Raw genomic sequence first — 564,004 nt, 5'->3', positions numbered from 1 at the left:
TTATATCAGAGGGACATATGTGTTACCCTCTGAAAACATTCGTGGACATTGGTTTTGTAGTTCATGTCCACGTTTTTAATGTCCACAGATCCTAACAATACACATGTCCAAAAGACGTCCATAGAATATCTAAAGAACAGCCAAAGGATATTTTATGTCCCTTGGATGTCGTCTCGATGACCTCGATGGACATCTTTTGGACATGTGTGTTGTTAAGGGAGGGAGTATCCCTTCCAGGGATCACCTAAAAGCGGGCTATGACATCTCTCACACTTCTCTCTGATAGTACAATCAAATTGAAAAAATATAAAATACATAATATATGATAATAAATAATACATAAAATTGTTTAAATCTACTATTCGATTGATTTACTGCGCATTCTCAATCTGAATTATATTTAAATGATCGAGAAATAAAACGATCAAGAGTATCGCGATCAAATTATATTTAATTCTATAAATATCATTGAAAATCAAATTTTCTCCAATTAAATATAAAAATACATAAATATCGAGCAGAGTTCGATAAGGATCACCTAAAAAATTGAAAAAATATATAATAGATAATATATGATAATAAATAATACATAAAATTGTTTAGATCTACTATTCGATTGATTTACCGTGCATTCTCAATCTGAATTATATTTAAATGATGGAGAAATAAAACGAAAGTATCGCGATCGAATTATATTTTATTTCATAAATATCATTGGAAATCAAATTTTCTCCAATTACAAAAATCATAAATATCGAGCGGAGTTTCGAGATCGTGCGAGTTTCGTGCGATTGTATCGACAGTGTTGCGCGAGAAATTTCCCGACGCGAAACATTCTTGGCGTGAATGATCATCTCGCGATTTCGCCGACAGATGGCGCGACCGACCCGTCCGTTTCGACGAGGGGAACCAGCGGTCGGGCATTCTCCATCTGGTGGAAAGCGGCGTTTTCGCGGCGACAGCAGCGCCCTCTCGATTTCTCTCTGTCTCTCTCTCTCTCTCTCTCTTCCCCGGAGCGAGTCTGGCCATGTTACTGACACGGCACGAACGTCGTTCATCGTCATCGCGCGAGGTAGTAGCGTAGTAGGTACTCTTTGTAGTTCCGCGTCGGCGGCAACAACGACGAGGACGACGACGACGACGACATTAGCCCCCAAGTACTCGAACTCGGCGAGAGCCGACGTATCACGCGTAGCGCGACCCTCGCTCCCAGTAGCCGCGTCATGTGCGTGTCCCTAGTGCCGCGGGATTGAGACCCCCTTCGTGTGTCAGAAGGAAGAGAGCCGGGAGGAGGGAAGAAAGGATCGAGAGAGGAGAGGCTCGTCGGATCCTCGGCGAGTATAATGCATCCCGGGACGGCGGCCGCAGCTCGCCGCCGATGCGACCGCGGGCTCCGGAAGAGGCGCCAGGCCAGGTCGTGCCCCCGACCGCGCAGCAACGACTCCGACATCGCCGTCGGACGTGGATGAGAGGAGGCGTCTCGCGTCTTCGTGTGCCAGCGGAGGCGCTGCGAACGGCCGCGAACCGCGCGCGTAATATTTTTCTCTACGAGGTACGTATATACGTTTTACTACACGTCGTGTATCTTAATCCGATTTCTCGCCGACCTCTTTCCGACCCTCGCTCCCCTCCCCCTCCCCCGCCTCCCCCTCGATTAATGCGGCTGCCAGGGAATATCGCATTTTCGTTTCTCCTCTTTTTTTCCCTTTGTTTTTCCTTCACGCTCGACGCTCGCGATACAGATGTGGGCCACAGACGTATATAATACACATGTGCGATATCTCCCCGCGACACCGAAGGATCCTCTCGTGACGTCGTTATCTTTCGGCGATCTCGCGACTTTACTCCGTCGTCTTTTACGTCTGTCAGTCGTGAAGAGATAAAGAAATCGTCGCTCGAACGTGCTTTCTCTGTCAATTAATTTTTGTGTTTATTTTATTTTATTTCGCCGAGATTTATTTTAATAATATTAGAATAATATTAGAATTTGATATATCCGATATTCTAATATTATTAATATTAGAATAATATTAGAATATCGGAGGGAGAAAATCTTTTAATCGAGGTCTCGTTCGTACAAGATCTCGTTGATATAAAATGTTCCAAGATGCGGGACATGGCGTAAAATATATACATGTATATCATGACATATTGTATATTGCATAGGTATCGTGGAACAGGCATAATTTCCACTCGGCGCTCCCGGAAATGCAAACAATGTAAAGCGCGATTTTCGGCAGAAGACGAGAGCTGTTTATCGGAAGCGGATCACGATGACGGATGTCGCTCCATAATAATAAACGAATACGTGCATGCACGTATTACACGTACGTAAAAGCGCATCGAAGGTACGTGCGTCGCTCGTTGTTGCACAAGCTCGATTTCGCGAAATAATATCGCATATTCGAACGAAACAACGGTAACGAGACATAAAGATCGCTGATAATTTTGTCACGTTTCAGCTGCTATTAAAATCGTGTAACATTGTATCCTAGTTATTTATATTTTTTCCTTTAAAAATGTAGTCGATAGATGATAGATAGAGCATGTATTTCTCACTTGAATGCCTTTGTTGCTTTCGACGATGCGGAAAATGAGAGCAAAAAAATTCGCGTTGTCAAAATTTTAATCATTTATTCATGGAATCATATGTGTAATTTTTCTGGAAATTCTGAAAATATCGAGAAAATTCACGATAACTTGCGAGATAAATTACGAGATAAATAATTTTCTATTTTTTTTTCTTTTTTTCCCGATATATACATATTTGGGTATAAAATATATAGAATATCTCGTAAAGAGTATCAAATTCGCGATCTCGAGTTAAATAAAACTTGAGTATACATCGGAGAGCGCAAATTTCATTTATATATTCGTTCCGTTCAACGGCAGTTTCCCCTTTGATCGCATCGATCGAAATTATCACTCGATGGGTGTGGCGTATGTATGTGTGTATATATTTGTTCTTTTCCACATTCAAAATTAGAGATAACAACTCGTTGACGCGATTAATTATCCATCCGATACCATTTTTATCGAAATGGCAACCTGCAATACCTGTAGATAAATTCGTTATTATATAAATTTTTTCGGGATCTCATTTTTATTTCACTCGGAAATAAAAGCAAAAGATTCTGAAAAGAAAATTATAATAACGAAACGCTTTTTTGCGAGTTTCGCTCTCCAATCGGATGTAGCCGTAGCGCATTAAATGGCTTCGTCGATGGATATGCGTGTCTACACGCGACCATTGCGTTGCTCCATTGCGGTTTCCACGTGTTTTTTTTTTCTTTTCTTTTTTTTTCGTTCCCGTAAGAAACGCGACTACCCGACTATCTCGAGGAGAAAAGTCGACCGCAGTTTTACGGCAATTACGACCAGTCGAGTTATTCGTGCAACCGTATTTTTAATCGATGTGCAAATTCAGCAGGGTGTATACTACCGAGAAAAACTCGGAAAACCTGGAATTCTGAGAGATTTTTGTTTTAACCTGGAAAATCAGGGAATTCTCATGGAATTTTATTAAGACTCGGGAAATTTTTTAAAAATTACTTTGATCATTTTTTTATATTGTAAATGTAAACATTCGCTCTGTGCAGAATATCTTGAGGGACATCGAGCATCTATTGCAGAGCAAAAAGCACTTAAAAAGGGAAAAACACTTTAGAGGTGAAAAAATAGCACTTAAAAAAGGGAAAAACACTTTAGAGATGAAAAAATAAAAAAAAAACATTTAAAAAATAGATTATATTATAAAAAAATATATATATGTATTTGAACAAATTTTTGTATTGTCCAAATTTTATTAAAATATATTTAAATATTTTTGTTTTTTTTACGTACGATAAATAAACTTATTTTACAATTATATTTATACACATATTTTTATTTTACCTGGAATTTCAAACAAAAATAGCTGAAAAATCATGGAATTTTCAAGGAATTGATTTTCAAGATTCGAGTGTACACCCTGTTCAAGAAATATACGGAGTCTCAATTTTAGGCGGAAAGGCAAAAACTTAGTCTAAACTTCACGAGCCAAGCTCTATTCCTGACGCTTCCCTCGAGGCTTCATCAATCTCGTTCCGGTGACAAATGCGCAAAATGAAAATATCATTACGCTGGTGGCACTATTGATAGATAAAGCGAAGTGAATAATGCACGCTATTGTCTGTCCTTCGCTCGCTTTCTCGCTTCATACACGACGACGTGGTAAATGTGAAGGGTAAGGGAGCGGCGCAAGGAAAAGATACGGAGGTTGATATAAAAGCGCTAAGAATAGGGATGTTAAGAGTACAGGGGATACTTGACTATATCTTCGCTTCTCCGCGATTTAATGCTGTACTTTATCCGATATTACTCGGAGATCGATTTAGCCAACTTATTCATCGAGAGCTCGCGCGTTTACATGTTACTTCCACACTCGCGATCCCCGCAAAAGTTTCTCCTCCGTGATTTTCTTGGACGGTTTACGTAATGTAATTGTCTAAATAGCGTAAGAAAGAAATGAATACTTTTCCCCGACTACGTCGTTGGGCGTTATTAAATTTGTTTCACTTTTCATTCGATTATCGCAGCTTCTTTCGCAGCGCGAGATTATCGTTATTGCTTTTCTCACGGCGCAATTACGTTCCGCTATTGTGCATATGCTCCGAAGTTATTAAATCCGTTTCACTTCGGTGTTTTCAGCTTTATTACTTCTCTTTTACGCGCTGCGGTTGAAGGAAATTAGATTAAGATGCTGCCATAAACACGACATCTCGTGGTCTGTTGATATCGACGTAGTTTAACATTTTGCTTCAATTCAACTTATATACATGTGAGTAAATAACTTGAGTTTAAATTTTTTTATAGATACTTTGCGCGAAAATACCTCGCGTTAAATAGTTGAGTTTTATAATAGAAGAATAGAAAGGGAGAGACGGAGAATGTTTTAAACACTATCTACACAGAAAAAAAATAAGTATCGAATCAAAACTTATATACTTAAATTAACGCTTTCATTGTTTCGTATATATGCAATAATTTATAATCTTCTTAAAAGAATTTAATAATTTTAAATTTCAACAATATTATAGTTTTATTTCGATTTAATAATTGTCATCTCAAGAATATATAATTATATAATATTTAATATATATAATAAATATATATTAAAATAAAATATAATTATTTAATATACAGTACTAGACAAAATAAATCATACACCTTTCAACAAATTGAATTTGTTAGTATAACAATTCTTTTAACGAGCAAATAGATTATTAGATACAGGAAAATCGAAGCATTTCAAAGTATTTAAATAAAGAAAATAAGAAATAATAAAAATTATGCTCAATTATTTTCTAAAAAATTTATTATTTAATATTGTTACATTTTGCCCTGGACAAAATAAATCATACACTTTTAGAAGTAATAGTTAACAAATAAATAAAATTAATTCTAATTGTGATTAGTACTTAGTATTGACTTTCAATACCGCTTCCAGTCGGCGAGGCATACTTTCGACTAATTTCTTTATTCAGGATCAATTTCCTTCCGAGCCTTCTGGAGTGTTGTATAGGACGATGTCTTGTCACTTACGTTCGTTTTATTCACGTTCACGTCCAAATAAGCCCACATAATTTCAATTGGAGTGCCTTTGCTTGTTAAAAGAATAGTTATACTAACAAATTCAATTTGTTGAAAGGTGTATGATTTATTTTGCCCAGTACTGTATACATATTAAATATATATTTAATATATTATATTATTTAATTATACTTTAAAAAAATTATAATCTTTGATTTAAAAATGTTATTTTCTATTTAACATTGTTTCCTTTCCATTCAAGAAAATTAAATCTTACATCATAAGAATATATTTTTCTCGATTGAATTATATAAAATGACTTCATTCAAGCAAGCAATTATTCAAGCAATTATATTTTCTTTAATTAACGCCATATAATCTCATTTCAAGATTTCCATGTTAAAATTAAAGATATTTTCAACACAAGAAAATATCTTTAATTTTAACATGGAAATGTCCTTTTTTTCTGTGTATTTTTATAAATAAATAAGAAAGAAGTTATTCTCTTTATATTTTAAACTTGTATCAATATATAATTTCTAATTTTTCTTCCATATTTTCATATGATTTTTAACGCATGTGTTTTGAAAAAATCAATTTCTCAATTTGTAGGCGCTTTTAAAAAAAACCATAAAAAAGTTATTATGTAATCTAATAGAGTATTGTATTACAATCTAGCTGATTACGTTTTAATCAAGAAAACTATCTCGTCGAAGAAATATTGATAATTATTAATCAATTCTTTTGTAAGTCATTTAAAATTAAAAAGTTCAAAAAAAGAAATAATTTCACATAATATTCAATTTTTACATTAGATTCTTGCTCGGAAAATTCGATTAAATCTGATAAAAGAATCGTAATTTTCATTTGTAATTTAAGACCTTGTTAGAGGAAACATCTGTGAGTGATAAATTTTTAAATTTCTAAACTTTAATTTTCAAGTAGGGACTCTAGAGTCGGAAAATAAAATGTCATGCTGGCTTGTATTTTGATTCTTTTATTTTTACGCTTATATTTACGTTGCGTGTTATATGCAATATCGAATAACATTTCACGTTATGTTCAGGCTGACTTGTCTTGCGATACATCGTCAGCAGATCGCCCTTAACACGGTACCACTCATAAATCGACTCAACAATATTCGACCTCTGTCTGTGATAAGCACGTTCTACGTGCGTGCGTGCGTGCGTGCGTGCGCGCGCGCGCGCGCAAGATGCCTTTCGTTTCTCGCGTGAAACCACGTCAATTCGCTTAATGACGTTAATTCTACGGATGCCAAGATGTCGTTCAAGAGAGAACTGCTAGCGTGGATTCTCGATCATACGAGGTCGAAGTAAATAGCCGGTCGCGATTCCATCGAGAAAATCGTCCAAAGAAATATCGCAATTATTAATCAATTTTTTGTGAGCGATCTAAAATTAGGAAGCCTAGAAAAGAGATGGATTTTACGCGATATTTCTATATTTTAGATTCTTGTTCGAGAAACTCGATCAAATCAGACGAAAAGGATTTAATCATGATTTTCATTTATAATTATCAATATTTTCTTATCCGATATATTTTATCTGATATATTTATCTCCTTCCTCTTTTATATTTTTTATTTAATTTTCTTTTATCATATTATTGTACATAACATTCATAAAAATTGTTCACCGATAAAGTAATTTACTCCTTGAGACACTATCTATATCTCAATATTTTTAAAATATATTTCATTTTATTAAACACAATATGAAATAATTTATACAAATATATAAGGATATTTTCGAGTAAAGAACGCGAGACTTATCGACTCGTATCGTCAATCGAATCGAAAATCTCGATCGTAATTAAAAAGACAAACATTTTATCAAACATTTTTTCCTTCCCGGCAATATTAGCGTTAAAAATCGCAATTTGGTCGGTTTCAGGACAAGGTGCAATGGCTGACGACCGAAATAACCACCGGGGCTTCGTCACACGGCAGTCACACGTGGTAAGTAACGTTCCGCCGCATTAATCGCCAATAGATAGAGTCGCCGATTAGCGGCCGCGTACCCCTTTCCCCCTCGCCCTCCCTCGCTCTCCCTCGCTCTCCCTCGCTCTCGCGATTCTCGCAACGCGGAATTCGGTAATTTTAGAAGAGCCGCGAGAGGAGAGGAACGTACCCAGGACGGGGAAAACGCGGTCTCGTCGTTCAATCGACCGCGTCTTTTCTGCGGAAAGCGCGAATTTTTGGATTCTTGTCGAGAATGTGTTCCAATGCCACTCATCTCGAGCTTGCAACGGTTCTCATTCTCGCGATTTCTCGCGCGTGTGCGATAAGATTCGCGAGGTTCGGTCTTGCAGACGTTTTCGAAAACGCGTTCAAGAGAAGGAGATCTACCGGTGATTTATCGCGAGCCCGTTGACGTAAGAAACGTCGTCGAGAGACATTCGAGGGACGAACCGGTTCGAAAATTGGATTCACCGAGAAGCGCGTAATCCACTCGCGTGATCCGACATGCTCGCTTATTCCCCGCTCGAGGAAAATAAATCAACGGCGCGCCGCGAATCTCCCGAAAAGATTTTCGGTAAACCATCGGGCGCGGGAGAGCGAGTGCTCCGGGAGGCGGTGCGCGCGGAGGAAGTTTGCGTAAATAAGCAGCTTAAAAATAGTCCGCCGCTTGTTGTGTGCCGGAGAGCAAATAAAGCCTACTCTCGCGATTTTAAAGAGACTTCATAAGAGTAATGTTATACAAATTTATCAATTTCCCTAGAAACCTTCCCACATTCATTGACATTAACTCTCGAGGGATCTTTCGAAGCGTGGAATTTTGCAAAGAGATCCTTATTTACTTGATTATTGGAATACTTGATTATTGGAAAGGATATTTATAGCAAGATTTATGTTTCGTCCGAGACTTTTGACGTTTCGTCCGAGACATTTGACGTTTCATATGTCTATGTAATGAGACTTTATAAGAGCAATGTTATACAAATTTCTCAATTTCCCTGTAAACCTTTCCACATTCATCGACATTAACTCTCGAGGGATCCTTTGAAGCGCGCAGAATTTTGCAAAGAGATCCTTATTTATTTGATTATTGAAATACTTGATTATTGGAAAGGATATTTATAACAAGATTTATGTTTCGTCCGAGACTTTTGACATTCGACGTTTCATACGTAACGAGATTTTATAAGAGTAATGTTATATAAATTTCCCAATTTCCCTGTAAACCTTCCCACATTCATCGACATTAACTCTCGAGGGATCCTTTGAAGCGTGGAGAATTTTGCACAGAATTCGCGTCGCTTTAATATTGATTGTAAACTTGATTATTGGAAAGGATGTTTATAACAAGATTTATGTTTCGTCCGAGACTTTTGACATTCGACGTTTCATACGCAACGAGACTTTATAAGAGCAATGTTATATAAATTTCCCAATTTCCCTGTAAACCTTCCCACATTCATCGACATTCATCGACATTAACTCTCGAACGATCCTTTGCGCGCAGAATTTTGCAAAGAGATCCTTGTTTACTTGATTATTAGAAAGGATATTTATAGCGAGATTTATGTTTCGTCCGAGACTTTGAAAATTCGATGTTTCTTCTTCAGTACTAAGTTTAATTTCGTGGCCTACGTAAGTAACGCGATTTGCATTTTATAATCTCTTCGAAGCGCTTATTTAAGTTTGTATTTTGCGTTGACCCATGGCATAATCACATACAACATACCATTACGCGCCATCTCTCTCTCTCTCTCTTTCTCTTTCACCACAATGCTTGCTCATCGATTACTCGTCCGATTAGTCCACCCACCGTGTGTGCCTGAATCTGCCTACGATGACGCAAATGCGGCGGAGGAGCGCCATGCGTGCGTGGTCTTATTGGATAAAAAAAAAGCCGGGGTTTTGCCTTCCCCCAAGAGGAGGGAGTATGTATTTCAAAGGGCGATCTCGATTAGTAAAATTGACGGAAATTAATCATCGTTTGTAGAATCGAACGGCGCATAAGGTTCGCGTTCTATTAAATAAACTCGCGAGAATCGTGAGATATAGTACCTCGGCAAATATTATCCTACGTCTCTCGGGTATTTATCGGATTAGACTAATCGTCGTAATCGTGTCGTCGAGCGGAACGAGCGCGGTAAATTGCGAGCGCTCGGAAGTCACGATCTTTATTAATGGAAAAAGTGACATTCCCGTCGCGGACAAGAGCCACGCACAACCGATCGCTCGTTTTCCGCTCTCCCGCGTCAGTCCGGACAGCCTGCTCTCTTCTGACAATTAGTCGCGTTTCTCTCGCACGCTCTTCCTCCCATCCGTCTTTCTCCCGAACACGAGTGCGTTACGTCTGTTTTATTTCAAAAATGTGGAAAAGCAACCGCGTGCGAAATGTCACACGCTCTGTCGCAACGTTTGCGCCGCGAAAGCGACCGCCCCTTCGATCGAGAAAAACGAAACGAGAAACGCAAAGTCAAAGACTGCATTCGCGATTCCGTTTGTTTCTCGGTTCGCGTTTTAACGCGATCTTTCGCACGATTTTTTAATTATTTATTTTTAATTTTAATTTATTTAAATTTTTTATTTTATTTTATTTTAATTATTTATTTTTCATTTTAATTTATTTTAATTTTTTATTTTTCATTTTAATTAATTTTAATTTTTAATTTTATTTTATTTTACTTATTTATTTTTAATTTTAATTTATTTTAATTTTTTATTTTATTTTATTTATTTATTTTTAATTTTAATTTACTTTAATTATTTACTTTTTAATTTTAATTTATTTAATTATTTATTTTGAAATTGCCTTGAAAATTTATATTAAAAATGTGTACGAGAAAATTTCTAATCGAAAACTTGTATTTTCTCTTTACACGAGAATGCATTCTCGAGCGCATTCCTGCATAAGATTTTGCGTCTCTACAAACATAATAAATCGTCTAGGAAAAGAAAGAGGAAGGAGCGACTAGAAAAGATGCGATATTCTATAAAGGGAGACGAAAGGCGGGAGCATCGTTGACAGAGACGTCACATCGAGATGTATCGAAACGTCAGGCTGCGACGGATTGCGCGTGCCGCGACTATCGGCGATTGTTTTGCGGGAGGTGACGATAACGATGACGCGGGAGGAGGGGAACAAAATGCGCATTCGTGCTCTCGCGAATTCCCATGTCGGCCGACGCAATTGGTCGTCGTTGGTCGTGGTTGGCAGTATCGCCGTGACCATCGTGCCGGTTATGGCACCATCGCGCGCGTCATTCCTCTCCGCCCCCTGCGATTCTTTTTCCACCTCGCCTCGGAATCCAAACTGACGTTCCGATGAGCGATCGCGTCGCGAGCCGCATTTTCGGCCGTTGACATTCAGCTCGGCAATCGCGACCATCAATCGTCCATTAGTGCGTCATATTAAATAAGGAATCAATCCGCGAGTGTCGTCCTTTGTCGCCGAAACAATCTACGGTGAGTCAAGGTAACGCACGGTGTCAAACTTGTCCAATTTATTTGTGAAAATCATCAGCAAAATGAACGTGTATCTGTCCTCGAAAATCTGTAATTTACTCATAAGTAAAAAATATCTCAATTTAATATAATAAATATCTAAATTTCCAGTTTAACGCTAAAGGGATACAAAATTACATTGACGAGATCGCGCAATAAATGCTGAAAAATTGTACCACCTTTCTGTTATTTATTCCATGTAATTTTACCTACTTTTTACATGCTTTTTGCACGCGACAAAATAAATCTCTCTCGCGAGAGACGCGATTTTTTCTTTTTTCTTCCACTCTTCCACTCTTCCTCTTCGCCCCTCGCGCTCTTCATTCATTCTGGGAGGACCTTGGACTCTTCCTTTATCGGCATACAATCCCTATTTTTTATTTTCTTTCGGCGACATATCGCGCGACGAGGTCACATCATTGCGAGGAGAAGCATTGTGTTTTTTAAACGAGACGCATTTAAGGCTCGTGCTCGCCTCGATTCGAGGCACGTCCACGACGACGACGAAAAGGAAGCTAGCGGCGTGTTCAACATTTCTTTTTTCATTTCAAGATCGCAGCAATTATTTATTCCATGTGGATCGACCGACAGTACATATATCATTTATTTTATACACGTATATGTATAAAATAAATTACCTCAAATATCATATTTCTGTCATGACATATATATCATAACAGAAATAAATATTCTATGATTATTGTTGTTATGATGTATATGTCATAATATAAATAATAATCTATGATATTTGATAATTTATTTTGCAACATAAAATGCAATATCCTTTAAGCTACTTTTCACAATCATTTTAATCTAATATTATTACACGAAGAGCAATAAAATAAATTATTTGATATAAAAAATGCGTAATTGAATTAAAAAAAGTATATAAAAGATCGATATGTATAAAGGATTCGTGTCGCGAATGACGGAGCGTCTGTATTATTGGACATATACATATTTTAAGAACATTTTACCAAGGATATAATTAAATAAAAGACGCACAGAAATGTCTGAATATTTTACAAATTTTCTCCTGTGTCATCGTGTCTTCCCGGAGATCAATCCATTATTTAATAAGCTTTGAAAAATCAATTTGTTTGTTACATATTTGGATCTGGAAATCTTGCAACATGTGACCATCTGTCTCGCTGCAGCACATGTTTGGATCCTTTTTCACGGTATTACTGCCTTCAATGTCCGGCGCGTTATTTTTCGAATCATCGATTTTTCGTTCTGCTTTAGCTGTCCTGTCTGGAATTTGTTAGCGTACTCCTTTCCTTTGAGATAAAAGCAATCTTCGAGAAGAAAGAGGTCTATAAAAGAAGACCCTACCCTTCACGTATCTTTTGCGATATATTGTGCGGAAATTCTCGTCGCGCGAATTCTCTTATACAAGAATTAATTCGTTAGAAAGTCGTATATTTTATATTTAAAAAAAAAATTGTCACGCTCATCATTTTGCATTTTTGAGATGCATATCGATTCGGCACCGAATTTCTGCACACCTGTCAACACAAAGCAACGCCAGAAGCCGTACACAAGCCAAAATGGCGGCCTCTTGCAACGGCGTCTAGGTAATTTATTTTTCCGTTCTCTCTGTCTATAAACTTTCGTTATTGCTTTTACGCGATAGATTCACTCCCAGGTTACGCGCACCAGGAAGCGCACTCTCTGTAGCCAGAGTAAATAATCGTTTAAACGAGATTTTCCGGTCCTCCTCTCCGATAGAATCCGATTTTATTCGTAGTTTTAGCACTTTCAGTGCCCCTGAAAAAGTTGGAAACCGACTATCGGTCGTCGATCGGAGTCGCTTCTTACGTAAGACTCGTCGGTAGAGTGAAATTATATAAGCTACTCGTAGACGGGAGAGGCGAGAGGGAGGTGGACATGCTGAACCGCATTACCGCTGATACGAGAGAAACGCTCGCAAAACTGTTGGCGTAAAACGCGACGGCAGTTGTCATGATATGAAAAGGAAGGAGGAGGCTCATTTTGTCGCGCATATGTTAATACGTTCCGTTTATCCTTCCTCTTCTTCTTTAAAGTATCTCTTGGATTTTACTTCATTTAACGTCTTATATATCTATTATTATTCCTTAAAATTATTGCAATTATTCCAAGTATATCGTCCCCGCATTTCTTTTATATATCTTGTCAAAAATATATTTCTTCCCTTGGCAGAATTTTCAAAATTGCATTTCAAAATTGTTTTGCAAAAAAAAAATCGATTTTTTAACGTGCATTTATTGTTTTTTTTTTTTTTTATTCTCGTATAAATGATTTTTCGGATTTTTAAAAACCTTAGCAATTTTGCTACAATTAAATCTAATATTTTTATAACGATATATATAGAAAAATTTTTTACTTGTATAGGAACTTTATGTCACAATAATCTATAATCAGTCGGAAGAAATCTTATCTTGAAGTATAATAAATTATTGCAAAGGCGAATTTGCAAAAAGATTACTTTTTTTTTTCAACAAAGATGTCTATCAGCTTTATCGCGCAAATCTTTCTGCAATTTTTAACAATACGCATTTTTATTGGTAGGTTTTTTAAATTACAAAAAAACAAATTACACGCGCGCTTTGTCAGTCATTCGATTTAAATGTAGCTGCGGAGGGAGGGATCGTCGACGGTATTTCGCTCAAGTGGCGAACATTAACCGGAACTCGACGCTATCGACGTCGGAACTGCGCACCGCGTGTTCGTCGGCGACAAAAGGCGGAAACGCGGCGCGGTCAACGGAGAGGATAACGGACGTTAAATCGAAGATCGGAACACTTTGCACGAGCGTTGGCGTGAACCGGTTTCGCGATCGGCTGATTAAAACTTTAGACGAGATCGACGGGATCGAAGAAAGGATTATCTCCAACGAATACAATGTCTCCTCCTTTTCCCCTTCCCTCCTCATTATTTTATGCGTTTACGTAGTGTTTCATAAATACCTGAAATTGGAAAAGTATCTGTTAATTATTATTTAATTAAATGTATCTATTAATTATTATTTAATTCAAAGTATTAATTATTATTTAATTAATAGATACTTGTCCAATTTTAGGTATTTAAACACTATTAATTATTTAATTAATTATTATTGAAATATATGTAGGATTCATAATAATATTAATTATTTTCATTTGACAGATATTGTAATAAAATGATTAGCGCTTAAAATGAATTCAATTAATAAATAATTAATATATTAATTTTGTTAATTAATATTAGTTTACATCTATTTATATAATGTTGATCGAATGTCAAGTTTGCTTATCGGAATTTGTATTTCTAATTTTACCCATAATTATAATAAGAGTAGGTAAACGATGATTATATATTCATCAAGGAGAATCGCTTGTAAATTGACAGTTTTATCGCAGCGGCTAATTGAAGTGACGGTTAAAACGACATTCGCTGGTACAATGTCCATGAATAGCTAAATATTTGACGAGAGACTCTCAAGAGAGTATACGATCGGAAATAACGTCCCGTCAACCGCAGACAGGCGCTAACTTAAATCGTTATTAAAAACGTCCGTGGCAACGATAAAACCCTTATAATCCCGTAAACGTCGATTGGAGGGCGAGAGAATGGATTCATTAACGTCCTGGCGACCTTGCGTAGTTCTCTCTCTCTCTTTCTCTCTCTCTCTCTCTCTCTCTCTCTCTCTCTTCCCCTCTCTTTGTCTCTGTCCTCCTCGTCGCTCTTCCTGTCGAGGACCGAGATATCGCGTGTCGTTTTATTACAATACAGTGACACGCGCGTGTCCGAAGACGTCGTCGCGCGAACGTGTAATTATCGAACGGAGCTGCCGCTGGTTTGGTGACCCACTTATCGTTGACAACGCCTATTCTCTTCTGACCTACATCGTCAGAGCTCGCTCGTCCGCACGATCCCGTTTCCCCACGCACAGGAGCACATCCGATCTATCGGCCGATTTCGCCCACGCGCGGAATACATACCGGAAAATTCCGCGAAATAAGATCCTGAGGAGAGAGAGAGAGCACCTTGCTCGGAAAATCCAGATATAATCGATCCCCTCTGCGTCCTACTCCCGAGATATTCGATTAAACTCGCGTTTTATCGAAAGTTTAAATTAGATAACGCGGAAAACCGCGTCTGCGGTCCGGCTCTTGGTTTCACGTTATCCGCTCTCCTTCCGCAGACTTCGCACGGACGTTACACATATTTTTTTCCTCTCGGTTTATTATATCGCTCGGCGAATCGAGTAAAGTGGTCAGGGACATTTTCTGAAAATTCTTGGAAAATTTTTTGACTTAAATCCGGTTCCTTCCTCGATGTTTGCGCGATGAATATTCCCTCCGCGAGCGAGCGCACGCAAATTCCGCTCGCGATCTTAGGTTGCGCATTACGGCAAATTCGAGCCGCGTGCTCCCTGGCGGCTCGCCAAATTTTACTCAATTCGCTCCGCGAGAGAGAACGTCTCAGACGTCTCTCCAGCTACGCCGCCTCCGCCTCCGCCTCGGAATCGGCGCTTGGAATAATTCTTGGCGAGCATCCACGAGTCTGTCTGCCGCACCGCGTTGCACCGACTCTCTCTAGTATTAGCCAGCCTACCCAGACGGTACAAATCTAAAGAAAGAGAAGAAACTTGTGATCGACGTTCTGCAAATACTCCGAGTCCGCGAGCGTAAATTCGGGGTTCTATTTCGGCAATTCGAACCTATTCCGGCCTTTGATATTTCACGATTATGTTATGTTCGACGCGAAAAGTTATTAACATACGCGTACATTGGACCCTCGCGAGACGCGGGTGTATTTTCGTCATTTGTTCAATTTGTGCTTATCATCGACTGATTGAATAATCGAGGACTTGGTGTAGATAATTATTAGATCTCGCCTGCCGATTGGAAAAAGCGTAAACAAAATAGCAAACAAAATACATTTGCGTTTTGGAAGGAAAAAAAAAACAATCTCTCCCTCGTCACAAAATATACGTGGACCAACGTGTGTGTTGGCTGATCGATCCTTTCAATTTCAAGACACTTGACCTTTCGAGAATCATCATCCGCATATCGGAAGTCTGCGTGAAAGAAAATTAAAAGTATTGGCCTTTTTCTAAAGTTTCCAGATAAAAATAATCGCTCCCCTCAGGAGATTATATCGAGTTAATGGAATCAATTGATTGGGATTCGTGTCGATTATCGTAGGTCGGGCATTCGTCCCCCCCGCCGCCTGCTCCCGCGTCGGTCCCTGGTCCAGGTGGTCCGGTATCCTCTCGGTCCGTTCAGAAGGAGAATTCTCCGCCCCGTGGTCCACGAACCCTCCTGCTCAGGCGCAGCGAAAATGGATACGGATTCACGCTCCGGCACTTCATCGTCTACCCGCCCGAGTCCTGCTGCGTGAGTATCTCATCTCGGCGAGTCCGAGAAAAAGCCTCGAGGAAATGCAATAATTTGACGTGGACCGTCGCCAGATGTTGCCGGGACACGAGCGGACCAAGATCGACGAGCCCATGGACACGATCTTCGTGAAGCAAGTGCGGCCGAATTCGCCGGCAGCCGAGGCGGGGTTGCGCACCGGTGATCGCGTCGTCTCCGTCGACGGGAAGCCTACCCGGGGCGAGCAATACGCCAGCGTGGTGCAACGCATTCAGCAAGCGGGACCGTGGCTACGTCTTCTCGTGGTCTCCAAGGACGACGATATCCTGCAAAAGGTAAGACTTTTCAATCTCTCTTCCAATCGGCTTGTGAAAATTATTATATTTTCGTCGACATTATCGATTTTATCGAGAAAAAATGTGGTTGTATTAATTAGAATTCCGGTTTAGATTCAATCAGTATGTCTGTTTGGAAAATCGGCGAAACAGAATTCTAGGAATTACCAGATGAATCTGATTAATTTATTTTTTCCATCTAATCTCAAAAGTCTGTTTAATATTCTGAATTCCAACAAGATTATTGGATAAATTCAACTCAGATTATTGAATAAATTATTTTAAATTCAGTTTGTTAGAAATTAAACTGATAAATAGTGATGCAAGAAGAGGATGCAGCTCAAACACACACAGTCAGAGAGCTAGCGTCCTCTTTCTGGCACTACTGCATGTAAGAGAACAAAAATATACTTTGGATTTAATGTTAATACTAATTCTTTATATACATTTCATGGCAAATATTGAATACGAGTTAAGTTAAGAAACAAACAAAGTAGTTAACTTGTTAGAAGTTAATGTAACAAGAAATTTTATAGATTCAACCAGAAAATACTAATCAATTCCTTATAGTAAAATCTATTAAATGTTCTATTTATAAAAAATCGAGTCTTATCATGATAACTAGAAATTCTTATTTGATTCAACCAAAATGCCTTCAATCATATACGTCTTGTTGGTACAATTAAACGATTTTTCTCAGTGCGATTTCATTTTATTTGTAATGCGATTTAATAACGTGATCAAATAGAAGAGTACTGATAATCTTTAAATAGCTAGAGCAACGATTCCTGGTTTCCATCTGCGGTGTCATTTTGTCTTGTATAAAAACTTGTAATAAAAATAATAATTCATCTCAGTTTCAACTCTTTCTAGTATTTCGGCGAGACGGCGCACAATCCCGAGACGAATCAACGACCACGACTGCGTTCCCCGGAGAGGCTATCGCAGAAGCAACGCAGATCAATCAGCAGCATGATCCCAGGCTCATCGCCGGGAACGCGGCAGTCCTGGGTCTGTTCTTTACCGTTGTCCGAGAGTCCGAGTCATCTCGAGGAGGCAGTGTGCAGGAACCAGCGGGCTGCTTACACGGATGGCAGAATGCCGCCGACAACAATATCTCAGATTCAACCGATCGCAGAATCTCAGATGACGAAGGTGTTGCAGCAACAACGGAAGGGTATGCCGGATGTAATGTACGATTCTTCGGAGGAGTCCAGAATTCCGGGAAGGAAGATGCAATTGCTACACGAGGATAACTCGCAGTCGAGCGGTCGCTCGTCTCAGGATTCAAAGTACGATCTGTACGACAGAACACGGTCCGAGTCGGTGTACTCGCGGCCGAGCAACGAGCAGCTCTACGACAGGATCAACGATCCAATTTACGAGCGTGTACGCGTCAGCGAGCATTATCCGCAGCATCATTACTATCAACAGCCGTCTCTGCTGCGTTATCCGATGTCGCAGGCGGAGCCGCAGGTGCCAATCTACCGACCAGTCAAGCGAATGGTGGCGCGACGCGCCAGCGAGGGCAGCGGGATCACTAATGATTCTGAAACGGCGAGCTACGGCAGCATCGACGCCTTGAGATCGAGCGAATCTAGTAGATTGAGCATCGAATCGAGACGGGACTCCTCGCCTGTTGCCAGCAAAGACAGCAGCACGTCACCCTACGATTCTAATTCGACTCTGACCGGGAACGAGTGCTCCGACGATTCTGTCATTATGAATAGACTGCGTAAGAGCTTCGAGCAGAAGGAGGAATTTCTGCGGCGACCGAGTCATCCGATCGGCTGGTCTTCCGAGCCGCTGCCATCGCTGCAAAACTTCAACCAAGCCGCGGTGATTCAGAGGGAATTTTACGCGAGGCCGCAGAAACTGCAAAGACCAATCTGGCCACCCGGCCAGAACGAACAGAGACAGCAGTCCCCCACGAGAAGAGCCTCTCTGGAGAGAAACGTTGCTGCCAAGTCCATCGTGAATCTAATGAATAAGCCGTCGAATCAGAGCGTGCAGAGAATAAAAGATGTAGACTCCAACTCCGAGTATTCCAAGTCGCGGAACGATCAACAGATCGGGGACAATCAATCCATCGTTGAAGACCATTCTTATTCGCCTCTCTACGATAACGAGCTCATTATGAAGGAGCAGCAATACCGAGGCACGGGCAAGGGTAATTTTGTCAGCATCCTATCTAGAATACACGAGAACGTTAGTACGAATCAGCAACAGACATCTCAAGAAGCGAGAAACGGTTCTTCTTCGTTGCCGTCTTCGCCGGGGCCGGACAAGAAGCCCGGCAACGACACCAAGTTTCCGATACCGCCACAAGGTCTACAGATCGTATCGAGACGCGCCAAGCAATTCGAGTCCGGTCGTTTGTTGAGCGACGAGGACGAGCCTGCTGGCGATCGGACGAATCTTTACAAGAGCGAATTGTCTCGATTATCCAACAAGAGAAGTGTACCGAATGTGGCTGTGCGGAAACGTGAGTTTGAGTCCAAAGCTGAGAGTCAGGAAACAAGAAGAATACCGGCCAGAGAAACCAAGTCTCTCGATACTGGTAAGCGTCGATTAAGTATGATAATAAATACTTATTCTCTTGTTTTTCTGTTAAAATGGCGCACAAGATTTGTCATAATTGCTAAATAAAATTGAATTTGCAGCGCAAAATCGAAATTTTCACCATTGATATATTCTTTGTTTACTTGAAAAACAATTTTGTCTAGCTTTTTTTTTTTAAACAAATACTTCAACTTGATCAAACGGAAAAGCAAATCAAATTTTTTGCGCCAATCCAATATCACATTGCAAATTATGATGGATCGATGCTGCGATGGTAATCGGATTGTGAATATATCTCGCGCGATTAATTATAAATCAATCAAATCACGTATTCTTAAATCAGTGCTCAGTAAACAAGTGTCGTCGTTTAGGTCCAGTATTGACAGGCAACAGAATAATTCCTATAGGCAGCAAACATATCCATTGCGAGCCACCGGCCGACTATAGAGAGAGTAAAGGTAGATAGAATTAAGAGACTGTGTCGAGTTGTCTGTGCATTGTCGTCTTGTGCCGCTATTGTGTTGTCGGTGATTCGTTATGCATTCTATGTGAGCGCAATGTCGCGACATAGCGTTTATAACTCGTCATACGCACTAGATACACACATTAATATAATATACTATATTATATATGGTATAATAATTTTTACACGCAGACACGCATACACATATATGATAAATGATAAAATAATATTAATGTACGTTTCTTCCCATTTTCTCGCTGCTCACGATCCAACTAAAACGTAGAAGCATCGATTTTTTTATCTTTAGTAAGTAAGAGAATAAGGCCCGGTTGCACCAACGTTATTTTAGCTTTAAGCGAGACTTAAATATATGTCTATCTTTATCTTTCTTTCTAAATAAATAAAGACAGACATATATTTAAGTTTCGCCTAAAACTAAAATAATGTTTGGTGCAACTGGGCCTTAGATGAATAATTTTGAAATTAATCTTGGAGTGGATATTCACTTTAAATCAATCACGTCTACAAGGGACGCGCGATTTGCTCGAGCTTGCTTCCAAGCGAGAGTAACCGGATAAAGCTATGGTATACCGGAATTTGTCGATAGCACAAAGGGGATATTAACTGCCCTCATGCACCCGTTGTTTTTGTTCGTGAGCTTCTTACGACATGTCGCGGTAATTCAAAATAGCAACGACACATCTGCCGACGCTTTTTGTGTAACGACAACAACAGCATATACATGCTACATGTATATATTCTATTTTCGCTAATTATTTTAACAAGGCCGGATTAGTCGGTTCGTCAAATATAATAAATATAACAATGTCCCGGCGAGAGAGAACTCTAATGATGTTGGTCGCGTGATCATGCAGACATGCCTTCCATGGAGGCAGAATCAGTGCGATTGAGGGCACGCAGCAACAGCGCGGAGTCCTGGGAAGCTACGAACGGTCCGGCACGAGGCAGCTGCGCCAGGCACACGTGGCAGACCGCCGACGAGGAAGGTAGCATCGAGGACGACGCCTATCGCAAGCAAGATAGTTATTTGCAGCCAGCCAAATTGCTGCAAGTCGGTTAGTTTGCTTTCTCCGCCACTGTTTGTATTTACAAATATTCGCACACACACACACACACATACACATACAGACATATTTACGTCGCATAAAGGTCGAGCATAAAGCGTTAATAATTGTCCCATTGATTTCTCTTTCAGCGCCGGTCAATGGTTCTTCGCCCAACGGCTCGACCAATAACGCCGTAGTGCTTAGGCGACAGAAGAATGCACAGATCAGTGAGTTTCAACGCGATGAAGATATTTTTAACATTACGTACACACAATTATTGCGACGCACGCGTCTCTAGTACGATGAAATTATAAGGGCATTTCTATAACAGAATCTTCTTTCGATATTTCTTTCTACGTAGGTTTTAATGCACTTTATTACTAATTATAATGATATTGTACACAGCTAGTGTTATCTTTTTTTTTTTTTTATAATTTACAACTCCAATTTGGAAAGATAATCTTGATCCTAAAAGTATATAATATATTGTATATATAAGTTTTTAAAACTTTAAAATATATAAAAAACTTTCTTACAAACTTTCTTACAAACAACTTTCTTCTAAAATATATAATAAAACTTGTTTACACCGGTAGAATTTAATGAAGCAAAACAGGAGGGGAAAAAAGAAATTAATTTTTTTCATTTATGATGTTTGTAAACTGTAGCTGACGATAATTGAATTATGATCGGTGATAACAAATAAATTGTTCGACAGCTGACGAGGACCGTGCCACCAGACGAGTCTCGTATCTGAAGGCGACGTGGGGCGAACGAATGCACGTTGACAGCGATCTGGAGCTCAGCGACTCGGAACCCGTTCACATTCACAGAAGGTACGTAATCCCTCGACACGTGCATCTCGAGTCTGACATGTTCGAGGTGTGACGTTAGAGCGTGCGGATGTCAAAGTCACCGATATTTATTTATCTCTTTTCGGGACGCATCAGCGAAGATAGTATCACGATGACACGTTTATTTCTCTTCGCATTTTATCTCTCGTTCGCTCGTGAAAATAACGAGCAGTCGCGGCAATTTCGTCGTTGAAGGTGTTTACACGCTGTAAGTATAACCACGAAACTGCACCCGTATTCGTGTACATGTTTCCAGCGCGCAAAGACGATGGCGGCCGCCGTTATTTCCGAGCGACATTACGCCTCTGCGACGCATCTTTGAGGATATGACGCAGGCCGCGTCCTTACATCGAAACTCTCATCATCGGTGAGGGCGAAAGAGTTCCTTTTTGAGAAGCACGGGAAAGAATGCATTGTCTATACTTTTCGCGTCTCTTCCTCCAAGCTAATGTATATTCGCTCTTCGTTTCTGTATTTACGTTTGTGCTACTTATCTGCCTATAAACGACGACGTATAATCGCGATTGGAATGGATTAAGAAGCATGAGAGTTGTTACGCATTTTGTGTATCGCCTCTCGACGGTACGAAATTTTCAATTTAAAAATAAAACACGATTACGTACTCTTTTCTATATAAATAAAAATCAAGAAATACAAAAACGATATTAAAAAGATTACGCGATGCAAAATAAAATAAAACTTACAATAGAATATTTGCGTTCACAGCTAATATAATTATAAATATAAATATTAATATTAATTGAAACAAGTTATTTGAGAGTAATATAAATATTCCCGACTATTCTCTAGTAAATTAAAAATAATAAAAATATTAAAAAATAAATGTTACTTGCAAAAGGATAAATTCAAACTAGACGTGCAATTAAATAAACAAAAAAAATTTAAACAGTTATATTAAATATATTTTAACAAAGAATTAAGAAAAATATATGGCGAAAAATATAGCGAGATAGGAGAATTGATAATTGTTTCCCCAATGATGATGCAAATCGAATATATCAACTTTGTCAATCCCTACTGCGTTAGCTGCTCGAATGACATTAGATAAGGACATCCTTCTCTGTTTATTATTCCTATAGATAAGAGATATACATCCGTGACGCCGAGGACACATAGAATGTAACACATCCCTGTGTTTGTGATTTCGATATTAAAACTAGTTACTGTGATCGTCTATGTTGTGCTACTCTAGACTCTTTCTGATGCTATAAATAGATAAATGTTAGTATATTTTAGTATCCTTTCGGGTATTTATTGGCTGATTGTTACTAACGGAATGAGACTAATACCAGCCGACGATCGATGTGACCGCTGTTTTCAGTGTCATTCTTGATTTAGGAGGGGGCCGAGAATATAGAAATGTAGTTGTAAATAATATACGGTACAGTTTTTCGCTTACAGTTTTCCGTTATTTCTGAAATCATATATCGCTATTGTTCTGTATATAAGATTTATATATACAGGATGGAGTTTGAATGGAGTTATCATCTTATTAATCATCAATATTATTTTCTGTAGAGGAAAATGAATTATTAAAATTGTATAGTTAGTTTTAAAGGAATATAAAATGTATTAAATAATATATTTTTAAGTGAAGACAGATTAATTAATTAATTTATTTATATTTTTTTTTCAAATTTTGCAAATTTTTTTCTGTCCTGATATCAAGGTGATAATTCAATTATTCTATTCTGTGTAGTTATATGTATGTAAAGTTTGCAAACAACACAGATTTGAACACAGTTCTATTTTTTTCCAGCAACAGTATCGTTGTACCGCATAATACATCAAACAGCTACGATGCAAAGGATGCCGAACAGGTGGAACGGGAGGGAATCCTTCACGTGAAATTTACAGTACTCGATGGCAAGGTCAGAACATGAATCAAATAATGAAGTTAAATGCACCTGGAATTCATCTTTTAATTTTTTTTTAACGTTTATCATAATTTCAGCGATCTACCGATCGTTCCTGGAAGCAGGTCTGGGGTGTTCTCCGTGGTCCTATAATATATTTTTACAAGGATCGTCATAGTCAGGTGAGAAGAGCACTTAAAGATTATTGTGTCACTTGCCATCAGTGACAATGTAATGTGAAGGACAAATATTTTATCTACATGATATATTAATCTCTGTTACAGAGTCCTTCGTTGAGCACCGAAAACGAGGGAAGTGCGGGACAAAGCGTCGACGTTAGATGTTCCGTCGTCGATGTCGCCGAGGACTACACGAAACGGAAACATGTGTTGCGAGTGGCAAATCCTACAGCAGAGGTGCTTTTGCAAACCGAGGACGCGGCATCTATGGCGCTCTGGTTAAGGTCACTTCATTCTCACGCCGCCGCGGAAAGATCATCGGTGAGTGCTAATTGTGGGATAATTTTTTATCGGAAAAGTGCTATTGTCTTCTTCGTCACTCTTTTTTCACAAATTTTGTAATAGTTTGCTACGTGTTTTCTCATGAAAACCCCGTTTGTTAAAACAGGATGCCGTATCCTGCACGTCGAAACAACAGGCCGTACCACAGACACCGACAGGACCGACGACTCCAAGCGGCAGTGTTTCTCCGAGCAACGGCCAAAAATTGAGCCCTTTGCCGAATCACAAGGGCATCAAGAAGCTAACGTCGTTTAGGAACCGATCGCCAACGGGACAATCGCCCGTGAATAAAACGCGCAAGCCGAGTAATCAGACGCTGGAACCCTTACCGTCGCCCAAATCAAAGACTTGGAAGGGAAGGATGGCAAAACAATTCAAAAAGATGCATAGTCAAGCCGGAGGCGCGCCTTCCTCACCTACGGCGCAAATGCCGCCTGAAGGGGCTACCTTCAAAGTACCACTCGAACTCTGTCCGCAGTCGACATTCTCCGAATACGTACCGCTGATTGTCGAGATGTGCACGAGTATTGTTGAAGCGAGAGGTCTCGAGGTCGTAGGGATCTACAGAGTACCCGGAAACACGGCCGCGATCTCCCAGCTTACGGACAGCGTTAACAAAGGATTCGAGAATATCAACTTACAGGTAATATTCCGTTCGATAATATTGAGGTGCCCATTTTGCGAAGATTCTGTTCTGAAATTTGTTTTCTTTTGCCAAGATGGATCCAAGATGGAGTGACGTCAATGTAATATCATCATTGTTGAAGTCATTCTTCCGTCAACTTCCCGATTCCTTGCTTACCGCAGAGTTGTATCCCATGTTTATTGATGCCGATAAGATAGAAGATCCACAGAGACGAATGATCACGATACGGAAATTATTGCGAGATCTTCCAGAACATCATTTTGAGACGCTAAAGTATTTGATGCAACATCTGAAGAAAATAGTCGATCATAGCGAGATCAATAAAATGGAAGCCAAGAATCTGGCCATAGTTTTCGGACCAACGCTGGTGCGAGCGAGCGGTTCTAGAGACAATATGGTTACCATGGTTACCGATATGTCGCATCAATGTAGAATAGTCGAGAGTTTGTTGAATAACGTAAGTTTTTTCTGTGCTAAAAAAAGAAGACGCCACTTTCTCTACAAGATATCTAACGGTCTCGAATCGATCGATATGTTTCAGGTCGATTGGTTCTTCTCGGAGGATGATCTAGACGACTTGAGCAGATTGAGCGTAAATTTAAGCCTTCCAACAGATAGTTGCGAAGTTGAGCCAACATCCAATCACAATCTTCTATTAAACAATATTCAGAAAGTGGAAGGTTGTTATATTTACAAGCATTATTTCATATTCAATCATTTCCTTCTCATCTTTTATTGTTTTTTATATAGTTTAAACACAAACTTTATCTCATTCTTCTTATTTTATTTATCACTCTAATTTTTGTTGGCGCTTTTAACAGATAATAGTCAAAGCTATATATTATATATTTTATTTGCAACAGCAATTTATATTTCCTTTATAAAACAGGCTCACGCGACATGGCATCCGCTAAGGACATTGTATCATCAATCATATCTGCGGCTAACAAAAAGATTCAAAGAAGACGAAAAAATCAAGACGAAATCGATAATAGTGAACATGAGAACGATAAGGTTAGTTACTGATTCTAACTTTTTCATCAAATGAGAAATTAAAATCAAACTTGTAATAATTTAGGCCAAATCGAAGCAAGAGTTGGAGAATTCGCCGACAATTCGACAGAGTATGGCTTTAAACGAACGGCAGTGTTCCGTCAGCGAAATCGTACAGATGCATGAAAGCAAGACTCATCAATCGAATCATTCTACGGATCGTTCCGATCGATCCCTATCGGTCGATTCTAATAATATCAGTGGTACGTCGAGTAACGGAGCATCCCCATCGAATCGTTCCAAGTACGCGAATCAGTCTGCACCGCCGTCTGTGGACTCTTCAAGACTATCGAGCGAGACTGGTCTAAGTTCAACGGAAACAGGCTCCACTGCATCCGGCGGATCTAACCAGACGAGGCAGAGCAATGACGAAATAGCGATACTGACGTACACCGGTTTGAGCGCGACCACACAGGAGAGAGTGCGGAAATTCGAGGAAGAGACGAAGGCGATGTTGCAGAGGGATCAACATCGACAGCGGCTCGAAGCGGAGAAGCGAGAGGAGGAGAAACGAAGAATCGAAATAGAATGGCAATTGGCGAAGCGAGAGATGGAGAACGACGATCTGCTCGATAGTATAGTCGACACGACGGTATCGCCGAGTTTGCTGTCGGAACGTCTGTCCAGTTTGAACGAGAGACTCGCCGATGAATCATTGCTGGACCTATCAGAAAGATCGCAAGTCAGATCGCGATCGACCACGAGACCACCACTGTCAATAGCCATGCAACAGCAATCCGCGACGCACCAGAAAGCGCAAGCAACCAATCAACTGACTAGTTTGTTAGGGGAGAAGATGAATAACGGCGTCATTAAGAAGTTCAAGACGGATAAGGACGTAAGCTAATTCAAATTTATGTTTGATTATGCTTAACGATTAGATACGATTAGATACATGATAATACGTAATAATACGTATTAGATAATAATACGATAGTAAACTAAGTTTTATTCTAAAGATTATACTTGAATGTTATTTTGTCATTTATTTAAAAAAAAATTGTTCTTTAATCGATTTTGTTTGTTTATATGGATTTATTGGCCTTACAGCCGTCAACAGAGTCGATCTGTTTACCGCCAGTTCGATACGGCAGTCTGGATTCCTTGCACGAGGTTCACAATCTCTCGCAGTCCTCTCCGTCACCATCGCAGCAGCAACGAGGCATTTCCGGCGATGGCTCAGACGATGGTTAGTATTCCATTCCTTCCATCTTCGCGATGTTATTCCGAGCCTTCGTCATATGCACTCGGTATCAAAGCAAATCTTTTGTGCTATCAATATATCCCAATCGTACATTGCGTAAAAATATGAAGCATTATACGATACGCGATTCTCTTGTACACGCTATTTGGCATAAATAGATAATTAACGCGTATGCTTGAAATGATGCTGATAACCGCAGAGTTCAAGGGATCAAGATCTACATGTATAAATATATGTCGTATATCATGTACGTATCATGTATACAAGAATTGTCTGAAAAATAGCGATATATACTACCAAGGCAAACTCGATTGCCACTCTTTTAGCATTTGTCGCGTGTATTTGTTCGTCAATTTCTGAAAATGTTTTCCGATTCCTATCTCTCGTCGTGAGTCCACGTGTACAATTACAACGTGTATTATGTATCTGCCTCTATTCATATTCTCTCTTATATCTTTTCTCTGTGTAATATCGCTTCTGACGATCGGTGAGTGTAGCAGGATCTTGTTTTCTGCAGTGGACACAGAAGATACTCACTATTAACAAAAAGCTTTCTAGGTACATTCCTCCTTCTTATTTTTGCTTCAAGCCATTTCTTTTTTTTTTTTCTTTTTTCAAATTACACGATACGATCTTTTACATGTTATAAGTTACATCGTCATTGCTCGGAACGTTCCATTTTTTTCTCTCATTGCGTTCGCAACATTACGCGGAGCGTAGTCGATTTTAGTGCAAACACGTCCATGAGACACACGAAGGCTTCTTGCAATGAAAATAGATTTAATTTTAGAAGATATTATATCTCGTATTTGCGATCAAAGGGGATCGGCCACAAAAAGAGAGAGAATAAAATAAAAATTAAAAAAGTATATATATATATATATATATATATATATATCCGAATTATACACATGACGCGCGTCTTTTGGGGCCGATCCTTTATTTTTACATTGTTTTCGTGTACTGCATGCGCCAATCTTCGGCTTTCGGCATTAAGAAAAGCACATATATCTCACACAGATTGGCTGCTTCTTCAGCGACTTTTCCTCGTAAACGTCGGTGTAAAAAAGGTCCAGCTTTTTAAAAAAGGACGCTTTTTTTTTAATGCATCCAATGTCTATAAGAGAACGTGCTTTCCGAGGATAACGAGATATTCCCGGGGAAACAAAATCGCTTACTGTATATCTCCGATGCTTCGCACAAGTCACTTAAAAAAAAAAAAGAAATTAAAGTGTGTCTTTAACGCCGACTATCGGATAAATCTCTATCTTCGCATGCATGTTCTATCGAGATATCTTCGAATGGATTCTTCGATCATTGCTTGCTTTTACGAAAATGATGTGAATTTTCTTAAAGGAGTCTCACGTTTACACACAAATTATAACGTTATGTCGTGTCACGATTTTGTTGATAATAAGTTTGAAGGCATTTTTCTTTTTTTTTTTCTTCGTTTTTCACGACCATCGTAAGCATTGTTTCGATGGGGCTCTTGCTATTAGTCTGACAGTACGTCTAGTTTTCGCACCTTCTTGTCACACATGTGTGCATCGCCGAATTACGTTTGTCTGATTGCTCGTCTGCCTGCCTGTTCTTTAATCGTTATAACGATCGCCTCTATTGCTGATTAATCTTGTAGCCTTTTTTAATTATATAAAACTGATTGCTCTGCCGCCTCAGTCTACGTCTTTGCGATCAGACACGCCCGAAAGGAATACGAATATAGTCGGCTCGACAGTTTTCTTCCGAGAATCTTCGGATCTCAAGATCGATCGATCTGTCGCGCGTTCTCGATCACTGAAAAATATTGATCTTGAAAATTTGATTCTCCTCGCTCTCAATCCTTTTTTCTCTTCTTTCATTCTTTTTTCTTTCGTTACATTTTCCTTCCTTTGGTCACGTCCGTTCAGTTTCTCTATCGGGCGATGTATTTTAATTTCCGTCGAGCAAACTGAATTCGCGCGGCGATCAATCGGTGGCTAATCGGTTCGAGAGAAAATATAAAGACCCGAATAAAGAGAAAGAAAGAAAGAAAGAGACGGAAAGAGATACGGTGGGTCCAGACGCAAAGGAGGAAGACGAGAGAGTTGCTCGGGCGCATCACGAACAATGACGAATGACGGTAAAAATGGAAATGGTTGAACACCACGTGTAGGCACACAGCGAGCCCGGGTTTTTGGTGGTACATATCGTCCCACCTATACGGTACCGCAGGTCCCGGTAGTCCCGCCACCCCGAAGACACCGGTCCAATCGCCAATGTCAATGCCAGTGCCGGTCGCAGCGGTCCCGATGCCAATGTCCATGCCCGTGTCAATGCCAACAGCAGCAACCACAGCAGCAGCAGCATCAGCCGCCGCACCGCTGGCAACTGCTGTCGCGTCTACAGCAACAGCTGCCCCATCATCATCGTCATCGTGCGCAGGAGACGACGCGCGATCGTCAGACGAATCAGCCACCGCCAAGACTCTAAACCGATTCCTCCGAGGTAAATCCCAGGCTCTCTCGCCAGACCAGAAATCTGGCGGATCCGCCTCCAGCATCCGAGATGCCCGACGAGCTGACTCAGCTGGCTGGCTCAAACCGAATGGCTTTTATATACACGCTCTTTTATTTTACATACATGCCACCACTAAGCACGCCACGTGTTGTATTTGTTGTTACTTTTTCCGACTAACATTCGTCCCCGTGCGTGTCACGTATGCATCTTTCGCGCCCAGCGATTGCGCGATCCACTCTGTTAATATCTCGCACGTTTCGCGACCGTCATCTTCGAGGAGAATCTTGACTGGCTTTTACGCGCGTAAATAACGCTGCAGGCAATTTTTTTTTCTTTTTTTAGCTCGTCCCACTGGTAGACAATGTCGTTTCTTCTTCTTGTTATTTTTCTCGCAACTTCCCGCTCGGATGTTTGTGAGCGTAGATCGATAAATCTTCTAATGTCGTCTACGTCACTAATTGCGAAATTCTTATATGCGATAGTATTTCTGGAATGAAGAATATTTTCACAAAAATGTGTCATCTCTTCTGCTTTAAAACAGCATTAATAGATCAGTTACTCGGCGATTTTAACTTTAGTTTTTCAAAAGTATTAGCTTAAATAGCTTTTTTTGAGTAATTTTTTTAGATATATGTTTAAGGATATATTTTTAGTAATATTATTTATGTACTGTGTTTTTGTCGTGATTTTTGCCGCATCTTGTTTTATTTTTTTTTTCTCGTCCAAGAATAGGATGTTATTTTTTCTACCACGCTTCAACGCAAGAACGAAGATATGCTGATTATGTTGTTATTGCAATTGTCGTAATGTATACAGCTGGCGAAACAATAACAACTTTTGATTAACAATGACGATAGTAAAACCGAGTGATAACGACGTTAGCGATAGCGACGATAAGAAGATACAATAACATATTAATTAATTCTCTTGCGATAATCGTGCTCGCTTTACGTCAACGGAATGCATTTCAACGCTCATCATTATTGTTGCGGATTATTTCCAATTATAATCTGATTTCGCGACGATTTTATTTTGCAGGAATGCACTCACGCAAGATACATCATCAGCTGATAAGCGATAAACGAAAAGAAAAATCGTACACTTTTCATTTTTGTTTAGCGATCGTGTATATCACAAGTTACTAAAATGACGACCAGATAACACAATTCGCGATGCTTTGAGTGTTTTTCTTTTTTTCCCTTGTATTCATACAAGTTTGTGCGTCTCGTGTGTGGTCTCATGCGCGTATCTCGCTTATCATTAACACAATGAATCTTACAGGTAGCGACCTTCTAACCAGCCTCACCACCACGTTCGATCGCAAATGGAGGTCTCTCGTCAATCAATCGTCGACTCAAGCGCAGTCTCCTCCGGAATCCGCGTCCCATAATAAGGATGGCATCTCCGTGGAGCGGGAGCAAAAGCCGAGCGCGTCCCCGAAATTCCGATATCCATCTACGGAAGCCTATCGTAATCCCAGCCTTCATAAATCGCTCGACAAGTGCCACATCTCCCGCCCAAAGGACGTAAGTATTTTAATATCACGGTCGCATGTATCGATAAAATCTCTCTCATACATTTGAAGTTAATGTTATCAGAGAGAATATATGAATATGAAATATCCCGGATAATAAACTTTCATCTAGACAGCGTCGCATTTGAATATAAATTAAAATGTCTTGATATAGATAAAAAAACACCGATATGATTATTGAATAATTCCTTCAAAAATCGTCATCGTTTTCCTCTTGATTTGCAGGACGCTCCCGAGAAGGATACCGATTCTACGGTGATCGACAATACTCCGCATTCTTCGGAATCAATCATGCCGAATAACGATAAGCAGAGGCCGGACACGAATCACGCCACGGAGAAAACGATGACGGAGAAGACTCCGGATTCGAGCGAGAAGGACGAGGACGATCGGAGGGATGCAGACGAAGAGGGAGATTATCCCCGCGCGGGAAACCCAAGACATTACGAATCGACGAGCGAGAAGAGTAGTAGATGCTCGGAGAACGATGTCGATGCAAAATTGGACGCCAAGGTTCATCATTACGAGACCGGAGATTCCAGTTATTCCAACAAGCTGAAAAAATTTGAAAGCCTGACGAGCTCCGAGGTAAGATCCCGCCTGAAACGATCGGAATCATTGAACAAGAGAACGTCCGAAAATACTTGCTCCCGATTAAAAAGATCGGAAAGCTTGAATAAGCACTCGACCGAGAGGCCGTTGCTGCTTAAACGATCCGAGAGTCTGAACAAACATTCCGGTGATAGATCGGAGTCGCCAGGCAGCAGGCTGAAACGTTCCGAATCGCTGACCAAGACTGAGAAGACCGAGTGTAACATCAGCAAGCGGCGACAATCGGTGCGGAAGGAAAGCGCCACGAAGCTAAAGCGGAAGAACGGAATGTCGGAACGGTCGATTAAACGGAGACATACGGTCGGCGGTACCAAGGATTTTGACAAGGTGCATTGGCTCGATAACAAATTACAGTCCGAGGCCGAGAGGATCATCAGAAGCGATTACAGACCGAAGAAGAGCCAGCTTAGAACCAGCTCACCCGATCTGAGCGCCAATCGCGTTGGCATGGCTGACACGAGCTTCTTGATCGAGGTGAGCTTTCGTGGACCCAGCAACGTTGTCTTCAACGTAACCAACGCCGCGAGGCCGCAGTCATTGCCGGATGCGAATATCGCGTCCAAGGTTTTCAAGGTGCCCCTCGAGAGCCACGTATAATATATGCTCGAATAAATTACTCGACATTTTCTATTCATTTTTGAATAATACATGCAACATTGTTGCTGTACCTGCCGTCATTTTTAATATCTCTGTACCGGTTTATATCCTTGAATCATATCAACTTTTATATATATATATATCTCATGATAAAATATCTAAATATGATAAAAATATCTTGATAATAATCGTTTAAATTCTCGTTTGCCGACATGATTCATTGATTGTCACTCGCCAACGTGCCAAAGAATCATCACTCTATGAATCGTTATCAATAATTCATTTCATAATAATTATAATAAATTGAATATGAAAGAATTTAGACACTATCATCTTCTACACAGTTTTTGACCATCGAGTTAGATTAATGTACAATGCGAGGATCGTTGCAACGCGAAAATTGCTTTGTATTAGACTCTATTTTAGAGAAAAAGACAAGGACACTCTCTTTACCGATCTAATGGAAATAGCAAACGCTAAATGGCATTGGAGAAACGTAAGAAAGTTATTTTAGCAGTTTTAATTGCATTAATTGTAGTATTTGCATCGTGTCAATTATATACGTATTATCATACTTGTGATTTGTGATTGTGACATCTTTTGTACATAAGATATATGTATAATGCGGGATATATTATATATGAGCCGATTGAATATTATTATATATTCAATCGGCATAAGGTAACTATATATATATATATATTGTCTGTCTTTAAATTTATATTTTAATAATCACTTTATATATATCGCGTCGCGTGGATATTTTTTTGCACGCGTGCGATCCTGCTCGATCCTCATGCGCGCGAGAAATGTATTATTTTTAACAGGCATGCGATAGAGATAGAAAAAAAATCATTAAGATAAACATTGTGCATTTTAACGTGCGTTTATCATTATTGTCGTCACGAGCGATCGGCGCAATTTGAAAGTTCTTTGAAAGCTAGCATTCGTAGCGTTAAGAAATTTTTTACCGCAAAGTCTCCGATGAAAAGTCCACGATGTGATAAACCTTGATCGATCTCGCGTCTATCGATGTACACATATCGCGTGCTACGGATGTGCGTGTGTGCGTGCACGTACACGTATGTGTTTGTACGCGTGCACGTACGCGCATTTTTTATGTGCATTGTGATCAATATTACATTAACGATCATCGTTTTAAGACCACTATTGCGACATTGTAAATTTTATCGGGATAAGTCCAGAATAAGACCGGAAGTCTAGAATAAGTCCAGAATGATGCCGTTAATTAATAATGTATGTGTATTCGGTGCCTCTCGTATAATGAGAAATTTGTCCGTTCTAAGATAAATGAGATGATATTGCGAGAGAGGAAGGATAGAGATCTTGTTTTCTTTCTAGACTGGCCAAATTTCCCACGTGCCTCATTACGAGAATGATACATCGGGCGGTGCGAAAAACGTATGTTCCCCTTTTGTGTATCGCTGTAAAATGATATACTTGAAGGTATTCTGTCAAACGCTTCTTGTGGGTCTCTTGTGTATCATTAATATTATTTGTATTCGCCAAACTTTCTCCTTGCTTCTGTTTATTCTTGTAATTTGCGTAGCGGTTAGTGCGGTTACGTTAAAACTACTGATAAGCGAGAATATCAGGCATCACAGAGGTGTGTGATCAAGGAAATTAATACTTGCGATTACAAAAATATACGATACATCCACGAATGATGTAAAAAATCGTTATATGTATCGACATATATATATGTACACATATTAATTTGCAATTAATTTACTTATTAATTTACTTATTAATATAAAGCTTGATATTCTCTCTCGCGGGATTGGCGCAATATTCACGTTGATTTTTTACATGTTTTGGAAGATTAATGTGTAAATATATATATTGTATGCGGTAAAATTTGCCGCGCGAATTGTCGTATTGTATGTATATCGCGCGTTATTCTATTTCGCGAGGTGCGGTTCTACATAGATAATAAATAAATTTTACACAAACTTTACATATATATATATATATATATAGTTGCTGTGTGGCTCGAATGGAAGAGTTTAAGTAGCAGAGACAATCGATTTCATTACTGAGATGCTTGTAAATACAAATGTAACTAAATTCTAATGAACGACGAGGACGGAAGAGCGATATTTATTTCGGAAGGAATAGTGATTGCGATCGTGTTATTTATTATTGATCCCAAATAAATGTGCGTAAGAGAACACACACAGAATGAGAAGAATTGTAAATAAATATATTACTACGAGAAATGTTGTAAAACGTATGTTTGATCCCAGTCTGACTTGATTTAAAAATCAAACGTGGCTTGCTTCATCAGTCGAATTTGTCACGTGACATTCGATCCGAATCAGCGAACAAATTCAGGCGATACTGTTGCATTTAAACGCAAGATTGTCGTAAAGTCGGAAATACTTTTTTAAATCCGTCTCTGAGCGTTTATATAAAAATGAATGTAATACAGGCTGCTCCACCGAGAGGACGACGTTCTTACACGAGAGGAAGATTTCTACCGAACGCGCAACGCGTGACAAATATCTTTCCGAGATATCGTGAGTGATACATAAGAGTTAAAACTGGTTGCCGACAAAGAGTTCAAACTTTGCGCAACATATTTTGAAGAGATTATATTTTTTAAATATATTCGTACACATTTGCGAGATAAAATCTCTTGACATCTCTTGGAATCTCTTGTTCAGTTCCAAGATAAAAAAAGAATTATTGCCACACGTTTAACAATTTGTTCGATTAAAGTCGATTTTAGTCGCGATTTCCGCTCATTCTTATTAACGAAAATACTCCATTTTTGGTTGCGTCTTTTGTTTCACGCACCATTCTCGAATGTAGAATTCAATTCTGGCTTTCCGAGAGTCACGACGAGCTCTGGAGCCGCGAACTCAAAAACGCCAAGATACGTTCGCAGAGAGAATTATGTCTCTACGTCATCACACCTGCCTAGCACGTCTCGTTGTAGTGTAGGGTGAGTATCTGCGAATCTCTTGCAAGATAATTTTAGAATCTTGTTGGAATAAAATATATTTGATATCTCGCTACATCTCAGCTATTGCTTTTTTTCGTAAATTCATTTTAAAAAATTCAATTTTATCGTCATAAAAAGTTGGACATTATTAACTATATTATTTTTTTTTTAAACATTGGTTTAAAAAATATTATCCTAGTCCAGTTTCTAAAAGCAATTTCAATTTTATTTCTGATTCCGCTTGTATAAAAAAAATTTAATTTCTCGATATCTATAAGGTCGATTAATCCGAAATCAACGCCGTACGGCACATCCAGTAATGCGGATTCTTGGGTAATGATCGGTGAGTAAAGATTAAATAATAAAATTAGAAAGGCATACTTTGTTATCTTATTCGCGATATTTCTGATAGCGTTAACAGCTGGCCGAGGAGACGCCAGGAACGAAGTCGGTTTGGCAGCGATAGATCTACAATATCCGTACTTGATTCTCTGTCAAATCAGCGATTGTCAAACATACGTGAATACCTTGACGAAAATTAACATGCTCGATCCAATAGAAGTAGGCATTATTATTATTATTATTATTATTTAAATAAGTTATTTTATTATATCATATTGATTCTATATGTATTAAGAAAAATATTATATAATATAAAAAATTTAAAAAGGCTTTTTAAGATAATAATGAAAATCAAAATTATTATAGTAAAATCATGAGAAACATTATGTATCAATTTTCAAAAAGCATTAGAATTTTGCAATATATAATAAGAATTAAATATATATTTTTTTAAATAGAAATGAATAAAAGTTCTTTCGAAAAAATTTAATTCTATTCCACCAAAGTATTTTGAGTATGAAAAATTAAATTGTAATAATTTTTATTAAATTTAATGATATATGATATATGATAGAAAGACTTAATCTCTTAACCATTTTATCAATTAATTTATAAATGTGTTATTTTTTATTTGATATTAAAATTCTTATAAAATAAAAGATTAAACTAACTAAAAAAGGAAGAATTAATGATTTCGCTATAATAATTTTAATTTTCTAATAAAATTAATTCAATAGAACAAGTAATAAATATTCTCGCAATTTTTTATCTTTAAGATATTGATGCCAGAAACGATGTACGAGCGTCGCAATCATGAGAATAAACTGTACAAATCGATCAAAGAAAAATTCAATGCTCTCAACATCACGCCGATTTCACGAATACACTTCAACGAGTCTACCGGCATGGAACGTGTGCGAACTCTATGTGCCAGAGAGTATTCGACCGTGGAATTGATAGTGAAACAAAAGTAACGTTATAAAAATTGTTCATATACACATAAAATGAAACAATTAGAAAGAGAAAAGAAAACTATTTTATTCGTTTATCTTCACTTTATTTGTTTTCCGTCCCCTTTCAGATATTACGCTTTGGCTGCGGCCGCAGCATTGTTAAAATACGTAGAATACGTCCAGCACATGGTTTACGCTCCAAAGTCGATGCGAATAGAGTTTCAAGGATCACCCAACACTACAATGATTGGTTATTTAGAAATATACATATATATTTTTCTAAATAATTTTAAATATTATTTCAATTATTTAAAATTTAATTAATTAAAATTATTAAAAATATTAATATATTGTAAATAATTGAATTAATTTTTATCATGTATTAAAATATATATTGCGACGAGAAAGACGATCTTTCTTGCGGTAAATACATCATGGGAGATATTTGTGTAGATATCGAGAGCGCGCGGAGCCTGGAACTGGTCGTCTCGCAGTCCAAGCATACCATCGTCAGTCTGCTGGGCACGATGGATCGCTGTCTTACCCCGATGGGTAGGAGACTCCTGCGCGCCTCTATCCTTCAGCCCAGCTGCGACGAACGTCTAATCCTGGATCGACAATCCTGCGTAGCAGAATTGGTGGCCGATCGTTCTCTATGCACCAGTCTTCAGGTATAACGGATTCTAAAAATATTTAAAAAGAAAGTTCAACGGACACAATTTTTGCGCACCGCGCGTTATACGAGATCTATGCTTTACAGCCAGTAGTGCAACGCCTTTTTGGCACGGATCGCTTGCTGACGTTGGCGATTAAACCTTTACACGTCAACGATATACAAAACGCAGAGCGAAATCTAAACTACGCGTTGCTCTTGAAGAGCTGTCTGGACATCGTCCCAGAACTGGAAGCGATCCTCGCGAACGGTATTCATCCGTTTTTCGTGAAAATGCGAAAGGTGCTACACTCTTATTCGAGACTTATTATTATTATTTTAACAATTTTCTTCTAATAATATTAATCTCAAATAATTTTATAATTTAAATTTATATTTATCACAAAATTAAATTAAATTGTAATTTTATAATTTATATAATAATATTATTTATTTTCACGATTGTTTATGTTCTTATGTTCTTATCGATACGATAATTTTTTTTCTTGATTTTGCAGAATTTAAAAAATTCGGAATTTCAAGTTATGAAGGATAAGATTTTGACATTGATACACGCGGATGCGAAATTTGTGAAGGGATGTATTTCCCTGAGTATGCAGAGATGCTTCGCTATAAAAGCTGATATCAATGAATTGTTGGATGTAGCTCGGCAAATTTACTGCGAATTAATCAGTGACATGAAAAGTATATATAGTATCTCTCCCTCCGTAACATATATTAAAATTATTCGAAAATTAATTCTCATTTGACGGATTCGTTTAAGTAGATATGGTAGAGCAATTAGCCATAAAATACAAGCTTCCATTATCCTTGGAATACAACGCGAACTTGGGCTATCATATAAATGTTGTGACACCGCAAAATATGAACATGATAATCTCAGACTTGCCGGCGGAATTTATTCAGGTAATATAGTGTGCTATAGATATCGTTTATGGAATTTAATTTTAATTATATCCAATTAATTTTAATTATATCCAACTAATTTTAATTATATCTAATCAATTATGTCTAACATCCTATTTATGCGTAGGCGCGAAAGAACAGGAGATCCCTTACGATGACCACAACAGCATTATTGACGTTAAATAAACAGTGCAAGAAAGCTTGCGAGGAGGTTTACGTAATGAGCAACACGTGAGTTAATCATCAAAAAGCTCCCCGTATTATCCTATAAATAATAACAATTATTAATAAATAATAACAATTTATAGATTGTTGACTTATTTACTGGAAGATATAAGACAGCATGTCGGCTGCTTGTTTCAATTGAGCGCTGACGTGGCGGAATTAGACTTGATACTATCGTTGGCGCAAATCAGCAGTAATCCGGAATACGTGAGACCGTCGTTCGGGACCAAATTAGAACTGGTAAACTCGTTTCATCCCATTATGGAGTTATTTAACAGGGATTTACCCGTAGCCAACGATGTGGTGAGTGTTGAAATGAGCGATCCGCGTGATAAATTTACGATATTTTCTCACCTCATTCTCTGGCACACACAGAACGCCTCGATTCCGTACAATTTTCATCTGATAACTGGACCAAACATGAGCGGCAAGTCCACGTACCTAAAACAGATCGTTCTACTTCAAATCATGGCGCAGGTAATAATTTCGCTTCCCGATTGATTGGGTGCGCTTATCGGATCGCTAATATCCATTATTACATAACTTTGTACTAGATTTTTTCTTTTTAAATAAAAAAAGATTATGTGTTAATTTAAATACTCTTGATTACGTAGTTCGATATAAAAAATGCAAAACAAAAGAAGTAATTATTTCCAGTTTTTTTAAAATGAAAATTTTTTAAAGGAATACGATTTTGTATATTTAATTTTAATCGTATAATATTTAATTATGAATATCTCTTCTTATACAATAAATGCAACAAATTCATTTTGAGGATTTAAAGTTCAACAGATATTAATTTTAATTGCACTAAAAATATTTTTTATCGAATGTTGAATATTTAATATTTTATTGAACGTCAAATTTCATCGAATCTTAAAAAATTATTTTTTATTAAATTTATTATTATTAATTACATTATCTCTGCTTCTCTCTTTTATTATAAACTGACACATGTACTACTACATGTTTATTATAAACTGACATATTTCAGCCGACATAGTTCCCAACTCATTATACGTGCTTATTTCAGATCGGTTCTTACGTGCCGGCGACGAAGGCGACGTTTCGCATTGCGGACCGCATACTTTGTAGAATGAGCTCTCGCGACGACGCCGAGCTAAATGCGTCCGCCTTCGTCCTCGAGGTAGTCGCCCGATAAATGTATAATTACTCTTTCACGAATATATACCCGTCTCTCTTCGAAACATGAAAGTATCACTTTACATGCGATATTTTTTCTAATTTTTCCATTAAAAAGTGTGTCTACGACCCGCATAATATTTCAAGCAATTCGAGAACCAATGTTCAATATTCGTGTTCAATGTTACTCGACTCCTATCAACGAGAAAACTAATGCTTTCGATGCAAAGATCAAATTGCAAAGCAATTTTATATTCGCTCATTTTTAGATGAAGGAGGCGCAATACATTCTGCAATCCGTCACGCCTAGGTCTCTCGTGGTTCTAGACGAGCTCTGCAGACATACCACTGTCGAGGAAGGTTCGTCCATCGCTTGGTCGATATGCGAGAAATTATTGCTGACGACAGCGTTCACGTTTGCCGCGACGCACTTTTTACATCTCACCGCGCTAAGAAACATGTATCACAACGTGACAACGTACGTGAAAATCTTGCACAAATATAATCCGCTTAGCAAAGAGGAAAAATCCATCCACGTGCGTTTTTATCTACTTATCTATATGTACATCTTATCTATATATATCTACACAGTAAAAAAATAAAATATTAATTATAACATTTTTCACGTATCCCAGAAAGTCCACTCTAAATTTTAAGTTAAAATAACTCATTCGTCGTATGTTACTTATTGACAAATTAAAAATGTTAAATAATTGACACAATATTTTACATTTATTTTTGTTATTATGACATTAAGTGTAAAAATAATATAGATTAATTAAAAATTACATGAAAAAATAGTTACAAAGCTTGTAAGAATTGTTGCAGGACATTAATTAATTATTAATTAATTTTAATTTAAATTATTTGCAATAGAAACATTTGATATTAGTAAATTTTGTTATTTTGTACGTCAAAGTTGAAGATTATTTGAAGATTTACTTTAACTTTTCTTAGAATGTTAAACTGACTTTGAGACATGTTGATTGTTTAAAATGATTATGTCAAGAATACTCAAAATAATATTCCATTTCTAAGAGACATATACAAAGTGTTAAGTTATAAAGTTGATATAAATGTAACACATGAAAAACGTTATAAAAATAATAGCATATTAGTTGTATGCTAATTTTACATTAAAATACTAATCAAAACACAACAAAATTTTAAATATGGACGCACAATTTTTTACTGTCTACATATATATAGCTTGAAAATGAAAATTATATATAGAGTATCTCAAAGTCACTATGTATATATATTCTCTTAATAGAAGATTCTCTGAAGGTGAAAATATTAAAACATTGATAATTTTTGAATTATAAATGAAAGAGGAGACTTTTCATAAATTAAACTTTGTAGAATCAAAGATTTAACAAAATTACATTGTTCCATTAATTTCATAGAATTTCATTTATCTTTATAAAATTTCAATTCGAGACTTAGTTATATAAAATGGTAAAATTTGATGAAAAAGTGAGTTTTCTCAACATTTTCGCTAAGAAAAAATCAATTCCAAATTTAGCCAGAGAATCTGATATTAAACAGACATCTACGATTTCTTTAGATACCCTACATATATTTATTTTCAAGATGTATAAAAACGCTCTTTTCATCCGCTCTTTTCTTTCATTCTTTTCTTCCTACTCCTCATACTTTTCTAAAGAGAACAAGATAAAAATCTATTATTTAGCGCAAATATAATTCGCTCGGCAAAAAGGAAAATTTATTCATAATATTGCTGCTACGATTTCAGTCATTGCTTCGAGACAAAAACTGCAGAATCGGAAGAATCGAACGAATTACATCTGATATACACTCACAAGTTGAACCCCGGAGTAGGACCTACCGATCACTATGGCATTTCTCTGGCGGAAGTCTCTTCTTTGCCGAAATGCGTTACGATTAAAGCGCGAAAATTCGCGTCTCAACAATCTACCGCACAGGTACGCGAACTGCGAATTACAAATATTTGTAATTTTTCGCTTAAACATTTTATTCTTTTTCCAGAATAATCTCGGATCAGTTGCGAGCTTCCCATCGTGGGAAAAATTGTGTTACAACGCGATCGTTCAGTTGGGCGCACTGTTGGAGAACAATCGTTTCACTTTCGCAAATATCATAAATATTATAAGTCAACTGGATCTGGTCGAGCAACATAAAAAGCAACTGCTTACAGAAGGAGCACAAATTCTCGTAAAACCCACGAGCGTCACTCGAGAATGTGAGAAACGCGAGAAGACCTTTGCTTCGAACGATAATCCAACGACGTCGACCAACGCAATGTCATTAACCGAATTAGCGGAACGAAATAGAGGTCAACGAGGACAGGAAATATATAACGAACCAATGAAAATTGTGGAAACTGATCGGAATCGAAAGACAGATTTGTCGATCCACGGGGCTGTTGTAAATCGGGCGACACTCTCGTCACAGCCAAAGAGAATCGATAAAGATTCGAGAATCGTTAATTCGCCTTTATTAATTCCTAGCTCGTCGCAATTATCCGATTCAAATTTCACAAAGACCAAGTCGCTCGAACCACCGATCCCTGATGAAAGTCCTATCCCCATCGATCCGCGATTTTACGTTTGCACGTCTTTCGAGGCAACAATCAGCCAGAAGACAACGTTAGTAGTCGAAGAACCGGAAGGGCAGACGGAGATAATGTTACCCCATGGCAGCTTAAGATCGAGTGTCGCTTTAAACTCAATAGCGCCTTCTTTGTCAGCATCTTCTAGATCCTCTCAATATTACGATTATTGTTTATCCGAAGGAGAATTCGACGTTAGTCTGCTGTCTTCTGAAACAAATTCGAGTAATATCATGAAAATGAAACGATCTAAAGAGACCTCGCGAATCGAAACTGATTCGTCCTTCGACAGAAGAGCTTTCTTGCTTGTGCAAGAATCATTGAGCCTTACTCCGGACGATGACATAGTGATGTCACCGGCATAATTTGTTTCATCATCATTTCTCAGTATAAAAAAAATATATTTTATCGTTACTTTGTATTTATATAAGAGAAAAATCAAACAATGCTTTTTTTGTTTCGTCAAGTACTTCTCGTTCTTATCTTTCTTATCGTTATTGTGTTTAGATAAAAAAAAAACATATTTGTTCATTTTAATTATTTTTTCCTCGCATTCTCGTTATTTTCTTCTAATTTATTATTTTCGCTTGCAAGAGTGCAAGACGCGAGCTTCACACGAGCTATAAACATATGAATATCTCTTTTCTTCAAAACGAAATTGACAAGATATATTGGCTCCATTTTCGCGAGCAAAGACATATAAAATTGTAAGATTGGATAGCTTCGCGTGAAACAAAGATGACGAGGCGATGATGATCGCCTCGAACACGAAATTGCTTCAATAATTGTTTCGAACATCGCAAAAAAAAAAAAAAGGAAAAAAGTCAAAGCAAATTAACCTAGAGAACGAGACTCGTCCAAGCGAAGAGAATGTCTACCGATCTGCTACCGGACTCGGTAAATTTGTTCCTAGACGACTTCGAGACCAGTCTTTGTCTACCCATCCTCGTGGTTATAGTGCTCTGCACCGTTCAGTTTGTATTCAATCACGTCTTCGGTATTGGATACACAATTTATCAGAGCGTAAGGAAGCCGATAGTGGAGGGCGAGGCGCAAGATACAGAAGCCACAGATATAGTGGGAAAACTGAAAGGTCAGCACGCCCCTTGTAATGGAGATTGTTACATATGAGAGCTATTTCACTCGGGGTTCGTCCAGAAAGAGAATTCTCGTAAATATAGAGACTTAATTATATACATATATATTATAAAGAGTATAAAAAACTCATCCGATTAAAAAAAAATATAATACAAGCGCAACGATTTAAGTGTATACTCGATATAGATATAATAGATCGAGGCTTTCTTACTGTCATTAATAAATTTGCAATTTTTATTTAGAGTCATTGGAGTCGATTGATTAATGACAAATCTCTGTTCTAAACTCGCTAGGAATGTTAACCACTTTAGGTATCGGAAAACCCCATACGGCGAATATGACTGCGATTAGAAATCCGCTATCATCCGCGACTCAATCTCGAGACGAAGAGTGGGACTATTGTGAAGATGATGTTGAATAAGATAACAAAACTGTTCTATGTATTCCCTGTGTTGTAAATAAAACAATAAATAAATAATATTCTTTCGCTCTTATTTTCATTATTAAAAATCAGTTAAAAATATTTATTACTTTAAGAAAACTACTTTAAAAAATACATTAAGAATACTTGAAAGACAAAGTCTATACTCTTTAAGGTTTTACAATCGATCGTTAACAGTAAAATGTCAGAGATAATCGAATAACCGATTAGATGTGAGCGATATCACGTATCTTCGATAAAAACGATCGCTTGACGAAATCGCTTCGTCTAAGGCCAAGTTTTGAGACGCATGGAAGCAAGGAACACTTGGGAGGAGTCGAGGACATTTGGAAGTGGGTCAAGGCTGACAACTCTTCAAGCTCTCAGCTTCCACGTACATACACCGCGAGTAAAGCTCAATCGATCGGTTCGACCGAATCATAACTATGGAAACGGAGAAATGTCAAACTCCATTGTCCGATGGAAGACATATAAATTCAATCGTTATTACTCTCTTAAGAAAAACTAGAAAAGTCTTAAAAGATGCTCGGGTAAAGTAAAAGTACTATGTCTGTATAAACACAAGAATATACATACATGTTGGAAGAGAGATCCGTTTATATTGCATATTTATTGAATGTAATGCGATAAATATGAAAATTGTATACATATATATATATATATTCAAAACTAAAATTTTTTTAGTTTTAATTATATTTATTTATAATTATTTTTTTTGATCAGTAATAAATCAGTACTTTACAAGTCTACTCTTTATGAGTTTTCCCACATGTTTTCAACAAGATTTTTATACGAATTTTTGATTTCTTATCTAATGTCAAACATTGATAAGTGATAATCAGTCGTACGCTCGTTATTTATTTTCTTCAGTCTTCTTTTAATAATTCTCCATGAATTCTCAATTGAATTCACGTTTGGCTTATTGTTTAGCCATAGAATGTTTTAATATTATTATATAATATTATTTATATAGTAATATTATTATATTTTTAATATTTATTTTTTTCTCTAGAAATTGTATAATACAAATTTTTATTTTTTATAAAAATATTACATCCTATTATCACGCAAAAAAACTTACTAATTAAAAAAGTATGATAATAAATCATTTACAATAACATTTTATACAACAGTTTACGAAAAAAATAGGAAGCTTTTTTTATTTCAGTCTAATAAATCTTTTCTCATCTGTGTATTCTTGAGAGAGACGGCAGAGCTTAAGCTCGCTAAGCCTGGCAATCTCGGTGTTTTACGAAGCCTTGCAAGTAAGGCGCGTATGTGAAAAATGTGTTACGTATAAAATGTCTTGTTATTGAGGCAAGAATGATTTGCTACACATTGACACAACGTCCTCGGGAAAATTACGTTTACGCGCGACTGACGGATTATTTATTATTCAAACGCGATTTACATCAACCGACACAATCAGTTGCGTTCATTCGCATTCACTCGGGCAAATATATATCGTGTATGTGTGTGATATGTGCGCTCGCGCATAAAGATCCGCCGTTAATTCTTCTTGGGATTCCTTCGAGGCCAAAGCGTGTTACGCTTGTATAACTGACTTATTACGAACATCGAGCAGGAAAGATACTCGCACAATAGAACGATATCTTATTTTAATGCGCCCGCATTCTTTTCAACATAGTCATAGATGCACAAAAATAGTTATAAATACATATGATTACATATAATTGATCGTACTAAAGAGACGCAAAACTTAAATTTAAGAAAAACTTGAACGTAAAAAAATACAAGAAAAGAATTACTAAATGAAAATGAAAATGATATAAATATATATAATGCATAAAAATGAGGTAATTCAAAAAATAAAATAACATTTATATTCCTTAGATTTTTAAAAGGAAATATGTAGAAAATGCGTATTCTGCTGCTTTAGTGTGCAATAATCGTATCGGCCACTGAGTACTTTTGAAAAACAATTTTATTTAAGAGACAGTTCGACAGAATTAAGTAAAAAGAAATATAATCGAATCGTGTTTTTCGTTTAATAATAAATGTCAGACTTTTATCTGGTTCAGTGAGGATAAAATTTTCTATCATTTCTTATTTTGCTCTCTTGTCGCTGCATGAACTTCTTTGATAGCGATTTTCTCCTTGACTTAAATTTCAGAGAGAGAGAGAGAGATTCTATCTTCAAATACGATAAAATACGAGATTTTATATACTTTCGATATATAGTTTATTCGAATCATACATTTTCCAACGAAAGAAAATACGTATACGCGAAAATTCAAATGAATGTCATATAATCTTGAAGAAAATCTTGGAAAAATAAAGAGATAATTTTTTCGACATTTCTTTTTGATTCAGTAAATTCTCTCATCGATTTAAGCAAAGTAAAAAATGTTGACAGCAATGAAAATGACTCTCTAGCAAAACATCAAGTAATAAATCTGATAATGAAGATGCATCTGCACATTTCGATTATACATCGAATCCAATCGAAAGAAATCAGCTCCTTTCGCATTTGCAATTTTACTTTTCTCGAATTACAACATCGATTTATATATACGAAGATTAAATATTCGCTTGCGTGAGTTTGCTAAGCGTTAGAGAGGACGCCAGCCATGTGTGTAGAAAGTCGAACAATAGTCAATAGAGCGTTAGAATGAAGTAAAGCAGCGCGCGAGTTTATGACGATACCGTTATTTACCGTAATTACCTACCTACGGAGTAGATCTACACTACACGATCTACGCGCGAGCCAGTTTATGCGCGCTGCACAAAAGTGCATCGCCTTCTCTCGATTCAGATACGCGCCACAGGTGCAATTAAGATTATATTGCGTATACAGTCCCAGGAAAAATTAACCGTTAATGTTAATAATTATATTTCGAAATAAATATAAATATGATGAATACTCGAGAAAAAACATATATTTAATTATATTATATTATTTTTTATTATATTAAACTATTTTTAATTCAATAATACATTTTTATATTTTATTTACATTTGACTCGCTATCATTTCCGATTCTTATAATATTCTCTATGGGAGGTAAAATTATGAAATCCTTGGAATTTTTGAAAAATGTTGAACATGAATATAATATAATACGTAATAAAATATGTTCCCTAAAGAACATGTGTAAACATTTCTATTTGTTATTGGAATAATTTTTATGGATTTCTATCAAATTTATCGCTTTTAAATATGATAAAAAAAAATTTATAATTCTTTCATTATTTCAATTTTACGGTATAACTTAGATTGGCACATGTAATAATCGAAAAATTTGCCGGTCGTGCTACGAGCCGGGAAAGCAAACCGATCGATACAATGACGTTTGTACTCGCGAGGTACGAGAAAAAGCGCGCCCATCCATGTACGTATACTTACTTATTTACGCATGTATATATAATGTAATATATGCAAGGCGTGTGATTTATGTACCGTATATGTTTATGCGAAGCGCGTACATGAGTTGTCTTATCGTGCGATATCGCGATGGTTAGTCGCAGGAAGTTAAAAGGAAGAGAGAGAGAAAGAGAGAGATCCTTGAAAGCACGATCTGAAATAGAATAGACTCTATCCTATCCAATCGTTCCTTCTGGCGAATGTTTGCTTTTTTGCGAATTGATAATAATAGAGCGCGGATGGCTTGGTGCCATTTTTGCGAAAAAACCTGTCGTATATTGGTGGCCATTATGAATTTTTTTTTTATCTCTTATACATAGCTGCCCGTTGCGCAACAGCATGGTTATTATCTGATATTTCCAATAATGAATGTCCAAATCTTCTTTTTGAAAATTTTAAACAATTTAGCGATTTGAATATTATATTTAAAAAAGGCAATTTCTGTATGAAAAATTCTAAATGTCTTGAAAATGTATCTTGAATGTCTGGAAATTTTCTTTAATTATATAATATTTAAATACAATGAATATATAAAATGTTTAAATTTAAAATATAAAAGTTTATATTAAGTTTATACAATAAAAGTTTGAAATAATAATGCAAATTATTCTGTAAAAAAAAAATAAATATATCTCTTTCTAAAGGAATTTTTTTATATAACGCAAATATTGCAAGACAAATGAAAGTACTTGTTGCCAATTTTTGCACAGAAAGAGAGAGAAAAGAATATTTATTTTTTTAATTTCCCAATCATCTAAAGGAAATTCTCATTCTTATTTGCATAAATTTTTGTAACATAAGTAACAAAATCGTAGTAGAATCAGACAGAATCATAGAAATTTTCATCAAACATTTTTTTAGACAAAAATATGAATTTATCACACTAACCCACGCAGAAGTAATGACCTCTTTTTTTCTCCCTCTCCCTTCTTCGCGTCATAAAGTATCTTTTTGCAATTTCATTGTCGCGATTAAATCAAATCGGTATAGCTTGATTAAACAACGACGTTGCAAATGCGTGAGAACACGCATTAAAATAAAATTTCAATCACGCGGACGCGAACCAATCGTCGATGTCGCTAGTCAATTACCTTTCAACTGCCATTAGCGGCTTATGACCAATGTTCGATAATGATAGTCGCCAAGGAAGCGCGGCTTGCATACCTCGTGGATTTCACCGGACGGTCGTCGACCTGAACGAACGATGAAATGACACGTCGTTCGATTCGACGCGATCGTGTTTGAAAAATACATACAAACTAATGATAGTCTTTTACACTTTTTTCGCAACAACAGATGAAACTCCCGCGTTACGCTTTCCGCATCACAGTCTTATCGACGCAAAAAATAGTCGCTTTATGTCATTGATCCGATGTTATAACCGATACATATATAATGACTTATTACGAATAAATATCAGAAGAAAAAGAGAGAAAGAGATAGGTTGCACAAACGGGATTTTCGGGCGATCGATGAAGACCCTCGCGCATTTTAATCTGATCTTACATGTATGTGTGACAAGAACGCGATAAGATGCAACGTTATGCTATAAAATTAAATCGCTTTAATGTTACATGTAATTTTTAGGGAGCATATTGTAGCATGGAACTGGAGAAACGTGTCCTTTTCCAGCTTTTTTCTCGCCCAGTTTTCATGGCAGAATTCTGTTTATTCATTTTTCACGATGCTCTCTATCTCCGATTCTTTTTCTTCGTTCGCGTCCCGTAAAAAAACATCGTGCAACGATGAAAAACTGAGAAATTGTATGACATTGTTACGGGAACAACTCGCTGTATTAATTTAGAACGCACACTTGCGAATGTAAAGTCGAAAATTTTTTAAATTTTCGATTCTTTACTCTTCCCCCAGCTTCAAACTTTTCATATCTGAGAATTAAAAGATTATAAAAATTTCTTATTTCGAAATATGCGAAAAGTATCACTGATTTCTTTCATTGTCCGAGAGGGTCATTGATGCCAAATTAACATTTTATATGCAATATAAATATATACATGATTTAATATACACATTATTTATAATATATTATAATATATTATAAAAGTATAAAGTATTTTTTTTAGATTCTCATCGTTATTAAAATAAAGACAGCAACAGTTATTCTGCTACGGGAGAAAAATGTCACGAAATAGTTCGACGAAGAAGCTAGGAGAGTCAATTACGGGTTCTATTTACTTGAAAACCGATTACATAATCGCTACATGTTACTTTTGGCGTGGTAAGTTATTGAAATAAACTCGTCCCGATATATCACGGCGGATATTGAATCTGAGAAAGGTCTCGTCGCGAAATCTAATCGTCGCGAGACAAATCGTCGCGCATCTCTTTCTTCGACCCGTGATTCGCCTCGAGTATTTATATTGATGGCGACTGTTGAACACGTGAATCGCATGTGGACGATCTTGGCAAACGTAACGTCAGCCACATGATTGCGATCGAGATGCTATTCGCGTCGCGCGACGCCAGGCGCTCTGTTACATTGTATAAGTTAAATTCGTATATATGTACATATGACTCGAGCGAGGGAAAAGTGCATGTGAGACTCGGCGCCGCTGATGATTGAAATGTTGATTGACGACGGCGAAAATGGCTTTATTACAATGTTACTCGTACACGCATACTTTTCGGAGAACTTGACCGTAATATTGATTAACCTAAAGGGAATCGAAAAATATTTCTGCTATTCTTTTACTCGACTAAATTAATTTTATTTAATATTTTCGAATTTAATTAAATAATATTTTCTTTTCATTTTTCTATTATACTACTAAAAAAATAAAATTAAGATGACAAATTGCAAAGAATATTTGGAAATAGGACAACAATGTAATGGCATTCTGAATAATCGTGCGCACCTGCCATCAATGCTCTCAAAATTCACCCTCGATAAATTAAATGAAAAAATTTTTTTATCTTTACATTTGTCGTTTTCAATTTAGTTTTTTTTTTTTCGAATTTTTATTTTTCCCTTGAATTATAAAATAAAAAAGAAATGTTTCGTAAAAGGTTAATTTTAAATTTAAATGTACTTAATTTTAGAGAAAATAATTTTTTTCTTAAATCCATTCCACGAATCAAAAGTGAAAAATATAAAGATAAAATAAATGTCATTTTTTTATTGTAGATAATTCATCGAGACTGAATCATTATGCATTAGTTATTTAGAATGCTTATTACATTATTTAGAATGCTATTATGTTTTAAAACATCTTTTACAATTTTTTATTTAAATTTTTTTATCAAGATATATATATACTTTTTTCAAAAAACAATTTATCAATTTTTTATAAAATCAATTTTTTACACGATGTTGAAAAATATCCTATTTTTTTATTCCTCTTAATGCGTGTTATTTTGCGACGCTCATAAATACTTTATAACAGATTGAGTGTAATTGTAGTAACGAGAAATAGTAATAATGCTCTACTGATTGACACTGATTTTAGTTATTTTATAGACGATGGTAAATTTGTCTGACGTATGTCATATGTTAGCTGCATTATTATTCGGCGTTGCTCGTCACAAAAATATCACAATTATCTGAACATGTATTACATTTTTTCTGAAGAATAGAATGCATCTCTTGGAAAAGATACCTCTAATAAAGGTTGAAATATTCACGAGACGTACTACGTAGTGCGCGTATAATATAATCGACAAGGCTCACTGACCAGTAAGATTTTCATTATGTCACGATTGTTGATGCAATTCGCTCGACGCAAAACAAGACAACAGTTTTGTCTATTCATAGTTTCCGTGTGCTTTGCCAATGTAAATTATATGCTGCAGGAACTAGTATTCATAACCTCGGGTTTAAAGCCTACCTCAATTTAAAAATATTTCGATATTATTCAAAATATTTCTATGGATTAAGAAATTTTTGCAAATATCGCTTAACACTGGCACAATTCCCAATTTAATATATCGTTAAACTTGTATTGCTGTATATCTCCTTCTCCTCCTTTTTCTTATAATAAACTACACGATATGTATCCCTGAGAATTCGTGATTCGTGTTAAACTTCGATCATTTTTGCATCATCCCATTTGTATAAATATCATACACAAGGAATCCAAGTCTCTAAATTAAATCACGCACTTGGCGACATATATTTAATTGTAAAATTGCCGTTCTCGTGTAAAACTTTTATATAAAAAAATTGACACATTTTATTTTTTGTAAAAAATATATATATCTTAATAAATAAAAAAAATTTAAATAAAAAATTACAAAATATATTTTAAAACATAATAATAGCATTCTAAATAATGTAATAAACATTCTAAATAAATCGTGCATATCTACTTAATTTTCAGTCTCGATAAATTATCTACAGTAAAAAAAATGACATTTATCTATAAAGATAATAGATAAGAAAAATATAAATTTTTCACTTTTGATTCGTGGAGCAGATTTAAGAAAAAATTATTTTTTTCTAAAATTAAGTACTTTTGAATTTAAAATTAATTTTTTATGAAAAATTTCGTTTTTATTTTAAAACTCGAGGGAAAAATAAATATTATTATAATTGTAAAAGTATTAAGAAGAGTATCATCGTTTTATTTTTTCATAACGACAAAAAAGAAAATTTTCCTATATTCGGATCATATCTGAGAAAGACAGAGTGTAAGAGTAAGAAAAAGATTAATGACTAGATGTTATCGTGTAGTTTAATGATGATTCATTTGATTCATCAAGTCTGCAAAATTTTTTTACAGTAATATGTAAACACACGATGCGATAACACGAAGCAGATTCTTCTATGCAATATGTAAAAAGTTGAAGAAATTTTTCGCGTACAGATCATTCATTCTCTTTCGGATTCTTTCCATTTAATTTTAACAGAGAAAAATATCGCTACTAAATGTTTTTATCAGAATATATCGTTTCTATTTGTCATAACATATTAATATATTGAACATATTGATGACATTATAATCACTGCAATATTAATATAATGTCTATAATTATTACAATATATATCCTCTCAAAATTAAAATTATTACAAAAAAGTTACGAAGAAAAATCAGCATATAATTTTTACTATTTATTGTACTATTTGAAAATTATTATTTTTTAAACATTTCTATTCTTTAACGATTTTCGAGAAGTACATTTTTGTCGCTACTTTCCTCTGCAAGAGCCATCTCGAATAATTATCATCGAATTACATTTTCCTCGAACGAACGAATTATCACTCTCGTGAGAATTTGTGTAATTAGCAGCAGAAACATTCTTCGGAATACACAAGAGTGTAATTATTTAATAGTAATTAATTGAGATATCTGCAGTATGTTTGGTTCAATGTTAACACATAATTATTTTTTTAACCAGAGTATAAAAGATTTTTTAAAAAGATTTCTTAAAAAACTGTTTGAAACAATCTATATAATGACTTGAATGGAATTTTAATTATTTATTTTTTTTATTAAGTATTCTATTTTTATTATTTTATTTTTAATTTTATGAAGCATTTTATAATAAATTCAATAATGTACAATAAAATATCATTTTAAATAGTTGTTTATGAAATATTGTTTATTATGCTTTTAGATTGAAAATGAAGTAAAAGAACAATTAAAATTTTTTTTTTAATTAAAATATTTTGTTAAAATAATTTTTAATAGTATTTTAAATATAAAATTAATAAACATGTTTTTATTAGAGATATTTCGTGTTTTTCTACTCATATCTGACACTATTTCATGAACGATCAAATTGAATATTATTGAATCAGTCATAAAATATTCAAAATAATATGTAATAAAATATATTGTTCCATTAAAAAATAATAAAACTAACATTAAAAATATTATGAAGAAAAAAATAATTTAAAAAATTTTCGTTTAAATCATTTAAAGCAAAACAATTTTTATTCGAAAATATTTTTATAACTCTATTAGTTCAAAAAAACTAATTGCGTGTTAACGCTTAAACCAAATATGTATCTGAAATATTTCCCTTCTTGTTTGAAAACACATTAGCACAGATATTACATGACTAAAGGAAGATTTATGAGCGTCTGTAATTTGTTCCTCATCGTGAATGATCCAAAATCGGATTCTTTATCGAGTAATTTGTAAAATTTCGAGTCAAGTAAACACGACCGATGAAATGGATAGAAATGAACGTACTTGTGCTACGATATCTATTACGACGTCAATTATTCAATATTGTGCGCATTATATCTTGATTTAATAATCCATACATTATCATATAAATATAGCAATTCTGTCGCCGATTGATATAATTCGCTTTCTCGAACATACGAAATTGCAATATTATCAGTTATTGCGGTTACGTGAATAACAAGGTCAATAAGATAACGCGGCATACTTATCTGTATGTATGTAAGTGTATTTTTGGTCAAACACAGAAAGAAAAAGGGAAAGACGTGTAAATTTTATAATTAAAAAATCTGGTAGATAGACATCTCTAAAAATATCATTATAGATAATAAATTCATGTACGTATGTTTTATTCTTTTGATTAAAAATGCAAATCTTTGTCGAAGTATAAAGTTTTGCGAAGCAGAAAAAAAGTGAGTTGAAAATACGTCAGAATAATTGCGTTTCTCTAAATTTCACGATTTAAAAATGTGATAGATATATAAACATCTCTATTTAATCACGATTTAAAAATGTGATAGATATATAAACATCTCTAGAATTATTATTATTATACGTAACAAACTTCGCGTATATTTTTTATGCTCCTCCATTAAAAAAAGTGGAGAAATATATTTTGTTGAAATATAAAGTTTCACGGAGCGGAAAACATATGTCGGGATAATTGCGATGTATTTCTTGCTCGAGATTCGCGAGTTGCCATATTGAGCGCGTGAATAATAATCGTTGCGATTTGTCACGTCGATTATACGCAATCGTACGCACTCTCACGCACATTCCGAGAGAATTTTAATGTTTCCAATAAATATCACGCGGCAGACACCGTGTTCCGACCTCGGCTAAAAACGACCTGTTACGCGTAGGTAACGTTTATAATCGTACAATCGTGCTGTCATTATGTCTCAAAGTGTTTCGCTTAACTCGCTAGCAGAAACGGCGATAATAGCCGAGGCAAAATATTCAAAAAATGCAGAATCGGAATCTAGTTTGATCGCAAAAAACGAGATTAATTTCGACAATATAATGCGACGCAGTCTCATTATTTTTATCTTAGGCTAATCGTTCTACGCCAGAATGAACCGGTATCTCCGGCTTATTCTCGAGCCACGTTACGCGAGAGTAGACTTTCTGCGCATTTTCGCGAATCGAGAAACGGGAGGACGATTGAAGGCCACCGGCGACTGAATAGTTTGCCGAGACGCGTGGGAGGAGAGAGGGACATATCCGCACCAACACGCATCCGGGGAATATAAATTCGATTAGGATTTCCGGTTCACGAATGCTCGTGCACAAATTCGCGATGGAACCAGAAACGTGTTTCGGAGACCTTGAACTTTGCGAAATTTACGACTCCTCGATCACAGGCGGGGTTGCGTTTTAATAAAACGATATCACTGCCGGGGCACGTTCGTCCGAGTCTTTAACCTTTGCCTCGAGAAATTAAATTGTTCGCCAAGACTTATTCCCGTATGTGTGTTTATTTGCGTCACGGAATACTACGCGAGATGCAAATTGCGCTATTCCTGTGGAATTTATGTGGAATACATCCTGGGCGAATCCGCTCTTCTGATCCAGAATCTTACATTCTTCCGGTTTACGTCGCGTTTTTAATCGATGCAGGAAAGTTTTTTAAATATAAATTATAAAAATGGTTGTTTCTATATAAGACAAATTTATTTCGTTCTCTCGCATGCCACGCGATATATTTTTTTATTTATGTCGATTATACTAAACGTCAAATGTTGTATCATTTCTATTTATTTTATAGTATAACTTATTATAAACATTTTTCTCTAAAATGCTTAGGTTCCTCAAAAAACTGCTATTACGGTCGCTCTGATACACCCTGTATTTTCTATTATGATTGTTATCTCAGATTGTATATCTCAGATATGTATACACGAAAAAAATAGCTCAAAACCAAGAGGAGTATATAAGAAGATGTGAATGATATCAAATAATGCTCAAAAATTTCTCGAAAACAAGGATATGTGAGAATCTTAATTAAGCTTTACAGAGCGTGAAATGCTTCTTCGCCGAAATTTCGCAACGCGTAATACACGATGAGTAATTGGTTGCCGACTGATTTTATCTTATCTTTAGTCTACACTTCTAATGAAAAATATTTACGCAAATTTTGATACAAAATGTGACGAACGAGCGCAATCAAGTAATGCACTTAACGAGCAACCAGGGTTACATAATATACCAAAGATATATAAATGTACGTGCTATACTGTATGTAATATCTAATCGCGGTCGACTATACTTACTGAGAAATTGTAACCAATTTATGAGTAATTGTAAGAATGATAAATTTAGAATTGTTTTTTGTGCACGAAGAAAAATGTCTATATCATGCTTTACTTTTAATGCTTTAATTTTTCAATTCAATCGTAGAATTGTAGAATTTTTTGCTTTTTAAAAAAATATATTTTTAATGACACGTCTCTAGAAATTCATTTTTCAAACTTTTATTTTACAATGTTACATCTTCTATTTTTAACAGCCTATTTCTCCGTTAAATCAATCCCTTTTTAATTCGAATTATATCATATTTAATTTGCAAATTAAACTAACAATTATTAAGAATAATAAGAATATTAAAAATATTGAGTAATTAAAAGATAAAATAAAAAATTCCAATGGCGTCGCGTCGCTCGTTGAAGCCAGTAGTAATGCTCGCCATCTTTCGATGAAAAAAGCACTCGTTTGCAAAAAGTAGAGAGGAAAAAAAGCCGGCACAAGCGCAACGAACGGCAACGCGCGCCATAAAAAGGGAAAGGAGTTGGCGTGTTGTCGCGCGGCGTGCAATAAAGTCAAGGCTTTCCGCGTGGCGTAACACAGTGCGAGGTACCTACCTCGGCGCGCAGGTTGATTGCACCCTGAGAATTCCTCTCTCGCGTATATAAATCTCGCGGATTCATTTTTACACGCCCGATTGTGCGCGACGCTACCTTTGACCTAAAGCCTCCGTCGCGCGCTTTTTTCTCCTCCCCCTCCTCCCCCCCTCTCGCGAATCGATACCGCGCGGAGGAAACGGGAATGACGACGCGCACGGTCTCTCTTATGAGTAGCGATAAAAATAATAACGTCGCACACGCGCAATTTCCCTCATCTCCATCTTCGGAAATGAATTTTCTCCGCTGATGACAAGCCTCGCGAATCAGCTGATCGTCCGTTATCTGTCTTGGAAAAAAAATATATTTCGCGCGAATCTAAGAAAGTGAGATTGTCAAATTATCTTTGGGGAAAATAATGAAAAGTGATATGACCTTTACGAGGATAAAAAGAGGAATTGATATAAAAATGTCTAAAATTAAATCGACGCGTTGTCTCGCGAATATAATTTTATTTCGGGACTCATCGAGACAGAGAGAGAAAGAGAGAAGGCGACAGAAAAAAAAAAACGATCTTGGGTCAGTTCATCGCCTCTCTTTCGCGAGCCCTTTGGCCGGTCGAAACGAATGGTTGAGAAATCATACTTGTATGATTTACATACGCGTAATTAAAATAACACACCGCTTCTATTATTTCACGTCGGATATTATCCATCGTCATCCATTTCATTCATATACTTCTCGTCCAGTCTATATAAAACGTTTACAACTGATAGGGAGTTAAAAATAGGGTTTGTAAAAAAAACGGAAACCAAGCTACCTCGCTTTTGATCGAGGTGGTCCATTATCGTGTTTACTTATCTTTCGATAAGTAAACACGATAACGGACCACCTCGAACGGAGCATCTTTGCAAGTGCTTCGATAAGAGAACGATCGCAAACAATACTCTTAATCGATCAAAGCGATATCTTTGCGCACTTCACTTTTCGCAGCATCGTGGAAAACTTGCAGCGACTATCTATATCCAGTCCGCATGTTAATGCAGACTCGTCCGCTAATAGCGACGATCCTATTGTGAGCGCCGAGCGTAAAAAAGCTCTTTAGCGAGCGAGTAATCCTTTCTCCTCGGGCGATTTTCCTCTTCGTGACTCATTCATTCGCTTCTCAATAAAGGAAGAAAAGAACTCTGTATCGCTCGCGGGGAATAAAGAAAAAAGGTAAGAAAAAGGAAGCGCGTATTGTCATCATTGGTGGTTTCAAACCGGTTTTTTGCCAACGCAGCCAAGCTACCTGCGACGCTGTTTTTGCGCCGCGAATGATTATTTAATAAAGTTTCGTCATTTTTGGTATCATCCTCTCGGCTGTTATGTCAATTCGCGAAGAATACCAAGCATTGTTCCACAATATCCGTGTAATCTATTGTCGAAATATCAGTGGCTCCAGCATCTATCGACAGAATTCTTCGCATGACCGCTCCCTCTCCCTCTCTCCCCTCTTCCCGCGAATAGAATTGCGACAATTCGCTTCGTGTACATGTCGCACGACTACAAAGTTCGCGGTCGATATATGCGCACGTGCAATCGGGAAATTCATCGGTATTCGGTACCAAGTGCGTAATTTAACCACCTCCATTTAATTAATTCCCGAGTTACGCAAACCACCGTTTATCACGACACCGCCCGGTCTTGGAGTTATATTTACGTCTGCGGAGCGTTACGATTCACGTGAATGTTGCTCCAATTATTATTCATTATGCATTATCTGGACGATCTGAAGCTTGACAATTGCACGCGCGCGAAAATAAATATTCCGACATGCCACGTACCGCACGCATACCACGCTCTGTTTCTCTCTCGGTAACGCGTATGTCGCGTATTAAAAATGTATTTGCGCGCGATGTTTAATCGACGGAGACGTGGAAATGTGTTTTGCTTCGTGGCTGGAATATCGACGCGAAGATCGAAGCCAAAGGTTGTCGGCGCGATTTTACGATGCGTGAAATAAAAAAAAAAATCTCTCGCTGCGTCTGCCGAATATTTTTTCCCGTCTCATCTCTCCCTCTTTATCGCCGCCGTCTCGCGATTAAATAAGTCCGCCGCGATTCTTGCTAGAGCGTATTTTCGACGCGCGAGAAAGTCGGAAGGTCGCCGGGTTCTTAAAACTCGAGGGGAAGACGAAGGGGAGGGGGAGGGGCGAGAAGTTGCCTGGAAGAGAAGGATCGAAGGGGAGGAAAGGATGCGAGAGGGAGAAGCATTTTTCTTTTTCGCTCGTGGCCAAACTCGTAAAGAATTCTCTTCGATGTGTTTATCTTTTCCGGCCACGCGCGCAGAAAGTTACGTTTAATTTCGAATTCGTTAACGCAATTCGTATTAATCTGCCCGAGAAGGCAGGGGATATAACTTTGATGAAGGTGACACAGAAAAAAAGAAGTGTCAAATCAAAACTTATATACTTAAACTAACGCGTTCATTGTTTCGTATATACGCAACAATTTCTAATCTTCGAAGAATTTAATAATTTTACATTTCAACAATATTATCGTCTTATTTTATAGTATTATCGTCTTATTTTATAGTTAATATTGTAATAGTCACCTCAAGAATATCTAATTATATAATTCTACTTTAAAAAAATGACAATCTTTGATTTAAAAATGTTATTTTCTATCCAACATTGTTTCTTTTCCATTCAAGAAAATTAAATCTTAAGGATGTTTTGTATGTACAATCTCAGCAAAAAGTAGCTGAAAATCAATATTAAGTATGAGAAATTGTGGAATATGAGAATTTGTGGAATATTACAATTTGATCTGAACTACAGTGCTGAGATGTATTTTTTAATATTTATTGCGTTTTTACTGAAACATTCCGAATTTTGTTAATCGAAATGATTAACTTTTGGAGAATTTCGCCTTGTGATAGATACATGGCTAACTTCATTAAATTATATTTAATATATTTTTAACTAGTTAGTACTTGTATATTATTTGACCAAATATTTCCTCTGTCTAAACTTTTGCAAATTTTAAACAAATCCTGAATATTATTTCCATGTGTTTTTGTCATTTGAATCGACGTGGTTATACGTTTCCCATAAGAACACATGTTAATTCGGTGCAAATTAAAATCCTTATAACTTGTGAACGCTTTAGTGAATCGATTTAAAAATTGTACTGAAGATTCTAAACATATGTAAGGACATTCTGTACAATTTTCATTAAATTCTCAATATTTTGAAAATAGGTACAAAACATCCTTAAATCATGAGAATATATTTTTCTCGATTGAACTCTATAAAATGGCTTCATTCGAGTAAGCAATTATTCAAGCAATTATATTTTTCTTAAATTAACGCGATATAATCTCATTCCAAGATTTCTATATTGAAACTAAATATATTTTCAAAATAAGAATATCTTCTTTTTCTCTTTACGACCGGATACTTTCCAAATACACGCTTCTCCCCTCCACCTGTCCTTTAATATGTAGTCCAAAGAATGTAAATTGACTACTTATTTACATCGACTTGTAAAAGAAGGCCATCAAGGAAGGATCATGTGATTCGTTCTTGGAAAAATTTAGATACTCGATGATACATTTGAACTTCGTTAACACACTATTGTAAGAAATGTTGTTTTCTCTTCAACCGATATTTCCTCTTACGCTTATTATTAGACTCGTTATTATCTCGCAAATGCGTCTTGTTTGTAAGCGCTCTAATCGTCCTTACAAAGGAATTCCTTATTGCCGATGGCTCGCTGCGAATGTTGTTTTCGTCTTCATCGATGTCGACGATTCGCACAAATCGCCATAGTTCCTTTCAAGAGAGCGTGAATCATCTCCCGGGTAAATATTGTCTTATACTCGGATCGTACGCGGATGATCACAGGTGAACAAGCGTGAATTGGGGGGGGACAAATAAACGACTACCTGCGAGATTCCTTCGTCGGACGAATCATAAGGCCTGTACGAATGCGTGTCGAAATACGTGGCCGAGAAACACCCGGCCTGGTGCTCGCTCGTTTTGCCGGCCGGCGTGTCTCGACTTCCCTCGGTTACGTAATCCCCTCTCGTTGCGATCGTTCTCCTTTAAGCTCATCCGCGACTCATGTTCGTTCCACATGATGCGCAAAAAATCCACGGCTTCGTCCGAAATTCATCTCGACCCGCGTTCGCGGGTATCCGGTCTTTGAAAAAAAATAAAAAAATAAAAAAAAAACACGCGTGTCTGCAAAAACTTTTGCAGAAATACTTGCACCTGTGACACACAAGTGGGGTGACATCTGCGCAGTATCGCCCGAGAATTGTATTCTTCGAATCGCACACAAGAATCGAAAAAGAGATTGCGCATACTTAATTTTTTTTTTTTTTTATAAATTTTATTAATCATATCAATCGCTATTATTGGCTTTAATTTATATCGTGCAATCTCGATATCGAGCGATATCTCTTTAGGAAAAGACCATGTAATTTTATCCTTGATACGGTTTAATCAATGGATATATCAGTTGAATGGCTAGTTCGATAAAATTATTTCAAACAGCTGAGTAAAATGTCAAACGTGTGTGGGTGGAGAGGATTTAAAAGGAGGTATTTATTCGAATGAATAAAAAATTGAGGAATAAATTGGAGACGCATAATCGTCGCAATATTTGTGAGTCACAGGAACAGCGCGATAAACGCGCTTCCTTGTTAAAATGAATGGAAATTTTAGCTCTTTAACTGTTGCGCGTTGAAACGAGCGATTATTTAGCATCGTTGTAATCGGCGTAATCGGCGCGAATTTATAACGACGATCATTTCAGTCGGAAATTGTATTTTACGCCGCACGTTTAGAATTCACACTCGCTCCGCTATTTATGAAATACATCGATCATTTACGCGCACGTGCGTTAATCTCGAGAGCGATTACCTTTATCGCGGTAAATGTGCCTTATTAAAGTACATTGGAACGCGAAGAGGCAAGCGGATAAGCGCCCGAGATAAAACGTGTCTTATGAAATAGCGAACGCTTATTTCGCGATGCTCTACGCAGTTTGAAAAATGAAATCACCTCGATTAGATTCGCATTAATTAAACTCGAGTGCTGTTTCGAGCTTATCACAGTCGAAAATATCGTCATCGTAAAAAAAAAGAAACGAATCGCATATAATTATTATAATTTATATCGAGCTCTGTTTTTGGAGTAGTTAATTTTTCAACGAGTGTGTTAACGATTCCTCATTTTTCTTCCTCGATCTTTCGCCTGTTGAGGAATAATTTCCAATATTTTACTTGACACATGTGCTCTTTATTTTTATAAAAAAGAAATTTGCGCGGCAAAAGAAGAATACACAGAGAAAAATGTATACTGTATTCAAGTAAATATTATTTATTTTAAGTATATCATAAGTTTGTATATCCGCAAATATATCATAAGTTTACCACAAGCATTAAATTTAATTGAATATATTCTGAATTTTAGTAAGTGCAGTATTTTAGTCAAGAATATTAAATTAAAACAAAAATTTGATTTGCTTATTACAAGAGTTGACATAAAATAAGTTTGATTTTTTTTTTATACAACTTTACAATATTCTTGAAGAGAAAATAAATTCTTCTTTTGAGTACATGATAATGAGATTTTCTAACACTTGTGATGAGTATATTTTAAGATTATTATCAAGAATATATTCTTTGTTGAAGAACTATTGCTTAAAAAAAGAAAAATAAACTGAGTGTAATCGCTTTTCTTGGCAGAAGATATTTTTCTCTGTGTATAATTTCGATAAGCGTAATTTCCGGTCGAGCCGAGAGAGCAGCTTCATTCATTCGCGCTCGATCGAGATGTCTAAAAAAGAAAGTAACGTGAAGGAATGTCACGTCCATGTTGCCGGGTCTACCGATTTTGACCGGACTCGTGCCACGTGCAGAAACCAGTTCACGTGATTATTATTAGGGACGACGAGAGAGAGAATCGTCTCGATCGAGAGGCAGTCTTAAATTTTCAGTCACCGATGAGACTTTTCTCACGTATGACTTTTCTAAATCTATCCAAGCGAGACGTTATCTTGCTATAAACAAGGTCATCGGATGGATGACGGCCCTTTCAACGCACGTATATATTTTTTAGAGATACACGTTGAGTTTTTGGTCAATATTGTCATAGGAAATATATTTATTTTTTTAATATTTATTTATATAGTTGTTATTATTTATTTATATTTGTTAATTATTAATATAATTATGCTCTGCAAAAAAGTTTATCTGTTTATTTATTTATCTATCTATTTATTTTGTTAAATTTGTTATCTATTTAGTTATTTATTTAGCGGTTGTTGAATAAATAACTAAATAAATAATAATATTAGTAAGCGCTAAATTTAACAAAGTTTATCGCAGAACAAGCAAAATTTTATACGAATAAATTTGTAAAAAATATCGCATATCATAGGGAAAAGAGATTACACACACATGTATGTAATATTTAATTAATTAAACAATTAAAATTGTAATAAAAATGAATGAAGAAAGGAAGAATTGACAAAAATATCGGATTTATAAAACATTATTTTTATAATTATATTTCACATATTATTGCGCGCGATTCTGCTAATAAACGATAAAATTTTGATCTTATCAAACAGTTTTAATTCTCCGATAATGAAATTTATTTACATATTATGACTATATAAATGAATATATTTGTCATCAAACACACAATCGAGCTTTAAATGGGAGAACTTTTTTGCAGATTATTAAAAACGATATTTTTTATCGTCAATTTATAATTAACGGATGTTGACGATAAAGAAACATCATCATCAATTTACGATTAACGGATATTAATGATAGCAATAAAGAAAAATCATCGCGTACAACATCGCAAAAGATGAAAATAACAGAGAAAAAAATAGTACTCACTCGAGATCCAGAAGATAAGTTTCTCCAGAGAATTCCGATTGTTAGTCGATCATTTCCGATGTGAATGCAAACGGGATTACGCAACTTTGCTGGCGCGACCGACGAATATCCTCAAAGTCGATGGTAAATATTCCAAAGGCGAAACCGAAGAGAGAGACAGAGAGAGAGAGACGAAGAGGAAGAGAGCCGGCGTCGTTTCTCCTCTCTTCCTCGACCTTGAAAACGAACGTCCGAAACGTCAATGAGGCCAAGCATTAAAACTATCGCGATGCGCGTTTTCGTTCCTACTTCTTTCTCCTCCTTCCTCTTTCTCTCGCGAATTAATCGATCGCCTGATATTTTTTAGATAACGACATGACGCAAACGCTAATCTCACGTTGCGTGAACGCGATATCCGCGCTGGCGCTTAACACGATAGCGCGCAACTATTTTTATTCGCATTCGCGAGCGCGAGTAAATCGAACGAGCGACTTATCTCCTCTCGCGCAATGTTAGACGTATTAGATATGTCATGTGTTGGCTCTGTCGCGTGTTTACGCGAGCAAGTGCGCGCGCGCGCGCGCGCGCTGCGTGCCTCGGGGCGATAAGCGAAATTCGGTGAACTGACAATAACAGTGCGTCGTTGTACGACCGCTCTTGTTGACCAACAAGGGATTACGTAACGACGCGTGACGACGCTTCTTCTGGGCGTGTGCGAGAAAAAAAAATGCCTTTGCAAAAATAGATGATCGACAATCTTCACCGCGCGCATCTCTATTTTTTTTATATTAATAAAATTCATCCCGCATATTTATTTATCTTTTTAAGGTTGTATTGTGTCTGCGCAAAGTGACTGAATTGAAAATATTAATATTTATATTTTTCGGCTGAAAATAAATAGAATATGTATGTACAAATAAAGCAATTGAACAACAACGTATTTTTAATTTAATAATACGTTTTAATTAGCGAAAAAATCAAGATTAATAAAGTGATTTGAATAATATAATATGTACATAAAGTAAAATAATATATGTATATAAAGTAAAATGGAAAATTTATTTCTCAAAAAATCATATTAAATTTAATCAGATTAAATCATAGAAAAAAATGATAGCGAATACAATTTAACTTGTTTGCTGTCGTTTCTCATTTTTCCAATATCCTTGAGGAAGGATAAAATTGTTGAAATCTTGAAATTTCCAAAGATGTATAACTTTAATTATTTACAAAAAAACAGACACAATCTCGAGAGGTCAGCGATTCTATCGTTGTGTAGGTGTGTACGTCATCGTACAGCTGTCATTGAACTTGAGAAAACGCGCGTAACGAATCGAATGCACTCGAGGCATTCCTCGAAGAATGAGATAGAGAGAGAAAGAGAAAGAGAGAGAGGAGCGAATATTTACAACCGGTAGTTTTCTTCTGGAAACGAAAGCCAGAAGTGACGGCACAAACGGAGATTGCGGCGTAACAAGAAGAAAGAGAAGGAGGAGACGAGAGAAAAAAAAGAGCCTGGGTTATTGAATCGCTGATAGCGATTGCGCAATGGGACGTATGCGGCGCTCGCGTAAATAAATTGGCGCGATCGTATCTTACCTTGTCAACAAATCGCGCATTCGATACGACCACGTTGTATACTATTCCGTTTGTCGCATGCAATCGTAGATGCGAATGGCGGATACTTTTACGAACGAACCGCCGGCTAACTTCACGCAGCTCGAACAAGTTTACCGAACTATCCGATGACAATCGTCAAACATATCAAATTCTTAGAAATTCTTCTTTACATCGTAATCGAACGATATCAGAATATTGCAGTAATATTGCGGCAATATTGCAGTGTTACAATATTAATATCGCTGCAATATTTCGATTACGCGATCGAGATAATTAAAAATCGCGCGGGGGCAAAATGTTTTTTACCGAACCATCCGATGACAATCGTCAAAAATATCAAACCTTAAAAATTTCGAAATTTCTTTACATCGTAATCGACCGACATCAGAATATTGCAGTAATATTGCAGTATTACAATATTAATATCGCTGCAATATTCCGGTTACGCGAGAGAAATAATTAAAAATCGCACGGGGGCAAAATGTTTTCCAAATACGTCCTCGCTTATCGATTCGTATATTTACCTGTCGCGTAAAAACGGTCGCTAGAAGAAAAACCCTAGGAGTTAACTAACGTTCGATCTTTATACGTGTATTATTTCGGATTCGACGCGCGACCACCGTCTCCCTCCAACCGAGACGTCTCGCTCTCTCGGTGTTCTCGGTTGTTCTACCACGTTCCACGCGGCCCCCCCCAGGGGGATCGCGCGTCGTTCCCCCCACCACGCCGCCGCGCGATACGTGTCGATCACGGCGTACGTGACCGGAGAGGCGGCTGCGCGCGCATCCGCGCTGCCGAAAACGTGCGACGCAGCCGGCATCCGCCGTCCTTATCTCGATTCGGCGGCCGAAAACACCGGCGACGGGAAACAAGGGCGAGAACGTCGAGCGCGAGAAGGCCGCCCGCGCGGAACCGAAGGCGATCGTCTTTCCCTTTTCAGATGCCGCCGCGAATATACGCGTACATGGCGCATACACGGCGTAGAAAAGGCCGCTTCGCGTTATTACGCGCAAAATGGCGCGGTCGAAGCCGGCGAGAGAGTCAGCGACTCTCACTCGCTTATCGGATAATTGTAGCGAGAGATAAAACTGAGATCCGAGACCTGTCAGATTTATCTCGGCGGGTGCGGAACTAGAGTCTTATCGTCTCTGGAAACTTGTCGACGTGAAAGGGTGACGTTGATCGGAATTCGTGACGAATTTGTCGGGCCAAGGGGCCAATCGGTTACCCCCTCCACTTCCATGAGACACCTGCCGGACGAATCATGTAATCGGCGTTTATTTTACACGTATCGATAAGTCAAGAGACAACAATAATGCTCGGCAAGCTCGTCACGAAACTATTAAAAAAAGAAAAAAAATTACAATCGGGTAGCAAAGGGATTTCGAGCGGCGGAAATAAAGATATTCCGAGAGCCGAGAATTGCGAGCAACGCAGGTTGGGGCGAAACAAAATCGCAATCTCTCTCCGATTTTACGTCGCATCGTCGGGGCTCAACAAGCGTCACGGTTTGCATCATTCCATCCGGAGCCGCGATCTGAGAGCCACGTTGCCTACGTGACTCGCAGGGCGTCGACGGAGCCTCGTGATTCGCGGGTCGACGGTGGCGAGAGAGAAGCCGAGGCGCGCTTTCGCGGACGCGGCGCGGCGCGGCGGAAGGGGGGAGCGCGGAGTGGGGAGCGGGGGGAGGCTCGGAGTGTTAGTAAGCAGAGCGGCCATCTTGTCGAGCTCAGTCGGGAACTAACTGCCGAGCAGTGAGGGACGGTGATGCGGAAGAGAGGCCAGATGTGTTAGATGAAGGGTTTTTAATGCGCTTCCGAGCCCGATTGCCGCTACGTGCGAGAGGCTGTGCGATAGCGACGACGGAGCAACGACGATCACCGCGGGACTTTCGCGTGCGAAAAGGCCCGGTACATCCGATTAAAAACCTTCAGCAGAGGGGAAGCTGCGGAGGAGCGGATAGAAGAAGAGGAGGCGGCGGAGGAGGAGGAGGAGGAGGTAGCAGCAGCAGCAGCAGCAGCAGCAGCAGCAGCAGCAGCAGCAGCAGAGGCAGCGGAGAAGGTTCTGGCGAGAGGCAGACGACGACTTAGCTTCTCATCGACGGAAAGGCTTGGCCGTTTCTCGGCTACAAGAGAAGAATCGCGACGCCGAGAGGCGGAGAGAGAGAGAGAGAGAGAGAGAGAGAGAGAGAGGAGAGAGAGAGAGAAAGAGGGAGAAGAGTCAGAGCGCGCGGAGGATGACCGACCGAGAGAAAGTGCAGTGTCAAAGTCTGTGATAGTATTTATAAAAAAAGAAGAAAAATCCGACAACATCGGCACCTGTGGACGTGTCATCGTCGTTCGCGAAAAAGGAAGGACGAACAACCCGCGCGGAGGAAGGATATATATATATATATATATAAATATATATATATATAGAAAGATAGGCTTTATATATTTATTTATATCTGTGATATCGACGCTGATATACATCGACTTTCTTCGAGAGAAATAAGAAGAGACGAAGAGTAAGAGAAAGAAAGAGAGAGAGAGAGAAATCGCTCCGAAGGGAGATTATATCAGTATCTTAGTGGATAGGCTTTTTTGTATATATACGACTGACTCTTTTTTATAATTATTGCCACCGGTGCGAATCACGAGAGAGCACGTACGCTCGGACAGATCTCTCGATAGTGCGAACCCACCGCGATATTCTCGGCGCTCCTTCCCGGACGTCATCGTTGGACGAGAGCGAAGAGCGAGCAAAGAGGAAACATGGTGGAGAAGATCCTGGAGGAGAGAGAGGACGGCAGTCAGGAGGCCGGACGAGGTGAGAATATTAATTAATGATCATTTTCCCCTCGTCGAATATTCGACGCATAATCCTCGCGACCTTTAATTTTCTCTTAACAATTTTCCTCTCGAGTTGTTTTCGTTTCGCGTGAATTTTTCGTTTTCCTTTTTTATCATTTTTCTAATTGAACGCTCTCGATGTCCGATTAAGTTTCAACAGATTCATCCCATACTTTGAGAGTACGATTTTGATGTTTATTTTGTATTTGTTTTGAAAGCCAAGTTTTTCACTAGCTCTTTTTCAATCCGCGTCGATGTTCCCGTCGACTCTTGGCGCGGAGAAAAAGAAGAAGGTCTCGACTCGCGCCGGAGAATCCGTCGTTAAAGTTACGACCGACAGTTACGAAACACCTCGTATACATCGTATGTTTGTTTTGCGAGCCGGCTAACTCTGGAGTCGGCGGCGGCGGCCATTTTCACCGGTCGATGTGTAACGACCCGGTACAAAGAGGGGAGGGCGAATGCTTGGCGTTTTCGTTACGAGGCCGAAACTTTGGACAAGTTCAAAGAGAGAGACAGAGAGAGAGAAAGGAGGAAGATAAAAAGTTTGACGGGAATCGTCGATGGAAAATCGAGACGCGACGAGAATACCTTGGACACCAAGTACTCGCGTTGACTTGACGATTCCCTCGTCGTCGCGGAAATCGCGTCGTGAATACGAAGCGTGGCATCGACGACAGGGAGAGAACTTTCTCGACATCGACGAGTGACACTCGCGTGTCGACCGGCGATTAAACGACTGGGTGTCCCCTCCTTGTCTCTCCCTCTCTCTGAAAAGCGAGAAGAAAATTGACAAGAAATTAAATTCGTCGATCAGAAGCGGAGTTTGGTTCGTTGATCCTCTCGAGCGATGCAAGTTCGGCGTAAACGTGCGGACAGATTTCATCATCCTCCTATTTGTACCTCGATAATTATTATATTAATTAATACTGCAATATTATTGCAATATTATTGTAATATTATGTATTGATCTTTTTTTATTATCACCAATGAAAATAATTTTCGCGCTCGAAATTCCTCGATGCGATTTATTGCAACGGGATGCCCGCGACTTGTTGAAAATTCGCTCGGTCCCCTCGTGATAAGTAACGACGGTCAAGTATTCCGCAACGTCGTTCTAATAATACACGCGTTCTCTCGCGTATGTTTACATAAACACTTTCATATCCTGCCGAGCTCTCCTTTAATCGCTTGTCAATCGAGCGAGCCGATCGCTAATTATACCGCACCGGTCTTCATTACTGCTAAAAGCGGAAACTAGGGCAGAGAGGGAAAAAATATTCCTAGCGTTTAAATTATGCAACACTTTACGCGGGCTGTTTTATGGCAAGAAATAAAAGCGCGAGCGATATCCGTAATGAAATGACGAAATGAAAAAAATTCTAACGCATAATTACTATCGCTCGTTGACAATCCGGTTCCTTATTCGTGTTCTTATCAAAGGCTCGTCCGTTTGACGGGCACGAAAATTTTTCGGTAAATTCTTGCTGCTTGAAAGGAAAAAAGAAAAAGAATTTAGAGACGAGGAAATAGGATATCGCGCCCGAATAAATATGAGAATATTTAATTTCCCCTTTTGAATTCTCCTTCTTTTTTCGGTTGGCGTCGGCAAAATTATTTCGCCTTGGGATCGAATCTCGCTGACGAGAGATTTTGCGCCTCGATGCAAATCGCGCTCGAGGGGTATATTTTCGGGACGGGAGAGACGCGCGGGTTTTAGGTTTTGCAACGTCGCTGCCGAGCTACGCGTCGTTGGCACGGCGGATTATTTTTTCGGGGGGGAAAGGAGGGACGAGGGGAAGCGGAGGGGGAAGGAGAACGAAGTGGGTTAGTAGTGGGTATACGCGGCGATGCGATTCGGGAGTTTCGGCGCCGCGACGTGGATCCACAACACGTAGGGGAGAGAACGCGGGATCGGTTGTAGGGCGATCCAACAAAGAACGTAGGGAGAGAAAGGGTCCCGGCGCGCATGTCAGCTCGGAGCGCTTTTAAAGGGAAACGCGCACGATGCTCGACGAACAAAGGGCCTCTCGCGTGACGGCCACGTCCGCTCGATCACAACTAAGATTAGTTAAATGTTGAATTAAGAGCCCAGTCCGCTCTAGCGGTATGAACAAGTGATTTTTGGGAATGAATTTTTTCGATAGAAACGGATTTTTTTGCCATTTTTTTATACTTTTACTGACGTTTAAATACGTCAGAATTTTTTAATCTTGGATATTTAGGTTTTTTTTTAATGCATGGTTCGATAATTTTATTTTATAGAATATTTTTGGGATATCTAAGCCTTATTAAAGAGAATTTAAAAAAATTAATAAATTTTTCTGATTTTAAGAAATAAAAAATTTCTCGATATAATAAAAATTACTTTACTTTTCATTTTTTTCTAAGGATTCAATATTTAAAAAATATTTTAGGAAATCATACTAGATCGAGTTTTTTTTTACAATTACACGAAGAACGACATATCGAATGTCATATCGAATCATGTATTTTTAACACGCTACGCGCGGACATTCGTATCGAACGAAAAAAAGTCAAAGCTAATCCAAGATTAAAAAAAAATTGTAATGTACTATTTAAACATCAATAAAAATATATGTGAAACGTCAAAATGATCAATTTTTACCATTCCTCGAAAAAATTTCTAAAAATTAATATTGCACTGCTAGATATTGGTCCCTTAAGCTTTAAACCATATCTTTCATACTTTGAAAATATCATGCGCTCTTTCGATAAAAGAAATAAATGGATAGAGATATTCATCCAAATAAAAAGAAATGATCAAGAGAAAAAAAGAGGATATATTCATAAAAAAATAGGAAGGACAATAAGATGACAATCCGAATACACGCGACCGATGACATCGCAAAAATAAGAGCGCAACTAAAGTCTTTACAAACTCTCTTGCTCTCGAATCGGACGAATCTAGCGCGGACGGTTACACCAGCTGGAAAATGCCAAACTGTTCGGCGAGCTGATTTTCCGGAATGGAAAAGTTGGGACTCGATCGCGTGAATTTCCGCGTCACATATGCGCAGCCTCACGTAACCATAACGGGTGGAAAAAAAACTGAAAGTCACGCTCCGGCACGTCGCGTGATTATGCATACTCCCTTTTCCGCCTGACCCTCTAATTGGGCGACGACGTTCGTGTAGCGTCGCGCTTTATTCGTTTAATTTGTATGCAATTATTAATGATACATTATTAGGCACAGTCGTGTATCTTCGTCGCGGGCCTCGAGGCTAATTGTAAAACACTCGTTTCATGCACGCTCGATATTTCGGGTCACATTTAAGTCTGTCACTTTATTATCGACATTTGCTACATTTATTCATTTATTTAGTAGATTTATGTAATTTATTTATTTATTCATTTATTTAGAATACGGGAGAATCCATTAATAAGAAGAAAAAAAGATTACATTAGCGAAAATATGAATTAGAATGAAAATTAAATTCGTTTATTAATTAAATTCTATTATTATTAATTAAATTCATTTATTTAGAATACGGGAGAATCCATTAATAGGAGGAAAAAATATTACATTAGGGAAAATATAAATTAGAATGAAAATGAAAATATAATAAAATTAAAATAAACATTTTCCGACGAGCATTGCTCTACTCTAGCATTCTCTTATCTCCATCGGGCGTTGTAGGAAATTTAATTACAATTTTCAATCGCGAGCATGTTATTTACAGCTTTCACGCAAAGGAAATCCTACGTGACGATTTTCGCGTAATCACCAGCATGTGCACGCGGATGAATCATTATCGTGTGCGTATATCTCGCGTAAGATGGCGGCGTTCCTTTTCTGTGCCAGTCATTGAACTCTGGTGGATTCGATGTGTACGTGTCGCGCGCTGCAAGCAGTCGTCGTCGACGACGTCGCGTTTGCGAGGCGCACGAAAATACATTCGCCGAAATTATATGATGACGCGCGAAAATCGAGGAGGAGCGGCGCTTCCCGAAAATTGACGACTGTAAAGAGATACGAGATCGAGGAGCGAGTTGGACTCGAAAATCCCGAATATTTCCAGAGAGAGAGACGGAAAGATTTTTGGGAGAATTTTCGGAGACAGACGGACGGATTCGCTGCTATTGTCGCCGCCTTTACGCTTATTTTTGGATCCGCGTGAAACCCGAGTTCTCTTCTCGTTTCGAGGGACTGTGTTGGCTATTGTCTCGGCGCGAACACGCGTCGAATGACAATTAAACGATCCTCGAACCTTCTGATCGCGACTGTCGATAAACACTTCGACGGACACGATCATCGAGTGACTTTTGTTTCGTTGAATTTCTCGGCTAAATATTATCGCGATTTAAATTAATATAACTAGCTTTGACATTTTTGAAATTTCGCTTCTTTTATTCCCTCTCTCTCAGACGCTTCGACTTGACCGTAACCGAGGGCCCGGTGATCGGTCATCGCGATTATCATGGACAATAAGAGAAGAGTCCCGAGACCGGCTTACAGTTACGCGTCGAGGGAAGGGGGGGGAGCTCGTTCTCGATTCGGCTCTGATTTCTCCTCGACCCACGCGAGCGAGCGACCCGAGTGTGTCCGCTCTCGAAGGAGTGGCAGAGAGCAGAGTCTCGGCCTCGCACTCTCGGCGAGTGTATTTTATTATTCATCGGCGTTTATACATCGCGCGGCGGTCTCCGCCCACACAATCGGCACGCATCCTTTCCGCATCGTTCGGGAGACACCGCGAGTTATTAATACACGCGCGCTGCAGTTATCTCGGCAAACCGCTCGAGCCTCGCCTTATTATCGTGTATACCTGTATAGCAGAGTTTCGCAGACGTCTCGATCATTTTCAATTCAAACCGACCCCGTTTCTCCCTCGTAGCCGTAATTACGCTTCTCTTTCGAATCGAGGATCGACCCGACGAAAGTCTCTCAACGAGAACGGAAATGGAAAAACTTGCCTCGGATAAGATTTTAACTAAATACAGTTCACGTCCGCGCCGATCATGTATAATTTAATTCTCGAAAGGTCCTTATGATTGGTACGAATCTATTTAATACGCACACATACACAGTCTGTGAGATGATTGATGTTTATTTTTTAGATTTCCCCTCCGGTTGGCGATACGAATATCCGCTGTATATCTCCGTTAATACGAGGATCGTGAATCTCGTGCCGGTTACCCAGGTCTCGCCTTGGCGCGAATGAACTTTCCCAGCAAGAGAGCGAGAGAGAGAGAAAGATAGACTAGAGAGGGAAACGTCAAACTATCCGCACGAGCTCGTATCGGCGACCGACAGTCGTCCATTTTTAGTAGCTGAATTAGAAAGTGCGAAGAGACAGAATCTACTTATATGTTTGTAAGGAACGATAATCGTTGTCTTCGAATTTGACGATTCCACACTGAGAAAATCTTGCATTAATTAGAATTCTGGTAGATTCAATCAGTATGTCTGTTGGAAAATGGACCAGAATTCTTGTAGGAATTATCAGATGAATCTGATTAATTTCTTCCTGTTAAATTTACCAAATTTTCTGGTTAATAATACTAAACTCGCCAGCACCAAGTCGTCTAAAATTTTTTCCATCTAATCTCAAAAGTCTGTTTAATATTTTGAATTCCAACAAGATTATTGGATAAATCCAATCCAGATTATTGAATAAATTATTTTAAATTCAGTTTGTTAGAAATTAAACTGATAAACAGTGATGTAAGAAGAGGATGCAGCTCAAACACACAATCGGAGAGCCAGCGTCCTCTTTCTGCCACTAATGCTCGTAAGAGAAAAAAAATACCTTGGATTTAATGTTAATACTAGTTCTTTATACATTTCATGGCAAATATTGAATACGAGTTAAATTAAAAGGCAAGCAAAGAAATTAATGTAACAAGAAATTTGATAGATTCAACCAGAAAATATTAATCAAATCCTTATAGTAAAATCTATGAAACGTTCTAGTTATAAAAAATCGAGTCTTATCATGATAACTAGAAATTCTTGTTTGATTTAACCAAAATGCCTTCAATCATATACATCTTGTTGATACAATCAAGCGATTTTTCTCAGTGCGAGGATGGATTTCCGGGCAATTTTAGCTCTTCCGACCGAATCGTTAAAGGGACAAATAGTCGCGTTTGACAGATAAAATAACCAAGTATCTTTATCATCTTGCTTTATTTGAATTCCAAGATCGAAGTGGATAACGGGAGAGACGCGCCGAAGGTTTCGAGAAGCCGGCATTGTTGTAGCCGGAGCGGCTACGGGGAATTGTTCCCATCTTCATTTACCCGGGCTGAATCGATTACGCGCTTTCCAACCAGGGGCACAAAAGTACAGCCTCCTCTATATATACGTATATATATATATATAATCGAGGCACCCCCTTCCATTCGGGCAATCTCCCCCCGGGCCTTCTCCCTTCCGGGCGTTTCATTACACGGGAAATATTGTCCCCGCAAAATATCCGGGAAAGCCCCGAGATATTCGCGATCGGGGAAAAATAAAAAAAAATAGCAATCTTCACCGCGACATCTCTCCCTTTTTAATCGTTACTCCGTTATTTGTACGACATCTTGCAATTTATTCTGGCGATTTATTTCAATTTTTTTCTCCTTCTCGTCGCGGAAAATAACGAGACGCGTGCACGAGTTACGTAATCGACGTATGACATGTCGCATTATTCTACGATAAGCGTTGCAAATAGCCGGAGACGCGTCAACGTCATCTATTGGGGCGATATAATTATAACGGCGCGCGGGAGCATTATTTTAAACCTCTCTTGGAGACCAATGAGAGAGTGCGGTTATTCATAAAGACAGCGGCGTGTCGATGAATGCAAGGTTCCCCCGTGACGTGCGCGATAATCCTTTCTCTCGTAATACTTGGAGCATCTCTTTTTTTTTTGCCTTATCAATGGACCGATTGATTTTTATTGCGCGTCTCTCTTGCGCGGGACGCGAATAATGTTGTCTCTTAAACAGCCCGCGCTCGTACGTGGCAACGGGAAGTTATCGGAACGAGGCGGGAATGAGAGAAGAGAATGACTAAGAATCGCGCGATGATAAGCTCACAATAATAAACGATAACGCGCGAGCCTTCGTCACGTGGGCCGCGAGCTACTTTGTTTTCGTAAAAATAAACACACCCACGTTGCGCAACCGCGTCTTCAAGCACACGTCATTACGATGCACACTTGCGTTGAGAAAGGAATGGTTTTTTTAACGGTTAATCTTAAATTAGATTTCTTTCGACGAATTGTGCACGTGGGAATCTCTATTTATATATATTTAGTTGCATAGCGAACTTGATGGAAAATTTTCATCCTTACAATCTTCTTGAGCTTCCTTGAGTTCGTTCTTTTTTCATTAAATATTTCATATAAAAATGAATTATATCTACATGTATTTTTCTTTATCATATGTATATTTCTACATGTATTTTTCTTTATCATATGTGTATTTCTATTTTTAAATAGAGGTAGTAATTTACTAGAGAAATTGCCATTTTTTAATATTTATTTAATATTTATTTTTCTCTACTAAATATTTCTGTTTAATTATGGAAATACATGCGTTATAGTTAATAGTGAGAAATATATAGGAAATAAAAAATTTGAATAAAATTTATCCAATAATAAGTGAAACTCTAACTTTATATATATCCAAGAGAGAGAGGAAAAGGGAATTGATAAAGAAAAATATATAAAATAATAAAAGCGATTCGATGAAAAAAGAAGAAATTTTTAAAAGCCATATGTAGGTCATTTTGATTCTATCGATATTTTAATAATAGAATCTCAAAGGCTTTCATCGATAAAAAAAATGTTTAAAATTAATTTCTTAACTTTTGCTGTACACGATCATTTTCTATAGAGGTCAAGGAAAATATGCATGTATAAATTTTTCTTGATTTTTTTCAAGCACTTTGATAGAGATTTTAAAACTCTCAACAGATATTATGAACCATCATATGTGACCAAAAACAGAGTAAAAAACGTGTTATTTACAAGGATCAGTGACATGTATAAGGGATAATTTATAACATGATAGTAGCGCGAGAGAAAGATAATACATATCGAATTTCAGACTAACGATAAGCCTTTGTGTTTCAGGCGATGGCACCTGCCGGGATGTAGCTTCGACGGGGGAGACCATGAGCGCGGTGCAAGCTCGTCAGGAAGAGGCGAGACGCAAGAGGCGCAGGAAGAGACGCTCCGGCTCGTCCGTGGTGTCCTCCTGCTTCCAAGGTAAATTCGCGCAGATCGACGCCGAGCAAGAAAGAGAAGGAGAGAGAGAGAGAGAGAACTTTTAGCGCTTCCTCGTCTATAGAAATTTGCGCAATCGTTCCTATCGTAAGAGAGGAAAAGAGAGAGAGAGAGAAAGAGAGAGAAAGGGGGAGGGAGAGAGACAGAGAGAGACCGGAAGTCTCATTAGAACGGTCGTCCTCTACTCTTCGATAACTAATTCGCACGCACCCCCCTCCACCGTACGTAGCGCTCCCTCCTCGCATCGATGACTTTGCTGTAGTCTTCTCCGTAGGTATGTGTGACCTTGGACAAGTGTTCGGAACATTCGAGAAACTCGCGCAGGACGGCGATAATCGATCGCGCAGGCGGCCTGGAATTTTGCGCGACCCGCCGACTTGTTTATAAACATCGGAAATTCGGTCCCTCTTCCATCGCTCGAGAGCGTCCCTGGCCCGAGAATTATGCTTTTCACTTCCTTCGGGAAACGATTTAATCGTAATAATGGCGGAAAATTATCGCTTTTATCTTTATGTTCAATTTGGAATTTTTAACGTTTTAATTCGGATGGAAAAAAATGTAAATGTCTGTACAAATGCGAAATCGGTGGTGGTTTTACGCCTCTAAAACTCTAAACTGATTGTATGTACGTCTCGCAAAGAACGCGGGACAGGAATTTAATCCGAGTTGTGCGCAGCTGGCAAATACGGTTATTCGGCCACGGAGTCGCTCGCACGATCGATACACGGCTGGCCCACCGGAGAGAGAGCCACGAATTCGCTCTCCGCACGAGTTTTCGCTCTTAGGAGCGTTGCCAATTTATTCGATTCCCGAGCGTCAGGATGATTTGCGAGTCGTGACACGCCGATTGTAAATTAATTGTAAATAATTTATGTATTTAATACACGTAATTCGAGCGCTTAAATTATTCATGGAGTTATTAATATTGATGCGTGCTGGTAATAAACGGAATAATTAATTAAAATAATTGAGGAGAAAGAGATAATGATCGTTTTCGATTTCATTCAATTGTAATAGCGGGGATAAAAAAAAGAAAGGTCTTAAACTTTCGACGAGTATATTAAAACTAAATAACTGTAGTCGAGGTAAATATTAAGGTTCGAGTCGCGTGTTCTTGGATATTATTCCAGGAATAAAAGGATTTAAATAATGCAAGTTATAAAAATTAATTCTAGAAAGCAAGTGTGTGTAAATTTGTTTGATTTGAAGAATTAATTTTAGTCGTTTGACGAAGCAAAAATAAGGGAGACTTATAATTATAAACATTGAATTATGAAAAAATATTAATTTTCAAGTTACGCGTCAAATTTACAATTTCCCGACCGATTGCATCATTTTTTGCGATCGATTCGAGAAACTTCCAACCCCTGTTGGAACTATATACGGTGTACGCTATTCCTAAGGTCGATAGAAAGAGAGAGAGAGAGAGAGAGAAGGAGAGATTTGTCGAAATTTATATATTTCGTCTCGCGGATCACTGGGTCGTTAAACCATCAAAGACAATTTTCCTCAAGGATTACACCATTAACGGCATACAATGATCGTGTCATTAAACCGAGCGATCGATTTTTCGCCGTAACGTACGTAATTATCTCGAGATGAATCGCGGAAAGCCATTAATTGCGCGCATGCGTGGGTCGACGAACGCGCAATTTTCGCCTTCGACGTTATATTTGTTCCGCCGTTGAAATTGATGTTACGGAAAACACGAGACGTAAAGACTCGCGGAGGCATATTATCGGCTTCTGGTTGCTAGGCGCTAGCGACGCTGCCATGCGCGTGTACCCTGACGTGTATAATCGGAGCGAGAAGTGGTTGTAGGGTAGAGGGAGAGGGTGAGGGGAGAGGAGAGCGGGACAACGCGGAGACGCGGCAACGTAGGCCTCGACCGGGGGTGGTGGGGATGGGGCGCGGACGCGGCGACGCGCGGAGGGTCCTCCCTCCGAGAGGAAGAGGAGGAAAGGAGCCGCGCCATAGCTCCGGCCGCGGACTTCCGAGAGAGAGGGAAAATTCGGTGTATGTGCGTCGTAGTTCCACGCTCCGATCTCGGCCACCCCCTCTCGACCTTGACATTGACTGCCCGTCGGAGCAGGACAACATCGCGCTGTCACGCGCGTTGCGCGTTTACGAGAGACGCAGCCCATCTGAATCAGAGGATAATTAGGCATAACAATGCCGATAGCAGCGCGTAATCGACAAAAATCGATTGATTTCTTCTTTCGTTTTCCCTCCTCTCCTCTCTCGACAACACTCGGAATTTATTCCGGTCGAGGAAAAACAGATGCTCCGTCGTTGGATGCGTTTAAAAAAAGGAAAAGAACCGAGCGTCGTGAAAGGAAGAAAGAGTCCCCGATGGACGTTTCGATCGATTCAATGTTGTATTCTTTCTCTTGCCGAGTGACAATACGTGACGTAGCACGTAATTATCGTCGATCGCGTGCTCGTACAATCGTTCCACGCCAAATGAATATCGCATTGATTCATCGCGATGAATCTATTGCGTTTGCGGAATCGAAAGGTTGCAATGTTTCTCGTTCTAATAATTTTTATGAATGCGACTTGCGAAACTTGTCGAGTATACATGACAAAAATTGCCGCAATAGTAGAATAGATATATTAAAATACGTTCAACATGAAATCATCCAAGCGCTTGTTTTTTCTCCTTTTTTCCCTTTAATAAAATCGATTTGGTTCAACTCGTATGGTTATTACAGAATTGTACAAGCTGACCGGAGAAGTTCTCGGGGAGGGTGCTTACGCTTCGGTCCAGACCTGTACGTCCCTCTACACGGATCTCGAGTACGCCGTAAAGATCATCGATAAGATTCCCGGACACGCGCGTGCTAGAGTGTTTAAGGAAGTCGAAACGTTCCATCATTGCCAGGGCCATCCAAACATCATACAGCTGATCGAGTTCTTTGAAGACGAGGAGAAGTTCTATCTCGTGTTCGAAAAGATCAACGGTGGCCAATTACTGAATAGAATTCAGGAACGGGTTCACTTCACCGAGAGAGAAGCGAGTCAAATCGTCAAAGAGATTGCGAGCGCGTTAAACTTTCTTCATAAGAAAGGTAATTTTGTTTTGAATAACGAAGACGAAGCGATTTAATGAGTAAGTGTTTAAATTGTCGGACAAAATATTGATTCACGTTTTCTTCCGTATGCGTATTCAGGGATCGCTCATAGAGATCTCAAGCCCGAGAACCTCTTGTGCGTGTATCCGGACAAGTTGACGCCAATCAAGGTATGCGACTTTGATCTTGGATCAGGTATCAAGTTCAACAACTCGTTGTCTAGTCCTGTGGCAACGCCGCAACTTTTGACGCCAGTGGGCAGCGCCGAGTTTATGGCGCCGGAAGTAGTCGAGGCATTCATCGGCGAGGCCAATTATTACGACAAACGTTGCGATCTCTGGAGCCTTGGTGTCATCATGTATATTCTGCTCTGCGGCTATCCGCCCTTTTACGGCAACTGCGGCACTGACTGCGGTTGGGGCAGAGGGGAAAATTGTCAAGCTTGTCAGGAATTGCTGTTCACCAGTATTCAAGAGGGCAGATACGAGTTTCCCGATAAGGAGTGGAGATGCATCTCCGAGGATGCGAAAGATTTGATTAGAGGCTTGCTCGTCAAGGAGGCACATCAGAGGTTCAGCGCCGATAGTATTTTGAAACATTCTTGGATTAATCCCGGGCCGACTTCCGTTGAAACTGGTGATCGATCGCTCACCACACCTCATATCATAAGGTAAGTTTACCTAGAGTCGAGTTTGTTCCTCATTCTTCACTTCCATTTAATCGTTCTATTCTAAAATATAACGCATTTGCATTCGTCTTTAGGAGGAACAACTCCGCTAGAGAACTCTCAGCGTTCGCTGAGTCCGCAATGGCTGTGAATCGTGTGGTACTTCAGCATTTCTCTCTAAATCTCGAGGAGCTGGCGGAGAACCGGGAACCTAGACTGTCTACGTCGTCGACCGACGACGACAATCATCCGTACGGTCACATGTCCGACTCGAGCAGCGAGTTATCCGAGAACAGCAAGCACTTGACGACGCATTCTTCTAGCGAATTTGACGGTTTGCGACAAAAGTCGTGTTCCGTGCGCTCCAGCGTCGATTTGAACGATTCCAAGATCATCGGTAAGAATCGCATCATAAGCAAAGACTCGCTGCAAAATTTGTTTGGGCTGTCACCGCCAACCGAGAGTCGTCTGATGCAGCGCCGTTTGAAGGCACGCTCCGACCTACTCGAACGTCAGACCGGCAAAGCGGTAATTGCGTCTCCGAGTGGCTGAGAGAGATCGCAGTAGTACCGCCGATCGCTCTTTCTCATTACAGTATCACTTGTCTCTTTGTAGCTACGTGAGAACGATGTACAATACTTTTTTCCAAGGCTTAGGAAGCTAATGTGTAGCGTAAGTCGAGTCTCTGATTCTACGCGGATATAACGAGAACAGGCTCAATCCATTTACGGTAGTGACGACAGCGATAATAATCGAATAAAAAATATTTTCGCCGCGAAAAATGATCGAAAAGAATATCTCACCGTTATCTTTTCTTTCTTTTCAATAAGCTTCTTTTGTTTTAAACCTTTGTTTTTTTAGCAGACAATTTGATGACAAACAGATTGTTTTTCTTTCCAAGATAAAATTTCAGGTATCCCCTATTAATTGCAAATTGATTAATATAACGTGACATATACATACAGTTGTAACATTGCATAGTATAGCTATTATTAAAATAATGAATAAAAAATATAAAATAAGAAATTTTCGGTTAGAATGTAAATCTTGATTATAATATAATATTATATGCACTTGTAAGTGTGCATTAAAGCGTGCACCTTGCGATACGTAAGAAAAACATTTAATATTATCGATAAAAAAAAATGAAGATATTACAGTTTGACATTGCGCGTTAATAATCTTGGAAATAAAAACAAATCTGATTTCATCATCATCGCCTAATCTTCGTGTAAAGCTGCGTGTTGCTCGTTACTCACGCAGTTACATATTATTATATATTGCACAGAGCTATCTACACGACACGCGCATCTAACATTATATCACTCATGGATGGAAAATCGACTTTCAAATATTTTATTCATCCATATGTCAACATTTATATGCAAACGAGTCAACATTGCAAAGCACTCTGAGGAAGTAAATTGATTCGAAAGTACATTGATGCGTCGACTCTGACGCAATCTTATTCTTTCGCTACGTATCAGAAACGTATGTTGAAACAAAAATACGCGTGTAGACAGATTATTAACAAAAAAAAAAAAAAAAAGAGGAGAAAGATGAAGACTCTCGTGATCGTGATAGTTCGTGTGTTATTCTAACGCACGCGAATGCTTTATTACATAAATATTTTTTTTTTAAATTTGTTTGCGAAATCCCCTTCAGTTAAAAAGAACAAAAAAAAAACAAAAAAAAATCGACGAACATAATTGACGCAAGGCGAAAAAGATGTTCCTTTTATTGCTTTTTTGATATTGTTTCAAGTATATTCGAGCCATAATATACATACATACATATATATTATATATATATATTCTCGAACGAAATAAACGAGTGAATGTCTCAGCCCACAGGTGCAGATTATAGTTTGCTCATATATAGAGATAAATAGAAATGCGATAGATCGTAAGTCAACGCAAGATTTCAGAGCGACATTCAAAGGGTGGAAGCACGAAAGTGGATGAAAAGAGAGAATGAGCTGCTCTAGCTTCGTTTGCAATTTCGCATTTTTGTGTATTAAATCACGAGATAATATTTATCGATATAATAATGTTATATATTTTCGTAGAGTTTTATTGACCCTAAAATTGTTTTATATATAACACTAGTTCAATCCACGATAATGCTTTATATTCTTTTTCTACAAATTATTTGCATTCATCTAAATTTTTCTCGCTATAATTATGCACGAATTCGTGAAACAAAAAATTGAGTGAGAAATTTCACTTTGATTTTTATAAAGATAAATCATCGATACTTTTTTTTTCTCTTGATTTAGAGGAAAAAAAATACATATACAAAGCATTTCTCTCATTCACTTCTTGCTGATGCGGATGGACCGATTTTACTCAGGGCAGCTGGGAGACCGCTGCGTATTATTCTACATAAACATACAATTTGAAAACTGGGAGAAAATGTTAAGAGCTATTTGTGTGTGTAAAATTTACAAAATGCAGTCCCTCCATAAAGCTAATATCAGCAATTGCGTCAGCATTCGCTTCAAGATTTCAGGAAGGATCTTGTAATTTTGAAAGAGAACAGATGAAAGATTGGGAGGGCTGCAAATGTGTAATATGCGTTTGTACATTATAATTGCATCATTGGAAACTTTCTTAGAAAGTCATTCGCTTGCTGTAGGCAGGTACGGCTTTTGTCAACTTTTGTCTTCTTTGTACTTTGTAAGTACCAGTAAGATAAAGATTAGTGTTTATAGCGCGCGCGCAGATAAAAATGAGATTTTATATATATATGTGTATATGTATATATATACATGTATATGTACACATATATATTTGAAAATTTCCGTGTAAATAGAAAAGCTACGATATAGAGGTACGGAAAGCAATATACAATGTGGGCTCTCTTATAAAAGGGAGAATGTTGAAAGATTATAATATATATATTTATCGGCCTCTTTGCGCAAAGCCAAAAAAAAAAAAACACTTTGTTCCTTAATCAGCCATAGTGTGTCAGAAATTATCGTAAAAATTAATTTCCCCACTTGTCTTTTTCCTACTTTGTCTTGCGCAAAGTTCTATACGATATACAACTCGTCAAGCAATTAAGCGTACGCTCGAAAATCTCCAAAATTATTATCTTTTTCTTATCGGATCGCGAAAAAAAGAGAAAAATATTCTTTCTTGTATCGAGCGTGCGTATAAAATATCAATATAAGCTCGAATGTATAAGTGAATGCTCTTTAATAAAAGGACGAAACAGGAAAGAGGTAATATATATATATATATAAACATATAAGAAGGTATATAAAAAGAAGCGTGTGGAGTAAATGTCGGAGTGTGCAGAGCGTAAGAAAGAAAATATAAAAGGAAAAGAAAAAAATATACAAATGGCCATAATACGCAGATCTGTAAGCGTAACGAGTTTAAGATTGTATAATAAAATGCGAGAGAGTACACTAAATGTGTGTGTATGTATGCGCGGATGTGTGTAAGGTTGTAACGAATGAAGAGATAAGAAACGTGTGAAAAAAACTAAAACTAATTACTAGCCTTTAAGAAGAAAAAAAGCACCTTGTCATAAGTTTATATAGCATAAAGGTACCGCTGAGTCATACCGACCAGAGTATCAGATTGTTGTTTACTTTGATCCCTTTACATCTTCACGCATCTATCTCGATACAAACGAATCGATTTGTAATAGATTTTTTTTGTTCGCCCGCATACACATGCACGCATCATGAGAGTTGAAAACAAAAACAATGATGTATCGAAGATTGAAATTGTGATAATGCTTTTCGCGTGCCGTGGCTGGACCATATATAATGTTTGAATACTCGGTATAGCGCAGCGGTCGGCCAGCTACATACACGCAAAATGCGAACGCTATCATTCTCATTTTTCTTCCCTGTAATACGCAGAGCGAGTGCTGTATAAGTTGTTTGCGGAGCGGCGATTATAGGATGTAACCCATGGTTCGTGTCGTGTTCGCGTCATGCCCGTCACGTCCATGTAGTGCGAAAGATTCTGAAGCGAGGAAGAACGGAACCGCGATGCGAGGGAAGGAGTTTTCATACAGTTTTTTTCCAAAAAAGGAACAAAAATAATGATCACGTCACACATCTCGAACAATACGCATCGCATCCTGTTCCTCTCATCTTCTTCTGCCCGCGAACTCTCTTTGTCGAGTCTTTTTTTCCGCGAGATTCGCGCGATCGACACATATCTTTACGAAAAAGAGAGCGCATTTTTCTCTCTATGAAGGGAAAACAATACATATTATCATGCACGGGCTATTTGTACGCGCAAGATCATCGCCAGATGATCTTCACTTTCAGATGAATATTCAATCTGTCGGAGAATAAAAAAAATGCGGCGACTCGACACGAACAGATTTCGATCGCACTTTTCATATTCTTGTAATCGTAGTCGATATATATATATATATATATATATATATATATATATATATATATATATATATATATATATATCGATCGAAGAGTGGGATAGTAAGAGAAAAAAAAAACTTGCAGAATGTAAATAAGATTTATCTAGTAGCTATAGTGCCTATATCCTAAAAAGAGTAGATCGATAGCGCTCCCTGAATTTTACCCTACTCCCTTCATCTCCCTCCTCCCCCCGCATCTTTCCACACTCGTCCTTCCATCCCTCCAACACAAGACACCCCCTTTTCGCGATCTTGTCTAAAATCGATTTTCCACTTCCCGGGTCCTCGTATTATCGAAGCATTCATCCTCCGCATCCCCTTCTCCCACGTCACACGCTCCCTTCTTCCACGCGTCCCAAGAAAAAAAATTGTTATAAAACGGAAAATGGCCAAAAAATATTTTTTATTTTTCATACCCACTTGTATGTAGGATATATAACGATATATTTTTTTGACACGGTTGAGGAGACATGGAGATTGCGAAGAAAGGGAAGCGGCCGTATCGCATTCTCGAGCTCTCTCTCGACATTTCGTTGGAAATTATTCCGAGAGAGGTATCGGGGAGTGCGATAGCTTCCCTTTCGTTTCTTGCGTTTGGTGCGATATCTTACTGCTTAGTATTAGATGTTTTTGTAAACCGGAGTCGCTCTTCAGTTCAGCGAAAGAGTGAGAGTGAGAGAGAGAGAGAAAGAGAGAGAGAGAGAGAAAAAAAAAGAAAACGGTCAAGGGCTAAAATCCACTTGATAACGAGCTCACGTACAATTTTCTATTATGTTACAGAAAAATATTCAACACGCATGTTTTCCCGTCCTCTTTCTTTTTTCTGTAAAGGAAATTAATCGAGATTCTTTTCAATTTTACCGTAAAATTTGACCGATAAAATGAAATGTTTGCCATGCCACCGGTATCTTCTTCAAGCATATAAAACAAGAGCGATTGTCGAATTCTAAATGTTACTTATCGCAAGTCACATCGTGAGCAGGAGGCGCTAATTTTTCGACGTACTTTTATTCGTATTTAAGTGGCGCGCGTTTTAGCCTAGCGAAACATGTAAATGTTGAGACTGGATATTACGAACGTACAAAAGAACCTTTATTATATCTATAAACTATGTAAAACATGTTGATCGCTCCACGATTCACAATCATCGCGTCCATGAAAAAAAAAAATGCTCGCGTGAGACGAGTTGGTTTCGATTTCCGAGCAACAATTCCTACGACTCGAATTATTTATAAATCTGATTGCGAACAACCAGGCAATGGCGTGATTCGAAGAAAAAGAAAACTTTGTCATTAATCCCTCATGATTGATCATTAAAATGTATATTTTTTAAGTGAAATATTAAAAAAAATTTACTTTATTACATAATCTCCTTGACACATACACATGCACAGGCATCCCTCGATATTGCACTTTATTTTTATTTTCACGATTTATTTAGCGTACGATAAAGCCATTGTTTTGTGATCGAGACGCTCATGTCAGTCGAATTAATCTCAGAGAAATCACGATATATAAGCGATACATAAGCGAGCACGTGAGAAAGAATGTTAAATTTCTTTCGCGATTAATTCTCGGAAGGTCAATATTATCGATAAATAAAATGCAAAACGAAGATAAAAATTAGCCAAAAATAAAATAAAATATATCCTATTGGAATTTGAAAATTTCGCTCTCGAGACTCCGAGAATTAACGTCTCACAATATCTCGTAAAGTTATGTACGATAACTTAGAGAGGTCTTAGCTCAAGACATAGGTAGATTTGTGTAAAATCGTGTCCATGTCGAAAGAATTCGTTAAAAGTAGAATGTAGACGCGAAAGTGAGAAATTTATAATTGGATTAAATTAGGATAATATGTCGGGGCAGATCGACTCGAGAGTGATTTCTGACGCATTTCTATTCCGGCAGGGACAACGTGAATTCGACATGGTCGCGGTTCCAGAGCACACTGACGTGAGAGATGACCGAGAGATCATCAGATTTAATTTCGTACGTACACGCCGTCCTTGCGCGTCGATATTCCAGTCGGCCACAAGCGTATATACGAGTACAAATCCTTAAACTTTCGTGTTAACATCCAGATACGCGGGATGTCTCCTAACGAGCGTAACAAATTTTCGTCGGGAAGGTCATTTCGAGTAAAAGAAGAAGTAAAAGTGAAATGTCGCATTCCTACTCTAAATAGTTCGTGATATCTTTTCCCCGAGATACAGTCGAACCTCTATATTCTTAACTCTTGTCCTTCGTCTGAATGCTCCTACGAATCTTCCCCCGTTTCTTTGCGATTCTGGCTACCTAGAATGAAAATGTGCGCGTGATTAAAAAAAAAAAAATTGACATTTTCACGGACACTCGCATGGACTACATTGGAACAAAAGTGGGGAGGGAATAAGAGTGAGACAGTGAGAGAGTGTATTGAGAATAGTGGGAAGTGTTTGGGCCTCGATGGGCCAAAAATACAGAGGTACGACTATAACTATTCCGAGATATTATATCGATGCTTTTTACACTTTTTATAAGACACTCTGTACATCGGTGAAAACGATCGGGCGGATATATACGATCGACGTATCTCGAACTCTATTCTCGACACATCTATCTATTTTTAATTATTCGAAAGTCCGCAAGTTTAATTTCCTTTACTTTTTCTCTGTCGATCAATTTTAATCATGGAGATAATGATACTCTTTCTTTTTTATATTTTAAATTGATCGCTTCATTTCACGCCAATCATTAGAAAGAATAGAGAGATATCGCCTAGTCTCCCGTCTCTTGCTAAAGATATAAAGATTCGATTATATATCCGACCGATTTCTAGTTATTGATCCATCGAATCGTTTCTTTTCCAAAGGAAATGATACCGATTTATTCTCCTCTTGGAAATGAAGAGTCGCATTTCACTAGCCTCAGTCAACAACGAAAAGCTCCACTGAAAGCTGAAGGATATTTTCGGATCAGTTAAAATCCTATAGAAAAATATTGTAGCTGTGGGGATACTTTCACCGGAATTAAATTGGATACGCAATTTAAATACGGCCAATTATAAGGAACCAAAAATAAGAAGGAATCGGTGAGGGAAGATACCTAATCTTCCTATCCGGAAGAAACACTGCCGATCGCGCAACACGCTTCCCATCGTCCCACGTCGAAACGATCGGGAAGCAAACCATAAAATCCTTCTCCGGTATCCTTGACAAGATCTCAAGTATTTTTCTATAAGGACTCGAGATGCTCTTCGTGATAAAATCGTAAGGAAATTCGTCCTCGATATCAATCAGCAACCAGCGATCGCGTGATAAGAATCTACCTTGTTGACCTTTTTCGATATTTAATTGCAGTTACACAGTTTCGAGATTAACGAGATCCGTTGTTGATAAATCTTGAAACTATTCTATGAGAGAGAGAGAGAGAGAGAGAGAGAGAGAGAGAGAGAGAGAGAGAGAGAGAAAGAGAGAAAGAGAGAGAGAGAAAGATTGAGAGAATGTCATCAGGGTGATCCTCTAATTGCTACGTACTCTTCGATTACGCAACAACCGAGTTATTGTCATATATCAATAGTATGTCCGTAGTAACAGCGACTCATACGTCACCATATAATGATATCGCGAGCTTTCTCGTATCACTATACCATCTCTCATTGCTACCAAGGTGGTGATGCAATCGAGTTCTTAGAACCTTAGTTCTTCGATACTGTACAAAGTACTGAGAAACTTGAGAGAAACGATCGTGATATTTGACGATGTATGTGAATTAACATTATATCAATGGCCGATCTTGGAGAATTTACAAAACGTTACAAAGTTGCGAAGCGAGTTTACTTAGACGTAATTATCGCGTACAAGTTGTACGTAAGGAAACGTAACGACTGTAACGTTCTGTAATCCTACGATAATTGCGAGTCAATACGAGGATGCTGAGAGAAATACTTCTTTTTTGTATCATACGAGAAAACACGAACGACAAGTACAAGAGAGACTGAGAGTATGTGTGTGAGATAAAGAGAGAGCACGTGAGTAAGACCAAAACTTTATCGAGAAAGAGAAAGAGAGGGAGAGAAAGAGATATTTTTGTTTTCTTGTGCGAAAAAGAAAAACATAAAAAACAGTCGCCTTTTCTCTTCTCGAGAACTTTATTCATTGAGACGTAGACGTTTAAAATCGGTAAATAGAGGCATGAGCAGAGATAACGCGCGGATGTTAACAACGATAAGAGGTATTAAGAGAACAGGTATTAAGATCGATAAGAGGAAAACGCGAAAGAGAATCGAAAGATTTGTAATATCGGTGCGTCAGATTTAACCATTATTAGCCACATACTTTACTGGAATATATGAATTATGGAAAAAAAATTGAAAAAAAAATAAAGAGAGAGGCAAGTATGAAAAATCGTTACATTCCTCGAAATCTCCCCGATCTAGAATAGACAAATCTAATTTTCGCTCATTTCCTTTCTTTGCAGAGAATTTTATTTACAGCTGTCAGAAATAGCGCGACAACGTTACCTTGTGCAAAATAATAAGCATGCAACGCGATTCTTCGAGACGAGGACGCTTTGTCACCCACGTTTCCTTATTTCCAACAATGTTATTTCGCAGGCAATATCGATCAAATAGGTGACTCCCATACGTCGCAGCACGCACGTCCTCGACGGCCTTAATCCTAGGCGGAGACACTCAGTCGTGGATCGTCAGGGCGGACAATCGGGGCGGAAGTTTGTCGTCGTATTTTCAAAATATGTCCGACCAACAAACGGATTCGTACGATTCGAGACCAGTAACGTCGAAAAAGGAGAGACCACCCTTCAAGTTGTGTTTCTCGAGAAGCCAACAAACCGGAAGATCCAACACTTGCGTATCGAAAACGAATGGTACGTCTTCATCTCTTGAAGTCGTTGAAGATACGTCAAGTATGCAAAAGTTAAATTGGGAGAATCTGCAATTAGAAAGACATCCGGTGACTTTGTGATATGTTGATTTCAAATAATAATATATGTCAATGACAGAAATTTGCACAACTTTTGAAGCTTTCATATTAAAATTAACAAAAGTTGTTTATTAATAATTAATGAAACATAAAGAAGTTAATTTACAACGAGTCTTCTTAAATAAGATTGCGCAATTTTAATTAATTTATAGAACAAAAAAAGGCGTAAATTAAGTTTAAAAAAGGCGTAAATTTATAGTTTTCGATAATTATATTTTTTTTTATATTATATTTTATTCCTTTTCCTCTGATTAATAATTTCTTTTTTCATATTAAAATTAACGAAAGTTGTTTATTAATAATTAATGAAACCCAACATAAAGAAGTTTTCATTATAAAGTTAATTTACAACGAGTCTTCTTAAATAAGATTGTGCGATTTTAATTAATTTATAGAACAAAAAAGAAAGATACATTTTTAGAAAAAGCATACATTGTCGCGAAGAAGAAACTTTAAATTGATTATACATATTTGCGAATAAGTTTTCTGATTCAATAATTTTTTATATGGTTAAAAAAAAAAAGAGGCGTAAATTAATTTATAGTTTTCGATAATTAAATTTTTCTTTTGATTAATAATTTTCTTTTTTGCGCATGCAACGATATTTAATCTTTATATTCTTTATTTAGTTTGTCCACATATTGTGTACAAAGAGAAAGCTGCTAAAGGAATTGCCCCTTTATATGTAAATTACAAATATATTTATCCGTCACAAAATTCCCTCGAATGATATCTGTTTATATATCTGTAATAAAGTCGCATTTTGCTTTCGATTCCCGTGAATTCTCGTAATACAACCTGAATAAATGCGCACGCGAGGTACAAATAAATTACAGCAAACTTCGTCACGCCGAAATTCTACTCGAGGGAACTCGAGGACGCGCGGAATGCAGACGTAAGCGATACGCTCGAGAGAATCGCTGCGGAAGAGGATAGAAATCCGAGGAATCTTTATCAATTACCACTGTTGACCAGTCACACGTAATTCTTATTTTTTCCGCAATTTAGCACCGTCAATTTCTTCATTATTTGTCGCTCCAACGATGAATTCTGACAATTTCCAGTTATGGTTGGTGGCACGACAAGGGGATACAGCCGAAGGACACGCGATTCAATTTTCATAAAAGAACGTCGGACCTGGTGAGTTTCCAGATGAAAATTTACGCCGAGGATCGAAATTTGAAGGGTCTTAAACAATAAACGGAAGATATAATCAATACTCTTATCAAATATTCATTATGAATTGTCGTGCAATAATTGTAGTTCAGTGATAATAATCTAATAAATCAAAATGTGTACCAATTAATAGTGTAATTTTTAAAGCCAATGAATTACATTGGTTATCATTATATTAGAATTAGACATTTTGATTTTGCATCATTTGTGTCAATAGAATAAAGAGGAACTGAGAAGCAACTTTATAATAAGGACATTGACCAAAATATTACAAAAAAATATTGGATAAATATTTTGCAGTCAGATCTCTGTATTGTTTGTCCTTAGCCATTTATTTCCTCTTCTCTATTTTCTTTTACTATTTCACATTTCATATATATGAAAAATAAAGAATAAAAACCGATAATGTAAAAGATAAAAAAAAAGAAAACATTGTTGAAGTCGGATGAACACACGCTCGAAATGTGCTGAGAAAACAGCTGATGGGAAAACTCGACTGAATTATGGTTAGAACAGGTATTTTTTCCCTTCAAATAAGCGCGCAAATTGATAAAATATCGCGATAAGATATTAATCCCTAACAATAGTAATAATAACAATAATGTTAAATAGTATATTTACCCGGGATAAGTGGACGTAAAGTCGAAAAACCACTGAAGAAAAGAGCGCGAAATCACAACCGTCTCGCGGGCGAGAGCGCGTCTTGTCGCGCATCGCGCAAGCGCGAGCGCGCGTTTTCGCCGCTTCGATAGATCGCTGCGTTCCCGCCGTTTCGCGGCCGACCAATCAGCGGCCGCGACTCGCCGCGCCGGCTCGCCAACCTGCCAGTCGTGTCCCGCTCGTTGCTGCCGGCAGCCGTTAGTGAGCGATCGTCTCGTAGGTGGTTTGCTGGATACAAACTGAGGAAGAGGATGATGAACTCGGCCGTGGTTGAGCACGTGCGACTTCACGAGGAGGCCAGTTTGTCGAAAGCGGAGGAATTCTCGCCGCCCGAGAGGTGAGGGAAATTTTGATCCCCCGAGGTTATATATTTCGATCGATTACTTTATGGTTATCTCTCACACCCTGTTGCTTTTCGAGAGGAAGAGGGGAGGAGGGAGGGAGAAAAAGAAAATCTCAGTACACCCGCGCGTGCTCGCTCGTTCGTTGCCGCAGGTAAAATTGAAAGAGTTTCCTTTCTTTCTTTCGCTCTCTCTCTTTCTCTCTCTCCCTCTTTCTCCTCCAGATGTGCATTCGTATTTTCTTGACCTGAACTGGCCTGACTTTTAAGGGACGCCACAAACGGCATCAAAAAGTACGATCGACCGTTGTTACTTTGTTGTCTTTCCCAGCGAAATACTCGATATAACGATATTATTGGCCGAGAGTTGACGCTAAAGAAAAATTTCCAAGCCTTCAGGTGTCGCAAGTTCCCTCCTGTGTTTTTATCAGTAATCAATTTCAGTTATTCGGGCAAACTTACAGTTCGAGAGAACCAACGATATCCGGGGATCCTGCTGGAGAAATATTTTTAGTTTTCTGATTTTTTTTTTTTTTTTAGTTATCGGTCCTGTGAGATTTGATACCTCGAGCAAACAAAAGTTCTACGAAAATAAAGAAAATAAATAAATAAATAACACGTATTCGATAGATGTGAACTTTGGAGCAAACATTAATCTATGTAGGAAATAATTTTGTTGTTGTTGTTTGTGTTCCTTCTTTGCTCATAATTGTATAAATTATACTATGTTTGTATGTTTATTTGCTGTTTATTATATGGATGTTATTTTTATTAAAAAATGATGGATTCACATATATAAAAAAAAGTACAATTGAGTAAAATAAATTGTGAGAAGTAAATTGAAAGTAATTGAAAGTAAGAGTGAAGATTGAAAGTAATTGATGAATATATCATGTTGTATGATCTTTATCATTAGTACAACTAATATAACTTGCAAAACCCAAGCATTATCTCCTCTTTTCATCTGCAGTGTATTTGTCCAGTTTTTTAAAAGTCTGCTGTGAGAATTTAATATTAGAATTCGGAAAAAAAAGAACTCACAGATATATACATATATATGTATAAAATAATAATGAACAAAGATTCTTCTTTGTCATCACCTTGGTGGAGCAGGTTCATATAATTTATTTCTAATTAATTTATAAATATGGCGAAACGCATATGTTGCACTGAAAAGAATCCTTTGTGTTTGCAGCAAACGATTACGTTTGGATGATGGCTGCAATAACAATCTAAACAGTACTGTCAACAGCGAGTCTCAAAGTAGTACAGGATGGTCATATTCTGGAAATGCCAGTCTCATAGAACCTGAAATCTTAGAGGATATGGGAGTTAGTATGTTGGAAGATGGTATAGTGAACTGTGAAAAAACATCTGGAGACTGCATAATTTTACCAGCAAATTTAATTAATAACAAAAAATTATCAGTAAATGAAATTGATGGCTTTGAATATGAAGAGAAAGTTTATACAACTTCTAGTTTGGAAAATACAGAGAGGTGAGAAAAGGAAATTTATTTTAAATAGTATCTGTTTATTTATTTCTCACTTGGATTATTATTCAGGATACATCAAGAGTCATACGATTTGGATGAGCTAGCTGCTTTTAGTGGTGTAGAAAATGAGTCTGGCTACTCATCAAAGATGGAAGCTGATTATTTTGGGGATTTAAAAGCAAATTTTACTAAAGAGAATGCTTCTGTTGATAAGAATGAGCCAACTTCTTTAGATCATTTTTGTCTGTTTAGGAGAAAAAGAATACCTTCCATCGAAGGGGAAGATAAGTTTAACAAGCTATCGGATGAAATAATTTTGATGATATTAAAGTGGCTACCTAAAAAATGTTTGGTAAGAAAATATTTATATTTTGGAATATTATAGATACAATATGTTTAACTCATAATTGTTATTTATTTCTTACATATAGGTACGTTCCATGTTTGTATGCAAACGTTGGTGCCAGATAGCTCGCGATGAAGCATTATGGACTAGATTAGATTTAAGTAGCAAAGTTTTAAGCGAGGGTACATTAGGTTATATATTGCCTCGAGGGGTACAAATTCTAAGATTAGCACAAGCGGAGATCGCGGATCCCATCTTTTGCGAGGGCAGCGAAGTTCTCAATGACTCGTATATTAGTAAATTACAATATTTGGATCTATCCATGGCAGTTATTTCGCCAACCGGTTTAGCCGCATTATTATCTAAATGTAAATACTTGAAAAAATTATCACTGGAAAATTGCATAATGAACAAAGACTGTTGTAAAGCCATTAGTCAAAACATTGAATTAGAAGTTTTGAATCTTACAATGTGCAAAAATATAAACACTGGATCTATTTTGGATTTAATGAAACTCAACAAGTAAGATTATCTATCTCTGTATACATATGCTTTAAGTTTCAGTCAATTTGTACACATTTGATGAATTATATTTTAGCTTAACTACCCTCAATATGGCATGGTGTTCTTTGGATAACGAGTGTATGACACTACTTTGTAAAACACTGCCATCATCTATTATACGCTTAAATATAGCAGGCTGTAGAAAAACATTGACTGATGATAGTAAGTATATAAATGAATTATGTTATTTAATTATGTTATTTAGTCCCTTTCACTTACATGTATATTTAAAAAAAATATTTTTTTCTTTCTAATTTCAGATGTAAAGGACTTGTCAAGAAGATGTCCTGATATTATAGAATTAGACTTGAGCGATTGTGCTATGCTTACAATCCATACTGTTCATAATTTATTAAATTTTTCAAGACTAGAACATTTATCGTTAAGCCGTTGCTATAGCATTCCGCAATCTGCATACATAAGATTAGCTCACATGCCATGTTTATTATATTTAGATGTTTTCGGCTTGATGTCGGACTCTGTGCTCAAGTCATTACAAGCCAACTGTCGTGAAGTGCCAGAAATTAACAAATATCTTTATAGCTCCGTCGCACGACCAACAGTTGGTATTCGAAGAACCAGTATTTGGGGCCTCCGAGTTAGAGATTGAATTTAAATATAGACAATATTTTTTCATCAATTTGTAATAAATCAAGGGACAGATTTTACCAAAGGGATCCGATCTGTATGTAATACTGTATTTTTTTTACAAACAGACTGAATATTATATTGATAAAATTAACTTTATTGGGGGAAGCGAGGGTATTTTTTCTATTCTTTTTTTAAGTAAAATATGCATAAACATTTAAAGTGTTAATAATGTGTTCTTTTCTAAAAGTTTATAATATTGAATTGTTGCTCAGGTATTTTTAGAAGCTTTGTGTAAATATTTATATTATTTTTACCAGAAGCAGGTGTGTATTTTTAATACTTAAGATATAGAATTATCACGGCTGTGCGAGACCGTCTTATTACAGATAGCTTCTGATCGTGATGTATTAAAGGTTGTCAATAATTATTGTTTTGCTACCGATTTTTATCAGTAAAGATCTCAGAAAACTATTAAATGTAGCTGGATAAATATGTGTAAAAAATATTTTTAATTTACATAATTTAACATTTTCAAATAATTGTAATTTTTTTCTTTTTGATCATAAAAGAGTTTTCAATTCATTTGTACTTTTGCTTTGTTCAAAAAGATGAACACAATATAAGCAATTTTCATCCCTTTTACCTATGTATATCCTTTCATCTAAAATATTTTACGTATAAATTATTTTTTCACGATTACATATTCCGGAAGCATGCAGCGTATTCATGTTGAGATAATCCAACCAATTACAGCGATTTGGTGCTTGAGATTTCTTACTAGATTGACCAATCAGAGAGTTCCGGTTGGATGTCATCCCCTCCTTTCTACATACACGTGCGCGATTGTCACAACAAAAAGCATGTATTAAGCAAATCAGACATAATAACGTAATAAAAAAAAATTTTTTCTGTTTCTATCAGAAGTAAAAGGAACAAATTAGATAAGAATAAGGAATAAGCTTAAATTAAATATATTTATTCTTGCCACTCGAGTGGTAATTTCCGCTTACGTCGCAAATTGAAGCAGTCTATTTTTTATAGTTACGTCTGTGTTCTCATTATTAGATGCACGATAACCACCCAATAAAATTTGCCCACAAATATAAAAAACAATATGGCTATTAGGCTATAAGGTCACATAAAAAATATTGAGAAAAATACGTATCGATCTGAAAATATTGAATATGCGTGTATTAATTATATAAAAAGTTATGAAAATCGTTCAAGTTATACACAAATATTAAATTTTACAAAAGAGATTGACATTAATACGATGCTTGTCAAAGAAATGAAATTAATTATTCATATATAATGTTTTTTATAACTTATGTATAAAAAGTTTTTATAATATTTTATGATTTATATATATCTGTATTTTTCAAAATCTAAATTTACATCTCAAAAAATCATTTTTATATTAATAATTAATTTTATATTTGAATTTTATACGGCTATAAAAGTGGATTGGTCACTGCTGCCATGCAACCATTTTTAGTTTTTTCATCTGGTGACTTTTCGCGACCTCCCTTGCAAGCGTGTCATCACTACCACCACGCAAAACTCTCGCATGCGCTCCATTCTAAAAAAAAAATTCAGCCATATTGGTGTGTTGTATCGCTGTTCTCAGTGATTTCGAAGCTCAGCTAAGGTATTTTTCCCGAAGATCCGGATGCCGTTTTCGTGCCCATCCGCGATCGTCCGAGGCCCGAGATCGGCGATCATTTTTTTACCACTTTCTCGTCCCGATCGCGATTCACCGCGCGTGTCGATCTTCCTGGTGCTCGCACGATCAAAAAAAAGTTGGGTTAATGTTGCCACCTTGGATCGCGGATATCGTTCTCGCTCGTTCTCTGCGCCTGCGAAAAGCGTGTCGCGATGATGAGATCGCGTGTTGTTTCACGACGCGCTTCTTTCGCGACCAGCGAGGAGATACATCGCGAGAATCTCCGAGGATCTTCCGAAGCCGCGCATAATTGACGAGCTCCGCGCGCTGCTGTACCTTGTGTTACTCTACGGAACTTTCTTTGCTCCTCGAAAGCTCATTGCTCTTTCGTCTGTCTTTTTTTATCGAAATTCGCGATCGCTGATCACAAATATCCCGATATTGAGCAACAGGTAGGAGCTGATCGGTACACTCTGATTTATATACGCGAGATTGCTACGGCTATCTCTTTTTATGTCGATCTGCATCGTGTATACACTGGGATGTAACAGATGACAAAGCCCCCCTTCGTGATGGATGGCAAATTTCTTTTACCCACCTTCGAGCCTTCGAGGAAAATCGCATTACTATGATTTTATTTGCCTCGTGTTCTGTTCAGAATCGATCTGGCCCTACAAATATTTACATAAACTTCGTGATATCGAATATCAGTCGATAAAAAAATTAAAAAAAAAAACATCTTGAAATTATGTTATGCAACAGAACTTGTCTTGTGTACTCTATATATTTGTAAGATGCTTTTTATAATACTTAGCTTCATAGAATAATGTGTGTATTGCAATTAGATATGCTTTATTACAAGTTACTGGTCTTATTTTGTGTTTTTTTCTTGTTTAGAAGATAGTACATCATGACGGATTCCATGAAATTTGGTCCAGAATGGTACGTAATTGCAGTACATTGCTAGTGAAAGTTAACTCGTCATTTATATTTGTGTTTATATTAATGTGGTTATATTTACATCATATGTAGGTTGCGCACTGGTGGTAGTGGTGGAGGTGGTGGAGGAACCACAACATTGAGTACACCTCGGTATCAATTGGCAGAGCATAGATACGGTCGAGAGGAGATGCTGGCTCTATTTGATCGCAATTATAAACCTCCAGAGCCTCTAACAACTTTTCCAGCATTGTATGTAGAGAAAACTCAACCTCCATTGGCTCTTGTACAGATGACAGAGGATGAAACGGTAATTAGACATACATATTGTACGTTAATATCACAATCTACTTTTTATTATATGATTTATATTTTTATCACAAGAGAAAATAGCCTAATTTTAATTATTATTGATAATAATAGAAAGAGAAGAAAGCTCAAATTATGTTATTTGATTTGTGTTATTATATATTTTTGTTTCTCATTCCTTCTCTCCTTTTTAATTTTTATTGAGAACTATCTAAAAATATAACATTTTGTTTTACCTTAGAGTTTTTTTTTACCTTAATTTTTCTTTTCATTACAAACAACTTGCTTTTTTTAAAAAATAATTTTTAATAAATTTTTCAATTTTCTCTTTTTTACTAAATTATCTTTTGAAGTTATATATAAATGCATGTATATGCATATATATGCATGTATATGCATACACACACACACACACACATATTCCATATTTATATTTGAATCCAAATACAGTAAAACTAACACAGATTTTTTTAAATATATATTCTATTTGTATGTAAGGCTTGTTGTACTCAGAGCTATCTTCTTTTGTGTTACTATCTTAAAATTGTAAAAAATGAAAATAAGTTTATTTGAAAAAAAATTTGTCTTTTTTTTGCTCTTTATAATATAAATATATAATATATGTGCTCAAATATATGTGAACCTTTCAGCGTATGTGGAATGGGGGGATAACTAATATCGGTAGTCGTGGAAGAGGCAGCAGTGTGGATCGTGGACGTGGTAGAACTGGAAGAGGAGGCTTATATTCATCTCATTATTCACGCGGAGTTGGTTTCGGAGACGATTCTGGTGATGGGATACGAATTGAGGGTCAATCATTCCAGGTACAGGTTTCTGTTCTTTTGTCTAAAATTCCTCTTTGATATATATATACTTTTTTCTTGATTTAATTGTTTTTTGTATCTATTGCTTTTTTTCAAATATATAAAATTTACAAAAATAGAGATAATACACTTGTTGATTAAAAAAGAATAATTAGAAAAAACAATTAACATAGGAACACATGATGGAGGAAGCTGAAAGATTTTATTTATAGGGAAGAAATAGGCCATTCGATAGATCTCAAAGCGAACGCGGTTGGCCGGAGAGAAATGGTGCTTCAGATCCAGGAGAATGGAACGGTTCCACTAGTCCGAGAAAAGAACTAAGTCGTGGAACTAGCGGTAGCTCCCTTATGGAAAGTAATTGGAGACGCCATCGCGGAGGGGGAGAAGACGATGACGGTTGGCGTAAGTGGGGTAAGTACAGACACATCGTTTCGTACATTTAAAAGGAGATATTATTATATGCACATACACATATATGTTTATATGTAATAAAACAAGATATTTATGTTAGGAAGGAGTAGTTGGCGCGAGGGTGGCAGTATAGATCGGGATAGGCTGGACAGAAATGATGGTGATGGGGAAGAAAGTAGAGGTGGTGGATCGGGAAGATGGGAACATCGGGGAAATCACAGACCTTCCCATGATTCAAGTCACCATCCACCACCTCGTACTGCTCGCGCTTGGGAATCAAATCATCATGATAATCACGACAATCTGCCAGAATGGTTAATATTAAATTTCATTATGGCATCTCTTTTTTTTTTTTTTTTATTTTTATTTCATCTCTTAATCTTGATATTTCAGGGCGACGGAAAATCCGAGCGAAAGCGGCGGCAGTTTTGACGCTTCAGGCGCGTTTCATGGTGGAATGTATTCAGACGACGATGAAGACGGTGCAGCGGGTGCTTCCCAAGGCAGAACTCGACGCGTCTCGGAAGGCAGTGCTTCTAATATAGTGAAATCTAATAACAAGACATTGACTTTCGGAACAGGTTCTGTCCAATCATTGAATCGCCATACAAATAATACAGTCGGTACTACATTAAGTAAGGAACGATCGAAACCGTTAGATTCAGTCGAGGATAAGGATAATTCTATAGGAAAAGAGAGAAAATGTAACTCGCCCTCCGCTAAACCTCCAATTACATCGACGACTGAAGACATTCCCGCGAAGATCTTAACGACACCTTCGGATCTTTTGCAGAAGAAGACTGTCATCGGATCTGCAAATGTGAATAAAGTCGAGACTAGTGAGAAACCTGATGAACCTCCAAGTGGAACTCACGATAAAGAAAACATACAGCCACAAGAAGTTAAAAAAGAGTCCCAAATAACTGTTACCACAACTAATCGACAGATTCAAGCAATTTTGGAGCAATCGAAGCTGCATAATTCAGGAATTGTCAGCATCAGGCAGAGATCAGAGGACGACTATGATAGAATGAAAGAAGAGGCTGATGCATTGGTAGCCAAATTAATGGCAGATGAAGAGAGTCACAAAGAGAAAACGATTGCTACCGGTGTCCCGTCCGCGATTGGCAGTAATCAACCTTCCGCAGTTTCCTCTACGAGTAATCAGGAAAAATGGTATTATCGTGATCCACAGGGTGAAGTTCAAGGACCGTTTTTAGCTAGTGAAATGGCCGAGTGGTGCAAGGCCGGTTATTTCACTACGGGCTTGTTGGTGAGAAGAACCTGTGACGAAAGGTACGCTACACTCGGTGATCTAATTAAAATGTACGGAAGAGTACCCTTCACGCCTGGTCTGCCAATACCTCCTTTGAAGGTACACTATTATATTTATTTAACATTATTTTATGCATTCTTTTTAAATTCTTATATATTGTTACTAAATTATTTTATTTATCGAGGATTTGGATGTGTGTATAGTGTAAAATAGCTTTGAATTGAATAATTTAAAAGGAAGCAGAATAAAGGAAAATGAATTTTATTTATAATCATCTATAATATTCAATTTGCGATGTAAAGCAATATCCAAAGATTTCTAAAATAAAAAATTACATATTTTTATCTTGCATTCAATTCCTCTCGCAATTGCTATTGAATATATTTAATAATATCAAATAAATTTTTATTCATAGCTATCGGAACAAATAATTCCGCCTGTTCCTACTACTATACCAGCTGGACTAGCCGCTAGTGCTATACCGAAGGCCGGAATAGAGGATCCGATACTGTTGATGACATATCAGCAAATGCAGATGATGCACAATCAGCAAATGCTGCTTAGGCAGATGAGAACATCGGCGATAGCAAAGTTGTCTCAATCGGAACACTGGACAACGTTGAGTCCAGTAGAGCAGAACCAATTGATTCTACAATATGTCATACAGGACGGAATGCAAGAGATTCCGGAAGTTCCGATAGCAACAAACCCATTTGTACCTCACCTTGCATCGCAGACGGCTAATCCTGTTATGCAACTTTTCACTCAGATGCAGCAGGTAATGCATCAATAAGCTAATTCAATGTTAGCTTTAAATTGACATTAAGCAAAATACTATATTCTTCACACGTATATTCTTCACACAGGCAAAAACGCAGCCCGAGACACATCTACCGACAAATCCGCATGCAACCGCATCGTCTCATCCGGCTACAGTAGATCCACTACAACAGTTGATCCAACAGATGGGTAATATACAGAATTTGCCTACCATACAACAACCAAATATCGCTCCGACTCCTGCGCCGACGCAAGAAGACAATCCAATTAAATCTCTGCTACGTCAACTTAATGTCAACACAAATGGCCATCCGCAAGCACCTCATATGGATACTGTCTGGCCGCAACCTCCGCCGCAAATAGCTCCCCAGTTTAATGCGCAGAATTGGTTAGCGCAGGTGCGTTGCTTCGTGTAAAGTTCAAGTTTTTACAGAGATGTAAAAATTATGTTTGAAAAATCGATTCAATATCATTTATTCATTTGCATTATATTATTTTCCAGGTTGGGCCCATTCCCGCTATGCCACCTGGACAATTACCTGGTTCTCTGTGGGATTTACATGCTAAAGATATGAAAACTGAACAGCAAATACTGGTAATTCAATTTTGTTCGATTTTCAATGTTATAAAAAAATCCAATGTATTATTTTCTCTTTTTAGGAAGAACAGAATTTAAAGTTACAAGAGGATAGGAAAAAAGAAGAGTTAAAGAAGCAAGAAGAATTGCAACGTCAAGCGGAGGAAGAGAACGCAAAGAGAAAGCAAAAGGAGGAGGAACAGGCTAGACAAGTAGAAGAAGCGAAGCGTAAAGACGAAGAGAGAAAGAAAAAGGAAGAAGAGAAGAAACGAAAAGAGGAAGAGAAACGCAAACAAGAAGAAGAGCAGAAAAAGAGGGAGGAAAAAAAACGTAAAGAAGAGGAGAAAAGGCGCGAGGAGAAGAGAAAGCAAGAAGAAGAGAATTTGAAGAAAAAACAGGAAGAGGAAAAAAGAAAGCGGGAAGAACTTAAAAAACAAGAAGAGAAATTGAAGAAGGAAGAAGAGAAGAGAAAAAAATTGATGGAGGAAGAGCAAAAGAAGGAAGAAGAGAGACTTAGGTATGTCGATGTAAAATTTATACAAAGCTTAAACAAACGAAATGAATTGAATATTTGAATGAAACTTTTATCTGTAAACTTTACAGAAAAGAAGTGGAAGTGCGACGACAAGTAGAAGCGGAAGAACAGGCGCGTCGCACGGAACAACGGCGAAGAGAAGCCGAAGCACTACGTAAACTTCAGGAACGAAATAAAGCTCCATGGGCTCAGACTCCACGCGCGATGGCTCCTGCCGCTCATACAGCTTCACTCGCTGAGATTCAAAGATTCGAGAGAGAGAAGAAAGCGGTAAATACATTTTACGTTTGTTACATGCATAATTTATGCATATCTACTAATATCATTGTTATCTTACAGGAAGAGCAACGGCTTCAACAAATGATGCAGCAACAATTAGCGCAGCAAAAGGCGATAGAAGCGGCACAAGAAGCATCGACAACCGATTCGTCGAAGCGATTACAGTTTAAATGGGCGGAAAAGGCTACCGCTTCCAATAAACCGCTCCAAGTGAAAAGTCTCGCGCAAATCCAGCAGGAGGAACAAGAACGCATCACTAAGGTAAAGGTACTTATTGTTTCCTGAGTATACTAGGTACGAAAAAATATTATTTCTGTAAAAGAGATCGTGCGATAAGAAATTGAAATATTTTTTCCCTAGCAACAGGAAAGGGAACGGCAAGAAAAGGCCGGTCAAAAGGAATCGGCAAGTATGCTGCAGAATGCCGGAATATGGGGTACAGCATCACAATGCTTGAATTGGGCCAATTCGAGTACATCGAATAGCCAAGCATGGTCCATTAATGCTGGTAATAGTGGTTTCTGGGATGATCCCACGCCCGTCAAGTCGTCTGCGACTGTAAAGCAATCGGCTGCCAAACAAACTGCGATCACGAAATCCAGCACTTCTAATCAGCAACAGCAGCAGCAACAACAACCTCAACAGAATAGTAACAATAAGGCATCCAAGAGCAAAAACAAGAGGGAGGAAGAACTGGTGAAGAAACTATTTGAACAGAACACTGCCAAGCCCGATGATTTTACGCAATGGTGTAATAAAACGTTGAGCGGTATACAAGCGTCTGTGGACAGTAAGTATAACGCATCAAGTTTATCATTCACATCGATTTTCTACTACACCACGTGCATTCACAGTCCCTACATTCGTTGGATTCCTGCGGGACATAGAGTCAGCTTACGAGGTGAAAGAGTACGTTCGCGTTTACCTTGGCGATACCAAACAGAGCACAGAATTTGCCAAGCAATTCTTAGAGAAGCGAAGTAAATGGCGATCTGCGCAACGTCCTCAAGCACAAGCGGACGATCTGTGCAAGCCAGCGCCAGCCGTTAATCCGAATGCATCTGCAGAATTTCAAGAAGTGAAGGTAACCGAAGTGAATTATTCTTGTTAACAGTCCCATTTTCATTCGATCCGTGGAAATATATTAAAATATTATTACATCATTTAATTTAAATAGAGTAAATATTTTTGTAATAGATTACTACCTCTTTTCACATTATTTATATGATAAGACAAAGTTAATATCTCAAATATAAAGGTAGAATCATACTATATAAATCGTGCCTCGAATTGTGCAAAACACATTAGATCTATTCCTTTTTTCGTTCAGGGAAAATCCAAGAAACCAAAGAAAGGAAAGATGTTCAAGGTGGACAACAGGATTCTTGGCTTTAGCGTAACCGCGGCCCCTGATCGTATTAACGTAGGTGATCGCGATTATGGTGAAGGAGTCTGAGCTGTTTCGCCAATTTACCTCACGGAAATGATGCGACGCTCTCGATTTACACATTGCAAATGGTTCGTTATTTATTTATTGTATATGCCAAACGGGTGCTGCTGAGAAGAATCACCCACCACGGGTAATCTCTTGAAGCATACAAATACTTTACGATCCAAGGAGGAATTCGATCGTTCTTCAATCGTCGATGACAGGACCGTGGCTGAGCGTGGCGTTATTTTCTTATTACATTAAATGGAAAAAACTCCATTGTACATATTACTCAAAGATGAATATTTCAGAAAGAGGACGAACTTACTTTTTCCTATGTATGTACGCGCGACAATTAAAGTTGGAAACTTTTATAACATTTCATCATCATCATCACCATCATCACTTAAATCCCTAAGCCAAGACGATAAAAGAAAAAGGGAGAGAAAATATATACAGAGATAAAACGAGCTCTGGCAGTCAATAGCAATATGTGTATGTAAAGGTGTTCGACGAAAAAAGAATATATATATACATACACACACATGTATTAGAACGTGCTCATGTTGTGAGATCGCGAAAAACACTGTCTCAAGTACTGAATATATATGCGGTGCGTCAGTATTTGCCCTCGCTGAATCCTATGGATTTTCCGCTTTGTCGCAGATATATTCATCGAGAAGAAAAGATTCGCGCACTTTGTATTATTTATACAACAGATTTTATGAATGATTTAATCCATGCATTTCGAGCACGGAAAAATCTCTTCCTTTACTTTTTTAATATTTTTCCGCCGTCATAATATACTGCAATCATAATAACGATACTGTAAGCAGAATTTCATGTACACACAACAGTAGTTGCATACGCAAATATTAATAATAGAACGGAGACTCGCGTTACTCTTTGCAACAACGAATGAGCAGTGAAAAAGAGAGAAACAGAGAGATTCAAAATACTCTTTCGTGACAGTAGGAGTATAATTATGAAATAAAACTAGCAATTCAGCATAGCACTCTTGATTAGAAACTTTTTGGTTTTGCAGTAGAAATGAAGCAATAGCGATTTAAAAGCGATATTTGCATTATTAATTCCACACAATCTCGACAGCGTAGATAAAATCGTGACATCACTGATAACCGCATGTGTGGATCTCACTCGTCGTAGTCTTCTTGTAGTCGATCTAATAAGAAAAACTTGAAAAGACTCGAAAAACTTACACGGGGAGACTTAAATGACATAATACGTGATCAGAGAGGCGGAGTACTTTTTTGTAAAGTTTTATTTTATAACTCTCTTGTAAGTGTCGTAGTTAAAGATCCGTAAAGGGGAACCTTTTTAGCACTTTTTAAAGACATTCGTTTCATTATATCTTAAGTGGACTAATATGCATCAAGAGATGCGATATTGAATAAGCGTGTAATGTTGTGACACAGATCTGACCACTCGTAATATTATGATGCTTGTTAACGAAGGTTCATTGATTTTCTCTTATCTAAGAGCATCTAACATAAGAGAAAATCATAGATCCTTACACGTGAAAGATTTATGTATAAATAGAAGATTAATGTACAGAGTATACGCGCGGCGATTAAACAGACGAAAGCGATAATTAAAAAATTAACATTGTATCAATTCTATAATTGTATTTAACATACAACTAATTGAAATAAATATTTTTAACTTTAATTTCTTATCATTTTGTATAAATTTTAATTATACATAATTTTAATTTTGTTATAAATCGCAGACTTGATAGAATACTCCACAATACACAACAACGCGTAATGAATTTTTATTTAAAAGTACGAATGTAACTTTTTTTCTCATATAAGTCGATATAATATATATTTCGTACACTTGTATACTCTGTATGTGCAGATGATAACTTGATAGTCGAACGAAAGTATGGCAGATTTTTGATCGCAGCGTTCAAAAAAGAGAGAAAAAAATGAAATTATTTATCGCTTCTTATAAAAAGAGGAAAAAAATACTCGCGAAAAATATCGATTATATTAACGCGCGGTTGGTGAATTACATGAATACGAATTAACCTTTCTACTCCACACATATTGCTACAAATAACTGCTTAAAGATTAGCGCGAATTGTTTTAAAACGTAAGCACGAACTATCCGTAATACACACACGACGATATTTTGTAATGCTAATGACGCAATAAATATCTTTCTTAAGCATATGTAACTATATGTGTATGCGGGGTACGAGCGGCGTTGGATATCGTTACAAATTGTTATACGTGTTACGCATTGATTCATACGAGATGTCACATGTATCATAATAAAAAAAAAAAAAGAAATCCACACATTTAACGGATAAAGTATTATTTTCATAAACAAACTAACGTCGGATGTTGAACATCATGCGCTATTATATTTGTTTTGGAATGATACACAGAGATTACAAAAAGCAGCAGGAAATATAATAAATAAAATTGTTATAAACAGTCCTGTCAGTTGTAATAATTTTACATACAAGTCAATCACGACATTTGTACTTTCTCCTTATTTTGCATGTCATTATTTTGCACATAACATTTTTATATAGATATATAGTTATATTTCTTTAAAAATTTATCGATAAATGCAACAGACAATAATTATTTTTCTTAACGATAACTTTTGCGGAGAATGTGAAATTTTTTCTGGAATGTTTTCAAAGTATATAGACTATATAAAATACTTGAACACATTGAGAAGTTTACATTTCATGCTTCTATGGCGGTTAATCGGGTTTTCCTTTCCCGTTGGATGGCATAACGTGAATGTCGTTGTAGTCCCGCGCAATATCGATGTACTGAAAATTTATAACTATAAATATAAAGAGGAATCTCTTCTTTTGATACATTGATACAATACATGTACAAGAACAGATATAAAAATCAAAAACTAAACATAAGCCAACAATAAAGCGAAAAATGTATATAAGTTAACAAAATACGCATACATTATGTATGTTATACATGTAATTTCAAATATTTTACCTTTCTAGGAACGAAAAATTCCAAGACTTGTAATATTATATAGCACAGGGACACCACAAGTAAATAGGCCAATACACCACTTTGCAATTGACTCGCTAATTGTTGTCCTAGATTTCTTTTCGCTTCACGCTTCACCAAATTATATACTATCTCAGTACGTTTCGTGATGTTGAACCAATTGTAATATAAGCCTATTCTCCTGTGCATCTCGAAGGGACATTTGATATCACCTCTTTTGTAATCAGCTATAGCCATCTCCAACCCTTCGATTAACGCTGATACAGTGGGTTCGACGAGATAAATTAGATCCGGTGGCAAAACTTCTGGAATCCCTCCGACTTTCGTCGATACTACTTGCAAACTGCAAAACAATATTAATCATATTCGTCGCTCGCGATAAAATTCTGTTGGCATAAAGAAGAATAGAATGAGAAAATTATTGGAAAAACTCAGAGTTAAAAAAGAATAAATAAGATGAATGTTTCATAAACTAAATGTAATAAGAAAAGAAGAAAGGAATGTTTACCCGCAAGAAGCTGCTTCTACAATAGCCATGCAATAAGCCTCTGTCAAACTCGTGTTAAGAAAGATGTGACCTTTGTTTAAAACGTGTTTGACTTGAGAATGTTCCAGACTGCCCAGCAAAGTGACTCGATGCTGTAGCAGATTTCTCTCCCTTACTTCCTCTATCAACCACCTTTTCGGTCCATCCCCGCCGATTAGAAATTGTACATTTTTGTGACGTAAACAAATCTCAGGTATTATATGGGCTAGAAGGTCGACGCCCTTCCTATACACTAATCGCGATACTATTACTATGGTAACTGAAATTGACAGTTACATAATAATTAGAGAATAATACGTTTCTAATGTAATGTGTAAAACAGAATCTCGAGTTATTAAGCTTACTAAAATCGTTGCTCCGTTTACTGATGTCAGGCGTAAACAGCGCGGTGTCAACGGCATTTGGAATAACGGATACTTTCTCCTTTTTCACTTTGGCTCGTAATACTGTATTCTCTTTTCCGATATGAGACACACATATGCAATGATCACAATCGACTAACGATATTTCGAGAAATTTGTTTGTCAGAATAGCTGACGCGTCCGCAAAACCGAAAAGCGAATGATCTGTGAAAACTGTCTGCAAATATAGCGTTAGTAGCTATCTTTGAAAGCTTGCTACTTTACTACAGTCACCAAAACTTACTTTTAATCCCATTAATCTACCGATCAACATTCCCTCGTGTGCTAAAGCAGAGAATGCAGAATGTCCATGTATAATCTGTATCTCTTCTCTTAGAAAAATGTACCTAATAAGTGGGAGAGAGCATATCATCGTTGGAAGAACGCACTGATTGTAGAAAACCTTGACTGGAATGTAATATACCTTAAATAAAACGAACGTGAAAGTTACAATAGATCAAAACAAGGACAATTAATGGAACAAGAAAAATATAAGGCACATACTTTCAATCCATTTGTCATGTATCGCACGCCTACTCTTTTTCCGTAAGAGTGCGTGAGTATTACTACTTTGTGTCCGTGTTCCAACAGACATTGGGACAAATTGAAGATGTGCTCCTCGACGCCGCCCATATTCGGATAAAAGAAATCCGAGACCATACTGAAAAAAATTAATATACATTAGTTGTCACAAATTTAAAATGTATTTTTATAAATAACGCAGAACTAATAAAATTATAGCATGTGTCTTATTTATATTATTTATACATCGTAAAGATATCACATATCTCCAATTACCATATTTTATGTCTTACACCACTCATATTCATGCCCACACATGATTCATACTGACTTAATCTGGCGATTGGAAGTTCGCGATGATGCAAACTCCCGTTTGACAGCTCTCTCTCCATCTCATTATTATCTAATTATAGTCGGTTTATTTTCGCGTATCGCGTTAATCATATTATACATTTTTAATTTAATTTAATTCTGATTAGACTCGCTAATAATGATAACAGAGGCATTTCGCGGCGTTCTTAACGAGAAGCATTCTAACCCCCTCGACACAAGGGACACTCGGATTTAATTCGCGGGAGATCCGATGCATCAAATACGACAAAAGCATCCAATTTTTCTTCAGAGCATTTTTATGATAAATCAGGATCGTCTTCAATATTATATATTTTTACTATAAATTCATCAGATGTGTGTATGTACAGGAATGACAATGACAATGCAATTGTAAAATCGAGATTATTTAATTAATTGCCACACGTGCCTTTGCATGACTTTCCCTATCGAGGTTTTTTTTAAAGCGCGTTCCATTTGTCGCTTTTGAAAGATTCGAAGCGATAAATTGGCCATTCAGCGGACTCAACCGCTAAGTAGCAATTGAATATGATTGGTTTCTACTTTCAGGTCCGACCAATCAGCGTCGAGTTACATCGGAAAATCTAGGAATGTTGCCCAACTGTTGAGTCCGCTGAATGTGGCCATTGCTCAATCGGAGCAAAGAAATTCTTATTCTCCTCGTCCTGATTGGATGATCAAATTGGATCGTCCTGATTGGATGATCAAATTGGATTCGAAATTTCACAGCGTCAAACGGAAAATTAAAAATATTTTTAATGCGTAAAAAAATGCTCTTGAGCCTGCTAGTGATCTAAAAATCCCTATAGTGATAAAAAAATCGAGATTTATATATTAGATAATGGTAGTATTATTTTAGATTTACAATTGAGAGAGATATGTCATTTTCTTCATTAAATTAAATCGACAGTTAAAAATTAAAATTTTCGCGCTTATTTGTTGCCGCCATCATTGGCTGCATTCAGCGGTTGGGCAACATTACTAGATTTCCGATGTAACTCGACGCTGATTGGTCGGACCTAAATGTAGAAACCAATCATATTCGCCACTTAGCGGTTGAGTCCGCTGAATGCGGCCATTGTCTGCGCAAGCGCAAAGAAAGCGTCTTCAAGAATATGACAGAAAGATATGGTAGACGCGTGGTTTGTGTTTATGAAATTGAATTAAATTGATATTTTAATAATATGCCGATTCTGGATAAAAGAAAAGGAGATGATATCTTGGCATTGGTCCCTGCTTCGAAAAGAACCAAGAATGAAATCGTTTTCAGCAGCAGAGAAAAGGCGGTTGTGCAAAGCGTAAGTTATAACCTTGCATTTTGCGTAATTTTCAACAACGTTTTAGCATTAATCCAAGAAAGCAGAGTGTTGTGTTATAATTTTTTTTCTAGAATATGTAAAATTTATATGATAAAATTTTCCAGGGTCCACCGCGAACATCCTCCTTAATGTCGATGATAATGTTGCTCGAGGGACACCAAGGAGATATCTTTTCTTTGGAATTTCATCCGGAAGGACAGTATCTGGCATCCACGGGATTCGATCGACAAATCTGTACGTTTTATCGAATCGAACCGCTCGTTAACTCAATAAATTCCGCTTGCTTTGTTTAATAAGGGAGCTTTCCAGCAACGACACACAGCGACACAGCATATCATTTTATCTTCTTTCAATATCAGTAAACAACAAAGATAGAATGATATTCTGTCGCTCTGTGTTGTTGTTGAAAAGCTCCCAAAATGATTGTTCATTTGCAGTCATCTGGAATGTTTACGGAGAATGCGAGAATATTGGCATCATGACTGGACACAGTGGTGCTGTGATGGAATTACACTTCAGTCCAGATGGCAATCACTTGTACACAGCTAGCACAGACATGACACTGGGTTTGTGGGACATAGTAGCTGGAACACGGATCAAAAAGTTGAAGGGCCATACTTCGTTTGTAAATTCTGTGTCAGGTGCGCGAAGAGGACCCACGCTACTCTGCTCGGGTAGTGATGATAGTACGATACGTATTTGGGATCCCAGGAAGCGGGGTCAGTGCCACACATTAAACAATACATATCAGGTATCGTATTTATATCTTAATAATTATATTATAGTGAATATGGATAACAAATATAATACAATTATATGTATAAAAAAAATTTTGTCAATACAATTATAGGTAACTGCGGTAACGTTTAACGATACGGCGGAGCAAGTAATCAGCGGCGGTATCGATAATGATGTAAAGGTATGGGATCTTCGAAAAAATGCGGTGCTTTACAAATTGAAAGGACACACCGATACCATTACTGGATTGAGTCTCAGTCCCGACGGATCTTATATACTTTCCAACGCTATGGATAACACGCTGAAGATATGGGATGTACGACCGTTTGCACCTTATGAACGCTGCGTAAAAATACTGTCCGGACATCAGCATAACTTTGAAAAGGTACGTTTTTTTTTCTAATATAATAAAAGAAGAAAACCATTTATACTATAAATGTCAATAAATCGATCGAAATTATCACATTTTTAGAATCTTCTGAGATGTGCTTGGTCACCGGATGGCAGCAAAGTCTCGGCTGGCTCCTCGGATCGATTTCATTATATTTGGGATACCACAAGTCGTAGAATATTATACAAATTGCCGGGACACAACGGATCTGTGAATGACATTGATTTCCATCCAAAAGAACCTATAGGTATGAGATAATTTATAAGTTTTATTTTTATACAGGGGGGAAAAATTTTCGTAAGAAAATGTATAAAATATGTAGAGAAAAATCGCCCGCTTACTTCGAGAATTAGATTTAAATTTGAATTTAAAAATTTAAATTAAAAATTTTAATTTTAATTTTAAATTTAAATTTTTAAATTCAAAATTTTAATTTAAATTTGAATTTAAAAATTTAAAAGTTCAAATTTAAATTCAAATTTAAAAATTCAAATTTAAATTTAAAAATTCAAATTTGAATTCAAATTTAAATTTAAAAATTCAAATTTAAATTTAAAATTTAAATTTTTAAATTTAAAAATTCAAATTTAAATTTAAATTTAAAATTTAAATATTTAAAAATTTAAATATAAAAAAAATTTAAATACAAAAAAATTTAAATATAAAAAAATTTAAATATAAAAAAATTTAAATATAAAAAAATTTTTAAAAGAGGGATGCCAAGTGAAGTATAAATTACGATTTTTTAAACATAAAAGTGGGTATAACTCGGAAACGACTTATTTCCGAACATATGTTTATATAACTTTTTTTCCTTCTTTTTGGATTCGGAATCACTTCTTGAAGTACTGCGAGCGATTTTCCGGATACACCCTGTGTATTTTAATCAATTTACATATACATATAATATGACAATTGTATTTCTTTCAGTGTGCTCGGGATCTAGCGACAAGCAAATATATATGGGCGAGATTGAAACTTAATAATACTAGAATTATTGGTTACTAAATTGCAATCCTTTCCTCGCTTATAGTTTTTTTTTTTTTTAGTACACGTCCTATTTTATCTGAAATGAAGAATTTGCTTTAATATATATAAGTGTATAAACGGATATGTACTGTATATGCGACGTTCACACCTGAAGCAGTGGTCATATTTTTTCGCGCATGTGCAGTAATATAAAGGTATTTAATAAGTAATGTACTTGTCCGATAAAGGTATAAAACCAATCATGAATTTGGAAAAGAATAGAAAGTGTAAATCATTGATTAATAATACAATTCATAGAGAACTATAGCAAAGTTTACTAATTTTTTATAGCCAATTAGTTACATAGATATATAGGTTTCAACATTTATAAGACAAGATTATATAGATCTACATTTGTTATAAGATGACACTAAGTGCAGAAGAGGTAATGTTTTTTAGCACGAATACAAAAATTACAATTATAAACGCATATATGGTATTATATGGTAAGTAAAATTTAAGCTTTCTCTTTTCATCTCTATTAATACAAATGAAGAAAAGACCTTAAAAAGATCGCGTACATATATGTTTTAAAAGCATCGTAAATATCGCGCTAATTCGAAAATATCTGGGCGACATCTCTGATCCCGCGAGATACGCGCGCGTGCGCTCGGTAGGCAAAGACGTATCACAAAATTGCACATACGTGATATGCATGCAGGGCGATTGTGTTGGTGATTAATCAAAGGCCATTCGCGAAAATGGCCGATGGACGCGAGTCACAGTTGTTTTCCTCCAAGAGCCTGTACGAATTGTGCGTGTCCGCGGTAGCGGACAGGTTTCGCAGTTACAAGCCGCATCTCGCCGATCTGCCCAAAAACGTGCGATTCGATCTCTACTATCAGGTAAACGTCAAGCTGTCAGCGCGACAGCGACAGCACCGACCCACCGTACGTCCAGTATGTATATACAACATCGTCATCGCGCGCGCGATGCGATTTGTTTTTGCGCGCTCCTCGCCTTCCTCGAGGAGACGACGATTGCTTGCCTCCGAAATATCCGCGTCGCGTGTGTTCGTCTACGCTGGTGGTCGACGCGCGATCACTTGGCGTTCGCGTGACGAATCGACCTCGAGCTCTCAGCTGTTGAGTTTGATTTGACGTTTGAAAGACGCGTTTGCCTTTAGAAGGACGCGTCTTCTCCGAAAACGAGAAATGCCGTTTTATCTAATCGGTTGACCGATCGATTCGTTCTCTCCCTTGTTATCTCTGATGGGTTCGATTTGTGTTTCAGTTGTACAGAGAGAGGAGATTATGCATATTGGGGGCGGAATTGAGCGATCTGGAGACTTTCTCCAAGATGCTCAAGGTCACCAATCGTCGAATACATCTTCTACAAATTTTTCAGGTGATTTTGATCGTACCAGAGTACTGACTTTTCAGAATGATTGCTATCTGTCATGTTTTTTTTTTTAATTTTTTAAAGACGTCTCATGCTTATGTTTTTCCGATTAAAGGCTCCGATGTATCATGGAATAAGGGTAGGAAAAAATTTGGCCGTCAGTTACAACATGCACTGTTTTCAAGTAAGGGAGAATCCTACTGCACAGGATAAGACTATAAATCTAGGTTTGAGATTGGGTGGATTTCTCAGCGATGCTGGCTGGTATTCAGAAAGTGAAGAAGTACTGTCGGCGTGCAAGGAATTGTGTATTGCCAATAATCAAACTCCTGAGGATTGGTGTAGAACATTAGATTGTTGTCACAAGTAAGAGAGAATTAATCTGTTACATATGATATATATATGTTATAATCTGTTGCATATGATATATATATATATATATATATATATATATATATTATATATATGTTATATTAGTATATTATATAATGTTTATAATAATATAAATTTATATTTAGAATATATTTAAAATAATTTTTACAATTATATAACAATTATCATTGATTTTTTATCTAGATTGTTACATGCACAAGCAGCATATTGTGCTTTTGATGGAGCTGCGGAAACTCATCAACTTGCCATAGAAATGATAGAACAATTAAAAAATGCGCAGTACAATAACAGTAATCATGCTGCGCTCTTTGCAGAATTCAGTGTATTATTCTTCATTCGCAGTGAATATGATCAAGCTTATAGGTACATTTTTAATTCAGTATTTCGTTATTGCCTAATTTTTTCCTTTTTGACACATTTTATTGACAACTATTTTTTTTTTTAGGTGGAGCATAGAAGCGTTGAAGCACTTAAAACCATCGCTTCCTGCACGAGTCATCATCGATGTTTTAAGACAAGCGGCAAAGTCATGCGTAGTGAAACGCGAATTCCAGAAGGCTGGTTTACTGATCAGAGAAGCTGTATATCTCGCCAGAGAGATATTCGATACGGACCATCCAAAGTATAGCGACGTTCTCATCGATTATGGATTCTACTTACTAAATTACGATAGCATCATTAATAGTGTATCCGTCTACAAGGTATTTATTTCTGAATACATCTTTCATATAAATCTTCGTAATCGGAAATTTCTAAAAAAAACATCTTCCCCTTCTTCCAGACTGCGTTAGATATTAGAAGAGCGATTTTCGGCAAGACTAATCTCCATGTCGCTTTGGCGCACGAAGATTTAGCTTATGCTCTCTATGTATACGAATATAGTTCTGGAAAGTTTGATGAAGCAAGGTAGTATTTAATTAAAATTATTGTTTAATTTACATGTTAATTTACACTTAATAATGCAATACTTAATTTTATTCAATTTTAATTCATAGTGATCATGCTGGAATAGCTATAGATATTATGGAAAAACTTTTGCCCCCCTATCATTTGATGCTCGCGAGTGCTAAACGAGTGAAAGCACTTATTCTCGAAGAAATCGCTATAGATAATGCATCTACGCCATTATCCGAACAAAATTTGTTACTCAAATCCGAGTGTCTTCATTTATCTGCTTTACATTTAGCCAAAACTGCATTTGGCGAGAGAAATGTACAAACGGCAAAGCATTACGGAAACCTGGGACGTTTGTATCAAAGTATGAGAAAGTTTGAGGTATTTTGATAATATTTAATATTTTTATTAAAAAATATAAAAACATGCAGATATGTGCATGTATATTTAATTATTTTGTGTTCAATAATGCTGTAGGAAGCAGAAGCAATGCATCTGAAAGCAATTCGTATCAAAGAAGAATTATTAGGTCCTGAAGATTATGAAGTAGGTTTGAGCATAGGACATTTAGCTTCGTTGTATAATTTCCATATGAACCGGTACAGAGATGCCGAAAAACTTTATTATCGTAGCATTGCAATCAGTAAGTATATACAATTTAAATCTTAAATAAACTTTTAAATTAAAAATGCAAAATGCTGTATGTTATATTTTATGTGAAACATCATGTTTTGATCCATAGGTTTAAAGTTATTCGGAAAAAGTTACAGTGGCTTAGAATACGATTATCGAGGACTCTTACACGTGTATAATAAATTAGATGAATATGAGAAAATATTGGAATACACAGATACGTTAAATCATTGGAAAGAACTTAGAGACAAACACGCTCAATCTGAAGATCCACCGATCGATGTACAGAAACGTCCACAACCGATCGCAAACATAATCAATGTGTTCTTTTCTATGTGATATATCAATAAGTGTGTCTAATTCAAATCTTATGTCATTGTACGTCATCGAGCGAGTTGTTGGTCTTTGTTGCGTTTACAAGACATTGGGCCAAAGTAGAAATTATATAACTCACATTAGGGAGATTAATCACCGATCTGGTCGTACGATTAAATTAACTGTCTGTCTTGTGTCGATATTTTATAATACACATGCATATAGTCGATATCGCATTATTGACACGATATTAAATTTAATTGATACAACATTGAAAAATTGTTAATTTATGTAAATTTGTTTGTATAAATTATTTGTATTAATGATGATCGCGATGTGGATCTTATTTTATGAATTTAATTATTTTTGGCTTCATTAGATTCAATGTTTATCTATGTTTATTTCGATGTATTGAAGATGTTTGTGCATCAAAATATGTACATCCTTTTTAAATATTTTATATATATATTTATATCATTTTAATATAAAATTTTCAATCTCTATTATAATCTTATTCATATGTTTTTATGTATATGTACAGGGAGTTCCATGAAAATCTGACGGACTTACACAATTGAAATGGTTTGAGATGTAGGGAAAAAAAAATTATATAAAATTATATATTTTTAGTTACTCCTACTTTATGCACTATTATATGCACTATTATATGCGTACCTGAAAAGTGCAATTTCATCTTTTTCTTAAATGGAATGTTTTTTTAAATGTTTTAATGCAATTTTTCGTTATGTATCAAAAAATATTGAGATTTTAATTTTATAACTTAGTTATTTTAACATTGCAAAATATTTATCTTTTAGAAGTTGATCTTCAAACAAACGTTCTTCAATCTGGATTTAAAAATTTATTCGATTCTTAGATTATCTATTAACTTTTTAAGAATTATAAGAATTATAAAATTTGTTAACATGCCTAAATTTGTTTCAATTTATTTGTAATAATAAATTCTTGTTAAGAAATTTAATTTTTAAATAAAATAATTCAATAAGATTACTCTAAGAAACTATTGAATAGTAAATTAATAATGTAGTAAAAAAAATTAATATAAGATGTTGAAAATCAAGGAGCTAGCTTTGTGTTAATTTTCTACACACATGAATAAGATTATAAGATAGATTGAAAAATTTATATAAAATTGATATACTTATATGCGTGCGTGCGTGTGTGTGTGTGTGCATATATTAAATTGTGTGCATATCTTAAATTTGCTATTTTTGTTGATAATTCTATTTTTAAAGTTTTTTTACTCAGGTTTTTCATATAAAATATCTTTTTTTTTGTTACAATCGCTTATAGAACGCATTTATAATTTGTTTAACTCATTGGTTATTTCAAGAATAATTGTAAACTTTCATGCATTGCATAAATTTTAAATAATAATGATAATTAACACATATATGCGCTTGTGTTAATTGTAACATGTAATTAAAAAAAATAAGTATTAAATTCTCTTAAAATTCTTGATAAATAATTTGATGAACGAATGTTATGTTTGTAATGTTACTTCGTGTATAATTTGATATATGAATTTAAAAATACACATTCTATATACATATACATCCTATAATTTTTGTATCAAACATATTTTTTGTTCCTAAATATTATAAGAAATTGAAATAAAAATTACATGCGCGTGTTTCCCGAATTGTATAAAAATATCTTGAAATGTGAAGAAGTCCCCTCTCGAGTTTACGTCAATTAATATCTACAAATACTTTTACAGATTTATATTATGTTGAAAATTCATTCAGATACTTTAGAGGTGTATGTATTGAACATTGCGTAAAACTTTTATATAATTAGATAGGGCATAATATAAAGATGCTCCGAGATCATCTTCGAGTTTAATCAATGATTCAATATACATATAAGGGCTTAAAAGGCGCAGTTATTAGTAATCTGCTTAGCACTATATAAATTCAGATTACTTTCTCAATGTTACGCGCCTCAGGCTTTTACTTATATGTTGTTAGTAATTATAATTAGAGTTAGCAATGTGTGACTCGATTATTTGATGCAAGAAAAAACAAATGTACGAATAAAAATTACGAGAGTACGAATAAATATACCAGAAAATTTTTTTCTATAAATGGTTAAAAAAATAATTCTATAAAATATATGAGAATAAAATGAAAACATTGTATCAAATATATCATGTATGATATAAATTATATAGTTATTACTTACCAATATTGTTTGCTGTATTAATATAAGTTTCTTCGCGTAATACATTTTTTTGCATTGATTAGCAGTTTGATGTAACATTTAACATAAAATAATTCTTTGTAAAAGAATAGACCGAATTTTATCAAATAGCACAATCTGCACATTCATTGGATTTTGATGTTTTTCACATAATTATGAAGGAAAATTATACAATACTATCTCAAAAAATGAAGATGATTGAGACTTTGTATTAAAAATTTTACGTTCTTTTAACATTTATTATTAACACTTGACGTCTCTCTCTATTAATTTTTTTATCAACTTATTAGAAACGATTCTAAGATTTTGGCGATTGTTAATATAAGTAACTCTGCATATATTATTTTCATAATATTTTTCAATCTATTAATCTTTCATTACAAGTTTTATGATGAGTTTCTATTTTCAAAGAGAATTGCTTAGGTTTCTTATATAAAACATATTTCTTCTATACTTGTTTACCGAATGCATATATAATTTGTTTAATTCATTATTCACTTCAAAAGATTACAATGTTTGTAGATTCTTATGCACATCTTTAAATAATGAATATACACATCTGTGTTAATGACAATATAATAAAAAGATATTAAAGCTTGAAACTCTCGATGAACAATTTGATGAGCAAATATTTTTTTGTCATTTTAAGTGTTACTTTTTTACTTTATGTATCTAAAATTTAAAAATACCCTATATACATCATATATCTTGTTATATATATCAAACATTATGCTCTCTTAAACATAATAATAAATATGATTAATTAAAAACTATGGACGCGCGCGCGTCCTTAGATTAAAGATATCTCGAAAAAAAGATTTTTCCGAGTTGCACAAAAAATTACCTACTAGTATTTTTCTTAAACTTGAATTATATCAATCTTGAAAATTCCTAGGCACATTTGGTACATGTCAAGCAACAAGACAATTTGCCTATTAAATTTATAATTAGACAAAGTTGATAAAAGTTTTCTGTTGTTCGATAACAACAATAAGATTAAGTTCTCACAGCATCTATATTGTTGCTAGTAAAATTATTTAATTAGTTAAAAATTATAAAATAATAAATTAAGTAATTTGTAAATACTGATTTGCAATTATTATTTCATCAATCATTAAATTCAATCAAACATTCCATTTTAACGATTATAAAATCATAAATTTTATTGTTACATTAAAAGAAGAAAAACGAATAATAAAAATAAAGATATTAAAAATTACGTAAAAAACCAGAATTTTTTACACGAAAATTTTAAAAAATGTGAAATGAAGAATAAAACATAATTATCTATTTTGAAAAGAGACGTGCCAAGTATACAAATATCTCTGAGATACTTAGAATTGAAATAAATACAAACTAATGTAATATATAAATATTCACGATATTTTTCTGGATAACTCACATACATTCAAAAGCTTTAATTTGTTTAAATTACAGTAACTATTTAGTACATAACTTTTTATATTTACACGATATTTCTTGTATCACTTCGGTTCTCAGGTAATAGGAATTTTTATCTAAACCTCATATTTTTGTTATGAATCTTTCTAATTCTCTACAAAAGCAAAAAAAAGTTATTGTTAGGTATTTAAATAATCGCTATATTTTTTAAATATATCAATTTCAATGAATGCTAAATTACCAGACTGATATTGCACGTCTCGTTGAATTTCGTTAAAATCCCGTAGTTTCAGAACATTTAATCAGGTGTATGCGGAGCTTCTTGACTGAAATATGGTGCGGTATCTTGCACTAATAAAGTATGACAAACATCACAGACTCTGGATGGTCTTTGTTGCGGCCCGCTGTTCACGACGTGCGAGAGGCAAGAATGACAAAATATATGGCCACAGTGACGGCAATGTATCTACGGATGGCGTTAAATTTTCTCAATTCTGTTATAAAAATTAAGCGACATCTAATTTTTATAATTTACCTTTTTTCTGGTGACTGAAAATGTTATATGACAAGTAGGACATTCTTCAACATCCTCTTCATGTTGCCATCTTACTTCGCTACCTGCCTGTCTAATCCTTTCCAGTTGTACCTATGTGTGATTGTCAATATATTATATTACTTATAGTTGCAGTCTCTCTCTTTCTCTATTTTACACATATAATACAGTTGTAAAGAGTTTGAAATAAGGAATAGCTTATTACAACTCTTTATCAATTTTGAATGCCTCTTATTTCTTTGTTTACATTTCTTGTTTACCTGCAATGACTGTGATAATCTCACAAAATCTTTTTGCACAGCCTCACTAGTATCCAATTCTTGCTGCAGACTCTTAACTCTCTGTTGTAGTTCAGTTACAGCCGATTCTGCATCTTTCTTCTCTTTCTCAACTTCCTGTAGCTGTTTTTCAAGCTGATCAAGTTTCTTTTCTCTATCAGCAAGTATACGATGATCTCTTATATATTTATCTAATTGCACTCTATAAATCATTCAAAATAAAATATTATATTGATTATAATGATGATTGTATAATATTAAGTGATTGTAGTCAATACTTTTATTGTCATTCAACAGACAATCTTACCTTAATCCACTTATTTCATTTTTTAACATAGAATTATCTTGTTCTTTAACTCTACTCTCTTGCTCCATTTGTTCTCTCAGAAGAGTAACTTCATATCGCAGTGTTTCTTCCTTCTCTTGTGCCACTTCTTGAGCTACTTTAGCTGTAATTAAATCTTCACGCATTCTTAAAAGGCTAAATTGTAATTCCTCAACAGTATTTGGCATGTTGATACTTTCACTTTGGAGCTGTTGCGAATGTTTGCTTTGTTTACCTACCAGATTCTCATTTTCTGCTTGAAGTCTGCAAATATGTGATGAGATTTTGAATAAAGCTCTATCAATAGTATCCACTTATTTTCATAAATCTTAATTTATAAAAATAAGTGTATACTATTGATTCATAAAATATTACTAAAGAATTAAATTTATCATAAAGAAATTATCTTACGCAGTGAGATGTCTCTGTACTTCTTCTCTACCTCGTGTCAATTTACAAAGCTCCTCTGATACACTCCTCTGAACTTGTTCGAAAGTTTTCTTTAACTCTAATAAATTTTGTTGCGTCGTCTGCGAGGTAACCGTGAGCTCTGCAACTTTGATTTTATGCTCCTCCTTCTTCTCATTCCACTTTCCCTCCATTTCTTTTCGAAATTCGACTTCCTTAGCTAAGTCCTCCTTTTGAGCTTGTAACATACGTTGAGAATCTAACAACTGTTTCTCCAAATTCTTGGCAGTCGCTTCTACTTTGACTAATTGTGCTTCATAATTTACACACATATCACATGATGGCTCAAAGGAACCAGATTCCTGTTGCCGTTTTTTCAATAAAATTTCTTTAGACTTTTGCAGTTCGTCGTCGGTTGACCTTAATTTTTCTTTTAAAGCTTTTATTTCTTCTTCAAGTGGTACAACCAACGAACGTAAAACTTCTGCATCTTCTTGTGCCTGTAAAATCATACAATTTTTATTTATTTTAATGTAACGTAAATATTATTTCTAAAAATGTAAGTGATAATGTTGATATTTAATGCAATGTATTTCTTTATATATGTGAATTTGATTATATGAAGAGTTTAATGTGTTTCATGCTGTTTTAGATTTACGTACATATTTTTTTACCTTCCGCATGCTTTCTTCTAAATTATCAGGACCTAGAGATAAAGAATCCGCACCTAACTGTGAAGCCACTTTTCTAGCTAATGTTTTAGTTACTGTAGATAATGAGATTTGTGGTCCATCTGTTGGCGGATCGCGCGGTAATTGTGTTTTCAATAGCATATTTTCGTCTTGAAGCTTGGAAAGAGCTATTTGTAACTTAGATACTTCGCTGACAAGTTGCTTCCTTGAACAAGAAGACTCTTCCACTGTTTCATGTATAACTTGTTGTAGAGATGCTATCTCTTCTTCAGCTTTTCTCTTCTCTACTAATATATCATTTTGTATTTTAAGATCTGCAACGACTAGTTGACTTTTAGTTTCATCCAGTTCATTTTTTAGTCTCTGATTCTCCTTTTGCAAGCTCATATTCTCCTCTAATCTTCGTTTTAATTCCTCTACAAAATTTATGGGTTGTTATACAACTCTTGGCATTTAATTATTGCAAAATTATTTGTCTAGTATTTAAGTTGTACAAATATTATATACCTTCTTTCTGAAGGAACAATTCCTTCATCTTAGCCCTTTGTACATTAAATTCCTCCCGCATTTTAATATTTTCCGATTCCAATCTATTAATCTTCATCCGTAGATCCTCTAAATCATAACAGATAATACTTTTAATAAAAAGTTGTGTCTTAAAAGGTTTGATTATTAACAAACAAATAATAATATTGAGAAATCTTTATCATATTAATACAGTCCCTTCTTATCGCATATCAAACGCGATTTACCGCTTTGTCTTTACACTTTTTTTTTGTACATGAACGAACCATTGATACCATTGATTAGAACAATCTATAAACAACGGGACAAACAAATCCAAACAAAAGCAATCGCGTGACCTACCATCCCCGTTCGCTTGGACCGTTTGATCCTGGTCCTGGTGCTCCATCGTTCGATCACTCAGCACCGAGTAAACGCAATCTTGTCAGGATAGGTCACTGCCGCGAATTCGTCGAGAAGCATATCTCGGAACTCCGCCAGGATGACTGGTGATCCTTCAACGACGGCGCCGACATGCCGCTGAGGAACCGGATTCGTCGAGAATTCTACTGGCTCATTAGCGACCTTGTTAAGTTACCGAGCAGACTGATTAATGCCAAGACGTAGCGGAGTCTTGGAATTACGTGTCGAATTTGCGCGTGCGAGAAAATCGCGAAGCAAAATCAACCTCGCCTGATTTGACGATTCGTTCCAGCGATGTATCACACGAAGTGATTATACCGCTTATAATCGGTAGATTTGCTCCTTTCAAGTTGCACTTTCGCTATTCATGATTCTCCGTCCTTTCCCCTCACAAAGCGTGAATACAGTATACTCGTCTTCCTTTGCACACGAAAGACGTGAGAAAGTGCAGAATGGATCTCGCCATTATTCGTCGATTAATATCGATCGTTCGAATCGATTCTTGCTATACAGTGCCAAATAATTACGCATCATTCATAAGTTTGACATTTGGTTTCTTCTTTTTTAAAGATCTATCTTTAATTTTATCTACTTTATTTTATGTAAGTGACAATATAATTATATAAACTGGACTATCTAGAACACTTGCCAAAATTAATTAAACAATTATATCACGAAACTGTGATATAATATTCTTTAAATCGGATAAGAGAGATTCATGCATAGTCCATATTAGATACTGCGCATTAAAAAAATTTGACTGGAATTGGACCAATCAGAATAAAAAATACTAAAATCTCTTTGTTCTTATTGGTCAAATTTCAATCTGAAGATTGACCAATCAGAGCAAAGCTATTTATAAACCGGCTATTCTAATTGGTCAATTCGAGACCGTCCCGTTTGATCACGTTGTAATTGACCACAGCCAATTACATCGACCCTAGGATAACCAGCAACGATTGACCAATCAGAGAGTCCTATTTTGAATTGACCAATAGGCAACGTAATCAATCGGATGCCACCCGATGGAATTGGACCAATCAGAACAAAAAGTACTAAAATCTCTTTGTCTTAATTGGTCAAATTTCAACCTGAAGATTGACCAATCAGAGCAAAGCTATTTATAAATCAGCTATTCTGATTCGTCAATTCCAACCGCAATCTATAGTGTAAGAAAGGCTTACATGACTTAACAATCGGTTATCAAGATTGTATTCTTGTAAATAATTATTGGCCACATTCAGCGGATATAATCGCTAAATAGTAATTGAATATGATTGGTTTCTACTTTTAAGTCCGACCAATCAGCGTAAAATTACGTCAGAAAATCTAGTAATGTTGCCAACTGTTGAGCTGTTGAATGTGGCTTATTGTGTCACGTCACATCAACAACATTAAAGTTGAGGCAAATATTTTTAATCAACAGTAGTACATGTTATAACAAGAAAAGCATGATTCAATGCTATAGCCGGTATTCATAGTCCGTTTTTATTTCAAGACCGTTTTAAGTAATGTCTTAAGGTATTAACTCGGCTCTGTGATTGGTTTAATAATTTAAGATTGTACTTAAGATTATCTTAAATATAAGCACAGATTGTGATTATCAGCTTATCTGTGTTTTTTGCTCCAATCTGTGCCGCTCCCCACTATGCCTAAACAAAGGCTTGCTCTCCAGGTTCCAGTATAGAGTTTGGCAGTATTCCCGACATGGCGTAACCAATCAGATATCTCTCCTTGCATTCCAGATCCTTCCCTCCTTCTTTTCCTTCCTTTTAGAAAATATTCTCCAATAGTTCTAATTTTTTCTTATTCCACGTGCTGTGTTTGGCTATACAACATCTTATATATATATGTGGGTATATTCTCGTCTATCATATATATATATATATATATATATATATATATATATATATATATATATCGTACTATTATATTATTTTGCACTTTATATAGATAAGATTACGAGTTTCCGATATCTTCCAATGTCAAGATAATCACATTTCATTGTTGTTATATTATTTTATACATTTAATACATATATTTTTATAAAATGTTTTTTTTCTTTTCTTTTATGAAAATTTAAATTGTAATTGTACAATTTTTTAAAAATAAGTTCGATTATCTTGCTTTGGGAAAAATATTTTTTATTGACTTTTCGAATTTTTTTATTGATTTAAAAAAATAATTTAAATAATAGTAATGGAGATAAATTCCACGTGTAAATCACAGTCCCATTTTTTTTTCAAATGAGAATATTCAAATTTGTACGATTTTCGAACACTCTATATATACAGCCGAGTATATAATAGCCGAATATATAATATAATTGTTGTTCGTACGTAAAATATATGGACATTTAATTTTTTTCCGGGAAAAACGCTGTGATGCGACAGCTACGACCGACGATATATTTCGGCAGCGTTTCGCGTTTCGAAATTGAATCGTCAAATTGAAACGTTAATGCGCATCGTCACATCTAATTATTCAAGTAGATCGTTCGATGTTGACGAGATCTAAATTCGACGACTCGGATCTCGAATGTAGATATATACGATCTTATAATGGCGATATAATCAACGCGCGCCGATTTTCCTGAGTCACGACTCGAAATTTCTTGAAATTTTCGTGAATTTTTCGCAAATCTTTCGCGAGTTTAAATATTCTACTAATGCACCTGCTCGTCGTTTTCTAGCGACGATGCTTGATGCTCGCTGAATTGTCAAGTCTAGCGCATGCAGGTGAGAGAAAATGCATCGTGTGTATTTACGTCGTATTGCGCGATTTCGCTCAATTCGATTGCAAAAATTATTTCGATTGTAACAAGACGAATGGATTCAAGATTTAATTTATTTTTAAGGGACAATATTTTTGTTTGTACAAACACTATGAGTACATTGTGGAAACCTTGGCAACCCCTCACGACAGAATCGACAGCTCCCGCTATAATGAAGAGTCTAGATAACAGTTTAGATGACTTTGATAAGTTGCCTGAATTTAATCCCAAGCTATTTCTTGTAGACAAAAATCCTCTGATGAGCTCTTGCACGATGTGTCGTAATAATAATGACAAGAGTTTCTTGCTGTTGGATGGACACCAGAATCTACAAGTCTCTGATGCTGAAGAGTTCCTGAAAAAATTGAATTGTGTCAAAGAGAACACTAAAGTGAAAGTGGTTTCGATATTTGGAAAAACAGGTGATGGCAAAAGCCACAGTATGAACCATGTATTTTTCAAGGGCGAGGAGGTATTTCAAACATCAAACGAGCAGGATTGTTGTACATTAGGCGTTTGGGCGGCGTTTGATCCAATTTTGAATGTTATTTGCTTAGATACAGAAGGTATATATGTCTTATGTATTATTATTCAGGCATAAACTTAATCTTCTGTATTAAATTCAACAAACGTTGTTTACATTTAGGTGTTACAAACTGTGAAAACAAGCATACAGGATTGTTACTCAATGTACTTGCAATATCTGATATTGTGATTTATGGAATCTACTCGGAAAGATTAAATAGAGACTTGTTCAAATTTCTGGGTGCCGCATCCCATGCTTACAGTTATCACTTCAAAGCTGCTTTACAAACGATAAGCCAACAAGAGGGAATTTCTAACTCGCTAGGCACACTTGGACCAAGTATTATAGTGCTGCATGAAACTAGACACACCATACCTTTGACCAACAGTACATATTGCTACTCTCTCAAAATTACAGTAATTTCAAACTGAGAATTTTATAAATATAATTTGTGTCATCATTTATAATATAATATATCTATCATTTTCTTTGTAGATGGATCAGAAACTGCAGAAGATGTCTTGAAAGCTAAATTTGCACAAATGAACCTTGAAATTGACGCCTTCAACTCTATTAAATATGTTGGGCTGCAGATGATAAACAATACAACAAATTATGAACAACTGCGATCCGCGATCGAAGCCGAATTGAAAAATACAACGGTCCGTTCAGCCAGAAAGCCGCAACTAGTATATAGTATGCTTAAAAATTTGAATGATCAATTTTCTAGTGAAATAGAAAATTTGTCCAATACTTTATTTCCATACCAGTACTTTACTTGCTCTGTTAAGTGTCTGAGTTGTGGTAATGGATGCAACAATAGTATGGGACACCTTCGTGAAGGAAAATCACACAGTAGTAATGCCAGGTTGATTTTCTCAGATACTAGTGTTTTGTTTTGTTATGTTTAATTACTATATAATTATATTAATTTTGATGTTTGTAATAGGTGCAAATTCCAATGTCAGTATGAAAATTCGATATACATATGCAAGAGATGTTATAGGAATGGGAATGAAGTTGAAGTAACTCGACAGTATGAAGAGGAAGAGCAATATAGCTGGTATAGCTTAGCGAAAAGTGCCTGGTCGGGATATATTATAAATTGTCCACATTGTGGAGAAATATATAGAAGCAGACAATATTGGTATGGCAATAACTCGGAGGATATTGCTATACGCAAAAGAATCACACATGTGTGGAATTTGGTAAATATCGAAAAAGGATTTTTATATTTTTGATATTTATCTTTCAAAATAATCTCTTATCTTCTTTTTCAGCCAAATCGTTCTATAATATCGCCAAATACCGCGCAACGGGTTATCGATAGCGTTTCATACCTCACCGAAGCGGTTGCCAATGTTTCTCTACAGCCTACAAAAGCGCTGAAAGCCTGGGCCGCGGATCAAGTGGCACCGTCATATTGGCGGCCAAACAGCGAGATAAAATATTGCCACCAGTGCAGAAACTTGTTTGGTCCGACAGACGATAAACATCATTGTCGCGATTGCGGAGAAGGTTTCTGCGCGCACTGTTCGTCAAAGACGAAGTGCGTGCCCAACAGAAATTGGTTGTCGCCCGTTCGAGTCTGCGACAAGTGCTATGAGAAGGAAACTAATTCCAGTGACGATTCCCTCGAGCCTCCTGTAGATGATGTTGGCGTGCGAAAGGTCACGGAACACGTAGTGTCAACGCTCAATGTCGTCGGAACTGTCTTGAATTATTCCAAATGTAAGTAAAAAATGTTTTATTTATATCTGAATAATATGTATTTACATAATTCTTTTCACATTATGGAATAAACTGATAAATTTTTTTCATCTATATAGCGTTTATTAAAGATTCCGTTCGACCATCTTATTGGATACCTGATTCGGAGGTTGTCAGTTGCTGCGTATGCGACCGAAAGTTTTCCGATACGCTTCTTTTACATCACTGTAGGGCTTGCGGACGCGGGGTGTGTCAAGAATGTTCGCAACATCGTAAACCTGTACCTCACAGAGGCTGGGAACATCCCGTTAGGGTGTGCAATGCTTGCGTCTGAAATTGACTGAAAGTATACTTCTTAGAGGATAAAATCCCAAAATATAGATCTCACAATCGGAAAAACTCTTGAGATTTGCGAAATGAAATAAACGCTTATTTCATATACATAATCGCTTTTGTAATATGTACAAAAGCTATGTATTGAATTAATTATTGAATGCATCTTAAATTTATTTGACTAAATATTTACAATCAGCCATAGATTTTTGGACACATCTTTTTGACATGTAATAAAAATTTGATTTTTTTATATAAACATTTCTTTAACACCTTGATTTGAAACATTAAGTATTTTTACCTGATATATAATATACAAATTATTTTAGTTTTTTTAATATTAAATATTATATAAAATTTTTTCTGAAAGAATAGTTGTCTTATTATTTATATATTTATATATGACATGTATTAGAAAGAGAAAAAGAGAGATATATAAGAGATATATAGAGATATTTAAAATTTCGAAAGATGTAATTTAAGAGATTGGTATTAGAATTTTTAAAAGCAAGGAAAATCTTTAGAGAAAAGCTGAAACCTTTATTTAGTTTAGCATCTCTGTATAATTAAAACATGATATCAAGAATTATATACAGAATTATATGATTGTGCCATGATTGTTATTGTATTTAAAAAAGTAATTTCCGGAAGCTCTTATTGAACATGTACACTACGTTTTTTTAATACAATTTTATATCTGTGAAAAAAAAGAGAAAGAATTAGAAAATGATAGATTAACATTATATTTATGAAAATGTTCTATAAAGTTGTAGTATTAAAAATTTATATGGTAAGATATATAAAAAAAGAATTTTATATACACACATATAAAGCGCATGCGACATACTAACGATTGTACATATGTGCAACATCTGATCTTCTGATAAAAGTAACAGGTAGCTTTAAGAAAATGTTGTTTATGAAAAATGTAAATTTTGTGGCTGTGACAATTGTTGAATATCGATAAAGCATTTGAAGACGTATTTATGTGGAATCGCGTGTAACGCGCAAGTCATGCGAATTTTTTTTCAGAAGTGGATTATTAATTTTATTTTATTCTGTACAATGCAATAAACAGTTAAAAATAAAGCGTGAGAAAATTTTCGAAATAAATTCCTAATTTATCTTTTCTCGACTATTTTTATTCAGGAACATATATATATAACGATAATTTTATGTTTATTTTACATGAGAGAGTTAAAAAATTATACAAAATAAAATTTTGACAAGAGGGAGAAGGAAAAAAATTATTAATATTTAATTTATTGATATTTAAAATATTTTATACACGTAAAAGATCTCGAATACGATTGAAGTAAAACTGACGATGTGAGGAGCTAATGACTCATCTCGAAATCGGATTCTCCTCCGAGAACAGCAAGGACGATCCACATAACGCGGAACACGTTTGTGTATTCGCGGGTGACACGTGAAATCGCGACGATATCGAATCGCGATACGCGTGACGCGTGATACTTGGCGAGCACGTGATGACGTCAGAACATGGCGTCTCAATCAGCTGGATGTTGTGTAGAGTGTGCCCTGCGATGCCCGTCTTTAGAAAACTAACGGAGACCGCCGTCTGTCCGTCGAGATACGTGAGTTCAGTTTCTCCCGAGATCGCCGCGCGTACCAATCGATCGTTACGATCCCCTTGGCGAGGGTTGCATAAGGAATAAGGTGGAGAGCCCTAGCGAGGATCGGCGGCGAGAAACGGCGAACGGTGACGCGGTGACGCGAAATGTCGCGTCTAGCCGACGACGACGACGTGACGGTGAGGTTTCTCTCGCACGTGAAGAGAGCTCGTTGGACGGGGCCGTCCGAGGACGGGTCCACCTCCGAGGACGACGCGACGCCTCGCCGAGAAACGGGCCAGGGGAAACGGGTTGCCCGAAAATCTCGAGCCCGAGACGCCGCGACGCCGCGACTTCTTCTCTTCTCGCCGATCCGATTTATTGTCTTATGTAATTTTCTTCGCGAGTGCATCCACGCGTCGCCGTATTGCGAACACGCATGTTGATATCGCGCGTGTGTATGTGTGGCAGCGAGTGATGCCGTGGCCATTTTCGCGTGTTTGCCCCTCGCGAGTTTCGTAATCATTATCAGCTCCATATTTGAATTCAACAAGTAATGCAGATCGCCACGCTGCTGGCCGCTCGCTGAGCGAGGTCTCGGGTGTTGACGTCGCGATCGACAACCGCGCGTTAATTTCGATCGAATCCGTGGCCCAACGGGTCACCCGGGAGGGAGAAAAATTCCAATCTCCGCGTCGAAATTGCCGCGATCCCGGATCGAGTAGAAACGCGGAAATAATCGCTAGAGATCCGTGTCGTCGACTAAAATTATACCGGTTTCGATTTTTCCGAGGAGGAAAAAAGGAGAGAAAGAGAGAGTGCGCGATGTTCACGATGTTCGCGATTCGCTCTTTCGGCGATGTACGATTTCGAGAAGCAGAGCAAAGTAGCGCAGCGAGATCCCGGATGGATTTCGTTATCGCGATTCGCGAAGCGGCGATCGATCGGCGGCCGATTTATTCTTAATCTTGGCCGAGCAGGCGCGGCGGATGCCATTGGTCGTGCAAATTCCTCTCGGGGAAGAGAAAAAAAAAGTTCGAATTTCGCGAAAGACGCTCGGCGAGGAGCCGCGCTGGCAGGAGCGACGTTTGTCTTCGCAGGAGCGAGATACCCGGGGGGAGAAAAAAATGGAAAATTCTCCGAGATGCGCGTTCCCCGCGTGATAGCCGCGCGTCCATTTTGTCGCTTATATACATACGTATGTATGTCGGCGGATAAACAATCGCCGCTGGCATCGAGGCTACGCGAGCGCGACAAACATGCGCGGAGATTTCAATTTCGAAGCACCAGATGCGCCATGCTCCTTTATAATGTCCTCTCTCTCTCTATCTCTCGCTCTCGTTCTCTCTTTCTCTCTCTTTCTCTCTCTCTCTCTCTCTCTCTCTCTCTCTCTCTCTCTCTCTCTCTCTCTCTCTCTCTCTCTCTCGCTCCTCTTGCGCGTTTCTCGCGCGCCGCTCTCCGAAAATAGAAAAGCGGCCAGACCCTTATTTCTTGCCGTTTTCGCGGGGATTTTTTTGACGCCGTAACACGATATATTGTAACGCGCGGCGGCCGCGTCCTCTCTCTCTTTCTCTCTCTCTCTCTCTCTCTCTCTCTCTCTCTCTCTCTCTCTCTCTCTCTCGCGCGCTCATCAAGTTCAGCACAATCATTCTGCAGAATGATTAGCGATTTATGTATGAATCGTTCCTTAAGACTGTTAGGTTTCTTGAAGGTAGTGAACAAAATTAAAGATTGTTCTAAATTGTTTTAAAAGTGAAAAATTTGATGACAATTTAAAACGTGATACACACACAAAAATTTTAGTAAAAATGTAGAAGCTTTTATATGATGTGCGATTGTGGTAATATAATTTTATTATGTACAGTAAAGATATAATCGTCAAAATCTCACTTTCTTTTTATAAAAAAATACTTCAACATTTGTACAATTATTATGATTGATAGATTAGCTACTGGAATTTTGCGTATTTTTACTATAAAAATATTTATATTTTTTTCAAGTTACATATAACACATATCCATGCCAAAAGTTTTCAAAATTTTACTCTTTATCGAAGCTATTATAAGAACAGGAAATGATACCAAAAAATTACAAATAAACTGTAAAAATTTATTATTGATTTAAATTTGTTTATATATTGTATATTTATTTTTATCCGAAAATATATTAATATTTTCAGTCACTTTTTGCAGGGACTGTACAATCAATGCAATTTTAAAACAAACAGCGAGAGAGAGAGAGAGAGAGAGAGAGAGAAATTATTTTTTTACAAATAAGTTCAAAACCATAAGGTTTTTTAATGATTACAAATATTAAGAAATTTCTCCTAACAGTAAATTTTGTATTGTAAAGTATTGCAATCATTTTAATTGGCGATTAATTCAATTGGCGATCCATTTTTCTTGGAATTTTATTCTATAATACTTTGCACATAATTAATATATATTTAGTACATACATATCATAAAATAGAATTTAATTAGTTTAGAATTTATAATTTGATAGTTATATTTATTTCTCTATAATGATATTTATCATCTATGATATTTAATTCATGTCTCATACATAGATACAATCTAAAAGAGATTGTAATTAATAAATTAAAAATAATTTGAATGATTTTTTACACATGTATCATATTTTTCTATAAGATAATAATGATTTAATAGATATTTAAACAAAAATTTAAAAAAATATGTTTGCAGTGACCAAAAGACTCCATGCAACATGCCACCAGATAGGCCAGATGCATCAGGTATTGAAACTGACATAGAATTGAACTCTACTCAGGGTTATAATTTTGGAGAAACAGGTTACACAATGAATGACAAGGAGAAAGAAAACGCCAGCGTGCTGGTCGACTCGAATTCAACAAATAAATGTCAGAGCGAAATTTCTAGATGTGAAAAAACTGAAAAAAACATCGAAAAAAATAATCAGTCAGATGATGAGTTAACATCTCTCAGTTGGCTGCATCAACAAAATTTACTTAAGGGTTTAGATATTTCTAACCCATCCAAAGACATGAAGCACGAAAATATGCTAAATAATAATATTTGCGACGATATGGCGGATTTTTCTGAAAACACAAATTCTATATCAAGCTTAGATGATAGTTTCTGTCCAGGTAGAAATATATATTTATTATTTGCTTCAAATATTTTCTTACAATTTGTTCTCTCTTTTCTTTTCTCATCAACTGTATCTCTTTTTACAATGTTACAATAGAAAGTAATGGAAAAACCAACGCTGTAACGTTGAACGGAGGCGGACAAAACTATCAACACTCTACCAAGAATTGTCAAAAATCAATGCAAGTATATCAGGAATCCGCAAAAAGTCACTGCAATACTTCGCCAAGTAATCAAACGAAGATTTCTTTGAGCAACAATAATTTGCCAATGTCTAATCGCAACAAGCATCCTACCCATATACCATATGATCCTCATTTACACAGAAATAGTAAACCGCCGTATTCATTTTCCTGCCTTATATTTATGGCCATCGAAGATAGTCCTGTAAAAGCGCTACCCGTCAAGGAAGTTTATGCATGGATTCTGGATCATTTTCCATACTTTAGGAACGCTCCTACTGGATGGAAGAATTCCGTTAGACATAATCTCAGCCTTAATAAGTGCTTTCGGAAAGTGGAGAAAGCTCCGGTAAACAAACCTTATAAGATATCTTTTTTTGAAAAAAAATAATGATAAAATAAAATAAAATTATATTGTATCGCTGATTGTAGTTTTCTATTCTTCAGAATTTAGGCAAAGGATCATTGTGGATGGTAGATGCACAGTATCGCCCGAATCTGATACAAGCGTTATCTCGCGCTCCTTTCCCTCCACCTACGACTCAAAATTTGTCTTCATCGGAAAAGCCTCCGAGAAAGTGCGCAAATACGCGTCTCCCGGATCCGGTTCTCTTCCCATATTTATCCAAAAGACTGGCGTCTAGCAATATCAGCGATAACGCAGAAACTGAGATAGATAGTGAGGTTGATGCAGCTGCAGCTGCTATGCTTTCTTTTAAACATGGACCCATCATTTTAAGTCACAATAAAGGTATTAGATATATTGAAAATATGTATACACGAAATAATAGAGTCACTATCTACATTTTATTAATTGGACAAAAAAGATAGTAAAGACGTAGAGATGTAGTATTGAAAAGAGAGAGAGAGGGAGAGAAGATATTTATTAATTTATATGCTCTTCTATGTGCGTGTTAATGTATACTTCAATGCAGATCGTAAACGAAAATTACCGGAATCCGAAAAATTGGTGCCTGTGATCACCAGGAGTTCCAGCGAAGATCATACTTATAGTTGTATTACCTCGATAAAATTGGGAAGGTAAAGATATATTAATTTTGCGTACGATCCATCCAAAATTTACATAAACAAATAAATTCTACCGTTTTACCTCTACAGCAAACATTCGAGCGAGGAAGAACTGAATGTAGATTTTGATGAACAGAGAAAAATTGCGGAAGGTGCGGATGCGCTTCTGAATTTGGCCGGTGTTAATACAGCACTAAATCACAATAGAACACAGCATCACACGGTAACACAAGACATTAATCCGGCGCCAAAACTAGAAGGTAATTCAAAACCAAAAAGACGCTCTGCTACGAGTGATTATTCAAGTACTTCTGAGAAAAGGCGTAAAAGATGGCGAGAATGGGGAGAGGGAAATCGATGTGTAAAGCAGATTAGGGGTTAACATCAACAAATTTTGTTACATTTAAAATATATCGCATCGAGAGCTTTCCATTTCCATTTGCACGCGCGACAAATGGAAACGTTTGAAAATTCTAGTAACAAGTCTAGTAACAAAAGGAGCACTTTCGTTTCATAGTATTGTCTGTAAATTCTTCATATTTCTAAATTACGTGGCAACAATTTTTATGGAAATATCTTTGTGTGATCGAGTCGATTTCTCATCGCGTAAATATACAGAATTGCGCATGTAAATTCTTCCATAATTTCTAGTTTTTGCTAGAAAGAAGAGGGTTGTTGAATGCATTTTGAAATGATCGGTGTGGTTGCTCAGGGTTTACAACATGCTATATGCCAAAATACATTCGGTAGCACTAAACAACAAGCAATAATAGAGATGTAGCGTTAAAGAGATACTTTTTAAACACACTGTTGAAACATGATACGATTGAATAGCTTGTCAAGTATCAAAGAAAGAAATTATTATTACATACTGAAGAGAATAACAGTAATCACATTTTAAAACTGTTGCGAGACGATTATACATATTAAGTCATAGAGAGTTTAATTAATGATAAAGTCCTATATCGATTTTTCTTTTTTGTAGATATGTATAGAAGCGTAATTAGCACATCTACTGTCGAGAATAACAAGACTAATCTTTTTTCAAGTCGCGACGTGGTAAAATACGAAAATAGTAAATCATCTTATATCCGATGTATTACCATATTTCATTCAAAATAAGAAAAATTAGTCTGGTTATTTCTGCGACAAATCGTATATTCGAGAGAGATAGAAAATTGATAATATATATGAAAACACACATATACACATTTTTATGTATATGTGTATATATACATATATATATATATATAAAGTGTATGTATATGTGCATGTATATGCAGATGTGTACACATAGCACACATTAAACCGATACAAACTTATTCACTATATACAATCGAACTTTTTTATTCTCAACTTATCAGACTCAAACATCCTCTTTATTCGCGATTTTTCCCTCGTTTTCCATTCGTTGATTGCATACGCGTAGAATAAAAATGTACAATCGCGTTCAAATATGTGTCCATAATTTCACTAGTCACTTTTGTTTTACGCGTTTATTATTAAACGTGAAGAAATAACCGGAAGACATCGCGAATATAGGATATAGTTTATGAAAGTTTAGCTGATTGAGAATAAAGGAATTCTGTATATACGTATATGCAAGATACTCCTCAATTTACTCGTAGAAATAACGTAAAAGTACGTGCAAAAATGAGCGACGGAAATGTTCATGTCTTTTTTTTATTCCCAATACTTTGCTAGACAAAAGACACAAATGTATACGCCATTTACATAAATGCAAAATTATTTATCTAGATCTAGGATCTAGCAAAACCTTTCCAAAATGTTTACCTTCGATAATTTTAATTAATCTTTACACGTTTTTTGCTGACGATTATACTTCAACTTTAAACATTATAGAGAAAAATATACATGTAATTAATCTTCTTTATGAATTTTCTATTCTTCGGCTTCTACATTAAAATTATCGGGATTCTGTTATAATTAGTAGATTCGTAGATCTCTTACCACAAAATTTATACTCCTGTGGATAAAAAATTATCGTTTATGAAAAGCATGCACATTTTTGTGGTTCAGTTTTTCCGTCACGATGTTCTTTCACGAGAAATTGGGAGAACCCGGTATATAAACAAATCATGTGCACCGTTGCACATGTATAACATATGTGCCACACGCAGACGCATTATCAAAAAATAAAAAAAATAGAAAAAAATAAAAGAAAAAAGTCAGAAAAATTATTCAATACACGTTCAACGTGATTTTGAAACGAGAAGGAAACTTTATCATTTCATATCTTTTTCTATACTCTCTTTGTGGCTTTCAAGATGATTTTTTGAACATTGTTGTACATATGTAGACCTTCTAATGTATCCACAGACCAGTTTTGGTATTCAGTTAGAGATTGAATATATATATATATATATATATATATATATATATATATATATATATATAGCGATTGAATATATGATCGATGATAATAATATTGATCGAATAAGGATGAAAAAAAAATAGCGGTACACGGAAATACAACCTATTTTTATAAAAAACTATAACATGATAAGAAGAATGTAAGAGAGAGAGAGAGAGAGAGAGAGAGAGAGAGAGAGAGAGAGAGAGAGAGAGAGAGAGAGAATAAGAAAAAAAGAGATATGATATATAATACCATGTAAATTGTAAGATATGTACTTGTGGTAAAATATGTACTTGCTACAAAGAAAGCGCAAACGAGAGAGAGAAAGTAATTAGACAAACTGGTCTTGTATACATTAATATGTAGTTCTATATAGAGAGAACATATATTTTTACAGGGCGCTGCCCGCGTGATAAAGGCTCTTCCTACTAATTCGCTGGTACGCAATTTATTAGCTTAAAAATATCACTACAAAGTATAAATATTAGTAATTTGAAATGAAAATACACTATTGTGTTGTAGCGCAACCTGATCGATTTCTACATATCACGTTGTGGTGACGAAGCGTGTCTTAGAAATTTTTTTCTCTTTTATAGCTGCATCTTATTTGTGTCGCTTCGAAACACGCGCAGAATTACTTATGACGATCTTGCAATTGAATATTGATCGAAGAATCCGTCGTCGTCATAGACTATTATTAGTCTCGTTTGCACGATTACATGTACATAATGTAGAATTCAGAATAATATTCAGTAGAAAGCGCTATTACAATGATAATACATAATTTAAATTATAAATTAACACTTTCGCGAATCACATTCAGCACAGTACATTTTTATTCTATAAAAATATATCTCTGATAAAGAAATCTTGATCTTGTAAATGCGAAATATTTTTTAAGGAGAGTCTGAAAAAAAAACACGCATAAAAATTGGACTTTGACAGGATGCGCTACATCAAATATCTAATGTGATTGTAGTTTATAACTGCACACCGGAAAAATTTGATTCAAGGTGAAAGAAAGAATGCCATGTGTGCTCAATATATATATATATATATATATATATATATATATATATATATATATGATATTATTGAAAATTTACTTAAAAAAATAATTTTTTAAAAATTGGGAAATGGCCAAAAAATTTATTTCTAAAACCTGTGTATTTCCTGGCTTTTTAAATGATTCTATTTCATATTGTGTTTATATTATGTAATTATATTCAAAAATATTCTGCTCAATATTACGTATATATTTTATAAAGTTGCATTCAATCGCGCAAGCAATTTATTTTTTATTAAAACTTTATTTTATTGTTATTACCTGTGATAGTGTATATTGAAAAATCAATTATACGATCAATTATACGATTTTATTGTTATACTTCATTGTATATTTGAAGTTTTAGAAAATTCTATAAATTATGTTGTTTAGCAAAAAAATTTTATTAAATACGAATATTATTAATCAATTGGCATTCTTACTCACACCTTATACGAATATCTATCTCGATATCGATTAAAAAAAACAAGCTGGCATCTTTTCAAATGGATATTTGTACGGGAATTAACGTTATAGCCTCACGATTTGTTAATATTCTCTTAGTCTAGCTTGTTTGTTTGCTACGACTGAAGATCTGTTCTTCCACATAGAATTAATTCTAAATTAATCGGCCGTAGAGAGATTGAGGATGCCATTCATCGTCATCATGATACACAGTAGCTAATCGATAGATTTATAAAGTGTAGATTATAAATCGATTAGTCGTTATAATGTAAAGCAATACACCAGTTAATCCTGACATTGGGCGAAATACTCTAGTCAGCCGGTTTTCGTAGGTGGAATGGGCTTATGTGCAATGTGTCAATCGCAGAGTCAAGACGAAAAATCGAAATGATAGACTGTTACTCTATAATTGCGTTATGTAAAAAGCAAGAGAGAGAGAAAAAGTATTAAGATCGCGCATATTAATGTGTGCATTAGTGTCGATTTAAACATCGCGATCGTGCTAAAGATTCATAAACTGATTATTCATTTCGAGTTATCATTTTATTCAGAGTGTGCTATTATTACGACCGGCTGACAAATGAAGTCAACATAATGACAGACACCAAAAGAACACTGATTATGGAGCAAAGCAGATTACGGGCGTGTCGTTGTAACTAGCCAGGGACAATCAAAAAGACATGATGTATTTGATTTGCCTCCATTACATGACATCGTGCCAAATGCAGAATACTTTGAGTTTGGAAGATCAGATATGTTAATTTATATATACACATATATATATCTACAGATTGTATATTATAAGAATTTTGTTGGCGTAATATATAATATTACATATATTATTATTATTATTATTATTATTATATTATTACTCATTTTAGAATCATGCTGTAAAATGTTTGTTAAGTTTTTGATCTTGCTTATATATATATATAAATATATATAAATATATATATATATATATATATATATATATATTTATATATATCTTGAGTATATTTAATATTTTAGGCTGTAACCGCAAGAAAATTTTATCTAATGAAACAAATGAAAACAATTACAAAATGTGTTGATTATTTTGTCTAATATCTTTTCTTTAATATGTGTGTATTATAGACATAGTCTAAATCCAACACCGAAGATTCTACAATGAGATGTTTACAATGCTTTATTAAAAAAGGAGACAAAATACATCTAGCAGAACGTTCTTTTTTATCATTTTTATTCGCGTTTCATGCATATTTCTATTCAATTACTTGACTATTTTTTCAGAAAAAAAAAACAAAACCTCTAGTTTTGTCTCTTGATTTTCTAGATATTCTTTAGACTATGTCATTAATACTAATTAATATTCTATTTATCAATATAGTAATTAATATTCCACTTACATTATGGTTATAATCTGTAAATATATTTTTTTTTTAAATTGAAATCTAATTTTTTTTTAGTAAAAATGCCAGATAATTAGTTTTATATTAATATTTTATATTAATATTTTGTCAAAATAAAACAAAAATGTGATACATTAGTATAAAAGTATATTTGAAAAGAGAATTTAATATACAATATATGATAAAAAAATAATTGATAATTTAAAACATTTATGATAATATCATCTCATTTGACTATTCAATTGTAAAATATCAAGTCAACAAGTAAAAAATTATTGAGTAAATTACAATCTTTATAAAATTATTTAATATAATTGACTTATACAAGAGACAGATATAAGATTAACGATAAAAAAAGTCATATTTATTACATTTGCTAAAATCAATTGTAAATTGAATATTGCAATCTAATTTTCGTTATATAGATTCGAATTATTCAATTCTTATTACATTTGGATGGTGTGGAACTGAATACACTTCCTATATTCTCTCTCCAAGATAGTTGAGTATTGTTATTTTTAGATGTTACTTGTTCGTTCCTATGAGTTTTGTAATTCACTGATATATTGCTATAATTGTCCACTGTATGCATTGTACTATTCATACTATAAGTTTGATAACCAGTGTCTTGAACTGAATTTGAAATACTTTGCTGATCAAACGTGCCAAACATTGTGTTATTTTGTCTGTGATTTTTCTGCACAGAATTTTTTATTTCAGTCTTAATCTTTAAATCTATATCATTATTGTCCTCTTTATCATTGAATAGGACAGCGTCGAAATACACAGTATCCATATTAACTGAATTTATACATCTTGGTAATTCTTCCATATTAATAGAATCACATACATTTGTTTCATCATTATGTATGCTTATTATTTCATGATTGTCTTCAGTATGTTTCATGTCATTCTTATCCAAGGATGTATCTAAAACAATTTAAAAATAATATTGTTATACGAATATATCTGTATATTTAGAAAGAATAGTGTAACATATGCCTATGATTTATTTTCTTTTAACAAAAGTTATATTTTGATAATCCACTTTCTATGCTTATTTCATTGCTATTTTAAATGAAATCTAAATATACTTGCATAAAAAAACATTTTCTTATATCAAATATATTTTATAAAAAATTCCACTATAAACTTGAATCAGAATTTCACAGAATTATTAATATATAATGTATATAATAACAACATAAGACATACACATATATTAACATTTTTTTATTCTGAAGTTGAAGAAATAATTTTTTGTTCAAAGCTTTTTAAAGTATTTTTGTTCAAAGTGTTTTTCTAAACATTAAATATAGGATAAGTTATATTTTACTCCAAAACTGAGATTAGAAATAATTTTGGTTTAAATTGCAGTAATTCTCACTTAGAACTTTAAATTTGAGAAGTAAAAATAAATGATAACCATTAATCGAATTTTCGCTTTTGCCCATAACTACATTGTCTGTACTCATATCCATTGCAAAGTCTAAACGAATAGCTGAACGAGAACTGCGTGCAATTTTCTCACACAACACATTGTTCTCCGTAGTATGTATTGGTGATATGTCAGGTGGGGAAATACTTTTAGATTTTACTGCAGATGACTTGTTTTGTTCAGTTTGCAACAACCTCTGAAACATATCAATTTTAATAATAAATAACATATAAATGAAAAGAAAACAATTATATACTAATTAATCTTATTTGCAGAAATAAAAAAATAAACACCTTTATATATAAAAATAATTATCCAAAATTACTATAATTCACATACCTTTAATGGTGTGCCATAGACAAACATACCACTTTGTGGAGGACTACAGGATAATGTCATGGAAGTATTTGTTTTAACTGGTGATAAAGATATAAAACCGTCATTATCAGTATATTCGTCATGATTAAAAACTAATTTTCTCCTTAGTGAATTATAACTTAAATTTACATCGTCACCATCTGTGTTTTGTTCCTTTTGAATACATAAAAAGATTTCTGTTAACAATTTTATATAATCAACCTCAAGTTACTTTTATCTATCAAAGACCAACCTGAGTAAATGTGAAGAAAGGTTTCAAGGCTTCTTCAACATTTTGCGGTAGATTAAAAGGTAAAGATAATACTGTCTGACTCCATGCTACAAATAAAAAAAATACTAGTAAAATTAATTAATCAATCTTAAGATATCAATTCTATATTATTTATTTCTTTACCCTCTTTTTTTGATTTTGAAAGATCTTTAGTAGAATTTAAATCATCCAGAGGCCTATTAGGAGTATTCAAGGATGGTTTAGTCTCTTTTTGTCTGATATCCCAAGGACTTGGAATTATATAATTTTGCTTAAAGAACCTATCTATAGCTGCCTGGGCTTTTATCTCCAGTTCTGGGTCCGGAGTATGTACTTGATGCACAGGAAACTCTTCAATCTTTGCTGGCTTCATATGCGCTAATTCATCTATGTTCCATTTAAATCCTGGTGACTCTTGCATAGGGCTCGATACCTACGTATTGCAACAACAAACTCTCACATCACATTAACCATTAGAGCATTTTAATTATCAGCAGAATATAATTAATTTAAAACATTCAGCTCTTGTAGATAGAATGACCTTAGTAAATATAGTTGGGCTGATGACAGGTAGATGCAGTCTATTAATCAAGTCAGGTTCAAATGGATTTTTAGTAATGAGCTTCCTAAGCTTGGATGGTGGAGTGATGTGAGTCGATAGACCGGTAAAAGGTAAAGATTGTGCATTATTTTGATTGTGAGATTCAAAAGGTCGCCTTAACCGCAATTCGTTTTGTTTCACCGGTGTCCTATACATCCAGAGATTATTTATCAAAGGGCTATCGACTCTTCGCACTTTGCTAGGTGTATTCCATCTTGCTTGCTCCATTATATCCAGAGAATTCTTTGAGAATTGCACCGAAGTATGTAAACAAGGTTCATCGAGGTTTACGTTTACGTTTCTTTTCGCCGATCTTGGCTGTTATTTCAGTCCATATGTGTGACAGCGATATTTCTGGATCGCGTATTTGTAAATTATGAAAATCAGTTTTCTATAAAGAAATCATGAAATAGTCTATTGAAATAGTCTACATGACTTAGTTTATCTTTCGAATATGTTTTGAATATTTGAATTTCATACTTACTCATCATCATGCTTCGGTCAGTTCCGTGGGATTCTTGAGTTGCGTTCGAAAATCTACTCGTCGCTTAGAATAGCGTTCAACTGACCTATCAGGACAGAGAAATCTTTGCTCTTTTTCTTTCAATTGGGTAATCATACATTACTCTATTCCCATGGATTTTCGAACATAACCCAACGTGTTGACAAATGTTTGAATTTTTTGCGCATGCGCAGCATCAATAAAATATCTGTGAAATATTTGCGAAATTTCAATCGTTTGCTTTCTCCTTCTAGCCAGTAGCTCAAAGAAACTAAGTACTAAAATTATTACATTAGTATTATTAAATTAGTATATATAATTATTATATTAGTAATTATTAATATTTATAATTATTATATATGAAAAGATTCTCCTTTCCTTAAGAAAATTTAATTTTTCGAATCATACAATTTTTATTATTTATATTATATTATTTACGATTTCTAACAATCAAGGACTCAATTATTAATTACAATTTTTTATATTAGATAGATATATTGATTGACATTTTTATTAGAGATGACAACATAATTGAATTTTAAAAACAGAGATTTATTTAGCGTGCATTTTTATAAAGAAATTATGAATATAAAATTTGATTATAATACTGTAATAATAAAGTAAAATTGTTCTTTATGAACATGTCACAGATATATAAGAACAAGAATGTTCTAGTTTCATTCTACTGCATTTAAATTCACAGGAACTCTTAACTTATAAATCAAGAAGCACTCTTAGCATTTGCTATTTCCTTTTTAAAACTTTCTAAAATATTTTCGTCTATTTCTTTGTCAGATTCTATCTGTGTTGTAGACAACATGTAATTCACAGCAAATTTGATTGAAAATTTCTTTAAATTCTGAAAAAATTCATGCATTATATTTGTAATATATATACAAATAAATATAGCAATTAATTTAATTTTGATATTAAATTGTACATGCAATAATTACCTCATTATTATATTCCATTGCAGTACTGTAAACAAAGATTATATTTGCTAGAGTGACTTTTCGTTTTATTTCTCGTATACAACTACTTATAAGCTTAGTGTCACACAACATCATAGCTAATTTGAACAACTCTATAAGCAAAAGTATTATTTTAATTAAAAACGTACAGCAAAAATACAGCACATTTAATTAAAGCTTACTTAATAATTTATGCATAGGTAGATCGATCACTCCAGTATACAAGTATTTTAGAAAGGCTTTATACGCGGTATAGGAATATACGGAAGGCAGCGTCAAAATACTATCGAGAGAAAACATCAAAGTATGATGAAATTAATTTAGTAAAGAAGTTTTTAATAAAAATAATATTCGTTTTTTTGTAAATATTTACCTCTGATCTTTTTCTTTAAAATTACGGAACATTGACTCGAAATATTCACTACGACTACGCAGAATAGCTTTATGAACGTAAATAGAATGATTCTTCACCTGTATTGTAAAATCACTTGTCGACTATAATGAAGAAAGAAACGAAAATTATTAAATACATCAACGTGCGAATACACATTATCTTACATTAAAAACGCGAAAAAGGCATGCAGAAATGACAAACACCAAATATCATAGAACGAGACATACAGGATCGTCGAATAAAGTTTGAGAGCATTCCAGGATATTTGATTGTACATCTATGTATCCAAGTTCATTCATAGATAAAATTATCGGATATGCGTCAATTATATTATGCCTAAGCGCTTCTTGCATGGTCGAAAACTGAGTAACAATCGGAGATTTTATATCGCAGCCAAAATAATTGCCCCATACATAGATATGTCCATTATCTCCAAGAATGGCACTTCTGTCGCTGTGATATACTGCAGCAATGTCCAATATCTTTTGCAATTCCGGTATGTTCAACTGCAGATTACACAAAATTATTTTATTTCTACTTTTTTTATTGTGAAATAAAATAAATAAAATAAAATAAATAAAATAAATAATAAAATAAAATAATAAAATAAAATAAAACTAAATTAAATTAAATAAAATAATAAATACACAAAATTATTTGATTTTTGCTTTTTTTATTGTGACAACTAAATAAAATAAAATAAAATAAAACTAAATAATAAAATAAAATAATAAAATAAAATAAAATAAAACTAAATAAAACTAAATAAAATAATAAATGAATTACCAAGTTAAAACAATTATTTTTGAAGATATAGACCTGTCCTTCATTCGAAAGTGCTAATGCATGTGCACGTCCACAGACTACTTTAACTAAAAATCAATATCAGTTGTTTAGCAATATGTGTTATTAATATATTTTTGAAAATTAAATTTTAGTAACAAATTACCTATTACTACATTTGAGAGCTCAGTGCGCTTTTCTATAAATCGCTTACGTTCACAAAAATCATAAACTCTATTACTTGAATTGTCATTCAGCATAGAATTACTGCAAGGAAAATCCCTCAAATGAAGATCCCTAATGTAGTATATTTCACCCATATCAGTAATAGCCATAATGAAAGACGCGCCACAAGCGATGCAAATGATCTTATTTTTATCAAAATTTTCTTCCTGTATGTAAGGAATTTGTGTCTCTGAGGAAGAGGATGTCTTTATCGATTCTGATTCTGACTCCGAAGAAAATGCTAACCGTAATGGATGAAGGTATACGATATCAAACCGACTATATATATATACCTGAAATAATCTAAGTTATTTAACTGATAATGATATAAATATTATTGTTAAATTTCACATATATACTAAAAATATATACTTTTCCATCATCAGTAAGAACGAGAAAATCTGCTTCATTGCAAGCAATATCTATAATATGTTTCTTTTTTAATTCAAGTTTAATAGGTTTAGTTAGGATCTTAGCATATCTTACGTTAAATATAGACTCTAACTTATAATACCATGCATATACCTTTTAAAAAAACAATGTTGTCATTAATTTTAATACTTTATTTATACATTCTGACTTACTTTTGTAAACAGAAAATAAAAAAATTTGATTATAAAAATATATGAATAAAAAAATTTTAGAAAATAATAAATTTATATTATTTCAGCATATATATTACATATAATCTGATGAATTTATTATAAAACAGTCAATTCTCTATAAAATCACAACGGTGTCAATGTAAAAACATAAAATTTTTATAACATAAAATCCATACGATATTATAAAACTAAACATATAAGAAAGAAATACATTAATTTTAAAATAGGTTCAAAGGTAGCAAAATGAATATATTAAATATAAAAAATTATATATTGTAATCTCTATTCTCTTTACAATGAAGATATTAGAAAAACATCACAAAATTCTTCTTAAGTTTCAAATTCAAAGTTAATCTTTTTCTTTATCTATATGCTTCATTTAAAAAGATAATAATTGTACTTAAAATTTTATGCTTATTGTACTTAAAATTTTATGCTTATTGTATTTAAAATTTTATGCTTATATATAATAAAATTTATCTCTATAACATGAATGCTTTATAAAATATAATATAAACTATAAAAACATTTAAATAATTTTAACTTTATAATTTTTTAGCATACTTCTCCTTCCTTTGTAAGAGCAAACATATAATATCCATAAGTAAACTTCTTGATATTTTTATTACATAAGATTTCTACTTTTTTTGGCCGTGATATTATAATATCTCTCTCTGGTATCCCTAATCGATGAGCCTTATTATAACCTATGGCATATGTCATCTTATCTTTTGTTACAATTAAAGCTCCATCATCTGAAAATATATGAAAATATAAATGTTATTGTCAAAGCAAAAAAAGATAATAAAAAGTAAGAAGAAATTTTACTATATATCAAAGCCAGATCAATTCGCAGAAGAATTTCCTCTTCTAGTAGAGTAAAGATTGGCCATTTCTTGAAGTTCAATAAATATTTGTTCCTAACAAGATTATTATTTTGCAACCTTATTGTCTTGTCACTCTGTATCTCTCTATTAATATTAATTTTTTAATTTATTTAATAACTTATTAAAACAAGTTTGATAAATTAATTGATAAATGTTTGATCTGCTTTAAATATTTGAAATTTTTATTTGAATTACTTTACAATACTTAAAGCGTTAAAGATATAATTTTATATTACAATAAGAATAATTTTATATTACAATTCAAATCTCAAATGAAATGATTAAAGCACATATTCATATCATATTGTATTTGGCCTCAGTATAAAATTTTTAATTTTTGCATATGTTACGTTAAACGATTTAGAATATTTTTTAAGGCATGTATTGAGCGACAATTTTAAAATCTTTGTTTTTACACACAAAAATTAAATGAGTTTTAATAAGTTCATTTTTTATAAAAATTTAAATAGAACAAGTCAAACATTTACACATTATTTTTACTATATCAAGTTTTATCTTGACTTTGTACGCAATTTATGAGTAAGATATCCTTTGGTAATTTCAACATACTCTTTCTCATTTGATTCCTTTTTTTTATGGTTTATAGGAATATCTGTCTTTTCTGTTTCGATTTGACTCATTGCGTATGACCAAAAGAGATGACTTCTAGATCTAAAAATAAAAAAAATGCTCTCACCCTTTTTGATGGTAATTAAATTCTTTGCTAATAGATTATAGATATTGGTTACCAATTACAAAGCACACGAGGAAAATATAATTCTTATTTTATAATATAACTAAAGATCCTCAAGCAAATGTGATATTCCTTTGTTTTTATATTGGAGTTTGAACACTAATATGCCAAATATTTTTAGTCAAAAATGGCGTTTAAATAGACAGAAAGAGATGTTCAATTTGTTCACAAGCTCAACCGTTAAACAGTATAGTCACCGACGAAATAAACATTTGTGGCAGAAATTATAATGTTATGATGATGTTTTCATACTGTCTATGAACGCTTACAATGCCAAAAGGAAAGATGTAAACAATACTTATGTAAATATCACTTAAAAGTGTCTAAAAAAACATCATGTTATATAAAATCAAAACGATAACAAGCTGATAACAAGTATCCGTTAAAAATGCATTATAGTAGCGTTTATGTTGACGAAAAAATAATGAAGTAATTCTTCCAATATAAAACGGATACATCCCCCTATTGAATTTTAATATATTTATCGATTATCTATAAAATTTTTAAATATCTATATAATTTCCATATATAATTTTTAAACTAATTGTGTTTATCTAATTTAACTAATTGTGTTTATCTAACATAATTCTTTTTTTTCCTTTCTAATCATTTTTTTATTTAGCGCATTTGTAAAGAAATAGAATTACAATATATATTACATATCAGATTTAGGTATTGTATAAATGTTATTCATATATCTCTAGCACATATATAGTTTTATTCATATAAATCGAATACACTTGATAATTTTCTTCAATATTTCTTTTTCAAACATATATAACTCTGATCAATATAAAAATAATTATATACATATATACATATATACATATATATACATATATATGTACATATATATTTATTTTTATACTTAATTTATATATTTGTATACTAAATTTATATATTTGTATAAATTTATATAAATTTATGTTATATTTATATATTTATATATATATATAAATATATATATATATATATATATATTTATATATTTTTTATACTTTAAACTTTTATATACATAGTGAAACTAAATATTAAAATTATTTTTTATATTAGCGAAAAAATGATTGTCCATAATTGCATTTGATAGATTTTGATTCAAAGATTTATTTTTTATTACTTTATAACTTTTATATATATATATATATATATATATATATATATGTATACTATATATACTTATATATATGCTTGTAACTATTATATATATAATAATGATAAGAAATAATGAAAACTTTTCTTATTAACCTACAGAATATACAAGAATATAATAATTCTATTCAATTTTCATCTAAATATACTCTTAAAATATAGAGTTATTATTATTTTTAAGTGTTTATTTATTTTAATTGAAAAGTCATCTCGAATTTCTTTATCTAATTGATCGAAAGATTCCGTCCGTATCACATCTGCTTCATGTTTCAGAGCAAACTTACAGCAAAATTCTAATAATCCTGAAAATCATACAATATTTGTGACATGTTAATTAATAAAATCTAATATTTAACATTAACACTAACTTGCAAAGTGTTACCTTCTTATCATATTTTATTATATTGTAGTGCTATAAGTAAAGGCTACATTTCATACGGTAGTTTTTCGTTTTATTTCCAGCCTACAATATTTCTCAAGCTTGTTCTCACAATATGCGATAGCTAAATCCAATAGCTCTGTAGAAAGATATGATTTTAATTGCAAACATATATTGTGATTATATTATATAAGAATATAAATATGTAATATATTCAGATGCATTTAGTAAGAGCCTACTTAGTAATTCCTTCACAGATAGATCGACTATATCAGTATATAAGTATTTCAGGAAAGCTTTATATACGATATAAGAATATTCAAAATGCTCGATGACACTGTTAGAGAAGAACATAAAATAATATTGAAAAATTTCTTACTAAAAATAGTAATAGTTTTTTTTATATTTCTTACTCTTTTTCTTTTTTCTTTCTTTTTATTTGATTTTTCACTGAGTCATCTTGGAATATGGTTTTGAAATATGAACTACGTTTCTTCAAAATAGCTTTATGAACATGTATGGGTTGCCCTTCCACTTGTATTGTGAGATCACTTGATGACTACATTTAAGAGGAGAAATAAAAATAATTGAAGACACAAATGTGTATGTACACATGTATGCAAGCACACATATATAAAAATATATAATAATATATAACTAGATTTACAATCAAATACAAAATATATAATATGGGATATGACAATATATAAATGCCTTTAATCTAATACAGATTTGTGTGTATAAATATTCACTAAAGTTAAAGAAACAGAGAGAGAATATATTAGTTTCAGAAAAATTTTTGCTAATCAAAATAAATCTATACGCATACACATATGTATACTTTTTATTTATTTTAAAAATATGAAAAAGTGCAGAAATAATAAATAGAAAACGAGACATACAGGATTGTCGAATAAAGTTTCCCAGCATTTTAATACATCTATCTCTTCATCCATGTATTTAAAATCATCATCCGCAAATACAGTCAGCGGCATGTTAACAAACATTAAAGCTTCACTCATGTTCAAAAATGATGTAATAGTCGGACAAGAACACTTCTGACCAAAATATACCTTCTTTCCCAACAAATAGATACATCCACTTTTACCAAGGATAATATTACTTTTACTATCTTGTGCAATGGCAATATCCAATACTTTTTCTGGCATATCTAACTGTTAAATTACAAAATTCTTTGATTTTTTATTTCTTAATTTCTTTATCATTGATTACAATAATAAATTAATTACCAAAGTAGGATAATTCAAATTCGAGTCCTCCTTATCTAAGCCTTGTATATAATCATTATTACCCCAGCCATAGACTTCCCCTTCGATTGTGAGTGCTAATGTATATGTATTTCCACAACAAACTAGTTTAACTGAAATATTCATATCAATTAGCAATGTGATTTACAAATACTCTCGATGTAAATTTTTAAAAACAAACTTTAGAAATAAAAGAATTACTTGCTTTTTCCTCTGAGAACTCAATTTGATGTGGATTTAATTCACGATCAAGTTGATGCAATGTGATGGAAATATTATTTCTCAACACATCACCAGAGATATTATTGCCCCAACTGTATACTTTATTTTCATCAGAGAGAACCATATTGAAGTAATTGCCACAAGCAATTTGAACAATTTTCTTGCCATTAAAATCTACTTGCTTTGGTGTATCTTGAGAGAAATATAATCCTATGTTTTTATTTAAAATCCCCTTTATATTTCTATTTGTAATCCCCCAAATATATACCTAAAATAACATAAGTCATTAAACTCATAACGTATAATAAATAAATATTATTGTCATATTTTAAACAATACCTCTCCATCATTGGTAAGAGCAAGAGTATGATGATCACTGCATTTAATGTCTGTAATGCATTTTTTACTTAATAGACTTATTTGAGTAGGTATTCTCACTTTCCTGGCATGATCCTCGTACAAATTAAATGTGTGTCCCAATCCAGGTTTTTCAGCATTACCCCAGGAATACACCTTTCACGAGTTAATATAATTTGAATATCTCATACAAAAATTATCTATATGATTCATATATATTATTTTTTATTATGTTACTTAATTTGTATTTATAAAATTCATTTTATAAAAAGTGGCTGTTATTAAATGCACAAAATTTAATAACAATAATTTAATTTGATATGTATTTATTAAGTAAAATACATGTGATTTTAAAAAGCTAAATACATAAAAATACATATTAACTGTTTTAAAATTAAAAAGAGAGAGAAACAGAAAATGAATGTATTAAATATAAAAAATTATATCAATTTCTAATTTTTGTACAACGGAGATAGAAAAAAATCATCTCAAAATGTATCTTGAAATTTATTTTATTTTAATTTTAAAATTTAAAGTGAAATTTTTTCATGTTTATATATTTTATTCTGATATGTATATTCTGATATATATATATATATATATATATATATATATAAATTATTTTCATATATATATATATATATATATATATATATATATATGAAAATAATTTTTTTTAATGTAATGTACTCTCTTGATTTTAAATTTATATTAAATGAATAAATTTATATTTTATAAGAAATTATAATTAGTAGCTTACTAAGATATAGTGTAATACATATATATAATTTAAATATAAAAACACATGAATTTTAGTTATTTTCACTATAAATAACTTTTCAGTATATATAATTTTACTTCTCCCTCTTCTGTAAGTGCAAACATCTGAGGTCCCTTCTCTCTATAAACAAATTTTTTTATATTTTTCCCACATAAGACTTGTACTTTTTCTGGCTGCAATGCAACAATGTTGTTTTCTATTCCTAAGCATTTATTTATATTATTACCAAAGCCATATACCATTTTATCTCTCGTTACAATTAAAATTGCCTCACCTGTTTTAAAATATATTAAAGTATAAATAATAATATATTATCAAGTAAAAACAATAAAAAAATGCTTGTTTACCATAAAATATCATAGCCATACGAATTTGTAAAATGAATTCCAGTTCTAAAAATTCAAAGATTGGCCATCTCTTGAAGTTTAACAGATATTTGTACTTTACATAATTAGTTTGAAATTTTCTTATTAATTTGTCATTTATCTCTTCTTGTATTTCTTCGCTAATAATTGATTTTTTTAGTTTAGTAATATTAATTGCTCATTGATATAAATTTATTTGTAAAGAATTAATTCTATATTGTCATTTATTGTTCTCATTTTATGCGTAAAAAACATTTTTGTTTGCATTTATTTTAATGTTGTATTTGCGTGGCAGTGTTTTTTTCATGAAAAAAAAGAAAAATGAAAAAAGAATTTCAACTTACATTTCCTCGCTACTGGTTGATGACACTTCAAAGATTTCATTAGGAACATCCACCGTTTCGATTCGATCCATTTTGATTGAGGAAAACTTATAGATCTAAAGACTTATAGATCTAAAGATCGGAAAACATTTTCTCTTTTTGATGATTGATCTTCACCGATTACCAATATTTATAAAAAAACAAATCAACTCTAAATTCGAATTGGTTCGAATGCCGAATTAATGTTGTTTTGATTTTGTTTTTCGAAAGATATACGATGGATCGAAATATTTAACTAAACTCTTTTACAAACTTAAATACCTTCATATATTGTATAAGTACAATTTATTAAAATTATAATAATATATATACGATAACTTACCTAAGATTTCTATCTTTATTTAACAAGTCCTTATCGTTCTTATCGTCCGTTAAAAAATTTCTGCGCTAACTAATTTTATTTTCGTGGCCGCCTTTTCGCGCATGCGCATCGCATGGTCGCTGTCATTGGCCGCAAGGTATATTTACTCGGATCCATCGTACTGAGATCTAGTAAGTTATTAAAAGCATTGTCTGCGCAGCAATTCACTAGATTGCACGCAGTCTAGTGTGAAAGATCGCATCGTGTATAGCGGATGTTATTGTCGAAACAATGTTATTATCGCGATGTATTGTTGACAAAATTGACACATAGAAAATAATGAGAGGGAACAGAGAGATAAAATCAGTAATTATATCAAATCTCCATTGCATAATTTTTTTTCTTAATTGGACAGCCGCCATCTAGACACACTTTCGTGTTACGTCAATCTTCGCGAAAAGAATGTATATTTACGTGTGATCTATATATGTGAGAATCTATACATATCTCCGAATTGGCGGACGGAAATGGACGGATAACCAATGAATATGATGTCAGATTTCGCGCTTACCGCGTGGTATATAACGTAAAGTCGAGTATTTCGCATCGAATATAAATTTTTTTTTATTGCCGATGCAAAGACGTCGAGGATGTAAGGAAGCATCGTGAAAAAGAATTCACCTATCGGTGAACGTGAGCTCAGCATCGACGTCTGCCGTCTGACATCCCGTTTGTTTTAGGTTATAAAATCTGATCGTGATATTTCCTCGACGGTGATTACTTAACTTATCTCACGAGTGCGAAAAAAAAGCTGTATATATGTTATCGAGTATTTCGAAATTGCAATGAAGTGACGGGCGTTGTTTAATACGTGTTATTTTCAACGCTATGATTATGATTAATGCAGTGTAGGGTGGACATTTTTAGAATACGTATTTATATCTTGCAATTTTCGGCCAACATCGTGTCATTAGCGTATATTTAGAGAAGATAAAATGTAATACATATTCAAATAAAAATAAAATATCGCGACATATTGTGAATTCTGGATCAATATGATCCAAAATATCAGTTCTTACTTATATTATTCTATACTTATATTAACGTACCATATTTATTGTACTTTACATATTATACTTTTTAGTATAAAAATGATTAGTAAAAAGAAAGTGCTACGTTACTTGTTTTTAAATAAATTTCATACTTATAAGTATTATTGGAATGATTTAGTAATAATATACTTATTTTGTTTTTATTCTAGAGTAAAACAAAATGGCAGAACAACAACAAACACCTCCTGGTTTTAAACATATGTCATTGGATAAGATTATCGAAGCTATGACTGCTGATTTAGAAAGTTCAAGCGGTCATTATGTTCAGTTTGGCGTTACCCCGCAGCAAGCCACCTCTCATAATTGGAACGATTATACACCTGGACAAGCCAGACATCACATCCCCAGTCAACCAACGCATCCTAATTCTTCTGGAATGCAACCGATCACTCCAATGACCACTTCTTTGTATATGCGAGATATGCCGGGTTATGAAGCCGCACCTGCCGAGTCGATTTACTTTCCACCGCGGACAGTAAATCACTTGGGCATCAATGAGAATAATGATTTAATTGGTACTATCGATGTCGGAGGTGGAAATTATATCAATGTTATTTATGGAAATGCTTCCCAGATTATGGCTGAGCAATGTCAGCTTCCAAACATAACACCATATGCTAATCAAGGCATTGTTGATCAAGAGTATGGTCTGTTTAATGATCAACATATGACTATACCATCTGAATTACCGAGTCAAAATTTTAATGGAAAACAGTTAATTGACAATTTAGTTGGCAATTGGGTACCAAATCAGTCTGGAACGTATAGTCCATTTGGCGGATCTCCCAATATCACACCTGTACCACAATCTGTACCGGATATAAGAGAAACTGATGAATTACCTAGAAATATATCAGATTCTCAATATAAAAAACCAAGGATGGTGGCAGAAGTAAAACCTATGCGACCTTCTTACTCTGATGTTTTGACAAAATCTGCCCCAACACCGCCATCTCCGTTAACAATCCAATCTACAAAGCCAAAAATTGAAATAGCAGGTAAGAAAGTGTCTAATAAAAATACAAAAAACAAGAACAAACCTGCATCATTGAAAAGACAGAATTCATCTGGCAGCGATGATCACAATTCTCCAAAGATGCAAATTCCTAGAAAAGTTTTAGAAAAAAATTCTTCTAATCTTCCAAGGCGATGGGTGTCTTTGGATAATCTTGGCTCGCCATCCGATTCTCGTCAGATAAATGCTTTTGACAGATCTGATCAATTTTGCTCAGAAAAAAAGAAACCTGTCAAACTGTCTAAGAAAACGGAAAAAAACGAGACTCTTAATAACACTAAAATACAAAACAATAATCCCAAAACTTCAGGAAATATTCCAAAACGTCCAATACAAATAAACAACAATTTAAACACGATTAATACATCCAGTCAGACGGTATCGTCCGAAAAAATTGAAAAGAATCAACAAGTTATTAATAAGAGTATCAGTAAAGAAGATAAAAAGGTTATCAAGGAGAAGAATCCTAAACGTCTTCAGGCTGAGAAGGCTCAACAGATTAAAAAGGGGCAAAGGAATAGAAAAAGAGAAAATCGAGAATCTTCTGTTAAGGATTTATGTAGAAATTTAAATAAATATGCAACTCGTTGGAGTAAAGTTGTATTGAAAATCTTTTATTGGTTACTACATTTGATTTCTGATGTAGTTAGTATGAGCGCAAACTTGGTTATTCAGCTGTAAGTATTACCATAATTAGCATCATTTCTTTGTTCTTTGTAAAATATATTAAAATATATTAGTTTATTATATCAGTATAAAAGTATTTAGACAAAATTTTATATTTTTTCAGTGGTAAATGTGCTTGGTATCATACTATACTTTATTTAAAATATTCGTGGATGTATATGGCTGTGACATTTTCTAAAATTCGTATTTTAAACGCTATCGGTAAACAATTAGATTATTGGTTTGGAAGTAGTAAATTTGCATTCTGGCGAAAGATAAATAATAAAAAAAATGAAGAAAAAGAGGATAATGGCAACTGGATTCATGGTGGCCTAGAAACCAATATTGCGTTACCTAGTACTGGGGAGGAAGCCATGAAAAGATTACTAGCGTGCAAGGGAAAGGATCCTTACAGCATACTCGGCGTTACACCAACGTGTTCGGATGATGATATTAAAAAATATTACAAGAGACAAGCCGTTTTAGTCCACCCGGATAAAAATAATCAGCCAGGAGCAGAAGAAGCATTCAAAATTCTTGTACATGCCTTTGATATCATTGGAGAACCGGTAATGATGTGTCTATTTTTTATTTATGTTAAAATAAAATACAAAATTGAGATTAATAAATATATAAAACTTTATTTATATATTATTTATTTATATATTATTAACCTGCATTGTTCAAATAATTATGAAGTATATGTATTTATGATGAATGTTATTTTAGGAACGTAGGCAAGCATTTGATCAGACTAGGCAAGTTGAAGCAGCTTGGGGCGAATTAAGTGATTTGTTGTCTCAACTCCATCGGAAAATGGAGCAGGCAGCAAACACAATAAGATGTACGAATTGTGGTTTACGACACAAACGCATTCCTACGCAACGTCCCTGTTACGCTGCACGATTTTGCGCTCAGTGCAAGATACGTCACAGTGCGAAAGAAGTGAATATATTCAAAGCTTATCTTTTATATGCTTATTGTTTAACGGGTCTGCAAATTAATCGTCCAAAATATCATTCATATCATAGGGTGATATTTGGGCAGAATCTCGTTTAATGGGTTTTCTATGGCACTATTATGCGTGCATGGAAGGGGCAGTGTATGACGTGACAGACTGGGCTGCTTGCCAAGCTGGTAATCTTAAGCATCTTAGAGCAAACACTCATAGTGTCCAGTATAGAATTGTCTTAGGGCAAAGATTACCGTCTCAAACGTCAAGCACTGGTAAAAAACGGCAACAAGATCCTAATACAAGGTATATCTTATCGTGCAATTTTATTAGCTTTTGTTTTCCCTTTTCTCTTCCCAAATACAAATTCTTCTTTTTCTTTTTCCATGATAGCGAAGCGGATTTCGAGGATTTTCTAAACAATCTCTACAATCATAGCAAATCTGCCGGTGCTAATACATCGGGGGATCAAAACTCTTTTAGAGGAGATTGCAGACGACGTAAAACTAAGCGTAAGAAGTAGATAAATAGCTGATGACAGTTGATGACAAACTTCTGAATATTTGATATTGACAATGTATAATTTACGAAGCGTGCATTATAAATGCATATTACACACACTCTTAAATTTATGTTATCTATAAACAATTAACTCTAGCATGTAGATATTACAAATGTTCTCATAAAAACTCACTAATATTTGACTGATACACAATATGAGATTATGAAAGATTGTGTTCACAAGAATAATACGTATAAACATCATCGTGTGCAGTAAATATTAACATAGAATGTGGAATTGATTGGCATAATTAAGAAATTCGAAAAGGTTAGAAGAAATCGTAAATAACATGATACAAAGTAATAAATGTTTAATGAGCAAAATATATATTCAGTGAATATTTTACCAGATTAAAATAATGATATGTTGACTTTCCAGGTTATAAAATAATGGATAAAGAGATGCCAAATAATCATTGTAGGAAAAAAAAACATTATATTGCAAAGTTATATCTGAACATTTGAAATGTTTTGATATATGCATTTAGACAGCTTACATAGCTATTTATAATATGCAAAATTTTATGTTCTTCCAAAATTAAAAGAAAGGTAGTATATAGTATCAGATTATATTACAAAATATACATTTTCTTTAATTTCAGTTTTTCTTTAAATATTAATTTAATAACAGAAGTATATACATCTAATATAAACAATAATTTCTACGAAAAAAGTAACTCAGTTCAAATTCAAAAGAATCGGCAAGAAAAAGACTGATTTTTTCTCATTTTTTTTGTTACTTATATAAGTTAAATATAGTTAGAAACATTTCTGATGATATACTCTGCTATGTGTGGAAATAGTTGGAATTTTTCAGGTAAAAACTAATGCCCAATATCTTCTCTTTTTATTTAAATATATAGAGTTCTAGGATAGAAGAAACATTACATGATGCAATGTTATATTACAGAAGTTACACTTTCACATACATAATTGTAGCTCATAGAAAAGTATACAACTTATTGGTAGGAACAGAGAGATTATGACAATTTTATCCTGGCAAGTGTTTTATGCAAATAGTACAGGAAAAAAATGTTACAAATATTATCCCTTTCATCAATGATCAACATTGTGTCTGTATGCATTAAAATACAGTTAAACCTCTGTATTCTTAATTTATTGGGATCAACAATCTCTTTATATTTTGAACTTTTCTTATCAGCCTACTTTTATTCTAATAATACATGTAGAATGAAAATGTGACTTTAGTCATGTACATCATTCTACACCTATGAAGTAGTAATACACGAAGTGTTTATGTATATTAAGTTTAAATATGGCTAAGATGTTATAGATGCAGAATACAAAGGTTTGATTGTAAAAATACTTTTTATACATATAAATTTTAACATTTAAAAAATAATTTATCACTATAAGTTATTACAGTAACTTTTCTTTTGCAAAGTGTTAGAAATATCTTACTATATGAAACAATCTATTGTGTACCGATAAAAAAAACATAATAAATGAGTTTAAAATAAAGTGTGGCTTACATATTAACATATTAATTTAAAATAAAATGAATTATAAATTAAATCTTAGAAAGAAATTAGACTTGTTGCATCTATAAGATTTAAATTTATTATAAAAAAGAAATAAATTTAAAAAAAACATTCTTATTGTTAATTAACATTCTTATATGAATGAAATATGTCTAGGCTTTACATGTAAATTTATTATTTTAATACAATATATCAATTTTTCCTACTTTATTAAAAGTTTATAGAACTTAATGCTTACAAATATTAATATTATTTGCTGTTTTATTAATAGAGTAAAAAAATATATTTTTATGATACAAATTTCTCCAACTTTATAACACAACAGATTTATAATTACATTATAAAGTTTAGTCGAGCATACCTTCTAGAAATACAAGCGCATCGACGTTATCAATCGCGCTTTCTACATCGCGTTTTTGTACAGTCCTTTTCTTTGCTTGCACGGTATATTTATAAGCTTCCTTCGCAAGCGATTCGATAAATAATTCCTATTAAAAAAAATTGAATCAATACGTCGCAAAATTAATTATTTATTACTACGCAATATTAATTCACCACTGATTTCGCTGTCAGAAAGACAGCCTCCTGATTGACTAAAGTGACTTCAGGATCCATTTTGATGATCGTCTTTATCCTTCCCAGGGGCAGTCGCGATAATTTCTCTCGCTGCTCCTCGTCGCCCGCGGGCAGGGCATTATCAGTCCCCTGTAAATCTCCTTGCACATTCTCCTCATTAGTATGACTCTCGTTCAATTCGCTGGCTCCGCTGTCGTCGACTTCTAGATTATCCATTGTTGTATATATTTTAGGTTACACGACTAATTGCGAATATAAAAACGACGGGATTGTAAAGGAAGCAGCTTATAAGTTTCTTAATCGTAATTCCGCACAAACGAGCGATGATCCAAATCTATATCTCAATAACAAGTGTTATGACGTATACGAGACATCGCCGGCAAAAACAGCTGATTGCGTCGATAAGGACGAGAACAAGTCCAACTACATCTGACAGATACATATACGTATATACATGAAATATATGCATATACCTGATGAGATTGTTCGAAAATCTGTTCCTTCGAACACAGTAGCGTTTGACCTGACCAATCAGGATAGAAGACATCAAAATTTCCTCGTTCTGATTGGTCGATTAAGCGTTATTCTCCCAACTCCCAAGAAGTTCAACACATGTGGATAGACTTTTATACATTGTGGAAGTGTGAACGGAGAGTTTAATCGTTATCCTGATAACCTAACTCTGGATAAATTACACAGAATTTTTGGGGAATTAATTTGTAATTTGATCGATTTAATTAGAATAAAATATAATGGTTTTCTTATCTTTAAATCTATTGGTGAGAGCACGCGGTCCCGATGAATTTTGGCGCAAACGGAAAATATTTAAGCTCGCCGCGGTGAGTATATTATGCAATAGTATTTTTTAATCTTTTTTTATCTGATGCATTGTAATTGATATGATACAAAACGAAAAAAGTAAAATAAATCAGAAGATTAATGTATTTTTCATATTATTTCTATCCACTATCCACAGCATTATATCGGTAGGAGAAAGAATTGCTACAGCATAACCATCAGAACTGTGCAGAGAGCTTTGGTATATGCTACTCAAGGCAGACATGAGAAAAAAGAGGATATCAGAGAGGTATACATAAATTTATAGTCATATTTTGTTAGAAGAAACTTCCATAATTATTGGTCTTCTCCTATTGTTAGCTACGGGAACAGAGACTAGAAGCTGCTACAACCCAACATGGTATAAACTTTAGAACTCTTAAAGAGGGACTGGCTAGATGTAATATTTTATTGAATCGAAAGGTGCTAGCCGATTTATCAATTTGGGAACCTAGATCTTTCAAAGCTCTTACAGATATCGCTTGCACAAGAGCAAAACAAGATCATTTGAAGACTGTTCATAATATTGAAGTACCTAAGAATGTCTTCGTAAGAGGTTTAATTAAATAAATTCTCCTAAAAATCGTATAGAATGACATTCTTTTCTTCTAACATTTATTTAGTAAGCTTTCACAATGTTTCTGAATTTTGTTTCATTAATTGTATTGATGGTACTGCAGATACAAATTGATTTAAGATAATATGTACCTTGCAGTACTAGAAATACATTTAAAAAAACTGTGTACAATGGTAATCAACAACAACAATGTAATATAGATCTTTCAAAATATTACATAGCTACATTGTAAGCAGATTGGAGGTTGCAAAATATATGATAAAGTGGATATGAATCTTCTTTACAGCAATATTTTTTGTCAGAACAGACTTTATATATTTGACCAACAGATTATAACAATATGCAACTTTTTGCATATCCTTAATAGGAATAAAGTCTCATCTGATATAATTTTGTTAAAACAATCTCTCGTTGAACCATTCAACAACGAGCGTTAATGATTTGTACAAAATCGGGTTTCAATGATGCACCACCGACCAAAAATCCATCGATATCCTTCTCTTTTGCCAGATCCTTGGCATTGCCCGCTGTTACAGAACCACCATAGATAATCCGCAAGTTTTGCGAGACATCAGGACTGACATTCTTGGACAACCATTCTCGTAATTTTTCGTGAACCTCTTGTGCCTGCTGCGGTGTCGCAGTTTTACCCGTACCAATCGCCCATACAGGTTCATAGGCTAAGACCACATTGTCCCAAGACTTAATTTTGTCAGCTATTGCTTTAGTTTGCTTATAAACGACTTCTTCTGTCTTTCCTGCTTCGCGTTCTTCCAATTTCTCACCTATACATGCAATCACCTGGAAAATACAAAAGTTGATTTCTTATTTTTGTCTTTCATTTGATTCTAAAATTTAACTGCACTTTTTGTAGGTGATACTTTATTACTTACTTTTAATCCCGCCTCCAAAGCATGTGCAACTTTCTCTGCAATTAATTCGTCCGTTTCCCCAAACACATTTCTGCGCTCTGAGTGACCAAGAATTACCCAGGGAATACCATTGTCCAGAAGCATAGCCGGACTAATTTCACCAGTAAATGCTCCTTTAGGCACTTTATATGTATTCTGTGCACTGACGCTAACGTTGCTGGGAACGATGGAGGTCACATATGTGAGATATATGGAAGGGACTCCCACCACAACGTCTACAAATCACAAAAATTCTTTGAATTATTAAAAATCCTTATATTAAATATTGAATATAAAACATGAACAAATGTTATATAAGCATGTTTGCATCAGACATTACTGTCAGATTCTTGAGCAAATTTAAAGATCTTTTGTAACATTAACACTAGAATTTTAAGTATCAAATAATTAATAATTAAAATTTCGTTCAAGGGAATGTGCGATAACAAAATTTCCTCGAAATTAATTATAAAATTGAATCTGTTTATATCATTAAAGTACAATATTAGCTCATTTTAATTTCTCAATTACAATCTAAAATAAATTATTAAATTTATACGCAAAGAATAAGTCCAAGTCCGAATTTATCGGAGACAAAAATACTTGCAAATAATGCATTCTACACCTTGTGAAGTGCCATTATATTATATAGAGTGACTGACATCTCACGTACCGACATTCGCATCGAGTGGTCCAGTCTTCAGGAACGCGACGATGTCGTTAATTTCGCTCTTCGTGCCATTCATCTTCCAGTTACCGCCGACGAAGAATTTGCGCCCCATTTTTCTCGTTCGTACACTTTGTGATAGATACACGGATGACAGACAAACTGTAACAGTTTTTTTTCCTTCGAGCGATCTCCTCCCTCTGACCTTTACACGCGCGCCAAGGTGAACGAATACTGGCACGTTCCTCCCATTCCAATTCTACATCTCCCTCCCTGCCCCTTCTACATTCCTTACGATTCTTCCCTCACTTTGTTCATTACACAGATCTATCATTTTAATTGCAAATTCTTGTATTGATTTTTTCTCGTTCCAAGAGTTAAAAATTAAATCTGTGTACTTTATTCACTCTATTTTAAATTTAAAAATTGCACTAAAATCAATTTAGGTAAAAATGAAGTAAAGAGACAGCGATGTATAAATATGCATGTTAAGTGAATGGGAATGTTAAAAATATAGGATATTAAAGATGAAATATAAAGAATAAGATTTGAATTAATTATTAAAAATGACAAACTTTTCATGCTTTGTATATAACTGTAGTCATTTTTATAGTATATTAAAGCGATTAAAAATACTTTTTATATATTTTAATAATGTTATATGTTAGATATACAAGAAATGTTTTGAATCATTGTATGAGAAAAATTTTATGATCTTTTTTTCAAAAATTTCTTGTCACTTCGTATAATTAATTTAAATAATGAATTTTGGACAGTAATACTATTTATTGTTTCTTCTTTAGTGAACAATTGAAATCTATAAATATCAATTTTATACGTAACAATTACATAATACATGTTTGTCTTTCTAAAAAAAGGAGATACAATGACTTACATCAGGGCAATCTTTTTATTACACCGTATATTATAATTTTACAAATACGGATTCAATATAGTTTAATTATATCGCAATAATAAAAACTGTATAAGTAAATAGGTGATACTTGGATTAGAGAACAATCAGTACAAGGTGATATTTTTTGATAAAAAGATAACGTGTGCAGATAGCAAGTCGTTGCAAAGAACAGATATTTTGTGCATCAAGTGCAGTTTTTTAAGTGCAAAAAGTACAATGGAATAATTGAGTTCAAAATATATTTAAATGTGGTATTTTAGAAAACCCTTTTTAAAAAGAGAAGAGGTAAAAGAGATTTTCCAAATGTACCAATAAAAATGATTTAAAATTATATATAAATAAATTGAAAAAAGAGAGAGAAAAAAGTTAAAAAAAAAGAAATTGTTAAATATTTAAAAAAATAATTCTTTAAAAATCGCATATGACAATTGCAAATTTATTTTGTCAATCTCGATATTCTAAATCAATGCAAATATGCAAATTCGAATAAATACATTCGTATCTTTTTTTACCGCGCTTTATTAAAGTATAAAGGTTAAGTTTCTAACCTCGAGATTTATGAATTTAGGATTATTATCAGTGAGGTATGCTACTTACGGCATTTGACACTTATAGAATGTCGGAGTAACAAATGGTTACGAATTACATGTGTATTTAAGATATTCGTCAATATCGTTTTTAGCAAAAACATCGCGAAGTTTGTTCAAGTTTTTAAACAAATGCTAACCTTTGACACATCTGTAGATAAAATCTTGATAGAGACAGCTTTAGATTTTGCATGCATTTGCGAGAATTTGCGTATGATTTTATCACCTAATAATTTATTTATTAATATAAAATGGTAGAGCTATCGGCACTTGATGTAGAAAAATTGATTCATTTATTCGTTTAAAATTTGACTTTCAAAGTATCATCGAACTGCAATAAAAAACTGGACAAAATAAATTTTATGCCTTGCATAGATGTGGCTTCTCAAACGAATCTAGAATTAGCGAGAAATCGAAAGATATTACGATAAATAACACTTTAAATATATGCTAATCTGCAAAGTGTTATGTTATTTTATCGAGACAAAATTTCTTGACAAGTTTGTTTACCCGATTAATACTCTGTTATTGACATGTCATCTTAATCATATTAATAAAAAAATAGTTCAAAAGGTCAACGAGACAGATAAAAATATAAAAGAAACCAATACAAGATATTATAACAAATCATATTTGAAGAAAAAAAATTGGAGCAAATAATTTTCAAAAATAATCAAATCTGTAAATGTAACTGAAACGATATTAGTATCACAATGGATACATGAAGATTTATTATTTGTAAAAAGAACATATACTTGTTTGAAAAAGAGTAATTTCATAGAGAGCATCGCTAGACACACATGGCAAGAGGCAATAATAAATGAAGAGTATCTATAATTGCACATTAACGATGTGGAATTTATGAAAAATATACATGTCACATTATACGTATCTAGCAAGGTGATTTAAATTATATTCAATCCATAACGCACACAACATTTTATCTTTGTTTTTATAAAAATTTTAAAAACTAGAAAAGATTTTCAATATTAACAATTTTTTAAAATATGTTAACAACTTAGTAGTTATAAAGTAATCATTAAAATTCTATGCATTAATCTTTCTTGTTGTTATACTTGTATATATATTTATTATATAGATATTGCGTGATGTAAAGTACCATCCAAATATTCCTCGCAATAAAAGAACATTAGATTATTGGAATATTTTAATGTTATGTGAACATGCCATTCTGTGTCTTTAATTGATCCAAGTAAAAGGGCTTTTGTACATACATTGAAGATAATCTGCCGATTATAATAGAAAAGCCCTTGTTGCAAGGATACATACATCATTTTGATTTTGAAAGATATTTTAGCAATATAAATATAGTACATGTTTATTTATCTTTCCATATGTGTTCGTTTTAACAATAAAGATTATTATTCTACTTTATTTATCTTAAATAAATGGACCAAAACATTAATCAAGCATTCATATACAATAATACTGTAGGCGATTTTCTTTATATTAAGATGTAGTTGTGATCTATGATAGTTTAATTTCATTCCATTCAGATAACAATTTTCTGTAAAAAAAAAGAATACATATATAACATTATAAATATATGTATTTTCTATATCGAATTTTACTTATAATAAATAATTAACAGCTATATTTCTTGTATCTTTGCAAATTGTGTATATAGATAGATAATTTAACCAATACATTCGTATTACAATTCTATAGTTCATAACAACGTAAAAAGTTTCAATTTCATTAGTAATTAAAATTATTATAAGTTTTTATTTATTACATCAATCTTTTTGTTTTAGATAATATTAAAAAATGGCGAGCGAAGAAGTGATAGATGCTAACAAAAAACCGCCGCCCGTGTTTAAAAACCGTTCATTCCAACAGAAATTTCGACCGACTAGTACCAGCGGCAAAAAACGCACTTGGCGTTCGTTGAAGCAAGTTTTGGCTCAGGAACGTTCGTTGCCATGGCCGGCGACAGTAAAACATTGTATGTAATGTGACAGAATCTTCATTTTCTCCTCTTATCATTGTTTTGTATATCAGTTGAAGAGTATTAAAATTAAAAGACATTCAAGTATACAAGCGATAAAAAATGAAATCGAAAATCAAATATTTTTGAAGATAGATTGAAGAAATATCTATCGGTTTTTCTACATTACATAATTTTGTTTAAATTTCAGATAGTTCCATTAATGCACCGCCGAGTTTTAAACCTGCTAAAAAGTATTCTGATATTTCCGGATTGCCAGTGAGTGCTTTCTCATATTTATCAATTAACATTTTTTTTATACACTCTTCAGAAGTGCAATTAATGCTATAAACTATAAATTTCTTTTACAGGCACGATACACTGATCCACAGACTAAATTATATTATGCAACTGCCGAAGAATTTGCAACAGTTCGCAGTTTACCGATGGATATAACGGCTGGATATTTAGCTTTACGCGGAGCATCTAGCATTGTCGGTTAAATAATTTTATGTTTATGACCTATATAATCTGAAAACAAGATATTTGATATCTTGTAATTTTTCGTTTTTACACAGAGAAGTGAAATGAAAAAATAAGACGGAACAATTTAAATTCAATGAAAAGATAGAGTATAAAGTATTGATATTTTTATTTCACAGACAACATTTATAACATTTTGTCATGCCTGTTAATAGTGCTTTGTAGGATTTCCCAAAATGAACAATTCCATATGTATTGTTTTGTCCTTTTTTTATCTCCTTATTACTTTACAGAATACATTATTAAAAAAGCTTGTTCATTATAACTTAGTATATGAACTACAGGCTAAAAAGGGAGGCGGGTGAGGTGTGGAGGATCCTCGAGAGCTGTGTATTACTGTTCGTCAATTGTGTTACCACACTGTATCCTCTTTGTAGTCCATTTTACGCGCCCAGTTTGCTACTTGCAACATGGCCATTTTATAACGAATTTGCAATTGAAGATACAAACAGCGAGACCTACTGAAATATTGCCCAATTGTGCATTATCCTTAGGTTGCCATTTGTTTTTAATGTAATTAATTAATCAGTTAATTGATGCGGTTATTCATCCTTTTAATCATATAAATCCGGAAGATCTTCATCATCGCTGTCGGCTTCGTTATCTCCTAATTCATCTAAATCGTCAAAATTTGGCTTACTGTCACCAGAACCACTCAGACCACCCATTTGTCGCATCATCTGCAAAATTAGGTAAAAAAAATTTATTAACTCTTCCTTTTTGTATTTTTATAAATACAAATGTACTCTATTTTTTTGTAAATATATGTTATGCTCAATCTCATTAGTATTTTTTTACATATGTGTAGCAAATATAAAAAGTCGCAAATGAATGAATGAAGAAAAGTCAATTCCCAAATAATACCAGTATCAATCTTATTAATTTTGTTTTGTTTAATATCTTAAGATTAATTTGAATTTAGCTACAAATCCATCTCTATTTACTCTTTAAGAAAAATTTGGAATTTAGAAAAGATATACAATTCAGTGTTTTAATAATTATTTTATTTTTTAAATAATGCTAATTGAAATTTATTTCGAAGGACACATGTAAGACTATTTGATCATGAGGGACTAAGTTTAGGGTTAAGTTTAAAATGTGTTTATAAACAATAGAGTTCAACTATAAATTATTCAAACAATTTAAAATCTGTAAGAATAATTTTTTTGACTATATATATAACTGAAACTCTAATTATGATCGAGCCTTACCTTTTATTACCTTTTATTAATTAACTTACCTCTTCTAAATCTGGTGGGCTGCTTTCATCATCAGTATCATCTTCATCCTTCCATTTGTTGAAATCACTCTTTAACCAATGAGCCTTTGTTTTGTCCTTAATTAATCGTGGCCAATATGGTCCCTCTTCTTTTTTAGCAAGAATTAATTCGAAAGTTCTACCTTTCAAATTTTTTACAGTTTTACTGGGCTCAATTTCTTTATATAGATTAATTGTAACTTCATGCATTTTTTTATCTGTGCCACCCTCTCCTTTGAAATATATTTTCTCTGGTTCAATTTCGATAACAGGATCTTTACAGTCTTCTAAGCAGATTGTAACAAATAAGATATCTTTCCTTTGGGCCCACATAACGGGTGGAGGAGGTATCCTAAAAATCAGAAAGATATGAAAATGTTAAATAATAAAAAAATTATTGTAAAATTTATTTTATTTTCTGAATAGAAAAAATTAAATTTATAAACCTATCATTTCTATAATATTCTTTCCAATTTGTTCACTTGATATAGTAACTAAAGATTTTTTAATTCTCATTTTCTTCAAGATATATTAACAAGAAATTTGTTAATAGCTATTTAGAATATTATTTAGACTTATGGAGTAAAAAAATAATAAAAACTATAATACATACATTCGGATTAAGTAAAATTTGTATGAAGCTTTTAATCAAGGTTAATAATTTTTCTTTTTCGAATTTATACATTTACGATTTCCATCTCCTCTCACATGAATGAAATATTGTCCCCGAATTTTCGCCACGCGTGTCTAAAATGACCTCGTATTATGCACCGCGAAAAATTGCGTGAGATTGCCATATTCCCACGTGCACGAAATAGCGAACTTATCGTGCATCTTATAGGTTAGAGTTGAGAGCTCGAGATGCGGCGATTCCGCAGATTTTCGAATCGTTACATTCGCGATGTCATACGTGACATTAAATCAATATCGACGTACGAAATAAATCACGTTAAACGTTTCGGAGATCAAATCGCATTTTGGAAAAAGTGAGAGTCATCGGAGCTCGATCGGTTGAGTCGGGGGAGTCTACGAGGCCGAGGGGACGCGACGCGAAGGAGCGCGAATTCGAGGCTCCTCGTCGAGGATGAACGTGGGGGATCTACATTTTATTTATCAACTTATTTTTTCCCTCTCGATCGACGAGAGGAGCATCGCACGTCGAGTCATCCCGCCTGGAAACTTCGAGAATCAATAATACCGTCATCTCCAACCAACATGGCGATGGTGGGTGAGAGCCACGGGGTGGCACACGTACGCTCGCGACGTTTACCACGCGGTGCAGGTCGTCTTGTGGACGCGCGATCGCGCGATCCTGTTGACGGGGCCGGGCCCCCGCGCTCGGTACTCGCCGCGCCGATTTTTCACCGCCGATCTCATACTTACTGACTCTCTTGCGTCATGTTCCGACTTTGGCTTCGTACAACGGGAGGGAAACAAACACACAGCGTGCTCCACGAACGACGTAAGAAAACAGATAGCTAACTCTCGTATTTCCTTTTAAAATGGCGCTTCAAGCGCCATCTGGCCGAATATGCTTGAGTAAACTAATATTCAATATGGCCAATTTCTGATGGACTATGTAAAAATCAGAGCACGGTGTGTTTGAATATTCGACGATTTTTTTTTCGATTAGTCGGTCTAATTGATTGCCAATTAAATTACAAGAAGACGAAGAAATCAAAGATATCTAAAATCACATGCAAAACAAAACCGAGGTGTAAAAATGTCTATTTAAATGTATACGTATACATATTATATCTACACTTACGTAAAATATTTTTAAACAACGTTAAAATATTCCTGCGAAAAATATTGAAAAATATTTTATTTATACATGTATGTATGATGTAAACTTTTGACAGAATCTTTAACGAATATCTACGAAGGTTCCAAAATTAATCTAAAATCAGCCAACAAAATAAAACAATTAAATAATTTAATTTAAATTATATAATATAATTAAATAAATTATAATAGATTATAATATAATTAAATTAAATAAAATATGTAATTAGCCATTTGTTTATATATTATTAATTTTATGTAATCGATCTCAGACTCTAAAGCAGGTTTATTAATCTACAAGAATTTATCATAACATATTTTAAAATTTTTAAAGAATACCTATCAATCATTCTGTTTTTTAATTAATTAATTTTTTTACAGAGGTCTCTCCACGCAATAGGCTAAAGTTTGCCATGAACTTTGCAACTCGCTTCACTTCAAACGTAACGGCGTTCTTTTCCACGATGTTCTCTCGCGAGGTACGTATGCGTTTTTCTCTTCGATAATTTATATAATTAGTTATTTAAACAAATCATAGTATGATAACTATGCAAATACTTCTTCGCGTGAATATTTTATCCTTCCCGTTAAAGAAACGTTAAAATAATAATTCACGCCGCAAAAACAAATCTTGCGCGTCTCGTCTTGATCGTAGCAGGCAGGCAAGAGATCGGGGGGGGGGAGGGCGAAGGGGAGGAGAAGGCTAGCCGGGGTGATAGCGAGAAGGAAACGAAAAAAAAAAAAAAGAACGTCCATAGGATATCACGACGAATCGACGTACGCACGACATATCGAGAGAGAGAGAGAGAGAGAGAGAGATGCAAACAAAGCGGAGCCCGGAGATTGTAGGTCATCGGGTGTAGGGAAGGGAACGTGGCCGAGAGGGGGGAAGGGGGGAGGAGACGTGTCTCGCGGTGGGGTGGGAGGGCCATCCTTGTGTGCCGCGAAGTAACTGGACATGCGGACGGGTATATCCAGCAGTCTCTTTCTCCCGCAGGTTCGATTCAGGTGCGATCTGCCGTTCGCTCGCTCTTCCGCTCTGCGTGCGTGCGTGCGTGCGTGCGTGCGTGGGCGCGCGCGCGCGCGAGTTGCGTGTCACCGAGAAGGAGGAGGAGGAGGAGGAGGAGGAGGAGGAGGAGGAGGAGGAGGAGGAGGAGGAGGAGGAGGAGGAGGAGGAGGAGGAGGAGGAGGAGGAGGAGGCGTCCTCGTCCCTCGTCCTGCGTCGATCGTTCGTTCGATCGATCGATCGCGGAGCAGTCGCGCGGCTTCTTTACGCCATATACGGCGCGCGTATTCCACGCACGTTTCTCCGCGCGAAAATTCGCCGAGAAGGTAGGAATACGAGAATGAGCGAGGGGACTGTGAGATAGAGGCGAAAAATTCCGAGGAATATCGGCCGGAAACCGATATTCGTCCTCCCGCGAGAAGTGAAAAATTGGGTGCTCGTAAGTTGGATCTCGTAACGGGGAAATGTTTTGAAAATTTATGGTTATATGTATATATATATAGGGGAAATGGAGAATAAGTATTGCGAATTGCGAAAATATATATAACGGATATATAACGTGTCTTATGTATTCTATACTATGCATATTTGATAAATTACGATTTACATAATTGGACTAAGAACAGCTAATTAAATATTTTTTATTCGGCAAAATGCAAAGAGATAATTTCAGAAAGTTCTTTTGACATTAAATAAAATTGTTTTTCATTTTTAAAAAAGAAATTCGAGATATATTTTATATATCGTGCGAATACATGTGCAAGGTTGGAAAAGATAAAGAGATACCAGACGCATTAAATTAAACCATTCTCGTATCCCTATCTTGCCATCTATATACATCGATATCAATATCGTTATCGGTATCATCTGTGTGTGCAGAGTGTGAGTGCGACGAACATTTCCGGAGCGGAAACCAGAGAAGGGGGCGATCGTAGGAGCAGACGACGATGATGACCAGGACGACGCGGCCTTCGATTTGAGAAGCGGGCATCGCCACCGGTTTTGCGCCATCATGTCGACAAGTTCGCTCTTTTACAAGGACAAGTACGCGGTAAGAGTGCACATAAATATATACATGTATATGTGTATGTACATACACACACATACTCGTTTCTCCGCTTTCCCTGCCGTTCTTAACCTTCGTGTCTTATTTCCAGGATATTCACGTAACAAACTCATATTACTAATATACAGAAAAATAATTCTTGCGTGATTATGACATCTATAAATGACAATGATTGTGCGCCTCTGATCTTGTCTGAAAGTCGAGTCGGAAGAGTCTTACATCCTTCAACTTTCCAATATTTTCGTTATTTATAATTAAATCTCGAAACTTTAATAAGATTCAGCTGAAATCTTATTTTGATTTTATCGTTCAATCATTCTTCTCCACAACTCGCTAATATTTTCAGCGAGTCAGTAAAGTGTCATTAATATATTGCTATTGTAATTCGTGCTAATTGAAGTTCTCGGAAAAAAGTCAAACTCTACTTTTTATAAGTTAATCAGTTTAACTTCCGAGATGCTTGGTTCGTAGAATCTCTCGACTCGTGAGACTAAGGGGACTAATAAGCGCTGTTATATTGTAGGGGAAAGAGCTTCGCGAGAAAGATGCGAAAGGTGAAATAACGTTTTAGCCTCGGAGGATATTAGAGAGCGGCCACGATATTCCGCTTTCCTCGGGTCACGACGGATATATTTCCAGTTGAAGAGTGTCTTCAACGCTGAGCGCTGTATGATTACTAATCTCGGTTAACGTTAGTTAACCGAGCTCGAGCCAGCCAATTTATGCGCGGTGGTTACGACTATTAACCATCATCTTTATCGAATTTCTATAATTTCTATCGCTTTCCAAGTACAATCGGTTCTCTTCAACGGTAACGCGTGAGAACCTATTGTTTTAAGCGTCAGAGAAGGATCTTTACCCAATACAGAGATTAAAATCGGATATATCATTGTGGTTGCTACTCTATAATCGCCTTAATGAGCTTTGACAAATTTCTAATTTTATTTTCTCTGCGAACATTAGAATTGAATCCACGAATGTGCTAAGATTATTGAATATTATATGCAATAGATATTGTACTTTTTATCGAAATATTATGAAAGTCAATCTCTTTCTCTTTCTGTCTCTAGATAATGTGCGAGGAATGTGTTTCAGGGTTTCTGTTACACAATATTTCATATTTTATATTCATATTTGCAATAGACATTAACTTAATCTTTATCTACACGGTCGAGTTATTGAGCAAAGCATTTTTATAAATGTTTATAAACGCGGATCGTAGATACTTTGAATTTATATAAATTAATGTTAAAAAAATAAGATTAATTAATATAAATTATTTTTTTTTACATATTAGCGAATTTATACGGCTTATTTAACTCGTTCACTTAATGCGTTCTTATCGTTGCGTAATTTTTGTTTCGCATATTGACAAGTTGATAAGATTGACTTTAATCCGCTTGATTCTATCCTCGCACGGATCTTTGCGCAATCGTTATGAGCTAAAAGAAATTTTAAATAAAATAATTTATAGAAAAATAATTTAATTAATTTAAATAATTTAATTAAGATTCTCTTAAAACTATCAGGTGCTATTGTAAAATAATTGTTGCCACAGGTGCTATTAAATTCTGTTTCGATGAAAAAAATCACGAGGCATATTCTTTCAAAATTTCTGCTTCTTTGAGTTTTGCGAGAAAGTCATCACAGGATAAATCGTCGTATAAATATAACCATCGATCAGACCGGAAGAATGCGACGAGAGTGTCATCCGTCGCGGTGCATTTACTCGGATGGGCCTCCACGGAATCGGGGAAACTCGGCGAGTTAGCTGCGGTAAAAGCGGTATCCATAATGATGTGCTTTCACTCTTTGTGTCCGCATCAATCTGGCAAAATCGCGCGCGATGCACCAGTTCCGCGTCCAGGGTAATGATGATTTCGCTTCGGTGCATCGGTATTGCGAGATTTATACCGTGTGTGTAGGCGGCCGCGATCGATCATTATATCCGCTAAATGACTAACGTCGGATAATTATATCGCCGTGCAATCGTGACGGTTTCGATTTTGCTGCGCAATACGTTTCAATATCGCGTTTTCCACGAACGGAAATAAGCACGAAATGGATATAATGGCACCTGTCGACCGTGCATTTGGCGTACCTTTACTTTCGAATCTCTCTACGACGGCGATTCGCTAGCCGAGAAACGATACGTCATTAAAATCGAAGTTGGAGCATTCCGCCTTTATTTTTCCTCTCTCTTTCTCTTCATCCTCTTTTTGTTTCTCTCCGCGCTTTTCTCTTTGGAAACACGATGCAATCTCGATCGGACGTGCTATCATTGTAACGCCTTGCGTAACCGTCAGAAATTCACGACGGGGCAAAAACGATACACTCGTCGTAGAAAAGTACAAAAGGCGATGTGTTACAAGGCCGAAAGTCGCATATCTCAGTCAATGCATCTGCCGAGTTTTACCGAGGATCGAACTGTTACGTATCGCGCTCTCTCACCTTCTTTCCTCTTTTTTAATTTTTTTCTTAATTAAGGCGAACGAAAATTTTATAATTGAGCGGTTCACCTTCGGCCGTTCAGAAAGCGTAAAGATTTAAAGTTTTCTTTTACATTTGCAATCGCATAAATAAATTAATTATTGTCTGGTCACATATCGCAATATGTTGATTCGCTTGTCAAAAAAGGTGAGCGACAGGTACGCATTTTTTTGCTTGATATTACTCGATCATATCGATAAAATTATCTGCATCGGTTCGTTAGTAAAATTCTATTGATTTAATTAAAATTTTTATATATCGCATTAATATTTAACAGAGATATAAAAGAAACACTATAATATGTTATTATAGATTATTATTCAAATGTATTTTATTTGCATTACGATTGCAAATAAATAAGTTCATAATAAATAGTATATAATATATGCATTATATAACACTACTATTATTTATAATGATTTTATTATTTATTATAATTTATAATTTTATTTGTTTACTGTATACATTTATGACATACATAAAACAATAATTTATTTAATATTTTTATTTTTAAAATTTTCATCTAATTTCTCTCTCTTAATATTCAATCATTAAATTTGTAATATATATATATATATATATATATATATATATTTTTTTTTTATCTTTTAATCTAGCAAGTCTATCGCCTTTATTTTTTTTTATAAAATGATTAAGAATTTATATTCTTTTATTTAACTTCACCTTTTTTTAATTTTTATTATTATACTATTAAATTCTTTTATTTGAATGATAATTAAATTATTTACTTGAATGATAATTTAAACATTGAATAATAATTTTATTATAGTATATATATATATATATATATATATATATATATATATATATAAAATTTCCGTTTTAATAAGAAAAATGTTTTAAAGTTGTCATTACTTTCTTTTGAATGAGACTCGAATAAAAATCGAATACAAATTAGTAGAGAAAATTACTGTGAGTATTTAATACAAATAAAATGTTCTCTGTTAAAATTAATAACAAAAATTTTAATTAAATCACAATGGAATGTAATAGGAAAAAATTAGCTCGTGCTATAAGTCTTATATCTTCATCTCTGCAAAGAATGTGACCCAAGTCTGTGATGGCTATCCTTATGAGAACCGTTCGAATCGAGAGCGCGCTCGCCGATCACAGGTGCATCCCTGTAGAGGTGAGCGAGCCGCGCGAAATTACAAGAGAGGATCTCTATTTTTCTCTCTCCTTCTCCCGTATAGTTAGGGATCGGAGAGGAGAGTAGGAGATACACTCTTGGGCTTTCCGTGGGAGAACAGAATTCGTTCCGTTGCGTGGGTCCGTGCGCCAGTGTCCGGCATAATAAGACGTATGTCTCTCTGACATAAGACTTTCACCCCTGAGGGGCCCTCTGCCACGATCGACCCGATTGCGATGGATCGGTTTACCGCACATTCAATACCGTTCATGAAGCTGCAGGAGCCTGGTGCAGTAAAATATATTATTCGGTGCTGCTTTCGATAAATTCAAATATTATTCCGGTAAAAAATAAAGATAAAATATAATTTCGAAAGATATGTCTCGGCGGGGGATCGAATTTATAGAACATAATCGCTCTCTCTTTTTCAATTTAGAAAAGGCGTTACAATTTTTTTATAATAGAGAAAGAGGAAGTTGAAAAAACATTGGCGAATAGATAAAGCTTTTTTAAAAGATCAATCTCTTTTTTCAGTTTTAAAAGATCAATCTCTTTTTTCAGTTATTTAAGTTCAAATAAACAAATTATAATTATTTTTATATAGGTAACGTAAAAACAATATTAACAAAATGTTAATATAAGAATAAGAATATTAAAAAAATCTAGATGATTTGAAATCGAAAAGAATTATTAAAAATTTTGATATTAATGATATGTTAAATAAATCTTCGTTGGAATTTAAAAGACACTTCAACAATTAATTTAATAATAAATGTTTTTTAATATTTTTCTTATATAAATTTATTTATATATTCAAAATATAATTATTATTTATAATGTTATTAAAATTTTAGTTTATTTTTTATTGAAAATTGTTTTAAATTAGATATTTGAAACATAGTTTAATTCTTCATCAATCAATTTACTTTATATTGTACGATCTAATTATAGAAAATTGATTAATTTTCTTGTTTATTATATATATTTATATATATTTATTTATATCTATTTATATATATTTATTTTTCATTTTCCTTTTTATTGATGAAAGAGTTTATCACAAACGCACATGTAAAGAATATGTTAAATTAATATTTTACAAAGATATTTAAATCTTATATATATGCCAAAACATTTGTTTCTATTTTTTATGATTTTTAAAAAAATAATTAGTTTTTTATCCATCTTCTAAAATTTAATTATTGTATATATAGTAAATATAATGCACAAAAAAAATTTATGTATTTTTCGAAATTTTATAATATAAATATAATATATATAAATGAAGGGGAGACGAAAAATATATTTTCATATTTCTTCGCGAGATTTCGACTTTGTGTCTCTTGTTGCTTATGTCAAAAGAGCCTACTGATCTTAACATAATATGTGTGTGTATGTATGTGCGCGTAACGTCCATCCGTGTTTCTCAGCCTTTCTCGTCTCCGCCCGTCTCCGATATCTCTCTGGCGTCTTATTCAATAATTATGTAATCAAATAAAACTGCCAAGAGAACGCAATTCAGCCGCTGAACTTTACGTGCCGTGCAACTCGTTACCCGTCTGATCGACGGGCGAATGCGATTCTGCACTTAAGCATGGAAGATATCGACGAGAGATATCGGACGTTTAACGCGTCAAATCGCGAGCAGCAATCGTGAAGAAAATTCTTATTGCCTGCCTGTTTTTAATGGATATTTGCTTATCTTCGGCAAATGTTGTAAGATAATTTTAAATTAAAATTAAATAAAAAATATAGGAATGCAAAAATTAAATCGAAGTAACAAGTAAATTTAGATTTCACGATTTTTTTTAGTGGTACGATTTAATGAATTAGAAATAAATCATGCTAGCTAAAAGAGAAACGTAATGTAACAGCGGAAATGTGAATGGTGACATCTTTTATAAAATGTACAGTTAGATAAATATACCTCGTCCGGTATTTATTCAATTCGCTCGCTATATACTTGCTTCTATTATACAGGGATATGGTTTTTATGAACAATGCTAATTATTGCTCATTAATTAAGATATGTATTTTGTAGCAAACAAAATTTTCGCAAGATATACGCTGCCTCTTCTTTTGTTAAAGCTAATGCTCTCGAAAAACATAAAAAAAAAAAACTGTTAGAAATTCTCAAGATTGAAGTCATACGTCGGTGATACAGTTAACCGTCAGCATTAATTACCACGTACAGTGCACGTACCTGTGCATTATAACATTGCAGCGAGCAAATGGCGAGCATTCCACTGACTTTGCCGCAGTAAAACGGTAAACTTACCGTGCGGGTCGAGCACGATGTGAAATAAAGGTGGAAAACGATAAAAGTTAATCATAAAAAATTAATTAGGTTAATCTTTAGATTTTAGAATTGAATAATCTCTTTTTCACCGTAACAATTTGAATAAATCTAATTTAAACTTGCTTAATATCGAGATGTGATCTTAATCGCGATGTTATTAGATATTGAATGGTTCGATCTCAATTAGAAAATTATATTAGATCCAAAATCGAATATATATCATATTTAAAAATGAAGAAAAGAAAAAAGAAAAGGTATAACATTTTTATCGAGGAAAGAAATTGATCCCAGATTCATTTTTAGGCATATGATTTATCTCTTTTATTTTTTCGAAGCCATCATCAAATGATATACTTGTTATTATTAGATGCATAATTGTAAAAAATAATTTTACAATAGAAAAAATAAACTAATCGACTATCACTCGATTTTTTTACCTTGCATTAACAAATCTCTTTCTCTCTTTATCAATTTACATCTCTAACGTTTTGTATCGCTTATCGTATGTATGTCATCTGACGATAGCGAACCTTTCTCTCCTCGATAAAATCCGAAATGCTGCATTTAGAAACGATTGTAATTCTCTAGTATGCTAGTAACACATTTAAAATTACATGCGTGTTGTGTGTCCTCTCTCATCTTCTTTTACTTGTATTAACATCAAACGTCAATCTCTTACATATTTTTCAATTTCTTCAATTTATAATATACACTTATATAATTATTTTTTATTAAATATATAGATAAGCTGTGATGTTGAAATTATTTTATAGAAATTAGATATAGATTTATTATTATATATTTAACGTAAAAAAATTTCTCTTATGTTGATACATACATCTATATTTTTTAGATATATTGCTGCTGAAATATATTTTCAGTATCTCATTTCTAAAGCTTGTATTTACGTCGGGTCTCTAATAGTTCATTTCAATTTAATTACATGGTGCACACCGCTCTGCGGTTTTCTTTATGCGCAACACTTACTTCTACTGTACGGTAGCTACATCTCTGTGATGTACAATCACGAAAAAACGCGAGGAAAATAGTTCGATGGATCGTTGCATTATACCGAGGGCATCGAGCGCTCGATACGATTTTTATCAGCGTAGCCTCGTAAAGGTCGCCAATCGATTACCCGCCGGCGCATACTTGTTATACGCATTGCGAAACTATGCCTTCGATTACGTGCGTTCAGCATTCCCATGCGAATTACATTCCAGGAATTCGGTGCGAAAATTCGGTTATGCAACGTCTATCCGATAATATGAATCCGATAAATTTGCAGATCGATCGATTTTCAAGATCTCGAGATTTATTAAGTTTCAAAGTCACATAAATCGGTCGATTCATAAATAAAAAAATTATCAATATGAAAATGGGAACATTTACGAGATGTATTATTAATCATATAAAATCATATTGAAACATTGAGATTTTTACATCAATATATTTATAGAATCACACACACATACATAAGTCTATATTAATATAGATTTATTATAAAATTTATATAAATAACAAACAATATAAATAATTTATATAAATAACAAACAATAAATAAAAAAAAATTATAAATTGCTCCTTCGTTGGATGGTGCTATATCGGGCTTCTCTTCTTGTTGACGCTTGATTGCTCCTTCATGGCACTCACCCATAAAAACACGATAATTATGGTTAATCAGGCACGCGTGCTAATCAACCGAATATTACGATGATGTAGTACTTTATATGGCACTCTCGATCGCATGCAGCACGCACCTTATTATATCACTGCGGAATAATACATGCGAAAACTACGATTTACTCCAAAATTACGAAGCCAATTTCATGCGTCACTTGCAACAGCAATGTTATCTCTATAATTATATTGGCTGCAGGAAAAGCTGCTTTGCAACTGTTGTAAAATTCGTGAATCTGATTAGTGTATACTCTTAAATTCAGCCAAAATTAAGAGCATACACCAATCAGGCTCATGAATTTTACAACAGTTGTAAAGCAGCTTTTTCTGCTGAACACAGCCATTGTTAATAAAATAGTGTACGATCGCATCTTAGGAAATTTTATTATTTTATTAATAGATATTATTAATATTTTATTAATAAAATAAGTGGATAAATCCATTTAATTTATTTAAAATTAAAGATAAATATCCATAGATTATAATCTTTAAAAATATAATTAGGTTTGCAGATTTTTTAATCGAATATGATTCTCGCGAAATATACGTTTTGATACTGACGTAAAAATGTTAAATTTATATAGTATACGATTAATAAATATAAAAGTATAGAATTAATAATTATTGTATTTAATTATTAAATATTTTTTAATGTTGCTCGCGCGATTCAAAATCGATAATATATGATTTTGTGAATGACAGATAAAATGACAGGTTTTCTGATACGGTCCAATATTATTCAAGTTAATTAACCCGATAAGCTGTCGAAAACTATATAATTTCAAATTTAATATTACAAATATAATAGATTTCTAACGCACGAATGCCGCGAAATACATGTACTATTAATTAACGATCGATTTATCATGCCATATCGTTGAAGCAAATATGTGTTGTTTATCAGAGTTTATCAATCACGCGAGCTGATGATCGGTAATTATAATAAATAATAAATTACTATTTCATTGCAATATTCATTGGCATATAATTATTTTTTTAATGTGGATTCAAAAATATTTTGGCGATTTAATTTGCTAATCGTTTTCCGATTAAGAATTCACAATAATATATGTATAAACTGAGTGATTAAAGTAATTGGAAAATTGATATATTAACCGATTATTAACATTTGATTAAACATTCAAAAGACATACATAATATAATTAATAAATAATATTCTGTATATTCTGAATATTCTATATATGTAAATTTTGGTGAGAGAAATAATGCGTACGGCGTATGTAGCGCGTTGTTGTTTACATGGCCTTTATGTGGCCTTGTCATTCACGGTAATACTCAAGAGTAGGTAGCGACGCGTGAGCTGTTCCGTGTCGTCATTTTTCTTTTCGAAACACTCATTGTCTATTAATATTACAACTATTCATTAGATCATTAGATCATTAGATCACGTAATTGATTGAGTCTTGTGATAAACTAAACATATGTCAAAATATGGCGAAAATGGCTATTTAAGATTCGTGTAGCGAAACAGGAATATTAAATCGACTGTTTACTTCTAGTATACACGCATTTCGCGAAATTTATGCGTTGAAATTATATTATGCTTGCAATACATATATTGCATACACGAAAACATATTTTCGATTATATTTTGCTTTTGATAAAATTGATTTGCGTTTTAATTATCAATTAATTCAATAATATCGCGTAATATCAGGATAAAGCCGATGTTATTTTTACTTTTCGATCATTAGCAAAATGTCATGCATATCGATTTCGAATGATGCGTTTAATTAGCAAGTACGGTGATTATTAATTTCATACTTTGATATTTATTAATCGTATACCATATAAATTTGGTGTTTTTCATCAATATCGAAATACGCGAATTTCGTGAAAGTCATTTAATCAAATCTATCGGTACAAATTTAATATATTTTCAAAGATTGTAAAAAATTCGCGAATATTTTTATATCTTTAATTTTAAATACATGAAGTATGTATTTATATTCCATTTATTCTCTTATTTTATTACGTGAAAAATGATAAAATTGTTTTAAGATGCGAATCTCGTATAAATATGTATGTATTTATTTATTAGCAATAAAATTATAAGAGTAATTGCAAGTTTGCAACCCATAAATATAATAAAATGCGCGTTGCATGAAATTAACGTCGTGAGTGTCGTGTAAAGTGCCACGCCATCATATTCTAATTAATGCGCGCGATTAACCGTTTTTTACGAGCGAGTGTCATGAAAGAACAATCAAAAAAGAAAGAAACTGCACCGGCGATGGAGCACTATCAGGGTATGTAATTTTGTTAATTTATTGTTTGCTTATAAAATTCATTTTCGTTATATTGGCGATAATGATATGTTTTATATCATAATTGTATCATATAATATAAAGTATTCAATATCATATAATATAAAGTATTCAAGATGGATTATTTAAAAAAATATACTTTAAATATTTAATTTTATATATTTTTCAGCATTATTTATGTAAGATTTATAATTCTTTATATATTATCATATATTATCAAAAATTGAACTACTTTACTATGATAAGATTATATTATTTTGTCTTCTATAAAATATTTAATAATTTATTTGTGATATCTTTGCGCGATTAATTAGCAATTAATTTGATTATATTAGTTTTTTATTTACATTTCGATTTAAGACTTTTTAAAAACTGCGTACTAACATGTTTTTAAATCAGATCTCATTGATATTTAATAAATTTAATATTTAATATAAATTATTTATTCATTAATAAATTCGAGATTAAAGCACTAAATTAACATATAGTTAATTTAGCATTCATGCTACATATTTGTATTCAATTATTTTGTGAAGTATCAAATTGACGGAAGTACGTTGATAAACATGTTCATACTGTGTACTTAGAGCGGCTCGTGTGTTCTTTTTATTGCGTTTGTTACGGCTCGAGCGGATCGTGAAAGAAATACCGGTTCCGGTGGACAACTCGCTTCCGCTTAGTTCTGGCGCAGCCACAGGGTACCGCTACGCGATACCGCTGTATCGATTACCTAACGATAAAAAATGTCTATCTATCGTATAATGAAAAAACTGACCCATCCAAATTAATGAAGTCTTTTATATTTTGCATCCAAGGTTACTCTCATACCGTTCTCTATCATAGAATCCCCCTAATTATATCTTATAATGCGGCTTCCTTCAATAAACGATATATCTGAATCCTTAGAAAATGAGGCTAAATTTAAAAACCCATAAATGCGAAATATCATACAATTGATCTAAAAATATTACTTAAATTATAATTAAATTAAACTAAATTTAAAAGATTATAATTTTATATATTTTATTCATTCAAGATTTTCAATTAGCTCTATTATATCTTATTTTTAATTTTTCTTCTTTTCTTTAAGAATACATTTTTTTGCATTATATCAAAAAGAAATGAATATAGAATTAACTACTTTGAGGAAACCTATTCTACTGACTACAAGTCATACTTATTGACATAACGAAGAGTTCAGATCTTTGTTCACGGACAAGCTATTTCCAACGTGGCCTTGTCGTCATTCGATATCTAAGCCGCGCGAATTACTATAAATTAAGACTCATTGACACTTGTAGCCAACCTGTAATAGTCCATACTCATGCGATCTTTGTCGTATATGTCGGGATAAGAGAAGAATTACGCGTGCGCTTGAAAGCTTTTCAATGTTATCTATAATGACATTATCAATATGGGATGATCGATCGCAATTAAGTTTCCGCTCGAAGTCAGATTTCGATTAAATTTCATCATTTGATTTAATCCCACATTCATTATTTCTTGCGACATTTTTCTTTCAACTTTTTTAAATTGCATCAGATATAATCAATTTCGATTTTCGCGAGGTTGTCGTGGATTCTGTCAAGTGATCGAACGACAAGGACGGGTGATGGAGCATATCTTGCGCAAAAAGAGCAAACACTTTACATCGAACAGCGGATAACGGGCTTTAATTCTCGCATGTCTCGTATATTTTTTTGCAAACGACGCGCTTACGCACTATTTCGCACGATGGCAGATTTACAACGAACATTTTATCCGAGTATAACGTTTTCTTTTTTTTCTCTCTGTCAAACGCTTCGACGAAATTAGATTATCGAGAGGAGAATACCTTGTTCAGCAATTTTCTTATGCTGATCAATTAGGTACCATCTCTCGCTGGTTGCGTTCTCCATTTTACGATCCACACAAAGGGGGAGGAAGCATCTGCCGCGAGAAATGACTGAAGAAAGTAGCGAGTAAGCACCGGTGTAAACGAATATGTTCAAAAAAAGATGGTCTTTAAATGCGCGCTCGATTTCTCGAACATTGATTCTTACTTACGAGGGAATGTCAGCGAAATTTCTCTCGATTATTCTGTCTGATCTTATCGATCGATATCATGGATCAAAATGCGAAGTTTTTATCACAATTTTATCACTTTGAATAAATCGAATATAAATATAAGTATATCGTAAATATACAGAGTGTTTTTTAATAAGTGCGAAAAATTTTAGGAGATGATTCTTTGTCGAAAATTAAGGAGGGTTTTTCATATAAACATATACTCGTACATATATTTCCTTGTGGAGTTACATTCCTTTCAAAAATGAGGGTAAAAATTAGGTCTTTATGTTCTTATTATAATTTTGTTTTTGTCCCAATTTTTCCAACATTTACTCCAATTTTATTTTTACTTTAAAATTTAACTTCTCGTAATTCGAAATCTCTGCTATTTAAGATCGTGCTGTGCACGATAACGTATTTTATTTTCTTTCTTGAAAACTATTGATTTTATGAAAAAATAAAAGAAATAAAAAAGTTTCTAAATAAATCAAACTTTTTAATGCATACTTTTAGATTATCATATTCCGGTCCATAACCTTTTTACTAATAGAAAATATCCATCTAATTTCGTTTCTTTAACTTGTTCCAAATTTGAGCAAAAAATAAAAACTTAATTTTTACCCCCATTTTTTGGAGAAGTGTAACTCCACAAGGAGGAATGTAGGAGTATATGTTTATATGAAAAACCCCCCTTAATTTTCGACAAAGAATCATCTAAAATTTTTCGCATTTATTAAGAAACACTCTCTATAATCGAGAATATAAATATATAAATATAACATAAATATAAGAGTGCTAACTCTTTGATTTTAGATTCTTGAATATAGATATAGAACATGTGAAACATGTGAATTCGCATTTCTGAAATCGCTTTAAAATATACCTAACGACGATTAAGAGAGCGACCCCGACATCTTCGAACGATTCGAGATAACGCAATGATTAACGCGATAAGCGGCAACGGTTTTGTCGCAGACGTCGCAATTATCACTAGTCAGTTCTCATTTTTAACTCGTGTGGAAGAATGCCAAGCCTTCGGTGGCGACTCGCAATGCTTCTCCAACGATTGAAGGCGGCCAATAAAAAGATCATCGATCAGAAACGTTAATCATCGGGCTGATCTAACGAAATAATATCGACAATCAAATCTAGTTAAACGGATCTCGATAGAGTCGCGATCGAGAGTCAAACAGGTCGCTCGAGCTTTGTCCTGCTACTCGGTACGATACAATCATCGACAAAGCCGTCTATGGACACGCGTTACATCGGCGCGACGCTAGAATGTTTCCGGTCTCACGTCACTGGCTCCCCGATTGGATTCGTCCCAAGTCCCCGCAAAACTCCCACGTGAGTACTTGAGTATGCGATCGACGAGAGAGGCGAACGCGCTCTGTTATTAGCGTGCGCTCTCTTCATATTCGGCCTCTCGTCTCGATATGCCGGATACGCGACACGTGTTCGAAATCCGCTACAAGCGCGTCACTCCGCATCTGTCAACGTACGTGCATGGGATCGTATCCAAAAAATTGCGCGTTGCCATTGAACCCGATAAGCGAGAAATATCAGAATTATTTGATTGACATATTTATATTATTTTTATTTATTTCATATTATGTATTTCATAAATTAAGAAATAATTATATATTGAATTAAAATAATTTAAGACGCGGAAAAGTGTAATAATTTATTATTATTATGATTTCATAATTTTTTTATAATTTATATATATATATATATAATTTTAATATTATAATAATAAAATTATAAAATATATACATATTATTATAATAAAATTATTATAATAAAATTCTATTATTATTATATTTTTCCGTTAATCTCACATTTTCGATAGAGTTATTTCTTAATTTTGTATTTAGATTAATAAAAATATTTTATATAGAAAGTTACAAGAATTATTTTCGAGAAATATTCTCGATAATTTTTTATACATAATTCTAATGTGCGAAACATTTCTTAATAAAATATTTTGCTTTCTTAAAGATAAATTTAAATAAAGTTTTCTTTATAATCAGGAATAGTTATTTTTTTAAACACTTTAATATTTGTAATGCATATTTTTTTGAAAATTGCAACATGTTGCAATCTTCTAAGAGTTTGCGATAAGTAAATATTAATAGACATGATGGAAAATCATTTCATATCTTGATAATGATATCAATTTTATGGTCGTGAATCATCAATTCGTGTTAATAATAACTCATCAAATAAGTCAATTGCTAGAAGTCAATTTCTTCGGATGAGAAACCGTATTGAGTACTGTATTGTCATAAGATATGGAATACTAAGATCTTGTAGGAAAGTAGCCCGCAAATAGTGGAAGAAACGTGGAAGGAGATCAGTAGGATGACTTGATGAATTTTCGCCCGAGTTTTATCTCCGTGCCACTTCCCTATGCGGAGAATTGTCTTGAATTTGCGGTTTCGCGTTAAATCTACACCGACAGCTTGCGATTCGAGCCGCACACTTTTGGTCGGCAAATTGCAAAAATTAATGCAAGATTGGATTTAGTATCCATTCGTCGAATAACTCTCTCTCTATCATCATTACGTTTCCATCCAATACGTTTCATCAATAATTTTTTAGGTAGATCGATATATCGCAAATAATTTAGCAAATATCTTGAAACAAACAGCTTCCATGTCCTGTGTATCTTTAACCATTCATCTTTCGTAGAAATTGTCGAATCAAGTGATATTTTCTCGTCATGGATGTTGCTTGCGTCGAAAAATATTTTCCTACACAAATTCAATTTTGTTACATAAAGAAAGGAAAACACGCGGCGACACGTGTGTGAGAATGTATGTGTCATGCAGGTGATAAGAAAAATCGACGTTGTTGACACATGTTATCTCGATACGGTTTGTAATTCAAAGCGGCGCAAAATTTAACGAGAGCGATATGCGAAAAACGCATGATGAGGATAGCATTTATGTTTTCCGCAAATTTTATTCTCCACGATATAAACTCGCATCGCAAATACACGATATTTAGGAAATCAATGACGGTGGCGATGCGCACTATTTTGTTTCCCACAAGTTACGTGCAATACGTGTGTATGTGTGTGTTGCACGTAAAATGACTTTTCGTTATCACCTGACATTTCTTGCGACAAACTATTAGTCCGACGAATTTCGAATATTTCTCTGTTGCTAAGTAAAATTAGGAAAAACTTGACGAAAATTACAGTCATATGCGCGCTCTTCGCCTTAATTATTATAATTATGGATATATGTATTATAATGAAAAGCAATTTGCATGAGATATATAGCCTAGTTATATAAAAAAAATTGCAGATTGTGCGCGGATCTAATCATTTATTAGCGAAAACGGAGAATAATGCGACGCGTAAGGAGCAGCACTTAAGAATAATATTAGAAATAATAGGGGGATGATTATCGGAGGAGAGAATAATTTTACGCGATATCTCATTACGAGGCTTTTAATGCCCACCGAGACGCCTGCGATATTTGCGATTTCATGGAAGCTAATTGCTCTATTAATTTCACGCGAATGATTTTCTTGGAGCGCGACGTTTTCCTGTAACGCCAACTTTCTCGGCGTGTTCTTTCGCGATATTTGTCGCCTCGCTATCTCCGACGCCGGTTTTTTCGCAAACAGGGTTCTTTTCTCTCCCGCTTATCGGATACGCAAATACACCTCTCGCGTTACGTGTGTAATCATTGCATTTCCTATATCGGACCCTGTTGTCGCTCGACATCGATAATGTCGTAACGCTATTCCCGACGGTTTCCGTTACCGTTACTCCTCGCGGCGGACCCGTAATAAGGTGCGCGTTTAACGCCAATAAGAACAATGGTGCGCGAATACCACTTTTTATGCAATCGCAACCTTCGATCGCGGTTCTATCGTCGAGATCGTATACGATGCAAATGCACGAGTATCGGTCTAAAATTTCCCAAGGAATCTATAAAGCTGCAACTTCGCCTTCACTTGCATAGAATGGAAATTGCATGCGAGAGGCTTCGACTTTTTCCATCGTCGCGTTCTTATCGCGAGATATACATACCGTCCCGGTGTCTTGACGATAGCGTAATGCTTAGCATAAATTGCTTCGCAATATTCGATTTATTCTGGCTATTTATGCTCTACATGTGTGATAAGGTTTTTACATGAGAATCAATTGGGCACCAATGAATATCACGTGTAGACTTTATCTAATGATTCTCTTTTTCCTTTTGTATCTTATATTTTTTTTAATATTGTTGTATTCAATCTAGATCCCTTCATCGGTTTATTAACGTATAAGCATTATTTTTCATTATTTTTATTATTCTTATTATGCTTATCTTCGATAATTATACCGATGAGTCATGTAATTTATTTTACTTCGAACATGCACTTGCCTTTGCTCAATATTTATATGCTTCTTAACACGCGAATAATTTTATACCTCAGTATTCGAATTTTTTTATAAAATTTATATTTACTTTTTAATGCAAAAATTAGTTTAGAAAATTTTTTACCAGAAGAACCCTAATTTCTCGGAGATGTAGAGTGCGGAATGCGAGTGCAATTCTCTCTCTCTTTCTCTCTAAATAATTCTGCATGTGTGCTAATCATATAGGATCTGACGCACGAGCGACACACGTGCGATTCTCGTTATTACGCAGCCAAATTGCGGGATAAGAGATCAGCTAAGGGCGGCGCGGGTTAAATATAATTCGAAAGACACGTACGCATATATATATACACACACACACTAGGCGTAATCCCCCGCCTAGAGATAGAGAGAAACACATTTAGTCGCTTTAAAACTATCTCTCTGTGTTCTCTATGTTTCGTTTTTGGGTTACGCCGGTGCACGCTGATTCTCTCTCTCTCTCTCTCTCTCTCTTTCTGTCTTTCTCTGCCCCTCCCCCGCGGCGCGTGCTTGACGCGTTTCCGCACTCGTTCCCGCAAAGCACGACGAGCGATCCGCAACCGCGCGCCGCAGTTGACTTCGGTGCAGCGTTACGTGCACGTACGCGCCTAAAACGCGCGTACGTGGTACGTTACGAGCGTGTCTTTCTCTTCTGCGTGCACCTGCCGGGTGTCTTCAATCGCTATTGTTCTAGTGTCGAAACAACGCGAATTCTCGCGGGAGATCCCCGGCCGCGATCCCGATGCACGGCAGCGATCGGGAGGTATTTAGGGAAATCGGTGGGAGGATACGTTATTGTGCGAAAGGGGAAATTGGCGGGAACGGAACCTGGAGTCATCTCCTCGCGATTCTTCGTTATCTTTCGATATCGAGATATCCAAAGTAGTAGTATTATGCTCAGTTTCTTTTTCTTTGCGAGGAAGAGCAAAGATTTGAGATACACGTGTGACTTTCCTGGTATACATGATGTTGCTCTCTTGTCAGATATTTTGACACAATCGGATGAATGCCAATCTTCCTCTCTTTCGAGGATACCGAGTCGCAACGATAAACCTTGACATTTCGTGGACGTGAAGGTGAAACCGATTAAAATTGCGATCGATCTATATGAAACGCGCAAGAATTGAATTTAAATTGTTTGTGGGAGATTTGAAATTTTTTACGCATTAGTTTTATATTATATTATATTTTTTTATTTCTAATTTCTAATATTTTTATTATATTTTTGTACACACATTATATTTAATTCTTTCCATATAAAATGCCTTTTATTATAAATATAAAAAGTTACTTATTATTTATAGCGTTTGTGTATCAAGCAGAAAATTTGGTTAAAATCGTGTGGTTATTTAGAGATTAAAAAGACAACTCTTCGCGAGGAATTAGCGTTGGTCCGCAGAGTTTCTATTTTCGTGACAACCGCGTTGCTTATTCGAGCAACAGCGGGAATGCCGGCGTGGCCTCGATTTTTACACCTTTATAAAGTGGAATGCAAAGCAATGGTCGTGCAGGAATTTTCAAACGAGAGATATCTATAAATTTCACTTTTATATGAGCATTCTATAAACGTATGACATATCATTGCGGATATTTCAAAAATGTATGTAAAAATAAGGAATATTTAAAGAGACATGTAACTTTTCTAATGCTTTCTTTTCTACAAAATTTTACAGTTAATTAATTTTTATTTATCTTTGCCACAAGTAGAATGAAAAAAAGATAAACCGACTGTTGCAAAAGAGAGCACAAATTCAATTAAATCAATTATAATTTAGGATCATGGCATTTTTACTGAAGCATCTTGATATTTAATAATCTAAGCTTCGATTTAGTGTCTCGATTAAAATTACAATGTTTTGTTAAGTGCAACAACGATCTTTTTAGATCGTTTCCCGAGGCGTAATAATAGGAAGAAGGTAGGAGGGCGATCTCTCGGCTAATTCGAGATCGAGGATCGACTATTCTTCGGGATAAAACGTGAAGCGTGCCGCTGCAAAAAGAAACATGAATACGCTGGTTGCGCAATCCCGGGGATTACACACGGTATAAGATAATTGTTCGTCGCGATTGTATAACGCGAGTCTCCAGTTGTGGGATACGGACGTGTCGAGCGAATCACACGTGACGATTGCGCGAAAATCAATCGACCGTTATCGGACTCGGGGATTATAAAACGGAAACCGTAACGCGTTGGTGTCTCGATTCGACGAATTGAATATCTAATAATATCGTGCTACGCGAACGCGGCATCGATATCGCACGCGGATACATATATTATATATTTATCGCTACGTCTTTATTTGCAGTCGTTTTGCGGAGGTCGTTTAGCGGGATTAGAGCGATTAGCTTGCAAAGTTGTCGCGTAGCGATTCGCGAAAGATGCTCTTCGATTTTCAAATAAAATTATATCGCATCCTCGAGGAGGAGATGGCATCCATTTTTCCTCGTGTCTCTCGCTCTCTAAAAGTGAATCAGTGTATTATCACTGAAAAACAGTAAATAATTACTAATTACAGCAGTTAATAAGTACAGCACCGTAAATCAGTGTTATTTTATTGAAAGAATCAGTTAATAACTTTGACTGTTTCGATCAGTAATATTTCTCAATATCAGTAATGTTTCTTTCGTTATTGTCAGTAATATTAAACTACAATTCATCTCTCTATCTATTTCATATAAAATTAAAAATTTTATTTATATTTACAAAATATTTGTTATATTAAAAATTTTATTTTATTTATATTACATGTATATTGAACTTGTTATTTTAAGTAGATAACGAATGAATAATTTTCATTAAGTCATTTATTTGTCTGATTCATAAGATCGACTTAATATCTGAAATTAAATCGAAGTAATATTTTTAATTTTAATATTTTTAATTTTAATATTTTAATATTTTTAATTTTCTGTCGCAAACTTTATATAATTCTTATGAAAAATAATAAAACTAAATACGAGAAAAATAGTGATCGTAGCGTTAAACGAACGAGCTAGCGATTACTGGTTTTACAGTGAAATTTACTGGATTTACAGTGAATTTTATTTTAACTGACCATAATCAGTGAGATATAAGATAAAATAACAAAAAAAATAAGCGTTTCCACTGAAAATCAGTAAAATACTCGCTGATTCTTAGTGAAATCTTAATTTAAATGTTTAAATTACTGATATTTTCACTGATTCACTTTTAGAGAGCGAGATAGACATTTGTATTTCTTTTCAAGAACTCGCATATGTTTTTGACGTTTCGCGCTCTGTGACGTGCAATTTCGCACGAAAGCGCAGCGAATTTAACTTCGCGAATTCGCGTCGTCGCCGTCATCATCTCGGGCCGAGGCGGCGGCCGCTTTTTGCCCGCGAAACCGGCCGATCATCATCGAAGGAGACTCGTCGTCGTCCGCGGCCCCACGCGCTATCCAGTGCGCGACGTGACGTCGACCGGTCGCGCGTGATGCGCAACGAGAGCGCAAAAAACGGCACGGGAGAATGGGAAGGAAAGATGCGGACGAAACGTCGCACGAAATTGGAACGTGGCGCCTCGTAATTGCGTAATATCCGGGCTGTCACGCTCGAACGAAACGTCAAATTGCGCGCGCGAGCGTCCCCGAAACACCTGGATGCCATCGCTCGCGACGCCGATGCGCTTCCGAGGCATGGCACGTGAACGTTAAGCCGATGACTCGTAAATAAAAAGCGCGACGCGCATATATTCGCGGTAAATTTACTCGACGTCACTCTCTCCTTATCGTGTATATTGGTTCCGCGCGATTGCTCCCCTTCCCCCACGCAGCGGAAACGTCATTGTCGTTGTTGCTCCTTTTCTGACTTTCGCGTCATACCAGTGTCTCCGGTTTGATCGTGGAACGAAGTTCCACCGAGGCTCTTTTCTCGCTGACGTCTAAAGAATCCTTGTCGCAGAAACGGACAAAAGTCCGAGGCGAGAAATTGCAGGATAACGTGATTCGTTCCCTGAAATATCTCGAGAAATTGTAAAATTCTTGTGAGTTTCGCGCTGACATTCGCGCCGAGTGATAATAAATGATACGCGTGATGCGGCAAATTACAGTGTCCTTGCCGTAAGAGATCGTGAAACGTAAGACACGTGGCTAGAATATTTTTACTAGAAGCGAAATTTATGATAGAATGATATTTCGACGACAAACGAAAGCGATCTCGCGCAAATGAAAGAAGGAAATATGATGTGATGTAAAATTTTGCCGACGAGTGAAAATAGTTTTACGTGAAATTCACAGAGTATAAAGAAGCCTGAAAATAATCTATCGTCATCAAGCATCGTATGAAGAAAAGTTCTGATATAGAGAGAGGAATTCTCTGATAAAAGTGCGTTAATTACATCAAATGCGGAATATGTCGCTCGATTTTAACATTGTTATTTCGTCTGTACTCTCTGAAGTGAATCAGTGTATTATCACTGAAAAACAGTTAATAATCACTGATTACAGCAGTTATAAGCATTACAGCATTGTAAATTAGTGATATTTTATTGAAAGAATCAGTTAATAATTTTGATTGTTTCAATCAGTAATATTTCTCAGTATCAGTAATATTTTTTTCGTTATTGTCAGTAATATTAAACTACAATTCATCTCTCTATCTATTTCATAAAATTAAAAATTTTATTTATATTTACTAAATATTTATTACATTAAAAATTTTATTTTATTTATATTACATACATATTGAACTTGTTATTTTAAATAGATAACAAACGAATCATTTTCGCCAGACATTTATTTGTCCGACTTATAAAGATCGATTTAATATCTGAAGCCTCTCTATTGAGATTGTTTCAGAAATTAAATCGAAATAATACTTGTAATTTAAATGTCGCTCTTTGCAAACTTTATATAATTCTTATGACTAAAATTAAATACGAGAGAGATAGCGATCGTACCGGTAAACGAACAAACTAGCGATTACTGGTTTTACAATGAATTTTATTGTATTTTAACTGATCATAATCAATGAGATATAAGATAAAAAATGACAGAAAAATAAGCGTTTCCACTGAAGATCAGTAAAATACTCACTGATTCTCAGTGAAATCTTATTTTACTGTTTAGTGATATTTTCACTAATTCGTTTTAGAGAGTAGGGGAAATTAACACCGGAAATGAAAAATCTGCCCCTAGGAAGTAGGATAGGAAATATGGACATCGCGACTAACGACGTTCTTCCCGTGCGCTATAGTAGTGACACGCGTTTTCGAGACACGTTTTGCTACACCGTTGGTCGTCGCGATTTCATCGCGACTTAATGGCGTTTCACGCAACGGTATCTAACTAAAAAAAGATAGCTAGAAAGAAAAAGAAAGAGAAAGGACAAGAAAAAGAAATTCGAAGAATATCGATTATAGGCGATCGGAATCGAACATCGCGAGAGAAGAAGACTCTCTTATCATTCGACATATATTATATATCGGAGATGAATGAGATGAGGCACGTTTTGACAGCTTTGAGGTCGCCCGCGAAGAGCTCAACCTTGAGCAACAGCACTATGGGCATCGCGACGGCAACGTGGTACGACGTCCCGGCGCCAATAATCGTGCACTGCCGCGAATTTCACGAGGAGGCGGCGAGACACGACGTCGCCGAAGACGAGGAGAGTAAGAAGTCCTGCGAGAAAGAGACGAAAATCGGATCCATTGATGAGAATACGGGACTAGCTGGCTCCTTCGAGAAAGAGATTCATACAAAAGATCTCGGATCTTTGGAGAAGAACGCGAACATCGAGTCATCGAAGAAGGATACGACGATTGCAAGACCTTCGTCTTTCAATGAGGCGTTGTACCAGAACAAGGAGGCTGTCCTAAACGACAGAAATCGGAAGAGACACAGTACCACGGTGGAGCTGAACGCCACCACAATGGTAAAGACGGATGTCGATGGAGTACCCACCATCAGCTTCAGTTTCCTGCGGGTCGACGAGAAGTTTCACAATGACGGGGACGAGATCGTCATTCTGGAGGTCGACACGAGCGATCGGGTCGAGAACTCGCCGGAGAATCAACTGTACGATCTTCCTAAGAGCGCCGTCCCGAGTCGAGTCTCCTTGGAACAATCCGACGACAAGCAAACGAGTGTCGAATCCTCGTCGCCGGATCTCCAGGTTCTCTACGACGTGCCGAAGCCGGCGAAGGATGCGTCTTTGAATAGCTCACAAGAGGTAGAGGCTGCGATGACGCGGTCGAACGTTTCTTTCGAAAAGAGGAAACAGCCACGCGACCAGACGAAACGTTCCACCAGGTCGCTCAAGTCCGGCCGAAGGAGCTATGGCGCGTCCGATAGCGACGGCTACGACGCCGGTATAGCATCGATGTCGGGGTCGTACTCGGATCCCGAATGCCCGAACGAGGAGGGCTCGGTGAGCGGCGGTTCCGATCGCAGCAGACGGCTAAAGCTGCAGAAGCGGCGATTGGGCAAAGCCTGGGGCAGGATGCGTAGCTGGCTGCGAGAGGAGAGGACTAGGATCGGCGAGGTCGTGAACCGTCACGCGAGGCTTCAGGCGGTCGGCGCTCTCAGTCCCGAGGTAGCGCCAGAAAAAAAAGGACACGAATAAACGACACGCGATTAGTAAACATAACATTAGTTAAAATAGACGGAGAATGTAAAGGAATTTGAAAACAAAATTAGAGACTCGTTCGATTCTCCAGGGTTAAATTTTTTAACGTAGTCTGATGCTCTTCTGTATTCTTGATACCTCCATATTTAGCACTTTCTCTGCCTTCCTATTACTTCACATTCGGCTGGACACATGCGTGGAATAAAAATTAAAATTGTACGTCGAAAGGATTATTTTTATGCTACGCATGTTTCATTGGGATAGAGAAACTGCGTATCGAGAGAAACGGTCAAGAATGCGAAAAGATAAAAATTTGTAATCAATCATTTATGGAAATTAACTAAATTCTCATCATTTGCTTAAATCAATCAATTTTAACTAATGTTTATACCGTTGCTATATGTTATATACGAGGGATTCGACTACGAGCGGGATGAGTTTATAATTTGTAGAGGAGTTAAGTATACGACTCGACGTATGAAGTGGACCCTCGCAAATTACGGATTTATTCCGCTTTCACCCTGATTCATTGCTTCGTCGAGAATCCTACAATTGGCCATAATAAATAGCAACGTTGGACTAAATAACATAATGTGGGCTTCGAATATCAAGATTTTCAATTTCTCGATTCATAAAGTGTGAAAAAAATACAAAGTTGCAAACAGTTTAATGACAAGAAATTGAGAGATTCATTTCTTTTAGTTTTTGTTCGATAAAATTTTAGCTTTACAAATGTTTTATCGCATTTTAACAATTTTATGGAATTTGAGAGATTAAAATTATAAATTTATTAATGTAGTTTATTACGCTCTGTAACTATGTAATGTCTTGGAAAAAAAAGTTTTACTCTAGTCAAAATTAAATATATCGTTAAAAATCTTTCAATTATTAAAAAAAAAATTTATTGAGGACAAATTAATCAATTTAATTTAATTTATTTAATTATATAATTATTTTAATGCGTTTAATTTATTTAATTAACATCATACACGTAATCAGATTTTTATGATCAAACATTAAATCTATCGCAAGAAGAAATTGAGCCCTAGATTACGGATAATTTTTCTATTTTTTAATTATTAATTCACATAAGAAATTTATACAAAATCTCTTTTGATACAACTTTGGTCTCAAGTTTTTAAAAATTCATCTAGAATTATAACCGAAAAAACTATAGGAAATGATTACTCTTTTTTCTTTCAAATTTGGGGGAAATTATTTTTTATCGAACTGTATAATATTCTCACGATTAAAATGCGCACAAAGACAACGAGTCTTTTCTCTCGAACTTTTACTTTGATTGATTTCTCATCGGAAATTCCTTCTCGCATCAAGGTGCGAGGCAACGCCACTTTGCCGCAAACGTCCAAGAGCAAGCAGCGCGGCTTCTACGATTTGACACGGGCTCGTACCCAAGAGTCCGGCTCGATCACCAGGGTGGAAGAATTCGGATTGTCTTCGGTATCAGAGGAAGTCAACGTCTCCGATGACGCGGAGAGACCGACGTCGGCGTCGCCCGACTCGGGAAAGGCAAACAGCTCTCGAACATTACATAGCAACTTGAAGAGGAAGACGGTGAGTTCGGACGACATCTTAGAGAACAGCAGGACGAAATTGCAGCCGCCGGTGTCGTTCAGCATGGACAAGCTGTGCTCGGACGTGGAGAACGACGAAACGAGAACATCGCCGACGACGACGGCACCCGAGGTCGGCTGCGAAACGAGGGATCACGGTGGGAAAGGTGGCCTGATTAAGAGGAGAATGCTCGGGTCAATCAGAGGGTTAATGGCCTCCACTCATCTATTGCAGACCTACGAGATCGAGGAGGTACTTTGCGCTCACTCAAAGTCTTGTTATTTCTTTCCTGTTGCATGCTGACTGACATGTTTGCGCAGATGTCGCACACTTGGCACTTCACAGTGTGATGCGCATTCTTAAAGTTAGAGAGAAGGAGAAAATACGCGAGAATGAGTGGGAATAAAGGGCGTAACCGGCATAAATTAAAATTCGAATGGAACTGCAAAACGATTTTTTTTGTTATATTTAAACGCCATATAATTATAAGTCGATTAATCCTAATTAAATCAGCTAAAATTAGTAATAGTAGGAGAGAATGATTTATTCGTACTTTTTAACAACAGAAAAGTACATGGAGTAACATGACATTCCATAAAATTTTACATATTAATTTTTTTTTATTTTATATATATATAATATATGTTAATGATGTAATATGTATTATTAATATACATTATGTTATTAATATTTATACTAATTATACATATTTTAATATGTATATATATATATATATATATATATATATATATATAATAATTTATTAATGCAAATATGTTATTAGCATAAATTATGAATGTCAGACAATCTCCTGTATTCGATAGAAATATTTTTGATATTTATTTATTACATTTAAAGTTCATTTTTTTAGCATGTCTTCTTCGCGGTACTGCTCTTTAAATCTTTCATTGCAGCGTTAATTAAACTATTCTATTTCGCGATTGTCCTTGTCAAGTAGTTCACATGTGGGAGCTGTTTAAAAATCGTAATGAATGAGGCCAAATGAGCTTTACGATTCATTCAATGAGCTTTACAGTTCATTTAGGTCGAGATCATTAAAAACCAAGTCATATGAGATTAAAAGGGATCGTCCGACGAACTTTAATGAAAATCGAGAACAATCTTTGGTCATTAAAAACTACAGTGAAGAAGTGAACGTAAAAACTTTGGAAAAGAGGATGTGCAAAAGAGATGTATATTTCTAATTATTATTTTTTTATTTACTATATATATTTATTATATAATTATACGCAATCGTTTTTTGATTGAAAAATTTTTTTATACATCTCAATAATTTAAATCAAATGCAGTTTGTTTGCAAAGAAGAACCCGATTCCTGATTGAAATAACGTTCAGGAATTCATGATTCATGCATCAATATTGAATAACATTTTATTGTCATCGCATATTTATTCCGTTTGTTTCCTCTAATCGCATTCTTAAATTCTGAATAAGAAAAATATGCAAAAATTGCTATTTAGCATAAACTATAAATGGAATAGATAGAATGAATATAATGAATTATAAATGTAATGGAAACTTAAAAATATTCAATCGTTTTTGGAAATATGCTATCAGATATAATTAATTTTTTCATCACATATTTTATTATATTATTCACAAATTTTATAGAAATATCTCTTTAATTGAGAGATTCGCGACATTGATTATTTTAAGTATTGCAATTTCATAAATTTTTCAAGTTTTATTATTAAAGCATTTATTATCTGTCCAGGACATCTTAGAGATATCTTAAAAAGGATTTTTCGCGTATTAAGCCACGTGTGGATTTTTATATCGCCACTTTTTGCGCAACGCGCTCCTCATTGGTTGTCTACACAAAATTACCTCGTTTCCACGGATATTTTATAGCAGGCACAAACCGAGTAGCCATTTCGATGAGACTTTATGAGATGCTCGCGCGATAAATAAGCGACATCCGTGTAGTTAGAAACTATACTCCCATGCATTTTTTTTCATTCGATGACATTTTTCATGCTGGAGATCGCTTTCACTATTACAGCATTTTCTGACGCGTTTAGAATGCTTTTTGTCGATTTACCAAAGGTTACACATTATATCATTTGAATGTGAATCTATTACGCATTGAAGATTTCTTTTTCTTTCTTCTAAAACATATTCCGCTGATTATCCTGGCGAATCGAAATTTCTTCGACGAATATTAGCATCTAGATTTTGTACTTTCGATTTTTTTGAAACTTTTTCTGATGAAAGTTTGCAAAAAAGAAAAGAGAATCAATGAAAAATTATTTGAAATTAATTTCGATAGTATATTTTCTAAAAGCTACACATGCAACTCTGAAAAAAAGTAAAATCCAAGATATGACCAAAGATATGAATCTCCAATACGGAGAGAGTGTTTCGAAAAGTTCGCGATCTTTAATTAATAAGTATAATGTATAATTAACACACGGCCAAATGTCGCCGGAGATATATCGCTCGCTCGTTTCCCGGTTCGCATCCGCTTTCCCCGAGTCGAAATTTTACAAGAGAGACCGCTCGTCCGATCGAGAGATTTATCGACAGTCCAGGAGAAATGGCGCCAAGAGGCAGGCACACAAGTGCGCCTCGAAGCATCGCAAAAGCAAAGCATGGAAAGTGTGGGAAAGTTGCGCGGAGAAAATAGTCGACTTTGTTTCGTGCACACACATACAGACATATGTATAGACGTGTGTCGTGACGCTTGACCGCCTTCTACATGTGTTCCTCTCACAGTTGTGCGCGTACAAAGCGTGCTTAGAGACCCGTGGCCCTGGAGAACGGAAAAGATTGCGCTCTGCACCTTGACTGCACTTGCATTCGACCGCGGATGCCTCGATAGCATGGGGGTCATCGCGAGTTTCTCCGTCGTTAATTTTACGCGATTCGTGACGTATGAATTCGTCAAGGATGTGCAGTAAATTGAAATAGATGAGATCGTGTATTAGTTTTGTCGAGAGCAGAACAGATTAGAGAAACACGCTCGTGTTCGTCGCGTTTCACGAGAAACGACCGGGCAATTTTATCGCCGACGCACTCGATTGATGTGACAATTACTGTCAGGCGATTTTTAATTAAACGTTCGATATATCTTGTATGATCAACTCTGCTCTTCTTACGATTTATTGTATTTTGCAGAATTTTAATTTCGTCAGAACTGCCGTAAAAAATTACCGCTGCTAATCGTCATGTAAAATACACTCTTATTTGTGCAATTTCTCAATTGTTGACGCAACGTTTGATGGAAAAACGAAGGAGAACGAGCGGCAACGAGAGAGAAGAAAAAGCGAGAAAATTTCTATTCAGATTCACATTTCGCCAACGTGTGCGAAATTAAACGCGATGGAAAGTGCCACGCATGCATTAAGAGAGGCGAATGAAAGACAGGCGGGCGGTTGTCTTCGCGACCTCCGCGATTTCTCCGCGAGAAGGCTAAACATGGAGGAAGTATATACTTGCCGGTAAAAGGGAAAGGAAAGAGAGAGAATAGAGCGATTCGTTAAATATTCCGACGGTGCGGTTTGCGAACAAGTCTCGCGGAACGCATATACGCTCGTCGTTATTCATGTACGATCTCGCTCTTGTAAGCTCGATGCAATCGTCCTTGTGTTGACGCCTTTGTGAGAAAGTACGGGAGGACGATGAAAGGGATAGTTGCCTATATTAGAAATATTCAAATTTTCCATTCATTATACAGAAAAAAAATAAGTGTCAAATCAAGACTTATATACTTAAACTAACGCGTTCATTGTTTTGTATATACGCAACAATTTATAATCTTCTTAAAAGAGTTTAATAATTTTAAATTTCAACGATATTACAGTCTTATTTTACTATTGTAATTGTCACCTCAAGAATATATAATTATTTAATTCTACTTTAAGAAAATTATCTTTGATTTAAAAATGTTACTTTCCATCTAACATTGTTTCTTTTTCATTCAAGAAAATTAAATCTTAAATCATAAGAATATATTTTTCTTGATTTAACTATATAAAATGACTTTATTTAAATAAGCAATTATTCAAGCAATTATATTTTTCTTTAATTAACGCGATATAATCTCACTTCAAGATTTTCATGTTAAAACTAAATATATTTTCAAAACAAGGATGTCCTTTTTTTCTGTGACAGATGCGAGCGCGATCGTGGTTATATTTAATACTCGATTTTCTCTCAATTTTCCATCTATTAGAAACGCGCCATATATTAAGCGCGCGTTATTTATCGTAGGCGAACATACGGGGCATTTCTTTGGGAGGGATTTCATTTCTAGATATTTCTTTTTTCAACAGAAATTTAATTATTTTCCGTTATTAATTAAATGAGCATCGTCATACGTATTTTTGGTATTAAATTAGGACGCGATTTAATGAGCTATAACAGTCCTTTGCAGAACACAAAAAGACCGCTCCTCATGTCGATGAAAGTTTCTTTGTTTAGCGATAAATAGATGAACTCTCGCCGATACAACGAGATAAAAGGGAAGTCCCATTCGGGAAATTCGCACGCGTTGCCTCGCATTAACGAAGGATGTGTGCAGACTCATCCGTATTTAAGCGACACATATGTGTTAAAACGGGCATATATACAAATCTCGGACAGCCGGACTTATGTATCGATGCGTTCAAAATAAAATAGCCGCGTATAAATTAATGATTATTAAAAAATGTCTTATGTCGATGAGAAAAAAATTAATAAATTCCAATAAGAGCTCATTTTTTATACAGCCACATAATCGATAAAAATAAATATGAATCGACTAATATTTCGAGAGAATACTAGATCGCCTCGTGTGATCGATTCGCGCTCTGTAATAGATTCGATGTGGTCATCGACTGGTCGTTGACTGGCGGCGCACCTGTCCCATTGAAGCGGACGGCAATAAACCACCTGTTGCAGGCGCACGCCCGTTCGCCGTCATCGACGCACCGTGAACAGACGTTTCGATTAACCTTTCGAATCCCGTGCGAATTGATAATAATCACCGACTTATTTCGACCGTTACTCGAAACATTTGCGATACTTGTCACTGTAATGGCGTATTTACGCGTTACATTCGGATTAATGGAATCGTTGGCAACGCGAGAAATTTTCATCAGCGCGAATTTTTATCTCGCACCAGTTCTTATTCAGAATGATGGCGCAATTCGCCTGTTTTGTACCTCGCATAAAATGCGTAGCAGAATTCTAAAAGTCGCTTTATAAACGATGTGTTTTATAATTTGTTGATAGAGATCGGTACAAGATTCTATTTAGAATTTTATTTGTCATTTAATATCGTACAGGAAATCTTTCAACAGGATTACGTACTATCTTAAACTGAATCAGTGAAAATGTTATTGATTAAAAAATAGCGATATCAAATTTCATTAAAGATCAATTAAAACACTTATATTTGATTCTTCCATTTTATTAATTATGACAGCAAGATTTCAACAAATTAATAAATCACACATATTTACAAGATATGTAGATTTCATAGATTTTTATATTTATTTTTTAATATTTTATTTAATACAATAAATAGTGAGAAGAACGCGTTTTTTGCTTGATTTCTTCATCTTATTAATTATAACAGCAAAATGTCAACAAATTAATAAATCACATATATTTATAAGAGACATAGATTTCATAGATTTTTATATTTATTTTTTAATATTCAACTTATATACAAATAGTGAGAACACGCGAAGTTTTTACTTGATTTCCTATAAGTAGCATAAAATCTAACACGCAAAGATATATTTGTGTACACGATTCATAGAGTGTATTTCACGCAAGATTACATTAAATACTAATACAGTGAGCGAAGATTAGTCACTTAAGCAAGATTGAAAGGCGAATCTGCCGTAAGAACGGCCATTGATTACGCATTTAATTACTATTAACGATCTGATACGTGTTGACGGGTAAATACGGTGTTATGCTAACGACGACTACCAAGATTAGATTCGATTATACGATGTGTCCCTAATCGTTAAGTAGCAGAATTTTACCTCTATTTCCGTAACATTTTATTAATATTCGATCGCCAGCTAATTCGATCACAAACTTTTCCCGTATCTCGATCATACATAAGTACCTCGCGCGCGCACAAATTTATTCTAATTAATATTAAAATGATTTCCGCTTTAACGGGTAATGGCAAAGCGATTTTTCACAGTGAATTACTATCTTGAGGACACGCTCGATAAAACTGATCCAGAAGTCCAGATCTTCTTCAGCTGCGGATATCTCCGGAATTTCCGTTTGACTGAGATATATCCTATAATTTTGTTTTTATGCAGATGTAATCACGATTACATTAATGTCGCGAAATGACAGAGTCCACTTTCGGTCAAATTTAGATCGAATCCGTAGAAAGTTGCTCTGTTATTCGCGTTACAAATAGACCATGTCCACTAGGCTCGACACGCCCTCCATCGATTATTTTTTTTGTAATGAATGGAAGCATAAATTCTAGCACGATAAAGTGTATTTAACCAACATTTAACTTTTCTTAAAAGTATATTTAACCCGAATAACTTTTGTAATCTTTATTAACGAACTTGCTAAATATTTATCACACGATTTCGAGCACACACAACATGATACGATGAGATATGATGAGTCATATTATTAATACAGGTGTTTCGAATTCATGAATGATTATACGATTTAACAATTACAATGAAAATTACGAATGTTTATAGAATAAAATGATTCACTTTATATGTGAAAAGCTTCCTTTCTGTATGCGAAAAAAGATAATCGTATACTATACGATTTATAGAGAAGATTATCATTAAAGATATCACGCCCTTTATTTATCCAACATGTTATCAGATTGCAATATCGATTGTCAACAAAATTGACCCTCAATAATAATCATCCAGTCATTGATAGCAAAAGTGTGTTTGATAAAATTGAATGTTCTATGTACATTGTTTATCGTATCGATAAATGAAAAAAATAATGAAGTAAATTCACACATACACACACGTAGAAAGAGAAAGCAGTCGCGATAAGAGTCCTCGGGTTTTGCGAAACAAACCACCCGCATAATTCGAAATCAAGTCTATCGGATCGAATCATGCAATATTTGTGATACTTTTCTCTTGTTCTGATACACACAGACAACTCATGGAATTTTATTGATAAAAAGCAATAAAATTTGCGTAATTTAAAAATCGCGTCAAATGAAACATTGTTATTTATTTTATTTATGTATTGAACGAAATATTATTATTTAATTCATTTACGCATGCATTCCAAGATGTTTCCAATAATTTATAAATTATAGATAGAATAAAAAAGTGCTGAAATAAAATACATAAATTCCGTACAGGCTCTTTTATTGACGTTAAAAATAGTTTAAAGGTCTAGATTACGATGCTTGAAGGCACACGTGGTTTTCTTTTATCGTATCGTCTACAAGGTTGTAGAACGTGTGATATGCGTAGGCATCGATCGATTGCGTTGCACTCGACGCTTTAAAGCTTAGGGAGTGTCATAATGTAGAAATCCGAATTTTATTTTCGATCCCCATTTTTGTGACTTCGTAACAACTCTTATGTAACTTGACGCATGAGACGGAAATGTAAAATATCTCGTCGGCAGTCATTACATTCCGATATTACATAATGCAATATTACGCGCGATGATCAAATGTCGAGTTCGCGGCGACGTAATTTGCTCCTTTTCTCACCCATAGAAATATTTACGCGAAAACGAAAGATTTTATATGCTTACATGTAATATAACTATATTTATAACTAAACTTTGTATCCCGAAACTCATTTACATATCAATGTGTTGTTAGTCTCTTATTTTTCACGCTTCTAGAAATATCCCTTTTTTCGATTTCTACTCATACGTGATTTATGAATCATGTCCCTGATGACTGAACGTTTCAACTCAGAGGTATGCAATTTTACTTGCAATTTAAATTGCGAACGTAAACAGGCGACTAGTTTGATTGAGAATCACTATTCTTATTTAATACGTATTCCAATTTCATTATGATTAGTTTTATTTTGTAAGTAATTAAAATTTCTTGAAGTATTTTTGCCAAAATATTTTTCATATTTTTTTTAAGTTATATGCAAGATATATTCGTGTTCAAAATTTTTACTCTCTGTCGAGAGTATTATAAATATCAGAAATACATATAACAGCAAATAATATAAATAAACTATAAAAATATTATTACTTAATTATTTATTATTAATTAAAAATATATTGTTATTTAACATTATTTTTGAAAATGTAAATATTAATTTCGTAATAATTATATTATATAATAATTATACTTTATAATAATTATATTATTTATAATAATTATATTATAATAATTTTATAATTATATTTTCAATGCAGTTACATTTTGGGATTATGTAATCAATACAACCTTAAACATTTTTTGGACCCGATTACTAAAATTTACATTAAACTGTGTCCCATTTATTTTCACTACAGTTCTACATATGCATTACATATGTTTCGCATGTCATATCAGAATTTATCGCGACTTCGCCTATAAACACACACACATACATGTCCGAGCTAATTGGCACTTTAATTTCCCTCAGGGCCCATCAAGATTAACGCTTACTTTCACCGATCACCTCAGGTTATGATTAAGCTTTAATTCAGGATTGAGACCAGTCACCTTTGCTTGCGCGGCAAATGCAAAGAAACACGAAATCCGATAGTCGCGGGAACGTTTATCGCGCGCGAACAAAGGCCTTTTCCATTATAGCTGATGTTTCGCGATTGTATCGTTCCTCAGCGGCTTCCGGAACGAGGCCTTCTCGGCGAGAGGAAGAGCTTCCTTTCCCCGGTATCCGGGCAACGCGATCGAATCAATGTTAGCTTCGGCTCATTAAAGTACAAAAGAATCTGGTAACACGTAGGTGTGAAATAAACGTGTGTTTATATTTTCAATGTATGCACTAATAGTTTCTCTTGCGACATTTTCTCTCGCTTGATGCGATCTCTTCCTCCAAATTTCGCGACTTTACCCGACGAACCGGTTCGCCATCTTTAATATTGTCGTATCTAATTAATAATTTCACGCGATATCGACTTTCACGCGCGTCACGGATTCAGAAAAATAAATTTGCGGCGACAGCTGCAAAAAAATTAGCCCGAGATCTACTATTGCCGTTTCTGAAAATTTCTCGAATATAACACAGAATAAGTGTTTCTGTCAAGTACTCTTTTTTTTTAACGAAATAAGCAAGTTTAAAAAAAAATAGAATTAAATAATTTTAAAATTTAAACCATCGATATTTATTTATTCATAGTCACTTATTCTTCACTTGATATAAAATGTCTCTGAAATAAAATTTATTGATTTGTTTAATTGAATTTTATTTTGTGAAAACGAAACGTAATTTTTTTCAATTTTTTTCAAATGGATTAATAAAAATGCTCTGTTCACTCAATTTGAATAAAATAAATCGCTCTTGCACAATTTGCTTTTATATAATCTTCTGTGTACTTTGTAAACAAAATATTAGTACCGTTTATAAGTACCGTTTACGATAATATCGCGCAACAAATATACAAGAAAGCTGAGCTAACGCGTAACAGCAATGAGAGGCGAATGACTGGATGAGTGGATAATGACATACGCCCAGCCTTCCACTGTGACTAAAATACTTTACGTGCTATAGAGAGAGAAAAATGTAGGCATGATCGCATAAGTATGCGAAATAATAAAACACCCCGCATTTCACTTCTGTGATTTTAAAGAGTAATTATATATATTTTCTGACGAAATCAACGTTACGTCGATTAATCTCTTACAAGAAAAACTTTCAGAAATTTTATTTCAATTTTAAACTTTAAATTTCTTATTTTTTTTACATTTTTCTCGTGAAATTATCACTTGTTATAAAATATTATTTTTCTGGCGTAAAATTTAAGCATCTCGTTAAACATCGATTTTTTACGCAAGTGTGAGTAAAACACCTGATTAAAAATGTGCAGGAAATCCTATAATTCGATACGATGTGCTGGCAATGTTGTATCTGATGGGCCACGATGCGTGGTTACCGCTAACTTATGCGTCTTCTCCTCGCAGGCAAAGTGTATTGAAGCATAAAATCGAATGAGCCGCATTTTTGTTACTTGAAACTCAAATAAGTCGATAGTTTTCTTTTCAAGATATTATCTAAACGTTTAAAGATCTATAAAACAGAATGAGAGAGAGAGAGAGAGAAACTGCGTTTACCTAACATAATTCTGTTGTTCTCATCATTATTCTAACTCTCTCTGTATGTACATATATCTATTTATCATCGTCATATATTATTGTATGCAAGAGATACAGGCAATCAAATTAAATGCAAATCGATATTTGTCCCGTACATCTTATGACTCTCTCTTTTATTATCGAACATTTAGAAATAACCCTCTGCTTAAAATTTTATTACACGCATATAAAGTTTCTCTCTTTGAATTTTGACATGAAGCAGCTTTCTACTTAATGATGATGTTATAAACAGATTTTTTGTGAAATTTCACAGTAGGATATCCATCTCAGCCATTCATCTTTATGTATTAGAAATATCGCGTGAAGCAACAAGCATCACATATCATAAAATAAGGCGCTTTAAAGTTGTTTTTTTTTTTTTCACACCATAAAATGCGAACTGTAGTCGCTCATCATTATTTCATTGTTGTGTAACATTAAAAAATTTTTCTTGTTATGCGCAGGGAGGACAGGGCGGTTTCGAGGACGTAAGAAGGTATATCAAACAAGGAGGCGACTTTTGCAAAGAATTGGCGTCGATTCTTCACGAAAGGTATTCGGTTCTTTACCTTGTTCTCTCATGCGATTCTTCTATAAAAAAAATATGAACATATGTACATTTTTAGAGCCGAGTTGGAAGCTACTTATGCGAAGGGACTCAGCAAGCTCAGCAGCAAATTGACAAAGGCTTGTGCCAAGGATCAAGGTGGTTATCAATTTTACATTAATTTTGCATCTATTTCATTAATAATTATACATAATATCATTAATAATTATATTATAATATCATTGATAATAATATCATTAATAATTTCATTAATAATTATAATAATAATGATAATTATAATACAGGACGATATTCAGGTTTTGATGCGTTTTTCTTTAGCGAAAATTTCATAATTTATTGACACACGTTGCAGACTTTTTATTTTATCATAAATATCATCCAAACCATACATGTATATTTTTAGAAAAAGAAAAATGAGAGCTATTATTTTCATTTATAGAAGACAAATTTGGCCATGATATCAGTTTATTTCTATTTTTTTTTATTGCGTTATTCTTGTAAAGATATCGACATTGCGAGATGGGCGGCGGCCCAAAAAGAGAAAATAAGATCATGTTTAATAAGCGGATTGCGCGTCTTTCGTAATGCAGGTAATAGCAACGGAGGCGTGAACGAGGCATGGAGGTGTGTCGGCGAAGAGATGGAGGCTGCCGCGGAAGCCCATCGGCTGTGGGGCATCGCGCTGAGCGAACAGCTCGCCAAACCGCTTAGAGTAAGTCTCCCCAAGATAATTGCTACGCATCGCGTCGCAAAAGGAGGGAAAGACTGCATCACTGTGTATGCATGATCGTACCTTACGTAACAACGTTAGGGTCACATCATTAAAAACGACATCGGAGACAGGTTGGAAGGAAAAAAATTGCCCGTTCGTTTGGTATCTCTACGGGTATTTAAATAACGCGAAAATATATGTATCTCGATCCAAAAATAATCTCTTAAAAATGCTCAGTAATGTAGAATGATTCCAGAAAAAATAGACCAGGACTGGAATTTTTAAAATATGAATCAAATAGTATAGCGTTCGTACATTTGATTTAATTGTTTTTATTACGTCCAATTATATTGATTAATGATGCACTTTAATACTTGTGTATATAAATATTATGTATAATGTTTGTTGACATAATATCATTAAATTGAATCTATGAGATTTAATAGATGTATGATAAAAACATACCTTTCTATTTTTTCTACGAGAGTCTTTTTTAAGTAGTATTTTAAAAATCATATTCAATATATGCTAATACTTGAGAGGAATGGAATATTTGATTGAAAATTAGTTAAATTACCAGATTTCGTGATAACGAAATGAAAAATAAAAAGATAATGCGCATTTTATCAGGTGGGTGTTGCGGAGACGCAAGGACGATCGAGGAAGACCGTCGAAAATTCGGTGGACAAGGCATCCAAGTCGCTTCAGGAGTGGCGTGGAGTAGCGGCAAAGAGTAAGAAGCAGAGCTTCGCGAGCGCGCGAGAGAATGAAAGGCTGCAGGACTTGGCGCGACTGCAGACCATCAGTCAGAGTCAGCAGAGCAACAATAAATTGTCGAATCACCACATGACAGAGAAGGAAGCGACTAAGCTGGAAACCAGACGGCGGAAGGCCGAGGACTCGTCGCGTCGCGCAGACACGGAATTTTACACAGTGAGCGTGAGGGCCGAGAGGGCCAGGCTGGAATATGAGAATACCGTGAGGAAAGGTGCGAAGCAGATGGAATTACTCGAAGAAGAGCGACTGAGCGCCCTGAAGGACTTCGCCAATGTGTACTTGACGCACTTGCAAGCGCTAGCACCGCGATTACAACAGGTAATGCATGAAAAAGAGACGAAATGAGAGGGAGGTTGTTTGTGGGTATGCGCTTCTAATCTAATCTTAAAATTACTTAAATAAATATAAGATGTGTAAATGTATTTAAAATAAGATGAAGTTGTGTCTCTAAATTTGATGTGGTAAAAGATGAGATTATAAAGTATTTCTCGTTTAGATAAGCTGAAGATGATAAAATTTTTAGAACTTTAGATATTATAACATTTATTAAGGATATAAAACACACACATATTTTATTTAAATCTTATTTTTTAAAAATAAGGATTTTTTAAATATTTTATTTAGATAATTTCTAGGAAATTCATTTTCCAGAATGCGGCGTTGAATATATACTATATAATATTTATTTTCAGAGCGCCGATCGCCTGCTAACGCCTGTACGTAGCTGCAACGTATCGCAGGATCTTGAAATTCTGAAGAATCTCGTACGTCGAATAGACAATAACGAAGCGACGAACGCAGAGCAATTGTTGCCAGACTTTTACGCTGAACATGTTACGTTGGCGATGAATCGCGAGCGACGGAAACAGGCGCTGGTGAGGGTGCTGCATCTGATTAGGCAAGATCTGGAGAGGGAGAGGAGGGGTAGAGAAGGTTTAGAAACATTACATCGGGCCTTCATCAAAACACCGGCGTTCGCGGCGGATGAGAGCGCGCAAAATGTGACGGATAAGCTGCATCATGTAAGTTTTCTTGCATCGATTACGAATTTATAGGAGTTAGAGTTAGAAATTACTTCACACTAGCTATAAATGCGCGAATTATTCTTGTACTCTATCGCAGATGCGTTCCATGTTGCTGTACTTGGAGGCGGCCAGATATAAGGTTGGTCGTACACTCGCGGAAGTAGAAGGCAGCAAACGATCCAAACATCCCTTGTCGGACCATATCCTAGTTTCGAGAGACAAGCAAGGTTTGCAGCAAAGTGTTCTTAAGGTAAGCAAATCAGTTCGCAGAGAGTGAAAGTGATCATCTAATGTTGAGTTTTATTTTAATAATTAAATAAAATTATATCCAGTAAAAAAAAAAACGCAAAACAAATCACATTTTTTGCAGATTCCTTCTTGGGCAAAGAACGAATCTTTTGAGATTCAAGATGATGATGACGAACTCGAGATCCATTTGGCGAAGGATCAGGACGCCGAGACACGCGATTGGGTCGATCGGACGGCTGGCGATGGCAACTCGGAGAATCCGCCAGATGAGGATGACTTTAGTGATTTCGACGAGTTTAGCAGTCACTCGGAGGACAACAACAATCAGGAAGCGGTTGATGGTGCGGAGGTAGTGACGACACCCAAGACCGAACGCGCGGAACAGTGTCGAGCGATCTATCAGTACTCGGCAAATTTGAACGACGAGCTCAGTCTCAGTCCGGGTGACCTGATAACCGTTCATCAGAAGCAGGCAGACGGTTGGTGGATAGGTGAATGTGGAGGCCGCACTGGCATATTCCCGGCCACTTACGTGCAAGTTATACATTAACAGATGCGAAAGACTTATTATACTGAATAATCGCTCAGTGTTAACTATTCATAAGTTTCACGCAAGTCCTCTTGCTTAAATCTTCCATTCGACTTCACTAAAGCAGATAAGCGTATTACAATATGCCAATATAGAGCGTTACATGTGACGATTATTTTTTACGCGCAGAAGTCGAGCGTCTTTCGAATATAAGCTCATACAATAACAACGCACATAAGAATTAATACCAAATAGCAGTTACCATCATGTTTAAGGCAAGATGCATCTGCCTACTAGCGGAAATATTTTAATCGCGTTGTTACTATTTGCGTATGTGACATATTTAGCATTTTTATTACTGTTATATAAATAATTACTCATTTATTTATATCGTTCTTAAAAGATCGATCTTTTATAAAATCTGGCATTTTATAATTCATCCCGTATATTATATCTTGTTAATTGTCTACCTTGTTAAAGCTAAACATAAAATACATTAACGATTTAATTAAAAAATATTAAAAATTGAAACTATATTTCACTAGTATGAAGTTGATACGAATAGCTGGCATAATTATTATTTGCCATAATGATTATAATCACTTATTTTGTATTCCTTATATAATTTTATTTTTCAGAACTATTGATTACAAAACTCCAAACTCTTGGAAAATATTATTTCTCACAAGCACATATGTGTGTATCATATATTTCATTTTAAGAATTAAGATTATCGAGTGTTTTTTGTAATTTATTAAGAATTTGAATACACAAAATAATCAACGTTTGTAACAGCAAACAACGAGAAGATAAAGAAACATGAAAAATATTACTTATATTATGTACATATTACTTGTATTGTGCAAATACATTCAATTGTAAATATCTAAATATAAGAAGCTATTTAAATGTACTGAATGATATACAGTATGTGTTAATAACGCATTTATCTACAGATAAGTAAGTGTATTATTAATCGATCCCTTTACCTTATCTTTATACGATCTTGTTGTATTTCCATCTCCTTGACGGTCGGTGCTGTTGGCTGTAACAGATAATGTGTGTGCATACGAAATATGAATTGTATTATTTGGCGCAAGTATAAATAATATTTACCACAAAACGGATAAGTACTAGTGGTAGACAAAAAAAAGCATCCGCGTTGATCATACATTTCCGCTCTAATGCCCATTTCTGTGCAGATATTTACATTGCACGGTTTTACGATTATTTCTGAAAGCTGCTTGGGCGTCCGATTCCACTTATGCGCCCAAAAACTGCAATTGTTCACAGTGGCAGATACCACAGATTCCGTAAAGTAAAGGTAAGAACGCCCATGGCTACATATCGCTTTGCGTATTACTGAAAATGCGACAACAAATTTTACTTTCCGTTCCCTAGAGGTTCCAATTAAAAAAGACATTTCACTTTCAGTACTAACCGGTTGCAGGAATCGGCAAGTAATCGAATATCGAATTAAACTCCTCGCAGCCAGGTTGCATTTTACCGCCATTAGGATAGAAATCAACATGACCTACGTACGAGGATATCGATTGAAAGAAGAACTATGTAAATGTGAATTGGAAGAATTTTCAAGAAATACAATTCCAAAAATTAAAGAATTCATTGAAGAAGAAAACGCGCGGTAAAAACTGTACTATTCTTTCTTTTTTTGTATAAAGTACTACCTATAATTTCGGGTAAACCCAGACCCAAACTGAAGAGTAATCTGCCGTTTGTATGTATCACGTCGACAAACGGTGCGTCATTTTTATTCAAATGAACCGATGGGTCAGCGTTGCGGAAGCATGGCTGCGCCGGATCCAGACCGGTGATCCTCTGCACCATCCATCTATTCCGTCGCCCTTTCAGCTCCTTTGCAGCCATTCCGCAGATATGAGCGCCGAGACTGTGTCCTATCAGATGTAAGAGGCCCCAATTGTTCGTATCTGATCTTTCATTGATTGTAGCGTTCGTCACGTGCTCTATAAATCTTTGGATGAATAGACCGACATTAAAAAGCAGATAATTATTCTCATCTGGACAACATGGTCATTTGAAGGATGTCATCTTGAAAGAAATTAGACCATCGCAGATATATCCAGAGAATTTTTTATTTCTTATCAAGAATCAATTTAAAATATTAATTGTTAAATCGTCAAGATATTTGTCAAAAACATTTTTCAGACATCTATCAAATTTGTGATTTTGTGGCTAAGATTACATACTTTGATATCTGATATCCCACTATTTTAGTGTTGACTGCTGCCTTATAATAATTCCACGTATTACCGCCAGCGCTCCAATCCACTACCACCACGTTAACGTCATCCTGCATCATATAATTTCATGATAAAATGAATGATTTTATCCGAAAAATAAGAACAACATCGCAGTCGATGGATTCTTACCCATTGGAGTAATGCTTTTTCCATATTATTGATCCATGTCTCGTTGCCGTTCGATAGGAAACCATGTACTATCATCACCGTCCTACGTTCTATGTTGAAATTCGTCCACTCCAAGCCAAACTGCTCGCCTAATATAACTTCCACGCGATACGGTTGCTTCCTAGAGGAGAGATAAAATCGTACGTCCAGCGCGTTACTGCCGTTAGGTTCGCTTCTGAAGAACCATTCTAAAGTCGTTGCGACTGTCTTCCCTAATCCGAAGCAGTCTACTTGAGCAACTCGTGAAAAAGTTTCTGAGCTAGGAGAGATTTCGGAATCCTCGAAATCCGGGATTCCGAACTCCTCGATATCCAGCTCACTAGAATTGACTCCTACGTGAATAGTGTATGTAAAATTCGCCAGGGTAGTTTCATTAAAGAGGGACATAATTTTTTTCGCCCCGTGCATCGTCCTGTTTAATGAATCCTGAAGTGGCCGAGTTACATTCGTTACGTATATCGTTTTATTTAATGCACCTTGAAATGGCCCAGTTACATTCGTCGCATACGTTGTTCTGTTTAATGCATCCTGAAGTGGCCGAGTTATATTCGTCGCGTGCAGTTGCCATAAACAGGAGCATTCTCTGATGTTGAAAAATTGCCATAAAACGGTAAACACAAGAACTAAAGACACCATCTTCATGCACTAGAGTATAAACGACATTTGATATCATATTTATGTTGCCTCTTGACCAATCGAAGGTTTATCAAGACATAATTATCATCTCTTACATAAAATTAACTGTTTGAGAGAGAAAGAATCTCGAATAACAATATTTACTCTAACTTCAATCAAGATATCATGATCTATAAAAACAAGAACTGACTTGTCTAAACAGAGTTCAATTAGGAAGATATAATCTTACAACTAAAATATTTCATTAATACTATTTTTAAAATATTATGTCAAGTGAGATTAAAAAATATTTTCTCCATATCTTTAAATTCCTTTGTAAGATAAACGTATACTTACATCGAAATACTCTTACAAAGTACACGTACGTATATTTTTCTTTATAATGGAATGATCCCAATCGCTTAATCTTATCAAAAATAATTGTGTAAATTATTTCTAAAGTATAGCTACGTGGACATCAATTAAGTTAGCAACTAAATTCCCGCCGTTTTTTTAAATTTTAACATTCCGCATGTCATTAAATGTTTTTGGCATAATCTTTAATTTATGTTAATTTTCAGATCATTAAAATGGAATGTCAAGTTGGGAAAAATGAGCATTTTCGACACCTCCTTCTTTTTGCTTTTGATCAAGGTTCTAAGGCCGCAAAAGCTGCTCGCGACATTTGTGCTGTGTATGGAGAGGGTGCCATAGCTGAAAGAATCGCTCGTGATTGGTATGCCAAGTTCAAAAATGAAAATTTTGACCTCAAAGACGCACCTCGTTCTGGCACCTCGTCCAGTTGAGTTCGATGAAGAGCGAATTTTTTGAGTCGAAACCGGGTGATTTCTACCAACGAGGTATTGAAAATCTTGTTGAACGTTGGAAAGAAGTTGTAAACAACAAGAGAGAATACATTATTGACTAATTAGTTGTTAATTTTTATTGAAAAATAAACTTTTAAAAAATTTAAAAAAACGGCGGAAACTTAGTTGCCAACCCAATATATACAATATATATTCAGATTTTCTAACAAACTTTATTTGCATAAAAATGCATAACATTCATATTTACAGATGTTTTCTACAGATATAATATCTGTATATTTATTTTAGAAAAAAATAATTGAAAAAAAATTAACATTTTTCTTTCAAAAAATCTAGTTTATTTTTAATATTTTAGAAAATATGACAAAATTTTATCAAAAATTTGTCAATGAAAATTCAATATTAATTTTTAGCATGTAAACTTAAAAAGTGATAATTAAAAACCTATACTTTATATTTTTCTTACCAGTACCTGTCTCAGTATTCCTCTTCTTTCCGAAGATAATTTGATGAAAGGTAAGGAAAGCTGTATCACACAATTTATATGTTAAATTTTTGTTTCTTCATCTTTCTCCATTTCTCTTTTCTCTTTTGCTGAAAAATTTTTGTATTAAATTTTTAAATAATATATATTTGTAAAGTGTTTTATCTTTTCATAAATAGATACTATGTGTGTGTGTGTTTGTGTATTTATTCAAGGTATATATACATACTCGAGGTGGTTGGAATTGCGTCTGAATCGCATTGCTTCCTGTACTGCCACCTTGGAAGCTGCTGAAATCTACTGTTTTGTAATCAAATACCTCCGACGGTAACATACCCTGTGCCTTCAGCATTTGTCGATTTGTTTTCTTTTCATTTTTTTTCCTAGCCCTGTCGCCAGATTAGGAAAACATTATTAGCACTTCAAATATATTACATGTAATATTTTTCTGAATCAAACAAAAATCTTACCTTATCGATTTAATTATTTCAGAATTATTATCCTTAGCTTTCTGTTCTTCTTGTTCCTCCCATTTTACTCTCTTACATGTATTAGCTACATCTAAAGACGATGAAGGTGATCCCGAAAAGTCATCATTATTGCTCTTCCTTTGAATCTCATTTTTAATATCAGATTCTCTCTTTCTTTTTTTACCTTTCATTTCACTTAAAGATAACTGTTTACAAGTCTTCTTCTTTTTTTTCTTTTTGGGGGTTTCAAGTGTTGTATTCATAGTTTGAGATATTTGTTTAAAATGTTCATAAACTCTACCTTTACTCTCATTAATCTCAGTCACATCTATGTGTTCTTCTTCGATACTTGTAGTTGAATGTTTTTCTTCTTCTTTTTGTTGTCTCTCTCGTTCTTTCATTTCATGATGCACTACCATTGGTATTACACATTTATATCTCATATATGGACTTATAAATATGTCCTTTTTCTTTCCGTTATTATCTTTTATTTCTTCATCCTAAATTAAGAAGTGCAATTTTGTGTTATTTTAATAAAAATACTTAGACATTACTTATATGTACAAATACTTTCTTTATTTTCAATATATTATAAAAATATTTTTTAAATATCATGAAATTCACATATCTTATAAAAATGTAAAGAAATATATCATAATATTATAATATTATAATATTATTATATTATATAATATTATAATATTATAATATTATCATTTTACCTCTGATGTAATTGGTGAATCAAATATTGTGACAGTGTGTTCCTCTGTTTGCTGATTTGTCTTCAATTGTGACAAGTCATTTTTATCCAAAAGACAAGGTAAATCTGCTCTCGCTTCGGTACCACTCGGTATATCATGCGGCGTGTACAACGACGCCCCGGAATCTACCACATGATTCTGTTGCGTCGGTCTCTGTCGAATATCCTGTTCCGGAATGGACATTACAAGAGACTGCTCTCTGGCCTTTAACACTATCTTATGGAGTTTCAGCACGTTTTGTCGCACCAACGGTGGGATCGGATTGCAACATGCTAGAATTCCTTGCATCTCGCGTGGCAGTGTCTCAGCTATATTGAGCAGCATATGGTTCGGCAACACATAGCCGATGCTGTCGTCCTCCTCCCTCGCAGTAATGTCTCGCCATTTATGTAACTCGAGCAGTGCGTACATCTGCTTGTTATTAAACGATTTCTGACTCTTCCTGTACATGTTCATGCAACTCTCCTCTGTCCAGATTGATTTCACGTACGTTCGTTTGCAAAGGTCGGTACATCGGTCGTACACGGCCTTCAAGATATTACTCTTGCCGTTAGCCGTCTCAATTAATTCATTCTTCAACATATCTTTTATGTGAAGTAGATAATGTGTATCCTCCCTAGCATACTTCATCAATTCTTCTGGTAAAGGCCTTATACGCCAGTCGGCCAATTGAAAGTGTTTATTGGGATTTATACCACAATATTTGTTTAACAAATAAGCCAAACTTAGATAAGGTAGGTTGAGCTGTTTCGCGGCTTGATGAGTGTCGAACATGTTTACTACATATAACGACAAGTCTCTTTGAAGCCATAGAATGTCCATATCGGCACCATGAAAGATCTTTAAGATTGTAGGTTTTGTAAAGATTTCATTGAGTTGATGCAATTCTGATCGCAGAGCCAAGGTATCGATCAAGTAATCGGTATTTACTGTTGATATTTGCATCAGGCAAGTTATGCCTTGAAACGTTCTATAAGAGTGATGTTCCAAATCTACAGCTATTTCTTTCTGATTTTTCAGATCCTCCAAGAGAATCTTAATTTCGGACGGCTTCTCGATCAATTTGAATTCGGTGCTTTCCAGTGACTTGTACTGTACAGGTACGCTCTTCTTCAATTGGCATTCGGGTGTATCAAATTTATCCAATTCAAATTCATAAGGATGATTAAAGACCTCACCATGTTCGCCTTCTTCGACGTAGAGAGCCAATGGTTTCAGAGAATTCGGTTTTTCCTTAATTCGAGGCATCCATGGCTTTGAGCTATTATCGATCTTGTCTTTGAACATTAATTGCGGTCTCTGTATATTCTTTCCTCCTAATAATCGTATCTTGTCGGAATTGTCCGAGCTTTTGTTAGTACGATCAGCTCTATTCCAACTGCCATTTATAAGCGGTTTTGGCATTTGTGATACAACCAATTCAACTTGAGGATTTCGTAGAATACCACTCTCTTCATCCATTAATATATTCTATGGCAGAGAAATTCATTCAAAAAATTTAAATTGTCATGTAAGAAATATAAATTATTAATTGTGATGTAAATTTGTAATGCTCACAGCTTGATCAAGTAGATGATCATTTGTCTCCAGTAAAAGATCGAACTTATCGTCAACATCTGCGCTTTCAATATTGCTGGAACCTCCTGTTGTTCTTATTATCATCTGCATTGTAGCCAATATTCTCCTTAAATCTTTATTCCTGGCCTCGTTAAGGCTTGGCTTAAGGCAAACATAATAGTTGAAGTTGTCTGTAGCAGGTAGATTATTAGCAGCTTTGATTCCAGCTATCATTGCATCATATGCTTCCTGAAATACATTGCATAGTTTCATATACCTAGATAACTTGAGGTAAAATTATTAAATATATATATTTAATAACTTTAAATGTATGCATATGTAAAATATGAACGATAATTCTGATAAGTGAAAATGTCAACATCAAATAAGTAAACACACCTGGTTACGATTATCAAAAGTTTCGTTAACATTTTCAGACTCCATCTTTTTAGAAATGAGTTTCTTTTGCTCTCGGACTTGAACTCGTGATTTCGATGATTCCCTTGTTTATCGTTCTCATTTATTTTTCAGGTTAGATCCAATGTATTGTTGAGCGATGAGTATAGAGCACAAGCACGGTTTTCATGAAACTCGTTTTCATGAAAAGTTCGTTCTAAAAACAGCCATTCGTTCTTTCTGTGGTCAAATACATAAATTTTGTGATTTAAAAAATCCCACAAATTTTATATATATATATTATATATATATATATATATATATATATATATATATATATATACATGTTGTTTTGTTTATACTGGGTGTTAAAAAAAAAAGAAAACATAGTTGTTTCGAAGGAAAAATATGTAATTTGCAATTAACAATTACATATTTTTTCTTTGAAACAACTATGTGTTTTCTTTACATCAATTAATTCCTCTCATTATTTTGTGCATAAAAGTATTAAGGTAAGATAATCGAAAAATAAATATTTTACAAGATATTTTACGGTTTATGTAAAATTAAAAAATTATTTTAAGCCTCATAACTCGGAAAGTATTCAATGCAAAAAAATGCTTTATTATAGTGTTTTGGAAATCTCTCGAGATAAGCTACAAGAATATGTAATGAGAAAGAGTAGGTTCCATTTAAGAAATTGAAGGTGATCTTTATGTGACAAATAACTTTTCAAGATCAAGCCAATGATACCATGTTATGTCCCCCTCGAAGCCATACAACTTTTGTCTAAAACATTTTCTAGTAAAACTCTTCCTTATCGAGATATTCGACCGTGTCCAGACTTTTTTAACACCTCTAGTATATATATTTTGCAACATATATAAAATATATCGATAAGGGATTTTGCACATACAAAAATTTTAGTCGTAATCGTAAGGTCGTAAGAAAACTGACAAATCATAGTCGAGTATTCTTTCTGCGATAAAAGAATAATCAACTATGATTGGTCGAGTATTCTCTTAATACTTGACTGTGATTGGTCAATTTCCTGAATCTTACAACCTTATGCTACGGCCATTGTAGAATGGCCTTTAAGCGATATCTGTTCTGCACGACATCTTGTCTGCTATTGTTTATGCTCGGACGTGCGACAGCCAATGAGCGCGCGCGCTCATCGAGCGCTCCGATTGGCTCGCGATTAGTACCGTCGACAGTCATCGGCGACGACGCGGCGCCGTCGTCGACGCACCGATCTGTGCGCGCTTGCCCGCTCCCGGCGACGGTTCACGTCCAAAATTAGTAAATAAAGACGATGGCAACGTTCGAGCTGCGCGCCGTCGTGTCGTCGTCGTCATCTCGCCGTCGTCTCGCGGAGGGTGTTTGGTAAAATGAAGTGGAAACGTGCCGCGCGTATCGCGACTGTCCAGGAAAGCGCGAGAAACATCGTCGAGTGACCGGCGACTGACAAACTGTTGGGCTTCGTCTGGCGTGTGCGACAAGATACGCTCGCTGGTGGACCGGGATACTTCCTCGAGGACCGCGAGAACGGACGGACGGACGGACGGATGGTCGGATGAAACGGGGGAAAGACAGAGAAGGAGAGAAGGAGAGAGAGAGAGAGAGAGAGGATAATCCGCGCTCCAGAGTTCACATCGTAAGGTACGAATTCCCGCTATTTTTAGCCGGCCCGTCGCGGCCGGCGTCGACGTGTGTGTCGTGTGCGTGTGCGTGCATCTTCCTCGGATTCCCATTCAAAGCTTTACGTCGTCGTGGGTGAGCGACGAATCGTTATTCCTTGCGATCGCGGAGAAAGAGAGAGAGAAGACGATGCTGCAGAGTCTAGAAAGTTGCGATAACGCGAAAGTCGGGCAAATTGATAACAATAGGGGAGTTGTAAGAATAAGGGAGATTGGGAAAATGATTGGATGTTGAACGATAGTTTGGAAAAGATTAGAGAGATATTGTATTTAAAGTTAACGAGAAAAGTAAGGAAAGCCGATAACTGCTAGTGGATCGGACGAGATATCGAGATAATTAAAAGATAATTAATGCGATGACTTGGAGATGATAATATTAATTTTTAAAGCACTATTTTTCTCATCTATTTGCTTACGAAATCATCGATGATATAATCAAATACTTAATAATCATAAACAGGAATTTTCCAATAATTTATTAGCTTGTTTATAAAGACGGGAAAAGTATCGCGAATAATCGATGGTGATTCTATGATTTCATGTGAAGCAATACATGTTTTTTTATCCTACGTTATTTTACACGTCCTACATTCCATTTTTCAGTTATTTCGAGATAAATCCAAGATAATACACTTGAAAAAAGGCAAATATTGACATCATTACTTGAAGCAACCGAAAAAGGCAGGAACGGATAAAAAATTCGAAATGGAAAGAATATAGAAGAAAATCGAGGAAATTAAATTTGCACCGTGAACACACATATCGAGGAGAGGATATATTAATAAGATTTCTCGGCACGTTTGCGATTTTCTCTTTTATATGCACTTTCTCTCTTTCATCTTCCTTCTTCCAGAATACGAATATGCATTACCGTGTCGAGAACGAATAATACAGAGAAATAAGCCTAAAGAGAAATAAAGAAAGCAACAATTATTGCGCAATATTGTTTTTTTTAATATTTGATAATTGAAGATAAATAATAAATAATAATAATAATAATGAAAGAGAGAGAGAGAATAAATAATAATAAATAATAATAATAATAATGAATAATAATAAATAATAATAATAAATAATAATAACGTAATTTTTTTAAAAAATCGCAGCGAGAGAACGTGCAAAAACGTACTTTTTTAATTAATAATGTGCACGCATTGTTGCATGTAATTATTATTAATCATGAAACGAAGTAGGAATACTACTACACGTACAATATATCGTCGATGGACACGCACGTACACCCTCGCGAGAGTTCTCGATCTCTTGCCATCGTGGGCGTTGTGCGATTACCCAACGATAAAAGAGGAGCGTGCTCGAGACACGCGCACACGCACACACGTACACTTGCTTATGTAGGTGTAGGTAGTCGTAATTCGAAGAGCGTCTGAACTTTCCCGTAAATGGTTTATCGGAAAGATATTTCCTCGAGGATGTTATTTTCGTCCGACAGGAACGAAACCTACATATAGTGCGACAATGCATGTTTATATATGTAGGTGTACGCGTGCATGTGTACATGTATGTGTGCGCAGGACGCACGTTTCATTTGACCCGATTGACAGTCGGATTCTTTAAGTGGTTCCTCCGTCCTCGAGCATCGCGCGAAGGAAGTTTGATACGTCTTGCGATATTTGTCAGTATAGTATGTTTCTCCTCACGATATCGCCAAAACGTGCACGAGGATTCACGATAGATTTTTTTTAAAAAAGTGCCGGTCGATGTACGAGTTGCTTTTTGCAAAAACAGGTAAAAACCGATTAATTGATTAATTGATTAATTTTGTTAATTGATTAAATTTCTCCTCGGTTTAAATTAATTTAATGAAATTGTAACAATTTGTGCAAATTTTCTGGCGTACATCGAATCGTTAATAATATATCCAAAATATATGTGTATTTGATGACGATTCGTGAGAAATAAATATATAAATATAAAAAATATAATATATATCAGATAAAATAGAAATATATATAAGAAATAAATAAATAAATATAATAAATATGATAATATATCAGATAAAGAAGGCTCTAAATTAATAATTGAGAAGTGTCAAACTATAACGATTTATTATACTATAGAATTTACCTTTATACGTGACGGATTTTAACCGGTAAATTTTCCGGAAGAATGCTGAAGTATAATAAGCAATCTGTAGTATGACACATAGTATGATAACCAATCTATTGGACATGGGGTGATAACAAATCTTTACAATATCTGGCTAACATAAGTTACTTTCTATTGCATCTTTTTTTAATATTTAGATTAGTTGCTAGATTTATTTTTAGAAAATTGAAAAACCGAACATCAAAGAATTAAAAAAAATATATTTTTTTGAAAAATAAAAGTAAAATAAAATATGTTTCACATAAAATCATTGTAGAATCATTCCAGATTGCTAGAGATACTTTCTGTTTGTACAAGTGAGCTAACAAATTCTTGGAAAGCGTTTACTTATTAACAATAAGTATTTGATTATCATGCGATAAGATTTTCGACAAGTACGAGAAATCTATGCATGTAATAAAAATATCTTAACGAGCATTTTATCGACGCGCAAATTCGAAAATGAAATTTTAATTATGTATGACAATCATTCGTATTTTGCTGTTATCTCAGAACTGCAAAGTTCGAACGCGAATCGGTGCATCTCGGCGAATGCATCTTCCGCGGTGACCGTCCGGACCGTTTTTGAGCGCGTGTCACCGAGAATAACGAATTAATAATACCGATGTGAATCACGACGGCATCGATCCAGCACGCACCGTGTGACGTCATAGTTTTCTATGTACATACATACATCCTTAAATGCGTGACGCTTCGGTGGATTGACCTTCACCGGAAAGACAAAGACGGAGAGAGGAGCGAGAGGGAGCATTGTACGATTGACCGTGTTAATCGAACGGTAAATCCGTAGCGTTAGTCATCCCTGACGAAACCGATGGCGATTTTATTACAGGGAATAGCGCGAATCAGAATTTCACAATAATTGTTGAATAAGCTACTTTCGCGTATAAAAGAATATAATATTCTAAGAATTGAAAAATTCATTTCAACATTCAAGAATTTATGTCAATTATTATTAACGATATCGGTAAGAGAATGAATAGATATTTACAAATAAATATTGTCATTAATAAAAACGCAAGTATGTTTCCATGGAAGTGCACATTTTATTGTCATTCGAATCGCCGGGATTGAATAAAATTAAACAATGTAAAAACAATGCGATGAAAAACAAAATTTCGAGAAAGAGAATGAATAGATATTTATAAATAAATATTGTTATTAATAAAAACGCCAGTATGTTTCCATGCAAGTGCACATTTTATTGTCATTCGAATAAAATTAAGCAATGTAAAAACAATGCGATGAAAAACAAAATTTCGAGAAAGAGAATGAATAGATATTTATAAATAAATATTGTCATTAATAAAAACGCAAGTATGTTTCCATGGAAGTGCACATTTTATTGTCATTCGAATCGCATAGATTGATCAAATTAAGCAATGCGATTAAAAAAATGCGATGAAAAACAAAATTACGAGAAATTTAAGAGAGAAGGGAGAGATTCATAAATACATCAGAAAATAGATCGAAGAGAGTAAGATGGAGGAGAAGACAGGAAACTCTATTAGAGGGACACGAATCCCTTCTTTAAGGTTACTACTACCTACACGCGGATATACACGTCCCGCTAAAAATACCGTAAACGCGAACGGGCGACCGATCGGGATTGTATCGGGAGCGGAGCGAGGCTGCCAATCTTTCGACGGGGAGACACAAATAATTGCTTTCACATCTTCGCTATCTCCCCTCGTCCTCTCGGTCGTGACGCACTTGCTTTTGGTGTCTATTTTATGAAGAATACACTATCGATATTAATCATCGCCGATCGCTCGTTTCTGGGAATACAACTTTGAATCATTATGATATGTGAGAATTGTCGAGAGGATCTCTGAAAGATGTTCAAGAGTCCAAAAAAGTTCATGGTCTTTTATATATACAGGTGACGCAGTGATTCATTTTAATCTTAACAGGCAAATATTTTGAAAAATATGCGAGATACGAAAAAATGTTTTAGACGAAAGTTGTATGGTTTCAAGGGAGTGTATAATATCTAATTGCAAATTAATTTACATATTTTTTCTTAAAAACAACTATATTTTTATACCAATTGATTTCTCACATTATTTTGTGTATAAAAGTATTGAAGTAACATAATCGAAAAATGAATATTTTACGATTTATATAAAATTAGGAAATTATCCTAAGCCTCATAATTTGAAAAGTACTTAATGAAAAAAACATTTAATTATAGTGTTCTCTCTCGAGATAAGCTGTAAGAATGTGTAATGAAAAATAAGTGATCCATTTAGAAAATTAACTTTCGCGTGACCTTTAAACGACCAAGGTCAAATCATTGTCACCATCTTATATCCCCCTGGGAGCCAGACAACTTTTGTCTAAAACGTTTTTTCGTATCTCGCATATTTTTCAAAATATTTGCCTGTTCAGATTAAAATGAATCACTCTGTATATAAAATAAAATAGAAATTCTCTCTCTCTCTCTCAAAATCATTTTGAAAAATCTTTCTGCAGAGACTTTTCACTGAATTATTATCTCGCGTTCTCGGAAGAAACATCATCTCTCAGTGATATTTTTATTTCGATTAAAAGGTCTTTCGGTTCGCTTTATCAGTGCGCGATAATATTTTTTTTCTGCGCGATTTAGGACGAGTAAGTGTGGAGAGTTATTAATGGTTATATTACAATCTTTCCTGGGATTGTATCTGGGAACAGAAGTAACCGACTTGCGAGACGGTGTTGGTTCATACGCAGAAAAAAAGGCAACCGCGACGTCTAACCGCGATGTTTCCTTGAAGAACGCGGTTCTTCTTGGAACGTTCTACGACATCAGGCGAGAACGCATCGACGCATGATGGAAATAAAACTGGCCATTGGCGGCTGTTCGTACCAGGCCACGTGTACGAGATAGTCTAGGAGATCCTTAACGAGCGACTCTCTCGTTACCTCTGACAAGCGGAAGGAGATGCGAGAGAGGAAATTACACTCGGGAACGACATGAATGAGACAAGTTCTGAAATATGTATAGACGTCGTATGCTGCATCTGCACCGGGACATGTTCCACTTTCTCGATGCACAAAAGGATGGTCTTTGAATCCTTTGAAACCGCGATACTTGTATCGATATTCATCTCGCTCTAGAAAAGTTATATACGTATGATAATCCAGAGTCAAGATAGAAACGAGACGAGATCTCGTGACACGTTTTTTTTTTTAAATATATGAATGACAAAGAGTCTCTTATTCTCTTTTTTTATAGTCTTTATCAAGTAACAATGGCAGTGTAAGATGTTTTAAGTATTTAAATAGTTTAACCTAAGAATTTAAGTACATGTATAAAAGAGCTCTTCAAACTGATCATATATTTGTATGCACAATTTGTATGCACAATGAAGCGAGGAAACAGTACTTCTACTTCCTAGAAAAATTTAAGAAATGTAGAGTTTTCAAATTTTTTCACGCTTTTATAATTGTGATTAAAATTTTTTTAAACAATATCTTTACATTATTCCATTTTTACACAGAAAAAAAGGATATTCTTGTTTTGAAAATATCTTTAGTTTTAACATGGATATTTTGAAATGAGATTATATTGCGTTAAAGAAAAATATAATTGCTGGAATAATTGCTTTCTTGAATGAAGCTAATAAATTATAATTTTTTTAAAGTAGAATTAAATAATTATACATTCTTGAGATGACAATATTGAGAAAACAATGACTATATTGAAATAAGATTATAATATTGTTAAAATTTAAAATTAATTTAAAATTAAATTTCTTCTTAGAAGAATTTAATTTAAAAATATTTAATTTTATTTTAAATATATTAATTTTAAATTAAATTTTTCTAAGAAGATTATACATTTTTGCATATATATGAACGCGTTAATTTAAGTATATAAGTTTTGATTTGACGCTTATTTTTTTCTGTGTACATTGCTAATATAATTTATATACGTTGAGTAGTTGTACTAATAAATTTGTAGATATGTATATATATATAGACTTAGAAAAAAATTTCTTTCATCTTATATGGCTTTAAGCTTTTTATTTGATTTGGAGACACTCTTTATAAAACTGTTGCATATGCATGAGAGGCGCGGGAAGTAGCAGGGATGGGAATTGTTGCGCGAAATAAATATTTATTTTATTTAAATGACCAAAAATATATTGTATATCATTTTTTTTCATCGTTAATTATTCTAAACAAAACATGGGATCTCAATATTCGTGATGTTTTGATTATGAGTAAAGGTCTCGGCATCTTAGCCGTAGTCAGCAAGATGTTCTTAATCGCGGAAGGAAAGGGCAGGGCCATGTCACGTCGCCTTTTCGGTTTCATTCACCCGAGGGGAGCAGCCGCTGTTACTCTCGCACGTGGACACAGGGTGACGGGGAGAAGGGACACGGTCATACATCGTCGGTTCAGGCGCCTGAACCTAAGCACGGGCGCTGTATTTAAGTCAGCCGTTATCCATATTGCGGTGCATTAATAGCCAGGCGACGTGCTATCGTCGTCTCGCAGGGACGTCTCAGAGAGAAAGACGGAGAAAGAGAGAGAACCGAGCTCGGATAGTCCGCTCAAGTGGAGAATTATTTTCTTTCGAACGTGGACCTTGTCTGGTCCGCACAACCTCGCCATCCAGACGCGGCTCGTCTTCTCTCGGTGCACAGAATGCATTGTCGGCCAATACGAAAATTACACAGTGTGTGTAATTTAGTTCAATAAAAAATAACTTTTTCTCAAGACTTTTCTCGAGAGAAAGAAAGAAATGTCGAATGTTCTATTATTCATCCATGATTTTAAGGAATGAAAAATATTTTATGTTATTCAATTTTGAGAAATTTAGGATTAAATTTTGAAGAAAGTAATTAATTACAATTTTTCTATAATAGACTTAATGATTAAAAATATGAAAATCGTATATTAATTTTAATTTTCACAATGAATTTTTTTTGAACGGTGAAATACACTTAATTTTAAATGACATATGAGAGAGAGAGAGACTTTTTTAACAAAATTATATAACCAAAATTATGTAACAAGATCAATTAATCTTAAATTTTTTAAAATAATGAGAGATAAAATTTTGAAGTTAAAATTACGTCAAGTATATAAAAAACTATATTAATAATGATTATTCTATTTGGTTTGTTGAAATGTATTATATAAATTTTTACTAAAATACATATTTCGATAAACTTTACGAATATATTCTTCGATTAATTCGATTTTTTCTCACAAGTCAAAAGTCACTTTTGCTTCTCGTATCTCTTAATTCGATATTGAAATAAATATTTTTCCGAAAGAAAACACCAAGTATACAAGTTTGTTATTTATTTTTATTTCTGAAACTTATAACGTGTAATAATAATAATATAATAATAGTATCGCTAATAATACTAGACATAATACTATCGAAACTTTGATATTTCTGCGAAGAGAAGGCTATACGAATTGTCAATGGATACATCTGGCAAGGTTTATTCAAGCACTTCGGAAATTCGCGTCCGTGATTTATTTCGTTGGCGAACTAACTGTCGCGCATTGACGAAATCATGGCATAATCTACGCGCCATGAAGGCGCTTAGCTATTTTGACGATGAAAAATTCTGATGAAGAGAGAGAGACAACGAGAGAGAAAGAGAAGGAGAGAGATTGGTCGGTTGGCGATCGTTTGTACTGTCGGGCAACAATTACATTTCATTAATCGTCCCGGAATGAGATTAACGATAGTTTCGTAGGATGATAGTCACGTGTGGTAAGAGCTGAGTTATTTAGAGTCATTTGAGTTTGTTAACGCTTATATTGAACAAACTGGCATCACACATCGTCAAACTGTGTTAGATTTAAATCTTACAATAAATCGCAACAGCGAAATAGCACAGGTCACTCTATCTCGAGTCGCTCTCCTCTTTGGGAAACATTTTACTCTTACGATCTCCTCTGCTCTCTCTTAAATTAAATATTATGCATACAATAATATCGCTGATTTTTTGCTAATTTTTTTCTACATTTTTATTATTTTCTGAATTCGTTACACGATATATAATTGCCTATCATTTTTATAAAATTCAAAGGATACATTTAATTGAAGCGTGTCTCGTGGAAAGTTGCAAGGTGCATTTCTTTGAGGACTTCCTCGAGGAATTTAGGAAATTAGCGGTGAGGAGTACTCGGTACGTGTAGAGATGACGAGAAGACGGTGCAGAGAGAAGAAACCTACCGACGACGGGTCGACATACACTGGCGTTTCGACGCCCGAAATAAACTCACCGCATTCTGCTTCTTTCTCTCTCTCTCTTCCTTTTCGCACTCTCGTCTTCTTCATTTTCTAATGTAAGACTCTGACTATAGCTAGTCTCTCTATCGTTGTCATCCTCGTTTACGAGAGAGTCCGCGCCGGTTCCGCCTGGGAGGCAGGAAGCGGCTGAAAAAAAGAGAAAAAGAGAGAGAGACAGAGAAGGAATCATGTCGCAATAAAAAAAGCGCTAGCGTCTTGAAATCCGTCGTTCGGGATGGAATTAAAACGCCGTTGCTCGTTCGCTGAAAAATTTCAACGGATTTTACTCCGAAGTCGTTTCTAAACTTCAACAGCGAGACGTCAAATGTAAAATTAATACATCATGCATAGTGCGCGAAGCTGTACCGTTTCTTCTGAAAATGTCAAATAATAGAGTAGAAAGGAAACTTTATTTAGATATGAAATTTATTTAGACGTTAAATGTAATGATACGAAAATTGTCTTTTACGTATCTTCAGCATCATCTATGTCTGAAGATTTACCTTGAAATCTTCGCGTTTCTTAGTGTATTATATAATAGTTTATTATTATTATTGTCATATATATATATGATAAAGAATATGTGATCCAAAAGTTTGGCTCAAAAATATTCTCATATAAGTTCACTTTAATCATAACGTTTATGTAAGATAAAAATAAAATTTCTTTTTACAATATATTATAGTTTGTTATTTGCTTTTCTTTTCACAGATAAACGCAGGCAAGATGGTTGTCGGAGAAGCAAGCATACATAATATAATGGGAGGGATGGAGAGCACGGGTGGTGTGCGGCTTCATAATCATAAGCGAAAGTTGAAACAAAGGTAAATGTCTGATTTAAATGTCGAAGAATCGAGTAATTTTTTTGCATACGAGAATGTTTTCGCAGTTTCAGAAAATTAAAAAAATTATATTATGAAAAAAAAGTTCTGATAAAAATTGTTATAGATAAACTATTACAATAATTTTCTGAATTTAATTGAGTAGCTTAAGTTAAATAAAATTTGATATAACAATTAATTCAGCAATGTATACAATTTGCGATTAAATTACAAATTAACAACCAGATAATTTACCTTTAATTTCTCGACGAAATTTCTCTTGCAGATTTGATATCATAAAGAAATTAGGCCAGGGCACTTATGGCAAGGTGCAATTAGGAATAAATAAGGAAACTGGTCAGGAAGTGGCAATAAAAACGATCAAGAAATGCAAAATAGAAACGGAAGCTGATTTGATCAGAATACGAAGAGAAATACAAATCATGTCAAGCGTTCAACACCCAAACATCATTCATATTTACGAGGGTAAGGATTTGGGATGCGATAATATATAACGATTTGAATGATGATGATTATATTATACATCAAATAAATAATCACAATCGAATAAATCCTCCTTTTTTATTTACATGAAAATTCACGAATTGAGCTAATAGAAAAGAGAATTGATAAAATTAATAATTTGATAAATTATTATTGATATAATTCAATATTTGAATTAATTAATTTTGATGGAAATTAGAGTTTATACTTTTCAATTCTTTGTACAATTTTATTCTACAAATTAACGTTTTATTTTGTTATGTATTTTTATAGTATTCGAAAACAGAGAAAAGATGGTGCTAGTAATGGAATATGCAGCTGGCGGTGAATTGTATGACTATTTGAGCGAACGCAAGGTTCTAAGCGAACACGAAGCTCGGAGAATATTCCGGCAGATCGCCACTGCCGTTTTTTATTGCCACAAACACAAAATCTGCCATAGAGATCTGAAACTCGAGAACATCTTGTTGGACCAAGTCGGAAACGCCAAGATAGCCGACTTCGGTCTTTCGAACGTGTTCGACGAGCAACGATTGCTGAACACGTTCTGCGGCAGTCCGTTGTACGCGAGTCCGGAAATTGTGAAAGGAACTCCTTATCACGGACCAGAAGTGGATTGCTGGAGTCTAGGCGTTTTGCTATATACATTGGTTTACGGTGCTATGCCCTTCGACGGGTCTAATTTCAAGCGACTAGTCAAACAGATCTCACAATCTGATTATTTTGAACCCAAGAAACCATCTCGTAAGTATAATGTTCATATAAAACATGTGTCAAGGCACATGTCCTTTAAAAGAACTTGACGTAACAAAATAACTACATCAAGAAATTCGTTAATTTCTAATATTCGAATGTTAAAAAAGAACAATGTTTCGTAAAATAAGTTTCCATTAATTATTTTTAATTTGTGAGATTTTTATAAAGTGGATGTTGATGCTTAAATTGTTTTATTCACTTCTCTTTCTTTCTGTTTTAGCTGCCTCGCCGCTTATAAAAGAGATGCTCACAGTCTGTCCGGGCAGACGCGCCGATATTGAAAAAATTTGCACTCATTGGTGGGTGAACGAGGGCTATGAGCAAAATTGTCTCGATATTGCCGAGGATCTGGCTGCTCAGACTCCTGTGCGTCTAGATTTGTTGCTTTCATTAGTGCCACAGTCCGCCAGTGCCGAAAAGCTACTGGTGGGTGATCAGCAGGCGGGCGGAGACGTTGCGAATAATATGTCTTCTGAAACGCTAGTACCTACCAGGTGCCATTCGGTTGGTAGCTTGATGGAACTCGATCAGAATAATTCCGATAGAAGAATAAGGGAGTTGTTTGAAGAGGAACCAAGGTCTTCCGCGGCTGGGGACGCCAAAAGAAAACTAGAGACAACTCCGTCGATGGACGAAACGGCCGCGGCAGGGGTGAAGAGGAAAGAGAGATCTAGGAGAAAAGAAAAGTCAGATGACAAAGAATCTAGAACCTATAGATCTGTGTCGAGGTAGATATTAATTTTAGAATTACTTTTTTTGGATTAAGATATTCGTGAATAAATATAACATCGATAAATGTTATTTTTTAGGCATCATTCAGCTCCAATTCCAAATGCTATATCGGAGGAGGCAATGGAGGTGGAGCCTGCAGCCATTATAACTGTTCCTACAAGTAAAACTGCCGATTTTGATAGAGCGGAAGGCGTGGCAGCTTGCTTAGAATTAATTGAAGAATCAAAAGAAAGATCGCCAAGTAAAGAAAGGAGCAAGACACCATTGATGAGCGAACAATCATGCGAACCAATGTCTGTCGAAAATGTTCAAATGTATGAGAAATTTTATAATCAAAAACCTAGTAATGAGGAAGATAAGTCTCAACAAAAGCATACTAAATCTCCTAGCAAAAGTTTACATGAAGATGCAGATACTGCTTCGAAAAGCGCAAATAAAACGAATGAGATGCCGCTTGACAAGAAGTCAGATGCCCTAGAATCAAAAGTGCCAAATGAAAATAACACAAATATCAGAAATGAAGCATATTTGTCGCAAGATATGCAGCATTTCGAACCAACGGAGAACGACTTCAAGAAGCTCAAAGAGAAGGCACTCTCCTTGGACTCCGAGCTGTCAAATGAAGTGATAACTGCACTCGCTAAACCTGTTGAAAGACGGCGTTCAAAGATATTTGAGACCGCCGAGAAATTCAATCAGTTGGCATCTACCGCAGAAAACGAGAAACCCAAGAAGATATTTATTCCTGGTGTTAACGTGGGAGGCGCGAAACGAGCCTTTGAACGGAAGGCCAGTCTCTCGTCCATAACCACGCCATCCCCCACAAAGGTCAGCGCGTCTAAAGTTATTATCGATGTACCAACCGACAAGAAAGGTGAGAAGGAGACGGAACAAAAGCAGACGATAGAAGGTCAGGAAACCGCGACCACGGAAGATAGATTGAATAAACAAGACGAAGCGAAGAAACGTGCCATCGATATCATTAGTGGCGCGATCGGTAAACCTCCGATGCAAAAAAAGCTGAACGGCTCGCCACCAATATCGCCTCAAAACTCGGACTCCAAGAAATTGCTCGGATTGAAGATACAAGTCGCACCGAATGACATGCGATCGGCCACCATCTCTGTTTCGACGCCAGTTGAGACGAAATTCGACAGCAAATTACCATCGCAAGCAACCGTAAGTGTGAAATTAATGCTATCGTTATTTCATCGTTATGCATCTATTATGCATCGGTTCGCATTTGATTTTTCTTTTTACTTTTTTTTTTGATAGATAACTAGTACGTCAGCTGCTACCAAAAATTCACAGTTGGAGGAACCTAAGATGTCGAGTAAAATGGAGATAACATTAAAGAGCGCAACGTTGCCTAGGCGAAAAACTAGCAAAGCCGAAATTACATTATCCGGGACCAAACCGTCGGAAACTGTAGCGTTTAAGTCCGAGGTAGAAGCTAAGATTGATGCTTTTCAACCGCAGAAACTACGCACGCAGAGATCGGAGGTGGCATTTCCGGTCGCCGCGGTGGGGTTGCCTCGTGCAAATAGGAGCGCGAGCTTAGAACCAGAAGTTAGGCTCCAGGCTGCACCACCGAGGGAAAGAATTATACCAATTCAGGTTTGATTCTTCAAGTACATATTCTTTTCTAGTTTACATAGCGAAATTAACTCTTGCTTTTGCAATACCTATAGGTGGAGATGGGATCTGAACAGCATTCGACTACACCGCCGCCTAAACCACTAATATCTCAGAAATCAATGTCTCAGCGATCGGGATCTTTGTCGCGTCAATCAACTGCAGATTCGGATACAGACAGCGCTCTCGGTTCAACAGTGGGTCCGGAACCGATCAGGAAGAGTCCTAGGGAGTATATAATTCCGATCGCAGTAGAGGGTGGTGGTTATGTCACTCCTAGATCGGGTAGTCTGGAACCAGAGAGCAAGACCAGCACACCGACGAGCACGAATCCGCCGAGATCCCGATTCGGTAGACCGAGAAGAATGAGTTCTCTCCTGTCGGATGCTAGCGAAGACGAGTCTCCCTTCTCTTCATTGCACGGGTAAAGGATACAAGTTTATCAAATAAATAATCTGATAAACAGTCTATCAATGTATGTATGAATATTATGCTCAGCTCATGCGAAGCTGCTTTATAAATTCAAATTTGAGTGTCAATGTTGAATCATTTTAATCTTTTATTTTTTTGAACAGCGATGATCTATTACAAAGACATATGCATCGGTTGAGGAGTTCGCGGCCGTCCAGGCAATCAACCGAGCATGCTGACAGCTTATCGTCCGGCGAGGACGACGACGACGACGGTTTCGAGTTACTGACGGCCGAAAATCTGTTTTCAACCTTATTATCTAGAGTGCGAAGTCTGACGCAACGACTCAATGTCGATGACAATCGACCCGGTGGTTTTCCAAGTAGCAGATTGTTCAGCCGACTGGGTTCTCAACCAACATCGCAAGCGTTTTGGAGTCTTAACAAGCCGTTGTCTAGGTAAATATAGATGTTCTTATATTAGCGTGCAAATATCATTTCCAGCTTGATTCATCTAACAGCGAGACTTAACATTGAGCTCTCGATATAACTTTTATTAATGATTCATCAAGTATTTAAGAATTTTTAACTTTAATGATAACGTTGATGACTTTTATGCTTGTCTGTGCAAGCTACGAGAGCTATGTCGAAACACGGACCATGACTACGTGAGTCCAATTGTTCAGAAAGAGATTTGTAAAACGTAGTGTAACACGCGCCTGTTAGCCGAGATACAAGTAATAGGGATTGCAAAAAAAAAACGAAACACAGAAATCGCAATTGGACACAGAGAGCAGGTTAAAAAAACTAGATCGCATATTTATACATGTACATGTTTGTGCCAGTCAACCTAATTTCGTCCACCTCGGCTTAATACCATGCGCCACACGGAGACACCTGAGAGTAACACATACACGTTGCAAAAAATAAACAAGCCCGAAATACTTGCGATCAACCCGCATACGGCTGACACCCCCTTGCTTCTTGCCAACACCTGCCTTTTACTGCCAGTACTGATTTTGTCTTCATAGACACCGATTTATTTTGCACACTCTCATATCGCGGATGTCGTTGGTGTGAATATCTTTTTTTTCCTCGCTTTCTTTTTCAAACACTCGCGTTTCGATCCGCATCAAAAATTAATTTACTTTTATACGCTAACATAAACGTGATATCTTGTCGTTTTTTTCTTTTCGTGCATACAGGCGACTTTCGGAATCGCAGTTTAAACATTCTCTGAGTCGGGACGCAGATATGTTCTCGAGGAGAGATTCCGCCAGCACTTCCAATCCCGGAACTCCGAATAGCCCTGGATCGCGCAGTACACCTTCCAGGGAGAGCGTCTTCGAAATCGGAAGCAATACGTTGCCAAGAGGTAAGAGGGTGTAATACGGTCATTTTACAATTTTACGTGGTACCTTGATCCGCATAAGAGCAAATCATAATAAAGTAAACATTGATGATTTGAAACTATCTTGCAAATGATTTCAGTGCTGTCGTTGCTGATCAAGGCTCACTATGAATTGTACATACGAATATTCAATGTTGTAGAATGTTGACTCGCGCGTTTCGTAGAAGCTGAATTTTTTTTATTTATAATCTGTTACTTTTTTTATGTATATCCAATTAGTTCTGATTCGATTACATACGTATGGCATTAATTGAAAAATATGGATCAGAAAGCTTCTATTGAATCGCTGCAGTCATCAACGCTACCTTGTCACTAGTTAAATTTATTAGCCTTGTGAAAAAATGCTGGATGGTATTCAGCATGCATCTTCTAGTACCTAGCTGTTGTCGAGTCGTTGATAGACAGAGCACATCTTTCTGTTTACTTTTACCTATTGTTTCTCTTTTTTTCTCTTTTGATTATTTTCCTTTCGATAAGTTAATTTTTTGATTTCTTGCCTGACGATGTTTTGCAATTTTTGGTACTAACACACGGTAGATTAATTGTACGGTTCATGTTTGGCAGAGATGAGTATATATATATGTGATGGATCTCTCCTTTTATTCGTGATTTTATAAATATTGAATATTTAATTCGCGTTATAAGTGAAATGCAAAAATGTCGATTGATTTTTAAATAATATTTGATTATTGCTATTTATACTCTCTTTTGACACACAAAAATAGATAAAGAAAAATTATTTAATAATTTATATAAAACTTTTGAAGAATAAAACAAATTATTATTGTTTATGATTATTTTTAGATTTTATGTATTCTTGAGAATTTATTTGCACTCATTCATTAGGACCCTATCTCTCTAATTATATTTATTTATAAATAAACTCTTTTATTTTTAAGAACTTTTTTTACTTATCCAAGTATAAAAGTTACAAAGTTTGTTTAATGCACTGTGTTTTGTAAAATTAATATATATTATCTTAATAATACAATTAATATATATTAGAGATATAATAATATTTATTAATATATATTATCTTCAATATAAATTACATATATTTGTTTGAAAAATTAAAAAATGCAAATAAAAAAAAGAATAATAAGTAGAAACTTTATTCCTAGTAAATTAAAGAGACATAGCGAATAAATTGTAAGCTCACTTTGCCTGACAGAGAACCTTGTAATACGCCATAGCTGTTGCAATGCACTGCTGCTGTTGATTTCCATTATCTCATAACAATGTAGTAGCAGTTTCTTCTTTTTTCATTTACCTAGTGTATACACTAAATATTTTTGGAGCATGTTCTATATACATATCCATATACAATATACAAACAAGAGTCTCAATTTCACTTTCCAAAAACTGAGATCCATATTTAATTCAAGTTCATGCATTAATTTACGTCTATCGTCGACTCTTCAATCAGTAATTGAAATAATTGTTTGTTAGCGTTTTCGGAGGAGAAAAAAATCAAATTATCACAGTAGTTGAATGTTATGATTGTTCGGCTTAATTGATTTGATTAATTTAAACGACAGGGACTTCTAAATTGATCCTTTTTATTCACTAAGTAAATTTAATTAATGATGTATCAAAATATTGCTCTTTTGTGTCTTACAAAATCTTCTCTATTTGTTTCTGAAAATATAATATGGATATTATAATTAAAAGAAATAATAATGTACTGCCAGAAAAGTGTAACTTTTTTTGTAAATTATAGAAAGATTATTGACAAAAAAAAAATATAAGAAAGAAGACCCTGTTTGTACGCAGATGTACATGTTAACCAAAAGATCGCATTCGGTCAATAAGTTAGCAAACAATTATTATCGGAGATATAATTTAGAAAAATCTATACTGTGACGTCGTTTTGTGATACGTTAATTGACGGTTTTATTGACGGTTGTTGCAGCGACCGTGCGAGTGACTCTACGTAGGCGGGCAGACGATAATCCCCAGTAGACACAAACCAAGTTAGGTACTAATGTCTATATCTCTCTAATTCTCTCAAAGTGTTTTACGTGACACTGATAAAGTCACACGCAGTCTCATGACATTGAGAAAGAGAACAAAAAAATAGTCGTTCAATAAACGCACACTCTCATCGAGGTCTTCCTCGAACATCGTCAATCTGTCTGATGTTACCGCATAGAATGATCGCAGCGATTTGTGGCCGACAAAAAAAACGGTACAATTTTTCCGTCACACGATGAGAAGACAAATTGTGGACATTCTCGCATTATACGATAATTACGATATACACATTTAACACTCTTCACGCGGTGCGTCTTGGACGAGACCAGACATCCTGCTCGCGAGAGTGGATCTCTTCCTGTGGATCTTCCGGGTTATCTTTGGTATGATTTATTTCGGAGACGTGTATATTTGCGATGTATAAAAAGAAATGGGAAAGTGTACACTACTATGAGTATTGAATCGACGAAAAACGAAGTATGTCAATAACAATGCCACGAACGTGTAAAGCTCCGATGTTTGTAATAAGTGACGACAAATGTGTAAGTGTGATATGATATTTTGTGCAACACATTGTGGAATAAATCATACCGAAACCTGGCTCGCGAAAATCGTTGATAAATAAGTTACTTGTTGCCATGTTTTAAGAATTTGAGAATAACTTTGTTATACGAGAGAGAGACAGAATTTTCTATGTGTTACATTGTTAGCGAGAGGTATTTGAAGAAGAAGAAAGAGAAAAGAAATCAAAGATTGTATACTTTTTTTTTTGTGCAAGCGGAAGCTAACCTTCTTGTCTGAGATGGCTGATATTTGTTGTGTTTTTAAGAGTTTAAATAACAGCGTTTTTTAATATTTCACATTGTCTCCGCATGCTTTGATATAATGCATATATATGTATATATACATATATATACATACATACACATATATATATATATATATTGTATTTAATATTATTAGCCCCTTCTCCTTCTCTTTGTGGCACTACTTGTTCTAAGTCTACTCATTTAACACATTGTGATTTTTAAGAATATATATATTATTTATATGTGTATACATAATATATATAATAATATATCTGATAATATATATTACATATAGAATAAATAATAGTATATATTATATATACATATATATATATATATATAGTATATATATTATATATTGATTTATTTTATATTTTGTTATTTATTAATTGAAATCTATAATTATTTATATATGAAAGCGTCCTATTTTTTTTGCATGATCACTGTTAAATGAGTACACACTTTATAATTTTCTGTATTAATGCCTATATGTAAAGAAAAGCAGTACGTATATGTATATGCTACTATTATGTAGTATCGTTGATGCATATTTTCAAAGAGCCATTGTTTATATGTGATATCCTTGTATAAGATTAGTTTTGAAATCTTCCACTATTCTAAGTCATCGATGTCACGCGGAAAGCGAGTAGAGTCACGTTTTAGAGAGTTTTCCATGACTTGAAAATATACATCGACGAAGGCGAGTGCAGTTGTCCTACAATATATAGTTGTATGATATGTGGGATCGCTTTTGAGAAGACGCTCGACAAAATTTGAATGAGAGAAAAGAAGGAACAGTATGTTTCATTTTATTTATTACATTTTTCGCGACAGAGATTTTATAAAAACAATTTATGTATGTAGAGAGAAATAAAGGAATGTAAATATACCGACATTGTGAGAGTATTCTTACGCAACTGTCCTACACCAAATATTACTACCAACAATAATACCTAGTTGCCACACGATACAGACACGCACACACACACACACACACATGTACACGTACCCGCATGCGGAATGTGCATAGACCCTGTTTCGATTGCTTTCAGATAGAGTAGAGGAAGTTCGCAAGCGAGATATAGAAGCGGAAACGGCTCAAGTCAAGAAAGAGACGCGAGAGTCGTTGGAGCATAATTTCACTCCCAACTTGGCGCGCAGATTGAGCAGGCAATTTATCGAGCAGACCAGGCATTCGATACCGCGATCACCATCTGTACCGCGCGACAGCAGCAGATACTGTCGGTCACCGACGAGGGAAACGCCGGCGAGAAGCTTGATCGGCGAGATTGGGAGATTACAGCACTCGGCGACGTCCGATCAGACCGAGTACAGGGGTAGATCACTCGATCGGGGTGGTATTAGGAGGACCAACAGTTTGCTGGAGCCATCCAGACTTGACAGATCGATGGAGCGACATTCACCGCGGAGAAGCATCAGTTTGTTTGACGACGACGACGACGACGACGATGGCAGACTGTTGACGTCGCTACCGAAGCACGTGATGACACTCGGACGGAAATACAAGGACTCTGCTAGATCGAGCATCATTGGTAACGTAAGACGAGACAATTTTTACAATTACAGGACAACGGATAAGATCCAGGAGGAACCCGGCGACGACGCGTATCTCGTGTCTGGCTGCAAGGAAGATACCGATAATGCTGCTGAAAACGGTTCTGTGTCGGAAAGCACTTCGATATCCATGTGTAACTCGAACGCCAATCTGATAGACACCACCACTACCTCGAGCGGCATATCAGCCAGATCCTGCGAGACTTCGCCTACAGAATCGTCATCCAATCTGGGCGATTATACGAGCAAATCGATCGGCAAGTCCGATCACACGTCCATGAGCTTCGAGAATCGCCTATTAGCGGCGGAAAATCTGATCAAGGAATCAAAACTAAGGAATCTAACACCGCAGCGATTCAATCCGAATCTCAGCTGTAATTATAAGGACACGGACAAATGCGATAAGGAGGCACTGATTACCACCTCACCCCCGGACTTGTCATCTAACTCCATCACATCCAAGAGACGTAGCTGCATCCCGAGTCTCAGATTGCGTTCAGGCTCGTTAACTAGAGAATCGAGCGTAAACGCAGACTACAGGAAGTCATTCAGTGGCTCGCAAGACGCGCTGGCTGGAAATGCAACTCAGGAAAGATCGATATTGAGCAAGTTCTTTAGAGGCAGCAGTAAAGAGACTGAATCTAAGAACAACAACAAGCAAGATCAGAAACCTAAACAACATCGGATCTCACGCTTCTTGCGACCGGACTTTTTCGACACACCACGAGAGGAGAGTCAATACGTGAAGGAGAAAGAGGCGCAGAAGGCAGCAGAGAACGAGCGCCGGAAATCACGATTTATGAGACGAAAGAGCGAGAACAAGAAGGGCGAAAGCGCGAAGGACGAGAAGATCTGCAAGGAGCAAAAGAATGAAATGAACGCGTTACAAAAGGATAAACTGGACAGTGTTGTCGCCTCTTCTGCCCCTTCCTCCTCTTCTTCAGAGACCAAGCCCAAGAACGAGGATAAAGAGAAAGCGAAGGTGGAACGTGTCTCGGGTGCGAAGAGCGGTTTCCTGCATTCATTGGAGAAGAAGTTGGAGAGGCTGCGCGTAAACGACGAGATGGCGGGCGCAAAGTCGACGACGATAAATGCCAATGATCGGAAGGAACGCGAATGCTCGGCGCCGCCCATCCCGTGTTCATCCGTGGAATCGACAGGCGCAAAGAAGACACTGAGTGTGGAGAATCTATCGTTGAACAAGAATGCCGATGTCAAAAACGTGCCATCAGCCAAAGGAAGGGTGACATCGGTGTTGGGTTTGTTTAAGACAAACGCGGACGCGAAGCAGAATAGCAGCGGCCGATCGCAGAACGCAATCATGAGCAGGTTGAAGAGAAGCCCTCCCAAATGCGCCAAGTCGGTCGAATCGGAGGAAGACAGCACAACGAGCAAAATACCGACCAAGTTCGCCAGAGCCGAGAACAAATCGGGGAAGAAGATACCGGAGAACAAGAGATCACCAGAGAAAGTCAGCGAGTGCAAGAGATCGCCGCCCAAGGAGAAACCGAGAGAAAAAGAATCGATCGTTAAAGAGAAGAAACCTCTGATGGAGAAGCAGCCGAGGGAGCTTAAAAAAGCACCGGAAAAAATCATGCAGTTGGACTCTTCCGCGGATAAAACAAAGTTACAGAAAGCGGAGTCACCGAAAAAATTAGTGGACGAGTCGGACCCTCAGAAAATCATAGATAATAAACATGCGGAGTCCATTATTAGTGGCGAAGACAAGAAACTGATGAAGACCAAGAAAAATATTAATTCTCTAGGTAAGAATGGATCTATCGCGAGAATTGACAAAAGCGAGGATATTGATAAAAAGATTAAGAAGCCGGTGAAATTGAAGGAAAGTACAGAAAAAGATGATATCAACGGCACTAAGAAAAAGAAGATAGTGCGTGTCGTGAAGAAGGTCGTGAAGAAATCGTCCGATAGTTCGGAGAGCAAATCCGATGAGAAGGAGAGATCATTGAAGCCATTGATAAAAAAGAGACTAATAACAAAGAAGGAGAAAAGTCCCGAGGCGTCGAATGTCATAGCACAAGATGAGGGAAACAATCTTGACGATCAGATTGCCTCGAAATCATCCTCTTTAAAACGGACGGAATTGGACATTCAGAAAACATCGTTTGCGAAGTCTGACAATCATGCTAGCGAACATCTTACGCAAAGTACAGATACGTCATCCAAAGTCGATGTTATAGAAGACCAAGCTAGACCGAACAAATCCGCACACTTGTCGTCCATCGATCAGACTAGTACTGTGCTTCAGAACACTTCCAATTCAAATGTCAATCCGACTAAACAATCACCGGATCAACATCGGCCGAGTAGAGCAGGCCTGAAACTCGATCTGTCCAAGATTCCACAGCACACGTTCAGACACACGACTCCCAAGAGGGACTCGCCCAAGTCCGGGTCGCCCAAAGCGAATCCCGCTATTGGATCGCCTAAGACTGACGTTCCTGTGGCAGAAAGTGGCGACAAATTGATAGAGTGTCTGTCGAGGATGACGCATCACGCTAACATCACCGGCAACAAGATCATTATCGATAAGCCTTTGCGTGCCAAGGATGTCGCTGAGCTGAAGCGAGAAGTCACCGAGTGCGTCAGGATCATGGAGAATCACATAGAGTCGCGAAACGATTGCTCGAGCTCGCAAACTATCGACGATTATTCAACGTTTGATTCGATGAGTGACGAAAAGCCGAGAGAGAACGCGATAGGTCCGCTTAAAGAAATCAGCGACACGAACAACGCTAAAATGACTAAAGAGTCGCCATCGGAAGAATGCTTGACCAGCGAAATGTTCTCGCCTGAAGAACCGGAGAGCTTTGATTCCTGGTCGATCTGTTCGGCTGACCTGAATCACAATCGCGGTGATTTGCACTCGCCACTGTTATATTCGCCGACGTCGCCGACGTCGTATTCTCTATTCACGCGCGGCGACAGCTCGGAATCGGTGATAGACCGAATACGAAGGCGCAGTTTCTATTCAAGGTTCAACGATAGGAAGAGGCCATCTCTGACTGCGCCACCGCCAGGAGTGACCAGCGCGACTCTGCCCAGGAGATTCAGCCTCAATAGCTCCAGGGAAAGGGAGCGCAGCAGATTGTATTATGGCATTTCTAGAACAAGGTAAATTAATTTACAGCGTACATTTTCCAGTTCTTCCTCTAATCATCTGAATTGTTTTTAAAAATTGCAATATATATATATGTATATTTAATGGTTTTTAAATCCTTATGATATGTAAAATATGTTCCAAAAGTTTGGCTATCTATTTCTGAAATACCCTAATTAATAATAATAATTTATTTAATATTATAATAAGTTTTTTTACATAAAGGGAAATTCATACCTATCATATATATTTCATAGATCGGACAATAGATACGGTTTATACGATGAGGTGTCCTCCAGAAAATCGCCGATCGACCGAGAGAGATACAGCGACGTGTCCTCGCACGGTCATTACAGTCCAGAAGCAAAGTCCCTCTACGATCATTATGTACCGTCTTCCTCATACGATTCCTCGAAGAGATACGTGAAGTCGCCAACCTCGGATCTGTGCGCGTCGCGCGTTAAATATCACAGTACGGACGTCATCGCGGACAACGATCTCGCGGTTTCAGGGTACAAGAACATCACCAAGTCAAGATCGTCCCTGAACGACGGCGGTACAACGGCGGATTTTTATTGCGGTAGGAGCGCATCGACCACTCTGCCGAAAAAGTACGGCTCCACTGTTAGTCGTCTGGAACCGAAAAGCGTGGAGTACTACGAGGAGATCCTGTCGCCGAGCAATCCAGACTATTTGTCGTCGCGTGACACCTGCCGATCACCGTTGCTGGACGGTTACTTGAGCAGATGCGAGAACGGATATCACAACAACGGCAATATCGCGGATCTATCGCAATTCGGCGCCGACAGGCAAAGATCCTACGCTGATAGGATGGCGGATGTGGAGTTCGCCGAAGGGAACAGCAAGCTATTCGGTGAGCAGAAAAGGGTACAGTGAACAAATGCGTTAAATCATTCTCGTTAAAAGATCAGTGAAAAGAAATGTAATTTTTAGAAGCGAAAAAGAAATTAATCTGTTTTCAGTTATCTTCTACTCTGTTTTAAATTCTCATATTCTTTGTTTTAATTCATAGGATGTAATTGCAACTGCAAACAAATTTTATTTTTTCAGAAACATAATGCAACACTTCAGTGAAAGAAAAAACGTATCCTCGGTGCTGCAGATATATCTTTTGTTATGGAAAAAAACTGACTTTTAATTCGGATAGAGAAAGTAATTTTATAAGAATACACTGAAAATACAGGAAAACGCGGCATCTACTATTATACAACGATTTTATATAATTAGATTTATAATATATCAGTGAATCTCTCATTGCGCGTCAAAGTGTCTCGCGCTTCTTTATCACGATGATGAAATAGTCGCGATGACAAAGGTGGAACCAACAAATATTAAATAAATACATCGTGTTGAAATACAAGGATGTCCGGTTATAAGCAAGATTTTTTACTAAATTAGCGACGAGTTATTTCTCTAACGAATTGAAAACGCCAAAAATAATATTTTTCAGAAGCTATTTTATATGTTATGTACGTGAAGGGAGAAGCTTAATCAAACTTCATTAAATTTAGATATACTTTTTTGAAATTTTTGAAAAGCTTAAAATATAAAAATTCAAAATTTTCTATATTCTTTGTTGCAAAAAGATAAATAATTGTTGAACCACAATGTCAAAAAATTATCGGAGTTGTAGCTTTTATCTTTCTTCTAATCGGAAATCATTGTGTATTATGTTTGAAACTTTTAAATTTGTTTTTTTTAAATATATCGTATGTTTCTTTCTGATTCAAAGATTGCTACTTAAATATCACATAAATTTCATTTAAAATTCAGAAATTTTAATTGATTTTTTTTCCAATTATCTTTGGATCAGGAAGGATTAATTTAAAAGAAGCTGTAAAGCAAAATATTTTTTATCGAGTTTACTTTAGAATATTTTCAAGTCTCTCCAATAGCGAAAAATAATTGCGTATTTTTATTGCCTTAATGTGACTTACAAGAGTATACTTGGGCTCCAATATTTAGAGAAATATAAATATAAAAAGTCGGCAGCTATATATTGTTATAGTTATCCCAGGTAGTAAGAGATACAACAAAAAATCTCGCGTTTGTCGTCATTTGTCTCATCAGTCTTATCTAACTCGCGTTTCCAAAGTGTCAACTGCTTTACGAATTTAAATGTGTGCACGTAGCCTTTTTTTCTCGAAAAAATACTCGATATCTTTCTTTTGCCATAATTGTGTTCATAGTATGACACGAACAAAGAATAGTTTTTTAATGCGTAGCGTTAAGTGAATCATGTCAGATACGTTATATCGAGAATGTAGTAAAAAAATCAGCATCGTCAATTAATCCGATTAATCGCTCGCGTAATGATTTATTCGAAGCAGCGTGACGCTTTAGGGCGCAATGTCGGAGACTAGTAGAAAGAAACGGCGCTTTAGTTCCTTATTTCTTGTACAGTCAAACTTCCTATTCTTATTTCCATATTTTCTATTCTTTCTTCCTCTCTCCCCCCTTTCTTGCCCCGCTCTCTCGTTACTTTATGTTTGACTTTCGCATGCAAAGAGCGAGGCAACGGAAAAGGAAAATCGGGGAAAGAATAGGAACTATATGTAGCAGGAAAGAATAAGAGAGGCTCGACTATACATTTATGAAAAATTTCTTGATTGCACGAGAAAAAGTAGACAACGATGTTATAGGCCTGGAAATCTGTCTGATCGGCCACGGTCTTCCGCTTGTTATGTATGTGTTTTCTATCGATATACATATTTTAAAATAAATATATATACATCAATACTCTTTTTTTTTATTATCTCTTCTATCATCATCGCTCTGTCATCTCTCGCGAATGCGTTGTCAGCAAAGATCTTGAAATTAGTTAACTAGATGTTCGCTTTTCTATTTTTTTTTCTCATGACGTAAGGTCGAATCCGCGTGTTACCGGCAATAAAAAAATTAGAGAATTTCGAAAATCGAAGAAACTATGGCTAACTTGCTGATGAATCCTGCCAAATTGCGCTTTTACAAGGAGAGATACGAGAGAGAGAACAAATTGATAAGTGTGCGAGAAACATTTACACCTACTATTCGAACGAAATCGTTGACCGGCAAGTTTTATGCGAAACATGACGTTATTCCACCGTGGGAAATTCGACAGGAGGACGTCGATTTGATCAAACGACAGGAGATGACGCCTAAGAATATCTATTCGTTTAGGCCACCGGCGGTGAACATGGAGTAAGTCGACGAGAGACAAGTACGTAGATGAAGAGACTTTTTAGTTGCAATAACAAGTCATTTGCGTCCAGATATGGCTGGTTCTCTGCACCGTTAATACCTATCACGAGGGATCTGAGATTGCGTTTCCCCAGGAAACAATCAGATTTTGTAACATATGAGCTCGCACGAAAACTGCACAAAGGTTTACCGGAGAAAAAATTTGCCGGCGTACCGTTTAGAACATAAATATTCAAGATACTTTGTATGATTTAAAATAAAGATGAAACATCAGCTTGAACGTGTTCGGCGAATTTTCTTCTACATTTCAGAAAAAAATGCTCTCTCGACAATAATATCTATGGTGCCGACTGAACTTTGGAAGAAAATTCGATACATTGATCGAGCTTATGTTGTGTACCGCTGTTCCATGGCAACAGATACTCTTTCGCAAGATGGCATAGGTTCATAAAGGTGTAAAGGTCCCGCGTGTATTTTTAAATCGAGACGTTTGGTTCGGTAGGTCCGGCTACAATACACGAGGCGGAAAATTCATACGTCGCTATAACTCATCATGATTTTGCTGAAGCAAAAAGTGATTATTTCTAAGATCCGGCTACGATGCTGTTAATATCGACCATATGATCGATGTGTCAAACTGTCATCGGAGATGGCAGGCAGGGCTTTCCGCGTTAAAGTACAGCTAGAAGTACACGCGGTACGTATCTTCCCTCTCTCGTCAATTGCATATAATTCTTTCATATATATAAAATTATTCAAAGGAATGTTTTGTTTCCTCTTCTCGCTCTCAGGTAACGTGCCCTGGTGTTTGGTTGTGTCCTAACGGCAAAGTAGCTCTGCGACTCGATATTCTCGACTTTTGCGCGGAAACTCGCAGAATAAGTCCGATTTTCCCGCTGCTGTTCCATGACAAGTTCACCTTCAGCAAAATCTTTGCTCGAATAGCTTCTTTAGCGGAATTGCAACGCACTTTGGAACAAGAGTTTCTGTGTGTGGAATTAATACAATGGACGACACCGGCACATCGTCGAGGCATCACCCTGGCCACGTTCGAGACGAATCTGGCAGATTTACTATACCCTGCGTCGTGTTTCAAGGGTTTATTGGCTGGAGTTGATGTAGATTTGTTGATGGAGCCGACCAAATGCTTTCCTGTACGTCTTCTGTTCATATTCGACTCTGTATCCATTATAAAACTTTTTATCTCTCCGTTTTTGCATAGGGTATCATAGCGCCCAAAATCGAAGTCTCCACTAAAACGATTATCGAGGAAGTGTCTGGCTCCTATGACACAAGTATGAGCAAATGTTATGTCGTCAATCCAAAAATGATTAACTCTAAGGTATGAACGAATGCATGTTTATAATTTATTTTTCCCTCACCCTCTTTCGTATATTCAATGTTTGAGAATTCTTCGGGATTTTTGTAATATCGGTCTTGCGAATCTATCAATTTCAGCAAACGACATGCGGGCAGAGAAAAAGACCGGTCAAAGGTATTATTAGGCAACGAAGAGTCTGCCACACTAAGCCGAGGTCTCAAAGCTGTCGACCGTATGTATTATTATATATTTTTATATTATTTGAACATTAACAATTAAATGTATAAGTATTTTATTTAATCTTGTGATAGATTTCGTCAGAGATCTAGCAGTGTTGGCGATTCTCACCACTGTGATACTACGAATCATGGCATTAAGTGTTATCATTCAATAAAAAAGGATTCTCCATGTATTCGAAAGCAAGCTGAAGCTGTCATGATGTGCGATGATAAGATTCATGTTACGGACAATTGTCCGGTTTGTTTAAAATATAATTGTTACTTTTCTAAATGCTACGATGATTCGGACATAGACAAGAGATACATGGACGTTAAGCGTCGATGTCGCAAACATTTGTCCGAAACCGGGGAATGCTGTTGTATTTGTGAACTGACCAATGCGCGAGAGGAAGCAACGGTGTCATTGTGAGTTGATTGGAAAAAGATGTATGTGTATTTTTCGACTCTTTTACCTTGATATATCTGCTTGTTACAGATTACAATCTAAAATCAGAAATCTGCAGAAAGTTAGAGAAAAATTGTGCCCTACTGAAACTATGGAGTAAGTGAATAAAATTATCATGTCGAAAATAGAACGATATATTCAATTTTGAAAATATTATATTTCAGAATCGAAGAGTGCGATTCGAATTGCGAGTATACTCGGGATCATTCTCGAGGTTACGAATTTTATAAGGATCTAGAAAAATTTTATAAAAGAATGTACAAGCAAGCAAAGATACGAGCGCAAGAAGTCGATGGTTGATATCGAAAAAAAATCGCTGATTAATCTAATTTTTTCTAGACTTTTATATTATAAAATTTGAAAACACAGATCGAACACGATTTTATATACACGATGTTTTATATACACGAAAAAATCTCATTGTCAGAAGACTAGTTGTAATTAATTAAAATAATTAATTGACGTAAGTTGTGTGTACAAGTGTTAATAGCAATTGTTCAATGTTTAATATCTCTTTAGAGATATGTGATAGAAAATAAGATACACCCTGTGTTCTCTTTTTTATCAAAATAACAACTGCATGAAATAAAAGTGAAAAAATTGACTACATACGTAAACGATGAAACATGTAATGTGGAGATACAAGAAGTTTATACATGTAAAAACTATTCTTTCTCCTTCACGCTTTGTACGCTTGACGTCCGTCTCTATATGTTGGTGCGTCGAAGACTCGAGTACCACGTAGAACAACGGATTTACTTAAGAGCGCCGGCGTTCTAAGGTGTAAGCCGCGTCCCTGCGGGGTCCAAGCCTTTAATGAAAGGCGTACGTTTTGTCCACCAGCAATCGCGATCCATCCTATAACAATTATAGCTTTCATGAGATTGAGAATCACGAAACGCAAATATGTTCCTGAAACTTCATATTTATTAAATTAATATTTATTAAATTAACTTCATATTTATTAAATTAATTAAACAAAGATTACCGCCGCTGGAGAGAACAACATCAGCAGCTGACTCGTTCCTCCCAATACCAATGACTTCCATCTCCTTAGATCCTAATGCGGGCCAATGTTTCAATCGCTCCGGATTGCTCTCGGGTACGACGAATGCTTCCGTTTTGAGTAATTCGTCGTATATATTGTCCGCATCAGCAGTATTGGTTACAGTAATTGGCAATTGTCTACTCGAGAATATCGTGCATCTATATATCATGCAAACCGTTTTCATTATACTTGAACATCTTCAACTGATTAATTATTTAATAATTATAATAAATAAATTTTAATAATTATAATAAATATATAATAATTATAAAATATATAATAATTATAATAAATAAATTTTAATAATTTAATAATTATTATTTAATAATTAAATACGAGAGGATACCTAATGAAACCGTCGCCTTCCAAATAATCCAATCTGCCGATTCCGCCCAAAAATATCGTCTGATCTGTTTGTAAAATAAATGTTCTAGGAGAGATTATTCTCCTCGGTAAAACTGATAAGAGTTCTGGTGTCGTTAGCAGATCTAAGATCTGTTCTGGTTGAATGGTACCGGGAGTGTCGTAACACCAGCGGCTGTATTTATATTCTTCCTTAGTTTCGTCGAAACCGAATCGTTCCCTATGATATCTGTATTTTTTTTCCATAAACGGATCGCTCTTAAGTGTCAATTTTGATCGAAATGTCATACCAATGTGACCTTAATTTGAGAGAAAATTATAACATTACAATATTATAACATTTAGTCTTTCGTGCAATAAGCAATAAATGCTTGATGTAAGCGCGATACCTACTTTGCAATGTAGCGTATTTTAATTTACGCGTCGTTTTGAACATATCGTTTTTTATTCGGTTTTCATCATGTTTGAATTGTCGTTCATTTATCAATCGCATCGTTCTCATATAAAGCCGCCATCTAAGGGGATTTAAGATAGGAAACTTCAACAAGTTCAAAGTTGTACCCGGCCAGGGAGAGATTGTCGCACGTTGTATAAGATCCACAGCCTGTACTTTGCAATAATCAGACTGTAGCAACGCATTAAACAGAGAAGACTTGCCCACATTTGTGCATCCAATCACGTAAACGTCTCCTAAAAATTAAAATATATGTTTTATTTGTTTGTATATTTTCTCCCTTCTTAGGATCAATTTTTTCGAATCAATATATTTACCTTTATATTTCCATAGAGAATGTAATTTATTTATTAGTTCTTCTATGCCATATCCAGTTTTTGCAGATATCAGTTCTATGTGTCTGATTTTCTCTTTTTTAATTCCTGCATTTTCCACAGCCTTTGATAGGCATTCCTTAACATGAGTGAAGAAGTGTGGCGAATCCTGAGGTAGTAGGTCAACTTTATTTCCTACCACAAATACTGGTGTCAGAGGATGCAGCACGCTATTTATCTCAGGCCATATGCTACACGGGAAATCCGTAAGATCAACCATTAGGATGACAGCGCATTTCTTTGTTTTTATTACCTTCAGAAGTTTCGGATACTCGTCCGCCGATACTTTCACCTCCAACGTGGTATTATAGTATTTCATGAAGTGGCATCTTTGACAGACCATGACTCGCAGTTCCTTCTCGCTTTTATTCAGAAACAGTTCTGAAGGCAAGTAACCTGGCAGAGCGTGATCTTTGCAATGTAACAAGGCGCCGCATCCGCCACAAGGAACAGAGCTGATTTTAGAGTTGGGATCTGGAGTGCCATAATTGTCGAGCCACATATCTAAGGTATCATCATATTCCTCGACATCGACCATCCAATTAGGTGGAACATTGGACAAGTTGTACTTGTACGAAGAATCCGTTTCTCTTTCCTCTAAATATTCCTTTAAAATGAGCTTTGTCTCTTTGCTAGAAGCTACCTTCTTCTCTTCCAAATATTTATCGTACAGAGCTTTATATTTGTCATTCAAAGGTATTGCCAATTCATCAAAATTATTATCATTTACATTCTCCGACGACATCTTTACATTACTATATTCATCAGTACTCGCATATGGCATATGCACAGATTTAATAGGTTTTGTCGGTTGCTCTTCTGTACATGCTTCCTGCAGATGACTGTCATTGCTCTCATCATTTTTCTTATCTAAGAGTATACTGTAGACAGGCTTCATAAGTCTGTCAACCCGCATTTGACTATCAATAAATTCCATCTTCTTCTTCTGCATAAAACGCTTCATATAATTCATTGTCACCTTATTACGATCTAGATAATCGCAATAAATCAATTTCTCTCGCAGTGCCTCGACCCTGGGATCGAGCAATGAACCAGCATTCTTTTTTATATCACATTTCGTGGAATAACCAAAAGTTTGAACTAGGTGCTTGTATCTGTTGCGATAGATTTTCAGGTGACAGTACGTATTACCTACATAATTTTTCCACGTTGTATGGCTCGCCGGAATAATTAATTTTACACTATTTATCGATAGCATGGTGAAGATATTGAATGTGTTTCTCAATGCGACATTTATCACAGGTTATTTGAAAGGTTAGATTCTGTAAAATGTGAAAAATAAAATAACTGTTTATATGATTCGGAATATAATTAAAGAGAATAACAAAGGATCGAACTTACTGTCAAGTAGAATTACTTTTTATTTAATGTACTTGCAGTTTTGCATATGTGCACCGGCTTGTAAATCTATGTAAACCAGAATGCATAGAGAAGACTGAGAAATGTCATGGCCTGTTTTTAGATGATCTCTGAAAGCGATACTCCCTCTATGAACATTGAAAACGTGGACATGAACTACAAAGCCAACGTCCATGAATGTTCTCAGAGGGTAATGTATAATGTGCACAATTTTTGATTTTGTTCCGTGCTATGTGCACGAAATGGCGGTAGCACTAGTGCTGTATAACAAGATACTTATGTATGCAAATTGATAGTAAATAAATTATTCAATCGCAAAAGATACTGTAATATTCAAAGATGAAATAAATATTTTTCTATATTCATTGTCATATTTATATCTTTTTATTTACAAAACACAAAATGTCTGCTGAGAGATAAAAGCAATTTTAACTGTATTTTTCTATAAATCTTCTTAATTAACAGTAAACTGATCTTTGATATTTATCAATCACTTTTTAATTATTTAAAAATTTAATTATTAATATATGTATAGAATTTGTCAAATTAATCACTGATTCTTCTGAAGTTTTTATAATTAAGACTCGAAAAATATAGATGTTGCAAAATATTTTAAGTCTCTTCCTTTATATAAAATATAAAGAATTCATATGTTCCATTCTAATATAGCTAACATTATTTATATATTTTTATTATAATTTTCATACTAGCATAATATTTTTATATAATACTTTATATAATGCAATGTACTAAATTATAAAATTTAATATTACAAAATAGTATTATTATTAATAAATAGATTGTCTTTTAGTTTCTAATTATTTTCAATCACTATGCATTTCTATCCAATATATTCTTTTCTTCGAGTTCTTGGATTATTATGGTAATAATTGTTTTTATTATGACTTTCATGTATATTTCTTATATTCAAATATAATCGATTCTAATGAATATCAGATTAAGAAGAGGCCATAAAATAATCAATAGGCTTAATAATTGGAACTTTATAAATGACGTGTAAGTCATAAAGTTAGAGTTTTTATGATTTGTTTATTATAATTGAATGTCGTTCTTAAATATAATAATAATTTTGAAAAAATTTTAGATTTATATACAATTTTAGATTTATATACAAGAGATTTTTTGGATTTATATATATGTATGAAAAGATTCAGTCCCCTTGTAAAATCATTCTATTCTGTTTTTAATGTAGTTAACACATTCTCATTGAACTTAATTAAATTCCAGAATTTTTTCTCTCCGAAATTATCATTGCTATCCATGTTAATCTCAGTAGGGCTAGCAATATGCAGATACTGAAATTCCTTTTTTGAAGGATCTAATTTCGACCATTTTACACCAGCCACGTTTGGAATTCTGAAAAAAATTCAAGAATCAGAATGAATATATGAAACGATATGCGAATCTTTGACGCTTACCCATTTGTAGCAAAAGATATACAAAAGTCGATTAAGAGCTTTTGCATATCGCGATCTTGTTGCGTTGTTGTTGGATCCACACTGGGAATATCTAATATATATAATGTATCATCGCCATGGCAGACACCTAAATAACAAACGAGAAATAATATTTATAAAACTCTCCCTTTTGATATGTAATCCTCATTTTTATATGCGAATATTCAAAACAATTTCCATGATAAATTTACCGTAATTATTAGTTGTACCACTCAAGAAATCACTAAAACTTTGCTTTCCTCTATACGCAAAATAATAATACCAGACTGGATTCCGATTTACTTTGGCTTGCATTCGCGCAGCCTTCTCACTATCGACCATGAAGAAGCGATCACTCGCCATTTGTATCAGTTGTTTTGTAGTTGTCTGGTTTATTGGTTTCTTATCGAAATAATGCTTCTTGATGAGGCGACCAATCTCGACATGTTTCTCTTTTGGGATGGTGTAATTAAAATCTAGGAAATGCGGACCAAGAAAATCCCAGTTGTCGTTTAATTGTTTCAGATTTTCATTGGCAATCAAATCTACAATAATAAATTAATATCGATAAGAGCCTACAGATATTTAAAACATTTTTCTAATTATCCATAATATTATTTTTACCAGCTACGGGATAAAGGCCCTCTTCACTCGTTACGCTTGTAATCCAAGGTATATCTTGTACATCACCGTTATTCACGATTTCAACTGGTGTCCTATCGATGAAAGCAGTATCATTGTTGACTTTTTCAATTACTGGTCCGAAAGGAGTGAAGGGATTGAAGTAGAACGGCTAAAATCATAAGATAAATATAAAAATTTTTTACTTTCTGGGTTGAGAGGAAATCGCGTTGTTTCTTTTGCAAAATTCTCCGAAACTCACCATAAATTCGCTTGTAGCCTGTACGATATCTCGAACAGGTCGATATCTTAAGCAATCTATCATGTCTCTAGAGGAATTTGTAGAGCATCCCATTAAAGCGCTCAGTTTTTTAGTTTTCTCTAAAGAATTCTCAGTTTGCGCCCAACAATCGAACGCTGTTCCGCTGAACGACATTCCTCCTATGTGATAAATTGCAAAGTACGATATAATTGTAATAGATATTAATAATTTAGTTACTGTTACTTCGATCTTGATGCGTGTATCATTTTGTAAAAATACCTTGGAAGAGTCCCGCACTCATTGGCGATAAGTAGTGATAATGCACACTTGCACCACCAGCACTTACACCAAATAAAGTTACTCTGTTCGGATCGCCACCGAACGACTCGATATTCTGGGATACCCAGCGAAGTGCCATATTTTGATCTTTTAGACCCATGTTGCCAGGAACTACTTCATCTTCCGTGCTAAGAAAACCTAATATTTTTGATAATTTAGAACAAAAATTTTGAATCGTCAAGCGGGACAACGAATTTGCATTATAACACATTTGATCAAATAAATTTTAATATTGGAAGTATTGTATAATTTTTTCTAATAAAATGCTGAGATAATTTCATATATGATATATTGTATGATGGTATTACCCATTGGTCCTAATCGATAGTTAATTGTGACGAGTATGACATCGCTATTCATCAAATATGTGGCTCTATAAATCATACCGCTACCATACTGAAAAGCGCCACCATGGATCCAAAACAATACTGGCATAGAAATGTTGTTTTCCGTTTTGTTTTGTACTGGCACATAAATATTTAAATATAAACAATCTTCGGCGCCTTCGACTTTTTCCGTAGAATCGTAAGGAAATTGAGCATATTGAATGCACGGAGAACCGAATTTCGTAGCCGGTAACTCGCCAATCCATGCTGGTATTGGTTGAGGAGGCTGTGAGAAAAAAACGAAAAAAAAAACTTTTAGGACATTTTTATGAATATTTAATGTGAGAAAAATTTTATAAAAATTGTTCTTAAGCAAATTGACGGAATACAAATCTTTGATCAAATGTAAAATTATTAGTATCTATTATTTCATGATTCAATTCTGTTTCACTTTATAAAGAATGCCATTTCAAGAAATACAGCTGCTAAAATATATAAGTCAATAATTAATCTAAGATTATGCACGTACCTTGAATCTTAATTTTTCAATAGGTGGTAACGCATAAGGAATCCCTTCGTATGCCTCGTATTTTCTGCCATTCTGCGATAACTTATAATAGCCTTTCAGTGCTCCTGAGGGAGTTTTGACTGTTGGTGCAGTCTCATTTGAATTTACTGATATGGCTAAGTTTAAACAAAGCAGAACGATCAGTAACTTTACCATCATAATATTGAGCATCGTACTGTCTTTTGTAGAAACCATTACGAATCGACACTTCTCTGATTCTAGTCGCTATTTATATTACTCAGCATATTGTACTACTACCTATCCTTATCTCTCAACAAATAAATATTTATATCATATACACGGGAATTAGATAGGACTATTCTAAAGGGAAATGTTTTAAATCTCATGTATGTTTTTAGATATATCATTAGTATCTGTTTTCGAAAGGAAAGATGGATTAATGATAAAAGGGATTAATGATAAGAATAGATTTAGCAACGGATTAGATTAATGGTAAAAATAACAATTTATTATCTAAAAGAATGTTCCCGAGATAAATTTTTATCGTTTTGATGAGAACACAGAAATAAATGCTGAATTTAAAAAAAATATATTATATATATATATATATATATATATATATATATGTATTGTTACGCCCAGGGCGAGGACTTCGATATATATCGAAGGCGCGCTCAAAGAAATCGGCCGCTCGCGGGAAATATATATATATATATATATATATATATATATATAATAGTATATATATAAATAAAATAAATTTGAAACATGATTACATATGATGATATGTGATGATATATGATTTTTTAATTTTTTGCATAATTTATTTTTTGCCAAACAAGGTACAATAAATCTTAGCTAAACTAATATTTGAATTTTTTTAAAACATTGTCGAAATACATATAGAGATCGAAGTTATAAGAAAGTAAAAAAAAAATTTGGATCTGTGATTTAAATGATGATATATGATTTTTTAATTTTTTGCATAATTTAATTTTTGCCAAACAAGGTACAATAAATCTTAGCTAAACTAATATTTGAATTTTTTTAAAACAATATCGAAATATATATAGAGATCGAAGTTATGAGAAAGTAAAAAAAAAATTTGGATCTGTGATTTAAATTCTTTCGAAACGAACAAGACGAAATTTAATGTAATAAATATCTTTATTATTTACTACATCTATATATCTTTATTACTTCTATTATATATCTTTACTACATCTATATATCTTTATATCTTATTTACACTCGTTTTTATATCTTCTCGTATCATTTCGCTTTTTATGTTATATTTGAGTTCAGTTTGAGAATATATTGTTACTTAATCCTATTTACATGATCATCCATAATTACAAGTAAAAATAAAGCCAATAAAATGTTGTAAATTTCGTTACGATTCTTCGATTCTCAATTTCTTGATGAATAATAATTATTTATCTAACAATTTATATACAAAATCAAATATATTTTGTTACGGTATTTTAAAATGCGAACATAAATTAATTATTAATAAATTATAAATTAAATGATTATTATATTATGGCTTTAAATTAGATCAATCTTTCAATCTTATAATTTATGTTAATATATTACGTGTATCAATAATGGAGATACCATTTTCTCTCTATTTTATATTCTCTATTTTTAAATTCAATCCGTTTTGATGCATTGTGCATCGATAAAAAGCATTGTCCAGACAAAATACACGTAAATTTTGTGCCTATAATATTATTTATAATATTATTTATAATATTGATGTTTGAATTTAATATCGTATTAATATCCCAATAGAAATGTAAAGATATACTTTTATTAAAGTTTAAAATATATTATTATTAAAAAAAAACTTCAAATTCACTCCGAGATATTAAATTAAATGGATGCAGAAATGGTTACATGTATATGTATACAGATAAACGATAAAAAATAGGAAATAAGATATCTAAAGTTTTCTATGAAATAAAAATAAATTAATTCTTACCGGTACGATGCGGAACAGCATTATAGTGTTCAGTAAATGTAATTAAATAGAAATAAACTCAAGTCATACATAAACTGGTAATAAAATGAATAATTAAGATTTAGGAAAATTGTTGGATTGTTATCCATTTAAACTTAAACTTCCTCCCATTTTTTAAACTCACACTTTTTCCCTCTTTTTTTGTACAGAGAGAAACCTGAGGACGAATCGGAAGGCGGTTTTATCGCCCAATCGACAGAAATAAATTCTAGTCTTAACAGGACTTGAAGCCATTACCCTTTATAAGGCAAGCAAGAGCCTTACTGGCTCAGCCACACGCTGCTACAAGATTTAGGAAAATTATTGCATGTAATTCTTTTTAAATATATGCTTTATGGAAACTAAACGAAAATCTATTTTTCATTTTAATTATTAATTTTAAATAATATTAAAATATATATATGTATGTATATTTATTTATATTTATATATATGAATATCATTTAATATTTTATATAATTTAAAGTACAGTTTATATATACAATACATATAAAATATTTTAATATTTCATATTAATCAAATAAATTAAAATAAAGGCAAATAATTAATTTCATAAATAATAAATATATAATAAAATAAAATATAATAAATTATAAATTACGTTCGATGGATCGTTATTTTCATTTCTCTTGTTCATTTTTTCTTACTCCTTCATCGCATTCGCTTGAAATTCATTTACGAAAAAAGTAATTATGCACTAATCAACACGGTCATATAGCAATTTGACGCTTTGTACAATATTCGCGACGTTATACCACGCCTTTTGTCGGAATGCTTCGTATTATTGAACTGAATTCTTTTTCTAAACGCGAGTGAATATGAGTACCATGAGGAAACAGCAAAGGATAAAGAAGAAAGGAGAAGGACATCTGGAAAAGTATTGAACAGCCAGAGAGCAATGAGAGAGTCTGAAGCAGCCAGAGAGATATGCGGTGAGTCATTTATAAAAATTATTTATTATATATATATATATATATATATATATATATATATATATGTAAGTCGTGGTACGTAAAATATTTCGGCAACGAACTATCAGTAACATAAAGTTCGACACTGTCTTAAGCAATAATATTTTCATTAATTCATTTTAACACAGCATATTTTATATTTCGACATATTTCTTATCATTCGAGTTTTTTTTATTCTTATCTCACATGCATACATAAGTGGAAATAAATAATTAAAAAGAGAGTTAAGCAAGAGTTAATTAACAATCACATATATTACCATTAACATTGTTAGAAAACTGAGATTAGCAGTAATTTTATTAATAATGGTTATATATCAGTAATTTTCTCATTATTATTTATTAACATTTCTGTGAATTAAATTCTAATTTTTCTGTAATTGAAGAAAATTACTATCTATATATTTATATATATATCCTAATGGCACCATCTTATGTCCCCCTTGAAACCATATAACTTTTGTTTGAAACATTTTTCTCTAAATTGCTTCGTTTACGAGATATAAATTTGTAACACTATACGTGAGCCACCTTATATATATATATATATATATATATATATATATATATATATATATTAAAGTATCGATTTTAATAAATATCAGATTAAAAAATATCAGGAAAAAAAGAATTACAAAAAATTGATAGGCTTAACAGCTGTGACATAGTTATAAATGATGTGGTAAGTCCTAAAGTTACATCTTTCATGATTTATATATTATAGTGGAACGTCATTCTTAAAATACAATGTAAGAAGGAATTCAAATAAGTGCAAGTGCAAGTTAAAATAATTTTTGTTTTCCAAAATCAATTGTTTTCATCTTGCTTTATTATTATTAGAAGAGATTCGTAAATATAAGTGCACATATACAAAATTAAGCATTATGTTAATTTTTAATAAAAATTAGTTGCGTAAAATATAGATGAAAGAGTCGAATTTCCTTGTAGAATCATTCAAAGCACTTCTTCTCAATTTCTTTTCGTGGTCAACACATTCTCGTTAAACTTAAGTGAATTCCAGAATGTTTCATCCCCGAAATCAGCATTGCTACCCGTGTTAATCTCAGTCGGACTTGCAATATGCAAATAATGAAATTCCTTATCTGAAGGTTCTAATTGCGACCAATTTGCACCATACATTTTTGCAATTCTGAAAAAATTGAAGAATGAGAATTGATATATGTACGACATTCGAATATTTGACGCTTACCCATTTGTAGCAAAAGATACACAATTGTCGATTAAGACTTTTTGCATGTCGCGATCTCGTTGCGTTGTTGTTGGATCCACCCAGGGAGTATCTAATATATATGCTATATCATCGCCATGGCAGACACCTAAATAACAAACACGAAGTAATGTTTATAAAATTCTTCTCTTTGAAATGTAATCTTCTTTTTTATATGCGAATTTCCAAAGCAATTTTCATGATAGACTTACCGTAATTATTAGTTGTACCGCTCATATATTCACTTAAACTTTGATTTCCTCTGTACGAGAAATAAGAATACCGGACTGGACTCTTATTTACTTTGGCTTGCATTAGCGCAGCCTTTTTACTGTCGACATAGAAGAAGCGGTCACTCGCCATTTGTACCAGTTGGCTTGTAGTTGTCTGATCTATTGATTTGTTACCGAAATAATGCTCCTTGATAACACGAGCAACCTCGACATGGTTCTTTTTTGGGATGGTGTAATAAAAGTCTAGGAATTGAGGAGCGAGTTGATCCCAGTTGTCGTTTAATCGTTTCAGAGCTGTATCGTTAGCGATGAATTCTACAAAAATAAATTAATATCGATAAGAGTCTGTAGATATTTAAAAAACATTTTTCTAATTATAAAAATATTATTTTTACCAGCTACGGGAAAAAGGCCGTCTTGACTCACTACGCTTGTAATCCAAGGTAAATCTTGCACTTCACTGTTACTCACGATTTCAATTGGTGTCTTATCGATGAAAGGTGCATGGCTGCCAACTTTTTCAACAACTGGTCCGAAAGGAGTGAAGAAATCATATAAGAAAACCTAAAATCATAAGAGGAATATAAAAAATTTCTACTTTTTACGTTGAGAGGACATATTGTTGTTTCTTTTATAAAATTTTCCGAAATGAGTCTCACCATAAATGCGTGTGTAGCATGGACGATATCTCGAGCTGGTCGATATCTTAAGCAATTTATCATATCTTTAGAGGTAGTTGTAGGGCATCCCATTAATGCGCTCAATTTCTTAGTTTTCTCTAAAGAACCTTTAGCTTGCGTCCAAATATCGAAAGCTGTTCCGCTGTACGACATTCCTCCTATTCGATAAAATGCAAAGTACAAAAATTAGTAGTATAGTTAGAAATATTTTAATTACTGCTATCTCGGTTTCGCTGCGTATTATCCTATAAAATACCTCGGAAGAGCCCCACGCTCAGTGGCGATAAGTAGTGATATTGCACACTTGCACCACCAGCACTGTGACCAATTAAAGTTATTCCTTTCGGATCGCCACCGAACGATTTGATATTGTGGGATACCCAGCGAAGTGCCATATTTTGATCTTTTAGACCCATATTGCCAGGAACTACCTTATCTTCCGTGCTAAGAAAACCTAATATTTTTGATAATTTAGAACAAAAATTTTGAATTATGAAAAGACAAACGAAACAATAAATTTTCTGTCACACAATAATTTCCTATCATCTACATTACAACACATTTGGACAGATAAATTTTAATATTGGAAATATTGTATAATTTTTTCTAATGAAATGCTGAAATAATTTCATATATTATACGATTTATATTATTATATTATTACATCCATTATATTATTACATATATTATATTATTACATTATTACATATTATTACATTATATTATACATTTATCTTATTACATACCCATCGGTCCCAATCGATAGTCAATTGTGACGAGTATGACATCTCTATCCATCAAATATTTGGCTCCATAATTCTTGCCACTATCATATTGGAAAGCGCCACCGTGGAGCCAAAACAATACCGGCAAAGGAATCTTGTTTTCCGTCTTGTTTCGTACTGGTACATAAATATTTAAACACAAGCAATCTTCGGCACCCTCGACTTTACCGTAAGGAAATTCAGTGTATTGAATGCACTGAGAACAGAATTGCGTAGCCGATAATTCGCCGATCCATCGCGATGTTGGTTGAGGAGGCTGCGAGAAAAAAAACGAGATAAGAAAATACATTTAATTAGGATTTTTTTATGAATATTTAATATGAGAAAAATTTTATAAAAATTGTTCCTAAATGAAAAGACATAATTGACGGAATATTCAATATTTTTTATCAAATGTAAAATTATTAGTATCTATTATTTCACGATTGAATTCTGTCTCACTTGATAAGGATTGCCATTCCGACAAATACAGCTGCTAAAATATTTAAGTCAATAATTAATCTAAGATTATGCACGTACCTTGAATCTTAATTTTCCAACAGGTGGTAACGCATAAGGAATCCCTTCGTATGCCTCGTATTTTCTGCCATTCTGCGATAACTTATAATAGCCTTTCAGTTTTCCTAAGTGAGTTTTGACTCTTGGTGCAGTCTTGTCTGAATTTACTAGTATGGCTAAGTTTAAACAAAGCAAAACGATCAGTAGTCTTATAAGCATGGTATTTAGTGCTGTGTGCGTCTTTTGCAGAAATTATTGCGAACTGGCACTTCTCCGGCGCTAGTCACTGGTTATTTATATTATTCAATATATTGTTATCAGTATATTGATATTACTTAATGTCACCTGTTTTTATCTTCCATACAAATACATTCATAACATACATATGGAAATTATAAAGCCAAAAGAAAGTCAGTATCAATATCATGATGGCCTATAGTTGTATGTGAATTGCTTTATCACATGTTCTGAATGTCGTGTATGTTTCAGATACAATAATTAATATCTTCGTTTTACTGTTTTCGAAAAGAGACGGATAAAAGTAGTGATAGAACTTTGACAATTTATTTTCTGATAGAACGTTTCCGTCATGAGATATATACTTTTAAAAAATAGTGATAAGAATTTGACGATCTATTTTCTGAAAGAAGTTTCCGGCATATGTGCTTATTACATAATCACATTTCACTTTATTCCAAGAATTTAAATCACGGATTCAAATTTTTTATTTTCGATTTTTTATGAGTTTAACTCTGCATGTATTTTCGATACTGTTTAAAAAAACGATTTGTTAAGCATAATTATATCAATTGGTCATCTTTGCATATGCAAATAAAATTATGTAACAATATAAAATCATGTAAATATATAATTATATAGTATATATAACTTAATAAACACTTTTATATTAGTTTTGAATTATCATCTTATTAAGTATGAATTTTGTCCTTTTTATTTTTTGCTGCATATTTTTTAGCATGTTTTGAAAAAATAAAATTATTTTCAATGCAATGTGTATATGTTTGCTCTATGTGACATTCGTGCAGAAGCTCAATTATGAATAAATCAAAATTTTTTAATAATTTAAATCAATTTAATTAATTAAGATTGACTCAAATATTATGTCATGATTCTTGATTGAAAGTCAAATTCCATAAAATTTAATTTGTATTTTAATTATGAAGAGAATACATTTTTATCTTTTTGTATTTAAAAAAATTATATATCTTTCTATTATATAAATTATCAAATAGTACATATACTTTTCCTTGAATTAAAACTGAAAGGCAAACTTATAAATCGTTTTAAAAAATGAAGGAAGAACAATGTTTAAATTGCGATTAAAAATCGATTATAATAAAGAATTACTTTATTAATTTATTTAATTAGCTGCACTCTTTCTTTTTAACAGGAAAAACATTGCTAACTATTCGTTTATATGAAATCAATGATAGAAGTCATTAAATTTGATAAAATTAACGCATATCGTAGCGACGTATCTAGAATATGTTTAAACAAATTTGCATAACACATAAACATATTCATAACAATGGATTGGTCCATAAACATATGCAAATTTATCTCTATATCCTTAACGTGCGCGTATTCCCTCTACATGATACATTTGGAATCTGGCATCTCTGCTCATCGATAGGATTTTTGAATACATCTATTGAGTGTATGGCATTTTATGGCGGGAAAAATTACACTCGATTGTAGTCTTGACTGTAGTATAATTTAGAAGATGTCAGTATAAAATGTACTGTCTTTGTATTAATATAAATTATTTCGTGTTTAAAGCATTTATATTTATGTTTATACTTTTCATCGTTTATAAGCATTTTTACTCGACAATTTTGCGAAATTGACAATTTTAAAGTTAATTCGCGTTTGAGATTATGTCATTTAAATGTTTCGAGTTTTGATGATAGATTTTTTTTTCTTATCGATGCTGAGTAAATTTTATTATTGAAATAAATAATTTCTGTGATAACGGTAGAGTTCGCGATCACAAATCTACGAGAATGAATTTTCTATTCATAGATTTCCATATTCTATTGGAGGAAAAAAGCTGATAAGAAGGGATAAGCAGACATTATATATATATATATATATATATATATATATATATATATATATGTATATGATATGTATGTATATGATATGTTATATTTTTAAATGCATTTTTTTTTGTTATACTTTATGTTATATTTATATGAAAAAGAATGCAAAGAAATTATGTTAATTAAACATCAATTAATTTTTAAATTATAACGTAATTAAATATAATAAGAAATCACAATAATTTCATTACATAACAGCCTGTATTATACTAAATTTGTAATTTTAGTTTATTAATTGTAAAATATTATATGTAATATATTATTAATTGTAAAAGTTAATTGTCTGTTGAATTCTCTTGTTCATTATCTGTACATCTAATTATTAATATTTGACATAATACATTATTTGTAATAATTTGTTTTGATGAAACATATTTCGTTAAACAAATATTTTAAGTTGAATTTTAGAGTATCGAATCCAATAAATACCAGATTAAAAAAAGGATCACAAAAAATAGATAGGCTTAATAACTGTGACATAGTTATACATGATGTGGTCCTAAAGTTACATCTTTCGTGATTTGTATATTATCATGGAATGCCATTCTTAAAACACAGTGTAATAACAAATTCAAATAAGTGCAAGTGTCAGTTAAAATAATTTTACATTTCCAAAATCAATTTCTTTGGGCATCGTACTTTATACAGAAAAGATTCGTAAATATAAGTAAATATAATATACAAAGTTAAGCATTATATTAATTTATAACAAAAATTAGTTGCGTAAAATATAGATAAAAGAATCGAATTTTCTTGTAAAATCATTTAAAGCATTTCTTCCCAATTTCTTTACGTGAACAACACATTCTCGTTAAACTTAAGTGAATTCCAGAATGTTTCATCCCCGAAATTGGCATTGCTACCCATGTTAATCTCAGTAGGGCTAGCAATATGCAGATACTGAATTTCCTTTTTTGAAGGATCTAATTTCGACCATTTTACACCAGCCACGTTTGGAATTCTGAAAAAATTCAAGAATCAGAATTAATATATGAAACGATATGCGAATCTTTGATACTTACCCATTTGTAGCAAAAGATACACAATAATCGATTAAGACTTTCTGCATATCGCGATCTCGTTGCGTTGTTGTTGTATTCACAATGGGAGACTCTAATATGTAGAATATATCATCGCCATGAGAGACACCTAAATAACAAACAAAAAGTAACTATTTATAAAACTATTCTCTTTGAAATGTAATTTTCCTTTTTATATGCGAATATTCAAAACAATTTCCATGATAGATTTACCGTAATTATTAGTTGTACCGCTTATAAAATCACTTAAACTGTGATTTCCTCTGTACGAGAAATAATAATACCAGACTGGATTCCGATTTACTTTGGCTTGCATTTGCGCAGCCTTCTCACTATCGACCACATTGAAACGATCACCCGCCATTTGTACCAGTTGTTTTGTAGTTGTCTGGTCTATTGATTTCGTATCGAAATAATGCTTCTTGATAATACGAGCAATCTCGACTTGCTTCTCTTTTGGGATGGTGTAATAAAAGTCTAGAAAATGCGGACCGAGAAAATCCCAGTTGCCATTTAATTGTTTCAGAGCTTCATTGTTAGCGATGAATTCTACAATAATAAATTAATATCAATAAGAGTCTGCAGGTATTTGAAAAACATTTTTTTAACTATCCCGAATATTATTTTTACCAGCTACGGGATAAAGGCCTTCTTCACTCACTACGCTTGTAACCCAAGGTAAATCTTGCACTTCACCGTTATTCACGATTTCAATTGGTGTCTTATCGATGAAAGGTGTATCATTGTTGGCTTTTTCAACTACTGGTCCGAAAGGAGTGAAGGGATTGTAGAAGAAATACTAAAATCATAAGACGAATATAAAAATTTCTACTTTTTGCGTTGAGAGAAAATCGCGTTGTTTCTTTTACAAAATTTCACGAAACTTACCATAAATTCGCTTGTAGCCTGTACGATATCTCGAGCCGGTCGATATCTTAAGCAATCTATCATATCTCTAGAGGTAGTTGTAGGGCATCCCATTAAAGAGCTCAGTTTTTTAGTTTTCTCTAAAGAACTCTCAGTTTGCGCCCAACAATCGAATGCTGTTCCGCTGAACGACATTCCTCCTATTCGATAAAATGCAAAATACAAAAATTAGTAGTATAGTTAGAAATAGTTTAAATACTGTTTTCTCAGTTTTGCTGCGTATTATCGTATAAAATACCTCGGAAAAGTCCTACGCTCATTGGCGATAAGTAGTGATATTGCACACTTGCACCACCAGCACTCTGACCAAATAAAGTTATTCCGTTTGGATCGCCACCGAACGACTCGATATTCTGGAATACCCAGCGAAGTGCCATATTTTGATCTTTTAGACCCATGTTGCCAGGAACTATTTCATCTTCCGTGCTAAGAAAACCTAATATTTTTGATAATTTAGAACAAAAATTTTGAATCATGAAAAGACAAACGAAACAATCAATTTTCTGTCACACAATAATTTTCTATCATCTGCAGTATAACGCATTTGGACAAATAAATTTTAATATTGGAATTATTATATAATTTTTTCTATTATAATAAAATGCTGAAATAATTTCATGTGTTATGTAATTTAATGTATTATATGATTTACATTATTATATTATTACATCTATTATATTGTTACATATATTATATTATTACATTATTACATATTATTACATTATATTATACATTTATATTATTACATACCCATCGGTCCCAATCGATAGTTAATTGTGACGAGTATGACGTCGCTATCCATCAAATATGTGGCTCCATAAATCGTACCGCTACCAAGTTGAAAAGCGCCGCCATGGATCCAAAACAATACCGGCATAGAAATCTTTTCCGTCTTATTTCGTATTGGTACATAAATATTTAAATACAAGCAATCTTCGGCACCCTCGACATTATCCGCAAGATCGGAAGGAGATTGAGCGTATTGAATGCACGGTGAACCGAATTTCATAGCCGGTAACTCGCCGATCCATGCCGGTATTGGTCGAGGAGGCTACGAGAAAAAAAACGAGAAAGGAAAATATATTTAATTATGATTTTTTTATTAATATTTAATGTGAGAAAAATTTTATAAGAATTGTTTCTAAATGAAAAGACGTAATTGACGGAATATTCAACATCTTCGATCAAATGTAAAATTATTAGTATCTATTATTTCACAATTGAATTCTGTTTCATGTGATAAGTAATGCCGTTCCAACAAATACAGCTGCTAAAGTATTTAAGTTAACAATTAATCTGATATTACATTCATATACCTTGAATCTTAATTCTCCAACAGGTGGCGATGCATAAGGAATCCCTTCGTATGCCTCGTATTTTCTACCATATTGTGATATTTTGTAATACCCTTTCAGTGCTCCTGAGAGAGTTTTAACTCTTGGTACAGTCTCGTCTGAATTTACTAATATAGCTAAGTTTAAAGAAAGCAGGACGATCAGTAGTCTTATGAGCATTGTATTTAGTAGTGTGCTGTGTGCGTCTTTTGCAGAAATTATTGCAAACTGGCATTTCTCCGGCGCTAGTCACTGATTATTATTCAATATATTGCTATCAGTATATTTATATTACTTAGTGTCACCTGTTCTTATCTCCCATACAAACACATTCATGACATACATATGGAAATTAGAAAGTATCATTATAAGTTATTAAAGACATTATAAAGCCAAAATCAAAGAAATCAATATCAAGATGGTTTATAGTTATGTGAATTGCTCTATTACGTGTTCTAAATGTCGTGTATGTTTCAGATACAATAATTGATATCTTCGTTTTATTGTTTTCACAAAAAGACGAATTGAATAAGGAAAAATAGTGATAAATATTTGTCTGTTTTTTATAAGAGTTTTTCAATCTGTTTTTTAAAAGAACGTTTCCGTCATAAGATATATTTTAAAACTAAAAGTGATAAAAATTTGCCAATCTATTTTCTGGAGGAACGTTTCCGTCATGAGATATAGTTTTAAACTTTTATTATTTTGTTAAATAAAACACGTACAAATAAATGTTGAATTTAAAAAAAAAATTAATACAAATTTAGAACGTAACATATATAATCTTTCAACATTTTATATGTATAGCTTTTTGTATAGCTTTTTGTAGCGGACAAGATAAATTAAACTTAATAATGAAATTGAATTTTTTTTAAACAGTGTCGAAAATATGTGCAGAGATTGAACTCGTAAGAGATAAAAAATCAAGAATTTGAATCTATGATTTAAATTCTTCGAATAAGGCAGAATGTGAATATGTAATAAATACATTTATATATAGAGAGTGTCAGGGCAATCTCTTTCCAAAAAAAACACTCTTGTAGCATACTTCGTAAAATTTTCAAAATACTATAAGAAAATATTTTTTCATCAAGTACTTTTCGAGCAATTAACAATTACATATTTTTTTTAAAGAATTTTGTGTTTTCTTTACATCAATTGATTCCTCTCATTATTTTGTACATAAAAGTATTAAGGTAAGATAATCGAAAAATGAATATCTTATGGTATAATGAATATTTTAAGATATTTTATGGTTTATGCCAAAATTAAGAAATTATTTCAAACCTCGAAAAGTACTCGATGAAAAAATACTTTATTATAGCATTTTGAAAATCTCTCCAGATAAGCTAGAGCTTCTTTTTGGATGCGCCTGGCACTTTGTATGTATATATAGATATATACATATATTTATTTATATATACATATATATATATATATATACATATATATATACATATATATATATATATTTATTTATTTATTTATCTATACATATATATTTATTTTTATTATTTACACTTTATTTTTATTTACATTTTATATGATCAAATTTATTTGATATAATTATGCTTAACAAATCGTTTTTGAAGTACATAATATATATCTGGATATTTGTGTATTACAGAGTAAAAATAAAAGAAGATTTACGATTATTCATTCAGTTGCAAGTTTTTAAGTCTTTTAGAAATTATAATAATTTATTTCTGCAGCGAACAATATAGTTGGAATGTATTAGATCAGTTATACTTTTCGAAGAGATAGCCTTCTTAAACAATAAATAAATATTATTTAATTAATAATTTATTTTTATTGATAAATAAAAATTATTAGCATATATAAATAATAAGAAGATAATAAGGGCAATTAAGAGAAAGTTTTATATAATATATGGATTTATAATATATAGTTTTATAATGTATCGTTTTCATCCTGCAATATATTTGATCATGAAATATAAGAGATGCTTTGGAGATAATGATAGCTTGCATGACAGAAGCAATATCATTTTCTTGCTTTTTACTGCATTTGTGCCCACACAATATGTATTCTATCATTTATAAATTTTTCCATCTTTATTATGTGTAGTATATATTTATAATATATCTCTCCATGAGAACCTATACTGTTTATATAGTATATATAACTTAATAAACATTTTTATATTAGTTTTGTATTATCATCTTATTAAGTATAAATTTTGTCCTTTTTATTTTTTGCTGCACATTTTTTAGCATGTTTTGATATAATAAAATTGTGCAAGTGTCAGTGCAAATGTCAGTGCAAGTGACAGTTAAAATAATTTTCAAAATCAATAGTTTTCATCTTGCTTTATTATTATTAGAAGAGATTCGTAAATATAAGTGCACATAACATACAAAATTAAGCATTATGTTAATATTTAATAAAAATTAGTTGCGTAAAATATAGATGAAAGAGTCGAATTTCCTTGTAGAATCATTCAAAGCACTTCTTCTCAATTTCTTTATGTGGTCAACACATTCTCGTTAAACTTAAGTGAATTCCAGAATGTTTCATCCCCGAAATCAGCATTGCTACCCGTGTTAATCTCAGTAGGACTTGCAATATGCAAATAATGAAATTCCTTCTCTGAAGGATTTAATTGCGACCAATTTGCACCATACACTTTTGCAATTCTGAAAAAATTGAAGAATGAATATTGATATGTGTACGATATGCGAATCTTTCGCGCTTACCCATTTGTAGCAAAAGATACACAAAAGTCGATTAAGAGTTTCTGCATATCGCGATCTCGTTGCGTTGTTGTTGGATCCACCCAAGGAGTATCTAATATATATGTTATATCATCGCCATGGCAGACACCTAAATAACACAAACAAGAAGTAATATTTATAAAACTTTTCTCTTTGAAATGTAATTTTCCTTTTTATATGCGAATATTCAAAACAATTTCCATGATAGACTTACCGTAATTATTAGTTGTACCGCTATAATATTCACTTAAACTTTGATTTCCTCTGTACGAAAAATAAGAATACCAGACTGGATTCTTATTTACTTTGGCTTGCATTAGCGCAGCCTTTTTACTGTCAACAAAGAAGAAGCGGTCACTCGCCAATTGTACCAGTTGGCTTGTAGTTGTCTGGTCTATTGGTTTCGTACCGAAATAATGCTTCTTGATAATGTGAGAAATTTCGACGTATTTCTCTTTTGGAATGGTGTCATAAAAGTCTAGGCAACGCGGAGCAAGATGATCCCAGTTGTTGTTTAATTGTTTCAGAGTTTCATTGTCAGCGATAAATTCTACAATAATAAATTAATATCGATAAGAGACTGCAGATATTTTTCTAATTATCCCGAATATTATTTTTACCAGCTACGGGATAAAGGCCGTCTTGACTCACTACACTTGTAACCCAAGGTAAATCTTGTACGTCACCGTTATTCACGATTTCAACTGGTGTCTTATCGATGAAAGGTGTATCACTGCCTTTTTCAACTACTGGTGTGAAAGGAGTGATAAGATTGTAAAAGAAATACTAAAATCAAAAGACGAATATAAAAATTTTCTACCTTTTGCGTTGAGAGGAAATCATGTTGCTCCTTTTATAAAATTTCCCGAAACTCACCATAAATTCGTTTGTAGAATATTGGCATTGTACGATATCTCGAGCCGGTCGATGTCTCAAGCAATCTATCATGTCTCTAGAATTAGTTGTAGGACATCCCATTAAAGCGCTCAGTTTTTTAGTTTTCTCTAAAGAATTCTCAGTTTGCGCCCAACAATCGAACGCTGTTCCGCTGTACGATATTCCTCCTATTCGATAAAATGCAATGTATAGTAACTGTAATATAGTTAGAAATAGTTTAATTACTGTTATCTTGGTTTCGCTGCGTATTATCCTATAAAATACCTCGAAAGAGTCCTGCGCTCATTGGCGATAAGTAGTGATAATGCACACTTGCACTACCAGCACTCTGACCAAATAAAGTTATTCCGTTTGGATCGCCACCGAACGACTCGATATTTTGAAATACCCAGCGAAGTGCCATATTTTGGTCTTTTAGACCCATGTTGCCAGGAACTACCTCATCTTCCGTGCTAAGAAAACCTAATATTTTTGATAATTTAGGACAAAAATTTTGAATCATGAAAAAACAAACGAAACAACAAATTTTCTGTTACACAATAATTTTGTATCATTTGCATTATAATACATTTGGTTAAATAAATTTTAATATTGGAATTATTGTATAATTTTTTCTAATGAAATGCTGAAATAATTTCATATATTATATGATTTATATTATTATATTATTACATCCATTATATTATTACACATAAACAGTATTATTACATTATTACATATTATTACATTATACTATACATTTATATTATTACATACCCATCGGTCCCAATCGATAGTTAAATGTGACGAGTATGACGTCGCTATCCATCAAATATGTGGCTCCATAAATCATACCGCTACCATATTGAAAAGCGCCACCGTGGATCCAAAACAACACTGGCATAGATGTCTTGTTTTCCGTCTTGTTTCGTACTGGTACATAAATATTTAAATACAAGCAATCTTCGGCACCCTCGACTTTATCGGCAGAATCGGAAGCAAATTGATCATATTGAATGCACGGAGAACCGAATTTCGTAGCCGATAGTTCGCTGATCCATGGTGTTATTGGTCGAGGAGGCTGTGAGAAAGAAAAGCGAGAAAAAAATATATTTAATTAGGATATTTTTATTAATATTTAATGTGAGAAAAATTTTATAAGAATTGTTTCGAAATCGAAAGACATAATTGACGGAATATTCAACATCTTTGGTCAAATGTTAAATTATTAGTATTGTTTCATGATTGAATTCTGTTTCACTTGATAAGGAATGTCATTCCGATAAATACAGCTGCTAAAATATTTAAGTCAAGAATTAATCTGAGATTACATTCATATACCTTGAATCTTAATTCTCCAATAGGTGGTAACGCATAAGGAATCCCTTCGTATGCTTCGTATTTTCTGCCATACTGTGATATTTTATAATAGCCTTTTAGTGCTCCTGAGAGAGTTTTAACTTTTGGTGCAATCTCCTCTGAATTTGCTAGTATGGTTAAGTTTAAACAAAGCAGAACGATCAGAAGTCTTATGAACATGGTATTCAGTAACGTGCTATCCTTTGCAGAAATCATTGCTAATTGGCACTTGTTCCAGCGCTAGTCCCTGGTTATTTATATTTTTCAATATATTATTATCAGTATATTTATATTACTTAGTGTCACCTGTTCTTATCTCTCATACAAATACATTTATAACATACATATGGAAATCAGAAAGCGTCATATAAGCCATTAAAATATTATAAAATTAAAAAAATCAATATTAATATCAAGATGGTCTATAATTATAAATGAAATGCTCTATTACGTGCTTTAAATGTCGTTTCAGATACAATAATTGATATCTTCGTCTTACTATTTTCGAAAAAAGACGAATTGGAAAATAGGAAAAATAGTGATAAATATTTGACATTCTGTTTTCTAAAAGAACGTTTCCGTCATTAGATATATATGTATTTTTAAACTATAGTGATAAAAATTTGACAATCTATCTTCTGGAGGAAAGTTTTGCGCCATGAAGTAGTTTTAAACTTCTATTGTTTTGTTAAATAAAACACGTAATAACAATAAATGTTGAATTTTAAAAGAAAAATTAAAACAAATTTAAAATGTAACATATATAATCTTTCACCAGTTTATATGTATAATTTTTTTATTTTTTACTGGACAAGATAAATTAAACTTAATGTTGAATTTAAATTTATTTTTAAACAGTGTCGAAAATACTTGCAGAGATTAAAGTCTTAAGAAATAAAAAATCAAAAATTTATATGATTTAAATTCTTCAAATAATGCGAAATGTGATTATGTAATAAACACTATATACATACATACATACATATACGTTTATACATACATACATATATATATATATATATATATTATATATATATGTATGTATTTTTATTGTTAAAAAATATTTTATTGTTAAATCTATATATAATTATTTATTTTTATTGTTTGCATTCATTTTATATCTTTTTGTATCATACGCTTCTTGTGCTGTATTTGTGCGCAGTTGAGGACATGTTGTTGTATAATTTTATTTACGTATGCAAAGATGACCAGTTAATATAATTAACAAATCGCTTACGAAATACATAATATATATCTAAATATTTGTGTATTACAAAGTGAAAATAAAAGAATTTTTAAGATTATATTGTTTCTTAAGGTTTTTAGAAATCTTAATAATTTACTTTTGTAACGAACGGTACAATTGAAATATATTAAATCAGTTATACTCTTCGAAGAGATAACCTTTTGAAACAATAAATAAGTATTATTTAATTAACAAATTATTTTTATTAATAAATAAAAATTATTAGCATATATAAATAATAAGATGATAATAAGGGCAATTAAGAGAAAGTTTCATATAATGTATGGATTTATAATATATAGTTTTATAATGTATAGTTTTCATCCCGAGATATATTTGATCACGAAAATAATATAAGAGATGCTTCGGAGATAATAATAGCTTGCATCATAAAAGCAATATCATTCTCTTGCTTTTTCACTGCATTTGTGCCCACACAATATGTATTCTATCATTTATAAATTTTTCCAGCCTTATTATGTATAGTATATATTTATAATATATCTCTCCATGAGAATCTAACCTAAACTGTTTATATAGTATATATAGTATATATAACTTAATAAACATTTTTATATTAGTTTTGAATTATCATCTTATTAAGTATAAATTTTGTCCTTTTTATTTTTTGCTGCATATTTTTTAGCATGTTTTGATATAATAAAATTGTGCAAGTGTCAGTGCAAATGTCAGTGCAAGTGACAGTTAAAATAATTTTCAAAATCAATTGTTTTCATCTTGCTTTATTATTATTAGAAGAGATTCGTAAATATAAGTGCACATAACATACAAAATTAAGCATTATGTTAATTTTTAATAAAAATTAGTTGCGTAAAATATAGATGAAAGAGTCGAATTTCCTCGTAGAATCATTCAAAGCACTTCTTCTCAATTTCTTTACGTGGTCAACACATTCTCGTTAAACTTAAGTGAATTCCAGAATGTTTTATCCCCGAAATCAGCATTGCTACCCGTGTTAATCTCAGTAGGACTAGCAATATGCAAATAATGAAATTTCTTCTCTGAAGGATTTAATTGCGACCAATTTGCACCATACACTTTTGCAATTCTGAAAAAATTGAAGAATGAGAATTGATATATGTACGATATGGAAATCTTTGACGCTTACCCATTTGTAGCAAAAGATACACAATTATCGATTAAGACTTTCTGCATATCGCGATCTCGTTGCGTTGTTGTTGGATCCACCCAAGGAGTATCTAATATATATGTTATATCATCGCCATGGCAGACACCTACATAACAAACAAAAAGTAATATTTATAAAACTTTTTACTTTGAAATGTAATTTTTTTTATATGCGAATTTCCAAAACAATTTCCATGATAGATTTACCGTAATTTTTAGTTGTACCGCTATAATATTCACTTAAACTTTGATTTCCTCTGTACGAAAAATAAGAATACCAGACTGGATTCTGATTTACTTTGGCTTGCATTAGCGCAGCCTTTTCACTATCGACATAGAAGAAGCGGTCACTCGTCATTTGTATCAGTTGACTTGTAGTTGTCTGGTCTATTGGTTTCGTACCGAAATAATGCTTCTTGATAATGCGAGAAATTTCGACGTATTTCTCTTTTGGGATGGTGTCATGAAAGTCTAGGCAACGCGGAGCAAGATGATCCCAGTTGTTGTTTAATTGTTTCAGAGTTTCATTGTCAGCGATGAATTCTACAATAATAAATTAATATCGATAAGAGCAGATATCTGCAGATATTTAAAAAACATTTTTCTAATTATCCTGAATATTATTTTTACCAGCTACGGGATAAAGGCCGTCTTGACTCACTACACTTGTAACCCAAGGTAAATCTTGTACGTCACCGTTATTCACGATTTCAACTGGTGTCTTATCGATGAAAGGTGTATCACTGTCGACTTTTTCAACTACTGGTCCGAAAGGAGTGACAAGATTGTAAAGGAAATACTAAAATCACAAGACAAATATAAAAATTTTCTACCTTTTGTGTTCAGAGGAAATCGCGTTGTTTCTTTTTCAAAATTTCTCGAAACTCACCATAAATTCGTTTGTAGAATATTGGCATTGTACGATATCTCGAGCCGGTCGATGTCTCAAGCAATCTATCATGTCTTTAGAAGTAGTTGTAGGACATCCCATTAAAGCGCTCAGTTTTTTAGTTTTCTCTAAAGAATTCTCAGTTTGCGCCCAACAATCGAACGCTGTTCCGCTGTACGATATTCCTCCTATTCGATAAAATGCAATGTATAGTAACTGTAATATAGTTAGAAATAGTTTAATTACTGTTATTTTGGTTTCGCTGCGTATTATCCTATAAAATACCTCGGAAGAGTCCTGCGCTCATTGGCGATAAGTAGTGATAATGCACACTTGCACCACCAGCACTCTGACCAAATAAAGTTATTCCGTTTGGATCGCCACCGAACGACTCGATATTCTGGAATACCCAGCGAAGTGCCATATTTTGGTCTTTTAGACCCATGTTGCCAGGAACTACCTCATCTTCCGTGCTAAGGAAACCTAATATTTTTGATAATTTAGAACAAAAATTTTGAATCATGAAAAAACAAACGAAACAATCAATTTTCTGTCACACAATAATTTTCTATCATTTGCATTATAACACATTTGGTTAAATAAATTTTAATATTGGCATTATTGTATAATTTTTTCTAATGAAATGCTGAAATAATTTCATATATTATATGATTTATATTATTATATTATTATATCCATTATATTATTACAAATAAATAATATTATTACATTATTACATATTATTACATTATATTATACATTTATATTATTACATACCCATCGGTCCCAATCGATAGTTAATTGTGACGAGTATGACGTCGCTATCCATCAAATATGTGGCTCCATAATTCATACCGCTATCAAATTGAAAAGCGCCACCTTGGATCCAAAACAACACTGGCATAAATGTCTTGTTTTCCGTCTTGTTTCGTACTGGTACATAAATATTTAAATACAAGCAATCTTCGGCACCCTCGACTTTATCGGCAGGATCGGAAGAAAATTGAACATATTGAATGCACGGAGAACCGAATTTCGTAGCCGGTAGTTCGCTGATCCATGGCGTTATTGGTCGAGGAGGCTGTGAGAAAGAAAAGCAAGAAAAAAATATATTTAATTAGGATCTTTTTATTAATATTTAATGTGAGAAAAATTTTATAAGAATTGTTTCGAAATTGAAAGACATAATTGATGGAATATTCAACATCTTTGGTCAAATGTTAAATTATTAGTATTGTTTCATGATTGAATTCTGTTTCACTTGATAAGAAATGTCATTCCGATAAATACAGCTGCTAAAATATTTAAGTCAAGAATTAATCTGAGATTACATTCATATACCTTGAATCTTAATTCTCCAATAGGTGGTAACGCATAAGGAATCCCTTCGTATGCTTCGTATTTTCTGCCATACTGTGATATTTTATAATAGCCTTTTAGTGCTCCTGAGAGAGTTTTAACTTTTGGTGCAATCTCCTCTGAATTTGCTAGTATGGTTAAGTTTAAACAAAGCAGAACGATCAGAAGTCTTATGAACATGGTATTCAGTAACGTGCTATCCTTTGCAGAAATCATTGCGAATTGGCACTTGTTCAGCGCTAGTCCCTGGTTATTTATATTTTTCAATATATTATTATCAGTATATTTATATTACTTAGTGTCACTTGTTCTTATCTCCCATACAAATACATTTATAACATACATATGGAAATCAGAAAGCGTCATTATAAGCCATTAAAATCATTATAAAATTAAGAAAAATCATATCAATATCAAGATGGTCTATAATTATATATGAAATGCTCTATTACGTGCTTTAAATGTCGTTTCAGATACAATAATTGATATCTTCGTCTTACTATTTTCGAAAAAAGACGAATTGGAAAGTAGGAAAAATAGTGATAAATATTTGACATTCTGTTTTCTAAAAGAACGTTTCCGTCATTAGATATATATGTATTTTTAAACTATAGTGATAAAAATTTGACAATCTATCTTCTGGAGGAAAGTTTTGCGCCATGAAGTAGTTTTAAACTTCTATTGTTTTGTTAAATAAAACACGTACAAATAAATGTTGAATTTTTAAAAGAAAAATTAAAACAAATTTAAAATGTAACATATATAATCTTTCACCAGTTTATATGTATAATTTTTTTATTTTTTACTGGACAAGATAAATTAAACTTAATATTGAATTTGAATTTTTTTAAACAGTGTCAAAAATACGTGCAGAGATTAAACTCATAAGAAATCAAGAATTTGAATCTATGATTTAAATTTTTCAAATAGGGCAAAATGTGATTATGTAATAAACACACTTATATATAGAGTGTCAAGGCAATCTCTTTTCATAAAACGCTCTTATAGATTACCTCATAAGCTCTTCAAAACATTATAATAAGATATTTTTTCATCGAGTACTTTTCGAACAATTAACAATTACATATTTTTTTTTAAAAGAATTATGTGTTTTTTTACACCAATTGATTCCTCTCATTATTTTGTACATAAAAGTATTAAGGTAAGATAATCGAAAAATGAATATTTTATTAGATATTTTATGGCATATGTAAAAATTAAGAAATTATTTCAGGCCTAACTTGAAAAGTTCTCGATGAAAAAATACTCTATTATAGTGTTTTGAAAAGCTCTCCAGGTAAGCTACAAGAACTTTTTTGGATGCGCCTGGCATCCTGTATATATATCAATATAATACACCTCAATATATATATATACAACATGATAGAAGCAATCATTTTCTTGCTTTCTCACTGCATTTGTGGTCACACAATATGCATTCTATCATTTATAAATTTTTCCATCCTTATTATATATAGTATATATTTATAATATATCTCTCCATGAGATAAACTGTTTATATAGTATATATAACTTAATAAACATTTTTATATTAGTTTTGAATTATCATCTTATTAAGTATGAATTTTTTCCTTTTTATTTTTTGCTGCATATTTCTTAACATGTTTTGATGTAATAAAATTATTTTCAATGCAATGTGTATATGTTTGCTCTATGTGACATTTGTGCAGAACTCAATTATGAATAAATCAAAAATTTCTTAATAATTTAAAATTGATTTAGTTAATTAAGATAATATTGACATAAATATTATGTCATGATTCTTGATTGAAAGTCAAATTGCATAAAATTTTATGTATTTTATTAAAAGAATATATTTTTATCTTTTCGTATTTAAAATAATTATATATCTTTCTATTGTATAAATTATTAAATGGTATATATACTTTTTCTTGAACTAAAACTGAATAGCAAATTTTTTATACATTGTATTATGAAAAGAGGAGCAAGAACAATGTTCAAATTGCGATTAAAAATCAATTAAATCTAAGAATTTTGACTATTTTATTAATTTATTTAATCAGCTGCATTTTTTAACAGGAAACATTGCTAATTATTCTTTTATATAAAATCAATAAAGTATCATTAAATTCCAGAATTAACGCACATATCACAGTAGCAACATATTTCAGAATATGTTCAGACTCAATGGTTCAGACAAATTTGCATAACACATAAACATATTCATAAGAACGGATTAATCCATAAACACATACAAATTTACATTTATATCCTTAACGTGCACGTATTTCCTTCAGTGCCAGTGTATTTCCTTTACATGCTACTACATCTAGAATCTGACATCTCTACTGAAGGATATGATTTTTGATACATCCATTGAGTGTATGGCATTGAGTTTTATGGCGGGAAGAATCACACTCGACGGTAATTGATCATTCAATTGTCTAGAAAATGTCAGTATAAAATGTGTTGTCCTTGTGTTAATCTGAATTATTTTGTATTTATTATTTATAAAGCATTTATGTTTATGTTGATACTTTTCCGCGCTATTCCGAGCATGTTTACCTCATAATTTTGCGATTTTTAAAATCAATTCGTATTAGAGATTATGTCCCGTAAATGTTTCGAATTTTGATGATAGATTTTTTTCTTATCGATACTGAGTAGATTTTATTATTGAAATAAACAACTTCTGATAACGATGGACTTTGAGGCCATAAATCTATGCAAATGACGAGATTTTTATTCAAAAAATTTTATATACTATTAAGAAAGGAAAGCTAATAAAGAAAAGTAAACATACATCATCAATATACAGTCAATAAATAATCGTAATACATTATATTATTAAATGCATTTTTTCTAGCTATGCTTTGTAATATAATAATATTTTATGATATAATGATATGAAAAAAAAAATAGAAAGAAATTATGTTGTGCATCAATTAACTTTCAAATTATGATGTAATTAAATATAATAAAAAATTGCATTAATTTCAATCACAGCCTGTATGTATTATAATAAATTTGTAATTTTATCATTATTATTTATTATTATTAATTGTAAAATTTAATTGCATGTTGAGTTCTCTTGCTCACTATCAATATATTTATATTTGAATTATTAATATTTGATATGATTTTTAAATTATATATTATTTACAATAATTTTTATTTTGATGAAACATATTTTGTTAAACAACTATTTTTGTTAAACAACTATTCCAAGTTGGATTATTTTAAATATCGATTTCAATGAATATCAGATTAAAAGAAGGACCACAAAAAATTGATAGACTTAGATTACGCTTGTTAGATCTGCTGTGACTTCGCACAGCATAATTATACTTGATTGACTGTTGGAAGCAGGGCGTTTACTAGACTTCCGCGAGATGTAATTTAGCATCACCTACGCGTCGAAAAACAAATTCGTAGAATGTAACGCGTCATAATCTGTAATATATATTGTTAACATCGCACTGAGAAAAATTCAAAAGATGATTGAAACATTCGCTTTTTGTTGTTATAATATGAATTTTTTAATAAACAAATATGAAAAAAGAGAAAAGTGTTGTTACTCTTTGATAAGATCCCTTCTTTGCGCTCTAACTATCGCTCGTTGGTTCTTATGCCATTTTCTTTTGAATTTTTTGATTATTTGAACTAAACATCTAATTATTAAATTTGATACGCTTAATAGATGTGACATTGTTATAAATGATGTGATAAGTTCTAAAGTTACAGCTTCCATGATTTGTATATTATAGTGGAATGTCGTCCTTACAATACAATATAATAAGGAATTCAAATAAGTGCAAGTGCCAGTTATAATAATTTTAGTTTTCTAAAATCAATTTTTTTAGACATGTTGCTTTATACAGAAGAGATTCGTAAATATAAGTAAATATAATATGCAAAGTTAAGCATTATATTAATTTGTAACAAAAATTAGTTGTTTAAAATATAGACAAAAAATCGAATTTTCTTGTAAAATCATTTAAAACTTCTTCCCAATTTCTTTGTGTGGTCAACACATTCTCGTTAAACTTGATTGAATTCCAGAATTTTTTATCCCCGAAATTAGCATTGCTATCCATCTTAATCTTATTGTTAGTAGGGCTAGCAATATGCAGATACTCAAAATCCTCTTTTTCAGGATCTAATTTCGACCATTTTACACCAGCCACGTTTGGAATTCTGAAAAAATTCAAAAATCAGAATTAATATATGAAACGATATGCGAATCTTTGATGCTTACCCATTTGTAGCAAAAGATACACAAAAGTCGATTAAGACTTTCTGCATATCGCGATCTCGTTGCGTTGTGTTTGTATTCACAATGGGAGAATCTAATATATAGAATATATCATCGCCATGGGAGACACCTAAATAACAAACAAAAAGTAATATTTATAAAACTCTTCTCTTTGAAATGTAATGTTCATTTTTCTATGCGAATTTCCAAAACAATTTCCATGATAGATTTACCGTAATCGTTAGTTGTACCGCTTATAAAATCACTTAAACTGTGATTTCCTCTATACGAGAAATAATAATACCAGACTGGATTCCAATTTACTTTGGCTTGCATTCGCGCAGCCTTCTCACTATCGACCACGAAGAAGCGATCACTCGTCATTTGTATCAGTTGTTTTGTAGTTTTCTGATTTATTGGTTTCTTATCGAAATAATGCTTCTTGATGAGGCGACCAGTCTCATCTTGTTTCTCTTTTGGGATGGTGTAATTAAAGTCCAAAAAATCCGGACTGAGAACATCCCAGTTGTCGTTTAATTGTTTCAGAGCTTTATTGTCAGCGATGAATTCTACAATAATAAATTTATATCGATAAAAGTCTGCAGATATTTAAAATATTCAATACTTTTGTCTAATTATTCCGAATATTATTTTTACCAGCTACGGGAAAAAGGCCTTCTTCACTCACTACGCTTGTAACCCAAGGTAAATCTTGCACATCACCGTTATTCACGATTTCAATTGGTGTTCTATCGATGAAAGGTGTATCATCGCCGATTTTTTCAATTACTGGTCCGAAAGGAGTGAAGGGATTGAAGTAGAACGTCTAAAATCATAAGACAAATATAAAAATTTTCTACTTTTTGCGTTGAGAGGAAATCGCGTTGTTTCTTTTGCAAAATGTCTCGAAACTCACCATAAATTTGCTTGTAGCCTGTACTATATTTCGAGCCGGTCGACGTCTCAAGCAATCTATCATGTCTCTAGAAGTAGTTGTAGGACATCTCATTAAAGCGCTCAGTTTTTTAGTTTTCTCTAAAGAACCCTCAGTTTGCGCCCAACAATCGAACGCTGTTCCGCTAAACGATATTCCTCCTATTCGATAAAATGCAAAGTACAAAAATTAGTAGTATAGTTAGAAATAGTTTAATTACTGTTATCTCGGGTTCGCTGCGTAGTATCGTAAAATACCTTGGAAAAGTCCGGTGCTCAGTGGCGATAAGTAGTGATATTGAACACTTGCACCACCAGCACTCTGACCAAATAAAGTTATTTTTTTCGGATCGCCACCGAACCACTCGATATTCTGGGATACCCAGCGAAGTGCCATATTTTGATCCTTTAGACCCATGTTGCCAGGAACTACCTCATCTTCCGTGCTAAGGAAACCTAATATTTTTGATAATTTAGAACAAAAATTTTGAATTATGAAAAGACAAACGAAAAAATAAATTTTCTGTTACACAATAATTTCCTATCATCTGCATTATAACACATTTATAAATAAATTTTAATATTGGAAGAATTGTATAATTTTTTCTAATAAAATGCTGAAATAATTTCATATAGTATATGATTTATATTATTATATTATTACATTTATTATATTATTACATATATTGTATTATTACATTATTACATATTATTATATTATATTTTGATAAATATAACACGTAGAAATAAAATGTTGAATTGTTGAAATGTTGATTTTTAAAAGAAAAATTAAAATAATTTAAAACGTAACATGTATAATCTTTTAACATTTTATACATTTATATTATACATTTATATTATTACATACCCATCGGTCCCAATCGATAGTTAATTGTGACCAGTATGATGTCGCTGTCCATCAAATATGTGGCTCCATAATTCGAACCGCTACCAAATTGAAAAGCGCCACCATGGATCCAAAACAACACTGGCATAGAAGTCTTGTTTTTCGACATTTTTTGTACTGCTACATAAATATTTAAACACAAGCAATTTTCGGCACCCTCGACTTTATTCGTAGGATCAATAGGAGTTTGAACGTATTGAATGCACGGAGAACAGAATTTCGTAGCCGGTAACTCGCCGGTCCATGCCGGTATTGGTTGAGGAGGCTTGGAGAAGAAAAACGAGAAAAGTAAATACATTTAATTAGAATTTTTTTATTAATATTTAATGTGAGAAAAAATTTATAAGAAATGTTTCTAAATGGAAAGACATAATTGACGGATTATTCAACATCTTTGATCAAATATAAAATTATTAGTATCTATTATTTGACGATTGAATTTTGTTTTACTTGATAAGGAATGCCATTTTGAAAAATATAGCTGCTAAAATATTTAAGTCAAGAATTAATCTGAGATTACATGCGTACCTTGAATCTTAATTTTCCAACAGGTGGCAAAGCATAAGGAATCCCTTCGTATGCCTCGTATTTTCTGCCATACTGTGATATTCTATAATAGCCTTTCAGTGCTCCTGAGAGAGTTTTAACTCTTGGTGCAGTCTCGTCTGAATTTGCTATTATGGCTAAGTTTAAACAAAGCAGAACGATCAGTAGTCTTACGAGCATGATATTTAGCAGCGTCCTCTCTTTTGCAGAAACCATTGCGAACTGACACTTCTTCGACGCTAGTCGCTAGTTATTTATATTACTCAGTATATTGTGCTACCTATTCTTATCTCCTATACAAATACATTCATAGCATACATATGGAAATTATAAAGCTAATATCAATAATTAATATCAAGGGTAATATCATATAGTTGTATGTGAATTGCTCTATTGCGTGCTCTGAATGTCGTGTATGTTTCAAAGATAATAATTAATATCTTTGTTTTACTGTTTTCGGAAAAAGAATTGAATTAATGATAAAAATTTGACAATCTCTGTTTTCTGAAAGAATGTTTCCGTCATAAGATATAGTTTTGAAGTTTTATTGTTTTGATAAATATAACACGTAGAAATAAAATGTTGAATTTTTAAAAGAAAAATTAAAATAATTTAAAACGTAACATGTATTATCTTTTGACATTTTATATGTATGATTTTTTTTACCAGGCAAAATAAATTAAACCTAATATTGAATTTAAATTTGTTTTCAAACAGTGTCGAAAATGCAGAGATTAAAGTCATAAGAAATAAAAAATCAAAAATTTCTATGATTTAAATTCTTCAAATAATGCGAAATGTGATTATGTAATAAACACTATATACATACATACATACATATATATATATATATATATATATATATATATATGTATGTATGTATGTATTTTTATTGTTAAAAAATATTTTACTGTTAAATCTATATATAATTATTTATTTTTATTGTTTGCATTCATTTTATATCTTTTTGTATCATACGCTTCTTGTGCTGTATTTGTGCGCAGTTGAGGACATTTTGTTGTATAATTTTATTTATGTATGCAAAGATGACCAGTTAATATAACAAATCGCTTATGAAATACATAATATATATCTAAATATTTGTGTATTACAAAGTGAAAATAAAAGAATTTTTACGATTATATTGTTTCTTAAGATTTTTAGAAATTTTAATAATTTACTTTTGTAACGAACGGTACAATTGAAATATATTAGGCCAGTTATACTCTTCGAAGAGATAACCTTTTTAAACAATAAATAAGTATTATTTAATTAACAAATTATTTTTATTAATAAATAAAAATTATTAGCATATATATATAAATAATAAGAAGATAATAAGGGCAATTAAGAGAAAGTTTTATATAATGTATGGATTTATAATATATAGTTTTATAAGATGATAATTATGAAACGAGCGATAAGAACCTAAAGACGCGGATGGTATTGCGTAAATTTTTTTTTGTGCATGTCTTAAAAAAATTTTTTCGCGAACAATTAATGTTTGAAAAAAAAAAAAAAAAAAAAAAAATTACGCAATACCATCCGCGTCTTTAGGCTCTTATCGCTCGTTTCATAATTATCATGTTGTTAAATACATAGAGCCGTATTCTCTATCAATTATATAGTTTTATAATGTATAGTTTTATAATGTATAGTTTTCATCCCGAGATATATTTGATCACGAAAATAATATAAGAGATGCTTCGGAGATAATGACAGCTTGCATCATAAAAGCAATATCATTCTCTTGCTTTTTCACTGCATTTGTGTCCACACAATATGTATTCTATCATTTATAATTATTATGTATAGTATAATTTTTCCAGGCCTTATTATGTATAGTATAATATATCTCTCCATGAGAATCTAACCTAAACTGTTTATATAGTATATATAACTTAATAAACATTTTTATATTAGTTTTGAATTATCATCTTATTAAGTATGAATTTTTTCCTTTTTATTTTTTGCTGCATATTTCTTAGCATGTTTTGATATAATAAAATTATTTTCAATGCAATGTGTATATGTTTGCTCTATGTGACATTTGTGCAGAACTCAATTATGAATAAATCAAAATTTTTTAATAATTTAAAATCGGTTTAATTAATTAAGATAATTTTGACATAAATATTATATCATGATTCTTGATTAAATGTCAAATTGTATAAAATTTTATGTATTTTATTAAAAGAATATATTTTTATCTTTTCGTATTTAAAAAAATTATATATTCTTTCGATATACTTTTCCTTGAACTAAAACTGAATAGCAAATTTTTTATACATTGTATTATAAAAAGAGAAGCAAGAACAATATTCAAATTGCGATTAAAAATCGATTAAATCTAAAAATTTTGACTATTTTATTAATTTATTTAATCAGCTGCATTTTTTAACAGGTAACATTGCTAGCTATTCGTTTATATAAAATCAATAAAGTATCATTAAATTCCAGAATTACCGCACATATCACAGTAGCAACATATTTCAGAATATGTTCAGACTCAATGGTTCAGACAAATTTGCATAACACATAAACATATTCGTAAGAACGGATTGATCCATAAACATATATAAATTTACATCTATATCCTTAAAGTGCACGTATTCCCTAATAAACAAATATTGAAAAAAGAGAAAAGTGTTGTTGCTCTTTGATAAGATTCCCTTATTTGCGCTTCAACTACCGCGCGTTGGTTCTTATGATATTTTCTTTTTATTTTTGTAATTATTTGAACCAAACATCTAATTATTAAATTTGATAGGCTTAATAGCTGTGACATTGTTATAAATGATGTGGTAAGTTCTAAAGTTACAACTTCCATGATTTGTATATTATAGTAAAATGTCATCCTCAAAATACAGTGTAATAAGGAATTCAAATAAGTGCAAGTGCCAGTTATAATAATTTTAGTTTTCCAAAATTAATTTTTTTGGACATGTTGCATTATACAGAAGAGATTCGTAAATATAAGTAAATATAATATTCAAAATTTAAATATGATGTTAATTTGTAATAACAATTAATTGCAAAGAAAATATAGATAATAAAATCGAGTTTCCTTGCAAAATCATTCAAAGCTCTTCTTTCCTATTTTTTGACGTTAACACATTTTCTTTGAACTTGATTGAATTCCAGAATTCTTTCTCTCCCAAATTAGCATTGCTGTCCATGTTAATCTTAGTAGGACTAGCAATATGCAGATAATGAAGTTCCTTCTTTGAAGGATCTAATTTCGGCCATTCTACACCAGCCATGTTTACAATTCTGAAAAAAAATTCAAGTATGAGAATTGATATGTGTACGATATGCGAATCTTTCGTGCTTACCCATTTGTAGCAAAAGATACACAAAAGTCGATTAAGAGTTTCTGCATATCGCGATCCTGTTGTGTTGTTACTGGATTCACCCAGGCAGTATCTAGTACATATAATATATCATCGCCATGGCAAACACCTAAATAACAAACAGAAAGTAATGTTTATAAAACTCTTCTCTTTAAAATGTAATCTCCCTTTTTACATGCAAATTTCCAAAATAATTTTTATGATAGATTTACCATAATTGTTAGTTGTACCGCTCATAGAATCACTTAAACTTTGATTTCCTCTGTATGTGAAATAATAGTACCAGACTGGATTTTGATTTACTTTGGCTTGCATTCGCGCAGCCTTCTGACTATCGACCACGAAGAAGCGGTCACTCGCCATTTGTATCAGTTGCTTTGTAGTTGTCTGGTCTATTGGTTTTGTATCAAAATAATGCTTCTTGATGAGGCGAGCAATCTCCACCTGCTTCTCTTTTGGGATGGTGTAATTAAAGTCCAGAAAATGCGGACCAAGAAGATCCCAGTTGTCGTTTAATTGTTTCAGATTTTCATTGCCAGCGATGAATTCTACAATAATAAATTAATATCGATAAGAGTCTACAGATATTTAAAAAAACATTTTTCTATTTATCCCGAATGTTCATTTTACCGGCTACGGGATAAAGGCCTTCTTCACTCGTTACTCCCGTAATCCAAGGTATATCCTGCACATCACCGTTGTTCACGATTTCAACTGGTGTCTTATCGATGAAAGGAGTATCATCGCCGACTTTTTCAGGCACCGGCCCAAAGGGAGTGAAGGGATTGAAGAAGAATGGCTAAAATTGTAACATGGATATACGAACTTTCTACTTTTTGCGTTGAGAAAAAATCGCGTTTTCTTTTATAAAATTTCCCGAAACGAGTCTCACCATAAATTCGCTTGTAGCCTGTACTATTGCTTGAGCCGGTCGATATCTCAAGCAACGTATCATGTCTCTAGAGGTAGTTGTAGGACATCCCATTAAGGCGCTCAGTTTTTTAGTTTTCTCTAAAGCATTTTCAGTTTGTGTCCAACAATCGAACGCTGTTCCGCTGAACGATATTCCTCCTATTCGATAAAATGCAAAGTACAAAAATTAGTAGTATAGTTAGAAATAGTTTAATTACTGTTATCTCGGGTTGGCTGCGTATTATCGTAAAATACCTTGGAAAAGTCCGGTGCTCATTGGCGATAAGTAGTGATAATGCACACTTGCACCACCAGCACTCAGACCAATCAAGGTTATTCTGTTCGGATCGCCACCGAACCACTCGATATTCTCGGATACCCAACGAAGTGCCATATTTTGATCCTTTAGACCCATGTTGCCAGGAACTACCTCATCTTCCGTACTGAGGAATCCTAATATTTTTGATAATTTAGAACAAAAATTTTGAATCATGAAAAGACAAGCGAAACAATGAATTTTCTGTCATACAATAATTTTTATCATCTACATTATAACATTCGGACAAATAAATTTTAATATTGAATAATTTTTTTAAATGAAATTCTGTGATAATTTCATATATTTTATATGATTTATATTATTATGTTATTACATATCCATTATATTATTATTACATATATGATATTATTACATGCATTTATATTATTACATACCCATCGGTCCCAATCGATAGTTAATTGTAACGAGTATGACGTCGCTGTCCATCAAATATGTGGCTTTATAAAGCCTACCGCTACCAAATTGAAAACCGCCACCATGGATCCAAAACAACACTGGCATAGATGTCTTGTTTTCCGACTTCTTTCGTATTGGCACATAAATATTTAAATACAAACAATCTTCAGCACCCTCGACTTTTTCCGTAGGATCGTAAGGAAAATGAGAGTATTGAATGCACGGAGAACCGAATTTCGTAGCCGACAGTTCGCCCATCCATGCCGGTATTTGTCGAGGAGGCTACGAGAAAAAAATCGAGAAAAGAAAATACTTTTAATTTTTATGAATATTTAATATGAGAAAAAGTTGATAAAAATTGTTTCTAAATGAAAAGACGTAATTGACGGAATATTCAACATTTTTGATCAAATGTAAAATTATTATTATCTATTATTTCACGATTGAATACTGTTGCACTTTATAAGGAATGTTATTTCGAGAAATACAGATGCTAAAATATTTAAATCAAGAATTATGCTGAGATTACATGCATATACCTTGAATCTTAATTTTCCAATAGGCGGCAATGCATAAGGAATCCCTTCGTATGCCTCGTATTTTCTGCTATTTTGTGATATTTTATAATAGCCTTTCAGTGCTCCTAATGGAGTTTTGACTCTTGGTGCAGTCTCGTTTGAATTTGCTAGTATGGCTAAGTTTAAACAAAGCAGGACGATCAGTAGTCTTATGAACATGGTATTTACTAACATGCTGTCTTTTGCAGAAATCATTGCGAACTGGCACTTCTCCGACGCTAGTCGCTGGTTATTTATATTCATTTGTGCTATATTATGTCTATTGTGCTCGTTAATGTTCAACTGTGTTATATCATATCAATTGTGCTTATCTTCCACATAGTTTCATAACATTTTTAAAGGAAATTAGATGGCGCCGTTATAAAGCTATCATAAAGTCTGAAGTCAGTATCAAAGTAGATAGCGTATATGACTTGCTTTATCACTTGCTCGAAATGTCGTGTACGTTTTAAATATCATTAATATCTTCGTTTTAATGTTTTTGAAAAAAGATGAATTGGATTAAAGATAAAAATTTGACTACCTATTTTCTGAAAGAATGTTTCCGTCATGAGATATAGTTTCAAACTTTTTGATAAATAAATCACGTAGAAATAAATATTGAATTTTTAAAAGAAAATTTAAAATAAATTTAAAACGTGATATATATAATCTTTCAACATTTTATATGTGCACTTTTTTATTTTTTTCAGACAAGATAAAATAAACCTTAATGAAATTTAATATTGAATTTTAATTTTTTTTTTAAATACCATGTCAAACCATGTCAAAAGATATATGCAGAGATTAAAATTATAAGAGATTAAAAATCAAGAATTTGAAATCTGTGATTTAATCAGAATTCTTTCAACGAGATGAAATTTAATAACGTAATAAATAGATATGTTTATTATTTACACTTATCTTCTCGTATCATTTTGCTTCTTATGTTATATTTGCATACAATCTGAAAACATGTTTACATATGCATAATTCTATTTACGTCTTTAAAGATGATCACTTAATAGAATTATGCTTAACAAATCGCTTTTACAATTACATTCGTTCAGTCAGTTTTTTAAGGTTTTTAGAAATGATATATAATATAATTTATTTTTGCAATAAAAATCATATATTTGAAATGTATAAACCAGCTACTTTAAAAAAAATAGCCTTTTTAAACAATAAATTTGATTTTTAATTTCAAGAATCGTAAGGATATAATATTTGTATCAATAATATATCTATTTATATATATATATATATATATATATATATATATATATACATATATATATATATATAGATGATAATTTAAGACTAATATGTAAATGTTTTTCAAATATATATAATTTAATAAGCACTTACCTATTTTTTAAAATTATCATCTTATTTAGTATAAATTTTTTGCTTTTTATTTTTTGCATGTTTTTTTTATTTTTTATATATTAATTTTGAGATAATAAAAGTACTTCCAATGTGAATTGTTTACTCTATATGACATTTATTTATTGTATTAACTTAATTATCAATAAATCAAAATTTTTAAAAAATTTAAAATCGTTTTAATTAATTAAGATGATATAATATTAACACAAATATTATGTCATTACGATTCTTGAGATCAAAAGTCAAAATGTATAACATTTTTTGTATTTTCATTATTAAGAAAATATATTTTTATCTTTTTATGTTAACTTCTTGTACTTTAAAAAATTACATATTTTTATTAAAAATTATCAAATGGTATATATACTTTTCTTTGAACTAAAATTGAAAGACAAATTTTAAAGTATTATAAAGGAAGAGGCAGGAACAATTTTCAAATTCCGATTAAAAATTTATTAAAACTAAGAATTTTTATGATTTTATTGATTTATTTAATCAGCTGCATGCTTTTTTAACAGGAAACCTTGTTAATCACTCGTTTAATTCAAATCAATGATGGATTATTAAAATTTATTAATAGAATTATCATTAAAATTTATTTAATCGAATTATCATTAAAATTTATTAATAAAATTATATCGCACGTATAGAGACGCATGCCTTAAGCTATATTCGAACAAGTTTGCATAACGTATAAACATAAAGATGATTTGATCCATAAGCATTATATAATATTGTTTAAAGATGATTTGATCCATAAGCATTATATAATATTTTCTCTACACAATTTACTACGCATTTGGCATTTGACATCTCTTCTCATTGGACGGGATTTACGAACACATTCATAGGGTGTATGGCGTGTTATGGCGGGAAGAATCACATTCGACTGTACAATCAGTCGATTGTTTAGAAAATGTCAGTATAAAGTATGCTGTCTTTTGTATTAATATTAATTATTTTGCGTTTATTACTTATAAAGCATTTATATGTTTATATTTATATTTTTCCGCTTCACGCTTATGACCATGTTTACCTAACAATTTGCAAATTTTTAAGTCAGTCCGCATTAGAGGTTATGTCACGTTCATGTTTCGAATTTTGATGATAGATTCTTCTTATCGACGCTGAGTGTAAGCTTATTGATATAAACAATTTCTGATAACGATGGAGTTTGAGGCCACACAAATCTATGAGGATGACGAGCTTTTGCCTACTCAAAAAATTTCATGTACTGAGGAAGATGAACAGATACAGGTAAACATATATATTTAATAGATTTTTTCTAATTACATTTTAATGATGTAATACAAAAAGGAGGAAAAAGAACAAAAAAATTATTAATTGTTAATTGAAACATGAATTAATTCTTAAATTATAGCGTAATTAGATATAAGAAGTTGCAATAATTTCATTAAATCATTGGATTTTAATAAATTTGTAATTGGAGTAGATTATTAATTGTAAATTTCAATTATCGAGTTTTTTACTCTTTATCAGTTGAATGATTAATATTTGATATTCTTTAAAATGATAAATTATTTACAATAATTAATTTTAATGAAACATCAATATAATATTTTGTTAAACAATTATTTTAGGTTGGAACATTAAATATCAATTCTAATGAATATCAGATTAAAGGAGGGATCACAAAAATTGGTAGGCATAATACCTGCGATATAGTTATAAACAATGTGGTAAGTTTTAAAGTTACATCTTTCACGATATAAATTAATTGAATATTGTTCTTCAAGTAGAAAGTTATTTATTTTGCAAAAAATTTTACTTATCGATCACTCATCAAACTTATATTCAAAGTTAAATAGCATTATATCTTATTAAAAATTTATTAAATAAAATTTAGATGAAAAGATTGAATTTTTCTGCAAAATTATTCAAAGCTCTTCTTTCCTATTTTTTTATGTGCTTAACACTCTCTAAACTTAATAATTGAAAATTTTTCTTACCAAATTAGCAATATTATCCATGTTTAGGATTAGCAATATGCAGATAAAGAAGTTCCTTCTTTGAAGGATCTAATTTTGGTTGTTCTACATTAACCATTTTTGCAATTTTGAAAAAAGTTCAAGAATGAGTATTGATATGTGTACAATATGTGAATCTTTTGTGTTATCCATTTGTGACAATAGATACATAAAAATCAATTAATAATTTCTACATATTGCTATTCTAGTGCATTTCTGTTGGATCTACCTAAGAAGTATTTAACGCTACATATGTCATTGCCATGGCAGATCCCTAAATTACAAATAGGAAATAATATTTATAAAACTTTTCTTCTTGAAATATAATTTTCCTTTTTATAAGCAAATTTCCAAATTTTAAGATATATTTAGCGTAATATTCAGTACTCAGGATGTCGCTTAAACTTTGTTAAACTTTCTCTATATGAGAAATAATTATAATAATAAGGCGTCTTGAATTTTGGAGCAGCCTTGTTTATATTGGCTAAGTCTAAAAAAATGGAATTGATAGCCTTATTATCTTCTGTAGCATGTTATTTTTTGCAGAAACTATTGTGAATGAGCATTTCTCTGGTGTTAATTGCTAATTATTTATATTGTTTATATTATTAACTGTCCTCATTTCTCATACATACACACTCATACATATGTAAGAAGAATTAGATAAATGCAATTACTTAATGCAATTATTTAATAAATTAAATAAAGTCATTATGAAGAAAACAGCGTATTCTTAATGTATATGTTTTAATTATAATAATTAATACTTATTTTTTAAAAAAACAGACTGAATTGATAAATATTTAACAATCTACTTTCTGAAAGAATATTCTCATCATGAGATATATTTTCTCTAAACTTTTTTCATTTGAATAAAATATGTAGAAATAAGTAGTGAATTTATAAATGACAAATTAATAAAATAAATTTGAAACATATGAGATAGAATTAACATTTTTGTGTATATTTTATTTTATTTTAACCAAACAAGGTAAAATAAATTTTAAGTAAACCTAATGTTGAATTTTTTTCAGACAGTGTCAAAAATACATGCAGAGATCGAAGCTATGAGAAATCAAGAATCAAGTATTTGGATTTGCGATCTCAATTCCTCCAACAAAACGAAGCTTGGTGATGTAATAAACACTATACATTTTTATTATTTACATTCAGTTTATATTATTATGCCTCATATTATTTCGCTTTTTACGCTATATTTGAACAGAGTTTGTTATTATATAATCCTGTTTACATGTTCTAAGATAATTGAATTATGCTTAATAAATTGAAGCATGTTTGCATATTTAAATATTTGATCTTGTTTATTCGAGTGTATCACAAAATGAAAACAAGATTTGTTCAATTATATTCATACTTTATTAATAATTATAAAATATACTTTATTAATAATTATAAAAATGTAATTTATTTTTGCAGTGAATGATATACCTGAAATGAATACTTGTATAGATCACCTATTTTCTGAGAGAGATAATCTTTCTTTAATAATAAATAAACATTACATACAAACAACAAGAAAATAATAAAAATAATTAAATGGAAATTTGATTATGTAGTGTGTACTTTTTATCACTATATATATGATTGTGAAAATACAAGAGATATTTCAGAATTAATGTAGGATAGACACAGTATCATTTTCTTGCTTTTGTATTGCATGTATGCATTAAATTGAATAAATTAAATTTTTTAATTTTATTATCTTATGAAATATTAAAAAAAAATATATTTTTATTATATAAATTATTCCATCAAGTGGCATATGTGCTTTTCTTTCAACTAAAACTGAAGAACAAATTATAAAAATTTTCAAATCGCTATTAACAATTCGTAAAACTAAAAGTTTGGCAATTTAATTGCTCCTAATCAATTGCATTCTTTTTTTAACAGAAAATATTGCTACCCAATCGTTTATATGAAGTCAGGGATGGAAGTATCATTACATTTGGTACAGTGGATGCGACTTATCGCGCATATCCTCCGATGGTGATACCAGAAACACCTGCGCCATCGCAAAGAAGAGTTACAAATAGAATAATTCCGAGCACTCCGGATTCGTCTCTCGTAAATATTTTGATTATCATCTGATATGATATTCGTATAATTAATGCATTTGTTTATTTTTGTAGAATAATTCATCCAGTGATGGATCCGTTATCCTTGGAACACAGAAAGACAAACAGAACAACGTTTTTCTACGGCCACAAGTTCCACAACAACGTCAGTCAAGCATTGGTAAAAAGAATACTTCTCATGCATCTTCTAGTGAAAGCGATGATTTACAAACTGTTACTGAATTGCGTGCCTCCAATATTGACATTAGTGAAAACCGAGAACTTAGTAGTATATTTGATATAGAAACGCAAAAATTAGAACATGAAATGGTGACATCAAAATCTATTCATGATATAGAGACGCAAATAATTCCTATGGATACGTCGACACATTTTCAAGCAAATACTAAAGCTAACAAGCAAACCAAGCTAAATGTCCAAGATGAAATAGCTAATACTTCTGCGATAGATATTCATGATATGGAAACTCAACATTATGAGAGCTATATTAACGAATCAAAGACTCAAAAGAGCAAAGATAATATTTGGAATGTAACACTGAACAGGTTTGTAACAGATATTCATGTGGAAACGCAAAATTATATTGATGATACTAACAAAGATACGAAAAAGTCCAAAATAGATAAAAATAATCAAAAGAAAAACTTAGATCAAATCGATAATATTAATGATTTAGAAACGCAAAAGTTCAATGATAAAAATATTGCAGAAGACATATCCAATGTAGAAACTCAACCTGAACTAAATGCAACCAGAAAAATACTTCATGTAAAAAGACAACTTGAAACAGATGACATTGTAAATGATATCAATAATGATCGAACTACTAAAGATACTGATAAAGATAACACATCAAAAACTGTAAATAGAACTAATGATGATAAGGAAAAAGATAAAGATAACATGATAGAAACTGTTAAGACCAAAATCAATTATGATAATGTTGCACCATCATCCAATTCCAGATCTAGTAGTCCTGGATCTTTGAATTTATCGTCACCAGGAGTAGATGAAGATTGCCTTTCCTTGACACAGCATAGCGATCATTTGCTCGAATCATCAGATTTATTGGAATACTTTGGCGAGGGCATCGATAAACGAGAAACAATACGAGTGCCTAACACATCTACACCAAAATCACATGCGAAAACTTCATCGGAAAGAGATAATAATGTCGAAAATGTATCGAACCATGATGAAGACAATATTTTTGATGCTCTCACGCAACGCGTTCACGAGTTTGAAGAGAGACCGAACGAAATCAATGAAAAAGATATAATATGTAAGAAAAAACATGGATCAAGAGAAAACATCGATGGTGATCTGGAAAAGGACACAGAGGAACATTCCGAAAAATTTGTTCAAAAGCAGTGCAAATCTTTAGAAATTTCGGATAAATCTTCCAACGACAATATAAGTAATAGAAATGATCCAGGCACGAGTGTTGAATCTGAAGATTTATTCGATGCATTAACACAACAATCCAATAGTCCTGCAGTTAAGAATACATTGAACTCGTCAGTCAATCAATTATCGAAAATTAACGTTGATGTTGATGATATGGCGCCGACACAGATTATTAATAATAATAAAAACACTCATAATCAAGACAATCTGATAAACAAATCTTTGACAAATATTAATGATAGTAATAACCCAATCGAGGATGGACGAAAGAAACATGCTGGCTGTAAAAAATCTGGAGAATCTTTTCAAGAGATTGATAGTGTGGAACAAAAACTTCATGAAATGTTTGATAATGTAAATAACAGCATTCACGAGCCAACACACATGTCGACTCAGGCCCTCGAAGATATTCTGGAATCATCACAGTATGACAACAATTTATCTGCTAACACTGTAAATGAAAGTTCACTTAAAGATAGCATATTGCAAACGCAATTAGAAAAGAAAAATCGTGGGGCTTGTGATCAATCTCAGCGTAAGCTAGCAGATACCGAAACGAATAATGTAAATAATGCGGAGATCGATTCGCAAAATTCAGATACTTATTTTTCTACTCTTACTACAAAACGCAAAAGAAATATTCTGAAAGAAACACAGGAGCTTGTAGATTCCATGCTCCAGAATGTAATTCCTTCTCATCAAGATTCTAATACTTCATTAATATCTAAAAGAAATAATGAAAAGATTAAAGATAATACATCTACAGAATCTAATAAAAGAAGAAAAAAGATTTCAAAATCAAGAAATGAATCCGATTCGATGACAGATGCTCTAAACGACGATAACGTAATCGAAACTATCTCGAACGGGAACAACGAGAAAAATCTTCGACGTTCGATGAAAAGAAAACATGCATCTGCGTCGAAAACGGACAAACGAGTTTTGAGGAATAATCCGAACAAAGTCAAAGTTGATGATGTAGAAAAGGACTCGGGGAGTGAGTCCGATGTTTGTGCACCTTGTCCATTGGCAGATGTAAGACGTACACAAACATCGGACATGAATGAGAGCGACGATGACATTCTAGCACGTTTACCACCTGCTAGAATATCGGGGACGCTTTCAAATCCAGCGAGTCCTTCTGCAACATCAACGTTGACTGAATGTAGCGGCAGATCTAAACAAGACATTGTAAAAGATGGAAATAAAAAGATTGTACAGAATAAATTACTGTACAAGCAAGATGTTGAAGATTCTAAAAAGGACAAAAGCCTGAACGAAATACACGATAAACCATCAGTTTCGCTATTTGATAATGATGTGCCCAATTGCGATGTTCCTGAGACTAATAAAGTGACAACACAATTTGTCGACACCTCTGAGGACTCTGACAGTGAAGCAAATTATAAACGATTCAAACAAATGGCAGACAGATTAAATAATGAGCTCGATTGCCTGAAGCATGATAAACAAAATAAATCCAACAAAAAGAAAAGTTTATTGCGTTTATCGCTTAATCTGTCGAAGGATTTGAAGCAAGATACTGACGATGAATTGAAAAGTTTACAGATAAGTTCACGAGTGACGCGACAATCCAGTAAACAAAATGATGAGAGTTTGAATGTATCGTGCAAAGAAGCTCACATGGAAAATACGACTTACGATAAATCTATGAAACCAGAAACGAGATCTATTGTCACTAGGAGAAAGAGAACTCTTAGCACGATTGAGAAAGATGCTGAACAGACGAATTTGAGGAAACATGAAGCACATCAAATCATCGAGGAACGTCCGATTCTTACACGGGCTCGAAGAAACATGATGAAAACAGCTATTGACAGGCAATCTCCAAATATTCTTGATTATTTTCCTAAAACTAGCTCACGCGAAAATTCCCCGGTGATTGGAAAGTCTTTCCAAGATAATAAAACAGTACCTGAAACTGCAGAAAGTTCAAAAGCCTTAAATTTAGAAATTAATAAAAGTGTGGATTTACAAACTAATAAAAGTGTGGATTCTGGGAGATCCAATATTAAACTGCGAAGAACTGCGAAGAAAAGTAGTAATAGCAGCCAACAAGTCCAAGCGCAAGAGGAAATTAAATCTAACACAACACAGACTAAATTATATCTATCACAACACAAGAGTATACTAAAGATTGTACTTAGTCCGATAAGAAGTCCTACAATAAGAAGTCCTATAGAAGATGAATCACAAGAAGTGGAAATGATTATGAGAAAAAGTTTAAATAATGTGCAGGACAAGAATTTGTCAATTAGAGAAACTAATACTGCAAAAATATTTCAAAGAAAATTAAGAATCAGAAACAAGAAACAACTCATTGCAGATACTGAAACAGATTCAGCTTTAACTGAGAGTAATACGTCATCTATAGATGATTCTAATAATACACAATCTGATAATTCCACATCAAAAGTTAAAAGTCGCAAAAGATTTACCAAAAGTTCTGCAGCAAAGACACAAACTCTGGAAAAGAAGGAAACATTTAAGAAGCCTACTCATATCAATCAAAATTCTGCAAATTCGGTCTTTGATTCCTCATCAGAAAATATAACCAGTGAAAGCAGCCAAAATAGTATAGAAAGTGACAGTTTGTCAAGTTCTAGATCTTCAAGATCAAAAACAGCAGGTGCGAGGAGGAAGGAAAAGGTAGAAATAACTCGAAATATGCGTAGAACGGCCAATAACAGTGTCTCTTCAATGATGAATACAAGTATAGAAGTAACTTCTCTTCTATCAACGCCTTCCACTAGGATGCGTAGGAGTGCATCTGTTTTGAATTCCACACTATCTGTTGCGGGACACAGAATTTTGTTTACAGGTATAACGGAGGACTACAGCAAGATTGTTAAAACATTAGGTAAGTAATAAATTAAAAAATTCTAGAAAATTTATAATATTATTAACAATTGTCAACAATTATTTTACAGGTGGAAACAAAGTGGAAGATCCGGCAAAGTGCAATGTTTTGGTTACTGACAAAGTTCGCAGAACGTATAAATTCTTATGTGCATTGGCAAAGGGTATACCCATAGTGACGATAGATTGGTTAAGAGATAGTGAATCAGCAGGACAATTTTTGGATTGGGAAGGTTACATACTAAAAGACCCTGTCGCTGAAGCCAAGTTTGGTTTCAGATTGAGAAAAAGTCTTGATAAGGCTAAGGAGAAAAAATTATTAGATGGATATACCATTATATTGACACCAAATATTGCACCACCACCTATAGAAGAATTAAAAGGCAATTCTTTAAGACATACATATTTTTACATTATATATTTTATATTATATATTTACATTTATATATTTTTTATATATATATATATATATATATATATATATATATTTATATATTTGTTATTTTTAAGCCGTTATATAAAACAGATGTAACAGATTTACATGAGACATTATATTACAGATATGATAATGTCTTGTGGAGGAAAAGCTCTATTACGTCCACCAAGTAAATGGCCCGAAAAAGCGATGATAATGTCTCGCGAAGAAGATTTGTCAAGTGCGAGAAAATTTCTTGCGAAAGCACCGAAGACTGTTACTATACAGTCTACAGAATTTATTCTGACTGGTATTTTAAGGCAGGAAGTGGATTTCGATAAATATAAAATAATGTGATTACCAGTGAACCTCTCCTTTCCTTTAATAAGAACATCTATTATTAACGCTGTCAATATATACTCAGGTATCCAAATATTTTTATTACTAATTATATTAATTGTTTAAAAACTAGTCTTGATATACAAACTATATATCACATTCCCAGTAAACAATTTATTTTTAATTATTAACAAAAACACATCGTAAATAATAATTGGTGCAATTGGTTTACATTTTTATTTTCTTTTGGACATGCAAATCTGTTTTATTTACTAATTACATGATAGAAATGATAAGAATCCAGATTAGTTATAGTATATAATAATAATTGATATAATGATAATAAGTAAAGAAAGAAGAATTTATTTATATATAATAAGAGAAGAAAATACAGCATGAAATATTCTTTCTTCTCAACAATGAATAAAAATGCATTCTCATTAGCTACAAATGTTTATTTTCATAATTTTTTTCAATACAATTATATTCTGATGTTTATATCAATACACGATAATAAATGATTTTCTCATCGCAAAAAACTTGAAATATCTAGTGATTTTGATTGATGTATATCAATCACAATATGCGAGAATTGCGTCCTGATTAAACATCATATTCTGATTAAATATCGTATATTCTCGAGTTGATTGAAGCTTATCAAAGTTCTCTTTGCGTGAGTGTTTTCTGCAACACGTCGCGATACAATTCTTATTCGTCGTAAGAAACGAACGATAACAAAGACATATATCTCATTCGATTAGCGATAATTGCTCGTATGCGACGTGCGCGAAAACACGCACCAAAAAAAAAAACTCTAGTTAACGATTTACCGATCATTTAAATCTAATGATATAGGAATAAAAAAAAGCAAGTTTAATTATATAACCATAGCTTATATTAATAAAATCATTTAATATAATAGCACACGAAAATCAATACAAATGAGTGCATCCAGAAGCATGATCGCTCATTGAGCGGCTAAGTAACAATCAAATGTGATTTTTATTTTTGAATTCATTAGTCACTGTTACTTAGCGGTTCAGTGAGCGTTATACTTCTGGATACACACAATAATATCATCGTACTATGTTATATATATGTATATATAAAAATGACAAAAAAGTCATATTTCAGATTCATACGAAATAAGCAGTAATCGAAGTACGATGTACGTTACTTTGTACTCTTATAAATAACGTGGGGATCCGTGCTTCTAACATATAAATGAAGATGAAGTGGAGCACAAGCTACCGTGCTCCGATCCGTTTGAGAATTATATAAGAATCTACTGCTAAATGCAATTTCTCGACGGTATAACGCATATTTCTTTCTTATTCCAGTCATTTTAGGCGATAGGTAAGTCCTGTGAGATGAGATCCAACTTGACAACGAAGATAGGAACGTGCGTAATCTGGAATCACAAAGATTGAAACATGAAAAATAAAATTGAGGCAATACGTAAACAGTATTGGAAAAATATTGAGGATAATGATTAATTGTTTTCAAAATGTTTCCAACAAAAATAGAATATCTTGAAACGCGTATTACGCAATGTGTAAGTATACTAGCTAAGGAAAAAAAAATAAATACACAAGTGTATGCGTGTGTCATATGAGTCATCGCCTGCGAGATAATGGACACCGATAACGAAAAATAAGACGCAATATTGCGAATCGACACGTACGATAATCTGGAAAAACAAGCGATACAAAGTGTCACGTCAAGCGAAATTTAATTTTTAAAGTTTTCATAAACTGTTAAAAAATTAAACTATGACTACGACAAGCAACTACTCCGCACAAAACAAAAAGAAATAAATGTAATTGAATATAGTCAAGATTATCTCCATTATTTGCATTATTATATTCTTCCTTCGAGAATACATGAATTTATAAACAGAATATTATCAAATTGTCAAGAATAATAGAGTTTTGTGTAAAAAAAATGAAAAATGAATTCTCATTCAGTTTAGCAACACTGATCGGAGAGATGAATATGTTTCAGATTATTTAATTTTTTTCTTTGAGATAACACAAGAATATTGCGTCATTCTTGCTCGGGAACAAAGCAATAAAATTGCTTCTTGTATTGAGAAAATGCGAGGAGAAGGTATCTGAACGAGGCCAACGACGCGATGAGACTTAAAAGGCAGAAGGTAGCGAGTGCCTCACCTTCGCAGATTAGACCTTGTTCTTGCCGGTCTGCCGTTTGTTATGCTCAGTATTCATCAGCTTGGTGAGGATCTTTCTGGAATGGCCGCTCGGGTCAAAGTGATTGGTATGTGTGACGGCTTCGCGTTTGCTCCTCTGCTTTCCACCGTGCGCGGTGAAAATGTGCTTGTCATAAGAGTAGTTGAAGTGCTCGTACTCGTCGAAGTACGCCTCAGACATAGCTCTCGCGATTGGATTCTTAGAGCTCGTAGAAAACAGGTCGCCGTGCGACAACGCAAAAGAAAAAACGATGTCAAATAATCACCTTCCACCGAAGAGGATCGATTCGATACTGATTACGGCGCGTTCGCCGTCCCGAGTTTATATATGTCACCAGGTTTGCGCGTGCGTGGTGTGCGAAATACGACCATCGGAGAGCCGGTCTTGTCGCCGACCTGAACGATTCAACTCTGACACATGTCTCCGAAGATATTTTCGTCTATAAATTCATTCCGAATTTATCTCCTCTTGCTACAACGTGTTAATTTTCTCGTAATTTTTGCGTATCTTTCTGAGATTTTATTCCAAAGTCGAATAAAATGTATCTTTGTAACTTTTTTGCGAGTTTGATAATATTTTTAGATAATTCGAAAAATGTAAAAAGAAATCTGACTTCCACTTGACACAAAATATTTACATTGATCCGCAAGTCTCCTGATATAGCTTTGATAACGTATCGAGAAGTCTGATTTCTTGACTTGACTTTCTTGGTCAAATTTATGCAACTTTCGTAGAGTGATTTGATTGATCTCAATTATAGATAAATAAATACAATTTGTTACGTAATGTTTTGGCGAATCGATTGTTTCGAATATGTATATTCGATAATTTTTTCGAGTGAAACATTAAGAATGAATGAGACGATAGTTAAATGTAATCAAAAGCGAATTCTAAATGCGTAAAAGTAAGAACACATATGCATGTCGTGTTGTCAGTTAGATACATCACCGACAGTTGTGTACTCAGGTGTAATTTCATATGTTTTTATAAAAACTTTAGCATTTATTTTTTGCGCATGCTTCATTTAAAATAATTGTATCAATATAAATTGACTAAAATTTCTATATATAAATATAATGAAGTATCGAGATCTGCAAGAAAGAAAATTGTTAAGTAAAATTAAAATATTATTATAAAAATTTATTAAGTATTCTGAATGTTTGAAGAATGTTTAGAGAAAAGTTTACAATATTTGAGATTATCTCGTTTGATTGTCCAGAAAGTTATTGCAATTTCTTAAAACAGAAACCAATATCAAAAACACAATTATTAATAAAACACAAATTAAAATTAAAAACAATTATTACTATCAAAATGTAAAGCGTTTTAAAATCTAACATGTATATAACATAGATATAAAGGAAAAACAACTTTATGTGAAAAAAAGCATCAAATCTTAAACAACAAAAATCGTTAATAACTTCCTGGACAATTTAGTATAACATATAAGCAATAGTATCTGAGGCGTATATAATCGCGAAACGTCTAGATGTGTGTTTCTCGTGTGTTGTTGACAGTATTAATAGTCGAAGTTGTCTTGTTTCTTTGACGTGCGTGCGATTTAACTGCGATGATAACAAAACATTCTTTTTACATCCAACGGTCACTTACTCACGTGGCTAATTTATTGTCAAGACATTTGTAATCTAAAAATTTCCAACGCATAAATTCATCATAGTGCTTCACCTTTTATGCATGTCTAATGCTGATATTGCTATAAAGCTATCTAAGCTAGCTAAGTTTATTAACGTTTGATTTTTGAACAAAACTTTTCTGTATGAAACGATATATTTTGCGTTATTTATATACTTTACAATTCAAGAAAGAATATTTTCCAAAGGAGTATCGTACAGCGCCCAAGCATACATTGTATTTTATTTCGTTTTATTCTATTGTAATCACCCAAGCATACATTATATTTTATTTCGTTGTGTTCCATTGTATTCCGTTAAGATAAAATAAATTTTCGAAAGAATCAAGGAAATGAAAACAAATCAGCTGTTTGTACAGTCAAAAAAAATTACATTTGTACTGTTGATAACGAGAGTGTCAAGGTGATCGTTCGTAAACAAAGTGTGAAATTTATATTCTATCATGTAAAGGCGCAGCAAAACTCTCGTAAAGAAGACATAAATATCTCGCAGAATATTTGTCGTTACGTTCACCGATTTTATACATTCTTGAGTAGGATGTATGAATATATATCGGATACGCAGAGGGGAAAGCTTGTATCAGTCGAGCACGTTTCTACACTGTACGATATCTTGAGCGAAACTATCGGAGCATAAAGACACGTCACGCCACCGACAAAATTTCTAGATTGAATAATTTCTCAAAGCCTTGGAAATAACAATGTAGTCTTGAATTATCGCCATTCTCAGTCGATGCGACAGCAAAGTCTGATTGCTTTGTTTCTTTATGCATGCGAGTTTAAAAAATCGGCAAAAAGAGTCATAAAGTTTCATCCCGAATTAATAATAAATAAGCGAATTGTTTCGTAAGATAACGATGAAAAGGCAGTAAAATTAATAAATGTATTCTTTTTGATATCTCATTTGAATATCGCCGTTTACAGAAAGATTGGATCATTTTTACAATCATTTTACAGCTGTGTGTGTTTTTGCAACGAATATAAATGCGCAAATATCAGATACATAATCTCCGATAGTCATTATTTTGATAAGCGTTACAATAATAAGTGAAAATGTTAAATATTTATTCGATTTCTTATCCAAAATATTAACGATACGTCGTTATATTTCAGATCTTTATCATTAAGCGTCGTGCCTGAGTATGACGTTATAATTCAAAACAGCAAATTTTTTTTTCGATGACGGCGCAATGTAACTTTCAAGGCCGGGCATTGACGACGAATTATATTCCGACTGGGCGCGAAATACGTGATCGTGTTCCCTCACCACGGGACGTTTAATTATAGCTTGTGGAACATACTATATTTTTACAAAGTTAGCGAAAGACAAAGTCTAGCTATGTTTCTCTCTATCTCTCACTTCAGTTTTCTTATTAACTTACAACAAAGTTGCTGCGCAAAAGAAGCCACGATCCAAAGAATGACGACAATGACATTGCGAAAGAATATCGAGCGCGAAAAGTACCGTTGATCGCGATCTGATCCTGATAAGACATTTGTATTAAGCCGGTTGTGGTCTCGAATAACGATTAGCCGAGAATCCTCCTAGACAACTTTGGAAACAGGTTTCATTGTATAATAGTAGGGGAATAATTAATGCAATATTTTATATTTGCATGATGCTTTCAACGCAGTCCACGACGTAGAAAACTGTGAATTCTGAAGAATGAAGGAGAGAAAGGAGAGGTATGCAGAGAATTTTTTTGATCGGATCATTAAAATACACTTTTTAATCAAAATAATCGATAAGATTATAGAAAAATTTATTGAAACATTTCATACGGTACAGGAGATTAGCTTAAGATTGCATGGAAGTGACAGATGAGATGATACAGATGATGAGAAGTAATTTAAAATAGGAAGTAATGCTGAGAGAGATGTCAAAACTTTATATAAAAGGCGCAACAAGGAAGTGTTCAATAAGCATCACGTCTCGCGAAGCGAATTGTATCAATGTTATATGTTAAAAATCGAATCGTATAAAAAGGATATATATATATATATATTTCTATATGATCAAAATTGAACTCGTTAATTTTCGTGCATTTACATTATGTCCTTTGTACATCTAAATATCTCTTACAAAAGTTCAAAAGAGTATGATAAACTCGAGAAAAAAATACTGAAGTTGGAAGGAAGAATGTAATCAATGCATAGATGATGAGCGAGGAACGTATCAAGATTGTATTGAATAATATCAGCGTAGCGATCTTAAAAACACGCGAATGTGATAACATGATCGATCACGTATACATTAATGTTATAATAATCGCGAGGAGATAATCGACGATTGTTTAGGCAAAGCCGGTTCACGAAAAGTTTCGCACTTGCAAGAGGATGTAATGGAATATCTACGACACGTACATCACTCAATTCCGTAAACATCACCACCTTTGCGGTAATCAGCGTTCGCGAAGATTGTGGAATTTTCGTAAAGTATCACACAAACTACGCTGCCACGTTCTCTGTAGCGTTTCGTGGTGTGTCCTAGACGCTTCAGGCCGTCGATCACCTGCTTAGGAACTCCGTACTCGTAAGCTATCACTGGTGGAAACAGCTGATGATGTATCCTCGCCGAGTCCACGGCTTCTTTGACTGTCTGTTTCATCCAAAGGATCTTCGCAATCACCTGAGAGAATAAGAAAACATGATAATCATCCGTTGCTTCATTAAATACAATGTTATGTATAGATGCCAGAGTAGATAGAAGTTCTTGATTAAGCTTTTAAATTAAAATATTAACTTGAGACACTGCAGTGGTAATTCTGGTGCCACCGGCTGCACCCACAACCATCTTGACGTCGCCGTTCCGATCGACGAGCACGGATGGCACCGTCGAGGACAATGGCTGCTTCTTAGGTGCGATGTAATTATTGGGACTGGGCGGTACGCCAAAGTAATTGATCCTCGACGGAATGCCGAAGTCGTCCATGGCGTTATTCAATACAATGCCGGTTCTCCTGCTGACTACTCCGCTTCCAAAACTGCAAGATTATCAGATACAAAGGCGTACAGGGAAAAATCTAGCGATCCCGCAAATAAACACACTAGTCGAAGAGTGAAAATTTACTCACTAATAATTAATAGTGCTGGTAACTGACACAGCATCACCGTTTTCCGTCAGCACCGATACGTGTGCGGTGCCATGATCCTCGGCACCAGCGTGGATGGAAGAGCCATATTGTTGCGGATCCTGCCAGGTTTTCTCGTCGCTTATTTTTTTTCGTATCGCGCGTGCAAAGCTGCTCGACGTCAAGTTTTTAATTATCTTGAATCAAATTACAGTACGCAGATATTAAAATTTCGAGAGAAAGAAAGCATTGTATCTTCATATTTATTATGAATTGTATCTTTTATATTTATTACTTCGGTCATATCGACGAAAGCTCCATCGCCTAGATCCGTCCTTAGCGCGTATGCGTACTTGAAGGTCTCTACCATTCTGTGATACGTGAGGATCGTCGTGTTAAAATCGATCATGCTAGCCGGTGTGAAGCCGTAGCCGTCGAGGACGTTGAGGATAAAGGACAGAACAGCTCCGCTACCGGGCAATCCTGTAGTAAAGAGTTTTATGTCGTCCGAGAGATTCGTTTGTATCGGTTGATCCCATGAAACTCTGCGAGAGAATGAGGAAGACATGGTTTTTTTTTTTTTTAAGACAATATTCGAAGCGTAGCAATAATTCCCTGATTACCTGTATTCATTAAGGTCCCTCATCGTTATAATTCCTCCCTGTTCGCGCAGATCCTCGACGAGATTTCGCCCAATCGTGCCGTTATAAAATTCGGTCGCATTCTTCTCGGCGATGATTCGCAGCGTTTCGCAAAGCGCGCGGGGTTTAATGGAAGATCCTGCTTTACGGAATTTGTTAGTCGCAGGATCGACAAACAATTCTCTAAAAGATTCAAAAGATATTTCATATTCATACACACACGTATATAATAATACTTATTACATAAAATATTTTATAATATTTTTATTCTATATAATTTATATTTGACAGATACCTTAGAGTTGGATCGTTATAAATGCTTCTCTTATTATACACAAGGCTGTCATATTGCGCCACTGTCATTTCATAGCCCTTTTCGCAGAGCTCAATACTTTCTTTGAACAAATCCGCCCATGGCAATTTACCGAATCGTTGATGAGCTTCCCAGTAGCCAGCTAATTCACCAGGAACTGCGACTGCCAGTGCGCCTGTCAAAATAAAAAATTCATAAGTCTTAAATAGATAAATTAAGGTAAAATAAGACAGTCAATCAATAACACCATAAAGGCACTTTTATATGAGATAGAAAATTATGTATTAAGGTTTACCGTAAAAAGACGCATTTGGCTTGTCCTTATACATCGTAGAATTGGCTGCCAAAGGTGCGCGATCCCTGGCATTGAGGACGAAAGCTTGACGCGTGGATCTTCGATAGATGGTCATCATGAATCCGCCGCCGAATCCTAGACTTTGCATGTTGACGAGTCCGTTGCATATCAAGGCGGCCAGGGCAGCGTCCACCGCCGATCCATTCTGTTCCAAGATGTTTCTGAAAGAGATCCCTGTCTTTTACCTTTTGCTTTTCCCTCGTGAAAGAGACGGACCGCCCAGGTAGAACATGAAACTCACAATGACATCATTATGACGTTACCTAAAAGTCATTTTAGAAAAATCATAATGATCTCATTTGATATACTTTTGGCAATGTTTTGGTGACTTATTAATATCATTTTTTATATATATTACGCAATTACTTGTTTATTTAATTATTCATGTATATTTTAATTATATTTAAGCAACATAATCTTTTTAAAATTATATAATGCGATTATGGAACCTAAAAATTTATGATTCTTTTTCTCATCTTTAACTCATTTTTTAATCATTTTCGTTTAGGTAACCTTTAATTGATAAATCAAATCATGATGACGTCATAATGATGTCATTATGAGTCTCATGTTCTACCTGGACTAACTGCGACTTCTCGCGTCCGTGTTATCGAATTTAAAAATTCGCGCGCGCGCGAAACTTACTTGCCGATGACAGCGCACGGCGCTCCATCCGCGCAAACGGCGCCGCGTTTAAAGGTCCGCAACTTGCTCCACGACGGCGGCTGCACGCTTTCCGGGTCGGGCGGGCATTCGTCGCTCTGCGAAGTGCCGGAAACACTCAGAGCGATTACAGCGATCACTAATGCAGCTATAATAGTGCTGATTGTTACGATTGCGCATGATCGTACGCGATGTCGCGATCTGAAAAATAAGATTGTGTCGTTAGCTGATTATATAATCGGTGCGCGATGATCTTTTATTACAAAATAATAAAAGTATGATAAGTATGATAATGATTATCTCGAAGTAAATACTCTCTTTCTCTCTCTTTTATTGTTCTTATTTTATTGCCTCGTTATTCGATGATATAGTGATTTTAATCAAACTAAAATATTCCCCGTCGTGTAGTTGAAATATTCCTTTCGTATACTCGTCGTATAAAGCATAAGTTAATATTATATTCATATGTAAATTGAAGTCATTTTTTATCATACAATCGTTTGGAAAATATTAAATGTCATTTCAATATTTTTTTATATTTCTTTGTATGTCTCGACAGCACATATGTCTAGACAGTATTGAGGCATCTAAAAGACGTTTAAAAAATAACTTAAAGACGTTTCAAAGTCTCTTTAAAACATTCATATATAATATATAATATATTTATATGATTTGATATATCATTATTATTTAATTTTTATATAACTTTTATAAATTGTCTCATTATAAAATAATTCAAAATATTATATCCATTTATAGAGTTGATTCGAAAGACTTGTTCTTGCAAAAAAAAAGAAAACACAATATCTTTTAAAATGTGTTCTTAATATTTTAAACAAATAAACAACATATATAACATTTCTTATTATTGTTTTAAAAATAACAGCAATGAAAAATATTATTTTCCTATTTTTCTAAAGAAAAATTTTAAAAGTGATCTGATATGTATCCTAAATTGTTTTAAATATGTATTTAAAACAATTGTTTTAAATTGTTTTAAATATGTATATGTTTTAAATATGTAATTATTTTAAATATGTATTGAGTTTTAATATTATATCATTATATGGATCATAATAATATTATATGGATCATATTTAATTTATCACATAGACATTATGTTCTAAATAATCTAAAATAAATGTAAATAATTTGTGTTTTTATCAATCACATGTTATATAAAGTATGCTTCGTGAGAGAAAGAGAGAGAGAGAGAGAGATGAATATATAATTATATTCAAAATTTATGTGTATCACAATTTCTGCTTAATAATGGTTTCTATTATCAGAGCGAGAGAGAGAGAGAGAGAGAGAGAGAGAGAGAGAGAGAGAGAAAAGGAGAGAATAATGTTTACATGTGTATGTATATATAAAAGCGCTGTGCAGTTGAGCGATTGCCAACAGCTGATTCAGTAGTCAGCGGAAACACTTGCAGTGCGTAGATATTGCATAGTAATTATTTCTCGTCTATCTAATTGTGATTTCAACGCATCAAGCGAACTCGTGTTTGATATGCTCGATAGTTTTCTCTCGAAAGTAAAAAAACAACTGATAAAATTCGTGGAGAGTGTAACCTACGTTTGAAGCTCTACCAGATTGTGCAAGAATTAAGGTTGGGAACACACGAAAGAAGCAAAATATTTATCTCACTGATAAATTAGCGTCCTGCATTTCATCAGCTCAAAAAAATTACATCACGCTTAAGTAAGATCTTATATACAGAATTGAGCATTATTTGAATAAACTTTTATTTAGTTATTATTCGAATAAAATTTTATTTATTTTTGATATTTTATTTTTTATATTTTCTCTAATTTTTTCTATATTTGAATAATTATGTATTATTATTTATCCATTATTTTTTACGTTATTCATTTTGTGTTTCATCATTTTTTGCATTATTTATTTTGCGTTTCATTATTTTTTTTGCGTTATTCATCTTACTTTCGCGTTTTATTATTTTTTGCGTAAGAATGGTTAAGTATAATATTCTACGACAAATATTTTCTATATGTTTAAATGAAGAATTGTTAAAAAAGATTGCAAAAAGAAATGTCAGATCTTTTATTACAAGTGTTTCGCATTAAAATAAAACAAGTTTATAAATTGTTTGAATTACGATATTGAATCATTCGATTGCATTGATGATTTCGCACTTGCATTAATTGATTTGATTTGCATTTTGCAAAAAGGCTACGTTTTTGAGGAAATTAATTTTCCTTAAAAAAAATCATTTTACTTTGAAATTATTCCACGAGATATGTAAATTAATTAAGTATTTATCAAGTATTTAAAGGGGGACATACACCTTAGACGTATCAAAAGTGACCCTATATTTATCTAATTTTTTTTCGTTGAAATATTAGGAATATTATCAATTTTTTCGTTGAAATATTGGAATATTATCAAAACATGAAATTTATTCAGTATATTACTTATATATTTTTATTAATACAGCGATAAATTTTTATTAAAAATTATTAAAAAATATGTGGCATTGCTGGCGTCAGACGTGTTCGATGCTGTTACGTTTTGCAGTAATCATTGTGTCATTTATATTCATCTGAAACAAAAAATCAATTGATTTTTAAAATATATGAATAAAACTCTCTCTAGTCTGTCGTAACCGATTTTTAAAATTCGCAATGTTAAAAAAAATGGCATACATTTGAATCTAAAGGTACGAATTTTCGCGTAAAAAATCGATCGTTTTTTGGCTATAAAAAAAAATAAAAAGACATAAAAAATGATCCATCTAATGGTTCTCGAGATATTTGATTGTTTTGAAAACAGTTTCGAGAGAAACGCGTTTAAAGTTTTAAGTATACTTTTAAACAATATATCAGTGACTTTTTTTGACTTACATGGAATCATTTACTTCAGGACCATATAGTGAATCTGCAGACTACATGGCAGTCTCTGTCAATTCAAGCTTGGCTTGTGACGTAATCTTGCCTCCTTTGTTATGTCTTGAGCGGTGTGCTTTGCTCTTATTATTCGACGCCATTGACATATTAACATTAGGCATCTTTTGCAGAAGTATTGCGTATTTGGTCCTGCAGCGATGTTCATTGCTCGCATGAATTGATTTGCAATAGTGATTTTAAATTTTAAAAATCCGAATCCACGTGTACTTTTGCCTCGAATGTTATGTCACCACGACAATGTTTACATTTCAGACACTCAGCTATTGCCATGAAATTCAATATTTTGTATCTAATATGTATCCATGCAAAAATTGAAAAATAAATTTTTTTAACCAATCTAGGTGTATGTCCCCCCTGAGTTGAGATGACTTTGCATATACCTTAACTATAATAGAAGCTAACGTTTGCGACAAATAAGATAATTATAATACGATTGCGCAAAGCACAATGTTGCGTAACAGAGACGATCTACTATCGTGATATGTCGATATGTTAATTTAAGAATTGATAAGAACTTTCTTAGGAATTTTTATTTTTTTTTTTTACATAAAATCGAATTGCTTTTCCACAAAAATAAAGGTAAAATAAAATAATTTGTAAGGAAATTTCCTTTCTCAATATTCGAAATGTAAATTGTATACGATATGTTATGTAAATTGTAATACGATTGCGGAAAGCACAATGTTGCGTAACAGAGACGATCTACTATCGTGGACATGTCGATATGTTCATTTAAGAATTTATAAGAGCTCTCTCTCAGGAACTTTTACCTTCTCTTTTTGAATAAAATCGAATTACTTTTCCACAAAAATAAAGGTAAAATAGAATAATTCGTAAGGAAATTTCCTTCCTCAATATTCGAAATATTATATAAATTACTTTATCTGAGCGAACGAAGATAATCGCGCGGAATAGCGATTGAATTGATTTGAAAATAATAAATCGCGAGGAATATATGACGCGCATGATTCGTGATGACAAAGAACACGCGATGACTCACTTGTTTATTTTGAATCTCTCGAGGATTCGAAGTCTCGAGACATGGGTCGAACCGAGGAGCCAGACGGTTCCGACGTCCTCTGAATCGAGGGACCGGTTCCTCCCCCACCGCGCATCGTCGGCGCTGGTGTACGCGGAACCGGAACTCGTGCTGGACGAGGACGAGGAAGGTCTCATGACTCTTCTCTGAGGAAAGCTCCATTTATTAGTACGCTAAATGGAGAGCCGCGCGCTCTCCTCCCCTTGCTCCTATACTCCTCGCTCGATTAATTCAACATTGATCACACTCACTTGGAAGACATGCCGTCCGTTTCTCACCATCTACGTACTCCTTCTGACGCTTCTCTCTGGCACGCGTGGGAGAGAAATTCCACGCCATATCGGCGACAATTACATTTCGGGAAACGCCAGACGAAAACAGTTTCCACATAAAGAGAGCATGTTGAATAGCCCTGACACAAAAAACGCACACACACTTACGAACTGCCGGATTGCCGCTGATTCTATCGATAAACTTGTTCGGAGCAATAATTGAACTAGCTATGTAGAACTGTCAGAAAAAAAACTCTGTCGCGATGATGAATCGTCGGAAGACACGTCAACCTAGTGTACGATATGCGATATTTCAACGGTGAAGACTGTATCAGCTGAGCAACCAAAATCGATGCAAGCCTGCGCGTCGACGACAGGGCTGTAGCTAGGAACCGAGTCGACGAATGCTCGTGCGCGGCTCGAGTTTTGAAAGGCATGATTATAAGATAAAAGTTTGTTATTGGCAAATATTGACGATCGATATCCGTGCGAGATACTTTGAAAATCCTCGACATAGACAATTCATACCTCTGTTCATCCTGCGATTCGAATGTACACGTCAGACTGCTCTTCTCCGCCATCTCCAGCGGTTAGAAACTCCAGGTAGAAAAATGCCTCGAAACGTTTTCGAATATTCTACGCTCGATCGTACGCTTTCCGCACTAAACGGGCGCGAATGCGTTTTTCAGCGAATTTCCACCGACGCGATTAGATAATCGTGAGGCAACGGACTGTATTTTACACTCTCGAGCGAATTTGCACCGCAATTTTTCGGCGATTCGGCGGAGCCCGGAGAAATTTACGTACGTTAAAACGCGCGAGAAACCGGCAGACGCGACTCATCCACGAAGAGTGAACGAATGAAGGACGCGGTCGAGGACCGCCTGTTGCGAGGTCGTGTTATACCTGTTCGACGGGGTCCGAACGTAATGTAACATAATCGTGCGATCTCGTAAGAAGATGCGTGGAAACACGTTTCGGGAGCAGAATTTGGAAACGAAGATAATATCGCATTCTTGAAATTCCAACATGTCTCGGGCGCAAGATTGTCGAAGGTAGTCCGCTTTTTTGGGGTTTAAATATCAAACGAGCATTGAATATCATTTAAATATAAAGCATCAAGATAAGCTTTATTTTTTCAATAGAGATCATTTATCTTTTTATACGTATCTTACATAACCGCTATCGAGATCAATTTCCGCGATGTATGACATAAAATTTTGAAAACGTTTTACAGCTATATAAACGTCGCGCATTAATTGAGAAGCAACACGAGACTAGTACGTATATTATTGCGCACGTTATTTAACTTATAAAAATGCAGATACATGTGCAAGAATCGCAGACGTTTTGCGATAAATTCCATAAATCTACGAATTAAATAGTTCCCAGGTATATTTTTTAATTTTTTTTTATTTGCACTAACTTTATACACTCAGACATCGTTTATGTCGCAACTCTTTGTAATGTTAACATCAATACAACATACTCACACCCGACAAAGTTCCTCAAGTTTCATTGTAGTGGATTTGATTGAGATCATGATTTTTTTTTTTAGACGGATACTATCCTCAACGGGTCCGAGCTGCACGCATACAATTCTAGCTGACGGGTTAGATTAACAAAGACAGCTCGTATATAAGCGATTCTAGCAAATTACACGGACGTCGTGACATACGCTGGACACTATCAAGTGTACGTCATGCGTACGATAAGTGCTGTCTTGGCTTAAACGACGCAATAACGATGTATATATACAACAACAATATCATATAAATTACGCCAACATATAGAGAGTGATCCGTATTTACATTGTATTAAGCAGTCAGTAATCAAACAAGTCGACAATAAACCGACTTGCATTTTAATTATTTATTACAAAGCTATCAACTGTAATAAATATAATATATATTAATAGTATATATAATAATATATTAATATTATTCATCTAAATATATTACCGAGGACGGTGGAATAATATTTGCATAAATATACAAGATAAATTGCGAGAAATGTAGTATAATAAAAAAAATTTATTTAATCGGAAATGTAAAGTACAATTTTTTGTACGAATCAAAATTGATTTTTTTTCGTACGAAGTTTCGTTTTCGAGAAAATTAATTTTTAAGATAAATTTAAAAAAACTGATATATATAGTAATAATTTATTTGGAAATTTTATTAAATGGAATGTTGTATGTTTTTTTATAATATATTATATTTTATAGCAATATAACTATAAAATATAATATATTATAAAAAAACATACAACATTCCATTTAATAAAATTTCCAAATAAATTATTACTGAAAAGAATTGCATAAAGTATATAAAGCATCAAGATAAACTTTATTTTTTCCAATAGAAATAATGTATCTTTTTATACAGCTGCTATCAAGATAAAATCCATGATGTATAACATAAAATTAGTGATTATTTCAGTTTGAAAGAGCATATAAATATGTTATTAATTTTGCAATTTTTAAATCAATATTCTCGAACAAAAAAACTCGTACGAAAAAAATTTATTCTTACTACCAAGTAGGAATAAAATTCGGTTGTAAGTTTCAACTTATTTTTGCACGATGTCTTATCTTCCTTCATCCTGTGCAACCAGAGAATGACTAGTCTGTAATCCGTATCAATCATAAACAAGATATGCGAATACGGATCGACTCTCGCGCGTTTCTAACATATCGAAACGAAAAACATTCTTGTCGTATCATAAGTAACACCGTTAAACGTCCAGAAAATGTCCAGAGATATTTATTTACATAGATTTTTGTACGCACATTTATGTCCTACGCAATTTTTGGAGTGTCAATTCCAACGGCTACTATTATCACTATAAACTAATTGACTTATCTACAATAAATTATTAATATCTCTCATTTATATATCTCACGTAGATATCAGAGTCATAAAAGGGCCACGAAATTCACGCCGAGTACGATCGTAACTACATAACGAGCAAAATTTGACATTTACAAAAGTAAGATTTACTTTTACATAGAATTTGACTTTGCGCCCGATACATAAATTTAATGCGAACATTGAATTTTATTCCTTTGGAGCTCGCACCTTGATTCGATTTTTATCTGTCAAGAGAACTTTCTCGGGTGTTCGATTCTCATTCGATTTCCATGTCTTTCTTTTCGCTCCTGCACGAGTTTCTGTGACTCTTGGCAAATTAAAGGTGAAATTTCATGAATGAATTGATCGCTGATGCAAAACTTTCGTCGATAATGTTCGGAAACGATCGATAATTAATTCTTTTCTCCCTTTGCGCGTTAAACTTTCCGAAATCAGGTTTACCAGTGAGTATGTTAATCAGTTTCATTCTTCTTCTCTTTGTTGTAAAGGATGATTTCACGTCGTCGTTGCGTTACGTAATGTTGCGGAGTGAAAGTACAAAAATATAATTTCGAGATATGTGTCGATATATATTAATGTCGAGTGTAAAGGCTGCGCCGAATCCTCTTGTTTACTTCAAAAATCTTTTTACATTTTTCTCATCGGAACGTATAAGAAACAATCGATCACACCTTTTGTGATACAAAATGTACGTTTGGACGAGTTATTTCTCAAATGTCCCCTCTCTTCGCTCTTGTGTCGACAAATACAGGTTATTAAAATAGCTGTGTCGCAATTGACCGGTTAACTCTTCATATTTGCAGATTCGCGAAATAAGTGCGTCATGATTGGATGCTCTCTCTCCTATTACGAGACTTCGTTCCGTATAGCGGTGTCGCTTAAGTACACGCGGTAGAATCTCATTTTGTCTGGGACACGAATGGATTACCCGAAAGGAAAATACATTTATACTTAAGAGGATAAGCTTAGGAGGAGGGAGTCAAGAGAGGCCTCAGCTGCGCAGCCTCCTCGCCTCGGTCCTCGGAAACTTCGGCAACCTCTCGGTTGTCGCTCCCTGACTTTCGCCGTGGAAATCCCATCTGCAGCTTCTCCCTCGACCTTCGAAGACCGTCGTCTTCGTCATTTCTCTCGGTTATAGCCTTGGTCTCGATCTCCTCGACGCTGCTCCAACTGCTTTCACTTTCGCTGGATTCTCTCTTCTTAATATTACCGTTCATCTTCTCTTTTTCCTTGTCGTGCTGTTCGCCATTTTCCTGCATCATTAAATTCATCTAATTTCAGGCGACCACTAACGGTATTAATAAGCAATTATTATTTCGCGAAGCCATCTACCTCAGCAATGATACTTACTACGGCGAGGGATTTAAGCAACGTAGTAGTGGTCGTGGCTGTGGTCGTATCCGTGGTATCGCTGCTCTCGCTATTGTTGTTCGGCCTGATCGAGGTCGACAGCGAGCCTTCCTCCAAATTCTTGCCGCGTACATATCGTCGCGACGACCAGCAATCAATGGAATTCCTCGCGTTGCCCTTGACGGATTTCGGGGTCACGTTAGTGGTCCAGACGCTCGCATCGCTGCTTCCCGTACTGCTCTCGCTACCAGTGCTGCAGTCCCGCCATCGGTGTTCTATACACGCACGATATAAATGAGAATTCTCGTCTCGAATACGGATAAATACACTGATCTACTTCAGTCGTTTCAACGATCCATCCATTTACAAATTCCCGTAACGAAACTTACGTCGCTACGCTGTTTATCGATATTATTAAATTATTTATCGTATTATTTCATTATTCGTTTGCCGATGGAGGAGAATATTACGTGGCGATAAAATTTTATAAGAAAAAAAAAATAAATATGTGTAGGATGAGTCATTAAAAATTATCGAATACAGTATAAGTCCTACTAGTGTTTTATAAAACAATACTTTAGACAATGATTACATTAATGTAGAGTATGTAGAGTGTCCTTTTCGAGAGAAATCAAATAATCTTTTATCTAAAACATTTCTTAAAAAATTTTCACATCGTCAAATTTTCAATATTATAAGAATAATAATTTTTAATGTGACCCATTTTGTATGCACGATACACAGAAAAAGAGGACATTCTTGTTTTGAAAATATATTTAGTTTTAACATGGAAATCTTGAAATGAAATTATATCGCGTTAATTAAAGTTAATTAAAAATATAATTGTTTGAATAATTGCTTACTTTTGAATAAAGTCATTTTGTATAGTTCAATCTAGAAAAATATATTCTTACGATTTAAGATTTAATTTTCTTGAATAGAAAAGAAACAATGTTGGATAGAAAATAACATCTTTAAATCAAAGATTATAATTTTCTTAAAGTAGAATTAAATAATTATATATTCTTGAGATGACAATTATAATATTAAAATAAGACTATAATATTGTTGAAATTTAAAATTATTAAATTCCTCTAAGGAGATTATAAATTGCATATACGAAACAATGAACGCGTTAATTTAAATATATAAGTTTTGATATGACACTTTATTTTTTTCTGTGTATACTCTATATATTTATAATATGTAGAGTCGCGCAAAAGATAAATTAATAATGGCTTTTGCAGCAATTTTTTTAAGCTTTCGAGTCGCGACACTATTTGCAAATGCGATCGAGGTAAACGTACGACATCACAAATATTAATGTATGACGTACTTTCGCACGGCCGTGGGTTAATATTGGAATTGAGGGATTTTATCAGAAGCGGACTGCTCCCGTCCTGGCTCTCCTCGCTGTACGCGCGCGTTATGAGGATCTTCGGACTCTTCCTCGGGGTCTCGCATTTAGCTATGGAACATCCCGCGGCCAAGTCCGTCCCGATGAAGTCGCTCCGATAGTGGGGACCCATCAGACTGACGGCACTCGCGCTCGCCCTCACCAATTTTCTCGGCTCTTCTTAGCGCGCCATGATGAAAGGATGACGCTCATATCAGTGTCGAAATGTTTACCCGTTAACGATCAAGAGAAATCTTTCAAAGGGGTGATTTATTTACACTACCAATCATCATAAAGACAGACACTTTGCGTTAACGTACAAGATCTCTTAATCTATGGGTTCTCGGCTTACGAACATTAACGAGAGAGTTCAGTAACAGTATCAGCAGTATAAATCGCGTAAATTTGCGTACCTGATTCGGCGGTTGGCACTCTGAGAGTATTGCAGGAGACGGCGGGCTGCAGTCTGCCGCGTTGAAATCCGAGATTATTGCTTTCGAAGTTACTGCCGGTTCTGCATGAGCCAAGAGCCAATAACGCCTCGCTAAGCCTACGTTGTAAGGGTGGAAACGGGAAGAAGGAAGCGTTTCCGCTGCCGGAAGGCCGCCTAGAACCCGCGACGCTCGGCGTTCTCGCCTGTATCTCCTGCACAGAGAAAATAATCATTCTATCGCCAAGAAAAACCGATTATTTATTTTTCTTTTCTTAAGTAATAGTTTTTTCAACAAAGAATATATTCTTCATAATAATTTTAAAATATACTCATCACAAGTGTTAGAAAATCTCATCATCATGTACTCGAAAGAAGAAGTTATTTTCCCTTCAGGAATATTATAAAGTTGTATCAAAGAAAAATCAAACTCACTTTATGTAGTAAGCAAACCAAATTTTTGTTTTATTTAATATTCTTGACTAATGCAGTTACTCAAATTCAGAATATATTTAATTAAATTTAATGCTTGTGATGAATTTATGATATATTTGCGGATATACAAGCTTATGATATACTTAAAATAAATAATATTTACTTGAATACAGTATACATTTTTCTCTATGAATGCGATTTTACGTGTCCAACGCGATGGAATAAATATATAAGATTGTGAGATTAATAAACCTCGGAAATTAGTTCGTTACATCGCTCGACGGTTCGGCTAATTTCGCTTTTCCTGCATTCGGATTACCTGTTGCAATTCCGACTTGGTCGCCTTTTTCCGCCAATAGTTTTGCACGGAACGTCGCAGAGTCTGCGATTTTAAGCCGTAGAGAAGGCCGTTGACGGGCGGCGAGCATGCGAGAAGGAACGATGCCAAAGAGGCTAGTTTAGAGTAGGTTTGGATACGATGCTGATTACCGGTATTGCAAGCTTCCCAGAGGATATATCCGCAGTAAGGAAAGTAGAGCAGGTACAAGGAGCCGACCAACTGCATCACCTGAAACGATATCTCATTCGATAATATTGAATTTATTGCCAATCGCGAAGCTCATAATTTATTCTTGAACGATGTTTGCAATATCGAGATTTGTTATATCGGAAAGATCCCGAGGGGTCGCAATTTCTAAAATAGCAATTAAACTAGACTGTTCGCAATCGCGACGGGAAACGTTTCACAGAACGAGGAAGTTTCAATGTATATTTCACCAATGCCTTCCAGCGTGGTATCTATCGATTCGACTTGTAAACTCCGAAGAAAATTAAATTACAGATTAGGCTTTAACTACAAGACACTATTGATTAGCCCGATTAACTTAAATCGAATGACTTGACAAGAGTCAAATTGGTCGGATGAAGTCTGTTGGGGAAAAATCTTTTATCGATTGAAACCGTCTTTACGAAGCGGCAATGGCAAGGAAAATTAATCAAATCTTTTCAGATGCGTTACGCACCGTGTTTATAACAAAATTTCAAGAAAGAAAAACAAATTGTCTGCACAAAAAAAAGGACATTCTTGTTTTGAAAATATATTTAGTTTTAACATGGAAATCTTGAAATGGGATTATATTGCGTTAATTAAAAAAAAATATAATTGCTTGAATAATTGCTTACTTGAATGAAGCCATTTTGTATAGTTCAATCAAGAAAAATATATTCTTATGATTTAAGATTTAATTTTCTATAATTTTATATAAGTTTTGATTTGATACTTATTTTTTCAAATTTTCTCGAATGGAAAAGAAACAAGATGTTAGATAGAAAACAATATTTTTAAATCAAAGATTATAATTTTCTTAAAGTAGAATTAAATAAATATATATTCTTGATTAAATTCTTCTAAGAAGATTATAAATTGTTGCGTATATATGAAACAATGAACGCGTTAATTTAAGTATATAAGTTTTGATTTGATACTTTTTTTTTTAATTTTCTCGAATGGAAAAGAAACAAGATGTTAGATAGAAAACAATATTTTTAAATCAAAGATTATAATTTTCTTAAAGTAGAATTAAATAAATATATATTCTTGATTAAATTCTTCTAAGAAGATTATAAATTGTTGCGTATATATGAAATAATGAACGCGTTAGTTTAAGTACATAAGTTTTGATTTGATACTTATTTTTTCAAATTTTCTCGAATGGAAAAGAAACAAGATGTTAGATAGAAAGCAATATTTTTAAATCAAAGATTATAATTTTCTTAAAGTAGAATTAAATAATTATATATTCTTGATTAAATTCTTCTAAGAAGATTATAAATTATTACGTATATATGAAACAATGAACGCGTTAATTTAAGTATATAAATTTTGATTTGCTACTTATTTTTTTTAATTTTCTCGAATGGAAAAGAAACAAGATGTTAGATAGAAAACAATATTTTTAAATCAAAGATTATAATTTTCTTAAAGTAGAATTAAATAATTATATATTCTTGATTAAATTCTTCTAAGAAGATTATAAATTGTTACGTATATATGAAACAATGAACACGTTAATTTAACTTTTGATTTGATACTTTTTTTTTTAATTTTCTCGAATGGAAAAGAAACAAAATGTTAGATAGAAAGCAATATTTTTAAATCAAAGATTATAATTTTCTTAAAGTAGAATTAAACAATTATATATTCTTTATTAAATTCTTCTAAGAAGATTATAAATTGTTGCGTATATATATGAAACAATGAACGCGTTAGTTCAAGTATATAAGTTTTGATTTGACACATTTTTTTCGGTGTGTACGAACCGTGCTGGCAGCGCTGTGAAAACGCGGCGGTCCCCCGGCGGAGGGTGCGGTTACGGTTGGCACAAAAAATGGATTTCGCTGATGGGTGATGGTCACCTGGGCGCTTAGGGTGACCTCGTAGATCGCGCTGGCGATACGATGCCGATGGTACCTCGCTATACCCAGCACGCGTATATTACAGACCGTCACGAGGACGGCCGGCAGCCCCAGACCCAGAATGGCGTAAACGGCGCCGTAGAGCACCGCGGCGGATCCCCAAGTGCCGTTCCCGAAATCCGGGGCGCAGCAGCCCAACCCTTGGTTATACCTGATCGATACAGAGAATATTGAGAAACGGAACGTGTATCGCGCGAAATCGATGCAAAGATGCGGAATAGATTTTTCTTTCTTTTCTTCAATGTTCTTAACGAATAAAGTAAAAGCATCCAGAATTTATTCGGCAGTTGCTTGCTGCGATACGTTAATTTTAATTAAATTAACTCGCTGGCACCGAAATCTCGTGAATCGACCTCTTTTTTGCTCTCCGAGAAAGCTGGCACGGAAATTGTCTCGCAGCGTGCAGTGCAAAACAACTTGCGCGAGTCGAGAAACGGAGTGCACAAAGTAAATCGAATCTCGTTCATTATGCGAGAAAGTGCAGCAATCGCAGTGCGGCAATATCGTAAAAGCAACGCCGCAACGGAATGCGATGGCGATGGTAATGATGGTTAATGGTGACGCATACGTATATACATATATATAAATATGTGTATACAAACTCATAAGGTGGCACCAGACCAGAGAAAAACGGTGGCAAGCACAGGAGCAGAGCGCCCGTCCAAGAAGCAGCCAATCCAACGGCCACGCGACGCGGCGAGACCAAAGCGGCGTAATGCAGCGGTGCAGCGATCGCGTAATACCTGCATATATAGAGTAATTGCATGGCATGGTTAATGGGTGTCTCTGCAAGACAAGCTAATTGGATACCGCGTCGAGCTTCCGTTTTCACATTTAGTTGAGCGTCAAATTCTAACGACATCCTTTTCATCTTCTTCTTCCCCCCTTCTGCCCTTCTTCTTCTTCACTTAATAGGATTAAAACATGTCTCTGGATATAATGAGCGAGAATGACGTCATCTTTAGACGACCGACGCTCTTTCTTGGAGGATTGATGAAAATTCAACGATATGCGCGATGAGGAAACTCGAAGATACACACACGTGGTGGCTTAAATCTGTTAAGCTGCTGAATAAAATATTCCGTGGTCGATCGAGCCACGGGTCGGGCCCGGCGGTGCCCTTTGCCGAGGAAGAGAGAAGGAAAGAATTTTCTATATCCTTACGGGAATTTTCCTTCGAGGAAATCGCGCGAGACGATACGGAAACGTTTGTCGCGGAAATTCACGGGGATCACGCGCGGAGGAAGAAATGCAAGATTTCAGCAAGATTTTCAAAGTACGCGTACGCTTGAATCGCTCGCAAAATAAATTATATAAAGCGCGGGTTCATATTGACGCGACAAGTAAATTTAAAATTGTGAAAAATATATTTGTTGCCTCTTTCGTAAATAATTAATATGTAATTAATGTATTATAATAATTAATATATTTTGTACAGTCTACGAGCGTCGTGCAACGCGAGATTTTTTTATGCAGAATTTCAATGTACAAGTTTAATATACTGCGATATGTATGTAAAACGTGGGATGAGAATTATTTCATCCGGCGCAATTCAATTTGTCACGTATCACCGAAATGCATGCCTCAGTTATTAATGCGAGGACGCAGCGAGATGATAAGCAACAAGTATAGAAATGGAATGACGGGTGTTGCGATTCTGGGTTATACGCAGACTATATCGAACAAATGTCTTGTATCATCTGACAGTCGCGGCGATATTGTTTGTGTCTGCGGAATCATTATTGACATTCTACATCGGAAATCTCGTTGCTTTTTGCGTCGAGGCCTCGTTCACGTGTCGTTCCTGTGTCGCATATCGAGACCGAACTCGATTTTTATCGAAAATTCTCGCGAGTACGTACCTCTTTCGTCCGCGATTTACTCAAGCAACAAAAGGTTTTTTTCTTTACTCGGCGTAAAATTTCGTTGAAAGCGTACATAATATAAAGGTAAAATTTTTCAAACAACAGACAGCACGAGAATAGCTTCATCGAATTATTGCGGAAATAATTCGATCAAAAATGATGCGCGAGATGTGGTGAATCGCATACCTCGCATACATATAAGAGATACTCGAATACTCCTAAAGCACGTGCTTGAAACGCGCGTCGCGTAAAACGCGGTTTCACACATGATCGACGCGAGAACAATGTAATTAACATCCGCTACACGTATATCCCTTTAACAAACCTCGACGCATCGATTACCGTCAAGTTCGCTTCCGCGAGCAACGAATTACGTGGGAGGGAACCGATACAAGCAGTCTTCTCGTCCTCAAGTTTCCAATTCGCCTGATACATGTCCCCGCGTGTTCGAATATCGAATATAATATTGCAAAAAGAGAGAAGACGGGACTCCGAGAGACTCACCTGTCGCAGTTTAATCCGGTCACCGTCCAAAGAGCGACCGGGTGTAGCAAGGCCAACAGGAATCCGTGGAAAACGCACCACGTGCCGGCGACTGGCCAGGGACCAGTCGTGAAGATCAGCAATATCAAGCACACAGCCGTTTCCACGGCACCCAAGTGGATCAGCAGTAAAGTGTTGGCCGTCTGCTGTTGCTGCGTCTGCGGACATTGCAGCGCGATTCGTCGATTTGCCGATCGTCTCGACTCTCTATCGCGTTACCGGGATCTCTCTCTTCCTTCATTGTGGTGAGGTTTCCCGAATTTTTGTTTCGTAAAGCAATGAAATTTTTCGATATACCGCGGTGAACTGGTCGTTGGCTTTAAAATCCGTAATTCTATTAACCGGGCTTTATTATTCGCGATAAAACTGTTCGGCGATCGAAGGGAGGATTTCCGAGAAATTAATTCCTTTTCCATTTTTTTCTCCCTTCTTCTCTCCTCCGTCACGGTCGCTACTCTCACGCACGCTTTAATTTCATACGCATCCTTTAATATCGTGAACTCTTTGACCGGAATACCGGGAAAACCGATGTTAATTTACGCTCGAGAGAGCGCGTTCCATCCGCAATATGTATCTCTCTCAAATTTATTTTACGTTTTTCATACAAGGAATTGCAAAAATCATTAAAATCGCACGTTTGCGGTAACTTTGGCGGCATTTAGTTACGAGATCGCGCTTCGAAAACTATTCTGATTTGGAGAATAAACGCCGCAAAAGGCACGATCCGACAAAATTTGCGGTGTAAAATGGAGAAAAAAAAAAAAGATAAAAGCGTTTCACGCGCGAAACACGAACACGCTATAGATATCTGCTCGTTACTGTTCACCTGTTTACCAAGACCAAGAACGACAAGGAGAACGTAGCCATTCAGGAGAAGACCCAGAGTTGACACGAGAGGTACGCCGAAGGCCCAAGGGCCCATTCCTTCTTTTCCCGCGTGTTTTATTTTTCGGATATTTCTTCCTGAAGAAGAGGGGAAAGTCTGCGCCTATTCAGGTGAATCTGTCAGCTTTGCTGGGTCGCCGGATCCTTGCCTGCGTTGTCATAACGACTGAAAAGAAAAGAGCATACATTTTTTAAATTAAAATAATACATATAATATAACACATATCTGCCTTATATAAAAGCCATTAGAGGGTTATCACACTGATCATTTTATTATACAATTTCTTTGAAAATATGACTTGTGTCAACAGTTATAAAACAAATTTTTTAGTAACGATCGTATAATGTAAACGATATTATCTTCAGTACAGTCGGTACACTTCAACTCTCACCTGTCATTAGCATTAGCATATATAGATATCGACGTGACATGACACAAGTTAGATTAGATGATCCAAGGACACCGAGCGGACACGCAAAAGGTCACGTTTACTAGTTGAATGTTGCCTGTTGACGGGGTGACAGTGATTACAATCTCTCGAGGTAACAAATGGACACCGAAAATATCAGTGCGCGAGGATAATTTCGTGATTTTTATGCACGTTTCGAGAAGATATATTCAAGCTTGTCTATTCGTGATGGTACGATGTAATATAATAAATAAATAAGATTCTTAAATAGGATTTCTTTAATTAAAGGGCACAAATATTTGAATCTCAAGTATTTTGGCGTAAGAAAATTACGAGAAAATTGCATGTAAAATGGGGAAAATGATTTCTTTGTATAAATAGTGTTAATTATGTAGAAGCTAGAATCCATCCATCACATAACTTTATTTCTGCTTTTGAGCAAACAACGGGGAGACCCTTTTTCTCTCTCATCGATCCGTGCATCACCGCGATGCCAGAAAACACATACTTTCCGCGACACATTGTTTTGCGGATCACGAGCAGCTACCGGGTGGCGTAATTCAATTTCGACCGTGCCACGGCAGTTCCATTATCGACCATTAGCGTATCTCCCACCGGCAGTCGACTATGTCGATACGACTTGCGAGATGCGGCTGCTGCGATCGTCGGCTAGTTGTCTAGTCTTGACGAAGGGAAAAGGCGACCTCGTTCGCCGTCGTTGAATTTTACAGCGCCCGACTATTAATAGTCGCTAGACCCACAATTGAAGGTGAATCCGAAACTAAAAAACCTCTCATGATATGTACGTGTTAAAAATATTCAAGCGTATGCGTGAGTCGAATCGAACCTTTTTTTAACAATTTTCAAATTAATTTACGACCTACGAGGCCGTAATCAATTAGTTTTTTTGAGTATTACTTAATGATATTGAAGCTATTTAACATTTAAAATTTGACCTTCTCGATTGACTTCACGATTGTATAATCTGATTCGTTTTAAAATCAATAATAATTCATTGATTACAATGTAATCAAATACCAATCTCATTAAAATACTAAATTCCGATAAAATCTCGTCTCTTCATAAACTGCCATCATATACAACACATATTAAGCCCGCAAATATGGAGGAATTCTCATTCGGAATTCCTCCGTATATTTTCGTAATTGCACGTATTACATTAGGTATTTGCGAAAATTTATCCAAGATTATTTCCTCTTTCATTATCGGTGATTTATACGTTATTATATACATTATATTCTGCTAATATAAGTCCTCGAAACTAATATAGAAATAATTATGAGCCTTCAGTAAATCAGAGTATCAGGCGAATCACGGATATTGATAATTTCATTGAAAAAAGCGACGGTGAAGGACAGTATTTTTCTCGTCAAACACGGCTTTTTAATAGATTAAATCGAATCAAGAGACGAGATTATACGACTTCTACCTTTTGAGAGTCCTGCATTGATTTTCTGATAAATTATCGAGTTGGAATTGCAGATTCTATAGAAACCGTATGTCGATTCTTTATCCGCAAGCCCCTTTTTCTGCTATCAGTATTATTTAGTTTGAAGATAACCATTATTATTACCAGTATTATTTAGATCGAAGATAACCATCTTGTCGTCAAAGCGTTTCTAGAAACAACTCGACGTGAAGTTCGTTAAACTTATGCTATGCAACTTATTAAATCTGCAACATATTTCTAAATTTTCTATTAAATTTAATTTCTTCTTTTTCTTTAATTTCTTAACTTGTAAATTGAGAATTTGTAATTTGCAAATTGTCAATTGAGAATTCAGGAATGCCGCTGTTTCACTAATAGATGTTTTTGTACATATATTTGGTATATATTATTAAATTACACTTAGTCAAAGTATAATTTGACCGTCAATTTGATGCCAAGAGGGGAAGGAAATTTTTTATCGTTTATGATTAATGGGTACACGAGGCAATCGAATGCGTGCTTTGTACGCAGAATAATGAATCTCCATCATGTGTTATTCAGGGAGCTTGCTACTCCTCCGCAATTTTTTATTATTAATGCGAGTATACGTGTCAATAATACTATTTTCTCCCATCTGCGGCCGTTACGTAAAATAAATCCATCTATTTTTCTTTGTATAGTTTCGTATATATACGGACAAGATGCGATACTTAACGATAAATGGAATTTATGATAGTATAACTGATTGAAGAGCAGTTATCGCGAGAGATGATTACGTGATTTCACGGGAAATTTGTAAAAGACGTATATGAATGCAAGATTAATAATTTTTTTATAAAGCTGTACCTGTACAATAGACGCAGGGACATGTCGAAGGACGTTCGTTATCGATTCCCTTCCTTTATTCCTCGACCCTTTTTATTTCTCTTCGCTCAATTTACCCCGTGAAAACACCCGTACCGCGCTATCACGCAAGCCGTGGATACACGTGCATCTACATCACTCGCGGGCGACCTTCCTTCTATTCTTTTCTTTTTTTTTCGTGCTCCACTGACCGCGAATTTTGTACGAGAATCCCATAATTCATGCGCACGCGAGGCTCGCGTTGTCGTGGATTCGCCATTAATCCTGACCTGTCGTTTCGTGATAAATTAACCCGCGCCTCTTCGTCTCGTTGCATTTATGCGGCGATGATAATAGCATTTTTACCTTCATTTGCATGTTGATCGATTAGCCGGTGGAATTTTTCAAAAGCAGAGGATGATTTTTCGTTCGATGATGTAAGGACGCGAAATGCCTTTCCTAAACCATTCTGAAAATCTGACTAGTCTTGCGCCGAATAAGTTTGCCGAGTGGAAAAGTTAAACTGTATATATACATATATACAGCTGCGGCTTTGAGTAACTTGTTGCGCGCAAACGAGACACTCGGAGATAGTATCGGGAGGCCATTTATTGCGAGGATTCGAATCGTAGAGCCTTCTCTTCGTATAGGAGAGCATCGCTTAACTCGCTTACTTGTTGCATGGAAAAACCATTTGTTGGTGTCGAAATCCTGCGAAAGGATCCCGCGAACGATAACTCGAAGGCGCTCGTGCATCCAGAATCCCTCAAAGTCGACGTTCGTTGTCGCCCATGGTCCTTCATTTTAATGAAGAAGACATAAGGCATCACATTCATTTATGATTCTTTCATCTTTTGTAAAATAACGGGAAAAGTAAAGTAAAAAAAAATTGTCTGTACAAATTTTCTACGATGATATGATTTTTATTTGCGTTTTATTTATTAGAAAAGCAAGTTGAATTTGTAACATATGACAGTTCGGTACATCGTAGAAATTGCGTTGTACTCTATTAAGGGGGAAACTTCTGCCACGGGCGAGAATTTCGATGGGATGTTGAAAGCAGCGAGCAGCTGATTTGATATTTTGACACGAGTGGTGTCCTGGCGAAATCCTATTAGTAAATAAGTTTACACTCAAGTTTACACTCGCCCCTAAGTAGCGACAAAGTTCTCGTTATTAGAGATTTTCTCGTTATTAGAGATTTTCTTGTTTTTCCTTCTCAGACAACTGTAATTAAGCCAATCTATTTTTACCTACATGATAACAATATCTCGATGATTATTCGCATTGTACATAATTTATTTTTATCGCACATCATATGATAACGATATCTCGATGAATACTCGTATTTTATATAATTTATTCCTATGGCTAATTATCATTTACGATATTGAAAGTAGCTTTTTGTTTTAAATAAAAAAGTTGATGTAAGGAATATATTTAATATAAATTATTTAATTATTTAAAGGAATATATTTATTATTATTATTTAATAATAATAAATTATTATTTAATAAATTATTTAAAGGAATATATTTAATATAATTATTTAAAGAAATATGTTTTCCTTTACAAAAATATCACGTATGATATTTCTCGCGTTATCGCTAGATTAGCCAATCAAGGGATGTATACGGATAGTCGGCAACGACAAAAATTGCCTACACGCGAGACGTCCTTCTTTCTTCCTTCCTAATTCGCAAGCTCGTTACGTTGATCGACTATAATTCCGGCGAAATCAACTAACGCGTTTTCCTCGAAAAATAGAAGCTACAGTGGGGGGAACCGTAGGTAGGGAAAAATTTCGCTGTTAAACGTGCAACGTGCGCGGAAATTCATGTATCTTTTCCTTCATTTTCACTGCGCGAGCAAAATTTCGAGGCAGAGATAAAATTAACCTTTAACATTAGCGGTTAAAGCTTTGTACACTGCTGATTTCACAGAAACTCGGACGATAATGTACCACGATAAATAATTTGTCACGTATCACGATAAATTTTCTTCCAAATTTATTGTAGGTAGAAGGAGCACATTTCGCTAACTATACGGGCGGTTTAACGCAAAGCGCAGCAAATTGTTCCGTCTTCAATGCGAGATACGTCAATTATTTTTCACAATCGAAACGCGATCGAGAAGAACGGGATCGCAGATGCAAAGCTCTCTTTTGTGCGAAATTTATCGTTCATCAAGGTGGAAACTCTTATTCGAGTTGTGGAATCTAATTTATTGCACTTCATTTTTTATATATACGATACAGAGCAGCATGTAATATTTTTCTTCCGAGTTAGATTTTATTTTCGTCCGGAGAAGCAACTGCTGTTTCATATTTAATTTTGACCGGAGTGGACAATCTTTTTACGTTCGTCGCGCGCTGGTGAGGACAAAAGGTGTCGTGCAATTTACTCTTGACGTTATACCAGTATGACTTGACAAGAAACGTTTATCTTCTTTGAACTTACAAAAAACAACTATCGCATAACAACTTTTCGTACGTCGGATGAAAAAAACTACGCAAAAAATCGCCGCTTTAAAGTGCACTAATGGAATTAATAGGATAGTCTAATTGCACATAATATTATTATTTATATCGTGAACTTGCGTAAGAATCACTTGAAAATTATTATGATAATACGAATCAATCTCGATAAGAATCAAAGATTATAAAGTAGACGTAGAGAACAGCAAGGTAGCGGAAATAAAAAATGAAATATATTCCTCCGTGACTGTCGGTATTATCCTACTGCAAATAGGCGTTCACCGTTTGTTGTTCATCGATCTACTATATATTTTTGCAGCCTTATGTTCCTATTCTCCCTTAAAAATACTCTTCTGTCTGACCTTTGTGGCAAACTGTTACTTCACTCAAGTGGAGCGTTCATTGTGTGCGTACTTTGTTTCTTTTCGTGACACTCGCGAAAGGAAAGAAATTAAGAAAGATCCAATAAATTCAAGTAGGTGCCAATTGTGTTATTTTTCGTTATGTCAATCAACTAAAAAAAGAAACGGCACCGTAAATGAAATTGAGGCGCGCCATATTTTTATTGATATGGACATGTGGAAATTATCGAGATGCTTGTATTTATATTTAAAGATCGGAATAAACACTGCATTATTATCGAACATCCCAGTAAGCAAGAAACATTTGATCAACATTCTAAAATGTTGATTTTATATAAATTTTCTAAACATTATGATATAATGTTTTATAAATATTTTAAAAATATTTTAATAAATGTATTAATAACATTTAAAAAAATATTTTAATTTATGTTTTATAAATATTTTAAAAATATTATTTAATAACATCCTTCTCAAAATATTAATAAAATATTTTAGAAACATTAGTCAAAATGTTTCTTAAATGTTATTAATACGTTTATTAGAATATTTTTTTAAAAATATTTTTAAAATATTCTAATAAACATATTAATAACATTTAAAAAATATTTTAATTTATGTTTTATAAATATTTTAAAAATGTTATTTAATGACATCCCTCTTAAAATATTAATAAAATATTTTAGAAACATTAGTCAAAATGTTTTTTATATGTTATTAATATGTTTATTATAAATAAAAATATAACATCCAGTTACAAGTTCGTTTGCGTTGTTATTAAACGTCGTATTATTTATTTCATACATATCTTTAGACTTTTTTTTTTCATAATATATCTTAATTTCTTTCTCGTGACGGACATGACGACACTTAATACATTATTGCAACAATCGGTGAGATATGCATATACATTTTATTGCGTATGCGTGATTTATTCTTTTGTTCTTTGACTTCGGAACACTCGTGCCGGCTACCAGCGTGCCAGATGCTTACACGATTTCGCATAATGAGTAAGTTACAGTGTTTGTGCGAGTTATAGTGCTGCACGAAAGAAGAGGAAAGTGTTTCTTCCAGTGTGTTATAATATCTTGTAAGTTACTTTTAGAGATATGTCTAAATATTTGTTCTCAGATTTTTCAGTGAAAGTTCTAAAAGTCTTAAATTAATGTTAGAATTAATATTATTGTGATATTAATATTAAGTTATGTAGATAAGAGATGTTGATACCAATGTTATTTTATTATTGATTTAATTTTATGAGAAACATTATCAGAATGTTAAAACAACATTAATACAATATTACTTGTAACGACATAGAAAATGTTATTTCAATATTATCGAAACCTCTAAATCGGTGTCAAAGTTTGTTCATAATGTTGCATACAATGTTAAAAACTACATACTTGACAACATTACTATGTTAGTGAATATCTTTATAATAACGTTGTGATAATAATTTTTTGCTTACTGGAGAGGAGAATAAATCGAGGGATACTCGGGAGATTGAGAATTCGCTCTCGTTTTATCTGTATGATTATTTCAATGGAGCGAGCCCCTTATTTCCGCCTTTATCGTTCCCGAAGATAACAGACTTCCTCCGGGAAGAAACCGACAATGTGAAATAAATATCCGGTAGGTTCGAGAGTCTCATTCGCAATCATTGATACGACCTATCACGTACTACGCCTTCGCCAATTTCAGATTATCGTGAAAGAAAGCGTTGAAAAACAGAGGGAAAGAGAGAAAGAGAGAGAGAGAGAGAGAATAGACACGATGAGCCCACTACTCGAGACTAATCTCACGTCCTCTTCTTCTACGAGATAAATTAGAGAACAGGATCACCGTCTTCTCCGGTTTCCCTATATATCTCGGCCAGAGCAACGTTATGGTATACGTCGCACGTCAGTTAGCGTCAGCCGGCTTCGTTAATAGATTTTAATTAATATCGTTTGCCGTGTAGCCGCTTGCGCACAACCATCTCTTTATCCTTTCCTGCATCTAATCATGAGAGGCTCCTGCCGGTCTTGCCTCATGGGTCTCCGAGTATAAATAATGAAACGAGTTCTTGGATGCGCCCGATCGACAGCCGACCTTCGAAAGACCCCTGGAATTATTCAGGAAGGCGTGCAATACAAATAAATCTTCATAAATGCAATTACACAACGTTGATCATTGACCGCTTATCATCATTTATTCAAAGACAGTATATTTGAAGGAATCGCGCGATAAAACGAGAGGAAAAGCCGAAGAAAAAAAGAGAAAAAATCCCCTCAAATCAAACATATTGAAGCGATCGGAAACAGATCGATGATAATTAAAACTTTCAATATTGCGGTGCGATTTTTTCTTCTCAAAGGAATTATAATTTCAATCTCGTACCTGGCGAACTTTCCCGATGGCAGTTGTTCGAAATTCATGTTCGAAATAATTGTGAAAGTTTCGTTTCGTGAAACTCGACTGGAGCATGCGCTCGTCCTTTTTTGAAGGTCACGCATTTATCGTGATCTTGAAAAAACTTCTCTCAAACGGCGAGGGAGAATTGTGGATGCCGCGATCCTTCGGGATAACTCAGTGATAAGCGGTTTCGCGAGGGGAAGGCGAAAGAAATACCGGAATCTTTGATCGACGGAGAGACAAGTGTACCCAATTTGCGTAGCCAAAGCCGACTACAATTTACCGCGTTCTTTTATGGATTGTAGAAGCTTAGTTGGGAGATGAAAGAGATTTGATTCGAGGCAAAACTTCCCGGAAAACGGAAATAATGACGCTGAAGTGAAAAGCGTCCTTCGCTTTCGAAGAAAGAAGCGATTTCCGAGATCATCTTAGGATCTGATCAACTGTACGAGAGGATCATGGGGTAAGTCCTAAGTAAAAATAGACACCCCAGGAAAGACAGGCGTAGATTGTTGAAAATGTTCCCTCGACTCGGAGGACTCGTCTTATCGGCGCACGTCTGCTTCTTTCAGTCCACGTGTCTAGATAAAAGAAGCGTATAACTGATTTGAATGGGAAATTCTGATGCGGGACTATTATCTCTTCGGAATATTACATCCCTCCGGAACGGCTACTCGCTTCACCACAGCACGGGATTAATTTTAGAATTATGCAAATTCAAAGTTTGATAAGAGATAAAGGATAAGATCTTGGATCGGAGTCGCCGCTCGCGGCTTGTCAGCATCAGCGCGCATTATGGAGTCTTACGTATCAAATTACGTATAATACCTCGTTAAAACTTGTACCTAAGCCAGATTATAAATTTGAACGTGGGATCTCTTCAAGCTTAAGCTGCACCGGAGCTTTTAAGAATTGCATCACGATGAACGTTATCGTAACCATCTTTCCAGCATGATAAATGATGGTAAAGGATTATGAACGATTCTCAAATTTGTTGAAATTTCAAGAGATCATTTCCGTTTACGTAGATTTTATAGCATATTTTATTATTTTTTTATTAGTACGCTGCAACGCGTGCTAATTTGGAGAAATAATAAATTACAGTTTGAAAGATCATGAATGCTAGTATTATCCTGGGAAGAAAATGTGCGTCTGTATGTGATTCTTAATATGAAAAAAATTTTTTTTTCTTTATATGAAAATGATATATATTTATACTTGGATTTATGACATACGATATTTTTGGCTTTATCACAGGAAGCTCGATTGACATGTCATTATTCGAAAATGACGACGATGACGTTTCAAGTCCTCGTTTCAATAACGAACCGGAAATATCGATACGCAACGTATGTCATAAATTCAAAGGTTGCGCAAATAGAGAAATACCATTCGGATAACTTTCATCCCATTAAAAATGACCTCGGAAAGTTCCGTTTGAGAGAAGTAACAGTTTTTAAATCGCGAAAGGACTAATAGTCTAGTTAGAGACCGCTCTCCTTGAATTCTTCTCTTTTATATCACTCGATTAGTATCGTGAAAACTTTATGCTTTTCTTACTTTCGCTCTGCTTTTCATTTTACCAATGATTTAAATTCTTCAGGATATTAATGCCGATGCGCATACTTTGCGTTTATTAACTGAAATAGTCTATTTTAAATTCCAAAAATCTGTTATTAAAAGAATATTTCATGACTTTGAAATAGTTTATATATTTCTTTTCCTCCTCCTTTCTTCAAAAATACACACTATTCTAAAGACACGTTAATTAAATAGAAACATGTAAGACAAATTCTAAAACTATTCCATGTTCCAAGCCTGAAAACAGTTCGCCCGCAATTTTAATTTCGATGATACTTCGTGACAAACTACGGCATATGATTTGGTTCCAACAGGAAGAGTGATTCGTCAAGTCAAATCGTAATGACGAGAAAATTGTCGCTGTTACAAAATCGATATAATGTATCGAAGGAAAGACAACAGGATATTGAGATTTCCTTGTGCACCAGATGAGATTGTCGATTCTCTCAATCAACACAGTGACATGTCTCAATCGACGTATGTTTACCGAGCCTGCATTTTGCATACGATTGAGATTGTCTCTGACATAAATTAAGGATGTTTTGTACCTATTTTCAAAATATTGAGAAAATTGTACAGAATGTCCTTTCATATGTTTAGAATCTTCAGTACAATTTTCAAATCGATTCACTAAAGCGTTCACAAGTTATAAGGATTTTAATTTGCATCGAATTAACATGTGTTCTTATGGGAAACGTTTAACCACGTCGATTCAAATCAAAAGTACTAACTGATTAAAAAGATATTAAATATAATATAATGAAGTTAGCCATGTATCTGTCACAAAGCGAAATTCTCTGCCAAAATTTAATCATTTCGATTAACAAAATTCAGAATATTTCAGTGAAAACGCAATAAATATTAAAAAATACATCTCTGCACTGTAGCTAAGATCAAATTGTATTTTACACAATTTCTCATACTCAAAATACATCAAAAGTGGATATTCGTCAATATTGATTTTCAATTACTTTTTACTGAGATTGTACATACAAAACATCCTTAATTCTCTTTGAGTAAAGATGACTGAGAATTTTTCTCATCTTTTTGCGAAAGAAAAAAAAACCGGATCTTTATTGCAATCGTTGCAATTCCGAGCGCATAATTATCACATTTATCATAAGTAATAAGTAAAGTCATCAATATTTATAAAACCGACATTAACGTGCGTGATGTAATTTCATCATTGACTACGTTATACTTTAATTCGCCGATCAATTTTTGGCAGCAAAAGTAATTTCAGCAAAATTACGTGGTCATTCCACACCCGGTTTCCCTCTCTCGTTCTCGTTTTCCGTTCTGTTTTGCTCTGTGCTCTTTTTATCAGCTGGATCGATCTGAGAATGACGGATCGATCGTTTCTTAGCGAGGCTGTGACAGAAATGGAAAGAAAGAGACGGAGAGAGAAAGAAATGTCCGCTAGCGTTTTTCCTCTAGGAACAAGGAAGAAGAGGGACCGCCGTTCTCTCTCTGCTCGTGTGTCTATTTTAACAAGTCCGACGTGCGTCGATAGAACGTTTGCAGCCAGAGCGGGATATCGTGTAAACGGTGCTTCATGGCATTCGCTAACATGGACCAGAAAAAGAAGAAGGTTACGCTGTGCGCAAAGTTACGATGTCTGATTCATGTCGGTAGTTTCGGACTTGATCGAATCACTCGTTACTGCAAAATGTTATCCGCTCAAAGTGTTTTCAGGCTTGAAACATGGAATAGTTTTAGAATTTGTCTTACATGTGTTTCTATTTAATTGACGTGTCTTTAGACTGGTGTGTATTTTTGAAGAAAGAAGGAGGGAAAGAAATAATATAAGCTGTTCCAAAGTCATGAAATATTCTTTTAATAACAGATTTTTGGAATTTAGAATGGATTTTTTTTTCTTTACAGGAATGTCAAGAGAAATTATTATATCATTATTATATTATTGTTCACTGTAATTTTTAGCACATTATATAATTTGTTATTAAATTTCAAATCTAAATTTTATTAAAGTAAATTCCACTTAGAATTATCTGAAGAATGTAATTTGGTTTTTCGAAGTCTATCGAGGCTTTGTGTGAGAAGCTATATTTTCATTCATAATTCTAATCGATTCTAATTGTAATCGATTTTCACTAAAGAAAAATCGATTACAAATTACATTAAAGACTGTATCATAAAAGAGACATGCGGTGTAATTTAGGAATAATTTATAAAAACATATTTGATGGATCAATAAAAGAAATATCACTATTTGTCATGTTATAATACATGATGGTAGTTAAAGTCGAAAGAGATTTCTCAGAGGATTTTCTTGACGAATCCAAGCAAATGAAAAAGAAGGTGAAAGAGGGAGAAGATTGAAAAGAAAGAATTATCATCCCGAAATCCCGCGGTTTCATAAAACAGAAGAGACGCAGATTTTTATCACATTCTTGGCTTCAGGATGGCTTCGTGCCAACTCGCTGTCTGGTCCCCATAACACTGTCTGGTTTATACAATATTATGCAATGACACATTTTTAACTGACATCATACGCGAATCCCATATTGTTCGAATAAACAAGAAGAATAAAAACAAGACGGTTTTGTGAGATGAACGAAATATAAAAGGATATTGGGAGAATAATGCACGACATCTCTTTTCGAAAGCTATCAAGTGTTATTGTATTATCGTCAAGCTCAGATTTTAATAAGTCTAACAAGACTAATGAAAATTTTCCAACACACATTTCACGTTATTTCCCCATATTTTTCTATATTTTTAATATCTTACGTTTTCTTGATTGCAATTGATCGCATGGCGAAAGTGGCTATTAAACAAAGTAAAGATTATATATTTGATTTGAGGATCGCGCGACTCTCGTGGAGAGTTATTTTCTACGATTGCTGCGTTCACGTGACTGCCTTTCCATCGTGCTTCACGATCGTAATCGTCATCATGATCCCAGGATTATTTTTTAAATAATTACTGACATGTCGACCTCTTTCCAAGTGAGTTATGAGAAATAATCGTATATTAAATCGCGCCGACAATCCTTCCAAGGAAATTAAATGTTTCGTTGAATAATAAAAGTTTGCTCGTCATATACTCGTGTCAATATATGAACATTCTAATGTATTCGTCTTGCCACCGGGTATTACACACCGATCGATAATGTATATTTCGTTTCACGGTAAATGTGGTATATTCGTGCTTGTAACGTAAGAGGTCGGAGGAATATCGCGGTTACACAAAGTAGGTACCGGGCGCATAATGTTCCGTATATATTCATTTTCCATCTCTTTGCCGAAGACGTCCTCTCGCGCGTTTTCACAGATGTTGGCGGATCGTAGCCGCGCTCGAAGGATTACCCTTTAGAGATCGTTATTCTCAGTTTCCACTTGTCCATCTTGCTCGATAATTACGCTTGTCCCGAGGCATTAAACTAACTAAGTTAAATTAGCATTATTTCAATTCTCTGGCGTAACGCGTAAAAATGGCGCGCGCGGAAGGGAAAGCACTTAAGAGGATCTTGATAGCGCGGTCGCGTATCGCGGTTAATCAAACAAATTAAATAAAGTCGTCAAGATTCGCATAAAGACATTAGTCCGTTTCCGAGAAATATTTTTGAGCGAAATAAACAATGAAGGATGTGCTTCGACTCTTCCCTTTGACAACTCTAGCAGTCTTCATATAGACTCAGCAGTGGCAATTTAACTTCGGCCAGCCAATCCACTGAGCATACAAAGCACATTGAAATAGACGAAAATGACGGGTGAATTCTTAGGGAAAATTTAATAGACTCCTCGTTCATTTGTAATTTCAATTTATAACTTTGCAGAGTACATTGCCGGGACGAAATTAAAATCTTATCGAAATTGGTCCATCGAAACGTTCCTTGTTATCGATTTCTGCCGCACGAATGGAATCTGCCAATCCGTTTGTGCAGAATCAAGTATAGATTTCCCGACGATGCGAGCTCAGAGGATCTCAGAGAACCCGCATTCCTTGTTCCTGCCTTATTCGTTCTGTCACTTAAATGACGATATAAGCGTCAGTTTGCACGACCTAACCGCCGGTATTGATCCGGAATACCGAATTGAAACTGGACGAGACGACTGACATATCGATTCTACGTGTCCTAGTTTTGTAAAGTCAGCCATAAAGAAGGATACACCGTACTCCTTTTGACCTGCCTTTATCTCGCTTGGCCGTGCAATCTACTCCGGTTTCCGATCCGGGCGAAGGAGGAAGAAATTCTGCGTTAGAAAACAATCCAATCGAGAGGATCGAAGTTGGATCCGGTGATGCGACCAGACGACACGGCTCCGGAAAGTGTTCTCCGCCGACCACGGTGACCTTGGCACGCTTCTCCCAAGGTACACATCGACGTATCGCCGACTTCTTTGCGTCGACCCGATAACAACGCGAGATTTCCTCGGTATTTGTATCTCAATACAAACAATATTCCGTCAAATATACAATAATAATTATCTAAATATCATTCACGCGCGTATGCATTTATAATATCGCCGATTTCTTTGCGTCGACTCGATAACAACAACGCGAGATTTCCTCGGGATTTGCATCTCAATACAAATAATATTCCGTCAAATATACAATAATAATTATCTAAATACCATTCACGCGCGTATGCATTTATAATATCATTTCCTAGGTATATGGAGCACGCTATTGGAGCAATTAACGCATGAGAAGAAGCGAATGGTTGATTCTGAGTTGATTCGCGGCGAAGACTGTCAAGTATCTCGCGTTGAGATGGGAATATGTCATCCGTAAGAAATTCCGCCTTGAATCGCATTTCGCATTGGCAACTGGAAAGTTCCTCATAGCATGCGCATCTCGCGAATAGGATCTTTGCGGTTTGTAGTTCGCGAAATGGAATATCGCGTGGATAAATACGACGTAACGCGGTTTAAAGTACGGGGATCCGGCCGAGTGACGTGAATCGACGCGCGAGTTATTTGTCGGGCCGCTCGCGAGTGTTTGTGGAACAAACTCACTCTCTCGCGTGTGCTCTCCGTGAAATACGCGGAGGAAACTGCTTCGAAAACGTCGGTCATTCGGGAAAAAATATATGGCAGACCTTGGCCCAGGGCGGCACAAGCCCGACACGATACCTTGACACGCAATCTCTTTCCATGCTATTAATATTTCAATCATTCCTAAGTGCGTTATATCGCGGAGAATAAAATCTTATCCGTCCATTAATCTCGATAGTGCGATTATTATGTTATTATCTGTATATATATATTTCGTGTCTCGAGAAAATAAGAGATGAGAGAAATGTATTATAGACATTTAATTCATTTACTCAATATCGAATTTGCAATTCTCTCTGCAAAATCGTCGCCGTCCAGCATCTTGGAAATTACATTTGCACAATTTCTCTTTAATATACTACCGATTTGATGGAGTCGCAAAGGATAAAAATAAATCTAGACAATTCAAAATTTAGAGTCGATTAACTTAGCCATGACGTTGCATTAATCGTACAATGGAATGAATATACGAGAGGCAACCGTGAATAAATAGTTGCACAACGCATATTCTAAAATGATCTGATTTTGCGAGGCACAAGGTGGTCAATGGTAACCCATAATTCCAGAATGTAAACGCTGTAAAGCTGTATTTAAATGCATTTAGCGAGAGAAATTTAATGTAAAGTTTCATTTGCGGTATTTCCATTTCGCTAGCGATTGCGAGACGATTCAAAGGGAAGAATTTACATCATCGGCTGAGATATTCCGAGCGAAAAGTCAATATGACAAGGATTCATGCTAACAACTTTTGCCAGCAATACGAGAGCAACGCGATTCAAGATACGAGAGCAATGTGTTTTTATTAAAAAATGGAGAGAGAAAAAGGGAGGGTAATTAAAACACGCTTGTACATACACGTACATTTTCGCGAAAGAAAGAAATATTACAAGATTGTTCGCTTCTTTTGAAAAGCGTGACAAAAAATAATCCGCGATATTCCCCCGAAATGAAATTTAGGTGCAATCTAAGAGCGAAAGAATGCACTTTAACGTGCATATTCCAACAATAAATAGATATTGCGCGAACATATCCTCGAGCGCGTTTACAGACACGAGCTTGTTCAAAATATAAAATGCCACGGTGGAAAACAAAGGGAGAAATCGCATTCTTGCATACAAATCGAAATTTATCTATTCGTTATGGATAGAAACGGTCCTCGTAAATATAACCCGCATTTTTTTCTAAGTTAACAATTTTGCGACGATCGGTGAAATATTGTACGAAAGAGGAACGTCCCACCGGATAGATTTTTCTTACCGGTTTTGGCGGAGACGGAGCGTCGTTCCTTTATCAAACGAAGGTGCCTGAGAGTCTAGCCAAGTGAACCTGCATGTCGGCCAAGTCCGGAATTCTATGCTTTTCTCGTTCATAGAATCCTCTTTCTCTATCTTTCAACCGCATTGGATTTTATACGCCGCAACCTCTCGCGGTATCGCTCTTTTCAAACTAATTAAATCCTTTCTAGTCTAAAATCACGTGCAGCTGTAGGTGTGTCGCACGTGGGTATGTATACTTCAGGATTGATATAAATGATATGGGAACATGGGAAATTTGTTCGTAACAAGTTTGTTATTCTCGAAATTTAATTATTCGAGGTAATATCTTGCGCAATAATTGTTGCAGAACGCGCGCATGCGGAATATTTAATATTCCATTAATGTAACGCTTAGGTTTTTACTCGAGCTTAATTGCAATTGCATTGTAATTGCAGAGTTTCGTGTAATAGTTTTTGAACGTTCTTAATTGTAAACGTTTTAATCTATCTCACGCTGAGATCTCGAAATCGCGCTTCGATTTACACCTTCTAAAAAGAAAATATGACATTTGATATACCCGGATGTACCGTTTTTTCCTTGTCAGACAAATGTAAATGTTACGAAGGATTGCTTAACGAAGCATCGTTAATCAAGCAGGGCGATTTAATGGGTCGAAATCTCAACGGACCTTGATGAATTCAGAATAAACGGTGGAATAAACATATTTCCCTCTTTTCTCCCTCCTTGAAACGTGAGAAAGTTTCCTATATTATATTTTACATTGACAATATATCAAAGGGAGACTAGTAAAGTCTCGGGACACTAATTAATACGAGACGTAAACATGAGAAATTTAAAATTCTAACGAAAAAAAGAGAAAATTACAAGCAAAATGTTTATTAAAAAGAAATAATGTGGAAGTTTCTGATATTAAAATTTCCGACATTCATATTTTAGTTATATAAATTTACGTTTTATTCGTATATGTGGCGTATCCTCGTACGTAATAATTTCACACAGCTGTAATGCAAATAATATCGCTCGATTAAAAACGCTTGAAACGCTTAAAAAAAATACATAATCGAGCCAACTGTTTTACAAATTTCATTACAAATACCGTTGCTAGTAAATTAATGACAAATATTCGATACCGAATCGGATTTATACGACGGGAAGGATTCATATTGGCGGGGCCCACGTGTATGCGTGCTGTTCAAGCTAATGAAAAAACACAGATACAACACGGATCGCTTGTTGCCTCGATAAATTACATAATGTGTAACAACATTTGGTATACAAAGAGTAACGCGTCGTCCGGACGCTATCAAGGGGGACGGTATAATTATATCTCGCAATTAATCGCGCGTCGCATACACGATATTAATCCTTCCACGTGCGTGTATGTTGCAATAATAACAGTTAACCCCCTGAGACATGAGATTGCAATGTGTTACAATGTTGCTGCGCGAAGTCACAGTCGTCCCGACGACATTTTTCACCTAAGTTGGACGAGAGCTGTCATCAATCGCGACTCACGGGGATCAGAATATTCGCGGACCCGGAATTTCGCGCGAAACATAAAAAAAGGAAGCCGCAAAGACGCGGGAGGAGGGGATTAATTCGCGGGAATGCCACGCGTAGAGAGAGCGACAAAAGGGAGAAGAACACGCGAGTGTCTTCGCATATCACCCCTCGAAAGGTCGATTCGCTCACGGAAGGTTATAGACCTTGCCGCTTCATTATTAACGCGATGTATATCGATTTTGTCTGCCTGCCTCCGTAAACTCGTTTCTATTCTCGCGGTTGCGGATACGGATGAGAGACGAGGCGACGAGGGAGGTGAAGGGGGGGAGGGGAAGGGAGATCGCGCGAGGACTTCCGTCGAAGGGCGATTCGAAAATTAATCATTCCCGTCATGCCGAACAAGAACAGAATACGTCGGGGAAGAGCTTTTATTTCCGCGAGGAGAGAAGTTCGTTCTCTCTCGACGAATGCGGCAGACTTTTATAGGTGAAATGGCAAATGTCGCGCGAGACGCGCTTCGTCGAGTCGAAAAAGTCGAGTCTGTTAAGTTCGCACAATTGGTTTTTGTCGCGAACAGCTGCGGGATCAATTCGATCGGTCTCTCTTAAATTTTTCATGCGATCCGATTTTGCGGGAAGATTATATTGTTCACGTTAACGTGTATAAATCTGTATATAAATCTGTGCGATGCCGTAGGCTTCCGCTAAAAATACGTCCCCGAGACGTATGGAAGCGGTTCTCGCGCGCACAAAATGTATTAATATATATTTTCCGTTATACCGCACACATTTGACTTTTACGAGGTAAACTACCGAGAGTTAAAACGGATGTTAGATTAGGTAAGAATTTTCTTTTTTCAAGGCCGCCGTTTAGATCGTTCATGTCATTTATTTCCCAAACTATGTGGCATGTTTGGTATTCCATCAATTTATCGCGATTTCGATTTTCTCGAAACTGAATTATATAGAATATCAGAATAAATAACATGTTACGCAATTAAAAAAAATAAAGCTTATGCATCGTGCAATCTCGCATGATTTATATCTCCCCTCCGTAAAATTGATATAAAAATTAAATAAATTATAAATAAATTACAATTACAAATTACAATTTTTATAAATAAATTACAACAATAACTTGAAAGAGTTTAGGAAAGAATCAGAAAGAAGCCTGATTTTTTTCAGCAAGATAGAGAAAGACACTTGAAGCTTACCCAACGACGTATCCATCTTAAAGTCGCTCTGGAGATAAACTCAAAAACCACTGATCTTTATATTTACTCTGCCGAGGATCGAGAATCCGGAGGAGATCGATGAAGATCTCTTCACTTGGAATTTAGCAAGCGTAGATCTCGCACACTCGGGCCTCAAGGAGATTACTCGATCGCGCGGCAAAATACTCGGATGTCCTTGAATACCCTGAATTACCTCGTGATGACGGTGTCATTCGCGGAGAGTGAACTGTTGAATCCGCGCGCGCGGATGAACGACAACGGAACGAGGGTCGTCGTCGTTTGGCCGGGAAGACCGACCACCCTGATGTATATCCTTCTCTTTGATGCCACGTGCTGATCGAGCGAGCGAGAGAGAGAGAGAGGAAACGGGCGCGAGCGACCACGTCGGCGCGTCGCGACGCCGTCCGTCGACGCGCGCAATCGGCGCTTCCGGGATGCCAAGCAAGAATCGTGGTCGTTCTTGAATCGCCGGCTCTCCTCGCAACCCTTTCGAAATGACAGCAATTAAAATAAACAATTAAAAGATTGCATTCCCTGAATTTTAAGTCTGAAGAAATACACATTTTTTCTGTTCACATACGAGGTGTTCCTGAATTCAATGCCAAAATCGATACGGCGGCTTTAGGACGTGAAAACAAATCGAAAATGTTAGTAAACATATGTTCGAATTCGAACAGGTTTTGGAATTATAAGGTAATAAAGTTGCTTTCTTAAGACAATACAAATTGAAATCAATGTTGTTTAGTGTTCTTCATTTTGTTTAAAGCTTTACAAAAGATGCTGAAAAATTCTTCCCTCGACTTCGATACACTTTCTAGCACGAATTAATAAATTGTTTCGAGCATTTTCGAAAATATTTTCGAGTTCTACGAATGACATTCGCAGCATTAAAAGTCGAATTCGAACATATGTTTTTATGTCCTAAAGCCACTGTATCAATTTTGACACTGAATTCAGGGACACCCTGTATATGGAATATATTCTTTGCCTTGATAATGATTATTATTTCGAGATATTATAATGTATCATGAATATTGCAGATAATAGTTTTTTCTTAATTGATCAGCGCCTCTGATTTATTCCGATCTCCATCTCTGGCGCAATTCTCAAGAAATCCAATAATTATTCATACGTGATATTCTACTCTCTGTAAAGGGTCAATCTACCGAGTTATTGGATTACCGCCTGGTATCAACACGCGTTTGGAAACGTGTCGAGGGTAAATCGACAGCGTGTAATCTGTTTCGACAGGTATAAGTGCGGTGCGTGATAGAATCGAGTGCAAATTCGACACGCTGCAAAATCCGGTTGCATCAGAAACGGTTTCGCTCCCCCTCCTCCCGATCTCATAACGTTTCGCCCACACTCTACCATCATCCCTATAAATCCACCCCTAAGCATTATGGCCCATTTTACGAGCCTGGTATCAGTATCTCGTAGATACCGATCACCTTTTCGAACAAAGTCGATGGCGGAACATCAATAATAAAATTCGCTATATTCCTTCAAAAGAGATAAAATTGTGTATTGTATAAATAAATAAAAGAATATTTCCCCAGAATTTATCGCAATTTATCGCATGTCGACATTTTAAGTTTTATTTGAGCTGACAAGCACAACTATTGATATATATTTCATGATCTGCAGCCATGAAGTATATTTTTTCAATTTAAAAAGCAGAATATATGATAAAAGATTTCGTGTATTGACAAAATTAAAATAAATTTTTATAATCGATAGACTTATAAATTTATAATAAATTTAGGGAGGTTAAATTTATATATTATTTTTATTTATATTATTCATTTTATTTATATTATTCTTTGAAAATGTGTCATACACAGAATAAATTTGAAATGATAGCTTTATAAACAGTTTTGTCTGCATCGATCAATTTTCGATGATACAACTGTGAATGATATCAAAGCAAACGTATTTTTTAATCAGGCTCTCTTTCTCTCGTATTATTTAATGAAAAATATTAAATACTCTATTTAATCATGAATAGTTTTTAACAATTGTGTATCTCTCTTTTAAAAATGTGATCTTCATTATACAAAGCAAAAAAACTTTATATGTTTCAGGATAGCAGCAGTGAGGAAAAGAGAAGTCAGAGAACTCATCAAGTCAATTATATTGAATAGAGAAAACTGAACAATGAACGTCTCATTACCTTTGCGCTACACAAAAGATATCTCCAATCGTCTTACGATGAAACAAAGACTGTTTTATGAAAAGAATGGATATTTAGTATTTCCTGGCCTTATACCACAAGATGTGATCGATGAATGCCACAAAAGGTATCACAAGATCTCTTTCTAAATTCCCTTCAAAAACTTATTGTTGGAAATTAAATTTATATAGAGAATTTATATATGGAAAAAATTTATTATATATATATATATATATATATATATATATATATATATATGTATATATGTCTATGTGTGATGAATTATAATCAAAGATAGTTTATATTTGTAATTATTATATAGTGGCATTTCAAAGATAACCCGTTTATAATAATATTGAGATATCAATCATCTGTGTATCTTACGAGTTGGTTTTCGGGAAAAAATCCTTTATTTACGTATAGTATATAATGAAAGATTTTCCTTATATACAGGGTAATCTCTTCCCCCAAAAAAGCTCTAATAGCTTACCTCGAGAGCTTTTCAAAACTATAATAAAGTATTTTTTCATCGAATACTTTTCGAGTTATGAGGCTTGAAATAATCTCTTAATTTTACGTAAACCATAAAATATCTAGTAAAATATTCATTTTTCGATTATCTTATCTTAATACTTTTATGTACAAAATAACGAGAAGAATCAATTGATGTAAAGAAAACACACAATTATTTCGAAGAAAAAATATGTAATTTGCAATTAATAATTACATATTTTTTTCTAGATATTTTATGGTTTATGTAAAATTAAGAGATTATTTCAAGCCTCGAAAAATACTCGAAAAATACTTGATGAAAAAATACTTTATTATAGTTTTGAAAAGTTCTCGAGGTAAGCTACAAAAGCTTTTTTGGGGGAGATTGCTCTCACACTCTGTATATTGAAACATACATACATATATATATACTAGAAATTAAATCTATACATATATGTATGTGTGTGTGTGTTATTTTTTTTCTTTGATCGTTCTAGCTTTTAATAAATGCCTAAAATATTTATTCAACATGGGTAGATATGTAGATGTTAAAAAAGCTTTCAAAGCGAAAATATATTTATAATTGCTACGAAAACATTAATTGAAAATAATTCTTGTGGATGATTCAACGACTACGTCGAATATATAGCTTGATAATCCAATGTTACTGTAACATTCTCGATGTTTTGGTAAATTTGCTGACGATATATTAACGCTCACGCAAATACCGCAAACAGACTATGATATCACAGATGACTGATATCTGAATATTCAAATGGGTAATCTCGGAAATGCCGACATAGGAATTGCAAATATGAGCTTTCTTTGATATCAATCACGTCATCAACATAACATCAACTCGAAGCGCGATATATTAGTTTATCGAAAAAGAATCATAAGATTCACTTTAAAGACATATGTCAGAAAATGTGTCTCTTGCTGAATTTCTGTCTCTATTTCTTATTCTTTTCAGATTTGATGATATTATCGAAAACAAAGTTTCACGAGACGGAATTTTAGTGATGTATGATGTGAAGGATAGGAAATCGGTAAATAAGATACAGTATATAAATCAGGACCCGATATTCCGTCATTATATCGAGCACAAGAATATCCTCGATGTAGCCGAATGCTTTACGGGACCGAACATTTTAGCGATACACAATATGCTCATCGCGAAGCCGCCCGACATTGGATTCGGTAGTTCCAGGTGATCGTATGAAAATCCTTGAAGTTAATATTAACAGCATACTTCTCATATATATATATATATATATATATATATATATATATATATATAGCTGATAAAATAAATAATGCGCTTCTGCAGACATCCGCCGCATCAAGATCTGTATTACATGCCGATACGTCCAGCTGATCGTATAGTGGCCGCGTGGACAGCCATGGAACCGTGCGATAGAGAAAACGGATGTCTTTACGTAGCACCTGCATCACACAGGGCGGATCGCCTGTACGAGCATAGTTATCCTTTAAATTCGGATGGTACAATAAATAAATTTTACCACGGAATAGAAGTAAGATATCTTCTTTTATTCATTACCTTATATATTAACTTTACCGTTTTGTTAAATGATGATTTCTGTCCCTCTTTCTTGTTACGAAGGAGTTATCTTCAATCAAAGAATGGGTTAATCTCGAGATGCAAACCGGCGACACAGTGTTCTTCCATCCGTTGCTCATTCACGGATCTGGCATCAATAAATCCAAGAGGACGAGACGGGCCATTTCCTGTCACTATTCGTCAGCGGATTGTAATGTGCTCGATGTACGCAAATAAGTAACGCTCCATTCCGTTATTCCGTCCATTCCGACAAATTTTAACAACTAATGTATTTTTGTCCAATAGAACGATCCAATTCAAGATACCATCAGAAATGAGGTCTTGGAATATGCGATGAAAAAATATCCTGGTATAGAACTAACATATGCGGATATATGGCGCTTTAAATCTTCTCTTGTACGCGGCCTCCGATCTTCCTTTTAAACGTTTAGCGTTTAAATTATTATATTTTAAAACAGGGATAATAATCGGGAATAATAATAATGTTAATATAGTTTCGATATAAATAATATGGAAGGAAAGGGATTAACATAAGATTCATTTAGTAAACAATATACGGTATAATATTCAGGAAGAGAAAGATGGGTAAGTAACACTACAGAAGAAGAAGTAATGACAACGGCGGGGCTATCGCCGTTATTATTTAATGAATTAAAATTGCGGCGGTGTCGCTGAGAATTCAACGGCTGGGGAACGTAACAATGCTTCGCGAGGGGATCCTTATAAGTGTTTTCGTGTTGCACGCTTAAACTCGAAGTGCGACAGACGGCCAAGCAAATCTGAAAGCGATCCTGATTACGTATACGCAGCCTCCCTCCGTCTTTTTGCATTCTTGCAGACCCTAACTTTCGGCCTCTCATTTGTAAGATTTGCTGAAATAAATTTATATCTATTTTAGTTATAAGTTTAAACTTTTTAATATCGTGGACTTTTTGTCCTGAGCATTAAACCTATAGCTATAGTCTTTTATATTTTCATATACATAACTGTAAACTCTGAGAAGAAGATTATAAAATCGATAAGTATCTACCTTATCAGGATCCAGGCAACAAGAGACGCAATATTCATAAATAGTACAACATCCTAGAGAATTGCACGTTTCGCAGCTGTATCTCTTTCTTTTGACTATAGACGAAGTCTCTTTATTCTTTGGAGCCTGTTTCTGCTCCATTGTACAACATCCATTTGATAGAACTTCGTATCTTGAACATACTATGCCATGTTCATCTACTATCAAACCTTTTCCCTAATAAAACAACATATATTATAAGACAACATGTATATTGTTATACCAAGGTAAACAAAATAAATTAGATATTTGAGACAAGTGCTCACTTGAATCGAATTGCGACAGGGTTGAGTAGAAGCATTGTTCTCATTTAAATTATCATATCCATATTTAATCATATCCATATTTCCTGTATTGTCCGCTCGATCAGATATTTCCATTTGCCATGACAAAGGTTTACTGGGCACTCTTAGCTCTTCTGGAAGCATGTTATCGTCGGGCATCAGATCTTCATTATTATCATTCAGCATCATAAGATTCATATCATCAAGATTACTGTTTAAAATTAATGAATCTCTCTGTAAGAAGAACATGACACATCTTTCAATAATAAAATTTGTATGAAACAATATATTAACTGACTCATCAGCTGCTAATCCAGCTTCGGTTATATGAATATACTTACCTTTTCATTTCGAAATAACGAAAAGGCACAATACGTCAGTGATAGAGCAAAAATGAGTCCAAGAACGACACGTCGTCTGATTAATCTAATCAGACTCGCGCAGCTCCCAGGCATCCTTCCCGGTATCCTTTTGCTAAAGAGCTCCTCAAAACAGCTTGGAATTCTCCACACATGTAATCGCCGCACATAATACTTGCGTGATCATCGTATCGTAAAAAATGCGGCGGAAAAGAATCGACGACCGGAAAGAAAACATCGAAATGCAATCTCAAATTTGCAGATTCGGCGTTGAAGAGAAATACAAGTAGAAAGAGAGGTTACGTTGTTATTATCCTGGCTATCACGAGCATTATTTCGTTGAGCAGTTGCTATCGACGTTTCATTATTTCAATAAGAAACGCATGAAAACGGCTTCAATTGCCGTAAAATTTAACGTGTTTTGTTAATCGTACGAAGAGAAATCGAGCAAACAACAAGATACAGATCAGTTTCCTCTTGTTTACACTTTCTGCACTCGTGTCAGATGTCAGATGTCAGATCAATGATACCAGAATGCCTACGCTAGCGACACGCAACCGTGAATGGAGGGGGTAGCGATCATATGAGCGATTCATATGTCCGTTACCCCCTCCATTCATGGTTGCGTGTTGTTAGAGTGGCCATTCTGGCGTCACTGTGTCAGGTTCCATGCTTTCTTCCCTTCTCTAATGTATACATATGTATATTTGTCTCGTTTCCAGCGCAGAAAGTTCTAAAGAGTGTAATCTTATGACAGTTTATTTTTGCTCTTTCACGTGTTATCGTAAAATCTTGTTATGTATGTTTCATTTATAATTACATTTTATTATATATTTTTATATTTAAAATAAAGTAAAATACTAATGATGTATAAATACAGTAAATAACAAATTTACCGACATCAAGATTGCTATAAGCAGTTCATATAATTGTGAAGCAGATGTCATTACAGATATTACAGGTAAAAAAAACCTTTGCTCGCGAATAAATGCAATAATAAAATATTTTAATGTTTGTTGTATCGTCATAAATCGATACAACGAGCATTAAATATTTTATTATTGCATTTACTCAATACAACGATATTGGAATCGATACAATGATATTGGATGTATCGTTATGCTTGCGATATAATAGCGGATGAATATAATTATTATTTACACAATGTCATTGATGTAATCACAGTAAGTCATAGAAACTATTCTGCATTATATTAAAAAAATACAAATTTAAATTCAATGATGCCCATAATAGATGAATATCAATCATTTTTAAAAACTGATGTTTTCAATGATTTAAAATACATTTAAACATGAATGTCTTTTTTTAATAACTTTGTTTATAATAAGTTAATGAATAAAATATTATTTATATTTTATTATTTATATATTTATATATATATATATTTATTTTTGATATTCATCTATCATGGGTATCATTGAATTTAAATTTGTATTTTTTTAATATAATGCAGAATAGTTTTTATATATATATTTATTATTAATATTATTAATATTATTAATATTATTAATATTATTTATATTTATGTGCAGAGCATAAAGAGAAGTATTTCGATATAAATGAATATGCACATATAAATTTCTCAATCTTCAAGTTTTTTGTCAGACTATTTATTGATTTAAGGTTCCTGAGTAGTCATCGCAACCATATTAAAATCGTGACGTCAGAAGCGAGAAATAACACGCTGAAAATTCTTACGTGCCATTTTTAAATAAAAAGATATTTTGTAAAAATAACACTACAAATCGCTTTAGCACACTTGTAAAATATTTCGAAAACTAAATTTTTTCCTTGACAGTTAATAAACTGCCTTAAAATGAGTATCAAAGTAAGCGGGAAAACGCATGGTTTGACAACTGTTGAAGAGAGTAGAAAATGTTTTTTTACACTATATATTTTTTGCTAAACTTAGTTTCGGAATATTTTTTGGGTTTCACAAATACGTTACACGTCACAGCTAGGATAAAGTGAATAATAATGAAATGGCACGCAAGAATTCTTAGTCGTGTCATTTAAGTGTCAAAATGTCGTGTCAAAATGTCACTTTTGACGTCTTATAGTTTGTCGTTTTGCAATGTGAGGCGCTGCATGGAAAATGATAAACAATCAAACACACATACATCGATTATTTTTTTAAGATTATTGTTTTGTTTCATGGCTGAATATCTCCTTTCTTCCTGCGTAAATATATATAAGATTATAACGAAAACAGAAAAGAATTGACGAAACTTTAAAAATCACTTTTTAATATGGTTTTCGGGCTGACTCAGTGGTTAATATCGTTTGTAATATTTTTAATCGTGTTGACAATTATTACCTGGTCCACAGTGCATCTGAGCAAGAAAGATCATAACTCGACAGATATTAGCCTCAGATTTTTTGATGCAGACGATCACTCGAGTCAAAGGGAGAAGTATGTTTAAAAAAAGCTTTCCTTTCGTAAAGAGTCTTTAGTATTAAAGTATCTGTTATTTTTTTAATAAATCGCTTTCCTCCATAAATGTATGTAGCTCCACGTCGCGAGTGATAAAAAGTACCGATGGCCCGACATTATTCGTGGATGATCAAGACTCTAAAATACCAGATAGCGCGGAATTTTATAATTTTATAGTGAAAACTTTTTTCCCTAAGAATAGCACTGTTAATAATATAAGAGATAATGCAACAACGATATTTGCATCCTCTGCCATCGATAATGACACAACGTGGAGCAAAGATGACGCAATAACGATATTTATATCTTCTCTCGTCAGTAATGACACAACGTGGAGCGAAGATGCTGCAATAACAATATTTACATCTCCCATCAATAATGATACAACGTGGAGAAAAGAAGATACTACAATTACAATATATAACGCGTCTGATAAGTCTCTCTCATTATTAAATAATCATCAGAATATTAGCGAAAAATTATAAAATTGCAAGTGAAAATTTTGTTTTATTCACATGCATATATATTATATATATCAGCAATAATACATGCAATAATTTTCAAAAATAAATTCTTTCACAAATAATATAGCTGATATTAGCTGATGATAAGTATGGGGCAAAATTTTTCGATATGGATAGATGACAAGAATTCGATTTGTTGGAGTGAAATTTTTCGATTTTCTTTTGAACAAAAAAAAATGGAATGTCTCTAACATTTTCTGCTTGTACGAATATTTTTCGATACAAAAGCATTTTTCGATCAAAAACGCAATAGACAAAATTTTGATTCAAAATGAGTATCCTTTTTTGATTTTTTTTTTCATTCTCTTGCAATATTACTTGTTACAGGAATTTTTTAGAAAGAGGAATATTTTATTAGCTACTGTTACGTGTCGTTTAATTATGTTTTATTATTTTTGATGGTTCCAAGAATGTGAATTTATTGAAATAAATATAATATAAATTGGAAATCTATGTTTTAAAATTTCCTGAATAATAAAACTAATAAAACATCAATAATATAATATATATATTCAGTGTCAAAATTTACATAGTATTTAATATTTAATAGAATTCCCTAGTATACACATTTTTCAATCTTTTAAAAAGAAATAATAATAAAAATTTGGCAAGTTAATGTTCTGCAAATTAATAATTATTAATAGTTACAGTTGAATTAATAAATTAATAATCTACTAAAATTAATAATTTATTAAAAATCGCGATTTCTTTGAATAAATTGCTATTTTAATCAACCGTAAAAGATTGTACAAAAATATGTGATTTATGAGATTCAATTTTATAATTTTTTTTTATTAATACAATTTATGTATTCTATTAAAGATTGCATAGATTAGTATCATATATTTAATGTATCATATATATTTAGTTTGATGTTATATAAAATGAACATTGTTTCTCTCGATATTTTCGAATTTTGTAACTGTAATATATACACATATACACATATTAAGAGAGATTTTTCGGAGATATTTTCAACTTTTGTTTTATATTTTTCGAGAAGAACAAGATGGACATAATTCGAAATTCGAAATATTTGGGTATACTAGGAAAAGTAGGGGGAAAATTATTGCACTGAAATTTTATTTGTAATTATTTATTGAATTATTTATATAATAAGATATATACAAAACAACTACGAATAGTATATTTTCTTATATTTAAGATACATGTTTCAAATAATTTCACACATGTAAGAAGTTTTTTTACATTCTGAATCACTTAAGACTTTTATTTCTGGATGGTTTACCTTTTTCCTGAAATTTTTGGAACTCAAACGCGCACTGAAAGAGAATAATAGAATTCTAGAATAGTAGAATACTGTCTACGAGAATAATAGAATACTGTCTACAGGTCAGCAGATAGGCAAAAGTTTAAAATAGCCACAAAGATCAACCATTTAAGACTTTTATTTCTGGATGGTTTACCTTTTTCCTGAAATTTTTGGGACTCAAACGCGCACTGAAAGAGAATAATAGAATTCTAGAATAGTAGAATACTGTCTACGAGAATAATAGAATACTGTCTACAGGTCAGCAGATAGGCAAAAGTTTAAAATAGCCACAAAGATCAACCATTTAAGACTTTTATTTCTGGATGGTTTACCTTTTTCCTGAAATTTTTGGGACTCAAACGCGCACTGAAAGAGAATAATAGAATTCTAGAATAGTAGAATACTGTCTACGACAATAATAGAATACTGTCTACAGGTCAGCAGATAGGCAAAAGTTTAAAATAGCCACAAAGATCAACTATAAGTGTCATCAAACGTTTTTATGATCAAGAATTCTTGAGTCTTTAACTAAACAAAACATAAAAAGATTAATACCATTCATAAGATAAGAGAGATCTTTCGGAGATATTTTCAACTTTTGTTTTATATTTTTCGAGAAGGACAAGGTGGACATAATTCGAAATTCGAAATATTTGGGTATACTAGGAAAAGTAGGGGGAAAATTATTGCACTGAAATTTTATTTGTAATTATTTATTGAATTATTTATATAATAAGATATATACAAAACAACTACGAATAATATATTTTCTTATATTTAAGATACACGTTTCAAATAATCCCACACATGTAAGAAGTTTTTTTACATTCTGAACACTTAAGACTTTTATTTCGGGCGCCACTCAGGTATGCTTTTTTTTATGATCGAGAACCTTTTCTATGCGTGTCAAATTCACGAGTTTCTGTTGCAAAAGCGACCCATTGTGTATTGTGGCCATTGGAATCTTTGAGATTGAAATAATCTCATATGGTTCTCTTTTCCCGGAGCTAAGATATTTGATATACGAATGCGAGAAGAAAAAAAAATACACAAGGCGGAATTTGATTACAAGAGTTCAGTTACAAGTTTCGATGAAGTACCCGCACGTTATGAGTGTGCTATAAATCTGTCAAGGATATATGTGCATAGAAACATAGTCTAAACACGTCACGTAAATAAGAACGTTGGCATCGTCTTACTCCATTTAACATTTTACTCCGTTTACACAATCGCGCGCCTTGCGCAAATGTCGATTTTGATTGGTCCATAAATTAATAAACAATTGTAAATTTGTCCAAATGTGGCTATTAAGGCTCCTGAATAATCATTTGAATATTTCGCGAAACTCTGAGTTGATGGTGGCGACAAAAAAACTACGCGGTAATAAGATTTATCATATAAATGAAGTGTGTTATTAATTGATAAGAAATCAATCGTTGTAACACACATTTACACAGAGACTCATCTATCATCCGTTATTGACGTCATTGAAGAAATATTTGTAGAAATTACTCTATTATTATTATAAAATAAAATAAAATCAGCTGTACATAAAAATCACATCACCTGACATGAAAAAATCAATAACAAATGACCACCATATATCACAATTTTCCATGCAGCGCCTCACACTGCAAAACGACAAACTATAAGACGTTAAAAGTGACATTTTGACAGCCTAAATGACACAGCTAAGAATTCTTGCGTGCCATTTCATTATTATCCATTTTATACTAGTGCTGTGACGTGTAACGTGTTTGTGAAACCCATAAAATGTTCCGAAAACTAAGTTTAGCAAGAAATATATAGTATTAAAAAACATTATCCACTCTTTCCAACAGTTGTCAAACCACGCGTTTTCTCGCTTACTTTGATACTCGTTTTAAGGCAGTTTATTAACTGTCAAGGGAAAAACTTAGTTTTCGGAATATTTTACAAGTGTACTAAAGCGATCTGTAGTGTTATTTTTTTCAAAATATTTTTTTATTTAAAAATGGCACGCAAGAATTCTCAGCGTGTTATTTCTCGCTTCTGACGTTACGTTTTCAATATGGCTATAGTGACTAATCAGAAGCATTAATAATCACACATAAAACATAAGCATGTAAAATCTCCAAGAGGTCAATACTCGATCATGATTGGTTGATTTCTTTACATTTTACATGTCTATAGAATTTTATGTGTGATGGCCATAAGGACTACAGGTCTCGCGAATTATCATCCCCACGAACGATCGATAGTGCTCAATTCTCTGCATAACAATGGTCATATCAGAAGGAATTATAAAGAGTAAGTACTTAATTATGTGTAGATGCGATCAAATCAGCGTTTTTAAATCACATCATCTGCAGTGCTAATCGAATTTTCAATGTAATTTAACTTCATGTATGACGTCATTCCTGCGCATACGGAATGCGCTCAATGCGAGAAACGGAACGTGTCCACTTTCATCTTCATCATTGTTTTGCGATGTCGGCAAACGTGAGAGTCGTGAGACGAGACGCGCAGCGTGATAAAAACGAAACGGCAGCGAGCGACAAACCTCGTTGTCTTTTTAATTTATTACAACGTGAAGCACATAAAGACGGTAAACATCTGAAACCGGCGTTGTCATGGATCGTGGCGAGGAAATTGCCGGCATTGCCGGTCAACGGTTACGTCTGTCGGGGATGCCGCTGCGAATTATATAAGGTATCGGACATTCTCATATAAAGGTATGTGATCGCGTCTTTAATTCGACATACTGATTCGCTTAATTCGACGCTCAGTAATGAAGCAATCGCGCGCTTTCACAAGGAAACTCCACTATAAGGTTAAGAGAAGAGAAAAGAAGAAGAGAAGAGAAGTTGTAGTTTGCGTTCTATTTTTGTGGTCGCAATATTCTTTGCAATTATAGTAATTATAATAATTTCTATTTATATATATATATATATATATATATATATATTTCTTTTCGATTTCTTAATTGTTAAAATAGCATCATTGCAATAAGAATAACGATATAAGACATTACGAAGGTCGCGAGAAAAAATCCAGCTAGAAAATCGAAACGAAAGGATTTCAAGATCAGGCACTCATTGCATTTTACAACAAGAAAGGAGAAATATTCGATATTGGATTAGTGAAATATTTACTAACGTCTTAATTAAAAATAACGTATGTGATAAACCATTGAAAATCAATGGCCGGCATTCTTTTTGATTTACAATGTTAATAATATTCGTACAGATTTCATATTAAAAGAAAAAAAAAGAAAAAATATAAATGATTAAATTGAGGATTTTTTTTTTATTATATGTATTTGTTATATGTATTTGGTATTTTTTATTTTAGTATTTATTATATGTATTTGGTATTTTTTATTATATATATATATATATATATATATATATATATATATGCCATATTTCATACAAATACATACATATCATAAAATAATATTTTCTTTCTAGCGCATATATATTTAGCATAGAAATCTATTAAGCATTTTCTAACGAATTATCTTTCATTCGACACGCGTTCGACACTCATAGGCAAATTTTTCATCATTATTCTTTCTTACATTGACCTGTTTAAGATCATCTCGAGTAGCTTTGTGAAGTTTTTGCTTACTCGTGTTTATATGAATACACGACTGTTATGAAAAAGTTTCGCAAATATAAAAAAATATTATAAAGAATAAGTATATAAAGTATATAAAGAAAAGTATAAATATAAATATAAATATATATATAAATATAAATATATAAAGAATTATTTAAAGGATTTTAAAAGATTTCTTTTAACGATCATAGTTTGTCTTTAAAAAAAAACGCACAATTTGAACATTTATTTTTTGCATAAATTCATATTTACTTATATACTATAGGAAAAAAATGTATTGGGAGTGATGATAATATCTAGATGTTTTACATAAGCCTCAAGTTAGTTTCTTTTCTGTTCCTAATTATGCGCATTTTTTTTTTTGCGTTATTGATAAAGATATATTCTTTGCACAAATAATATAATAATCTAAACTTTTTCACAATAAATGTTATTTGTTAACATTAAAGTTAGTGATAAACACAGAAGATGAAATAAAAATATTATAATTGTAGAAAAATATAGATTTCGTTCAGTATTAGATACTGGAGATTTTTTTGAAATTTGAAAAAAAAATGTAAATTATCGTAAAAATAAAACATTCTGGGGACGACAAAATAAATTCTTTGCTCACATCTTCATATTTTTCACGTAATAATAAAATTGATAAAAAATTCAAAAAAATTCAAACTAAATATTTTTGGTTTAACAAATTTTATTTACAATCGATCGATCGGATATCTGATTAGAAAGTTCAAAATTCGGAACTTTCCGATCAGATATCCAATTAAAGTGATCGGTATAATATCCGTTCGTTACCTTTTCGCCGGATATTTTTCTCAGTGTACTTGTATGATTAGTTACGCGCATATTTATTGTTTAAATTTCAATGGTATCATTTTTTAACTCCATATGTTATTTCGAGCACAATAAGAAAATTTAAGAGTCGTTGTAGGCGTCAAGTTTCATTAAGCGTTCCTTCACACAGGTCATTTCAAGGAACGATTTACATACTGACCTGACAGGAATGTAGAAAACTCATTTGCCTATCTTTCATTTTGGTTTATGAATCAAAGACGTAATAAGTACGAAAAATGCGGAATGATGATGTGTCAGCATATAATAAAATGCATAGAATCATATGGAATACAAATCACATGCATCAATATATGCATATATGCTAAATAATAAGCTGTTTTACATAAGAATATAAATCAACTTAGGAACATTTATTTCACTCGTTATGTTAATTATTATTACTAGTCAACTTGCGAAACGAACGCATTACATGGTTGTCATTTTATAACTGGCGCATTCTTCTTTCAAATCACATATGCAACAAACTGCACTAAAAATATCGACAGTGTCATAAAAAATTTATTTCTTTTTTTATGAAAATTATACGCAGTAGTCTCTTCTACGACTATTGCATGACTCATCTCTGACTTCTCTTTCTTCACCGGAAGAGGCATATTATATCTTATCTAAACGATACAGGAGTCTTTTTGTTTCCTCGTTGGTCCAATGAGAAGTGGCATATAATGAAGGTCCAATGAGAGATGGGATATAATGAAAAAATTAAATGCGTGGAAGGCGATCCTATTGGTCAAATGTTTCCTTATGAATTTATTATAGTGCATTTCGTTTTAGTATATAAATAGCGCGACGAGTGTTCGACACTCAGTGTGAAAAAGAGTCTGTATACGAGTGTATAAATCAATAAAGAGAAAGTGTCGTCCAAGTGTTTCTTTAAGAGCTCTTATTGTTAAAAGTGATTAAAGTGATTTGTCTGAAATTCTTTTCGCATTGGATATATATATATATATATATATATATATATAGATATATATACATACATATATATATATATATATATATATATATATATATATATTTTTATACATATATATTTTCATAATCAAAAGAACTAATTAAAAATTAGGCAAAGAGAAGCTAGTAAAGCGTGGTAATTGGAGCGCAAGGAAGAATAAAATACCTTCCTTTTTTTAATTACTAGTACATTTCAGATATTATCATTACTCGCTACATGCATTATCTTTCGGATCATTAAATCTCAAGGTTATGAAGTCTTAAGTCATGATTTGTGTACATAACGGCATTCAATGCCATCAAATGTGCGAAAAGGAGCGCGGGATCTGGAAAGAAGTTCTCCTATTTTATTTATTATATGATATTATTTAAAATATTAAAATTTGATTTCCGTGCAATAATTCCATACATCTTTATTTTTACTTCTAATTCATGAGCGAATTGTTTGGGAGAATGTGCTTGTTAGGTATGTAAGATATAGTATTGTAAGATATAAATTAGTTGCGTATCGATTGTGAAATGATTTATATAATCTCACATGGATAGGTCGCGACCATGGAGACACCGGTTTGAATAAAATTTTAAGTGCGTGTAGTGCTCGACCTTTATCGCCCGAGCTACGCCGCTTACTTGACGATCAGTCTAAACTTACCGGTATACAAGATACGGCCTATTTTTCACTTGATTTTTTTTTAAAAACGGCTGAGCGTTCTCACGCTGCGTCCTCTCACTTTCCTCAAAAACTTCTTTGGTCGAGTACTACACGCACTTAAAATTTTATTCAAATCGCTGTCCCCAAGGTCGCGATCTCTCCTTGTCAGATGTTACTGTATAATACTTTTTAATGCGTGATAATATGTCACGCTGAAGATGAAGGTGAATCAAAAGGTGATTCGAAACGTTCATGTTTAATACATGTATTGCAACGAGTAATGATAATATTTGAAATATATTAGTAATTAAAAAAAATAAGTTTTTATTCTTTCTTGCGTTCCACGCTTTACTAGCTCTTACTTGTCAATTTTTAATTAATTTTTTTTTATTATTATTATTTGAACCAATTTTATTTTAATTTTACATATATTTTTATCTTTTATTGTATGTAGTATTTTATTATATATTTTAATAAAAAAAATAATATTTAATTTTAAAAAGAAATTTATGTATTACCTTAACTCATTTTTATGACACATCAACTGAATGAATGAATCATAAAAAGAAAAATGATAAAAGGGAAACGTACAATAAACCGTTTATGTGTATTATAATAAAAAATATAATATTATATAATGCATGAAGTATGTATGAAGTGTAAAATGGAGAAATTCAAATCAATCGCTATCAGAGGGTGCCTCCCATTTCACGTATAAAACGCATAAGCTGCTGAGAAAACTATTCCGTTTCATTTAATGCGCGCATCAGTAACGCATCAGCTACTACAGGTTGGACCCGAAGAAGTTAATGCGAGCATGCACAGAGAGTTAACAACTTCGTGTATATACACATGTGATACATGTGTGTGTCATTTATTTCGATAGCAACCACATTGTTTTACATTAAACGCATCAAAAATTACTCCGTTTCCTATATTTGCGCATTAATAGAAACGGAACAATATTAATGCGCACATCACTAATTGCGAATTATGCACTTAATGCGTGAAGTGGAAGGCACCCTAACGATGCCCTAATGATGAAAGAATTTCGTTATCGTTGAGAGTGAGCTTATGTTCATTAAAACAGGCCAATCAATACATTTCAAATTACATCGTCCCTGCAAAAATATTACACTATGCAAAGCACTTAGAGTGTTGTAAAAGTAGCTATTAGCTATAAAGAAATATTACATGTGTATGTATATATATATATATATATATATATATATATATCCTATCTTAAAAAGTTATATATATATAGTATGTGTGCATGCGTATGAGCATGTGTGCATCTATTTGGCATTTTTATTAACAAGGCAGAAAAAAATTTTGATATAAAAAAGAAAACCTTTTCAAAAATATTTCATTGAAAAATGAAAAATGTGGATGATTTCAATATATCGAAAATCTTTCTGATATTTTCACGTATTAGAAGAAAAAAATTCGAAGAGACACTTCTCTGACAAATTTGATATTGAAAAAAAAATACCAAAAAATACCAAAATTTCACGGAAAAGGAAAAATAAAAAAAGAAGAAAAAAAAATGGAAAGATGAAGAATTGAATTTTTTATGCTGTTTGTTTTTATAACGCAATAAAATATAAAAATAGAGAAATAAAATTATAAAAAGAGAAAGAAATTAGAAAGAAATTAGAGAAAGAGAGAATGTCATGTACACATTAAAGACCGTGTCTTCACTATTTGTGTGTGTGTGTGTGTGTGTGTATGTGTGTGTGTGTGTGGGTGGGTGTGTGTACACACATACATAATGTATGTATATACATTTTATATATAATCAAGTATTAAAATTTATCAAGAGATGGCGACTCTATCGATTGGAAGGGACTCAACAAATCAACGGCAAACATAGAGAACCGGTTTAAAAACATCACAGCCAAGAACGAAGGAAGAACTTAAGAAAACTGAGGACGAAGGAACGCGAGAAAAAATAATTTGCGGGACAAAGAGAGAAACGAATTTTCGCGCGATCCTATTGTGGCCGATTTTCGCACCAGTTATAAACACGTGCGAATCGACACGAGTTTCGAGGCATAGCGTTGATTGTTATGTAATGTGATCGAAATTAAAAATCATTTCAATCTCTCGAACTGTGTGTGAGTGGAAGAGAAACTCTCGCTTATTGGAAAGAGGAATTGCCGCTGATAAAGAATGAGTCAAACGACAAAACTGATGAAGTGCAAGGAGCATGCTTCGCGTATCTACGACAACTTTGAATTGAAGTGGTGGCTTCGTCGCGCTGGAAGCAAGAGGCGCTGCATCAGCTGCATGCTGCTGACCAAAGTGCGAACATTTTTTCTTATTCATCGAATGCCTTTCTATCATATTACTAGGATTAATCTCATAGTATTAAGTGCGTAAATTTCAAACTGTGCGTAATACTTCCTAAACGTGTACTTTTTCGTAACGAAAATATTTGTCATTTTTAAGCTTCATCAATTAAACTAGTAATTAGCACATTGATATACGATAGAATGATTAATAAATAAATGAAGACGATAGAATTAAATCGACAAAAATCCACTGTTTCGCGATAAAAAATTTGACATTGACAGATCAATTCGATAGATATTTTAATTGTGAAATATAATGGTGATTGTTTCAGCTGAAAGATGACCTGAAGAAGCTCTCATTATCGAAGCGGGCAGTACATCTCGGGTTGATGCAACTGGCGAGAAAGCCGCATGTCATCCTTGATAGACGACTTGCCGACTGTTATCGTAGGTAAGTTTACTTTAGATGTGTGCGACTGGAATGTGATATCGTTCACGCCGATAAATCTCTTTAGCACATACGATTTCACGTTGATTATCTTTTACAACACATAAGCAATATTTATTTATTAAAATTAAAAACAAAATGTCTTTCTGCTGCGCTAATTTTTTTGTCAGACACAAATGAAAAATTACAGTCAAATAGAGCAAATATATATATGTATATATATATATATATATATATATATATATATATATATATGTGGGTATTTCCTTCGATATCCTTTCGTTATACCGGTTTATATCTTGTCGGTAAAACAAGGAATTAGAAGCGACAAAAAGTCTTCTCTCCTAAGTTATCCCTCCCAAATTTACCATAAAATTTACCATAAAGCTTAGCCTTTTTCGGGATAAAAAAGGTCTTTTCTTTGGTTTCTTTTTTTCTCAGTTTTTTTATTGCACACATAAAATTCAAAGGTTTTTACAAAAGATTATGCTGATGTGTGTACATGTGTGTACATGTGTGCGCATATATATATATATATATATATATATATATATATATATATATGCGCACATATATATAAAACATCTTTTATTATTGCTTTGATTCGAAACAATGTATTTTTTTTGGAAACGATGTATATTCAATATATAATATACACGAGTATTGTTATTTTTTATATTTCATTTATTATAGAGAAAAAAAATTCAAATATATAACTGGGATCTTCAAAATTTCTAGAAAGAAATTTTTACTAAGAAATTTCAAAAATAAACAATCTCTTTCGAACAGAAAAGGACTATTTACCCTCGGGTCTCTTGTGATGTTTTTTTGCTCATGCTTTTTGCCCCTTCTCCTTTATTGAACTAACACTAGTACACTAGCTACTTATCGTAGCTGTACCATCTCGAGGGTTGCGGAAGAAACATCGACATCAGTTTCGGTGTTTCTCTTGTGCGGTCTAGACCTTTGCTGATCTTATGACTCTTTGTCAGGTCACCAGTGAATCGATAACAATTGCTTGAATAACGCACACACATATGATAGTGATAATACCTGGTCGACGATACGGTTAGTGTATCGCGCGAAAATATTTTTTAATAATTGACGAAATGCTACGAAAGATCTTCGGTAAAATTTTTTATCTATCTATTGTAACATTATTATTCGTTTTATAAATATAATGTTACATATATATAGTTGTTTATATGAAATTACATTATCGTTAGGAATAACTGCGATTAATGATTAATGATTTGCGTGCGTATAATCAATTAAAATCGTCTGATATATATGAGGTTTCGAAAATATCTATAAATCAGCAAACGACTTTTATGGTGCACACTTGCAATTTGCTATAGAAACGTAAAATCTGAACTATTTATCTGTTTTTCGAGTGCCCGTGTGACGGAAACGTGCCCTGTAAAGTAAACATCTTCAAGGCTTATGACAACACTCTTATCCGTATGTATATATTCATTTCTGATTTATGTAACCATATATTATGAGAAGTGATGTGCGGCGATAACCCTTTTTTTAAATAAATAAAAAAATAAATCACTTATATTTCTTAATAAAATATCGCGTTTTCAATCAAAACAGGAAATACGTTTGTTTAATAAATTGATTAGAGTCGCAAGGACGTCGATTTTTTCCGCGACTTATCGTTTAGATAAAGCGTATAAAAAATATTTAATTTAAAAATTTAATTTAATAATTTAATATAATTATTTAATATAATAAATATATTACATTATTGTAAATTTTTACTTAGTAATGTGTTTATAATGTAATCTAATGTGTGTGTGTGTGTGTGTGTTTATAATATTTCTCGATTTGATTCTTAGATCAAAATACTAAAGTGCATCAAACATGCTAAACACTGTATTATTAAAGAATAATAGTTAATTTTATATATATATATATATATATATATATATTTTTTTTTTTTAATTATGTATTTTTTTTAATATTCGGATTATTAAGTCATTATTCTAATCTTTATTATACTCAATATTATATATACAATTAAGATGTTGATTTAGGAAAATCAAATCAATAAATCAAAAAATTACTAACATAAATTATAAATTAATTCTTATAAATTAATAGTTTCGAAATAGTTACAATTATTATCCGAAATTACTAAATATATTGCATCATCTAAACTAATATTCAAATCTATCATTAAAAGAGTAGTACAGATTAATACAGAATTTGTAATATAGTCGCGTTGCACGAAACTCAATTTGTAAAAAAATAATTTGCATTAATGAGCATTTTATAATGATAGAAGGAAGACGTAACGAAAAAAAGAGACTAGATATTTATCGTGCAGGATCATGTTATATAAGCGGAACGAAACATGCACACGTGATGATTCATTTTTTCTTTGATCACAAGAGATATGTATCTACCGTGCCGCGTTAACACGTGGCGGGCATTGAGCGAACGCAACAGGTGATTGTCGATCGGACGCGTATGTTGCCGCAAATTACCAGTTTATAATCGTTATTTCGATAAATCATTGTGTCTGTGTTTGCATTTATTAAGCGCAATAAATGCATGCTCTCCTTTTTCCATCGTTTTTTTGTCGCAAAAAACTCATTGACATAAATTGTGTTTTTACGAATTAAATCTCGCGCGAGATGTTTAGTGGTTTCAGATCATTGATTATAATTATTTCGAAATCTAATTTATAAGAAAGTAATTTATTAATAAATTTTTTGGTGATTATTTGGAGAAATTAATCTCTAAATTAATATAATATCCTAATCATATATATAAAAATTTACTCGTAAAAAAAGATAGTGCCAAGTACACGTGTCATGTACAAAATAATATTATTTTCTAAAACCTCTTATTAAAACAAAATACAAGATATTTCCTACAAAATATTACTTTTTTTATAGGAAATTAAGACTTTTGGAAATTAAGATATATAATAATTTTTTACAATAATTTTTACATAATATTTTGCAATATTATTTTGTACATGATGCGTGTACTTGGCGTGTACTTTTTTATTTTTTTTTTTAAAAAGGTAAGTTTTTAGATTAATCATACCTTAAATATTATAATATTGTATTGTCGTGACTGTTAGATTATATCAGTTGATTTTCAATGATTAAATTCTCAAATCTTTATCAACGATAACATGAAAAGTGAATATTTTACGATACAATTTCGTATAAATTTTTCTTGTGAGATTTCACATAAAAATAAACATAATTAAGTCCATCAAAGAACAAACATCTATAATCATATCAACATCTAATCGATACAATGAAAAAAAAACAAATCGCGCGATTGTTATGTAAATGTATAAATTGTACATGTGTAAATGTACATGTGTAAATGTACATGTGTAAATGATCTTTTTGATTCATCATTAGGACATGTATTCAGGCGATTCGATTCTACTCTGAGCATATACTGAATACAATTTCATATAAATTTTCCTTATTTCGTATTTCGTAATTTTTCTATTTCACATAAAAATAAAATAACTTAATTAAGTCCATCAAAGGACAAACATCTATAATTGTATCATCATTTAATCGAAACGAAATAATAAAAACGAATAAAAAAAATAATTGCAGATACAAATCATGCAGTTGTAAATGTATAAAAACTGTATATGTGTATAAATGTGGTCATTTTGATTTGTCATTAGGAAGTATATTCAAATGATTCAGGGTGTGTTCCGATTTACGCATGTAACGCATAGACTGCATTTTTGCACTATTGCGCAGCGCTTCAAAATCGTTCCGTTTTATCAATGTGCATAAAGTGCTTTAATTATTCGGAACGGTGCCTGAGCATTCTGTGCACTAATACGATTTGAAAATATTAAAATAATAAAAAAAATAAATAAAAATTGAATAAAATAATAAATACAAATAAAAAAAATAAATAATAAATATAAATATAAATAAATAAATAATAATAAATATTAATATTAATAAATATAAATATTAATAAATATTAATAATAATAAATATAAATATTAATAAATATTAATAATAATAAATATAAATAAAATAAAATAATAAAATATAATAATAAAATAAAATAATAAATAAATAATAAAATAAATCAAGGTAAAATAATATCAAAAAGGTAATATTAAACAAGGTAAATTAATATTAGCTTGGCTTGCTTTCTCTATATCATTTTTATTTAAAAACAAAGTTATTATTTCATTAGCTTCTTCAATTTAAACTAAAAATTCATATAATTGTTTTTCCATCGTCACAAAGAATTTGTTATCCGCTATTGCGTTCCGATTTACGCATAAAACACATAAATCGCATAAATGCATCTACGCATCACTGCCTCAAATCGAGAGTAGAGGCAGTCAATGCGCTAGAAGGAGTGCTAAAAATTTAGTACGGTTAGTACAATCTAGAGAATTCTCAGCGCTAAAGCGCTACCAATACGCATTGGTTAAATCGGAGCGATTTTCTATGCAGTCTACGCACTTCATGCGTAATTCGGAAATGCAATCTCAGTCGTACGTATCCTGGGTATCGATTAACGCGCTTTCTCCCTTTTCCTTCTCTCTCGGATTTTCGGGTCTCGATATACAAGATAAATCTATCTGTTCGCTACAAGATAAATATATCTGTTCAAATATATCTGTTCTGATCTATTCACATCTCGTGTACGCTGAATGCACGCTGTTCCAACTTCCAACACTGAAATCAGTCGGCGATGATAATCAAGTCGTATTACATTAAGTGGATCGAACGCATTGTGCATGAATGAACTCTGATATACAGGGTGAGTTTTATTGCTTGTGTCAATCTTTTTATAATGTTAGAGATTATCGACTACATAATAAATTGGTACATAAATATCAATTATTTAGATCGATTGTATCGAAGGCCCGAATATAATGCGTAAAATTAAAGCAAATTAAAAGCTGAAATTATGTAATATGGATTACTATTATTATTATTATTATTATTATTACTATTATTATTATTACTATTATTATTATTATAGTTGTTGTTGTTGTTGTTGTTGTTGTTGTTATTATTATTATTATTATTATTATTATTATTATTATTATTATTATTATTATTATTATTATTATTATTATTATTATACACATTAATCTTCCGCATGATAAAAAAATTGACACAAGCTATAAAACTCACTCTGTATATTTCGTTCGTTATTGATCAGATTATACCCTAATTGCCGAATTCCCCGGCATCCCGCGTATACGCTATATTGATCCGAAAATTTGTTTCTTGCTCGTTATACATAACACGGGGCAATATTACGGGGATATATAATCGCGGAATCACGAATGATTATTCCGCGGCGAAAACCGCAATCTCATGTAGCGAAGAGAGAGAGAGAGAGAGAGAGAGAGAGAGAGAGAGAGAGATTTCTCCTTTAAAATGCTTCTTAACATTTGCATAAATTTCTTTATAAATGTTAAATTTTTCCTTTATTGTAAAATATAACAATAACAATAGTTATAAACCCTTTATCATTGTGTGCAAAATGAGAAAAATTCAAAATTATAATTAATAAAATTTAAAATAATTATGTTTAAGAAACTGAAAAAAATTAAATGAATAATAAAAGAAAGAGAGAACATTTAAAAAAATCCAAGTTTGCGCAAAAATTTTTTATTTTTTTTTTTTTAAATTTAGAGACTCACCACGATATGCAGATCTCTTTTCAGCAATATTTGATTCCACTGTACTATTGCGAGCAGCAAAATAATACAAAGCATATGTGCAACAATAATTTTGCTTTTTTGAGGTGTATCTAATCGATTGGTAACTATCATCGACCTCACAATCACCGATCGCGCATTCGATTATTATTCGCTATTTATATCGAAAACACATATAAAAAAGCTAGCAATGGTACACCGATGTTGATCGGACGAGAGAGAAAAGCGTTGACGGATAATTCTATTTTAAAATCTTGATCAATAAGCAGTCGTATCCACAGACTCATGACGTCTTTGACGTCTCGGGAAGGAATAGTGACACGAGTACCCTCACCATAAGAATCGAATCTTAAAAACGCGACAATTATGGATCGCTATTATTCCGAGGAGTTCGATTCGTGATTAGTAATTATCGGAATGACAATCGAAAAGAGGATGACAGAATTATTTACAGAATTCATTATGATACAGAATTTATGAATTTTGAATTACAAATTCGGACATCATTGTCTCTAGATCTCTCGAATAAGATTGCGAATAGATGATCTGCAAAATCTTATTTTATTCCATCAATTTAATAATTTATGATAGAGTACAGTGATAAACACAGATATATAATAAAATATCGGTGTGTGAACATAATGATTATAAAAATTATAAATTATAAAACGGTTATAAAACCGAGAAATATCAATCAATTAAATCAATTAATATATTTTATATACTTGTAAAATTTTGAAAAAATAAAAATATATATAATAAATATAGTACATATAATAAATATAATAAATATAGTACATATAATAAATATAATACATAAAAATAATTTTGAATTCTTTTGATATCGATAAATGTTAACCGTAAAAAGCTGAAAGAAATTTTTTTAATTTAAAATCGATTTTATAAACGATTTATATTATTTGTGACAGAATTTAGAATAAAATTTTATTTAGTTTATTTTATTCAGTTTATATATTTTGATACAGATATATGTATTCTGATATAAATTTTAGTGTTGCGTACACATATCTGGATTCAAGTATTTTATTAAATTTTTTTATCCATTATAAATTATTATAAAACTCTAAGCTTACTATTATTGTTAGCATAACTGAATATTACGTATACATACATATATTACTTAACAAAACTGAAAAAAAAACCATTTCATTATAAATGATTTTTATTATAAATAATTTAGAACTATTTACATTTTTTACAAACGAATTATGAATAATCTAATAACATCAGTTAATATATATTATGCAGCAGATTTGACAATTAAATGATGACACGTCACTTAAAAATTATTACTTTAAAATTAATTTAAAATTATTTTAAAACATTTAGCATATATATATATATATATATATATATATATATATACACATTATCATTTTTATTTTGCATTTTTTATGCATTTAGCATATTTTTATATGTTTCAGAAAGATAGAATTATCGCCTCAAGATAAGATTCCATTGCAGTTGTCACAGAATAGTCCTCAAAATTTTGTATTGGTCCAGAAGGAAAGATGGCAAAATGATGATGAAAAAAAATCGCGAAGCGAGCCGAGAAGCTTGGAGTATATTTCTCAGAAAACCGACGAACAAATTGCAGACGACAGCGTAAATGCAAGCTCTTCTGTTACAACTGCATCATCAGAAATAAGAACCTATGCTAATAAAACATATCAAATTAAAATCCAGGAGCGTAGCTTGCCTGGGAAAAAATCGTCGGATAACATTGTACAAAATCCTGTCCAAGAAATGGAAGAAAAGAGTTCTCACGTTAATGGTAGTACTTTAACAAATGATAGAAATATTTCTGCCAAAGAAAAGTTAGATTCTCCCATGTCGAAAAATAAATCGCGAAGCAAATCTCAGATTTGCGGACAGAAATCTGAAAATAAAAATTTTTATTCTAAAAATGAAACTATCTCTGCGAAAAATAGATCCGTCAATAAGAAACATTCGTCGGAAAATAAATTATTCAAGACAAATATATCGATTCGATTGAAGAAGCATTATTCTATAAGTGACATTGATGTTTCGAAAAATGATAAAATTTTTGAAAAAAAACGCAAACAAGACGAGAAAAAACAAAAAGAAGAAACAGAAGTAAATCAAGAGTTCTCTTCGCCAAAAATTAATTTATTAAATTTGGGAATAGAAAACCGCGACTATGAATCTGAAAGTAATGATATTTCGTGTGAACGTAATATTAATGTATCAGGTGATACAATAATTTCAAATGTAAGAACTTGTTTAGGAACGGAAACTAATGATATCACAAGTGAGAATCAAGATACATCTATTTCGAATACGCAGACTTCTCGTGTCGATTCTGAATTGTTATCTGAGCAAACACATACACCTTCATCTAAAATGTTTGTAAAAACAGACATAGATCGAGACGAAAATATAAGAACGAAGCAAATGGATAGTCCACGTATTGAAATAGATTCTAAAATAGCAGTTAAGAGAAAAATATATTCTAAATCTTCGAATAAAAGTGTATTAATGAAAAAAGTAAAAAAGGTGAAAAGGCAAAAAAAGAAAGAAACATCTTCTGATAGCTCACTCGATGAAAATTTGAGTAATCTCGAGGTATTTGATGATAAAGACTTTTCCGAGGATAAATTAATCCATAATAATGAAAGTGAAGAACAAATGTATCGGAAGATTACAAAATATACGAAAAGAAAAAGTAAATATTCAAGAAAAAAAACAAAATTAAAAAGGAAGAGACAAAATAAAATTAAAAGGATACGAAGAAAATTTCGTGACTGGTTCGGAAATTGTTTTAGCCAAAGCGAGAGTAGTGAGGAACTTAATATTATATTGGAATGTCTAGAGAGAAAAAAGCTGCAATTTTTCTCAGACGATTCTGAAATGGATAATACATTTAACGATATTACAACAGAAGAAGATACTTATGAAAGAGATAAAATATCGATACACTCATGTGATACGTCGATTACTAATTCGCAAAAAGATACAGAAAGCGTAATCTCAAAATCAGAATCCATCAATTCAAGTGATTCCACTGTAAGTATTGAAAACGACACATTGCACGATTTTACGATGGACGAAGAAATAAATGAAACAACAGATTTTAATAGCGATAAAATATCGATACGTAAACGTGATATATCAGTTGATATTTCGCAGAAGAATATAGAGAACACAATCCCAGCGAAAATACAGCGCCTAGAACATTCTGTATCAATTGCCGATGCAGAAATCATAAGCAAAAACGATACAAAATGTAGCGAGGATACGGTTCATATGGAAACGGAAGAAATAAATATGCAAGACGTGCGACAAAATCAAGAAAATATCGAAAATATTATTTTCGAAGATGTGGAAATGAAAGAAGTAAATATGCAGGACGCGCAAGAAATTAAAAATGTTGATTTAGCCAAAGAGGATATGAAAATATCGAAAGATATAGAATCGAATTTGGAATTATCATCTATATCCACGCAAAAATTGACATCCAATATTGAAGATAAAAATGACTACGATGTATCGCAAAATATCGAAGATGTATTATTAAAAAATAACGAAGATATTTCAGAAAATACAACAACTGTGATAACTGATCATGTTTCGATAGTGTCAACAAAATCAGAGGAAGATTCTTCAGATAAAAAAGATGTCGTTAACGAAACCTTTTTCGCGCCAATAGCGAACGTGTCTGTAAAAAAATCAGAAAATACCAGTGATCATTCATCAACAGATGATGATATCAGCGATATTGAAGTAGAAATAAAAATAAAACCCAAATCGAAATCTCGAGTATCACAAAAATTTTCGCTGAAAGCACCATTGTCTGCAGTGAACACATACATCAAGAATCTGAATACATTTAAAAATAATCCAGACTTTCTTGACGATCTCTTTCAGATGAATTTTAACACATCTTCCGAAAATTCTAGACACGAGAACACAATCAGTGAAGAAAACGAAGCAAAGAATACATCGAAAAAATCGCAGGACGTCAATCAAAATGTTACCACTCAAATAGCATCAAATACTCGGGAAATTATATTTAATTCTAGTCATACTACCAAAGATAATGCAAATCATTGTTCAAAACAACAGCAAGAACGAAGTTCTCAAGATGACACAATTTTTGATAGAAATAAAAATGTGACACAGCATAATCAAGAAGAAACGAATAAACAAATACAATCTGAACAGGAAAAGACACGAGTGATAGGTGAAAATGGTTCTGAGTTAATCAAATCTGCGTGTGATGCGTCTGATTTGGAAAAACAATTATCAAAGACTTTCTCGAGTGACAAAGGAAAGACAATAGACGAACAACAACAAAATTTTCAAGATGATATAACTTTAAAGGATAAAGATGCGACGAATCAAGCAGAAAAGAACGAATGCGTACAGTCTGTCGCACGGAAAGAAACACGAGTTGCAGCTGAAAATAGTGTTGAATCAGCTAAACCTACGCGCGATGAAACACGAGTTGCAGCTGAAAATAGTGTTGAATCAGCTAAACCTGTGCGCGACATGCCTGAGATGAAGGAACAATTACCAAAGACTTCCTCAGACACTTCAGATGTGAGGCGTATTAGTGGAGTAAGGGTACGAACGAACATGGAACTCGGATCCTCATGGGTTACTCCTATGAATTTATCTATGAATTCTAATATATCTATTGCACCAAACAGTACACATTCAGTATTTCCTGTATCATCTGCATCTGGACCACCGCCATCGTATAATTCCTCTATCAAATCTATGTATCATTCACCTGTAGCGAATTTTTCGAGTGTACCAACTGAGAATGTTCCTCCTAGCTTTAACAACAATATGAAGTTAATACAAACCGCAGTAAGAAGCATCTGCTTGAGCTTCATCTCGTGTCGCAATATTATTCGCGAACAAATATTCAATGAGAAAAAGGTATGTGAAATGAAGATTAATATAACTCGAATATGCCAAGATATAAAAACCTTGAAAATGTTGTTGCGCGTGACAAATGAAGATTACATTATAAATTACATCAATCGGCAAAATTTAATAATTCCGCTGATATCAGCTGCAGAATTTCAACAGTATACGAAATTATTTGAACCCGTATCGAAATGTAACGTACCATTTTGCGATAAATGTTTCAATCGAATCCCGCAACCTTCGAATATTAGTAACAGTTCAGTTCCGAATGCATCGATGACGAACGTTCACGCGCAAACACCATTTTTGGGAAATGTTCCAAACGTGCCGTTGCCAGGTTCCATTCCCAGAATGCCGCATGTTAGAGCGCAGTCTTCGACAATCCCACGTCCGAGATCAAATATCAATCGATCACAATCTTGGAGGAGTACGAGCAATCCTTTGTATTCGAGGCAATCTATGCCAAATATTCGACCTCAGAGTTCACATGTAGGCGTACCATTGTCAAATCCAGTTCCAAATTCAATTCCAAATCCAGCGATTAAATCACAACAACCTACAGGAAACGCAAGTTACGTACAAAGTCAATATGTACCGACGAATATGGTGAATATTAATAATCAGCAGTTTGTCGTAAATCTTAATAGCAGTCCATATACAGTCCCATCGCTTGTATCAACATCGAATATTAATGTGCGTGTATATCCATCCGTAAATCAAGGGAATACCGATATCTCTTCTACAACTGGCATAATGCATTCGCATATCGGAACGAGAACCACCACTACTGCGACTATCAATTCGATGCCTACGATTAACACGCAACAACAGAACCAGATTATATACTCTCAGATGCCGTCTTACGTAAGACCGCAATTACCGCTGCCCATAATGAACCAAAATACTAATAAAACGTATCAGATTATATATAATGCTCAACCTCAAACTTATACAAATATTAACGTTCCGAGCAATACTGCTAACATAACGGAAAATATAACCACCGTTGGATTTGGGGATCGGTTTGTAAATCCACAGACGACTACGTCAGTGTCCTATGAAAAAAGTATCCCATCAAGCAACAACGTATCGAATAGTTTTACGTCGCAACCTGTACACGTTCAGAATATTTCGCTGAATCCAAATCAGCAGCAACAAAATGTGCTACATCAGGAACAATCCAAAAACACATCTATAATTTTAAATTTAATCAACATGTTAGATAATAATGTTCCGCAGAATGTGCAACCATCCGTGCAGAACAACAGAACGAAGATCCCCGAAACACAAACTATAGATCCCGTGCCGAATAAAACATCATTCACAAAACCGCAACAAGATGTATATCAAAGAATCCCATCGCAAGAGTCCAGGACTTCATCGAAGATTCCAATGTCACAGGAGCCAAGTATCTTGCAAAATACGATGTTTAACACTGCTTCGCAAAAGAGCCAAACGATATTAATGTCACCAAAAACTACATCTGTGCCATCATCATCGAATGAAATTGAGAGATATTGTTTTGATCTGAGCTTTCTAACAGAGCTCGACAAATATAGATTGCTACTCTACTTGCAATTTTACTTCAAACGATGTTCATTTCCAGAGCAAAACTCTGAAAAATTTCAACGGGATAGAAAAATGTTAATTTCCCTTTATAAATATTTATCACGCATTATGAGTTACATAACCAAGCTGGAAGACAAAAAATCGCCAATGGATATAGCACAAAAAGTAGCGGTATTACGAAATTTCCCATTAGAAATTAAATTACTTCACAATGAAACTCAGTGTAATAAAAATAATCCAATCTGCGATAAAGTGCAAGAGAAACAATCTTCAGAAAAAACTACTGATTCGAACGCACCAATAAATTCCAAATCTACTGCAGCAAAAAATGATTTATCGATGGAAGTGCAAAATAGAGAGTTGGATCCTAAATCTATACCAAAATTTCCGATAAATAAGGAATTACTTGGAAAATCTCCGGAAATAGATTTGCAAAAGCAGAATATAGATACGCCAAAGATGCGTTTCAAGAGAATCTTATCTTCCGCTATGAGAAAAGAATCTGAAAATGTAACATCGTTAACAAGACAACATTCAAACATTCCGAGAGAAAATCCGATCCCGGAAACGTCGCGCAGAATTTCGGAAACAGAAGCGCAAAACGACGCAAAGATTAACACAATTATCAAATCTCTGACGGAAAATTCGCACGATAAGCAGCTATCGGAATCATGTTTTTCTCTCGCACAAGATACACCAAGTCCGTTGCGAATTGCATTAAACGATGAAATAAAAGGCTGTGAAAAAATTACAAAAGATGATGCTAAAAAAATAGATAACACAGAGGTAGAGAGAATATCTAAAATTTCGAATGTAACATTAAATAACAGAGGAAACGATGTGATATTACAATCCTCATTTAATTCAGAAACACATAATAATATAACAGATAAGGAAGCTGTAAAATCTCCGGCAGAACATCTACATGACAAACGATCGTGTTCCTCTTTTGCACAGAGTACATTGAACTTACAATATGATAAAACGAAAAATGATAATATAAATGTTAAAAGATCTGAAAACGCGGAAATGGCGAACATATGCAAAATTTCTAAAGTTGCAGTATTAAATAACAGTGAAGGGAACGAAAAAGCGGCCTCGCAAATTCCTTGTAATATAGAAGCTCGAGATAAAGAGCTATATCACAATGAAGCGTGTAATCCCAGCAACAAAATATGTGGCCAAAATTCACAGGATAAATTGCGCGATAATGTCAAAGAAAATATCGAAAAATCCAAATCAGATTTTACAGAAGCACAATTTAATACGTCGCGTATATCACGAACTTCGACACCGCTTGCACCGAATAACACGTCAGAATTATTACTTCCAACGAACAAGAATGAATCCGCACAAAAATTGCAAGCGCATACCGCGTGTAAAAAGTTTACTTTCGAAACATTCTCAGAATTCTTCTTAAACGCGCAAGAGGATCCTACGAACGAACTGATTAATGACTCTGAGAAAACGTGTGATGAAAGCTCCGAAAGTTCAGGAAATCTGCAAATCGACGAAAACGCGGAAAAATCGAATTCAGATTCGCAAGAAGAACAATGCGACGCAATATTGTCTTCCGAAAAGAACAAGCTGAATACGTCGCAGGATCTATGCCTTAATAAAACGAAGGGCGAGCCGATAGAAACATCACTGTCATCATTCGCGAAAGGTTTCGAATTAAAATCATTAGAAAAGAAAGAAACAAACGTTCAGGAATTGAATGAGAAATCAAAACAAAAGGAACTGCAAACTGAGGGAACATCATCTAAAGTTCTGGAGGATACATCCAGAGCGTCAAGTACGGCACAATCGATTGACATCGTGAAGCAATTTGAAGATATAAGAGAGAACCAAGTACAAATAGATACGCATAGTGGCGTTAAAGCGATTAATGAACTGCTCAAACACGTGTCTGATAAGTATTACGGGAAACCGAGAACCTCTTCGTGTAATCCTAAGAGCAACGCTATAAATATAAATATAAATGAAACCCCAAAAAGTGTCATTTCGAACGTCATTGCCAATGTTGCTAGCCCTGCGAAAAGCGAAAATGATGATGAAAATTCCGATATCGGATTAAATATTCTGAATATCACGAGCATATCATCATCATTATTTGAGGAGATGGAAAATTCCGATCTCTTTCAAAATAGTTTTGCATTGTTGAATGAGATGGAAGATAAAGAATTATCATATGTAAACATGCGGAATCATTCAGAAGTCGCTAATTCCGTTTCATCGAATGAGATGAAGCAAGAAGAGTCATCGAATGTAAATGAAAATCCGGAAGTCCCTAATTCCGTGTCATTGAATGAAACGAAGAAAGAAATGTCGGACGTAAATGATAATCCGAAAGTTTTTGATTCCACATTATTGAATAAAATAAAGATGAAAGAGTTAGATATGAATAATACGAAAGTTCCTAACTCAGCAATTAGTGAGATGGAGGAAGAAATGTTATTGGACGAAAATCTGGAAGCCCTTTGCTCTGCATCGTTGAATGAAATAAAGATAGAAGAATTGGATATAATTGATAATCCGGAACTTCCTGATTCAGCGTCATTGACCGAAATGAAGGAAGAAAAATCATCGGTCGTAAATGATAATCCGGAAGTTTCTGACTCCACATTATTGAATAAAATAAAGATAGAAGAGTCGTTGGATATGAACAATCCGAAAGTTCCTAACTCAGCAATGAGTGAGATGGAGGAAGAAATGTCATTGGTCGTGGACGAAAATCTGGAAGCCCTTTGCTCTGCATCGTTGAATGAAATAAAGATAGAAGAATTGGACATAATTGATAATCCGGAACTCCCTGATTCAGCGTCATTGAACGAAATGAAGGAAAAAAAATCATCGGTCGTAAATGATAATCCGGAAGTTTCTGACTCCACATTATTGAATAAAATAAAGATAGAAGAGTCGTTGGATATGAACAATCCGAATGTTCCTAACAATGCAATCTCCGCAATGAACGAGACAAAGGAAGAAATGCCGTTGGTCGTGGACGAAAATCTGGAAGAAATCCTTTGCTGTGCATTGAACGCGTTGAATGAAATAAAGATAGAAGAGTTGGACATAATTGATGATAATCCAGAACTCCCTGATTCAACCTCATTGAATGAAATAAAGGAAGAAAAATCATCGGTCGTAAATGACAATTTGGGAGTCAATAATTTTGTGTGGTTGCCTGAGATGATAGAAGAGAAGTCATTGAACGTGAACGATAATCCAGAAATCTTTAATTCTACGTCGCTAAATGAGATAGAGGAAAAAAAATCGTTAGATGTCAACAACATTCCGGAAGTCTCTAACTTTGCGTCATTAAATGAGGTAGAGCAAAGAAAATCGTTGGATGTCGACAACATTCCGGAAGTCTCTAACTGTACGTCGTTGAATGAGGTAAAGGAAAAGAAATCATCAGACAACATTCCCGAAGATGGACTAGATGAGATGGAAAACAGACCGTGTTTACGTTGTAAACGCAAGAGCACAGTATGTTGTCAGGCCTGTTTGGAGGCTCATTACTGCTCCAAACGTTGTTCGGATTTGCATTGGAGAGCAATTCATTACAAGCAATGTAAGAACCTCTACAAGTCAATTATCTGTATTGATTTATAATTTTTGAAGATTCTTATTTATGTTCGTTTTGAATATGAAGTTCAGTTGGAATGTAGAGTGATTTTTTTTTTAATATATCAAATAGACGATATTTGTTTGAGCTTGACTAATCAGTATCTTACTTGTTGCATTGTTACTGTGTTCAAAAAATATAATGATTGTTTGACAAAATTATTTTTTTATAATTAAAATTTTCTAAAGCTTAAATTATATGCAATGCTGTAGGATGATTCGTACAGGAAGTTGTCGATTCGAAGTTGTTTTTCTCTCTTACAAGATTGATAATAAAAAAAGTATAATACATAAGAAAATGTCGAAAGACATAACTGTTTAATTTTCTTTTATGTTATTTTTTCCAAGTATGCAATTTCTTTTCTATGCGCGTACGAGTATGGGAGGAAGGAGAGAAAGAGAGAAAGAACGATAGAAATGTGCAATTTTTCAAATTTTTTTTAAAGGAATTCTTACCTTCATTTAGTATACAAAATTATTAAAGTAAGATTAGTAGTAAATTTTAGTACAACTTTTTAAGGCTGTCTAGAAGGTAGAATTCCTGCTATAATTGAAATTTTTAAGTCCAATTTGATTTAAGAGTTTGCTGCAATAATATGTAAAATGACGAGAAAAATGAATTTATGTAAGAAATAGAAATTATATAAATATTATAAGAAATAGATAATACATACCATTTTATTAAAAAATTTATATATAATCTGTAAAAGAAGTTTACACATTACATTTCGCATTTCTCTTTCTACTTTTCTTTCTTTTTATCGTCGACCGTAAGAAATATATTCTGTGTAAAAAATATACTCTTTGTTTGAAATATATGCATACGCATACACATAAATGATTTTATATAAATAAAGAATTAATATATGACAGTGTGATGTAGTAGCGTTAATTTAGTTATGTTAACAGTAGATAAATAACTTAAAACATATATTAATACTGTAAGATTTATTTAAAAAATCCAGTATATTTGTTTCCTTTTTTTGATACATGAGACTTGAATATTTATTATATGAGATTTGACATATTTGAAAGTGAAATCTTACAATTAGTTATTTTAAACATTACATTCATTATAAGCTGTACAATTTTATGAGATTATCGTTTTGTAAAGTGACTTTTATACTTTCATATATATATAAAAAAGAAAAATATATACACTTATATATTTAATGTTGTTATCGTTAATTCAACCTACATATTTAAGTTATAGATATATTCGTACATATACTAATAAAAATATAATCTCTTCCAGATTTATTTTCTCTTGGTTATATATTCTCCTTGGTTAGCTTAAAATAAAATATATTGATAAATAATTTTTCTCTATGAATGTAAGTAGCTCAATGTTGCGAGTAGTAGAAAATATTGATGACCCGATATTATTCACAAACGATCAAGGCTCTGACGTACCTGATAGCACAGAATTTTATAATTTTACAGTGGAAACTTTTATCTAAAAATAGCTCTGCTATAGTAGGATATAATAGGATATGATAGGATGTAATAATATTTATATTCCCTATCATCGATAATAACACAATGTGGAGCGAAGATGATGGAATAACGATATTTATATCTTTATACGTCAGTAACGACACAACGCGGAACGAAGATGAAAGATGCAATATTTATACCTTTTATTATCAATAATGATACAACATGAATAAAGGCAGAGATAATTTTGATTGCAATATGTAACGCGTCTGATAAGTCTCTCCTATTATTAAATAATAAATAATCATCAGAACATCAGTGAAAAATTATAAAATTATAAATGAAATTTTATTCATGGTACATATGCATTATATATGTCAGTATATATGCAATAATTTTCGAAAAATAAGTTTCTTAAAAATAAATTCTTTTACAAATAATATAGTTGAAGTTAATGTATAGAGCAAGGACATGGGTAAGAAATTGATTTGTATCAATCTGTCGAAATAAAGTTTCTTTATTTTATTCCGACCAAAACATGGAATGTTTCTGTATTTTTTGCTTGCAGGAATACTTTTTGAAACAAGAGCAATCAAAAACATAACAAATGAAAATTTTAATTCAAAATGAGTATCCTTTTTTGAAAATTTTCTTCATTTTTTTCCAATATCACTTGTTACGAAAATTTATAAAGTAAGCAATATTTTATAAAGTAAGCAATATTTAACGAAAATTTATAAAGTAAGCAATATTTTATGAACTGTTGTTTAATTATGTTTTATTATTTTTGTTATTTCCGCCTTGTTTAATTATATCTCATTGATCTTAAATTGAAATAATCTTTTACAGTTCTCTCTGCCTTTTTTTGCGTAAGATGAAAAAAATGCGTTGTGAACCCCCGCTCGATAAGCTGTGTGCAATTTGCACCCTCTAAAAAAACTTCTCCTCTCCCGCTCGGACTGTCATTTAAATTCCAAGGATCCGCTTCCATATGAATTCCCCGGATCCAAGAGTCCAATTATATACATCCTTTGTAATCCTATTATTCCCTCAAGTTCAATCAAGTATTCCCTCTAACTTCCCAGCGCGTCTGCCCTACCCTTCTCTCTCCAAATTTTGTCTATGTCTACAATGTGTATGTTGTGTATAATTTGTGTACAAGTGTGGCTGTAGTGTGTAATATGTGTATACATGTATATAACCCCAGAGTATAAAATTTAAATGTAAATTAATTACCTAAAGTGTAAATGTGAGTAGGTTTCTTTTCTTGGAGCTAAGATATTTAGAATACGAATGCGGGATGAAAAAACAAGGCAAATTCGGTTAAAGGATTTCATTTTATAAGTTTAACGAAGTTAACCGAGTGTGCTATAAATCTGCCAAGGATATGTATGCATAGAAACATAGTCACCTTACGTAGGTAAGGATATCATCGGCATCACCTTACTCCATTTAACGTTTATACATACCTTGCGTAAATGTCGATTTTTATTAATAATTCTATACTATTATATTATTATATAATTATAGTTTACATTATTATTGGTCTATACTATTAATAATTCCATCATCTATATTAATAAATAATTGTATCGTTAATATATTATAAACATTAATCTATATTAATAAATAATTGTATCGTTAATATATTATAAATATTAATCTATATTAATAAATAATTGTATCATTTGTCCGTCAAATGTAATCATTAAGGACATAGGTTTCGCAAATTACGAATGATCGATACCGTCCAATGTATTTATGTAACCAGTGTCGTACCTAGGTAATTTAACACTCGCGGCGAGCTAGTCCTTTAGCGCCCTTTGAATAAAAGTGACGTCAAAAAATAAGTGCACATTTGTTCGGGTTTATGAAGGAAATAAAAGAATATAAGTTTATAATAATTTATATAATTTTAAAGTATAAAGCTGAGCAGTAATAATCACAACGATAATCAGTATGCTGCATATTACAGCGATAACAACACATCACACACATACAAAATATTTTTTATATTATCACAATATTGTAATGCATATTAGCTTTCAAAATTTCATCTGCATTTGCGCCCCTTCAAAATTTGCGCCCTGAGCAAGGGCCTCGCTCGCCTCTTAGCACGGCACTGTATGTAACAATAGGTATATTAAAAGGAATTATAAGTAGTAATTGTTTGTTGACACGATCAATATGATATTACTCAATATGATACTGTAATATTAATTACATTTCACATGTGGTGTTGATATGTCGTGCATTTTCAATGTAATTAAATTCAATATGTATAATGGTGTCCTGTGCGTATAAAATGTGTTCAACGCGTACATTCGCTCGTGAGAAACAGAACACGCACATTTTTAATTTACAATGTGCGACACACAACATTTAAAGCTGGCGTTGTCATGAATCGTGAAGAAGGAATTGCCAGAATTATCGATCGGCTACATTTGTCGGCCACTGCGACTTACATTAAGATTGAATATTCATATACAGATATATAATCGCGTCTTTAATTCGACACACATGAAGTAATGTAGCAATTCTGTGCATTAACAAGAAAACTTCACCGTAAGATGAGAGAAATTATAGTTTACGTACTATTTTTGTGATAAATAATATTCTTATATAATATTATTATAATATAATATTCTTTGTAATTATATATAATAAATTTATTTATATATAATTAATTTATTCTTTGTAATTATAATAAAAATTTCCATTTAGCAAAATATATGTATATTTTCTCTCGATATCTTTATTGTTAAAATGATATCATTGCGATAAACACAGCAGCATAAAACACTTCTCACGATTGAAAGTTGGAAAAAAATCTACTTAATATAAATCTAGAAAATAGAGAATAGGAAGTATTTCACGATCAAGCAATCATTGCATTTTACAATGAGAAAAAAAGAAATATTTGATATTTTGTTAGTGAAATATTGGCTAACATCTTAATTATTAAAACATCTTAATTATTAAAAATAACGTATGTAATAAGCGATTGAATGATTGGCATTCTTCACGATTGAAAAATAAATAATATAATGTTATACAAATTGCATTTATAATTTAAAGAGAAAAAAACATAAATCAATAAACTGAGAAATTAATTTTTTTTTTTATTGTACGCCGAAACATATTTTATACAAATACACATATATAATAAAATAATATTTTGTTTTTAACATATTTAACATATTTAAGAAATCTGTTAAGTATTCTTTAACAAATTTCCTTTCATTCGACACTCATAGACAAATTTTTAACCACTGTTGTTTTTTACATTAGCCTGTTTAACATCATCTCGAGTAGTTTTGTAAAGTTTTCCGCACATGCCATTTGTTTCCTTCCATTATGTGATATAATTCGAAATAAATGTATATATGATTATATTTTTATATACTGTGACGTGACAAGGGCTCAAGTGTCTATCACAAGGGTCGGAAAATTCGACTGCAGACAGTTTTTTTAGGGGCTAAATCTCCCCGGTTTAGGGAGAGAGATATATCATTGATGTTTCCCTTCGAGGGTGAAAGTTTGCCTCACTTTGTACAGTATTATATTTATGAGGAACGGTGACCTATTGACAAGAGTGATAGGATCTCATTAGGACAGTCAAAAAGAAGAGCAGCTGACAAGGGGCTGACGGAGGTACCGAATATTAAGTAAGCACGCCAGAAATAACTTACTTCTTTTCTGCAAGATATTTCATTATAAATCCTGTAAAAAAACTTATGCATTGCATATAACATCTTGCTATAAAAAGGTCTGAAGGAGAGCCAGGGGAAGGCTATTCCACATGTGGCATGCGTGAAAGCCCCAAAACGGAGTCTAAAAACATGATAGATCAACTCGATAAAGATTTAATTAATAAATATAATGGCAAGAAAGTCACATGTAATCCTTAAAAGACGACTGGTCTGTTAAAAATTCTCGACAATAAATTCTATACAACTGGGATCTTTATAATTCTAGAATTGTATTAGAAATTTCAGAAATAAATTATTTCGGATAGAAAGAGGCGACTTACTCTCACCACTCTTGTGATATTTTTTGCTTGTGCTTTTTGCCCTTCTTAATTATTCAACCAGTATCTTACTGTACCATCTCGAGGGTTGCCACAGAACATGAAGTATAATATCCCTTGTAGGGATTTTTGCTAGACGTTTGCTAATCTTACGCTTAATCAGAGTATTAAAGTGGATAAAAATTTGAGTGACATGCATAGAAATGGATATAATACTTGCGCGATAAAGGTGATGGGATTAACGTGTCGCGCGAAAATATTTTTTAATAAAATTGACGAAATATCATTTCGGCAAAATTTTTTTATTTTTTACTTATTACGCGACATTATTCGTTTTATAAATATAATATATATATATATATATATATATATATATATGTAATTTTTTATATAAAATTACATTCTCGAAAAAATAATTGCAAGTCAATTGACGATTAATGATTTGTGTGTGTAATATAAATTAAAATCGTATGATATATATAAGATTTCGAAAATATCTATAAATTAATCAACATATGACTTTCATAGTGCGGATTTGCGTAAGCATATATTATGAAAAATAAAAGTGCATTAATCTTGTTTCCAATAAATCAACTTGTATTTCTTCATTAAAAAAATCCGCGTTTATATCAAAGTTGTAACAGGAAGTGCATTTGTCCATGAAGTTGATTTAGAATCGCAAGAACGCCGATCTTTTGCCGCAACGTATCGTTTAAATAAAGCGCATAATAAAAATATTGTTAAGTTTTACTTAGCAACTGCATGTAATATATATTTATAATATTTTTCGGTTTGATTCTTATATCACCAAATTACTGAAATGCATCAAACATAAGAAACACTGTATTATTAAAGATAAAAAATAATACATTGGACAATTATTTGATATCCATTATTATATATAACCGTATAATGTTTTAAATATTCGGATTATTGAATCATTATTCTAGTCTTTAATAAACTTATAAGTATTATATGTATGATCAATTAAGATGTTAATTTAAAAAAAATAAATCAATATATATATAATTATCACATATAATTACACACATACACACAAACACACACACAAAATTATTTATTAACATAAATTATCTTCTTATAAATCAATAATTTCAAAATAATTATAATTATTATTATTCAAAATTATTAAGTATATTGTGTCCTCTAAACTAATATTCAAATCAGAAGAGCAGTAATACAAATTAATAGTAATACAAATTAATTATATAGTCGCATGAAACTCAATTTTCAAGAAAATAATTTGCATCAATGACCATTTTATAGCTATGGAAAGAAGGTGAAAAGAAGAGATATTTATCGTACAGGATGTCACGTTGGAACGAAACCATATAAATACGATGATTCATTTTCTTTTTGATCGCGCAAGAGGTACCTGCGTCGTATCGTGCAGCACGTGCATTATGCGCCGCGTTAGCACGTGGCGCGTATCGAGCGAACGCAACAGGTGATTGTCAATGGTTGATGGACGTGCGCCTCTCGCCTCTTCACCAATTGCTAGTTTATAATCGCTTCGATGAATCCTCATGTCTGTGTGTTCCGTACAGACTAATTTATTACAGCGCATTAAATTAGTGCTTTTTTTCTTCGCCATTTTTTGAATCACCACTAAAGGCTCGCGAAATTGACGCAAATTATCTTTTTACAAAATTAAATCTCACGCGAGATGTTTAGTAATTTTGAATTAATTTATAAGAAAATAATTTATTAATAAATTTTTTGATGATTATTTAGAGAAATTAATCTTTAAATTAATATATATAATATTTATAATATTCTAGTCATATACATGATATATATATGTATGTGTGTTTGTGTGCAGGGATGACCTACCACTAGGAATAGTCTGGATAAATTCAGACCTCACTCATGAGTAGGTATAGAAATTCAAATCTGACAATCATAAACGGATAATTTTTTTAATTCTACTTTACCCATGGACGTAATTAAACTTTTCTTGCATGAATTAAATCGGTAAAAAAAATTTTTTTAATTCTACTTTATCCGTGGACGTAACTAAACTTTTCTTGCATGAATTAAACCGGTAAAAAAATTTTTTTTTTTAATCAAATCCTACCCCCCTCCCTCTCAATTGATTGTTGTCCAGACCTGGGGCGAAACCGTAGTGCCGCCCCTGTGTATGTGTGTAATAAGAAATAAACGCACAATTTTATTAAATGTATAATATGATATATCTGTAAAAGAAGTTCACACATTACATTTCTCTTTCTATATCTTTTTTATCGATCGTATATATATATATATATATATATATATATATATATATATATACATATATAAGATATATATAAAATATATATACTTTTCGCTTGAAATATAACGTATACGCACACATATGAAATAATATACGCATGATTATATAATAATATACAAATATGCATACAAATATATAATTTTATATAAATAAAGAGTAATATATAATGGTATATATAATAGTAGTTTAATTTAGACATGCTAGCACATAAATAGCTTTTAAAACATATATTAATAGTATGTGATATTTAAAAATCCGATATTTGTTTCAATTTTTGATATATGTGACTTGAATTTGTTATGTGAGATTTGACATACAAAGTGAAATCTTACAACTAGTTGTTTTAAAAATTATATTCATTATCTATGAACTGTACGACTTTATGAGATGTAAAACGATTTTTATGTATAGATGTATATATGAAAAATAAAAATATATACATTTATATATTTAATGCTTGTTATTGTCAATTCAATTTATATATTTAAAATATAGATATACTCATACATGTTCTAATAAAAATATAATCTCTTTCAAATTTATTTTTGCTTGGTTACAAATTCTCTTTAAGTAACTAAAATTAACAAAATATATTGATAAGTAATTTTTCTGACATGTACTTTTTAAAGTTAAATATTTAATAATAATTTAATAATGATTATTTATAATCGATTTATAATTTTATTAATATTATTAATTTATAATTTTAAAAGTATGTACAGCAATAATGATTTGTTACAATGTCTACATCAAATTAATTGTACAGAAAAATGTAACATGTGAAAAAAATGTAAATATTGTATCTCTACCAATTTATTGACTTAATCATTCATAAGATAATACAATGTAGGATACATGTTACAGAATGCTAGTAATATTAACGTAATCATTACAAACTAAACAGAATTAGTCTCTACTCTTCATAACCTTCAGGCAAAGCATTTACTTCTGGATTATGGAAAAGTGTATGATTACCATCGCCCCATGGGAATTTCTGAAAATTAAAAGAAAATGAAAAGTTAATCAGTACTTAATTTTTAAATGTTTATTTTCCACACATATATATATATATATATATATATATATATATAATAATTATATCAATGCACGACATATCGATGTATACCTTGGTTCTTATCCTCATATGTTCATACGCAACGAATTCTGGACGTTCATCATTATGATGAGCTTGATGATTCAAATAGCAATTCAACATAGCCAGACATATCGCTGGCACGCCAACAAAGAACGAAATCCTCTTCCACAACAATAGTGACTGTTCTGTAAGGTATGTACACACAAGTATTACTGTTATGTAATATTCATTGATAATTAATTTAGAGATGATACATTCTTTTCTTGTCCCTGAGGAAAAACAATGCATCATCGTAATGTTGTTCAAGTGCAAAGCATCATATCTAGATCTTAATTAATAATATTTAATAAAAACATATTATAAAAAACGGTATCGTCAAGTATGCCATATTCTGTGCAAGCATAAGTTGTGTTTCTCAAATGCATGCAAATAAAATATTGAATTATTGACATAACAATTCGCTCGTATTCACCTGTACTTGTATGTTCGTGTGGGCTAGATTTAGTCGCATATTTTCTGGAGAAGGTACGAATAGTTCTCATCCAAGCAGCCATTTTTGCTCTTCTGCTAATCTCCAATCCCACTTTCTGTGGATGTCAAATGGACAATAAACATGATAGGGCGCGTTCAAAAATCTTACAATCGTCTAAAGTAACATTTATTTGACCAATCAGGACAAAAGACTTCTCTTTGTCCTGATTGGTTAATTGAAAGCTATTCTGTCCCAGTAATATTTTCGAACATACCTTTAGCAGCACATTTAAAGCTGATTTTATATTGGTCGACTGTCATGTTTATTCAACCAATGAAATGTCAACTGAAGAGTTAGTTGCGGCGGTTGCGGCTGAGGTCGCTGCAACATAAACATTTGTGGATAGGTGATTATACATTGTGTGTATTTATTTATTAATAATATTGGAAATATCATACATTATATGCGGTGATTATAATGAGCGGCAAGCGGGAACACGAAGAGAGTGACACGGAAGATGGCTGGATTGGACCATTACCTACAGAAGCTGCACCGCAAAAGAAGCAACGAGGTTATAATGAAGACAATTTTTATAATTCACATTTAAATAAATATAATGAAAAATAATGTTTCCCTATTCTATGTAAATCTCTCTTGCAAGATTTTAATTTTATTTCTATTTTTATTTAACAATAAATAAGAAAATTTTTGTATTTTATTTGTATATTTTTTCTAAATATCTTTTATTTTTTTACAGTTTTGGAGTATGAACAGGTGTATATAGATAACTTGCCATGTTGTGAATGTTACGAGAAGTCTTACATGCACAGGGATGTCATTACTCACATTTTGGTAACAAAGTTGGTATATTGCATAAATAATAAAATGATGTATACAGTTTTTGCTTTCTGAAAAATCTTATTCGAATGTATCAATTCAGGTCAAACTTTGTGATAACTGCCAGTTGCGATGGACATGTAAAATTTTGGAAAAAACAGGAGGAATTGATAGAATTTGTAAAGCATTTTCGGGCACATTTAATGGCAATACAGTCAATGTCTGTTAGTTGCAATGGTGTTCACATGTGCTCAGTCAGTATTGATAAAACTATGAAAATATTTGACGTCATCAATTTTGGTAAGTATATATTTATTATTTTTAATTACTTTAAAACATTTATAAAGAACATTTAATTTATCATATATATATTTTTGATTTAAGACATGATAAATATGATAAGATTGGATTTTGTGCCACTCTGTGCTGAATGGGTGTATTCAGCTGGCGATGCTATATCTGCTATTGCAGTATCTTCGCAAGAATCAAATAAAATATTTATCTATGATGGTCAAGGAACAAATACACCTTTACATGTATTGGAGAAACTACACACTAAACCTGTCGTTATTATGAAAGTAAATTACAATTCAAAATATATAGAGAGACTTATTGAATTAATTGAAAAAAAATTTGATTAATATATCTTTCTTTTTGCAGTATAATCCTGTATATGAAACATGCATCTCCATCGATAAAGCAGGCATATTGGAGTATTGGACGGGTCCGAAAATGAAGTACAGATTTCCCAAATGCATATCGTTTGAATCAAAATTAGACACCGATTTGTTTGAGTTTGCCAAGAATAAGACTTATCCATGTGGTTTAGCAATATCACCTGATGGCAAACGATTTGCATCCCTTAGTGGAGATAGAAAAGTTAGAGTTTTCAATTTTCGGACGGGTAAACTATATAGGATATTTGACGAGACACTTCAAAGATTTACGGAATTGCAACAAACTGTACAGCAACTTCCAAACATGGAGTTTGGACGCAGGTAAAATGCTTGTTACTTTCTATGGTTCTCAAAATTTTTTAAATGCTTTCAACTGGTTACATAAATTTTTGTTATTACATATTATAGAATGGCAGTCGAAAGAGAATTGGATAAAACTGACACGAATTTAGGAAATATCATCTTTGACGAATCTGGTTATATTATTTTGTACCCTACGATGCTAGGTGTTAAAATGGTGAATCTTTACACAAATCGTTGTATCAAAATTATGGGGAAGCCGGAAAACATACGACCAATGCACCTAGCATTGTTCCAGGTATTTAATAAGTTTTGCAATTAAAGCGCAGATCGATGTATGATTCATGATATATAACATACGAATGATGTGCAGGGAAAAGCGAGAAAGACAACCGCTGCGTTAACTGTTGAAATGGAAGCTTCTGAGAATCCTACGATAGAAATGAACCGTCCCGATCCAACGTTATTTTGCACAGCTCATAAAAAAAATCGATTCTATATGTTCACGAGACGAGAACCGGAAGACACAAAGAGCCAAGAATGCGACCGAGATGTTTTCAATGAGAAGCCCTCGAAAGAAGACATTATATCTTCGACGGAAGCTACAAATATGCAGAAAATATACGACACAGCGATCATTCATACGGCACTCGGCGACATCCACGTCAATCTCTTCGGCAAGGACGTCTCCAAGACTGTGGAGAATTTCTGCGTACACGCGAAAAATGGTTATTTCAACGGACACATTTTCCATAGAGTTATCAAAGGTTTCATGATACAGACGGGCGATCCCACCGGAACCGGTACTGGCGGTGAAAGCATATGGGGAGGTGAGTTCGAGGACGAGTTTAAGCCGAATTTGAAGCATGACAGACCATACACTTTAAGTATGGCTAATGCGGGACCGAATACGAATGGTAGCCAATTTTTCATCACGCTGACACCGACGGTGAGTACAAATTTATCTCGAATAAAATTTTTCGAACATAGATTGAGATGATGAATAGTTTCTATAAAAGGTACTTTACAATACTTACTAAAGATACTTAATGCGAATATTTTGTTCGCTTTCTATAGCCCTGGTTAGATAACAAACATACCGTATTTGGCCGAGTTCATAAAGGAATGGAAGTCGTGCAAAATATCAGTCAAGTGAAAACGAATCCTAAGACTGATAAGCCTTACGACGATATACGAATAGTTAGCGTAACTGTAAAATAATTTTATAAAATAAAGATCGAAGGAGGTATACATACATTTTTTTACAAAAGATATATCGATATACGATAATTTCACGATTTCCATTTCACGATTCCCGTCTTTTACTTCTTCTCCATTTGATATAACAATCCTCTAACAAAATTATACGCCCCCGTGGCGCATGTGAACATGTTGACGCTGAATAGATTATAATTTTTGGGTATTATTACCAGCGAATATCTAAAATTGCGTAGATACGGACAAGTTGACAGTATTGTGATTAAATTGAGAATTGATAAAATTCATACCTAGACCATATAGCGCCTGTAACCATAAGACTCGCAGTTTGACTGAGCGAGATTGTGTCCGCGGGTCGGTTAATGTCCCCTAGACCCGCTATTACCAGGCCCCATTTAAACGTCGGTGCCCAAAAGAATACCGTAGTCGGGCCTGAGATATGAGATAATTTTTTTATGAAATATTTTCTTAGAAAAATTTGAATTTTTAGATGGCAACATACCTGCAGGATGCAAAAATACAGCACGGAATCTTTCAGGCAGGATCGAAGCAATTCTCAACATTAATCTCTGATAAGCGCTAATTTTTCCGGACATTGCCATAATTCTATGCGATAATCTTTTGAAAAAAATTATGTTTTATAACTTAAATGCATATAAAACATATTAAAAGGGCTTGGAGTTAAAATTGACACATTTTAATTGCGACTTTGTTCGTAGTATTATTAAAAACGCGATAGATTGGTTTTGTATATTAAACTGCAATTTCACATCACGCGATAATTTTCTCCTCATCAGAAAAATTCTCTGTCAAAAGTCACAACAAGATTTAGTATGCGAGGCAATTAAAATTTTAAAATTAAATTTCACAATTGAAATAAAATAAAAATGTCAGTACACGTAAGAGACACGTCTTGCTATAAAAAAAAATCAGAGCCGTGTCGGGACGATATGGAAGAACTGAAGTATTTAATATGCATGATTGATCGCTGGTACGCGCGAAATATTTAATTAATCGAAACGATAAAAATTATTTGTGTTCTTTGCGCGTATGAAAAAAATAGAGAATTGCTCTCTGCAATATAACTGTATTTCATTATTTGCAACATTTTTCGCAGCGAATACCCGAGCGTTCCACCACCAGAATCGCTCAGCGTAATTTTGCCCCCGAGGATCGAAGAATTTTCTTGCGAAGCTCCGCTTCGGAGACCACCCTGTGTCCCGCCACCTCGATGTTGTCCGATAACACGTGGACCATGTTGCCCTCGTCCTTTGCCACCTCCGATACTACCAGCAACGCATCTCCCGAATTCGTTCTCTCATCCTTTGTTACCGTGTTATTTTAACGAATAAAAAATTAAACAAGAAGAAAGGACTTAAAAGTAAGGAATCTATCTGATTTTCCAGGATTATTTATCACTTTAGCATAAATGGCGACAATGTGTAAGATGAAGAAAAAAAATTCTTTCTGGATAGAAAATTGAGGAAAAGAAAAAATTTATTAAAAATCCATATAAAACATTCACTGTTTGGTCAATTTTAACAGAAGCTGCGCGTACAGAGTCGATAAATTGTACTCAAAATATCGAATTTTCTCAAAAACGAACATTCATTCGTAAGGATAATTTAATTTCGAGATTTTGGAGCACCTGATATCGATAGATTACATCTCTTGTAGTTACATGATATGTTCCCCACATGTATGATAACGATATTAAACAGATACCAGTTCAATGGAGATAGCAGGTGGATCGTTTATATCTCGAACGCGAATCCCGTAGCTGAAATTTCATTATATAACGACGCTCTTTCGTGCATCTCGGCAAAGCTGTCTTTATGTAAACAAGACATTTGCGTGGTCAATTATGTTTTTGTTGATCCCATCTATATATATTTAAAAACATTAGTGTGCGAAACTGTATCCTTAAATTAAATATATCCTATACTTAAAAAAAAAAAATAAATCTTCAGATAAGTTCTTTTAAACTCGAGTAAGTTATTCACGATAAAAAAAAATACGTATATTATAAAATTGTCAATGAAAAGCAATGAATCTGAAGACAGAGTCTCTTCTTGAAAGAACGTCGTTATCTAGACGTCTCGATTTTTTTTAATCGAATAAATTCGATATATTCCATCGCGAGATAGCCGTCAAAGTGTACGTATAAATTGATGTTTCTACAATTAATTCTCTCGCGCACCCCAAATGGTAAAGCGATCGATTTTCATGATTACCACAGCTGTTAATTATTAGAATTATTATTATCATTATTATTATATCATACGATCGTATCATTACAAACATTAATCTAGATTATATCGGATATATGTAGCTTATCTATGTACATTTGGAAGAGAAAATGAGCTTATGGTAATCTTCCAAGTAGACCGTTAGATAGCACAAATGTAAATTCGAAGTGTCAGGAGATCTTTGCAAAGTTTCTCAAAACGTTTCGTCATCTTACAACGAGACAATTACACGCTATTCTTCATCGATGTCCATTAAATTTACAGAAACGCAGTGATCGTTTTCTTTTCTCTATTTTCTCTTTATTCTCTTTTCATTGCTCTTGCCTTTTTTCCTCTTAAACCTATAATCTTCCCCTATAATTTACTGCTTGAAACAATATTGGAGGAAAGTGGCTATTAAATAATAAATCTATGATGAGTAAAATTTTTCAAGAATTAATTCTAAAAAAATTCGGAATAAAGAAAAAGAACAAAGTTGAGAAAGTGAGAGAAAAGTATTTAAAAAAAAAATTTGAAAATAAGCAGAAAACTCAAAACTATTGATACTGATTAAAATACAATAAATATATTATTATTTAAAATGTGCCAATTATTATTTTAAAACATGCTACTGCTTTCCGTATTCATTTTTATACCATTTAATAGTTATGTTGAAAATATATAAATATATATTATGATATTATATATACTAACTTGTTAATAATTATGTCAAAATGTTTAAAGTGCCTATAAATCTCATATAAATTTTATCAGAAATTATATATATTAAATATATATTGTGCTTATTTTTGAAAATACTATTGTTTAAATAATACATCAGTTTTATTATTTTAAAATGTTAAAATTTAAAAGATTAAAATTTATTTTAATCTTTTGATATGATTGTAAATTCATCAGTTACAATTTCTCTTTTGTTTAATTTCCTTTCTTTAGTCACGATTTTTCCCTTTTTTCTCTATAATAAAAAAAAAATAGGGAATATAATCCCTGGAAATGATAAAAAATATACTATCAATATGTGTAATCTTTCGAATGGGCTTTAGAAGTTATGAGAGAATAAAAATAGGTTCTTGCAGCGCATATACTTGTAGCTATTCAGGATTAATATTGAACGTATGAGTATAAATAGCTTAGCAGCAGAAGCACTATGCAGGTTCAAGTGCAGTTGATTTATATAAATTTTTTTGCTTGTTTTCTTAATAATAAAAAACCAAAAAAAAAAAGAAAAAGAGAGTTCATAACTATTTTTTGATGACAGTTTCACTGATATATTCTTTGGATAATAATTGTTATTATAAAACATAACACTTTTAAAGTTGCTAAGTAATACTTGTCTTACTTCTTGCGGCTACATAAGCGTATATATAAGAAACTATTTTTAATTCTCTATCATTTTACTTCTGAAACTCATGTGAAAGATGATTTTATATATTGGCAGTATAATATTATTTCTGCAAACTTCACAAAAATCGATGGACAGCAGCGCGTAGCCTCCTGTTGTCAACGCCACGTGTTACGATAAATCACATTTCCTCTTATGACTTTGCGTTAGCTCGCTTGTCAGAATTCGTATCTCTCGTATATATAATTTTTATCGTACATCCCATTATTCATTCATGATTATTCCCGACTTGTTTCTCGCTGCTATTTAGCGTCGCGTTGTCCTCTTAATGAATTGCAGCGTTGCATAAGCCGCGCGAGATGACATAAACATCAAAATTGTTCTTGATGAAATATACAATAACAATTATTCTCGGTGAAAGAGAGAAAGAGAGAGAGAGAGAGAGAAATACGACGCAATACACACACATTGATACTCTTTCATAAAATTATTACTTATGCATGTAAGTGCGCGTTTCGCAACAAAATTTTGCATTAATCTTCTTTACTTTAATAATCCACCGCGTCACGTTTCGTATAAAAAAATCACGCTTTGGAATCGTATGATGAAGCGATACTCATATTTTATTTCTCTGCGAAAGCTCGACGATTTTTGTCACGTATCGCGCGAACTCTTCCATCTTACAATTGGTGCCACGAGAGCCTGCTCGATATTCCTACTTCGCGCTGCCGATTCGGCTTTTATCAGATACGTTTCTCGTCTACGTGAGCGCGATCGACAAGACTCGCCGCAGATAGCGCACGTTTCTTTTCGAGCCGATTGAGACGACAATCGCTCGAAATATTCGATATCCGGCGAAATCATTATCTTCGCCGTATGCGAAGGAACGAAGGTACGTTAGAGAACGAGGAGATTCTCGCAACTTTTGGTTTTCCTCTTGAACCCGAGCAGATGCTTCAGGATTCGCCTGCGGTGCTTGCTCCGATGACGTCTGGCGGCTTGGTCCCGCTGCGGATTCAGCTTGATCTGCGCTAGAATGCCAACTAAGAGCTCGTCCACGTGATGGGCCAGACCCGAGGAGGTTTCGATGAATTTGCAGCCGCAATTGTTCGCCAGATGACGACCGACTATCGGCAGAAATCAAGGATTCGAATGTCCATTGCGATTTTGAAATCTTTGCAGATTCTTTTATTCATCTTTTTACCGCGTTACGCGTCGCATTTTATTTTTATATTATTTTTATATTATATTTTTATTGTAATTTTATCATCAATATTCGTTAAATGCTTTTTTCGAGCTTATTTCGTCAACCTTAGCGTGATAGTAAATTTATATAGATCTAAAAACACATATAATAAGGATCTTGATCTAACAAGCTATCTATTGTAAAAAAAGGTACAAAATATTTTAACATAAAGTTTCTAATAAAAATGTCTTATCGATATACTGATTCTACACAATTTGTGAATGCTGGAAATAAAATTTAAAAAAAGTAATGTAAATAAACATACGTTTTATATATTATTAGACTGTCTCGGGAATTATTCAGGGAATTAATCAGAAATAAAAAAGGGATGTATTTTTATCGTATAGTTATCGTTATTTATTTTGTCGATTTTTTGTCTACTATTTAAGAAAATATTTTTTAATCGTAAACTCGATTTTCTCTAATAATATTTTTATTTTTCAGAAGTTTGACATTTTACCAATAGATTAATATTTTTAAGTCTTTGTACGTATACAACGATAACTATACATTCATATAGTTTATAAAGTATAGGTCATTTTGTTCCAATCGAAATAATTTTTAAAACAGGTTGACAACAAAGCATGACGTACAGCTACCATATTGTCTTTTAATCCAATTTTGCAAAATGTATTGTAAAAAAACAATCAATATGAGATTTTCATTAACAACAGTGTGCAATAAGACATTTTTATTAAAATCATCTTGTGTCAAAAAAAATGCTAAAAATATTTTTTTCTTGCGACTCTCACAGTAATGAGGATTTTCCTCCAATTAAAAATTTGATTGACTTATATTTTCTCTCGGGACTTCATTGAAAGGGTTTGCGAATCGTAATTGCGTTGGGAAATTTGGACAAAAATTCATCTATACTCACCCACCGATGGAACCTCCCGCTTTCTTTCGAGGTCGACTTTATTACCGACCAAAATGACACCGCGAGTAGCCATGTAATCGCTTTTCCACAAATAGAGCAACGTCTCCTCGGCGGCTTTAAAGCTCCTTCTGTCCACTACCGAGTACACCACTACGTACACGTCCGGATTGTAGGTCGAACAAAAACTCTCGACCTCAGAAAAATGAAAAGAAAAATGGAAAAACTCGGCGAAAAACATCGATCATCGGCGATGATGAAAATAGATTCGGCGAATAGCTTTTATTATTATTATTTCTTTTTTTTCACAAATAATGAATTCCGCTGTGACGCGACACATGCAATACTGCACAATAAATGGAACAGAAATGTATGTTGTATAAAAAAGAAATTATTGTATAGAAATTGTTGTATAAAAAAGAAATTATTTATTTTTCAATAATAATTCGCGCGTACGTTTCCGACCAATTCTTTACGGCAGTGCATTGCTGTTTACACGCTTTTTGTTCCATACAGCTTATACATTTCATACCATATCATATTATGTACCCACGCGGAAACCTTTCTCCAATTTATCTTGATAAATCCAAACAAATAATTCACTTGCTTCCTCTTCCGTGTTATTGACTCTCTCGAGTCTATTCGTTCTCTTTAACGGATAAAGAATAACACCTACGTTTCTCCGATCTCTTTCTTTCTCATCTACGCCTATTATCTCGCGTGTAGTTTATATCGAAACGCGTATCCCGGTTTTTTTTACGTTGACATTTAATCAGCGACGATAAAAGGAATTCTAGATGTGGATGATATCGTGTTATAACTACTCTACTTGCCGTAAAGCGTCAGATAAATTTCATCCAATGCAATTTATTACGTAATTTCGATCGCCCGATTGTCGTTATTTTTAACGGCAGAGTTTTTCTACATAAGCAGGAAGACATTGCATTTGTTATACTCACTGACATTTCCGCGGCGGGATGATCGATGATCTCCAATTCCGTTTCTTGCCCGTCGAGCATCACGGAGACGCTTTTCTGCCCGTATTCTTCATCTGGAAATGAAAATTGAAATTCGCGATGCATCCCGAATTATTCATCGCGCCGCTGATACATCAAGTAAATAATTTTGAAACAGATGAAACAACATGATTAATATACCGCTCCGATCTCCGACAATAACGTTTCCGGGTCTTCTCTCGGCGATCATATATTTCATTAACTGCCACCTCGTTACGCAAATTAGGCTCGATCTCTCATTAATCTTATACGAGATTACCGAGAGGAGATGTACGCGTCATGCGCGAATATTTATCCGAAGAGACGGACCTAATTGCACCCAAAACACCGATAAAATCCTAGAACCGATTAATCGTTCTTTCCCTGGCGAATCATTAACAATTCAAGTCGGGTCCGTATTGCCAAAGAGAATTCGAGAAAAGAAAGATGTGTTTTTTATTTCCCACACGTAATATAGAAAATATCGATTTTGGTCCCTCGGCGAAACGATAGCCTCGATACAAAATCGATACGACGAGGGGTCAGCTTTGAAAGCTCTCGCGGATCGCCGCCGGCCCGTATTCGAAACGCGGGTCCAGAAGCTTGTACAGTTTCAATAAAATCAGCGTTGAAAGCCACTACGAGAGTGACCTCGCTGACGGTAAAATATTGTACACGTACGCGCTCCAAGGAATAAGGAAACGGAGAAGCCATTTCCTTCTCGGGTCAACAACAAGCCGCTTATTGTTTTCTATCTCGTCGTTTTCACTCAAAGTACAATGCGTTACAAATCGCTATCGAATGCACTAAGCTGCTCAAACTGCATCTCGATACGAAGATCAATATCTGAAAATTCTGATTGATACGAAACGATTGTTTTCTTCCGCGTCACACGAAGCGTAAAAGAGTATTCCCTTCACAGAAAAAAAGGACACTCTTGTTTTAAAAATATAATTAGTTTTGGAAATCTTGAAATGAGGTTACATTATGTTAATTAAAGAAAAATATAATTGCTTGAATAATTGCTTACTTGAATGAAGCCATTTTGTACAGTTCAAGTTCGAGAAAAATATATTCTTATGATTTAAGATTTAATTTTCTCGAATGGAAAAGAAACAATGTTAGATAGAAAATAACATTTTTAAATCAAAGATTAGAATTTTCTTAAAGTAGAATTAAATAATTATATATTCTTGAGACGACAATTACAATATTAAAATAAGACTATAATATTGTTGAAATTTAAAATTATTAAATTCTTCGAAGAAGATTAGAAATTGCGTATATACGAAACAATGAACGCGTTAGTTTAAGTATATAAGTTTTGATTCGACACTTATTTTTTTTCTGCATTGATGGAGGATGTTATCGAAAAGCGAAAAAAACGCGTTATGCGAGTCGAGTTAACGAGCGAGTTTTAATTAAGCATTGAAGCTTATTTAACGGGCGAGCAAATTTGCGTCGTGAATGGAATTCGCGAACGAGGAGAAAACATGGCGTGTAAACATGGCGTGAACGCGCCAATGAACGATTCATTATAGGCGCAATTGTATCTCGAAACGAATCATTTCGAACAAATTAATTAACCCGGTCGGACTTCGCTAAACTCTCCGCGTCACGTTGCTTATTGTTATGTGTTATATTGAAAGTTATCGCACTCTCGCACGAGATACGATCGAATTTCGTTCTCTCGAATAAATATCAACTCGCACAATACATTTGCCGATTGTCGATCTACAAAAGGAATATAGTACGAGGCCGTTTATTGCACGCGCGACAACGTTTGGAACGCGAATGGAAACTGAGCGAATTGAAAAGATTAACGGGATGCAATTTGACGTACCAAAGTAATTTGAGCGCGGCAGTAAAGCCATTTACGAAGAATAATTTGTCGACAATATAATCGGGCAATTATTTTGATGCAATCAAAATATTTAAAGGGAAATATGTTACGCGTAAATAGGCTGGTCAATACATTTTCCATCGGAGTAATTAATTCTCATCGAATCTCGGAAAAGCGCGCACAATTTCGCGAATAATCACTTTCTCGCGAAAGAGAAAGAGAGAAGAGAGAGGGAGAGAGAGAGAGAACTTACAATTATATTAAATGCAAAATAGCCATCACAATGATCTGCCGTACGCAAAGATTCCGGAAAGAGAAGAGCTCTATTCGAGCTCTTTCCGAAGCAGAAACGCGGAGACGACATCAATTTCCTCCACGGCGATGAAAACGATATGGCACGTAGTTTGCGATTGAAAAGAGATATCTATTCGTCATCATCTATCCATCGACGAAGAAAATAATTGTTATTTCTTCTGGCAAAATCCATGAATTTTAATCGCGCGAATGACTTCGGGAATATATTTCATATCCAGAAGAACCGATCGTTGCGTCGCGAATCAATCATTTCGATACCAAAATTAGATCTGGAGAGATTTCTAATTTGAATATTCTTACCGAGGGAAGCGTCGTAAGCGCAAATATACTCGCTCGTAGTGAATTGCGCGGTGAGGGCGGTTTTCCCGACTTCCGACGCGCCCAGCATGCCTACTTTGTAAGTCGTCACCCGTTCGTTGCTGGCTTCCTCCCCCGTCTCCATGTCGGAGAGCTGCGAGGCCGAACTGAAAAGAGGGAAGGAGAAAAAGAGAGGAATAAAATCCAAAGAAGGTAGATTACATGCGCGGAATTAACACGGCTACATTCAGAATCGCGCACTTGGAAGTCGCAATTTTATTTATATCGCATCCTAATCAGATGTGCAATTACGCGATTCAGCCGCGTTATTTCTCGTCATTATCCCAGGAACACGCGCGGCCCAAGCAGCCTCTTTGTTAAGGCAACAAATGACGATAATTTCATTCTCAGATTATATAAATACGTGTAGTTTAGCTTATATTCAGGAAACGTATATAATTCCGACGATTTTTATCAAGCTCGATATTATGCTATTATGGCTACTTTGGCTCGATTTTAATACGGTTGATACGGTTATTATGCCATAATGCGCGATATCGAGTAATTTTATTTTTTACGATCCCAACGAAAATGAGACTGCGCGCAGCGAAAATGTGTCATGGTAGTTTTACTTTTAGGAAAATGCGCTATACGAAAGACATGTCATCCCGTTACAAAGTTAAAGTAAACTTTTCCGCAACCATCAACTCCGCTTCATATTCAGAGGTCTAATAATAATCTTCCCTTCTCGTTATTATCATCGTTACTGGAATATTTTTCGAGCTTATTTCGTATATACTTTGTACTTTATATTTAAAATTGAGTAAAAGTGCATACCCGTGTACGTCTATACGTGTGCTTTTGAAATGGAAAACGGCGAAGAGACAAGTGACAAAAAACGCGTTCGTTAAAACGAACTGATCTGTAAAATGAGGATTTTGCTTCCAGTAGCAAGAGAAAAAAGCTACGCAAAGCCGTGCGTTGCGGTAACGACGCTAGAAATTTTCTATCTCTTTAAATCGTCGACTTTTCTACAGACAAGAGAATTTACAAGACAGCTTGCGCCTCTCGTGATCGAAATTATTCGCCACAGCTGCACCGATACGTCCACCCTCGTGTCTGTCTCCTCGTTCTTTTCGAAGCCTGGATTTTTCTCGTTAAAGAAGCACTCTCCAAGATTGCGCATTGCGTCCTCAGGACGGTCGTCGCTGCCATTTTTCACCGTATGTACAAAAAAGAACGGTCTTTTGAGATTCGACGATGTAGAAAATCACGTCGGTGAAATTACACGCGTAAAGGAAGAGAGAAGACAAGTGGAGGTGCCCGACGTTAAGCGCGACCGGTCTTTAATTTTCTTTAAAACCGCCCGATGACTGCTACTGTCGGGGGTGACTTTCTTTACGACGTCTAATCCTCCCGACATCCTTTACACCCTGGCGTGTAATTACCCGCGGGCAATTAGGACGCCCTTAAGTGTTGGCGAAGTCGCATTTACTCGGAATTTGCGCATCGCACGGGAGAGTTGATGAGTAAATCGAGTAGCTGCTGATAAACCGAGAAGAGAGAGGGTGCGAATATGATCTACTTCGCGACGCATGGAAGCGTAAATAGCCGTTCGAAGTTTAGAGCTCTCTCCGATGTAGTTTCCGAACGGAAACTACCGGTGGCAAATTTAGATTTGGCGTGTGTCAACCTCCTGTGTCAAAGGCTAGTCGAACTTTTACTTACAGTTTCTAATGTACACAATCAACATTCTCCGAGGTTTATCAAATAAGTTTTAAATTTGTCCAGCGGATGAACAAACATAACGATAATCATTATACATATAATATATAATATAATATACTATACATATAATAATATAATAATATAAACAATTTAATTTTTGTTAATATTACGTTAATATTTTTTGTGTAAATAAAAATATCAATATACACTATATGTAATCTTATTTGAACATCTATGTAATTTAGTATCATTAATTTTTCTTGTTTGTTGTATTACTGGAAATAATTTTTTTGTAGTTCACTCGAAAAGGACCAAAACCTATGGTCGAAACGTCGTGATTGTGATTTTTTTATCTCAATAAATATTGCCAGTGTTGATCGATTTTAACTACTTCTTTTACACTATATGTATGTTATCTTTATTCGCGCAAAATTTATTTACTTTCTATTAAAATAATATCATCTTTATATCGTTTCGATGTATATTCTCAAAAAGATAATTAATTAAAACAAATTAAGAGTTTATATAACACATTAAAAATTTGTGTTTTACATAAAATTATGCGAGGGGAAACATTGGATGTATTTTTCTTTGTTTTCGAAATCGTCATTGCAACGAAGCCTTGAGAAGGAAAATAAACAGCCGAGTCGAATCCGGGGAGATGAAAACGCAGAGGAGGAAATGCACGTGTACCACGTGGAAGATTATTTTCCAGCATGTCCCTCTCTTCCCATGCATTATACTTTTATATATTACATTATTTGCGGTTACCATAGAGACGAAAGTATCCAATTATAATTCAGTCATTGAAGTTTAGTCTTACAACTACAATACTGTTATAATTCTCGTTATTATTATTTGAATAATATTATAAAAGAGAATATAATTATTTTTGTTCGTGCACAATCTCGCTCTTCTCTTTACAGTTGGAAATTGTAAACATCGAAAATGCAATCATCACGCAATAAAAGTAATTACAAAACACTTTTATTGCAATTCCACTATAACTCTAAGAGAGAGAGAGAGAGAGAGAAAGAAAGAGAAAAGTATGCATTGTTTTTATTTGTGAAACTTTCCGGTTAAATAAATTGTTATTTTTGATTGAAGCTTTACTATTTTCGAAATAACTCTAACAATTTCGACAAAAGTTGGAATGTGGCAGGAAACGACGTTAATTTTGAAGGAAAATTATCCCCCTCTTTTCCGCCATCATCCATAACAATGTTCAGTTTCAGTATTTCTCACCTGAGCAACCTGCTCTCCCGAGTACTGCTACAACTGGTGGACGAAGTGACGCTGTTAATGCTTCTGCTGCGTCGTGTCTTTAATGAATCGCCCAAGTTGTAGATCCCGTTCGCCGTTATGGAGAAAGATCGTAGTCTGTAATATTCCACCCCATCTTCGATCTCGCTCTCCTCGCCTCCCGTTGCGCCGCTACGCTTCGTATCGGCCAGCATTGGCTACAACAAGCAACAATTATGTGAGATCAATTCGCTTAATTTTTTCCAACATGAATGGATATCTATTTCACATCGATTATATGGAGCCAACAGTCTTGAAAAATTAAAAATTGTTACAAATTAGAAGAAAATTCGCTTCCTTGGTGATATTTTTTTTTATTTTCAGACATTTTTAATTTATTCTGTAATATAACTGTTGATACTTATACCTAACTGTTTATACATTTGATGGGACGATATTGAAAGATAATTTAATACGTTGCATAGAAAATAAATAATCCTACTAAACATCATCGATAATTGGCAAATTGTATTACACATGATACGTGCGATTTTCCGATGCATTTGATTAAATTAAATTAAATCAACATGATGTAAATCGAGATATAAAGCTATGTAAATTGCACTGAATGGCCTTGTTGTCATGTATCATTTGTTGTCCTTGCGAAGCGAGGTGGAAAGGCGACAAAAGTACGCACTAGACTCTTCGTATTAGGGTCAGAGCGAATCCTAACGCATTCGCTGATCGATGTACATATACGTTGTACAGTGACATCATTCATCACATCATTCAGGGTTAGCTCGTTCAAATGCATGCACTTACACGAACGCATTGTATTAAGTTCGGTCCGAACGATCCTCGATCCGTATTCATCGATAGTTTGAAACGATAGCGCCTCACTTCCTTCCTCGATCAAGTTCACTTTATTATTCCGATATTCGCAGTAAAGCGTGAAAAAAGCATCGACCTCGTCTCTCTATAAAAGTCGCGAGATTAATCAGTCTATTCCCCAGTCCCATTCGAACCCGCGACGAGCAATTGACATTGACCATGTTTTCGTCATGTCGAGGAATTCTCGCGTACGTCGTCACTTCAAATTACATCAGAGCTTTAATCTGCTGAGTTTCAGATTATTCAATAGGATAAAAACGTACGTTTTGATAAGAAAAATACCGAAATGATTAAAGTGGTTATTCCGATTTATAGATGGAATATCAAATCAAAAAGATTGTAGAATAAAATAAACGGTCCGCATTAATCTTGAATAATTAATAAATTAAAGATAAATGAAAGGTAGGGAGCAATAATTTTAGATACAAATTGGAAACATTTGAATCTTAAATTATTTGAATAATTACGCGTATAAATCGTGCTGTATTAAAAAAGCAAAAGAAAAGAAACTTTTATAATTAGACATTTTATAACATATTTTATATTACTAACATATTAATATTAGAGAGAAAAAATTCTGAACAGAAGAAGATAATTTATTCAATCCTGAATTCGTAATGGAGGTACCAAGTTTTGCCGACCTCGGGAAAAATGCAAGGGATGTCTTCAAGACGGCCTACCATCAAGGCAAGGGCCTTATCAAACTCAACGTCAAGACTAAATCCGCCAAGAGGTTCCAAATGACAAGTGACACAACTTTGAATTTCGAGGCGTCGAAGGTAGGATGGATACATATTACATAAAAAATGTTATCGAGAATCGCAAGACTTTCGTCTAAATTTTTAAATTAAATTTTACGGAATAATATAAATTTCTTGCCATAGAAATTGTTGAACCATAAAACGAATTGACCTATATATATTGCTGTACGCTAATATATTATTTTTTCATATATTCATTTCACCACTCATTCATTATTTATTGTTCATGAGAATGATATGCTACACGCGTATTCTGTGAAAAATTTTACGAGAAAATGTAGCTGAGTCAACTATTTCATATATGCGGCAATATTTACTTTTAATTATATATCGGATTATACGAGCAATATTATGCGCGTATGATTAAGTTCGAACACGTGGCGAACTGTTGCCATAAAAGGATAAAAAAAAATGATGTTTTTTTTTATTATCTTTATAATTTATATGCATATAATAATACTTTAATATTCATAAAATAATTATTTTATCGCAATATTAATAGGTTCGATAAATGTTGTATATATTTTTTTGCCTTTTAAATCGTATATTAAAAGTCGAATTATAATAGTTTATTCGAATAATATTAATCAAACGTTCTTAAGTAATCTTGAAATTAGACATCATACTTGAGTGAGATATATAAAAGCTCTAAAAGAAAATTAGAGATAATTTATTCACAATGAATTGGTGGCATAGTTGAGCGGTTTAATGGAAACGAAGTACAAGACGGACGCCGGAGCTCTGCTGCTGAAATGGACGACTGAAGGCGTGCTTCTTCTGGGATATGAGTTTAACGGGCTGCTAATGAAGGGTGTCGATTTGCTCTCCGAGTGCGCTTACAATCCGCAGACGTCCGCGAAAAGCGTGAAGGTCGGCTCGCAATTCGCAAACGAGAGGATCAACGCACGCTGCGAGATCTGTCAGTTTATGCACTCTAATTAAATCTATATAATTAGTTTTACATTTATCGGAATTTCGCGATAGATTTTTTTTCTGACTTTTCCCGAAGGCAAATGTCAACGCTTTCTTCTAAAGATTTAAAAGTTAATTGGTTCACTGACAATATTCGTAGGTTTGTCATAAAACCTAGGCTTTTCTATCAAGCACGGCAAAAAATTCGCGGAACAAATTTATTCTCCATTTATAAAGTTTTGCAAGGTAACAGCTTCTATTAGATCGCTGTTTGAACGATAGATAAAAGGCTTTACATACTATGTTTATATTTTTATCTATGAAGGATGAAAAAGATTGATTATATTGTGTCTTTCCAAACCTCTTAAAAAAATGTTATGTAAAGTACCGTGTCATTTTTTAAAAGAGAATTTTATGCACGCACATATTTTTAATATACTGATACATATGTGTGTTATTTTATCTGTATTATATAGTATATATGTTATGTAGCATAATATTATGAAATAATATTGTAATGTATATTAATACATACACAATTAGATATAAAATAACAAACATATGTATTATTATATATATGAGATTAATTTCTAATATTGCATGATATGAAAAGCATTTCCATACATTTCAAATAATAATTACGTCCAACTCATCAAATTAATATTGAGAGTATAAAAAAATTGCTGAAACATCAAAATACCTTTAGTACATACATTTTCCCCCCTTCCCCTGCATTTAATTAATTATCTCAACGGCACATGCACTCGCATTCGAAAATTTTCTCCTGACATTTTCTATAACGATAGATATATAGAAATATGATGTATAAAGAGATTGCACATATCGATTGAAACACTGTTTCATTCGCCTTTTGTCCTCGGATAATTAATTTCACTTTCTCTCTCTTGCCGCATATTTTCACAATTGCATTCAAGAGAAATTTCAACAAACAATTTAATTGTGTATGCGTTGATAAACTCCTTTCTAACTAATGTCACGGAAACGCAGCACTAAATATCTCAGTATTCTGAATATTTACTAACAAACCGCGGTTTTTCCGCAAACACGAATTTTCACAATAGCCATCGAAGCGTCATTTCTGGAAGTTTCGATAGCAACAGCGAGATTGCGATTTTATCGATATGGCACAAAATAAATTACATAATAAACTTTCGCGTTGAATTTTAAAGAGATAAAATAGAAATTACAGATCTGTCGATGCATACAAAGACGGATGAATTAAATTTTGGCCACAAATAAATAGATTTACAAACAGCGTCAATAAAATAGGGAAATAATTCAATAAAATAGAGAAATAAAATAGAAAATTTATATCAACTTTTGATATAAAATACGATTGTTTTTATACAATTCGCACGGTGAAATTGAATAATTTTATATCTACATCAAAAGAAAATATCTCACGAGGAAATGTCACACAATTCAAAAATTTTTAAAAATTTTAAAAATACATAGAGAGCATCTTGATAAATGTATATTATTTTTGTTTATCGAATTTACTTTGAGAGAAGATAAAATAAATTCTCAACGATTCTCAACATTAAATTATCTTATATTTTTATTTTACTATTAAAAAAGAGGAGACATAAAAAGATTTTAAGAAAAAAACTAATTATTATATATTATTATTAATTAATTATTAATTATCCTAATTATAGACTACGGTTTTAGTTCAGTTATTGATTGTTGAAATTTATAAATAATTGTTTAAGCAATTGAAGCTATTAAAAACGCAAAGTCCTGTTAACAAAAGGTTAAAAGATACGTATTACGAATAATAAAATAAAATAAAAAATAGACTAGAGAAAAAAGAAAAAATAGACTAGAAAATTTTATGTGATTTATTTTATCACATCAGAGTGAATTTAAGCAAAAATCGTAAAATTATTTATCAAGATACTTTCTATGTATTTCCACAACATTTTGGATTTTCGAGTTGGAAACGTTTGCTTGTCAATTATGCGAGTAATCGCGTTAATATATCAAATGTCAAATCGTGCAAATTACCGAATTTCCAGCCAACGATCTAAATTCGGGCACCAGTTTGCTCGGCACAATAGTGGTGAAATGTAGGGATCTCCTCTTGGGCTATCGAGCTGGCTACGAGACAGCCGTGAACAAGGTGACGAAGAACGACATCGGTCTGGTTTATGGTTGCTCCGATGTGGATTTGCATTTTCGATGTACCTGTATACCACACGAATACGGGCTCTCTGTGTGGTGCAAAGGTAAACGCGGGATCCGTAATACAATATTTATGCTTACGCGTCCCTGCGAAATCAATGTGCTCTGTGTTTTACGTAAAACGTTGTCGTTGCCAATGAAAAATAATATCTTTTCGAGGAAAAAATACGCAAAGCAATTTCGCTCTATTTTAATAATGCTCTCTTTTACTAACTGCCTGTTATTTTACGTGCAGTCGAGCATCCTCGTTGAGCAGAACCGTTAGATTACCTCTCGCGTGCTAAGTAATGGGGGTTAAACGTGCCTCGTTGAAGCGACTGTAATGGGAACCCGTTGTTCCGCATCCAGATAGGCGGAATATGGACGTGTAATACAAATCGTTTAGCATATATTGGCATATGCCGGCGTTATCAATTTTCTCGGTTGAGCAAGGGCGATAATTAGTGACATTAATGTAGAAAGGGAGGAGGGGTTTGACAATGTCATGCGATAGTGTAGCAAAACTCGGAACCGTAAACCGATACTATTATGTTCGTGTAAGAATTACGTAACGTTGCACGTGAAAAATTTTGTTTAAAAACACAGCTAAAAAATCAAATTAATTTCTCTTAAATGGAATTAGAATGTACCATCAAAAATAATGAACAATTTTGTTTAAAGAAACGCGGATGAAAAATTAATTTCTCTTAAATGGAATCAAAATATATTATCAAAAATAATGAACAATCATATATTCACATGACTTTAAATATAGTATTGCGAATCAATAAAATCTCACGGAAAGAATCAGGTATGATGGTGATTTCAATCAGTATTATTTTAAAATGTGTCATATTATATATATGACGTAAATACATATGGCATAAATTTATAATTATATATTTAGTTAAAGAAATATTTTTTGACTAAAAGTCTTGTTTAATTATTTGTTTTACATTTTACATTTTAAAAATAAAAATAAATATAACTTATATATAAAACTGAATTTAAATATTAGTTATATACTTTCATTCCCCAGATTTGTATTAGCGTTCAAAAAAAGAACAGTAATCCAAAAAAAAATAGAAAAAAATTTTGAAAGCTAGCAAATAGACAGACGCGCGCGCGCACACACACACACACACACACACACACACACACACACACACACACACACACAAATGTTACTGATTTTTCAGTAATAATCATATCTATTTGTAGGAGCAATTAACAAAGTACAAAGATAAATGTTATTAAAAGAAACATTGAAGATGAAATCTTTATCTCTGATAAAGTTTGTGTTATTGTTTTAATCAGTAATATTTATATTAAATTTTTATACTTCAGTTTATGAGAGATTGTTTGAGAATTCTAGTTGTTTAAATAGCGTCGTGAAAATTATGACGCGTCATAAAATATAATATCTCTAATTTCGATCTATAATGTGTATATATGTATTCATGGATCGCTCCCTTCGTTTTACTAATCGCGATTATTTGTTTTACCCTTCAGTAAATCCTGACTTGGATGTTGCGGCAAATGGGATATACGCGAGACGGGGCGATATGCAAAAATGGATCGTGGGTGCCGCGGCGAAGTGTAAAATCGACGATAGATCGACTTTGCGGTTTAAAGCCAACACTGATTTACAATTGGCCACGAGTCTCTTGCAGAAGCTAAACGATGGGGTTGTGTTAATCCTTTCATTCAACATCGATTGTGGAAACATTATAAGGGGCGGTCACAAAGTTGGATTGGCGCTCAACGTTGAAGCTTAAACTCGCAAGATCCTTGGCAGATTTTACGCAGCAGGCTGCTTATACCATTTAGTATCGTCTCCACGCCCGTCAAAATTTAATGAAGATTAGATATATATATATATATATATATAAATAGAAGTATATAACCGTACCTTTATTTTGTACATTATATATAAAATTTGGTAAAACAAGGTTTTCTCTCGAAAGGTAACAAATTAATTCCTTTCTTTTTTAAATTTAATTTAAAATAAATCAAATTTTCGTTCTGCGAAGCTTGGGATAATTACGAATTCACGTGCTGACAATATTCAGTTTAAATTGTAACAGTTGAAATGGTGCACCAACAGTTTTCAACAATGAAAAAGAATTAGAGACTGCGTTAAATGATCTATAATTTATGACAAAATTCAAGAAGAATTAATTCATAGAATTCCATTTGTAATTTCATGTATCGCTGTATCCTATATATATATATATATATATATATATATATATATATATATATAAAGAAATATATATAAAGAAATAAAATACATATACATATACATTTATAAATGTATATGTATATGTATTTTATTTCTTTAGAAATATTTTTGCACGGTACAAATATTTGTACACGATACAAAATTATAATTTAAATACTGCAAAAATTGCAAATTTTGTGGCATGAATTATAGACGAATATCGTTTAATACAGGTTTAATCAGTAACACGAAATTGATGGTAATTTCTCGCGATAGCGCTCTGTACATTCGTTCGTTGTGTCGCTTTGCGATTTTCCATTTCACATTCACTGCGAGGTTGAAATTCAAGAAGAATGACAGCCGCGACATTTCCATCGTTATTGTGTTGCCGTACCATTTTACAGTCCGATGCATTCGATTTGATTTTTGTCTGTACACGCGCGAAACTCCGCCGTTATAAAGAAAGAAGCCTTTCGGAGCAACATTTTCAGCTATCGTCAATAATGGTCGAGGAAATTAATTCAATTTCGCACGCGTTATCGATCTGCCTATCGCTCATTGTGTACGTATCATTTATCTGCCAACTGAATATCTGCGGATCATAAATTATTCTCGCGGCGGAAGATAGAGTCATTATACAAAACACAGGGAAGTCTCTTTCCAGAGGAATATTTTTTTTTAATTCTCATTTAAATTCTCATTATCGCGAAATTTTTGCTTTGATCTGATTTGCCTTTATATTTGCCTCTATACTACTTTTCCTTTCGCACTTACCCTGTGACGTGGAACCGCCGGCATGCTGCTTGTTCTGTTGCGATACTGATTGGTCCCACGAGCTCCGGTCGCTGGACCGGAAGGACTCGTCGGACTGGGTCCGCATGGACTCGCACTCGCGCTCAGGTGCGACGAGGACGACACGGCGCCAGGACTCAACGCCGGTGTCCTGGTGGGGCTTCTGGCTGAGGGTGACAGGTGACCCCAGGGACCAGCCTCCGCTTGCAGAAATCTAGCGCAACGAAAATAGAATATTCCACGCGAGCGTCATCGTAAATTTCTCTAATCAATTTATGTTCGCTGTTCAAGATGCGAAACGAGATTCAGCGCGGTTCGCGGAAACGCGACGATATCGGGGTTTTAAGCGCCAGTCTCGACAGATTGATTACCGAGCGAACGACGTGTCGGATTTACGGGTTAACACAATGGCCGAAGATTAATCAATTACACTTTTTACGAGGAAACAACGACCTATGCAGATCCGGCGTTGGTCTGGCGACCGCGATGCTGGAGCTTCTGCGTCTGGAAGGGATCGGCGATTTCAGTCCATCCGCGCAGCTGTGACCCTGAGATCCGGACAACGTGGTGCGATGAAGGCGAACCTCCACCTCGCTGCTTCGCCTCTGAACAGTTCTCTTGCTGCATCGCCGGTTTTTTGCGTCCACGCTTGTGGCGTCTACTTTTCTACGAAAATAATAATGCGTTTGGACATTTCAAATTTGCAAATATAACGTCCAATCTAATTTTTCCGAACTATTTGAATCGTATTTTTATCGTATTTCTATCGATCTTCGGATACCGAGTCGAGTATTGACACTTTTTCGCTAAATACGGAGGTAACGTTGGAATCGCATTCGCGACAACATCTAATCCGATTGCGAGAATCCCAAATGGCTTCAACCAATACCAAAGACTTCCCACGCACGTTCGTTACATGCCGCGAACTCGAATACGACACGAGCGTAACAGCCCGGATAATCCTTCAATTTGAGAAATGTAATTTCGAGAGAAAGTTGCAGTCGAGTTCTACTCCGATTGTGCGTTAGCGAATACTATTGCCTTTTTTGAGAATTATTGAAATTTTGCATATGTTTGTCCGTCAAAACATTTATTCGGACAAAACGATATTTTTTTTTCAAGTTATTGTTGTTCAAGCATTATTTTACAACAATTTACAATAACAGCGTACACTAGAGACACTAGAGTCGCTAAGTAAAGCATGCTGAAATTATTCCTTGCTTCAATATCAATAGCATCGATTATGATTTAATCGCATTATTCGCCGATTCGATCAGTGTCCGCGTGCACCTCTATTTATAGTTATTTAATTATACTGAAATAATCAACGGAACATGAGATTCTATGTTTAGCAGTTAATCAAGTCGCATTTTCTTCCTCTCTCGCACGCAAATAAATTCATTTCAGTAAAGATGTTTTAATATCGTTTTTAATATCGTTTCCGTTGTTAATTAAAAAATCAATTTATAAAAAGCTAGACTCTTTATGCAGTAATTTATTAATTTTTTTTATTTTCCCATTAATATACATTTTAATATCGCTCTTTCTCGAGATATGAAACTTCACTTAAAACGTTTAAATTTGTCGGGATTTTTTCGCGAGAAAATTTCAAGAATTTTCACCAAAGCTTGATAAATATTTATTACCTAAATAAGTGTTTTGCGCTATAATTATACGCTGCATACTATTCCACTTTAATTACCTCGGTATGAGTTTGTTCTCGAGCATGCTGGGTAAGTCGTCCCCGTCTTCGGTAAGTGCCGCGAAGAAATCTTGAAACTTGTCTGGGAAACTACTCGGCGGACAGACGTTCATGGAAATGAGCTCGGAAACGTCCTGAGAAGTTTTCTCGACGATCTCATGATGATCCACCACCGTGGACGTTGCCATATAGTCACTAGGAACTTCGCAAGTCGTCATATATCGCTGGCGACTCTCTTAGATCCGTTATGTTTTTCCCTCCATTCGCATACCTCACGTGGTCTTTCGGCAAAACTTAGCGTCACTCGGCTAAGGAAGGATTAATAAATTCGATCATCGACTAGTTTCGAAGCGTACAGCTCGCGATGACACAGTTTCGGCGATTTTTTCGAAGCTCGGAAGAAGTTTACACCGAAAAAGGAAGACAGCTAAAATATAATTTTCATTTATTTAAACAGCGGATTAAATAAGCGCGCGCACCATTTATGTAACGTAGGATTTAACGTGGGATAACGACGTAGGATTAACGCACGAATCGAATTCAGCACGTTCACGAGAGTAAAATGCAAAGTAGCCGTTTTCAATAACGATGCAAACATCGCTTTTACGCTCTCACTTCTCATTTAATTGCTCGACGATGCGATGTCGTCGCTCCGGATACCTTCGCGACGCGATCCTTACGATCGAGATTGCATTATCGTCCTCGTAAAAACAAGCGATTGGCACCACGAGGCGGCATGTTAGAGCGCAATGGGAGAGCTCCTCGGTTCGAGCAGGTGCAACCCTTTTTTCGCGACGAGGCCCTGGCGAAAACTAAAGCTCGCATGGTTGTTGCACGTCGTTCTGGCTCCGGCACCTCTCTTGTCGGGCTTGCGCAAACGTGATTCACCCTAAAACTCGCCCGAGAACGGGTGGATTCGCGGTAATGTCGTAAAAGCGATCGGTCTCCCGCTCGTTCTACAACTACCGCAATCCTCATGGAGTGCCGAAATGAAAGGAAGCTTTCGGAGGAAAGAAAAAGAGAGAAGGAGGGAGAGAGGGAAAGAGAAAAATGGAAACAGAAATAAACTGCCACGAAAAAGTTTCAACATTTGTTTGCGATTTGTAAAAGTGTCCCTTCTCGTATCAGAAAGGAAGCGGATTAATAATTTATATTAATTTTAAAAGTATAAAATTTGATATTTAAACCGTAAATGAGAAACGTGATACACATACGCAGAACGATAATTTGTTGGACGTTATTACTGAAGAGAACGCGATAATGAGATTACCGGAGATTATCTTTCTTCTGATTAGAGTTACGCGAAATTACTTCGGATTTGTGTCACGTGAATGAGAAAGAACATGGGGAGTAATTTTATCTACTTGAAACTCGTTTGCGGAACGTGTGCTGATAGAAAAATCCAAGAATAAAAGCCTAGAGGGTAAATGCGTTGGAGAAATTCAAGAGACGGAGAAAGGTAGAAGCAATTCTCTTTTTAACAGATGATCCGATGTGATGTAAGCGATGATGATAAAAAACGAAGGAGAAATGGAAAAAGAAATGAAGATTGAATATCTTAACCCGATTAGAAACGCGTTTCCTCAACTTTCCGATCGCGTCAACTTATTGGATATCTGTTCGCGGAGGGAGATTTTTTTTTTAAATTTCCCATGAATTTACCGCTCAGTTTTATCCGAATAATCCATTTAATCCGCTAAGAATATTCTTGAATCTGGGATTGTAAGTAATAAAAAAGTATCCTTCGTATTTCTTCTCGCGAAACGTAAAGATCTCGTAAAAGATCTACAACACGCTTTGCATTTATTAAAAAGCTCATTTAGTTCCGTCGTGAAGGGACTCGAGAGGGAAAAAGTAATTGAAGGTCCTTGGTAACAAGGAGCTCGTCCGGTCTCAGCCAAGATCTCGTTTCTTCTTAATTCGAGTGATGTGTATGAATACGTGCATCGCGTTAAGGGACTGATAAATAATTCCAAAATAAATCCAAGAAATAGAGAAGAATTTTTCCGTGAAACTCTGTTGACTCAAAGTTCCAACTTGCGGATCGAAATTTTTCCTTTCCTCGCGTTATTAACCGGTACATTTTTATAAAGGAAAATTTGTACAAAATATTGCAACAGAGTCTGTGAAATCTTTCTCTCGCCAAATTACATATATTTCATACAAAATTATTTCATTCAATATTACTTCTTAATGAAAATGTTTCATTTTAACGTCTCTTTTGTTTTCTATCAAAGTAAAATTTGTCGATCTCTAACATTTGATTTATCTAACATTTGAATAGAATCAATTTGGATGTTTTGCAGGCATTTTCACGCCATATGGCCTTCGATAATCTCGGGAATTCATCAGATCGATTGTTTGCTTAATATGTGGATATGACGATAAAAAGCTATTCTTCGTTCTGTCGGGAAAGTTGGATGCTATGATGTGTAACAATTCACAGATATTTCATACAGCTGCAACAGACAAGTTAGATATTAATATGGCTACGAGCGAACTATTATGCAGGCAATAACGGTGTCGATAGTTTCCTGAATTTTCTAAGAGAGGTCGAGTTACGGAATTAATTAGCTTACGAAACACTGCACTGTTTAAACTGTGTACGTCCTCATCATTAGATAAAGTAATTGACATTCAAAACCGCGATCATCGAAGCGACGAGACACAAAATAAATCCGTAAAGGAATATGATCATTACTCAATAAAATAATTATTACGTGACAATCATTCTATTACGTCTCCAAATAGAAAGTATCATAATTATTTCGCCTTAAATAACGAAACTTGGCGCGAAACATTTTTCTATAAAAAGAAGTTGAAAAATTTTCCACAGTCGGAAATTGTGATAAAAGAGTGAGAAGCATTTTATATATTTTAAAATGAGGGGAATTTTTTTGCACGTGTACGAATATTATCGTTAATTAACGAAAAATATTCGCTGAAAAGACGGTTTCCCACAATTTTAATACCCTAGAATTAAAAAAAATAAAGATCAAGGCGATCAATATCAAGGAGAAACATTTGAGCACTTAATCTGACCTTATAGTTTCGGGAGGCTTCTTATTCTATGGGGGATCGATTGAGGCATTTATGGAGGACTACGAGCGAACGGTGACAAAACAGCTTCGCGATAAGCAACAGCCTCCGGCGAACATAGATAATATCCAGATGCAGTTAATCCATGGCATGCCGTTACCTTAAGCTTGGCGATGATAAGGAAACACGTGGACATTATGCTTGGATTAAACTGATTAAACTAGGCTCGCTCAGAACTGTCTCAAATTGTCGTAGAACACTTTATTCCCTCACGCATTCCGTAGGAATTTTATTTACGTAATATTACCGATTGCGCAACACTTCTGGAAGAATTATTAAGTCTTACGTTAGCGTTAAATGGATAAAAGAGAGAGACAGAGAAAGAAGGAGAAAAAGAGAAGACAGTTTCTTGTTTTCATAAATTGACATCCACGAATTTTCAAGGGTGTGCAGGAAAATTATTTTTATCGTTTTTTCCGAGGTGTCACGTTATAATATCCTGGATTATGATACGGATGTGTTTGTGAGCGACTTCTTAATACAAGCCTTTGTTCATCAACTTCGTCGTCGAAACCTTTGAAGTTTCCTCGGAACGCTCAACAAAGTCCGACCATCCTTTCTTTTCATCCACTTTTCAATTAATTGCACCTGAAAGAGGGTTGGCGACATACAACGTCCAATAAAGTTTCAGTTATTTTCGAACCGATTATTCCGTGAATTCTTTCTTCCATTTTTTTATAGAATCCAAGCTTTGAGAGCTATCTTTAGAAAAGAAATATAAAAGTTAATCTTTGATTCTCTCAATCAAACCACTTTTCGCGCTATCATCGTAGATTTTCTCTTTCTACTTGTTGCTGCTTCGTTAATTAATCTCAAACTTATTACGATGTATATATATATATATATATATATATATATTTATATATGCATAATAATTATCTAAACTTACGATTACGCACAATTACGTTAGCGTATTCCGGAAACACATAATACATCTGCACGATCGAGCAGATGACAAGTGCGTCGTATACTCGACTCGATGATTGGCAGATCGATCGAACTCTTGATTGAGCCTGACTGATCACTTCTTCGTATCAGCAACCTTAAGGGAGAGACAGACACAAGGAATGAGAGAGCTGATGCGATAAATAAAGAACTGGCGATAAGTAACGCGAGGGACGGGAATAGGCGAGGGTGGCGAGGCCCTATTCACAGATCGGTGACCCTCTCGAGAGTTCGTCGAGGCGAGGAGACTTTCTGGGCCGTGAAGACAATACATCGAGCCTTTCTTCGTTACCGCTACGCTTACTAGTTTTTTTTCCTTTTTTTTGCTAAGTTGTGACGAGAGAGAAGAAGAGAGAGAGAGAGAGAGAGAGAGAGAGAGAGAGAGAGAGAGAGAGAGAGAGAGAGGCGAAATGCGATGCATCGCCGCGATGCAGATAAATCGCGTTCCAACAGCTTTGTATGAAGAAGGCAAGGTTTCGAAGTAATTAAGAGCCACGTAAGCGAGACTTCGGCATGAACTGTGCAGAAATTTTATCCATAGACGAGAGAACAGAGAGATGACGTATCATAATACGCCGAGCGGTTGTTGCTATTGATTTGAAAATTCAATTAAATTGACGCTAGAGTAGAAGGCCATACATATTGGCTACACGAACACATTAAATGAAAAAACGATTAAATGACTGACCTCGTATTTGATGACGGTACGAAATTAAAGATGAATTGAGGTGAATTGGGGATAACTATAAATGTTTGGGCATTTGGGTGACATGAAAAAAATAGATAAAAAAATAGATAAAAAAATAGATAAAAATTAATTCAGACTTCGCACATGTGTACGCACAGAGTATTCCGATATTGCTGGATATGGGTTTTAATGATAGATTCTTGACTAGTTTGTCTCGAAGTACGTATTAATAATTTTCGAATTATAAAGCTTTTAGCAAAATAAATTTTGAAGAATGAAATCTTTAATTAATTTTAGTTAATTAAAATTTATTTTAATTTCAATCTTAATTTTAGTTACAATATATGTATACATATAATGCAAAATTGTAATAAAAAATTGTAATAAATAATTTGTTTAATTGTAATAAATAAATTATTTCTCGATTTTATCGCACAAAATTGACTTCAAAGTGGCTAAGGGATCTGTTATTAAAAGGATATTCGGGATGCTCTTTTATGATAATAGGATTTTGAAATACTTTATATATATCGAATTTTATGATATTGAAATACATCGGCTACATCTTCCATAAATAATAGAGTTAGGAATAAAGGATTTTTTGACGACAAGCGTTATTGGGATAATTTTATAATTATATCACGAAATAGCTTTGCGTGGTCACGGACTGTTGAGTTTCAACCGATTAGGGGGGAGATAGAAGACTACAAAGAATGTTTCGACGATAAAAAATAGACACGTCTCTCGTTACGCGAAAAGTATTTCACTCACAAATTTTTTTAGATTTCATCGTGGATGACGGGACGAAAGTCGAACAGACGCCCACACATAAAATAGGGGTAATATAGAAAAAAAAGATGAAAGAAGAGATATAGAGGAGATGAAACACAGTAAAGCTGAATGCCGCTGTTACACCCACGTTATTTGTGAGCTCACAATAAAAATTTACTCGGCAGGCACGTTCTTTCCTGGATCCCTGTTGGCGTTGCTCGATAAATTTTACTTTTAAAGTGGCAAAGGGATTTGAATAGGATTCTAAATTGTTATCTCCGCTGGCGCGCGCTTTCTTACGCACAATCCGGGGATAAATCGTTGTCGCATACTGTCGGATGACGCAAAGATCTGCAAATAAATATAGCCGCGCACACACGAAATTAAAGTCTGCATTTGCGTAACTTGCTTCCATAATTTTATACGTTAAATCAAGGATAATTACATTAACAAATCGATTTTAAAGTGCAACGTGTTCTCCAGTGGAAACACAAAAGCACGTTCAATTACCTTCGTTTTTTTTTTTGTTTTGAAATATATCGTTCTATTCTGTTCATATAATTCATATGAATAGAATCGTATGAATTTCAAATGGACTTCATCTGCGGTGCTTTGCAATAAATTCCAAACGTCATTAAGTGTGATCGACGATGCGAACGCAGACTCGAGTGGTCATTGAAATTGCGAACCGTCACGAAAGTGGAATTCCTGTGTGCGTCCGCGCGTCCATGATGTAGAGGAGTTAAACATCGTACGATGCCACGTGGGGAAAACAGGAGAAACGACCCCCGTTGCCGTGTAAACCCCCCGAACCGCACAAAACTAAGCATGAACTTCTAATTAAATGCATTAATAAGTAAAGGCACGTGCTGTTTCATCGAAGATGATTATTGCGATTCGTTACGTGTGTCGCACAACTTTACATGCTAAAATTACAGTCATTTTTTCCGGATCTGTTGTTTTTTTCTAGGTACTAGAAAAAATGCTACTATTTTCCAGTGCGATATGTCATAAATTCCAAAAAATTTCGGCGGATAAAAACTCCAAGGATGCAATCCGCTTATCGAGAATTAGGATTTCTCGTTGCTGGTATTCGTAAATCATGTACGTTTATCAGACTTTTCAAATTTCTGTACATCCATAAAATTTCCACTTTTGAAACATTTAGGCAATCATAACTATCTTTTTTTCAGAAATATTTTTTTTCTCTCTGAGGGAAAAATTTATTTCCGCATTCAAGATCAAATGTCGTTTCATGAAACAATATTGCTCCAAATATACTATTTCGATACAAAATCTAATGATATAAAGAATAATTTATATTTTAATTTAATTTATTTATATTATTCAATCACAGGGTGATTTTATAAAATGTACATATCATCGTCAATCATAATAAAAAAGCCTGAAATGTTGTTTTAAGTCGCATTAAGCGAATCTATCGTTGCCATTTTTCCGCGTGTTCGATTGACGGTGGTGGTGGCGTTTATAATATTATATATTTAATATTGAATATGATAAATTATTTTATTTATACTTAAATATATATATATATATATATATATATATTTAAATATATATAAATATTAAATAAAATTGTTATTACATAATAAAAAAAAACTAAATGACGCGCACGCTTTGTAATGTTTAGCATAAGAAAAAAATATATGAATTTGCGATAAAAGGAAAATTTTCGAAAAAAATGGATTCGTGAAATGATATTATTTGTGTAAAATGAAAAGATTCATGATTAGTCTGCATGAGACCGTAATTAAACTTATTTTTTGTAAAATAATAAGATTTTAAAATATATAATAATAGATATAAAATATATAATAAATATATATAATAATTATATTATAAAAAATATTATAAGCTAATATGCATCACACATACTTTAATTAAAAATAATAAATTTCTCAATAAAATTTATACATTAATTTATACATTAATTATAATATCTGTTGATTTCATTTGAAATATAGATAAATTAAATAAATAATAATATTAAATTTAATAAATATAAATATAAATAAACTAAATAAATAATAATGTTACATATTTAATACGTATGTATATACATAAATTATTGAAATCTCGTCAAGGTATTGAACGTTATAAACTTGTTATGTTCGGGAAGCTTCAATTTATTTGACAATGTATTAGATTTTGCTGTTTTGGGGAATTAATAATATTTAAACATCTAATTATCGGAAAGGCGGAGGCACACAAAATCAGCGATAGATTTTCGACTCTGTGATCGGAAAATGAGAATCCCGCAACATACCGTTTGTACGACACACCGTTTTGCACGACGAGGCGTTGCAAAGAGTATGTTATGTCCTAAATTTTCGATATCATTAATTTAATGTCGCGAGGGTGACTGAAAGTGGTCGTGGCCGATATACGATCGATAATGGTTATCGCGGTTGTTTCCATGGATACATCAAAGCTGACCGTTGTAGCCGCGTAAGGAGGCTTTTTGCGATGCAGCGCGTGTACGTAAACTATTAAATAATCCCAAAGGTTGTCACGTGTAACAACAAGACGTGATGATGCGTGCATCCCCGAACAAAAATATAGCCGTTGATCCTCGATCGGCTTTCGAGATGTCGTAAATTCCAACAGACATATCCGAGATTTTTCGCTCGAGGCTTCGACCAACAAGTCCTTATCAGCGAATGCTCAATCGATCGCGGCAAACGTTTGCGACGATGTGTACCATTCCACGTACGCACTATTTGCGTATCCATTATCGCAGGATTATCGGTGAGCAAATCCCTCTCCAAATATGACAAAGTTTTTACAGAATTTCGTTGATATTCAATACATCTATGACGTGTCGCTCGCAGTATTCTTGAGCATCTTTCGCTACGCGTCAAAATTCAATTTTTGACTGAAACGAGAATCGATTTATTTTCCAAGCGCGGCGCAATATTTTCAATTTGAAAAATTATCAATATTAATTATTTCAATCATTCGGTAAATAAATTAATTTTATGCATGTCACGTGAATTAGAAAAAACCAATAATTTTCAAAGATGACCGTAGTTTGTAAGAATTATTGCTGTTTTCTCAGACGTGTATTAAACGAGATCGTGATATCAAAGAAGTATTCATGTTTAAACCAATTTTCAGGGTAGAAGAGATAGATAGACAGATTCGAACAATCCAACGTTTGATTCTGAGGCCGAGCTAAAAATGCTGAATTATATTTGAAGTATGCGCGTTAATAGAACAAATATACTATAGTTTAATTTACAAATAAAGATGAAATAGAAAAAATTGAATGTGATAGGTATAATTTGTTGAAATATTTAAAAGCTTTTGCACGCATGCGAGAGCTTTTAGAAGTACGTGACCTTTTATTCACATTTTCCGCTTTACAAACATCAATAATATTTTGAGACGAATATTGCATTTGCGATGCGAATATCTCGCTTATCGGAATCCATTTAAAGTCTGGTATTTAGAAAGACTGCGATTTATTCATGTAAATCGATAAGTTAATAAATTGTAATTACTACTTATTCGTTTTAAAAGTATACATTATTCTAATCCAAAAATGGATTACATATAATGTATACTTATTAAAATTTAAAGAAAATTATTAAAAAATATTTCCTATTCACTTACTGGAGAGCAGAAGCGACACACCCGAAGAGCATTTTGCGTGCGAATCGTCTTGCTGTTTGAATTGGCACGCCTAATCGGTAAGTTTCTGTAAGTTTCCGATTCAGTTATCGTCTTCGTAATTCTAACTTCGATGTTCATCAGGCTTCAATTCAGCTGATGACTCGCAGGAGCTAAAAATCGAGCCTAATACCATGCTTTCCATCAGTTTAACAGAACACTCCGTCATCCGATATCCCAGAATGGAATAGAGTTCTTCCTTTGCGAAAGTTTCTCAAGCGAAGAAAATGGGTCGAGAAGACCTCTCGTCCTGAGTGCACCAACGAGACAAATGGTGCGATGAGACCCACATATTTCAACATCACCGAGATGTACAATATGAGCGTACTATGCAGACGCTAAGGGAAAAGGAAGAAGACGGAGACAATCCTATGCATGACGTAGAGCGCGATCAGCAATTCCATGCTAACGACATTGATTCCAGATCAAAATCTCTGAGATACCCTAACAAGTATATACAGTATCATGGACTGATGATGGTCGAACCAAGCATCTGGGCCATTATCGGATACATCGTAATTATTCCCATAGTCTCCGCACTCGGGATAATCGGAAACTCGCCGATTCTCACGGTCGAAATTTGAAGACGAAAATGTACTTAAAAGCGTCGACGAATTTGGCAGGTCGGTGAATATCAAATCGGTGAAAGCATGTATATATTGAACCTGCATGGAATTTCACTTTGCGCCTCGTATCGTTAATATTATGCGTTCCAAGAGAATAATTATAATTATTCTGTGATAATTGCATAATTCAATAAAGGGGAGAAATTTAAGAAAAAGAATAATGTTTCTTGTATTATTTTGCTGCTCATATGATTATATTTTAAATATTCTATATAATTCTCTTTCTTTCTCTTATTTTTAATTTTTTCATTTTATACTATTGGCATCTTCGGATTTAGACACCTGTATCTGGCTCTTTTTTTCGCACTAGCCCGAGGCATTTTTCGATTTTACAAAGGATGGCTGGATTTCAACGCTTTTGTTCACTTTCCGATCGACTCCGTTATCTCGAATATCACAATCTGGGCTGCATTAGACGTAAACTTAGATAGATTAATGATAGTTTATAGGTAAAAATATAAAAATTATTTTTTCATATGTAAATTTGCAGATAAATATTTATTTCTATCTATTTGAGTCTTATTGATGAAAAGAAGCGTAAAATGTACATCTAACTAAATATATGCATTAAAATCTTTAACGAGAATTTGATTCACGCAGCTTGTGGAGATGCAAACCACCAAAGTTCTGCAGCCAACAAGTTGCACGCAAGTTGGTGATGTTCGCCAGGTGCTTCGCTATTTTGATCAATATACCATATTGCTTCATGTATAACAATTGCGTAACAATTGCGGCGATGTGATAACGAATATTTTTCATTCGCAGTAAGAAGAAGAACCGTGCCATAAATCGTGAAAAAAGTTTCTTTCTCGAAACACTTTCATATTCAAAAATGTGAATTTGTTTGAAAAAAATTTCCTCTGCAGTGAGCAAAAAACTTGTAAATTTGATTAAATATTTTCTAATTATTATTAATTATTATTATTTTCTAATTATTATTAATTATTATTTTCTTAATTGAAATATTTAAGTATTTAAATTAAATACGACATATTAAATCTAACATGACATCTATTTAACTTAATTTAAATATTTCAATTAAAAAAATATTTAGTTGAAAATATTTATCAAGTTTACAATTTTTTTTCTCAGTGTGCATTTCTCAATAGACGATATTTCTTTGCACGAATTCAATTTCAATTTTGCAAAATTGTATCCAGATGGCCTTTGCAGATGGTTCAATCTTCAGAATTACGATTTATAATATTCCGGTGTGATACTGGCCATATTCTTGGTCGATTCGAATGGCATCATGTGCTACTCTGTGAAAAAAGTCTTCAAGTAGAAACAGCTGTTGAAACGCAAAAACACACGCGAAGGAATCGCCTGCCGGTGCGTAAATAATTTTTGCACAGGCAAAATTCCGTAAAAATATTTATTATCCATACTTAAAACGATCGAGGTAATTTCATAATTAGTTCCGATGCTGAGAAAGCACTCTCGTCCAGACGTATTCCGGTTCTAAACTTTAGAAATTGGAATCACAATTCGTTCTACGAGACTACTTGAAAATCTATTCTACTTTCGAGCATCTAAGCGAGCGGTATTCCTCCGGTTTAAAGCATCTCAGGATGCGATTTGCATGAAACTCATTGGAAGACCAAGCGGTATCCGGAAACAGAATCTCGCGCGAGTCATTATTGTCGCGCGTAATTGGAAAAGTTTGTACAAAAACCGTACAACATCGTAAAATCGTGTTTTCACGAGAACAATTATTAAAACTTTCTCGTCGTTTGGCGCAGATAATGCTTTTATTATAATTTATAGTATCGTACACGAGCTATTTTCCTAGATAATGAACAATTTGCATTTTTCCAAGAACGAATTCATGCGATTTTTATGTTAAAAAACACAGAAAAAATATTCGTCCTTAATTATCTGAAGATTCTTGATTATCTAAAAAAAATATATTATTTAGACTTTAAATTACTTAACCATAAATTTATATTAGAGCATTATTCGCACGAAAAATATTGATATCAATGAAAATCGCCTGAATTTTATTCTATCGCATTTTTAACGATGAGCACATTTTAAATGCAGATTGTTTTGCAAAATAATTTTATTGAAATAAAATAATATTAAAAATTTGTTATTGTGAAAGAAATGAGTTTCGTTATTACTTTCCTTATTGGGATTTGTTAGGATCAAGCGAAATTAATGATTATGTTCGTCGGCATTGTCTTCGTGTTCCTCGTAGGCGAGTTGCCAATTCATTTGGCATCGAGTCGAAATGCCGCAACCCTCTTTTACGACGGCAATCCTACCAAAGTCCAAGAGATCTTCATGGAAAGGTAAGCGAGTTTCAATCATAACTTTCATCGCACAAAAATATTGTTTCTTTATTAAAACAATTAAATACATGCGTCGTTTCCCACGCACCGGAGGTAATATTTTTTTCTTATCGATCGCGAATATGACGTCCTATTTATTATATTTTCACAGATTTCATCTATGGGTGATTTTATGGAATGCGCTAACGAGCTCGATGATTTTATACTTTATTGCTTGCTGAATCTCTGTTTCTTTTGTGTATTTAAATGCTACTTCCACAGCATAATATAAACAGACACTACGTGAGAAGACCGAGAGCTTATTTCAATCAACAACTGGGAGCTAATGCTAAGTGTGAAATATTATAATATTTTATTATAATATTGTAATATATGTCACACAGAGTGATGTTCTAAACATCTACAAATCTTGATACATTTAAAACTTTAATAAATAATATAATGAATAATCGCAAAACATTGCTTACTTTAATAATAATAAGAATTATAATTCTATTCACACAAACACGCGTATTCCTTAATCTGAGAAAAATCGATCAGCTGTTTTAGCCGCGATAATTGATTTGATCAGAATATATCAGAAAAGGTTCTTAAAATTTAACACGATCGTGATATTCGTTGTCATAGTTTGTCGTTTCACGTTGATAAAAGGCCGGTTGATACCACGTAACAAAGACACGCTTGTCGTTCGATTTCTTATGGCTTTGTGGTTTCTGTAATTGAATTTCTCTCCTCGCCACAGGAATCGACAGAAACATTTCCGACGCCGGCGGCAAACTTGTACGCGATCGCTCTTGTCTTTTACGAGGCTGTCGTAGAACTTTGTTAAAAAATTGTTTGATCGAGAAATAAACCAATTCTATCACGCTCATCACGGAACCGCCGAGACAGAGACCAAAGATCCCGCCGAAGGATGCTGAAATAAATCGTGCGTGTGGTTTTATTAAATGTGAATAAATTAAATTATATGAATATTAAATTCAAAGATCGCTTCTTTCATGTTACGGAGATTCACACTCACCGAGAAGCGAATCCCAACTGATTATATTCTCCTTACGATACTCGACGTACGTCAGATCACCGAAAAATACATTCAAGAAGGATAGATGGCTTGTATTCAAGCCACGTCTATAATATACAAATAAATTTATTTTTATTTATAATAGTAATTTAATAGTAATTTAATAGTAATTAATAGTAATTTAATAGTAATTTATGAAAAGGGGAAGAGAAGAGGAGTCGGAGAGCAGGGAAGAGAATCTGTATCTGAAGAAGAGCGAAGAAGATCTGGAAATAATGAGGGAAAGGAATAAGGAGATTGATGAGAGTAGAGGAAATGGAAAAGGAAGAGGCAGTAGGAAGAGAAAAAGTTGCGGAGGCCATAGTAAGAAGGGAAAAGAGAGAGAAGGAGGAAGCAGAGGCAGAAGAAGGGAGTAAAATACCCATAGAAGAAGTAGCTGAAGTGAGAGGAGAGATTTAAGGAGGGAGGTGAAAAGAAAGGAGTTAGAAAGAAGAGGTGGTATAGAGTTTGGAGATAAAGGAAAGAACGGGGAGGAATGGTTAGATAAGGGAAGAGATTGATAAAAGGAAGATAAGAAAGAGTGGAAGAAAGTGGAGAGAAGCAGGACAGAAGGAAGGAGGAGAAATATATGTATATATATTAAAATGAATACGAACTATAATTCTAAGAGAAATCACTAAAGATCTATCTATCTATCTAATAGTAATTTATAATAGTAAATTAATAATACGAATAATATTTATTACGAGACAGAAAAAAAAGAAATTCTCGTCATGAGAAAAACGAGTAGACTTACGATATATCGGAATCGTAAGTCACATCATCCATCTTAACATCTTCTAGATTGATATGATACATTATATCGGTACATTGGGGTAGACACTTTCTACAAGTTTTCATCTTCCAGTACTCTGGTTTCCCTTAAATTGAGAAACTAATTAGTACTTTCCTATAGATCTTATATATTGTTTAATTACGATATATAAAATACAATGTATATGATCAAAAATTGTTTTCATACTTCGAATGTTGAAAAGGCAATCAAGATCGGATAGAAAACATGTTCTTACTCCTTCGTCTGTCAACGTATTAAAGATAATATTCTAAATTATCACACAAAGAATCTGGACGCAATTAAAAATTAAATATTAAAAAATACATTAGTATATATAATCGATCTATTAATAATATTTAAACATTTATAAATAATCTCGCATACATAGAAACTTACGCTTCTCCGGATAATAAAACGGCAAACAACCGCATAATCGCTGAATATTTTTTGCTAGGCATTCCGATACACATGATTGGTAGCTGTAACGAGTTTCACCCGGTACCTATGCATAAATATGGTGTGTCATAAATATTCTTGTGGTAGAGAACCAAAGTCGGATTTATTTACCTCTTCGTCGAAATAGCACAGACGTTTTTCTATAGGAAGATATCGCAAACTTTCCATGCTTTTGATGGAAGTACTGGAGACAGTTATCACCAAAACGTGATCAGGTAACACAGACACTGTGTGTGTACCAATATCGGGAAAATCAATCGGGTCGTGTATCATCACAGAGGCCCCTATGAAAGGGCGCGAATTAGCCTTGTACGTGTTACCCTCGACGTTTAAGGCAACCGAAAGTCCCACATCGCGACCGCTCCCCGGCGCTTTCTATAAACCAAGAGTATATTCCCTTTGTATATCTACCCTAACAAACACCAAGTAACAGTTATATTGTATCTAAATTGTCGAGTGAGAGGAATTATTAACTAGCCGTTATATAATTGTTACTTGGGATTGTTTGCTGGGATGTTCCTGGACACCACCCGAATTAATATAATAATTACCAGAATTTTTTGCACACCCGGTAGATCTGTGGAGGTAATGTCGACATTGATGAAATTAAAATGCGAATTGTGCATTTTTTCACCGATTTTGCTGAAATTTCGAACGAACAATTATCTGACAGTTGATTATCTCGAATAAGTGTGACGTATCCGCGAGAATTACTTGTGCTTGACGTTCAAATTGTAATGGGAATTGAAGGCGCAGCAAAAACCCTCCCTGGATTTGATTGGTTTAAAGATCTTGTTGCAATCGTAAATCTGTCCGACCCAAATGCATCTTACCAATAATGTGCTGCAAGGCTGCATTAACTGTGTGTGTGAGCAATATATTATTATTATTATTATTATTATTGACTTTTAAAGATTTCTATATCATTGTGCATTATAAATAAATGTGAATTAATTGAAGTAATCATTTTCATACGAGAAACCCACCCGCTTCATGAGCATTTCGACCGTCATGTTAAGACTATTAAAAATCTTTCTCGCAGTTACATCGTTCACTAAATTCCTATCAGGCCGTATCAGCTTTACGAGGGAAAAGAAAAATTTGTCGCTGTCCTCTATGCTGTACCCATTCGTATATCTATCGAATCGCGTAATATATTATATCAATTTAAGGATATATTGTATGAATTTTAGGGATATGTTGCTCTTTAGCTCCGTTCATCTAAAGTTGATTGAACTGAGAAAAAGAGAGAAAGAAAAACAAGATTGCAATATCTTACAAGCTTTTGGCGATAATGTCGGCGTGCGGACCATAAACCTTATTATTATTGCATATCGTGATGGCCGGAAAGGCCACTGTCCATATCGGACTCGTCGTATCGATGGACGTCACTATGGGATTGTTGGAATAATGATCCCATAAACGTAGCATGAGTATAACGCAGAATATGATGGACGATATACAAACCTACCGAGAGGACAACAAGTTTTCTCAAGCTCCTCATTTTTAGAGATCACAAGAATAAATTCCATTTCTTACCACAGACCAAAACGCACTGTCGATCACCGTCGCTCTGTCCATCGTTATATAACGAAAACCGTGCAGACCCGTGTTCTTGCAATAAATGTTCAACCATCGGTTCATGTATCTTTTTATATTGTACATTAAGCACTTACAACGTCCTGCAATATCGCCGGATATTCGCTATTTATTTGATGACGTTTGAAAAAAAGAAATAAAACAAATAATTGTAAATATTATAAATATTATTCATATTTTTCTCACCACGTTTTAAATTCTTTAATTTAGATTTTTTCTTCCAGTACGTCTTCATGTTTGTGAGAATTGAACGCTTGTGAAGAAAGCGATACTATTATTGAAAGAAAAGAGCTAGTATATGTCAGGAGATTTGCTAAATGACTGAATGTGTTGTCCAGGAGAATGAACATGTGAGCTTGTAATTTCTTTGTTCAGCGTTCATTATTCTTTATTTTCGTTTCGATCGCTACGTTCAATTTTCCTTATCCAATATCCCTAAGTAAATTCGATGGAATGGTATTAAGACTTCAATAGCGATGATTAATAATATATCGAACATTCACTCAAACAAATTGCAATTACTCGCAAAGATAGGATATTTGTCATACTAAGGCAATACATTCACCAATCGCATTCTATAATTTAAGATTCATTACTTTCAGCTAATTTTCAGGTAAGTAATTGGAAGAAGTTGTTCTTGTATTCTTGCAAAAATACGAGACGTATTTGATAAATTCACTTAGCTCTAAATATATGGCTGACGAAGCACTTTTTGTACGTACATAATTATTTATGACTACAATGAAAAAAACAATAGTTTCATCGCATTTCTATTATTATATCAAATTAGGAAATAGCACTCGATTCGATCGGATTGAAAGAAAACAAAAGCGCATTTGTACTAACTTTTATTTGACAAATAAAAAGTATCCGTTACAAATAATTGTAAACTGTATATCATATACAGTACACACACATCGTGATACGAACGAGTGTATAGCGCTCACTTTCTCTCTCTCGCTCTCTCTCTCTCCCACTTATAATGGTGCTCGCACGTTATCTTTACTTTCCAAAAACCCGATTCTCTTTCTCTCTGTAATAATCGGTTTATATATATATATAATATATATATATATATATATATCTGGCATTAATATATATTTCCTCCATGCATTCGGACAGGCATCTATACACGCACTCTTTTGCATTACGCATTCGCACACACACACGCGTGCTTACGTGCTTCTCGTCGTATAGTGTGAAACGGATTACATTTAACAAGTGTGTTAAAAAAAAATGCATACACGCGGACGAAGCTTCACGCGGGATAATTTTGATTCAGTTTCTCTCGTTTGCGGGGTCGCACGCTATTTCAATTTTTTAAAAATTCACTGAAAAGATTCCCATGTTGACTTTGGCGGATAGAGACAATTCCGTGAACTGTTCACAGATCGATAATTTTGACGGTTTTTCTTTTACGTTGAATAATATTAAAATAATATTAATCGATCTAACTCCCTGCACACAAAATAAATATATAATGTAACATAACGTATTAGAGGAGAAACAAATTTCAAATCTTTCTGTATAGATCCGAATTTGAACAATGATGCAGTGTGCGAATTCAAAAAATAACTATTATAAAAAAATAAAGAATCTCATTGCAAAAAGTCGCAGCAATTTCTTCTGTGAACAGTAGATCGAAATCTATCGCTGTGAAAAATATGGGACATTTTTAAATCTATGTAAAATTCATCGCAAGCATAGATTTAAACCTGCATGTGAACGAATCACGTGTCTAGCGGTCGAAACTCATCTCTCTCGAAAAGATGCTTAAAAATGCCCTTTTGTAGGTACCCCGTAAGAAGGAAAGGAAAAGGCGAAGGAAGAAAAGGGACAGTGACTATCTGGACTATCTGATCAGACTAAATGTATTCAGGGATTCGAGGAGAGAGAGGAAAAGGTGATTACGAATTAACGCGAGGTCGACCATCGGTAGCGGAAAAATTGGAAACGGCGATCGTAATGTTACATTGACCACAGCTTCTTTTATCAAAGTCAAGGGTTGTATAGTCCGGTATGCGTCATGACAATTCATAACTCTTCAACGTTACTTTGAGAATTAAATTCGTTATTCTCCGGGGCGGTTCATCAATCACGATCGCTCGAACGGCTGCGCTAGATAATTTTCGGTACAATTATTTAATTGTACTTGGAAAAAATTATCTATACGGCTGCTATTTGTTGTTTAAAAAATACAATCGTTCGAGCAGTTACGTTTCACAAGATAGTGCTCTATCTCTACGGTACAAGTATATATTTACAGATCATGTTATGAATCCGGCGTATGTCACTTTTGAGAAACTACAGTCGTATCTTTGTGTGAAGTTTCGAATCCAAAATTTTACACATATTGACGAGGATGATCGTGCTACAGGATTTTAGTTGTAATATAATTAACGGCAACAGCGTCGCGGTCACGTTTCGATAATCTACATCTCATGTTTCTCTCGTGTCATAAGAGAAGTGATCTCTGTACAATATATAATAGAAAAATAACTAGAGGCGAATGAGAAACAAAGTGAAAAACACGCTTCATTTGAGACCTAACTGTCAAAAAATAAATCAGACATGATAACATTATTTTTATATTATTAATACACAACAGACTTCGTTGCAGATTTAGTATCGGTTTCATCGTTCCCTAAACCGCTTGGTTTTTTCCTTCTTCGCCGATGGTGCCCCCTTATATTTACTTACGTGCCTCTTCATTAAATCTAATTACTCTTACTTATTATAACTCTAAGAACGCAGCTTAAGCGTTCTCTATAGATAAAGGTATGATTAGTACAGATTTAGGGTGGGATATAATAACGTAAAAGATATTCTTATCAATAAATTGTATGATGATAATAATAATCAATATATAGTAACTACAATAATATATAATAATGCAACAGCAGAGAAACGGTGTATGCGGCAATTAAGGAAGGGGAAAGGATGTTAGTAGGTTTTATGTACAGTTTTCTTTTCGCGATATATTTTTTGTTACTTCTTTTCTCTTGCAAATATATTTGCCTAGTATGAAATCTTTTTTTCTCTCTCTCTTTCTCTCTCATTCATCGTCGGTACAACCTTCTCGCTTTTTCGACACTGTTGCCCTCGCATTCACTCTATGTACTACATGTACTCTTACACTTCAATAGGATTAAAATTTGTAAAGAATTTATCAAAAAGCTGGAAAGAAACGCGAGAAGAAAAAAATGTGCGTTGTCAAGTCTCGATGTTCAGGAATCGCTTACACGTGTAAACGGTTTCAAATTGGCTGTTTCGCGATTAGCGTTTCGATTCTTCGTCGACACACTATATATTTCGAAATTAAAATGTCAAGTCCGATGAAAGGGAACAAGATTTAATTTTAAAAAAAGAGAGAAAAAGAGAGAGAGGGAGATACACGATGTCTCGACGTAAAAGCTTACGCTATTACGGTAGAGAAGGGATCATTCTTTGGATTTCTCTTTCAAGCGATAAATACGTTTTCTCGGGAATGCTAACATCGGGGAACACGATGCGATTGCTCGCCAGTTTGAAACCCCTCCCCCGCTGTCACATTGACAGGGTATGTGTGTATGTGCTTCGGACACGATACCAATAAGAGAGTTCTATACTAAAAAAAAGGCCGACATCGAAAATGTTAGCGATACTCGATTCGTAGATCAATTTACTTTGCAGGCGGCGATGGGCGATTACCATCCTTGAGAATGATATCTCGCTACATCAAGGTCACGTTAGCATAGACCATTAAGCGTTTCTCTTTCTGGGAGAGGGTGATTCACGTGTGGTGTATTTGTATATGTATAAATTCTACAGATCATCCTTCTGCGCACAGCGCTCTGCCGGAAGTTGTTTCCGTGGGTGCATGTGTGTACTTGTTTCAGTTTCCACTTCCTCAGCGTTTACATGTTTACCCAAGAAATATTTCTAAAAAAAAATTACAAAAACGCATCTTTGGCTCCCCCTCCCCCGAATGCACCTATGGCTTAGTAATGATCTGCATTCTCGTGCACGCTGAAACAGAAAAAGTAACAAAATTTTCGTTTAATCAAAAGCCGATGAGAAAATCAGAATTTGATACAATAGGAAGAAAAATGAGAGGAATTGAAATGATACATAACACGTAGCGTATATATTATACATATTTTTCTTATTTTTAATATATTAATTAAAATTTTTGATATATTAACTCGAATTTTCTCGCTAGGAAAGCCATTTTCTAGAGATTTTTCAAAGGAGATTAAATAAAAATGCAAAAAGATAAGAATGCAAGCATCTCACGTTGCGCAAGTTGAGATTAAACGAACTGTGATATGAAAAGCTTTAATTTAATGATATCTGAGCTGTATCAGCTCGATCTTATAAATATATAAAGAATAATGACGCAGTGATAATAACGCTCGAAGCTTCAATCATATATTAGTATACGTCAAGAGTAGAAATGAATTATGTTATCAGGAGACCAAAATGATCCGGATATTAATAAAATGTTACATCACTTCTTCATAGCCACTACTCGATTATTATATAAGCACATTTGTTATAAAGGGCGCTACTTTTAGTCGAGCGAAATTACGGCGCGTCGATGAGCAAACGAGGCGTAGCGGGGATGATGTTAGTTCCGAAAGCAGATCTCGGGGGAGGCGACGTTTGTAAGCGCCTTTGTAGGATGATTAGTGATTCCTTGTTACATCGAAAGTAGAACAACAAAATCACTAGTCTTCCATACAACGGTGCTCCATTTTCCCTCATGCTGGGCTAGAGACTCTCTGGCGTGTCGTTCTCCTTTCTTCGTTCGTCTCTTTCTTTCCGTCTCGATTCCTCCTCCACCATTGCGAGTTTGTTACATTCGCCTCCGTGTGTTTGGTTAGTCGGATTGTTTTAATTCCTAGAGGTGAGATGAGATGACGCGATGGCGACGATGCCGGTTATAAGCGGACGAAATACGAAGAATCGTGCGAGAACGATAGAGAAGAATATTCCGATGATAGGACAGGCCATATAAAATCGAAGAGTTTGTATGCCAAGATGCGTATCACTCACAAGTTAATTATGCATTACATATAAATTAACTTTATCTTACAACATGTGTTTCATCAATTATTAAAATTATTAAAATTATTCATACTTTTTGAAAAATTCAAATTTATGATAGATATATGTGAATTTTTTCCCTTTTTCTTCGATTTTATTTTAACAAAATATAAATATTCTATATCATTATCAAAGATTTTTTTCGAAGTTTCGCAAAATCATAATAACAAAATAGCGGCGCATACAATATATATATTACAATATTATGTATTATAAACTTTTATAACGCACAATTTTTATCGCGTAACTAAAAGGACGATATACACGTTAAATGTGTTGCGCTATAAATATCGATGCCTCGTAATGTAATCTCCTATCTTTATTTAGCGGCTATTTGACAGTAAATGTGTGTTTGATTCCAAGTTTTGCCAATGTGATATAAGGATAGCGTTTAATGTTAATATGAAATGAAAAGCTATGCATTAAGTATATAATAAGAATGTATGCCGTAATAATTACCTCTGCTGCAGCAGGTACTGGGCCATTTGTATCTGACTGGGAATCCCGGTAATAGTGATGATACGATCGTTACTCCCGGGCAGTGGCTCGTCTATAGTTATTCCAGCACCACTGTCGGACCTGATTTTTCTGATTCGCGCACCGCCTTTGCCAATTATAGCTCCAGCCAACTGCAAACAAGAATAAAATTTCGTAAATCAGGCTTTTCTCGCACTTTAAGATATAATCTAAGAGCAGGTACAATTCAATCCGAGATACCGCGATCATGGTTAAACATTATATTTCTTCCTCAAGAATATAGAAATAAATATGATAAATATTAACTTAATCAACTTACGTCTTTGGGAATGGTGACTTGTGTACTGGTCTTGTTTCCGCTCATGTTGCCCTGGTTGCCTTGATTGTTTCCACCCATAGGTGGGCCACCCATTCCCAAGTTACCACCGCCACCTAGGCCATTAGGCGCGCCTCCTTGTATTCCCCATCCATCACCTGCGACAAAAGAAACATTAATGGACTCGTGTTTCACGAATGTTACGCGAATCCCCGAATATACATTTCGACGACATACGACAATTTAACGGAATGTTTGTTATCCGTATCTCATCAGAATCTTAATCTCCAACGGTATTTTAATATTTTCTATCGCGATTAAAAACATTTCTCCCTCGATGAAAACGTTAAGAATCAAGATGTTCCTTTGATCATCGCACTTTTACGCATTATCGATAAAAAAAATTCCCCCTCACCATTGTAATTTCCGCCGCCGTAGGACGGCGGCCCGCCTCGGTTTCCGCCGCTGCCACCTACGCGCGAATTACCGCCGTATCCGCGATCCGGTGGGCCACCAGACATCCCTCCGCCTCCACCTACGCGCGAGTTACCGCCGTATCCACGATCCGGCGGGCCTCCGGACATCCCTCCGCCGCGTGGACCACCTCTAGATGGCGGTGGGAAGCCGCGGTTCATGTCACCAGGACCGCTGCCGCGATTGTCGCGTCGAGGTGGCATCCCGCCACCTCCGGCGCCTCCGGCGCTGCCGTCACCAGCGCCGCGACCACCAGGTCCGCCGAATCCACCGACCTTGCCCTGATTACCATCGGCGTTGCCATAGCCACCGTAATCGTCGGCGTAGAAATCGTCAAAGTTGTGCGGATCGTAAGGGTTGTTGACACCCTTCAACGGTGACTGGAAAATAAAAGCACGGTGTTATTTCTCTTCTCTGGGTAATAGACTACGGATGTGCGAGTAGAGCGAATATTTTTCGTAAAAAGCTTGAAGGAACCTTTTTTTTTCATACATTTATGAGAGTAGAATAACGTGTATAAATGGAATATCGAGACATACACTTTGTATGGGTGGTAGAAGGAGGTACGAAACAAATCATCCGCGCCAAACAAAGAGGATTGCATTCTCTCGTACATGGTGGATGTAACAGTTCGATTTATAGGAAAGTCATGATCTCTCGAGCGAGATACTTACGGTCTTAATGGTGGCGATCAATTCGCGTATGCATTCGATGCACGTCGTGGGTTTCCCGCAGATGCTGATGAGGCGATCCGTGCTGCGGGGGCAGGTGTTGGAATAGATCTTGATCCTGGCTCCGGTTTTCTGGAACATAAAAGATATTCGGGCGCGTTAGACGACGTTGTACGACAGCCACTCAAGAGGATCGGGATAGATTCCGAACAACTTTTTCGCGTATCGATTTGCATCGAAAAGAGGGAATTGATACCGGGAACTTGCATCACGGTCGAGAAGTTGAAAGAATTCGAGTAGATAACGATTCTACGAGAAAGTTTGTGCTTATTCTGGGGTCTGGATGCGGAGGATATCAAAGAATTCTTTTACATATGATTCTCTAGATTACACTTGATTTTATATCTTCTTTCGCCGATTCTTTCGCTATTGATTGACGATCTTACAAATTCTTGTTCAGCTTCGTAAAGTTAATAAGTTTAACGAGTTGGTGCGCTCTTTTTAATTACACGTCAGTACAAACGTGCGAGTGCGATAACGCGAGTCTGTCTACTTTTTCGAGTCTATCCCACTCTCCAACTCTCACCCACCCTTGGTTAACGACCTGCTCAAATGTTTTCGTACTCGCTACGCTAATCTGCACCCCGTTCTTTTTGCCGCGGAGACTTTCCAAGTAATACCTCGAGACGACAATGGTCAGATCGCGTGCTGATAGTCGCTTAACAGTCTACCCGAGACCGCTTTACCTCAGATCGCGATCACGCTACGTCGAGACGACTAAGTGCAGCGAGTCGGGGTGGTTCCTCAAATCTTTCTTCGGCTAGTTTCGACTTGTCGTCCACGTCGTAAAGCGTAGAAAAAAAAATACTGATAATCGACGTCCGTAAAAAACTTTCAAATAATAGACGCGTTGTGAAATGTTGCGCTGCTGTTACGCGAAGGTATTACATTTATACGAGTACAGGACGATGAAAACCGACAGACAATGACGTACGTATATACAGGATGGACATCCGGTGATGGCTTTGATGCGAATAACGCAAAAGCGAAAAATTGCCGATAATATCGACAGCTGTGCGCTCAAACGCGAAATATCCAAAACAGATAACGATCTAGTCCACGTGTATGTACACAAAGTGTGTGTCCGGCAACCATTGGTATTGTGCGGAGAAATCGCGCCGTTTAATTACGCAGATCAAAGCAATTCCCTTTCTCTTTCTCTCTCTCTCTCCTATCTGAATCCTCTACCAATCTGGTACAGGTCCATTCAAACGTTTCCGATGCAGACGTTCGGCAACAGGGGTCTGGATGCGGCGTTAATCCCAAAATGATAGACTCGAGAGAAGGGAATATGAAAGTAGAGGAAGAAAGGAAGAAAACAAATGCAATTTATACTCTGGCAGTTTAATCCTCTCAGTTTCACGAGGAAAAAAATTGCATGCATTTTTTTTTTTTTTTTCGAGAAAGCGAAGACAAGACAGCACTCGCATCTCGCTTCGTTTCAGTGAAAATTAAGGTCGGCGATATCTGATCGCTGACGAATAAATGGCAAACAAGAAGAAATATTCCTCGTGTCTGTAATTGCTCAATGGAATTTATTTAAATTAAGAGAAATAAAAAAAAATTGTATAACATATGTAGAGTTTTTTCTGCCTCTATCGAGATTCGAAAAAAAAAATCGATGACACGACATTACGCACCAGTTTATACGTTACACTTTGCGCTTCCGGCAAGAGTTATAAATATGATTTTAATCAAATTAATTAATTCAAACGATACGTGGGCGTTCGAATCAGATGGATTAATCTCGCTCGCGTGATAGAAATGGAAATAAACAGAGATTCTTATACGCGCGACAGGATCATTCAATTTGGATTGATAAAATTGATTGAATTGTATTTTCGCGACATATATATATATATATATATATATATATATATATATATATATATATATATATATGTACATACACATTACATTACATTTGTTCTTTGAATAATGTCACGCTTGCGTTTCATTTCCTTCTTCATTTCCATTTGCGAATATATGTGTATCGTGACATTAAGTTTTCATTAACTAGTCGGAAATATATCTTTCGCGCGTTTACGAGCAGTAAGCGTCTTATTTATACACAGTAATGCCAAAGTAAGACTTATCAGAGGGAGGAGCTGGCAGCGCGACTTTGATAATTAATCGACGAAGCTCGGGAGGAAGAGAAAAATAAAAGGCGAAGATGAAAGCTCCCCTCGTTGTAGTGCTTCTTGACTCGCGTTTCTCGCGAACAAGGCATCCCGGAGAATTCTCGAAAGAAACTTCCGCTCGCCTGGCCCGGACTTCTATCCTCTGACATTCGATATCGGTAAACTTGAAAAGAACAACGTAGATCGATCGTCCTTTGAAAGAGGCAGCGTGCCATAAATAGCAGCGTAGGCTGCATCATTGAAGAGAGTGCGCGCTTCGGGAGAGATTTTGCGATTGCTTTTGCGCGATGGAAAGAGAATACCTTTCGGATACGAACATTAAGTGAACGATACGTTATAACGAAAAGACCCGGTAATAAGCGCACGAAATCTCGATCGTTTCGAAGCGCGCCTCCCCTGTATAGATTTTCAATTTTCCAAAAGTTTCAGGACTTTCGAAACTTTCCACACAATCCCGAGACTTTCTCCGCGAGGTGACTTTTCTTGAATATTCAAGAGCCGAAGATAATTAATAGTTTCCCAAAGTTTCAAGGCCGCGAACTTGAAGTAATACATGCCATCCCGCGCACGTAAACTTTGGACATTTATATTTATACAATATAAAACGATATAAAAAGCGGAGAAAGCTAATTTTTAGGGAGATAACTTTTACATCGCGTTCACATTCAAACCGTTCAAAATCACGATTTAAATAAAAAAAAATAATAAAAAATACACGAGAGAAAAAAACTAATAAAACACACATTTGCACAAAATGTGCGATTAGAGATAAGAAAAGTTTTTATAGAAACGAAAATAAAGGATAATAGTGTTAACAGGTTTATGGCAAGTCGACGCGAGCGCATCCAAAGGACCTCGAAGTCCTCCAAGTGGCGGGATAACCATAGGAGAACACGGCTTTGTGAGAATAAGCTGCATTGCACCCAAATTCGCATTTGCTTAACAGTCCTCCGCAGCAGTGGCATCCGTGGCACAAGTCTGGAGTTTGCAAACTTCCACGGTATTACGAGCGGCGTGATGAACTAATCTAAACATGAATCGCTCTATTCAATTCAATGCGACAAACTTCCATCCCCACGGTAAGTTTCGAGCCGGCAGCTGCACTTACGTAAACGCTAAACCCGTCGACAATATCGCTCAATACTAATTTCGACATTTGTGTCAACCATATACGAGTTAACGACTTTGAATATCATGCTCGACCTTTATTATGTTTTTCTTAGCTTTCATTAGCTGTAAACGAGTTCTTCCTGAACGAATTATTTTCGGGCTTTGACCTTTATTTATTTATACGTTTCTCTTTGACAAACAATTTTCATCAGTTGCTAATTGCCACGGAAGACATTTAAATTCAAGGATGATTTAAATATAAAATCGTACGAGATATCGACAATTTTGCAATTAATCTAATTATGAAGAGAGATTAAAATAAAATAATATTCTAAAATAATTATTCAACAAATTGTAAAATGATTTTTGAAAATGATAGCAAAATAATAACATATTTATAAATATAATAGCTTGACAAAATTACGTTCTCGCAATAAACGATCATCCATATTCAATTTCTGACATTATCATCTATCGTGTGTCTGAATTCTGCGGCATCATTATTGGTCGAATAAGAATGCTTAATGCATTTTCATGAGATCATGTGGTTTATGTGCGTGAATCTCTGTATTATACCGCAGTTATCGCCGGGAAAGAGATTGGATCAGTCGTTGGCTTGATTACCATCATAGTGACTGTAAAGTGATATACATTTCTTCCGACATTCAAGTCGCGTACAAGGACATGTCACTATCGTCTCTTTCGAGATATCTTTTTCAAAATCAGGTGAGCTCCGAACATAAATTCCTTACATGGATTTGACCTATGTAAATATTATAATAAAAACTCGAACGCGCAGATTCCGTCTCGGATAAGCGAGATCCCCGACCTTACAAATCGATATATTGTAGTCCAAAACATTGTATAGTTTCAAGCTTTTTGAAAAATATCCCGAGGTGCTCGACATCAAGATTAGATTAAAATTTATATTTTTTGAAATCGCGAATAGATTAGATCGATGGAGACCACAAAACTTTTGACGGATCCTCCTATTCACACGGACTGAAATTGATAATATCGATTAAAAGAATATTAATAAAAGCGAAAGAGTAACGGACTGTCCTATATCAGCCTGAATATGAACGAAGATATATAAGGACCTTGAAATAAATAACCTATAAACCACTCGATATTGGCAATATATTTAGGCCAAAAAACGCGAAAGTTCGTCAAATATTAATGACCGTTCGGAAGAACGTGAAATGTAAATACGCGATGGTATGAGAAACCTGTCTCTTGCCACCGATATTCGCGACATGAAAAGAAACGAAGCCGAGCAGTAACTTCGCGATCGCTCGAGGAGAACGAAGCGAGACCTGAACCGTCGAGAAACTCATCTGTGCCCGACATACGCGATCTGTTTTCCCTTTCAAAGTGCCATTCAAAGCACACGATCCAACCGAGATCTCGGACATCAAAATACATCGCGCACGTGCGTTGCTCCAAGGTGAAGCGAAGCGAGGGAACTTTTATACAAAAGTGATATCTTGTATAAAAGTGATTCAAAACAAAGAAAAAAAAAACGATTCGGCTGAAAACTGTTCGAAAGAAAAGTTAGCAGTTACATTTCAGTGTCGGCTTTTTTCATAAATAATTTCTTTTTCTTTCTTAGCATTGAATCACGATGAATAAATACACAACGGAGGAAGTTGCTGTGCACGATAGTGCTGAGGATTTGTGGATAATAATACACGGATATGTCTATGATCTCACGTCGTTCATGACGGAACATCCTGGAGGTGAAGAGGTATTGTTGGATTTAGCAGGGCAAGATGGAACAGCATGTTTCGATAGTATCGGTCATTCCGAAGAGGCGAAACTACTTCGAGAAAAGTATAAAATCGGAGAAGTAACGAATGAGAGCGCTCAAACCCAGATAACGAGCAAGGCTCAATCGACAACTAATGCAGGTGTGATAACAAGTTGTTTTCTACTTCAATTATATCTTTAATCGAGTAAAAATCTATGATAAAAATTTAGAGCTTATTATGATATATATAGAGATTTTTTAGTAATTTATAGATTATTATTATATATAGATATTAATAAAAATTTAATTTCAGTATTTCATATAAAATATATCAGATTCTTGTTTTTAACACGATTATTAAATTAGCAGTTTTTCAAAATAAATACATACGTATATCTTTGCCTGTATCTTCTTTCAAAAAAGCCTAATATTGTGATTACGATAAACGATAAGATGACAAATAATGTGTATTAATAATCCAACAACTATTACACAAAGATAATTATTACAATAATTTTATTGCTGCCTTAAAATGAAAAGCATTCGTCACTATACTTAGAAATATTTTTTTGTTTAAGCAGATGAAACAGATGCAAACTACGATTACCAGTTACCACAAAAAAAAGAAACGTCCTCGATTATGGTGTTCTTGTATATTACTATTGCAGTTTATGCCATTATATTCTTCTATTACTATGAAAATATGTAACTTGAAACATTTCATATACATGTACACAATACAATTAGTCAACTTTAACAAAATCTTATATAAAATCTTATATATAAAATTTTATACGAAGTTCTATCGAAAATAAGTTTGTAAAATTTTCTTGTTTCTATTTGTGTTTATTGTTAAGTTTCTCAAGTAATTTAGTATCTTTAATTTATTATCTTTATAAAACTGTTTCTCTTAAATTCTACGCTAAAGGGGATGCGTTTATTGCAAAATTGTAAACAAGTATTTTTGTAATATTCCGGTAAAAGATAATTAAACAAAAATTATATAAATCAGATGAGTAAATCAAAGATACTTATGAGATCTGTTTAAAATAATTTTAGATTGCTGCGTTTCAATAATTAAATTTATGCATTTGTAATGTAATTTGTAATAAAATCAAAAATATATATTCAAAGAAACGATTCCAAAAATCCTGTACATTTTACATATGTAACTCTTTTTATTTTAGTCTTTAATTCTGACAACCTTGCACTTGTGCATGCAATATTAAAAATTTATATTTGAAATGTACATATTGAAAAAAATATTAGCATTTAACATTATCTAAAATGCATCGTTATAACAAGTATTTATTACATATTGAATTTCGTCGGAACAAACATTATGAAATACCGAATGCGCGCGTGTATGTGTACGTGTGAGAAAATAAAACTTTTCTTAATAAATTTAATAATAGACGCAAATAATCACGTTACTATTGGCTAAAAGTATTTGTCGCGGGGAATCTAATAAATAAATATATCGATATATCGATTTTATACACATATATTGTAAGTTGTGTGTCTCTGGTGAGTGTAGATTTTCTGTCGATCGACCAACTCGACTATCGCGCTTATCTTTCTGCGACATGCACGTAGATAAATATACGGCGTCACCGTGACTAGACGCTTTTGCATATGAATCGAACGTCATGCTACATAATACGCGAATCTACAGGAATGGAAATGGTATAAGCTACCTGATAAAAAATTCCAAGGAAATGTAATATTCTAATATAATATTCATATTACATGCATACAACTTTTAATGGAGTTTTAATAGAAATTATAAGAGATACACTCTAATCGTGGGTGTATATTATCGATGATCGGTTGGAGATAATTACGTCATTGATATGATAAATAATTTATTTTTCGATCTTTATACAGATCTTTATATCAGATTAAATATGACCCGAATGTATTTATTAGATTCATCTATTTGATTTCCATATTTTCTAAGATAAGCAGAGAATATCCTAGTTTATGAGAGTTCTATGCATGATAAAGTATCATTTTTCTTTTGAAAATATGTGAATAATGTATTGATATTTTGGAATATTTTACACAAGCGTCAAATCAGATAAATTTGCTTTGTCAACGAATAATCTAGGGAACAAACCGAACAAACACAAAAGTGAATTCACACATTGTAAGAAGAATAGTCATTTTGTAACGGATACTTTATCAGTGCCATTCCTACATAAATGCTCCAAACACATACGTACTATACAATCAACAAGCATCCATGGCTGGCGCCATCTGATATTGGAAACCTCTTGAAATAGGATTCTGATACAATTCAATTTCACTATCAGGTCTCGTTATCAAGAATGACAGGAGATAGAGAAAGAGAAAGAGAGACATGTGACAAATTTTATAATTTTTACAATTTTTCTGATTCTATTTTTTCTCGAGCCAATCACACTTTAACGCAGTGAATTTATGCTCAGCTCATGAACATGGGAGCAGCGTAAGATCTTTTAGGATTACGCGGTTGGCAACGCTGCAGCAAGCAGACGGAACAGTGGGGTTGAATAGAAGACACGACGTGGCGTACACGAAGAGGGGGATCATAAAGCTATACGGTCAACAAGCCGGATTTCGCAGTGTTTACGCGAGTGCGGCTCCGAAGCGAGTGGCTCCCGGCGCGACATCATCGTCAGCTGAGATCAACGATTAGCGCACCCACGTCTCTCACGATAACGAACTCGATAACGCCTGATCGCGTCCTTCCTCCAGGAAGGTCGACCTCTATTCGTGAGAGCGAGGCAAGTGGAGGTATGTTCGAAGCGATCGGCGAATTCCGTTGGAGGACGAGCTCCCGAGAGAGAGAACGATTCGACACGACCAGGTCGAGAAGAAAACGCGTAGAGGGATCTTATCGATCCAATGCCACTTCTCGAATTCGTATCTTGTTTGTTCGCCAGAGATATCTCTCGTCGATGATGATCTCTCTACTCGCGAGCGAGTGTTTGCGTTCGAGACGTGTTTGAAGTTTCGAATCGGTATTTTGTCAGGAAAACATCAAGTTTCGCAAACGAAAGCGTCTAACTACTGAATTGCGCGCGCACAGATAAAGTTTGATTGTATTGTGGGAAGAGGAAGACATTATTTCTCCAACTCTTTAATGACTGTGATTACGATTGATTCGAAATTGTGACTATTCCAAAGTAATGTTAATCTCTCTTTCGATGATAAATACAGGTAAAATAAAAATATAACTTCCGCATCTCGGAAATTCTCTCGGGAATGAAGTTCTCACTTGAGAAAATCTTTGCTCAATATCTTCCTCTGTAATCTTCGCGTAATAGGAAATTATTCATAGCGCCCGAATGTGAAAGTTTCGGAGAAAATCTATTAATAGTTCCAAATCTTTCGAGTCTAACACGGAATACTCGGAAATCTTCGATTTACAGATCGAGACGGCGATAAAATTAATATTTTTAATAAACATAAAGAATGCTTTCATGAACTGATGGCCCGAGTTGTAGCGATTGCGTGAGTTTGTTATTATCTGGTATTTAAAGTGATTTGCAATTCATCATTTGTAAAGATATGTCATTAACGCTATAATAATGAAATTTTTTATCCCATGAGACCGGTCAGAAAGCAATTTTATAACGTGGTCTACTGTACAACAATAATCTTTCTAGTGCTCGTTACGCAATCAGTCTCCACTGGCCTCGACTTGATTATATCAGACTCGTTGATGTTTTTCATAAACGTCAGCGTGCGTAACATTCTTATATGTATGTATCATGTACGAGATCTTCCTACAGTCTCCTCTGATCCCTAGAATCATTAACGCAACAATCTTTCAAATAATAATATGTTGCCAATCGTCATATGTGTATTTTAACGATCGCGCTTTGATTTATTATATTTGTTACACGTGCCAAGCGATAAAGTTCAAGTGTTACAGAGAATCCCAATTGACAATCTCCGTCACATGTTATTTTTATACACGAAAAAAAAAAAAATAATAGACGTATTTCAAGTCTTGTTCCTCGGCATAATTAACGATCCTAATATTGCTCTCTATTTTAGGTCGACTACACAAGGGAAAAATAAAGCGAAACATCAACGAAACATGACGAAACAATTCACGAGACGTCAAGTCGAGAAGAACGACGAAAAGGATACTATGCTGTTCATCTTGCACGACAAAGTATATAATGTTCACAGCTTTCTCAACGAGCATCCGGGCGGAGAAGAGATCCTGCTGGATCACAAAGGCACAGACGCCTCCGAGAACTTTGACGATGTCGGGCATTCGAACGACGCTATGGAGCTGATGAAGAAGTATCAAGTTGGCGAGGTCGTCGAGTCGGAAAGAAAGAATCAATCGCCAAAGCAGGGCTGGGTGGCGGGATACACAAAAACGGGGGAGAAGAAGAGCGGATCCAGCGTACCCTTCTATCTGCTCATAGGTGGACTCGCGCTCCTAGTGGCCATCATATCTTATATTTATTAAACAATCGTCTTGGATGATTAGATGCAACGCGAGAATGCTGTGAACGTGATAGTGTGATAGAACGATCCACAGAATGTAAGAATATTCTTACATTATTCTAACTCTGTCGTAATGTTTTGAAAGCGCATCTCTAAGCAATTAATTTTGTTTTGAAGGGAGAGGTTTTATTTTGTACAAGACAGTTTTACTTCTCAAGACAGTTAATGTTCGAATGATAATTTGAAATGTCTAAGTCTCAAATTTATCATTGAATATTAATGAAATATATAGTATTTATACATGAAAATATATTGTAAAGTTAATCAGAATATGAAATAATCAATTTTTTTTATAAATCAAAGATTTTCATTAAAATCGAAGCATATTTGCCAATTTATTAGATTAATTTTAGTCATCGTATCAAACATTTTGTTATGTAAATTGAGAAGTCAAAACAAGTTTATCTGTCTTATCGTCTTATCGACAATTTCTACTGTACAAGCAAATTGTTTAAAAACAATCGTTGTACAAGGAGGATGTTTAAATTAACAGCTTATTTTATGCAAGTCGGAATATAAATTTAAAAAAATAACATATTATATATAATTATATAACAACTTTGTAGCAACACTGCGATAAATACTTAAGAATAATTAAGCCGATGAAAGAAATGAGAAGAGTTTGATTGTTCGATTCCGAAAACTTGAGAAAAAACGTTGGGAAAAAGTAAATTATATATTATAATTAGATACCAGGATTCTAATATGCGCAAATTGTTTTGAAAAATTTCTAAAATGTATCAAATGTATGAAATTTCTAAGATGTATGCAAGCTCTTTATGCAATTTTGAATTTTTCACAAAATTACAAATTTATTATTTTCAAGAATTGGAAAAATATTTACTTTAATAAAAGATGCATATAATAAATGCATATATGATTTATTAGATATGATACATGTAAAATTTTGAAATTTAGCAAATTAAATATTACAAGTCTTTCAAACCATAATTGCCCATTAAGAATTAAGAAAATATTTAATGTTAAGAAAATATTTGATAACTCATATCAATTCAATCAAATTCCTTCAAAGTTATCCGGTCTTTTTTTCTAACAAACTTCTTATCTATAAATTCTAGATAAGATTATCGCATTCGCTATATTAAAATGTATTGATTTTCCTTAATATATCGTATACAAAAAAAAAAAAAAGAAATTTATCACTATTTATATGCACATTACTTGATAACAATAAATATCGTTAACACATCAATTTCCAAGTATCCTATTCTTTTTTTAAACATGCGCATAAGTATTTGTTTTAATGTGCATAATGTTATTTTGCGCCATATGTATGTCGTTGTTATATACTTTTAAATTATTGTAAATGATCGTCAAATATAGAATTTTGAATCTTTACCATTCAGTGTACGTTTTTTCTATTTAATTCTTTTAATTTTCTAGTTTCTATTTAATTATCAAGGAAATGTCTAATTAGCGAGGGAAAATATGAACAAATAATTGTACGCGATGATAGATAATTAATTGGAAAAGTTAAAAATTTTAATGGACAAGGCGAAAACCACATGAGTCAGCTAGCGTGAACTGGAGCGCAAAAATTTAACAACACAACATTTGAAATTGAGGAAAATGGAAAATACGAGACGATCACAAATGATAGACTTCATTTCTAAATGGTACCCTTACGAATTGACGAACAAACATCATTTTATCGAATTACAGCGTATGAAGCAGTCATTTTGATATTTACGTACGTTATTATCCGAGAAGAAATAATTTGATGATTTTACTTGTAAAGACCGATTAGAGATACTATTCAAACAAGCATCTTTAACATCGCCGATAATTATTATGTTAACATTGCTAATTATAAACGTTAACCTATTTGTTTCTAGACATATCGAGTACTTGTGTGTCGACTCATCCGAGTTTATAAGTCCATTCGCGTTTCGAACGAATGATGGAAAACGACGAATTTGTCCCGTCAGCGTCGCGTGCATCTCGCATGGAAGGCGTGAATAAGAAGGCGGAAGTTACCACGATGACATGTGTGGAAAACCGCATATCCTTCCTGTCAACCGTCGACCATCTGCTTTCTATACCAACTTCCGGCGCCGGTGAAAACTTTGAAATGTACTCAATCCCCCCGGCTTCTCTGGGTCGCGTGGAGTTCTTCAACTCTCATAACTCTGTCGCGCGCTGACTCTCTCTCCCTCTCTCTTCTCCTCCCTTTCTCTCCGCGAACCCTTTGATGCTGCTGACACTCTTCTCGCATCATGAAAGCTTCGCGTAGGAAACACTGCATCATCACATGAAACCGCGACGTTGGCATTGTCTTGTTATCTCGCGGCGCTTCGGATACGAGAGCTTCGGATAAGTAACGCAAGCACTATCACGAGAAGAACGTTGCGCTAATTAAGCGTCTCGAGGCGGCCGAGAATAAGATCGTGTCCGATTTAAATAATCAAATTATTCCGTCCACCTTCGCGTGTCAAACGATAACAAATTGCGCCGCGTTTTCGCCAGTGTATCCTTTAATCCGGCCAATTCGAGGCGCTCGTGTGTCTCCTCCTTCTCGACGGCGGTAAAGGATCGTTTACATTTAGAAGCCGGTGCGCGGAAATGCGATTTTTTTTTTTTTTATTTGCCGACCTCTCGACGCGGCTCCGCTCTTTTTGCGAGGAAGCGGAAACTCGATACGATGCCTTTGAAAAAGGGATTCATGATTCCGTCGCTCTCGAACCGTTCCTTTTCCAAACGTAACTTTGAGGAAACACCCGATGCGTGTCCCGACGAGCGTAAATTTTTCAAAGGCCCGATGTGTTTGCCACTTTAAGAAACCATACCGCCGGTACCGGTAACGTACGTGACTTAACTGAATTTCGCGTTTCGAGAGTGAAAAAAAAAAAAAATCTCCCTTTCTCTCGTTTATCCTATCGCAATTTTCGCGATTGTTTCTCGACCGGCGAGCCATTAAGTCGCGCGGATTGACAGGAAGATCGACAACCGATGCGAATAAATGACACCGCGAAATACTCTCCGCTAGATGAGAAAAGCGCGAGAGCACCGGGGGGAGGGGAGGGGAGGAGGGAGAGTTTACAGTCACCTGATCGTTTCGCCAATGGCGAAGGGAACAGAGACCGGAGTAAGAAATACGCAAAAAAAGCGAGCGAGCAAGGGAAAGCGGGGAGAGGGATGAGGAAAATTCTCAAATAGACGTAACGAGTTCTCGGCAGTTTCCCGGTTGCTTCTTGCCGCATTCCCAACGGCCATCCCCCCCTCCCCCCAAAGGTTACACCCTTGCACTTGCTTCTTTCTCCCTTTCCTGGTGTGGCTCGAAGAGCAGCAATTTTTCCAATCCCTCTTTGATAAAGCGCTTAAGCGAACAGAGCATCGTAACAAGATGCTATTTTCCTCGTTGGTGACGAAGAAAATAAACCGAGGAAATGTCGGTGGTTACAGGTACACCCGCGAGAAAGAAGGGAGTAATGGAGGAGGGGAAACAAAGTACTCTCGAGCGCGCTCGGAATCGCCTTAAAACGTTATCCCCGCGTCGGAGGATACAATAAATATTCCAGCGTACGCACATACATAATGCACGTCGCACAATCGTCTCCGCCGCGTTCTCGAGGACGACGATATTTCATGCGTGCGAGATGAACGCGCGGCACGCATGCGAATTTATACGCGCCCTAAAATTGTTTTTTTTCTCTCTCCCTCTTTCTCCTCTTGTTCGCGAAGAGAGAGCCTCGCGCGGTTTAACGTATGGTACGTACACGTCTCGTATGCACATAAGAAGAATAGCACGCGAGAAGCCGCCGCTGCGAAGCGATAGCGAAGAAGATGAATACGATAAAAACTTAATTGCCCGGGGAGGAATAAATAAAGACGAAGGAGGAAGAGAACGGGCCGGGAGGCTATCGTTTCCTCGCACCGTTCGCGGTATCGCGAGAATAATGAGGCGGTAGGAAATTTATCGATATCCCGGCCGCGCTCTCTCGCGCCATCGAAAACCTCGCGAATGACGTTCCACGATCGATCCACGCTCACGAGGCGCTCGCGGCTCCGCTCCGCTTCTCCGTTCGCGATTTTTCTCTGGATATAATCGCGATGCACGCGCTGACGGAGTCGACTTATGGGAGAAGCAGGTCGCTGCGAGCGAAATTGCAGATTACGAAAACCGTGCGTTCGCGAAGAGAGCCCCGACGAGCGAGACAATACACGTGGAAAACAGCGGGATCGAGCGTCTCTCATCGCCCGAGGTAATACTGGCAAGACTCCGGGATCCCGTTCCGTGCCATGTGGAAATTCCGTTTCGCAAAATTAGCAATATCGTTCTCAGGTGATGCTGAGAGGGGAGTATTTCCCTTAGAAAATTGTTGCACGATTTGTTTTTATTTTAACAGCGGACATTACCCTAAAGATTTCCATCTTTCCGTCGAATAAAAAACATTCCCGCACTGAGAAAAATCGTTTGATTGTACCAACAAGACGTAGATTGAAGGCATTTTGGTTAAATCAAACAAGAATTTCTAGTTATCATGATAAGACTCGATTTTTTACAACTAGAACGTTTAATAGATTTTATGAGGATTTGATTAGTATTTTCTGGTTGGATCTATCAAATTTCTTGTTACATTAATTTTTTTGCTTGCTTCTTAACTTGACTCGTATTCAATATTTGCCATAAAATGTATATAAAGAACTAGTATTAACATTAAATCCCAAGTATATTTTTTTTCTCTTACGAGCAGTAGTGCCAGAGAGAGGACGCTAACTCTCTGATTGTGTGTGTTTGAGCCGCATCCTCTTTTTGCATCGCTGTTTATCAGTTTAATTTCTAACAAACTGAATTTAAAATAATTAAATATTTAATAAATATTTATTCAATAATCCAGATTGAATTTATCCAATAATTTTGTTGGAATTCAGAATATTAAACAGACTTTTGAGATTAGATGGAAAAAATTTTAGACGACTTGGTGCTGCTGGTGAGTTTAGTATTATTAACCAGAAAATTTGGTAAATTTAACAGGAAGAAATTAATCAGATTCATCTGGTAAATCCTAGAATTCTAGTTCGTCCATTTTCCAACAGACATACTGCTTGAATCTGCCAGAATTCTAATTAATGTAACCAGATATTTTCTCAGTGCGAATCGTATGACGTTATTTTTCTTATTTTACTAAAAAGGATAATGTAACGTGTATTAAGAGAGAAGAGACGCATTAAGAGGGATTGCAATAATATGTTTAATGTTATTATACCATTATATTTTACTTCGCTCGTATATTTTATTCCGTAATATAACAAAATTTATAAAATGTAATATTTTCTGCAAGAAATTAATATCCTTGTATAATTAGCAAAATTATTTATAACACGTCTCTCTCTCTCTCTCTTTTTCTCCTTTTTACGTATTTTAATATTCCCTCTCCGGGAAAAGGACGATATCGGAAACGCAACTTCCGATCTTCGTTAAGAAAAAAACGAAACTACATGGAACTCTTGGTCGACGGAACTACACGATATCCGATGTACTCTCTCTGGTTGAGCCGATGATTACGGAATCGTATATCCGTTTGCATCGCGGCGAGACATGCGCGCGAGGAACGCATGTACGAACGCACGTGGAAAACAGCACGTTCGAGCGAGGGGGATGCGGGGGAGGGGGCGGGAGGGGGAGAGGGTGCGTCAGCGCTCGGGGTGATGCGGGCGAAACATCGATCCGCGCAAAATTAAGGCATGACCGTTAGAGCGGCGGAGTATTTAAAGTTTTCGCAGAAATATAGTGGGTATATAAGATGAGAAACAAGGAGGAGGAAAGGGGGAGGGAAGAAGAGGGGCCGGCGAGAGGTTGTATAATGGGCGCGGAAATCGCGACGACTGTGTACGTAGTTTCTCGAGGGTGCCTTAACGAATTCCAGCCGGCATCATCGAGGAACGGACGACGAGCAACGGAGGGGAAACGAGTGTTTCGAGAGCGTTGCGGCTGCGAGGCTGACTTGTCGAGAGAATCGATCGGAATATCGATGCCTTCTCTTTCCTTTCAAAGTTTTCTAAGGTTTTAAAATTCTACAAATGAAGAAAGATTCTAAATTGCTTCGTTTGCTCCGAAAACATATTGCAGATACATCGAGAAGAATTTGTCCTTCTGTATTTCGGTACAAGAGAATTTAAAAGCATTTCAACCGTCTAAGGATCGCGAAATTTTTATAATTTAACAGCGCGCAAAAGCTAAAGTCTCTTGATAATTATTGTGAGATAATTATTGACAAAAAAGAACCAAGTGAAATGTAAAGAGTGACGAAATGATTCTACAAAAAAATTACGTAACAATTTGTATGTATGCGGAAAAATTTGACTTTATACGTGAAAAATATGTTGAAATAATAATTTATTCATTCGACGATAGCATTTTCATATTTTAAGATTTACGTATCTTCGAAAAATATATATTACTTCAGCAAAACATAAAATGTCTGAAATTTTTTCGTCGAGTATTAACGTCTCGATCTTTCTAAATTTAATTAAGAGAAAGCAGTCTTCGTGTGCGTACTTAATTTCAAACATTTCATGATCTTTTCCGTCTCTTTCTTATGAGAAATACAAATTAAAATATAAATTTAAATTTGTAAAATATTGAGACGTTCCTAAATTACTTCGTACTTGCTTTATCTATCTCGAATGTCTCGTGGCGGGTCCAACTCGCACTCACGATGATGATCAAAGAGGACACGACCACGTAGCGGTGGCAGAGTTCGTCGTCCGTCTCGAAAGAGCTCGAGCTCTTCTCGCGGGCAGTCTAATATCGCTAAAAGCTTTTTAATAAACAATCTTAGAGTTTCGCGATGAGTGCACGTTGAAATACGTGTGTGTCGCACACATATACACATATGTACACCAGGCGAATCACCTCTATACGAGATTCCCGAGGGGGGTGGAAGGTTGGTACACGTTTTGGTTGAAGAAAGGAGCGGAGAAAAGAACGGCGAGAATAAAGTGGCGCAGGATCGAGGAAGTATCGCGGATATTCGCCTTTCGCAACGCGGCAGACGCGATATATGAAAATGTAGTCCGGGAGCGGTGGAGAGAGATGGGCGAAAAAAAGGACATTCTCGAGGGAGAGAGGAGTGTGAGAGGAAGGGGGAAGCGGGGAGAACTGTTTATTTTACGGAGTGGAGCTAAGATGTACGATATTGTCCCCGACAAAGTGGCCAGGTTCTATTTTCGGCTCCCTCTCCTCTCCTCGTATCCTCCTTCCCCCCTTCTCTCCTTTTCTTTCTTTGTCACGTTTTTTTTTTCTCTTTTTTTCGCTCGTACACCCTTTTTGCTGTGCGTTTTCCACGAACAGCATAAATTTCCGCTCGAAAAAAGTACGGCGCAATGACACGCAAGCACTCGTACACGCTTATTTCTCTCTATCTCCACTTTCTTCCACTTTTAAATCAGGCACGAGAATCTTATTATAGGGGTAATTCGATAATTGTGTCGTACTTTTCGAAAAACACACGATACACTTTTAATCATTGTCGTTCAAAAATAAAGAATGGCGCTTTGAGTCAAAATTGACGTTCAAACGCAAGAAATAATTTTTTTTTATCAAAATGCTCAACATAATGATAAAAAAAAACTGAAACTATTTATGCAAAAAATTCTCGGCATTTAATATGCTCTCTAACATGAACACCGATGTAGATTGAAACAATAAAAAAAAGAAATCATTGCAAAATTCCTCTCTCGACGGGACGCAATTTAAAATTAAAATCTGACGTGTTGAGAGAAAGAGTGAAAGGGGACGTCGAAATTTCCTTCTCTCGACAGACGTGGAAAGTGTACATAATAAAAGCTTCCGGATCAATTTTCCCCCGTTTTCGCGAGCCTAAAAAATTTGTCCTCTTTTCCATTCTCTTCTCTGCTACGAGTGGAGAAAATGTGAAAATAAAGAGTTACGTCAAAATCACCGACAGAAATTTCGTTGAAATCGAGTTTTTTTTTTCGATAATATATACATCTACCGACATAAATGTTTATCGATATAGAGTTTTGTGTCTAGTATGTTTCCGTCGAATACTTTCATATTCGATATTACCAGGGACAGTGACATTGATAAGGTGTAATTTTCGCCGTCGAATATCGAAGTAATCTATCGATATAAAATCGGTAATTCTATCGGAGCTTATTTCCCATTATGATAAACAGCTATGTGTGTATCAGATCTGAAATTGAAATGGATGACTTCACAATTTTTCCAGAATGATTTATATTCTAATATATATAATTCCACGAACAGCATTTTTCGAATGATTTTTAAAATCAATAATAAAATTAAAAAACCTACTTTGGCTAAATTTAAATATATAGATAATTTTGCAAGAGATTAAATTTTGGAATAAAAAACGAATGGAATCCCGAGGTCCTTTCAGATTTGATAGGTATCTTGGGAATAGGCTGTTCAGCGTTTCTCCTTACGATTCTAAACGATAGAATCGGAATGTCCGATAAAGTGGCCGTTAAAGGAACAGTTTCATCCATTTTCTTAACGCTTTATCTAACAAAAGGGAGAAAGAGAAAGAGAGAGAGAGAGAGAGGGGGGGAGAGAGAGAGAGAGAGAGAGAGAACAAGGGTTAGCTATTTACACACGTGTCCACTTTGCACCCGACCACGTGACAATAGAGACAATACAAAACGATAAACGAATGCCGTAAAATAAACATCAATATTTGCCAATAATGAGATATATGACACTGACTGTGTCACTGATTGCTACTGAAATGATTGAAATTCGGAAAACAGACAAGAATTGCAGATTTAATCCACACTCTGGGCAAAACAAAAAATTGAAAATTATCCAACGTTGTTTCAGATTCACATTACGCAAGAGCAAAAATGGAAATGCGCGTCTAACAATGCGCATCTCTCTTTTTCTCTATACAGTTAAAACAAATACAGTTTCTCCTCTCCTCGACTCTAATTTTTTTTTACGCATCCCTCGCTCCGCTTTGTTTCGACGTTCCCACCCCCGCTGTGTCTCTCTCTCTCTCTCTCTATCTTTCTCATTGCTTTTAATAAACAGTTTATAAATCTCAGTGCAAACTCCACTTTTTCAACTCGCTTCCGCGTTTATTCGCGTAGTCTATTCTCAACGCGAACAAGCAGATGAACATGCTTCCTTTCTCTACGCACTCGCATACCCGCTCTTCCATCTCTGATTAATGTTTCAAAGTTTTGTTTAGTAGTTTCTTCCGCGATAGTAATTCTTTTATATTTAAAAGTTATAACGACGCGGCGGAAAGTTTTATATTAGATCCTCTTAAATGCTTCGCATTAGCGGGGAAATAAAATTTCACATCAAAAATGTGTATTTTTTACGTAAAAGACGAAAAATTTAACGCACCCTACGAACGGATAAAGCGTAGAGAAAATTTCAATGATACGCGAGCGTCGATTAATTAACGTACCCATGATCGACCAAGCTCCCATAAGAGAACCCCACGAAATCCTTCGAAACTGCAACGATATGTTTCATTGCCCGATTTAGCCCGAACCGGACGAGGCAAAGGAGAACCTCGCTTGCGTACGAACGAACGAATACTGAAAAGTCGGCAGGGTTCGCGGATCCGTCATGCGCTCCTGGCACGATTTCGGTCGCTGTTGCGACTCCACCCCGGACTTCATTCAACCACAAAGGGGCTTCGCTCGTTTCCGCCGCGCGATGCTGCCCCCGTTAAGTCGCCCTTGGGACTACCCGTTACTCGAGACCAGATTGCAAATCGTCGGAATAATTGGCAGTTAAATAGAGATTTCCAAGATTCAAACTTAATCGTGCCATTTCCTTTTTAATAAAATTCTTATCCTCTTATTTTTTTTTTACATCCCTCATTTTTCCCCTGAAATAATCTCGTAACGCGCGTCCATTTTTCTTACGTAACCGTATCGGATTTATTGTCACGCGTTGCAGCAAACTCGCGACGACAAGCGTAACGAAAAAGGCGCGACCCTGAGAGCGCGCTTCTTCGGAAAGTGAAATATCGAATCAGCCGCAATATTTCTGCTGCAGCAACATTTCGAGATACGAGGAGGAAACGGAAGGTGGCCGCGGAGAATCGCTTGGTTTGCCGCGTCACCGACGACGAGCTTAGGGACTGGAGCTCTACACCTGGCGTGGCAGCTGCTCGGAACCGTCCGTTACCTGGTTCGACAGCACCTGTTTGGGGATTGCGTGCAACGCGGGCCTTCCAGAAGGGCCCATAGCAACACATGTTGCTCGCGAGTGTTCCCTTGGCGCGGCCCTTAGAACGACAATCGGGAGAATAGGAGACTGAGAGAGAGAGAGAGAGAGAGAGAAAGAGAGAGAGAAAGCTCGGTTAGAAACCGCTTCGTTCGTCTTTCCTCTTTGCAACTTTCTGCGCGCGATTTGTCTTGACGAGTCGTATACGTCTTCACGATCAAGAAATTTCCTCGAAAGAATGACAAATGGATTTCTTGCAAGAGTTTAATCACAGTTTTTAACGTAGAATATTCCGCAATTGATCGCCGATGTATGATTTCCTCTAATATTTCTGTTCGATTAAACGGGATGTCACAATAGAACGATTTCGAGAGAATGCGTCAGGATATCGCTGTGCGAACAAAATAAGCGTTTTTCCTTCACGAGCGATAATGGCCGCTGCTCGTTATCGAGAATTCGATACCAAGTGTATCGGCGCGCATATCAAATATTTTGATGTTTTAATTAATCGTGCAATTTAATCGAGAGTTTGAAATCGCAAATATTTCGCAGACAGCCAAATGGATGGTTCTCGCCACGAGAATCGGACATCGCGATTGTGCGTGTCGCATCCCGCTGAATACGTTTGTTGTAGAAACACTAGCAAGTTTATTTCGACCATGTATATTTGCCTACGTCGATCGCATTCGTTCGCAATAATAACATCTGTCTATAATATTGCGCGATGGAAATTGATCCGCGAGTATAATACGCGTATGAGTTGACTGATCAATCTATTTTAATCATGACAGGTTTCAGATAGAGAGAGAGAGAGAGAGAGAGAGAGAGAGAGAGAAAGAGAGAGAGAGAGAGAGAAGGAAAAGATATGCATAACATGATAATTTTCCATTTAATAGTTTTATATAAATTAATTTTGTTTTTCCTTCTCTTGCTCTTTGATACAGACTTATAAAAAACAATGTCACGAGATAAAAAGATCGTGTAAACATCAGATGCGTAAGAAAGCCACGTTTCACATAGTTACGATGCAACATACGCATATCGCTCTCCCTTCCTCTCTTGTACCACCTTGTTTCGTACAACACGTCGTCGCAGACTAAACGGCGTCAGCGGATAATAAAGGCATCGCGTGTGCATAATTATCTGGTGTACCTTCGCGGAATTAATTTCGAGTTTCGCTCGAAAAGCTTTTTTTACCCGCCCCTGTCCGTTAAAACCTCCGGTACATCGCCCTTTTCTGTTCGTCCGTTAAGAACGTTTTGTACTATTTTCAAAAGATTGAGAATTTAATGAAAATTGTACGAAATGTCCTTACATATGTTTAAAATCTTCAGTACAATTTTTAAATCGATTCACTAAAGCGTTCACAAGTTATAAGGATTTTAATTTGCACCGAATTAACATGTGTTCTTATAACCACGTCGATTTAAATGATAAAAACACATGGAAATAATATTCAGAATTTGTTAAAAATTTGCAAAAGTTTAGATACAGAGGAAATATTTGGTCAAATAATATTATACAAGTGCTAACTGGTCAAAAAGATATTAAATATAATTCGATCAAGTTAGCCATGTATCTGCCACAAGGCGAAATTCTCTGCCAAAAATTAATTATTTCGATTAACAAAATTCGGAATATTTCAGTAAAAACGCAATAAATATTAAAAAATCTCTGCACTGCAGTTAAAATTAAATTGTAATATTCCACACAATTTCTCATACTCAAAATACAGCAAAAGTGGACATTCAATATTGATTTTCAGCTACTTTTTGCTGGGATTGTACATACGAGTACAAAACATCCTTAAATGCGAAACTCTCCCCACGAAAAAATTTTTTCGCGAACCGACTATCGCGATAAAGAGAATCTAAAGTCGATAAAATATCAGGTGCGAAAAAAATGCGTCGTACAAAGTCACAAGAGACGTTAAGATGTTTTTCATTTGCGAGAAAAAAAAGGACATGACGCATTACCTGTTGCGAGCGATTTTTCTCGAGTCAAACCGACAGCCTTGCCATCGATTCCTTGATGAATTAATGCGAATGACGCATCGACGAGAAGATGGACTGCGACGTGGCAATTGCGAGGCTATGCAATTTCCACCCGCCACCCGTGTATGTAGATCGCACATGCGGTTATGGACATACGCGGACACGTCGGCTGCGCCTTCCGGGCGACACGCACGTGTGGTTAGCACGCGACGATGAGCTGCATCGTGAGCGCTTAATGATCAGCTAGTGAGTGGACACATATGGCCTCCTCGCGGCTTAATACGGCATACGCTTCTATTCCGCTCATGTTGCCGTGTCCCTTCTCGAAAACGAAGAATGCAACCACATTTCACTCGCGTTAATCTCGCGTAACGCGATCCATTTGTCGCGAACGCAAATCGGGGAGAAGCATCGCTGGTATTTCATCGAATCGATATTCGCTATTTTTCCTGTTGACCAAACCGCGTTTGTTTTGTCGAACGCGACGAATTCTACACGGTGTATTATCGAGTTCGAAGATAACAAGTGAGCCTTGCAAAATTAAATTTATCTCGGCCGTATCGCTGGATTTATCACCGATGTCTGTCGCAACGTTTTTTTTTTTTAGTGTAACAATAGCGTATATAAATTTTATGCGTGATGTAAAATTTATAGAAGAAATCGTACCTCCTAATTATTTGACAGATTCCACCCTCGCGGCTTTAATGCACATTTAAAAAATAATCTGCGCTATAAATAAAAAATTGCACGATAAAATCGATGACTCATTCAGCTGTCGTATTTCTCGAATCTTTTTGAAAATTCGAAATGTACCATCGCGTTCGCATCGTACTCAGATACGACTGCATCGTGTCTCGTGTCACCGCCATGACTTATGTCATGCATATTTCTCCTTTTCGTTTCGTTCTTCTCCTATTCTTTTCGTCCTTTGAACGTTGTCACCAAAGAATACCCGGACCGATCAGTCATTCTATTTATGTGGGTCGTGAAGAAATTCCGTCTCGATAAGAGATGAGAATAGAGTCGTCAACGAATGCGACAAATTTTGAACGAGACACGCGCGGTACATTCTAAAAAAATTCAACCGCATAAATCGATTTTTGTTTGTAAATGTTCCGTTGCGCAAATATTTCTAAAGTTATATCGTCGATAAAAATTGCTAACGCGATTAATCAATTTGTTGTTGAGCGACTGCAGCTCAAGGGGTTAATTAGAAACGATAACCTCCCGCTTCGGAACGGTCGATGAATCCCGATTGTTCGTAATCCTCGTCGTTTCGCGGATACGTCAATTGAGTCGACCGCGAAATAATTGGCGAAAATAAATATAGCGAATTCGGTCAGTCGGCAAATTTGCCAAGAAAATTACGAGTCTCGATTTGGAATTGCGCTCGCGTTTCGACAATCTCTGCCCCAAAGCGTTTCCCAAAGTCAGCCACAACGAAGGCAGAAACAGCTCCCTCCCCCTCCCCCTGTTCGGGGAGGACGAAGAGAGCAGAATTCAGGACAATTGCGCGCGTCGCACTTGTGCGGAATAATAAACAATCCCGTTCGTATCTTTATCTCTCCCGAATCGGGAAAGCCGCGAGTTTTCTGGCGGCGGGAATCCCCGATGACGCGATGGAAAAGAAAAAAAAAAAAAAGAAAAAAAAAAGAGGGCGCCGGAATCCCGTTCGAAATCAATAAAGTTACCCCTACCAGCCCCCGCGAATCGAAATAAAACGGTTCGGCGATGTCGCCGAGTGGCGGTGCCGCGTCTTTCGTCCCCCTCTGTTTGAGGGGGATAGAGATACAGGGCCCGCCTGATTCGCTGCTTTCATTATCGTCACATCACGCATGATTTTTTTTTTAATAGTGAAGTTTAAAGTAATTTTGTTATATATTTTTCGCTAAACGAGATTTATCCGTAAAAGCAAGAGTTTCTCTCGTTTAAAGCTCGTGCGATGCACGAGATAACACACTTTGAAGATAAAGGTAAAAATTGTTTCCGATCGATTGAAACTCATCCCAATCTATCTTTATCATTTTATGCGTCATCGATAATGTTTGAAAACTCGATTGTTCCGACTCTTCTTTCCCCTCGAGCAATACGTCTAAATGCATTACCTGACGCAGCAGTTAACTAAGCTCTAATAGACTAATTATCTCGACTGCTCTTCACCGGGGAGCTGATGTTAAAGCTGACGAAATTAGAAATAAGTTTTCAGCAAATTGCCAAACAACGTTATTCCACGCTGCACGGTATACAGGCGCCATATGGAATTTGCTAAATTTGCCTCGCAAGCGGGTAACGACGGCAATATAGCGGAGAAATATGGCGGTAAACAAAAACTCTTGCGGGTTTTCATAATTGATTAATTAAGCAACACGCACCGCTACAAACAGCCAATTAAAATTTTGAAAAATATTATTATTTAATTCCGTTTCATCCGCGTATTTGCTCTCGCCTCGTATTTGAATCTGCAATAAATAATACAGTCTTCCGCAAAAAGAATGGTTGCCGTCAAATGATCGCTTCCCAGATATCGACTTCTCGAATACACGAACGTCGACGACGAGGTCTCGTCGGGCACGAGACGAAAGAACAACGATGGACGGAATCGTTTGAAGAGGAAGGGAAAAAGAGACGATGACACAGACGAAGGAAGCTGCACAAAGTCCACAGCACTTTGACGCGGCTCGAGCGTTCACCGATTCGAAGCGGGACAAAAGCTCCGGCTACATTCGGTTTCGTTTCTCTCGTCAACGCGAAAACGTAACAAGCCACTTGGTCACGTTGCATATTTCAGAACGGGCCAACTATTCACAATCAGCCAGCCAGGCCGAGTCCTTAACGGGAAGACTCAGACCAGAGTATAAAGCTCGTTATGTAAAATCAAGGCCATGTCGGAGAAAGATGGCTAATTAAAGGGAACTTAATTGTCGTTTTAACGGGCCACGCCGCTTTCTATCAAACGACGACATTTTTTCGGCGATCTGTACAACGTTACGATCTACACCGTGTCTCGAAATATTGTCTTAGAATTGTTGTCGCGATATGAAATTCTCTTGTGCCTATAATTAATCCTAGGAAAGCTCGATAAATATTGTAAACTTCAAAGTTTCGAGTTTTCTGTCTCGCTCTTCGTTAATAAGTCAATATGCGCTTTAAAGTTTAAAAACCGATCGCGGTATTTGCGTTCACGGAGATGGAAAGGTGCGATCGCCGCTGAATTGTTAATCAAATAAAAGCACTTTCAACGAGAGGTCTGAATTTTACTTCCAAGTTGTTGCGTCATCACTTTGACGTTACGCATAAATTGACAAATTAAATATCCGGCAAGTTGACGTACAAGTTGGAAAATGAAAGAAAGGATTTCAGTGTATGTTTTTCGACACTCGCATCGTTTCCGTTTCCAATTTGCGCTTCGTCCTCTCTCGTTTCTCGAAGTCGCCAAAACGCAATAACCCGCAGCGAAATTAATATCGTGGCGCAACATTTGCTCGAGAGAAACGAGTTATATCGTCTCATGAGTCGTGACTAATTATCGAGTAAGTGACTCACCTCGCGAAGCTCCTTGATCTTCAGACCTCCTTTGCCGATGATGCATCCTGCTTGGCTCTGATGCACCAACATGCGCACGTCGATCTCGTCGCTGCCATGACGGGAGCCGTTCTGAAATCGTGTCTACAATAAATCGTGGAAATTTCAATACGTTATTTCTACATGCCCCTCGTTATGCGAGATTATTCATCATTAATTTCATTACGAGAAAACACACGTTATTATATATTTTACCACGAGAAATAAGAACCGAAAAAGAAATATTTCTCTTGTGTGCTAAAAGGGAAAGGAAATTTTTAATAAAGATTTCTTATTCTTATTTTAAAGATTCCTTTTTCCCTTAAATATGTTTTGAATTATATAAATATAAGAGTGTTATATTTATATAACTTCTGTATAATATAAACTCTTTTCTTTTTCAAATTATTTAAGTAGTCCGACAAGCCAAAGTAGTCTGTTAGCAAGCTGCAAAAGCACTTTTATAATAATACTAACTTTTATATATATATATATATATATATATATATATATATATATATATTGCTAGCCGTTAAAATTGCAACTGTGTAGGTGCGTGTGTAGTATTGCAACTTTAATAACCAGCAGTTTTTTATTATCATCTTTTAATAAAATTTTATCATTTACAAAGTTATATATTATATAATAATTTACTTTGCATTAAGAAAAATATGCTGAAAATATCCCTTCTTTCTCGGTCCTCATCGTGGTTCTTGACAAAAAAGAGGCAAATAAGGGTAAAAATTTAGCTTACTCACCTCTTCTAAATTAGGTACGACCTCGTTCAGCACTTGCAAAACGGTAGGCAGGTCCGAGCTGATGGTAAGCACCCTAGAATCAGAAGGATCCCCAGAATTACACTGACCTTACCAGGCGGCGTAATTTCTCGCGTACGTGCTATTGACCATACAGTCCCGTGCGAATGACGTTCGCGTGTGTTACATCAACCAGTGATGCCAAAACCCTTCCTCCCCTCACCCCCCCCTCTTCCCTTACACGTACTTCGGGGTCACCCGTTAGCGCGCTTTGAACAACGGCGCCGGTGAAATTCCAACACGTCTCCAATGGAGTAGGGAGTAATTAAATGCGCGTGGGTCGATCGAAGTTGGATGCATGCTCTAATACACGTCACATTCGATCGTAATATTTAGCTTTATGTACGCATTACTAAACGTTATATTTTATTCCGTATGTTTTAAATTCAATTGTGACAGTTGAGAGTTTGCCCGATACTTAATGATGAAATAATGTCGCGCGACACGACGAAAGGTTTACAGGCTAAAATCGATAAAAATTTAATGGCAATCCCCCAATGCGTCACGCTCGATGTACCGCAGCAGCGTTCGTTGCACGCGATTAGCACAGCGGGCACCGCAAACCGACGCCATTACGTCCCTATCGATTCTAACGCGGATGCGGCCGCCAAATTGTGACACCATTCTTTATTAATAGCTACGTGGATAACGAATTTTCAAAAATTAGCTGCATCGAAGCGCCGGCTATAAATATTGAATCGAGACCTAAGAGACGTTTAACGTACGATAAGTTGATTGAATATATTCCGCATGCTCCTTGTGCACGAAGGTGCGTTATTAAATCAATCATTTGAATGAATTTTAAAAAGATTGCAAATTATTTCACGATGAACTCATTTCCTCGCATTCAACATGGCATATGATTTGATGCTTTCGCGTATAAGAGCTGAAATATTCGCGATCGATATCGCGTAAGATTCGTCCTCGCTCGTGCTATTTTCCCGATCTACATCCACCCAACTTCGATCGTGTTTACGTGCGACGTCGACCGGAGCGAATTACACCGTGTCGCGAAAAACACCGCCGGTCCAATTCGTCCAGGATAATTCATACCGATCGTGGCTGAAAACGATTTGCGGAAGAGATTCGAATATCGTCCCCCTCTTTCTCTTAATCCCGTTCTCGTGTTTCAACTTTGTTTGAAGATTTATTCATCCTCGGCAAATCCAAGAGTTTCGAAAAGCTGTTTTGTTCCGCGCAGGATAACAATCTTATTTATTTCAAATTATAATTGAAATCGATTGATTTTCTACTTATTCGTTTTTGCCCCGTCCTTTTATCGACGCGACTTTCGAAAGAGGGACGACGATATTTCTTCCTCCGTAGTTTTAAGGAACGCGTAGAGATTCTTGCCATCGTCTCTCGCGATCGAAAACAAACGCGGACTCTTCGAAACGACAATCGGCACGAATCCATCCCAATCGATACGAGGAGATAAATGGAGACTTCTTTCTCATCGGTCCTTCTCCATCAATCGTCCCTCCTCGTCGTCCAGTTTCGCGTTTTTCTCCCCCGTTATAACAAGTCGAAATCGTACCTTCCATTTCAATGGATACGTCACCGAGATCGCGTATATTCTCTTCAGTAATCGTCCTTAGAGAAGCATCCGATCGGCGACTCGACTCGCGAATCATTCGCACTCTTGTCGAGAATGATTTCCTTCCTGTTGCGCAACCTTGCAATTTCAGTTAATTTTTTCTCACCTCTATAATTCTGCGTATATTCGACGCAAGTGTATTTATATTACGTGTCGATTACACTGATTTTTTCACGTGCATTTTGATGAAAATTCCTAAAGGAATTTCCTAGTCGGCGACATTCTCGATCGCGAAAGCGAATGCCATCACCTCTTTCTACTTACAACCCAGTTTGAGGACAAAACAGGATGAATTACACGAATCGACTCCGATTTAAAAAGTCGAGACTGAGATACGTAATTCACGCAGGTGCAATACTTTCTAAAGAAGCTAAATCGAGGAGCTATGGCGTTATGATATGCGGATAGTTACAGAGTCGGCTGGTCGAAAGTCATCCCTTGGAGAATCGCAGGAAACGCACACGTAGATTCGCGAAAGACTTTGACGGCAGGCGTTTGCGATTGCGCTGCGCTATACGAGAGGGAAGGGAAGAGAAAGAGAAAACTATCCGAGATCTGCACGAGTGATCTGGACTTTGTGACGTATAAAACGTTGGGGAATTCTAAGCTGAATGTTTTGTGGGAATCGCGATTCCATGGAAAACGTAGAAGAAATTCGATCATTCACGCGTGTCATCGTTTTATCGACAGCGATTGGGCTATGAATCAATTATGCGGACAATGACGATCGAGCGAAAAAAAAAAAGCTACGTATAACGTTATCTCTTTGAACAAGTTCCTTAAAGCAATTAATCAACCGGGGAGATTCTTAAAAGTTTCGCCGCGTCAAAAAGCCTGCTCTGAGACATTCCGTCTTTCATCCGCTCGTTGTATCGAGTGTAAAAACACCAGCTATCGCTGTCACGCGGATTATTCCGGGATCTTTCTCAATTCGAAAGTGCCTTTATTACGTGTCGGCGAAATTCCCGGCCGGATCGTACAGCCGCGAATAGAAATCGCATTAGGGGCATCCTCGAGAAGCTTTATCGTCGGCGGTAAAAAAATTTATTGCCGTCCCAGGACGAAGATAAATTTCCCGTTAATACCTGCGTGCGCGACATAATTTCTTGGGGGAAAAGGGAACGACCGACCGGGTGTGTGGATCGAGATCCGCGATATACCCATCTTAAAATCGTGTAATCGTGCGCGAAGAGGTGGACGACGATCACCCGGCCACGCTGTGGCTTTATATTAAGCTTAAGTTGTCATTGTCAGAGTGTTTTCTCTTCTCTCTGCGACGGGATCCACATCGAGCGCGCGGCATTAATTGTGTACTGGTAATGACTTTCGACTTGGCGTGTTAATTACTCAACGTCGGAGTATTTCTAATGGAAGACTACCACTTATCGAGGCCAGGTATCTAAAGAACGAAGGCATTTTGTCGCGTTGAAAGTGCTAATACTTTGATCCCGTCAATTTGTCATTTAAAGTTTAGCTCTCGCGCTTCATTCTTCATCTTAATTGGAAATGGAAAACAAAAAAATACGTACCTCTCGATATTTATTTCACGCTACATCTAGCTCTTTTCAACGCGATAACAACACCTTGAGTTACAACCCTTAACATTGAGCCGGCCTTAAGGCCGCGTGCGTCACACATATTAGCTTCCGTGTTAGCCACATATTACAGACACCGTTTAAAACATATCCCCGACATCGTACGTGTGTGTATAAACGTGTATGGGTGTCGAGTGATATCGCGCACGTCTTATCACGTGGCGCTTACGCAGGAAAAATCAAATAATAATAATAATAATAATAACAATAATTATAATAATAATAATAATAAAACGAGAAAGATAGCGCACGTGAGAGGAGAAAAGATAAAGGGAATGAAAAAGAAAAAAAAAAAAAGAAAAAGAAAATTTTTAAAATCAACAAAATTTTTTTATGCAAAGTACGTCGAGAATTAAGTACACGGATAATGTAGATTTTCAGACCACCCGTGCATGCAAGGCATGTTTAAAAAAAAATTTGCAAGATATTCTTTTATCTCCCGTAGTTCTAGGTGCGTAGAAAAAACGCGTTTTCGCGCGAAATTTCGACTGCGAAAAATCTAACGAGGAAACTGCCGATGACGCATTGGCTTGTATTTTTCGGTATGATTTAAAATTTTTTTCTTCGTCGATGAAGCAAGATTGAATCGAATCTAATCCGCGAAACGCCGCGTGTCCCGACGACACAAACGATTCACGCAATCACGTGCCAACGGCAGGTGCAGTCGCGACGCTGCATCCAGCGGCTTTCACTCTTGCGATCACGATTTCTCAGAAGCCGTACGAGAAGAGAACACGCTACTCTTAAAGATAATTGTCTTAATTTCGTGGGACGTTCGCGGTTTTTCGCGACGTCGCTCGAGATAATCGAAAACGCAGTTTCTTCAATAACGAATCAAATTCAATGCACTAACTCTAATGTGCGTCGAAAAATAGACATAGAATATTTTGAAATATTCCGCTCCGAAAAATGTGCTCCTCCCGCGATGTATCTTAATCGCGATTAAAATAGCTCAAAGACACACGCTCAAAAAATAAAATTCTACCGAAATACACAGAAGAGAAACGTATGATAGGCAACATATTAAAAGTAAGTGGTCGTCGCGTTAACACGAAACATGTTGGCAGAAAAAAAGACGATACGATGCACGAGACAGAAAAAAAATTAGACAAATTAACAGAAATGAACAGACAGATAAAAGAATAAATTTCTATAAATAGGTAAACAGCTAATTAGACAGAGAGAGAGAGAGAGAGAGAGAGAGAGAGAGAGAGAGAGAGAGAGAGAGAGAGAAAGAGGAACAAAAAGCACAGTAGAGAGAGAAAGAGTACGATAGATTACAGAAGGCGGAAAATTAATCATGATGTATACAGAAAATATAGAAAAGATAGAGAGAGAGAAAGAGAAAGACAGAAAGAGATATTTGTTTGCTCGCCAGATTCCGCAGGCGTTCTTAATAGGTACCTCGTAATTAGAGACAAAGAAAAATAAGAACATTAAGTAGTTGGTGTTGGTCATTACCGTTCGGGTCCGGGGCAATCGGGTACAATGATTGAGGCTTTGTACTGTCGATTGGGCCATGGTGGTTGGTGGTTGGTTCATTGGTGGTTGGTTGGTGGTTGTTGTCGATTGTTGGTAGGGTCGTGGTGGTCCATTTGCCGATCGAGTCGGGGTCCGTCGTTCCGGGCAGGGCAACGGCAGGGCAACGGCAGGGCAACGCCAGGGGGGCAACGCCGGGGTTGGGGCGGGGCCAGGGCACAAACCATCAACCAAGTTAGACATCACGTCTGACGACTGGATTAATTCGCGGCTTAACCTCCTAACCCCCCTTCCTTCCCGTCCGCGTTTTTCTCCGCTCTACCGACTCACCCCCGTCTTTCCCCATTTCCCTCCACCCCCTTTCTCATTCGTCGTTGTCTTTGGATCGGTTGCGAGAGGGCGAGAAAAATATTGGCAAGTCGAGTAACAGAAAAACCATCGTGCTTGTATATATTTCAAATAAATATCTCCCTGTTGTGTTTTTCGCGCAAAATCGCGTCTCGTACTGAGAAAACAATCTGGTTGCATTAATTAGAATTCTGATAGATTCAACCAGTATGTCTGTTGGAAAATGAACGAACTAGAATTCTTGTAGGAATTACCAGATGAATCTGATTAATTTCTTCCTGTTGAATTTATCAAATTTTCTAGTTAATAATACTAAAGCCAGCACCAAGTCGTCTAAAATTTTTTCCATCTAATCTCAAAAGTCTGTTTAATATTCTGAATTCCAACAAGATTATTGGATAAATTCAATCCAGATTATTGAATAAATTATTTTCAATTCAATTCGTTCGAAATTAAACTGATAAACAGCGATGCAAGAAGAGGATGCGGCTCAAACACACACAATCAGAGAGTCAGCGTCCTCTTTCTGGCACTGCTCGTAAGAGAAAAAAAAATATACTTGGGATTTAATATTAATACTAGTTCTCTTTATATACATTTTATGTTAAATATTGAATACGAGTCAAGTTAAGCAACAAGTAAAGAAATTAATGTAACAAGAAATTTGATAGATCCAACCAGGAAATACTAACCAAATCTTTATAGTAAAATCTATGAAACGTTCTAGTTATAAAAAATCGAATCTTATCATGATTCCTAGAAATTCTTGTTTGATTAAATGCCTTCAATCAAATACGTCTTGTTGGTACAATAATCAAACGATTTTTCTCAGTGCGAGAATTGCCGTGTTTCGTATTCGCGCAATAAGCTTGCGATTATTCGATTAAAGTTTCAAGTCTCGAGAACGGTTGATTCTTTCGCGAGATTCGTAACGCAATCGCCGATAGCTCGCAAAGTAACGCCGAGTCTTATCGCGACTTTTCTCTTCGAGGAAATGCTTAACCGACAGACGTATCATCTCGGCAAAGACCGCGGTCGGCATCGTCCGACCCCCCCCCCCCCTCGTCCCCTCGAAGCCATTAAGAATTCCGAAGGCGCACTCGAATAATTTTCCTCTCCCGGCGCGACACTTAATTGACGTCTGTTCTACGTAGCGGTCCGTGGAATATTTTAATTGCTAACGAAGTGTCGTTGATCAAGCGAATTTTTAATTTTCAAGCTAAGAGGTCTATTAAGCGTCTGCCGTCCCCGACTCTTGCGAGCGAGCCTCGTGCGTGTAATTGATAACCGCTCGGAAAGTTTTTATCAATGTAGATCGCGAAACTTTCGCGAAGAAACGAGGCTGCTGCGACAGATACTTGCGAATGGAAGTAACCTCGCCGTCTATTCTTCGAAAGAATCGAAAAATTGTAGCGGTGATACGGTATCTCTTCCGATCGTTCTTCAAATATCTATTATCTGCTACTCGTATTTGTACGCGGCAAAAGGTATCTATCAATTGCAGCACGAGCAAAGGCTCCTCGCGTCATACGACTTCCCAATATTTTTCTACGCACATTCGAAGCAGCCCTCTAACGCCAAGCGTATTGTCGCTCACGGAAGTTTGCGAAGCGTTCGCGCTCGAATCGCGAAACTTCACAAAGCGACGAGAGATTTCGCGTAGAGAGAGTTTCGGAGAAGGCCGTCAGAATAGCAACGCAAACTGGAAGTGAATCGTCGAGAGATCCTCTCCAATAATTTTCTCGGATACAGCACTCTTCGGGAATAGTGGTCGACGAATCTCGTGTAATATATAAATTTAAGATCTCGATTCCATTAAATTAATTACTTGTTCATTACTGTACCGATAATTTATACGACTGATATTCGTTCCGTCGAGCAAATCGCATTAATTAAGGACAAAAATCATGAATTAATAATACGAATAATAAAAATCTCTCGCTATCCGATTATATATTCGACATCTGTCAATTTTAAAGATTTTATCTAAAGGATCTTTCCAATTATTTCTGCGCAATTATTATTCCCAGAGTACTGTATCCATCTCGGAGCACGCATGGAATCTCGTTGCTTCAGCGATAGATACGCACGTTCTCTCGCACGTTCTTCCATTTGCACTAGAAGACACTGTGTCCTGTCGAGAGAAGGACGCGCTCGTGTCGACAGGTATCGAGACCCGAATCTCGTAAAAAAAGTCGAAAGATATCGTGCGTGCGCACGATAACGATAAATTGACTGGACGTGCGGTCCTCGTCTTCGGCGTAGAATCGTGACGGAGGTGCACGCTCGTCATTTGCGACGATGTCACAACCGCACGATTATTAAAGCACGACATTAACGCGATTAACCTTCTGTCTTCCCGCACCGAGTGCACTTTAGCATCGCAGCTCGATTATTCGCGGCTAAAGCACTCGAAACCCCCCCCCCTCTCCTCCTCCGTTGAGGCCCTTATCGTGACTCTGGGAGATGACAATGCGAGTAATGTAATGATATAATCATGTATCGCGGACTTTATTAGCGATTACGAACACATGTACTACAAAGGACATGATTATGCGATGCCTTCCCCCTTCCCCCCCCCCTTCGAGCTATTTCAGCGGAGATGTGTTTTATCGATATGTTATCGCGGAAAATCGAATTACGTGTACGATAAATTCAAGCAACAAAATCGGTGGATATATCTTAAATTTATAAGGAGATTGTAAGAAAATATAGATATTCTACAAACAAATTCCTTCGTAAAAAAATTTAATTACGCAGACGCTTATATTTTCGTCCTCGTGTGATATCCGCCGATTTTGCAACGATCTCTAAAGTTGCAATGACATCAAAGACTCGAGTCGATCAGTCGGTTGAATTGATTGCGAGTCACAGAGCTAACAAAGATGACTTTAATTCGCGGATCGTGTTGCTATCGTGTACTGCACATTCATGTACTCATTTGGTTCAAACAGGTTCAAATGCCGACCGCTCGTTGAAAACATGAACATTCGGAGATTCAGATTCGTAATGTAAATCGCGACATTAAGTCATCGGACGATCGATCGCGCGCAGACGAGAGGATTCGTCGATCTCGAAGGGAAATCGTCACGTCGACGATTTCGTGCGGAAGGACGAGCTCTCTCGTCATCGATCATCGCGAACGTGCAATTTTCACTTTTAGGTTTACGACGCGCAAAAATAAAAATCGAAGCAAGCAAACGTCCACCTTCCTTGTAACCGAGAAATAACGAATGTCTCATGAAATATTGATACGGCGCGAGATATACACGGGAGACGAGGAAAACAGTCCCCCATGTTTCGGGAACCAAATGCATAATGAAGCTCGTACTGGGAATGTCTTTGGAGAACGAGACGAGCGCCTGGCCAAACAAATTCTCGCAATAAAGCCTTTTACGCGCAGTAATTCTCTCTGTCTCTCTGTCTACCTCTCTTTCCCTCTCTCTGTCACGCTTCGCGTTCTTTACACAAATTACGTGAATCTTCTCCGTATCAACCCTCTACCGCTCTGTGTACCCCTTATAATCGTATAAACCATAATTATTTTAGATTCAAACGATGTTAAAAGGCTCAAGGGAGCTAAAGGATTAATTACGTTACAGGCACTCGTGTCATCGATCCATAGACGGTGCGCGAGAAAAGTAAAATGCAAGCCGCGATTTTTTAATTAATATATGACATAATAGCAGCTGATTAAGCGATTACCGGAAAATTTGGTAAACGGAACAAAAAAATGACTCTCAATCAACTGAAAATTCGACATGGAATTAGAACTAAGCACAAACGTAGTCAAAAGATCGGAAAAACGCGTCGCTTTACAATACACGTACATAGCATGTATTTTAAAGTGTATCGCTGAGGCAGTTTTTACGATCTTCCGCTCGATTATTTATGCGATCCTTGTCTTCCACTATCTTTCTTGTGTTTGCTCGTAGTAAAGAGCTTCAAGACAGACAAAGACAGGAACAAAATTACAGCGAAATTACAAACGAATCGAAGCGCAAAAGCTTACCTGACTCCTGAGTTTGGTGATGTTTTGGCCACCCTTGCCGATTATCGAACCGGCAACCTGTAACAAAAAATATTAACAACTTAATAAATAAGATAACGAATAATTCGAATCTTTTAAAAATATTTCCAAAGAAGAAATGAAAAAATTGGAAAGTAAACGATATTATAGATATCTAGTTTATTTAATTTTGAGACTGGTATATGAAATTTTTTTAATTTTCATAAAGTAAATAAAGTAAATTTTTATAAACGAGATATCCTTTATATATCCTTCAATAATCTCTCTTCTGTCACGAAATTCCTCACAATAGTCGATCGAAAGTTTTGTAAAGTACCATTGCATAAACAATGTGTAAACTAAATACATTTATAACAAAAATAAACAGAATATAAAAAAGGATCATACTAAATTTTAACAATGCAATTAATTATATAAACAATAAAATTTTTGATAAAATACAATAAATATTATGAATTTTATGAATAGTATAAAAATCCTATAAATATTTTCTATTTCAAAATTAAATGGGGAAAAAAAATTTAACGTTAAAATAAAAAGTGAGTTTTATTAATAATTTTTAATTTGATATAATAATATTATGTGTAAATATAAATATTTATGTATTTAAATAGTTTATAAAAAATAATATAATATATTTATACATAATAAATATAAATATTTATTATATAAGTATAAATATTAATATTATATTATTTTTGTATAATTATATAATTAAAATTTATTTTAACAATTTTTACGAGTAAAATATTCGCTGTAACTAAAATCTGATATGCCAATCTAAGAATTAAACAACTTTCGTCACAATTGCAATCGACGATGCATTTGATCCTCAGCCTTTCATATTCGACATTATTAATTAAGCAATTATTTTATACCAAGGGATGCCGTCGGCGAAATGTTTAATTAGCGAAAAATTTCGAAGCGAGATAATCCGCTTTAGGAAAAGGAGCAAGGATAAAATACGGAAATTTCGTTCTGCCGCCACGAGAAGCCACGGTTGTGTGCGTCAACTTTTCGCTTTCTCTAGAAAGCCCCGTTTGATGCGCGCGATAAAAATTTTACGTTCGCTCTTCCAGTTGGGTTTTTGATTTTTCCGCAGTTCAAACTTCCGGCATTGTGCCCGGACACGCGAAAACAGCGCGGTTTTGTTGTCGTTTCTCGTAAATCGCGAAATGATTGCGGCTTGGAATGAGCGGAATGCGATACGTATCGCGAGGAGGATATCGAATTGAATTTCCACAGATCCATATGTCGCGCGATCTTGTACGGCCCCGGTGTTGTCTTTAATAATAGACCGTATTCCAACGGCTAATTAAATAAGCTCCAGTATTATCTGGCAATTAACGCTTTCTCCTGCGGGAGAAGCCGCGTCAAGGACGCACTTCGATGCGCGCGAAAGCAACGACGTATTATGATATGATGTATTGACACGGGAATGCGGCTACGCAGTCATCTGCATTCCAACGATGCAACGTGTTCGTGCTCGCCAAAATAGACGAAATAGAAATTCGCACGGACGAGGAGCAACGAATAAAGAAAACGTCCGATTGGAAAATTCGAAAACCTATAACATTTTGAGAATGTAGAATATTTTGATGAGTAATTTTTGTTTATTAAATTTAATTAAACGAAATCCAATCTTCGAGAATTGATCTTTTCCATTTATATATGTATATTTTATTATTTTATATATAATAAACTTTGCATGTAATATTTATACATTTCAATATTTATTAATATTTATGTATTTTCATCTCTATTAATATTTATATATATTTTTCAATATTTATATATTTTTTTACTTTAAATATAAAAACTCTGAAGAAAGTTGGCTAATAAATTTCTTGAACGTAGCTAACAACGTTTAGATAATTATAAACAATTTGTAAATAACTATTTAAACAATTTTTAGTTCTATTTTTCTTTTAATTTTCGAAGGAAATAAAATAGACCGAAAAACAGTCTACTTCTTTCATTTTAACTTCTGAAAGCAAACTAGAGCAAAGTTATTACTTTTCAAGATACTCTTTATACATTCTCTTTATATGCTTTCATCATTTTTTCAACTTTCCACAACTTTTCCCTGTAAGACATTCTTCGCGCATGTACAGGTTTCCTTGGCAGAGATTATGAATTCAGCATCTACGAAGGCTACGGTATTGGAAATGCAATATCGATCGTCCCTGACACACCGTGCATTAATGACGGTACGCGATGATATCGTCGATTACACAGCTCGAGCTTCGACAGAGGCGCGATCGAGCGCGACGCCTCGTTCGTGCTCGACCGCCTGGATCGCAGGTAAGATCGCCGATTAAATCCCACCGGCACGCACCGTAGTACACACGTTGTTGTCGTCCATTAGGAAATTAAGGCGCGATCTTGCTCAGGGCCATTCGTTAATGATGTCACGTGCAGCGCGTCGCGCCTCGCGTATCACTGAATGTCAAATTTTCACCGGTTCGCCTCCTCCCTTTCACTCAGCATCTCGCAGGTGTTTGCGATAATTAAATTCTGAACAAATACAGCTACGAAAATCGTCGGAATATCGTTCTACGCGACGCATACTGTTTTTAAACACTCGCGTGCTTATCCTACGATCGATCGCTCAATTTAATTAAGCTTATTAACGCGCGCGATGCGCGTGTAATGGCTTATATCGCACGTGAATTATGCGTTTGGCGAATTCGCGCGAACTGACAATGAGCCGTTGCTGCGAATCGACTCTTGAGAGCGAAGAAAATTACGGAGAGATACGGAAAGAAAATGTTTCGTCGATAAAATCTTGCTACGAAAATACGAGTCGAACAAAGAAAACGCGAGAAACGAGTGCTTCCCTCTGCTCCTTTCGATATTCTCAATGCTACAATCAATCACTATCGAGCGAAAGGAGGTGCGGATAGACCTCGATTCATGATATTACTTCTCTCCCGATGCCCTCGAAAGCAGACGGCGGCCGCTGCAATCGCGATATTCGCCTCCCGCGTCTTATTGTACCGTGGAGGAAACGGTGGCGCAAGAAAATATCCGCCCAACCGAAAGAGAGAGAAAAAGAGGGACATCCGGTCTGGCGATATATCGGCGATATAATAAAAATGGAAGCTTATGGCGTTGAGGCAACCGACAGAAGCGGAACGATTGCCTTAAGAGATCGCGAGAATCCGATTTTCTCAAGTCAAGTCCGCAAAGAGGGGGGGGCTTGAGATTTTTTTTTACAGATTCGCCGCGGGATTTCCCGCGATGGAAAGAAAGTAGAGACCCCGATAACGGTTCGCCGAGCGTGTCGCCGGGCGACAATGACCGGAAGAGTCCCGGCTGTTCCATCGCTGGAGCGGACGTGCCGGAGGTGGTCCCGTGTTGCACATGTGGGAGACGGTAACGATGCGGCGAAGATGGCGAAAACAGCCGGGCCGAACACGCGTGACTGGGAAATACAGTGACCCAGTGTGGCGAACACGTGTGGGAAGCACGTCCGATCCGCGCCTATTCACTCCCTGTGCGCTATAATACGCATTACGTGCTCGCCGAAAGGAGACGGGGGCGTCGTCGACGACTGTCGACTTTATGTTTCCGATCCGGGAAAAGGCAAATTCAGACGCGAATATTTCCGTATTATTTCAACATAAACGTTAACCTGCCAATATCTGCAAATACGTCCCCGAAAGAGATTTCCAATTTTAAAAAATTATGAAAATATTACTGAACTTTGAGAATATGTAAATTACTAAGAGTGTCTCTTAATAAATAATGCGCTACTTTTGTTGCCTGCAAATTCATTCCGAGAGAATAAAATTATTTCTTGAAAACAGGAGCAATTTTTCATATTTAGATAATTATTAAACGTTTGTGAACGTAAGAAAAAAAGTTTTATAGAGAAAACTTGTTTCTTTTAGCATTTTAACATTGCAAAGATTAAAAAAAACTGTAAATATAATTTATAAATAATTAACGATTTTCTCTCTCCTTTTGTGTTTATAAAATAAACATGAAAGTTGTGTTATCCCATCTATCTTTATATTCCCAAAGTTTTGCAATTTATTTTCCGCATCGAGGATACCTCGTTGGTTGCATATCGTCGAAGGCTAAGGCATTAATTTCGCGATATCGTGGCGTGCATCGATCGACGATACTCACCTTACTCGGGATGAGAAGACGGAGCTCATCGTCACCCTGTCGATAGCGCTTGTGGGGGCTCGTTGGACCCCCGGAACCTGTCATAGCGCCAGCCTCGGCTTCCCTCTTCATTATTCCTGAAACATGTAGAAATTCCTCGTCAGAAAATGCAACTCTCGTATCTCGCGAAACTCGTGCTCGCGAATGAAAACAACGAAGCCGATGTTATTTAACGAGGTCGTATAATCGGGTCGCGGAATTTATCATAATTTCGAACAAAACGTCGTCTCTAGCGCACAAAGCATGGAGCGCTCGCCAAGATTATGACTCGTAAAAGCCGCGATAAATTAACATACGCTCCCGACCTCGTTGACAGTCGCGATTCCTTTGACGAAAACGCCGGATAAGAGCAATAAAAGACCGTTGCTCGTAAAATGGCTTTCCCATACCGTCGACGTCACTGAGGCGAACAAGGCGATTTAACGGACAATGAATTATGATGCCGCACAATCTATCCAATCCTATGACGCGTGCTGAGGCAAATGAATTTATCAGTGTCCCGCGAAAAATTAGATTCGATCGATGAAAAATTATATTAAATAATAGCGTTAATTCCCTAGTCTCAGAGTCTCGGAGTTTCACTTATAGTCTTACCTAAACCTATTTTGAAACGTCGGAAATACAAGTGAAAGGAAAACACGGAGCTATTTTGATCGAGTTAATGGTGGGAATCGCGCTTAATTGCCGATCAAGCGCCTCGGAAATATCTATGGAATGATAAACCCGACGGGATTGGAATTTAATTATTCTACTATTCGCTCGAAAATAGAGGCGACGATTAATTCCCCGCGCCAGTCGCCGATAATTCTTTCTTACGTGCGTCGGGATCCTCTCGCAGGGCGCGCACGCCGTCAGAGATTCATTGCTTAATTAGAGATTTAGCGCGGTTCCTTCGAGTGGGGGCCGCGAGGGTAAATACAGACTGACATTAACGTCTCAATTTTCTCCCCGAGACGCGATTAAATTTTTAATACATCGATTTTTGTCGGTCAACACAAGACTCTGTTAACGTTCAAATGTCCGGAACAAATCCGGAGAGTCACGTACGAGGAGCACAAAGCGCACAATGCGTTTCACGCTTCATAAATATACATGGCAAAGAAATTGTGCTTGTGCTAAATAAAAATAATACATAATCGAATCGATAACGGGGGGTTATTCATTGACTTGCTCTCTCGCGATCGTATAATTATATGCCATACATTATTGATAAATTTATTGACAAATCAAGTCTCGATAGAATATCGATGCAGAACGAGATTATATATATAAATTGATGCGATAATCGTTGTTTATCTGTTCACCAGTCCGGAATGTTTACTGTAATATGATTGAATTGCAAATAATTAATTACATAATCAGTCTGTTTGATCAAAGAACAGTGAAGCTAACCACACAATGGCGTTCGCTTTTCCGGTAATCACACATGCGATGTATCCCCATAATATTGGCAACCATAAGCTTCGTTAATAGAAGTTCACATACAAACGGTTCATATTTTCGATATATCTATATTCGAACGAATTATTTGCTTCGAAATTATTTGGTCGTGTCAAATTGCGAAGCTATCATCGCGGGAAGAAAACGAAACGAAAACCTCGTTGGGGATCATTTGTCGACATGTATAGCCGGCGATTGCGCGATGCGTTTAGCATAGAAATCGCGGCTACATGAGCGGCATACAAAACTAGCAATGGGAACATCATAATATAAGGTTACAGGCAGTTACAAAAGAATGCAGAGAGAAATTGCGCGATATATATTTAACAAGGTAGCGTATGGTGCATGAGTGTGTATCAGTGTCACTAATTATAATATATCGTGACGTTATATCCAGCTTAAAATTCTCTCTTCGGTCTTCTCTCGCTTTCCTAATAAATGTATTTTTATAATAAATAAAATATTAATTAATTTTATCACCTATTTTTTAAAAAATTTATTTTTACTTCCTCGATATAACTAGATATTTTTTAATACAAGTTAAATTTCGTTTTATTTATTTTTGATAAATTAAAAATTAATAATTTATAAACTTGTATGACGGTTCTCGTATCTTATTCTTATTTCATGTAAATGTATCCATTCTCCTTGCGCATAGTAGTCTGATCATTTATCAGAGTTTCTTGAAAATCCTCGGATTTAAATGATCAGACTTCTTACAATTCCGCACATTTCCACGAGACGTGGCGTAACGTTAACTGCAGTTTTATAACCGCAACGTGGCGGTAAAGCGCACTCTTTGTACTCGCCAAGATATGCAAACTGAATATGCAAACGAAACGCGCGATCTGAATTAGGTCGTACCCGTTGTATTCGAGACTGAGGCCGATTATAACGCATGCAACCATATGACGAAAGAGCTGAATTGGTTTTAATCGTTTTCTCATGTCGGACAATCGCGGTACATAACGGTAAAACACGCGCGAGTTAAATATTTGTCAATTAATACTTAGACAGCAATGAGCAAATCGAAAATAATTATTCAACTGTAAACACGTCAGGTGAAAACTGTACTGCTCTATTAGACGCACAATAGGGGTGACGACGATCAATTCGCTGCCAGAACTGTTATCTAGTAATTGGCAATCACAGATTCGACTCTCTACACGTCTTTGATTGCATGGCTCTTCTTAGTTACCCACTTGTGTGACAAGGCACTCTATCAGATGCCGCAAGCGGATAAAATACTGCCATTAAATTGTCCACATAATAATTTCTATTCCAGGAAAATAGCCTTGTGTAAATATTTTTATCTTTTATATCAAATATTATTTTATCCATTTTTATACATTACAATTAATCGAGTAGTATGCAATAATTTTATTTTTCTCACAATTGCATTAATTATTAAGGAAGGTTTTGTATGTACAATCCCAGCAAAAAGTAGTTGAAAATCAATATTGACGAATATCCACTTTTGCTGTATTTTGAGTATGAGAAATTGTGTGGAATATTACAATTTGATCTTTAGCTACAGTGCAGAGATGTATTTTTTAATATTTATTGCGTTTTTACTGAAATATTCCGAATTTTGTTCATGGAAATGATTAACTTTTGACAGAGAATTTCGCCTTGTGACAGATACACGGCTAACTTGATTGAATTATATTTAATATCTTTTTAACCAGTACTTGTATAATGTTATTCGATCAAATATTTCCTCTGTATCTAAACTTTTGCAAATTTTAAACAAATTCTGAATATTACTTCCATGTGTTTTTGTCATTTGAATCGACGTGGTTATACGTTTATAAGAACACATGTTAATTCGGTGCAAATTAAAATCCTTACAACTCGTGAACGCTTTAGCGAATCGATTTAAAAATTGTACTAAAAATTCTAAACATATGTAAAGACATTCTGTACAATTTTCATTAAATTCTCAATATTTTAAAAATAGGTACAAAACATCCTTAGATAAGTATATGGATATAAAGAAGTTGTTATGGAAACCTTCCAGTACAATTTGTGTCATTCCTATAAATAAGAGCGACGAACACGTGTCAAATAACAGTGAATGTCAGTTGGACTAATCAATTCGCGGTATCGTAAAAAACGCGAAAATAAATATTCAGCGGCAATTATTTTGTTGCCAGAGAAAAAGAAAGAGAGAGAGAGAGAATCCTAATGCGTTGCGAAGGAAGATTGAGGGTACGTCCCGGGGTTAATAACAATGTCGGCGGGATGCAAATGGAATTAAAGCGACGCGGCGATATCTAGATGCCGCGTGTGCATCATACGCACGCGATGAAAAAGCAGGACGGCGGAATCGATATCACCCAGTAGATACCGGCACACACGCGACGTTAATAATTTACCGCAATGATTCCGCAGCGAAAGGGCGCGCTTCCGATTCGCGGTCGACCTGTCCTTTTCCGTCCCTCTTTCCCGTTACGAGGCCACGCTGAGAATAACCCGAACAAGATTGCGCAAAAATATCCCCGACGTACACAAGTCAAAAATATAGTCCATACGCAGCCATAACGCGAAATATCTCCTCGTCGTAACGTTGTTTTTTTTTTCTTTTTCGCGCACAAGAGCATCGCATCTTTGATATTTCCATAAATTAATTAAAATTGCACGCGCGCGTGATATAATATTTAATGGAATGGCTATTGTGTCGAGCATCGTTTACGGAATTATAATTTTTTTTACCTCGAGTCCGCGTACACACAATGCGCCCATCGATCCATCGCGGGTGCGTGACCGCGCTTCTCGTGACGCGAGCCGAAAAGGTCTCCTGGCCGCCCTCGAAGGGGATTTGTTCCGTCGAGCCTCGTCGCGCAAGAAAAATCGAATGACAAAATGATAGAGCGCGCTCGCGCGTGCTGGTCGATTGTACGTGCGTGCACGTGTTGCCTCGCTTGTACGCAAAAAGAAAAGAGAGAGAGAGAGAAAGAGAGTAGGAGAAGGAGGGAAAAAATCGACAAAGACACGGACAGGGCGAGGCAGGGCAGGTTGAGGGCAGGGGGCTGGAAAAAAAGGCGCCGCGGAGTCTATCGGCAACGATAGCGTGAGGCGCCTGAAAGTCCACTCTCCCCGGGAGTGCAGCGACTAACTAGTCCATAACCAGCCCGCATGCTATAGTCCATAAGCGATATAGCGGCACGTGAGAGAAGAGGAGGAAGAAGAAGAAACGAGAAGGCGAACGACCGAAGGGAGACGGTAATTAAATCCTTCGACGCGCGATGCTCCATTTCGATAATGCGGTCATTAACGCGGTGTCGAACCCTTTCCCCGATTGTACCCCTTTGTTTCTCGACGACGCGATAATTTCGATCGGTTATTATCCCGATTTACGAGAAGCAAGTCTTTAACGTTAAATTGTCCAATCAAATTCATGGCGTTCGAAAATAAGATTCTCTTTAATATTATGATTAGAAATATTATCGAGGGTTTTTTTTCGATGCATATCTCGCGTGCCAATCTCTGTCGAGAGATAAACTTTACTAGGATTATTATCCGACCAATCAATGAAGCCTGGCTTGAACGCACACATTGTGCTCCTTTTACCGCGTATCACGAACCACGGTCAATTAAAACAAGTAGATGCCATAGTAACCTGATTAAGCAAACCATCCTTCGCAAAGTTTGGATGCCGGATGAAATGTAATTAGCCGATGTTATAACTGTGCTTGTACTTTTGCACCGCATGAAATTATGTCCGGATGTATGCCAGCGGAATGTCAGGGAATTGATTAAAGATATGAGGCCAAATAGGGAGAAAAGACGGAAGGAGGAAGGGAGGGGAAAAGCAGAGCGTCTAATAAACTGAGAGAATCTATCCAAGGTGATATCGCCGAGTCAATCAATCTCGATCAAAGTATTTCACCCAAAGTTCGGTGGAAGAGAGTCGCGAGGAACAAATTGCGACGCATGTATCCGAGACAGAGACTGTCTCTCCGGCGCGGATATAACGACGCTTTTCGTAGTTATGTACCATCCAAGTAATTATTTCGTGGCGCAGACATGGCGAATAATTGCGGCGTCGCGACGCTAATAATCTTACGGTCGACGACCAAAGTATCGAATATTGATTCGTTACCCGAGAGATACCGAAAGCGCCGATACTTCTCTCCGAGCGATATCATAAGAAAAATCCATTTCCTTCGGGAAAGATATCGATTAAAAAAAATGGAGAAATAAATGTCCTTGTAGGTATATATATACGTACACAGAAAAAAATAAGTGTCAAATCAAAACTTGTATACTTAAATTAACGCGTTCATTGTTTCGTATATACGCAACAATTTCTAATCTTCTTGGAAGAATTTAATAATTTTAAATTTCAACAATATTATAATCTTATTTTAATATTGCAATTGTCACCTCAAGAATATATAATTATTTAATTCTACTTTAAGAAAATTATAATCTTTGATTTAAAAATGTTATTTTCTATCTAACATTCTTTCTTTTCCATTCAAGAAAATTAAATCGTAAGAATATATTTTTCTCGATTGAACTAAATAAAATGGCTTCATTCAAGCAATTATATTTTTCTTTAATTAACGCAATATAATCTCATTTCAAGATTTTCATGTTAAAACTAAAGATATTTTCAAAACAAGAATGTCCTCTTTTTCTGTGTATCCTTCTTAACTAGAATCCCCCCGGAAAGGATCGAAACGCGATAAAGCGTGCGGGAGATTGAAAAAAGTTCATACGCGGCGGTTTACAAACGACGAGGTCGTCCGCGAAGACGAGGAAAAGTGCCGTAAAAGAGGGAAAAAGGGACGAGGGGAAAGAAACTGCTCGCTCGCGTACAAAGCCATGGCTAGTCGTGGACCGGACAGCGGAGCCCCATAAATCCGAGTCGACGAGTTTCAAGGAAAGAAGCTTGTTTACCGTTCTTGCTCCTCTCATCTGGCTTCTCCTTTCACTCCGCGCGTTTCCCGCCATTTCATGCGTCTCTTCCTGTTTCCTTCATCGCCGACCCCAATGACGATTCCCACGGGGGTCTTCCCCGTAATTTCGTAAACTGCCCGGTTACATTACACCGGCGATCGATTTATCCCTGATCTACAAGTCAAGGGCCGGTAACCTCCAACGCGTGACGGTTCTCGTGACAATGCTGCTTCTTCTTACACAAGGAAGACAATGGAGGCATTCCTCGAGTTTCCTCTCGTACAATATCTCTCGTTCATAATATTAAAAAAATAAAAAAATAAAACAAAATTTCATAAAAAGTATCTTAAGAAAAAAGCCTTCCTCTCGAGACGATTTTACGTGAAATTTCGTTTTATAACTTGACTTCTCTCCTTTCTTTTGACGATGCCATTTCTCGGCGAGGAGTGGAGAAAGGATACAGATAGATGAAAAGGAACCGTGTAATCCGCAACATCCATCCGCGTTTCAATAAATGGTAAGTCTGAGTGGATCGAGATGATAGGTGTTACGCGAGGATCAGAAATTGCCGTGGATCGTAACGGGGCGAGCAAGTAAAAAACAGAACCGGTCAGTAACCGCCATAACATAACTGCGATGACGAACGTGATGCTGGTAGCGAGACTTACTACGCGGTGTACAACGCAAAAGTGTTGCCGGTACGCGCTGTTCGCGGTTCGAGGTACCGTAAAGCGCGGTCGTCGGAAAGAGAAGCTCGTTTACTGTTTTTCCCCACCGCGTTCTTGCGGTTTTTCTAACTCGCGCGATGGTTCCTCTCTTCATCGAGCATGAGCTCCCGAGGTTTTTAACGTCGCCCATTTTCTTTCTCACCGCGCGAACCAAAATATTTTTCCTCCGACTATGTTTTAATTCCCTCTCCTCGTTCGAGTACCGTAAAACAATAACTTTTTGCGACTTTCATGCAGAAAAAAGTCACGTTAACTTGTACAAATAGCGTACATAAATGAACAACCGTCGCTATTTTTTTCTTTTTAATACAAATTTAATGCGCGGTGAAAGTATAATAGTGTTCGAAAAAAAGCTCCGAAAGAATGAGAAATAATACTGGAGAAATGATAGACACATTTTATCGAGCGAACAGATAAAGGAATTTCGTTTAATATCATTCTATATACCAAGTCTTTTTCTCCAGAAATTGTGTTCTTGTATCTTCAATTATTACTTGTCCCTTTTTCTCGACATATCCATGTTTGTTGCGTTGATTCCATCATCACAATAATCTCAATTTTTTTATATAAAATAAAATAAACTCTTTAAATTAAGGATGTTTTGTATGTACAATCCCAGCAAAAAGTAGCTGAAAATCAATATTGATGAATATATCCACTTTTGGTGTATTTTGAGTATGAGAAATTGCGTGGAATATTACGATTTGATCTTAGCTACAGTGCAGAGATGTATTTTTTAATATTTATTACGTTTTTACTGAAATATTCCGAATTTTGTTAATCGAAATGATTAACTTTTGGCAGAGAATTTCGCCTTGTGACAGATACATGGCTAACTTGATTGAATTATATTTAATAACTTTTTAACCAGTTAGTACTTGTATAATGTTATGTGACCAAATATTTCCTCTGTATCTAAACTTTTGCAAATTTTAAACAAATTCTGAATATTATTTCCATGTGTTTTTATCATTTAAATCGACGTGGTTATAAGAAGACATATTAATTCGGTGCAAATTAAAATCTTTATAACTTGTGAACGCTTTAGTAAATCGATTTAAAAATTGTACTGAAGATTCTAAACATATGTAAGGACATTCTGTACAATTTTCATTAAATTCTCAATATATTTTGAAAATAGGTACAAAACATCCTTAAATAAAAATACTAAAAATCCTTGGGCCATTTTTCTACAAATCCCCGAGTGCGAGACGAAAAAAAAAAAAATGAATCGCAAGGCCTAAGTAAGGCATGTTGCATCGATTGAACGGCATTATTAAGAGCAAAATGAAGTCGATCGTTCACGAGCATACAACCGTATGGAAATTAGCATGAATATGGATGAGCGTGTTGCGATGCGTGCACATACTCGCGATCGCAAGCCGAGCATAATATTCGACTTGAGCAAGTGAAAAGGGATGAGAGAGGGGGAGAGGGGGAGACGGCGGCGGCGGCGAAACTGGCAGGTAAACCGCAAGATTATTGGTCGAGCGCAGTTGGCAGCTTAGAAATTCGACGTTTGACGTCAGTATGAGAGACGCGTCCACTAATGCACACTCTGTCGCTTCTTCGGGACCCTCGAAATAGAATGATTAACGCCGCCGAAAGCCTGCGAATTCGACACCCGGTATGCGGGACAGACAAGTCGCGTCTCGTCGCTTACGGTACTTTCTGACGAAAGTTCGACACGTTACGCGCGTTGCCTACGAAACGCCCCGCGCATCCTCGCTGAAAAGAAACACGCCTGTAAAGAAATATGCAAAGTACGGACGGACAAGAAGATTGGAAAGCCGGAAGCCGCTCTCGCCGACATTCGTCCTAACAACGTAGCTAAATAGAGAGTTTGTCGTAATCTTCTTCTGAACGAAGTGGCATTATTAACGTGTCGGACGGACAAAAAATTGTCGCTAAAAATATACCTGATATTTATTCGCGACCGATCTTTCTCGGAATTTCTTTAATCGATCACGGAGAAATATTTGAAAATAAAAAATCCGCAATACGCGCGCATAAATATACATATATCGTTGGAGCCTCAACGTTGTTACTCGAACATCAGCGAGAGCAGATCGGCGATTAAACGGCAGGCGATGATTGTAACACGAATATTATCTATACACAAGCGTCTCCTACCCAAGCTAATAATTCGTACATCGAGTGAAGACATTTCACCGACGATGATCTATTTACGGCGCTTAGATACAGTCACTTTAACCGGATTGTCTTCCCTTGTACTTGGTATAAATTGAGTTAAGCTTTGTGCCGGCTGATATCGGCGCAAGACGGTTTAAATTGACCGTGTAATATAATCGCGTTTAAAGATCGAACATCTCGATGAAGAGAAGGATTAAATATATTCGATGCCCGATCGAGGCTTTCTAATGGAATACACAGTACGCAAAAAAAAATTCAGAGTGTCAGCATCATGTGAAAGTGCAACGTAAACAAAAATATCGTCTCTAATTTTGCTTAGGGTAAAATATTTTTTTTGTCAATCTAAATTGTCCGCGATAATATTACACAGAAAGAAAAAGTGTCAAATCAAAACTTGTATACTTAAATTAACGCGTTGATTGTTTCGTATATACGCAACAATTTCTAATCTTCTTGGAAAAATTTAATAATTTTAAATTTCAACAATATTATAATCTTATTTTAATATTATAATTGTCATCTCAAGAATATATAATTATTTAATTCTACTTTAAGAAAATTATAATCTTTGATTTAAAAATGTTATTTTCTACCTAACATTCTTTCTTTTCCATTCAAGAAAATTAAATCGTAAGAATATATTTTTCTCGATTGAACTAAATAAAATGGCTTCATTCAAGCAAGCAATTATATTTTTCTTTAATTAGCGCAATATAATCTCATTTCAAAATTTCCATAAAACTAAATATATATTTTCGAAACAGGAATGTCCTTTTTTTTCTGTGTAGTCAATGTCGGGATAAACGCAAAAATAACGATTCAGTCGCTTATTAAAACGATTCGAATTTTCGCCGCTAATGAACGTATTTATCCTCCGGAAGACGAAACAGGAATCGATCGCCGCGCACGCGTTTCTGCGGCTCATGGTTCAATTATTCCCATAAGGCGAGTATCTAACGAGCTTCCACAGCGCATTCCCGTCCGTTCGTCCATCTAACCACCCACCCGCCCATCCATCCATCCATCCGTCCGCTCGTCCAGTCGGCCAAGCTTAAAATTAGACTCTATGAAACGAACAAGCCGGAAGCTCGAGCGAGCCAGCACCAAATTTATTTAGCGTGAGTGCAAATTCCATCCCGTGTTGGCAAAATTCATTCATTTACTCTCTCTCTCTCTCTTCTCCCCTTTCTCTCTTTCTCTCTCTCTCTCTCTCGCAAATTATTTACAAAAATTGCCGTGTAAATTTTTCTGAAATACGGCGAGGGCTTGTACAAGGAACAAACAATGACCCAGCACTTTCCTGCGAAAGTCTTTATTTATCTCGATGACTAAAGCTGTTGTTAGAAAGAAAATTCCTCGCTTACGATTGTTCAATGTCCCGGAATTACACGTTTTGCATGCCTGGTAGAGAGTATTTTGTTAGACTGCGACTTGATTAATGTTACGTAATATCTATTATGCTGCGTTTTCAGACGGGAACGCGGATTTGACGTTAAAGAGTCTGGCGTTAATTACACCAGGGGCGTGTTGTTTGCAAGAATTTCCGCAATTAAATTAAATTTGATTATTTATCGCGCCGAGCATTTCGTAAAATTCACGCACAAAATTTGTCGCGATGATTGATTAATCCTTCATTTTTCATAAAGATGATATTGCGATGTAACAAAGCGCGTCATCTATTTATCGATTATTTATTCGACGAACATCGATAATATTGTAATTTCAATTAAACGTCGCGATATGTCCCGAGAGATGAAGCAAATCAAATTCGTCGGTCACAAAAGATCCGGAAAACACAAAATGAGACGCCGGCCGGCGATTAGAGGGTTAACAGTCGACCTATAACGCATTTCTCGCTACGGTGTCGTAAGCAGAGTGTCGTAAAAGAAAATCGTTAGCACGCCGCGCCTGTGAAAACGTGCCGAAGCTGGCATCAAGCTAGTCGTGGTTGAACAAGAATAGTAATTAGTGGGAAACACGATCTTTAACCCGACGTCATTTGTAGGCCGCGATCGTAACATCAGAAAGAGAGAGAGAGAGAAGAAGCGAAAAGTTTGTAAAATTATCAGCCATTAGAGGTAGACGCGAAAAGCATTCGCTTCTTTCACAATTGTAACAAGCTGATTTGACAAGCCAGACGTACTTTAACACCATGGAATTAAATGCATTAAGATCTTTGTATTTTTAAATGCGAAGAAATGCGCACATGCCAATCAGCGTTAAAACCATCTCGAGTATCTTACGATGTATATCACGCAATACGATCGAGTTGCGTAAATATCGAAACCACCGAGCGATATTATTTTACCATAAGAACTGATTCGGAGCCGCGCCAACTATCTCGTTTCGTAGCATTAAGTTAACCCTTTGCGGTCGACAATGGTTTATTACACTCGTGTATACAGGACCTATCGATAGCTCTCTGTGGAAGATTTAAGAAATATTTGTGTCATATACGTATCGGCATGCAAAGAGAAACGACGAAACGATCGCCGCGAGATAGAATATATGACGATGATTTTTAATCTATGCGAGCCATTTGTTTTCGTTGTCTGGCATTCCAGAACATCGGCTCGCGGCGGCGTGTAATGGGAATGCGAGACGGGGATGAAAAATGAGAAGCGAGATCCGCGAGGTAAGTAATCGCGTTGCTGCAGGTGGAATTCGCGATCGAAGGCAAAGCGAAATCTACGCGCGATCAACAATCAAGATCGAAATTTCCCTTCGCGTGAAAAATAATAAGGATAAAAAGGAAAAAACAAAGAGCAAAAAAATATATAAATTCGCAAAAGATTAGAATCGAATAAACAAGCAGCGAAAAATATTCAAGAATTGGTTATCCTAAAAAATATAAAACGCTCTGTATTAATTATATATATTATTATACATTCCCCAAAAAGAAAAAATAACGGAATTTAATAAACAAGCTAAAAATATTCAAGAATTATTTATTCTAAAAAGTATAAAACGCTCTGTATTAATTATATATATTATTATACATTTTCCAAAAAGAAAAAAATAATGAAATTTAATAAACAAGCAGCTAAAAATATTCAAGAATTATTTATCCTAAAAAATATAAAACGCTCCATATTAATCATATACATTATTATACATTTTCGAAAAAGAAAAAATAATGGAATCTAATAAACAAGCAGCTACAAATATTCAAGAATTATTTACCCTAAAAAATATAGAACGCTGTATATTAATTATACATTTTTCAAAAGGAAAAAAATAAATAAATAAATGAATTCAATTCGTCAGATTTGATTCGACTGTCGAGAGGATCGAAATCGCGGCGTAAAGTTTGAGAACCGTTGCCGGCGCGACGCAGGGTCGAGAGAAATCCATGCGCGAAGGATGAAGGAAGGCGCAACAACAATATCGTCCTGCCCCTGCCACACGCAACCAGGGGGTAACGTCCTGTTACACCAGTCTGACCACTTCGCGTCCCTCTTTTCTAACGCTTCGCCATCGCGCGCGCGCGCGCGCGCGCGGACCGTTTTACTTTGCACCGGCTTTGCTTTCGCCTTCACCGCGCGAAAACGTCGCGACCTGCTTTTCGCGTTAATCGTAATCCCATTCAGCGCGTGTTTAGCCCCGCGGCGACGCGGCAATAAGAATATTCCCGAGAGTTTTCCTTCCCGCGAGTCACGAGATGATATATTAGCTCTAGAGATCGCGACGCAAAAATCCGCGAAAGAAATATACTTTTTTCTTTTTATTGAAACTTTCATTTAATAAAACAAACTGTTACTCACCGATAATGATGTTCGCCTTTGCAGCCTCCGCGATGAACCAACACTAAGACCTGCACAATCAATATAGTTGCGAATTAGTTCTCGTCTGATACGCGTTGCGTACATGCGAATTATTATAATTAGCATCTCGGGAATTAACAGCTCGTATTTTCCTAATCTTAACATCGAAGGAAAGTGATAATTGAGGTATCCGCGTCACTTTTTCAAGTACAGTTTGTGCGAAATTGAATCAATTATCAACGGAATTGACGTTAAACGTTGATGCCGAAGGAGACGGCATCTACCTAGGGAATTAGTATGCGACTAGAAATTTCGTCGATGGACTGCGAATGGCGAAACGCCATTAAAGTACGCGTACTCTATGCATACAAATAAGTACTTTCCCACGATAAACCGGGGCATTTAAACTTGCGAAATTAATAATAACAAGAAAATCGCCTCGGCGGAATAAACGAGCGGATCTCGCTCCGCTTATTTTTTCGCCCAATCGAATCGCGCATTTATGCATCTCACGCTCGAGCGGCGTATCGTCCAAGTAAAGCTCGCGCCGAGACGAGAAGACGGAATATCGCGGTCACGTGTGCGCTGAAATTAATTACGACTGCTCGTCCGGCTATTCATCGCTGTCGGGGGCTACCTGGACTGTGCGCGAGCGGGCCGTAAAGCCTGGTGTTCCCAAAAGAAATTGCGAAACCGCCGGGAGAGGAGATAAATCGCGATTAACCGGCGCGATTATCTCGCGAATCTACGCAAGGCCATCCACTGCGGGCTGGCTCCTCGGATCCCTCGCGTCGATAAAGGCGTCCTTACTAAATCCTCGGTTGCTCAAGTCGCGCATTTATTAAGCGGGCCCGCTGTTGGCGTCGACGAGAAACTTGGCGCGAGCTTACACAAGCGAATTCCGCGACGAGTATCAAAGGTGACAACAAAGTTATTCGCTCGGTCGTCGTCCTCTCGAGAACGGAACGATCGATCTCGCGAGCGTTAAAACGCTCGATCGCGCTTCGCTGCCTCGCGCGGATCTCAAGGACTGACCCGGAGCGGAACCTTGAGCATTACTTTTGCTAGATCACTGTCACCAGATACGTGTAGAGCGAGACGGCAAGCTCCACAATGCCGGCCGCACGAGCCGAGTGCACGCTCGCGAATCACGATCGCGCGAGCATTCAAGGTTGAAAATTCCAGACGTCCCCTCCTCCCTTCCCCCTCCCCCTCCCGGCCAGGGATAGGTCAGGGACAATGAAACGTGCCAAACGCAGCGGCAGCTGTACTTCAAGTTCGTTCAACCTCTCCGCGCGAGGGACGTAATCTTTCGCGAGCGGAGGCAGGGACGAGATCCGCGACGTTCCGGTTCCCGCTCCCTGGTCGACGCGAACGAACCTGGTGAGCGCGTCCCGACGTTACGCGAGACCATCGACGGCACCGATGTTCCTCCTCGATCCTTCCTCGAGTGGGCCAGGGGAAAGATTCGGCCGCGCGAGGGAGCAAATTACGACGCGAATAATTCCACGCGTGCAGACGCGATTGCGCTACAACTGACACTAGGCCGAGAACACGGAATAAACTTTGCTTCGCCAAGTGGCCGAAGCTCGTTCCTCTCCGGCGAGGCGCGTCCACCTCTTCCTCGTCGCGAGGAGGCGCGAGTACTGGTGGGGCGAGTTGCTCGCGGAGGGAGATCGCGGGGACGAGGAGACGAGCGGGAGGGGACAGGGGTGGAGGGAGGGCGGAGAAACGAGAGGAGCGGCGTATGCACGTCGCGAGCAAAGTGTGCGTGCGCGAGCGAGGACGGCGAGAGCGGCGAGAGAAAGAGAGAGAGAGAGGGAGAGAGAGAGGGAGAGAGTCAATGAACGGTTCCGAGATCGGCGCGCGGTGAGAATTTCACGGTTGCGGAGGCGGAGAACCCCTGTCAAGGGGTCATGCGGCGCGCGATACGACTTTCAAGGATCATTTTTTTCGGATCGGATTGTCGCGTCCCGCGAAAAAGGTGCGCCGCGGGTGTCGCGTTTCCAGAAGAGACGCGCGTCCATAAGGGGTCTCTTGTTTATGCCGAAAGCGCGATTACGTCGCTTACGTGAGCGGCGAACGCTGACTAACCGCGACACTCGACACCGTCGAGATTATACGCGCCACGAATGCAGCGACGAAGACGAGGCGTCCGACGAAAGCTACCAAAGGGAATCCCGTACGGTTATTAAACGGATAAAGACGTCCGTTGGAAGAAATTGGTGATCGATGGATAATTATGTATGAATTGTAATTAAAACAAAATTGGATAATAAACTAATAAATGGTGGATAAATAATATAGTAAATTCTTAAACGAATTCCATTAATTAATTTAGCGAGAAATTAAAACTTACTCCAGAAAAATAATGAAAAATTATACTGTTTTTTTACGATTAAAAGTCGCGACGCGAGAATGAGAAAGCATACACGGAGAAAAATATCGTTCTACTATCAAGAAAAGCGATTACTCAATTTATTTTTCTTTTTTCAAGTAATAGTTTTCTTCAATAAAGAATATATTCTTGATAATAGTCTAAATTGTAATACTCATCACAAGTGTTAGAAAATTATCATGTACTGAAAAGAAGAAATTATTTTCTTCAAGAATATTGTAAAGTTGCATCAAAGAAAAATCAACTTACTTTACATCAACTCATGTGTGTAAGGAAACCAAATTTTTCTTTTAATTTAATATTCTTGACTAAAATACCGCACTTACTAAAATTCAGAATATATTCAATTAAATTCAATGCTCGTGGTGAACCTATTAATACATCAGATATACAAACTTATGATGTACTTAAAATAAATAACATTTACTTGAATACAGTATATATTTTTCTCTGTGTATAGACAAAGATCGCGACACCTGCATGTCGCACACACAGTGCAGGTTCCGAATTAATTTCGAGTTACCCACGTAACGCAAAATGTTTCTGGAGGAATTTGATTCGCATCCGAATAAAGATAGAGGCTTTCCAAAGCTTCCTTCTTTAAAAGCAGCCAACAATCTAATTGGAATCTCACAAAATTCGCAATTACGCTGTCGCAGTTTGTGAAAGGAGACACTAGGAATTCCATTTGAGCGCGATCGGGTGGCACATTTCGACATACCTGCGATCGACGAAGCTCTTCCTCCCTTCGGACTCTACCTGCGGAAGAGCCCCTCGTTGTCCGAACCGTTGCGCGACCCGCTCGTCAGCCGCACGACAATCGAGACGAACAGGATGAGGACGAGGAAGAGGGGGACGAGGGGCGGAAGGACAACGACACGTATGACGTAACGCAAAACACGAAATCCCGTGCACCGCGGCGTAAAGTCGCCCGCGTAACGGTCAGGCCGATGCATGACATGCGTGTCGCACTCGGGGACGGCGCGTATGACGTGGCGTGCGTGCGGAAGTATATCGATCAGCTGACGGTCGGGCGGATACTGGGCCGCTTCGCGGAATTCACCATATTGTTGCGTCGGCGCGCATGCGCCGACGATGCGCCCTCGTCCCTTCGTTCTCTCTCGCCTTTTCTTCCCTTACTTTCTTCTCCCTCGCGCGGCGCCCACCCCCGCAATTTCGCCCGTCGTACGTACAGGGTGATTCAGCGGGAACCCGCGATACGATTCGAGAAACGTGTTTCCAGGGGGTCGTAATAATCCACGGCGAGGACCCGGGCGCATCCGTTTATCGATAAGGAAGCGCGATTTTAGCCCCCGAACGACTGAGGGAGATACTCCGGAATAAACAGATAAAATCTTCATAGAGAAATTCTCGCTCTAAAAGTTACGACCGACGATAGAAACAGCTTTACGACCGCAAAGGCAAAACAAAATCGAATTCGCGTCTCGTATCTCTGCGGTTCTCGCGCGCGAACATCCGGTTACTCTCTTCCTTGCGCCCACACGCGTACATCCGAGAGCCCTTCTCGGAGCAGTTTCCTTCCCACAGCCGGGAATCCCGGCTTTTTCGCTTCGATATATCGCTCCTCGATACGATAGCGCGGCCTTACCTCATCGTCCCGCCCAAAATTACATTATCGTATTACATAAACTCGTCCCTCTTCCCATTCTTACTTCCAGCGTCTTCCATTTCTCCGATATTCTACGACACGTTTCTCCGCGATTGCATTTCCACCGCGTGTATACCCGTTCGTATAATCGTGGGCTTCGTGTACGTACGACTTTCTCCGATTTCCATACATTTCCGCGTTTTCCATTTTCATTCCTCGCAATAATTCGCGGTAACTTTAGGAAACTCTCGAGCAGAGATCGAATACGGAATACCGATGACAAATTGTTACAATTACTTCCATGTTAAACGCGAAAGATGATCATCGAAAAGATATGAAAAAACAAATACTTATCATATATTTTAGATGTCGATTCGTTTTTTCGAAAGATATTTCGTTCCTGTCGCCGGGATTGCACGATTAAAAAGAAAGATGAGTTCAACGATGTGTGGACTGATTAATATTCGGTAAACACACGTAACAATCTGCGATGCTTGATCCCCTTCTTTTCGCTTTGAAATTACGTCCGTCCGTTTCTGCCGAGATGGGGATTAACGAACCGTAACGAACGCGAAAGGATTACACTTTTCGGAGCGATAATGCGACGCAACGCAAAATAAGCGGGATTATAAAAAGCCGATGAATGTAGAATGTCAAAAAAAAAACTATTGAAAAGCTACATCTCCGTTTTTTGAGGAAAGATCGATTCGCATGCGCGATTGCATATTTATGGGGGAATAAAAATCGACATCGCGATTACAAATGTTATCGAAAATGCGATCGAGTTCGCGCTTGATAGAGGAGGGGAAATTTCGACAATATAAATTAAATAATATTAAATGATCGTGCCATCATTGTAGAGCCTCGAAGAAAATGTTTCCATCGTGGAAGGTAAACGACAAAATGTAAAATAAAGACGTAGCGAGGAAGAGAAAGGGAAAGGACACGAAACGAGAGCGAGTGGGATATGATGGACTGTGATTTCACGGCTGAAATGAGAATTCACAGTCACGCTTCGTGATTCTCTTTTTCTCTCCATCTCTCTCTTTCTTCCCTCTTCTTGAATCGGACGAAAAGAAACGGAAAGCCTCAGCCTCACTCTCGTGTCGGAAATAGTCGTCCGCGTCGAATGTTGCAGCGGTTTACGTTAACTCGGTACATGATTTAACGGTTTGCGTTAATTAATTTAACGGTTTGCATTAATTGACTTTTCGATGTAGAAATGTAAACAAAAAATTCGATACGTATCGTGAAACTTCGCGCGAGTGTATAATACATTTCACGCATATAATTATTAAATATAGAATTTCCGTCGTTGTTTCAAATATTAGAAACATTCGCGACAAAAGCTGCTTTATTGCGTCATATCACCGGGTATATCCATATTACCAATGAGTTAAATGATAATAATGGAGTTTAATGAAATTATACGTTCGTGAGCGATTATTAGCGCGGAAATATACAATTTTAACGACACATTTCATTCCGGTTTCATTAGCCGCGGGCTTGACATAATTAAAAGCGTCGCGCGCCTCTCGCCGCGATTAGAGAATCGTATGTTTCCGACGACTTGATTATCGTCTTAATCTGCCGAGAGAGGCTCGCACGGATATAAATAGCGAGTCTAATTGAATGAAAACGGGCACGAAGGGAACAGTTACTTCTTGCGGCTTTCCTCATATTCGTCACCGGCTCGTTCGAATGCCAGGGCGAATGCGAGAGCCGACTAACGGATGACATTATTCTTACGCGATCAAATAAGGATTCCTGAATCGCGTCAATTTTCCGACGACGCCGGAAAAGCCCGGAGAAAACGGAGAAAATTACGCGGCGCATGAATGGCGTATGCTAATCCGACCCGTCTTTCCCGGAATACGCCAACAATAGCCACACGGTAATCTTATCGGCGATCTTTATACACGAGTATAGTACGCGAGTGGCTGGTAATTAGCAATTAGAAAAGTATCCGGTAACGCGATAACGAATGCGATGCGACTTGTGCAACTGATTCGCTACCCTTGAAATTTGCGAAAATAGCGTCACTCGCGAATAAGCGCGAAATTCGCCGATCCATTTAAGAGCGATTTAAATACGTGACTGGCGATCGATTAATTAACGCGACGCTCTTATTTTATCGTCATTCTTTCAAGTTTGCGAAGCAACTAATTCTCAAAGTAAACGTATTTATCGACTCACCTTGACACAGAAGTAAATTACTCCGCGATCAATGCCAGCTCTCCGTCAGTCTGAAACACAAAACGCGACAGAGTTATGCTCCAGGTTCGCGTCACACGATAATCCGCGACGCGAGAGCTCCACGAGAGGACTGAGCTGTCCGCCAAACTCGTTTTCGTGAGAGACACGCACGTGTTGTCAAGTGTTCTAAGCGGGGATTGCGACACACGCACACACACACGCACAATGTATACAAACTCGCGCATAAACAAAACGTGCGGAACGTGTTTATTTCCAATGACGAACAAAATGTTATTGATTCGAACGTAGGATTTGAATATATACATGTCCGATTTAAAGTATTTATACCTCTGACGTTTTTTATACGGGTAATATGTATTTTCGGTTACGGCTCTTCGTTATGCGCGAGAAATATATTTCTGCGCGGGAAAAAAAGGACATTCTTGTTTTGAAGATATATATTTAGTTTTAACATGAAAATCTTGAAATGAGATTATATCGCGTTAATTGAAGAAAAATATAATTGCTCGAATATATAATTGCTTACTTGAAGCCATTTTATATAATTGAATCGAGAAAAATTCTTACGATTTAATTTTCTTGAATGGAAAAGAAACAATGTTGGATAGAAGCTAACATATTTAAATCAAAGATTATAATTTTCTTAAAGCAGAATTAATTATACATTCAGAAATAATTATACATACAGAAATAATTATACATACAGAAATACATTCTTGAGCTGACAATTGCAATATTAAAATAAAACTATAATACGCGAGAAATATATTTCTACACGGAAAAAAAGGACATCTTTTAGTTTTGAAGATATATTTAGTTTTAATGAAAATCTTGAAATGAGATTATATCGTTAATTAAAGAAAAATATAATTGCTCGAATAATTGCTTACTTGAATGAAGCCATTTTATATAATTCAATCAAGAAAAATATATTCTTACGATTTAATTTTCTTGAATGGAAAAGAAACAATGTTGGATAGAAGCTAACATATTTAAATCAAAGATTATAATTTTCTTAAAGCAGAATTAAATAATTATACATTCTTGAGCTGACAATTGCGATATTAAAATAAGCCTGTAATACTGTTTAAAATTATTAAATTCTTCTGAGAAGATTAGAAATTGTTGCGAAACAATGAACGCGTTAATCGAAGTATATGAGTTTTGATTTGACGTTTTATTTTTTTTCTGCGTAAATATTTCCACAAACACACTCTCATTTAAATAACGGAAGAAACGCTAGGAGTACGTTGTCGAGTTTAGGATTAACGGGTCACTTGATCACGAGAGAGGCAAAAACTTATATAGAATCCTCTTAATGTGTCCGTCGTACGAGTTTTCTCTCTCGAGACGGACGAAGCCAGTTTGGCGCCGAAACAACAGCGTGTCTATACAGACGGGAATAGCTACAATAGCGTGTGATAATGAAATAACTTAATTTCGCCCCGACAAACACATAGATCAAGCGAGAAAGGACGATAGTGACAGTGGTGACTGCCGTTGGCGATAGTAGGGGTGGAAGTAATGGTAGTGGTGGTAGCTGAAAGCGGGCGAATCCGATGCAAAATACGCGCTCGACCGACGAAACGCGTGTTATAACACAAAGTACACTAGTAATCCACTCTGCTAGCCCGCGATCTGCCATAAGAATAATTCAAGATGTACGTTTTTAACTGAATCGCGAGTACATATTGCTGAATTAATCGGTTTGAGAATGTATAAAAAAAATAGGCGTGTATAAAAAAGATATTAAAAAAATCGAACAAAAACCAATCCAATCGTCCTCTGCTTCTTAAATTTAAAATAAAAAAATATATCACAATTCTTTCTACTCTGATTTAGCTAAAAATGGCTACAAAAAATATCGATTAAAGCTTTTTAATATCGCACATGGAGGAGCAAGATGGATGTGCATTGACTAAGCTTCTCAATAAAAATTGTACGACCGAATAACAGTATGATATATTAGATGCAATATGCAAAAAGAGACTAATGGAAGGGTATAATTTAAGTGCATATACATGTTTCAAAGCTGAAAAATTGAAAATCTAAAGTGATGATAAATTCGTCATATCATAAAACAAATTATCTCTCGCATAGCTGCATCCACTTGATGCCGATTGGTGCATAGAAAAAAATTCGTCGAAGGGAAACCGAGAAAAATTCGCTGACGTATCCGCTGCCTCTCGGAGACTCACAGACTCGAGGACCGTCACAAAGCAAGTGGCGGGACACACAATAAAGCGAAACATCAAGTGCATCCACAGTAGTGTGCAGTGGTCATGTTGGAAGTCAAGCTCCAGACCTTAAAGCTGATTGATAAAAGAATCTTACGCAGAAGGGGCTCGGCGATACCGATAACCGAGAGATAGACACAAAATCCGAATCGCTATCCGTGGGTCGCGTTACGCGATAAGAGGACGAGCGAGGTGATGGACGACGATGTGGTGACCAAGTTCGACCAAGAACGACGACGGGCACTTTGCACGGTCGCAGCAGCAGGCCGATGTTCTCCGCTTCGAGTGTCCACGTTCATTTGTGAGTCCCGATGGCCTCGAACTGGTCTCTTATCCCTGGTATCGCCCAATCAAAAAACCGGCAGCGTACCGCGAGCCTATTGGTCGTGTACGGCCACCGTGAAGACTGCAATTGGTCAATCTAGCCGAGTCACCCATGGTTACCGTTTGCATCAACAACATCTACGGTCGATATTTCGCGGCTTACTACCCGATCCCGGTGTTCTCCTCTACGTTCAGCGTCTCGCACACACGTCGCGATTAACACCTACATGACCCTTGGAGGGGGCAGGGAGGGAGGGTGGAATTCTCGAGGGCAACCGCTTTTCTTCCACCACCGAACCCTCGACCGTTCTATAGGGCGATCTCTACCCTCCTCGGATGCCGAAGGGCTTCGAGAAAGTCGAAGGCGACCGTCACCGTCGGCTAAGGGACTTGAAAAGCTGGTACCACGACCGCCAACGGAGTGTAACTCTCAAACATCCCCTAATCATTATTTTTCAAGCCAGCTCAAAATCTCTTATCGCGACGGATCCGTTTTTGATATCACCAGAGAGAAGAATGTATTTGTGTAAGGATAATCGTGGAAATTAAATCGAAGCGACAATCTTAAGACTCGGAGGATCTACCGATATATCGCCAAATTCTATTTTGATTGTTGGTTCAGAGATGTTTTGTGCGCCAAAATTCACGCTTACAGAATACTTTGAGTAGATATCGCGTCTTCTTATCGCTTTCAAAAACTTGTACGAATAATTTTTTCAAGCAACAGTCTACGAGAAAACAAATTGAAAAAAAAATTGCGTTTATATATATTATATAAAATTCAATTCAATTTATAAAAGTATTATCTTAAATAATCTTAAATATCTTAATAGATTTATTACTCGAAAATAAGAGACAAACACAAAAGTATAAAAAACTATGCAATGCTTAAAAAGGGTAACATATATTTTGGTCGTCACCGCGTACAAATTTCCAAGTCTCGTATCATTCCACACATATATACAATCGAATCTCAGTTCCAAGTGTCACACACACGGTTTCGTCTTCGAAGTCTAATTGCCACTTTAGCAATTGTTGAGTTAATGGTATTAGCTTCGTAGCTCTCTGGCTACATCCCAGAATTCACTGTTAGCGCTTTGCGCATCGTTCCGTCTTATTTTGAATTAAGCCGCGTGATGGAGATGCAACGAGGCCGTTAGCGCTAATTGCTAATTTCGCAACGTATGCCGCAAGTGCGTATAAATACCCAATTGTATTTTCTCATAACGAGGGAAATGCAATTCAATGTACATTCTATCCTGTATCGGATAGATTTGACAGATAGATTTGACAGACAACAATTGCATACCGTAACTACGTTAATTGTAAGTTATGTTATCGCGTTACGATACTCATTGAACTCCATCTGTATCATTCAAGAAAATGAAACATTTTTAAATTGACTAAATTTTTATTAAAAAAAGAGGTTTCCAGTTTCATGAATAAAACAAATTTAATGACAAGCTCGCAATTTTTAAATTAGCACATGTGGCTCTTTCAATAAGAGCAGACAAGACGATACACTCAAAAGTGATCCTGAACGTGAAAGACTGCGATTCAATTTACGTTCTACCCTTTATCGAACAGATTTGATAGACAACAATTGCATATCGTAACTACGTTAATTGTAAGTTATGTCATCGCGTTACATTACTCATTGATCTCCATCTGTATCGTTCAAGAAAATGAAACATTTTTAAATTGACTAAATTTTTATTAAAAAAAGAGGTTTCGAGTTTCATGAGTAAAACAAATTTAATGACAAGCTCGCAATTTTTAAATTAGCACATGTGACTCTTTCAATAAGAGCAGACAAGACGATACGCTCAAAAGTGATCCTGAACGTGAAAGGCTGCGATTCAATTTACGTTCTACCCTTTGATAGACAACAATTGCATATCGTAACTATTTTAATTATAAGTTATGTCATCGCGTTACACTCATTGATCTCCATCTGTATCATTCAAGAAAATGAAACATTTTTAAATTGACTGAATTTTTATATAAAAAATAGGAGGTTTCGAGACTCATGAGTAAAACAAATTTAATGACAAGCTCGCAATTTTTAAATTGACACGTGATGACTCTTTCAATAAGAGCAGACAAGACGATATGATGAACAAAAATGATCCAAACGTGAAAGACTAACGGAGACGCTATTAAATGACGCTTTACGATGTCATCTAGAATTGGCGAACATTTGTGACGCGGAGTGTCGACGTGTCTCTTCGCACTATCGAAATCCACTCTGCGAAGACTCGGAAAAAGCGATTATCGAGCACGACCCGCGGTATTATTCGCGACTTTGGAGAGGAACCAGAAACGCTCGAGGCGGGTATGTCCTCGTTCGACGTTCGATTATCCGTGTTATCGATCGTTCGGTTGCTCTCGTACACCCGGTTCCTGTGACAACGAAATGAGCGTGGATGCTCGAGATATCCAGCACGGTTCTACCGCAAACGCGACACGTTTAAATATCTTGGCCCGAAATATCATATTATATCTTCCGAAGTTGTTACTATCAAAGATACATACTTGGATTAAATAAAAAATGTTACATTTTTAAATAAAATATTCTAATTATACACTCGGATTAAGTAAGAAAATTATTTTTCTAAATAAAATCATTCATTCGAGAAATAAATAATTTTAAATTGCCAAAATCTCTAGATACACAACGTTTGAATGGAACCAGCGTTTATTCGCTCAAAAGACAAAGCAAATATCGCGAACAAATGGTCGACAAAAGCAAAACGAAAAACGTGGCGGAAATAATTAAACATTCGTACCATTAAATAATCGTAATCGCGCCGTAAATCGATAGCAAAATACAAAAACGACTCACGATTTCAGTGGAAGAAGGGCAAGGTGCGATAAATAATTCAGAAATTAGATAATATCGTGCACGTTGCTCGTTCCACGGAAACTGGTTCGATTGGTTCGCCTTGTTTTTAAGAGGAAACCGTATTACTCGGCACGCCAACCTTGTTGTCCTGCACAATGTGAACGAGTTTACCAATTCCGCTTGTCAATTAAGCCCACACACGATCGTGTATCTATCCGACCTAATAAAATATGACAAATGTGCCTGCCAATCTAAAACAACGCAGACTCGAATTTCTTATTGCATCTTCAAATAGTGCCAATTTTCAGGGATTCTGCTTTTAAAAATTCAGCTATTACATTCGATTCAGATTTTATTAATTTAATTTAAAAATCTCAATATGAATATACGATATTATTCTTAAAAGATTCTTAAAATTATTCTTCAAACTACTTCTCTATTAATATTTATTTTACTTTTTCATTAGTATCTTTTTTTATTATATCAAACGAGTAATCCGTTTTTAAAGACCACTTAATCCCTCTTCCAGAAACAAGCCTCGCATGTATCAAACTTACGATATTATTAGCTGACCGGCTTTTATCGAGTCGACGGCGCAGCGTGTGAGATGGAATTATAAGAACGGAATTAAGACGTCACGCGAATCGCAACTTTAAGGCGAGATTCACTTTGACGATGACGAACGACCGACTGTGAGAACATTTCTAAACGCGGTACGACAAAACTCGACGATTACGTGATGCATTTTCTACGTGGAGTCGGCCAACGATAAATCCTTCGCGGATCTCCATGTCTCTTATTTTGCAAACGCGATGCATCTTTCTCCATTAGCGAAATCACTTTGCGCATCGTCCTCAAAGATATAATTGTAAAAGTTAGAAATGACGGTACGAAATCGCAGCTTGTTAAAATTTCGCGGCAAGCTTAAGAATTGCAAGTAAAAACATGCACTTGAAAAGTATAAAATTTAACATGTAAATGAATCGCGTGCTTATTCGTTAAAAATGTTAAGAAATAAATCTGTTTACACTTTTTTCTCTTAAATTCCTTACTCCTTCTCTTGAAAAAGGGTAGATGTTCATCTCTAATTTGTTAGGAGATTGTCACTGCGCGGTAAACGATCTCGAGAAGAAGTCGCGGAAATGAGTTGCGAGGAGACAACAATGTCGGATTCGTGGAGGCAGAAAGGGTGATGACCGGAAAGGGTGAACGAACGGAAATCATGAGCAACTTTGGATGAAAAGAGAGAATACATGAGTGAGAGTAAATGAAAGAAAGAAAGAGAGAGAGAGAGAGAGAAAATGGTAAGGAGAAGACGAAGGGAAGAAAGAGAGCGAGGAAGCGCGGATGGAGAATTTATCGTTACCAGAGGTGCTTTGCTTCATAGACGCAAAAACATGGGAGAGAACAATGATGCGTTTATATCGCGATCTGAAAAAACAAGAGAGATGCCCGCGCAATTATATTATATTACGACGAAAAAGCGTACAAGACGGAAGCGTCGACGATCTCACGGCTGTGAAAAAAGAAAAAAAAAAACGCGAGCGTAAATATGCGACGTGCCCCAGACACGCCTAACTGAAATCGCGATTACTATAAAGACGAGATCTTCGATATAGAAATAGACGTCAGTCGCACGATGACATGGCGCGTTTTTGTCGCCGCGCTAAATTCTAAAAATTCCTACACGTTTACGTCGACGAGGCCCGCGCATGATGCTCGACGTTGGCGAAAATCGGATAAAACGACGACGTAATAAACGAGCGGAACATCCGGAGCGCGAGCGAGGAGGAAAGCTAGTCCTCTCGTTTCAGTCGTCTCCTTCCCTTTCATTTCAGCTCGCAGTTCTTCGACACGATGATCCCAGGATGCCCCCGGGTCGTGAGAAAGATTCCTCGGACTGTTTTCATCTTCGACTAGAAGGAAGGCAAGTACAACCGCGAGTACAACTATTTCTCTCTCTCTCTTTCTCTCTCTCTCTCTTTCTGCTCTTCGCCGCCCCACCCTCGTATCGGCGATTTTTTTCAGCTTTCGAAACCGGCTCCGGCGCAAGGACAATGGTCTTCTCCATCGTGCGAAAACGCTTTCATCGTTCGCGATCAAACGGCGGTAACCGGCGCAATTTCTTCATTCCTCTAGGATCATTTTACGCGAGATACTTTCAAGATAGGTCCTTCCTTCCCTGAAAGAAGCGTTCTTGCGGCGGGAATCTCGGAGAATTTATAATCGCCTTGATTTAAACTAATAAACAGATAAGACACTAGGTGCGATGGATATTGTAATTAACCCTTTCAATTCCTGAGTCATATCTTAATATATACGCGTGTTAGCTCGCATGAAGATATAATTCTATTGCGAGTTTACACGTCAAAAGTGCTCGAGCAAGTTACTCACGTTTACAGTCTCGGGAATGTGCGCTTGCGAAAGTCGTAGGTTACGTAATTACACGTGCGACTGAGAAGAGAGAGAGAGAGAGAGAGAGAATGATTTATTCTGCAGATCCGACAGATTCGCCGAAAATATAACGGAAAAATTATGAATGCGATGGGATCCAGCAGCTGAAGTCTTCGCTATTGGATCGGTCGTGACCAATATTTCTGATGCGCACTCGCCATCGAATCTCTCGTGCCAATTCTCGAGTTTATTTTCATCTCAATATACGATAAAAATAAACGCCAGACGATCGATATGCATGACTTTTAGAAATAAGAAACGTCATGTTTACAAGAAGAGCCGATAAGATTCGATTCGACCATTTTAATCGAATTAAATGTTACAGCTATTTCTACAACTATATAAATTTGATAAAATATAATTTGGCATAATTAAAAAATATGAAATAAATTTATAATAAATGTGTAATAAAATATGAAAATATTAGAATTATTTGCCCATGTTATATAAGACTTGTGTATTTTTTATACATCTGCTCAATTCCTCCGTTATTTCCTGCCGATAAATTTATCGCGTTCCGCCGAGTACACTTCATCATGTTGCAGAAACGTGACTCGGAGGATAGAAATCAGTGTCGCAAATTTTTCAGTTTGTAATGTTGTTTATGTTTCACCAACACTATAATTTCAAAACAGCTAAATGTAACGTTATACAAATCGATTTATAATTAAAGATTACCCCATTCCTCTTGTACAATATTGCATTGCTGCAACAATTAATAGTAGCAATTTTACTCAGTGTTAAAAAAAAAAAAGCAAACGCAAACTTTCTGTATCGTGCAAGAAATTTCGATAAACGTTCGACCGTAATATTTGCAACCATGTAACACCGGAGGGGTGTGTCATGGAAACGATAATAGGCATTAGAGGAGACGTTTCTTTCGGCGAATCAAGTATGCGTCGTTTCTCCCTTTGATTGGAACGCGATATAACTCGGCGTGAGAACTTTGCGTCCCGCTCAATGTACCGCAGAAAATGCGAAACCTCTCGCGGCAGGCTTTCCTCCGAGTTTCTCCAACTTCGGCGAAGGAAAGTGTGAAAATGCCGCGCTCTCGCCCCTCTCCGCCTCCTTCCTCCTTCTCTCTCTCTCTCCTCTTATCGTTGGCGCGCGGCGGCATTGACGAACTTAAAAGTTCCGCGACAGAAATCTTCTCGCCCGCGAACGGAACTTTCCTATTAACTCTTCTTGCGCGTCTATGAAATAATAAGACGAGATTCTCTCCGGATACTTTGGGCCGGTCTCGAGAAGGAGACGATTAGCGCCATCGTAGAAGAAAAAAAAATGAGAGGGACAGGGATATCTATTCGTGGCTTCTCTCCGTCAGTCGCAATCGCTGTTATTAGGCGTGATTATACCGAATGAAAAGAAGCTGCACGATTGACTATCTCCCCCACGTCATTTGGAATGTAATAAAGAGAAACGAGAGATCCTGTGAGAAACGCCGTGTACCAGTTTCTTGCACAATCGAAAACCGCCAACTGCAAATGCCGCCTTTTTCGTCGCTCCGCGCCGCGAAATCCTCCGAGAAACGATCTCTAAGATAGGCGAGGAGACTAGATCGAATTTATGCGAATCGAGAAACTTGGATCGAGATCCAAAATGGTCTTCGGTTTCCACGGAGGATTTCAAACGGCCGGCCAGCGTGACGAGACAAAGCAAAATTACCGCGACTGTAATAATAAAGTATGCAGATGGATGAAACACGGAAAGCAGGCATATGGTAGTTTCCGAACGCCCGCCCACGTCCCGAGGCGAATATTACTTTTCACTTGGGTGGATTCGATATTACAGGTATAGAGCACACAATCGAGAGAGTCTGCGAGGCAGGCGAGCAGCCCCCTCGGCCTCGGCGGCGGTTGTTAGATCGAGGGTAGAGAATAGCGGAGAGAAAGCGGCGGTTATGGTAGTAGAGACCGTTCGTGGTATCAATATTTTAAGGGTGTATGTTCCTTCATCGATCGCACGTTTTCTGCATAATTAATCGCGCTCTCAACCTCCCCCCCCCCTTCATCCCTCCCTCGCGCTCAGTGCACGTCGACTCTCGTCGGGCCTATCGAAAGCTCCCGCACACGTTTACGCGAGCACACGTACGAACTATTACCACCGACCTCCATCTCCTTTCTTTCACCCTCGGACGCGCGCGTATCGAGCCGAAGACCCGGTGAATCTCGAAAATCGAATCAGTGCCGCGGCGGCGAGTTAAGTGGATTTCGATCGAATCCGCGAAAGGTGCTGACGAGGGGGAGCCGACGTAGGAGAGAATTTCGGGTGTTTGTTCCTCCTCGGAGGTCCCGTGGGAAACGCGAGCCCAAACCCCGGCCCGTAGAGAAAAGAGAAACGAAAGGTATCTCGTCGAATCGTTTTGCCAAAAAACTTGAATCGAGCGATACTGTTTCGTTACATTCGAATGCATGACTTATCGCTTCGAAGGAATAAGGCTTGAAAAGGCAGGTAGTCTCTCGTCTCGCGCGGAAGGCTTTTCGTCTTATTCTTCTTAGATTGCCTCGACGAGCGTAATAAATATCAATCTTCTCGACCATCGATGCCTTTCGAAGATCCAACGTGCAAATCTAAATTCGCGTAAAGATAATGTACCCTTGACTTAAATCACGGGTCTAATTTTTCGAAGCAAATTTTTCGCGAATGAATTAAAATGTAGCATGCATTTCCATGGAATTAAAATCATATTAATATTAATTATCTTAAAATTATACTCGAAAATTATACCTCGCACACATACATAAATCTCTATTAGAAAAAAATTTATAGAATATGTATGTTTTAACTAATTTAATATTTTCCTACAAAATGCGCGCGTACAGTTAGAATTAAGAAAGAATTATTTATTATGCAAGTTGTATATTAATGTTTTGCGAGTCGACCTTACAAACATTGCTATTGTTCCTGCGGTAAAACATGAGTTTTCCCATGATCGTAAATAGTGAGGCACTCAAGGTCGCTTGCTTTAAAAGTTGCAAATATTTGAATAGTATAGAAAGTACACAGAAAAAGAAGATTGAAATATGATAGGACGCGAGATGTAGAAGTTTACGTTAAACATGAGCAAGATGGAAGATGCTAGTCAAAGTTCAATATTTAAATCCGGATTACTCACAAAGGATGACTCGCGGAGATCCATATGAACCATCGTATCCCATCTCGTCATAATCATTAAGCCGGATTTCGAGTCTTAGCTAAATCGAGCTTACTACTTTATCCGGCGGAAGAGACCGCCGGGGAGCTAGAATCGCAGGAATTTCTCCGTTGACAAAAATATAAATATACACATAAATCTCATCGCATCTCGAAATTCAAATTGAAATACACGCAGTGGTCTCCGCGTAATTATTATTAATTACGTTTTTTTTTTCAACTTGTACAAAGATCTATGTACCAGGACTTTCTCCAGCAGTTAAATCATTTTTTTTCCTAAAAGTTTATGAAGATGTATATACATGGTAAATGGAGATGTATGCACATAATCATATTAAGCGGTTTTAGCGGTGCGGAATAAATAATAAAAGACACGTTCATGAAACGTGAACTTTTTCCACGAAAGGCACAACGGCGTAACGTAGTAAAAAATACTCCCAAGCTATCATGAACTGGCTATAGCATGCAACAATGGAAACTATAATTATGCGAGAAAGAGGAAAAAAAACGGCCGATCGAGAGGGCTCCGCGAGGGTGGTAGACGCGAGAAACGCACGACGAGAAGGAGAGAGCGCCGAGGGCAGAGGTGGCTGGACAGAGACGGAGATACAAAGGGGAGGAACACGGGGGGGAGGAGGAAACGTTTAAAGGGAACAAGTATCGGAAAGAGCGAAACCGGCAAGAATGGCAAACTACTGTGGGACCATGCATCTGTCCTAGCATATTTGATATTCCTCCTCCTTTCACCCTCCTACTCCTCCGTTCTCTTGCATCCATGATATCCGCGGCTTTAAGTCTATGTCACGCAGCATGAAATCCCCCTCGTTGTGTCGGGGACGTATGTACGTCTCATCGCAAAAATATAAATATACGGCGAAAAATATTAAAAATGACAATTAATCGGATTATTTTTAAAATCACTTTTTTTCACATAGTACCATTTTATTTCCTTTTTTGTATTTTTTTTCTGATATTATATAGATTTTTTAAAATGGAATATTTGTTATTTTATTAGAGAGAGAGAGAGAGAGAGAAGACGGAAAGTACGAGAGAAAGATAAATAAACGGAACAATCGTATATACGTTACGAGTCGCAATTTGGCAACGAGCTTATTTACTTTTTGTTTGCCTTTAAACAAATGAATTCCGCAACAATGAAATTTATTTAATATAAGACTTATTGCGTCGTAAGCTTATTCGCGACGTTCTATCGTACGACGGACTGACCTTCCAAGTAATTTACTTACTGCCAAAGGACGTGGCTCGCGCGCGAGTGATATGCACGAGTCGGGCAAGGATTCAGCTTGCCGCTTGAAAATTTATGAGAGGATATTTCAGGTAACGAATACGCCACTGTGTGTGCCACACGCCGCGCGTTGACGCTTCGGCGTAGAAAAAAAACTGCCGACCCAATAAAAAGTCGATCCCGGCGATGGAACACGCTCCCACGCTGGCCGCGCGATAGACACGCTTGCAAATCACGTAGTTTCGCTCTTGCATATATCATAAATTAAACGCGCGGATGGAGACGCATGACGTCGTGTCGGATACGATACAATATGATTACATCGAATACAACGAATACCCACGGGAGATGATCGATCGAGCGAGAAAGCGCCAATTCTGGCCAACTCTCGTATAAATTTATTAGCTCTCTCTCTACTTATTATCCTCTATTTAATATCCAACGCATTTCCGATCGGATAGAAATCCCATTCTCTGACGCAGGACTTTTTAATTACTCATCGCGAAATAATTTCGTCTTACGAATGCGTCTCGCGTGGGAGGCAGTCGCGTAATGTAATTAGCTGAACGCATCGGGTGATTGCGTGGGAGGCGAAGGCGGGTTAGCGGGACGATGCGTGACGCGCTCGTTAGATCGTAAATGAATTTGTTCAGCATGTTTTCAACCATAAAATTTCAATGTTAGCATTATTTATGCACGCTTTACGTGTTTCGCTTGAAAGTTTCGAGAGGGAAGATGGCAAAAATTGATATATATATTTTTTCCGAATATATTACCGTGTTTATTTTTAGCGCTTTTTTAAGGCAAATGTGATTTATTCATCCACATATGCTAGAAGAATTTAACGAGAACGTGTATTCGGTATTATCAGCATTAATGAGCGTCGCAATTAGAATCGTTATAAGATGATCTGAAACCATACGATTTGTTCAGCTGAAGACGAGTGATATACCCATCTCTTAGATTACTCGCTTCTGTTCGGAATGATTCGTTACATCATCGGCCTATCGATGTGGAGCGGAAATATGAGATATCCGCGTTGATGTCATCCAAGCGAAGATATTTCCTAACGAACGATACGCTTGATATATTAATCATTTATTTTATTTGTGTGTATTTTATTAATTGTGCAAAATCCCCCAAAGTAAGACAATTTTCAAAGTCCTATTAAAATAAATATACATCTGTTGTAATAAATATAATATACTCGACATTCTCACACAAAGTGAGACAGAGAGAAATGACATTTCTTCAGGTACGCAGAAAAAAGGATATTCTTGTTTTGAAAATATATCTAGTTTTAATAATTTTGAAATGAAATTATATTGCGTTAATTAATGAAAAATATAATTGCTTACTTGAACGAAGCTATTTTATATAGTTGAATGAAGAAAAATATATTCTTACGATTTAAGATTTAACTTTTTTGAATGGAAAAGAAACAATGTTAGATGGAAAGTAACATTTTTAAATCAAAGATTATAATTTTCTTAAAGTAGAATTAAATAATTATATATTCTTGAGGTGACAATTGCAATATTAAAATAAGACTGTAATATTGTTGAAATTTAAAATTATTAATTTCTCCTAAGAAGATTATAAATTGTTGCGTGTATACGAAACAATGAACGCGTTAATTTAAGTATACAAGTTTTGATTTGACACTTTTTCTTTCTGTGTAATATTATCGCGGACAATTTAGATTGACAAAAAAAATATTTTACCTTGCAAAATTAGAGACGATATTTTTGTTTACGTGCACTTTCACATGATGCTGACACTCTGAATTTTTTTTTGCGTACTGTGTATTCCATTAGAAAGCCTCGATCGGGCATCGAATATATTTAACATTTTTAAATCAAAGATTATAATTTTCTTAAAGTGGAATTAAATAATTATATATTCTTGAGGTGACAATTGCAATATTAAAATAAGACTGTAATATTGTTGAAATTTAAAATTATTAATTTCTCCTAAGAAGATTATAAATTGTTGCGTGTATACGAACAATGAATGCGTTAGTTTAAGTATATAAGTTCGCCACTTATTTTTTTCCGTGTAGACTTGGAGAAACATATTGTCTCTTACGAAATGCTAGTTTAAAAATGACCGGATGAATTTTAAATTTCCTTCACTCGCCGAAACCGATCGTTCGATGTAACATTAAGTCGTATCGCGGATCCCGAATGCAGACGAAGAGGCGTCTCGGCGACAGGACGACCGCGACGATGCTCCCCACGTTGCTGCCAGCGGAGTCGTACACGCCACTCTCAATAATTCACGAACGGCTCTATCTCTTACGTCGCGTACTATTCCCGTTCCCGAGGCCCTCCAAAGAGATGCTCGTCAGGGACTTGCGAGAGCCTTGGCGAAGTACGCAATAAGGAGACGAGCGAGCCCAATCCCGAGACGAGAGATAGCGCGTAAACCACGCAATGGACCGCAATGCGGAACTGATGCTCGATTTAACCCTTCGACCTCTCCTAACCGTGTTCATTGTCGCGAGCGATTTTATCCCGCAGATCCATTTTTTAACCTAACTCACTCGATAAAATCGAATCGAAAGGGATTCGCGCGAAATCTTTTTAACAATTACAGATATAATTAAAAAAAGTAAAAACGCGAGACCGTGGCAAGCGCACGCAGAAATGCCGCATTAATTAATGAGAGAGTAAAAGGAACGCTAGGAGGAACGATTTCCCAGTCGTATAAATGAACGTACTGCGAAAGTTAACAAAGTACGAGATTAAAATCCATGCACGAAGCACACCTTTCGGCATCTTTCTCTCGCGGCTCGCGGCAGACGGATCGATAACGAGAAAGGTGAGAATGAGAGGAAACGAAGAGGAGAGAAGAGATGAAAAAGAGAGAATTATTGCAAAGTCAGGGTACTTGTCGGATACTCTATCGGACCATTCAAGTGCGATCGAGGACGGGGGGGGAGGGGGGGGGAAGGGAGAATTTAACCCTTCGCCTAGCGAGATCCATTTTCCAACGAAAAGAATTCCACTCGATTCGTTTCTTCCGTAATTCGATTCGTTTTTAATTTGGGATTAATCGTTCTCTCGGGGAAGGGGGAAGGCTTCGACGATTTGATTTACGAGAGTCGTGGATAAAGAATTTCTCGAGAAAGGAGAGAAAGTTCCTTTTTCCACTTGTCTGCGAAGCTGGTTTGCAAATCTCTCGAACCTCGTAGAACGAAATAACCCTATCGACCCACCTCTTTTTAGCTTTTCTCTATCCGAAGTGAGTACAATGAATACGACGCCGGCGGGATCATCCTCCGGCGAATTACTCGTCTCTTTTGTTCTCACGAGTGCGGTACTCGTTCACGAACCGAGGTACGAACACGAGTGTACGTCTGTATTAACGGATGAACTACGAAATAGGACGCATACACGAAAGACAGGGCAGTCAAGATATATTTGAAGACGCTCAAAGTTGGCAAAAGGGCAAATAGGTACTAAAATAACTGAGAATGCCGAAACCGTTTCGTTTGCATGTGCGTTTACAACCTCATTCCCATCTGATTAACTTTGCATTTCGATACAGAGGAATTATGGAATAATTACCGGGAATAACTTACTGCGTTACTACATAGTTTTACGCAAGCGATGTAACATAATTCTATGTACATAGGTAATGAGGTAGTCCCTTTTAGCTTAATGCGAATCATTAACGTTTCAAGATTAAACTTTGCGGGAGTAAAAAAATTTTACAGCTCTAAAATGATGTACTCGTATAATCTCTTGTATCCTACTTCAACTCGTTCGCGTTATTCTTTGTTCTTTTCTACTTTTAAATTCCCATCGCATCGGCGATAGATGTGCCTATAACATATTTCCAACGTATCTCAACTTTAACGATGAAAATGTCGCGAAATATATATTTAAGGAAACGCAAGTTTTACTCCATATAATTTCTTATCTATGCGCTTGTCCCGCGCGGCGAGATAAAATAATTTACATCCAAGAGATAGCCTTTGAAATAAAGCAGGCGCTTAATGAACGTCGTTTACGCGGAAAGTTTTTTCGAGGGTATTACTACATCAGGCAGTGCTATTCCATTAATATTAGCGAGCGGGCTTATCTCTAAAAGTAGAGACAAATCCGGATCAGATACAGCTATACAGGAGTTGACCATTTAATTACTCCTTCAAAGTAACCAAGCACGCGATCACGCGAACACGCGTCAGGAACAGCTGATTATTGACAAAACGAGGCGGCGCAAATCAATGCTCGTGAAAAAAAGGGAGGAGATACCGCGCATATTTACGCGGTATTTTACGGCGCGTCAGTGAAAATGCAGAGAGCGGCGTTTGAGCGTGTAATTCGCTCGTAATTCGCAAGAATTTCGACTGGTTTGAACGTTCATCGCACGGTCGAAGCGTGCCAAGATCGCGCGGAACAATGAGCGTCACGCTCCGAGAAATCCTCTGGCACCGCTTGTTGTCGCAGCTGTTCCAGTAATTTGTGAATCAAACACTTTCCATTGATACCAAGTCGGTAAAGCTCGAGTCTTACATACGTTGTTATCTTAATACATACATCTAATAGAGATTGCGTGTATAAAAAGAACGACTCAAAAATACAATTTATCATATCGGAGAAGGAGTATAAATGACACACGTAAGCGTTTAACCTCGCGAAGAAACTCAGTCTCTTTCTCTCTTTCTCTCTCTCTCTCTCTCTCTCTCTTCATCGCGATCGATTTATCTACGTCGAAAGATGTTGCGGCGGACCAGCAGCCGCCACCGCCGCCGCTCTCCTTTCGTTCGGCCTACATTGCGTGCATTAAGGACGCGTAAACGAGAATCCGGTGCAAAGTGAAAGTAAAAGTTTCATGTTCTCGCAAAAGTGAGAGGATGCACGGGGTCGCCCAATGCCAAGTTCAAGGTCACCTGACATGTCAGAACGAGGTTCCACGCCGGACGCATTTGCATCGTGGTCAAACACAAGCTGGCGCACCTGCATAAGGTCCACGGACATTCACGCCCACGTGATCCACGCGAAATTCGATGCGTCTCGATGCTCGAGAGACTTTTGACTTACATGTACCAATAAAGAGAGAATTCCGCGTGAAATAAAAATGAATGACATTTTGTAACATAATTACTTTGTGATTTTATCATTTTTGTAATATAATTATTTTATATGATTTTTTTTTTACGTAAGATGATCAAATATTGAATCAATTGTTTCTTAATTTTTGAAAATATTTTTTCATTGCTAATTTCATCATTGAACAATTTTTTTTTGCACGTTCACTGAATTGTCACAATTATCTTTAAATCAAATAGCACATGTATTTGATCAATTGATAGATGCATGAAAAAGCGGTTACACCGCGATTGTGCGATCGTAGAACAATTTGCGCGAATTATCCAAGGCCAAGTGTTTCCATTCATTGAAAGATAAACTCAGACGGCCATTAATGTCAGAAGTCTTTAATTGGAACATGTCGGCCAGGAGAAACGACAAATTCTCTCCCGATGAGAAGAACAAGTGTTTCCACTATCGATTTGCTTTGCCAACAATTAATTTTCGATTATTATTCGATGATTTTTCGATTAATATAAAACAACAATCTTATTTAACTGCTCATTTTTTTGTGTAGAACATTTCCAATGACAAAATTAATAATTATTAAAATGAAAAATATTCATCAAAGATTAAAACAATTAAATATTATTATAAAATAATAAAATAATTTAAATATTATTATAAAATAATAAAATAATTTTTATAAACTATAGCGTATCCGCGAATTAAACCGCGCACTTAATGTGGCAAACTAAATAATCCGAATTAAAGAGATATTCAAATTCAAGAGATATTCTCGTCAACTTTTTACGGCCGTCTCTTTTAATCGCGTTTTACACATGACCCGTCTGACAAGCAGTTCTCAGAAGATAGTTTGAGCAACAGCACCTGGCATGCAGGTAATCCGAGCTGTGTAGTTCTGTCTGCGAACTTGTTACGTAAACGACGACGACGACGATGTCAGTTACGAAGCTCGACGTTCAGTTACGAGAGATAGGAATGAGCGGCGTGCTTAGAGCCGTTGATGCTCGATCTTCTCCGATCCCCGGCTTCTCGAGTTCCCTTACCCTACCTGAATGGTTAACTCTGATTACGTAAACGGAGAGCGTTTTAAAACGATACATATCTTGCACGTAGATTTCTCACAACGCGCTTCTTCTACAGCTCGAGACGCGTACGATCGCGTGGCCTTTTTTTCTTTTACCGGAAGTGAAGAAATAACGGGAGGGGGAAAAAAAATAAGGATGATGTTTATGCAATTGTGTAATCGAATAACGCGATCCGCATCGCGAAACAATGATCGATAACGTACAATTCCCGACTAATATACACAGGTTGAAAATATTGCAATTAATATTACGTACAATTGTGAATCTCTTTCATCTGGCGGCAGAACGACGATCAGATTTAATGGCGTGCTCTCGTACGAGCGCATTAATCCGACAGACACACGTGCGCGATATCGCGCTCGCCACCTTCAATCCTCTTAGCTAATCCCTACATGACGCCGCTTTTTGTTTCAAAGCAACACACCAGGCACGCCATCAATATCATCCGTTCATCGTTACCAGTTACTACGTCTACGCTTGTAAAACAACATCTGCCGGTACATCGTATTAATCCTTTTCAAGTCACACTTGACTCATTATACTCGTATGCGTCGTGATTAATGAGATGCAGAATTCGCAGCCTATTCAACCATTCCTTTGTCGCGAACATACGCTCCAAGAGATGTATTTGAAAAGAAATCTCCGCATTAAGGATGTTTTGTACCTATTTTCAAAATATTGAGAATTTAATGAGAATTGTACAGAATGTCCTTACATATGTTTAGAATCTTCAGTACAATTTTTAAATCGATTTACTAAAGCGTTCACAAGTTATAAGGATTTTAATTTGCACCGAATATTAACATGTGTTCTTATAACCACATCGATTTAAATGATAAAAACACATGGAAATAATATTCAGAATTTGTTTAAAATATGCAAAAGTTTAGATACAGAGGAAATATTTGGTCGAATAATATTATACAAGTATTAACTGGTTAAAAAGTTATTAAATATAATTCAATCAAGTTAGCCATGTATCTGTCACAAGGCGAAATTCTTTGCCAAAAATTAATAATTTCGATTAACAAAATTCGGAATATTTTATTAAAAACGTAATAAAAATTTAAAAAATACATCTCTGCACTGTAGCTAAGATCAAATCGTAATATTCCACGCAATTTCTCATACTCAAAATACACCAAAAGTGGATATATTCATCAATATTGATTTTTAGCTACTTTTTGCTGGAATTATACATACAAAACATCCTTAATTTAAAGAGTTTATTTTATTTTATATAAAAAAATTGAGATTATTGTGATGATGGAATCAACGCAACAAACATGGATATGTCGAGAAAAAGGGACAAGTAATAATTGAAGATACAAGAACACAATTTCTGGAGAAAAAGATTTGGTATATAGAATGATATTAAACGAACTTCCTTTATCTGTTCCCTCGATAAAATGTGTCTATCATTTCTCCAGTATTATTTCTCATTCTTTCGGAGCTTTTTTTCGAACACTATTATACTTTCACCGCGCATTAAATTTGTATTAAAAAGAAAAAAATAGCGGCGGTTGTTCATTTATGTACGCTATTTATACAAGTTAACGTGACTTTTTTAAATATTAAAAAATACATCTCTGTACTGTAGCTAAGATCAAATCGTAATATTCCACGCAATTTCTCTACTCAAAATACACCAAAAGTGGATATATTCGTCAATATTGATTTTCAGCTACTTTTTGCCGAGATTGTATATACAAAACACTTTTAAAGAATAGAAATATGAGCTCGAGAAAGGAGCAATCTGAAAAACAATCGCGAGACTCAATCGGCATGGACCGAAGACAGTCTACTCTGTCTACGCTGTTAAAAAAAAGTGTCGCAATTGAAAGTGGAAACGCGGCGCAATTGAAGCAACGATAAAATTCCACTCGACGTCGCAAACCGACGAGCGCAAGAATTAACGGAACGAGTAATCTCGTAACCTCGCGAATGCCATAAGAGATCGCGAAAAGAAAAGGCAACGAAGAATTACGCGCACGTTGTTTTTATGCGAACGGGGAGGACCTAGATAGATGAACGACACACACAGCCGGCGAACCGCTGCATTCCAGCGTCGCGTAAAAGTGCTCGATCCAAGGACTACGAGTTGGCGATGGCGATGGCGAGGGACGAGGATGAAAGGAGGCGAAGTTCAAAAAGGGAAACTCCGCGGCAGAGGACGCGATAAGGAATGCCGTGACGTTGTCGCAATCCTCTTGGGCAATCGCCCTCGTAATAGCCAACATGACATATTCCATCTTCTCGCGTGTCATCCTAAGAGCTACCTGCAATATCGTCGGACTTATTAACAAATTTTTATTTGTCGAAGGACGAAAAATCCTTCTTTTAATAATTTTTTTATTTTCATAAAATCCTTTTTAAAAATCTAGCCTGTATGCAAAACATCGAATCTCTCTGTAGACTGCTTCAAAAGCAGCCTTAGGCGTGTAAGAAAAATCTTACAAATGTATGTAGAAAGTCTGTGATGTGTAATTGTAATTAACCAATCCGCATCATTATGTAAAGTACTCGAACTAGAACCCTGGTTTTCAATGGCTCGTATATGAATAGCTAATAGTGGTAAAATAATATCCTACATTAGCGCAAATAGTGCATGGCGAATAGATGTGCAACCACACGAATTGCTTGCGTCCAATTACCAATAATTACCAATGAATTCGCACCTGTCATCATAATTAGACACGTGTTAAAGTATTAGCGTTCTTATAAATGGTATAAACGGAGCACATACGAACGTAAGACATTGTTTTCGGATTTCTCGCGGAGTGGAAAACATTCCCTTCTATCAGAGAGATCTAAAAAATTAAAGGAGGAAGATATCAAATAAATAAAAAAAGAGAGACAGATGAGAAAAGGAAATACATGAAAAAATTATTTGAACAGCTATCGCGGAAACATCTTATCGATTTGATTGCATAACATAGTCTATCCTATTTTAGATCCATGTCATTTACACAAAGCGGTTACACTTTACTTAGCCGCCCGCTCTCCTCAGACAAATGGCTAACTAGAACGTGACAAAAGTGTGCAAATCGATGACACGTCGTATCGTTTTTACTTGGAATCCGCGAAAAAAATTTGTATCCGCCAACTGTCCTCGCCAAACGCGAGTATAAAAAAAATTAATTAAATGCCAGAAATTTATAGCTTGGATGGCAAGCAAATAAAAAAAAAGAAAATAGTTATTAATTTAATTTAATTATCGCTATTTGTTTTCTCTTTATTGTTTTACCAATACTTTGAAAATTATACTTTATAAAAACGCACAACAATATTATTTTAAATATACAGTTACCCGGAATAACAACTCTTTTTCGCGACGCATTGGAATTAAATCAATTAGCGAGTAAATAATTTTTAAGAGAGAGGAAAATCGAACGTAATCAACTAGAGGAAAGTTGAGAATTACATGGTTAATTTATCGCTCAGCGAAATACAGTTCGCTAGTTACGGAAACAAAATATCTCATTTCGTCCGTGAGACGGATCTACGCGGAAAGTTCTATTTTTCCGATATCTAATTAAGAGTTTCGTCATCCATCGCGCGCGAGATAGCGCGAAACTTGCCGCCGTTATTAAAGTCACGGAGTCTTCTGCAGCGAATAAAATAAACCATTAATTTCCGCCTTCCACGAAAGCTAAAGTGCCCGAGAGACGTTTTTCTTCCGCTTCTTAATCTTCCGTAGGTCACGTACGATATATACAAAAAAAAAGCTTATTTATATCTCTTAACTAAATAATCTCGACGTATGGTACATGCGTGCACATTTTTCCCCCCCTTTTTTTTCATTCCATTTTAAATGTCCGTAAAACGGTTGCATCAATTATTTCCGACAATCCGCGAAATATCGCAGCGCCTAAGGGCGTCAATTGCAAATGGCGATTGTGCAAAATAATATATACATATGTATATATATATATACGCGTAAAATCATTTTGCACCCTCTCCTCTCCCTTCGCCCCCTCCCCCCGCCCCCTCCGGATCCGCCGCTGGTATCGATTACGTCGCGCGTGGGAAATAATCAACGCCGACCGCGAATGACGTCCTACGAGCTATTTAACATAAAAACACGTACCGGGTAAGCCAGATTGTAAAATTACACCCAACTAGGTCAATCCATTGTCCACGTGTTATTACACGCGCGCGCGGTGTCAGTGTTACGCGCTGCTACGCGCTGAAAGTGCCGGACCCGTTTCAAGTGATAAAAGTGTAATCAAGGTTGACCGGCGGTTGGCGGCGGTCGATCCCTTTGCATAAATCGTGAGACAAGCTCGCGCGGAGACTGCGAAGTAATCAAGGCTGACCCACGCCGGGCGTTTTCTCGAGACCTAGAATCGACCGAGAGCTCCCGCATCTATTATACCGCCCGACGTAACGATGCTCGGACGCCAGTCAAGCTAGTCCTAATTGCTCATTAATTCGCAAATTCGGCTCCTCCACGTCGCGGAGAGAGCGATTGCTTAACTGGAAAGAAACATCCTTATTCACATTCTCTAGTCCCGATTAAAGAGTTTCTTCAATAATCCAAACAATTGCATGGAAAATTGTCACATCGCCCGGGTCTCCTCTATAAAATTTATACGCGAGCGTTATGATGACTTAACGTAATTTTTTTAGGTAGGTCAGATCTTGTACAGGGTGATTCATTTTAATCTTAACAGGCAAAAATATGCGAGATACGAAAAAATGTTTCAGACAAAAGTTATATGGTTTTAAAGGAGACATAAGATGGTGTCATTAATTTAACCTTAAATAGTTACTTGAAAGTCACGTGAAAGTCACCATCAATTTTTTAAATGGAACCGCCTATTTTTTATTACATATTCTTGTAGCTTATCTCGAGAGCTTTCCAAAACACTAAAATTAAGTTAGTTTTCATTAAGTACTTTCCGAGTTATGAGGCTTGAAATTGTTTCTTAATTTTACATAAATCGTAAAATATCTTGTAAAATATTCAATTTTTTGATTATCTTACCTTAATACTTTTATGTACAAAATAATGAGAGGGATTGATTGGTGTAAAGAAAATATACAGTTGTTTTTGAGAAAAAATATGGAATTGTTAATTGCAAATTACATATTTTTTCGTAGAAACAACATTATGCGTTTTCTTTACACCAATTGATTCCTCTCATTATTTTGTACATAAAAGTATTAAGATGAGATAATCGAAAAACGAATATTTTACAAGATATTTTACGGTTTATGTAAAATTAAGAAATAACTTCAAACCTCGTAACTCGGAAAGTATTTAACGAAAACTAACTTAATTATAATGTTTTGGAAAGCTCTCGAGATGAGCTACAAGACTATGCAAAAGCATATAGGGTGTTCCATTAAAAAAGTTGGAGGTGACCTTCGCGTATCCTTCAGGTGACTCTTCAAGATCAAACTAATGGCACCATCTTATGTCCCCCTCGAAACCATACAACTTTCGTCTGAAACATTTTTTCGTATCTCGCATATTTTTCAAAATATTTGTCTTAAGTTACGATTAAAATGAATCACCCTGTATAGTAAAAAGGGTTGAAAAGTTGTAAATAGAATAAATCAAAGTTGTCGTTTTACGCTCATCAAGATTTTAACTAAAATCGGATATCATCGCGTCAACTTGGCCAGCGTGCCATGCGTGCCTGCTGTCAAAGGTGACGGTACTTTCTCTCTTTCGACAATGAGGAATTCGACCCGCGAGGAGATAATAAGAATGGGAACCTTGAGGCATAACGATTCGGAAAGAAGCATCCACGCCGTCGTCCCACCTCCCCGCTCGCTCCGACCCTCTCGTCGCCGCCGCCGCCGTCGCCGCCGTTGTTCTCCACCCGGCACTTAGTGGAAACAACAAAGTGCGTGTTCGAGGCACGCGCGCTCGCGTGCCAAACGGGCGTGTGAGAACGGCGTGTCGTGCGTGTGAATCCGCACGGCAGCGCGCGTGTGCCGGCGCGGCGACGTTAATGTTTGCAATCACAAGTTGGAAAGTTTTGTGATGGCAACCGCTCCGTCGGCCAGTTACCCTGGTAACGCTTTGTTGTGCCATTGTGTCGGGCGCGACAGCGGCGGGGAGGGGGAGGGGGGCTCGGGAGAAACACCACCCCCGTACGTTCGCTTCTCCCTCCGTCGAGAAATTGGACGAAACGGTCGCGTTAACCTCCCCTCCCTCCCCCCTCGCCCCTATGAACCCTTATCCCCCTCGATTGCCATTCGGGGACGAATCAACTCGGCTTGACCTAGCCCAAACTATCTCCTCCTCCCCTTCCGTCCTGTCACCCCGGCGATGATGAATAAGGGGCACGTTTCTCCTCTGGACCCGTCAAAGGGCCGCACCCCCATGATCTCTCATTTATGCGAATCGCGGAAATGCAAATAAGGATCTGATATTTTTTTTATCGGTTGAAGAACGTGCGACTCTTGAATATAAACATGGTTGAGTATTGTCTGCAATGTGCAATCGAAAATTCTTCAGGTCCGAGAAACTAATCTCGCAAGACGAGACCAAGAACTAATCTCGAAACAATCTTCCATCTAAATCTAAATCTAAAAAAAAAAAAAAAGACGGGAATCGATCGTTTACGTAATAACTTGAATCCAGAAAATGAGGCCAAGCAAATTCCGGTCTGAATAAGTCTGTATGCTCGTTTATTACCCTCGCTCAAGTTAACATAGTATAATTATCGTGGACAGAGTTGATATTGTAGTAAAATATAACGAAGAGTTATATCATACATTCAACACATGCATATTGAAGAAACACGCCGCTTTATATCAGCGATTGCTCGCGAAGTAAAAATGTTTTAGATCGAGGTATTAATAGAATTGTTGCTCGGGAAATTCGCAGCCGTTCACGAGTATTCAAATATTAATTCTGACACATGTACACAAAATATATAATATATAAATAGTAGCGCTAAATTATTCGATACTCTAAATTTTTAAAATTTAAAGTACCGCGATATATATTCTCACGATTTTCAACTGTTTAAATTCAAGCCTATTTGAAGAATTTTTGTGTGTGATAAAAATAAATAAAAGAAATCTATTCTCTTTGAAAAATTCAAGACAATTTAAACAATTCAAATCTCAAATAACAAACTGTTCGATTGTGGATTTTGCGTTCATAAAATATGTATGTACATTTACCATTTCGCTTGACCGTATCAGAAAGTTTTTATCTCTCTATTTATGAAATCTTAAAAAAGAATGGAAGATCAACATTGAATGACAATTCAAAACAATTCGTTCGCATTGATGGAACGTAAAATCATTTTTATTAATAATTTGCAGAATACGTGAATTACCATCGCAAAAAAACTTTGCACATGAATTACACGAAAATGTTAATATTTTCTTTATTAATGAAACTGAATTAATGTCAATTCAATTTGTAGATATGAAACATGTCGTACGAAAGAGAATTTATGTTATCAAATATATTTGTGACGAATATTTATCTTTCCATATAATATTTATATACGTTCATATTTCTATATTATATTTTTATATAACTATGCAAGACTTATTATATTATCGATTTTAATTCGAAAAACGAATCCGAAAGGTACAGTACTAGATTTATAATTTAAAAAATTCGATTTCAAGACGCGCAATATAAAAATCCTGAGAAAATATATTCTGGGTCATGTGTAACGCGAGTACGTCATACGGAGCACTTATCGCGCGAGATAACAGCTCGTGCGCAGATATCGAACTCTCCTTCTCTTCGTTGCGGGCAAACAATGTGTTACGTTAAAGCCTATATTTGCGTTTCTAGCATTATCACAATATGCGACAAAATATCAAAATTAAAAGGATATATATATATATATATATATATATATATATTTTTTTTTTTTTTTCAAGATAATTAAAATTCGAGCATGACAACAATATTAATTACACAGGCATTTGCGACTGTAGAACATACGGTCAGAGTATTTTAATGAAATTCTCTAATAATGAATCACGAAAATTCGTCGAAACGTGACTCGTCGTTAGACTATGCTACCTACTCCAACAAGCGCAATATATTCATAACCTCACCGGGAACCCGAGGACCGCGACGAAAACGTAAAGATTCGCGAAGACGCGAAGGTATCGACTCCGGCCATCATCGTCGCGCGCGACAGCTCGCGCGGCGACGCGCGTTTCTGGAAGCGGCGCGTTGACGCGCGTATAACCTCCAAAACGGACGCGACGCGGGCTCGCGGCGACGTGAGACGTCGGGTCCGTTGCGTTCGGCGGCGAAAAAAGGGAAGCCTCGGAAGAGATCGAGACGGATCTCTCGGAGGATCGCGATCGGTTACGATCGAAGGGGCGGGCGAACGAGAGCGCGCGCGCGCGCGGGGAAGGAAGGAAGGAAGAGGACCCGGCCGCGACGTGCTGTCGACGGTCGACCGAAATTAACCCTCCCCGAGGAGAAAAGAAAAAGAACGTAGCGTATCCCTCTCTCCAGAGAGCGACGACGCGCCTTTGACGCGTGACGTTTCGCGAACCGCGCGCGCGACTCCGCTCGCCGGTCGCGATCGGCGAGCGTTTCGACGTGACGGGAAGAGCGATTTTCAACTTACTTGTACTTGCGTAGGCCGTCGCAGAAAAATCCGACGCACCGGGACTGAATTCTCTCACGCACAAACACGAAACTTGGATAGGCAATCACGTCGCAATGGCGAGAGCCGCGGGTGCGTTGTGATCGAACGCGCTGCCGCCATCTTGCGGACGCCAGGCCATCTATCGGCGGAGGGAGCGCGGCGCTGGTTTACGCGGGAAACGCTCTGGCGTGACCAGCGCCATGTTTGCACGGCTATTTTGAATCGCGGCGATTCACTTCGACGCTGTTATCGACTATATGCTAATCGCATAATCGAGTCCGCTCGCTTTAAATGCGTCTTTTATATCTAATGGAAAATGAATTGATGACGAGTGGAAAACAGGGCGAGGCAAACGAGTTGCTATTTAACGCGGAATTCAATATTTGAATAAATAGTAAAATTATAGATGTAAAAAAATTACGAAAAAAATGATTGCGATGAAACGGCGACGTATTATGCATACCTGGCGATAAAGTATGGATTCCTCGCAGAAAATAATATTAAATATATGGTAGATGATTTGTGGATGGACCCCGGGTCTACGACTCGGCGAACCACTGATATGGAAATCACGATGTTACAATACTATTCGATCAAAAAGACACTTTACACTGTACGACACACTTCCGCGATTATTTTTCGCACGCGAGATTCACCTTCGAATGGCAACGATTGCGAAAAATTGGAGTGATTCGACCGAACCCGCACAATCTGTCGCGACTCACTCCATTATTAACGACTGACTGGATTCGAGAATCGCAATATCGAAGTCGAATCGATAGTATCGAAGTAATCGAAGGTTAAATAATAAGTATAGAAGCGTAACTCGAAATATACATAGTTCGTCTAAATAAAGTTTTTGGATATCTTAAGATTTTATTCGATCAATGAAATAATCGCATTTTTAGATCTTAATTTAAACGATTTTAAATATAAGCGAACAAACTATGAATGCAGCCTATCATTAATAAATATCAGATTCGAAATATATAATGAATTATTATATAATTCGTTATATTTGTTATTACTAATATATATATATATATATATATATATATATATATATATATATATATAGTTAATTATTTAATACAATAATTTTAAGAATTTAATTTTGGAATTTTCCGAATGCTTAAGATAAAATATATAATAAATTATTTAATACAAAATATCGAAACTCGCAATATTCCTCGTAACTGTATTTCTAGATATATTATTATATTTATCGTTCTCACTAGTCTCACTCTAGTTGCGATGTTTGTTGGAAGGGCATTAGTACCCTCGATAAAACTTGCAAATTCTCACCATATTGTCGAATAACTTTCGGAACGGAATCAAGATGAATAACAATGAATTTAGTGGAAATTTTAAAAGAAAAATTATTAATCAATATACGCAAGGTAATCATTGTTACTGTATCCTGTTTTTCGTATCAGATCTTTGCCGAAATAAATGGAATAATGCAGATAAACGAGTTATATAGCTTGCAGTACAGTCAGCGCGATGAATGTCGATGATATAGATTATAATAGCGAACTCCATCAGATGGAAAGAAAGATTGAGCATTACAAATTGAAATTGCGCGATTCTCGTGAAAAGTATGAAAATATGGAAACAAAAATTTGCAATGTGAGGCAATTACAAAGTAAAGCGTTATTCGTATTAAATAACGTACAACCGATGGAAGAGGATCTTCACGAGCGTTTAAAAAATATACATTTAAATTATGAGACGTGTACGGAAAAATTGGGTGGTTACGAAGATTTGGAAGAGACAGTTCGCGCAAAGATAAACGAATTGACGATACAGAGAGACGCACTGATGAAAGAGTTAGCGCAATTAAAGAAAAACGCCGACGATAACAATAAAAAGCTTATCCGCGTAAAGGCTATGATTATGGAACAAGAAGTGATTTCACCACCTATATTTAATTATTATTGCAAGGTTTGCATGTACATTTCTACAACAAAAATTTATTTTTTTAGGAAAAGAACGCGATATTGCTTCAAGATTTAAAGGAAAAATCCGAAAACGGTGTATCTATTTCACCGAATATAAAAAAACGAATAAATATTGTTTTAGAAGATACATTGGAAAATAAATCGAAGCGACGATTTATAATATAATAGAGCAAACTAATAAAATTTATATAAATTTTGTATAAATAAAATAGAAAATTTCTTATGTTTAATATCTTAATGTTTATGTAAGTTTTTTGTGTAATCTGTAATAAGCAAATAAATCTATTTTTAATATAAATGTACAGCATAGATATAAATACACACAACTCACACACATACACATACACATACACACACACATACATACATATATATACACACACACACACACACCAAATATTTCTAAACTTTATCTTAAAAATGTTCATCTTTGATCATTTTGTGACAATTCCTTAATTCTTCATACAGTTTCTCTAATTCTTGCAATATGATTGGCATACGATCAAAAATTCTCATCATGCTGTCATTCCTGGCACATATTCTTGATCTATTTTCTGCAATTGTCTTCATTAGAGTTTCATTCTCTTCTTCTATTTCATTTACTTGCTTCTCCAATTCTTCAGTTGCTTCCTTGATTTTGTGTGCATCTAATGATCTCAAGTGTGTGATTACATCTCCCGGTGGACGCCTGCAATCACATATAAATGACTTAAATTAAAAATTTTATCAAACAATTATTAAAATATTTCAACAAATCTATCACTGACCATGCGTCTTCGTTAACGGACGTCGTATTTTCCTCGGACAGTTTAGCTATTTTGCTCAAAACATCCTGCAAACTGCCTTCCTTCAATATATTTTCCACATCATTACTCATGCCATTATACAGTTCCTTTATTAGGGCTTTGTGTAACTTCTGGGCAATGCTGGGTTTCGATTTCAGAATCGGGAGTATATCGACAAACTCATTCTCGCTAGAAGACAAATAGATAACGAATCAGATTGATTAGTGGGGAATAGATTAGTATGATGCAATTATTGTATCAAATTATTAAATACGTAAATATCCAAAGTCGATAAAATGATGCCGTTATCTAATTTTAAGATTAATGCATCGCGCGACATCCGGAAATATAATACGAGCTGCTGCGTGGCACGATTTGAATTACATATACGCTTTATATCGCTTCACGGAAAGGTATCTTATCCACCTGAAAGATATACGAGAAAGATACTTATATACGCGCTCTTTTACTCCATCGACTCCGACGCACGACCGGATGCGCATTCCCAGCGTATGATGCATAATTATTACGTGACGAGTATCACGCCGAGGATCGAGAATTTTTCTTTGTCCCGATCCGCCAGACAAAGAGCAGCGGCACCTTCGATCACAAGGGACGAGCACCGCGAGGTTTTAATCGACTTCTTGCGTCTTATAATAAGCATACAATACCCGTACAGCACAGAACATTGCAGCAATATTACAATGTTGTTGCAAATATTGCTGCAATGTTCTGTGCTGTATGAATAAGATCCAGTCTCTCAGTTTCCGACGTTTTAAAAATCGCCAAGAGGCGGTTATTTATTTCTCGACGCAACATTTATTCGCATATCGTTCTACCTATCTACATAAATGATCTATCCACAATCGAACTTACCCAAGACTGATGGCACCGTCAACGAGAATGGCAATGTTGTTTCCTGCGTGCTCAATCAGGCCGGGACTGGTGCAATTTGAAATCAATGCTACATATTTGCATTAGTCCAGACCTAACTAAGCACGCTTCCACGATGGTCCACGGGAGAGATGCTCGCATTCTTCGCGTACAGAAATCAATGACAGATGTAGAATCAAGCGCGGAGCAATTTCTCTCATTATTCCACGGTGCTCAAAAACATCCCGTCCGCACGAGGCGACCATCAGAGACAAACTACGTTCAATTTACATCCGCGCCGAAAGAATCGTGCCGCAGACAAACGCACGCACGCACGCACGCACGCACGCACGCACGCGTGCACGATGTCCGCGATACGCGGCGGACGAATGACCATCGTTCCCGCGCCGGTGACCGCAACGGGAGGCCTTTGTTTCCCCGAACGCTTCGTGGAATTCTCCGAAGGTCAACCGGTGGGCTCAAGCCGAGATGTTCCTGGAGGTCCGCGATGCGCCGAAAGGGACCGAGCGATTTTTAGGCAGCTTTCAGCCGCGAGAGAGAGCCCCCCGGACGCGCGTATCAGGTACACGTGAGCGACGGCGAGCCGGGAATTAACATGCGAACCGCGGAGGCCAATGACATCGAGTAACACCGAGTCGTGCGTTGGGTCATCGGCGATGCCGATCCCTCCCCCACCGTTTCCCGTTGCGACCCGTTGTCGTCAATAAATTACGAAAGCATCTCGTGAAAAAGATGGATCGTCTCGAGCATAAAACGGTCCTCTGTATTCGTTCCATTTACAGACATCGTCTCGAAACTATATTATTGACAGATGTAAAATATGAATTTTTCACATCGCTCGTGTGTCCTTTCTATAGGTTGTGCAATATTATTGCATCAACAGACGTATATGTGACAGTTATTTTGATATATTTTTTTCTTGATATAATTTTTATTTGTAACGTTAAATTTTTCGTAAAGTTTCTACCGAGATTTCTTTATTAAAACGTGTTAATGTCCGAGTTTGTCGAAAAAGAAAGATGGTCCTAAGGAACGAGAGATGCTGGTCGCTTCGAGAAATATTCTCGAGACCGCATGACGTACTTGACATACTTTTGATAGCAGTACTGTTATTGCGCGAGCATGTTTGGGCATAAGAATTATAAGTCGAGCGTACGAATAGACACTGAAAATTGAAAAAGCGCAAAGAAATATCGAATTAAAAAAAAAAATAGGCAAAAAGCAGGGAGTAAAAGAACCCATTGTGATACAGCAATACATTCCAAATTCGCAGTAGAAAGCTATACCACGGGAGGACATGACGCTTCCTTCGGCTCGAAAAATGATCTCGCACACACTTAAAGCACCTACACCATTTAGACTATCTCTCTATCCTTGTTCACGAGAGACGAGAGGTTAAGCGTACAAGAAATGCGCGCGCGAAATCGAAAGGAGACGCACGCGTGCGTTGGGCGCGTCTTTCGGTGTACAATGTGACGGTTGCTCACCTCACGGACTCGCTTATGTTCCTGAGACTGTTGGTGACGGCGACCTGGAACAGCCGCGCGTTGTTCGGCCGATCGGCCTCCTCGGCCTCCGCCATTTCCCGGCCTGTTTGCGCGCCGACAAAGGACGGGTCACGAGAGACGAGGCGTCAACAACGGATGCCGCATAATAACGGTTTTCGACGATGACCGGCCAAGTGTCGCCCGGATACTCTTCACGGTTTTATCGGCGGGATTTTATTATCTTGAAAGAATTTTCTGCGCGAGTTCCAAATGTCACGCACAGATGGCGCTCGGAACGCGCCGGTGCTGCCAGCTGGAACGTTTGAATTTTTGACAAGACGTATCGCGGTGTTTGTTTACAATTGAGTACATTTATTCGACTCGCATATACATATCTTGATGCTATTGCATTACTTTTTTTTTCAAAAATTTAGGATTAATCAGAGCATCGAATTTTAATCGCTTAATTTAATAACAAGGAAATGGATTGTGTTAAATGTAATTAGGTTAGTTCATAATAAAATCTTCGTTATCTCTTTTTTCTTTCTTTTATAATAATCTTTTATAAAAATCTTCGCTATCTCCTCTTTTTTTCTTTTATGTTTCTATTTACTATCGATTTTTCAGATCAGAGAATTGGTTTGCAATCAATAAAGTCCTCGTAGCGAATTATTTGCTAATGATTATGGCGAAATTTCTACATTGACGGAGATCTACGGCACGAATTGTTAATTAGTCGTCGCTGCGATTACAGTACTTGTACGCACGTCAAATATAATATAATTACTCTGTAGCTTAAGGCGCGATTAATCGAGTGTTCCTTTCTATGGTACTGTCTCTGGAGAATTTGAAGCTGTGTCGTACGTGAGTGGCGTACTTAAAAAGCAATTGTCAATTGTCGCCTTGTAAGTAACATCTGGTAACATCTTTGACTTTGCCGTTATTTTCATCGGAAATGTTCCGCAATCGCGCCAATTGCTCGACTAATGGACACAAGGATGCTCTGTTTATGGAGCGAACACAATACCTTTCCGGCTAATAAAATGGACCACCGCATATTCGGGATTTATTATCGACGTAATCGATAATAATATTCTGATATAATAATTGAGAGAATCGGCTACTTATGCTCATGATTGCGTCATCCTCGGAAAACGAGCACGCGGCAAGTGCTCTTCAACTGTTATGAGAAATCGGCGCATCGCATCTAAGCACCGTCCGAAAGTTGTCGGCGAAAGGATTCACCCCTCTGCGGGAGCTCCTAGCGATGATCAGCGATCTATCTCATTGTCAGATGTCCGGCGATCTGTTCGTCAAGAGCCACTTCCTCTTATATTCGCGCTGCGCTCAAGACAAGCCGGGGGCGATATCCTTGAGGCGAAATCAGATCGCGGATCTGTCACCGATTGTTCGCCCCCACCAAGTTTCAAGCCTGGTACCATTGTAGGACCAGGTACTATAGGCTGCACCCCTCGGCTGCATTTACATGCGCTTCTCAAAGGTCAACGATGACGATTAGGAGGAGCTGAATAGCGTCTCCTTGTATAGCAGTTCGCAATTCGAGAGCGACGTTGCGACGCGCCTTAGATATATTATGCAACCGGCTTTACCCGGTGATCTGAACTATATTTTCTTTTGCTCATCTTATACGAGAATGCTTCGGCTACCGAAAGTCGAAGCACCCATTCACTCGACTCGCCAACGAGAGAGGATCATCGTTGATGTAATCGAAAGGATCGCTTTCTCTCTCTCTTCCACGATCGATAGACGATGTAACGATCTCGAGATCGAAATTCCGCGCGACACATTTTCAAATTCCGATGCGAGGAACACGCGCGATTACGCCAGTCGCGTTGCAGAAGCAAACTGCAGTTTTTTTTGCATGTTGAAACGCGTAATACATTCAAGTGTTCCGCATAAACGGTCGAAGGAATAAGTACAGTCGAATAATTTATGTGATTAAAGTGATATCTCTTTGGAGATAGATCTGAAATATCGATCTCTCCCGCCAAACATCCATCATACAGCATAGAAAGTACATGTCGAGATGATCGTGGGAAGATATTAGCCGGCAATAAAATAATGCCATTCTATTTTGTAATGATTTAAGCGAAAAGATATGAAAATGAAGTAATAGATTCAGGCAGTATTCATTAGCGGAATGTGTAGTCGTAACGAAAGTTAAGGGAAATTAACGAGATACCCTAATTATGTGTCTCGCGAAAACATTGAAGCCGCTGAATTGAGAGGGATGACGTAATGATGTCTTGTGTGTTTTCCTTTTATTCTCTACACACGATCAAAGCGAACATGGATTGGTTCGTAATTAAGTTTAGTATACATGTGTCTAAGAAATAAATTCTCACGTCGATTTATCTAAACATTCATTCATATTCGTTCTAAATTATTAATAAAATTATTAGTAAACTTTCATGGTGACGTGAGAAATTTACCTTAAAAACCTATAAACTCTTTAAAGTATTCATATGTGTAATCAATATTATAGATATAAATGCACAATATATTTACTACATATTAATATAACAAAAATTAATAAAAAAATTAAGAATGATTAATATTTCCAGATTTAAGGAGGCAAAGTACATACATGTGTAACCGGAATTCTCTTCGACCTAACAATCGAAACGGATGAACTGAATGCGCTACCTGCATTTCTGATATCACACCTATCTCTGGAACGAAGCGCAATAAAACGTAAACGATCGCACCTGTCTCTCACCCTGCCTATCACGGTAGGCGCGGTAGAAATCTCCGCGATCATCGCTCTTCTTCCTTTCTTCCTTTTTTTGCTCCGTTACGGAGTTGCGTCAAAACCGCGACACGTAAGAGAACTCTGTCGAGGAGAGACCGCAGCTTTTTTTTCCTTCCATCAACCTCCGACGCAGGCACCCATTCTTTCGAAATGGTGCGATCGCGCGGACGAGGTCGTAAGAAGGAGAGCGCGCGTGTGCTCCCGGTTTTGCGCAATCTCTTTATTACATATCCCTCATCAATAACGAATTTCGCGATACTTCCGCGATATGAGAAACTGAGTTCGACGCGCCGTCTAATTATATCATAGCAAAGACATAACTAGAGGAATCGGGTATAATAAGTCTGTACTTGGATAGCAAAAAATGTTACATAATTTTGAATAAATGTCCTACAATAATTTTTTTTCAGATTACCTGCATTTTTAAAGACATCGCCGATCAGAGATCTTGTGCAGCATCAAAAGACGGCATCGTCCTTCGACAATCGATACAGATCTAACACTGAAGTCGTGGGTGATTAATTGTAAAGAATGATGAAAAAATCGCCTTCTCCCAGTTATTTTTCGACACCGATGGATGCGAACGATACATGGAGCTCCATACACTTCGGGATTCACATCGAACTTCTGAAGTTCTCGCGTCGATGGACTTCATCTCTAACACGAGCAGCAAGAAAGAGTCGAGTCTCTTCTTAAGAATATCGGTGATTTCGATGCTTCTCGGGGAGCGCTTCGCAGAGTGGGACGCGATGTCTCGACATGGTCGTCGTATCCTATTATCGGTTTCGTAGCTCACGATTGCTCATGATTTTTTATCTCGGCCGCATTCCCGCATCCGACCTGGAAAACACGTTTATTTTAACCTCGGGAATTGGCGCGCTATATACAGAGGGTGTTTCACGATTGCCATCTCCTGACTTTGCTCCTCCGTCTATTCCTTATTTGTGCATCCAATTCGTTGAGATGTAATGTCAAAACATCATTATCAGCTACGATTTCTAAATATGGGACCAAAGTTCGGACGTTGTATCTCTAATCGAGACGCACGTCTTTCTCTTGAACGGTGATCATCGCTTCATTTACGGCGAAACGTGAGCACGTTAACCGTAAGCTGGATGGTTAATCGGCGAGTTATGTGTCAATCGGCAATCCGATGATTTCAGCGCATTCATTATGGCTTACATATTTGCGTGCGGTATTTTTTATGGAAACGTTTACGGTACACGTTGAAGCTGCAACTTATGGACGCGGAACATTCGCAATCGCGAATCTGTGGGCGATTTCGCGGACGATTAGCCTCTTGTAACTCGTCTTACGTAATCGTCAAATCTTCGAGTAACCGGATCTGAACTCTTCACGATCGTATAATTACCCGAATATCCAAATGGTCTAACATAAGTAAAAACGCACGAGTAAACTCTTGACGAGATAATAGCTTTCATTAATAACTCTGTCGCTGGAAGGAGCGAAAATAATAAATTTTATATCATGTACCCTGGCCGCGATAGATCAGTCTGGGTTACCCAGGGGTATCCAGAGTTTCGACCTAGTGCACACGTGCACGCACGTACCAGGCCGGCCGATGATGCCGCTTCGCGGAGATGCTCAACGCACACCGATTACACAACGAGTTCATTCGATTGCGCGGAGCCTGCGTTCTAAGTTGCTCTCTATAAAGATACGCTCTATCGTTGACGATGGCGATGACGACTTCGCGGCATTCGAGTATAATTCTCGCGTCGAAAGAGCCGATATAATTACAAGGGAGAATGCATGTCAGCTGCGTCATCGGCTCGACCCGTTTTTCTTTACACTTTCCCACCGTTTCGTAAATAGATCAAATAAATCGCACGATTTAGAGAGATTATAATCTCGATACATATAATTAAGCTTCTTATTATGATAAAACTATAAAATAATTATTTTCACAATAACATATTTAATAATCTTTTCTGGTAAAATGGTAGTGAAAGATGCTTCGACCGATATCTTTTCACTTTTATACGTCATTATCTGAATCGCTTCACTTTCATGCCTCGAGTCTTATGTCGACCTTCAGGTCTGTTTGGAGATGTTTGCCGATCTATATCACTCGACATTGCGCAATCACCCCTCATCGCTTGACAGTTTCATCTCGCGACGGAGGCCTCTTTCACACCATTCCCGCCCCTCAATGGTCCCCTCACTGTGCGCCTCTTTCTTTGTCCAGTTATTCCGGGATCTGTTTTTCTCTCTTCTTCTCCCCGGCAACATCTTTCGCGGGGCGAGGATCGCAAGCGAATCTTCAAGGAACGCATCACCGGGTGATCTCTAGCCATCCGATGGCATCCGTGCGCTGGTTTCTCATCAACGGGTGGGAGGAAGACGATCCTCGTGCGGGATCGGTATATAAGCATGTTGGATCCGACCTGGATCTGTGCAGATCAATTATCATCGGCGGTTTGACGATACTTACACATTTTGGGTATCGCTGCAGTGTATAACATCACTGAAATTCGTTCGACGAGATGGGATCGGTACGAGAGGTGCAAATCTTTCAATATTTTAATTTCCATTCTTATGGATCTCGAATCTTCCATTTCGCGATGAAAGCGAAGCAGTCCATCGAATATTTTGTCTTCGGGTTATGTGATTTTCGTCTCGCGTGTGAGATAGTGTTCCTAAAAAAAAATGAAACTTATAGTTTTTACACTGTTTCCTTTTCCTTCTTAATCTATACTTTGTCAAATAATGTTGTTTTATGTCAAAATATTGTTTTATGTCAAACCATTCTTTTCCCAAGATTTAATGTGACTAAAATTGTTTTAGCAAGTCGCCATCGCGTTGCTAATCATCGTCGGTATATGCCATGCCGCACGATTAGACAATATTTACCTCCCGCCTGGTAGTGCCGGAAGTGCAGGTGGACCAGGATTGATTCATCCTCCAGGATCTGGTGTAGGTGTTCCCATTAAACATAGTGGCCCAGTTGGTGCTGGTGGTCCAAGTGGGCCAGGTGGTCCAGGTGGTCCAGGTGGTCTAGGTGGTCCAGGTCACGGTGGTCCTGGTGCACCAGGCAGATTGGGTCTCGGGGGTGATAGCGGTATTTATCAAAGTGGTAAGTCTAAGCAAAGAAAAAAAAATATAACTATATCTTATGTTTTATTATGTTAAATGCAATTTTATCTGTCTCTGAAATTTTTATTGCGATTATTATATAATTAAAATTAAATTAATTGAATCTTCTTTTATTAACTCACCGCATCATTTCTCTCAAAAAGAATTAGACAGTTTTTTTTCTGAAGGATAACTTACATTTATCTTACTCTTAAAGTTTAATTTAATATATAATTATATAATTATATATATAATTTTTTAATTCAGGTGGCAGATTGAGTGATGGTGAGCATGGCGGTCAAGAGATACCCATCATTTCGTACAATAATGAGAATGCCGGTGATGGAAATTATGAGTTTAGTTATGAAACCGGAAATGGTATCACCGTGCAAGAAACTGGTCATCAACAAGGTAAAAAAGTACATTTCTATTTCTCGATTAATTACTGATTTAAACTTATTACTATACTATATATAATATAATCATTCGGTCTTCAATCCTGATAAATTTACTTAAATTTTATTTTCGTCAAACAATCAATCATCCTTAGATGAAAAATCGTGGAACAATTGTACGCAAAACGCAGCAGTATTGAGGGACCGTTGCGTCAATGAAGAAGTTGAATACGTATCTCTATTGATGTTGCAGGAGAATTGGAGTCAGTGAGCGGATCTTTTTCTTATACCGGACCCGATGGTGTGCAATATTCCATCACTTACACAGCAGACGAAAATGGCTTCCACCCTCAAGGTGCCCATTTGCCGACTCCGCCTCCGATTCCGCCAGAAATTCAACGAGGCGTTGAACTGTCGCTTGCCGCCGAAGCCAGGGGAGAGAATCAGGATGGAGGATATTCGCAGGGAGGAACCGCCGGACATCCCAGCGGAGGTGAGTTATACAAATATTCAAATTTAAATGATCGTTGATAATTGCACGATTTATACACATCGATGTTTCGAGTAATTTATTTTATCCTCTTATTACAGGAGGCGGTCATGGTAGCCATGGTGGCGTGTATCAGGGACCGAATTCGTATCAGCCAAGTCCGGGTGGATATCAATATTGAATAGCGAATTCGCGAATCACACATCAACATATATATCATACGCAGACATAAATTTTTCATATTATTCCGTTTCGAATTATCTACATAAAAATGTCACACGGAGATCTTTTTATTTATATAAAATGTGTATTTTATTCATGAAAAGCCTGCAATCTAATTCTAATTCTTTTTTGTTTAAGTCTTTTTGTACAAGTACAATGGTGTTCAACTTCTTTTATAAATATTGTCATTGCAATTTTAAGACATTATATATGCATCAAGTGTACATGTGTGTAATGTGATTGTATAATTAATACTTAGCAATATATACCTGCGATATATACCATACATTCTTCCTGTATACGCTTTTTTATATACACAGATTACATATTAATTTCGATGTTTTTATATGTTATTATTCTTTGAATAAATGAAACACAGTGTACTAATACTGTAAAATATGTAAATTTTTCTATTTATATTATTACATATCGAATTTAACCTCTAAATTCTAAAACTTTTATATAAACAGAAAATAGTAAAATTTATATATATATATATATATATATATATATATATATATATATATATATATTATATATATATATATATGTGTGTGTGTGTGTAAAAATACATATATGTTTTAATATAATGTAAAGATTATTTAAAGATAAATATGCAGAAATTAGCAACAATTAATTCATTGAATAAAATTATTATGAAATCAATTAGATTTTTACATAAACTGATAATGTAATTTCTATAACGTAATTAATATGCCAATATATTATCAGTCTATTTATTTAAGTATATATTGACATTTAATATATATATATATATCATATTCATTTTCATACTTCTTCATGATTAGTAATACAAGTTGAAGATTTAGGCATTTCAACACCTCTTGCAAACTGAATAAAGAGTTGCTCTAAAGTTGCAGATAAAACAGCATAATCCTCAATGCAACTATATCTTTGCTTAAGATCTTTTATTGTATTATACATTTTTTCCCACGTTGTGTTACAATCAGTTACATGGTAGGCAAGTAAACCCTATAAAATATAGAAAAATTAATTGTAATGGAAAAAGGGGAAAAAATGGAATGTATCAATCATATTATTATAGATGTATTCTGGTTTTAAACAAACCACAATTATTACCAAATTATCATCTCTAATGTCGCATATTAAAGTAGATTCAATGATCATCTTGATATTTTTAACATCCTCATCCGATCGGCCAGGATTTAATTTTATATGAATATCATAACCTGCTCCAAATCGTTGCTTTAATTCTTGACTTGCACCAATACAAACCAATTCACCTTTCACCATAATCACTAATCGATTGCAAAGTGCTTCACATTCTTCCATGCTACCAGCAATATACATAGTTTTAATATGTTGGAGTTAATAAAAATAAATTTATTCAAGCAATAAATATATATTTTATCTTCGATACTTGGACAATTCTAATAGATACCTGTGAGATGTAAGTATAATGGCTTGTCCTGCTGCTTGGCAAGATTGCAAAGTATTCCATAGCGATCTTCTAGCTGCAGGATCAACACCAGTTGTAGGTTCGTCTAAGAGAACAAGAGTAGGACTTCCGATTAGAGCTATCGCAATGTTTAAGCGTCTCTTGTTTCCACCGCTGTAAGTACCGCTTGGCTGCATCATGCAAGCAGTTAAATCTGAAAAAATATATACATACATTTTATCATGTATACTGTTTTATGCAAAGTGATTTTTTTTGGAATTTTATATTATGGCACTTGACTCACTCAGTCTATTAATCCATTTATTAACTTCCAATTCTACATTGGACTTTGGTATGCCGCGCAGACGAGCGAATAATCGTAAATGGTCGAAAGCGTTCAAGGAGGGTATTAAAGCATCGGTTTGTGGACAGTATCCCATTTCAGAGAGATACTACAAGAAAAAAATTTTTAATATTTCAATAAACAATATAATGCTAAAGAAATTAGAGTGTAGATTATTGTTACTTTTTTCCTATTCGAACAAATTTCCGCTCGTTCTAAGTACATCAAGCCACTGTCAGACATTTCTTCTCCAGTTAGCATTCGGAAAGTTGTACTTTTACCGGCACCATTTACACCAAGCAATCCGAAACATTCCCGTGGTTTTACCCGAAAACTAATCTCTTTTACAGCCATTAGGTTTCCATAATATTTGCTTAATTCATACACTAAAAAGAGGCTCTTATCTTCGTTTGGATTTGGTATTAATTCGGTATTATTGATATCCTTAATATTTGAATTTTTGAATTCTTGTTTTTTAACATTTTCATCTGTGTATAGAAAATTTAATAATTATATATTTAATATTATCTGATTTTCCGTAATACATTTTTTAGAAAATATTCATAATTGTATACATCTTACTTTGACTGTTAATTTTATTAATTTCTAGTGCTACTGCAAATTTTTCTTTCTTTACTTGATCGTCCATGTTTTCTTGTTCAATTTTTAGTTTTGTACTAATCATCTTTCTAAATAATTTCGGAAATATTTTTTCTTCTAGCATGATCAATATAGCAAAATACAAAATTGGCGTTACAGATAAATATACTATACTTTCTTCGAAATTCATATCATCCTTAAAGTCCTTAAAATAAGGCAGTTGTTTTTTGCAAACTCCATCTGCACATTCCAAACCTGAATAATAATAAATTAAATTATAATTTCTGTCGTTGACAGAGCAATTTTAAATTATATTTCATATAAACATAGCATAATCTTACCACAACAAACATCACCAGGTATAAGACAAATTATATTCTGAAACATATTTGGTAGACGACGACATCTCGCATTTTGTGCAGCTATGTTGAAAAAGGATAGCTCACCATGGAACAAACTTATATAAGGAATTAAACGAAAGATTCCTTTTTGTATGATATGTAGCGGTTTAAGCCAATTAAAACTGTGTATTACTTGATGTAAGAGAAATTGTATTAGAGCTGAAATTTTTTAAATTTACTTATTACTTGTATAACATTTATTTGAATTTTTTTTAACTAATTAATTCAATGTGAAATTTGTAATCATACTTTTAAAAACAAATATTATATATTATATATTACATATTAAATATTATATTAAATATTATATATTATATTATATATTAAATATTATATATTACAAGCTTACCAAGACCAAGAGGTGCAAGAGCCAAAATGGTTATTATTGTATTTCTTGATTTATTCATAAAACTAAATATGTAGACGACAAGTAAAGCATTAATACCAAACAACTCCAAGATTAATATCGTACATACTGCAAAAAATAGTGAAAATATGTAAAATATGTAAAAGGAGATAAAAATATGATACTATAAATCTATAGTATTATAGTGGAAGTCTTGATGTAATTTATAAAAATGACTTACATATTTCTGTTGTATAATATACATGAAGACTAAGAATAATGTCCATAATGTAGAATGCCAAGGTAATCAGCAGTACACATACTGTATACAACACAAGATCAAAAGTGAACATTGTACCCCAGTATGACAGCGACGTAACACCAGTCATACGTTGAAGTTGCTTAACTTTCGTCATTGTTTCTTGCAGAGGATGCACAACAAACAGTGCCACAGTAGGAAAGAAAAATCCACAGAATATTAAGACGCGCGAGAGCGATTCCTCTTCTGGCGCTTGTCTAGTCGAAATAATCGTATTTGGTAATTGTTGCCTGGATATAAGAATCGAGTGTTGATCACCAGCAAAAGTCTTGATAAGCGCATTACTCAAAAGATTCATTGTTAACGGTACACTATGGAATGCTATGGCAGAATAAAAACCATTAGCCAATATCGTGTTGTTTTCAGTGGAATTAAATTCGGCAGATACGATAAAATTGTTACGATATTCCGCAATATCTCGTACAGAAAAATTCAGAAGAGCTGTAAGAGATAAAAAGCTAATAAAACTATTGTTTAATGTAATTTTATCATCGTATTTGATACGTAATTATTTATTTAGCACACTTTACCATTTGCAACACTCATATCCGCTACGCGTTCTGCTTCGCCGAAATATTGAACAACATCTCTGTATTTCTGATTAATTGTGTCATTGTCTGACGAATATAAAGTTTTCGGATATTTGTACATACCGAGATTTAATGGAATAATATCTGTGGAATCTTTTGGTAAATTATAACTTGAGGCCATTAAAAATACCGACAAGATAGGAAGAATTATCTGAAAATATAGACAATGAGATAGAATGATAGAAATTCCAATTTCAATGTATAAAGAAAAAAAAAAAAAAAATATATATATATATATATATATATATATATATATATATATATATATTAATAATATAATATGTATAGTATATTTAAAGAAAGTATAAGTAAAGACAGATACATACAATCATCAATAAAGTAGTTATATTTTTCCTTGTATATGTGAATTTCTTAGCAAATAATGCTAGTATTGATTGCATACATAGCATACTTCCTGTAACTTTGCTTAATGGAGCTGTAAATAATTCATTAAGATGACTTCCATTATCTTCTTTCTTCACAATTCTAAGACAAAGAGCAAAGTATAAGAAATGAGCAACAATGCAATCAATGAAATCAATTTCAAAAAAACATACTTTAGAAAAACTTGTTCTAAAGTAATCAATGACACGCTTATTCCAGTAACTCCTAATTTTTTCTTTTGACTTTCTACTTTATCTAATGATTGTGGCAGAGAATCAGTATATGGTACATTTAAAACAATTTTTTCAGTATCAACACAAAGTTGTTGCGTCCTGATATCAAATTTACTTATAACTTTTTCAGGAATACACCAAGATTTTGTTGATAAAGTAACTTCTATATGACCATGACCTAAAATAGAGTAAAAAGTTATAATTTATTGAATAACAATTTAAATTATGTATTAAATTTAAATATTAATAAGTCTAATTATATCTTACCATACTGTTTTTTCAAAAACATTGGGGTACCATAACATTTAAGGCGACCTGAATGTACTATAGCGATTCTATCACCAAGTATATCAGCCTCTTCCATATTATGTGTACTAATTAATATTGTTTTCTCTCCTCTGAGTTTCTAAAAAATGTTAATAATGCAAAATACATATATGTACAACATATTTTAACATAGATATGCATATATTTAAAGATATTATCGGAAAAAATTCAGATCAAATGTGTGCTTACTAATATAATATCCCATGTGTCTCGTCTAGTTTCAGGATCCATTCCCGATGTTGGTTCATCCAAAACTATAGTCTAAACGTAAATTTATTTTAAGAAATTAATATATAGTATGCATTATTATATTTATATCAAAACTTACACTAGCATCACCAATGAGTGCCATTCCGAGGCACAATCTTCTCTGTTGACCACCAGACAATTTGCTAGGAAGAAAATTTCGTTTTTCAGAAAGCTTTAGCTTAGCAAGTAACTTATAAACATCTTGTTTGACTTCCAATCTAGTTTTATTCTTAGCTTTCAACTGTAATAACATAAAAACACAATATATATATATATATATATATATATATATATATATATATATATATTATAATTGTTCTTATTCTAAAGATTATTAATTATTCTTACCAAACCAAAAAATTCTACTTGTTCGAATACATTTAAATCTGGAAAAACCATATTTTCTTGAGGACATAAACCTAAATCTTTTCTAATACTATGTAGATGCTTTCTTATGTTTTTGCCATTTATAAACACTTTTCCTTCCGTCTCACTCGTTACACCTATCAAAAATAAATGGATTTTTTTGCAAAAATAACATTGTAATGTTAAGAATTATTTTGTGATGCAATATAATACCTGTTAATATAGACATAAGTGTGGTTTTGCCTGCTCCATTATGTCCAAGCAGAGCAGTAATTTGTCCCTTGTAAAAGTCTACAGAAATTCCTTTTAATGCATGAACTTTCTAAATTATGATAATTTAATATTAGTTAAATGCATTACAAATATATGATATCTATCTTTTTGATATAAGCTTACAGATTTTCGTAGCCAACTCGTTGTATATGATTTCTTAAGATCACGTATTTGTATTCCAGGTGTAAGTGCACCATCTAATACTGGTTCAAAGTCTTCATTAATTTTCTTATCATAATCGAAGTCAATAATTTCTTCGTCCAGAGATATTTTATTTTTCTTGATACACTATAAAATAAGATCATATAGCATAAAATTATTACAACCTATATGCAGTATTGCTTCTATTCCATTTTACTGATCTTTGTATATAAACTTGCCTTTAAAAAATATAATGGATTCTTTCGAACTCCGTATTTACCGGGAAATATAGCATTTATATAAACAGCAAGTGTAAAATGTATCACAGCACCCAAGACTGAGAAAAGAAATATGAAGCCTATACTTCCTACAATACCATATTCCTCGTGTCCAGGAATAAAAATATTGTTCCATTGAATACCAATTACTAAAATAAAACAAATTGCTTATTTACAGATTGTTTGCTTATATAGTCTTTAAAATATAACTTTTTTTAATAATTAACATTAATGATATAACTAATAGATAAATAAGTTAAAAGTTATTACATTTGCTTTCATATGCATTTATTTCTTGAAACAATCTATAAAACAGAATATTTGGAAATATTATACCAAGATATGATATAATTCCAAAAGCTTCTTCCCTTATCAGATTTCCATCAAGTGACAATGCTGCTACATATATGATAGCTATAGCAGTTGTCACAAAACGTGCTGTAAACAAATTTTAACAATTAATGCATTTAAAAAAATATTATTACTTACTTTGCAAAAGATTATTTACGTCTTGTAAAGTATGCTGCAATATGCATGCCAAATGTTATAAGATGACCAATGTGTGTAGTAAACATAAGCCAAAATATAAATCCATTTCCATAATGTAAATAGGCTTCAACATTTGTAGAAAAAGTAATTTTAAATAATATAGTTATTGGTACTACATAAAGAATGCTACATAATATTCCTGTAATTAACCAGCTTAATAAATTGTAAGACAATTTGACTCCATTCATCGCCATTAAAACCTGCATAAAACAATAAGGCAAATGATATTTTGCAATAATTATACAAAAACATATATATAAATGATATAAAAACAAAAAAAATTATGTACTAACATTTACACCAATAAACTTCTCTTTTGATGCATAGGTAGCTTCCACACAAAGCGGGATTACAAAAACCATAACTGCAAATGTACAAATTATTTCACGTAACATTATATCAGCTGGGTCTATTTTAATATGTGGTGGATAAGGCATTCTTTGTATTGACATCTGAAAAATATAACATGTATATCAAAAAATAATAAGAAGTATACAAGAGTATTATATTTTACCATTATCTGTGCAAGAAATATACAAGACTATTATATATTACCATTATCTATGCAGCATAAATATATTTGTTGAGACAAACACATTTTAATAATAAATTATTTATTATTAAAAAAAATGTATTCTTTTTAAGTGTATTTATGTTTTATGTAATTTATTATGTTTTAAATATATTTATATACTAATGTATAAACATATAAATGTGTATATATATTTTGTTCTACTATAATTTATTATACCTTTATGTTTGACATAGAATTTGTTGCTGCTTGATTTATAATTGCTTCATCTACGCACATCTGAACTTGCACAATTGGATTCATATCAAAGTACATTGTAGGTGATGCACTCATATGTTCTCCTAATATAGTTTGGTACAAATCATTTGGAATTTTCCAGGAATGTCTAATTTTGTATTTTGTGGTACTTTTATTATATTGTTCAAAAACAATTGCTACCACAGAAAGTGGTATCTTACTTTCTGCCTCAGAAATTGTATAAGCATTTATCATTTCAGTTTCATTAGAGAAATCTTTGACATCTGTATGAAAAAAAATAAGATTATTATATTAACATTTCTGTTAACTATTAAAAAATCCTATTAAATAATTATATTATTATACGTTATCACATACTATCATATCTTTTCTGAAGAACGCAGTAATTTTTTTTAAACAATACTTACTGTCAGGCAAAAGACTAAGACATTTTCTAGCAGATTCCATAGTCTTAAATGTATATGCATTCTTTGGCAGATAATATACATAATTTAAACCAAAATCAATTGTTTGCATTAAGTCACCTTGCGTTTGTATAGGATAATATGTACTTTCATTTAGTATAGTTGGCGGTTCAGCATTAAAATCTCTCACTGCTTGTAATAATACAAATAATCCAATGGGAACTAAAGCTTGTAAGAATAATGTCATACCCCAATGTCTCATGCGTACTATCAAGTCCTTGTATAGCAACAAACCAAAGATTTTCCATTCGCTAGCCATGTTTGTTTTAACTTTGAAGATAATTTTTTCAACTATTTATTATTAAATTATATTTAAATCTCTCTAAATAGTGTATGTACTGCTTGTCATTGAAAGTACATGAAAGCTTTTGAATAATTTATTAGAATTGATGCGTATATGTTGGCTTCAATTTCAAGCGTATGTTGGCTTCAACTTCAAGCATATTATATAATAAATGGGCTATATACAACCTTGAACATCAAAATGTAAAAGTCTTCAGTATAATCCAATATATTTCTTGTGAAATGATTTTGTAATATAATTCTTCTTTCTTAAGTATAAAACAGTGTCTTCTATTGTCATAGCAAATTTCACCTAAACAAACAATTTACATATGACACACAGTAAGCCAAAGCCACATCAAAATAGATAAAACATAATAACAGTCACATTATATTTTTATCTTAGACATTATAAACATATTTATATTTTTCTTATCTTAAGTATAAGTGTCTATAAAACTTTTCCAAATGAAATTTGAAAAAATATTTAGTACAAACGTAATATTTTAATCTATATTACTACTAATCCTAGAACAAAATCTTTATTTTAGAATATTAAATTTAATGTTTCACTGACTCAATTGTTTGACATATTTAAGAAATTTCAAAATACACATTACACATAATGTTTAATTACACATTTAGGTACAATAGATATACAAATAATATGCAGATTTATATTCAAGTGATTAACTACTACACAATGCCAAATTAGCAATTAGTACACAAAAAGTAATTTTATGATTTGCATTAAAAAAAATGCTAATGCATATTTATCTATCGATTTCATGTCTTATTTTCATATTTTATGTTCGCAATACATATGATGGTTTCATAACAATCGATATACGATATGAATAATAATTGCATGTAGAGAATACTTACGCAAAATATCGCATTATCGAAAATATATTCCGGAAACGTATATATTCGACGCAATAAAAAAGCTATTTGTCTTACAAAGCTTCATCTTATTGTATTATCAAAGTCGATAAGATAATTCTGTTTCGGATTTTGAATAAAATAAATATAAAATGTAATTCACAATAATACACAATAATACATTGATAAAGATTGCCTGATACACAACGGTGTTTGACGTCAGGCGTCAGCGTCAAACTACGTCAACTTGCTACTTGCTCCTGCCAAGCCGTTGTCCAAAATGCGGGTTCGATAAAGCAGTGGAAGGGAACTATGCACGATATAAATTAATGAGCTCTATAGTATACTGTAGTAAGTCTTTTCTATACCATCCTATAGAAAATCGAGGTCAGAATTAGAAAGAAATAGATATATTTTTGAATGGATTACTGTCTCTTTTTACATTTATTATCTAAGCTAAAAACATTTCACGGCAGATATTTACAGCAGAACAATAAAAACGTTACAGCGATACATAATTTTAGGAAATGTTTAGGAAATGTTTTTTATTTATCAATTTAATTGATGAATTAATAAAATTGAAAGTGATAGTAAATTATTTATTTTTCTCAATTCGTAAAACAGATAAAATATGGTCAATATTTTTAACAATGATAGTATAATAGAATCTTCTGAAATTCCTATAAAGATAGCGATATAGCATGTATGCATCATTTTCTACGAATTCTTATTATTGAACACATTTCAGTATACGTAGAAATCAACGTGACAGATGTATATAAAAAAATATATTTATATTATAAGAATTGGAATTATAGATAAAAAGCAATAAAATTATCATTAAAACATTGCAGTTTGATCAAGTCTCTAAAAAACTGCAAAACACATAAAGATAAAATATAATTTTATATATTGCAGGAAATTTTGCAGTTAACATTTTAGATAATTATAACATTAATATTTTTTATTGAATTAAGTGATACACATACATTATAATGATAAATAATATACATTATATAAATCTGGATGCAATTGCTATCAATTTGGTATAATCTGCTCCTTTGCTATGGGTTTTCTCCTTCATTTTCGTTCTAAGTATATGTGGGATAGGTACTTGTATTCTTGTACCCAAGGGTGTTCCATTATCATCGATAAGCACCAAATTATTAGTGTCAAATTTAGGAACTTTAGGTGCCTGAACCTGCTTTAATCCAACTAATATACCCTTTTTCTTCTCGCCACATATAGCGACTAAAATTCTATCCCCTAAATAATTTATATTACATTGAAATATATGTACATAAAGAGAAAAATTTTTCTCACAAATATTTTATTTGCATTTTCTCACCGATATAACCAACTCCAACTTTGTTATAAATGTGTATGCATCGTGGTGGCTTGCCTTCCAACATAGCTTTCTTCCCTATTGCGCTATTATCTACTACTCTCAATCGACTTAGTTTAATTATCTGATTTACAGGAGCTGACGTAGAAATGCCCCTGCTTGTAATATTTAATGTTGTGACGGGCAACATTATCCCAGAGGTTGAGAGACACCTTCTCCTTAAAACAATCTGAAATACAACAGAAATTCCATAACATTGTAACATAATCTTCGCCTTAATTCAGAAAAAAAGATTTATTTTTTACCGGCCTTAAACCGGTACGGACGTGTTTTACGTGTGTGACCTTTGGACAAGAATTTTTGAGTTTAACCTTTTACGAGGACTTTAGCCGTGATAAAGAGAATAGTCTAAAAAGGAATAAGAAGAGAAAGAGAAGAGGAAGGGAAAGAGAAAAAAGAAAAAGAGATATGAGTGCCTAAATAATCACAATAGGATTAAACTGGTTGAAGGCACATTAAACTTTTATTTAAAAAAAAAAAAATCAAAAAAAAAGATTAATATCTCTACGTATATAATGACAAGTTATTAATTTTTTGTCGGATATTTTTAATTACACTTACCTTAAAACAAAAGCTCCCAGCTTTGTGAAATTTCAATCGAGATAGGATCAACAAATCCTCGAACGGGTTCTTGTATCACAACAGAAGTCGTAATCGCACCGCGAGGGTTTTTACATAACCTTAAATTCGCTGTAACCTACAAATCGTCGAAATAGTAATTGCGGTATTTTTGTTACAATCATGAACAAGATACATCGTCTGGAGAGAACATTGACACATTTGCGATCTCTCAACATCTTCAGAGTGAATTCTACGAGGTGTTTTAGTACGGGGAAAGATTCAGAGGGAGAAAGCAACGACTCGCCGATCTCGGAGTGCGTTGTTGACAAGAAAGAAATTCAAGTAGAGACGAAAGAAAATACAGAAACAACAACGAAGCCTGAGAAAAAATTGAGCGGCTTCGCGCAAAGTTATGAAAAGTTCTCGCACATTAATGATAAAGTTCCAGAGACACCCAAAACATTTGCTTCTCTGATTCGCAACTCCAAATTTGTCGATGTAAATATTCCTTGTGTTTTATTACATGAAGTATATTTAGTCTTTAAGTAATATTTGTCCTTTACAAAGTATGTAATATTGATCTATGATTTTTTGCAGCTGGGAGATCCTGAAGGAAAAATAGTAACTGGAGAGATCTTTCATGTGGTCGATGATGATCTATACATTGATTTTGGATGGAAGTTTCACTGTGTTTGTCGGAAACCTGTCAAAAATGGGCAGTGCGTGTCTAAATTTATCTTTCTCTTTTTTAAACAAATGTTTCATTTCTTTAAGCGATACATGTTGTTATGCGTATTACATTTATTATTTTAGGTACTACGTGAGAGGATCAAAAGTTAGATTAAGAATAAAGGAATTGGAATTATCAAGCAAATTCTTAGGTGCAACTACAGATGTAACTCTTCTAGAAGCTGATTGTATTTTAATAGGCTTAATATCGTCACCATTACAAATGGCAGAAAAGAAAACAAGGGTCAGTAAGCCAAGAATACAGAATTTCTAATATCAATTAAGTAATATCTATGTTGAATAAAATCTATTTAACACGTACGCAATATGTATGGCATATAATTTAGAGTGTCTCTTTTCAAAACAACTATTATGAAGTATGTTATATATACATTGATAGTCTGTGTATACATAGATTTTAACAGTCTAATTTTTTAATTAGACAGTAACTGTTCTAAACAAATTGCATTGTATTTTTAAAAGCATAGTATATTTAGTTTTAAATTCTATTATTTTCTCAGATTATTATATTTTTTATATGTATATTGCATTTTACGTTTTATCATTTTATCTTTTAAAAGAAATGCTCATCCCTGACAAATTCAAATGATACATAATGTTACTAGATTAGAATTATGTTTGAAAATGTCACCAACGTCAAGGAAATTTGATTGACCAATCGAAACACTGATTCTTCCATCCTGATTGGTCGATCAATTTCTCCTCTAACAACGAGTTTTCGACCGCAAATCAATCGAAGCGCTGTGATTGGTGGACGCGTATCACGTGAGGCCGCGAGGTAGAGACCAAAAACGCTCGCGAGAGGCCAGTCTCGTCACAGTCGTCGTTGCAGTAGCAAGTGAAGGTGTTCCTTTTTTTTGGTTTTTTTCGTTTCTTTTGATATCGTTGTTTCGCGCGTTTTCCTTTCGCTCGCGTCTTTAGCAAGCGAGGAAGATTCGCAAGTGGTATGGGTGACGAGTCGTACGGTGGCATATCCTGTGACAGTTCTGCCGTGACACGTGAATACGCGTGTATCGCGTCTCTGTAAGGCACCTGTTCCGCCTGTTTTACATCGCCAAATCGAGCGACGGATGTTAACCTAATCAGTCGGCAGTTACTACGTGGACAGATATTCAATTTGCAAAGGTCTGGTGAGACGCACGGTGAGTACCTTGTGTTGTGTGTGCGTGATATTGCGCATTCTTTTATTTGTATTCCACGTCCGACGTGTGTCGTCACACAATCGTGTCTTGTTTCTTTCTCTTATCTTTTTCTTTTATCGCTTATCCGCAAGACCGCAATATTCAATTAACGTGGAAACGCACGTATCGTATTTATGTTAATTGCTGTTTGAATCATACTGTACAAATATAAAAAAAATGTGTACCGAATGTGAATTATCTATAAATGTTTATAGGCTCGTACATTATGCAGATTTCATCTGGCATAGGTGAAGGTTAATTTTTTTATTTAATCAATTTATTTTGCAAATCTTGATTATTAAGCAATTACTATTTTTCTCTGTAAGATTACACATTACATATGTATGTATAAAGTTATTAAAAAATGCATATATATATATATATATATATATATATATATATATAAATACATGTTAAAAAATATAGAATTTTCTTTTATATCATTAAAAATAATTTTTAATTTAAATTATAATAAATAATAAAAAGAATAAATTATAATAAAAAAAATATGGATCTCGTATATTATAATTTTGGACATAATTATAATATACTAATTTTGCACAAAAGATATTGACTATTTATTTATATATTTTTTTAATATCGATATCGTGCAAATAATTTAAAATAAAATATTAATATTTTATAATAAATGTGCACGAAATTACGTATCTGTACAAACTGAATAACATAAGATTTTTTATGAATTATTATTTTAAAATAGATAATTAGAGATTTTTTTAAATATTTATTTACATTAATCAATAAATTTGCTGTGAATTACTATTTAATTAAAAGCGAGCATATAATAGAAAATGCTCCGGGGAAATTATAACGCGGTAATCAGTGAAAGGAAAAATTTATTCGCGTAATAAGACCTGTAATAAGCTCGTGCGTATCTATGTGTATTCATCTATGTGTATTCAGTTTTCATATTATTTGAGTCTGCTGTAGAAAACGATCTTGTGAAAAATTTTTTCTTTTGATTATTTTCAAATGTCTTTGTATTATTCATTTTTTATAATAAACATATGGAAACTATTATTAGACATCATACACGGGAAATCATACACGAGAACTTCATACACGAGAAATTCATATACGAGAACTTCATATACGAGAAAAGAGCAATTATTATTAGACTATTATTTTTTATAATATAAATATGGAAACTATTATTAGATGTTACCTCAATTGAATTAATCATCGATTAAGTTAATCAAAGCTTTATCAACGTGATTCTGATAAAATATCAATGCTCCACGACAGTTAACATATTATGTTAACATATTGTTTTCGTAAAAACTTTTGTCTTAATGTTTTAAAATTCAAGTATTTTCTAGATTATATATAAATCTTTTCTTCATACAATATATATTATAAAATTTAATTCCAAAAAGTCCTAAATCTTTGTTAATTCAAACAATTTTCCTTTTACCACAATTTTACTTTGGTTAAAATAATGAATTTATCAAGAAAAGAAATTATCTTTTTGTAAGATAATTTTTCTTAAATTTTTTAAGATAAATATTTTTTAAAATTTATATACGAATATATATAATCGAAAATTGTCATTATCATTACCTAATTTAATAATATGTATTAATTATTAGTAAAATATTTAATATTAAAAATTACATTAAAATATTACTATTTACTTTGATTAATCAATTTATTTAAAATTCTGTTGCAAAAAGATAAAAATAAAATAGCAAAAATCTCTATTTCAAAAAAATATCTTATGTATTTTAATCGATTATCGTACTATTTTAATGATGAATCACACGTTTGTTTAAACGCAGCGCAACGAAAATATATCCGTGTTCAAGGGTCAAATAATGTAATATAAGAAACATAGAAACACTCAGAAAAAAAATGGAGTACCTATTATATAATTATATAATTCGTTTAAATTGTGAAATGTCTGAGATTACGATACACAGCTTTCTATGTAGAGCTCTGCTGGCAAATATATATCGTGTCTGTATTACTTAACATCCGCTCAACTTTCTATTTGTACTCGATCACACATATGTATGCTCATGCATTATTTACATTTAAATGTTATTATAAGGAAGTATTGCATTCTGTTCTGTACTATATAACTGTTTACTTTAAAATTTTCAAATTTCACAGATTTCTTGATTCTTTAGTAGATGATTTTCCCGGTATACAATGTTGTTGTTAAAAAATGTATTAAGGAATAGGCTATATGTTTTGCGAATAGAATATTTCGAAAGGCTTTGTTTTGGGAATGAAATATCGCGATTCGAGATTAGCATGTTTGATTTGTCATAAAATTCGAAAAATTCTTATCGTCAGAAGACTGAAAATTTCTTCTTTTTTGATCATAAATAAAAAATATTAATAGCAAATAATATTACTCAATCAAAACCGGATCAATGAAAGATCGATATCTCGCTTTAATCCGGTTTATTTCTAATCTTCAATATTTTTACAACTATCTATAAAGTGTAAGATAATATTCTGTAAGGATGCAAACACACGTGTGAGAATAGATTTAAGTAATAATTAATAATGAATTTGATTCACATACATACATATAGAGTACGATTATTTTATAAGTCATTCATAATTCACTATGGCAATATGGATCTTAATTAACGCAGCAAACTATAATAATAAAATTTTCAATACATATCTCATATTTCAAAAGAAAGATCGAAAGCGCATAAAAAAGTTATAAAATTTAAATTTCCAAGTGTATAACCATCCAGAATTTATTACTTTTACATTTGGATGTTACACGTCCTATCGAAAATATATAGTAAAGTTTTTTTTTCTTAAATGTTTTAATTTTAAACAATTATGTCTGTATAAAATATTCTGCTTTACTTTAAAACTTCATTTCGAGATTTTCAAAAAACGCAGTTTGTTTTTAAATAATAATGTTTGAATTTTTCAGAATTCTTTGGAATTTGGATATTATAATATGTATTGTATCAAGAAGGAATTTATTTATTTCTCATATATGGCCTAGAAAACATTTGAAATTTTAAAACATTAAAACACAAAAGTTTTTTACGAAACATGATTTGTTAACAATCGTGGAGCATTGATACTCTATCTGGATCACGTTGATAAAATATTGATTAATTTAATCTATAATTAATCTAATTGAGATAACATTGTTTAAAGAAGAATTTTTTCGATTAAATGGTTCCTAATCTAATTTTTCTCTTCATGGAAAAGACAAATAAAATTAATAATTTTTATTCATATTAATAATATCGTAGTAGAATAATTTATTAATATTCCTATAATTTATATCAATATAAATTAATTGCCGCAAGTTAACGATGGAGAGGATTATTTGAATAATTAATGTTATATAATATTACATATTATATATGAAAGTCAAAGAAATTTAAAGTAGTATAAAATAATAAATTAAAAAAAATAATACAAATATATAAATGTAAAATTAAATAATAAAAATATTACGTATAATTTTCGATATTTAACATCGTATGAATTGGAAAATTTATTAACATAGACTTCCAGTCTGACATGATAATAATATAATTGTATTAATTAATAAATAGACGATTATAAATTATAAATTACACGAACGATTTGATATCTCACGTCGTACATTTTATATGTGCAAATATATGAATGTATAAGATTGATTGATAAAATACCGCGAAATGCGTATTATTTTTCGCTTTTTTATTAGTATCGCTTGAAAAACTTGTTAGAAAATGCATTATTTTTCAGTTTATATGCAAGACAAATTAACAAAAAGAAAGAAAATATGTATTCTCATCATATATATTATAAAGAATTATTATACGATGACACTTTATAATCGCGTTCAATTTTTTACGAATGAAATGATAACAAATTTGAATACATTCGCTTACGTGGCATTTTAATGGAACGTGAAAACAGAGAAGTTATCAAAAACAAAACGCGAAATATAAAATCAGATATTGTTCGATACTAATATTAATTTTGCGCATCTTACATGCTTAAAAACTTTTAAATGGATATTCTTTAATTTTTATTGGAAACGCAAGAACAAATTGTAAAATTATATATATATATATATATATATATATATATATATATATACATACACATACACATACATATATACATATACATATACTTATTCATCCATATAAATATTTTTCTGATATCCATATAAAAATATCTATTATTAATTTATATTATAAAAATAAAATTTTAATTCACATAACGATCTTAATTTAAGAAATATACATATGCAGATTATTATTTTTGCATTAATTAATTTAATTAATTATATAAATGGAAAAAATATTAGCTTTACGTGATACATATTCACAAAAAATGTGAGAGTATATTTTAAATTTTAGAATTCAGAGCTTTTAGAAGGAATAATAATTTTCTTACACATGCATACATATACACATATCTAAATGTATAATTTGTTAGCTAAAACTTTTTTATTTCTTTCCAGGAAAAATGGAAAAGAACATTGGCTTGAGTGCTCCAGCCTCGGCTCCTCTACCAACGGCTCCACCATCTTACGAGGAAGCTATAGCTAATACAGGAGCACCTTTACATCCTCCAATTGGTTCCACACCATATCCCCTGGGAACTGCGCCAATACCAATGCCAATGCCATGTATGTAATATATTCTAAAAAATAATTAAAAAATCAAAGGTTATTTAAATTTAAAAAAGTATAACTATATATGTGTGTGTACTCTCTTTTTAAATTGTTTTTTTATATTATATATTATATTATTTAAAATTATATATATTTCGTTTTATATTTGTAAAATCATTTTTTTTCCAAAGTTTTGTATAACAAAAAGTCATGTTATTGGATGTAATTTTTTTTATTTATTATGTTCAAGAAAATTGATCTTGAAAAATTAATAATATATTTATTTTTTTTAAATTTGAATATATCTTTTTTCTGTAGGGAAGTATAATATATATACATATAATAATTTAACTAAATTATGTATATAATACAATTTTAGATAATCAACCGCCAAATCAAACGACGATGCCAATGCCTTCCCATGTATACCCAGGTTCGAGTCACTCTCAGCCTCCTTTTAATGCCGAGCCAAATTCTGTACCGCAGTCGGAAGTACGAGTTGTTCATCATGTAACGTACGCTCTAGGACCGCATTCTGTAAAAATGTCCTGTCCATCATGTCATACCGATATCAAAACTACTACGATATCGGATCATCAGCCCAGTGCTCACATTTGCTGCATTGTGCTCTGCTTACTCGGGTAAGTGATGTTTTATTACTATTTTATTTTAGATATCTCTCTCTCTCTCATCTAATACAATTTTGATCGTTACATTAAAATGTATATTTATTCATTTATTCTTTTATTTAATTGTTTATTTTATTTATCACTTTTTAATTGTTTATCAAGTTTTATAGAAAATTTTTTTAAATGTTTTTATTAGTTACCAAAATGTAATTTATCATCTTTAGAATGATAGTTTATGTAATACATATTTCCTGCGAGATAAAGTTTTGTCGTGGCGAAAAAAATATATATTTATGAAATATTATTTCATTTCATGTATAATTTAAATATATTATAAATGATAATCTCAACCATTGATAAATTTTATAAAAATAATTATAAATTTTGTTGATCTCTTGTTTCAGATGTTGTCTCTGTTCATGCTTGCCATATTGTATGAGCGCTTTCATGAGTGTTCATCATTTTTGTCCAAACTGCAAAAATTATATTGGTACGTGGAAAGGTTGATTACAAGATTACAGGCGTGTATACATATGCTCCAGTTTTCTGCGTATTAGAATGTTATACAGTTCCATAAAGAGCTACTCGATATTCTTCGCTTATTATACATTAAGAATAACAAAAAAGAAGGATTGCTGATAATGTAAGTTATGTTGTTATATTATAATATACAATTCTTCTTACTTTAAAATCATTGCATTGCAAGTCATTGCATGCAAAAAAAATGATAATTTATCAAAGCCAGATTTGATTGATGCAGCGTGTCAATTGTAGATACAGACAAGAGTGAATTATGGATGAAAGTGATTTTGAATCATAATCAACTTCTATAAAATATGATGCAATGATTTTGAATCATAAATTTCTATAAAATATTAGACTGTTAATATATATAAAAGTACGTGATACAAAATAAAGTGATACAAAGTAAATGCATTAAAAAAAGAGAATATTAGAAAGAATTGCAGATATTTTTTATATAAAAGCAAAATATATTTTTATTTATATATGAAAAAAACTTATGATCTTATTTTCGTCACTAATATAAAAATTTTGGAATAAGAAATACTGATGTATTATTTTTTGTTTACAATAATTTTTTTCCTGAAATATACTGAAATATTTATTATTATCTATTTAATTTTTTTGTTTGTGAAAATTTCGGAAATTTTTACAATAATATTTAATAAAAAAATTAGTACTTTTTCATATAAAATTCAATATATTATAAAATTAATATTTTGAAAATATATAAATAATTAATCTTTGATTTTTTGTTATAAAATCATAAACAATTTATTTTGAATATTGCTGGAATATATATGTATATATATATATATATATATATATATATATATTTATATATTTATATATATATGTGTGTGTGTGTATATATATATATTAACAATCTAATATATTACATAAAAATATTTATTATATTTCTTAAAAAAGTTTTCAAAATAAATTGAGAATCATGTGTGATTTTATAAAATTTTAGTTTGAATACTTCAACTTATTGATATATTTTCGTTATTTTATGCTAAAAAGAAATATTTAAATCAGTTTTCTGTGAGAAACATTTGAAAAAAATTTATTTTTTTTTATATTATATATATTAATTTTTATTTCTTTCGCAAGAATTGAATTATATGTGTAAACAACGAGAGCTGTCTTATATATGTCTCGTGTCTAAAATGATATAATACTGTCATATATTTTTATTTTTGTACTATGAAATACGGTCTTTGTGAAGAATAGGTGGTAAGATTTACGATAAGTATAAAAAAAATGTGTTATTTTTTTTATGAAATCTGATATGCTAGAATGCAAACGTATATTTAAGTGTCTGCACATAATCTGAGTATATATATATATATATATATATATATATATATATATATATATATATATGAAAGAATAAGTGTACTGTACAAGATTTTTGCCTACGAGGTAAAAGGGGTTTTGCGAATTTCTTGTATTATAGAAGAGTAAGTATAGTATGTTAAGAGCACGTAAATTATATGTTTGAGAAAAGAATATCCTATGCATTCGTAAATAATAATTTTCGTAAATAATAGAGAAAAGAGAAATAATTCGTAAATAATAGAAAAAAGAATAGCTTATGCATTCGTAAATAATAATTTTCTGATGAAAATTATTATTTACGAATGCATAGGCTATTGAGATGAGCTGATAAGCACTAGGGCAGCAGAACTTTTCCAAAGAAGTTCCGTGTTTGCGCAATCCGATTTTCCATTCTATTTCAAATTCAATTTAAGAAAAAATTTGTAAAAATTAAGAGAAAATTTGTTTTGAGTTTTAAAAAAAGATAGAAATAAAAAGTTAGAAATAAAAAAAGCAAAATAATGAAAAATAGAATCGCAAAACATTGCTTATACATCTTTCGAGTTATTAATTAAACTTACTTGTTGTGAAACGTTTGTTTCACTATCTTAGATATGAATTTTAATTTTAGATATGAATTTTTCAAAAGTATTATTTTTCAAAGTATTATTACAAATTTTGAAAAAAAAATTTTCTTTCTCAGTAAGGCAGATATTGTCACATTGAAATATAGTCAACTTAGCTAATGAATTAGATAATTTAATATTAAAATTTTAATAATCGCTTTTTTGAGCAAGGTAGACTGAGATATATGTTCACTTTTAAAGTGGATGAGTATCGTGGTTCTACTGACAGATGACTTTTGGTTTTTTGAAATGAAGTTTTGATTATCATCCTCTTTTTTATTATATTTCTATTGTCTTTCCATCATCTATGCAAATTCTTATTTTTTGAGAATTTGTCTACGGTTAGTAGTTTTTTTTTATAACGTTACATTTTTACATATTTTACATTTACATTTTACATATTTTATAACTATAATCTATCATGTCAAATTGTAACCGCTTAGCATAGATTTAAATAAAACTCAAAATTGTATAAATTTTTTCATTCAAACACGAATATGTGTTTCTAAAGTCATCTTTACTTGATATATCTTCCTATAAGTAAATGTAAATTCTCTTTAATCAAAACTTCTATTCTATATTAACAGATTTAATCTTTTCTTTATTAACTTCTACCTTGAACGTATTGTGTGTGTGTACTTACTTCTATTCAAATTCTATCTAATTCGCTTTTATCCTTCAGATTTTTGAAGGTTTTCGAATTACATTCCTTCCCCTATTTCAATATATTTCCATTGCTTTCCATTTATTCCAATTCTCATTTCTGAGAATTTGTTTGTAAACATATATTACATATTATAAAGTTAGTCATATTATCATCGTTCAAAACGAGTTTAAATAAAACTTAATAAATTACCTAGATTTTCTCGTTCGAACGCGAGAATTTAATGTAATTTTGAGTTAACGGAACGGTAATTAGTAATTTTTTTAAAAATCTAACTTTATTAATAATTATTATTATCATAACTTTTATGAAATTTGTTAATTCTTTGATTTCAATGAGTTTGAGGTCCGGAACCTGAGATGATTGACCGCTAAGCTTAGTTCTATTTTCACATAAATAAAGCAATATACGCACTCGTGTATTTTCTATAATTTCTAATTTATTTTAATTCTTATTTTAATATTTATTACTATTCAAAGACTCCGTTCTATTTCTGTCTCTCAATCAGAAGATTAGAAAAGTACTTGCTAAATTTTTCAAAGATTGTTTTGGATATTCTATGAATATCAAATGAAAGTAATCGAATACAGAATAAATATAATACTTTGCTACTTTGAGGTATACACTGTTTTATAATATTTAGTATTTATTAATTACATTATACATTATAAGAAGTGTATTGCCTTTTACGTCTCTTTTTATCTTTGCGTAAATAATTTATAAGATTATACTTAATCAAATGATTATCAATCAATAGCAAGTAAAATTGTTAGAAATTAATTAGGGAAATTAATAAATCTTATTTTCGAATGCACTATTTTAGGCGAACGTTTTTTTTTTTGAAGTTTAAAAAATAAGTATGTGGAAGTGTAACGTAGGGATTTGGAATTGCGTAATGGTTTTTAATTTATAGCATTTATTCTCTCTGTGAATAATATACAAATATTGCGCGTGTTCGTATAGTGTGGATTGTGATTACTGGATTATATTGGAGAAGAAGAAGTAGCTAAGCTAGTTCGATTTTTTTTACTCTCGAGATAGTTTCTCTTTTCCTCACTCATTTTCTTGTTCCTCATGTGTTTCTCCTCTTTACATTTTTCTGCTCTAGTCCTGGTTTTTGGAAATTCTTTATAGCCGAAAAAAATCTGTTATAACTGATACGTGAGAATCGCAATACTCCTTTGAATTTCATGTGTTTTCTCGAGATATATGTTTCCTTGCTTTCTACATATGCAAATATGTAGAATAATAGTTACAATGTAAACTACTTTCCAATATAACATTTCCATTAGGAACAATAAGTTAGTTTTTATTTTGTACAATTATGCAAAAAACAAAGTCATCTGTATGTTAAATAATAAGTATATAAACTTGAATACTTGATCATTTTGATATTATTTTTTTAGAATTATTAATTATAGATATATATGTTCAGTATTTTATAATTTTAAGAATACAAGTTTTTTATTAATTATTTTGGATATAAATTTATATTTAATACATATATGGGAAATTAAGGCTAGAAAAAAATAATCGGGAAGTATATTCTTTATTATTATCGAAAATATTCGATCTACTTGCTCACATAGAGAAAATTGACTCTGATTTTCATTCTTTCACTCTTGTTTCCTACATTTTATCCATTATGCATTGACACACATAATTTTTATATATACATATATGCATTGTTATCCCGTTTCCAAAAATTGTAATCATTCTCTGATATGTACTGTACATAATTTTGAGACATGTTTCATTTACCGACAATCATATTATATTTTTCAATTACTTCCGATATTCTTTCAGATCTTTTCCGCTCATTCATTCTCTTAATCTCATTTTTAATATTAATAATGTTCATGAGACTTCGTTCTTTACATCGTTTATGTTTATTGAAAATATGGCTAGGAATGTTTAATTAATATATATATATATATATATATATATATATATATATATATATATATTTTGTAATTCTTATGTATTTTACCACACAATTTTTGTGTATGTATGATATAATAAAATATGTATATATTTAGTGAAGAGTGTGTCCGTGCATAAATATATTAAGTTTAGCCGTGCGTTTACCTTTTTTCTTAAGATAGATTATATTTTAGGGGTATAGATATATTTTGTAAATCTTTATTATATTAAAGAAAAAGACTTATCCTTTATTTTGATTTTTAATTTTTATTTTTGTTTCTAATGCGTACAGTATATCGAACAAACTCGAGTATATATGTTCTTGTTTGTAATGAAAAAAGTTTATAATTTATCGAAAAACTACGCTACGTATATATGAATCGATTGCTCTTTGGAAGATATTAATTGGAGCATGAAATTTGTTCTATATACAGATAGACTTAGGTGTGCGAGTGAAATATCACCGTTATATATCGGCTCTGTAACCAACGTTACCAAAAATTTTACAAATGATATCTATAGTAAAGTCTTTTGTTGCGAACATCAATAGTTATTATCAAAGAACAAGTCGCGCATTATTTACGCATATAGTAATAAGTATAAATACAATTTGTTTCGGGATTATAATCGTGTTATAATTATAAATTTATACGGTAAGCCAGCGAATCGTCTTTCTCATTAAATTACGTTTATATTTTTAGGCCAATTTCTAGAATTCTGATAATGTTGGAGTTTGGAGTTATATATGCATATTACACATTTTAAAAATATCATCAAAACTGTATATAATATCTAGATATAATTGAATCTTTAAATAATATGTAATAATAATATATGTATGATTGTGAACTAGGTTTCGCATAAAAAGATATTTCTCTTCGATCGGATTTCTCGACATGGACTATCACAACTTTATTATATTCAGAAAGATTATTCGCCGCTTCCCTTTATATTATTAATAATATATTAGCAAATAGAATCACATCATTCTATGAACATCTACCCCATAGTGTCTAACAAGGGGTCCTGGCCGGGTGGGAGAAATTGTTGTTGAGCAACTGAGGAATATTTCGTGTCGATCGGCTTTGTGTCATCGTAAAGAGCCGGTGCTTCGCATAGAATTGTAAAAGTTCCAACTATGGAGGCTATCGTAAAGATCCATAGGAAGAGACGATCGAGAACCATTGCGACAAAACCCCAATCTTGATCTTCCTGTGATGGTACAAAGTAGAACATATAATTAATATATAGAATAAAACATGTAAAAGTTACACTTAAATATCTATCTAAAAATTTTACATTATATATTTTTATATTTTATATAATCGAATAATTTTAAATGAATTTTTTTTCTCTAGTGTCACAGCTGTTTTCTTGAATCGTGGAATTTCTTACAATTTCATATCTTATTCTTCAAGAACAATAGATATATTTAGATTTTTTTTTTAATTTTTTGTAATATATTTAATATAATATAATTAGTAGTATTTTATAGAATGTTTACCGCATTGAATTCGTCTTGACGTTGTATATGATGCTGAATGAACATGACATTATGTAAAGCTTTTTCCAATTCGAAAGGATATTTTTTTCTCGGCGTTACATCACTCAATGACTCATCGAGACCGGACATAACCGTTGGAAGCCCGTTATATCCTAAACTGCCGACTAAAAATCGATTATGGGCAGTTGTCCTGTGTAAGCCATTGCAACCTAAAACCGATTATGCTATAATCATCATTTAATATATTAAATATATGTAATATAAGAAATTAATAGAGAATATTATAGAACATTTATTAAAATAGGAAAAATAATCTAAATTAGTGAATCGAAAGTTGACATATACAAATTTCTATTAAAAAATAATAACGTTTATAAAAAAATTCTCTTTCTTTTACGTCATGCTGTACTGAAGATTACGAAAATTATAAGAAAAATTTGATTAGATTCTTAAAACAACATAAAGTAATTTAAAATAATAAAATTTGATTTTTTTTTAATTCTTAAAATAAATAAAATAAGATGGAATCTGTATTTTATCTGTTATTTTAGCGAATAATTTAGAATTTATCAAAAGGAGTTTAAAGTAATTAAATTCTCCATTTATGAAATAAATTTTAAATGGAAAGAATTTATAAAAGAATCGTACCATCGATTCGTTGATGGCGGGCAGAATCTGGCGAAGATATTATTGATGACGATTGCGCCGCTGCTGCTATAGCAGCATTGAACTTACTCTTCTTTCCGGATCTTCCTCTTCCGTGTATCTTGTGCGCGGCGAGATCACTGAGAATATCATCGGGTACTCTCATCAGAAGCAGTTTCGGCAATCTTCTGATGAAGATCTTTCTCACCCAAGGTGCCATTTTGTGAGTGCTCGGTTTACGATAATGCACATTCAGGATAATGATCGTTATCACGACCGACAAACCGACCAGGATCATCGTAAAGAGCAGATACTTGCCAAGCAACGGCAGTGCTAGCGATGTGGATGGTATGATCTCGGATATCAGTAAAAAGAACATGGTCTGGGATAGTAGGATATTAATGCAGAGCGCGATCTTTTCTCCGGAATCGGCCGGTAAATAGAAAGCCAACACTGATAGATAAGAGATACTGACGCATGGCACGATGAGGTTCACCGTGTAAAACAATGTCCTCCGACGTAAAGTTATGTTGAAGAAGATATCGGGATATGGTTCGACACAACAAGGATAATATTTCTTATGACGTTCCGCGGGAACACCCAGTATATCCCATTCCACGCTTGGATAATATTCGCGCAAATCAATACCTACTTTAACTTGGTCGCCTACATCTTGATTAATATGCTTCAAATCGATCTGAAGAAAATATATTTCGAATAATTATAAATAGAAAATACATTAGAAAGATTCTGCATTCGATATTCTTACAAAATATGAATAAGTGAAAAAAATGATTATTATATAACGAATAATAATTATGTGTATGTGATCTCATATTTTTATAAGTATAGTTGTTTTTCTTAACAAATTTACTTACTTGAAAGCCATCATATGTCCACGAGCCGAATTTCATGAAACAGGTTTGTTGATCGAAGGGAAAGTATCTAACATCTATTTCACAGGAAGATTTGAAAATTGCGGGAGGTGTCCAAAGAACCTTGCCAGTGTAATGCAAAATAGCTTTAGTCATTGTTGTTACACCGTATTCTCCGTCCGCGCTGAAAGTAAGTTTATTATTTCAACTTGAAATACTTATAAATTTTTTTTTGTAAAAATATAATATAATATAATTTCCATATAATTTCTGAGTGAAAAATTAATAAACGTAGATTTATTATTTTGAGTTGATAATTTAATAAATTTTTACATATATATGATACACTGTATAATTTTTAAATGAAAAATAAATAAACCTTAGAGAGAAGGAATGTATTTTGCAAGAAATCAAAATTATTTTCGCTTAATTATTTTTCAGTCACGATAATTATAAAAAAGCGTCACGTACTTGTTATAAAGCACAATATCGGGTAGCCATATATGTTCGCTAGGCACGTAGAGTTCAGTGACACCCCCGTATTCCAAAGGATCCCATTGGAACTTATGGTCCTGCCATTCCTGAAAATATTATTTTGCAATCGACTCTTTCGTAATTTAAATTGGTCCGCAACTAAAAATTGATCAAACTTTTTCGCTTACATAATAATTTGCTTATATTAATACTTACATGTTCCAACCAGACGTTTGTTGTTAAGATTTGATCTTTTAAATTCTGTAAATATAATGAATGTGTGAATTTCATTAAGAGAACAGATATATAAATAAATAATAAAATATGCATATGAATTAAATTTATTAATATAATTTCCAATAACGATAAAATGATATTTGATCGTGTAAAATATATGTACATTACGTACAAGATCTATCAACTGTGAGAGACGAAGACCTAGTTTTACAACAACGGTGTCGTTATTGTTCGATACAGGTCGAATGAGCCGATTGTAATTTGAGAGTAGATCATCGTAAAGTCTTTTAGCATCTGGATTGCTATAGCAAATCCCCACCGAAAGAATCAGGATGATTAAAGGGAATATCATTTTTTACTAAAGTGTGATTAAGCAGAAATCATCAAAAGCATCCTGCACAGAAACATCAAATAAAACGACATCAATTTATTTCGTGTTAATATATAGCTTTATTTCGTACATAAATTTATTAGATATTTGTGAAATATTATTATTTAAAAAGATGTAATATCAGTTTTAAGAGTAATATACATGATGTGTGCACGTGCGTGTATATAATTAAATTAAATTAAATTGATATTTATTACTTTATTTAGAACACTTTACAGAAAACTTTATATTAATTTTTTTAAATGTATATATTTAAAAAATTGTATTCCTTAAAATCTTCTTTAAAATCTGTCTATAAACTTATGTAAAATAATTTCCTGTTATTTAAAAAATAATTATCAAATAAAAATTTTCGCGATCGAGATTATGATTCTTTTTTTTTATTAAAGTTTTTATTCTTTTCGTTGTCAGTTATGAGATTTTAACTTAATTTATATATCATTAATGTTTATATATCGATAATTTTACTAAATTTTTCGAGTTATTAGTTATAGAGTAATACAAACCTGTTGCGTTAAGTCGTTTACTCGTATTAATTTTTATGAAAAATATGTCTTAATTATATATTAAACTTTTATATTAAAATATTAGTTTTCTTTTAATTAAAGTTTTTAAATCGTTAAAGTTTTGAAAAAAGTTTTGTTAAACTTTTTGATAAATTTAGAAGTTTATAATAATTTTTTATTTTACTTATGACAGCTCAATGATTTTTTATTATTATTAATGCATTTTGATTATTAATAATGCAAATTTTGTATAGATTATATTTATATTTATTTTATATACATATATGTTTCAACAATTTTTAAATATTGTAAAAATATATACAGAGAAATATAAGAAAATTTGTGTGAAGTATATATTATTTTCAACAAATATAAAAAAATACATATGACAGTATTATATTTAACAAAAAATAATTTCTTCTATGCATCTTTTTGTCATAATTTACTGTAATTAATTTATTATCCGTATCAAGAACAAATTGAAAGTATATTCTAAAGTTAAAATTATTTTAATTACTTATTGTACTTTTACAATATTTATTAATTTTGTTCATCGAGTCATTATATTTTATTATTGAAGCCAAGAATATTATTCAAACGTAATCTAAACTATCATGATATACTTGCGCTTCGCCTTCCTCGATTTTCTCGTTACACGCTTTCTCTAAATATACGACACCTTTATCTCCTGCTCTTCTTGTTTATCATAATCTGCCTTGCTAAATATGTCCGATCTCTAATGCGCGTTTATCAATCAGTGATACGAGTCAGACTTTGTTCTGGTCTTTCATTATTCGCACGGATTGTCTCGCTCGCGAAATACCGGAAGAACGTCGAACAGAAATGACATTGTGTACAGCCGCTGGACCACTGGATGCTGGTACGTGTATCTTCAATCCGCAGGATCAATACAACATTGCGCATGTACCAGCATGGCTGGTTCTTGGTCTCTGCGCGATGTGAATGCACCTTCACCGCGCAAACTCGCAGTGTTCTACTGCGCCACTTCGCAGTAGAAAGAGACGCGCAAACCAGCCGGGTCTCGATGCCTTCCTGGGAGCACTACGCCCTTTCCGAATGATTCTCGTGGCTTTACTCATTAATTGTTCTCTATTTATCGTCTAATATTTATTTAGAAAAATGCTGTAGCAAAATTAATATTCAATTTGTAATAAAACTATATTAGATATTTTAATTAATATGTTTGCTTCTATAAATTGATTTTTACAAAAGAGAAAAAAGAGAAAGTATATGTGTTGATAATTCCTTTAATCAATTTTGCAATCGAAAAATTGTGCAATCCGAAATGACATTAAGCTTAATATAAGCCTTTATCATTGCAAAAAATAAAGATTTTACTTGCTTTGTGCAATTTCATGGAGAGACGATTAATACTAATCATTAGAGTTCAAACTGTGGTCAATTTCCTTTAGAATGAACTTTTTCACTGTTGTTTCATGACTATAGAATCGCTTCATCAATGTTTCTCATGCTTTACAAATTATGTAGCGATAACTTTTGATTATTCTACGTTTTTCAAGCATCAGCTTTAGTCCTTTTACCGTATATATAAGCTCAGTGATAAACCAGCTTATCTTTCCGGATTTTTTTTTTATTATGAGCTATTACAGCTACCGTAGCGGACTCACTTTCGAGTGTTAGAATCACTGGTAGTTTCCTTTTTCTCGTGTAAATGCAATGTACGCTTGTATATTGTATGTTGTATACATTTACATTTCCACATTTTGCGCTTTTCTATTTGTAGCATTAACATCGTTTTAAATTGTCGATGATGTTTCAATGCGACTATACGGTTCTACTTTCTCACACTTATACAAGTCGTTTTTTAAATATGTAAACTTATTTCGCTTGCAAACAAAAGTGCATTTTGTTATAAGCGCAAATCTTTTAAGTAAATGGAGAATAAAATGGTAATCTCTTTTTGTTATAATGCGCAATTTCTAGGATATTTTACTTACTTATTATTATGATTGTATCTCTCTGAATAATTGATAGAAATTATAAACAAAGGCTAAAGAAATATCTATTTTTAAAATAGCAAAGCGTATAGCAACAACTTTATAGAGGGTAAATAAATATCTATTCTTAACGTGTGTGTAGGAAAAATACAACATCTTACATGAATAATTTATGCGTTAGAAGAAAACAAATGGATATATTTAAGATTATTACTTAAAAGGAAAATATTGGAATATAAAAATATTAGTCACATAAAAGAGTTTTATTAAATACACTGTTAAGCTTAAACTCAATTTATAGGATAATTAACAGAATTTTATTTGTCATGCACATACATATGGGGTGCAGTAATGAATAAGATTATTTTAAAAAATTTATTCTAAATTATATCGCGATTTTTAGAGATTGTCTAGAATAAACTTTGTTTTGCATGAACTCTATGTAATGAAAACATTTTGTTAACTGTCGAGTGCACGATGCTTTCATACATAGCCAGGCATCCAGCATTTTTCTTTACAGTAAGGTCGAGACATCGTACGTTCGTCCATTACAGCACTTTGTTCTTATGCGTAAGCTATTCTTCTACGTTTATATCTTTTGCGCTCGCTTCGTACTCTGCCTTATGGGCTTTATGATAAACGCAACTGTTTTTCCGCATTTTCCCTTTTCTCTCTGCCTTCCGTTCATGTTGGTAAGACAGCGGTAGGAAAACTGCAATGCCATTCTTGAGTGTAATACAAGTTGGGCGGGATAGATCCTTCCGAGCTACATATTTTGTTGTACGTGTCTCAGCCTAGCATGGACGGATACGTGCAATCGCATCGAATGAATTCTCAGGAGGACTTGTGCAAGGGATCCATATTTCGCGAATATTTTCTTTGATGCATCATTTTTCCTTACGACATTATTAAACAACGTTTCACATCATATACCTCTTTGCGATACGCTCTCTGAATATATGACCTAAATATTTAGTCGACCAAACAACTATTATACTCTGAATGCGCATAGTCTGCGAAAGTTATCAGCGTCGCTTCCATCCTAAATTGCACCATTTACCCTGTCTGTTCCTTAATTGCAGGAAAGTTAGTCGAACGTATTTGAAGTTTCTGACGACATGATCGGATTTTGTTCTTCTGCGGTCATGTATCGGAAGACAGTTACCCGATGTTTAGCAACTATCCTCGTAAAGTGAGCCTGCGAGGACCTCGTCGGACCTTGCTCTCCCTCCTCTTACCACGAATTATTAATCAGAACTGGTGGCTGGAATCTGGCGTACATAGAAACAATCTTCCTTAATCACGACGAAAGTTGTACCGTGTTTGAAATTTCCGGCATCGAAGATAAGGCAGATGGATAGAGAAGCGCGAGAGAAAAGCAGAGAGAAAGAAGAAAATAAAGACAATTTATGATATGAGCAAATGGAAAGAAAGAAAGAAGATTAGAATTGTCGACACACAATTTAAACATAATCGTAGCTGAAAGAAACTGTTACGTCAGGAATGGTTGGTTTTCGGGACATGGCGGTAATTAATGTGACCTCACACATCGGGCGATCTGCCATCGTATATTCTCGCTTCGACTCCCTGTTTCCCGTGCTCTCGTACAGAGAAAACTTTCAGGGAGATAAGCCAAAACCCCATTATAGTTAGATTTACCCGCTGTGTGCCTCGAACAGTCGCGCGAGATCTCTCGTTCTATCTCTGTTCCACCGACTGTATCTGCCATTCGCTGTCCGCTTTCTTCGGGGGTCTTTAACCCCCAAGATAATGACCAGAATAGTGTTGGAGTTTAAATGAGTGTTTGCGCGCTCTCGGTAAATTATGGTGACCTCTTTCGAAGCGCTCATTGCTATATATGTGCACAAGCGGTGTTCAGAAGGTGCACCGTCGTCACATTTCATGCTTGGCTAATTAATTATTGTGCAGCGTGCGTTAAAATAGTGTCTTCACACCCTTCTCCGTTCGATGTGCGCCACGCGCCGATATTTTTATTCATTTCCTTGCGTAGTTGATTAGCTTCCTTTTTGCTCGATGTTGAATTATACGCGACTATAACGAGAAGTATATTTATTCTCTCCTCTTATCCAATTTTTAGTAAATTTTTTTATGGAAGAAAATGTTGTATATTATATTAATTATTACAATTGAACAATTATTGATGCGTTATTAATATTTCTTATAGTGTGAAAATTAATTTTTACTTGAGCAATTAATGGGAAATCTTTAGATTTTAAATATACAACAGATTCTGAAAGTATATTTTCCATATAAGCATGATTAGTTTTTAAAAATATAGCTCTTGTTTCAAACTATCTTTAAAACATATATGAAACTGTTCATTTATATAATATTAGAATAGAAAAATACAAGAGGAGAAACATACATGTAATTGCTTTTACATTTTTATCGTGAATGCAGTTTTGATTGGTCAGCTTTTGCAGTGACTATTTAATTATTGCCATTGTCATTTAAAAGCTAACAGTCACTGCTATTTTTCAAAATGTTTATATCGCCATCAACTTTTCAACTTTATTGTATACATGTCACTTGATAGACATACTATGTATATTTTACTTGATTGACATACCAGATATTTTAATTATATCGCACGATCGAAATTGAAATACTGATTTGTTTAAAATTGAAAATAGTTATTTTCAAATAGTTTAATATTGATCCTTAAAAATTTGAAAACAATTTTAGAAAACAAATGTAAAAAACATAATTAATTTTGAAGAAATAGCCAATTTTATATTTTCTGTTTGTATCAAAATTGTTAGAAACTTTTAATTTAAATCAAGATTGATAATAATATGTTTCGATAGAGCTCTATCTAGAATTGCTAGTAAAACGTCATGTAGGAAAAGAATTGAAAGTTAAAAGATTTTATTATAGACAATTGGAGAATTTTATTAAACTTTCTATATTTTTTGTTGTTGTTTTAAATATTAATTGCTAAAATTTATTATAAAACATAATAGAAAGAGGAAAGAATAAAATTCTTTAAAAAGAAGAATCATTTTTAATAATATGTATTACAGTATATTAAAAAATTCTGATATAATGAATATTATATATTTTTAAATGGTTTTGTCTCATAATTAACTTTATTAATCATGCGTCATAATATCAAAAGAAAATTCTCGATTTAAAAATTTTTCGATCGTTAACGACTCGAAATCAAAACAGATCGTTTATAAATTATCGCAATTTATTTAATTAATAGTCAATTACGTGTCTCAATATAGTTTTAATATTATTTAAATAGCTTTTAATATTGTTTTTGTTGTTTATTAAAGTGTATTTTACCAGACTTGTCCGATTGAAATCTATTACGCAATTAATCAGCGAAACTGCAATTATATTAAATTTTACGAATATATTTTTAATCTTAATTTACTGTTATTTATGTGTGATTGGATGTGTATTTATTCATTTTCTTACGTTATAAAGTTACAAAACGAAACACTTTGAAACGCGAGCGTATGTATTACTTGTCATTTAAAATTTGAAAAGTGCGCGAAAGTGCAATTAGGAGCAACAGGTGTAGTATGCCTCGGCGCGGCGGGTGGCGCGTGAAGTCGGCCGCGCGATTTCCGAATTCTCGGCGTTCAAGATTCATTCGTTACGCAAGTTTGTGAGACGCGCGAGTGCGAATCGTTATTCCTTCGTTGCAGCGTAATAAACTAGACTTCGCGATTTAATATCGGTAGTGTCGAGTGTAAAGTGTGTCGCGCGATCATATTTTCCTTATTAATGCGCGCTTGATTGTAATTAATCTCGCGCGATTTTTCCGCTGACTCTCGAGACTCGTTGGTTATGTTTGCGAGACGCGTGGGTGGCGCGTGAATCGTAGCTTCATAAATTTGTCGCGATATAATAAAGTAGATCTCGCGATTTAACATCGGGAGTGCCTGTGTAAAGTGTCGCGCGATCGTATTTTCGTTATTAATGCGCGCTCAATTGTCATTAATTTCGCGCGACTTTTCCTCTTCCGATCGAGATCCGTTCGTCGGGCTAATTAGCGAGATGCGTGGGTGGATTGTAGCTTCATACTTTCCTCGCGTTATTTTTCTCTGCAGCGTAATAAAATAAATTTCGCGATTAACATCGGGAGTGACGCATAATCGTATTTCTGTTATCGATATAATGAGTAACAGAGGAACAAAAGGGAGAAAGGAAGGGCGTTGAATGATGTGACGGAGCAGGAACTACGAGGGGTAAGTGATTTATTATTTATATATTATTGTTCACTTGCGCGCACGTGCGTGACTTAATGCTCGTGACGTTCGCACTCCATGAGCGTTACATGTATAATAAAGTAACGTATGTAAAAAGTGTTGTGTTGCTCACAGTTTAAGAAATAGAAGAGAGAGAAATATTTATAAAATATGAGACGTTTATAAAAAATTATAACACCTT

At 34.8% G+C, this 564,004-nt stretch overlaps 59 protein-coding genes, 2 long non-coding RNA genes and 1 pseudogene across 121 annotated transcripts; 31 read left to right on the top strand and 31 right to left on the bottom strand.

Moving 5' to 3' along the window:
* The first annotated feature begins 1,022 nt into the window (after positions 1–1,022).
* Positions 1,023–32,893, top strand: LOC105253112 (rho GTPase-activating protein 21). 7 transcript variants are annotated; one of them, XM_011260923.3, is made up of 21 exons: positions 1,023–1,552; positions 7,484–7,548; positions 16,221–16,412; positions 16,487–16,726; positions 17,600–19,286; positions 19,660–19,746; positions 20,627–20,827; positions 20,968–21,045; positions 21,537–21,654; positions 21,929–22,039; positions 23,453–23,564; positions 23,648–23,731; positions 23,834–24,049; positions 24,177–24,713; positions 24,790–25,173; positions 25,258–25,396; positions 25,606–25,730; positions 25,795–26,607; positions 26,820–26,958; positions 30,751–30,995; positions 31,229–32,893. In XM_011260923.3, exons 2-21 carry the CDS (start codon positions 7,495–7,497, stop codon positions 32,210–32,212), a joined length of 6,546 nt encoding a protein of 2,181 aa, XP_011259225.1. In that variant the 5' UTR covers positions 1,023–1,552; positions 7,484–7,494; the 3' UTR covers positions 32,213–32,893. The 7 variants fall into 7 exon arrangements, with proteins under 7 accessions (XP_011259225.1, XP_011259226.1, XP_025269488.1 ...); XM_011260924.3 differs by lacking the exon at positions 31,229–32,893 and adding an exon at positions 29,126–29,457 and having other exon boundaries at positions 30,751–30,920; XM_025413702.1 differs by lacking the exon at positions 1,023–1,552 and adding an exon at positions 4,801–4,819.
* A 715-nt stretch (positions 32,894–33,608) lies between these two features.
* LOC105253148 (mutS protein homolog 4-like) lies at positions 33,609–42,380 on the top strand. The gene is made up of 15 exons (XM_025413697.1): positions 33,609–33,634; positions 35,552–35,741; positions 36,299–36,492; positions 36,604–36,725; positions 36,929–37,146; positions 37,236–37,430; positions 37,646–37,832; positions 37,915–38,054; positions 38,182–38,285; positions 38,363–38,582; positions 38,655–38,756; positions 39,313–39,426; positions 39,692–39,900; positions 41,179–41,368; positions 41,433–42,380. The coding sequence occupies exons 1-15, from the start codon at positions 33,609–33,611 to the stop codon at positions 42,378–42,380; spliced, it is 3,159 nt and encodes a 1,052-aa protein (XP_025269482.1).
* Positions 42,381–42,616: 236 nt separating this feature from the next.
* On the top strand, positions 42,617–43,556 carry LOC112639514. The gene is made up of 2 exons (XM_025413707.1): positions 42,617–43,108; positions 43,407–43,556. Exons 1-2 carry the CDS (start codon positions 42,886–42,888, stop codon positions 43,532–43,534), a joined length of 351 nt encoding a protein of 116 aa, XP_025269492.1. The 5' UTR covers positions 42,617–42,885; the 3' UTR covers positions 43,535–43,556.
* Positions 43,557–66,111: 22,555 nt separating this feature from the next.
* Positions 66,112–83,014, top strand: LOC105253114 (MAP kinase-interacting serine/threonine-protein kinase 1). The gene is made up of 5 exons (XM_011260926.3): positions 66,112–67,235; positions 75,346–75,480; positions 78,213–78,569; positions 78,672–79,242; positions 79,335–83,014. Exons 1-5 carry the CDS (start codon positions 67,181–67,183, stop codon positions 79,789–79,791), a joined length of 1,575 nt encoding a protein of 524 aa, XP_011259228.1. The 5' UTR covers positions 66,112–67,180; the 3' UTR covers positions 79,792–83,014.
* A 2,753-nt stretch (positions 83,015–85,767) lies between these two features.
* Positions 85,768–90,606, bottom strand: LOC112639511. The gene is made up of 4 exons (XR_003123544.1): positions 90,429–90,606; positions 89,594–89,819; positions 88,151–88,580; positions 85,768–85,944 (listed from the first exon to the last, which is right to left on the bottom strand). It is a non-coding gene; the product is annotated as an uncharacterized LOC112639511 (long non-coding RNA).
* On the top strand, positions 88,334–89,831 carry LOC112639510. Its single transcript, XM_025413693.1, has 3 exons — positions 88,334–88,515; positions 89,468–89,612; positions 89,696–89,831. The coding sequence occupies exons 1-3, from the start codon at positions 88,383–88,385 to the stop codon at positions 89,829–89,831; spliced, it is 414 nt and encodes a 137-aa protein (XP_025269478.1). The 5' UTR covers positions 88,334–88,382.
* On the top strand, positions 90,565–94,286 carry LOC105253116 (S-phase kinase-associated protein 2). 2 transcript variants are annotated; one of them, XM_020028098.2, is made up of 7 exons: positions 90,647–90,804; positions 91,778–91,920; positions 92,003–92,305; positions 92,372–92,654; positions 92,734–93,170; positions 93,247–93,374; positions 93,473–94,286. In XM_020028098.2, the coding sequence occupies exons 2-7, from the start codon at positions 91,865–91,867 to the stop codon at positions 93,820–93,822; spliced, it is 1,557 nt and encodes a 518-aa protein (XP_019883657.1). In that variant the 5' UTR covers positions 90,647–90,804; positions 91,778–91,864; the 3' UTR covers positions 93,823–94,286. The 2 variants fall into 2 exon arrangements, with proteins under 2 accessions (XP_011259232.1, XP_019883657.1); XM_011260930.3 differs by lacking the exon at positions 91,778–91,920 and having other exon boundaries at positions 90,565–90,804.
* Positions 94,287–95,370: 1,084 nt separating this feature from the next.
* On the top strand, positions 95,371–105,142 carry LOC105253117 (GRB10-interacting GYF protein 2). 4 transcript variants are annotated; one of them, XM_011260934.3, is made up of 16 exons: positions 95,371–95,451; positions 96,364–96,408; positions 96,499–96,715; positions 97,365–97,538; positions 97,751–97,952; positions 98,053–98,266; positions 98,346–99,327; positions 99,644–100,006; positions 100,095–100,406; positions 100,511–100,603; positions 100,669–101,102; positions 101,189–101,390; positions 101,460–101,660; positions 101,766–102,189; positions 102,254–102,483; positions 102,730–105,142. In XM_011260934.3, the coding sequence occupies exons 2-16, from the start codon at positions 96,377–96,379 to the stop codon at positions 102,853–102,855; spliced, it is 4,206 nt and encodes a 1,401-aa protein (XP_011259236.1). In that variant the 5' UTR covers positions 95,371–95,451; positions 96,364–96,376; the 3' UTR covers positions 102,856–105,142. The 4 variants fall into 4 exon arrangements, with proteins under 4 accessions (XP_011259236.1, XP_011259235.1, XP_011259233.1 ...); XM_011260933.3 differs by having other exon boundaries at positions 101,760–102,189; XM_011260931.3 differs by having other exon boundaries at positions 101,460–101,666; positions 101,760–102,189.
* Positions 105,143–105,430: 288 nt separating this feature from the next.
* Positions 105,431–108,084, bottom strand: LOC105253118 (N-acetylglucosaminyl-phosphatidylinositol biosynthetic protein). Its single transcript, XM_011260935.3, has 7 exons — positions 107,595–108,084; positions 107,301–107,457; positions 107,041–107,220; positions 106,740–106,974; positions 106,357–106,654; positions 105,831–106,191; positions 105,431–105,643 (listed from the first exon to the last, which is right to left on the bottom strand). Exons 1-7 carry the CDS (start codon positions 107,708–107,710, stop codon positions 105,572–105,574), a joined length of 1,419 nt encoding a protein of 472 aa, XP_011259237.1. The 5' UTR covers positions 107,711–108,084; the 3' UTR covers positions 105,431–105,571.
* A 769-nt stretch (positions 108,085–108,853) lies between these two features.
* Positions 108,854–111,425, top strand: LOC105253119 (U5 small nuclear ribonucleoprotein 40 kDa protein). Its single transcript, XM_011260936.3, has 6 exons — positions 108,854–108,967; positions 109,093–109,222; positions 109,426–109,739; positions 109,839–110,111; positions 110,199–110,364; positions 111,048–111,425. Exons 1-6 carry the CDS (start codon positions 108,854–108,856, stop codon positions 111,098–111,100), a joined length of 1,050 nt encoding a protein of 349 aa, XP_011259238.1. The 3' UTR covers positions 111,101–111,425.
* A 327-nt stretch (positions 111,426–111,752) lies between these two features.
* Positions 111,753–115,014, top strand: LOC105253120 (amyloid protein-binding protein 2). Its single transcript, XM_011260938.3, has 9 exons — positions 111,753–111,991; positions 112,380–112,493; positions 112,603–112,853; positions 113,064–113,243; positions 113,326–113,581; positions 113,662–113,786; positions 113,876–114,155; positions 114,252–114,417; positions 114,517–115,014. Exons 1-9 carry the CDS (start codon positions 111,848–111,850, stop codon positions 114,744–114,746), a joined length of 1,746 nt encoding a protein of 581 aa, XP_011259240.1. The 5' UTR covers positions 111,753–111,847; the 3' UTR covers positions 114,747–115,014.
* A 3,315-nt stretch (positions 115,015–118,329) lies between these two features.
* LOC105253121 (rab GTPase-binding effector protein 1) lies at positions 118,330–122,003 on the bottom strand. 2 transcript variants are annotated; one of them, XM_011260939.3, is made up of 9 exons: positions 121,470–122,003; positions 121,110–121,217; positions 120,573–121,018; positions 119,914–120,410; positions 119,485–119,766; positions 119,160–119,379; positions 118,882–118,992; positions 118,588–118,812; positions 118,330–118,500 (listed from the first exon to the last, which is right to left on the bottom strand). In XM_011260939.3, exons 1-8 carry the CDS (start codon positions 121,513–121,515, stop codon positions 118,645–118,647), a joined length of 1,878 nt encoding a protein of 625 aa, XP_011259241.1. In that variant the 5' UTR covers positions 121,516–122,003; the 3' UTR covers positions 118,330–118,500; positions 118,588–118,644. The 2 variants fall into 2 exon arrangements, with proteins under 2 accessions (XP_011259241.1, XP_011259242.1); XM_011260940.3 differs by having other exon boundaries at positions 120,585–121,018; positions 121,470–122,002.
* Positions 122,004–123,221: 1,218 nt separating this feature from the next.
* On the top strand, positions 123,222–126,907 carry LOC105253122 (zinc finger FYVE domain-containing protein 1). 2 transcript variants are annotated; one of them, XM_011260942.3, is made up of 7 exons: positions 123,222–123,381; positions 124,548–124,868; positions 124,949–125,215; positions 125,324–125,696; positions 125,778–126,036; positions 126,109–126,559; positions 126,658–126,907. In XM_011260942.3, the coding sequence occupies exons 2-7, from the start codon at positions 124,562–124,564 to the stop codon at positions 126,870–126,872; spliced, it is 1,872 nt and encodes a 623-aa protein (XP_011259244.1). In that variant the 5' UTR covers positions 123,222–123,381; positions 124,548–124,561; the 3' UTR covers positions 126,873–126,907. The 2 variants fall into 2 exon arrangements, with proteins under 2 accessions (XP_011259244.1, XP_011259243.1); XM_011260941.3 differs by lacking the exon at positions 123,222–123,381 and adding an exon at positions 123,870–124,267 and having other exon boundaries at positions 124,387–124,868.
* A 1,430-nt stretch (positions 126,908–128,337) lies between these two features.
* Positions 128,338–135,160, top strand: LOC105253123 (forkhead box protein N3-like). 5 transcript variants are annotated; one of them, XM_020028099.2, is made up of 6 exons: positions 128,338–128,469; positions 131,150–131,571; positions 131,673–132,106; positions 132,190–132,508; positions 132,693–132,798; positions 132,877–135,160. In XM_020028099.2, exons 2-6 carry the CDS (start codon positions 131,172–131,174, stop codon positions 133,166–133,168), a joined length of 1,551 nt encoding a protein of 516 aa, XP_019883658.1. In that variant the 5' UTR covers positions 128,338–128,469; positions 131,150–131,171; the 3' UTR covers positions 133,169–135,160. The 5 variants fall into 5 exon arrangements, with proteins under 5 accessions (XP_019883658.1, XP_019883659.1, XP_019883661.1 ...); XM_020028100.2 differs by lacking the exon at positions 128,338–128,469 and adding an exon at positions 128,476–128,645; XM_020028102.2 differs by lacking the exon at positions 128,338–128,469 and adding an exon at positions 128,656–128,998.
* Positions 135,161–138,420: 3,260 nt separating this feature from the next.
* On the bottom strand, positions 138,421–141,371 carry LOC105253124 (protein aurora borealis). 2 transcript variants are annotated; one of them, XM_025413786.1, is made up of 7 exons: positions 141,216–141,371; positions 140,672–141,122; positions 140,275–140,563; positions 140,113–140,198; positions 139,842–140,033; positions 139,452–139,698; positions 138,421–138,994 (listed from the first exon to the last, which is right to left on the bottom strand). In XM_025413786.1, exons 2-7 carry the CDS (start codon positions 140,957–140,959, stop codon positions 138,501–138,503), a joined length of 1,596 nt encoding a protein of 531 aa, XP_025269571.1. In that variant the 5' UTR covers positions 140,960–141,122; positions 141,216–141,371; the 3' UTR covers positions 138,421–138,500. The 2 variants fall into 2 exon arrangements, with proteins under 2 accessions (XP_025269571.1, XP_011259246.1); XM_011260944.3 differs by having other exon boundaries at positions 139,491–139,698.
* Positions 141,372–141,888: 517 nt separating this feature from the next.
* LOC105253149 (RCC1 and BTB domain-containing protein 1) lies at positions 141,889–151,141 on the bottom strand. Its single transcript, XM_025413695.1, has 16 exons — positions 151,079–151,141; positions 150,718–150,828; positions 150,356–150,513; positions 150,086–150,282; positions 149,210–149,383; positions 148,850–149,138; positions 148,631–148,761; positions 148,283–148,555; positions 143,979–144,131; positions 143,548–143,899; positions 143,385–143,470; positions 142,826–143,104; positions 142,578–142,699; positions 142,387–142,487; positions 142,187–142,317; positions 141,889–142,092 (listed from the first exon to the last, which is right to left on the bottom strand). Exons 2-16 carry the CDS (start codon positions 150,786–150,788, stop codon positions 141,955–141,957), a joined length of 2,655 nt encoding a protein of 884 aa, XP_025269480.1. The 5' UTR covers positions 150,789–150,828; positions 151,079–151,141; the 3' UTR covers positions 141,889–141,954.
* Positions 144,783–146,025, bottom strand: LOC112639518. The gene is made up of 4 exons (XR_003123546.1): positions 145,848–146,025; positions 145,669–145,770; positions 145,040–145,182; positions 144,783–144,966 (listed from the first exon to the last, which is right to left on the bottom strand). It is a non-coding gene; the product is annotated as an uncharacterized LOC112639518 (long non-coding RNA).
* Positions 147,184–148,492, bottom strand: LOC112639517 (RCC1 and BTB domain-containing protein 1-like). Of its 2 annotated transcripts, none has more exons than XM_025413723.1 (5): positions 148,283–148,492; positions 147,794–147,939; positions 147,620–147,717; positions 147,370–147,519; positions 147,184–147,303 (listed from the first exon to the last, which is right to left on the bottom strand). In XM_025413723.1, the coding sequence occupies exons 1-4, from the start codon at positions 148,400–148,402 to the stop codon at positions 147,434–147,436; spliced, it is 450 nt and encodes a 149-aa protein (XP_025269508.1). In that variant the 5' UTR covers positions 148,403–148,492; the 3' UTR covers positions 147,184–147,303; positions 147,370–147,433. The 2 variants fall into 2 exon arrangements, with proteins under 2 accessions (XP_025269508.1, XP_025269507.1); XM_025413722.1 differs by having other exon boundaries at positions 147,242–147,303; positions 147,384–147,519.
* A 182-nt stretch (positions 151,142–151,323) lies between the features above and the next one.
* Positions 151,324–155,892, top strand: LOC105253128 (dnaJ homolog dnj-5). 6 transcript variants are annotated; one of them, XR_002192631.2, is made up of 7 exons: positions 151,472–151,830; positions 152,319–153,861; positions 153,975–154,419; positions 154,580–154,795; positions 154,882–155,108; positions 155,196–155,631; positions 155,743–155,892. XR_002192631.2 is itself a non-coding variant. In XM_011260949.3 (6 exons), the coding sequence occupies exons 2-6, from the start codon at positions 152,330–152,332 to the stop codon at positions 155,323–155,325; spliced, it is 2,550 nt and encodes an 849-aa protein (XP_011259251.1). In that variant the 5' UTR covers positions 151,324–151,423; positions 152,319–152,329; the 3' UTR covers positions 155,326–155,715. The 6 variants fall into 6 exon arrangements, 5 of the variants coding, with proteins under 5 accessions (XP_011259251.1, XP_011259249.1, XP_011259248.1 ...); XM_011260949.3 differs by lacking the exons at positions 151,472–151,830; positions 155,743–155,892 and adding an exon at positions 151,324–151,423 and having other exon boundaries at positions 155,196–155,715; XM_011260947.3 differs by lacking the exon at positions 155,743–155,892 and having other exon boundaries at positions 151,472–151,797; positions 155,196–155,714.
* A 1,220-nt stretch (positions 155,893–157,112) lies between these two features.
* LOC105253129 (DNA polymerase epsilon subunit 4) lies at positions 157,113–157,869 on the bottom strand. Its single transcript, XM_011260951.2, has 2 exons — positions 157,421–157,869; positions 157,113–157,353 (listed from the first exon to the last, which is right to left on the bottom strand). Exons 1-2 carry the CDS (start codon positions 157,655–157,657, stop codon positions 157,213–157,215), a joined length of 378 nt encoding a protein of 125 aa, XP_011259253.1. The 5' UTR covers positions 157,658–157,869; the 3' UTR covers positions 157,113–157,212.
* A 199-nt stretch (positions 157,870–158,068) lies between these two features.
* On the top strand, positions 158,069–159,146 carry LOC105253130 (39S ribosomal protein L20, mitochondrial). The gene is made up of 3 exons (XM_011260953.2): positions 158,069–158,280; positions 158,418–158,528; positions 158,600–159,146. Exons 1-3 carry the CDS (start codon positions 158,194–158,196, stop codon positions 158,846–158,848), a joined length of 447 nt encoding a protein of 148 aa, XP_011259255.1. The 5' UTR covers positions 158,069–158,193; the 3' UTR covers positions 158,849–159,146.
* Positions 159,022–160,742, bottom strand: LOC105253131 (triosephosphate isomerase). The gene is made up of 3 exons (XM_011260954.3): positions 160,440–160,742; positions 159,749–160,002; positions 159,022–159,656 (listed from the first exon to the last, which is right to left on the bottom strand). The coding sequence occupies exons 1-3, from the start codon at positions 160,546–160,548 to the stop codon at positions 159,276–159,278; spliced, it is 744 nt and encodes a 247-aa protein (XP_011259256.1). The 5' UTR covers positions 160,549–160,742; the 3' UTR covers positions 159,022–159,275.
* Positions 160,743–161,506: 764 nt separating this feature from the next.
* LOC105253132 (INO80 complex subunit C) lies at positions 161,507–164,738 on the top strand. Of its 3 annotated transcripts, none has more exons than XM_025413822.1 (4): positions 161,507–161,634; positions 163,712–163,902; positions 164,096–164,163; positions 164,256–164,738. In XM_025413822.1, exons 2-4 carry the CDS (start codon positions 163,725–163,727, stop codon positions 164,385–164,387), a joined length of 378 nt encoding a protein of 125 aa, XP_025269607.1. In that variant the 5' UTR covers positions 161,507–161,634; positions 163,712–163,724; the 3' UTR covers positions 164,388–164,738. The 3 variants fall into 3 exon arrangements, with proteins under 3 accessions (XP_025269607.1, XP_011259258.1, XP_011259257.1); XM_011260956.3 differs by lacking the exon at positions 161,507–161,634 and adding an exon at positions 161,845–161,933; XM_011260955.3 differs by lacking the exon at positions 161,507–161,634 and adding an exon at positions 162,589–162,836.
* LOC105253133 (prostaglandin E synthase 3) lies at positions 164,621–167,168 on the bottom strand. 3 transcript variants are annotated; one of them, XM_011260957.2, is made up of 3 exons: positions 167,069–167,168; positions 165,668–166,037; positions 164,621–165,107 (listed from the first exon to the last, which is right to left on the bottom strand). In XM_011260957.2, the coding sequence occupies exons 1-3, from the start codon at positions 167,083–167,085 to the stop codon at positions 164,982–164,984; spliced, it is 513 nt and encodes a 170-aa protein (XP_011259259.1). In that variant the 5' UTR covers positions 167,086–167,168; the 3' UTR covers positions 164,621–164,981. The 3 variants fall into 3 exon arrangements, with proteins under 3 accessions (XP_011259259.1, XP_025269605.1, XP_011259260.1); XM_025413820.1 differs by lacking the exon at positions 167,069–167,168 and adding an exon at positions 166,884–167,058; XM_011260958.3 differs by lacking the exon at positions 167,069–167,168 and adding an exon at positions 166,299–166,508.
* Positions 167,169–186,469: 19,301 nt separating this feature from the next.
* On the top strand, positions 186,470–209,209 carry LOC105253134. Of its 7 annotated transcripts, none has more exons than XM_025413807.1 (11): positions 186,470–186,663; positions 190,157–190,244; positions 191,057–192,452; positions 193,821–194,312; positions 204,768–204,856; positions 204,930–205,009; positions 205,462–205,583; positions 206,214–206,678; positions 207,053–207,382; positions 207,483–207,635; positions 207,756–209,209. In XM_025413807.1, the coding sequence occupies exons 3-11, from the start codon at positions 191,349–191,351 to the stop codon at positions 208,182–208,184; spliced, it is 3,264 nt and encodes a 1,087-aa protein (XP_025269592.1). In that variant the 5' UTR covers positions 186,470–186,663; positions 190,157–190,244; positions 191,057–191,348; the 3' UTR covers positions 208,185–209,209. The 7 variants fall into 7 exon arrangements, with proteins under 7 accessions (XP_025269592.1, XP_025269591.1, XP_025269589.1 ...); XM_025413806.1 differs by having other exon boundaries at positions 191,013–192,452; XM_025413804.1 differs by having other exon boundaries at positions 186,470–186,976.
* LOC105253136 (pancreatic triacylglycerol lipase-like) lies at positions 209,024–211,825 on the bottom strand. Of its 2 annotated transcripts, XM_011260967.3 has the most exons (7): positions 211,586–211,825; positions 210,575–211,258; positions 210,392–210,495; positions 209,852–210,156; positions 209,605–209,697; positions 209,280–209,525; positions 209,024–209,208 (listed from the first exon to the last, which is right to left on the bottom strand). In XM_011260967.3, exons 2-7 carry the CDS (start codon positions 211,253–211,255, stop codon positions 209,114–209,116), a joined length of 1,524 nt encoding a protein of 507 aa, XP_011259269.1. In that variant the 5' UTR covers positions 211,256–211,258; positions 211,586–211,825; the 3' UTR covers positions 209,024–209,113. The 2 variants fall into 2 exon arrangements, with proteins under 2 accessions (XP_011259269.1, XP_011259268.1); XM_011260966.3 differs by lacking the exon at positions 211,586–211,825 and having other exon boundaries at positions 210,575–211,471.
* Positions 211,826–212,443: 618 nt separating this feature from the next.
* Positions 212,444–215,878, bottom strand: LOC105253137 (exosome component 10). Its single transcript, XM_011260968.3, has 6 exons — positions 215,727–215,878; positions 215,328–215,576; positions 213,732–215,240; positions 213,010–213,509; positions 212,769–212,928; positions 212,444–212,649 (listed from the first exon to the last, which is right to left on the bottom strand). Exons 1-6 carry the CDS (start codon positions 215,769–215,771, stop codon positions 212,596–212,598), a joined length of 2,517 nt encoding a protein of 838 aa, XP_011259270.1. The 5' UTR covers positions 215,772–215,878; the 3' UTR covers positions 212,444–212,595.
* A 1,098-nt stretch (positions 215,879–216,976) lies between these two features.
* LOC105253138 lies at positions 216,977–240,885 on the top strand. 3 transcript variants are annotated; one of them, XM_011260971.3, is made up of 14 exons: positions 216,977–217,385; positions 226,509–226,621; positions 226,905–227,104; positions 227,396–227,866; positions 228,099–228,606; positions 228,688–229,789; positions 230,090–230,227; positions 230,302–230,669; positions 230,821–231,114; positions 231,288–231,323; positions 231,861–232,030; positions 235,902–239,559; positions 239,803–240,419; positions 240,617–240,885. In XM_011260971.3, exons 2-14 carry the CDS (start codon positions 226,524–226,526, stop codon positions 240,622–240,624), a joined length of 7,668 nt encoding a protein of 2,555 aa, XP_011259273.2. In that variant the 5' UTR covers positions 216,977–217,385; positions 226,509–226,523; the 3' UTR covers positions 240,625–240,885. The 3 variants fall into 3 exon arrangements, with proteins under 3 accessions (XP_011259273.2, XP_011259271.2, XP_011259272.2); XM_011260969.3 differs by having other exon boundaries at positions 229,886–230,227; XM_011260970.3 differs by lacking the exon at positions 231,288–231,323 and having other exon boundaries at positions 229,886–230,227.
* A 498-nt stretch (positions 240,886–241,383) lies between these two features.
* Positions 241,384–243,038, top strand: LOC112639513. The gene is made up of 2 exons (XM_025413698.1): positions 241,384–242,746; positions 242,818–243,038. Exons 1-2 carry the CDS (start codon positions 242,493–242,495, stop codon positions 242,972–242,974), a joined length of 411 nt encoding a protein of 136 aa, XP_025269483.1. The 5' UTR covers positions 241,384–242,492; the 3' UTR covers positions 242,975–243,038.
* Positions 243,039–243,357: 319 nt separating this feature from the next.
* LOC105253140 (spermatogenesis-associated protein 6) lies at positions 243,358–245,122 on the top strand. Its single transcript, XM_011260973.3, has 7 exons — positions 243,358–243,443; positions 243,538–243,900; positions 243,969–244,088; positions 244,205–244,299; positions 244,379–244,711; positions 244,782–244,847; positions 244,916–245,122. Exons 1-7 carry the CDS (start codon positions 243,396–243,398, stop codon positions 245,049–245,051), a joined length of 1,161 nt encoding a protein of 386 aa, XP_011259275.1. The 5' UTR covers positions 243,358–243,395; the 3' UTR covers positions 245,052–245,122.
* Positions 245,123–245,389: 267 nt separating this feature from the next.
* Positions 245,390–248,432, bottom strand: LOC105253139 (nitric oxide-associated protein 1). The gene is made up of 6 exons (XM_011260972.3): positions 248,353–248,432; positions 246,934–248,273; positions 246,556–246,852; positions 246,146–246,461; positions 245,740–245,957; positions 245,390–245,609 (listed from the first exon to the last, which is right to left on the bottom strand). Exons 2-6 carry the CDS (start codon positions 248,207–248,209, stop codon positions 245,431–245,433), a joined length of 2,286 nt encoding a protein of 761 aa, XP_011259274.1. The 5' UTR covers positions 248,210–248,273; positions 248,353–248,432; the 3' UTR covers positions 245,390–245,430.
* A 1,116-nt stretch (positions 248,433–249,548) lies between these two features.
* LOC105253145 lies at positions 249,549–258,611 on the bottom strand. The gene is made up of 16 exons (XM_011260979.2): positions 258,342–258,611; positions 257,784–258,078; positions 257,294–257,491; positions 257,017–257,195; positions 256,753–256,921; positions 256,337–256,672; positions 256,107–256,233; positions 255,875–256,046; positions 251,905–252,168; positions 251,358–251,661; positions 250,990–251,187; positions 250,711–250,889; positions 250,452–250,620; positions 250,040–250,372; positions 249,810–249,936; positions 249,549–249,747 (listed from the first exon to the last, which is right to left on the bottom strand). The coding sequence occupies exons 1-16, from the start codon at positions 258,537–258,539 to the stop codon at positions 249,564–249,566; spliced, it is 3,432 nt and encodes a 1,143-aa protein (XP_011259281.2). The 5' UTR covers positions 258,540–258,611; the 3' UTR covers positions 249,549–249,563.
* A 2,217-nt stretch (positions 258,612–260,828) lies between these two features.
* On the bottom strand, positions 260,829–263,998 carry LOC105253143 (venom carboxylesterase-6). Its single transcript, XM_011260977.3, has 8 exons — positions 263,727–263,998; positions 263,161–263,461; positions 262,649–262,846; positions 262,372–262,550; positions 262,114–262,282; positions 261,697–262,032; positions 261,466–261,592; positions 260,829–261,404 (listed from the first exon to the last, which is right to left on the bottom strand). Exons 1-8 carry the CDS (start codon positions 263,922–263,924, stop codon positions 261,233–261,235), a joined length of 1,680 nt encoding a protein of 559 aa, XP_011259279.2. The 5' UTR covers positions 263,925–263,998; the 3' UTR covers positions 260,829–261,232.
* Positions 263,999–266,059: 2,061 nt separating this feature from the next.
* Positions 266,060–268,936, bottom strand: LOC105253142 (venom carboxylesterase-6). Its single transcript, XM_011260976.2, has 8 exons — positions 268,697–268,936; positions 268,133–268,436; positions 267,641–267,838; positions 267,356–267,543; positions 267,100–267,265; positions 266,694–267,029; positions 266,462–266,588; positions 266,060–266,401 (listed from the first exon to the last, which is right to left on the bottom strand). Exons 1-8 carry the CDS (start codon positions 268,928–268,930, stop codon positions 266,230–266,232), a joined length of 1,725 nt encoding a protein of 574 aa, XP_011259278.2. The 5' UTR covers positions 268,931–268,936; the 3' UTR covers positions 266,060–266,229.
* Positions 268,937–270,687: 1,751 nt separating this feature from the next.
* On the bottom strand, positions 270,688–280,187 carry LOC105252707. Its single transcript, XM_025413694.1, has 16 exons — positions 279,963–280,187; positions 279,396–279,699; positions 278,786–278,983; positions 278,511–278,689; positions 278,252–278,420; positions 277,828–278,163; positions 277,598–277,724; positions 277,299–277,536; positions 273,340–273,603; positions 272,776–273,079; positions 272,284–272,481; positions 271,999–272,186; positions 271,740–271,908; positions 271,317–271,652; positions 271,090–271,216; positions 270,688–271,029 (listed from the first exon to the last, which is right to left on the bottom strand). The coding sequence occupies exons 1-16, from the start codon at positions 280,158–280,160 to the stop codon at positions 270,858–270,860; spliced, it is 3,507 nt and encodes a 1,168-aa protein (XP_025269479.1). The 5' UTR covers positions 280,161–280,187; the 3' UTR covers positions 270,688–270,857.
* Positions 280,188–282,371: 2,184 nt separating this feature from the next.
* On the bottom strand, positions 282,372–285,845 carry LOC105248438 (venom carboxylesterase-6). The gene is made up of 8 exons (XM_011253227.3): positions 285,521–285,845; positions 284,960–285,263; positions 284,501–284,698; positions 284,226–284,404; positions 283,964–284,132; positions 283,546–283,881; positions 283,316–283,442; positions 282,372–283,253 (listed from the first exon to the last, which is right to left on the bottom strand). The coding sequence occupies exons 1-8, from the start codon at positions 285,800–285,802 to the stop codon at positions 283,061–283,063; spliced, it is 1,788 nt and encodes a 595-aa protein (XP_011251529.2). The 5' UTR covers positions 285,803–285,845; the 3' UTR covers positions 282,372–283,060.
* A 1,926-nt stretch (positions 285,846–287,771) lies between these two features.
* On the top strand, positions 287,772–296,264 carry LOC105248436 (putative histone-lysine N-methyltransferase 1). Of its 2 annotated transcripts, none has more exons than XM_011253224.3 (8): positions 287,772–287,845; positions 288,039–288,184; positions 288,529–288,627; positions 289,950–290,051; positions 290,827–291,000; positions 291,066–295,299; positions 295,370–295,681; positions 295,859–296,264. In XM_011253224.3, the coding sequence occupies exons 2-8, from the start codon at positions 288,095–288,097 to the stop codon at positions 296,068–296,070; spliced, it is 5,223 nt and encodes a 1,740-aa protein (XP_011251526.1). In that variant the 5' UTR covers positions 287,772–287,845; positions 288,039–288,094; the 3' UTR covers positions 296,071–296,264. The 2 variants fall into 2 exon arrangements, with proteins under 2 accessions (XP_011251526.1, XP_011251527.1); XM_011253225.3 differs by having other exon boundaries at positions 287,795–287,856.
* A 461-nt stretch (positions 296,265–296,725) lies between these two features.
* LOC109609781 (nuclear protein 1) lies at positions 296,726–298,574 on the bottom strand. The gene is made up of 2 exons (XM_020026629.2): positions 298,224–298,574; positions 296,726–297,463 (listed from the first exon to the last, which is right to left on the bottom strand). Exon 1 carries the CDS (start codon positions 298,440–298,442, stop codon positions 298,233–298,235), a length of 210 nt encoding a protein of 69 aa, XP_019882188.1. The 5' UTR covers positions 298,443–298,574; the 3' UTR covers positions 296,726–297,463; positions 298,224–298,232.
* A 3,085-nt stretch (positions 298,575–301,659) lies between these two features.
* On the bottom strand, positions 301,660–310,088 carry LOC105248432 (glutathione hydrolase 1 proenzyme). Of its 3 annotated transcripts, XM_011253213.3 has the most exons (10): positions 309,174–309,588; positions 308,884–309,068; positions 304,939–305,157; positions 304,234–304,454; positions 303,921–304,113; positions 303,608–303,808; positions 303,280–303,529; positions 302,988–303,181; positions 302,657–302,897; positions 301,660–302,542 (listed from the first exon to the last, which is right to left on the bottom strand). In XM_011253213.3, exons 1-10 carry the CDS (start codon positions 309,201–309,203, stop codon positions 302,279–302,281), a joined length of 1,998 nt encoding a protein of 665 aa, XP_011251515.1. In that variant the 5' UTR covers positions 309,204–309,588; the 3' UTR covers positions 301,660–302,278. The 3 variants fall into 3 exon arrangements, with proteins under 3 accessions (XP_011251515.1, XP_025269563.1, XP_025269564.1); XM_025413778.1 differs by lacking the exons at positions 308,884–309,068; positions 309,174–309,588 and adding an exon at positions 309,723–310,088; XM_025413779.1 differs by lacking the exon at positions 308,884–309,068 and having other exon boundaries at positions 309,174–309,587.
* Positions 306,359–345,141, top strand: LOC105248435 (phytanoyl-CoA dioxygenase, peroxisomal). 3 transcript variants are annotated; one of them, XM_011253221.3, is made up of 6 exons: positions 306,359–306,568; positions 342,082–342,297; positions 343,636–343,872; positions 343,993–344,197; positions 344,287–344,448; positions 344,530–345,141. In XM_011253221.3, the coding sequence occupies exons 2-6, from the start codon at positions 342,155–342,157 to the stop codon at positions 344,665–344,667; spliced, it is 885 nt and encodes a 294-aa protein (XP_011251523.1). In that variant the 5' UTR covers positions 306,359–306,568; positions 342,082–342,154; the 3' UTR covers positions 344,668–345,141. The 3 variants fall into 3 exon arrangements, with proteins under 3 accessions (XP_011251523.1, XP_011251522.1, XP_011251524.1); XM_011253220.3 differs by having other exon boundaries at positions 306,359–306,660; XM_011253222.3 differs by lacking the exon at positions 306,359–306,568 and adding an exon at positions 335,088–335,299.
* On the bottom strand, positions 311,684–340,686 carry LOC105248433. 4 transcript variants are annotated; one of them, XM_025413777.1, is made up of 10 exons: positions 339,977–340,686; positions 321,388–321,612; positions 320,523–320,719; positions 318,756–318,896; positions 317,998–318,304; positions 315,998–316,246; positions 315,227–315,458; positions 314,754–314,990; positions 313,418–313,692; positions 311,684–313,338 (listed from the first exon to the last, which is right to left on the bottom strand). In XM_025413777.1, the coding sequence occupies exons 2-10, from the start codon at positions 321,481–321,483 to the stop codon at positions 313,033–313,035; spliced, it is 2,040 nt and encodes a 679-aa protein (XP_025269562.1). In that variant the 5' UTR covers positions 321,484–321,612; positions 339,977–340,686; the 3' UTR covers positions 311,684–313,032. The 4 variants fall into 4 exon arrangements, with proteins under 4 accessions (XP_025269562.1, XP_011251518.1, XP_011251520.1 ...); XM_011253216.3 differs by having other exon boundaries at positions 314,754–314,993; positions 339,977–340,685; XM_011253218.3 differs by having other exon boundaries at positions 311,684–313,320; positions 314,754–314,993; positions 339,977–340,684.
* Positions 344,730–346,476, bottom strand: LOC105248431 (UPF0454 protein C12orf49 homolog). The gene is made up of 4 exons (XM_011253211.2): positions 345,939–346,476; positions 345,580–345,831; positions 345,275–345,490; positions 344,730–345,116 (listed from the first exon to the last, which is right to left on the bottom strand). Exons 1-4 carry the CDS (start codon positions 346,050–346,052, stop codon positions 344,730–344,732), a joined length of 969 nt encoding a protein of 322 aa, XP_011251513.1. The 5' UTR covers positions 346,053–346,476.
* A 1,750-nt stretch (positions 346,477–348,226) lies between these two features.
* On the top strand, positions 348,227–348,896 carry LOC112639512 (annotated as a pseudogene).
* Positions 348,897–355,500: 6,604 nt separating this feature from the next.
* Positions 355,501–375,245, top strand: LOC105248430. 4 transcript variants are annotated; one of them, XM_011253206.3, is made up of 4 exons: positions 355,501–355,561; positions 358,093–358,576; positions 358,899–359,017; positions 366,155–375,245. In XM_011253206.3, exons 2-4 carry the CDS (start codon positions 358,445–358,447, stop codon positions 374,814–374,816), a joined length of 8,913 nt encoding a protein of 2,970 aa, XP_011251508.2. In that variant the 5' UTR covers positions 355,501–355,561; positions 358,093–358,444; the 3' UTR covers positions 374,817–375,245. The 4 variants fall into 4 exon arrangements, with proteins under 4 accessions (XP_011251508.2, XP_025269448.1, XP_025269450.1 ...); XM_025413663.1 differs by lacking the exons at positions 355,501–355,561; positions 358,093–358,576 and adding an exon at positions 358,617–358,646; XM_025413665.1 differs by lacking the exons at positions 355,501–355,561; positions 358,093–358,576; positions 358,899–359,017 and adding an exon at positions 360,229–360,475.
* Positions 375,246–383,382: 8,137 nt separating this feature from the next.
* On the bottom strand, positions 383,383–384,293 carry LOC105248444 (cytochrome c oxidase subunit 6A1, mitochondrial). Its single transcript, XM_025413712.1, has 3 exons — positions 384,160–384,293; positions 383,718–383,872; positions 383,383–383,585 (listed from the first exon to the last, which is right to left on the bottom strand). Exons 1-3 carry the CDS (start codon positions 384,239–384,241, stop codon positions 383,505–383,507), a joined length of 318 nt encoding a protein of 105 aa, XP_025269497.1. The 5' UTR covers positions 384,242–384,293; the 3' UTR covers positions 383,383–383,504.
* Positions 384,294–384,509: 216 nt separating this feature from the next.
* LOC105248429 (peptidylprolyl isomerase domain and WD repeat-containing protein 1) lies at positions 384,510–387,226 on the top strand. Its single transcript, XM_011253205.3, has 8 exons — positions 384,510–384,730; positions 384,917–385,019; positions 385,100–385,296; positions 385,381–385,574; positions 385,657–385,994; positions 386,082–386,271; positions 386,347–386,922; positions 387,051–387,226. The coding sequence occupies exons 1-8, from the start codon at positions 384,637–384,639 to the stop codon at positions 387,192–387,194; spliced, it is 1,836 nt and encodes a 611-aa protein (XP_011251507.1). The 5' UTR covers positions 384,510–384,636; the 3' UTR covers positions 387,195–387,226.
* Positions 387,227–387,295: 69 nt separating this feature from the next.
* On the bottom strand, positions 387,296–387,793 carry LOC105248443 (mitochondrial pyruvate carrier 2). The gene is made up of 3 exons (XM_011253232.1): positions 387,694–387,793; positions 387,482–387,623; positions 387,296–387,413 (listed from the first exon to the last, which is right to left on the bottom strand). The coding sequence occupies exons 1-3, from the start codon at positions 387,791–387,793 to the stop codon at positions 387,296–387,298; spliced, it is 360 nt and encodes a 119-aa protein (XP_011251534.1).
* Positions 387,794–390,705: 2,912 nt separating this feature from the next.
* LOC105248428 lies at positions 390,706–409,581 on the bottom strand. Its single transcript, XM_011253204.3, has 8 exons — positions 408,789–409,581; positions 407,540–407,752; positions 407,069–407,300; positions 399,326–399,540; positions 396,356–396,519; positions 393,862–393,953; positions 392,906–393,098; positions 390,706–391,909 (listed from the first exon to the last, which is right to left on the bottom strand). The coding sequence occupies exons 1-8, from the start codon at positions 409,004–409,006 to the stop codon at positions 391,680–391,682; spliced, it is 1,557 nt and encodes a 518-aa protein (XP_011251506.1). The 5' UTR covers positions 409,007–409,581; the 3' UTR covers positions 390,706–391,679.
* On the top strand, positions 400,098–402,229 carry LOC109609782 (voltage-dependent anion-selective channel protein 2-like). Of its 2 annotated transcripts, none has more exons than XM_020026630.2 (3): positions 400,098–400,472; positions 400,799–400,992; positions 401,671–402,229. In XM_020026630.2, the coding sequence occupies exons 2-3, from the start codon at positions 400,831–400,833 to the stop codon at positions 401,914–401,916; spliced, it is 408 nt and encodes a 135-aa protein (XP_019882189.1). In that variant the 5' UTR covers positions 400,098–400,472; positions 400,799–400,830; the 3' UTR covers positions 401,917–402,229. The 2 variants fall into 2 exon arrangements, with proteins under 2 accessions (XP_019882189.1, XP_025269560.1); XM_025413775.1 differs by having other exon boundaries at positions 400,779–400,992.
* Positions 409,582–418,313: 8,732 nt separating the features above from the next.
* LOC112639509 lies at positions 418,314–421,300 on the top strand. The gene is given in 8 exon segments (XM_025413691.1): positions 418,314–418,556; positions 418,864–418,912; positions 418,915–419,059; positions 419,211–419,328; positions 419,331–419,374; positions 419,817–419,946; positions 420,756–420,904; positions 421,288–421,300. Coding segments are annotated over 8 exon segments (891 nt in total).
* A 109-nt stretch (positions 421,301–421,409) lies between these two features.
* LOC105248442 (pickpocket protein 28) lies at positions 421,410–424,860 on the bottom strand. Its single transcript, XM_025413690.1, has 11 exons — positions 424,756–424,860; positions 424,496–424,683; positions 424,203–424,353; positions 423,931–424,076; positions 423,768–423,858; positions 423,328–423,591; positions 423,157–423,262; positions 422,903–423,003; positions 422,722–422,807; positions 421,926–422,032; positions 421,410–421,820 (listed from the first exon to the last, which is right to left on the bottom strand). Exons 1-11 carry the CDS (start codon positions 424,858–424,860, stop codon positions 421,495–421,497), a joined length of 1,671 nt encoding a protein of 556 aa, XP_025269475.1. The 3' UTR covers positions 421,410–421,494.
* Positions 424,861–426,980: 2,120 nt separating this feature from the next.
* LOC105248427 (heterogeneous nuclear ribonucleoprotein K) lies at positions 426,981–518,138 on the bottom strand. 7 transcript variants are annotated; one of them, XM_011253200.3, is made up of 13 exons: positions 517,890–518,138; positions 490,399–490,448; positions 484,196–484,245; positions 471,163–471,278; positions 467,008–467,064; positions 462,630–462,673; positions 457,920–457,992; positions 457,144–457,266; positions 431,845–431,973; positions 431,112–431,550; positions 430,700–430,854; positions 430,363–430,532; positions 426,981–428,823 (listed from the first exon to the last, which is right to left on the bottom strand). In XM_011253200.3, exons 4-13 carry the CDS (start codon positions 471,271–471,273, stop codon positions 428,796–428,798), a joined length of 1,329 nt encoding a protein of 442 aa, XP_011251502.1. In that variant the 5' UTR covers positions 471,274–471,278; positions 484,196–484,245; positions 490,399–490,448; positions 517,890–518,138; the 3' UTR covers positions 426,981–428,795. The 7 variants fall into 7 exon arrangements, with proteins under 7 accessions (XP_011251502.1, XP_011251499.1, XP_011251505.1 ...); XM_011253197.3 differs by lacking the exon at positions 517,890–518,138 and adding an exon at positions 517,406–517,550; XM_011253203.3 differs by lacking the exon at positions 517,890–518,138 and adding an exon at positions 517,406–517,549 and having other exon boundaries at positions 457,144–457,254.
* Positions 435,702–437,679, top strand: LOC105248424 (cytochrome b5). 2 transcript variants are annotated; one of them, XM_011253193.3, is made up of 3 exons: positions 435,702–435,878; positions 436,765–437,062; positions 437,484–437,679. In XM_011253193.3, exons 2-3 carry the CDS (start codon positions 436,777–436,779, stop codon positions 437,609–437,611), a joined length of 414 nt encoding a protein of 137 aa, XP_011251495.1. In that variant the 5' UTR covers positions 435,702–435,878; positions 436,765–436,776; the 3' UTR covers positions 437,612–437,679. The 2 variants fall into 2 exon arrangements, with proteins under 2 accessions (XP_011251495.1, XP_011251496.1); XM_011253194.3 differs by lacking the exon at positions 435,702–435,878 and adding an exon at positions 436,323–436,599.
* Positions 439,476–442,178, top strand: LOC105248426 (cytochrome b5). Of its 2 annotated transcripts, none has more exons than XM_011253195.3 (2): positions 439,476–439,680; positions 440,950–442,178. In XM_011253195.3, the coding sequence occupies exon 2, from the start codon at positions 440,993–440,995 to the stop codon at positions 441,374–441,376; it is 384 nt and encodes a 127-aa protein (XP_011251497.1). In that variant the 5' UTR covers positions 439,476–439,680; positions 440,950–440,992; the 3' UTR covers positions 441,377–442,178. The 2 variants fall into 2 exon arrangements, with proteins under 2 accessions (XP_011251497.1, XP_011251498.1); XM_011253196.3 differs by lacking the exon at positions 439,476–439,680 and adding an exon at positions 439,808–440,106.
* A 627-nt stretch (positions 518,139–518,765) lies between the features above and the next one.
* LOC112639507 lies at positions 518,766–519,559 on the top strand. Its single transcript, XM_025413689.1, has 3 exons — positions 518,766–518,826; positions 518,910–519,334; positions 519,412–519,559. Exons 1-3 carry the CDS (start codon positions 518,766–518,768, stop codon positions 519,550–519,552), a joined length of 627 nt encoding a protein of 208 aa, XP_025269474.1. The 3' UTR covers positions 519,553–519,559.
* A 197-nt stretch (positions 519,560–519,756) lies between these two features.
* Positions 519,757–522,755, bottom strand: LOC105248423. Its single transcript, XM_011253192.3, has 3 exons — positions 522,554–522,755; positions 520,155–520,361; positions 519,757–520,075 (listed from the first exon to the last, which is right to left on the bottom strand). Exons 1-3 carry the CDS (start codon positions 522,646–522,648, stop codon positions 519,802–519,804), a joined length of 576 nt encoding a protein of 191 aa, XP_011251494.1. The 5' UTR covers positions 522,649–522,755; the 3' UTR covers positions 519,757–519,801.
* Positions 522,756–527,718: 4,963 nt separating this feature from the next.
* Positions 527,719–529,942, top strand: LOC105248422 (pupal cuticle protein 20). 2 transcript variants are annotated; one of them, XM_011253191.3, is made up of 5 exons: positions 527,719–527,851; positions 528,135–528,423; positions 528,690–528,833; positions 529,071–529,310; positions 529,409–529,942. In XM_011253191.3, exons 1-5 carry the CDS (start codon positions 527,834–527,836, stop codon positions 529,486–529,488), a joined length of 771 nt encoding a protein of 256 aa, XP_011251493.2. In that variant the 5' UTR covers positions 527,719–527,833; the 3' UTR covers positions 529,489–529,942. The 2 variants fall into 2 exon arrangements, with proteins under 2 accessions (XP_011251493.2, XP_025269566.1); XM_025413781.1 differs by having other exon boundaries at positions 527,744–527,842.
* A 284-nt stretch (positions 529,943–530,226) lies between these two features.
* On the bottom strand, positions 530,227–539,117 carry LOC105248420 (retinal-specific ATP-binding cassette transporter). The gene is made up of 25 exons (XM_011253188.3): positions 538,770–539,117; positions 537,546–538,197; positions 537,100–537,401; positions 536,642–536,800; positions 536,308–536,548; positions 536,070–536,237; positions 535,761–535,948; positions 535,504–535,668; positions 535,321–535,429; positions 535,090–535,244; positions 534,821–534,982; positions 534,682–534,753; positions 534,433–534,571; positions 534,106–534,343; positions 533,875–534,034; positions 533,489–533,699; positions 532,881–533,399; positions 532,643–532,768; positions 532,234–532,452; positions 531,875–532,147; positions 531,476–531,780; positions 531,254–531,401; positions 530,953–531,163; positions 530,631–530,844; positions 530,227–530,522 (listed from the first exon to the last, which is right to left on the bottom strand). The coding sequence occupies exons 2-25, from the start codon at positions 537,859–537,861 to the stop codon at positions 530,319–530,321; spliced, it is 5,004 nt and encodes a 1,667-aa protein (XP_011251490.2). The 5' UTR covers positions 537,862–538,197; positions 538,770–539,117; the 3' UTR covers positions 530,227–530,318.
* Positions 539,118–539,750: 633 nt separating this feature from the next.
* LOC105248421 (39S ribosomal protein L14, mitochondrial) lies at positions 539,751–540,903 on the bottom strand. 2 transcript variants are annotated; one of them, XM_011253189.3, is made up of 3 exons: positions 540,417–540,487; positions 540,115–540,340; positions 539,751–540,032 (listed from the first exon to the last, which is right to left on the bottom strand). In XM_011253189.3, exons 2-3 carry the CDS (start codon positions 540,299–540,301, stop codon positions 539,779–539,781), a joined length of 441 nt encoding a protein of 146 aa, XP_011251491.3. In that variant the 5' UTR covers positions 540,302–540,340; positions 540,417–540,487; the 3' UTR covers positions 539,751–539,778. The 2 variants fall into 2 exon arrangements, with proteins under 2 accessions (XP_011251491.3, XP_025269441.1); XM_025413656.1 differs by lacking the exon at positions 540,417–540,487 and adding an exon at positions 540,733–540,903 and having other exon boundaries at positions 539,752–540,032.
* LOC105248419 (28S ribosomal protein S28, mitochondrial) lies at positions 540,869–541,782 on the top strand. Its single transcript, XM_011253186.3, has 3 exons — positions 540,869–541,230; positions 541,330–541,451; positions 541,546–541,782. The coding sequence occupies exons 1-3, from the start codon at positions 540,913–540,915 to the stop codon at positions 541,733–541,735; spliced, it is 630 nt and encodes a 209-aa protein (XP_011251488.1). The 5' UTR covers positions 540,869–540,912; the 3' UTR covers positions 541,736–541,782.
* Positions 541,783–542,274: 492 nt separating this feature from the next.
* Positions 542,275–548,865, top strand: LOC105248418 (lipopolysaccharide-induced tumor necrosis factor-alpha factor). The gene is made up of 4 exons (XM_011253185.3): positions 542,275–542,624; positions 547,129–547,296; positions 547,661–547,922; positions 548,315–548,865. Exons 2-4 carry the CDS (start codon positions 547,134–547,136, stop codon positions 548,415–548,417), a joined length of 528 nt encoding a protein of 175 aa, XP_011251487.1. The 5' UTR covers positions 542,275–542,624; positions 547,129–547,133; the 3' UTR covers positions 548,418–548,865.
* Positions 548,866–553,225: 4,360 nt separating this feature from the next.
* Positions 553,226–558,489, bottom strand: LOC105248417 (acetylcholine receptor subunit alpha-L1). Of its 3 annotated transcripts, none has more exons than XM_011253182.3 (8): positions 558,224–558,489; positions 556,876–557,097; positions 556,683–556,727; positions 556,464–556,573; positions 555,996–556,176; positions 555,121–555,814; positions 554,473–554,681; positions 553,226–554,180 (listed from the first exon to the last, which is right to left on the bottom strand). In XM_011253182.3, the coding sequence occupies exons 2-8, from the start codon at positions 557,053–557,055 to the stop codon at positions 553,968–553,970; spliced, it is 1,632 nt and encodes a 543-aa protein (XP_011251484.1). In that variant the 5' UTR covers positions 557,056–557,097; positions 558,224–558,489; the 3' UTR covers positions 553,226–553,967. The 3 variants fall into 3 exon arrangements, with proteins under 3 accessions (XP_011251484.1, XP_011251485.1, XP_011251486.1); XM_011253183.3 differs by having other exon boundaries at positions 558,228–558,489; XM_011253184.3 differs by having other exon boundaries at positions 558,280–558,489.
* Positions 558,490–564,004: the final 5,515 nt, after the last annotated feature.

The sequence above is a fragment of the Camponotus floridanus genome, unplaced genomic scaffold (assembly GCF_003227725.1).
Source record: "Camponotus floridanus strain SB8 unplaced genomic scaffold, Cflo_v7.5 scaffold7, whole genome shotgun sequence".
Classification (NCBI taxonomy): Eukaryota; Metazoa; Arthropoda; class Insecta; order Hymenoptera; family Formicidae; genus Camponotus; species Camponotus floridanus.
This window is presented reverse-complemented; position numbering and strand designations above follow the sequence as displayed.

Excerpts from the sequence above, each read along its gene's own strand:
- LOC105253112 (XM_011260923.3), top strand. The coding sequence starts at position 7,495 with ATGGCTGACGACCGAAATAACCACCGGGGCTTCGTCACACGGCAGTCA. Across the intron at positions 25,731-25,794 it reads GTGAACATGAGAACGATAAG|GCCAAATCGAAGCAAGAGTT; the intron begins GTTAGTTACTGA and ends GTAATAATTTAG. Across the intron at positions 30,996-31,228 it reads ACATCTCCCGCCCAAAGGAC|GACGCTCCCGAGAAGGATAC; the intron begins GTAAGTATTTTA and ends CTTGATTTGCAG.
- LOC105253148 (XM_025413697.1), top strand. The coding sequence starts at position 33,609 with ATGATACATCGGGCGGTGCGAAAAAC. Across the intron at positions 35,742-36,298 it reads ACATGCTCGATCCAATAGAA|ATATTGATGCCAGAAACGAT; the intron begins GTAGGCATTATT and ends TTTATCTTTAAG. Across the intron at positions 39,901-41,178 it reads ATGTATCACAACGTGACAAC|TCATTGCTTCGAGACAAAAA; the intron begins GTACGTGAAAAT and ends CTACGATTTCAG.
- LOC112639514 (XM_025413707.1), top strand. The coding sequence starts at position 42,886 with ATGTCTACCGATCTGCTACCGGACTCGGTAAATTTGTTCCTAGACGAC. Across the intron at positions 43,109-43,406 it reads TATAGTGGGAAAACTGAAAG|GAATGTTAACCACTTTAGGT; the intron begins GTCAGCACGCCC and ends TAAACTCGCTAG.
- LOC105253114 (XM_011260926.3), top strand. The coding sequence starts at position 67,181 with ATGGTGGAGAAGATCCTGGAGGAGAGAGAGGACGGCAGTCAGGAGGCC. Across the intron at positions 67,236-75,345 it reads CAGTCAGGAGGCCGGACGAG|GCGATGGCACCTGCCGGGAT; the intron begins GTGAGAATATTA and ends TTTGTGTTTCAG. Across the intron at positions 78,570-78,671 it reads AAACTTTCTTCATAAGAAAG|GGATCGCTCATAGAGATCTC; the intron begins GTAATTTTGTTT and ends ATGCGTATTCAG.
- LOC112639510 (XM_025413693.1), top strand. The coding sequence starts at position 88,383 with ATGTCCGACCAACAAACGGATTCGTACGATTCGAGACCAGTAACGTCG. Across the intron at positions 88,516-89,467 it reads TTGCGTATCGAAAACGAATG|CAAACTTCGTCACGCCGAAA; the intron begins GTACGTCTTCAT and ends AATAAATTACAG. Across the intron at positions 89,613-89,695 it reads CCACTGTTGACCAGTCACAC|TTATGGTTGGTGGCACGACA; the intron begins GTAATTCTTATT and ends GACAATTTCCAG.
- LOC105253116 (XM_011260930.3), top strand. The coding sequence starts at position 90,719 with ATGATGAACTCGGCCGTGGTTGAGCACGTGCGACTTCACGAGGAGGCC. Across the intron at positions 92,655-92,733 it reads GGCTACCTAAAAAATGTTTG|GTACGTTCCATGTTTGTATG; the intron begins GTAAGAAAATAT and ends TCTTACATATAG. Across the intron at positions 93,171-93,246 it reads GATTTAATGAAACTCAACAA|CTTAACTACCCTCAATATGG; the intron begins GTAAGATTATCT and ends ATTATATTTTAG.
- LOC105253117 (XM_011260931.3), top strand. The coding sequence starts at position 96,377 with ATGACGGATTCCATGAAATTTGGTCCAGAATG. Across the intron at positions 100,407-100,510 it reads CGCAGAATTGGTTAGCGCAG|GTTGGGCCCATTCCCGCTAT; the intron begins GTGCGTTGCTTC and ends ATTATTTTCCAG. Across the intron at positions 102,484-102,729 it reads CAGAATTTCAAGAAGTGAAG|GGAAAATCCAAGAAACCAAA; the intron begins GTAACCGAAGTG and ends TTTTTCGTTCAG.
- LOC105253118 (XM_011260935.3), bottom strand. The coding sequence starts at position 107,710 with ATGGAGAGAGAGCTGTCAAACGGGAGTTTGCATCATCGCGAACTTCCA. Across the intron at positions 107,221-107,300 it reads ACATGACAAATGGATTGAAA|GTATATTACATTCCAGTCAA; the intron begins GTATGTGCCTTA and ends GTTTTATTTAAG. Across the intron at positions 106,655-106,739 it reads TAAACGGAGCAACGATTTTA|TTACCATAGTAATAGTATCG; the intron begins GTAAGCTTAATA and ends TGTCAATTTCAG.
- LOC105253119 (XM_011260936.3), top strand. The coding sequence starts at position 108,854 with ATGCCGATTCTGGATAAAAGAAAAGGAGATGATATCTTGGCATTGGTC. Across the intron at positions 109,223-109,425 it reads GGGATTCGATCGACAAATCT|TCATCTGGAATGTTTACGGA; the intron begins GTACGTTTTATC and ends GTTCATTTGCAG. Across the intron at positions 110,365-111,047 it reads CCATCCAAAAGAACCTATAG|TGTGCTCGGGATCTAGCGAC; the intron begins GTATGAGATAAT and ends TATTTCTTTCAG.
- LOC105253120 (XM_011260938.3), top strand. The coding sequence starts at position 111,848 with ATGGCCGATGGACGCGAGTCACAGTTGTTTTCCTCCAAGAGCCTGTAC. Across the intron at positions 113,787-113,875 it reads GGAAAGTTTGATGAAGCAAG|TGATCATGCTGGAATAGCTA; the intron begins GTAGTATTTAAT and ends TTTAATTCATAG. Across the intron at positions 114,156-114,251 it reads AAAGTATGAGAAAGTTTGAG|GAAGCAGAAGCAATGCATCT; the intron begins GTATTTTGATAA and ends ATAATGCTGTAG.
- LOC105253121 (XM_011260939.3), bottom strand. The coding sequence starts at position 121,515 with ATGGAGCACCAGGACCAGGATCAAACGGTCCAAGCGAACGGGGATG. Across the intron at positions 120,411-120,572 it reads TGCGGAAGGTAAAAAAATAT|GCACAAGAAGATGCAGAAGT; the intron begins GTACGTAAATCT and ends ATGATTTTACAG. Across the intron at positions 118,993-119,159 it reads GATTATCACAGTCATTGCAG|GTACAACTGGAAAGGATTAG; the intron begins GTAAACAAGAAA and ends AATCACACATAG.
- LOC105253122 (XM_011260941.3), top strand. The coding sequence starts at position 124,415 with ATGAGTACATTGTGGAAACCTTGGCAACCCCTCACGACAGAATCGACA. Across the intron at positions 124,869-124,948 it reads TATTTGCTTAGATACAGAAG|GTGTTACAAACTGTGAAAAC; the intron begins GTATATATGTCT and ends GTTTACATTTAG. Across the intron at positions 126,037-126,108 it reads TCACACATGTGTGGAATTTG|CCAAATCGTTCTATAATATC; the intron begins GTAAATATCGAA and ends CTTCTTTTTCAG.
- LOC105253123 (XM_020028099.2), top strand. The coding sequence starts at position 131,172 with ATGCCACCAGATAGGCCAGATGCATCAGGTATTGAAACTGACATAGAA. Across the intron at positions 131,572-131,672 it reads AGATGATAGTTTCTGTCCAG|AAAGTAATGGAAAAACCAAC; the intron begins GTAGAAATATAT and ends ATGTTACAATAG. Across the intron at positions 132,107-132,189 it reads GGAAAGTGGAGAAAGCTCCG|TTTTCTATTCTTCAGAATTT; the intron begins GTAAACAAACCT and ends CGCTGATTGTAG.
- LOC105253124 (XM_025413786.1), bottom strand. The coding sequence starts at position 140,959 with ATGGAGCAAGCAAGATGGAATACACCTAGCAAAGTGCGAAGAGTCGAT. Across the intron at positions 140,564-140,671 it reads GCCCAACTATATTTACTAAG|GTATCGAGCCCTATGCAAGA; the intron begins GTCATTCTATCT and ends TGCAATACGTAG. Across the intron at positions 139,699-139,841 it reads TCTATGGCACACCATTAAAG|AGGTTGTTGCAAACTGAACA; the intron begins GTATGTGAATTA and ends GATATGTTTCAG.
- LOC112639517 (XM_025413723.1), bottom strand. The coding sequence starts at position 148,402 with ATGAGTGAAGCTTTAATGTTTGTTAACATGCCGCTGACTGTATTTGCG. Across the intron at positions 147,718-147,793 it reads AGAAAGAAAAAAGAAAAAGA|TGTCATCGAGCATTTTGAAT; the intron begins GTAAGAAATATA and ends CTTCTCTAACAG. Across the intron at positions 147,520-147,619 it reads ATCTGTGAAGGAATTACTAA|AGCTATTGGATTTAGCTATC; the intron begins GTAGGCTCTTAC and ends ATCTTTCTACAG.
- LOC105253149 (XM_025413695.1), bottom strand. The coding sequence starts at position 150,788 with ATGGATCGAATCGAAACGGTGGATGTTCCTAATGAAATCTTTGAAGTG. Across the intron at positions 143,471-143,547 it reads GCTCTCAAATGTAGTAATAG|TTAAAGTAGTCTGTGGACGT; the intron begins GTAATTTGTTAC and ends ATTGATTTTTAG. Across the intron at positions 143,105-143,384 it reads AAAATAATTGTTTTAACTTG|TTGAACATACCGGAATTGCA; the intron begins GTAATTCATTTA and ends TGTAATCTGCAG.
- LOC105253128 (XM_011260949.3), top strand. The coding sequence starts at position 152,330 with ATGGCAGAACAACAACAAACACCTCCTGGTTTTAAACATATGTCATTG. Across the intron at positions 154,420-154,579 it reads TTGATATCATTGGAGAACCG|GAACGTAGGCAAGCATTTGA; the intron begins GTAATGATGTGT and ends ATGTTATTTTAG. Across the intron at positions 155,109-155,195 it reads CAACAAGATCCTAATACAAG|CGAAGCGGATTTCGAGGATT; the intron begins GTATATCTTATC and ends TTTCCATGATAG.
- LOC105253129 (XM_011260951.2), bottom strand. The coding sequence starts at position 157,657 with ATGGATAATCTAGAAGTCGACGACAGCGGAGCCAGCGAATTGAACGAG. Across the intron at positions 157,354-157,420 it reads TTCTGACAGCGAAATCAGTG|GAATTATTTATCGAATCGCT; the intron begins GTGAATTAATAT and ends TTTTTTTAATAG.
- LOC105253130 (XM_011260953.2), top strand. The coding sequence starts at position 158,194 with ATGGTTTTCTTATCTTTAAATCTATTGGTGAGAGCACGCGGTCCCGAT. Across the intron at positions 158,281-158,417 it reads AAATATTTAAGCTCGCCGCG|CATTATATCGGTAGGAGAAA; the intron begins GTGAGTATATTA and ends CACTATCCACAG. Across the intron at positions 158,529-158,599 it reads AAAAAGAGGATATCAGAGAG|CTACGGGAACAGAGACTAGA; the intron begins GTATACATAAAT and ends TCCTATTGTTAG.
- LOC105253131 (XM_011260954.3), bottom strand. The coding sequence starts at position 160,548 with ATGGGGCGCAAATTCTTCGTCGGCGGTAACTGGAAGATGAATGGCACG. Across the intron at positions 160,003-160,439 it reads ACCACTCGATGCGAATGTCG|ACGTTGTGGTGGGAGTCCCT; the intron begins GTACGTGAGATG and ends TGTGATTTGTAG. Across the intron at positions 159,657-159,748 it reads CTTTGGAGGCGGGATTAAAA|GTGATTGCATGTATAGGTGA; the intron begins GTAAGTAATAAA and ends TGTATTTTCCAG.
- LOC105253132 (XM_025413822.1), top strand. The coding sequence starts at position 163,725 with ATGGCGAGCGAAGAAGTGATAGATGCTAACAAAAAACCGCCGCCCGTG. Across the intron at positions 163,903-164,095 it reads GCCGGCGACAGTAAAACATT|ATAGTTCCATTAATGCACCG; the intron begins GTATGTAATGTG and ends TTTAAATTTCAG. Across the intron at positions 164,164-164,255 it reads CTGATATTTCCGGATTGCCA|GCACGATACACTGATCCACA; the intron begins GTGAGTGCTTTC and ends TTTCTTTTACAG.
- LOC105253133 (XM_011260957.2), bottom strand. Across the intron at positions 165,108-165,667 it reads GCCCACCAGATTTAGAAGAG|ATGATGCGACAAATGGGTGG; the intron begins GTAAGTTAATTA and ends CTAATTTTGCAG.
- LOC105253134 (XM_025413801.1), top strand. The coding sequence starts at position 186,794 with ATGCTCAGTTTCTTTTTCTTTGCGAGGAAGAGCAAAGATTTGAGATAC. Across the intron at positions 192,453-193,820 it reads TCGGCGCTCTCAGTCCCGAG|GTGCGAGGCAACGCCACTTT; the intron begins GTAGCGCCAGAA and ends TCTCGCATCAAG. Across the intron at positions 205,010-205,461 it reads GGCTTGTGCCAAGGATCAAG|GTAATAGCAACGGAGGCGTG; the intron begins GTGGTTATCAAT and ends TTCGTAATGCAG.
- LOC105253136 (XM_011260967.3), bottom strand. The coding sequence starts at position 211,255 with ATGAAGATGGTGTCTTTAGTTCTTGTGTTTACCGTTTTATGGCAATTT. Across the intron at positions 210,496-210,574 it reads AAAAAGCATTACTCCAATGG|GATGACGTTAACGTGGTGGT; the intron begins GTAAGAATCCAT and ends TATATGATGCAG. Across the intron at positions 209,526-209,604 it reads CTTGCCGATTCCTGCAACCG|TAATACGCAAAGCGATATGT; the intron begins GTTAGTACTGAA and ends TCGCATTTTCAG.
- LOC105253137 (XM_011260968.3), bottom strand. The coding sequence starts at position 215,771 with ATGGAGTCTGAAAATGTTAACGAAACTTTTGATAATCGTAACCAG. Across the intron at positions 213,510-213,731 it reads ATTCACCAATTACATCAGAG|GATGAAGAAATAAAAGATAA; the intron begins GTAAAATGATAA and ends TTCTTAATTTAG. Across the intron at positions 212,650-212,768 it reads CGCAATTCCAACCACCTCGA|CAAAAGAGAAAAGAGAAATG; the intron begins GTATGTATATAT and ends AAAATTTTTCAG.
- LOC105253138 (XM_011260969.3), top strand. The coding sequence starts at position 226,524 with ATGGTTGTCGGAGAAGCAAGCATACATAATATAATGGGAGGGATGGAG. Across the intron at positions 226,622-226,904 it reads AAGCGAAAGTTGAAACAAAG|ATTTGATATCATAAAGAAAT; the intron begins GTAAATGTCTGA and ends TTTCTCTTGCAG. Across the intron at positions 227,105-227,395 it reads CATCATTCATATTTACGAGG|TATTCGAAAACAGAGAAAAG; the intron begins GTAAGGATTTGG and ends GTATTTTTATAG.
- LOC112639513 (XM_025413698.1), top strand. The coding sequence starts at position 242,493 with ATGGCTAACTTGCTGATGAATCCTGCCAAATTGCGCTTTTACAAGGAG. Across the intron at positions 242,747-242,817 it reads CCACCGGCGGTGAACATGGA|ATATGGCTGGTTCTCTGCAC; the intron begins GTAAGTCGACGA and ends ATTTGCGTCCAG.
- LOC105253140 (XM_011260973.3), top strand. The coding sequence starts at position 243,396 with ATGGCAGGCAGGGCTTTCCGCGTTAAAGTACAGCTAGAAGTACACGCG. Across the intron at positions 244,089-244,204 it reads CAAAAATGATTAACTCTAAG|CAAACGACATGCGGGCAGAG; the intron begins GTATGAACGAAT and ends TATCAATTTCAG. Across the intron at positions 244,300-244,378 it reads AGGTCTCAAAGCTGTCGACC|ATTTCGTCAGAGATCTAGCA; the intron begins GTATGTATTATT and ends ATCTTGTGATAG.
- LOC105253139 (XM_011260972.3), bottom strand. The coding sequence starts at position 248,209 with ATGCTATCGATAAATAGTGTAAAATTAATTATTCCGGCGAGCCATACA. Across the intron at positions 245,958-246,145 it reads GAAGGCGACGGTTTCATTAG|ATGCACGATATTCTCGAGTA; the intron begins GTATCCTCTCGT and ends CATGATATATAG. Across the intron at positions 245,610-245,739 it reads TGTTGTTCTCTCCAGCGGCG|GATGGATCGCGATTGCTGGT; the intron begins GTAATCTTTGTT and ends TAATTGTTATAG.
- LOC105253145 (XM_011260979.2), bottom strand. The coding sequence starts at position 258,539 with ATGCTTATAAGACTACTGATCGTTTTGCTTTGTTTAAACTTAGCCATA. Across the intron at positions 252,169-255,874 it reads AGAATGTGTTGACCACGAAA|CGACTAGAATCAGAGAAGTG; the intron begins AGAAATTGAGAA and ends TAATATAAATAG. Across the intron at positions 250,890-250,989 it reads GAGTGCGGGACTCTTCCAAG|GAGGAATGTCGTTCAGCGGA; the intron begins GTATTTTTACAA and ends TTTATCACATAG.
- LOC105253143 (XM_011260977.3), bottom strand. The coding sequence starts at position 263,924 with ATGCTCATAAGACTACTGATCGTCCTGCTTTCTTTAAACTTAGCTATA. Across the intron at positions 262,551-262,648 it reads GAGCGTAGGACTTTTCCGAG|GAGGAATGTCGTTCAGCGGA; the intron begins GTATTTTATACG and ends TTTATCGAATAG. Across the intron at positions 262,283-262,371 it reads AGGCTACAAGCGAATTTATG|TATTTCTTCTACAATCCCTT; the intron begins GTAAGTTTCGTG and ends TTATGATTTTAG.
- LOC105253142 (XM_011260976.2), bottom strand. The coding sequence starts at position 268,930 with ATGATTTCTGCAAAGGATAGCACGTTACTGAATACCATGTTCATAAGA. Across the intron at positions 267,266-267,355 it reads ATTCTACAAACGAATTTATG|TATTTCTTTTACAATCTTAT; the intron begins GTGAGTTTCGGG and ends TTTTGATTTTAG. Across the intron at positions 267,030-267,099 it reads CGGCCTTTATCCCGTAGCTG|AATTTATCGCTGACAATGAA; the intron begins GTAAAAATAATA and ends TTATTATTGTAG.
- LOC105252707 (XM_025413694.1), bottom strand. The coding sequence starts at position 280,160 with ATGCTCGTAAGACTACTGATCGTTCTGCTTTGTTTAAACTTAGCCATA. Across the intron at positions 277,725-277,827 it reads CGGTACAACTAACGATTACG|GTGTCTCCCATGGCGATGAT; the intron begins GTAAATCTATCA and ends TTTGTTATTTAG. Across the intron at positions 277,537-277,597 it reads GTATCTTTTGCTACAAATGG|AATTCCAAACGTGGCTGGTG; the intron begins GTAAGCATCAAA and ends GAATTTTTTCAG.
- LOC105248438 (XM_011253227.3), bottom strand. The coding sequence starts at position 285,802 with ATGAATATAAATAACCAGCGACTAGCGTCGGAGAAGTGCCAGTTCGCA. Across the intron at positions 285,264-285,520 it reads TTGGAAAATTAAGATTCAAG|CCTCCTCGACAAATACCGGC; the intron begins GTATATGCATGT and ends TTTTTCTCGTAG. Across the intron at positions 284,405-284,500 it reads GAGCACCGGACTTTTCCAAG|GAGGAATATCGTTCAGCGGA; the intron begins GTATTTTACGAT and ends TTTATCGAATAG.
- LOC105248436 (XM_011253224.3), top strand. The coding sequence starts at position 288,095 with ATGGAGTTTGAGGCCACACAAATCTATGAGGATGACGAGCTTTTGCCT. Across the intron at positions 291,001-291,065 it reads GCACTCCGGATTCGTCTCTC|AATAATTCATCCAGTGATGG; the intron begins GTAAATATTTTG and ends TTATTTTTGTAG. Across the intron at positions 295,300-295,369 it reads CAAGATTGTTAAAACATTAG|GTGGAAACAAAGTGGAAGAT; the intron begins GTAAGTAATAAA and ends ATTATTTTACAG.
- LOC109609781 (XM_020026629.2), bottom strand. The coding sequence starts at position 298,442 with ATGTCTGAGGCGTACTTCGACGAGTACGAGCACTTCAACTACTCTTAT.
- LOC105248432 (XM_011253213.3), bottom strand. The coding sequence starts at position 309,203 with ATGGTGAGAAACGGACGGCATGTCTTCCAA. Across the intron at positions 303,530-303,607 it reads AGGGACCTTAATGAATACAG|AGTTTCATGGGATCAACCGA; the intron begins GTAATCAGGGAA and ends ATTCTCTCGCAG. Across the intron at positions 302,543-302,656 it reads TTACCACTGCAGTGTCTCAA|GTGATTGCGAAGATCCTTTG; the intron begins GTTAATATTTTA and ends TTATTCTCTCAG.
- LOC105248433 (XM_011253216.3), bottom strand. The coding sequence starts at position 321,483 with ATGGGCCCTTGGGCCTTCGGCGTACCTCTCGTGTCAACTCTGGGTCTT. Across the intron at positions 314,994-315,226 it reads AGTGCCAACCGCCGAATCAG|AAGAGCCGAGAAAATTGGTG; the intron begins GTACGCAAATTT and ends TGGCGCGCTAAG. Across the intron at positions 313,693-314,753 it reads TAACCCACGGCCGTGCGAAA|AACACCGATGGCGGGACTGC; the intron begins GTACGTCATACA and ends GTGCGTGTATAG.
- LOC105248435 (XM_011253221.3), top strand. The coding sequence starts at position 342,155 with ATGAACGTCTCATTACCTTTGCGCTACACAAAAGATATCTCCAATCGT. Across the intron at positions 343,873-343,992 it reads ATTGGATTCGGTAGTTCCAG|ACATCCGCCGCATCAAGATC; the intron begins GTGATCGTATGA and ends GCGCTTCTGCAG. Across the intron at positions 344,449-344,529 it reads CGGATTGTAATGTGCTCGAT|AACGATCCAATTCAAGATAC; the intron begins GTACGCAAATAA and ends TTTGTCCAATAG.
- LOC105248431 (XM_011253211.2), bottom strand. The coding sequence starts at position 346,052 with ATGCCTGGGAGCTGCGCGAGTCTGATTAGATTAATCAGACGACGTGTC. Across the intron at positions 345,832-345,938 it reads CGTTATTTCGAAATGAAAAG|AGAGATTCATTAATTTTAAA; the intron begins GTAAGTATATTC and ends TTCTTCTTACAG. Across the intron at positions 345,491-345,579 it reads CCTGTCGCAATTCGATTCAA|GGAAAAGGTTTGATAGTAGA; the intron begins GTGAGCACTTGT and ends TTGTTTTATTAG.
- LOC105248430 (XM_011253206.3), top strand. The coding sequence starts at position 358,445 with ATGAGTCAAACGACAAAACTGATGAAGTGCAAGGAGCATGCTTCGCGT. Across the intron at positions 358,577-358,898 it reads GCTGCATGCTGCTGACCAAA|CTGAAAGATGACCTGAAGAA; the intron begins GTGCGAACATTT and ends TGATTGTTTCAG. Across the intron at positions 359,018-366,154 it reads CTTGCCGACTGTTATCGTAG|AAAGATAGAATTATCGCCTC; the intron begins GTAAGTTTACTT and ends TATATGTTTCAG.
- LOC105248444 (XM_025413712.1), bottom strand. The coding sequence starts at position 384,241 with ATGGCTGCTTGGATGAGAACTATTCGTACCTTCTCCAGAAAATATGCG. Across the intron at positions 383,873-384,159 it reads ACACGAACATACAAGTACAG|AACAGTCACTATTGTTGTGG; the intron begins GTGAATACGAGC and ends CATACCTTACAG. Across the intron at positions 383,586-383,717 it reads ATATGAGGATAAGAACCAAG|AAATTCCCATGGGGCGATGG; the intron begins GTATACATCGAT and ends TTTAATTTTCAG.
- LOC105248429 (XM_011253205.3), top strand. The coding sequence starts at position 384,637 with ATGAGCGGCAAGCGGGAACACGAAGAGAGTGACACGGAAGATGGCTGG. Across the intron at positions 385,297-385,380 it reads ATTTGACGTCATCAATTTTG|ACATGATAAATATGATAAGA; the intron begins GTAAGTATATAT and ends TTTTGATTTAAG. Across the intron at positions 386,272-386,346 it reads TGCACCTAGCATTGTTCCAG|GGAAAAGCGAGAAAGACAAC; the intron begins GTATTTAATAAG and ends AATGATGTGCAG.
- LOC105248443 (XM_011253232.1), bottom strand. The coding sequence starts at position 387,793 with ATGGCAATGTCCGGAAAAATTAGCGCTTATCAGAGATTAATGTTGAGA. Across the intron at positions 387,624-387,693 it reads TGTATTTTTGCATCCTGCAG|GCCCGACTACGGTATTCTTT; the intron begins GTATGTTGCCAT and ends CTCATATCTCAG. Across the intron at positions 387,414-387,481 it reads ACAGGCGCTATATGGTCTAG|ATATTCGCTGGTAATAATAC; the intron begins GTATGAATTTTA and ends ACGCAATTTTAG.
- LOC109609782 (XM_020026630.2), top strand. The coding sequence starts at position 400,831 with ATGGAGGTACCAAGTTTTGCCGACCTCGGGAAAAATGCAAGGGATGTC. Across the intron at positions 400,993-401,670 it reads TGAATTTCGAGGCGTCGAAG|TTGAGCGGTTTAATGGAAAC; the intron begins GTAGGATGGATA and ends TTGGTGGCATAG.
- LOC105248428 (XM_011253204.3), bottom strand. The coding sequence starts at position 409,006 with ATGACGACTTGCGAAGTTCCTAGTGACTATATGGCAACGTCCACGGTG. Across the intron at positions 399,541-407,068 it reads CGGCGGTTCCACGTCACAGG|CCAATGCTGGCCGATACGAA; the intron begins GTAAGTGCGAAA and ends TGCTTGTTGTAG. Across the intron at positions 391,910-392,905 it reads GCGGGAGGTTCCATCGGTGG|TCGGTCGTCATCTGGCGAAC; the intron begins GTGAGTATAGAT and ends TTCTGCCGATAG.
- LOC105248442 (XM_025413690.1), bottom strand. The coding sequence starts at position 424,860 with ATGAACCGATGGTTGAACATTTATTGCAAGAACACGGGTCTGCACGGT. Across the intron at positions 424,354-424,495 it reads GACATTATCGCCAAAAGCTT|ATATACGAATGGGTACAGCA; the intron begins GTAAGATATTGC and ends GCGATTCGATAG. Across the intron at positions 424,077-424,202 it reads TCGAAATGCTCATGAAGCGG|TTAATGCAGCCTTGCAGCAC; the intron begins GTGGGTTTCTCG and ends TCACACACACAG.
- LOC105248424 (XM_011253193.3), top strand. The coding sequence starts at position 436,777 with ATGAATAAATACACAACGGAGGAAGTTGCTGTGCACGATAGTGCTGAG. Across the intron at positions 437,063-437,483 it reads TCAATCGACAACTAATGCAG|ATGAAACAGATGCAAACTAC; the intron begins GTGTGATAACAA and ends TTGTTTAAGCAG.
- LOC105248426 (XM_011253195.3), top strand. The coding sequence starts at position 440,993 with ATGACGAAACAATTCACGAGACGTCAAGTCGAGAAGAACGACGAAAAG.
- LOC105248427 (XM_011253200.3), bottom strand. The coding sequence starts at position 471,273 with ATGAAGAGGGAAGCCGAGGCTGGCGCTATGACAGGTTCCGGGGGTCCA. Across the intron at positions 457,267-457,919 it reads TCGTACCTAATTTAGAAGAG|ACACGATTTCAGAACGGCTC; the intron begins GTGAGTAAGCTA and ends GATTTATTGTAG. Across the intron at positions 431,974-457,143 it reads AGATCAAGGAGCTTCGCGAG|AAAACCGGAGCCAGGATCAA; the intron begins GTGAGTCACTTA and ends TTTATGTTCCAG.
- LOC112639507 (XM_025413689.1), top strand. The coding sequence starts at position 518,766 with ATGAATAACAATGAATTTAGTGGAAATTTTAAAAGAAAAATTATTAAT. Across the intron at positions 518,827-518,909 it reads TATTAATCAATATACGCAAG|CTTGCAGTACAGTCAGCGCG; the intron begins GTAATCATTGTT and ends CGAGTTATATAG. Across the intron at positions 519,335-519,411 it reads CTATGATTATGGAACAAGAA|GAAAAGAACGCGATATTGCT; the intron begins GTGATTTCACCA and ends TTATTTTTTTAG.
- LOC105248423 (XM_011253192.3), bottom strand. The coding sequence starts at position 522,648 with ATGGCGGAGGCCGAGGAGGCCGATCGGCCGAACAACGCGCGGCTGTTC. Across the intron at positions 520,362-522,553 it reads AACATAAGCGAGTCCGTGAG|CGAGAATGAGTTTGTCGATA; the intron begins GTGAGCAACCGT and ends TTTGTCTTCTAG. Across the intron at positions 520,076-520,154 it reads TCCGTTAACGAAGACGCATG|GCGTCCACCGGGAGATGTAA; the intron begins GTCAGTGATAGA and ends ATGTGATTGCAG.
- LOC105248422 (XM_011253191.3), top strand. Across the intron at positions 528,424-528,689 it reads TAGCGGTATTTATCAAAGTG|GTGGCAGATTGAGTGATGGT; the intron begins GTAAGTCTAAGC and ends TTTTTAATTCAG. Across the intron at positions 528,834-529,070 it reads AGAAACTGGTCATCAACAAG|GAGAATTGGAGTCAGTGAGC; the intron begins GTAAAAAAGTAC and ends TTGATGTTGCAG.
- LOC105248420 (XM_011253188.3), bottom strand. The coding sequence starts at position 537,861 with ATGGCTAGCGAATGGAAAATCTTTGGTTTGTTGCTATACAAGGACTTG. Across the intron at positions 535,669-535,760 it reads ATCCATTATATTTTTTAAAG|TGTATCAAGAAAAATAAAAT; the intron begins GCAAGTTTATAT and ends CTTATTTTATAG. Across the intron at positions 531,402-531,475 it reads TTTGTTCGAATAGGAAAAAA|TATCTCTCTGAAATGGGATA; the intron begins GTAACAATAATC and ends TTTTTCTTGTAG.
- LOC105248421 (XM_025413656.1), bottom strand. The coding sequence starts at position 540,301 with ATGTTGCCCGTCACAACATTAAATATTACAAGCAGGGGCATTTCTACG. Across the intron at positions 540,033-540,114 it reads AGTTGGAGTTGGTTATATCG|GGGATAGAATTTTAGTCGCT; the intron begins GTGAGAAAATGC and ends TAAATTATTTAG.
- LOC105248419 (XM_011253186.3), top strand. The coding sequence starts at position 540,913 with ATGAACAAGATACATCGTCTGGAGAGAACATTGACACATTTGCGATCT. Across the intron at positions 541,231-541,329 it reads GCAACTCCAAATTTGTCGAT|CTGGGAGATCCTGAAGGAAA; the intron begins GTAAATATTCCT and ends GATTTTTTGCAG. Across the intron at positions 541,452-541,545 it reads AAACCTGTCAAAAATGGGCA|GTACTACGTGAGAGGATCAA; the intron begins GTGCGTGTCTAA and ends TTATTATTTTAG.
- LOC105248418 (XM_011253185.3), top strand. The coding sequence starts at position 547,134 with ATGGAAAAGAACATTGGCTTGAGTGCTCCAGCCTCGGCTCCTCTACCA. Across the intron at positions 547,297-547,660 it reads AATACCAATGCCAATGCCAT|ATAATCAACCGCCAAATCAA; the intron begins GTATGTAATATA and ends ATACAATTTTAG. Across the intron at positions 547,923-548,314 it reads ATTGTGCTCTGCTTACTCGG|ATGTTGTCTCTGTTCATGCT; the intron begins GTAAGTGATGTT and ends CTCTTGTTTCAG.
- LOC105248417 (XM_011253182.3), bottom strand. The coding sequence starts at position 557,055 with ATGATATTCCCTTTAATCATCCTGATTCTTTCGGTGGGGATTTGCTAT. Across the intron at positions 556,728-556,875 it reads TCTCACAGTTGATAGATCTT|AATTTAAAAGATCAAATCTT; the intron begins GTACGTAATGTA and ends TTATATTTACAG. Across the intron at positions 554,181-554,472 it reads GTCAAGACGAATTCAATGCG|GAAGATCAAGATTGGGGTTT; the intron begins GTAAACATTCTA and ends GTACCATCACAG.